Below are 489,758 nucleotides of genomic sequence, written 5' to 3' on the forward strand. Positions count from 1 at the left end.
TATTTCATGAAATCACATGCAGCATGAGCAGTCCATCTAGACTAAACAAATGCGTTTGTTGCATGTGATTTCATGAAATAAAGAAACTTTATTAAGAGAGTGCGGATATTGATATTCCCCCTTTTCCACTTATCAGTAAGCTTGGCAGTGCGGCGTATAGGTGTGAGGGACGCCGCGTAGCGGCCCGGACTCTAGACTTGAGGGCCAGGTGGGTATCATGGCGGAGGCTCAAACCTCTAGTAGTAGAGATATATCCCCAAAGGATAGATTGAGCAAACTACCATGGGTCAGCATGTTCCTCCAGACAAAACATATTGGCTAATTAAAAATCATACGGAAACATTTCTCTTCGTCCTTGCTTCACTTCCTTACCTCCAGCCAGGTAGGAGGCCATAGTGGGCTTGCTGTTGGGTAATCACCTGTGTGGTGGTGGCGTGCTGCTTGTTTAAGCTACACCCCCATGAGTAATAAATGGAGTCCTCCGCCCAGCGCTGACTTCACAGCCACATTAGCTCAGCTATTTGGAGGGAAACGGTGGAACATTACACCTGCGGGGGCCATGCAGCCTTGCATTTGTCTTACTAGCGCTTGAGGACAGTTCACTATGTAGGTCTCTGAAGTGGCGCGAGGATATAGATGTTGTCGGGGGCAGAAACCTCTCATCTCCGTATTCTAACTTTTTGTGTAAATTAGCGCCCTACTAACAGCGTCACACAAAAGTATCAAGGGTATAGCTCAAAACACGTCGCCCTGCTCCGCGTTTCGATCCACGCTTGGAGCTTGAGGATCTGCTACTTTTGCTGTTTTTCCTGCGACACTTTGTGTGATGAAGTACACTTCATCAAGTTCATTTACGAAACAGTTAAAATATGGAGATACAAGGTTTCCGCCAAACGGCAACAATATCACGGTGGAAGACTTACCCGCACGCACACACACGCACACACACGCACACACAAATGCACAAACACACAAAGAAACATAAACAGCCTGTAATAAAGTGTGTGTGTGTGTGTGTGTGTGTGTGTGTGTGTGTGTGTGTGTGTGTGTGTGTGTGTGTGTGTGTGTGTGTGTGTGTGTGTGGGGGGGGGTGGCGGGGGACTAATACACACTGGTGCAATATGCCCAGCCAAAGCCATTCACACTCATAAACAGACATTATACACTGGTCCAGTCTGCCCATCTGGAGTACTGCTGTGGATGCATGCCAGCTCACACCAAAATGGATGTTTATCATGTTCATACGTTTTTCAGGACAACAATGACCCCTCAGCTATAAGAGAGAGAGAGAGAGAGAGAGAGAGAGAGAGAGAGAGAGAGAGAGAGAGAGAGTGTGAGAGAGAGAAAAGGGACCCTCTTCCCATAGGCCTATTGTATTAAAGCTGTGTTGAAAAGATTAAACATTTTCATAGATTGCTTCGTAGACTTTTCAGCAATATCATCCGTGTTTTTGTTATGTTTGTTTACACATATTGTTTCTATTAATATGTTGGTTTCATGTCAATGTGTATCTGGAGTCATTTAACCACTTAAACCCTCGATAGTACGGTTCACCTCAAAACATGTAGATTGGCTATACTATGGCACATGTTCTCCCCGGAATAGGAACGCTATATGGGGTTCAACGTTAACGTTTTCATTGGTCTGCACCAACACTACTCTTTATTCCTGACAGGATTCCTTACAGGATTCCCCGGCCGGGTCGTCCCAAAGACTCTAGTGGGACCCAATGCCTTCCTCCTTGACACTCGGCATCAAGGGCTGGATTGGGGGGTAAGTCCCTGCGGCATACTAGCGTCATGTCCAGGGTGTATACTTGTACAATACATGTGACATACTTTCCCCCCCTCATGTCTTTGCACAGGTTCATCACTCCACCTTGAAATCATATTTCATTGCATGAAATGTGACAATGAAATGTGATTTCAAGGGGGGTTGTGGTTAACCAGGCTAGTGTACTTGTGCATTTATAAGCTGCCTCACGCTGCAGAAAACAGGAGATAGGCTCCTGCACTATAGGTCACATGGCTCGGCAAGGCTTACTCATGGGGTTCAACGTGGTTCATGTTTTTATTTATTTATGTGCAACACTTATCTTAATTTATTCCTATAAAGTTTCCACAATTCATCACAAACTCGAACATATAAACCGTGTTTGAACTTTGAACACTGCACTCAAGTTTAAATGGGAGTCAGCTTCCTCATTGTTGTTTTATTCAGTGAAGTAGCCTCCGTCACCACAGCGGGGGAGTGCAGCGGAAAATGACAGCGGAATGACTATTCGCTTTTAATCAAGAAAGAGCGTGTCGTCTGTCTCTCAGTTGGGGACACAGTTCTGTCTAAGACCATTACCGCAGCCATCAACCCCACCAATACCCCCTTGTCCAATTGTCTCCCCTGCCTTACCGATTGTCCAGACTAGATGTTGGCTAGCATCATGCCTCATCGAGGCCCCATCTGCCTCCCACACATACGCTCTGCAGTGTCCGTACGTGGCATAGCGGTCCGCTGGGACTTCAGCGATGCATAATGGTAACAGTTAGTGTATTATAGCCCATTAAAACCAGGAAAGCCTCCGTGTTTAGATTTGAGCTACAGTAAGCTATTGCCGCCGGGAGTTGTTTTAGGTTTTGGATACATTTTTGCATAAATCAATGCTATTGAACACACTTTACGTCTGTGTGTTGGTTAAAAAACTATCGAACCAATGGAATGTATTGAAAAGTGCTTCGGACAAAACTTACTAACTCCATTGGACCCTTAAGCTGTCTGCTAAAACAGCTAACTCCACCACCTCTCCCCTCTCATGCAAGTACTTGACAATATACAGTATAAAGTCACCAACTTTGAGGAGGCAGTATTGCTTTGTTTTGAGAATATAAGGTTTTCTTAATTTCCTGAAAAAAAAAAAGTTTCATTTTCTGAAAAATGGAGTCAAAAATAGCAGATGTACAAAGCTTGCAATGCTAGTGAAGCGCTGTGTGCTTCTACATCTATACAAATATATAGCTAATAATCCCTGTTACTGTGTGTGTGTGTGTGTGTGTGTGTGTGTGTGTGTGTGTGTGTGTGTGTGTGTGTGTGTGTGTGTGTGTGTGTGTGTGTGTGTGTGTGTGTGTGTGTGTGTGTGTGTGTGTGTGTGTGTGTGTGTGTGTGTGTGTGTGTGTACGTGTGTGTACGTGTGTGTGCGTGTGTGTGAGTTGGCATGCAGCTCCCAGCTTGGCACACCTGTTTCCAGTTCCCTTATCTCCCTCACCTGTCTACCATCAGCTCATTACCTCCAGTCTATAAATGTTTGGTCTTCTCTCATGTGATGTAAATCATGCCAGATCGTTTCACAACCTCAGACAGTGTGTGGTAATGCGTCTAGTCAACCTCTAGTTAGTATACTCTACTCTTAGTGTTAGTATTTCTTATATATATTTTTTTGGCTTTGGTTTTTGGCTTTTCTATGTTTATTGATAGATACACGTGAAGATTGACAAGAAAGAGGGAGAGAGAGATCGGGGGGACATGCAGCCTCAGCCTTTTAACCCCTCGACCATTCCAAACCAATGCCGAATATGGAAGATCTATAAGCTCTCCCAGTCTCTCCCTTTCTACCTTGGTTTCAATAAACACACTTGCTCTTTGACTTTTGTTGTGTGCTGCTTTTGGCTCCGCCATGCAGTCTTTGCAAATCGTGACACTTTGAGAAATACTGATAGAAGGCATTTGTACTTCGGCCTCAGGTCTTAATTGGTTAGACACAGCAAGGTGACAAGCCTCTCTCTCTTTCTAATTCTCTCTCCAAGCTCCTGGTTAATGGAGATAACTGGACTGAGGCCCTTTGCTCTCCTCTGTTGCGCTGCGGCGTCATCTGTCCTGCGCGACAGATAGAGACAAACTGACCCGCCAGCCGGGCAGGCGCTCTAAAATGGAGGCCAGCTTGGCACGGCAGGCCATGATTGTCTTTCATAATTTGTGAGTGTTTTATAATTAGCCCCACCAGCTAATGGGGGGGGGGGGGGTTTGATGGCCTTTTCTTTCTTTTTTTGTTATGGCAGCGGCATTCGCTTTTCCCGACGCAGCCGGTTCGCTGAGGCTGGAAGCCCCGCCCCCCCCTGTGGGGTTTGGACTAAACGGCAGGTTAGTTAGGTCACAAAGAAAAGCTTTTGCCCGCGATACAGAGCGTCCCCCGGTGCCCCCCCCCCCCCCCCCCCAAAAAAAAGGAAAAAAAAGAATGCCATTCTGACGCGGCCATTTGGCCGCTTTCCTAGAACATTTCTGTGACACACACACACAAGCCAATATGAGGTTAGAGTACAGCTGGTACTGGTGTTCGGCGGTGGGTGGGTTTATTTGTGTGTGTGTGTGCCTTCATCGGGGGAGTCTCTCTCCGTGACATCTGGACCAAATCCCAAAGTCTCCTGCCGTGGGTTTTTGGCTGCTACCGGTTGACCGACTCCAGCGCGCTCCGGCTGCTCTGCATATATGGGCGGCGAGCGCCAGTCATTACTCTCTGCTGCTCCCGCTGGGGAACAATGGCGGAGTGGGCGGTGGCTCACGTCTTGCTGAGCTAGTAGTACTGTACACGCACACGCACACACACACACACACACACACACACACACACACACACACAAACTCACAGAGGTTGTAAGAGTCCCAGGCGTCATCAATATGTCCGTACACGCTGCAGAATAATTATTTATTGCAACCGAAGGTCGCATTTACTATGAAAATGTGCAATTCCCATGAGTCAGTGTACCGGTATATCACTCAAAATCCCCATATATGGTGCCCGCCGCCCGGGTCTCGTGACATCCCTATATGACATCTGGTGTCATATAGTAAATGCGATCTGCTGTCAAAATGAAGGCCATATTGAAGCCCATATGGAATGTCAGAACAGGTTCTGACAATCCATTATGTTGATACTTTCCCATCCGTCCTTCCTCTTCGATGTCTCCCTTTTGACTGATACCTGTCCATTCAAACTCTATAGACGGGACCACCCCAAAGTTATTAGTGTAGCCGCGCCCGGAAGCCGGCGAAAACTAGAGTTCTCAACAGGCCCGGCCCTCAATCAAACCCTGCACACTCAAGAGAATGTCCCCGCTATACCACCCTTAGATATCCATATATGGAGCTGACCTGGTCTGACATTCCATATGTTGATCTGACCTCATCAAACCCTGTACACTCAAGACATGCTCCAGTCTGCCGTCAACAAGGCGGATGCGTGCAGCACACAACCTCGGGTCGCTTCTCGCCCTCAGGATAGTCTTACTGGTTATACTATTATTTGTACTGTTGTAGCTAAACTTTGTCTTAATATAACTTGATTCATCCCACCGCATGAGGGAAGTTTGGGAACACTGCTAACCAACACACTCAAAAGTTGTAGTAATGTCAGTAAACAACAAACTTGTCTTTTTGCCTTTGATTTTACTAATCACACCCATTCACGTAACACACATACTTCTATTATACTGTGTACAGTAAAAATGTCCTATGTGTTTCTTACACAAGGTAGCATTTGTTAGCAACAACTTGTGTGCTGTTAGCCGATTCATTTGAGACAGTTAGTAGGTAATTGACTGCAACACTGAAAACACAGAATTCACACTATTAGCGTCACAGATTTAGCGACTGCACTGCATTTACACTGATTACAGTCATTATGTTACAGTTTGTAACATAATGACTGTAATCAGAACACGTAAATAATAACACATTTATAAGCAATTATAGTAACAGTGCTCACACAATGGGCTTCAAACCATCTTTTCAGAATGAAGCTTAATTCCCCAAAGCGCACTGATTCATGCAATGTAAACATTAACGCCCCTTCTGGTCCAAGTAACATGATACTTCCGTCACTTTTCTTTCATGCTTCTAGTGCAAACATTCACTCCTCGTCCTCAACAGAAACACATTTACCCAAATTAACTTATACTATATCTAAATATCCCTGAGATAGATTGTAAAATGCAAAAGGTGAACATATGCGTTAAATACATGAAAATGATAAATTAATGTCCTGACCCCTGTCTCCACGAGGGGTCTACATAATACTCATGAATTGAAACAATTGTTTTTTATATATATAAGCTGGTAAAAATGGAATTATAGAGGCATCTTGAGGAGATGAACGCGACAATATTGTTATGCCCTGTTATAACCTTTATATTTTACCATCACTTATTGTGCTTATGTATACAGTAGGGCCACCCTAGTGTCGTGGTTAGAGCATACTGTATGCCTTTCATGTGGAAGGTTGTGGGTTCAAAACCTGCCTGGGTTCGACGTCGACAAGGGCATGTGGTCGCAACGGGTTCCTAACGCCAAATCAAATTCAGATATGAGCCAAGTCTCCTGAGGAGGCGCGTCTGAAGCCTGTCCTGGACGGGGTATCGAGACGTAAAAACAAATCCATCCTATTGTACTTATACCGTATATAATACGTTATGATGATAGTTGATAGCTTGTAAGAGCCTTAGAGGCCTTCAATGCCTGCCAGCTTTTGTTTTGGTACAGCCTATCTCGTGATGGTTCAGCAGCTACACTATAGCTATGGTCTGAGCCCTGTGCTCCTTGGCAGAACTATACCGTACCACTAGCCTCACGTCACCTCCACCTCGGAGGAAAGCCTGGTCTGTGTTATTAAATTGCCGTATGATCCGGACGGGAGCGGATGATATCGCTAAGTCATTGTTTTGTAGTCATCAGGCCGGAACCCTCGACCTGGTAGCCTCGCAGTGGCCAGACGCGAACCTGCCGGTGGCTAAATAAATTGCCTTCGGCCACTGATAGTGTGATATGAGTCTGGCTAAGAATCATGGCTATACCGACCTGGGTGTTATTGTACTTCTCCCCAATGAAATCATGTACATAAAAGCATAACCATTACCAGATTGTCTCGACTCCTGCCTTATTACTGCGTGTGCGCGTGTGTTATTGATTACAAAAATGGTACAGCAATGCATCGACACTAAAAGATTACATATAGAATAGAAATAAACAGAATAATATTTTTGTAACTTGTACTTTTGAACTAGTAAGTGTTTTTAAAAGCAGATACTACACTACTCGAGTACACATTTGCCTGAGAAACCTTCACCTATAGTGGAGTACTATTTGACCAGCATGCGTGTGTGTTCGTGTGATGTCCTTGAGACTGCATGGCTCTTCACGCATGTACTGATGACCTCACCTCCAAGCTGCTTAACAAGTCAATAAATAACACTCAAGTATGATGAAATAGGTGTGTGTGTGCGTGTGTGTGTGTGTGTGTGTGTGTGTGTGTGTGTGTGCGTGTATTACTATGCATGTGAGGACCAAATGTCCCCACAACTATTTGAGAAATAGTCCATTGTGAGGACGCATTTTCCTTGTCTTCAGTAGAGAAATTGTTTTTGTATGGTTAAATAAAACAGTTGGGGTTAGCCCTTTTAGGCATTTATAGGTTAGGTTTAGGGGGACGGGTTGGAGAGCATTCCCAATATTCTGCTTCGTTTTGTGGAGACGTCGCGCACCGAAAAATAGCAGATCTACAAGCTCACAACAACACGTCACAGTTGCAGATCGGCTATTCTTCGGCTATATATTCAGCCATTTTCAAATAGTGTCCTAAAATGTCCTCGCAAGTATAGTAATGCACAGTGTGTGTGTATGTGTGTTTGTGCGTGTGTGCGTGCGTGCATGTATGTTTGTGTGCGCGCGAGGGTGAAATGGAGCAGTCGGCACATGCGACGGTGAAAATGACCCTGCTTCATTGTCATGCTGGTCCAGATAGCGCCATAATGTATGGCTGATATTATAACGTCGCTGTCGGGCAGAAACCTCTTATCTCCATTTTCTAACTTTTTCATTTTTTCCATAAATTAAATCAAACATGAATCACACTGTACAGTGTCACTGTCACACAAAAGCATCAAAAGACAGCAGATCTACGAACTCAAATGCATGCACAAAGCAACGCATTTTGAGGTTGTAGATCTTCAACCTTTTGCTATTTTGGAATTTGAATCCTGAAAATTAACAGCCTTGGACATGTGAGGTTTTTACCCGACAGAGACGATAACTGTGAGCAAAAAGTCTACTTTAGGGTGAGTGAGAGAGAGAGAGAGAGAGAGAGAGGGAGAGAAACACCTCACCATCACGCCAGAGGCGGGAGGGGGGTGGGGGATAAAAAGCGTTTGTGCAGCTTTATTTTTCTCCCCAACTGTCATTTTTTATGTAATGAGGCCATTAAACCCGTGGCGTCTCATTTGTCAGTCGCCTCCCCCAAATATGTTTGTCAACAAAAATAGGCCACGTTGCCGCCATCTTGATCCCGTTGAAGGTCCTTTAGGAGGAGAGGCATTACGTTGCTCCGCGATCTTGAATTGATGATGATGATGACTGAACGACCGTCAAGGGCTCAAAGCCTCTCGTCCCATTTGGTTGATTTGTACTCTCCCCGGAGTTCACCATTTGATGTATGATACTCTTATCCAGAGTGACTTACAATAAGCTGTTATGAGTACTCAAACAGTTTGAGTTCATAACTGCTTATTGTCAAAGTATACAGCCCTGGAATATCATCGTTTTAGGGGCAAGCAGGCCACTTGGTCTTTCGTGAGACTATAGTCATGCACAAAGGACAAATGCCAGGACAGCAATAAGGCCATCAAATACAACCATATTTCGTTATGAATTTAATATCAGCTAAATACATAAACACAGATTTTCATTATTTCAGAATTGGGAATCTCAACAAGACACTGGTTTCTAAAAACCATATTGACATGCAGCAAATAAGTTAGAAACCGGCAGGCATGCATGCACACTGGGGAGTACCGTATGTACAGGTCATCAATGCCACTATAGGCCTCATAGGCCCGCCCAGGTATATATATTATTTTGAAGGGCATAAGGTCAAAGCAAGGGGCAACGGCGGCCATCTGGCTTTCATGGCTTCCATGAAATTCCTGCCCTGCTCCTGGCCAAATATTACAACTTTGAAAGTTTGCTCTGTCAGTCATGATGTTGGCCACTGTTGTAGGTTATGATTGCGAGATGTTTGAACCTTTCTGGCCAAATAAATGACACATAAGAGCCAACAGAGATGTCATTTGTACGATCGTCAAGCGTATCATGTGCTTATACACAGATCAGAGCGATCCAATTTATCTAAATGCACCATTTACCAATCGTTAAGCATGATAAAAGCCAGTCCTATAATCATAACACTAACCACGGCGAGTGGGCTATAGTATGTGAGTAATCACACTTGAGCTGCAACCACCCATTCTTCATTCTTTCTTTATACACCCACGTTAGTGCACTATTATGTGGGGCATATAACATGCTGTGGTGAAGGACGAAAATGAAGTCACCGTTCCTTTCCAAGAACCATCCGTTTCTGAGAACATGACAAATACAATGTGCTTGCCTGGAACAACAAAATGTTCAAAGTGGTGCAATTTCTGTATATATATCTATATATAGTATATGTGCCTTTATCCAAAGCACTTTACGATCATGTGCATTACATCCGCACACCGATAGCAGAGGAAACCATGCAAGCTACAGTATAGGCAACCTACTAATCAGGAGCAGTTCAGTGTCTTCCTCATGCAAGACACTTCGGCACAAACTCTGGGGAGCCCGGGGGTCCAACTGGGAACCTTACATTTCTTCCCAAGAGGTCGCTCTATCACTGCCACCCGCCCACCCCTATTCTCCACATCCCTTTGAACTCTTCAACTATAAACTCTTCAACTATGTGCTGTAAACGAGTGGTTCCCAAACTTTTTTGAGGGGTCGCTATAGCCCCTCGTATATACATGTTTGTGTTTAGTTCAATGTTTGTTTTAAAAACGCCATTGACAATGAAGAGAAAATGTACGTCATCTTGTCCCTAACACAAACATTAAATGCCATTAACAATAAAGATAATTTAATGTTTGTTTTGACACCCTCTTTGTTTTACATCATTATCACATCACCTAATCACAGCAACATGAGTTAGACTTTAATATATTAGAGTTAGAGTTAGTTATGTATTAAGTTTGAGTCGTTGTATTGTCAGGAAAAATAAATGATACCATAATGTGCCCTTATTGGGTATTGATGATATCTTGTGTGAGTAAAAGCTGGTAGGCTACTGTGGTCGGTGCAATGCGATCGAGTCGGTTGGGTATGTATGTCAGGATAAAAATAATTGTCACACTACAGCGACACGCAAAAACATCAAAAGTAGCAGATCTACAAGCTCTAAATGCGGTGTGAATCGACATGTTTTGAGCCTGTAGATCTGCTGATTTGTTGCTTTTGAATTTGAATCCGGAACATTTAACATTTTTATTGATTATTGATTCTACATAGCGCATTGCTAAACCAAGATCTCTCTCTCCCCTTCTCTCTCTCTCTGTCTCTGTGTGCCTGTCTGTCTGTCTCTCCTTCCCTGCTCCTACTTTACACACACACACACACACACACACACACACACACACACACACACACACACACACACACACACACACACACATATATATATATATATATATATATATATATATAATATCACAGAGAATTGAGAATTGGACACATTCAGTGTGACTTGCTAATTTTATCTCTGCTATCAATTTTTCATCAGTGCTAATTGGCTTGGTCCTTTCAGAAGGCCTTTCAGTAGAAATGGTTGCAGTAAGCTAGTAACACCAGGGTTCTTCCATGTGGTCACACTGCCACCCAGTGGTGAGAGGGTATGGTTACCCTTAGTGGGGTGACACAGTCACTACAACTCAACTTTGGATGGAGAAGGCCACATATTTCCACACTCACTCCAGAGGGCCACCCACTATATTTCCACACTCACTCCAGAGGGCCACTATAGTTCCACACCTACTCCAGAGGGCCACTATATTTCCACACTCACTCCAGAGGGCCACTATATTTCCACACTCACTCCAGAGGGCCACTATATTTCCACACTCACTCCAGAGGGTCACTATATTTCCACACCTACTCCAGAGGGCCACCCACTATATTTCCACACTCACTCCAGAGGGCCATTATATTTCCACACTCACTCCAGAGGGCCACTATATTTCCACACTCACTCCAGAGGGCCACTATATTTCCACACTCACTACAGGGGGCCACTACATTTCCACACTCACTCCAGAGGGCCACTATATTTCCACACTCACTCCAGAGGGCCACTATATTTCCACACTCACTCCAGAGGGCCACTATATTTCCACACTCACTCCAGAGGGCCACATTGCATATTATTACTGTCAGAGAGCAAAAATAGACGATCTACAAGCTCACTTGTAGATCTCTCTCATATGACATCATCAACTTGCGACGGGAGCAGTTCCTATTGAGTAAAAGATTATCTACTTAAAATTATTAAGGGGTTTTCAAAGCGGGTGCCTATGGGCGATAGTTCCAAACATTGCTCCTATGGCTGGAACTATTCCATTGAGATAGAATGAGCACTTCTGCATTCCATTGTTACAATGAGAGTCAACGGGAGTGTCATTACTCTCTTACTAGATTACTCTGCTTTGACCTAATAGACCCGGCCTTCTTGCCCAGGGGATAAATGTAATCTTGACCTTCAGGTCAGAATCTGTGTCTAGGTGAGACATTACCTTTGATACGATCTACAAGAGCAGGGAGACAATTAAATACAACCACCCCAATTCACCCTTGTCAGCCTGACTGACTGACCTCGTTCTACCTTGTTTATGTTGAATTAACTAAAACATAATTTTGGGAAAAACCTGGGCATGGGTCTGGGCACTGGGCATGGGCACCTGGGCATGCCATGATGCCCCGTCACTATGCTGCACCTAATCATTTGTACGGACAACTTTTGAATACACCTATTTACTTATCGTTTCACGAGAAAATAGCAAAAGTAGCAGATCATCAAGCTCAAAACTCGCTTCGTACCGTGTTTCGAGCTTGTGGATCTGCTGGGCTACTTCTGATGCTTTCGTGTGACGCTGCAGTAGGGTGTTAAAGGAGAATTCCATGCTAGAATGCTTTCTTATCTTTCTTACTGTACCTTTCTTTGTAGTTGTTACGTCCCCACCAAAGAGGTCCAGGTGTTTTTTTGTGCAAAAACTCCTCATTGGCTATTTTCCCTACCATAAGCCCCCAATGAATTGCATTGCATTGAATGGGAATTTAATGGGGCTATGGGGTGTTATGCTATAATTCGCTTATTTCCATCGAGTAGTAAAGTGTGCCGCTTGGGATATTATTTACATTATGAAGAGAGGATATACAAAGAAATTATAATTTTGAGCGATGGAAATACCGGTAAGCGAATTAGCACAACTACAAAGAAAGGTAAGAAAGCCTTTTAGTATGGAATTCTCCTTTAATTTACGAAAAAGCAGATATGGAGATAAGAGGTTTCTGTCCAATAGGATAGCAACAATGAGAGGGTATATGGTGGAGGCGACATAAGGAACAGTGTGGGAATTAGTCGAGAAATGCAGCGTAGTGGAAATGTTTAATGGAGTCCCCACGGAACAAACTGATTTATGGATAAACCTGCTTCACCGTCCAGATGGCCAACCAACACCAACGTGTACTGTACTGTATCCATCACAACAAACACCACATCGTCATGACAACTGTACTGGACGGCAGAGCCCTGGTAGAGCAACTGCACCAGCTTCAACAAAATAATGGTGATTGTTCGTTCCTATGTGCAAGAACTCATGTGGACAGTCTGTCTTCTATAGAACTCATGTGGACAGGCTGTCTTCTATAGAACTCATGTGGACAGGCTGTCTTCTATAGAACTCATGTGGACAGGCTGTCTTCTATAGAACTCATGTGGACAGTCTGTCTTCTATAGAACTCATGTGGACAGGCTGTCTTCTATAGAACTCATTTGAACAGGCTGTCTTTTATACTATAGAACTCATGTGGACAGTCTGTCCTCTATCTATGTATAGAACTCAAGTGGACCAGCTGACTTCATTGGACCCATGTGGACAGGCTGTCTTCCATAGAACTCAAGTGAACAGGCTGTCTTCCATAGAACTCAAGTGGACAGGCTGACTTCATTGGACCTATGTGGACAGGCTGTCTTCCATAGAACTCAAGTGAACAGGCTGTCTTCCATAGAACTCATGTGGACAGGCTGTCTTCCATAGAACTCATGTGGACAGGCTGTCTTCTATAGAACTCATGTGGACAGGCTGTCTTCCATAGAACTCATGTGGACAGGCTGTCTTCCATGGAACTCACGTGGACAGGCTGTCTTCCATGGAACTCATGTGGACAGGCTGTCTTCCATGGAACTCACGTGGACAGGCTGTCTTCCATAGAACTCATGCCTGTCTCCTCAGCGTTCCAACTTGCAAAAATGCTGTTTGTGGATCATCAGTCTATCTGTCCGCTTTATACCGCTGCACCTTGTCAGTGCGGAGAGCGCTCTCCGTGGTGCTGAAATCTTTTTTCCTGTTGTATTCCACTATTCCAGGAATTTCCGGAATTGTAACTATTGAAATAGTTTTAAATGTTTATTTGTATTTATTGACACTGAAGTTGCATTGGTATGTCTGTCACCTGTCTCCCCTCTGCAGTGCTGGCACTCCTCTCTAGATTGGAGGGTGCCAAGCACTGTAGAGGAGGAGGGGTGTTTGTTCCTGTCTGTATTATGTTTGGTCTTGTTTATGTTAGGTTCTCTAAATGAATTGGACCTGTGAAACTTTCCTGTGTGTGTGTGTGTGTGTGTGTGTGTGTGTGTGTGTGTGTGTGTGTGTGTGTGTGTGTGTGTGTGTGTGTGTGTGTGTGTGTGTGTGTGTGTGTGTGTGTGTGTGTGTGTGTGTGTGTGTGTGTCTGTTTTTTGAGCATATTCTTTCATTCTTCTTACAGTGAGATTGTAGATCTATTTTCACAATTAAATTAATTAATTAAATTAAATAGGCCTACTGTATTATTTTTGTAAGTTTGGGTCCCGGGAGACACCAACTGTATATTTTAAGTCTGGATCTGAAAGGTTTGGAAACTTTTGCTTTAGATCCAGATACTGATTCTGAAAAGGACCACAGTCCACAATTGTATGTAGGCCTATGTATTTTGAGACCTCAGCAGAGAAGATGTGTTAAAAATAAATAAAACTAAAACTAAACTAAAGTTTAAAAAAGAAACAAGGCCTGTACCTTCTTCTGTGTTACCCTCCTTGTCCACCAGATGTCCTCAGCAGCCTATACCCATTTGGGGCTGTAAGTGTATAAGGAAAGGAAAGGTACTATGTTTACCCAGGGTAACTGGACTAAGCTCAAGAACTTGTTGGGTATGGGTGTGGATATAGCTGCATGGGCAGGGAGAAGGTTGCCCGTTCACTCCCTTAACTGTTCCATACACGATACATACAATACACAAATAATACACAAGAAAGGGAGCAATTAGACCCCAGCAACTACCGCCCTATTTCTATTCTCATATATATAGCTCCATCTCAAAAGGAAGAAAGGAAAAAATAGTCTATGAACAGGTTGAAAAGTATCTTGCTACTAAAGAAATCACACCCATGTGAACTGAGTGGTGCAACTCCCCACCCCTCTCTCTCTCTCTCTCTCTCTCTCGGTACTAATAGTCATATACTGGTGCTCATTAACGTCACATAGATAGGTGAACACAGACACACGAACACATAGATAGGTGAACAGACACACGGACATTGCTGTTCCTTGGAGTGGTTGCACACTCAAAAAACTGGTGGACCCTGTTTAAGTGTAATGCTTAAAGGGATTGTGACAAAAAAAAGTTTTTGAATTTTTTCTTAATTATATACAGTATTATATACAGTATTCCTCTGGATTTGCTCAAGGCTTCAGCGCAATCACAGTTGATGTACATGTCTGAGGGCCTTATCTTGCGTGGGCCTTACCCCTTTACCTAAACTTATTTGCTATTTTTTTTATAATTTTGAAAAACATTTTAAAATTGTTCAAATAAAATAAATGTTGTGAGCTTGTAGATCTCTCTCTCTCTCATCCTTTAAGTCCTCTTGTTTTTGTTTTGTTATACAGTATATATATTTTCTTCACATGCTGGGGAGCAATCAATTACTTTTTATGTATTTAGTTATTTAGTAGTATAGCCTACATCAGTGGGGTGGGGTGTCAAAGTATACTCTGGGAAATGCCCAGGTTAAAAAACTTTCATGTAACAATGTCCCATACTGTTGGGCGGGCCGCTCACAATACAATTCAGGCCGTATACAAAATTTGCCCCAGGGCCGCATTTGGCCCGCAGACCGCACTTTGGACACAGCTGGCCTACATCGATAAACACTTGGTCACACAAACCACCTGTCAAGATGGTCCTTTCTGGTTTTACAACTTACAAGCATGTCTTTGACAGCAGTCTGCAAAAAAAAGACAACATCACACCCGTGTGAAGTGAGGGGCACTCTCACTGAATTCATGTGATTGGTTGGTCAAATTTAGGTCATATTTGGCAGGCATTTGACCTAATTTCTCCTTTCATTGTCAATGGCAAATATGAGACGTGTGGGGACAATATTTAGGTCATATTTGGCAGACATTTGATCTAATTTCTGAAGACGTGTTGGGACAAAAGCTATTATAGTCCCTCAAAAAGCAGGATTATTTTTTAAAGCATCTCAAATTTGAAATGGTTCACTTTTGGAGTTTTGGATGGTCTCATTCCTTGCCTTGCAAAATGATTAAGTCGCAGTGTTCTGCTCTTCTTGTAAGTAAGCTTCTTCTGCAGAGGAGCTTTACAGCCAAAGACTCCATTTTCTCCAAGCATTTCCTTTCTCTTCCTCGTGCCACAACCCACAGCTGTAATCTTGATCGCTTTTCACGAAAGGCAAATTGCGTTTCTCGTAAATTCAGAACAAACATCTCTGAACAAGCGTCTTCTTGACCAGCAGGTGTACTGGTGAAAAAAGAAAAGAACCTTCTCAACGTGCATATACCGCATCAATAAGGCTATAGTCCTTCTTCCTGGCCAGAGTTTGAATCTGACCGATTTTGCATATCGTGTCATTTCTCTCACACATTCTTTTTGTACGCAGCAACAAAGGACCTATCTTGCACAGCTCCGGGACAAGAGTGCAAACAACACTGGTCCGACTACATTTGTAAAACCTTTTCCCCCTCCTTTTTATATTTTTTAATGTTTTTTTTTTGTTTTTTTAACAGATTTTTATTTATTTTTATTTTTTATTTAAAACACCAATCACTAAAGGTATTCCCCTGGCAATTACAGGGAAACATCTGTTTGAAAAATGTGAGGTGAAAGGTGCCTAGGGTGTGGTGCTTAATCCACTTCCTCCATATTAGAGAAGTCGTCATCGTCACCCTCTAGCGGCGGGACGGCGGAAGAGGTGGCCGCCTCCTCTTCCTCTGCGGTGGCGTCGTCGTCGATGCCCAGGCCGATCTTGATCATCCTGTAGATGCGGTTGGAGTGCTTGTAGGTGTCGTCCAGGCTGAACCCAGACGACAACACGGCCGTCTCGTGCAGCAGGATGAGCAGGTCTTTGACGGACTTGTCGTCCTTGTCGGCCTCTGCCTTCCGCCTGAGGGTCTCCATGATGGGGTGGTCAGGGTTGATCTCCAGGTGCTTCTTGGACGCCATGTAGCCCATGGTGGAGTTGTCCCTGAGGGTCTGGGCCTTCATGATGCGCTCCATGTTGGCCGTCCAGCCGTGCTGGCTGGTCACGATGCAGCAGGGAGACGTCACCAGTCTGTTGGACACGGTCACCTTCTCTACCTTCTTGTCGAGAATCTCCTTCATGAGTTTGCAGAGGTTCTCAAACTTGCTCTTGTCCTCCTCCATTTTCTTCTTCTCTTCCTCATCCTCGGGGAGCTCAAGGCCCTCTTTGGTGACAGAGACAAGGGTCTTTCCGGAAAAGTCCTTGAGCTGCTGGAGGCAGTATTCGTCGATGGGCTCTGTCATGTACACCACTTCGAAGCCACGTTTGCGCACACGCTCCACAAATGCAGAGTTAGCCACCTGCTCCTTGCTCTCACCTGTGATGTAGTAGATGGACTTCTGGTTTTCCTTCATGCGTAAGACATACTCTGCGAGGGAGGTCATCTCCTCGCCAGACTGGGAGGTGTGATAGCGCAGCAGCTCAGACAGTTTCTTAAGATTCTGATTGTCGACGTGGATGCCCAGCTTCAGGTTCTTGGAGAAGGCTTCATAGAATGTCTTGAACTTTTCTTTGTCCTCAGCCAGCTCCTCAAAGAGGTCCAGGCATTTCTTGACAATGTTCTTGCGGATCACCTTGAGGATCTTGTTCTGTTGCAGCATCTCTCTGGAAATGTTGAGGGGCAGGTCTTCGGAATCGACCACACCACGCATAAAGTTCAGGTACTCTGGAATGAGCTCATCAGAGCTGTCCATGATGAAGACCCTCCTGACATACAGCTTGACATTCTTCTTTTTCTTGGTCTCGAATTGGTCAAAGGGTGCGCGGCGAGGGATGAACAGCAGAGCTTGGAACTCCAGCTGGCCCTCCACCGAGAAGTGCTTGACAGCCAGGTGGTCCTCCCAGTCATTGGTCAGACTCTTGTAGAACTCTCCGTACTCCTCGTTGGTGATGTCATCAGGCTTGCGGTTCCAGATGGGCTTGGTCTTGTTCAGCTCCTCCTCGCTGATATACTTTTCCTTGATCTTCTTTTTCTTCTTTTTGTCCATGTCGTCCTTTGTGTCCTCCTCGTCGTCTGCACCCACGTCTTCGATCTTGGGCTCGTCGTCAGCATCCTCCTTCTCTTTCTCATCCTTCTCATCAGCGGCCTCGTCATCACTGATCTCCTTTTCGCGCTCCTTCTCCACGAACAATGTGATGGGGTAACCGATGAACTGGGAATGCCTCTTGACTATCTCCTTGATCTTCTTCTCCTCCAGGTATTCCACCATGTCCTCCTTCAGGTGCATGATCACCTTGGTCCCACGGCCAAGGGGCTCACCGTTGTCTAGTTTGACTGTAAAGGAGCCTCCGGCCTTAGATTCCCAGGCATACTGTTCATCATCATTGTGCTTGGTGATGACGGTCACCCTTTCGGACACCAAGTAAGCTGAGTAGAAACCAACACCAAACTGACCAATCATGGAGATGTCAGCTCCACCTTGCAGCGCCTCCATGAAGGCCTTGGTGCCAGATTTTGCAATCGTCCCCAGGTTGTTGATCAAGTCAGCTTTGGTCATACCAATACCGGTGTCGCGGAGGGTCAGGGTGCGCTCAGCCGGGTTGGGGATTATGTCAATCTTTAGCTCCTTGCAGCTGTCCAGCTTGGTGGAGTCTAAGAGACCCTCATAGCGGATTTTATCCAAAGCATCAGAGGCATTGGAGATCAGCTCCCTGAGGAATATATCCTTGTTGGAATAGAAGGTATTAATGATCAGGGACAAAAGTTGAGCGATCTCTGCCTGGAAGGCAAAGGTCTCAGTCTCTTCCTCTTGGTGCATGGTTGAAGACATTTTTATTCTGTTGACTAAGCTTGAACAAGATAACAGCTAATTAACAACGAAGTCTCAAAGACTGAGAATGATTAAAGTGATTGTCAACAATATATAGTCTAACTGAGCTCTGATCTGACATCACATACAGTACACACCGTTGTCTAACAATGCTAATTTGTGCAGGCGAGTCCTTGCTAGTGCAGTAACTGTACTTGGAGGTCAGGAGCTGTCTGTAATTCCATATTTGGGCAAGACTAATGACATAGGGCCATTTTTGAGGGGTGCTAGCAGCTCGTACATATTTGGGTTTTGGACATATAGCTGCTTTGGGGACTCCTTATATGGTTATGGCTGAGTCATGGTGACGTAACAGCGGGACAGACACACAGACACACAGACAGACAGACATGATCTGCTAGGTCTCATAGTTAGTGCTCACTGCGTTCGCAATGAATGGAGAACTTACGTCATATGTGTCTGAGCAAATCGGCTATTTTGTGCTAACACAAACATTATGCCATCGACAGTGATTGGAGAATTTATGTCATATGTGGATGAGCAAATCGGCTATTGAATGCCAATGACAATGATTGGAGAATTTACGTCATGTGTCTGAGCAAATGATGATGATGAACGATGATGGGAGCGCCCCTCACTTCACACGGGCGTGATTATTTAATATATAATAATATAATAAGAGACTTCCGAAAAAAAATATATATATATTTGTAAACCGCAAAAAAGGTCCGACAGGCATTAGTCCGACAACTCCCAACATGTGTAGCCGGTAAGAAACTATAACCCGTGACCACGGTTAAAACTCACCCATGGACATGGCTCCCGGACATGCGTGGCAGGTTAAAACTAACCTGTGGCAGGTAAAAACTATAGTGGCTCCCAACATGCGTGACAGGTTCAAACTAACCTGTGACAGGTTAAAACTAACCCGTTGCAGGTTAAAAATAACCCATGGCAGGTTAAAACTAACCCGTGGCTTCCTGTGAGGTTAGGTTTAGTGTTGGGTTTTGGTTAGCTCTGGTCCATAGCCTTACTGCTCTTGCTGCCGTTGCGACGGCATTAGAGCTATGGACCAGAGCTAGGTTTTGGTATAGGGTATCGGACTAATGCCTGTCGGACAGTTAGTTCATTGGAACACATAGGAGCATATAGCACCATTTTACAACGAGGATCTAAGTGGTAATGAAATCCTCTTGCGAGATATGTGACATTTATTTCCGGAAAGGTTGGAGTGGTTGAACCCCATATTTGGGCACAGATCTTGGATCTGTGAACAACGGGAACAGGGGCCAGTTTACTGTTTCCTCCAGACACTTCCTACTATAACGAATGGGCCCAGTCAAGGTGCAGTGTTGCGTGGATCTCTACTTGGTATTTAACCTGTGACAGGTTAAAACTAACCCGTGGCAGGTTAAAACTAACCTGTGGCTTCCTGTGAGGTTAGGTTTAGTGTTGGGTTTTGGTTAGCATGCCATTGATCAGCGATGCCACTCATCTCGGGCAGGGTTCGGTCTGCTGTCTCCTTCTCTTAACATGACTGATTGCAGAAGCTTGCTTCACTCTCGTTTCACAAACTACTTGCATCTGGTGTCTCTCCAACCCAATCTCTGAAGAAGGCGGGTCCTATTATTTCAAGCTACCTGGCAGGTGATTGCAAGATCCTGCCGTAGCTGCCGCTGATTGGTCCGAACGGCGGCTGGTTTGGTTCATCGCTACTGCGGGAGAGAATCCAGACGTAGGCTTGTTGTGAACTTTTGAATCAATACTGCTCCCATCTGGCGGAGTCAGGTTATCATTCTCTCGTTCTCTCAGCTTCTCAACAGGGCCCCTTTCTCTGGTCTGATCACCACTCGCCTATATCAGACAACCTGTAGCTCCCTGACACTGTGCCTTCTGCTTCTCTGGTGTTCTCTGGGCAGCCCCCCCCCCCAGCACCATAGAGTAATAAAAGGATAGAACCGGAGCGACAGCCCCGCCCCCCGCTATTCATTTAGATGGAAGTTGCTCAGTGGCGTTTTGAAGCACCCAGAAGAACGGTTTACATCCGGGGGACCCTGGCCCCCATCCCACTTGTCCCACACTGTACACAAGCAATACTGGAGTACCTGGTTAGCAACTTACTACTTGAGTTGCTATTAATGCCTTGATGTCATATTCGACCATACAGTAGGCGTATTGGCTATCATTTATAAACTCCTCTGGTGCATGTCTCACATTTTGTTTTAAAACCATGCTTTATTTTTATGCTATTTTAACATGCTTAAAAACACATCTTGCAGGCAGAGACACTGAGAGAGCTTTACAACTATTAGGGGACTAACTATTAGGGCATTTGAACACTGGTGCAATTGCCTGCCAGTCACAATGTGGGACAGGGTCTCAATTTGTGGGACGCCTGAAAAGTCTTGGAAATGAGGGACTGTCCCTGCACGCAAAGAGGGTACCTCTTTGTGTTCATCATCCAGTGGTTGGATGATGAACCTCCAGTAATCACTCAGAAAACAATTCATGACTATCTCATGCAAGTGAGAAAGTGCCATGATGATGATGTCACATTTAATATTGAGTGTTCTGTTGCCGCCGATGACTGTGATGATGTCATATTTCATATTATTGAGGCTTCTGTTGTTGCTTATGAGTGTGACAATGGTGGTGAGGTGGTGCAGGGAACACACAGGAAATGCAGGCAGTATAGGCCTACAAGATGCTACGATCAGCAGCTTGGCTGAAGAATCAGCTGTTGATGAGAAGCCCAAGCTGAGCAGAGTGGTGGAAGAGCCACTCATACAAAAACATCCATCCTTCTCTCCAGCTCCGGCCATGAAGGCAGCGAAGGCAGCAGCTCCACGACCAAAGAAGACCAGCCCCGGCATTGCTGAGCAGGTCGCCGAGGCCATGTCCGCCTCCAAGAAACGGACTCGCATACACCCTCTCTAAGTAGGCCAGTTTATGTTTGCAATTTTGAACATTGCCTGAGTTATAAATGCTTAAAAGGTTTTATATTTGTTTTTTGTTTTTTTTAATGGCTCTTTGTATTTTTATTTTTTTGTATGCCAGTAGCAATTAGGGGTGGGTGACTGGTGTCGTGTGAGAGCCATTTAAGTATTCTAATTGTATCCAATGATATCCACTGAGGGGCGTGGTCAATGTCAAGGTTGGCAGGGTATATAATCAGGTCTCAATCAACCAGCAGGTGTTGCTGACAACAGTTTTCAGGCTGTGTTTAGGAGGCTGTTGTCTGCTGCTGCCCAAGAGCGGTTGCCAGCTCTGAGACATTTACCAACTGGCGGTGCCTGCCTGTACCAGTGTCAAGGACAAGGTAGATGTCAAGGTTGATGCGTGATGCAGGAGAATAAAAAATATGTCCATATCTGGGGTCCTCACCACTGCCGACTTGAAGCCGAGCTTGATGGCATGATATGCAGGTAGAGCACAACCCTGATCTGACCGGAGGGCATGAATGTCAGTGACCTCAACCTGAAATGGAAAAGAACCTAAAACAACTGAACCGGTGGAAAGGGGGTCTCTGTGTTGTTTACTTCACAAGTTGGTATTCTCTACTATCTCCATCTTATGGTTCGGGTTAAGGATACTTGTAAGAAAGGGTTAAAATGAACCCCTTGTGACATTATTTGACCTGGGCAACAAGAAGACATCTTAAATAGACACCATAAGGGTCCTAGTATAAAGCACGTGGTAAAAAAAAGAATACACCTCAAACATTGTGTACAAAGACAATAGATGTGATTTGAACGTTTTCTGGTCATTTTTGGCTGTTTTTGTCCTGAAATTGAGTGAAGATGTGCTTGAATCTTAATAATAACCACTTTAATGAATTCATTGGGTCCAAATCATACAGAAAAATGTGTTAATTTGTCTCTGTATATTGTTTAGTTCAAGAGTTATGGTATTTTGTGTTAGCTCCATTGTATGGTTACTTTTGGGGGTAGGTGTAAGAAAGGGTTAAAAATAACCCCCATTGGATTAGTTGACCCAGGCAACAAGAATAAATCTTAAATAGACATTATAAGGGTCCTAAAAAAATGTCATTCGGGTGCTGGTGGAGTAGTACGTGACTGCATGTTAGCTCTCTGCCCCATGCTCTGCCCTGCCCGACGAGGGCGTGTTACATGATTTATTACAGTTAAACTCATGCAGCCATCTGCCATATGAGGCTGAGCTGTGGTGAATAATACATGTCTGTTCCTTTAAGTGTCATGGGCTTGACGTTGACGACATTTCCTGGTTTCACTCAAGGAGGCTATACAACAAGGGGAGAGGTCATATACGTCATGTTCTAAAGCACAGGGAAAACTGGAGCTGAAAATGTGATAAAGAAAATGCCTAAGCCACATTATAGGCCTATCTGAAATACATTTTCAGTCGATCCTGTCACGATTATAAATTTAAGTTGACGATTAATTGTCACACAAATAATTGCAATTAACCATTTCATTGTGTTTTTGGCATTGGACATTGGAACATAATAGGCCTACATTTCTGTTTTGTAATAAAAAATCACACCTGTGTGAAGTGAGGGGCGCTAATATATTAAAGTCTAATTCATGTTGATTAGGTGATGTAATGGTGATGTAAAACAAACGGTGCCAACACAAACATTAAACGGCGCCATTAACAATAAAGAGACAATATGACGTAAACGACACATTATGACGTAAGTTTTCCCTTTATTACTTGCGCAAGCAGAGCGTGAAAGTAATGTTTTTCGTCAGGTGCTACGATGCGTATGTCCTGGGCCGTAGCAGCATATGACATTTATGGCCTACTTGGGTGCAACAAGCAAGTAGGCACTCGACAGAGTACAGTTCTAGTTGTCAATGCGTTTACTAAACAAACTTTGAACTAAAGACAAACATTAAACCTGTGTATATGTACAAAAATGTAAAGGGCAAATACTGTATCATATAATTAATGACAAATAACTTACATTACTGACTTACCGGTATTCAATAATTTTATACCTAAATAAATAGCCTAAACTAAGGAAAACTTCCTCAATTTTTGGAAAATGTTTGAATATGTATGACAATTTTTCAACATGGAAACGATTATGACGATTTTTACGAAAATACATTTATCTCAAATAATTGTGAAAAGCCTGGTCTAGTCTAGAATTAATTGATGTGAGAGTGAGAACCAGGTGGACAGAGGACAGTGTGCAAATAAACCAAATAAACTTACTGAAATATTGACACCTTTGTGATGATTTACCTTGAAGACATTATTTGACAAAGCAAAAGGTCACAAAAATATACCGTAGTACATACTTCATCGGGGTGCAAGTGTGCACATTGTTAACTAATCGATCATGTAACCGTTGTTAAAACAAATGTTACATTTTAATAGGCTATCATTTATCATTTCAAGAAAATAGTGAAAATAGCTATAAGAAGTCAACATTAAACACAGGGCACATGCACAAACGCGCACACGCACACACGCGCACACACACACACACACACACACACACACACACACACACACACACACACACACACACACACACACACACACACACACAATATAGTCTCTCTCACTGTTGACTCAATTTCAAGGAACAACAGGGGTCACTGTTTTCCCGAATATTTGACAACGTTATCGTGATGCGTATGTGTCCTCTCCTTGTTCATTGTACTCCCTGGTGGTTTCGGTTGTGTGCCGTGTGCCTCCAAAAAAGAAAAAAGAAAAAAAACAAGCAACATACGGATATAATATCTCAAACAGGTTATCTATCTGACGACTGCCGGTGGTTTTAACAATTTTTTTTAATGTTATCAACACGTATTTTCTATTTTTACCGGACGTTAAACTGGTGGCGATGCATCTTCTTCTTTTTTAAGTGAATTTAGTTGAATTTTATTTTGTTTTTTTTTTTTGTCATGGAATAATAGGGCCGGCCGGAGACGTTGACGTTTAGTTGTCGGGAGCTCGATGCGTGTGTTTGGGTGTGAGCAGAAGCAGCAGCCGCAGCACCACCAGGCACTAGGCAGGCGGGCAGGCGGCGGGGCGGACCGACTGGGGGGACGACAACACTGTGGCAGGTGGAGGAGAAGGAAGGAATATCGATTTGAAATAAACACCAAAGGCAACCGCTGCGTTGATGAAACTTTGTTACACCTTTCCATCCGGGTAAGGAACTTTATATTCCACCGTTATTGTTAACGTGAACACTGTTTTTTAATTGCCAATGATCAACAGGCATGCAGGAGGGAAGCACGCGAGCCCTTCATCGCGATGTTGTTGTGTTTTATACTGTAGCTATACTGACTGTAGACATTGTTGTGGTTCCTCTACCATAACGCCAATTAAGTTACCGACTTACCGTAACGTTAATAAGCAAAGCATGTGCTTTGTGGTGATGCACAGCTGCAGGGACCTGGGGTTTATTGTGCAGCGACACGTTTTATGTTCCAGAGGCCCACATTGGGCAATTGGCATACATAATAATAAATTAATAATTATGCAACGCCAGGGAACACTAGCATTGTTTTCCTTTAATACAGCCACGGGGCTGCGTTATAGTTCATCCATATTTCTAGCCTTGGATCATTCATCAAGACTAGTCAAGTCATAGATGTAGCCTTTTTAATCGAGTCTGACTTTTACTTTCGTAATTATCATGCAAATGTAAAAATCTATATAAATCATATCTACTGTATGGAATGCTTGGTCCATCTTATTTCAGTTTATCAGTGATTCTAAAATGCAATGACCCCAAATTTATGCATTATGGCACGGATCCCATTTGATGAAATTAATTTACTGTATCCTCATCAGTGTGTGTAGTGTAACTCTGAGACGGTAAGTCCATTTGGTAATTTGGTTCCATTTTGCACAGTCTCAGAGAGAAAGTTACATACCCTGCATGGGTGGCTGGCTTAAAGGGTCCATTAGATTTTGTTTCCTATACGAATCATTTAGCTTGGGGAACCCGATCAAGGGTCCCCTGACCCCACGCTGAGAACCTTACCTATAGTGGTCCAGATGATGCTGCCACAAGAAAAATGCATGCATCAAAAGAGGTCCAGTTTGAATTCGGGGACGATCGAGGTGTAATATAATATCATTATAATGAAATGCATTTCAATATGAATGTATTTCTTCTAATTCCGTGTATTCAAAATTTGGTCATAGCTTATGTTATTTTAGGAAAAACCCAGTAAGAACCGACCTCGCTTGATATTTTAGGTAAAACCAGTATGACGCCCTGAGGGCGAGAAGCGACCTCGCCCTTGCACGCATCCGCCTGGGTGACGGCAGATTGCTGGGCAAGCATTGGTGCTTTGGCATGGGGAGTCAGATCAACATATGTACTGGCCATATATGGAGCGTGTCTTGAGTGTACAGGGTTTGTCTGATGAGGTCAGATCAACATAATATGGAATGTCAGAACAGGTCAGCTCCATATATGGAGATCTAAGGGTGGCAGCGGGGGCAGTGTGTAGGTGAGTCTACAGGGTTTGATGAGGGCCGAGGTAGGGCATGGGCCTTAATTTTCGGGCCTCTAGTTTTCGCTGGTTGCACTAAATTGCACTAAACTTTGGGGTTTGAATTGGACAGGTATCAGTCAAAAGGGAGACATCGAAGAGGAAGGACGTGTGGGGAAGGAATCCAGGATCAACATATGTTCCATTATGTTGATCCTCGATTCCCTCCCCACCCGTCCTTCCTGTCAGAACAGGTCAGCTGACCTGACCTGTCAGCTGACAGCTGACCTGTCAGAATAGGGGGATGAAGGGAGATGCAGGTTTTCATAGTAAACTGCGACCTGTGGTCGCAATAATATACCCTCACTATAATGACATTTCTTGATGAAGCTTCAGTACAATTGCACAGTTTATGGGCAGCTACACAATGGCTAATGCATGGTTGGCTAATGAGTCTGCCTTGAGAAGACACTATTCGCTCAGGCTTATGGCAAATAGTTTTGGTTGTTTGTTGGTTGTTAATTTTTTATGTGAAGCGTCCTTGGGTTTATGAAATGGGCTATATAACACACATACTGCAAGAGTGAGGTCTAGCCAACACCAACTCGGTTTCCTGGATCGCTGCCCTCCAGTGCCTCCACAATTTCCTATCTACTGTAACATCAGGTTCTTGAGCTCTGTAGTGTTGTTAAACTGTTGCGCCATCTACATCTACGTGGTACGCTTCTTTCCCCTCCTGACTCTGCCCTGGGTTGGCTCCTATAGACTTAGGATAGTTCCGATAACGATACTGATACTGATCTTGTGAAATGTTGCACATTTTAATATTTCCAAAATGATTATGTCAAAACTGTTCTTGTGTGTGGGGAGGAAGGGGAGAATGTTTAGGCCTGTCACAAAGAGGCAAAAATGATGTTGTACTATATATCTGATTGACATTTATACCACTTAAATGGGGTAAAAGATCAGTTTCTCCAGATAGGGTAAATTACCGATCAGAGTGAATAATGGCCGATCACCGACCACTGACCTATTATTGAAGCATCTCTACCTTTTAAATATCATTGCTAAATTACAGTCAGCCTTTTATGTCATAACTAATCAGCCAAAATGCAACCCTTTGAGCTACAGTGCATGCAACACAACATACGTTGACAAATATGGATTGAGTGTACACGATTGGTTTTGAAAATAATGTCTTCCCTCACTTGAATATGTTTAGCTGACAACAGAGCACAGTTCAGAAGGTTGATTGGAGAGATAACAAGGTTTCCATTGATTTGCACTGGAGCCACTAATTGCTGCATAATGTGTAGTAGGGCACCTATCGAATGTTTTGCTATGGATTGTTCCGTTGATTTCATTTACGGTTAATTGAACAATCAAACAAGCACGTGTTTTTAAATAATTAAAATACAAATCTTATAATCACAAATTGAAAGAAAAAAGCTCTACCCCCCCAGAGTAAAAATCGATTATTGAGATTATTTTTTATAATCGATTAAATCTATTAGTTTAATTAACTGCCCTATGTGTGGCCAGTATCCACATTGGTAAGAAGTTTGAGGTTCAAGGTACTTTATTGTTACATCTTGTGTACAAGTACATGAGAGTAAAACTTATTTGTGTATGTCTTCCTTCAGACAATGCAGCAGCATAGATGATGATAATAAAAAAGGGAGAGTGCAAGTACACAGTTGACTCTGTCTGGAAATATAACTGAACATGCATTTCTATCAGGGTTGTTCCAATCACAAGAGGCTGAGCTCTAGTATAGTATTTCACTTTCCTGCCTTCTCAGACTATACTAGCCTGACGTTTCACATGGCATTGTATACAGGAAAGATATTCTACTGGATACTCGTGGACTTGTACCTGCTGCAATTGTGCTGTTGTTTATAAATTATACTGTATTGTTTGTGTGAATACTGCAAATGTCTATAAAATCTAGAATTGTCTTGCCACTTTAATAATCATGAAAATATATTAAGGACTGGGGGAAAAAGCTAATCCTTAGGTTCTGCTCCTTTTCAATATAATGGTCTTTCTTTGAATTGAACCACAGCTCGATATGGCTTTCTTTGAACCACAGCTCGATATGTAGGGCAGGCATTTTGCCCAGAATACTGTTATATCATTTAGAAGGAAGGGAGGCTGTCATCTCTCCCTCACACCTTTCCCTCTTACACAAACAGTTTCAGCCTCTTGCGATTCGCAATTTAGGCATTCAGTTGACGGTCTTAAACCAGAGAGTCTTATCGGGGATTCACACTGAGTCTGACTGAGTCGGTTTAATTCGAATCAAACCGTTTCCAAATACCGTTGCCTGGTCCCCGCTGGCCATGATTCACATTGGCCGAGATTCAACAGCACACCTACTGTATATACACTTCATTCAACTTATGTGCCTGAGTGCCTCAGAGGGGTGCTGCTGGCTGTGGGCAATGGGGCTTTGGGAGACCGAAAATGTCATGTTACAGAAGAAGAGTCACTTTCAGAGTTTAGAGCTGAGAAACCCTTTAGTCAACAAACAATCAGCACCGTGGCAGCATTCTTGTGTAATAGACAGTTCTTTAGTAAGCACTGTCTTAAGGGCAACACACACAGGCTGCAAAAGGCGCACGTCAAAACAGCGGCCTCCAGGCCCAGATGGTTAGCTCAACCGTCTGGTTAGCTCAACCTAGGCTGCCGAGCCAGCCGGATGGCATGCCGCGGCTTCGACTCTCGAACCCGACGGCCTTTGCTGTGTGTCACTCCCCATCTCTCTCTCTCCTGTCCATCTACTAGTGTTCACTATAAATAAAGGCATAAATAAAGACCCCTCCCCCCAAAAAAACAAACAGCCGCCTCCCTTATTTTCAATGGACTTATCCCACACTGGTTGGCGTCAGACGCAGGCGCGCGTTCACGCCTTGCCCGGTGCTCCGATGCGCTGCTGTTCTATTTACAGGCTTTGCCGCGCGGTGAAACAATATTTTGAATACCGCGTTCTGTTTGTGCTAATGAGTGGCACTTCACGCACGTCGATACTGTGCTGCTACTGTTCACAACCTGTGTATGTTGCCCATTACACTGGGCTGTGTACTCAGGAGACCTTTTCAGACCGTGGCCCCCCAAAATAATCACATTTTAACTGGCGGACCCCCCCCCCCGCCCTGACAAGCTTTTGAATTGTAGCAGTCCAGGCATTACATTTAGTTTGACTCTGTTCCACAGATGCTGTACATGCATATTTTGTGACAATGTTTGCCTCTTTCTATTATTATTTGACAATTTGGCCAATGTTTGATTTTTTTTAATTACTTTTTAATCGTCTTTATTTATTTTCTTTTTCTTCAGGTATTAAAAAGGTATTACAATTTTAAAGTCCTTTAATTGTCACTGTCATCTGGGGACCTTCAACCCACAGGCTGAGAACCGTGCTCTACTAGTCTCTAGACACATTCCCATTAGATCGTTACCAGACTTAAAAAGTAAAAGAGATAAGAACAGATAAGACCTGTTTGCAACCACGTTGCGACTGTACTGTACTTTGACCACTTTTCTTTAAATGCACGCCAAGGGCTCTATTTTCGTCCATGCTAAACTCCTTATCCCTAAATTACTTTGCCTTTTATTACTATTTTGAAAAACATTTTAAACAGTTAAAATCTACATGGACACGTTGTGAGCCTGTAGGTTCGCTATTTAAATTATTCAACAATGTTTTTTTTTTAAATAGTAAAAATAGAGCCCCAAATCTCTTCGCCACAAAAACAGATCACGTTGCTTGTATTTGTACATCTGTTACATGTGTGCGTCTGTATACTGACCTGACGAAGATCTACTAGGATCGAAACGTTGTCGTTTATTCAATAAAGTAATTATTTACCAAAATACCTCTACACACACACACACACACACACCAAACCCCTTTTTCAATTGTCATTCAAAGTACAAACCACATTTATTTGAAGACATGCTGCCGTTTCCCTGAACTAATCTTGTAATGCAGTCTCTTGGAAATGCCTAAAGAGCCATTGTAAAAGCAGTTAAAGCACTGAGTGTTCCTTTCACACACTTACATTTTTTATCACCTCATCACGATCCTTGATCCCAAGGCCCTGCCCTGGCCATCATGAATATTTATGGATTTATTGATTCCTGGCTGTTGGATTGCTTGTTTGTGTTTTGCATGATTAGGCCAGGCCTAAAATCCGCTCGCCTTGGCCCTCTGAATCTCAGCAACAAGTATGTCTGATTGAATCTTTGAAGGAGTCGCGTTCCAGTTGCTTCATTCTGTTTTGCTACGGTGTTTAGAGCAGTGGTTCTCAAACATTTTCATGTCAAGGACCCCAAATTATTTAAAGTATTAATGGCCGCGGCCTGCGCACACCCACCATGAAAATATTTTGTGTTAATGACTCCAAGAATGGAAGATTTCTGTTTACAGAATGCAAAATTAAAATAAAAAACATCCCCCAGGTATTTTCTGAAATAGATCATTGTTTTAGATAGCATTTTATGTAGACATGGCACTCTATACTGTATAAACTTTATATTCATAGCTTCACTGTACAGCTCTACTGTTAGTCAGATGCTAGGTTCTTACGTGTAGCTTGCTTATGATTCTTGATGACCATTTTGTATGAATGAACCATTGTAAAGCGCTTTGAGCACTTGGAAAAGCGCTATAAAATGCAATTCATTATTATTATTATTACCATGTGTTGTTCTTGCTTACTAAATCGCTCTGGATTAAGAGCATCTGCTAAATACCTTCATTGTAAAATTATAAATTGTACATGCTTGTATGTCTGCCCTTCTTGGAGGGTGTCGAATAGCAAACGGCAGTTTACTGGCAGCAGTGACTGGCAGTAGCAGCTCGTTTTGCCTTGTTTAGCAAGCATTAGCCTCTTACAGCTCTTACTGTTGTTTTCATCAGTGCTCAGAGTCAACACACTGGACCCTGCTTCAGAACGGGTTAAAAAATTGTTATTTTAGGGGGGTTGCGGCTTCAAAAGTTTGGGAAGCCTTGGCCTATTTGATGTTGTATTCGTTTGTTTCTTTGTCTGAGGAAGAACCGGAAGCTCAGAATGCCAGTATTTTACTAAATATCTACATTGTGGGGAGTAGCGCAGCATACTGCATTCTTCTGCTTTGGTACCATGTTCACTTCAGACAAAAGCTCGGTGCCTGCCTAGTTTCTGTCTCATTACAGTAGTTAAGCCCGTGGCATTTCTCCCCTGGGTGTCATGTGTATTGGAATGGAAGAAAAAGCTGCTTGGGAACTGAGACCAAACAAATTACGTGTGTGCTGCTGTTTGTGTATGTTAGTGGGTGTGTGGGATTGTGTGTGTGCGCGTGTTTGTTCGTTTGTGAGAGTATGTGTTTCTGTGTATTTGAAACTGTAAATGACAAGTATAATTCAATAGTAACTAGGGATGTTAATTGTTAATCGATTAATCACCGTTAAGAAATTAATCAACCCCGATCGCCCAGGACGAAGTTCACTGTCGTTCCAATTAGTAACACTCAGGCCAGCTCCCAGGACGAAGTTTTATCAAAAAGACGGAGGTTATTGATATCAAAACCGATCGCATCGCTCCACACAGCCTGGGAACGCCTGTTGCGCAACATTCGATGTTGCGTAACAGTGGGACGTCATCGAAAATGTTCCCCCCTGTTTTGCCAACGAGACCGAAAATCGTGAAAGGTTAACTCTTGATCTATTCTAAATCATCCCGTCCAATTCTAAGAAAAGTTAGATGTAATCATCCCGTTATCGATCGTCTCCAGAGTGTTTTGGCTACATTTAGCTGCTACAGCCACCTCCGGGATAACATCTGGTCCGTCTACGTGCTATGATTTAATGGATTGAATAACCACGGGCAATTGGAGTGTTAAACTTAACAGTTAATAACTAATCATAATTAATCAAATTTATGCGGTAAGCGGTTCTACCATTGGGTGGTTTTCTCTGAATGTACAGTAATGCTGTCTGCGCACGTGTGTGGCCACGCCATTCCCTGGCCCTGTATCGTCAATGGTCAAATAAATATTTGAATAAGGAATATAATATGCCTTTTAGGCTTTTGTATTATTTCTGTATATCAGCAAAATGTAGATTTTGATGTTGAACATTGAGGGAAATTAACATTCTCGAAAAGCCCGCTCAGTAACTGCAGAATAAGCAGTTTGGCACCGGCAGAGAACATTTTCATTTTCATAAAGTAGGTGCAACCTACTGTACACACTCGGCTGTGCCGCTCATCCCACAAATACATGTTCCCTAAATGCATTTTTGAGAACAGTGGTTCTCAAAGTGGGAAACGGGGTCCTTGAAGGGGTTCCAAAGTGTCCCCTGATAAATGATGGATAGTGAGGAACCAAATGGACCCTTATGTGGCTGTAACCTTAAGTTATGGTGGTTCGTGGTCTAATAAGGCATCGCTTCTCAAAGGATTCTCATGGCGGCATATCAGCAGATCAGCTATATATATAAAAAGAATCACACCCGTGTGAACTGAGTGGTGCAACTGCCCCCCCCCCCCCCCCCCCCCCCCCTCTCTCTCTCTCAACAGTGCACAACAGCGCTAACGGTACTAATAGTCATATACTGGTGCTCATTAACGTAGGTGACACATACATAGGTGAACACGGACATTGCTGTTCCATATTTGTTTTACATTTTTAACGCCACAAAACCTATGCGGTCCTCCTTGGCACAAAATATTTTCAGATGGGGGTCCGGGCCCTCCGGGGCCAAATACACATTGATTTTGGGGGTCCTTGACATGAAATATATTGAGAACCACTGCCCTGTCAATCGGGTACCATTTATCATGTTATGTATAACAGTTATTGGCAAGAAGCATTAGTACAAGTACAGAGTCAGAAATTGTCTAGCCTCGGAAACCCAGACATTTTTATTTCCAGGGAGAAAGAAAGTCCACTTCAATTCGGCATAGAGTAGCGCTCACTCTGCTGATTTCTGATTGTCTGCACCTTTGTTAAATTGACACACACACACACACACACACACACACACACACACACACACACACACACACACACACACACACACACTACTCTCTCTTTCTCTCTGTCGCTCTAATTAATTAGTCTCATGTCCAGCAGCTGCGCATAGTTTCTCCGGGCGGATCCTGCCGGGAGCTGCCTATGCCATAAAAAGCATAGGTGAGTTCCAGTCTAGACATTGTCTGACATTATGGTATTTTTGATGCAGTAGATATAATTATTGGTTCTCAGAATGGGGTCAAGGTCCTTGAGGGGTTCCAGGTGATGATAATAACTACTAGAAATGCCAACATGCGCCTTGCACACAAGCAATCCATCATCCATGTATGGCCTACTTGTGCGCATGCAGAGCACGCCATGAGGTGCGCTCACCACTGGCATCATCACCACTTTGTATTGTATCTCTACTTTGAGTGCTACTAACTAATGTCTAATACAACTGCTGTTCTAAATCCTTTAGACCTGTTATTGACCTTATTCCAACCTTGAAATGTACCTCAGTTACGTCACCAAGAATGGTGGTCCCTTTTTGGCTGTTGATGGTGACTTCAAATGTAAACAGGAGAGGACACCGACATGCATACTGTAATACATACATACATACATTTTGTACAGGACCTTTCAAAGTGCTTTACAGAGCAATGGAGATCGGCAAAGGTCGATTATCGCCTTCAATATTCATAATTTTTATTAGTATAGGTGCAAAAAAAGTAATACAAAAAACTGCCGATTATTATATTTTCTCATAAATGTGCAAACATGGTGCAATAACCACTCTCATTGAAAATCCGGTAGAGTACGGTTGTAAGGAGATGTATAGCTGCGTGCATAGAGGCTGCGTGTCTCACCGTAACACCCCCGGAGGAGTAGACACGGCTCTAGACCTAGACACACGCTCTGCACTCGATCCCCTCTCTCTCACACACGCACGCACGCACGCACGCACGCACACACACGCACAAGCACACGCACACATCATATGTAGGCTACTTAGGTATCAAAAGTAACGGTATTACAGACCTTTTCATGGTACAAAGAAACAAAACAGCCAGACATGTTCTCTACTTCTCCTTACTTTCAGAATAATGCAGCTTTCAAGTACCGGTAGTTCTGCTGTTTTTGTAGCTTTTGTAGAGTTCTGAGTGTCTGCTGTCCATTACACCAAAGAAAGAATTCTCCTTTTACATCCATTAGCTAGTTTTGTCTTCTCCATCTCATCCACTATGGTTTTACACAGTATGATTCATTTGTCCTGGGCTGAATGAAGGTCTAACTCTCCGTTATTGATTATAATGAAGCACAGCACATCATAAGAGCTTGTGCATTATGCCGGATGAGCTTGGGTGAACAAAAGGGAGAAAAGATATACTGTTCCTTTAGAGGTAGTGCCACATCTTTTGTATTTTTCCAGTTTTTCATGTGTCTATGAGGTGACAGTATACTTCATTAGACACTCTGGAGTCGTTTTTATGTGCAATGGTGTATTAGCTTTGTATTTAGGGTTTCTTCCTGGAGGCTGAAACCCTTGACAGTCAAACGGGCCAATGAATGAAACAGTAATGTAGTGACATCACACTATAATCCCCCTTTATCATACAACTACAGCTGTGGGGTCTTCAGTTCAGGTGGATCACCACCCATCAGGCAAACCAGGCATACTCAATGAACTGGTGGGCGTGCCCACATAAAAACCACATTTTAACAAATACTGTACACTTTTTTTGAAAAAAATATACCTCCTTATATAACAATAAGACCTGATGATCATGTCTTAGGGTGGAAAAAAATCACGGCACTCCATATTTTAATACGAACATGTATTAAGCACTTCACCATGCCAGTCTGCCTCCAATACTATTCTCACAAAGCCACTTCCATGCCAGGGACACCAGCTCAGAACACTGAAATATATACTGGCCCAGAAATGATCCTGTATCAAATATCAGAATTCAGAAGGCATGAATGCGGTATGAAGCAGGCTCTAATAAGTTACCATAATGCTATAATACTGTATATCCATTGTTGTGTTCTATATAGTATATAGCACCACAAATGGGCCGCTCCATTCTGCACATTTCAGTATAAAAGTGGTGGTATTAGGGCCTGTTTGTGTGAGCCTCGACAAAGCAAGGCTGTAGAGTATCTATCTGCATCTCTTCCCTTAAAATCTGCGGATTGTCGCACATGCACAGTAGCGACTGCAAAGCACAATATGACACATAACAACGATTATAGTATCAAGAACAAAACATGTGGCTTGAATATTTATTTTTAAATTACCTATTTGAGTTCAGAAGACTACTGTTCCTTTTAGACTGACACACGTGTAGCTATTCTTTAATCAAATGTATGCAGTCAGAATTTTCAGAATTCAATTCAATTTCCTCTCTGGGATTAATAAAGTATCTATCTATCTGGTCTAGAGAGATTGGTGGCTGGTGGCAACTGTCTGGACTCCACACAAGTTGGAACTGTTAATTATCAACTGAACCTAAAACTGTCCCCAGCTGAACGGTTTTGGGACAGTTCATGAACGCATGCAATTGTGGAAATTAGGGAAATCATTAACCGAAATAACCGACTTGAGCGAGATTAACACAGGACGTTCACACACGTCTTATCAACTTTAACCGTGGCGTGCCTCGGACGTGTGGTGACGTCTTAAGGTAATTGTAAAACGGGATAGCTAAAATATATATATTTTTTAACTGGCCGTTGCTAAGCAACGTTTTGCTCAGCCCTGCCCTGCCTGGGTGCGGTGCGCGCACCCATTACTTCCTTGTTTACGGTCAGACAAAATACCCTAATTTCTCTGAATCTACACTGCCTCCATGCAGATTGAACATAATGTGAATGTTCTGGTCAGGTTACAATATTAACTCTTCTAAGATAGTAAAAGAAACGGGAAAGGTTTTTGCCTCTGGGTCTGGGGGCACCACCTTCTCTTTTGTGTAGTAACAAGAACCTGATGTAAACAAGTCTTTTTATGGTTTTATCCCCTTAGCAGTTTTTGTATTTACGTGTACCTTCCTTGAACTGTACTCATTCTGCAATCTGTTAATAACAATCTGTTTGCTTATCTGGGCTTGCTTGCTTCCAGATGTTTAAAGACAGTGGTTCTCAAACATGTTCCTGTCATCTGAAAATATATTTTGCCACTGTGCCAGGGACCCTATTAGTCCGGGAATATTATCAATATAATGTCAAATCTGGGAATACATTTCTTATCAAGAATTCTCATCACCAATGTGTTTGTAAAGGTTTCTATTCAACCACCCTAGGGTGCTATGTTAAACACCTGTTAAACAGCTATGTTAAATAGCTGTTTAACATAGCAGTTTAACAGCTGCTGAAAGTTGGGATACCATACAACCATTATAAGGCAAACTGTTCTAAATTTAATTATGCTTTAAGTAGCATGTGACATTAAACTAGGGTGTTTTCATGATTCTGAATCCATTCCAAGCATTCGTTTTGCACGAAAAACACTCCTTGGGCCAAAAATGGCCATGGCCGTCATCACAATTGTGATGAGGTCACCACATTTGGGCATATTTGGGCAACTATGGGTCAAACTAGGGGGTTTTCATGATTCTGAACCCATTCCAAGCATTCGTTTTGCACAAAAAACACTCCTTAGGCTAAATTCAGCTCACGCAGTGTTTTTTGTGCAAAACTAATTCTTGGAATGGATTCAGAATCATGAAAACGCTCTAGTTTGACCCCTAGTTTGACCATAGACCCCCTAGTTTGGCCATAGCCACTTGCCCAAAATGTGCCCTAATGTGCTGACCTCATCACATTTGTGATGATGACTATGGCCATTTTTAGCCAAAGGATTGTTTTTCATGCATAACTAATGCTTGGAATGGATTCAGAATCATGAAAACACCCTAGTTCGACATGCCACATGCTACTTGAAGAATAATGACATTTAGAACATTTTGCCTTATAATGGTTGTATGGTAATGGTACCCCAACTTTCAGCAGCTGTCAAAAATTCCCCTAGGGTGGTTGAATAGAAACCAATGTGGTATATGTTAGTAGACCCCTTTACAAACACATTGGTGAAGAAAGTTCTTGGTAAGAAATTAATTCCCAGAATGTATTCATCCCCTGACTATATAAGATTTGTGTTTGTTATTCAACTGTGAATCGCTGTAAATTACGAGAGTCTGCCAAATGCCTAAAGGTTAGGCATTCAGCAGACCCTCGTAACTTACTTGGACAGTTTTGTAGGGGTGGAACAGTTCATGGAATTAATAAATTAAATCTGTTATAACAAATAGTTGTTTATACATATAAAATGTCTAAAGTGAACATGGTAGATATACAAGCTCATAGCACGTCACAATCCGATATAAAATAATATTTAAGTGGTAAATAATTTGGATGGGTTTACAAAACAACATTCATGATTACAGCGTGCTTGTATTCACACAATCCATTCCATTACAGCTCAGAATTATAGTGTTCTGTTCTGTCTTCTCTCCAAAGCTCAACATATTACAATTTGCCAACAAAGGCTCCTTGATTCTCCATTGTTTGCGTTGTGGCTTGGATCAATGGAACTAATACTTTAAGTTCCTATTTGTTGGTATTACAAGTACCATAATCTTTTTGTATTATTAATGCTATACAGTCCAGTAATATCAATAAAATCGTAGATTTTGGCCAATTTTTTGGGGGCGCACTTGCAGTCATCCGCACAGCCCCACAGGTTGAGAACCACTGTTTTAAACAATGTGAAGTGTCAAGTCAACGCCACACAATGCAAGTTTTGCAACAAGGCCATGCTTTTGCGATGACGAAAAACACATGTACTGTAGGCTGCTGATATTTTTTCATCTCGGTAAAGTGTGGCCTCCTACACACTTTGCACCAAGGTTGCAGTGCTACGCCCACAGGATGGCGAATAGGCAAACTAGGCTAACATTTTGGTGAATGGAAAGCGTAGGGCTCTTAGCATTTAATCCCTAGTTGCAAAAGGAGGGTTGCTCAGTGACCAGCATTACTGAGCTTTTAAGTATGACTAGGGATGAGACCACAATGTTGTGGCCCAAATAATTGCGATTAACAATATTATCTAAATAATGGTTAAATGTTACTTTAACTGTTAAAATTCCTATTTTGCTAACTTATTTGCATCACAGTTAAGGGCTTGAATCCGGCCGAAGTTGTCAGAAGTTGAACCGGCCAGCTCCGGTGTGGGCGGCTGTGGCTCAGGAGGTAGAGCAAGTCGTCCAATGATCCCTGGGTCGGTGGTTCGAATTCCGGCTCCTCCTCTCCATATGTCGAAGTGTCTTTGGGCAAGACACCCTTGACTTGACTTGACTTGAAGTGCTCTCGGGAATTTCCCTAGTCAGGTAGTGCCCCTCCAGCTGAATCAAGTTCCCTTGATTAGGGTGCTGGGTATAAAAAACAGTTTGAAATACACTCGCCCTCCTTGTGCAGAAACAGGAAACAGACACCATTCGTTGCCATGGTTACCATCATGCAATTGTGTTACCTGTTTTTTTGTTTGTACAGTTATATTGCATTGCATCGTGCATGTTTGTGTGACATGTGGATTTCATTAATATGGAAAAAGGAAATACAGCGTGACTGTCAAAAATGACATGTCATATACATCCATGGTGTTTATAAATCATTGTGTTAAAAGTTGTTTTGTTTGTGTGGTTTCATTTATAGTTTTTCACAGTGGAGTAAATAAAGAGCCCTTGTGAACATCAGTTGGAGTGTTGTCTATTCTGCATCAGATGAAGATTGCGGTTTCCATGCGGACAGAGAGCAGGGCTGCACAAGGCAATCGAGTCTAGATCGGCACAGACTCACTCTTGAGAGCTTTATAAGCCATTTCCACTCAAGGCTGCTTGGTTTCGGATGACACTTGATATGGCGCAGCATATCGAGGGCAAGTGTGTAGGGCGAGTGGCGAGGAGCTGGTTTCAGAAATGGGGCTACATTGCCTTCAATGATTTGGTCGGTTTGGTTTGGGGTGGTTCTGGACAACCGTGGGTCCGACCGACTCCACACCGGGCACTGCCGTCCCTGTGGTGGGGTGGAACGGGTGTGTCGAATTTGAAGTCGGTGGGTCGGTGGGGTGCCCAAAACCAGACAAATTCAGCCGGAGGGATGGGAAGATGGGGGGGGGGGGGGGGGGGGGGGCTGTGGGGGGTATGTAAGAGTTGCACCCTGATTCCTTTTGTAACAAAAAGCTTATCACAAACCTCCCGTTTTGTCTCTCTCTGTCTTGGTTCTCTACAGGGCTGCTGTTCACCATGTTAAGATAAAGACCCAGAGCACTGTGCTGTTGACCATGCTAAAGCGGCTGGACAAGATCCGCTTCCGGGGCCAGCGGCGGGACGAGTTCCTGGACCTGGCCGAGTCGCCCAACAACTCTGACTCCGAATGCAACGACGACATCATGATGAAGCCCCCCCGGACCTCCTCCGCCAAAGACCTAGAGGAGCTGGCTGACCTGCAACTGCAGGCGGAGGTATTTTACCTTTTGCCTTGTTACATGGAAAATTGGTCGTTGTCATGAACGTTGCATGCCGATCAAAGGCTGCTTATTAGTGGCTGGGCGATATTCAATTCAATATCACCATTATTTCAAAAGTTTGCCTCAATTACGAATTCATTATGAATTACATTTTTGATTTTGATATACAGTATGTTCCCCCCCCCCCCCAGGGACCACAGAGTAGCTTCTACTATTGTAATGGGGATCACTAAACACTAAACGACAGTAAACAAATGGAAACCGTTGCCTAATAGCACAGGAATCCGGGAATCCCTTGCAAAGGGACGCTTGGCAACTCAACCTGTGCCTCATCTGTGTGCTTTAATCATCGTGCTGTGTGCTCCTCCTGCGCCACAGGTCAGCTGAATGCTCTCAGTAATGACACCCCAGAGGGCAATCTGTACTGTGTGGTGAATGGTGTACCGTACCAAGTGATGGAAGTCACTTCAATAGTACTTCAATCCTAGCATCTCTATTCTGGGCCGAGACAATCTCAGATTGTCAATCTGCTATTTTTGCCAACAAGGTTTATGAAGTCTCTACACTGTAGACTGTAGAGGAAAAAATCACACCCCTGTGAACTGAGTAGTCTGAGTGGTGCAACTCCCCTCTCCCCCCTCCTCTCTCTCTCTCTCTCTCTCATTAGCAGGCAACAGTGCAGCACTCTCTCTCTCCATTTCTGGCACAACAGCGCCCCTACTGGTACTAATTGTCATACTGGTGCTCATAGTCACATAGGTAGGTGGGTTAACGTCACATAGGCGCATAGGTGAACACAGACATTGCTGTTCATTGGAGTGGTTGCACCACTCAAAAAAGTAGCGGACCTAGTATAGAGCCGTGGGGGAACCGGTTAACTAAGTATATACTGTGCGGTTATTTACCAGGCACCCGTGATTTATTTGTTTGAATTTTGTATTAGTCAGAAATATTAACAGCAGGAGGCACAGTCAGACATTTAGGCTGAAAAGGATAACACAAACAAGTTCTGGGGACTTGTTTCCATTGTGGTATTTACTATTCAAATTCATGAACATAGCATAACGAAATAAATAACACAATGCTTATATTTGAACTGGGGAGTGGGGACTACATCTAAATGAAACAAACTCTTTGGAAATCTCTCCTTCAGTATTACGCGGGACCTTCCCAGAATATCTTTGTTAATTAAGTCCACTCACTTCTCTTTGCTCAGATGCTGCCTTGATGCAGCTGCTGGCCACTTTGCCTGCAGGCGGTTTTGCCAGAAGCTCGCTCTCTCTCTCTCTCTCTCTCTCTCTCTCTCTCTCTCTCTCTCTCTCTCTCTCTCTCTCTCTCTCTCTCTCTCTCTCACTCCCCCCCCCCCCTCCCTTGATACATGGCGTTCCTGTTTATTCAGTCCCTTTCCTGTTGATCTTGTCCTCTCCTCTCGGGCAAGATGGAGAGAATGCCCTCCAACGGCTGCGTGCGTCACACAGGCACAAGCTGTGGCACCCATAGACGCAGCATGCCAAGGCTGACTGACTGACCCATAGGCCCTGCATGCCAAGGCAGACTGACTGACCCATAGGCCCTGCAGCATGCCAAGGCTGCTGACGGCTTTTGACATGAATCCAGTGATTCTCAAACTGTGGGCCCGGGACCATTGGTGGGCCCCCAAATAACTAGCAAAACATTACGTTTTTGTAGGACAATGGAACATTAATATAATCTCTGTCAAACCTTGAACCTTGTATTTTATAGTCTCTATTGTTTCTTGTTACCCAATCTGGGAACTATTCAGTAAAAGAAAGGAACATGTTTTTTTTTCTCCCCCTTTGTTTTTGCCTCTAGGGGCAATACTCCTATACTCCTATACTCCTTTCTGGTGTAGAAAACACTTCCTCCTTCTTTTCTTCTCTGTGAAATATGTCTTGTATTTTCCTGAACCGATTTATCTGACAAAGTTTGCAATCATCAAGACGTATTGCTTATGTTGTTCAGTTTAGTAGCACGATGTAATATGAAATAGAAACAATACATATCAACAGAAGACAAGTTATTGTGCAAGGAAGAAGCCAAAGTGTACTCCTTTTGGAGAAGAGGTCAATAACTGAATAATATTCATAAGCTTGTCTAATGACTTCAGGGCATTCCTTTGAACCTTCGGCTCCAGTTTACCTCCCAGTGCATCTGTGGTGCATGCCATGGTGTAGAACATGTCCTTTCCTTCTTTTCAAAGCCTCGCCTTTGAAACATTCTGCACAAGTGCATTTTTTGTTTGTGGCTCAAACATGAACCTCCCTTTAAAGCGTCATTCATCCTTGCTAGTGTTTTGGGTTATGTTGTTGCCAAGTCTGCTTATTAAGTGACTTTGGCCTTGTCTTTCACTTTCTGTATAGTTGCTTCTAAATATTGGTAGTTGTGGGTTGCATTTTTGTTTTGTGGAGTTGCTTACTTGGGCTAGTTTCCTACGTCTGTTTATTATATATTTCACATCTTTTGAATATAGATGATCTACAAGCTCACAAGCAAGCTTGTAGTTCTCGTCTATTTTCAAATATGTCTCAACTGATAAAACGGGTTGCTTCTTTTGGGCTTTGTTTTTGGTGTCCCGGCCGCTTGTTTCTCTTACTAAATCTGGCAACCTTGACAGTGACCCTCTGCAGTAGCCTACATTGTCTCCTTGCTGAGCAGAGACTCACTGTCTCTGTCTTTGTGCAGGAACCGAACTGAAATACAGGTCAAGCTCCTCTGTATTGAAGCTAGAAACAGGCAATTTTGGATTATTGGACATTTGCACATATTTGATGTTGTCAAGGTATCGCACACATAGAAGACTCCACGGTAATATGGGATTAAAGGTGCAGTGCTGTTTTTTTTGTTAAAATAAGTGTTATTAACTTTGTATTCTGATTCTGTAATCATTGCTATACTGCAGAATAGCAATGTATGTATAGTAATACTATGACACAAACACTCATGTCTGAGTCATAGTCATAGATATAAGGTTATATCTGAGTCATAGTGAAATCTATATACCGTATGCTTATTATGTTTGGTTCATAGTGAACTCCTATATGTCCCTTGGGGGGTTCATAGTGAACTCCTATATGTCCCAAGGGATGTGGTTGTCCACAATTTTAAGGTTGCCTGTTCGAACCCGGGCTCCCCCAGAGTTAGTGTCGAAGTGTCCTTGAGCAAGACACTGAACCCCTAATTGCTCCCGATGTGCTGGTTGGTGCCTTGCATGGTTTCTGCTGCCATCGGTGTATGAATGCGTGTGTGACTGGGTGAATGTAATGCACAATCTCTGTAAAGCGCCTTGGATAAAGGCGCTTTACCATTTACCATTTACCATTTTTAACATTTTGAAAGGAATGTTTTTTTTTCTCCTTTTGTTTTTCCCAGGCCAAGGACCCCTTCAGCAGGGACCCGGCCCCACCACTACCTAAGTGTGTTGCAGATTAAACATGTTCATATATTATCTTTTCTATCAATATGTTGGATTTATTATAATAACTCATAACCCGCCCCTAAAACCCCCGGGCGCTGTTGGCTATACTGCCACCATATATACTCCCGTTCTATTTTGCTTGGAGAACCGTTTTCAGCTCTCCAAAAATAGTAAGCCAAAATCCGCTGAAGCTAATGTGATCATAATCTATTTAATTATTTCTTTCCCATGCCCATATATACAGTTGTGATCAAAAGTTTACATACGTTTGTAAAGGACATACTGTCATGATAGTCCTGCCTTTCCAATTATTTGTTCAACTCTTATTCTTCTGTGATGGGTTGATTGGAGCAAATACTTCTTAGTCATACAAAAAAATCTTGAATTTATTTGTATTTTTATGAATGTTTAAGGGTTTTCTGAAAATGTGACCAAATCCGCTGGTTCATAAATATACATACAGCATACATATTATGTCCCATATGGTAATGTAGAAAGTTGTGTCAATCAAATTAGCTTTGTGGCATGGCCTCTTAACTTAAACTGAGTTATTATGATTGACTACTTCTGGTCTGTTCACTTCTCTGAGCCTTATTTAGCGCTCGTTTGGCCACAACCCACAAACAATAAAATGGGAAAGTCAAAGGAGCTCAGCATGGATCTGAAAAAGCGAATAATAGACTTAAACAAGTCAGGAAAGTTATTTCTAGTCAGCTACAGGTCCCAAGATCAACTGTGTAAAAAATGGTTTAATACTTTGTATGCTAGAGTTTAAAGTGAGCTCAGGCCTGGTGGTGCTAAGCGATTAACATTGGACTTTTGAACTTTTTAGGGGCCCACAGCGAGGGGCCTCTTATAGCGAGATAAATCAAAAGAAAGCCTAACTTGTCCACTTCAATTTTAAACAAAAATCATGATTTTACCATCTTCCATTCTGGAGATATTGACCTTTTTCTAACACCTGCTTTTGCCTGCACTCTGCTCGCTTGAAAAAACAGCAGAGATATGGAAGGTTGAAGTTGACAGACATTGACAGACAGATATAAAAATGAACACAAATAATATCATATACATACTACACACTGAATGAAAGCCCTGAATGTCTACTTTTAGGAGGGAAACAAATACACATTGATCCCATGTACAGTTTGTCAGTAATTGGCTATTGAATGCAGCTTGCGCTCACCAGAGAGAACTTTAGAGAAGGCATGGACCTGAAGAACTATTATTCACAAAATAAGGCCTATAGCGACATGTACATACTATATACCGTATGAAACAGAAGACTCTCTGCTTTCATAAGAAAAAAACGAATACTGTAATAATAATACAAATCACACCCCTGTGAAGTGAGCAGTGCAATTGCACTGCAATTGCACTGCTCACTTCACAGGGGTGTGATTTTTTATTATTACAGTATTAGTTTTTTGCCAGAAGCTTGTGGAACAATGTGGATGGCTACCAAAAGCGTCAAATTGGGGTGAAAATGGCCAAGGGACATGCAACTAAATATTAGCATTGCTGTATGTATTCTTTTGAACCAGCAGATTTGGTCACATTTTCAGAAAACCCTTAAACATTCATAAAAATACAAATAAATTCAAGATTTATTTGTATGACAAAGAAGTATTTTCTCCAATCAACCTATCACAGAAAAATAAGAGTTGAACAAATTATTGGAAAGGCAGGACTATCATGACAGTATGTCCTTTACAAACGTATGTAAACCTTTGATCACAACTGTATACAGTACGTACCCCGACGCTAGGGGGCGTCATATCCCAGGTCCGTATATACGTACCCCAACGTATACTCCGTCTATATAATTGTTGAGTCCCACAGCAGCGTTTTACATTGGTCCGGTTCCCTATGGCAACGCCCCACCGCTCCAGCTATGGGATTGAAAATAAAACCACGGCGTAAAGCAGTTAAAGCCAGCGAGTGTGTCTGGGGGGCGGGTGGGCAAACTCCGTCTTTTAAAGTGAACACGTATGGTGGCACCTGGAACTGGGGTTTATGCTAACAGTTAGCCGCAATAAATGCGGTAAGAGTCTTTAGAAGCATTCATATTTTAACCTCGCAGTAACCAGGATTTAGTATTGAGCCGCAACATAGTCGTGTTGTTAAATCCAGCTCAATCTGAGCCATAATTCCGAGCTAAAGGACTATAAAGACCGGCGCCCCCAGCATTGTGTGCGACAGTGCGGGCCACGAGATCTTTTTTTCCTAGGACTCTTTGAGCCAAGCATTGCTTAGCGACCGGGAGCCCTGCTTTACGGTAAATATGAGCGAGATGATTACTAATTAATGCAAAGCTCAAAAACACATGGGATTTTATGAAATACACATTACGTCTGTGGCGTTCAATGACTGAAACCCTCCATATTTAGTAAACTTGTCCTCTGGCTATGTATTTGGTCTTCTCTCTTTTCCCCTCTCTGCATCAAACCGCTTTGCCAAAAATAGCAAGGTCTAAAAGCACACCGATCTGCTATTTTTGGCGAATGTTCCCCCAGAAGAGAGATGATAGGTTTGAAGGTTAATACAAAAAAAATAGAAAATCCTATCACACATTTGGCTCCACTCTCTAGTAACTCAGAGAACCCCCCCATAGCGGTCCTGTAGCCCTTGGTGAAGACCCAATATTATTATAAATACAGTATAAAGAGGACCTGAGTTGATCTGACTGTGTTATTCTTATGGAGAACCAGGGGTCCCCTGGTTCTCCATATCAATAACGCAGTATCTTGCTCTTGTTCCCATAGAAACCAGAGAGGTTTAATTTACCCCATGTGACTACTATCTCTCTCTACTACTATCTCTCTCACAGAATTCACACACTCTTTGTGACAGTCTGGCCATGGAATAACACAAGCAAAGAGTCGTACCATTCAAAACCTCTTCACTCATCTCACAAAAAAAACGTGACTGTTGTAAATGTCACCGATAACCCACGCCTTCAATCACTTTATATCATTCGCAGCTGTCATTGTAGAGAAGCGAGAGACTGCAGGACTCTGGAGATAGTCACGGTCGTGATGGTGAATGATCAGCTTCAGTCAGTGTTTTAGTTCTTACCTGGAGCTGTACATTACCTCCGCTCTGCACAGCAGCACAGGGGAACTGGCTTTATATCCACGGCCGTTTTCAGTTGCTCTCCATGTGTGACACTAAAGTACCATGTGTTTGTTTTGGTAATAGCCTACTGCAGGCGCAGCCATGCTGATTCGCGTAATTGCGTTGGACAAAACAAAACCAGCCGTACCAACGTTAATGGCTCCGCTTAATGCATTGCGCGCACGACCCGCATTTGCAAACTGTCCACAAGACTCACAAAACATATTGTGAGTGATTTGTGCGTGTGTAAGCATGCGGAGGAGGGTGTGTGTGTGTGTGTGTGTGTGTGTGTGTGTGTGTGATGAATCATGATGGTGGTACCCCCAGCCGCTTTGCTAGGCAGACAAAGTAACGCAACAGAATCAAACCACTTGACAACTCAACTACAATAGTAGTGGTGTTGTTCAATCATGACTGTGCACTACACAGATTTATTATGCCCTGGACGTTCCTCTCTGCTCTCTCGCTCTGTCCGTCTGTCTGTCTCCACACTCTCACACCAGGTGAAATCAACAGGCTATTTAAAACGGGTGGATGACAGGGTTGAGTGACATGCGTCAGGAACAGACGGCTCAGGGACCATTTTGGTCCTTCACAATGCGTTCATTTCGTTATTTTTTTTAGCACAATGAATTAACGAAATTAATTAACGCTGTTAATTAATCAAACTCTTTTTTGACCAGATGAAGACTGAAGAGCCTTGGCTCGAAACAATACATTTATCTTTTGGAGCATATGAGTGTGCGGGTTCCCTTCTCTTTTCCCATGTCACTTTTTGAACCCAGCACCTCCACGAAGTATTTTATTTTACTATAGTTCCTCGGTTTCACTCCTCAGTTTCACTCACAAAACACACCACTATACTACAGTACATGTCGTAAGCTTTGACGGTCTTTGCATCTTAAAATAGCCTGTAATTTATATGATTTCAGTCCACAGTGCAGTGAAGCTAATTATCACCACACGTGGTGCATGTAATTAATGGACATAGTGTTATTTATAGGGCTAATTATTGCAGATGATGAATGGGGAAATGTTCAATTTTTATAGACCGCAGTAGCTACTGTCCATCATTAGTTGGATGAGTTGGAAGTCACTTTCCTCTGTGCTGTGGAGTTAACCTGGGCCCCCCGCTTTGATCTCCCATCTGTTCTGGAACGGACTCAAAGAGGCCGCTGCTGTCTGGCCACGTTCCAGCATTTTAGATTTGTTTGTTTGTTCATTTGTTACAGCTTATGTACGTGTACGCCAAGCACAATTCTTTTGGTTTCTTAACCCAGATTAAAACCCGGGGGGGTAATAATCATCATCAGAATATCCGTACATTGAAACACTATAGAATGCCAGATCAATATTGACGTGGCATTTGTCTACATAAACATGCTAAATGACACATTTCAGTCTTTGCATTAATTTTGTCGAGGCTAGGGCAACTGGGCAAGTGCTACGGGCTAAGGTCGAGTCTGAAGAGACATTAACACATGCAGATATTAATACACTTTCCCTCCCGACACATAGGCAGGGATCGTGCGGCCAGTGCCAGTCAAATGTGCGAAATACCACAGTAGAAGAAGAGATCCCAAGTGTCATGGTCACGTGACTGTGCTGCGCCATGACACTTTCATGGGAGCCAAATCTCGCACCGGAAGTTACATGAATACAAAGCAGTGAATGGAGCAAGCTTGACCAGCTCATAACAAACATTATTTATGAACCATTGAGACCTGTGTCATATAATCGTTTCAGGAATATAAAAGAAGACAATATCACAGTTTATTTTTGTAATCACTTGCTTTTTGATGTGCACAGAGACAGAGTGCACAGTACATCATTTTATTTGAGGATTTAAACAGCAGCAGCAGGTATCGTATTCTGTTTTCCGGGGGTATCGCAAGATTTGGCTGCCAGACAGGGAACGGTGGACAGTCTCGCGATACCTGGCACGTTCAAAGATTACTTTTGTCATCTGTCATTCAGAAATAGTGTTTGTTCATGAGCTGGTCACTGAGCTCTCATTGACTCCAGTGCGATGAATCTGCCGTCTCCATTTCACCTACATTTCATATACCTTGAGGGCAACCAGGAAGTGTAGCCCCCCTAATATTGTAGTCATAGAAGACCATTAGGCTGCGGTAGGCGGCGATGTGGTGTTTTCCTTCCGTGGGTGTAAGAAGAGGAAATGACAACCTCCAAAAAACTGGATTTTGGCTCATTTTGAGCAGAAAAAGGAGTAATTGCCTGGGCCGTGGCTGGTAATGCAGTCTGGCAGTGTGCCGCGGGTTCGACTCCCGTTCCCAACGGCCTTTACTGCATGTCACTCCCCCCCCCATCTCACTCCCCATTTCCTGTCAGCCTACTGTCTATCCCTTATCCTAATATAAAATAAAGCCACAAAAAATAATTTAAAAGATAATGGAGTAATAAGCGTGCACACGGCTGTGTTTGTGTCAGATCCGTCGTGTGGAGGCTGTCTAACATGTGAGTTAATACAAGCTCGAAAGACGGAGACGGATTTCAGGTAGTTGGCACTTGGCAACCCTAATTATGTTTTCAAATGACCTACTTTTGCATCTGATGGATAGGGTTCGTTGTCCAATAGTTTCTTGGAGATGCCCTGGCTGGGTTCTACTGTATATGTTCCCCACTTACACTCACTAACCCTAACCAACCCTAAAGTAAGCGCTAAGCAGGGAACATACGTAGAACCCTTCAAAACCTCAACATTTTAACTCCCAAGGCAAGGCAGTGTATAGCACATTGCAACAAAATTAAATGTGCACATTGAGTTGCACACAAGCACTACAACTTCGACGGTCTTGCTTCTTAAAATAGTCTCTGTAATTTCCACAATTCAGTCTACTGTACAAGCATAATGTTCTGAGTCCTGAGTTGTGGGTTTCCAGAAGTCAGACTTGTTTACATTTTGAATTTGTTTTAGTTATTTTTGTCATAGTCATCTCACATGTTTTCTACAGTCAAACTTTTTTTTTTGCTGGTGCCGTGATGGCATCACAAGACCTGATTTATACTTAGCTGTGTTCCAAAAATAGGCTACTTTCGGAGCACCAGACTCCCGAGCGCAACCAAGCATAAAATGACTTGACTTAGTTCTACTGGATACTGGTCAAATGTTTTGGTAGTCAATCATATCTGAACACGTTTGACTCCCCCACCCTGATAAGCACTTGGAATGTAGTAGTTGAGGAATTCAACATTGTTTGACTGTGCTCCACTGACTGTGATAAATATTGTGGGAAAATAGCAGATCTACAAGCTCACACTGCGAGGCATTGTGTGAGCTTATAGATTGGCTATTTTCACTGTTTCTTATATTATTTGACAATTTTGGCCAATGTTTGACCAGTTTTTATAGCATACCTCGTTAATTACTTTTGAAGCATGGTCTTTTGAGGTATTAAAAAGGTCTTAAAAGTCCTAAATTGTCATTTCTCTGTCACCTGGGACCCCCCATTCCACACACACACACACACACACACACACACACACACACACACACACACACCCTTATCATATCACCCCTCCTGGGTGTCCCGACCCACAGGTTGAGAACAACTGTTTTAGTCGACCAAGAATAACACCAAAACTGTAGCACCTCCCAATCAGGGCCCAAAATGAGGTTCAACGAAACGGCTTATCTGAAACCACGCCGTCATTTTCTCTCAGCAGGAACTTCATGGCTTCATCGATGGACTCAGAAGATTTTGCTGATTAGGAAGTAAAAAAAAGCTTGTGACTGAATGTGAACGTGTGATCTGCCTTCTTCCTCTTCCTGCCTCGCGTGAGGTTACTATGGGTCGAAACCAGTCGGTTCTTCAAAGTGGGCTCCGGGCGTGGACCCCCCCCTAGGGGACCCCTTTGAGGCGGGTGATTGATTACAACATTATATAATATTGCATCAAAATAAGTTTAACCACTTTAACCGCCTATATACGTCAGCTATTTGAAAATAGCTGATTTGCAAGCTCACAACGAGCTGCGATGTGACGCCTCGTGAACATGTTTTCAATTATTATTTTATTTTATTTTATTTTTTGACAAAAAAGAGAAAATCTTATATAGGGGGTCCCTGAGAAGAGAGTTAAACATTACTGGGGTTTTGGTTGGCCGGTTGTTGTAAAGTTCAGTATAGAATTGAACAGCGATGACATAAGTTTAGGTCATGTGAGCCACATGACACCGCAACACACAACACTGGGGGCTTATGTGGTGGCAAGTAAATAAAGCCTGACTTATACTGTACTTAGCATATATATGCACGACACCCAACACATAACTATTTCCGGTGCACAACACAACACAGAAATAGCAGATCTACAAACCTCACCAGAACGTGTCACAGAAGTATGACACGTGATGATAAGGATAAGGATTTGCTGGTTGAGCCAACCAGGAACTCCCAAGTTCAAGTTGAGCTGACATCACATTCACAACAACAAGTGATAAGAGTGGTTGGAATTATTTTCGGTACAAGCTTCCACAATTGGCAGTTACACAGTTGATTGATACAATAATCATAAGAAATGTAAAATGTCCAAGTACAAGACATCACAGTGTGCATAAAGTGATAGTTTCTGTGTAACAGCATGGAGCATATATATAGTTTTTATTTGGTAAATCAATGGCCTATAATACAGCGACATGACCGTAACATTGACAGTATAAGATTAGTGGAGTATATTCACATTAATATTGTGATGCGTTTGTATGAGCTTTTAAAACAGCTATGTTGTGCTAGTTTTGGATGGAAAAAGAAAAGAAAGTATATACAGTAATTCTCACTACATATCGGGTCCATTGGAACCCCGGTTGTTTCTCATTTCTGTATTGACCCCGGCAATATTACGGAAAGGTTTTGAGCATCCATGCACGGCCTCCTTGAAAATGCACCATCGCTGTCATAAGTGATGATGAAAGTCTAAATGAGCTCTCGGATATGTTCCTAGCACTTTCCGTGTACTTGACCCGCACATCTTGGCTGGTCATTGTGCCTCAGTGGCTCTCTCCATTCTGGCAGCAGCACTCTTGTCTCCTGCATCTTTTAGTCTCTTTAGTGATACTGGCATCAACTTAAAAGAGCTGAACCTTCAAAATAAGGTTTCCACTCCCATAAAGAGCACAAATGCTGGACTTGCTCCTCACAGGTTTTGATGCACATATTAATTAGGGGTGTAACAATATAGTAACTGTATCGAAATATCGATTTTAATTTAAAAAAAAACTGTTTTATATCGATATGTAAACAACAAATATCGGTATCGAATCGTTTTGCAATGTAAATCAATTGAATCAGTACTAGGTACAATTTTAAGAAGAAAAATAATAATAATGCTTTTGCCAGAGAATCACTGTTTACTTATTTTCATTCATGATAATATATATTTCCCTTAAAAAACCTGCGCTATCCACAAGTTTCACACATATTTAATGTATTTGCTAAATAGTAACTGTATCGATTTCATATCATTGAATCGTATCATATCGCCATAATGAACCAATACCGTCTGTATCGTATCGTCAACCATGTATCGTGATATGTATCGTATCGCTGGTAAAATGTATCGGTACACCCCTAATATTAATCCATTATAACGACATCACTTCAACTTTGTTTTTGCTTGGTTAGAGACAAGACTCTGGCATGCCTATTTGTATGGCGTAAATATTAGAAACTAGCAAGGTCTAGGTAAGTCCAGAAGGTTTAAGAGGTTAAAGCTGAACCTTTACATAATATATTTGTAATACTACAGTTGTACAGTATGAGGACTTTGTATTTCTCAGTGCTTATAAAACTCCATGCCTCGTTAGACCTTAGGAGCCTAAAGAGGATTAAGTGCACACACGCTGGTCACGGAGAATATGAAAATGCAATGTTGCAGTAATTGGTAAGAATTTGGATATCAATGGATGAGTGATCAGTGATTTTTTTAAGTGGTGCAATCACTTCATTAAGGAGCTTTGTGTGTCTCTGGCTGCCTAGCCTCGGAAACCCAAATGTTTTTATTTCCAGGGAGAGAAAAAGAAGTCTGGGGCCCGAGGCCACTTAAATTCTGCATAAAGTAGCGCAAACGTCGCTCACTCTCTGCTGATTTCTGATAGTCTGCACCTTTGTTAAATTGATGCACACGCATACACACGCACACTCCTCTCTCTCTCTCTCTGTCGCTCTAATGAATTAATCTCATGTCACGCAGCTGTGCCTAGTTTCTCCCGGCGGATCCTGCCGGGAGCTGCCTATGCCATAAAAAGCATAGGTGAGTTCCAGTCTACTGACTGCCTGGCTGGGTCTGTTTGCGTTTGGTTGGTTGGTTTTCACAACCAAGTGTCACTGTTGCACAGCCTAATGACACACACACACACACACACACACACACACACACACACACATTTACTGTATTTATGATGATTTCGGGTGTGATCCAGGACCCACTGGGGACCCCCACACGGTAACTCTGTCACTTCTCAACCGTTTCGGACGTGGGGCGGCTCACCGGAACCGGCCCCGCCCCCTAGGTGCGTTCCTGGGTGTCTGGATGTTTCCGGGGACCCCCTGGGGACACCAACACAGAGCTGCACCACTTACTTCACACGGCTGTGATTTTAAAGTACATGGCCACCTTCTGGTTTTCGACCTCATTACTTGTATATTTGTGCTCATGTGTAGGAGTGCAACAATTCATCGAACTAATCGATTTGTATAGTAACACCAATGTATTCCTCGCCACACACGTTTGTGTGTTGTCACTGTTGTATCCTACTGGCGCACCTGCCAGTGAGGAGTAAGAGCCTTTACCACTACACCACCCGAGCGCCCCGTGAAATCAGTGATTTGTATCAAGTAAATGGCAGCCTCCCGGCTCGGCCTCATTACTTATGTATGTGCTCGTGTCATGTGTGCTGGTGTATAAATGTGTACTGATGGATGTGTTTGATTCCTCCAGGCTGGTGCAGGGTCGCTGGAGATGGCTGCGGTCCTCCAGGACTTCCAGAGAACAGAGGCAGACCGTCTGAACGAAGTCAAAGGCCACCTAGAAATTGCCTTACTAGAAAAGCACTTCCTGCGTAAGTAGCCTCCCGTTCCTACGCTGTGGTGTACTGTAGTCTTTCTTTCTTTCTTTCTTTCCCCAGTGTAGGTATGCTGAGCACGAGTGCTCTTTTTCAGCTACACGTACGCCCTGCCTACGTGCGCACACGCACACACTCTCACTCTCTCACACACACACACACACACACACACACACACACACACACGCACGCACGCGCCAAAAATGTATGTTAGTGTTCTATCGAGCAGTCTTGGAAAGCCTGGTCAGGTTTGGCGTCACAGTTTGGTTCGGTAATCTCTCAGTGCAACTGAGGTCCAAAAGATGAACGATTGAAGATTGAACGAGGCTCTGAAACAGCAGTAACTGTGTGAGGCTAGACATTATCCACATCATGTGTGCAATGGTGTAATGTTGTGTCTCCCTCTGTAATGTATTTTTGTCTGTCATTGAAGTTTTATGTGTGGCTGTAGCTGGGGTGAAAGCCCAAGACAAATTTCCCTTGTGGTCAATAAAGTTGACCTTAAACTTGACACACACACACACACACACACACACACACACACACACACACACACTAAACACACCTGGGTCATGCTTTCTGTTAGCCACCATGAGCAGGTTGGGGGTTCAGTGCCTTGCTCAAGGGACACTTTAGCGGTGTTGGGTAATGTACATCCATTTCCCCACCCAGATGTTTCCTGTCTGTCCAGGGGATTCAGAGTTTGTGAGCGATTTTTAGACTGGATTGATCCGACTTGAGCGATTTTAAGCTTTGTGTCCAGAGACCCGACACATCTTTCTAAAGTACTATGTCATAACATTCACGTTTTTAGTGATTGCATTGATGTTTATCATGCACGACACATGTGTGCATTGATTTAAGGGTCCCAGTTTGAGGGGCTGAATGTATACGGTCACCCTAGCTTGGTACTATTTTTTTAAGTGGAAGGTTTTCTTCAAGTGGTGTTTCAGCTTTGATGGCCTCATAGATTTGTTTTCACTATCAGCAGTGTTGTATACACTGTTTGTTGTTTTAAAATTTATATTGTATGTTGGATTAATCTGAATGTGTATTTACAGACATTTATTTTTGGATAATAAAAGAAAGGCATTTTCTCACACAAAATATTTGACTGTATTAACTCAGAGAACCCCATAGGGGAGTTACAGACCCCTTGTTGAAGAGCCATGGATTAAAACAAAAGTAAACTTCATCCTCAAAATGACTTTCACTCATTTACAGCACTTGTCACTTGAAGCTGTTAAGAATCCCAAAACAAAGAGAAATACTTGATACATTGAAGAAAATAGTCAGAGATTAACATATTTTCATTAAATCTTAACATGGTTTTCAGAATATGTCTGTATCCAGTCTGTATCCTCACATCCATACGACCACATTTTATTTTTTTAAACACTTCCGTGATAAACAGCCTCGCGCAAGAGCAAGGAAAGCGTTTGGGAAAGCACATGATGCGTGCAAACTCAGCTTGTGGTGAACCACACGTTGATTATAGAGTTCTCACTCGTCACGACAGATTTCAGTCATTTGGATTCTATAGAAGCCAACATGACTTCTATGAAAGTAAAAGCATGTTTCCCAGCAAAACAAACTAACATGAGGTTCCCAGTTCGATCTCAGACTCCCCCAGAGTTCGTGTCAGAGTCCTTGAGCAAGACTCTGAACCCCTAATTGATCCCGATGTGCAGGTTAGTGTCTTGCATGCCTAAGTAAAGGGCTTTGGATAAAAGCGCTATATAAATGCACCATTTACCATTTATCTACAGTATATATTGGCTTGATGGTTTGTCTGATTGGTGTTTTGTAGTGATTAGGTACGCTCATTTTACAATTGATAAATTGATTGATTGAAGTATTTATTAACAGTTTGCAGAATTACAGTACATTTCAAAAACTTTTTTTGGCAAGGAGACTTGGTGAGAAAAAAAAGACTCTACTATCAAGTATGTTCTAGTGTTTGGACCCTGCCAATCATGCTGCCCAAGGGAGAGCGAGACGGTCTTACCGATAATGTTTTCAGATAAAAAAAATGTGTGTGGTGATTTAAGTTTAAAGTGAATAACATTGTCTGGATGTCATCTAGACTGAAAAGCTACAGTATTAATCAAACTGTGGTGAATGAAATCAAGATTTATTGATATTCAGAAGTGTATAATGTCATCACGCAGTACATTTCCGTTTGATTAGACGTGTCCTTATTATGACCACGGGTATTGGACAAATGTATAAATCATTTCACCACATTGTTAATTTTTAGCTTGGAGACAGACGAGTACTGAACGCGTCACACGACGAAAGTCACGTCGAAACGTTTGTCACACAGAGCTGTGCAAAGAGGAGACCGCCTCTTCTTCACTTCTGCATGCAACAACTGTGTCATGGACTTTCATGTTTCATTTTCATGTTGCCATATGTGGCGTCAGTTTTATTAAAGCCATCGCTCACTCCAGCCCATGGTATTATTGTAAAATCACACATAAGGGGTATTGAGCGTCAGGCCGTTTGGGTCCCTTAAGGCGTTATATGATGAAACTATATCATGGGCTGTGGTGAGTTATTGCTTAATTATACCCACGTCACATTGTGTTAGGCTGAGACGCATTCTAATGAGTGGCCGTATCTCCTGATAACGGCACTCTGAATTGACCGTAGAGTATAAAAACTAGGACGGATGCCCTGGCCCTCCTCACCTATTCATTTCAATGAAAGCTGCTCACCCAGCGCATGAAGCCCGACAAGAACACTCTACTTCCCTTATTGACACCAATGTTGGTGTCAATAAAGCATGCACACTGGGGGTTTTAGGTGTTGGAAGCATGCACACTGTCAATGACACACACACACACACACACACACACACACACACACACACACACACACACACACACACACACACACACACACACACACACACACACACACACACACACACACACACACTATTCTACTGCAGACCTTGCTGAAGGGATTCTGCCATTTTGGAAAACAATAAAATGCATGACACATTTTCTACAGAAAAATTTAGCCAATTCGGACAATTATGCAAATTAATTGTGATTATGTTAAATAATTGTGATCACATGATTATTTAATAATTGTGGCAGGGCTAAGGTAAAGTCCCATTACTGGTCACATATTTGAAGGAACGTTTTCAACATTAAAGCCTGTTTTTGTAGCTCAGCGTAAAATGACGCTGTTTACACATCTCTGCCATTCAACAAATTGCCATTGACAATAATTCCCTGGTTGCCTGTGTGTGAACTCTGTGCAATGTGTGTGTGAATTGAATTAGCAGATTAACGGGGTCTCTGCATGGGTTTAAGATTAGATTTAGACGGGCTCATATTCGTGCCTGGCAATGTTGGCTGTGGAGAGACTGCAGTATTAGATCAACTGGCTCATTACCGTCAGGCCTTAGAGCAGTGGTTCTTCAACGTTTTTTTTTCCATAGAGTGATAAAAGGATAGAGACCGAACCGGAGCGCTGAAGCGACAGCCCCGCTTAAACGTTGGAGAGCCACCTGGGGGCTTGGTTTTTTCAGGCCAAGGACCCCCTTGGCTGAGATAGAGATGAAGCACGGACCCCCATTCATGTTAAAACCCGAACACCCAGGGTTTAATCCATTAAATCATAGCGCCCAGCGATGTATAGCAGCGGAGCACATTTAGCGACGGTCCGGATGCTATCCCGGATGTGGCTGAAGTAGCTAGATGTAGCCAAAACACTCTAGAGGATGTGGCTGAAGTAGCTAGATGTAGCCAAAACACTCTAGAGTATGTGGCTGAAGTAGCTAGATGTAGCCAAAACACTCTAGAGGATGTGGCTGAAGTAGCTAGATGTAGCCAAAACACTCTAGAGGATGTGGCTGAAGTAGCTAGATGTAGCCAAAACACTCTAGAGGATGTGGCTGAAGTAGCTAGATGTAGCCAAAACACTCTAGAGGCGATCGACAAGACGACAACAACGGGAGGTATAATTAATTCTAACGTGACTAGCGACTAACGTTTTAAGATTTTCGATCTCGTCGGCTAAAAATACATAATCTCCGTCTTGAGCGATGGCCATTACTAATTGAAAAGGCGGAGAACTTCGTCCTGTGCGCTCAAAGGTGTTAATGTGTATTTTCAGACATTTAACCACTCAAACCCTTAATACTTTGTAAAATTGACCATGGCTCTGTACTCAGTCTGCTCTTTTATTCCCTCTACACCAAAACCTTTTTTGCCGAATATAAGCTGGTCTACAAACACAGATGTTGTGTGTGAGTGAGCTATAAGAGTATTGGGCACTGGAGAGGTGCTGAGCCTCAAAACATTAGCTCGAGGCCAAGTGGAAAAGCAGCTATCCACCACCAGCGTCCTCCCGGTGGGGGCTCCTCAAGGCCAAGTGGAAAAGCAGCTATCCACCACCATCAAGGGCTAGGGAGCTAGTAGGATACAACAGCAACACGCAGAAATGTGTGTAGTGAGTCAATTGGCAATAACGACAACATTTGGGAGAAGAGTTGTGTAAAACTACAAATAAAAACTAAATAAATACATTGACCTGCATAAAGGAGGCATCAGCTATAGATTTCATGCGGAATATCCGCCGACAATTTTCAAAATGTATTTAAAAACAAATTGGTGTTCAAGGCTCGGGCTAATGGACTGCCAGTGCTGCAGTCGGGGAGCCACACAGGCAGTCGTGTTTGTTTGTTTTCACCTCCAGGTAAATGATTGACTGAGTGACGGTCGTCTTTGTCTCTTTAAGTCTATACACTGATGAGTCACTAAGACGTGCAGAGCTGCTGGAGCTCCGCAGGGAGTGGAGAGGGCTCGGCATCGACCTCTCTTAATCTGCCTAAACGTCTCTCACGCTTCATCTCAGCCAGTGTGACAGCAGGTGTCAGAGATTAGCCAGCTGTGTGTGTGTGTGTGTGTGTGTGTGTGTGTGTGTGTGTGTGTGTGTGTGTGTGTGTGTGTGTGTGTGTGTGTGTGTGTGTGTGTGTGTGTGTGTGTGTGTGTGTGTGTGTGTGTGTGCGTGCGTGTGCGTGTGACATTTTCGTCACAGATTTGATTGATTGATTGAAGAATTTATTAACAGATTGGAGAATTTCAGTACATTTCAAGCACCATTAAGCATTACACTTGTTTACAATAGGGTTTAGAGACGTACAAAACGCTCAAATAATCTTTGGTAGGGTAATGAAGCAGGTCTTGACATAGAACAGACGTTTTATGAGAAATAGTTTGGAATTATTTACACTGGAAAGGACAGGCAGATGGACAGAACTATAGACGGATGTGTGAAAGAGCAGGAGAGAGTAGAGAGGGAAATCTAAATCGGTGGTCGTCAATCTCTTCTGGATCAGGCAGGGCCCACTTGGAAATCCCTCAAGTGTTCTGGCCTGGGCCACGCCCATTTTTAGAGCTTGCATATTTTAGCGTTCAATCAGTCCAATCGATTGTGTTCTGGCTTGAATCAATTGACCTAACATGGTATACTTTATTGGGATCACAATGCAAAGATTTAAAAAAATATATATACTGTATATATCATACTTTTCTCAAGTATTTGGGGGCCTATTTGCAATATCCCCACAGCCCACCAGTGGGCCCTGACCCACATGTTGAGAATCGCCGATTGAAATGAAGACAATGGCTATTAGCAAATAGCGTTGTGTTAATTTCCAATAGCCCCCATGTTTGAGTTTAATAAGCACTTACTGTACACTTGTGTCCCTATTTTGGGCATGATTATAATCAGCAATTTTTTGAGTGTGTCTATTTCACAGGGGAATTCAATCATCAATGGCAATTACAGTTTCCCATTCTTTTCTTTTCCATCTTACAACCTGTAGAATAGTGACACAGAAAGAAAAACTATTTTGGTTTCCGGTTCAGAAGCGACTTTTAAGGTTCTGAACCAAGTAACTTTCAGCTGAAACAATCTGAACTGGTTCAAAAGTAGACAGGGAAAAGATAACCGAACCGGTTCAACCTTGGTGGAAAAGGGGCCTGAGAGTTAATGGGGGTCTATGTGGTTTTTATTTATTATATTTATCAGATCTACAACCTTCTGAATCCGATATTTTTCTATATCTTTTTCTAGCTCTTTTCAGATGGTGGTATGTGGTCAAATTACATAATGAGGGTCCTTGACTTGAAGAAGTTGGAGAACCACTGCATTAGAACATTTGGATAATGAAAAGTAACAGTTTTGGACATACAAGGTTTGCACCCGACAGCGATGATGATGTGTATTGTGTAAACGACACATACTGGCTTTGAAATCAATACGTGGCCCCAATCCATCTGTACATCTTCTGAGTGGCCCACATGTTCTGCATTATCATCCTGTCAGCTCATACAAGCTCATAGCGCGGCATCTTTTCTTTTTTTATCTGTGTTGTACTTAGAAGGGCTGACCTTCGATCATTTTTTTTTACCAGCTGCTTTAGCGGCTGGTTAGTGAAAGCTCATGTAGACGACATCGTCATCAGCTAGTCATACCGAATCCCTACTCCTGATTGGCTGCCTCTAGTCTTCTGCCTCCTCTCTCTCTCACTGAGTGCAGTGATATTCCCTCTCCCCTCTCCCGTCACACATACAGGCAGCGCATCCAGGGGTTGCACGGCCGTCGGCCAACAAGTAGAGACGCTACAGTTTGTTTTTTTAGGAAAGATTGACATGTCAACGTGTTCGGATCTCAATCAAATCAAATGCATGAGTGAGTCGGACATTTCCTGCTGTTAAGAATTGTGCTCCAAGCTCTCAGCGATATTGTTGGCGAGGTGTCTCTGTAGTCTGTATCATTTACAATAGTCAGTCCTTCATATTTGATACAGTCTGCCGCGTGGTCGCACAAATGTGTGTTGTTCCATCTATTACATTATCATACATGGCTCAGTTAATGTGCTGTATGCGCTATGTGCATAGCATATACATCTTTGAAACTTCATTACAGAGCCACTTAGTGAGCTTGTTAAGTCTGCTATTTACAATAGAAGATCTAACCACGGCCGCAAGCTCGTGACAGAGAAGCGAGTGACTGATTATCGTGCCAGTTGCCAACTTCATCATTTAAACATTGATCTAACTGGGAAGTTTTCAGCTGTTACAACAATCATGATAGAATCACGACAGTTTGCACAACAGAGACAACTCACTTGATGTGAGCGATGTTTTTGTGCGAGTCTGTAGTAAGTCTGTAGCCAAGTAAGATCAAATAGGGCATTAATAATGTAAAAAAAAAAACACAAAAAGTTAAATTATGGAGATAAGTGGTTTCCGCCCAACTGGTTGTGTGCACTCTCTCAAACAAATCAATGCAAGGCAGGTTTTATCTGTAGAGCACACATACCCGAAGAAAACATGGCATTACTCGTTTAATACTGGTTGACGCCTGGTCTAAGTTCATCAATGTTATCTACGTACTGTCTTGAACATGACATGTCCATACATAACACGTCAACGCTGTCCATTAGCCGTGGGAAATTATAGGACGACTTCAACCTATCTTCATTCTTCATATAATTGCTCTATAATTCTGTGTCGTAGAGGAGGGCTGTGGACAGTTCAGCTGGCCCTTTCAAACAATACATAAAATCGTATTATTTGTTTTAATTCAATGATAATGGCTTCTATTATAGCGTGCTAACTTTCCAGGGGATTTCTGAACTGTCCACAGCCCTCTGAGACACAGTGCATAGACAAAAATGGTGCCATATTATCAGAGCATTAGTGAGGACCAATTATATGAAGATTCAAGATTCTGTAGGTCGAAATTGGGTCAAGTGATCCTTTAAACCCCTTCACTCCCATAGAAGTGAATTTGGGACTCTGGCAGTTCCGAGGGGCGGGGGGGGGGGGGGGGGGGTGTGTGTGTGTGTGTGTGTGTGTGCGCGTGCGTGCGTAAATAGGTCCAAGTACAGAGCCAACTCACGTCCAACGTATGATGGACAATTTCACGATAAATCAATATCTCCACGGTTATGATTATTGTGAGTATTTATTGCTATGAAACAATAATAACTAATAATTGTTTGTTCACCATCCCTACATACACACCGACCCTGTGGTGGTCTCCGTTGGTGTCGCGTTGTTTACCAAAAAAAGAAGAAAAGAAAAAAGTCCTGCAGAAAGAAGATTGCATGAAATCTAATTTAACATCTGTTGCTGTCTATTGCATCAACACATAACTGACTCCTTCGGAAGAGCGAGTCTCCCCCCTTAATGAGAGAGTTGGCACTATGGCTGCTACTGGCTGTCACTCCATTAATGTCAGGTTGCAAGATGTTGGTTGCGATTCTCAAAGGCAACGAGGTGGTCATCTGTCACTATGGCTTTATATCTGGCCTTGGCAGAGATTCAAATAGGGTGCATTTTGCATCCAAAAACTCAGTTTATAGCTAAGGGACGCAATAAAACAACGACCTCAGCATCCACTACTGTACTACTGTACTGTTTTTTTTTTATTCTAGTTTATTTTGCTAGCTTTAGTTATAATTATAATTTCTTCTTCGGTTTTCTACATGAATATAACCACATTATAATAACCATATAAAATGAAATGGGAGTTAAATGCTGCAATTTGTAAAATATGACTCCTAAAATGTCCCTGGGACTCGTCTAAAAGAGCATCCCTGCATCCCGGGACTCATTACATTGAAAACCTACAGTACATCACTGCCTTGGAAGTGGGGCTGGTCCATCATAATCGCCTTCTAATCAATATCTTTTGTCTCTTGGTGCCTCTCTCCAAACTAGTTTTCCAAGCTGTTGTTTCGTCTTGTCCTTAAAACAGGTAACAGGTTTACACATTGTTTCTGCTTGACTGGTCATTCTTAAAGAGGTGTGTGGGCCCTGCCCTTCCTATCAGATTATTTTTGTATGATGTGTGCGTGCCTGTCTGCGTACCAGAATAGGGGATGCTATAGTGTTCAAGTTGTTAATGTTTACAAAAAGAAAAGACAAAACGTTCCTTTCCCACATAAAGACTTGGCAGCCACCCTGTAATATCTTGAGGACCCCCTGTTGAAGACCCCTGCTCTAGTGTCCCAAGGACAAGCTGTACCAAAAGCAAGACAAGCTGTACCAAAAACACTATAGCTGTCGGTCCTATCTAGAGACATCTAGGCTCTTAGAACATGATGCAACGGTTGCAACCCATCATATTGGCACAAGGATGGTGATACAGGTATAAACAAATGCATAACAATCTCATATCATTCTTCCTCAGCGTGCGTGTGTTTGTTACACAGGTACAGCTAGGTCACATGAATTGTCACTCAAATAATTGAGTGTGTGTGTTTCTGACGTTGAACATTGGAATACAATTCACATTTCTGTTTGGCTTTTAGGCTTCACTAAAGTTGCACAGGGCAGATAATATGCCAAATAACTTACATATTTAATAACTATACTTGGGCTTAATAGTGGGAATAGCCAAAATAGATCTGCTATTTCCACTGTTTTTGACATTTTGTATTATTAGTTTACTGTTAATCACTCTGGATTAAGATGCTCTTAATTTAAGAGCATCTGCTAATTGCCTGAGTTGTAAATTGGCGCATGTGTGCCGCCGATGCAAATGAGTTGGTCTATATTTATCCATTGGGTGGTGGTACGTGTAACAGTGCGTATGTGCGTACATGCCTACGCCCCTCTTATCTTTGTCCCGTTGATGTGTATCCAATGGCTTCTTGTGTTTAGGCGTGCTGTGAATACCTTATGTCTGCATGTACTGTACTTTAAGCACACAAAGCTGCTCTATAATTAGACCTCGCCCCTTTTTTAGTCAACATCCCTGCTCCTGAATTGTGTGTGCATCATGCATTAATTAATGTACATGACTATGGATGAACGATTGCATGAATGTAGCTCTTGTTTGCCCGGGTGACAGTTAACTGAGTGGGCGGAATAGAGGCAGCCACAGAGAGCTAGCGCCCTTTTGAGTTGGCAGCGCCGGTCTGTGCTATTTTTGCAAGACACCCTTTGCACGGCATGCTGTACATGCCGTGGGTTAACCCGGGAAAGCATCGTTTTATACTTTGGTTATTAAAAAATAGCAGATCTATACAAGACAAGCTCATAGCGTGTCACTTCGTGCCGCAATATGAGCTCGTACGCCTTGCAGATCTGCTTTTTTATGGTGATTTTTTTTAAATAAATATTTGAATATATATTTTTTTAAAGCCAACATTAAAAAAATTGCCCAGAAGCCATGCTTCGTTTGAGAACCACAGGTATAGAAACATACGTATACGTTTTTTCAATCGGCCTCAGGTCGGTTTAATCAAACTCACAGACATCAAATTGTCAATCATTAAAAAAGAAAAAAACTATTTAATTGGTGCTTGATTTGATTATCTATATAAAAAATTACACCTGTGTGAAGTGAGCGGTGCAACTGTACCGTGTGGGGTTCCCCACAACATCCAGACCCCCAGGAACGCGCCCAGGGGGCCAGCCCGCTTCCGGCGAGCCTTCCCGTGTCCGAAACGGTTGAGAAATGACAGAGTTACTGTGTTGCAGCTTTCCGTGCTCAGACACAGAGACAGACTGTGTGTGTGTGTGTGTGTGTGTGTGTGTGTGTGTGTGTGTGTGTGTGTGTGTGTGTGTGTGTGTGTGTGTGTGTGTGTGTGTGTGTGTGTGTGTGTGTGTGTGGTTGGTTGATAACTCCATAATTCAACTTATTTTTGTTTTCCTTTTTGGAAATTAACGCGTCACATATTAGTGTAACACAAAAAAGTAGTTATAATAGCTCAGCTTTAAAGTAATAATAATAATAGCAGCAAAATAACTGTGCATTATGAGTGCATTGAAGTTCAGCTGTTCATCTACAGTAGTATAGCACAGGACAGGTCAGTGCTGCTCTATCCAGCGTGGCTGTAAATACCAACAGTGGGGTTATTAATAGACCAACTATTACATAAAGCCTGTGTGTGTGTGTGCCCTCCTGAAAGAAAGAAAAGCAATGTATTGATGACCTGCTGTCCGTGCTGCGTGGCCAGGGCCAGCCAGGGCCTGTTCTGGTTCACTGCCCTGGGAACAGCTTATCTTACAATGCATGATGGGAGAGATCTGGCCGCTGTCGGCTGGAAACCCTGTATGTCCAAAAACGGATACTTACTTACATTGGTTTCAATATATTATGAAGGAAACTGGCAGAGACACTTAACTTTGACTCTCAAAATGTAAAAATGCCGATCTACAAGCTCGTACATTGGGGTCGCGACCCACGGGTTGAGAACCCCTGAGCTAGAAGACTTGTCAGGGACCATTTGCAAATGGTAGACGGGTGCTCGTTTATGTTGGTTTTGATTTTGAAGGACGGTAGTGACTGGGGACGGGAGTCAAACATTTTAATGGCTGCTGGTAGGGCATTTGAAATGTTGGTGCCATAATAGTAGAACGAAGCCATCCTCATTCCACTAATGGACCTGTGTCAGAGGCAGTTTATACCACCCACTCTCTCCCCCTGTCAACAAACACTGTTGAGTCCATGTTGCAAAACCTTCCGTGCTTTTGATTCCATCGGGCTAATGTGTGCCTGCTGCTTTATACAACCTCGTATCTCCATGTTTCAACTTTGCAATGTGTCCTTTGGTAAATGAATGGCCTATGTCGTCATACAAGATTGCCGCACACAAGTAGTGCAAATAGCGAGATCTCCAAGCTCACAACACTCGCCATGTAATTTCACTATTTTAATGTTTTTCAATTATAATAAAAAATCACACCCGTGTGAACTGAGTGTTGCAACTCCCCTCTCCCCCAGCGCCCCTCTCTCTCTCTCTCTCTCTCTCTCTCTGTAATTAGCAGGCAACAGTGCAACACTATCTCCTCTCTCTGTTTCTGGCACAACAGTGCCACTTTTGCCCCTACTGGTACTCTAGTCACATACTGTTAGGACGGACATTGCTGTTCCTTGGAGTGGTTGCACCACTCAAAAAAGTAAGTAGTAGTAGTACTACTACTAGTAGGTCGGAGAGGCTTATTGTCGGCATCGGCCGTGACTGTGTGAGTCTTTCCCCCTTACAATGAGCTCTTAGACCCCTGGGAGATGGATTGCTGAGGTGGAGCACAAACACCTCCAGCTCTACAGTATACTTATCACATGACTTGGCGCACCCAAGCCGCACTACTCACGCGCTGAGTTGCCGTTGCCCGTGATTGAACCCATGACCCTCTGTCCTATGGTCCAAATGGGAGAGCTCTACTGAGCTATACCTAGACACAACAATGGGGGCGAAAATGAATGGTTTTGGACATACAAGGTTTTCACCCGAAAGTGATGATATATTTATTTTTGTATCGACCCGTTTGTGCCTGTGGCCTCCTTTTCAGACAGAGGGATGAGTAATGGCCCTTTCTGAAACGCTGTTTTTTTTCTGATACTATATACCACCCAGGCCCAAGGGTGTCACATATTTATGTTTTTTTTTCTTCTTTTTCTGACATACGTATACTGTAGGTTTGTCACAGATTTCTGCTCTGCAGGCGCTTGACTCGAGGTGTTGGAACATTTTATTCACAAAGGCAACTTGACAGATGTTTTTAATACTGTAGTGTGATGCATAAAAAATTGCATTTTCTAAAGAAATGCTAGAAGAAAAAAAATCAAAGTTCACTTCTGGGATTTGCCTGTTCTCACACTATCAGCAGTAAACTGGCAGTAACTCATATTGTAGTAATGAGATTTGAGCCTTTTCTTGAACAGGCCTTGCTGTTCTGTGTGGCTTGGGCACAAAGGAGTATGCAAGTGTCGATTAAATGAAAGGATGATGTTTTATGTCATTGCTGTCCGGCACAAACCTCTTATCTCCAATTCTCCATATTCTACGTTTTCCCGAAATTCCCGTTAATGAATCCCCGAACCTGATAGAGCACCACACAAAAGTAACAAATCTATCTGCAAGATCTGCAACCTCGAAACACTGCACAAATCTTTGCATTTTTAGCTTGTAGATCTGCTGGTTTTGAATTTAAATCCTGTAACAGTTTTAGACATTTTGGACAGAGACCTTTTGCCTTGCTAAAAGTAATGTGAGTCGGTTCATTTCACAGATCCAGTGTTAATTATGAGAACAAGTCTCTAAAGGAAAAGCCTTTGCTAATGGACTGCTAATGTCTTCACTATTCATCCAGGCATTTAACACTCATTGTCCAGTAACCTTTGTCTTCCCAAGGCCCAGTTGGGGGTTGTATTACAGTGATTACAGTGGATAGTCAGTGATTTCTCTATTTTTTCCCTCAAAGGAATGTGTGTCTTGTCTGTCTGCCTGTCTGTCAGCAGGGCTTGACACTAACGGTTGCCCGATTGCCCATGGCACGTAAAAAAAGAAGATCAGGCGGGTGAAGGTTGCTACCGGGTTGCCCGATCGGGCAAGTGTGCATTTTGAGTGGGGATACATTACAACCGTCTAGTTCGCTATAAGCACAACACGAGATACTACATCTGTCTTAAATGTGGTTCATTGCGCTCTGCCTCCGTGGTCTTCCCCTGCTTGTGCTTTCTATCTCTCTCCCTGGCTCCCCCCACCCCCCCCCCCCGGCCTCACCCCTGCCACCATCACTGTAGCACGCTGAAATAGCTGCTTTCGATCAGCGCGATGAGAGCTCCCAGCTAAATCTGCCATGAGTTTTATTAAGCCCCACAAAACAGGCCAATGGCCTGGGGAAAGGGTAAAAAAAAAAATACTACGGACAGTCACAGAGGGGAAACGTGACGATAGAAAACATATTTTCAGATGGGGCGTCCGCAGCCAAATACAGATAATCCTGGGTGTCCTTGACACGGAAAAGGTTGAACACCACTGACATAGAAACATATGGTTTTCAGAAAACTTGTCATGATTTAGAAGACATTTGTAGAATCATTCTCGGGTCTAAATGGCTTAATAAGTGACCAAAAAAACCTGCAATGGGGAGTGGGGATAATGAGTATTTCTTCGGTTGATCAGTTGGATCAGAGACTGCTAGCCTTTGTTGTCTCATGTTGTGTACTGCGACAACTTCTGGGAACCCAGATTAGCCTTTAGTAACCCAGCAGCAGCAGCAGCAGCGCTGCAGGGTGTGCTGGGAGGTCACTATACCACTGTGACCCATGGGCTAAATGGGGACGAGTCACATGGTGTTTGGCTTCCTGACACTGCGGTGGCAGGGAGGCTAATGTTTCACAGTGACTGCCCAGGAATCTCCTCCTCATCACGTCATCACACCACGCACACACACATTTATATTACTACTATACTTGTGAGGACAAAAAAGCCTATCTTATTTTTAGGTGCAAGACACTTGACATTTAAACCTAACCCATTATGTCTCCTGCTTATCTCCGACCTGAATCTTTTTTTAATTGTAAACATATCTCTAAAGAAAATCTTATTTTTCAAACATAAAAACTTTTTTTGTTCTTGTGACTATCAGGAAAATTAAACTCCTCCCCCTTAAACTACTATACTTGTGAGGACGGTTGGCGCACGCACACACACACACACACACACACACACACACGCTGTGCTGTGCTGTTGTTTACTTGCTTCACTGACTGGCAAAAACAGCATGTTAGCCACATCTACTTAACCCTCTACTCTTACAGAAACAGACTTCAGTGACTTACTCTACTTGGATAACCTCTTTCCCTGTCTACAACAACAACTCTTCGCCGCCACCTGTTGTGAGATTGTAGATAATGAAATAAATTATTGAAATAAAGGGAAATAAATAAATAGAATAATAATAAATAGAATAATGAAATACATTATTTTTAATACTGTGGTGTATAATTCAGGAGACTTAAAGAGGAGGTAAACTCACCGCCCCCATAGATGGTGATAGGTGATGGCTTTCACTGCAGACATTTGTTTTCTAGTTTGTACACATATAGTGTTTTGCATTTGTTGATGATACTGTATTTTGGTGTCATTTCTCATACAGTATGATCAATAAAATACATGGAAGGGACTACAATGGAAACAAAGCCCCAGACATTTTTCTATTATCCTTTTAGCTCAAATGTCTGACTGTACCTTGTGCTGTTTATATTTCTGTCCAATCAATCAATCAATCAATCAACAGAGATGCCTGTTATGTTATAATCATGAGCCCATGTCTGTGTACTTGATCTTGAGATACAGTGTACTTGATGCTACGAGAGACGGGCAGTATACACAATACATATCAAGTACACTGTATCTCAAGATCAAGTACACGGACATGGGCTCATGATTATAACATAACGATGCCCACGAGTCTCGGAGCTCGAGTCCGAGTCGAGTCTCAGTGAAAAAAAAAACAACTGTTTTAATTACCGGTAACCTAATTTAGTTATTTATTTATACGACGGCTCTAAAGGCTGAAATACAGTTTCAGCCTTGTACAGAATGAATGTTTATCAGAATAGTATCTAGTACATACTATACATTAATTTATGCTCCGCCGCTCTTTGCGTCTATATCTATCAATATCAATCAAATCAATGACAATTGTGCACTGCATCGACATTCCCCGCTCCATCCAGTCCATCCAGTCACCATGTGCACAGCCAGGTTTAGGAGGAGGTAAGGCACAATGTACTACTCGCGTTGGCTGAACAGAGTTCCAACCTTCTCATGGCTCCATTTCCAGGACAGGAGTCCTCTGAAGTATATCTCCATTTAGTTTCCACTGGAGTAACGCCAAGTCCAAGGTAGTGTCTCCGTTCGAAAAGTGAACCTTTATCATTCATCTTATTCGTGCAATGTTCCAAAACAGAGCTACAGCTATATCGTCGTGACAAGTGACAACTTTAAATAGGCTAACTAATACTGTAAGTTTTTATTTGTTTTTGTGGCTTTCACCTTTATTTTATATTTTTTTATAAGGGGATAGATAGTAGGCTGACAGGAAATGGGGAGAGAGATGGGGGGGTGACATGCAGTAAAGGCTGTCGGGATGGGGAGGTCGAACCAGCCACGGTGCCTGGACCGCTGAGCTACGGCCAAGGCCAATACTGTAAGTTTACGGTTTACATCAATCAGCCTCTCAAACCCACGGCTTGTTCCAATGCGTAACGTGCGTCGGGTCCGGCTATACCCTCCCAAAAAACAGACGTACAACCTGTCGACACGCCGTTTCATGGCGCGTTGACAGCTTGCAGATCTGTTATTTTGGATGCACGACGCTCAATGGAGTATAGGCTACAACTCAACATGTTTGTATCCAAATAATCCTGTAGCCAGGTAGTGTAACATTACGTGGGCATGGTGGGCAACATACTGTACTATATGGAACTTGACGATCATTACCTGACATCATTGTCATCGTGATCGCCACGTTGTCCGTTTTGTCACTGCTGTCTGCTGAGATCCTGGTCTGTGGTACTTCCAGGTTCACACAACGATGATGCAGTGATTCTTTTTGTAATTTTTTTAATAACGAGGCCAGCAGCGCACATGATCCATGATCATTTCAAAAACCTTCCCCTTACACAGACAATCCCATGCTCTTGTCAACATATTAAACAATTGCAAAGTTAAGATGGATAGGTGATGCCGAGCCAAACATATTTGTTTACTTTCGCCGGATTAATTTTTAAATTAAAATAAATAAATCAAAATGAAATGTTATGATGAAAGGCTCCACCTGCATCAGTTTGTGCTTGCCCCGCTCGCTACTGCGGAATTAAATCAGCGGAGCTCCGCGCAGCTGAGGCTCATTTGCGCAATTGCGCTGCGGGGAGGGGAAAGAATTGGATTGGATTTTTTTTTTCCCGGGCATTTCATTCAATCAATCAAAGTACCAAGTGCCTGTATCAACCTATAGTTTTGAGTAACCATGTCCTTTTCATCACTGAGGTTGTATACCTATAGAGTGAAGTGCCCTGTAGATTGTTACACCCAATTCATACATGCCGTGGCATGTTTGCTATAGCTTGTTGATCTGTTGTTTTTGGCAAGTGGCAACGCTGGGCGCGAGGGAGGAAATCAAGCTGCGTAGAACAATGTGTTCTGGCAGGGGTCGACGTGCTGACCTGGGTGGGAGGAATGACAAACGCTTTCCTGAGGTTAAGCAGAAGTCATCGTTCTCTAATTGCGACGTCGCGCACAGCTTTTATGTGGACATTCACCTGTGCTACTGACTCATATGAACACTCTTCACAATTTAAATGTATCCGTACATTTTAGCAGAGTGACTTAATCACTTAACCCATTCTGAACGGGCACCCCTTTTGGTGTTAGCATCATGTTATGCTTTAGCTATTGAAAAATAGCAGATCTACAAGCTCATAGCGCGCCACCGAGTGGCGCGCTACGACCTTGTAGGTCTGCTGTTTTTGAAAAATCGAAGAACGACTGACATTTTTAGAATCTGATCTCAGGTCAGAATGGGTTGATCAGACCAGTGTGTGTCCAGTGGAAAACCTCGTATGAATCTGATCTCAGGTCAGAATGGGTTAAATCAGTGGTTCTCAAACATGTTCATGTCAAGGAACAAGTGTCAAGTGTTACGTATTAGGCCATGGATGTACGCCTAATCTCTACACCAGTTCTCTGCACAGGGTAGCGTGTAGATCTGCTATTTCTTGGTGAATGTTTGCCTACTATACAACCGCTTGACATGGCTCAGAAATGGACGCTAGGGATTAAGTGCTTAATGTGTGTCGTCGGCACAGCGGGACATTTTTCATCACGACACTAAACCAATAAGCCTGTTTGCCTTTTCACTAAAGCATGTAGTAGTAAATACCTCCCCTGTTTAATCTGGCACTCCCCTCCTGGCATGCTGCTACTGTACTGGTGGTCATACCTGTACATAAAGCCAAAGCTTTATTCTAAGCTAAAGACAGGGTTTCTGTGTCAAAAATAATAATTGGAAATGCAACCAAAGGTCTGAGAAGACTCATTGCATGGCAAAGCTGCTATTGGTATTTGCTACAAATAACTTCTAAGTAACGGTACACACTATTTTAACGGCATGGCATGTCTTGAGTGCACAGGGTTTGATGAGGTCAGATCATCATATTGGAATGTCAGAACAGTATATGGAGATCTAAGGGTGGTAGCGGGGACATTCTCTTGAATGTACAGGGTTTGATGAGGGCTGGGCCCTCATCAAACGGCCAGGCCTTCATTTTCGGGCCTGTTGAGAACTGTAGTTTTCGCCGGCTGCGGCTGCGGCTGCACTAATAACTTTTGGACAGGTATCAGTAAAAAGGGAGACATCGAAGAGGAAGGATGGATGGGGAAGGATCAACGTATGGAATGTCAGAACAGGTTAATATATCCATATATGGAGAATAGATCTAAGGGTTTGAGGTCAGATGTAGAGTTGCTGGCCAATAGTGATGATATCAGGGATCTCTATATATGGGCTTAACTGCGACAGCAGGTCGCATTTACGATGACATCAGGGTCTCCACATCTCCATCCGTGATGATGTCACGACGAGACCTGGCCACCATAATGGTGCCCGACACTGACGGGAAATGCTCCATTCCGTAGTTAACTGCGACCTTCGGTCTCAATTAAAATTGATATGTTGATACAGTTACTATATCGTTACACCCCTAACAACACACACACACACACACACACACACACACACACACACACACACACACACACACACACACACACACACAATCTCCTAGCAGAGAATAATTAGGTCTACTGTGGTTGTAAATATACAGTGAGTGAACAGCCCATTTCTACCTGTCAGGTTAGGCACAGAGATGTTTACAGTAACAGATGGCAGAAGCCCAGAGTCTAGGAGGCCACACACATCATCTGCAGCTTAATTAGTCAACACTATTAGTCCTCACAACACCGAAAAAGGTTGCAAAAAAGTGCAAAAAAATAATATATATATATATATATAGTTTATATGATCCTTGATATGCAGTCCTGTATCTGTATCAATGCTACCTTGCTACTCTCCGGATATTCATACAAGATAACATTGATAGACTGATAAAACCTGCATTGATCCCCAGGGGAAATTGAATTGTCCTGGCAGCTCTGTAGATAAGGATAGAAGCATAGAACATTGATACTGGAAAGGAAAGAATCACTTACAATCCCATCTGCACCTGGGCTGGTCAGGTTTGCATAATGAATGAACCATTAGTAGATGCAAAATAATAAAACAAACAAAAGAGCGTACCAGAGTTTGTTCTGCACTCTTTTTGGCATGACATCTGACTACAAGTATCCGCTATTGTCTTGGCGATTATTCTGTTGATTATGTTTTTCGATTTCTCAAATAACCCATTTAGGCCTGACGTCAAATTTTTTAAAATGTATTCTAAATTCTGACAGTTTTCTGAAATACCTACCGGTATGTTTCTATATCAGTGGTGCTCAATATTTCATGTCAAAGAATGATATGTAATTGGCCCCCGGCCCGCATCTGAAAATATGTTGTTCCAGGAACCCCAGAAGCAAAGATTTTAAAGATTTTTAGCAGATCTACAAGCTCATAGTGCGGCACCGAGTGCCGCGCTATGAGCTTGTAGATCTGCTATTTTTCAATAGCTAAAGTGTAACATAATGCTTAAAACACAAAGGGGTTCCCGCCCAAAATGGGATAATGGGGATATTTAATATTCATTTAATGGCTGTTAAAAATATCTGAATTTACCCAGGGTTCAGTTCTGCCTTTAATCATGATGCCAAGTTTGTCAATGAACGCTAAATAAAATCCCATTTTAAAATCACAGGAGAGCAATCCATGCTCTCAGGGGATCTTGATTGTCCCTCATGGCTATGTTCTCTCAGAGATCTGACCAGAGATCAACATGTGAAACCAATCGAGTGTCGGCCTCTGGCGGGTCTTCCTTGAGCGAAACTAAATGATAAAATCGTTGCTCAGCAGCCCATTCACAATATATTCACACAGCGGCCATTTTGCTATTACGTATTCAGTCCAAACCCGCAAATATGTCTGATGTAAACACGGTAGATCAATGGGCATTTGAGGGAGTGATGACGGCACCCCTAACGAGAAGCACTTTGAGAAAGCCAGCTTTGTGGAAAAGGGGCTAATAAGCAGCATGCACCAGTTAACTTGTGGTCATTGTGCACAGCAAGCTCTGTTCTATATGTCACACTGTATATTCATTCACTCCAAGCTCTGTTCTATATGTCACACTGTATATTCATACTGTATATGTCACACTGTATATTCATACTGTACGTATATGTCACACTGTATATGTATATCCATTCACTCCAAGCGGGTGGACGAAAGCTGCTGGTTTTGTTCGGACACATTTTTAGAGCGCGTCATGATGAACGGACAAATCAATCGTTGTGATAAAATGTGTTTTATCACGCGGCCACGACTCTGTATAGAATGCCCTGCCTTGATGCCTTCAGCCCTAAATTGTCTTAGCGAGATTGAAAAAATGACCTGGAATGATACGGCTCCATCTTCACACTAACGTCAATGTGTCATATGGGCAGTGCGTCATCAATAACATTCAGCTGGCTATGTATGCAAGCTGTGCAGAAATGACAGCAGTTTAGTATTCCACCTCCGTAAGCAGGATGAAAAGGTACTGCTGTTTGCATCGTCATGGATGTCAGTGTTAACCCAGAATGCAGGCAAGCTGGCATGAGACTACAGCAAAAGAGGGAGCAAATGAAAACCTAATTTGACACTTGCATGTACTGTATGCAGCTGTTGTTTACACTGAGAATTAACATGAATTTGCATGAAAACCAAGGCTGAAATTGTTAAAAGGTGGGATCCTTTATATTAAGATTTTATATGCCCGTTCATTTACGACTCCCTCTTAACGGTCTGATTCCTTTAACGGTTCCCTTTAACAATTTCTATAGGTTCCAAATAGACTCTTACTGGTCTGTAATTCTGAGAGTGTACAAAAAAGTAACAAAATGGACCCTTACGATCCATTTGGTGACGTCGACATACAGTAGTACATACCAGCTTGGTATTTGGAAACGGTTACAATTAACCCATTCTGACCTGAGATCAGATAAGGGGTTCCCGCCCAAAATGGATTAATTAAATGTGATGGAACCGATTCCGGTTCCTCAACGTTGGATCCGGTTCTGCCAACCACTCCGGTGTTGAAGTTTGTTAGATAAACGCGGCAGGCTAGTGCAGTAAACAGCACAGCTGCAGCGAATCAAAATGAATAACGTTGCGTGATAGATGTAGCTGTGCCCAGAGCCATGGGTGTGCCAATGTGCCAAGCATAATACAATATTGACACAATCTAAATCTAACACCCATTATTCTTTTAATTATCTACTGTATATAACAGTAACACCCACTATTATTTTAATTATCTACTGTATATAACAGTAACACCCACTATTATTTTAATTATCTACTGTATATAACAGCATTACATCAGAGTGTACTGTCTCTAAGGCAGTGGCGCTGTCGGGACGTAAAAAAGAAGTGCTGGGACACTTGGGGTCATTGTTGTGTATTAGCCCATCTGACACCTTGATCGAGTTGAGACTATAAGAGCAACTGCAGTTGCTGCACGTACGTATGCAGCCAATTGGAACGACTATTGGAAAAATGGAAACAGTGCTATGCTAGACCATGGCATGCACCAGTGCCGGTGGCAAAACATAAATATAGACCAGGCAATAGCCCCCCCCCCGGCTCTAAGGTCAGTCTTATACAACCTGCCGAGTTTTACTCAGCTGTAGTTTTCAACCTTAACTCAGTGGTTCTCAAACCTTTTCATGTCGAGGACCCCCAGAATTACCCCCTCTAGTCTTCCTACAGCCTGTGAGGACGGAGCCCCCCACCAGGAGGAGTCAGACATAGACTAGACTATGAGGCCCTTTCTGAAACCAGTCCCTTGACTTGAAGTGCTCCCGGGAGGTTCCCTCGTCAGGAAGTGCCCCACCAGCTGAATCAAGTTCCCTTGATTAGGATGCTGGGTATAAAAAAACTGATTGGAAATACACTCGCCCTGCTTGTGCAGAAACAGGAAACGGAAACCATTCGTTGCCATGGTTACCATCATGCAATTGCGTTACCTGTTATTTTGTTTGTACAATGTACAGTTATATTGCATTGCATCGTGTATGTTTGTGAGACATGTGGATTTCATTAATATAAAAAATAATACGAGAAATGGCAGATCTAGCTCAAATCAGATCATCTATTTCCGCTATTTTTACAGTTTTGAAAGTATATTGTTATTAAATGATGCATTTGTATATTTAAATTATTTGGCATGTCTGTCCGGTGCAATTTGTCATAATGTAACAGAATTTTAAGTTGTATTCATATATTCCAATGTTTGATGCCAAAAACACAATTAAATTGCTAATTGTTTTTTTTTTTTTACATAATTTTACGATTAATCGCCAACCTAAATTTGTAATCGTGACAGCCCTATATCCGCAGTGCAGCATGTCAGCCTTTCAGCGAAAAGAAATCACAACCACTATCCCCCATGAATACCTCCGAGGGTTTCTCGCTATTTTGTGAGACTAGAGAGAGATTGCTTGACCCATCTGTAGATTCGGTACACGTAACCGCCAGAAATATACAGCATGTTTTTTTCATAAACCCAACCCTATATACGAGTATACGTGAAGCAGCATCGTCTGGTTGTAGAGTCTGCCACGGCAGCACTTGACAGCTCATACACGCAGTGGTTCTGTGACAGATGGAGGCTTGCGAAGTGAAATGGGCGGGTCACTAGTCGTTGTGATTGCATCTAACTGTCTTTGCGTTGCGGTCGTGGGTGTGTTTGTTTGCGTGCATGCTTGCAGGTGACTTTGTAACCCTAGGATGTTGTTTGTACAACTCTTCACAGCCTGTGAATCTACAGGAAACTATCGTTTTCAGGGGAAGTTCACCCCCCCAAAAGAAATTCCTATAATTATGCACCCCATGCTGAGGGCTGTGTTTATGGTATGTCTAAGTCAGAGTAACGTTTATTTTTTCTTTTAAGTATTGCAATACAATTCAAGTGAGATGTTTGTTTAGTTATTAGTATATTTCATTGTATTATTATGGTTAAAACATTGAGAGCTTCTCCTCTCTGTTGGGCAACGATGCATGTTGGTTAACGGACGATGCAAGTAGGGATACGCATGGCCCATCGCCACCTTGGTATGCAATACCCGTTGTCAGAGAGCCTGTTGTAACTGTCTTTCTGCCTGCCTGCAGTGCCTGTCTGTCTGTCTGAAGGGCTGTCTGTCCGTCTGTGACCACACTAGAATGGAAGCATGGCCCTGTCTGTGTCTGTGACCACTAGAATGGAAGCATGGCCCTGTCTGTGTCTGTGACCACTAGAATGGAAGCATGGCCCTGTCTGTGACCACTAGAATGGAAGCATGGCCCTGCCTGTGTCTGTGACCACTAGAATGGAAGCATGGCCCTGCCTGTGTCTGTGACCACTAGAATGGAAGCATGGCCCTGTCTGTGTCTGTGACCACTAGAATGGAAGCATGGCCCTGTCTGTGTCTGTGACCACTAGAATGGAAGCATGGCCCTGTCTGTGTCTGTGACCACTAGAATGGAAGCATGGCCCTGCCTGTGTCTGTGACCAGTAGCATAGAAGCATGGCCCTGGGCTGAGTGAATAGAGCTCCTCCTGTCACACTCTCCCCTTCAATGATGCATGTGGTGATGAGGGCAGTAAGGGCAGTGTACTGGCCAAGACCGGTGGCCTGGGCTTTCATGTGTTCCACACTTACATAAGAGTGTGAGCCATAGATTGTACTGCAGTTAATGCTCAGTCTGACCCACTTTTAGCTAATGGCTAACACGTTTGGTGTTAGCATTCTATATAAGTAAACAAATAACTGAAAATTTACTTTTGAACTTTTGAATTGAATCAAAAAGAACTTTTTGATTAACCCATTGACGCCTGGTGCAACATATACGTTGTTCTACCCTTGATGCCGGCACGCTCTCTGTGTCTCATCAGCTATTGCTATACATGTAGCAACATAACTATTTTTTTTTAAATCATCAGAATTTGAAGGTTTTCAGAAACCTTAGGTCAGGCCCTAGAAGGCGTTCCCAGATTCGGCCTCAGGCATCAATTGGTTAAATGAATTTTGTCTTAACCACTTATGCCCTATTAAGACAAATGTTCCAAAATAGACGATCTACAAGCTTACCATACATCACTTTTTTCTTTCTTTCTTTTTTCACAACTAGCTTGAGCTATTGTTGAACTTGAAAACGTTGAAAACCAAAATAGTGATTCCAGGTTGAAAGTTCTTTTTACTTTACAGGGCAGGTACATAGTACAGTGAAAGGTTCTGCTAAAAAGATAACACAAAAATATCCTGGAGACTCCTTTCCATTTTGTGGTCCATTGTACTCTATTCATCAGTTTAAAATGTGGACACATCGGCTGCATATATAGTAAAAGAAAAAAAAAAGAAAGGGCCAATATATCACAGTACAGCATGACAGCCATTCAACCGAAGCAATCAGAAGCTCAAATGCCACCTCCTGAGTGCTGCCTGTGACGCAGTCTGTGCGGCTTTCTGTCTGTCTGTGGAGGTGCAAAAGCTATTTGTTGAGGCTTCAGAACAAAGAGTTCAATTTGCTCCTGGGGGGATCAGGTCATAGAGATAATCTTCGGTCACAGAGATTGCTTGATGCATCGCCATGCAACTAAGCCACCGGACAGACACACACTGCATGTTGATTTTCTATTCTTCCACAATAGACACAAAATAAATAAATACACACACTCCCAGCTTGCACGGTATTTATGAAGAATTTGCAAGGCAACACACGGGGTCCCTGTTGGGTGGAAACCTTGTATGTCCAAAAAAAAACAGATCTTTTTTTGTTTTTAAAACCGCTTAAAGAACGACGTACAGTTACAGTATCGTCATAATATAATTGGACCTCACTAACGGTACAATGTTTTTCTACTAGGTCTGTAGCAAGCACTGGCGGTATGGGTACAAGCATGCGTGCGTGCACTGCTTGCATACAGGTATACTGCCTTAGAATGTAGTTTGCACAACTAGGGCCTCTCACAATTATTACATAATCATTGTTTTTGCATAATTGTCATAATCGTTTCCATGTTTTTTTTGTTATTGGCCTATAGGGCACCTATTTTTGCGCTGGTTTTAATAGACCCGGTTGTCTATTATTACTTGTCTCGTACTTGAGGGCAGGAAATCCAGGAGGTGGTCGATGGAGCGGAGGCGCCGTGACAGACAGTTAATTTCCTTCCTGGCATGAGTCACCTTCTTTTCCAGATGTCTAAATTAAGAGCCGTCGGATCACAGCATCACTTACCTGACCTGTGTGGTTCTGTGGAGCCCGAGGGCTCAGACCCCTGGCTGTCGGCGACAAGTCTGATAGAAAAGTGTGTTTTCCTCCAAAAGGACATCCGAAGGGTGTGCCCAAACTCTTAATACCTTGCTTTAGTTTATTTATTTTGTCCCAGCATCAGTTGGTTGGTGAAAACAAGCACTCTATTGTTGTTGAACGTGTGGCGGGGAGGTGGGAGGAAAAGCAAGCAGACGGCCGTTGCCTGGATTTGACAGCTTTCTCATTATGTACTGTATTTGCATCAGGAGGAGGAGGAAGGGTGGGGGGGTGATCTGGGACCCGCAGGGGTTCAATTTTGTATATTTATAACCCAATAACATTGATCCCACAGTCACAGTGACACCGGTTTCTGTGTGTTGTTGATACTCTTCCAAGGAGGTGGATGGTGGCTGCCGGTCCCCATGTGTGTAATTGCTGTCACTGTCTGTCCTGGTCTCTGTGTGATAAATATATACACAAAACAATCATCAACACGCTAGTATGTACAAAAGAGATGGTAAAATGACTTGTGATCTCCTGATAGATGTTTTTCAGGCCAATTTAGAAAGAAACCAGTGATACACATCCTGTTTATGGATGGTGTCAGTGCATTCCACATTTTGGGGGCAGAGTAGTAGTAGAAATTCGGGTGGTACCAGGTCATGATTGCTCCCTTTAGTGTTGTGGCTTTCTGCCCGTTCTCTGTGTGAACTGTCAAGGCACAGATGTTTGGTGGAAATCTTGTCCAAAGCACTATAGTCTACTTGTTCAGGAAATGGAAAGAATTCCAAAAGAATTCCAATGGAACCAATGTTGTTATTATAATGGTATAGTCACAAGCTCTTGATAATGGGTTGAAATATTTGTGCAAAAAAAAAGAGAGATCTATAAACTAAAAAAATAGTCGGTGCATGCCGAAAATATACAAGCTCACAATGCAAATTGAGTTTGTAGAACGGCTATTTTCGGAGCGTGACATTGTGCACACAACAAACATGAGATTACTTGTCTAAGTTATGCTGGTCGTTTCTCCCTCCCTAAACATTTTAGTCTAGTTTTCATGTGTTGATTAAATTGTCAATATATTATTATTATAAGTAGGAAACAAGGATGCAAATTATCAATGAATTTGTTAATTATTGATCATTGATAACCTCATCATTCATTAAAGGACCACTTCACCACTTCTCAACCTACCTTCATATAAGGTCCTCACTAATGATCATGATAAAATACCACAATTTCTTTCTACTCAGTCTATCTATGTCTCATAGGAGGGCTGTGGGCAGTTCAGAAACCCGTCCACCAGTGACATCATCGATGGGGAATCCAAGCTAATAGAAACGGAAAACTTTCTTTTCCTGAAAAGTTGCAATGCAAAAATGGAAGCCATCGTTCTCATGATAATAACAATCTAAATATATTTCAAAACAAATCTTGTTTAAAAATGCATCTGCCTAACGATGATGTCACTGGTGGGCGGGTGTCTGAACTGCCCACAGCCCTCCTATGAGACACAGACTGAGTAGAAAAAAATGGTGGTGTTTAATCATGAACATTAGTCATGAAGAGATGTTCAAAAGTGGTCCTTTAACCGGTTAGTTGATAAGATTAGTTTTTTTTAATAATCTGATAATCTCAATTTCCCCCAATAATGGTAAAATCCATTGACTCATTTATTTTTGGTGATTCATCAATTTCCGATTAATTGTTAACATCCCTAATATTAAGTCGTACTTTTAATCATTCGTTTTTGTCTAGTTATCGTCTGTGAAAAACACTGCTGCCTCTTTGGCTGACTGCCACAGACTCTCTGTAGAAGACTTGTTGACTCATTGTGAAGACAGCTGGAGGACAGGTTTAGCATGACATTTTGGTCCCGCTGTGTCTCTCTGTCCCGTAGGCCTTGGTGACATTGTCTTTAAACTTTCATGGCAGCCTCGGTTTTCTGCCGTTCTCTGCCCTTTTGTCACGTTTAATGATGCAACAGTGCTGTGTTTAAACATGCAACGGTTGCACCTTCACCATTGTCAATGTTTAAAGTTGCCAACGGTGCAGTGTCACCGTTGTCAAGTTAAACCACTCCCTCGTGGCTCTGTACCAGCAACCCTTCTGTTTTCTCTTTCTATCATGCATCTTCAATAAAGCTCACAATGTGACACGTCTGAGCAGATTAATTGTTATTTTGGCCTTTTTTCATTGGTAGAATACTTTATTAGTCATTACATAAATGTAAACAGCTTTGCTACAGTAAGACAATAAAGGTCCTGACTCCTTGCAGACTGCTTAATTTTTTCTATTATATTATTTTTTTGCAACATTCGTTTTTCTGAAAAATGACAGCAGTCTGCAAGGACCTTAAGGCTGAAAGGATAACACAAAAAGGTCCTGAGGACTTGTTTCCATTGTGGCCCTATATAACTCTCTGGGTCGTCCTCAGACGAGCCCTCCATCGTCGCTTCCAGCCAGCACTAATTTGCTGGCTGGCAGCTTTTGGTGTCTTTGGCAGTGTCCTGCTAGTCTCATTCTCCTGGCTACCATTTTCTGTCTCATCCTTTGCATTCCGTCATAAAGATTCATATTGGAAACATTGTGTGTACTCTTGATAAGTATGGCATGCACCATTCTGGTGTAGGATAGGTCTAGAGACTTCTGCAGGGTTGGCTTCAGGGTCCAGCATTCACTGCCATATAGGAAAACAGACTCTACCGTGCATGGAAGAAGTTGAGTTTGATTTGACGGGGGAGGTTGGAGTTCCATACACTGGCATGCTGTTCAGGGCCCACCATGCATGTCATCATAGATTAGTTTTTATTTAGTTTCTGTCAGTGAAAAAAGGCAGTCGACAAAATTAACATAGTGCTATTGAATTATTGACCAGCTTAGGGCCTTGCCACCGCTGGTAGGCTTCATGTTAAAGTGTAATACAAAGCATGTCCATACCTCCTCCCTGAGCCAAAGCAGCCCCCCGAGGTGAGGGTCAGGAATCAGTTAGCTGCTCTGTTCCTTTCCTTTCTGTCTACGGCCCAGCGTTTGAAGGCGGGTTCTCCAGGGAGGGGGCAGTGTACTGTAGGTCCTCATTTGAAGTGGAAGAAACCAGAAAAAGCTTTATTTCATGATGACGTTTTGGTCCCCAGACCAACCGCGTCAACTCCGCGGGTGCGCAGGAGCCGAAGCACCCGCTGGCAAAATAATAAGCCAATAATAATAAATTGCGGGGCGGGTGGGCACCTTAAATATATATAGGCTACTCTAAGGTGGGCACCCACTGTCGTTAGGGGAACCTTCCGCCACTGCCTCAGACCTTTCAACAGGAGAGGAAGACGTCAACGTACAAAGAAACCTACTTTCTGGCCTTGACATCCAAACAGAAAAGTCCTATCTGATTGTAACGGCGTTAAACTCACTTAACCCACTCAAAAAGTCTGAACTGCATTGGTCAATTTTTGAGTGGCTAGCAGCACCACTCAGAAATCGGTGATCGGTATCGGTCCCAAAAAAAGGGATTGAAGCATCTCTAATATATATATTAGGCATTGTAATCAAATCTCACAATTGTGACACGTTGTGAGTTTATAGTTTATCTCATTCTGCTATTTTTGGAAAAAATGGAAGTGACAATTGTGCAAAAATAATTGAGATTATCTCAAATAATTGTGATTAGGGCTACATGTATGTGGCAGATAAAATGTATCTACAAATTAAGAGGCTTATCGCTTTTTTTGCACTTTTTTGACACTTTTTCCGGTGATGTGAGGACTCAGTGTTGACTAATTAAGCTACAGATTATGTGTGTGGCCTCCTAGACTCTGGGCTTCTGCCATCTGTTACTGTAAACATCTCTGTGGCTAACCTGACAGGTAGAAATGGGCTGTTCACTCACTGTATATTTACAACCACACTAGACCTAATGTGTGTGTGTGTGTGTGTGTGTGTGTGTGTGTGTGTGTGTGTGTGTGTGTGTGTGTGTGTGTGTGTGTGTGTGTGTGTGTGTGTGTGTGTGTGTGTGTGTGTGTGTGTGTGTGTGTGTGTGTGTGTGTGTGTGTGTGTGTGTGTGTGTGTGAGATGGCAGGTTTGCATTGATCATGGGTCTTCAACATGGGGTCCGGGACCCCTAGAGGGTCCTCATAGTTACTACAGGGGCAGCACCAAGTCTTTGTGTGATAGGAAGGAATATTATTATTTAACCACAGAAAATACACTGAAACTAAAATCCCACCCCAGCTTTCCGTACAGCTGCAATGTTGGTAAGTTTGACGTTGAATACAATTAGATTCTGTTTGGATGAATGGGCTGCCATTGGAAGTTGCACCTACGTAGGTAGCACCTTGCCATGATCGTAAGATGGCCGCTATTCATACGACCAAAGGGCTGAACAGAAAGAACAAAACATCAAAATAATGTATATACTGTACACTGTGCCTAGTATGAGCCTTCGAAGGCACTAGACATACAGTACATAACACAATGGAGGAAACAAATAAATAAATCGACATTAGCCAACCTCAATGGACCGCACTGATCTAATTGAAAGGGGGAAACTATTCCAGAGACTGGGGGCAGCAGCAGCAAAAGTGCGGTCACCCCGCGGTCATGGATTCAACACATTAACTCATGTACTGCCAGAATAAATAATTTAATTATTCAGCCCTTTCTCGTTTTTCCTTACCTTTCAAGTAGTCAGAGAATATATATATATATATATATATCCAGTATGATATGGACTCTGTTCCACAGATACATTATGTGAAAATAGCCAAACTAAAAGCCTGTAGATCGGCTATTTTCACATACGTTTGCTCTTTCGTAAATATAATTTGACAATTTCACCAGTTAACCGTCGTCTCACGTAAATCTACGTGAATTTGATTGATCCGGCCCAGTGCCGATCCCGTGAATTGGTCTTTTATAGTGCTTTTGATCAATCGAGTGGAGATGCTATACTCACATTAGCGTTGGATTGCTAGCTGGTGAAAGACTGGAGAAATTATTAGGGGACCACTGGGGGTTTTTAGACTGGTGTGTTTGCAATATTGTGATGCAATGTTGGAGCATATCTTTTTAATTAATTTTCTTCTTTTCTCACACAGTACAGTTGACTAAATGAATCCACTGATATCTCTGTATCATTGAAACATTATACAGTATATCTGTGTATCATCTGTCACTGAGTCTCCCATCTGGTTTCTCATCTCAAGTTTCTCATCTTCGTCGCGCTGCCTTCCTCTCTCCGTTTCATCTTTCCCACACATTGTGTGTGTGTGTGTGTGTGTGTGTGTGTGTGTGTGTGTGTGTGTGTGTGTGTGTGTGTGTGTGTGTGTGTGTGTGTGTGTGTGTGTGTGTGTGTGTGTGTGTGTGTGTGTGTGTGTGCGCGCGCATGCTTTCGGGGGGGTCGTGTCCCCTAAGGCTGGATTCCTGTTTTATGCTTATTTGTGTTTCTGGTCACGTCCATGCCACCCCACCCTGTCCTTTTTGCTGTCACTGTCCTCTCTCTCAACCTGTACTGCCAGATTTTGAGAGAGAACCAAGCAACCAGGTCTATGAAAGCAAACCAAAAACACCCGACTAGGCCACATGAGTCCAAAGTCGCTTATAATAAGCAGACTTGGCAACATTGGCTACAACTCTTCTTTTATATTCCACATCACTCTCGTTCCTTTTTTTCAGATAATGTACTTTGGTCCCCCAGCTTCTCATCTATTCTCTCTCTCTCGCTCTCTCTCTCTGTGTGACTTGTGTCTGTGTGTGTCTCTCCCTCCTCTCTCCAGGGTCTACTTCACTGCTCTGACTTCTCTTGTCCTTTGCCAACTGTGTCAGGAGCCACCTCACTAGTCTGTGTTGCCAAAACTGCCTATTATGTGACTTTCTTTTTTTTAGGTGACTTTTTCTGTAAAAGGGGGGGAGCCCAGAAGTAGAGCCCCCCCTCCCCGGCTTGCTTGCTAATATTATTTAAACCAGAGGCTCTACTTCTCGCAAAGTGTGCTTTGTAACACTTGGTTTGTAACATTGCTAGTCTGTAATTATAGCTTCAGCGCAGTTTGTGACTGATGTGATTACACTGTTGAGACATGACACGTTTATGAGGTGAGAAGAGACACTTCCTTCTGCGCGCACTCTCTTCATTATCACTTGCCGTAGGCTTGTTCAGGTGTCAGTGACAGTTTGACTTTCATTTCCTGTTTTCACTTTGAGATATTCACCCGATATTCAAGTCCTATTTCATCACTGTCGGGTGAAAACCTTGTATGTCCAAAACGTTTACTTTCCAGGAAAAGGGAAACAAATAACCCATGTCCCAAATGATGCAATATAGTTATTATTTAGTCACATCTCGACAAGTTGTGAGCTTGTAAATCGGTGAAAACGGGTCCAAGTCCAGAGCCAACTCCGGTCCAGTTTACCACGTCTACACAGTTACATTTCCCACTGCTACCAAAACAACTTCCTTCGCATCTGTGTGTTTGTGTGCGAGTTGTGAACAGGAAGACTGTAAACAAGCGTGCACTGTGTACAGTACAGTACAGTGTCAGTACACGGTCATGTTTATGTTTTATGAGAGGCTAATGACCTTTGTTTAATCCACTTCTACACCAAGGAATGTATCTTTGTGCCTGGTTTAGAGCTGTGGGACTGTCGCTCGGCTCAGGAACCTGCTGTTGCTTGCTTCAGAGGGAAATACAATTCACTATTTAGGCGTTTAGCGGATGCTCTTTTCCAGAGCGTCTTGTATACTCTATCAACTCTTATCAACAAACAAAAAGGTAAATAGACACATCATTTTAGCGTTGGTTGAAGCTAAACATGCTAAAGAAAGACGCTTCTAGGGTTGCGACTATCGATAATTGTATTAGTGATTATTCTACTTTACTTTTTTGATTAATCGGATAATCAAGAATATATTAATGGATCTTTATTATTAGTATTATTGTTAAAATGTACAAGGTCACAAAGTGTCGCATTGCAACACATCGGGATTTCCGATTGACCATTTGCCTTTTTTTGCTTTTCACCTATAATGACAGGCCCAATATGAGAATTGATGATCATTTCAAATGTTCATTAACTTATCAAACTTTATTGTATTTTTTACAAGTGATTTCCGTAAATGGATTTGCTTGATTGACTGTTGCATTTACTTTCCCTCCTCTGCAAAAAGGGGTTTGTCTCCTCAGAGGGCAAATGTCACGTCCTCTCTCTCTCTCCTTCCTCCTCGCCTCTTTGGAGGGCAAATGTCACCCTCTCTCCTCCTCAGAGGACTAATGTCCTCTCCTCTCTCCCTCCCTCTGGTCTCCTCAGAGGACTAATGTCCTCTCCTCTCTCCCTCCCTCTGGTCTCCTCAGAAGACTAATGTCCCCTCCTCTCTCCCTCCCTCTGGTCTCCTCAGAAGACAAATGTCACCCCCAGTGCCCTCATTCCTCCTGTTGCAGCTCAATAACCGAGACCAACAGGGGTGGGAGAAGTACTCGCATTGTTTTACTACTAGGTAGAAGTACAGTATCAATACCACAATCTAGAAATACTCTGTTACAAATAAAACTCTGATATTCAGAATGTCCTTGAGTGGAAATTATAGAGCACCGAAGTCTGACGTCACTTTCAGTGACATGTTCATGTCTTTTTTTATTTGCAGTGAAATCTCCATAGTGGCTGTGCGTCGTTAATGATGTCCATTCATATTTGATACAGCCAGTTTCTGGAGAAAATGGAATTAATGTGGCCGCAAAAGCCTTGAAACTACATATGAAGGCAATGTCGCTGCTAATATACGTCACGCCCAACACATTGCGTTCCTGAGATTCCTCGTTGACGAAAGCTCAGCTGGTGGTGACTCGACTCGTACTAACCACGAAACATTAAATATCAATAAAATAAAAATACGAATAAACGTAATTAACATTCAGTTTCTGTTGTGCGACGGGCAGCTGCAGCCACCCCGCCTACCTGGAAATGTAGTCTCTCGGTTGTTTGACTCATTTCTAACGCTTATTTGGTTACTCTTTGGGTATATTTGTACATTTCCACCTTCAGTCGATGCTTCATATCCATATGAGTGAAAAGGCAGGGGTAATCAGTTTATTTTTCAAACACAGTTCTTATATGAGGCGATCTAATATAATCGCTAATATACTTAGCCTAAGCCTAATTCATGCATTGGCAACAAAACAAAAAAATCTTTAAAAAAAAAAGTGTCATGCAACATTTAGTGTCAAGGAATTATGTCACTGAGAAAGTTTCAGGATTAACCAATTTCAATCTGGGGTTCCTACTAAATATTGTCAAAAATAGCGAATTCTTTGCATTTTCACTTCCCTTCCCTGTAGCCACTATACAGGAAAGGCTGGGGAATGGGGGTCACCTAAATCAGAAGGGTTCATCCTGCAAACTGCCTATTAGCTTACAGTCTTACCAAAGTCTACAAAGTAACTATAGTAAGTAAAGTTTTCAAATAAGAGTAAAAAGCGCAGTATTTCCCTCTGAGATGAAATGTATACATTTAATTTGCCCAAATCAATAATCTGTTGGAATGAAAACCTAGTTGACATGGCATTGTTTTTGTGGCACGAAGGTACAATGAAGGCTTTCCTAAGCCTTAGGAATTGTATTGGACATTGGTGAAATACTCCAGTGAAAGATATAAAGATTTAAGTGCATTTACTTGAGTACATGATGTACTTAGTTACTTTCCACCACCACACTGGGGACCATATAGGTCAAGGTGTTCCATGCCAAGACCATTCATTTTTAATGAGCGCTAACAGGTGCTAAACGAGACAGGCTTTCATAGCAGCCAAATTTATCTTCCTTTTCTCCTGCTCTTTCCCCTTGAAGTAGAAAGGTCATTATAGGAGGACATGTTGGGTGGAAACCTTGTGTGTCCCACAGAAACTGTTCCTTCATTATTATTATTATTTAAAATATGTTTTTATGTAGTGAAAATAGCCAAACGACAAGCTCACAATGCATTGTGACTCGTGAGCTTGTAGATTGACTATTGTCACTACTTTTGCGTGGCACTCTTGTATGATGTAGTAGAAAAATAATAACCATAAATGGTTGAAATATGGACATACAAGGTTTCTGCCCGATGTTGACGATATACGAGTGTGACGTGATGGTGTTTGACAGTACTTTACTTTATCCGGCGGTAATTATGAATGCAGCACATTTAAATGTCACACATCCTTAATGGCTATACCACGACGACATGTGTGTGTGCGCACACACACACACGCAGAAACACACACACACATAACAATAGCACTCACACTAGGACTGGGCAAATAACCGAAAATATGCCGAAACCCACACTTGCAACCACTAACCCACTTAATCTAGCTCGTGTATGTTAATCAATTAATTGAGAATCGGGTGTTGTCTTCTTAATAACTAGATTTCCAGGCCACTACATGGCCTTCAAATCCAGTCCTCTGTTGCGCTGATCAGAGTAATGCTCACCGAGATATTCTCGGTGAGCATTCTATGTGATCTTTTTTGTTTTGTTGACTATTGTCGTGTGTGCCATGTCTGGTGAGGATTGGAGCAACGGTGCGCCTGTGGCCCCTGGTGTGGTCATTATTTGTGGGGGGCAAGGTGGCACAGTCAGTGACATGGAGGGGCACAGTCAATGACACGGGGGGGGGGGGGGGGGGGGGGGGGGGCACGGTGCCACGGTGGCACAGTTTGTAGTGCTGTCGCCTCACAGCTAGAAGGTCCTGGGTTCGATTCCCGCTCGGGACGCTGTGGGTGCTCGCGGCGTGTTTCCTCCTCCGCGTCATCAGTGCCCATACCCGAAGGCGGAGTTTGCATGTTCTCCCCGTGTCCCCTAGGGTAGGTACCCTCACAAAAAACATGCAGTAATCCTGGTCACTAAACTACCTCCCCCTGGCCAGCCGTGGCACCTGATGGAGGGGAAAGGAACTGGTTGGAATAACGTGTTCCTTCCACACGCTACGTCCAACCAGGGAAACTCCCCCCTGTCAGGTGTAAAGGAGCAACTTGGACACTCAGGCATGAAGGAAGCATGAGTTCAAGTCCGTTGCTCTCCCCTTGTCCCCCATATATGGGGACTAGGCTGGTGGAGGGTGTGTAGAGCCCAGGATCACATTAGATGATTGACACAGGTGAAAAATGGGTTACAAAATCGTGGGATAAAAACAAAATGAAAAAAAAAAGATATATAATGATATCAACTGATATATCTCAAACACATTACATCTATGTACATTGTTGGATTAGAAATAATTCTGAAAAAGGGGAGGGGGGGGGGGGGATAAAGAGGGGCGGGCAATCACATTCTCTCCCTTTGACCTGATGACAGTGACAGGTGAATTTTCAGAAGGAAACCAATGATTTGCTTGTGATTTGCATCAAACCCTGAGGATAGCCATGCATGGTTTGACGTACTAGATCTGCACATAATTGAGCCGGACAGCAACTCTACATCTGACCTCACTGACACCAACTCCTGCTTCTCAACTGTGCCGTATTAAGAAGCTCTGTTGTGTCAGCGCGTTCTTGCCCTCAGGCGTCTGGTAGTACTGGTAGTTAAGTCCCATGTGCTCAGTTAAAGTTATGCAACTGTGCTTTTAGGAGAAGAAGGGGTTGTGTACTTTCCTTTGGCATACTGTTGACTGTGTTGAGCCTCTCTTGATGAACTATTACAGACAGTGCAGCTTATTAGAAATCCTCTGGACAGATGTCCCGTTAGTTGGCAGCAGCTGTGTGAAAGTCTTGGTTTAATGACATTTCGGTCGTCCAGGAAGGACGAAATGGTGATGATGAGAAGAGATATAACTTTCCTGCTGAGCCGGAGCATTATGTTTTGCAGCCAAACAGTTTCCCATATACACCCCAATATATCATCTCTGTCGGTGTGGAAAACGCCAAAACAGTATGACGAGCTCAAAACGTGCCGCGCTGTGTTTTTGAGCTGGCAGATCTGCTGCTTTTGATGCTTCCATGTGACGCTGTAGCATGATCAACATAGGGGGTTAATTTACAAAATAAAAAAGTTAAAGCATGGAGATTACAGGTTTCTGCCCGACAGCAACGATATCCATTTCATATCCCCAAAAATGTAACATGAAACATACTCTGTATATTATTGCAAGGTTTGATTGCACTTCCCTGTTTATTGCACATGACCTGCACTCTGAATCAGCAGATGAATAGTGCCACTTGGTACCTCCGGAGTAAGTCTTAACAACACTGTATCCTTTTATTATTATTATATAAAAGAAAAACAATTGTGAAAATAGCCGATGTACGTACAAGCTCACAACTCGTTGCATTGCTTGTGAGAGTGCTATTATCACTACTCCAACTCTTGTATGATGAAGTAGGGCATTCATTTATAGGTGGGGGGGGGCATACAAAATGAAATATAGAGATACAAGCTTTCTGCCAGTTAGCAACGGATATCTTTCTTTAGATATCTTTCTTTAAAAAAAAAAAGTTCATGTAGAAAACAAAGAATTACAAAGTCAAGCACGCAGTCAAAAAACTCTCCACACATCAAATGACTGACGTCACATCTATACAGAAAGTACAATATATGCTTTTAGTGTCACTTTACGCCACGTTTTGAGCTTGCAGACCTGCTACTTTTGATACTTTGTGTGACTCTGTAGTATGATCGAGTAGTTAAAGTAGTTAAAAACGCAAAAAGAGGTTTCCACCCGACCGACGATATACATTTTATATCCCCCAAACATAACTTACAACGTGTATATTGTTGCATGGTTTGATTGCACTTCCCTATGTATTGCACATGACCCGCATGCTTGCTGAATCAGCGGCTTAATCGAATGTGGAAGTTTTTGAAATAGCTGTGTCTATTCCGTCGGGGAGCCTAAAGCACCGTCTGATGCACTCTGCTATCGGATCCTCACGGATCAGGATCCTTTATATGTTGACGGTCCAGCGGATCCTCACGTGTGTTTATTCCTCCTGTTCTGTGTTGCAGAAGAGGAGCTGAGGAAGCTCCGAGAGGAGACCAACATCGACACGCTGAAGCAGGACCTGGAGAGAGAGAGAACCCGGAGGCTGGATCTGGAGCAGAAGATGAACGAAGTGCTGAAAACCCCCAGGTACGTACAGTAAGACCCCCGACACCCCCCCGAGGGGTCCGCTGTCAGCTGCGCTCACTTAGGGCATCGCACTATCAATGGTTGTCCTTATTTCATAAGATTTCATAAGATGCAGACTGTGTGCGTGTGTGCGTGCGTGTGTGTGTGTGTGTGTGTGTGTGTGTGTGTGTGTGTGTGTGTAACTGTCTGTGTGTGTGCGCGTTCGTACTACAGTACTGCTTTGTGTCAGAGAGAATTATAAAAAGAAAAATAAATAAAACATGACTGCCTCATGGGTGTTCTGTTCTTTGTTGAGTCTTTTTCTTTTTTTAACGTTTCTGGCCTCCAATTCTGATATTATTGAGGGCCGTCTTTAATCACAGGACCTCTAACGTTGAGTGGTGAATCGTGATATCCGTCAAATTGTAATTATTCACTTTGTTGCTCGTTTTTTTCTACCTAGCCCCCAAGGAATAAAATACAGGGGAAACACTGTAACGCATAGTATGTGTATGTGATGTGGTCGTCTTCTGCTTTTTGCATGTTTCAGACCTGAAGATTCACCTCTTCTACCCCCCAAATCTGCATCCCCCACCACAGCCAACGGTACAGGTGAGCTGGAGAAACACACTTAGCAACATGGAACCAGGCGTAATTATTTTAAAAATCTTTCCAACATCTTGTCAAAGATTGGGTTGCGTGATGAAGCATCTTTGTTGTGATACCTTTGTTACCGACAATAATCTGTATTAATCCAGCAGCCGACAGGCTTCTTTTGTTTAAAGTGGGAAATTTGGTATGTAGTTTTTTTCCCTACAATGTTGTCTGTATACCCTATTGGCCTGAATGTTGACTGTTTTTTCCAATGGAAATATCCTAAAAAACGGGGCCGTATTATAATCTGACTTTTCATGATTTCTAATCCATTCCAAGCATTAGTTTTGCACAAAAAACACTCCTTGGGCTAAAAACGGCCATAGACACTTGCCCAAATGGGCCCAAAATGTGCTGACCTAGCCGTCATCACAAGAAAAAAATTGTGCAAAACTACTGCTTTGAATGGATTCAGAAATGTTTACATTTTTTTACAAACCCCTATAAAAAACAAATTGCTCAATAGGATTCATGAATGTATGTATTATAGACAATATTTTATGTAAATAAAAATAAAAAACGATATACCAAAGGTCCCACTCCACACCCCCGGCTGCCAGACTATAATGTGGAATGCCAAGGGTGAGCCAGAAAATAGCAGCCAGGAGAATGGGACTAAGTCACTGCCAAAGACACCAAGAGCTGCCAGCCAGCAAACTAGTGCTGGGCATCAGTCACAAGGACGTCCCACATTAACATATGTGGATGTACACAAGAGAAACACAGGGCGCAAAGCACCAACGAGCTGGCCAGATGTATGGAGAACCGGGATGACTGGAAGCGACGATGGAGGGCTGTGTGGACAACCTAGAGTACACACAAAATAATAGAAAATACTCAATAATTAGTGAGATCGATAAAAGCCTGGCTCGATAAGCCTGCTCAATAAGGTGCTCATTATATCAATAAAAATTAACAAGCTCCATTTCTAACGATGACTGTGTCTTTGCCAAACGTAGACACAGATATATATTACTGTTGGCAACAAGAAACACTAAAACTAAGTTCATTTTCTCTATAATTTTGGTTCTTTTCAGTTAGTTTTGTAAGCACACAATGTAGATTCAGTCAGTTATCTTTATTTTATTATAGTTTTTAATTGGTAAAGTTAACGGAAATGTTTTCTTTTTCAATTTTAGTTTGCGTTATTCCGTTAGTTTTAGTCAACTATAACATGTTTGATCGGGACATAATTTGGACGGTGCCTCTTGTGGCTCAAGTCACCTTCACCTTTGTGGTGATCAGTGGCCACTGACATCATTCGAGAAGAACACCCATACATCATTGATGTGAGAACACAGAGTTCCAATGACGCAAAGAAATACAGAAATACAAAAGGAAAGGACATACACAGGAAGACGACAATAACATGGAAAGATAGAGAGAAAATACAATGAAATGCACAAAGAAACAGGCAAAAAGTTCAAAAGATGGAGGAGGCAAGTTCAACGCTCCCAATAACAATCACAAGTTCAGTTAAGATAATTATAGCTTTATATTGAGCAACAACTCATCATTAAGACCTTTAGGGTGAAGAGTGTGTAATGAATACCGGATTGTATAAAACATGTGTTTAGGTCATAAACGCACTTGATGAATTATCGGCATATGTTTTATTTTTGTATTTAACGTATCTCTTGATTTAATTGCTCTGTAAGGAACCAGTGAATTAGATTAGTATACACCCCTCCCCCCCTGCTTTTTCTTTTGGTTTGGTTTTAACACTGCCATGGCAGCGGGTCTCGTTAAAACCGAAAGCATGTTGTCAAACTGCAGCTTGTGGGAAGCAGAGAGATTTCTTATGAATAATGAACAATCCCGGCAGCCTTTTGAAGCACGCTGCATGGCAGTTGTGACAGTTTCTAATTTGCAGAGATGTAGACGGACGTCACCACTTCATGCACCCCAGCCCCACTCTTCTACAGCTCTCTCCGTCTCCTCCTCTTCTCTCTTTCCTTCGCTCACGTCTGCTTTTATGTCTCTATTTCTCTGTTTTGACACTCGTCTCTTTCCTTCACTCACGTTTGTTTTTTTCTTTTCTTTTTTGTATTTCTGTTTACTCTGCAGATTAGTGATTCTCAAATTTTATACTTTTCTCTTGAGGGCCACAATATACATGATAAAACCCCTACGTAACTCTGAGAGTTATTGTTCCCCATTTGTACACTCTCTGACTTAAAGACCTGTAACTCCTCAAGCACCCCTGGGGGTCCATGGTGCACCCCACTTTGACAACCTCGTCCTACGGTATACAGTAGGTGCTAGACAAATCCAGATGCACCGCGGTGGATTCAAACTAGAGATGTCATATCGGGTCATCTCGGTATCGGTGAAAATGCCAGTCTAACCACCGATCCGTCACGGGGGTAAGGGGGTTGGCACTTGGCACTATGGCAGGTAAATAAAATGTTGGGGCATGTGGAGTTTGCTTTGGAGCTGCCCAAACCTGGAAGTGCACATTTGAGTGAGGAGTCTGCTATAAACACAACACGATATAGCTAGATAGCTATAAACACAACAGGACATGGTGTCGGTATTCGGTACCGGCTAACACAGAAATTGTGGTATCTGGATCGGAAACGAATCGGGACATCCCTAATTCCAACCCCTACCCACTTTTTTTTTTTTTTTTCAATAATATTTTTATTGATTTTTACATTTTATGACAATGACAATGCAGTTTGGTGCTTGAAAGTCTAGATGGGTTAACAACCCTATGGTCAAGGTGGTAGCTAACTGAGGGCCAACAAATCTCAAATATGGGTCCCATATTTTATAGAAGGTATCTGTGGTGGAGCGTAGCAGGCAGGTTATACCCACCTTTTCTTGACCTTCAGTTGTAATATGCTTGGCACCAGTTTAAGCACGGCGATAGTTTTGGCATTTTAAATGCTCTTTTATGTGCCTCCCTCATGGGACATAACCTTGTTGTCTGACGTCTTAACCCATTTAGGCCTGACGTCAATATAAATAAAAAAGTCTTCTGAATTATGACCGTTTTCTGAAAAAAACTCATGTTTCTGTATCGGTGGTGCTCAATATTTCATGTCAAGGACCCCAAATATGATATGTAATATGCCTCCGCCCCCAACTGAAAGAGATTTGAGTTAAAAAGCAAAGATTTGAGTTAAAAACGTTCACTCTGAAAGAATATACATTCAAAGATTCGAGCCACATTAAAAAATAGCAGCTCATAGCGCAGCACTCTGTGCCGGGCTATGAGCTTGTAGATCTGCTATTCTTTCAACAGCTAAAGTATAACCTAATGCTTGAAACACCAAAAGGGGTTTCCCGCCCAGTATGGGTTAATTGGACGCGGCGTCACACAGCACAACACTGCTATTTGTGCTGCGGAGGTGCTGCCGCTGTGTTTGCGATGCTCTCTGGGTAATTGGCTCTCTACTAGCAACGGCACACCGCTGAAATATCCTCGCTGTCGGGCGGTGCAATTGAAACCTCTTTTATAATGATAATGATCCTGTAAATTGATTTGTAGAGCGCTTTTCAAAACAAAGTTACAAAGTGCTGCACGAACAAACAAACAAAATAACTTGACCTAGAGGTTAGGTTTTCAAAAGTGACGAAAGCATCCAATCCAATCCAATCCAATCCACTTTATTTATATAGCACGTTTTAAAACTCAGAGTTTACAAAGTGCTGTACAGGAGAAAAATAAAAACAAGTGCACTAAAGCTACCACACAAAAAAAACAACAGCGAGAAAACAAAGTACAAACAGTGACAACAACTGAGACACATTACAGAAAAACAACAGCATCACTAGTTGCTGTGCACTTAGCTCACGTGGTTGTGGATCAGGGGACCCCCCCCCCCCCCAAAGGATTAGCTTCATGTTTTTCTCACTCAACAGAAAACATTCCAACATACAGTATATGTGTATGCAGGGTATCTGCACATTTCACATGACTTTTAAGCCCTTAAAAGAATAAGACCACTACTGTGTAAAAGGTAATCAACAAACTGTACTATATACACACAGAGAGGGGAGTTGCACCACTCAGTTCACACGGGTGTGATTTTTTTTGTCCTACATTAAGATGTTGGATTTGACCTCTTGTGTGCACACAGACAAACAGGAGACGCTGTACGCACGGTCGCACAGATGGTTCTACGAGCGCTTCGGGGCGTACATCGAGGACTTCCGCTTCCAGCCAGAAGAGAGCACTGTGGAGGCCGAGGAGCCACTCAGTGCTAAGAGGTGAGGTGTAATAAACCAGACATTCCCACCCTGTTTTGTATCTTCATGTCGCTGGCTTCCAAAGTAAAAGTACCTCAAAAGCATGCAATACTTGAGTCAGTGGTTCTCAAAGTTGGGTCCGCCACAACCGTGCCGGCACCCTGGGCGCGTTCCTGTGGGTCTGGAAGTTCCGGGGTCCCCCCCACACGGTGTTGCACCACTCAGTTCTCCATTTCTCCATTTCCTGAAAACAAATTCACTTACTTTGTGTGTTCCTGCCCTGTGTGAGTGAGTAGTGTTTGTTTGTTTGTTCGTTCGTTCATTCCAACATCAGCATCATGACATTATTAAATGTACATGACTAGTGGTTACCGGTATATCATCCATTTATTCCAGCATCATTGACGTGAGTAGTGGTTATTACTTAATTCATTCATTTTTACCTCATTCATTCATTCTTCCATCCATCCATCCATCCATCCACCCATCCATCCATCCATCCACCCACCCATCCATTCCAACATCAGCATCATAACATTCTATAGGCTGTATGTGAGTAGTGGTTATTACCTCATCCATTCATTCAGCATCATTATCATCATGACATTCTTGTGTGTGTTCATCTATTCAGATCACCTCAGCATTCCCCCAGTGGAATGCTGGGCCCGTCCTCTGTTCAGGGTGGGAAGAAGCTTGTATATACTTTTTCTTCATTGCTGAGTGGTGCTTACGACTCCTAGATAGATAGAAATAGTGTCATGCAGAATGCAGATGCGTTGTGAGCTTGTATACGTTGACAGTGGTGTGTGTGTGTGTGTGTGTGTGTGTGTGTGTGTGTGTGTGTCAATGCACCCAATGGAGGGTAATTGGAATTATTAGAACGTATGTTCTTTGTTCCCACCGTGGCCTCAAAACTCACCGTTTTGGACATACAAGGTTTCCACTTACGAGAGAGAGAGAGAGAGGAAGAGAGACAGACAGACAGACAGACAGAGAGAGGGGAAGAGAGACAGAGAGAGATAATAAAACCGATGGCTTTGTAATGGGGCGTGCGTGCGTGATTAATATTGTGTTTGACCTCTGGTGGTGTGTCCCATAAACTGCAGTCCTTGAGAGGGATTCCAGGGGCGTTCCCCCAGCAAATGTAGGAGCAGTTTAAATCTATTTTAACTCGAGAGCTTTAATTTGTTTCAATTTGGGGGTCCTTTATTTGAAAACGTTATAAACGTAATATGGAGTGGTTCTCAAACATTTTTATTTTCAAGAGCCCCCAGTTTGATATGCATTACCTCATGGAACCCGCACAGTTCCATTTGTACACACGATTGTTTAGTTTTTTTAATGTTTTTCTATTGGATTTCGCATTCCCCCAATTTCAATGAGCAATACATCATTATGAAAGGTTACATTATGCAGTTTCATAATAATATTATGAAACTGCATAATGTAACCTTTCGTTTTTTTACATATTATGTAAAAAACTGAAAAATTACCATGGCCCCCTTTTCGGCAATATGGTCGTGGGAATTGTGACGTCATCTCCAGTCTCCAACCAGCTGTTTAAAGAGGAGATGCTGTGAAGAGAGCGGCTTTTATGCCGTGACCCTGTCTTATATAGATAAGACAGGGTCACGGCACGCTGCTTGTAGCTATATTTATTGTTTACTAGTAGCGATGAAAGTTGTAGATCCATGCCCCACCCGGCTATGCAATACCCGTTGTACCCGTATGTCAGAGTACCCGTTCCACCCATCTGGCTGTGTACCTTTTTATGCGATGACATCAGGGAAGGACAGTTTTCTACCTCTGGTCTGCTTTGAGGCAGGATTCCAGAGAAGAAGGGAAGATATAACCTCCTCGTTGTCAACCTCTGTAGCAGCGGCCGGCAAACTGTGTTCTTCTGGATCAGGACTGGTGAAGAAACACAGGGAAGGTTGCCGTGTATTAGATTAGTCAGTGGGTGGCTTTTTCACACACCTGACAAAATCTCCTGGGTGGTTTGTTTATTTTTGGATCACGGTTCTCATATGACACGATCTGAGATTTGCCCATGGGGATTCCTGTACAAAAAGAACTCCCCGAGCCGAGACGCAGTGCTGGAGTGACGTCAGAACTGTGGTACTCTATAATGAGTGTTGATATCACAGGTTCAGAGTGGGGCTGTCGCGATAAGGAGTGGATTTGAATACAAATGGCTGAGGATTGTCTCTGTGTGTGTGTGTGTGTATAATCTATGCCGCTCAGTGGCTTCTAGGCCTGCTAGAAGTCTCTTTGCTCTACTTTTACGCTGTGACTGTTATAAGGCTTCTTTTTCTTCTTCTTTTTTTTTTACATTTTATACACCAAGGCAGTGGCTCTCAGTGGGGTTCCAGGGTTGCGGCGGGCCTCCAGCTAAATTTGGAACAGTATTAATCATGTCAAAAGGGTAAACAACAGAGTCATGAAGAGAGCAGGAGAGAGCTAATGTATACTCAATAGCAGACACTGACCTTGACGATTTAGACTGGAAAATAAAATGGAAGAGAGAGAGAGACCGAAAGATGTCCTGTACTTTGTTGCGTGCTATGTGTCGCACACCGAAAATAGCCATGTACAGCTCACAGCGCGTCGCGTCCGTAACGCTTTGTGTGCTTATACATCGGCTATTTTCGACTGAGGAGGCTGAATCTTCCACTCGCCTTCTCTCGTCTGTTATTCAGTCTTCACGGCAAGACACTGAAGACAGTGAGTCACAGTCGCTGCTAAATGAAAACAAGGTCACTGTAGTATGGCGATGGATGGATGGATGGATGGATGGATGGTAGGGCTGTGCTCAACACAATCAAGGCAATATATTGTCCTTGCCGATTACGCCAACAGTTCAGAGACAGTACTGTAGAGAGATACCCAAAGAGATAATTTTAAACCCTCGCTTCCCTTCCACCCAATAGCATTTGTTTTCCACTTCCATTTTAGGAACGGAAGTTCCAAGACGGTGGATTTGAATTCTCCGAAATAGAATCCCTCCGTCCATTTTGCTTTACAGTATATAATGGTTTGGTCATCTTAATATAGCCGAAAACGTGCTCTGAAAATCTAACTGTTCTCTCTTTCTCTCTCTTTTCAGGTTGACGGAAAACATGAGACGACTCAGTAAGTAGTGATCACTTACATCCATATCTGCTTTAACCCATTCAGTACGGGAACCCCTTTTGGTGTTTTAAGCATTGTTATGCTTTAGCTGTTGAAAAATAGCAGATCTACAAGCTCTGTAGGTCTGCTATTTTTTTTTAATCGTGAAAATGTGGCGCAAATCTGAATAATATATATTCTTTCAGAGCGAACGTTTTCAACTCAAATCTTTGCTTCTGGGGGAGTCCCTGGAACTACATATTTTCAGATGGGCGGCCAAATACATATACTTCTATGGGTCCTTGACATGAAATAGTTTGAGAACCACTGACATACATGGAAACAGGTTTTTCAGAAAACTGTCAGGATTTAGAAGGCATTTGTAGAATCGTCCTCGGGTCTAAATGGGTTAAGCACTTAACCCTAGTAGCCCTACATGCTGGGCATGTCATAGTAACGAGCTCAACAATGCATCGTTGGGAGCTTGCAGATCGGCTATATTCTGCAAGATATTCGGTGTAGACTGGAAGGGGAAAAAGGTATTATAGACGAGTGTTTCTGAAATGGGGGTACAGGACAGGCGCCCCTAAGGGTAATGGTAATAGAGGGGGGTAAATGAGAGAAATTGCAAACTGGTGGGGGGGGGGGGGGGGGGGGGGGGGGTATGCATGTTACTGTTGTATACTGTAGATGCAATAAAACATCAAGAAACTGTGTGACCCTGTTGTTTTTACCACATTAAATCCATAACTTCAATAACTGAAGTAGAGTAGAAAGTAATACTTATTTGCCTTTTATGCTGTTTTATTTTGAAGATATTGACATCAAAATTCGCTCAATTCACTGTGAGCTGGGGGGGGGGGGGGTCCCATTTCCAATGTGATTATTTTCGGGGGTCGGGCCTGAGAGGTTTGGGAACCCTTGACCCCATGCATACATACAGGAGTTGTTGACCTTGTCCTAATGTTGGCGACATCACCGTGACCCTCGGTCTCTTTTGTCCTGGTTGCAGAGCGCGGTGCCAAACCTGTCACCAACTTCATGAGGAACCTCTCTGCCTTATCCAGCTGGCACTCGGTGTACACGTCTGCCATCGCCTTCATCGTGAGTACACACACACACACACACACACACACACACACACACTAGAGATACAGTAGTAATCGTTCATCAGGATCGGCCAATATTTCCAGAGACACTTGAACCCGAGCATCCATATTCTGGTGGGAGGACTCGTCAAAATCTACAAGTTCGTACAGTAAATCATCTATTTTTGCCGAACAGACTTGGTGTAGACCGCAGGAAAAAACAGCAACAACATTCATTTTGATGTGAAGCTGAAAAAAGTGTTTTGTGATGATCAATGTTTTCTAGGGAAGCTTTTTCAAAAGGCTCTGCCTGAATGTAGTGGTGTTCCATAAGACTAATAAGTCAGGTATAAGAATGCACAGGTTTTTAATTTTATTTATTTATGCATCTGCACCCACAATCACAGTTATATAACTGTATTACATCAGTGCTTCTCAAATCTCTAAAATTTAAATACAGCGTATATTTGTCCGTGGACCCCCTATCTGAAAATTATTTGTGCCAGGCAGGGACAGATTGATGAAAGAAGATTCATGTAAAAGATGATAAAAATGTTTGTGACTGGATTGTAGAACCAACGTATTACACAGCGTTGTTGAATGATTTGTTCAATCACTGAATTCACCGGTCTGTATATTCTTTTCAAATAATGACCGCGGGAACTTAACCCTCTAGCACCCAGAGTTGCTTTTTAGCTACAATTTTATTTTAATTAATTACTAAATTATTATTTTTTTTTTCTGTTCTTTTTTCACCTAAATGTCATCAGTGATGTTCATTGCAATGCCATTTCAATGCCATTAGTCATGATATTTGCATATAAATACCCCCCACAGAGGCTGAAATTCACACAAATAAAAAAATGTTGGACTCTGTGCAATTTTGAACATTTTTTAACCTAAAACTTTTGACCTTTACCCTAATAAAAGTAGGTAAAATAATTGTAATATATGTTTTTTTGTGATCATTAGAATGTCTAGAACATGTTTTATTCATTATTGTGAAAGATATCCCCCAAATGTAAATTATTAATTTATTATATTATTATATAATTATTATATAATTATTATAAATTTTTCATCAAACTTTTTTTTTTTTTTTTTTTTAACATATTTTTTAGTGTCAGTGCTTGTAGTACAAAGTAGTAGTAAGGTTGAAATCTATTTTTTGCAAGTAGAAATTAATGCGGGTGTTAGAGGGTTAACAGGCCGCTGTCTAATCAAAGACCTGATATGAGGACCTGGCTCATATCGATCTGCGTTGTTTCTGCCGTATCCAACTTGTCAGCCATGTAAACTACACGTCAATTACAACTAAACGGTACACTCAAGAATGTTTTGAAAATATTTGAGGTGAGAAATGGACAGAATATTGATTCTGTAATAGTCGACACTTACCGTTGTTTTTTTTTCGGTAAGTGTCTGTAAGTTGTGTCAGTAAGTGTCTATCGGGAAGGCGGTCACGTTGCACTGCGTGGACGCACCTGGCATAAAATGAAAAATTTATTTATTTAGTAGCCATGTAATAAGCGGCATAATCGGTTGTGGGAGAAATAAAGCCCTTCGGGGGTATTTAAAGGGTTTATTTGGTTTCTCAACAATGACCTGCTCCCCATTGATTACCTTGCATAACAGGTTTAAGGTAATCCCCACTGGAAAATAGTATCCAGTCTTTCAATATTGTACATCACTAACAAACACACACACACACACACACACACACACCTGTGTTTTACTATACTTGTGAAGACTAGCTGAAAATTCTGGCTGAAAAGTAGCTGAAAAATACAAGCTCTGTTATTTCCCTTGTTATTTCCCTTCCCGTGTGACGCTGACACGCAAGTATAAAAAAGGCATAAATACAACCCTAACCTCTAAACCTCTGTCTAATCCAGGGGGGGCAGTGAAGCCAATAGTGTCTGAAGCCAGTAGGAAATCCTGACATCCTGAAAGTTCATATAATGGCCTGTTGTGGTGCTGTCATTGGGCCCAAAAAACCCCATAGCTCCATAGAGGCCCATGCATTTTGGCCGCCCAACTTCACCTAGACTGTATTACCTTAATAAACATGGTCATGAATACTTTCTGCTTCCAGTTACTAGTTTAAAGTCTCATTTCTCATGTCATAATATTCTTTTTGGAAAATTACCATAAAGTCGAGTATGTTCTGAGGGGCATGGCTACCTTTACAGTCTATGATCGGGATCCACCCCCGCTCGAAAATCTAAATAAAAACCAACGAAGAAGAAGGGGGGAAGTCCTGCCTCGTTGTCTGGGCCAGTCTATGGTCTAATCCTAACCATAACCTCAACCTGCATCTTTTCCCAATTTCTTTATTTCTAAAAAATATTTTTAAACCATAAAACCAGGATAATTGTAAACACATTTATTTCTCGAATTTTACTACAGTTGTTTGGACTGCACACACGCGCGCGCGCGCGCACACACACACACACAAAACTGACTCACCTATTCAGTCATTCAGTTGCACAACACCAGATACAGCATGTAAGTAAAACAAGCATGGAGATGATTTCATGGAATTTGGGGGGAGCTCACGTTGTGTAAACAGTGAAACGCGCAACGTTTCAACACAGTTCATGAGATAAACCACTGTTAAACATTGTAACGTCTACTCAGACTTTTTGTGAACACCCTGGACCCTGAAACTAAATAAAAACTACGCTATGATGACTAAAACTAAGACTAAATATATTGACAATTTCGTCAACAAATAAAAACTAGACTGAAATGTTAGGAAGGAACTAGTGGACAAGAGATCCAGTATAAGTCATTTTACACTTGGTTGCATGCTGAAAATAGCAGATCTACAAGCTCGCGCTGCGACGCGTTGTGAGCTTGTAGATCTGCTATTTTCAGCAAATGTAAAAAACGGTCATTAAGGCGGCATCAAGGCCCCCCAAAATACATTTTAGTCTACTAAATCACCTGTAGATTTATGATATTTATGATCTTATGATACTTAGACTTTAAACATTCCAGGTGACTACTAAATGAAAACTATTCAAGAGACTATGACTAAAACTAAAATCTAAATTTGCTGCCAAAAACAACACTGCTTGATTTAGTATTTAGATATTTGCTATTACACGTCCTTTGTTCAGCTGATGGATGTTGTCCTTCTAATGTGTCAGGGGGTCTGTGTTTTTTTATATTACTCTTTCATTCATGTTTTTATATTTTTGTGGGGGAAATGAAAAAATTAAAAACTAAATGCAAAAACAAAACCCCCTCATGCATTAGGACATCCAATGACGTGTATTTTCAATGAATCTGAAAAAATAAAATCATCAGTAATCCATCGGCATCGGAAACCCCAAACAAAATGTGTGGCATCCGGTCCGGGCTCTAATTACTAAGACGTTTCCGGAAATCTCCACGAGGCTTTGTGGAAAGACCTCATGGAAAACGTCTTTAAGAGCTATTTTCCACTGACGTGCGCACAGCTGGAGGCCCGCCAGGGACAAACTGACGTGTTTGAGTTGCAGCGGGAATAGGCTCATGACAACAAATAAACACAAACAAAACAGCACACACACACACACACACACACACTCACACACAACAAGCACTACACTCACTCACTCACTCACACTCTCTCTCTCACACACCCACTTAAAGTCTCTGTCGGGTGGAAACCTGTTATGTCCGAAACTGTTACTTTTCAGGATTTTCTTTTGTAACACACACACACAGGCTTCACACTCACTCACACCCACGTATGCACTCAGGCATGCGTGCAAGCACGCTCATATACACAGCCTATTATCCCTGTTACTCCCAAGAGGAGGATCTATTCTACATTGTCGGCTCTGTTGGTTGGAATCTTATTGTACTTAAGTGCAATTTGTAGGTACTTATTTTGTTCTTAGTGCTTTCATTTTATATAAAACAAATTTAAATGTTCAAAGATAGCAGATGTACGAGCTCGCAGTGCACGAAGTGACACGCTGTGAGCTTGTTGTATACCCTGTTATTTTTGAATAGCCAATGTATAACATATGGATAAAGTGTTAAAATATAGGGGGCAGGTGGCACAGTCGGTAGTGCTGTCGCCTCACAGCTAGAAGGTCCTGGTTTCGTTTCCACAGCTGGGCACACTGTGGGCGCTGGGGGCGTGTTCCTGTCATCAGTGCCCATACCCGAGGCGGGGTTGGCGAAAGGGCCTTTCTTTGTGGAGTTTGCATGTTCTCCCCGTGTCCCCTAGGGTAGGTACGCTCACAAAAACATGCCGTAATCCTGGAAAAAGGAACTGGTCGGAAATAACGTGTTCCTTCCACACGCTATGTCCGGCCGGGGAAACTCCCCCCTGTCGGGTGAAAAGAAGCAGCTTGGACTCCTCATGCATAGTAGGAAGCATGAGGTCAGTCCGCTGCCCTCCCCATGTTGGCAGAGGAAGTGTAGCCCCCAGGATTACATTAGATAGTTGACACTGGGTGAAATAACGGGTAGTATTTTTACTATTTAAAAAAGTGTTAAAATATACACACTATTTCCATTTTCAGATACTTTACAAATGTGATTACTTTTACTTTTTTGACCATTAATGCAAAGATTATTTTTCCCCCATCTGACTTGGGTGTCCAAAAATGGAATTAGGAGGTTTGACTGACAGTTTGAGGATCCAGTCGAGTTAGGAGTCAGAACAGAAGCCCTCTTTATTATTATTATTTATATTTTCAATAGTTCAATATTTGTAAAACACACACACACAGACCTAAAGGGTGTTTAATAGCACTGATTTATTAAGAAAAGTCAATATTGTTGGTACTTTTACTAAAAACAAACCCTACTGGTAAGAACTTATTGTTTTCACACCACAAACCCACATCACCAGCACTCAGTGTGCCCTCTTGTGGTCATACGGTGTAACTGTGTCGTTTAGATCACAGTAATCACACAGCACAGTGCCTCTCCTCCCATCTCCCCTTGCTCTCTCTCTATTTATAGAAGCATCCTCTCCTGCTCGCTGAAAGCATCTCGGCATCCATTATTCACTGTAGTGACTTCTGCTTGTTAGCTCAGACACAAACACTACGGGGAAATGTTCATACTTCATAGAAGGAGATGGTTGATATAAAGACTGCCCATTAGTGCCCGGCATTAACACAGGATTACTGACATACAGTACAGGCAGACGCATGCGAGCGCGCGCACACACACACACACACACACACACACACACACACACACACACACACACACACAGCATTATATATACAATGAACGGTGTATGTGCATTGTTGCTGCTGAGTGGAAACCTCAATATGTCCAAAAACAGTGAATCGAATAAAAATAAAAATAGCAGATCTGCCATCTCGAGTCACAGCATGTTTTAAGCTTGTAGATCTGCTAAAAAAATTTATACTTCTGTGTGACACTGTTAGTTTGATGACATAGGGCATTAAGTTAGAAAACTAACTGCCCGACAGCGACAACATCAGCATCACACCATCAGCATTTATCAGAAGCTGCTATTGTGGTATTGCTACGGTGCTTCTTCCAACACTGTGTAAAATGATTCATTCACTGGATAAATGTAAACGGGGTGTCTCTCTCTCTCTCTCTCTCTCTCTCTCTCTCTCTCTCTCTGTCTCTCTCTCTCTCTCTCTCTCTCTCTCTCTCTCTCTCTCTGTCTCTCTCTCTCTCTCTCTCTCTGTCTCTCTCTCTCTCTCTCTGTCTCTGTCTCTGTCTCTGTCTCTGTCTCTGTCTCTGTCTCTGTCTCTGTCTCTCTCTCTCTCTCTCTCTCTCTCTCTCTCTCTCTCTCTCTCTCTCTCTCTCTCTCTCTCTCTCTCTCTCTCTCTCTCTCTCTGTCTGTGTGTGTTTTCCACAGATCTACATGTATGCCGCCTGGCACGGCTGGGCCATCCCCATGTTCCTGTTCCTCGCCATCCTGAGGCTCTCCTTGAATTACCTCATAGCAAAGTAACACATTTATACACTGTATTACCTCATAGCAAAGTAACACATTTATACACTGTATTACCTCATAGCAAGGTCACACATACACTGTATTACCTCATAGCAAGGTGACATATATATACACTGTATTACCTCACATCAAGGTGACACATATATACACTGTATTACCTCATAGCAAAGTAACACATATATACACTGTATTTCCTCATAGCAAGGTGACACTAATATACACTGTATTTCCTCATAGCAAGGTGACACATATATACACTGTATTTCCTCATAGCAAGGTGACATATATACACTGTATTTCCTCATAGCAAGGTAACATATATACACTGTATTTCCTCATAGCAAGGTGACAGACACATACACTTCATTTCAGATCACACTCACCTTTATTTACCAGTGTGGATTTAGCCGACTATTCATTATATATATTTTTATATATAATTGTTTGTTTTAACATAATTTACAATAATTTGGAGAACATTTTTTTTATATATATATATTATCTTTTGAAATATATACAGTATATATTTTTAAATGTAGGTAAAATAAATGGGATTTGTTACTCGAGTCGTGACTCGTGACCCATAATAATTGGTCCCGAGTCCCGACCCACTGTTTGGTAAACAGCGATCTCTACAGTAAGCAGTGAGTGTGAACTGTGAAGCCCTAACTAGCATTATGACATTGTTTTCTTCCTTCTGGTGCTTTTCAGAGGCTGGAGGATTCAGTGGAGTATAGTGCCTGAAGTCTCAGAGCCTATGGTGAGAGCAGTACTTTAGCTGCAGTCTTTCAATGAATAAAATATTATTTTAACCAATCTGTATGATGGAATATATAAACTCAGCAAAACAAAAGTTTGGAAACTTTACTTTGGTCCATTATTTCTCCACTTTAATAATACCAAGTGGTATTGTATGTTATATCATTTTAATCGTTGATTAGTCATCTTTACAACGAGGCATAGATTGTAAGGATTCGATTGGGTGTGATTGAGCAAAACAGCTAAACGTGTGGGTAGCGCCTGGGGTCAATCTGTATGTGCTGTATGTGCCAGAGTGACCAACAGAACCACGTTGGATGACTTGCAACAAAACAGGGTTGAGGAATGGGATGCCATCCCACAGCAAAATGTGCAGGCTAGGTTTGGTGGCAAAGCTGTTGCAGGTGCTTTTGGATCTTCCATCCGCTATACTGAGTTCCCTAACACTGTAAAAAGTGTAAAAATGCCGTACCTGTGTTTTCTTTCCTCCTTATTACTGTGTGAGAGTAGAGTGCAATCATCCAATCCACTAAGCAACTCAAAGCAAGGGTGAATAGTACCAACCACATTATTTGGAGGCACTACTCACATGATTAGCTGTGTTGCTCAACACCCGATCCTTACAATCTATACATCGTTGTAAAGGTGAATAATCAACGATTAAAATAATATTGGTATTATTAAAGTGGAGAAATAATGAACCGAAGTTAAGTTCTCCAACCTCAATCTGCCCTGCATCACACACGCCTAACAATCATCTTAATTAAATGTATTTGCGTCAAAAACAACTCAGTGAAATGCATGTTGGGCCGGACACTGATTAATACTGGGACACAGTTTTCCGCGCAACATCCCCCATGCTTATCTGTCGGGGACTCGGGGTGGCCAAATGGACTAATGGAGACGTTTTCTTAACCGCCTACCGTTAGCACGCAACAACAACAGGGTTTAACTCCACCCGGACGGGGCATTGCCTTGGCAACAGTTACAATACTGTGCACTTTTATATCTGTTGGATCATAACATATGAATACTATAATCCGGGGAAGACAGATCCCGTGCCGTCGGAACAACACAATGACAAAAATACATAGACAGATGCAATCACCAACGCTGGCTCAGTAGCTCACGAACGACACATTCCGAAATCACACAAAACATCTCATTCTTAACCTGATTATATAAAGAACAAAAACAAACTACCGGTACAACTTGCTTTGCAGCCCAAAAAGCCAACCTCCGCGTTCACCGTTTAATAGCTTATATAATGTGTATGTATTACATCACATTACCCACACTGAACATCATTTGCTGTTCATATATTCAGAACGGGTAAGGACTAGTAGTTCAAAAATGACTTGTTTTCTATCGCATTCCTAAGCCAATAATTTGATGATCGGCAGGAGTCGGGTCTCAAAGACACTCGAGTCTCCATCAAATGATTGGCTCAGGAATGTGACAAAACCAAAAGAGAATCTCCATGAATTCAAGGCTTCATGGGGTTGATAGAAAATAAAGAATTGTGGATATTTCACTTTCAAACATGTTTGGGGTCATTTTAACATGATTTAACTCTGACTTTTGTGTTTCACCCCAGACCGTTCTTAAGTTTCTTGATTCATTTCATATTAATATCTATACAAACTTCAAACTCCATTTTAACCATGATGGATTTATTGAAAACACCTGTCCTTGGTTCTGGCACCTGATATTGTCCTTGTAATTGGGCTGGGACTGTGTTTTTTTCTTCTTTTTTTTCTAACATGGTTCAAATGGAGTTTGAAGTTACAATGGGTTCGTATAGGAAGGGAAACTAAATACTGAATCAAGCATCTTAAAAACTGGGGTGAAACACAAAAGCCAGAGTACATCATTAAAATGACCCCAAACATGTTTGGAAGTGAAATATCCTGATGCAATGTAACTAGTGCATCTGCAGTGGTTGGAGGTATGGTCCCCTTTACTACTGTAGGTCCAATAACTACATGTGTCTGTTTGACAGGAGCCACCCAAAGAAGACCTGACGGTTTCGGAGAAGTTTCAGTTGGTACTTGATGTAGCGCAGAAGGCCCAGGTGAGCTGTGAGCCTATGGATGGTGACGTGAACTGACGTTTAGTTTCGGCTGTGTTCACTAGCCTGGAATCTTCCTTTTTGAGGACTGACACTTAGTTAAGTGGTCAGATGGGTGGGCCGTGAACACTGGCAAGCTTAACTCTTCACTACTTTTCAAACATGTTTTTTTTTTACTCTTCCTTCGACCAGAACCTGTTTGGGAAGATGTCCAATGTCCTTGAGAAAATCAAGAAGTGAGTCAATGTCTCCTTTTACTCTAATGAATGTGGGAGTGTGTGCTAACGAACATTGCTTATCATCCGCTAATAAGTCATTATCAAATATTTCTCAGATGCTTTTGTCTTTGGTTTACCCGTCTTTTGCGCATGTGCATTTGAAATCTATTATAGACTACCGGTATTCAAATAGTTTAGAGAAAATTGCTGCTACTGCAAAAGATTGCTGCTATTTGTCTCAAAATATTTACGCTGAATATATATATATATAACGTGTATTAACAACGCATTGTGACATAGCTCTGTTTAACACAATGCTGTACCCCCTCCAACTGTATAGCACATACTTAGCCCCATGTCCTTAAACTCTTTTTATTATATTCTAACACTTGCTGTGTGTGTGTGTGTGTGTGTGTGTGTGTGTGTGTGTGTTCTCCAGTCTGTTCATGTGGGTGCAGCCAGAGATCACCCAGAAGCTGTACATCGGCCTGTGGATCGTCTTCATCACGTCCTGCGTGCTGCCGTACAAGCTAGTGGGCTTCATGATGGGTAGGCCACGTGCACGCCACTCACTGTACTTACCGTACCTTATGCGTGTGTGTGGATGTGATTCTCGACCTGTGTGTGTGTGGCTCAGAGCCCCTGCCTGATGGTCTGGAGGTCTAATATCTCCCCCGGTCCATAGGGATATCCCTTTGGTCTAGTGGTTAAGACACCCGTCACTCACCCCTGACAACCGCCTGTTTTAAATGCCCCGTTGATTGCGCCTGGTGTGCGAGTGTGGAGACAGACAGACAAGACAGAGCGATAGAGAGACGTTCAGCATTGGACCTGTGTGTGTGTGGACGAGGAAGCCAGTCCCTCAATTCTCACCGCGTTTGTTTGATACGTTTAGTCCGTAAAAGTGGCATAGACTCTGGCTTGTTGAAGTGGACATTCTCCAGAGCTGCAACCCATGCACAACGGACGATCCCCGCATCCTGATCTGTTTAAGTTGGCTAAGCTGTTACACACGGAGCGGTGATATTTCCCTCTTATTATTTCAAGCGCTTGTTTTTGTTTTTGTTTTGGAAACTATTAATATTCAGAAAAACCAGACCAGAAATATCCCACTCAAGCAATCTTTTCAACCACTACTATATTTAATGGCAAGTATTTTCTACAGCTTTAAGTCCAAACATCTGGACTAACCCTTTAAGGCGCAAGAGGAATATCAGTGTGTTGTACACGACATTACGGTGCCGTGTATCAGCGTGTGGCATGTTCAAACACCTAGTCTGCAAAAGGGACAATTCACTGGTAGGTCCAAGACCAGCCTGGTGACAGCCGAGAGCCGCTGCTCCTTAGTGTAGAGCTGTAGACAGGACGTGGTTCTGGTGTGTCTTGGCCGCTTCCCCAGGGAGGGTTTTTCCAGGCCTGTCCAGCTGGATGGACTCGAGCAGCGTGCCACATGGCAGACCCTGGACCAGCTGGAGGGATCTGGGAACACCTCGGCATCCCCCAGACAGAGCTGGCTCATGTGCGCAAAGGGATACAGGATGAGGCTTACTTATATTTAGCTGCACCGAAAATAGCTGATCTACGAGGCTGTGCCGTGTCGAACATTACGAACAGTAAATTAACCAGTGGTTCGTGCCAAAGACCCCCAGACGGATTAGAAGACCCCCACACTTCTAATTATTATTTTAGTAAAGCTAACCGCCATCTGTGGCCACAAGTTGGCAGCAAAAGAGTTCCAATTGTCAAAACAAATTTATAAATATCGTTAAAGTTTGTCTAAATGATTGTGATGCTATATTAACCTGGCCTGGCATGGCCAGACTACTGTAATATCACTGTGTAGATATTAGTCTGGAACTTTGGTGTGGAGGATTTATTTCCCAGGGGTGGTAACAAACTGATTCCAACGTCACAGCTAAAACAGTCTCTTTGAATAGTGGGCTCTGCTTGGTCACCCACAACTCTGGGGTGAGCGAAATGTAAATCAAACTGAGGAGTGCCAGACCAATCTCCCCAGGGAGTTTTTATTTTCCTGTTGCCGATTTGTCTAGTTTCCAGGGTAATATTTACTAATTATTAGCCTCGTTTATACTACCGAAAATAACCGAAAACAACACCAAAAACGAAAGTTGAATATAGCTTGTGAATTAGCATTCATATCTAATAAGATGATGGGCTGATAACTGAGCCGGTTGTCATGAGACAGCGTTTCCCGTGCCCGTCAGGCACAGACCTCCGCGAGACAAGATGTAAGTGGGGGGACAACGCAAGCTGGGAAATGCAATAATACATGCCATTATCTGGTTATACAATATCCGTTGTACTTGTGGGCAGAGAACTCATTGTACCCATTTATCAGATTAGCCAGTGTGTGACCCATTAGTATCATAGAGGCTAGTTTATTATGCCAGGATGGGTATGAAAAATAAATCATGTAACTGCAATTAGTACAGTGACACTAAACATGATCCAAAGCTTGGCTGATCTGTGAATGCGGTCGGTTGGGTTTGGCCAATTGGGGAAGCCGATTTCTGTGGACGCAGACAGACAGACAGACAGACAGACAGACAGACAGACAGACGGATACATACATAAGTGGATTTCTGATGCTGGACAACCGTTGAGCCGACCAAATTTTCACCGGCACAACAGATCCCTGGGTCATTGGCGACACTCATTAAGTTTTAACGATCAGTGGTATGGTGCTTGAATTATGAATTTAGAACTCTTGTCCTGAAACTAAACCCTTACCAAAGAGCACCTGTTTACCATACTCGAGTCACGGACCCTCCTAGTGCTTCTTCATCTTTTATCAGAGGCATTGATCTTTTTTTATAATCCAGCAAATTGATTCGACCTGCTTTCCTCCTCCTCCTCCTCCTCCCATGCAGGGCTGTATGCGGGCATCAAGTTCTTCGTCATCGACTTCATCTTCAAGAGCTGCCCCAAGCTGAGGGACAAGTATGACACCCCACACATCATCTGGACCAACCTGCCCACAGACCCCCAGCTGAAGGGCACCAACGCCATGCTGGCCAGACGGGTGAGCCTGCGTGTGCGTGCGTGCGTGCATGCATGCGTGAGTGCGCGAGTGAGCGCGCGCGCGCGCGTGTGTGTGTGTGCATGGCGTGCGTTCAGCTGTTTTACGGTAAAACATTTCAAAATCTATTAAAACGTCCATTGATTCAAGGCGCTCTGGTGGCGAGGTGGTAAAAGTATTTTTCGTATATAGACTGTCGAGCATCTGTACGAACACATTTGGCCCTTGTTCGGGGAGGATGTCTCTGCATGTATAGAGCATCGCAGAACAATCGTAGAACCTTTCAGAACAACGAGCGAGCTGCTCTTCGGGGGCTGCGATGCTCTATTCTTCTGGGGGCAGAGCCTGTCAGCAGGGACTGTTGGGTGGGAGGATTAGAACGAAGGCTCTTCTGCGTTCTCCCGGTGGGGGCTCCTCACTGGTAGGTGAGTCAGTAGGATACGACAGCAGTGACAGCACAGGAATGTATGTGGGGAGGAATGGGGCAAAACCAAGCCCCCAGTAAGGCTATCCAACGTTGAAGCTGCCACCACCTATTGGCGAAATGTGGAATGGCGTCAGCTAGGCTAAACTTCCGCTCACTCAAGGCATTGAGTTATAATTGTACTTCCGGCAGTCTTCCGGGTGCTTCAAAACGCCACTGAGCAACTTCTATTGAAATTAATAGCGGGGGGGGGGGGGTCTCTATCCTTTTGTTACTCTATGCGCATAACGACTAAATTGGGGAGAAACAGGGGTAAAGGCAAAGAATTCTGTCCTAAATGTTGATATCCTCACAAGTGTGTGTGTGTGTTTTGTGTGCTCTCGTTGTAAAGTATATTCACTGACAGTGACACCAGTGGGGCTTTTTTATTTCTGTTTCTTTTGGTTCCAATCACATGAGTTGTTGTGTTTCCCTCTCTCAGCTTTCTGGCTTTGAAAAGGTATGGTCCTCCCAGTGTGCCCTTTGCTTTGACACAGCCTATGTGTGCGTGTGTGTGTGTGTGTGTGTGTGTGTGTGTGTGTGTGTGAGAGAGAGAGAGACACTGCGTACACAAATGGTTATCGTGTACAAGTGTCTCTGTGAAGGATCAAAATATGTGCCTCTCTCCCTCTGCCAAAAATGTTTAATTCGAATTAAATGCAATGGCATTTGTATCCAAAATTTGGTTCAAAAGGAGAATCGGGAATATTTTGGTCCATTTTACAGATTTATTTCTTCATTTTGGTGTGTGCGTGACTGTGTGTGTATGTGTTTGAACTGGGCTTAATTCAAGGTAAGGTGATTTCAGAGCTAGCAGTGTGTATTGTAGTGTAGCTAGTGAAGTAGATGTAGTTTGTTTTAGTCTGAAACCATGGTCACACACAAAGCATTGCAACAGTCAAGCAGTAGTCCTGTCTTCCAATGTCTTCATTTGATAATCTACGTTTGTTTGAGCGCTGTCTAATTCATGGGTATTTCATTGGCTTTATATAAGGCATAAGATTGGCTTTTATAATGTCAAAAAACTGTAGCTTGGTTTTTACTCTCCATCTTTCCAAGAAATGCATATGGATTCAGAAAGCATAATTATATTATTTCCGTATGTACAGTACCCCAAATGAAGATTCTGCACATAAAATGAATTATAGTGGAATTATAGTATGTTTCCCACATAACTGTGGCCTCCAGAAGAATCCTAACCTTCCCGTGCCCCCCCTTCCTGTCCCCAGCAGGTGACTCCCTCCATGGCGCGGGGCAGCCTGGCGGCCGGCATTCCACTGGGCGTCGGTCGAGAGGACGACGCGGGCCGGGCGTACAGCACCAAGAAATCGGCTTTCCACGAAGTCTTCAACCTGTCTGAGAATGAGCGCCCTCTACCAGGTGGGGGGAGTTGGAACTGCATTGTTCTAACCATTATTTTGTAACCCCAGCATGCCAATACACAAGAGATCTTGTGTAGAGTGAAAAACAGAGCGTACCAAGTACAGTTGGAACTCATGGCCAGAATTGTATCTATCTTGCATGCAGCCTGCTCATGTTTTTGTTTATTATTTTTATTATTTTTATTAAAAGTGCAGTAAAAAGCTTTTTAGTAAGTTACAGTGAATATGTCTATATTCCAGTGGCGGGAGGTAGTGAAATTAACCGGGCCTTCTAGACCGTCCAGGACTGTCGCTCGCACGCACGCGCGCGTGCACGATCCAAACAGCACATGCAAGTCCAGGCGGGAACTGAACTTGAGACTCGGCCACACACACTGATGGCATCATACAACAACATACCAACAACAACCATAGGCTATTAAACGATCAATCAACAATAAGGCACAGCATGTGTTTAAAGATCCATTAAACTTACCATGGCTGATCATCCTTCCTTTAGAAAAAGTTCAATAACTCGTTTTTGCAGTCCTGTGCGCTTTCAATAAAAAGGTCCCTTTAAATTGCCATATAGGCCAGCACTGAGAGTCGAGCCCGTCCTGTGGAAAAATAAAACGGCCGCTCTACAGAGGCTGTGGATACTGGAAGTGTCACTGCCAAACATGTCGGTTTATAAAGCTGATGCAGACTTTTACATAGATCCTTCTCCTGAAGGAAAACGAGGAGGTCAGCAGGGGTTTTGCCTGCAAAATCAGTCACAGCATACATCACTGTGAGCTCTGTTTTAAGCCGTGTGAGGTCGAAGATTCCACCTTGCCGGTGCAACGTGAGGCAGGCGTCTCTGACAAATGTCATCTAGAAGCTGCGTGCCTTGCATTCCCTAAGCTTCGATGATCCCTGGTACAGAACTAAATGAAGTCTATCTATGGGCATAGCAATGGATAAAAAAAGCCTGGGGAGCCCTCTTGCACACCGTTTAACCCAGAGGCCATAACGGCCGTGCCATCCTACAGTAACAGTCGGGAGTCGAACCTGCGGCACACTACCAGACTTGGGCTGCCGGCCAAGGTGCCTGCACCACTGAGCCACGGCCCAGGCCACTGTGCCACGACCTTATCCATGTTCCTCCAGTAATGTGATGGGTACAATGAGCTTACCACTCGTGACATCATCAGACCTGACAAACCGTTCCTTGACACCAGGATCTGTCACATAACGAACCATTAGTGCAAGCTGTGCTGCATCACTTGCGTCTGTCGTTTCATCCACCATAACTGCGATAAAGGGTGCTGCTTTTATCTGCTTTTTTATATTTATCTCCCATCACTTCAGCTATGGCATTAATCAGATCGTTTTGGATCTTCCCTGAAGTTCCAGTAAACACTCGTTGTCATATTCCGCTAGAAACTGAAGCAGCTCGACCTAATTGCCCTTGTTCGTAGATTCCTTGCTTTCATCGTGTCTCCGAAACGGGAACTCTTGTTTCCCCAGGAAGATGACACTGTCGATCAGTCTCTTCGCTATTTCCCTGTTTTTCTTAACTTTTTCGTTGTTCCCCTTCTTTCTTGCTCATCTAGTCGTAGATCCACCCCGGTCTGCCCAAAAGTTTTCATCATCACTGTTGCTTGCAGGTGTCCTGCTGTATTCTGGTTTGTTTGCTGCCTTGGTAAGGCAAGGCGTGGTTCCAAACACCATGTCTGTCAGTTGAAAATAACATGCATTCCCAGCAAAATAATTTAGAATGTGTCAGCGATCCCGTAAGCCAAATGTCGGACAAATCCCTTTTCTTGCTTTGTCAGAGGTAGCTCTTTTTTTTTATAATGTCCAGCTTTTCATGAAAAGTCCTTCTTGAAAAAGGCTTTCCCTGTAACTTCACCACAAACCCTTCAGCCATTTTACGTTTATTTGTGCGTTTGTTTGTCTCAGGTTTGTCTGTCTACTAACTCGCCTACTAACTCGCAGAAGTTTTTGAAATAAGCCGGTTCTTTTTTGTCATTGGACAAATTCCCCCAACGATGGAATGCAAGCAAGATGTTAAGGTCAGGAGGAGGTAGGCCACTAGGCCAGCTAGAGTGCCCTGGCACGTGAAAGACAACGCCCAGCAGGGCAAACTCGAAATCTGATTGGTTAAAGAACCTGTCAATAGAGGGCATGCGTGACAACATCATCATACCCGGATGTTATGCGGGAACGCCTACTGAGTGGCCAGAAAAATACTTCCTGGCCTCGACAGCCCATACATCCAAACAGAAAAGTCCCCACTATAACAATTTACAGTTTAGGCATTTGGCAGACGCTCTCTAAAGTTATTCCAGATTTACAATAAGAAAGGAAAACACGAGGTAACACATCAAATGCATAGAAATAGTAAACTAAGAACTTATCATCAGTCTAAACAGTATAATATAAAAAATAAATAATATGTACATTGAAACTATACAAACTATAGGTTTAGCCAGGTCAACAAATGAACCTGTCAGGTTTAATGGTAGTCTTTGCAGGGCAAGTGCTACTTGGCAAATGTGGCCTCACTGGCCTGAGTTGGCTCTGAACTTCCGCTCTTTTCCCCCCCTCTACACCAAATCTCTTGACGAATATGCACGCCAGTCTTTATGCAGCCTAGTACATTTACAGCTCGTTGTATTAAACTTCTCCTCCTTCCCGCAGTGTGCGAGAACGGCTGGCGATGCTGTCTCATCAACCGGGACAGAAAGATGCCCACAGACTACATCCGCAACGGAGTGCTCTTTGTCACGGAGAAGTAAGCCTCTCATTAGCTTCTGCAAGCTGTTCCATCTCAAACCAACCACAACGAAGCACAACAAGTGATGACATGCACACACACACACACACACACACACACACACACAGAGACTGGATTAAGTGGCTACTGCCAGGCATTTAGAATTAAACTAAAAGGAATAATGCCAGCACAACATCAGTCAGGGTGTAGTACAAGTGGAGCTAAGTGGAGATCTGCGGGCACACTTGTGCCCCGCCAAAGAGCCTTTGATGTGCTTAAAACAATAATGCATTGATTAGAAACAACCATTTACATTTTACACTGTCAACAGTGCGGAAATGAAACATTGTTGGGGCCGCAGCCTGAAGAACGACTGCGCTGGTTTATTAATCATTGTGTTTACTGCTAAACCTTGCTGTCATGATTCTCCTCTGGTTTATTTACTGCTAAACCTTGCTGTTGCGTCTCTACTGTTGTATCTCTACCAGCTACCTGTGCTTTGAAAGCTCCAGTTCCTCCAGATCTGGCTCAACCAAGAAGAACAAAGTTATCAAATTGATCGACATCACAGATATTCAGAAGGTACGTTTTTTTGGCTGTTTTTTGGCTGTTTGTATCCTCTTGTGTAGGTTTACTTAGTTCAGACAGGCATGGAAGGCAAACTTGCTGGATCAACGACGCTAGTTGTTGGCCAAAACACATAATCAATGTTAAGTGCATCGGTGTGTGCCAATTAAGGCTGTCCCCGAGCCCTGTTTTTAGGATTCGAGCTTCGGCAGGGATTTTCAAGCAGACGTCCGAACTATTTACCTTCAAGCACCGAAACTTCATTCCTTTTACCAAGCTGCAACTCATTATAGATCCTATGGGGGGCTACATTGTAAAGTCTATTGGTGAGAATAGACTAAAAGGCACCAATAATAGCATGTAAAGTGTCTTTGAGTACTTAGAAAAGAGCTATATGAATCCCAGATATTATTATTATTTCTATTTCTAAATGCTTAAATGATAAATAACATGTTCTGTTCTCTCCTTTTTCTCCCATGATGCCACAGTATAAAGTCTTGTCCGTGTTGCCTGGTTCTGGAATGGGTATCTCTATAGCAACTCCATCCACACAGAAGGTAGGAGGTTGGCCCTCATGGGAGCATGTGTAGGACTTTATAAAAATATCACAATAATATTATTCATATAACATTGGCTAATACCGTACTCCTTCTGCAGTCACGCTGCAATTCTTCTGTGCAAGGAAAAGTTGACGACTTGATTATGATGACTTTAATTACATAATACCAGTAAGACACCCTAAGGGCGAGTAAGCGACGGAGGTCGCACTGAGACAACAGATCTTCTTAATACGGCACAGTTGAGATGCAGGAGTTAAACTATTAATCTGGTGGTGTCAGTGAGGTCAGATGTAGAGTTGCTGGCCGGCTCCATATATGCAGATCTATATTGCCCAGTATTACAAGTATTATATATAATTTTATGTATAGCAGTATCAGTCAATCCGATCCATACTGTGCAGGTATGCAGGTCTGCTGTTCACGGTCGTTCTCAGGTGTGTGATGGAGCCTAACTTAGGCTCCATGCAGCCTTGGTTTGATCCATGGGCTTTACTACTGCAGACAAGAAAAAGAAACCTTCGAAGTCTACTTCTTCGAGTCGTTCTGCTTTGCTCGTCAGATTTTGTGAGAAGTGTTGTGGAGCTGTTATCGTCTGATGGCACGTCAAATGTGACAGCTCTCTTGCTTTGTGGTTGACATTTCCACACTACTGTCTCCTGTTTGTCCTCTACCCGATGTTTCTCTCTCCCTTCTGTCTCTTTCTGATGCAAATATTGCCAACAAAAAAACCAAGACAGAAACAAGAAACGATACAGATGTTACAATAGAGGGTATGCGCGTGACATCATCATCAAACCAGGAAGTTATGCAGGAACGCCTACTGGCAAAAAACTACTTCCTGGCCTTGACGGCCCATACATCCAAACAGAAAAGTCCTGCCTGATTGCATTAAACAACATTAAACAATGTTAAACTCACTTTGCCTGTTGCTTTGCCACTCGATGTGCCATTCACTTTAAGCATGCACATACCCTCTATATACAGCGATACAGTGATATAACAACGATACAATACAGTACTCAATGTACATTATCAATCAATAATAGGCATATTAACTCCTTTGCTGCCCCTAGTGTTAGCATGGTTGTACTGCCCCAGGGGCCGCCCGTCCAGGCCCACTCTATGGCGCTTGTTGTCCTTCCGGGTTAAACAGGAAGGTGGGGGCTTCCTGGAAGTGGAGCGACACCACACAACACAGCCCACAGCCTTTAGCTAGCAGAACAACCAGCTACATTTTCTCTGCGATACGAAAATCACAAATGATTTACGATCGTCGGGTGCGCGCCGGCTCACCGTGGACAGCTCTCTAACCTTTGGAGATACGGCGCTTTGAAAATCGTGGTTATAATGGAGGCTCAACGGAGCTGGATTTTAGAAATCGCATCGCTGCTGGTGAAGGAGGAAAAAAACACAATGAAATCATTCATCGCGAATGTTTGTGTGACAAATATCTCTTGACTCTCTCTCTCTCTCTCTCTCCCTCTCAGCCTTTGGTGTTTGGCGCCATGATCCACCGGGACGAGGCCTTTGAAGCCATCTTCACGCAGTACATGAAGATCCTGACCATGACCACGGTGGCCAGCGCCAGCAGCAGCAGCACGGAGACCTAGGAGGAGACGAGCAACCCGCTGCCAACACCACACCACCCAATACGACTGGCGAAACGGCTGCTTTTCTCCATCAGTAGTAAAAAAAAAACTCGCTCCACTTCTAGCACCACCTAAGTCTATAGCGGCTGCTTTTTTTTTGTACGGAAAACAAAGGTGACCTCTTCTTCTTTCGGTGCGCACCAGAATGAACTGCCTTCACCAGTAGCGACTCTACCGTAGTAGTTTGGGGGCGCACGGTGACGAGGGACGGGGCCGCCCACGCCGCGTTCGTTTCGCCATCGAACTTTCTCGTTGTATAACAATCAAAACTAGCTGACCCGAGGCCAGCGGCCGGTAGATCCCGTAGTGTCAACCAGGAACACGTAGACCTTTCTCCCCCACGGACCTCCTCGAAGCGCTGAGGAGGTGGGAGGGAGGAAGGACGAGGAGGAGGAGGAGCAGCTCCTTCTCCAGGCTTGTAAGGATGGTTCCTAGAAAACGACACACGGATGATGATGTTGATGATAACCTGTTGGGTATTTTGTGTGTGTGCGTGCGTGTGTGTGTGAGTGAGTGTGTGCGTGCGTGCGTGTGCTCGCCTGCTTGCACACAATCAGTATGTGCGTGTATTTGCTTGTGTTTGTCTGGTTGACCGTGTGTGTGTGTGTGTGTGTGTGTGTGTGTGTGTGTGGGAGGGCGGTAGATAGGTAGCAGCATCTCTTTTAAACACTGCTGTGTAGACTGAACTATGGGATGGAGGCTGGCTCTCCATCCATCTCTCTGGCTTTAGCCACCTGTCATTCAAAGTAGTGTGTGTGTGCGCGTCCTTTGCAGCCCTCACTGCGTCTGCCTTTGGTATTACTATGTCTTTACAACGTTTTCCAAATTGTTTTAGTATTTCACTTGCTATATATACACGCACATTACGCCTTGTGTTCGTTTGTTTGTTTATGTTTGTTCACGTTCATGAAAGCCCTCCAGTCTTTCTGTGGCCTCGTTAGGAACAGATGGCGTACACCACTGCCTTTCATTTAGCCGTGCGTTATCTATATGTCTACAGGAGTAGAGATAAGGCGACTCCAGTCGGCGTTGTGGATTATCACTAAACGTGGTGGGAGTTTACATGTTGTTTTACGTGGCCGAGGCACGTCCAAGTTGAAGGAGTAGTTCACCCAAGAAATGACTTTATTTCAATGGTTTACCTATACCCAGTGGTAGAGAGTTTTAGTTTGTAAAACATTCCAGAACGTTATTTCTCGGGTGAACTCCTTTAAGTAGCTGCCAACGGGAAACTAGATATAAACCAATCTTTATCCTTGATGTGCCTCGTTTTACAACCTGTAGACTCACTATGAAGGGGTAGAGGCTAATGCTCTGTGTAGAACGACCGTCTGCATTCAAGTGAGAATTATTTCTAGAGCATAATACAGTAATGTATGAGGTCCCTCTCAATGCCTCTCTGTCGCAATTCTGTCGCAGTCATTTCTCAAGCAATTTTGCACGGAACGCCACATTGTGGCACTAGAGGGTGCAAAGTGAGGTTTTTTCTCACTCTTAGGAAGGTCACTGGAAGGCATACGTGGAAATAATCCTATAATAATAATCGGTGGTATTCGTTATTTTTTTAGTAACTTGACTAACTTCAAACATTCTAATGTACGTACGTGTGCAGTAGGAGAATATCCCCACTGTTGTGACGGGAAATGGCACATAATTCTAGATATGAACGCCACTATCACTGTTGGTTGTTGTTATTAACAGTTGTCCCACAGGTTCCGTTTTGTGTTTTTTGTAAATTTTTTGAATAAGGCTGGGACCCTGTCAGGTTTCAAAACAGCACAAGCGTCTTCTTAAATGTATCCTGTCAACTGGCACAGCAGGTGATCCCGTGCATCACCAGCTGCAAAACCTATACGGCTCTTCTCAACTTCAATAGCTAAGTGAACGGTGTCGTGCCATGTGAACATGTTTCACGCGCGTTGGATTTGTTTCCATTGCGCTACACGGCTAGGTTTCAAACACGGTTCTCGGAACCTTATTTGCGCCGTGCTGCTCAGGAGATAGCAGCGCTAAACTTCCTCTTGGAACCCCGGAACTTTGTACTTTCAAAAATGTTTTCCAAAAATATGAAGAAAAGCTCACATACAGGCCTTGTGAGACCAGCCCATTTTCACTTGTTTTTAATTATAATTATTTATTTATTTATTTTTACCTCCCTGGTTCTGGTTAGAATGGAGGGGAAAAAAATAAAGAAACGTGAAAGAAGGTTTCTTTGGGTTTACACTCAAAAAGAGTCCATAGAAATGTTTGAAGAAGCAAATGGAGTAGCGGGCTAACAGGTGCTCCAGAACAGCAGCGTTCAGTGTTCAGAAGAACAGCCACACACTGTACTATAGATTTATACTAGGTTCACAACTGGCACATTAGGAGTATTTTTCCCCATTAAGACCTGAGGCCGATTCTACAAATGCCTTCTAAATTGGTAGTTCTCACACTTTCAAGATTTTTCAAAAATGTTAAAAAGCTAGCAGAAGGTCACAGTGTGGCACGAAGTGACGATCTGTGAGCTTGTGAATCTGCTATTTTGGAATAGCCAACGCTAAAATCTAAAATTACACGGATGCTTTCCCGGGTTTATTATTATTATCTGCCCCAAAAACAGCTTGTAGTTGATGCATTCATTGCTACTCCTCAGCTCAAATATTTTCAGTTTGACGACACTGACTCTCAAGTATGACAATGGAACTTTCAGGGATGGAGTCGATTCATTCCAACACTAATGAAATATTAATTGTCTAAAATGTTAAAAGCTATACACCTACATTACAATACGACACGGAAGTCAAAACGTGTATCACTAAAGTTATTGAATGTCTTGACTTGAGCCTTTACTGACACAAAATATCTCAACTGACAAAAAAAAAAGAGAATAATCTCTTGGATAAATGAGCCGAAAATGAATATGTTCCCAAAAATGAATGAATGAATGTGCAGTGTTTCTTTCTGTCTGTCTACTTTAACCACTTTCAGTGTCACTAGAGGCAAGAATAGGCCGTCGGCGAGCTGTAAACTCGTAGTTTGGCTGTTTTTGACGTGACAAAATCGTATGACGAAGTATAAACATAGGGCTTACTTTAAGTAGTTAATAAATTGTGCAATCTGAGTTATAATGCAGAAGAGTCGTAATCTGACTGAAATGCATGGATCAGGCTGGAGAAAAAGCTGGTATTTTTCTTGTGAAACGGCTTGGTGGATGGATGGATGGTCAGCAACAGTTTCCTAAACTGACACCTGGAGTTATGTATGCGAAAAGTTAAAGGGAACGTGCACCACTGTTGACTTTTAAGGTGTTATTTAAAAACAAAAAAAGAGAAATGTAGTAGTTTTCATAAAATTCCTACGATTATTATTTTTTCCCCCCCTGTTGTTTCAGGAGTTTTAAGTCTTGAGCCCCAATATCAAGGAAAAATGGTGATTGAAACAAAGAAAATCTGCCTAGATTTGCTGAAGAGCGACATGAGTTGTCTTTTCAGCACAGCACACAAGATTAAGATGTTAGTGATTTTTATTATTTTCTGAGGCGGAATCCATGTTGGATCATTAGAGGCTCCAGGTCAGTACCTTTGCACCGATATTATAGGCCTTTGTCTACATACGATTTGTTTTGTAGTTTCCATTTGTACATGGAAATGTTTAAGAATTAGAATTAAGCATTGATATATGTTAACTGTGTCTTAAAGAGCTGTTATGCATTTCACATAGGACTTTTGTAAAAACTTGAAGTCAATCAAAATGAGTGTAATTTCTTCTTTTTTTTGTCATCAGCATTCTACATTGTAGTGTATGGTACCTTTCTTTGTCAGTAACGATGTATGAGAGCGATCTATGGCGGTGCTGGACATGCAGTACTGTATATGAATGTTCAACGATGCATTTCGGAGGAGATTTAATGTTAACCAGATGCTTAGTCCTTTTTGCTTTAACTTGTTTCTCACAGCGCCTCCTTGGGATGGTCATCTATTTGGTGGTCAGGTCAGAGCAGAATTATGCTTTGGTAGAGGTTTAGGTTATTGTTTTCTTGGCATGCGATGTATCTCCAAATACTGGCGAGATACATTTAATAGTTGCTCCGCTGATTGGAAATTGATGATCCAAAAATTCATCATTAAGTCATCATTGACTAACTGTACATTGTATGGTGAAACCGGTTTCAACTAAATGAACGCCCTACTTGATCATACTACAATGTCACACAGAAGTAGCAGATCTGCAAGCTCGAAAATTTGACCTTGAAGATCTACTTTTGCGTTTGTTTGTTGTGCTAAAAGTGATTTTGAGTCCTTTTTCACCAGACATTGTCAATGAGGAGTATTTTTTGTTTAATCATAATTGCATGGAGTAACTATTGGAGTTAAGTATGCCATGACAAGTTAACTGCACAACCCACACCTGTACCAAAGTGTCATGATGTGTTTAAGTCTATCCACATGAAAGCGTACCCCAGGGAAAAGACTGTAATTCAAAGGTATTAACAAACCCCCCTTTAGTGTCAAACCAAATGAGTACTTGTAAACTTCAGGTTACACCCTCTACTGCTGGTTTGAGGGGGAAAAAAAGTTAACTAGCTAATTAGCAAAGCTGTGCTTTATCCTGTGTTTATCTGCCCACGGTAATTAACACTGAACTGAGCCTTTTGAGGCCCATTTGATGCCGTTCCTTCGAAGGCACAGAATGTACTAATGGTGTGATAGTCTTATATTTGCCAAATATATTTTTTTGTTGCCGTTTTCTGTTAGAAAATGTAATGTTTACAGAAGGTCACTGTTTGAGGCCAGTTTGATTCCCTTTATAGGGAGAATGACAACTGTGCCATAAATTAACATTATTTCAGCACCCTGCTATAATAGATTTTAATTGTTTAATTTGTTTGTTTCTGACTGATTCTTGTCTGAAATGTATGTTTCATGATTTTTTTTGTTTTAGTTTTTGTTGAAGATGCCTACAGCTAAGATGGCCAACATGTACGTTTCTTTATCGCTCAGAATTGTTGAAACGCACAAGTTTTGGTTTTCTAATGATTCAATAGAAGCCATGTTTTTTTTGTACAGTACTGGTCTCCAACCATTATTGGCATTTCTTTTGTATAACCAGTAGGCTACAATATCTTCAGTAATAAATTGAAATGTACCGAGCTTGTATCATCAGAATTTTTTAATAGGCTGCCTGGAGTAATACAAATAAAATATGTTTATTTTAATTTCAAAGAATTAGAAAATATGACCTAGCAGGCAAAAAGTCGTAATTTATACCAGCTAAACCCAATACTGCAGTTTTAAATAGAATATAGTTTCTGTGTGGAGGAAACCACCAATTTTTGAGGGTTAAGATTTTTTCATAAATCAGTGCTATATATTGAACACCCATCTGTGTGTTGGTTTAAAAAAAAGTGCTTCGGACAAAACCTTAACTAGTAATTGACAATATATAAATTTGCAACACCAACTTTGCTGAGGCAGTATTGCTTTGTTTTCAAAATATAGGGTTTTAAATCTTCTGAAAAATGAATATTTTGTAGATACTTCCCGACAGCAGAGATATGCAACTCTGTTTCAGAGACATCATAAATGTCATTCTTATTAATCTATTAAGTTTTAAAACTAGTTCATTATAGGAACAAAACACAAAGCCCTAATAATAATGGAGATAAGAGGTTTCAATGCCTATTCTGGGGGCAAACTACATTTTTTCATGGTCATCTGACTCAAGGAAATCCGTACAGATAAGACATCTTATTAACAAATACTTCTCTCATGTCACCATATTTAGAACAGTAAAACAGAAAGTGGATCTCATTTTCAATTTCACCAAGATCACAGAACCACCAGTATCTCTCTTCCTCTAGAGTGGCATTAAACCTGCCAGTCTCCACTCTCCAGTGCTAATGGCAATGTTCCTGGCCGTTTTTGAGCACATAGAGATTTAAACTGCCAGCAATGAGTCTTGATTTCAATCCAACTGAAAATCATTGGAGAGCTGAAATCTGCCATTGAGTGTAAATAGTGGGGATAGTGCCCACTGAAATATCCTCCTGGACCACCAGTGGGCCCCAGCCCAGGTTGAGAACCAGTGTTTTGAGATGATTACAAGAACAGTTTGGAGGCTATAGGCTACCCAACCAATAACCTGCTGGGGTTCAAGTGGTTTGGAGTGCAGTCTATGGTTACACAGTGAAACCGTCGCTCCATATTGTTCCAGGACAGCTGCACAGTGTTTTTTTTCACCAGGAGCTATTACAGTAGACTACATGATATAGGCCTATGCTACTTAAAAAATAATGTCATATAGCCAATAATGGTGACCAGAACTGTACTATTATGATCTGATGTTGGTTTAATCTGGCATTTTCTGTTACTATCAGTGCTGATCTCTGATGATTGCGGGGATCGGAAGCCATGAATTAATGGATCATGTATATCAACCACTGCAGTCAGACTGACTATAAGGGTCGTCGAGCACTAAACCTATAATGATAACCGTAACTATAATCTGTCACCGTTGTCTTTGTTCTGTAGTTGTGATGGACTCTCTGCCTTCCACTTGACTTTTACAGTAAGTTACGTAAGCCTGTATGCTCGGTGGCCCTTTGGTCTTAGACTTGGTCGACCCATGAGTGCAACTGACATAACACTGTTGCATTTTCAGGTTGGAATAATACAACAGTTGGACCGGAGCGCTCACCCCAAACCACAACCGCCCCCCTATTTTTCGTTCTAAGGTCGCCGGATTTGACCCGGTGGCGTAAAAATGCTGCACTGATGCCTAAACGTAAAAAAAGAAAGTAGGCTACATGTTTCAGAATGAAAGGTAAACCTTCATTCAAGGTGAAGCTTTCTACTGTAGCCTAAACCCAGAATTCTGTCAAAAGATGGTCAAGTAAGAGAGGATGTATGTGTTATCGTACGTGTGACTGTCTAAAATAGCAGATCAACAAGCTCACAGCGTCGGAGAGCTTGTAGATCTGCTATTTTGTCTCTTCCTACAAACCAACCAGTGAATAGATAACATCACCATGAGCAAGACCTGCAATGTCTTACATGGCCTTTATTGTGATTTTTTTTTTATCCTGCCGCCAGCTGCTAATAGCTGATAACTGCTGCCTCTCACTCTAACACTCTCTTTATCTGTGAGGAACCTGCCATCTTTGGTTTTTTTGTTACACAATACTTCATAACCAGTATGTCCAATAAAAAGCCTTTGGAATAATGTATTGTCTCGAATCACATTCTAGTTGTGAGCTGATATACTAACAAAGAAGGATTTTATATAAATCTGTAATTCTATACATTTCTGTAAAGTTTTTAAAAAGAGAATGATGTCTATTGTAAAAATGTGATGTACTTTTTTTTCTTTTTCTTTTTTAAGTAAACCTGTTTAAAACGGATCAGTGGTTATTTCATTGTTTCCCCCATTTCCTGGTATAATGGGCCAGGTGAGATTTTGGTACCATTAACTTTAAGATGCAAAACGTGTGGTATGCAGTTTGTTCGTCTGACATCCAGGAGTGATAAAATGTGGCAGTGATAGCATGCCTGTTTCAGAAGAGTAGCTGAGTATCATTTTAAGGGTATCTGAATATGCAAAACCACATAATTCAACTCCAAAATGATTGTTTGATGATGTTTATATACCATGGATGGGCATGAATACCAACAAACTTGCCCTTTTACCAACTCTTGCCCAAAACCGTGGAGCTTGCTTCAACTAATCAATAGACCTATTATAATATATTAGGACCTATAACAAAATTCAACTTCAACAAAATTCAACTTAAAAGGCTATGTGTTTTCTATCCCCACAAATACGTAATTTTGAAATTGCTCTCAGGAACAGCTCAACTGATTTGGTCGTATGTGTGATCATCAGTATCACCCTACTTTGTAAAATTCCTCCCCCTCTTCAGTGTTCAGTTCCAAATGTGTTTACAATGTCTGCCATTGTTTTTCCAAGCTGGCATGGAATGGAAACAAGCCTGGTTTTATCTAGCATCAGTATTATGACCATAGATCAGTGATACTCAACCTCAGGCCCGCGGGCCACATCAGGCCCGCGGGACCATTATGACTGGCCCACCAATGAAAATGGGGGGGGGGGGGGGGGAGATGCAATGCAAATGAAAGACATATACTGTGTATCCCTATTCCCTGACATTGCGGAAATGGTAATTGCGGAAATGGTGGAAATGGAAATTGCGGAAATTGCGGAAATTGCGGAAATGGAAATTGAGGAAATGGAAATTGAGGAAATTGCGGAAATGGAAATTACGGAAATTGCGGAAATGGTAATTGCGGAAATTGCGGAAATTGCTCTTCACTTATAGCTATCTATTTTCAGGTAGATTGTTTTATTTTACTCAGTCAGCCATATCACTACTCATTTTTTTTCATGAAAAAGGTCATAGCTGGGTAATCTATTTTCAGGCAAATTGTGTTTATTGTATTTTATTTTACTCAGCCATAACAATTTATTTTCTGTTAACCAACTTGCTGGCTGGCAGGCAGGCAGACAGCTACTCATAGACAGGCAGACAGACAGACAGCTACTCATGGAGAATTGGACAGGCAGGCAGTCAGACAGCTACTCATAGACAGGCAGACAGACAGCTACTCATGGAGAATTGGACAGGCAGGCAGACAGCTACTCATGGACAATTGGACAGGCAGGAAGGCAGACAGCTACTCATAGACAGACAGACAGCTACTCATGGACAATTGGACAGGCAGGAAGGCAGACAGCTACTCATAGACAGACAGACAGCCACTCATAGACAATTGGGCAGGCAGGAAGGCAGACAGCTACTCATAGACAGGCTTTTTTTACTTTGAAGACAAGTGTCATCAGGAACTCAAACTCGAGGTTTTACCCCAGCAAACAACTAATCTCAGGAAAACATATAGATGAGGATTACTCAACTAGATTGAACAGATATTATACGTAGGGTCGTTTCGATGAAGCGATCTGATTGGTTGAAACTTGAAACAGCCTTCTAGCCATTAAACGAGTGTAATGGAAAACCTAATCAAAACATAGAAATCAGCCGACTGGGTGACTAGGCTAGAGAGTTTCTTGAGAAATTAAGTGGTCGTAGTGGGTGGCTACATCTGTCATTAAAAAAATATGTTGCGAATGTCTTAGTTTTAAGGGTAACTGTTGTATAATTGCAATATAATATTTGAGGGTGTTCTTTACCGTCATTAATGCACTTCTGTGCCGCCTTTCTGAACTTATTCCTGCAGCATCGCAGGCGTGCATTAATGATGGTAAAGAACACGCTCTCGTTTAATGTTGCTTAAACATAGGCCTACAAAATACATTTACTTAGACACAGTGTTGGGCAGTTTACTAGTAATATATTACTGTAAGATTGTTACTTTACCCAGTAACGAGTAAAGTAAGGTACAGTATTACTCTGCCAAAACAGTAGGCCTAATATTATATTATACCATATTACTTTGTAAAATAAAATATTGTAATATTGCCCAACACCGTACACAATATATGCTGTCTGTTTTGAGATGCTGCAGCCATGTGTGTGCATTTCACATTGTTTATGTTGAATTCCAAATGTGGAATATGCAGCAGAAAAAGACTGATGGGAGACTGTTGACTAATTTGTTTTATATCTGGCAATGATTCGTTTTGGCTGATTGTAGACTTCTTATTCCAATGAATTGGATTCAGTTGTAAAAGGAGCTGGCTAAACACAGATTGTGTTCTTTTGTGGGTGGAAGGGGCCCGGTTGAAAAATAATATAAAGTAATATGTAACTATATTACTCTTGATTCCAAGTAATAAGTAATGTAATATCACTTTTTTCTAAGGAGTAATAAGTAACGTATTATTGTCATTTATTTATTTTCATAAATTACAGTGCATTTACACAAAAGTAGCTGATCTACTGGCCTTCATGTAATGCAGTACCTTTTGTCAACCAGTAGGTGTCCTACCAGACCACAGATACCGGTATACATGAATAGAAGAGCAGGGGGACAGTTAACTTGTGTCAATTAGATTCTATCAACATACTCTACCATACAGATTTGGCAACATATCATTTTGATCACAAAATAATAAAGTTATGGATTGCAACTCTTAACGTGAACACAATTAAGTGCCATTGGTGTAAAAAAACAATTCAAGCAAGGTAGTGTGGCGGATAACCAAACCAATTGTGCATTTTATGACTAAAGCATGAAACTTTCAGCATATCATCTATCTACACACCCCAAGGTTTGATTTCAGACGTGGAACCACTTTCTGACTGACCTCTGGTGACCTTGAGGGGTCATTGACCTCAGAACAAAACACCATGGACATCCATTGAGATATGCATAAAATGGATTATTAGTTAATGAGCTTGCCCTAATGAGCTTGCCCTATGTTTGTGATATCCAGAAGCTAATGAGCTTGCCCTTGAATGACCATTAGGTGACAGGTCTATAGGTCTGTAACTCTGAGAGTGTACAAATGGAACCAAATGTACCCTTACGGGTCCATTTGTACACTCTCAGAGGTATGGGGGTCTTTGAAAATAATTAACTGCTAATTATGCCATAGTGTCGTAGTAAACAACTCCTAATATGCCATAGTGTCATAGTAAATCCAAATCTCTGCCACTCTCACTCTCACTCGCTCACTCCAGCATGGTGGTGTTACGGTGAAATTGGTGACCTGCTGAAATATGCGACAATAGTGTAGACAATAGACATTAGACAATAGACATCACATAATGTCAGTGTCCAGATGCAAATGGTTTGTTCATTAGCAGAGTTCAACCTAGCGGTATTCAGGCCACATATTTAAAGACCTCCATGTACGTGGCCGAGATTTTGGGTATTGGAATTTGGCTTTAGTCATGCTGAGGACCTAGTCATGATTGGCTGCCTGCAACTCATACTGCTGTCATGTATTGGTTACTCAGGTCACATGACCAGGAAACAGGAAGCAGGTGACAGAAATCTTTATAGACACCCAATGTTGTTGTTTTTTCTCCTTTATTTACCCAGGGTAGTAGCTGAGCACAAGTGCTCATTTTCAGCAACACCCTGCACGTAGAAACATAGACAGACACACACATTAAAACCTGGGAGCTGAGCAGTACAACCACATCTTATATATATATATATATATATATATATACACGTCTTATACTGTTGGCCACTAAGCAGTTCCACTGGAGCAGTTGGGGGTTCAGTGCCTTGCGCAAGGGCACTTCAGCGGTGTTGGGTGAGTAATGCGACCAATCCCGACACAGACTTTTCCTGCCCGTCCGGGGAATCGAACCGGCAACCATGTTATGAAAAGTAATGTTATGATTGAGACCAGCCATATAGTAATGTGTTAATTACTATATAAAGAAACCAGCACTTCTTTCACCTGACAAATATCACTATGTGATCATTTCTTGTTTAATACCAGAAGAGTGGGTGCCAAAGCATTGTGGGCACTACTAGGGTACTGGGCACTGACTGCATGGCCCTGTGGTGCGCATGCATGTGTGTCCACCAACTTGTATAGCCTGCAGAATAACATCATGGGCATGCATGACCATGCGTGTTCATTTAATCTATTTAGACCTGTCACTAGTCAAGTAACAAATCATTGTTTTGTAGTCATCACGCAGGAACCATCAATCTGGATTCTGGAATTTCCTTTTCCTCAAACCGATTTTTCTCAATAAAAGCCACAGGCTCCGAGAGCTTTTATTGTTATTCTTCCGGTTTGAGGGAAAGGTTGATGGTTCCTGCTAGCCTGACCTGACAATTTTCATTTCGTTTCACTTCATGAATCGCCAGAGTATATTTTCTTAATGGACGTGGCTAGCAATTCAGGGCTGGGGCCAGGCTGCCTGATGACTACAAAACTTGACTACAACATGACGTAACGATATCATCCGGTCCAGACCGGTTCACACTGCAACTTTGTAACACAGACCAGGCTTTCCTCCGAGGTGGAAAGCCTGGTGATGCGAGGTTAGGTCTAAGCTAGTCTCTAAATGTGTCTTGTGTTGTGTGTTTGGGTTCATGTCACTTATATTTGACACTATATATTCTACAAAGCTGAAGTTTGTATTTGGCCAGTGGCTCCGTGTGTCTGGACTAATTGACCATAATAGGGTTATGCCCACGTCAACTCAAATCACATTGTTGAACTTAAGTAGTTAGTAGTTAAGCTATAGTTTAACTACTCACAATGTAATACAGTATGTTGTGTGGTAGTTGAAGCAAACTAGCCTGTTGAGGTGCTGAGTTAACATAAACCTTTATTGATCCATTGGATGGAAATTCAGGTGTCATAGCAGCAACAGCATGAACAGTTGAGAGTCAACAACCAAACCAATATCAAATTAGATTATTTACATCAAGTCACTCAGTTTGTACGACAATTTTAGTTGTTTTTATCTTTGTTTCTATAGTTTCTTAAGAGTGAAAAATGTTCCATCTATGGAACAGTCAAACTCAATTAAGTATGGAGAAAATAAAAACATTGAAAATTATTGGGTAATATGCTGTGGTAGACAGGCACAGCTGAAGGCAATTAATCACATTAACCCTATAGCATCCCTATTGTGGGAATGTCATTATAGGCGAATGTATGCAGTCCATGCTGTGCAAAAGTGTAACATTTCACACATCTGTTACACTCCCAAAAAGCGAGGGAAGCATCTAGTACTAAGTACTGTACAGACTGATTGTACACACACACACACACACACACACACACACACACACACACACACACACACACGCACACGCACACACACACACTTTAATAGATTTATTTTTCCTTGGCTGACCTTTACAGTTACTGTAGTTTTCCAAAATGACACAAATAAATAATACAAGTTGGGTTGTTTCTTTCATAATTCTTCCCCACGACACAAAAATATCCCATCTATAATACAAATACCAGCATCTAGTACTATAGGATGTCAAATGAAATGAGAAATGTGATTCCCTTTTGTCAAGGACCAGTTGTGGAAAAACACTGCGTTCATAAAACAACCTGATAAAACAACCACCACCCTAATCACATGTACAACAATGTTCAATAATTAACACTCAGACTACAGGAGATGTTGTTGAAAGCATAAAATGTTACATTCAAAGTATTTTTAACAGTAAGCCAACATGCTGCCTTGATAAGGTTGTGCTGGCAGCTAGAGGGTCTTAGCCTGGCATGTCCAGACTAATATCACTGCGTAGAAACCTCTGTTGTGGAACAAGGTGGAGGATTAATAATAACGGAATCAGGGCCAGACCAAATCTGCAGAGGGTACTGGCAGATTAGTCTGGTTTCCAGGCTAAGACGGTCATGGCCGGTACAGGAAAGTTCTGGTGCCACAACCACTCCGATGAGGTCTTTGCCCTGCTTCACTCCTTCTCAGAGCTGCACCTCTGGCATCACGTCATGTGTCTGTTGCACATGGGGAGGGGTGTGCTTCCGCACTGTACCAACCCCCCTGACCCCAATCGACACTTAGCGCATCTTGTAGTCGTGAGCTACGGCCGCTTCACATAGCTGTCCTTTGAAATCGAACTCGAAGGTGAAGTCGAGGTCTCGCTGCAATGGCGGCGCAGGACGTCAAGAGGTGACGATAGAGAAGGCAGACGGGAAGAAAGAAAAAACTGTGAGTGGCAAGACCAATCAATCAGTGTTTCGGAGAGTCAAAAAGGTCGGCTGAAGATAGCGTTGACTGATCGCTAGAACACAGGCAAACTATCTGTCTATATGTCCGACTGGGATGAGAGAGTAGATGTGATCACAATGCTGCCGCCACCTTGACCTTGATCAGATACCTGCAAATAAATATCTTGTGTGGCAGACGGGGGAAGGAATGGGATGATCTAGGCTGTAAATCTAGTCATGTCAAGACTGCATCTGATCAAAACATTTGTTCTGCACTGCTATGACTGTCAAGTTGAACTCTGTTGCACGGTGCAGCTCATGGTACATTGACTTTGTCCAAACAAGTTGTGCACATCAGTGGTTTTTGAACTATATTTTGGCGTAAACAAAAGATTTTGAGATTGGGGTCACTTATGTTCCTTTTGTTGGCTAGGTTTAGGTAGAGGGTTCATTTGCATTCAGGTTAGGGATGGTTCATTTTGTTTGTTTCTCTGGGTTGCCCCATACAGCCATTTTTGGTCAATATATAATTTAAATAACATTATCTTTCTTTAAGTTGTAACTCGATACGGCTCGAGTGCTCAGCCCCAGATATTTGATTTGGTTGGAAACCCATTAAACTATCGCTATTAGTCCGTCATGGTTGTCTAGATAGAAGATAATAGATATATACTCCCATATATTTATACCTGTTGTAATTTATTGTCTGGTATATAACCTTATTGAAGCACTGTGAATAAACAACAGTTCACTTGCCAGCCTTGTTGCATCCTTTGATAACCCCTAGACATAAGGGAATCTTAATGTGTTAATTAATTAGTGTAACCCACCTTTTTAGAATATACAAATTACAAAAAAGAAATGGAGTGAGAATCGGCCTCATGCAGCCTGGTCTAATGGGTCAACAGCCTATGTGTATGTGACACACATTAACTCACAATGTTCTTGTCGTTGGGTTTCATGGCGATGCTGCCAGTGATCTCCTCTCCTCTCCGTACGGTCAGATAATCCTCCAGATAGAATACCGTCTGTTTCCAGTGGGTGTAGGGAGCGTCAGGTGCTGCGGCGGGACACACACATTGTACAGTTAATTTACAGGTATGTCCACATAAAACAAGGGTTCCCAATTCTTCTCAGGTCACTTGTGAGCTTGTACAGGAGATTGGCTACTTTCACAAAGGTGCAGTAAAGTTAAATCTTTTACAAAGTCATGGCACATGTCTTCATGATACAATAAGCACATCACTCTGTACTCTATGGTTATAAGTAACAGTGTCTCCGCCATTGCGGCTACTAATACTTTGGCCTACAGTGTACTGCTCTGTGGTGTGATGCAAGCAATGACGCACGCACACACGAGGCAGGCAGGCAGGCAGGCAGGCACACACACCGAGAGAGAGATTAGATAAGACCCTGATTGCTTCACACTTGAGGGTGAAACCACTCTGACATCAGTAATCCTTCAACAACTGTTTCTTTCGTCCTTTTGTATCGACTGTCTCAACTTTGACGTTGAACCTAAGATGTCATCAGTGATCTAAAAGACCAGAGTGAACCACCTGCCTCCTCCTCCGTAGGATCATGCATGGAATGGGAACGTGGTTGGTTATGCAATACCTGCTGTACCAAAGTATTCACTGTACCGTTGTTGTAGTATCCAGTGCGGTAGTACTGTACTGTAGGTACCCGTTACCACAGTACTATTAACATATACATTCAATAGGTTATTTATAAATGGGCAGATCAGCTTACTCTGGAATGACTCAAGCTGGGAATGCATGCCCTACCCGTTTATGAAACGCGTATATGTGCACACAGGACGTATCGATAACATTTAGAAGTAGCCTATAGGAACCATGCACACGTACTGCACCTTCATGCACCACAAAATGTCTTGTGACCAATCGGTTCACTTTATTTGTCATTTCACATGTTTAGTTGCGACTACATACTTTGCCGTCTTTTATCTTAATTTTCTAAATGCTTTCTGTTGTCATTGCTGCTGCGTTCATTGTTGAGTGAAAGCAACTCGTCATTGTGCTCGTCTGCTCTTGAATGTGAAGCTCCGTCTGCTCACTGCTGATAACGGACGCCCCAAACTGACCAAACCAACGTGCGCGTCCTCCGGGGGTCAATAAGACTTAACATGGAATGTGCGCCATCTGTCCTCAGTCAACGCACACATTCTGCCTTCTTGGACAGTCTTCTTTGAAGGTCCGGAGATAAATGCCAAGCTGCCAATCAGTGCGACGGCTACGGCTACCGACACCCTGCATGATGATGATCAGTATGGACAGACATCGACGTGGCCAAGGCTCTCTATAAGGCTGTCTGTTGGGAGATGCCATTTCCCCCTGACTGGCAACGAGTCCCGATCGTTGACCTCTCCCTCCTTCCCCTTTCTTCTCCTTGAGCTGTGAGCCTGCAATCCGCCCGATACAGCCTGTCCTGTGGCATTTCATGGGAAATCAATGCCCACGCACGCACGCTGGCTTTTCATACGTTTTTTAGATCTGCTATCCTAGAGTTAAGGCCAGCTAGCACGGCGTTTTTACCAATTCAGCATGGCAGACCAACAAATCGACACGAGAGAGTTTTGAGGTTCTTTCGTAACACTCGTCTACATCGTATGGCTATATGTTCTTGACTGATGGCACAGAAGAAGGTTATTAACAGTCGAAGCATGGCTTAATCTATACTTCCACTTATTATGATATATCAGTCTGCACGATATATCATGATCGTGGGTGATTTCTGACATAGCCTCTGATTTGGAAGGAAGCATGTCTTCTAACAAATCGCCACTAGGTGTCAGTCAGTCACAACTCCTGTTCTGAAAGTTTTAATTCATACCCTTCAATCTCTCTCTCTCTCTCTCTCTCTCTCTCTCTCTCTCTCTCTCTCTCTCTCTCTCTCTCTCTGGATCATGCAGAAGGAGCCGTAATTCACCGGGTTGCTCGTGTAGTTCGGGCCTTAGTTTAGGAGCCTTATCACAGACCTCATTTGCAGGAAGTCTTTTGTCCCTTCTCCTCTCCGCCTGAGATTGCGTGTTGCCCTCACGGGGGGATATAGAATGCAGCACGAGCGCAAGGCCTGGGACCTCCTCAACAGCTGCCAGGAAGAGCCTGCAAGGATTCCTTTGCTCCACAGTCTAGCCATGCCGTAGTAATCTCCTACCAGGGGGTAATTAGTCTCAAGGATAAGGCCCTAACCAGCCAGGTCTACCAGGAGCTTGGACTGAATGAGAAACAGAGCGAGGCTGGAGAGAGATAGAGAGGCCTTTGCTTTGCATAAGCAGAGCTGCTTCGCACTGATAGCAATTCGAAGCTATTGTGCATAATAAGGCCTGAGTGCAAAAGGAACTACAAAAGTAATGTAATCACTGAGAAGGTCTCTCTCTCACACACATGTGCGCGCACAGTGCACACACACACACACACACACACACACACACCGGCCAGTCACTCAACAGAACATCTACATTTTAGGACAGTAATTTTATGAATGCTTGTAGGTGGCAGAGGAAGTGCAGCGCCCAGAATTACATTAGATAACTGAATTGACACTGGGTGAAAAGAAATGGGTTGCAAAATTGTGGGATAAAAAAATAAATATAGAGCTTGTAAATCGGCTATTTTCAAATGGGTGAAATATACTGTATACGCGGCTGAAGTGGTTAAAAAAATCTATTTGTGCTTGACTCCAACGGCACCCACCGCTCACTTCACATTATGTGAAGGTGTGATTTTCATATTCCATCCTGATTAGAAAAGATTGGCTTCTAGTGGTCCAGGCGCAGGTTTGAGTCCCGAGTTCCTCAAGTGTCTCTCTCTCTCTCTCTCTCTCTCTCCCTCTCTCCCTGTTTCCACTGTGCATTACTACTATTATTATTATTATTATTATTATTATTAAAAAAATCACACCCGTGTGAAGTGAGGGGCGCTCTTGTCATCATACATCATCTCATTCTGCATGGCACATCTTAATTTGTGTCTTCACTTTTATCTTCAATGTTTGTGTTTAACCAGTGGTTCCCAAAGTGGGTTCTTGAGGGAGTTCCAGGGGGTCCCCAGCTAAATGATAGTTTGGAACCAAATGGACCCTTATGGGTCTGTAACTCAGAGTTAAATTAACAGTGATTTTACAATATAAAGTGGGGGTCCCAGAGATAGAAAGGCCATTAAATGGGGGTCCTTAGCCTAATACATGTCAAACTGGGGGTCCTTGAAATTAAACTGGTTGAGAATCACTGCTAGAGCCGTAAAAAAATCTATATATCTCATGAGCGTCCCTGCAGGCATATCTTTTCAAATGGGGGTCCGCGGGCTAATTAGTGTCAATTTGGGGGTCCTTCACATGCATGAAAACGTTTGGGGACCACTGATTTACACAAACCCGGAAAGTTGGGCGCCCCTCAAAAACACACTTTTTGCTACTGCACCTACAGATTTTGTGCAAAACTCATAGATCTTGATCACATTATCTCTGAAGGATAACAAGTGGTAATTGGTAAATGGTGCATTTAGCGCTTTTATCCAAAGCACTTAACATTAGAGTCTAATGTAAAGTGGGTTAACACAGCCACACTAATGCTAGCTACACCCTATGGATTTTACTTTGTGGGGAGGAATGTCACTACACACAGAGAGAAAGAGAGAGAGAGAGAGAGAGAGAGAGAGACTGAGCTGCTGCTGCTCTCCCGTCTCGAGTCACGCAGCTCTATACAAAACCGGTGTTTTACCCGATTGTGACGTTCGTGTTAAATAACACTATAAATCTAATGGCAATGTCGTCCACTTGCGGATCAAACTTGTTCGCCATGAGGTGGTATTGGTGAAACGACCACGGGAGATCGCCGACCACAGACACACACACACACACACACGCTCTTCTAACCACCGACGTGCATGTAGGGTACACGGTGCCTTTCGTTACATCACCGGCGTCGGAGCCCCAGCGATTTCGAGCGACTTTATCGTAGTCATAGCAAGGTAAGCAAGCAACATTATTTCTCCCGGTTTTTGTACGGAACGGAAGGGTGGCTTTCAGAGTAAAAGCTGCCATATCTGCGCGGCACTCCGAGCTGCTATTTTTGAAAATATGAGCTCTAGAGTGCCTGCAGAGATTTGACTCTGAAAGGTCTCCCCCTTCCGTTCCCCACCAAAACGGGTAGGCATAATATGTTCCATTCTTACCTTGCGCTGGTCACGCTAAAGTCTCTCTAGATTAGAAGCATTAATATTCCAAACGAGAGGCTCAATGTCAATGCAAAGACAAGAAGAGACGGGCTTTCAGTGGTTGTTGACCAGCGGTCGATCCTGTTTGTTCACAGTCTGATATCGGAAATTAGATGCTTTTCGTAAAACGCACACACACACACACACACACACACACACACACACACACACACACACACACACACAGTACTCACACAAACAAACACCAGCATTAATATACTTTACACACAGCATGCACACGCACCCCTTCTGCATGAAAAGGAACCAACAAAGCAGAGACAAAGTGGCAGACATTATTACCGGTAGAGAAACCTGTCTTCTTGTGACACTTGGTGAACTCGATGTTGAAGTAGGTGACCAGCGCGTGGACGTAGTCGTTCCTCTGGCACTGCAGGCAGAAGGCCGAGGTGAACGACAGCTCCTCGGTCTTCACCGTGTAAATGTCCACCTCCTGCAGGAGCAGAGAGAGACCCCATGTCAAACACCTGGACTCTGCACTCCGGCTGCTAGTAAAAAGGCTAGAGTTATTTATAAGCTTTCAGCAAGGCGTCGGATTAACATTTCACATTCCCTGACCCTGTTAAAGATTATTATGGTTTATCGTGATACAAAAAAACTCTCAAGCTCTCAATAATCGTGTCGCAGGGATTACAATTTATCGTAAATTGTACTCCGTCAGTGTCATACAATAGGATGAATTAGCTTTTTTTTTGCAAATTCAGTACAGTACCAGTTTGGTAAACCCTCTATACTTCCTGTCGAACATACGCTGCTCCCGTCCTTGTGGTTAGGTTTCTGGTTGAAGGACTTCAGTGTTTTGTACCATACTATTGTATGTATAAGTACAGAACAAAGAATGTTTGCTTTCGCCATCTTTGTTGAAGAAGAGTCTGGACAATTAAGATGTAGTCTTACTAGAAACACTAAGAGTTTCTAAATATGGTTAAGGTTTGAGGTAGGTTGTTGGTCTAATTACACACGGACCAATACAGTAAAGCCTGTACCCCTTCGGAATTGCTTGTTGTGGTACACATGTGGTAGAATTATACGACACACATCAGCCGTCTTGTTTCATGGTTATACGGTACGCAGTATGCACACAATCTTTACATATATCCAGGCTGTACCTGCACAAAAGAATGGCCTCACCACTACAAATGCAAACTGACTGCCTCTTTGAGCGGTACGGGCTCGGCTGGGAAGGCATATTATACGGGTAAACCTTTATCGGGGGGAGGTCACCTGGTATGAGGAGGGTCAAAGCCGTGCTCCAGTCATGCAGCGTTTCGTATGCAGCCGTGGTGTTGCAGGTTCTGTGACATGACATGTCCCCCTGGTTGCAGCCAGCCACACGTTTTATAGCATCTGGTGCCTCGCTCATCCTGCCCGCCCGCCCGCCGGAGCGGTCGGTCAGAGACGAACAGATGGGTACAGATCTCCATCTATCTACGCTTCACTTCTCATCTTTCACGTGTCAGAAGCAGCACGGTTGGCGGCCGGGCAAATCATTGGCCACAGCAGCGTAGGGGGGGGGGGTCCTGCTCGTCAGAAATGATTGCTGCATGCGCGGTAAACATGGCGCGGTGGTACATTATTTGACAGCGTTTTCATGTGCTGTGTATATTCCCTGCTACGCACTGAAAAATCTGCCAGTCATTTTTCCCGATTTACAAGAATATTGATAGAATCCAGCCATCCAGGATCCTGGTGAATCATGACCATAAAACGTTTGATTCTGTGGAGAAAACATTTTTTGAATAATTAATGATATGATATATTATATTTAATAAATACCCTTTGATTAGCGGTTTTCATCTTTCTTTCTTTCTTCACGGAATCAAAGGTGTTATGGTCATGATTCACCAGGATCCTGAACTGCTTGATTCTAGGATTAAAAAGAAGCAGGGGCTCGCAACTCACTTTAAGATGCTCCAAACTTGTATTCAGCAAGGCCGAAAAAGAAAATTGGGCTAATTGGGTTCGACTTACTGCTCTCAGTTTCGTCAAAATAATGTTTTTAAACTTTTTCTCCTTTTCTACTTTTTTCTCTATTTTTATACAATCGTTAAATCATGGCCAGTTCGAACCCGGGCTCCCCCAGAGTTAGTGTCAAAGTGTACTTGAGCAAGACTGAACCCCTAATTGCTCCCGATGTGCTGGTTGGTGCCTTGCATGGTTTCCACCGCCATCAGTGTATGAATGTGTGTGTGAATGGGTGAATGTAATGCACAATCTCTGTAAAGCGCCTTGGATAAAGGCGCTATATAAATGCACCTTTTACCATTTTATTTTATTCATGTTCAATCACATGTATTTATTGGTGCCACCCCAGGTCACCAGATGGGGCTAATAGCCCTTTGTCCACACAATGTATATAAGACATTATCTCATTTATACTTGACAAAGTCTGAGAGGTCGAAACGTCGTATTTTTTGCTGAATAAAAGTTTGGAGTGAGTTGCGAGCCCCTGCTTCTTTTTATGTTGACTGTTTTTACAGTTTTGGGCTCAGCACCAATGGAGGATGTGCGGTACATATCTTGCTTTGATTCTAGGCTTAAAATAATTGATATAAATATTTTTGTAAATCTCGATGGGAAAAAATGAATGGCTGATTTTTCAGTGGGTCCAGAAAACCAAGCCCACTGCAACAGTATGCTCTCCATGGGGGAAGACTGTGTAAAAAGAAATATGCCTCGTGTTTACGGCATGGCGATAAATAACTAATGATGCACTTCTGGCATCAGCCTTCCTATCAACAAACACTCCCTTCCTTTAAGAACTCCCTGAGCAGTCCGAGTGTCCGTGTCTCCAACACACAGTGTGACACAATAAATGATAGTTGAATCATTTCACTCCTTGTACCTTGTATGAGTGAGTGCCACATACAGTAAATCCTCTTGATTCGTGATTCTAAAACGGTGTATGCTGAAGTGAGCCGAGTGGAACAGTTATTCACTCATTGGGGTAAACTAGCTGGTGAAATAATTCACTTTTTTTAGGATCACCGAGATGTAAACTGGTGAATGCTCCAACTGGGGGCTCCGTAAACACACAAAAACAAACGACCTGTATTGTTATACACGGCCATCGCATCTCCTTCATCTCAGACATCTTCAATTAGAACAATGACATACCTTTATCAGGCAGGAGTTGGACACCACCTGTTTGGGGTCCACTATGTCCACCAGGGGCTCCTTCATGGCCACGTTACGGATACACGTCATGTCGAAGCCGTACACGTTCTCCCACCCTGCATGGCGAGTACAATGTGTTCAATTATGCAATATAATCCTCAGTGTTAGTCTAACTCTGAGCGCATTCGATTGTAACCAAATGGACCCTCGTTTAAGTACCCAAGACTTGTTTGTGTTATCCTTTTAGCCTTGCTGTACCGCGTGGTGTTTACATTTCTGACTAATAAAGTATTCAATCAATCAAAACCCTTGCGGGTCCATTTGGTTACAGACAGTACATTAGAAGACGCTCAGAGTTAAATGGATAAATGAACATGAGGATTTAGGATGTGACCGTTTCAAGTTCTTTGTGAACGTTTAATTTATTAACATTTAAAAAAATAGAAATGTGGGAATAGTTTGTAATTTGGTCATTTGGAAAATGCCCACAATTTGAAACATATATCTCTACAATGTCTAAAGGAAATGTCACAATGTGGGCTGATAAAGTAACGTTTAACCACTTTTTTAATTTTATACTTTGGATAATCAAAAATAGCAGACATACAAGCCCATGAAAAATCATGAAAATATGTGCAAATCATTGAATATATATACTTTTATAAGCAAACATTTTTAATCTCAAATCTTTGCTTCTGAGAGTCCATGGATCAAAATCTTTTGATTTGGGAGTCGGCGACCAAATACAATTCATACACTTTTTCAAAACTGATTTAGAACTTAAGACATTTATGAGAACCGGCCTCAGGTCCTAATGGGCTAATAAAGTCAACCCCTAATATGGATGTCTGTCTGCCCAGTGCCCCTGCATTATTCATGGTGCTCAGTGCTGCGTGCGTGCGTGCGTGCGTGCACATTGTGATCCATTAGGCCGTGGGGAGAAGAACCATTTGAACAGATCACACATTTCCGAGAATGTTGTAAATTTCACTTTTCCGTCTGTCCACAAAAACAAAGGCAGTATATTATGGCCTCCAGCCCAGCACTATTGACCATTAGGATGGTCTCTGCAAACCGGACTTGTTCCAGGATTGCCCAATAGCCTCTCTTAAAGGTCATATAGAGGCCACCAGATCTGGGTAGATCAAAGACTGCGGGTCGATATGTGTGCATGCCTCACCATTCACCCCAGTAAATAAATAAATGATTTGCCAACTACTGTATGGGGAATGGAATGAAATGAACCCCCATAAGAGAATCATGAAAACAGAGCCCGTGCCAATCGGATGGAGAGCAGCTGATCAGGAAATAATTTGCTCTCCTTTGAGTTGTCCTGAACTAGCTCCACAGGCCTTCGCATCGTTGTTCCTGTCTATAGTGATTGATTTGTCCACTAAAACTATGGCGAAAAATGTTCGTCGACTACATTTTTTCAACTAAATAAAGTCTAAATAACGATAACCAAGGCGAGTCGCAACTCAGGATATGAAGAAGATCGATGCCTTTCGCAAACCGAAGCCTCAGGAACACCTGCCGAATCTTCTGGCCTGAGAGGATATCTAACGTAGAGCTATACACCGGATGACCAGGTGCAACAGCTTAGTCGTGATGGAGATCAAACATGGCTGGGGCCATGTGTTCAGGATGGCACAGGATCGTATACCTATAAAGGTCGCTCTAGCATGGACTCCTGTAGGGAAAAGGAAGAAAGGTCGGCCCAAAATAACCTGGCGCCGAACTGTGGCAGCTGAGCTGAAAGAGATGAACCAACATGCAGCACAAGACAGGTCCCGATGGAGGAAGATCGTTAAGCTATGATGACTAAATTTAAGGGACTAGTTGAGAAGAAATCCAGGAAAACTAAAAGACAAGTCATTTGGTTGTGCTCACAACGCCTCGTGCTGTGACGGGTTGTGATGCTTGTAGATTGTCTATTTTCAGCATGCAACCAAGTGTAAAATCACCCATTATGCCAACCCGCCAAAATACATTTCAGTCAACAAAATCAACTGTAGATTTAGTTGACTAAAATATCATCATATTTAGTAGACTATAAAACTACACTAAAACAAAAACATTTCAGATGACAAAAATGTGACTAAAACTAAATCAAAATGTTCTGTCAACACTGTGATGATGACTGTGATACACGATGTATACAGTATGGTGATTGTGAGCAGGATGTCATTGGACTGATAACTCCAAGTCTGACTCTGATCTGGTCCAGTAAGAAATGCCATGCACCCGATCGGGCTGGTGAGAGTTTGGCTTTTGAGTTGTGAAATTGATCACTGCCTCCGGCGAAATGCTGTGTGTGTGTGTGTGTGATGTTGCTCTATGTTGATGGTTCGTTACATGGAAACATACAATTTAGTCCGGGTTAAAGCTACCCATGGGGAAGGTTACATGCACACAAAAAGTATTCCTGAGAAATATGAAACCCCTCTTAACTGTCTGATGGGGACGCACGCACGCACGCCTGCACACACACACACACACACACACACACACACACACACACACACACACAATGGACTTACAATGTATTTTGAAGTCTTTATACTGCCTGTCTTCAATGGCCACCACATACAGAGCCGCGCGGTCTGGAAACATTAGTCCACCTGGTTTCTGCTCGACAAACGAGAGAGGCAGCTCCGTGTGTAATTGTGATCATAAAACATCTACCGTGCATAACCACATAGGTACAGTACATGCACGTGTCATTTCTCGTCTGTGTGCCTTAGTTGTGAGACAAACCACATGCGAGTTCAAGTCACGGCCATCTTGTTACCACACAACAGAACCCAGAGTATTCATTTAGCTCTGAAATAAGTGTCAAATGGGAAATATTTTTTACACCTTCCGAATGAAATTGCTTTACTCCATTGAAATGTCATGCAATATAAGACACAAACGTGCGCACACACACACACACACAGACACACACACACACACACACACACACACACACACACACACACACACACACACACACCGAAAGCTTATATATACCAGCCATTTGTCCCTGGCAAAGATGACGGTGTTGAGCATAGATTCGTAGAACAGGCAGTAACCCATCCACTCCGATATGATGATGTCAACCTTCTCCACAGGAAGCTCCACCTCCTCCACCTTGCCTCTGAAGATAGTGATCACTGCAAAACACCAGAGCATTGTCATATCAAGGCCCGTTATTTATTGGGCATTTGAGCCGCACAGACCACCATTTGATGTTGATGAGATTTAGCCTCTCTAAGCTAAATAATATTGTGTCAATGTTGGATAAGATGTCCACAATTCCATGCTGTATTGACGTTGGTACCATTAGGAGAGATAACAGGCAAATGTTGATCAAAGTAACAATTGTTTTACATTCTCTAGTCGTGTAGACTTCTTTTAAAATGCAGATGTTTAACAATTTAACTATTGAGAGCGTTACGGGTCCATTTGATTTCATTTTACGCTCTCAAGAGTTGAAGATCTATTTTGTGGACCACCTGGAACCCCCTCAAGGCCCACTAGTGGAACAATGGCCTCAGCACGCTCATAGGTCTGACCTGTGTGCAGGTCAGGGGCATCATCACCTGGGGTCTTCATGGCAAGTGCCACCCCCTAGTGTTCATTTTAACCACAAGTTTTTTTTATGCATATTTTCCCAAACATTCTTTGCGGATTAGTCTCATTCCAGATCAATGCTCAATCCATGCCCGTCCATCTACTGTACATGTGACATGCATGGTGGGACACATCATCTTAAACACTTAACTGTCAACCTGACATCCCTGTTCTTGGCATGTCATTATTGCCAAACATGTTCTCTCCCCCCCCCCCCATTCCCTCCAACATTGTAGATATACAAGCTCTGTAGATCATAGATCCACTATTTTTTTTAATTTTGGAAATGGGGCTGAATGTGCGAATGTGTGTACAAGCTGTACATGATTGTACACACAAAACGTATGTCCTGCCTGCTGTGAATTGTGAATAAATACTTCTTTTCACCAGATAAAAAGCGCACACGGCACTAAAACTGTAGGGCTTGTCTATACTCACTCGAAGGATGTGCTAGGTTACTGTAAATCTGTTATTATTATGTAATAAAATATATTATGAGCTCCAGAATGAAATGAGCAGGTGGCGGTTATGTGAATGGACCCACCGGACCATTGGCCCATCACTTGAATGTACGCCAACTGCAGCTCTCCACATCCATCTGGGCTCATCTGCATGCACATGCACATGACCTCATAGGCTTGTGCTGTACTGTATGTGTGCATGCGTGTGTGAAGATGTAGCTACATACAGTATGCATGTTGTGGTTCTTATGTGAAATCAGAGCAGCTGGGATCTGTGCACGGTACAGGAGCAGCTCCTCCCCGCCGTCCCTATTTTTTGGTCAGGTCAATATAGGCAGATTTTCAAAAGATATTTTTGAGTGGTGCAACCACTCCAAGGAACGGCAATGTCCGTGTTCATGTGTGGTTAACCTATGTGTCCGCCTATGTATTGGTTAATGAGCATATAATGAGTACCAGCTGCTAATGAGAGAGAGAGAGAAGAGGAGGGGGGGGAGAGAGAGAGGGGAGTTGCACCACTCTGTTCACACATTCCTTTTTAAATTTAAGAAAAAGAAAAAGAAATAGTTGCTCTGGGCCCTGGAAAACAAGTAAGCGTTGATCAAATGCATTTTCGGATACTGCAGTTTGTTTTTCTCGGCTTCAAATGTTTTCAAAAACGTTCTTGAGCACAATGTTTTACTTTGAATGACATTGTGTGTTTGTTTACGGGGCTAGAGGAAGAAATAGAGTCTGCAACACTGGTAGAAAAAACTCAGCTCCACTGGTTTATTGATTCAACGTTTCGATCACTGGGATCTTCTTCAGGAATGAAGGATTCCTGAAGAAGGACCCAGTGACCCAGTGCATGATTCCCCTGGTTCACAGAAGTCATTTCTCTATGGAGAATAACATGGGGTGATCTTAAAATCGTTTCATATTAGCATTGTGGTCCAAAAATAAACAAGCTGTCTCTGCGTTATTGTCAGGGAGGTGTCTCTGTATCAGTCACTCATATACAGTATGATACAGTCGGTTTCTAGCGAAAATTGTACTAATTCAGCAGCAGTAACGATAGCTATTTTCTCTCAGTCAGTTGATTCTTCATATCCATATGAGTGAAACGGCCGGGATGACATGTTTATTTTTCAAACGCAGTTCTTATGAGGCGATCTAAAATCCCCCCTATGGGGATTACAATGCAAATAAAAAGTACATGATGATTTGCGCCCTCTACCGATATTGACGTCAGACCTCGGTGCTCTATTACCTCTAAATTGTACAGTACTTGACTTGAGTAAATGTATTTGGTTAGTTGCTCCTGGTTAGCATGACATTGACTTATGACCCCTGTTAAGACAGGCTGTGTTCTATGGATACCTGACACACCACAGAAAATATCCTAGTGACGCTCTATTCAATTTCAGCCGGCATACTTGATATGCATGGGCTTGCAGATACAGATATGAATTTAGCTGACATTGTGCTAGCCTACAGTATATTGTATTGTTATTATTTGGTAGATGCCATGGCAGTGGGGTGGCAGTCAGTCAATTTGTTTTCACATTTGCATGGATGTTATTGCAAAAATCAATGCTTGTGGACATGGTTCGCGTCAGTTCCAAAAAAACCCCACAAACAAACAAAACAGCTTATACACCGGGAGGTTTGCGACCCAAAGAGTCACAAAGAGGTTTACACTTTGTGTGAAACACCACTTTCTGCTCTTCCTACAGTTTCCCCTCTTCCCAACCTTCCTTCTTTATCCTCTATATAGCAATAGTTCTCAAAGTAAGGTCTGCGGGGACCCCCAGGGCAGGGTTCTTGAGGGGGTTCCAGGGGGTCCCACCCATCCCCAATGAATAGTTAAGCTTACACAATTATGACGTGGGTTTCAATGTTATTTGTTACTTTATAGTAAATTACATCAGAGTTACATATTACTGGTAAAGTATAGTACTCCCATGGGAACGAAGCTGAATCTAATAAAGAGACAGAAGAAGATGAGATACGTGAAATTCTCCACTGAGTCATTGTGGGACGTTTGTCGGGGGGAGAAAGAAACAAGAGATGATAACATAGTCATTATGTGCGTGCGTGGGTGCGTGCATTTTGCAGTTCTTACCGCTGTCCAGATAGTTGGACTTAATGATCCTCTCTGAGTACTCTGAGATACTGGAACACTCGATCTGTACAGAGCAAACACACCCACCACCACCATGCAAATGTCAGCTTGACATAAACCACCATCTGTACTTCGAGCCATAGGACGGTGTCGCGTACACATAGTTCTCAAAGTAAGGTCTGGGGATCCCCAGGGCAGGGTTCTAGAGGGGGTACATCCAAGGGGTCCCCCCATCCCCAATGAATAGTTAAAGGACCACTTCACTACTTTTCAACCTATCTTCATATAATAGGTCCTCACTAATAATCATGAAAAATGGTGCAATTCTTTTCTACTCGGTCTGTGTCTCATAGGAGGGTTGTGGGCAGTTCAGAAACCGTCTTCCAGTGACATCATCGATGGGGAATACAAGCTAATAGAAACTGCAGGCTTTCTAGTCCTGAAAAGTTACAATGCGAAAATGGAAGCCATCATTGGCACGATAATGAAAATGTTTAAAAAACAATCTGCCTAATGATGATGTCACTGGACGGTTTCTAAACTGCCCACAGCCCTCCTATGAGACCCAGACTGAGTAGAAAAAAATCGTGCCATTTTTTTCATGATTAGTGAGGACCAATTATATGAAGATAGGTTGAAAAGTGGTGAAGTGGTCCTTTAAGCTTACACCATTATGACGTGAGTTTCACTGTTATCTTTATATTCTGGAACAAATTACATCAGATGAAATCATGCTTAACGTTTAGGAATGTTCGTAGATTTCTGTCCCGCAGGGATTATGAAATTGATGTCTGTGCCTCTTTTTCTTTTTTTCCACCTATCTGAATGTGTCACGATGCAACTGTTGACAAATCTTCTCTTATGGGTCCGTGTGTGTGTGTGTGTGTGTGTGGGTGTGTGTGTGTGTGTGTGTGTGTGTGTGTGTGTGTGTGTGTGGGGCAAGAGATAATGTTGGCCTGTATCCTCTATTTCTGTTCTATTTTGTGATGATTCTAATTTGGTTGGTAGGCCTATACAGCTTATATTATAGTTTCAATAAATAAACCCAGCTTGTTTCTTTGGCTTGCACGAGAATTTGTCTGTTTATGTTATTGAGTTGATGTTAGCAAGCTGTTTTAGAGGTTGTCAATGAGGACAGCCTTATTAGTGCTGTCCATCTTGCTCTCACATTCTCTAATGGCACAGACAAGAATACCAACCATCCATCAGGAGTCACACTCCCCAAGCTGAATTTCTCCTTTGATCATTTTATTTTACTTTTAGGAGTTTAGTAGCATCCCTGTATACCTTTTTGTCCCCATATTTATGTTTTTATGTCGGGTGAAACCTGACATCAGTTAATGAAATGTAAGCTACCTATAGTCATCAATGGGAGTCTGACCCCATGCCGCCTAAGCCAATACTGAAACGCTGCCTAAGCCAATGGGAGTCTGCACCACTCGTGTAGCAAATCACGTAGTAGCGACTAGTGGCTGCCTAGGACCTAGTTGGCTGCCCAGCACCACAGAAGTCTGCCAACGTCGCACCGCAGCCACTCTAAGACCGCAGCTCGAAGCGACAACAGCTGCTAATGTCATGAGCTAATTAACTGAACTGGACAGCAGCAAAGCCACAACAAAACACAGTGATTGAACCACGAACAGAACGTCGGAAAACAAATGCAAACAACAGCCGCGAGGTTGTGACACACAGAAACATTTTAAATATTTTTGAACAACACAAATCTGGTATGGCATCCCAGGCACAAATTGTTTTCAGATGGGCATACGCCTACAATCACATATTGATTTGGTGGGTCCTTGGCATGTAAATGTTTGAGAACCACTGGTTTAAACAACATTTAGGAAGCAAGCCCAAATAAGCAACTATACACTTTAGAAACAAGCACCCCCCCCTCCAAAAAAAAAAACCGCAACCCGCAACTACCAATATTTACAAGCAACTCTGGACAGGGGTTGATGGCAAGGCACCACTGATTAGCCTCATGGCGGTGTTGAGCACCACATCAATAGAGGCTGCATGGCTGCTGTGACTCATACTCCTGGCCGTGGAGTATGCCAGGGCAAGGGTGGACACCCACATGATTGACACCTTTAACCTGCAGCTTTAGTTGGAAATAGCCTGATAGATCTACACTGGCCACGCGGCATCCTGGAATGCCTGCTGAGACCCTAGGGTGTCATGACATAAATGTTTAAGCAGATGGTCAACAACCGACTATGTAGAAAGAGCATGCAGCTTGCACTTAATTAAAACTGTCCCATAAATGCTCACAGCTCACACAACATTAAGCATATAGGCACCGTCCTCCACAGTCTGCGATGCTAAAGTCCCACTCTGCCTTTGCACACTAATCTCCCAATATGGCAGTTAAACAGTGCCTCAGTATCGAAATTGTCGAGTAAGGTTAAAGTTTCAAGGTCAGGGATTATCCTTAAGTTTTGACACTGCGGCCCAAAGGCCCTTTTGGATTCTATCGCCAGAGAAGTCTTCGCTTCTTTACGGGCATTTCAGTGGAGTATTATCGTGATCGCTTGTTATAGAACTATATGTCTGACACTGACAGAATGACGTTCTGCTGGAGAGACTTGGACCAAGGCCCGGAGCTCTTAACTCTCAGGCCAGGTATCTCATTTGGAAGTTTCAGCAACCAGAGTCTGTGACTCAAACTGTGTGACTTGAGAGAGAGAGAGAGAGAGAGAGAGAGAGAGAGAGAGAGAGAGAGAGAGAGAGAGAAACCCCCTCTGGCAATTCAATGTTAATCATTTCCTAAAGTGAAGAATGGCGACGTGCCGAAAAAAGCTCCACCTGGTTATCGCGATCCACTGGTCCATATCCAGCACACACACACACACACACACACACACACACACACACACACACACACACACACACACACACACACACACACACACACACACACACACACACACACACACACACACCGTGGCAGATATGCATGCCCCAGTGTGGATAATAGCTTCTTGCTCCACAACATGGCATCTGGGGGAGCTGAAATATACCTGTCCACATCACAGCTTGAGACAGTCCTTTACTTCCAATCTGTCAAACCAGGGGTGACTCGAGGTAACTATTACGACATGAGGCCTATTCACAAAATCTTTAGTAAATCCTACATTCCCCCAAAATGATATGTATTTGGATGTGGACCCACGTCTCAAAATATCTTTGTTTCAGAGACCCCCAGAATAGAAGATTTGAGTTACCTCTCTCTACAAATGGTCGCCTTAAAAATATATGTATATTCAAAGATTTGCACAAACTTTGCAAGACTTTTCAAAACAAGCTCATAGCACGACCGGCATTTCCAGGCTTTAATGGGTTATGTTCACAATGTTTGCCCCTTTCTTATATTATTTGACATTTGGCCAATCTTTGACCAGTTTTTAATCGTTTGTTGATTACTTAGACCTGGCGCAGCACAAACCGAGGCGAATATTTAAATTCGAGTTTGAACGCACCTTAACAGATGACTCGTACGTCGTGTCTGTCTTACCCCGTACACGTGCTTGGCGCCCGCCTTGGCGGCGAACATGGCCAGGATCCCGGTGCCGCTGCCCACGTCCAGCACTATCTTGTCCTTGAAGGCGTGCTTGTTGTGATACATGGAGTTCCTGTAGGTCAGCGTCCTCACCTCGTCCTTCAGCATCTCCTGGTCGGGGCACAGTGACAGATGGCTGCACCGCTTTCGCTTTTTGCTTTTGCACCTGCTTCGTTTAGTTTAGTTTTGTTTCGTTGTGTAGTGACATAATATCATCCATCTCAGTCTCTGTGTGGAGCTACATCAAGGCGTGAGTGAATGAGGCTCTTTTTTTTTACCACTAGTCAAAACCCTATTTATTCTGGGAATAACGTTTGCGAAAATGGCAGATCTACAAGCCAGCATTGCGCTGTGTTACGACGACATTGTGAGCCTTCAGATTAGCACTTTCCGGGAACAACGGTATTGATGAAAACAGGACGGTGCCTGGTATATAGAGCCCTGGGAGACCCCAGTCAACTTACAGTATAGTATATATAGCATTTACTGTAAGTGGTTAATCCCTACTTAGCTGACCGGGGTCCCCTAGGGATCTGTGCTAGATTCTCCTTTATTCCCCTCTACACCAAATATCTTTGCGGAACATATAGCCAATCTACAGTACAAACTCACAAGTCAACAGGTTGCAACTTGCAACAACCTATTTTCACAGAATGTTGACTCCAGAATTCTGGTTAAAATAGCCTCATTGACTCACTTCACACAGAGACTGGTATAGAATAGATGATTTATGTCACTATACACCTCACAGATACAACAGCAGCTTGAGCATTTATTTTAGCAAATGTTTGCCCCCCAGAATAGGGAATAGAATATATGGTTCTCACGTACAACGTAAACTTCTCCACTTTTCCGTGTCTCTCACCCCCAGAGTGGCAGCTTATGTGGCTAAGTCAAGCATTTTCAGAGAACTGAAATAATGGAAATGAATGGCGCTTAAGGCTTTCCCACAAACTGTTGCTTGTGTCATGAATACATCAACACAAAACTGTGGATAAAGGCATCGATCTGTATGACTGAGGCATCATCTACGTGCCGTGCTTCTCAACCTTTTCTGGAACAGGGGCCCCCTTGAAACTCTCAAAAAGTTGAGAAACACTGACCTCTCTTATGAATAGTTTACTTTGGACACAGGAAATTATGGCCGTGAGGAAACAAACCGGACAGACCTACGTACCTCGTGGATGCCGAAGTGGGCGTAAGAGTCAAAGTAGTAGTCTCTGGATGTCATCTCCTCCTCGGAGACAAACTTGGCCATCTTTCCTCGCCCAGGGCAGCTGCTGGGCAGGCTGGCAACATGGGGGGTGTGAGGCGGGTATGGTGGGCGTCGAGGGGCACAGTGGACGGAGGGCACAGGCTTAGGCAGCGGAGTGGGTTGTGCCAACTGGGAGGGGATGTTGCGTATTGGCTGTGGCTGCTGTTGCTGGACAGGGGTGAATGAGGTAGGGAGGGAGGGAAGGAGCAAAGGAAAGGGGCAGTAAGGATCAGGTATGAGCAGTGAGTGTTACAGAGGCAGGGGCTGAAATCCCGTAAGAGGCGGCGACGCGTTGAGCTTGTAGGTCTGCTATTTTCGGGGCGCAACCCAGCAGTCTTTAGCTAGTGGAGATGCGGTGTAACGACATGGATTTATAAACAAATTAGTTCAACGCAAAATACTGTGTTCAAGTTCAGGAGACTTCGGTAAAAAAAAGCAATTCTCCTGAATGGTGCTTCCGGCATGGCATGGCATGGAAAGGAGTTGCATTTGCATTTCTTTCACCGTGTAGTAAATGCTGCATTCGTGGTCTGGAGAGGGCAGTTGTTTTACAGACGGGTAAAAAGGCAGGGGCTGAAGCCCCCTTTGATGTCTATGTGTGCACGTCCCTGGTAAGGATGGAAGGAGGGAACAAAGAGGGGTATTTCATTAAAGGACCACTTCACCACTTTTCAACCTATCTTCATATAATTGGTCCTCACTAATAATCATGATAGACTTTCATTAGTCTATCATGGGCTTCCATTTTCGCATTGCAACTTTTCAGGAAAAGAAAGCCTGCAGTGTCCATTAGCTTGGATTCCCTATCGATGAATTCACAGGTGGAAAAGTGGTGAAGTGGTCCTTTAAGCAGTGGTTTACTTTCAGATGTCCTTTCCCAAAATGTCTGCTAGGAAATGTATGAGGTGGACAAAAATAAGTGTGGTATTAAAGTGATAGTGATGCATTAATATTACAACAGCGTTCTCAATTATCGGGAACAATGAAAATAGTGGTAAAGCTTTGACATCTTTATTGATAACAAAAAATACATGCTTTGTCACACCATTATCAAAAGGATAAAGGCATAAAAGCCATGGCTGCTTATTTCCATCGTGGTCCATTGTGGCTTATACGATTGACAGCATGCAGCCACTTAATTCCTTTTTCCTTTTGTAGTTTTTACTTCTATTGAGAAGTAGAAAAAAATATGTTCCAACTTGGAGCCATTGTTACCGCTGTGCAATCTGGTTTTATTTGGCACAAAGCCGTCTTTCATATAAAGACCTGCTGATCAAGCTGTGTTGGCTGGGAGAAGACCAATTATTGAGTATTGGGTGGGATGATAATGGCGCTTCGCTCCAAACAAAATGTGTACGGTATACAGGAATAGTTTTTATCATGCAGAACCTTTCGTGCAAACATTCTAAAAAACATCTCTATTTGGATGCATTCAATGATTAGCTCCATTGTGTCAACTGTCAAGATGTTATTATATCCTTTGTGTTTCAGAACGCGCAGAGAAAAACATTTTCGCTTTTTTTTAAAATGGCAGCAGACAAACACTATGAATGAATGAATAAGTTAGCAAAATCAAGGTTTAGATCAACATTTAGTCGCTGTTGGGTGGAAACTTGGAACTTAAAATAGTTAAAATAGCAGTGCTTGGGCCGTTGTAAGCTTTATCTGCAATTTTCACTACTTTATGTGCAACACTCTTGCATGGTGAAGTAGGGCATTCATTTACAAAAAAAAACATAACACATTGAAATATGGAGACTGAAGGGTTTTTGCAACATTTGTGTATGGAGTGAAGTTCAGACTTTTGATGTTGTCACGAAAACATGGTGACAAGGAAGTCGCTGTGAAGCAGATTACTGCTGAACTTTGGTGGTTTATCTCTAAGATTAAGCTTACTGTACGTCCCTGCATTAGATATTTTCAGAGTGTGTCTTCGAGGAGATATGATTATGTAAGCTGAAGGTGTGATTTTATTCATAGATCATCAACCTTGCCCATGCTGCAAAATCTGCTCTTTGCTGTGTATAAATTATTATAACCCTAAAAATGTTAACAAACTTGCAAAAATGCTTGTTTCCATCCCAGGCCCGACACTATACACAACTGTAGATGAATTTGCTTTGGTGTAAAACTCATACATTATTCACACTCTAATGCTGTACTGTATTTGATCTAGTTCTTAGTGTCTTGACAGTGAGTCATGTTGTGATGGTATTTCCAATCAAAAGGACATGATGAAAAACTGCTGACTGAAAAGGTGATACAAAGTACATGGCATTAGACAGACCCCCCCCCCCCAAATATTGCAATGCAGAGACAAAACTGCTACTGTATGTATAAAGTTATTAATGGTTTAGAGCAGGGACGTGCACACATAGATATCAAAGGGGGCTTCAGACCCTGCCCTTTTTACCCGTCTGTAAAACAACTGCCCTTTCCAGACCACGAATGCAGCATTTACTAATGGTGAAAGAGATGCAAATGCCCATCTCTCCTCTCCTTTCCATGCCATACCGGAAGGCATGCATTCAGGAGAATTGTTTTTTTTCCGAAGTCTCCTGAACTTGAACGCAGCATTTTGCATTGAACTAATTTGTTTCGAAATCCATGTCGTACACCGCATCTCCAGTAGATAAAGAGTGCAGGCCCGAAAATAGCAGATCTACAAGCTTGTAGATCTGCTATTTTCGCTATTTTGGGCCAAACGTGCCCTCTTTTCAGCCCCTGCCTCTCTAACACTCTCTGCACGTGCCTGCATGGTTTAGAGGAGTGCAGTTCTGTGCCAGGTGAGACCGGCTGCATCGAAACATAGATAATAGGTTTGGAGTTATATTTCTCTCACATCTACAGTATACACTCGGGTTCCAGACAGTGGTGGTATCGGAGAAGGACATTTTCTTGTGGGGTTCTATGAATGCGGTTGAGTGGTGCCAAAGAGTCACCTTACAGGCTTACACCCGTCTCAACGACTGCTGCAAGGGATGAGCAGAACATAAAAGGCACTGAAAATACCAGATCAATAAGCTCACAGCGTGTGGCAGCGCCACACAATGTGAGCTTGTAGATAGTGAAGTTTTTGATATCCTGTGTAAGAAGTGTAGTATAAGAGAAAACTGAGTTCATACACTGGATCCAGTTCCAACTGCCCAGGTCCCCATTCCCTACTCGGAACTATCGTATCTCCTTTTGTATACTTTCATGCACATTGCAATGCCATTGCTCACTCAGCTATGTGTTTTTACACAATGGCAAATAAAGGTAAATATGAATCTGAACTGCATGAAAACGTAATTGTATGACTTACTGTAAGCACTTATCAAGTTATACAGTGTGGGGATTATCACTGTAGTAATGTGCTACTGCACTCTAGCCCCCTATATTCAAAAGACTGTGAATTTGGTATGCTGCCATCATGGCACTCAGGTGCCTCATATACTGCCAATATTCCTACATTACAGAGACCAGCTGAGGGGAGTGGTCCATTAGGCCTCTAATAATGTATCAGATGTCGCTTATACAATATTATATTATATACATAACAGCCTATAGAATATCTTGCTTCCTCCGTGAAGAAAGTGATGGTAAGTGAACATTGATGAGTCAGAGTGAAGCTTCCAAAAGCCTTTAAAGGAGCATTAGTGATTTGGAAACCCCCCGGTCCGCCCCGGTAACAAGATGTGCACGCACTACAGTGGGGGGGGGACGGCACGGCACGCAACAGGCCAACAGCACACACACCAAGGCCCGCCCCCACTCGATCATGATTGGCGGAAGGTCTCTCTCTATCCTGATTGGATGAAGGCTGGGCCACCTAGGCAAAAACGAAACCTATGGGGGTTTTTTTTACCCCAGGGGGGACAGGGAGGAACTCCTTATTATGGTTAGCACGGAAGGATTATCACAACAAAACAAAAAAATAAGTGATATTTGAATTAAGTGAAATCACTATACCTTAATGTATCAAGATAATATCTCAACCTATAAGCATTGCAGAATGATAATAATTCATTCATTTTATTTGAGTTTCTAACTTACAAACTTACTGTATAATTGTGGCTGTTTCAGCACTTGAAAAGTGGGGGGCCCAGGGGACACACAGGGCTCCTTGATAGGATTCCACTGGCCTGTATACATTGGGGGTCCTTGTCAATAAAAAGTGGGCATCTTGCCAGCAAGGTGGTATAACTAGCTGCAATCAACATTGCAGCTGTATGAAAAGCTTGCATTTGTGTTTGTTTCATAAAAATCCACATGTTATGATCTTCTGTTTGGATGTATGGGCTGTCAATAGGAAATTGCAGCTAGTTTGTTATACCACCTGGCTGGCAAGATGGCCGCAGTGTGCATAATGGTCATCTACTCTATATAGTCACACTGAGAACCTGGGACCCCGTCACCCCTACACGGGGGACCCATAATAACACTGTCTGGACCTCGACAGTATAATTAACAGTGGAGCAGGTCTGCACAGTGCTGCATTAAAGGACCATGGACAGCGCCTGGAGTTTCACCGCAGCAGCCAGCTGGCCCGTGCGCTGCATGCACTGTTCAGCTATCCGTGTTGTCCTGTCCAGCTCATTGTGCCAGACTGCCAGTCATAGCCTAATTATGCTATATGCCAATTAATGTGAAGAATTGTTGCACAGGACAACGTGAGTAAATTGTAAAGCAAACAATATGAACTTCACTTCATAGCCCAAATGTGTGATTTTCTAGGAGGGGAGTTAATTTCGGTATAGGTAGCAGCTGAGCAGCACCACCACATGCGACTTCTCAAGGTGAGACGCTCTGGGTTACTTTAGCTCCCAATTAGCCTACCCCTAGCTGGAGAGTCGACATTTTAGTGAACAAAATCAGATTTCTTTACTTACCTCAGTACTGTCCGACTCCGCCATCTTTCTCCGGAGCAGCATGCAGCGGGACGAGTGTTTAATTCCCATAAGAGCAAAAAATAAAAAGGAGGAGAAAAAAAAGATCTGCTGGTCCGCTCAAGAAGAGCTAAAGGGTTGAGGAGAATGGACGTAGCAGGCGCCTAAATGTGTCCTATACTTTATGTAAAGCTTTAACATGCCAGAGACGCAGCAGCAGTGTTCTTTTGTAAGTGTGAGAATATCAAAACGACTGACTACATGAAGTCCCCAAATGTTAGCGACATCTGTTATTGTAGGAGAGTATGTTTTTTGGCATTCTTGGAGAAAAAGTTATCCTCTGTAGCGATCTCTTCTTCCACTGATGTGCTTTTTCCTGGAGAGGATAAGCGCAAAATCCATCAGAAAGGCATGGATGTCACCGGTTCCACATACAGCATGTGGCGAGAGCCCCTTAGAACTCCTGACTGGAGAGAGACAGGCTCTCATTATCACCCTTCTTTTTTTTCTTTTTTTTGCAGGAACAGCCAGGTTGGTACAATGGAACGCTACCAGGTTGGTTGATTGATCTCCTCCCAGGTCGCAGGCTCGCAGCACTATACGTGTCTAAAAATAGAATCCTGCACGTTTACCTCCCTATATGTTCACATCAGACATGATCAAAACAGCAAAGGATTGTATGCGTGCACACACACACACACACACACACACACACACACACACACACACACATACACACACACACACACACACACACACACACACACACACACACACACACACACACACACACACACACACAGTATCCAGCCAATGCTATTTAAGTAATTGAACTATAATTCTGTACCCTATATTTTATTGCACAAGTGCATGATGCTAACATGCTTTCCCGGTGTCTCTGCATGACGTTTGGCTGAAGCTTATGTGTGTGTCTATTTTCAGCAGGTGTACATTATTCATCACATCATCAAAGTGCAGAAAGCAGGCAAGTGGTCCTCGCTGGTCAAGACCACACTCTGCAGCCTACTGTGCTGTGCCACACAAACGCACGTATATACCGTTATACGCACGCACATCCACTTGTACCATTATAAGTTTGACATTTGTGCGCCCCCCCTCTCCCCACACACACACACACACACACACACACACACACACACACACACACACACACACACACACTAGCGTGAGGCAGCTAGCTTGATGTACACCCCCTCGACATGATGTATAAGTATTAAGTACATACACTATGTTGCAGGGATTTATAATCCAACCCTTGATGCTGAGTGCCAAGCAAGGAGGCTACAGGGTCCCTGTAGGCCTAAACCCATTTGAGCCTCCTAATTGTGTCCAATGATGTCCTCTGAGGGGTGTGGTCAATGTGAAGGTTGGCAGGGTATTTATTTAATCAGGTCTCAATCAACCAGCAGGTGTTGCTGACAAGAGGCAAACAGTCTTCAGACTGTGTTTAAATTAGGAGGCTGTTTGTATCATTTACTTTATTGCATTTATTTATATGTATGCTGTAGTGACTATAGGCCTGCAGAGACAGATAACACTGCCAGGAGGAGGCGTGGTGGAGCATGCCCTTGAACTGCAGGGACGTGCAGAGAGTGTTAGAGGGGCAGGGGCTCAAATCCCGTAAGAGGGCACTTTTGGACAAAGATATAGCTGATCTACAAGCTCTCATCGCACACGCTGCGACGCGTTGAGAGCTTGTAGATCAGCTATTTTCGGAGCGCAACCCAGAACTCTTTAGCTAGTGGAGATGCGGTGTACGACATGGATTTTGGAACAAATTTGTTCAGCGCATAATGCTGTGTTCCAAGTTCAGGAGAAGAAATTCTCCTGAATGCTGCCTTCCGGTATGTATAGCATGGAAAGGAGTGGCATTTTGCATTTCTTTCACCATAATAAATGCTGCATTCATGGTCTGGAGACAGTGGAGAGGGCAGTTGTTTTACAGATGGGTAAAAGGGCAGGGGCTGAAGCCCCCTTTGATGTCTATGTGTGCACGTCGCTGATGAACTGTAGTCGATAGTCCATACCAAAGAGAAAGAGAGAGTATGGTGGAAGAGCTGAGGGAGGTGGGAGTTGAAGAAGAGATTACTTTTAAAATGATAATTAGTGCAGCAGAGGATAATGCGGGGAGCTCGAGGCACAGTGTTTAGATTTATAAAAGAAACTGGTTAACAGATTAACAGGAGGGGGCGGTAATGCAACTATTTGGATGCCAACCGCCATAAAACCCCACAAAGAAGAAGAAGGTGAATCAGGAAGTTGTACAAGGGGGAAGGAGAACTCATTTTTACCTGACCTCCATATACTGCCATGTGGCTAGAGAACTCTTAGTCCGGCAGCCAACAGACTTATTTTGTTTAAAGTGCAAAATTTGGTATATGGTATTTTTTTATTGGCCTAAAATATTGTCTATACATTCAACTCATAGAAAAAGAATTGTCATTGTTGTGCCGCAGGAGTTCTGTGTCACTGCAAGCAAAGTAGGTTTATGTTGAATGTTCTTTTTACAAATGTTTTAATTCCACAATGTGCAAACGGATTGTGACATTGGAGCTGGCAACTATAATGTGCTCTGTCTGTTTCCAGTTTAAAGGGACCGGTCCAGCCACTGTTTATTGCTGTTTATAAATGAGTTGAGGTGTAGTTGGTAGGCATAGATTTTCAGGTTTTATTGATGCCAGTGATTTGTTTTAATGAGTTTGCTCTCCTCTCTTTGTGTTACAGTGGGACTCTGTACAAGGCCAGGTCTGCCCTGATACACATGGCCTCCTTTCTGTCCTAGGACTGAACTTTGTGGTGAGTATGTTAATCCCGGACACTGCACGGCTGTTTATTGAATATCTATGATTTTATAATTGCATGTTGTTTGGTGCCAGGCCTGTGTTTCCCTGTCTTTCTCCATTAGTCGTTTGGTATAGAGAGTATCTTGTATCTTGTCATTTCATCACAAAGAAAAGAAAGTTAGGTCCGCACACTGGACTGAGCTCCAAAAGCTTAAGGTTTTATTTTCTCACCACAGACGACATTTCGAGCCTCACGGCTCTTCATCAAACGGCCTGATGAAGAGTCTTGAAACGAAAATGTCTCCTGTGGTGAGAAAATAAAACCGTAAGCTTTAGGAGCTCAGTCCAGAGACCTTACTTTCTTTTGTGTTAGTTTCCTCAGCCCAGCACCTGGCGTTTAGTTAGTGGATGTGTGTGCTCTTTTGTTTCTATCAAAGTAATCTTTGCCTTTCTTTGCCTTACTGTCCTCATGCCTCTACAGTAATTAGTCGCATTTCAACATTTTAAAGGTTTATAGTCAGGCATATTGGTTCTACTGTTGTTACATACATATACTCAAAAAGTACTTAATTATTCAAGTGAATGTAGTTTGTTGCGTCCACCTCTGCTCACCATGCAGGAAGAAGAGTCGTGGTCTCGCTGCCTTCATGCCCAAGTGGTCCTTAATCACTCACTCACATGCTTGTGACCCAAGAGGAACAGGCTGTTCACTCTGTTCACTGGAGACATGTTGATGTGAGCAGCATCCTGCCTCCACCATCTGACGCTGCTGATGTTGGAGCTTATTATCTTGACACCACCAGGTCAGTGGTCTGTCTGTCTGTCTGTCTGTCCTCTTTTTTCCAAAAAACAAAAGCATCAAGAGTAGCAGACACACAATCTCGTCGATATGCTACTTCTGCTACTGTTACTGCTACTGAATTTGAATCGTGAAAAGTAACTGTTTTGAGGCTTCCACTCGACAGAGACGGTGTAATACTGGAGAAATAATCCAGCTGAGCATTGTGTCTGAACTTGATGGCACAGCGATAGCGCCACAGAGCACACTTCTTTCCTATCGTTTCTGATCAAATCTGCTACCAGTTCTTTTTGATGTTTACTATAGAGAGGACACTTTGCAGGCGCTGCCAGTATCACACAGTGTTAAGTGTGTATAGATCTAGTTCACAGTACAAGATGACGACGAGCACTATTGATACTGTACATCCGTGGCGGGGGGGGGACAAGGTCAGAGGAGCTCCCTATGGTGTTGTGGTGCGAAGGATTCAGTAGAACTAAATTCTAAAACTAACTAAATTAAACATGCTGGTGTTGGCAGTGATCTGCAGCTCACCGTAGGATCCTCATTGCTTTGCACACCGGATTAGATATATAATATTCCTCTGAACTCCACAGAGAATTGAAAATATATTTTTTTCAAACTTCTATTGAAGTTTTTCTACTGCACAGTATACTGGCTTGACTCGACTCGACCGCTCATCTTTTTTTTGTTTTTCACTGGGCAAAAGTCATACTGTACCTGGTACTTTTCTTTGGTTGAAGGCGATACCAAAATAAATAAATAAATCACACCCATGTGAACTCAGTGGTGCAGCTCCCACCCCCACCTCTCTCTCTCTCTCTCTCTCTCTCTCTCTCTCTCTCTATTAGCAGGCAACATTGCAGCACTATCACTCTCTGTTTCTGGCGCCCCCTACTGGTACCCTATAGTCATATACTGGTGCTCATGACCACATGGGTACATACATACAGTACCACATAGGTGTACACGGACATTGCTGGTTGTAGGAGTGGTTGCACCACTGGAAAAACTCAGCTTGACTGTATAGGTTACCTCAATAACTCTTACTCTAGTCTCACAGTAAAACAATACATCCAACAGACATGAACAATGAATGAATGAATGAATCAACCTCTGTTCCTCCTCTCTCCTTTCCCCCCCTGTCCACTCTCTAGCGTTCTCCGCAGCGCCCCCTAGTGAGAACTTTCATACACTGGTTATTTCAGAGCGTCATTCACTCCGGTTCAGTTCTTTGTGGTTCTTATTCCATGAGCCAGAGCTCCAAAATGTAACTCTGAGAACTATAAAGATAAGATAACTATAACTATATCGTTCACCATTTTATTTTACATAGTCGGGTGTGAATTCAACTCTGCCATCCACTTTTAAATCTATATTCTCATAGTTATATAGGCCTACATACTGTACATAGTTTTAGTGCTCAGTGTGACACTAGCATCATTGTATCATTGCGTCACACAACACACTCCAGAGGTTCTGATCATACAGTACAGTACAGTAAGGCATTATAAGTCGTGTCTTGCTTTTCGTTTTGTTTTTGTTGACAGCTGCTGGCAAGTTTGGCAGCAGAACATTTTTAAATACTGGATGATATCAGTAGTCACAAAACAACACTCATCAAACTGTCAGAAACTCTGTGGTTTGTGCTTTTCCGTGTTCATTTGGGAGGCCTCGCTGGTTTGAATCACACTCTGGTGGCATGCTGGGAATAAATCATCGACTTTGACGGAAAACCTGAGATTGTGGATTTGCAGAATCTATTGTGACATGTCAGCAGTGTCAAACCATTAAATTAATCCTAATTTATGTATTACAAGAGTTTTTCTTGCCAAAAAGAACTGGCAAGCTCCACAAGAGACATCTTCTCACACCATCGGTGATAAATTAAGCTGTTCCTAATGGAATGCTGTGTGAAAGAAGAAGCTGACAGTTTGAAGTCACATGCTGCCATCTGATCTAAATAATGTGTGACTGCTGACAATTATTATTTATTTCAATAATTTTTTGTGGAAGTCTATCGCTACACTTTAGGTTGGCCTCAATTTGTTTTATTTTTTGTCAAGAATCGAGTTAAGTGATGTGAGAATAACTAGCCAATAATAGCCATAAGTGACCTTTCTTCTTTAGTCTGGCTGTCCTTTACTATGACTTTATATGATCTTCCTCTATCTATATTAGTGATGGGTGATTAATCGGCAAACACATCGGTATCGGCCGATATTGGCCTTAAACCAATTAATCGGTAATCAGTAAAATAATATATCGGATTTAGCAGATATTTAATTTTATTACAATTATGTTAAAAAATAAATAAATAAAAAAAGCCTGAAAAAAGCCTTTTGTGATGATGAAGGCTGCAAATTGTATCATTGTTTAAAAAAATATACTACATTCAAGCTGTTTATGTTGGGTTATGAGCGAACATTTCAATAACGGTTGCATCCCTAGTTTTGGAATAGAGAGGCATTGCTTTTTTCAAATTCAGCCTTTTTTCAAAATAATTATATTTTTTTAAATACAGAATGATATCGGTTATCGGCCATAATGGCAATTAATTATATCGGATATCGACATCGGCCAAATTGTCTCACCGGCACATCCCTAATCTATATTGTCAAGAATAAGGTTGTATTCTGTTGGACCACGAATCACAGGCATGATATTCTGCCTATATATATGAACCTTTATTGAGAAAAGGATATCCCCTTGAGATGTACTGTATCATCTCGTTTTCGAGGGGGTCCAGCAACATACAGAAAACATATAATACAATACATCCATGTACATTAATGCGTACATAATCAAGAACAAAACAAACAACAAAGCTCTCCTAAAACTAGCCGCTCCCTCCCCACCAAATCACCCGCAACGTAGTATCAATAAATCAATATATTCATAATGATATAAAGATGTAAAGATGTATGAACATACACCGGAAGCCAAAGACGGGCCTAAAACCACAACAGACATGCAAATGCGATATCTTGCATTAACAACATCCTTGAATGAATACACGGAGTACAAGCACCTTTAGTAGTTCAATGACAGCATGTTGAAGGACCTAATTAACCTCTGAGCTCCTTTCAAAACAACCACATTTCCATTGTGATTTCTTGGATACGCCTCACTGCACCCCAGACTCAGAGGATTGATTGATTTTTGATTGATTGATTTATTAACCGTTTGCAGAATTACAGTACATTTAAAATACAACTCAATACAACTGTTAACTGTGAGTGGACGACACCATAAAGCATTACACTTGTTTACAATAGGGCCCACCATTTTCAATTCATCAAAACAATTAGAGACGTACGAATATACACAACTATATAGTAAAAACAGGAAATCATCATAGAGGAGGTAAAAAGGGAAAAGAAACATATAAGTGAGGGGAAAAGGGGGTGAGTGGGGAATGGAGGCCAGTTTCTAATTTCAGCCGTCCGTTGGTGCCCTTTGAGGGCGGTTTTGAAGGAGTCAAGGGATTCGCATGTCTTAATGACTGTTGGTAGGGCGTTCCACATTTTGGTGGCATAGGAGCGAAATTAATTTAGTCTTGTTTGTGCCGAATCTGGGTTGCACATGGTTAGTTGAACTCCCCCTGGTGTTGTGGGCGTGGACTTCGTTGACATTAAGGAAGTATTTAGACGGGTACATGGGTATCTTGGTGGTGTATCGAATCTTGTGGACCAGACCCATTGCAAGATGCTGTACTCGGGTGTCGTCAACCCTAAGCCTGTCAAAGTGGGCAGGGGTGAGGTGGGTTCGGGGAGTGAGGCCAAGTAGTAGCCTGACCAGTTTGTTTTGGGAAGTCTGGAGCCTAGTTTTAAGGGCCTTAGAGGTGCTGTGGTACCAGGAGGTGCATGCATATAGTCGAAGAAACCTTGTACGAGGGCTCCTGTTAGGGTCTTCAAGGTGTTTTTGTTGACCAGTAAGGCGATCTTGTTCTTGAGAAATATCTCCTGCTGCTGAATTACTTGCTACTGATAGTCCGTCCTATGGTGTCCTCAAGGGACTTATGCATGTCTGATTCATTAGATATATAGGCCTACAGGAGAACTTCTGTGATGTGGACACTGGGGGACTGGGTATTTTTACAACCTCTGTATTCTCTTTAGCATTACATTTACTTTCATTGCTTATCCCCTCTAATATTTACATTAACTACAGTGGATGTACTCATGACACACCCGTTTTGTAAGGACCTCAAGTGTGACCAAACGTCCTGGAAAATTCAGGAAAAGTTGTTCATGAGTGATTAATTTGTGAATCGGCCAGTTCTACCTAAAACAGGAGTGCAGGGTTCTCCCCACAAAAACCCAGGACCAGTCCTATATAAGTGCCCAGTTCTGCAGACAAATTATTTACATTTGATTGTGTACTGCTGTTGCACCCAAAAACAGCAGATCTACAGGCTCACAACGTGTCGCGTTGTGAGATCTGCACCAAGAAGGCACCCCATGCAAGCATAAATCAGGCTTAATGGAGACAGAAGTATTTCTGGAGCAGTTCTCTATAATGTGCTTGCTTGTAAAAGCTGAACGGTCTGTGCTGAGCCGTTACACCACCAGGCTCGTGCCACATGAGCTACTGCGTGGCAAAGACACTGCACACTTCCACAGAGGAGACTGGTCCTGCAGTCTGGTCTCAATGCAGTAGACTCCCATGGGTCAACAGGATGCATGTTGCCCTCTACAGTGTCCTGCAGACTAAGCCACAGACCAGTGAATCCATCCCCACCTCCTCCATTGGATCTGGTCTGAATCTGGCCAGAATTTATTGGGGATAATTATTATATATAATATCATTATATATTATAATTTATTATACCCCCTGGAGATGCAGCATCTCATTTTTGAGGGGCCTTATGTAGTTTTTGAAACGAGTGTGTGAAGCAACTTCTTCAATCTGGCCTATACAACAGCCAACCACTATATTAATGGAAAGTAATTTCCTCCAGCTATAAGTCGAAAAATCTGAACTAACCCTTTAATGTGTTAATGGTTATTTTAAAAACAATACTTTTTCTGACCTTTTATATTATTACATACAAAAACCGAAAGCTCACATTAAAATGGATTAAAACTAAACTGCAAACCCACTTTAAAAACGAATCTAAACTGAAATTGAAAACACAAGTCAAAAACGAAATAAAAACTAATGAATAACTATAATTGACTTGCTTTGCACATTAAGGCACATTAATGCACAATGTATACAACAACGTGCACGGAAACATTTCAAATGGAAGCTTGCGTCGTTGGGAGACGAGTCAGATGACCCATGAGGACATTAACCCATTCTGACCGGGCACCCATTTTGGTGTTGGCATCATGTTATGCTTTAGCTATTGAAAAATAGCAGATCTACAAGCTCATATCGCGCCACCGAGTGGCGCGATACGAGCTTGTAGGTCTGCTATTTTTGAAAAATTCGAAGAACGACTGACATTTTTAGAATCTGATCTCAGGTCAGAATGGGTTCATCAGACCAGTGTGTGTCCAGTGGAAACCTCGTATGAATCTGATCTCAGGTCAGAATGGGTTAATGTGATATTAATCAGCATCGCAATCGTGGCAGCGTCGTCTATACCAAGTCTCTCCGCATGCATCGTTCCTAATTGGGAAATGTGGTCCTTATTATGGGTTCCCAAACATATTACTGGCAGAGGGACAGGGCTTCCAATCACTAACTTGTGATGGGCCTGGAATAGGATGCAAGCACACTAAATGAGTGTTCATTTTATCCATTTTTAGCATTCAGCGTTTACACAAAATGTCTTTTATGTCATTATGTCCGAATGTCCTTATAATGTGTTTCTTTTGCATTATCTTAACCGTCTGTGTATTGTGTTTTATATAAAGCATTCGTATTGCCCAGTTGTTGAAATGTGCTATACAAATAAACTTGACCTGCCTTACAAACTCGTAAGAATGTACAACATTGGTACACTCGTTTGTACACCCTCAGGGTTAAACGGGAATTAAAACAAAAACATCACACTCGTGTGAAGTGAAGGCCGCTCTTATCATCACAGTCTGTGCTCAGCCAATCAAATCGTCACATTCCGTGGTACAATTTAGGCAATTACCCCTTATCCAGAGCGATTTACATTAAGCAAGAACAAAAAACATGGCAATATGTGTGTGTGCGCGTGTGTGCGTGCGTGCGGGGAGAGCCTACACTTCACATTTCAAGGATCTTTCCTGTGTTCACACCGTGTGTGTGTGTGTTTGTTTGTCAGTCTTTGGGGACTGAGCAGTGTGACTGGTACCCATGTGGTTCATTGACCTGCTCATCATCACTACAGCATGTTGTTCCCCACCATCAGGCCCCACAGCTGATGGCGTCCTCTAGTAGTAATACAACAATCAACCATTCCCTGACGCTTGCCCGTTTCTCTTCCCGGATTTTACCCCCGTGCGGGGTGGGAGGGACTGGGGGGGGGGCCTATATAATACAGCAAACAAGTTGACATGAATGACAACCAATACTAAGTAGCATTGATTGACTTCCGTTGAAAGTGTGTGCGTGCACTGCGCACGTGTGTGCGGATTAGCACAGCAATAACAACACCATCATGATTGTGATTTTAGAACAGTGGCTGGCTGGCTGGCTTAAGTTAAGTACACCTTTACATAATTATTCTAAAATAAAGACTTCATCTCATAGTTTCTTTGTGAACTGAAAACGAATTATCAGATTAGTTTCTAAACCATTATAAACTAAATTAAGTGTTTGGAATGCAGGGACAGTGTGCCCATGTATTTATTTTCATACTTCATAATGGTTATGATATTAAGCCCTATTTTGTACTTTGTCGTATGGAAATTGTGAAAATGAAAAATCTACAAGCATATTGCGATGTTGACATGTGATATTGCACAATATTTGAAACATTTAGGAAAATCTTGAAACACTCCCAACATAGGGAGATCAGGTCAAAGCGATTAATGATGAATGATTATTTGATCAAATTCCATTGTCTATACAGTACATTCCAGTGGTGTAAAGTAACTAAACACATTTACTCAAGTACAGTACAATTTTGAAGATACTTTTACTTCTACTCCACTATACATCTCAAAGGCAAATATTGTACTTTTACACTACAATTATTTGAAAGTTAATTACTAGTTACTTTGAAGCTTTAGATTAATATTACAAAACATCCATAAACCACTTCAGCCCTACTAATACATTTCGGCCATTTGAATGCGACATATTGTGAGCTTGTAGATTTTATACATTTTGAAACGTATGAAACGGGACATTCTGCGCAATGACTACTTTCTATTAAGTACATTTTTATACCAATACCTTTGTACTTTTACTAAAGTAAATGTTTAATTAGTAAAAAAAAAAGTAAAGTGAGTACAGGCCTACTTTCTCCATCACTGGTACATTCATTAATTACAAAAGACTGGAAGTGGAAGTGGAAATTAGCATACAGTAGTTAGCGCTCTTAATCAGCCCAGCTGTAGATCAGCTGCTATCATCATGAGTCACTCCGGGGTCAATGCGTGTGGTTAGCTGCCAGGCTGGTGCACATCAACTTCATTATTTAATTCAAAACAAGGCGGTTCCAAAAGTGAAACGATAATAATAACCACATCACAAAGTCCACCATGCAGGAATTCACTTGATCAGCGCTGCATGGCCGCATGATACAATCTACATGCCGTCTTTGTTGTCAGGTTTTTTTTCCGCATTTAAAAAGTGTTTGCTCGGTTGGAACTAACTCATTTTAATAGGCTGAAGAAGTTGCCAACCCTCCCCCGATGCCGCCGCAATATGTTTGTTCACGCGAGCAATTAAAGGCGTGTTGTGTTGAGAGAAATAGCGTTGTGTTTTCAGTTGATTACGGGCTGCTTTTGTGGGCACGGCGGGGGGGGCCCGTCTGCAGGGGATGGACGCGGACCCCCATGGAGCGGCCTCAAATGATTGATTATGTTCTGACTTTGAAGTGAAGAGGTGACTCTTGGACACTCATGTGCCAAGCATGTGCCACACACACACACACACACACACACACACACACACACACACACACACACACACAGAGAGAGAGAGATTTTTTGTTTGTTTGTTTGTTTGTTTGTTTCAGTGTCTGCTGAAAGACAAGGACACAGGCAGGCACTCTGGTGACACATGCATTTCAGTCTGTAACAAATAATGATGGAGTCGTGCAGCTTTTAAAACAAACCACAGCATCAGAATAACAGTTCATTCTTATCTTTTTTTGATCATTTGCAGCTTTTCGCATACACGCACACATACACGTTTTTTCTGTTGTTTTTTTTGCCCGTGATGTTAAATTCTCCACCACAACATGACAGCCCTCCAGGCCATAGCAGTGACACGTCGTAAGCGATTGCCATCACTTCAACATGGCTGAGAGACATGACTGAGCGAGGCACATTCCCATTCCTTAAACCTGATCGATTCCTCCGTCCTCCTCGGCTCTCATGACCATCTGAGCAGACATCAGCTGGGGTGTAGCTGAGCCCGAGACTGCATTTCACCCGTGGGAAGCTGATTCTTGCCATTCTTGCAGGAGGTTTTTTTATGACTATATAGGCACCTCAGACGTCAGAACGGTCTCCTGTGTCCTTCCATAGCAAAAATGTAATTTCCTGTTGTGAGTGAAAACGGCTTTGTTTCCAGTCCCACTAAGAGAAAAGACTGAGATGACTGAACTTGATACCATCGTGTAAATTTAAAACTGCAATCCGGAACTTATTTTAATGAAAAGAGAGAAAAAAAAAGTAGGCTACGGTAGAGTATGCTAATATATTGGATCTTGTCTGAAATGTGGTCTCTCACTATGTGAACTAAGGGAGAAGTACTGCCGTAGCAGACAACCCGCAGCACTCCGGGTTCAAACAAACATCCTTACACAGTAGGTGCAAGGCTCGAAGATATAAAATGCCAGCACTCATTATATGTCCTTTTACATGATTTTATTTACCTCCCGAGACTGAAAACGTACGCGTTTCGGCCTGTTTGGAACGCTGAGGAAGGCCACACAGGCTGAAACGAGGTACGTTTTCAGTCTCAGAGGTAAATAAAATCATGTAAGAGGACATATAATGAGTGTTGTCTCTCACCATGTGCCTGTAATCGGGGGTAGGACACAAAGACATTGTTTTACAAAAGAGAAAAGGTGATTCTCTGTCTCTCTTTCTCTCTCTCTCTCTCTCTCTCTCTGTGGTAGGGAGAGAGAGAGAGAGAGAGATACATACACACACACACAGAGAGAGAGACAGCGCTGCAGCAGCATTGCAGTGAGATACTTGATGCATCACTTGGCCTAAATCCCCAAAACCACAAGGTCAGTGAGTTTGAGGCGGGAGGGCGGGGGATCAATGGCAGGCTGTCATGGGGTGGTGGTGGAAGTTGATGGCGAACTAAATGGGAACTTAAGGCTCTCAACGTTCCTTCATATATCCAGTGGTATGTCACTTCCTATATATAGGATTATGTTTCACTGACTTACAGTATGTCTGACAAGCTCCATGTATTTTAACCACGGTTAGCTTATCGTATAACAGTGTAAGTGTTACACAAAGTAATGAACTGTATATACTGTAGCTCAGCTATTTGAGCTATTCCTGAAGTTTGAAATATTTCTGCCTACAGTCATATTCCAAACATCGGGATGCCAGATTGAAATTGTACAGTGAGAAGGACGACGCAACCCAAAACTATACGATTTATGATGAATACAAATCACTATGTTACGGATCAAATTAAAGCCATGCACGGGGGAACAGTAAATGCTACAGTATGTGCTTTGCTTGCACTTTACTTCCCAGCCCCATCCTCTGATAACTGTTCTCCCCTCGATCCTCCCACTGCAGTAACTTCTGACAGTCTTTGGGGAGAAGATCCATATTTAATGACTTAGCAGCAGATGCATTGAAATGGGCCAGTGTTGAACCGGGCACTAAACGCGCTATAGCTTCTTTTTTTTTTTGTGCTACAAACGCAGTAGGAAGACGACTAATCTGTTCCCACAGGAGATGTGCTATAGCTGAAGTTTTCAAAGGGGCTTAGTGACTAATGACTATGAATGCAAAACAGCCAAGGACGTCAGACTTAGGGGATTTCTTTCTGGCCGCGATGCAGTCTATAACAGTAGTTCCCAAACCTTTTTCATGTCAAGTTGTCAATTTGAAGAGATATGCCATGCAGGGATCGGGGATCCCCATAAGATTTTTATGGCTCTAGCAGAGATTCTCAACCCGTTTAATTTCACCGACCCCCAGTTTGACATGCATTTGACTACGGACCCCCCATTTAATGGCATTTCTATCTCTGGGATCCGCAATTTGTATTGTAAAATCATTGTTAATTTAACTCTCAAGAGTTACAGTCCCATAAGGGTCCATTTGGTTCCAAACTATCATTTAGTTGGGGACCCCCTAGATCTCACTTTGGGAACCACTGGTCTATAAGAAAGAAATGTCGCACTGATTGACAGAATGCCCATCTTCTATTTGGTGACGTCTGTGGCGTGGTGGGGTACACACCAACGACTAAAGGTCTATTCATACTCTGCCTTTGCATTTGTGAGTAGCTAAAACGTTCTTTATATTTTCGCTACAGACGAGAGGCTGGTCTGAATTCCATGCGAGCGCAGGAAGAGGCTTGGTGTACAGGACAAATAGACAGTACAGAGCCAAAGGTCAAGTTTACAAAGTTTTGAGGATTTAAAAGGTTAAATGTCTAGAAATACACATGTGAAATACACATGTGAATACACATGTGAATCCAACATAATAACACTTGTGAATGTGAGAGTTGACACATTCATTTTCTTTTTTAAACTCTGTTCCACAGATAAATATTGTGAAAATAGCAAATCTACAAGCTCACAATTCCTTGGTTGCGAGATTTTTGTCTATTTATTTGACAATTTGGCCAATGTTTGACCAGTTTGTGTAGTGTAGATTGTTCATTACCTTTGAGGCAGTAACTGTCTTTTATATTTTGAAAAGTCCTTAAATTCTCACTTTACTGTCAAAATGTGACCCCCCTGGATGTCCCGACCCACAGGTTGAGAACCACTGGCCTATGTCACTGTCTGACTGCGCGTCATTGGTTGCCAAATATGGCACACAAAAAGAACTTCCAAACTTCCAAATGAGTTTCTATATCCTATCTTGTTATTACCTTATGCAAATGGCTTGCATAAGTATGTGAAATATTGTATAAAAGGCTTGGCTTGTTGATACCTAATTTATTCCACTCACAGCTGTCAGTCTTTATCAATAATGTGAGCCTGCCGGCATAATGGCGCCGTTATCACTTTATTCCTTTCATTTAGAGCTGTGTGTGTGTGTGTGTGTGTGTGTGTGTGTGTGTGTGTGTGTGTGTGTGTGTGTGTGTGTGTGTGTGTGTGTGTGTGTGTGTGTGTGTGTGTGTGTGTGTGTGTGTGTGTGTGTGTGTGTGTGTGTGTGTGTGTGTGTGTGTGTGTGTGTGTGTGTGTGTGTGTGTGTGTGTGTGTGTGTGTGTGTGTGTGTGTGTGTGTGTGTGTGTGTGTGTGTTCCAAATCATTGTGTGAACATTTATGTGTGCAGATGGACACTTGCATGCATTCTCAGCATATCTAGTGGATGATGACCATGCACTTTGATTGTAGAAATTTAGCAGATCATCACTTCGTGATGTAATGCCTTAGCTTGCAGATCGGCTGTTTTCTTTAGTGAACAGAAAATGCATTTTTACATTGGGATAGCAATTTTATCCAATCAGAAGAGAGAACTCAAGATACAGGAATGGATAAAACAAGTGATGATGAAAGAAAACACAATTGGTCCTGGAACACGATAATATATAAGTTTATAAATGATCTTTGAGGTGTTCTTTCTCCTGATTGGATCGTATTCTGACCTGAACGAGAGTTTTGCATAATAACTAAGGTTCTATGAATTGAATACCGGATGACCGCCAGAGGTTCGGTGTTTTCAACGCCTGGAGGATGCTTATTTCCACATGCCAGTTGCCTATGCGCATGCACAGGTGTTGAAAACACCGCCCTCTGGCCTGTCAGTAGGGCGTATATTCTTTCTACGTCCGAGCATAGACATGGTAACGCCCCGCCTCCATGCCTCTGATTGGCCTAGCGACACAGCCGGTGTCCCCCGAGGTGGAAGATACATGCTGGATAGTCTGCTGCTTTTTTCTACGCAGCCACTACTCTGTGGAATGCACTCCCTCCAGCCCTGAAATCCCTAAATTCTATTGCAATATTTAGGAAAGACCTGAAATCATGGCTCCATCTACACACTCACTGGTCATAGTTAGCTTCCGACCCTGGATAGCCCATTTCCCATGCTCAGGACTATTCTCTCAGGGTACCTCTTGTCCTATGTATATAGCTCCCAGCCTTGCATATAAGGATTATTTATTATATGTTCCATGGTTGTTTTTGTCTGTACAGTATGTATGTGTATAGTTTCATGTTACAAAGTGGACCACAATGGAAATAAGCGAAGGCTTTTTTGTGTCCAAGTCCATTTGGCGTTTCTTTTTAAATGATGTCATTTTCTGTAATTTTCTTAAACTGCTAATAAAGTATTCTATCTATCTATCTATGCGCGAGGTTCCGTGGTGGGAAATAAATAAATAATACAAGTCAAGTACGATATATAATAGCTACAAGAGAATGACAGCTTGGCATGCGCGGCAGCAACTTCTATTTTTGTAGAAGAGGTAAACTAATATTGTTTATGCTGTTGGCCTGCTTATTTGTATACATGTGTAAACTTTAAACATTATTGTACTGTAAAAAAATCTATCTTTTCCCTTGATCTTTATTAGTATAATAGTACACTAACACTTTAATTTAGAAGAACACAGCCAAATCAAATCATAGTACATATAGGCCTACGTGTTCAATCAATTATTCAATCAAAGCAAACGGCACAAACAATATTATTTTGCCTCTTCTACAAACATTAAAGTTACAAATTACTGCTGCGTGTTGCCATTCTCTTGTACTTGTATTATTTCCCACCACGAAGTAGCCTTGCATCTCGGAGGACAGGCAAGACGGGCAGTGTCGGTAGGCCAATCAGAGGCAGGCGGGGCGTTACCTTGTCTATGCTCGGACGTAGAAAGAATATACGCGTCCGTGTTTTCAACACCTGGATATACATCACGCGCATGCGCACACTGGCACGTGGAAATAAGCATCCTTCAGTTGTTGAAAACAAAAACACCGCCCTCTAGCGGTCAGTATAGGTATGGAATAGAACATCTTTTTTCTGTTTACCAAAGAGCTGGAGTGATGGGGAGACCCCACCCATACTGAACAAACACTAGCTACCAATGATCTGCATATCATTTTTGCTTTAATTTTCAACTACTACAACAAAAGCAAAACGTTTTCATATATCTAATCATTCACACCCCCTTTGAATTAAATGTATAGAACGTGCATAGAAATGTGGATAATATATACAATAGCGATATCCGTTTACTCTCATTTAATTCCATTTCACCACGCAGCAAACCCCCTAATCAAACATTTGAGAATGACTGGCTCTTGATGTGGTTCTATTGATTACGTGTGCCACTCACTATACCCACTGTGTGTACAATATTGTCTTGGGAATCAGACGGCAGGCATTGAAATTCAATTGTCATCACAGCTTGACGCCGCCTCGGGCTCTCAGCATATTTGTAATGACTCATAGTGGAGTCATATTCAGCTGGAGTGATTTAAGGCACTGTAAAACTGTGTCCCCAGGCCCAGCATGTTCTGTTCAAGGTTAACGCAGTCAACATGCACACCAAATATTTAACCACATGAATGAACCTTGCATGTTCATGGCATAACAATACGTTCTGTGAAAATGGATGAACATTTTGGTAGCATTTTAGGTCCAAAAGGCTGTCATATGGAGCCATGAGGCCCATTGACGATATGCACACGGCTGCCATCTTGCCAGCAAGGTGCTAACTATAGGCGCAACAGCCCATTCATCCAAACAGAAAAGTCCTATCTGATGGTATTAAACAACATCAACATCACCAACATTGCAGCTGTACGAAAAGCTTGAATTATCCTCTTAATATCTACAAAATGTTTGTTTCATAAAAATCCACCGTAGACATGTTATGAGCTACTTTCTGTCAAGAAATTCCTTGCAATTGCAGATGGTAATTTAAAGTGTCAGAGTTTGGAAGCGCTCGTTATCAGTAATGGGCAGCATGGGCCGTCGAGTGATAGTCAATGAGCACTTCCAAACTTGAGCTCATAACATGTCTACAGTGGATTTTTATTAAACAAACACATTGCAGATAGAAAGAGGATGTCACGGTCTGTGCAGTTATTGTAGTTGTGGTTGTAGTTATTGTTTTACTTTTCTGTTGTGTTCCTGTGATTTTGAAATAGTGTTTTCCTTGTGTCTTAGTTCCAGTTTGAGTTTTGCTCTACACATGTACACTCTTATTTTGTAGTAGTGTTTCCTGTCTGCCTTGTTTGCTGTCACCTGCCTTATCTCACCTCCCTGTATTAGTGTAACCCTAGTCACCTGTGTTCTGTTTGCCTCTTAGCCTATCCTAGTGTTGGTTATTGTAAGTCTCGGTGTGTTCTGTTCTTGGAGATTTTGTTCGTTAAAACTTGTTGCATTGGAGCTCTTAATTCTGCCTTGGCCAATCTGTCTGCACTTGGGTCCTAAACATCCTGCCTTGCACATGTGACAGAGGATAATTCAAGCTTTCCGTACAGCTGCAATGTTGGTGAGTTTGACATTATTTAATACAATTATATAGGACTTTTCTATTTGGATGAATGGGCTGTCCATGGGAAGTTGCACCTAGTTAGCACCTTGCTGGCAAGATGACAGCGGTGTGCATATCGTCAATACGGCAGGAGTATCTCCTACTTATGTAGCGTGAGGCAGCTTGATGTATACCCACTGGACATGATGTTTACACCCCCTGGAGATAATGTACAAGTGCACCCCCTGGACATGATGTACAAGTACCCCCTGGCCCTTGATGCTGAGTGCCAAGCAAGGAGGCCTTGGGTGCCATTAGGTCCCATTTTTATAGTCTTTGGTATTCCTAAACTGGGAATTGAACCCAGCTGACCTCTAGCCGCAATTTGCAACTCTGGATTTTCTTATAATGGGATGAATCTAGAGTTGCAATACCCTCCATTGACTCCCCACTCATCCAATCTGGTTTGCAATCTGATTGTCTTAAACGATGTTAAACTCACCAACATTGCAGCTGTAGTCCAAGCTTGAATTATCCTCTTTCAATCTGCGAGCTTGTTTTTCATAAAAATCCACCGTAGAAATGTTATGAGCTACTTTCTGTCAAGACATCCTCTGCAGGTGATTTTTGTGCATTATGTGCAAATTCGAAACAGGTGGTACACAGGGCCGTTCAGACAGTGACATACGACGAGTGCTTCCAAACTCCAGCACTTAGAAAAAGAATCACTTGCACAGAATTTCTTGACAGATTTTTATGAAAAACAAGCTCGGCAGATTGAAAGAGGATAATTCAAGCTTGGACTACAACTCTAGATTCATCCCATTATAAAAAAATCTAGAGTTGCAAATTGCGGCTACCTGACCTCCCAATCTCAGGGCAGGCAGTCTAACCACAAGGCCTATAAAGCTGTGTATATATTTTTGGTTAAGTAGGCATTTTTTTCTTTCCCCCGGCCCCATTTTTTTCTCGCAGTGAATTCTATCTGTTCATGTCACATTGATCAGTCTTGATTAATTAACTTTTTACACATCTGACCTGCTTTTGATGGGTCTATGAATAGCTTTAATTGCTTCTATACGCTATCCCCATATTGATGTGTATGTAAAACATCTAATTAAGCCTTAACAGCCTGTCGGACCGGATTGGTATGCAGCAATGAGGAGGGGCAATAAAATGGCTCGTTTGCAGCTACAGTAGGTGACCGACTCGTGAAGTCACTTTGCCAATACAAAGGCTGAAATCTCATTCGTTCCGGAGCACCAATTCGTATCCATTACTCGCCCGAACGTGCAGACCCCCAAAAAAACATGCTGCACCATTTGCCAACTTTCCATCAACGCCATGTGCCAGTGTGACCTGCTTCATTATCAGCGGTGTCTCTATAGTATAGCAGCCGCGACAGGATGACAAAGGAGAGGAAGGCAAAAACCTAATGGCGCCGGCCTGTACTTCTCATGCTCCAGGCAGAGAACAATAACCAGTCGAGACAACACACGCAATAACATTTCGACACGCATATGCTTCTCCTCATGCCGAACAACGTTCGAGTTCTGACTTTTTTTTTTCAAAGATTTGTTTTTGGATTTTCTGCCATTATTGATAGTATCAAGTGAAGATAGATGCAGGAACGAGGGAGAGAGAGAGAGAGAAGGGGAGAGACACGCAGCAAAGGTCGTCATAAACGGGACTCGAACATGTGACGCGCTGTCAGGCCAAAGCCTATTGTGACATGCGCCTGGACCACTTTCGTGGACAGCAGGCGTGTTCTGACTTTTGACATCTGACCTTTAGATCTCCCACCATTTTGAATTGTATGAAAAACGGTTCAATTGAATCTACTATTTTGGGCAATTTAATTGAAACTTTCTACACACAAACTTTGGACCAATATCTAAAACCCAGTATAAGAGGTTTGTAAGTGGAAAGAAATGGCTTTTATCAGCCAATGAAAATAGCAGTTTTATGAAAATTATTCTTCTGCCCCTATAATACATACAGTAGCCTACATGCAGAGTCACATGTTTACAGTATGGTAGATAGAGGATCATGCCAAATAGGACTGACACCAGTTTTACTCCAATTGGTGGGGGTTATAGCAATCGTTTGAAAATGAAAACTTTGAACAGGCATAACTGGATGGAAAAGAGCAGGCAGGAGTCCAGGAGAAAGAGGGGAAAGTCAAGTGTGCACAAATTGAATCAAACATAAGCCACGTGCAAAACAAATGACTGTGGATTGTGTTCCTGTGTCATTGAAATCTGTAATTACTGTGTTTGGCCATCGGTAAGAATTGTTCACTTAACTTTGTCACAGCCTGCAGTGTTCCAACTGTGCATCTTAATTGGCTGTTATTAATGTTTCCTATCATCACATTCTGAGGTCTGCTTTCAGCTGAGAGAACAGCCACCAAAAGCTGTGAACAAAACAACACATTCCCAATGCTATTTGGTACGGTGTGTTCTTTGTCAATTCCCTACCGTTGGGGGGAGGGGGGGGGGGAATAGAGAGAGAGAGAGAGATTTTAAAGATACCTTTATTAAATCTGGGGGAGTGGCTAACGGAGAGAGAGAGAGAGAGAGAGAGATCCAACCTGGAATTAAACCATTATATGATGAACACTTTGAATTATATAACCCATATAATATGGGAATGTTCTGTGAAGCACATCAGTTAGCACCTAAAATAATTTGCCACTTGCACACAGGATGTATCAAAATCCAATAGGAGGATTGCAAGATGAACCCATCGTCTGGGTCATGAATTGATTTGTTATATTAACTTAACACAACTTCCGTGTGCTATTCAAAAATAGCAGATATACAAGCTCATATAGTTTTAAAGCGAACATTTAATAACTCTGTAGCCAAATAAATAAATGTTGGGGGACCTTCACATGAAAAAGCTTGAGAACCACTGGATAGAAACATCTTTTTCAGAAGTTGGGATTTAGAATAGATATAGAATAGCGGCCTGGAGGCTGGTCTTAATGGGTTAAGCTTGCCTATATGGTCCCTTTCTCCCTCATCTTATCTGACACTTCCACACTCTTCATTAACACCCCCCCCGTCCTCAATGCTACGTTCTTAATAAACCAACCATAAATAAGCTTTATAGAGGTGTGATCCTTGCTGGTGAACCCTGATAACATCAAACTATACGAAATAATCCTTGAATCTTCCGTTGAGAGAGAGAGAGAGAGAGAGAGAGGGAGAGAGACACAGACACGTATTGATGGGCTGGTGCAGGGAGGTGAGGTCGCCGGGGGTTCTGTCGCAGCGCGATAAGATCGTCCTGCTGCCTCCGCCGGCTCTCCTGAGCCTTAAAACTCCAGATGACAGAAGGTGATGGAGAGAAAACCTGATTACAGATTTTGAAATTCAGATCAGATCAGGGCCATCTGAAGTGTACTGAAGGAGAGCGGGCAGAGGAGATGCAGGGTGTCTGGCTGCCCTCCTGGCTGCTCTGCCTGTAGATAGATACGCACACACACACACACACACACACACACACACACACACACACACACACACACAGGTTAAAATAACATTGTCATTCTGACATTCGGCTAAGAAGATGACATTGACATTGCTCAAAAGTGGCAACAACCCGAAGAGATAGAGTCGTTAGATTCAGTGGTATATTCTCTTCTCACTGAAAAGAACACATTGCTTTGAAATGCATTCAGAGAGCTTCTTCTGGGGAACAAGCGCTCATTTAAATGCTGCTGATATAACCAACAGTTACTTTTCTATCGTGGTTTCTGGAGAATGTGTTTTTTTATAAAACATACCGGCATTTATTTTTTGTTAGTGCCACCTGTTTCTCAACTTCTTGTTCTCGCTCCCAGACAGAATGTGTGTCCCCAGCCGACACATAAAGGCTTTCCAATGAATGGCTGATTGTCCATCACAAGGTATCTGTCGATTCCTTTGTAATGGACGATCAGCCATTCATTGGAAACATTCCAGGCCGTCTCTAACCCTTAAATCCGATCTTGGCATTGTGAGCTCCAGTGATAAAAGCCCTGTTTCTCTCCCAGACAGGTGTTATAAAGGACAAAAATGCACCCGATGAATCAAGTCGTTTCAAGGACACCTGGCCTCAAATGGCTAAAAAAATAAGCTGGTATTTCCTGGGCTGGTGACAGTTTAAGGGCATCTTGGTGTATTTGGCTGGGCATCGGGAAGTTCAAATGATATGGATGTCACACATTATGGTCTCTGTACAGGCCAGGGAAGACTTATTGGAAAGGTTTTTTCTGTGTGGCTTGTCACTAACTCTTCTAGACGTTTGTATAGGGCATGTGCGTGTTTGTGTACTATAGGCCAAGTAGTATGTTTGTTTCATAAAAATCCACCGTAGACATGTTATGAGCTACTTTCTGTCAAGAAATTCCTTGCAATTGCAGATGGTAATTTAAAGTGTCAGAGTTTGGAAGCGCTCGTTATCAGTAATGGGCAGCATGGGCCGTCGAGTGATAGTCAATGAGCACTTCCAAACTTGAGCTCATAACATGTCTACAGTGGATTTTTATTAAACAAACACATTGCAGATAGAAAGAGGATGTCACGGTCTGTGCAGTTATTGTAGTTGTGGTTGTAGTTATTGTTTTACTTTTCTGTTGTGTTCCTGTGATTTTGAAATAGTGTTTTCCTTGTGTCTTAGTTCCAGTTTGAGTTTTGCTCTACACATGTACACTCTTATTTTGTAGTAGTGTTTCCTGTCTGCCTTGTTTGCTGTCACCTGCCTTATCTCACCTCCCTGTATTAGTGTAACCCTAGTCACCTGTGTTCTGTTTGCCTCTTAGCCTATCCTAGTGTTGGTTATTGTAAGTCTCGGTGTGTTCTGTTCTTGGAGATTTTGTTCGTTAAAACTTGTTGCATTGGAGCTCTTAATTCTGCCTTGGCCAATCTGTCTGCACTTGGGTCCTAAACATCCTGCCTTGCACATGTGACAGAGGATAATTCAAGCTTTCCGTACAGCTGCAATGTTGGTGAGTTTGACATTATTTAATACAATTATATAGGACTTTTCTATTTGGATGAATGGGCTGTCCATGGGAAGTTGCACCTAGTTAGCACCTTGCTGGCAAGATGACAGCGGTGTGCATATCGTCAATACGGCAGGAGTATCTCCTACTTATGTAGCGTGAGGCAGCTTGATGTATACCCACTGGACATGATGTTTACACCCCCTGGAGATAATGTACAAGTGCACCCCCTGGACATGATGTACAAGTACCCCCTGGCCCTTGATGCTGAGTGCCAAGCAAGGAGGCCTTGGGTGCCATTAGGTCCCATTTTTATAGTCTTTGGTATTCCTAAACTGGGAATTGAACCCAGCTGACCTCTAGCCGCAATTTGCAACTCTAGATTTTCTTATAATGGGATGAATCTAGAGTTGCAATACCCTCCATTGACTCCCCACTCATCCAATCTGGTTTGCAATCTGATTGTCTTAAACGATGTTAAACTCACCAACATTGCAGCTGTAGTCCAAGCTTGAATTATCCTCTTTCAATCTGCGAGCTTGTTTTTCATAAAAATCCACCGTAGAAATGTTATGAGCTACTTTCTGTCAAGACATCCTCTGCAGGTGATTTTTTTTCTAAGTGTTGCAGTTTGGAAGCACTCGTTTTTGTTAACGGATCGCGCTGCTGCCTCCTGAATTATGTGCAAATTCGAAACAGGTGGTACACAGGGCCGTTCAGACAGTGACATACGACGAGTGCTTCCAAACTCCAGCACTTAGAAAAAGAATCACTTGCACAGAATTTCTTGACAGATTTTTATGAAAAACAAGCTCGGCAGATTGAAAGAGGATAATTCAAGCTTGGACTACAACTCTAGATTCATCCCATTATAAAAAAATCTAGAGTTGCAAATTGCGGCTACCTGACCTCCCAATCTCAGGGCAGGCAGTCTAACCACAAGGCCTATAAAGCTGTGTATATATTTTTGGTTAAGTAGGCATTTTTTTCTTTCCCCCGGCCCCATTTTTTTCTCGCAGTGAATTCTATCTGTTCATGTCACATTGATCAGTCTTGATTAATTAACTTTTTACACATCTGACCTGCTTTTGATGGGTCTATGAATAGCTTTAATTGCTTCTATACGCTATCCCCATATTGATGTGTATGTAAAACATCTAATTAAGCCTTAACAGCCTGTCGGACCGGATTGGTATGCAGCAATGAGGAGGGGCAATAAAATGGCTCGTTTGCAGCTACAGTAGGTGACCGACTCGTGAAGTCACTTTGCCAATACAAAGGCTGAAATCTCATTCGTTCCGGAGCACCAATTCGTATCCATTACTCGCCCGAACGTGCAGACCCCCAAAAAAACATGCTGCACCATTTGCCAACTTTCCATCAACGCCATGTGCCAGTGTGACCTGCTTCATTATCAGCGGTGTCTCTATAGTATAGCAGCCGCGACAGACGGAGGACCAGGGTGAAGACAGGATGACAAAGGAGAGGAAGGCAAAAACCTAATGGCGCCGGCCTGTACTTCTCATGCTCCAGGCAGAGAACAATAACCAGTCGAGACAACACACGCAATAACATTTCGACACGCATATGCTTCTCCTCATGCCGAACAACGTTCGAGTTCTGACTTTTTTTTTCAAAGATTTGTTTTGGGATTTTCTGCCATTATTGATAGTATCAAGTGAAGATAGATACAGGAATGAGGGAGAGAGAGAAGGGGAGAGACACGCAGCAAAGGTCGTCATAAACGGGACTCGAACATGTGACGCGCTGTCAGGCCAAAGCCTATTGTGACATGCGCCTGGACCACTTTCGTGGACAGCAGGCGTGTTCTGACTTTTGACATCTGACCTTTAGATCTCCCACCATTTTGAATTGTATGAAAAACGGTTCAATTGAATCTACTATTTTGGGCAATTTAATTGAAACTTTCTACACACAAACTTTGGACCAATATCTAAAACCCAGTATAAGAGGTTTGTAAGTGGAAAGAAATGGCTTTTATCAGCCAATGAAAATAGCAGTTTTATGAAAATTATTCTTCTGCCCCTATAATACATACAGTAGCCTACATGCAGAGTCACATGTTTACAGTATGGTAGATAGAGGATCATGCCAAATAGGACTGACACCAGTTTTACTCCAATTGGTGGGGGTTATAGCAATCGTTTGAAAATGAAAACTTTGAACAGGCATAACTGGATGGAAAAGAGCAGGCAGGAGTCCAGGAGAAAGAGGGGAAAGTCAAGTGTGCACAAATTGAATCAAACATAAGCCACGTGCAAAACCGTGAGCAAAACAAATGACTGTGGATTGTGTTCCTGTGTCATTGAAATCTGTAATTACTGTGTTTGGCCATCGGTAAGAATTGTTCACTTAACTTTGTCACAGCCTGCAGTGTTCCAACTGTGCATCTTAATTGGCTGTTATTAATGTTTCCTATCATCACATTCTGAGGTCTGCTTTCAGCTGAGAGAACAGCCACCAAAAGCTGTGAACAAAACAACACATTCCCAATGCTATTTGGTACGGTGTGTTCTTTGTCAATTCCCTACCGTTGGGGGGAGGGGGGGGGGGAATAGAGAGAGAGAGAGAGATTTTAAAGATACCTTTATTAAATCTGGGGGAGTGGCTAACGGAGAGAGAGAGAGAGAGAGAGAGATCCAACCTGGAATTAAACCATTATATGATGAACACTTTGAATTATATAACCCATATAATATGGGAATGTTCTGTGAAGCACATCAGTTAGCACCTAAAATAATTTGCCACTTGCACACAGGATGTATCAAAATCCAATAGGAGGATTGCAAGATGAACCCATCGTCTGGGTCATGAATTGATTTGTTATATTAACTTAACACAACTTCCGTGTGCTATTCAAAAATAGCAGATATACAAGCTCATAGTTTTAAAGCGAACATTTAATAACTCTGTAGCCAAATAAATAAATGTTGGGGGACCTTCACATGAAAAAGCTTGAGAACCACTGGATAGAAACATCTTTTTCAGAAGTTGGGATTTAGAATAGATATAGAATAGCGGCCTGGAGGCTGGTCTTAATGGGTTAAGCTTGCCTATATGGTCCCTTTCTCCCTCATCTTATCTGACACTTCCACACTCTTCATTAACACCCCCCCCGTCCTCAATGCTACGTTCTTAATAAACCAACCATAAATAAGCTTTATAGAGGTGTGATCCTTGCTGGTGAACCCTGATAACATCAAACTATACGAAATAATCCTTGAATCTTCCGTTGAGAGAGAGAGAGAGAGAGAGAGAGGGAGAGAGACACAGACACGTATTGATGGGCTGGTGCAGGGAGGTGAGGTCGCCGGGGGTTCTGTCGCAGCGCGATAAGATCGTCCTGCTGCCTCCGCCGGCTCTCCTGAGCCTTAAAACTCCAGATGACAGAAGGTGATGGAGAGAAAACCTGATTACAGATTTTGAAATTCAGATCAGATCGGGGCCATCTGAAGTGTACTGAAGGAGAGCGGGCAGAGGAGATGCAGGGTGTCTGGCTGCCCTCCTGGCTGCTCTGCCTGTAGATAGATACGCACACACACACACACACACACACACACACACACACACACACACACACACACAGGTTAAAATAACATTGTCATTCTGACATTCGGCTAAGAAGATGACATTGACATTGCTCAAAAGTGGCAACAACCCGAAGAGATAGAGTCGTTAGATTCAGTGGTATATTCTCTTCTCACTGAAAAGAACACATTGCTTTGAAATGCATTCAGAGAGCTTCTTCTGGGGAACAAGCGCTCATTTAAATGCTGCTGATATAACCAACAGTTACTTTTCTATCGTGGTTTCTGGAGAATGTGTTTTTTTATAAAACATACCGGCATTTATTTTTTGTTAGTGCCACCTGTTTCTCAACTTCTTGTTCTCGCTCCCAGACAGAATGTGTGTCCCCAGCCGACACATAAAGGCTTTCCAATGAATGGCTGATTGTCCATCACAAGGTATCTGTCGATTCCTTTGTAATGGACGATCAGCCATTCATTGGAAACATTCCAGGCCGTCTCTAACCCTTAAATCCGATCTTGGCATTGTGAGCTCCAGTGATAAAAGCCCTGTTTCTCTCCCAGACAGGTGTTATAAAGGACAAAAATGCACCCGATGAATCAAGTCGTTTCAAGGACACCTGGCCTCAAATGGCTAAAAAAATAAGCTGGTATTTCCTGGGCTGGTGACAGTTTAAGGGCATCTTGGTGTATTTGGCTGGGCATCGGGAAGTTCAAATGATATGGATGTCACACATTATGGTCTCGGTACAGGCCAGGGAGACTTATTGGACTTATTTTTGTGTGGCTTGTCACTAACTCTTCTAGACGTTTGTATAGGGCATGTGCGTGTTTGTGTACTATAGGCCAAGTAGCGTTCCAAAACCTTTCCATGCCAATGATCCCCAAATAGCCATAGCCTCTGACTGCATCGGATTGCATAGAGAAATGACTTAATTGTCTGAGAGAAGAAATGCTGCAGGCTATTTGTTCCAAAGTGACTGGAAAAGATTGATGCTATTTGTTTCAAAAAGCTTCATAGCCCGTGTGTATATAAAACATCTATATAATGACGCAGTGTGACATAGCTCTGTTTACACAATGCTGTACCTCCTCCAACTGTGTTTACTTTCCCCATTTTCCACAGTTTTTATTATTTTGACACTTGCTTTGGCAAACGTATGTTTTCTCATGCTAAAATGTATGTTGATTAGTCAGGCCGTTTCTGGCCCATTGAGAACCAGTGTGTGTGTGTGTGTGTGTGTCATTAAAGTTCTGGGGCAAAAGATTCAAAGCTTTGTACCGGAATGTTGTATTTTTCTGCCTGGAAACCAGACTAATCTGCCATTGCAACACTCATCACTCCCTCCGAAGTAGTGAGGGACCAATCAGGGCCCAGTATGCAAATATGGGTCGGGCTTATCACCAGAGGCATTTTTTTGGAATTTGCCCTTTGGAAATGCAGGTTCCACAGAGAGAGACTCCAGACTAGTCTACACAGTGATATTACCAGGCTTAGCAGTTATAGGAGGTTGAATGGTTTGCTCAGAGACGCAGACCAGTGCCGGGGTGCGAACCTTGTTTCCTCTCTGACCATTCGGCTATGGCTGCCCCTGTTCTGAGCTTGTAGATTGGCTGTTTTTGGAGAATGTTTCGCCTCCCAGAAAAGCGACTGGGTTCATGTGGTTCAGGCAGTTCTGCATAGCTGCCTTGCTGCTGCTTCTTTGACATATACCCGCACAGTTTTAAGTACTCCGAGACAAGCTGTGTCATCATGGTAACAAGACAACTCACCCCGTTTCTGTTTTCCTCCCAGAATTTTCCCCAGTGAGGGGTGGGAGAGGCTGGACAGCAGACGGCTGAATTTCTCTAACTATAAACTTTCATGACAGCAGACAGCAGACACAGCAAATACAATTTATGAAAAGCTACTACAGTGAAGTCTGTTCACAGAAGTTGTTGTAGGATATGTGGATTATCTGACGAGGTACCATTTCAGTGGGCAAAACCCTACATATACTAAATAATACTAAATTGTTTATACAATATAAGTAAAAGAATATAGCCTTTCCACAGGAGTATCTTTTTATATTTTTCCAAAAAGAATACAAACAGCCAATAGCATAAATTACAAAGTTATCTCCCTCACTGGTGAGGGAAAAACAGGCAAGCACCGTGGTGAGTTGTCCAGTATTCGTCATCATTATACCCTTCCAGACAGACACTTTCCGTTCTCTTGCTGTGATGGCTTCTGTGCCACTTTGACTTTTGTCATTCGCCTCGCCCGGCACCCACCAGGCTGCTGTGTCTCGGGGAGGGAGGGAGGGAGGGAGGGCGATGGATCTAATGCACATTGAGACGTCTCAGTGTTGATGCATTATTTGACAGTCTGGCACTGAGGACACTGCTGAGAATGTCCCCTAGAGTCTATGAGGCCACCTGGTCTAGGGCCTAGACCAGTGGTTGCTAAACTATTTAGCTCAAGACCTGAAAGAGAAATTAGACGTTTGCCCGGGACCCAAACTAGTACAAATAGCAGATCTACAGTACAAGCTCATTTGTATTTAATTTCTTTAATATGCTAGCCCCCTCCTATATGCCCAGCTTTGTCTGTTTGTGTGAATTGTCTGGTATTGTATTGCTTCTGTCCAGGACGCCAAGAAGAAACTCATGATGCACGGGTCTTTAAGGAAATGACTATATTATGGAGAACTTTGGATGAAGCTTATTTTTGCCCAATGATATACTTCCGATCACCTGCCTGAATGAGTGAGTGCTTTTTAATGCTGAGAAGAGGATGGGTTCACAGTTCTTTACTCCCTTAATTATCAGTTTAAAAATAGGATAATTCACTGATCTTCTCTGCCTCTTTATGACATGTGCAGTGTGCAGACTGTGCAGTGTGCATGTGCGGATAGCTTTGTACTCACTGTCACGGTTAACTCACTAGGGCTCAATTCCACACATTTTAATCGTGTGTGTGTGTGTGTGTGTGTGTGTGTGTGTGTGTGTGTGTGTGTGTGTGTGTGTGTGTGTGTGTGTGTGTGTGTGTGTGTGTGTGTGTGTGTGTGTGTGTGTGTGTGTGTGTGTGTGTGTGTGTGTGTGTGTGTGTGTGTGTGTGTGTGTGTGTGTGTGTGTGTGTGTGTGTGTGTGTGTGTGTGTGTGTGAACCCATTTTGGTAAACAAAGAGGGAGAAAACGTTTTTCCTTTGATTCTGTCTTTGTTAGTCCAATTCCTCCCATGTGCTTCTGTGTTTATTCATACTAACAACAACACTACATGTTTAGGGCAGTGGTGCTGACTGAGAGATTAGTCCAGAGACAGCCTCGGGGACCGCAGGCGGTTTGTTTAAAAAAATCACACCTGTGTGAACCGAGTGGTGCAACTCCCCTCTCCCTCCCCCCTTCCTCTCTCTCTCATTAGCAGGCAGAAGGCACAGCATTACCCCTCTCTCTGTTTTTGGCGCCCCCTACTGGTATTAATAAGTGACATACTCGTGCTCATGACCACTGATGCATACATAGGTGTACACGGACATTGCTGCTTGTAGGAGTGGTTGCACCACTCAAAAACTCTTATCGCTCTTATCATCATCACATTCTGTGCTCAGCCAATCAAATCATCACATTCCGTGGTACAATTTAGGCATTTATTTAGCAGACGCTCTAAATCCAGAGCGATTTACATTAAGCAAGAACAAAAAACGTCTGAAGCCTGAAGAGGTGGGTTTTCAGACTCCGGCGGAAGATTGGGAGTGAGTCTGCAGACAGCAGTTCTGATTGTAATGGGAAGTGCATTTCATAGTTTTGGAGCTAGAAGGGAGAAGAGTGGTGCACACACTCACACAAAGCTGGGCATAGGAGGGCCAGCGGCCCTAAAGAAAACATATAATAATAAAATGTGGTGATGTCAGTGTTCTGATGAGGGGAGGGGGAGGTTGAGGCGGCCACATACTGTAGGTTGGTGAACCGGCGTCCGTTTCCAGCACTAGTTTGATCCGCCCTTCTATACCAAGAAAAGGGAGTGTTCTTTCAGGCTAGTCCAGAGATATTTTTCGGAGACCGCTTGGACCAATCACTATCGGTGCCACTGCCAAATTCCTTGAGCACTCACAGACTCTTGCCAGTAGGCGTCATAGTCGACTGTCATCACAGGCTGGCCCACATGAAGTGCAATATCCCCATTGGAGCCATGCAATTTCCTACCCTCACTTTTTATCCTCTTTACTTACTTACTCTTTACTTTGCTCAGCCAATCAAATCATCACTATGGGGTGATCAGCCAATCAACTCGTCGTTAAAATTCACACAAACTGACAAAGCTGGGCATATAGGATTGGCTATAGCGCGCCTAAAAGAAATACTAATTAAATACAAATGAGCCTTGCACTGTAGATCTGCTAAATGTCCCCATTGGAGCCATGCAGTCACTCCATTCTTTAACCTGCACTTCACACATGAATACGTTTAATTTCGCACGGAGGAAATGATGGATGGTCACCGAATCCACCCTAAACTCCGGGCTGCCTTACGGTCTTGTCTCTCCCAGCATGTCTCATCCATTGTGGTGGGACTTAACTGCCAGCTGTCCGCTGGCAAACTTTACTGGGAGATTTAAGGCTTCCAGGCTGGACCGGTGGGCAATGTCCGCGGTGCCCCTGAGCACGCCAAACGGCCCGCTCGTTAATTTGCAGCCTGTCGCCCGTCCAAGCGTGGCCCCCAGAGCCAGCAGCCCTTGACAGACGGGCAGCCAAAAGGGCCCCGACAGCCTCCACCCCCCCCCCCCCCCCCCCCCCACAGTCTTAGCTGCTCAGGGCAGATAGCGCTGTGCCCTGTGCAGAGGCTGCTGAGTGATGAATGAGCTGACAAGATTCTCCTCCCCAACCCACCCTTACCCATTTCCCTCCTGGAAGGGGAGGGGGGGGGGCATTAGAAAAAAGGACAGAAAATAATGGATTGACAGAAAAAAATGGATCGACTTTACGGCAGCGCTATTTTTAGTAAGTCTGCAAATGTGCGTTATTAGTACAAGACAGAGACAGAGGTGGGGTATGGGGATTTAACCTCGAAGACAGGTGGGTGAGAGCGCTTGAGCCCAAGATAAAGGGTAGAAAAGAGGGGAGAGGGAGAGGTGAAGCATGCAGGAAAAATAATATGATTCAGAAGGACGGACAGACGGACGGACCGAAAGGGTGACTGATGGCTGGAAATAGGAAAAGGCAGACAAACAAAACTTCACTGGAACAAACATTTCTGAGCAATATTTCAGCAGCTGATGGCCACTTTCCGTTTCTTGCACAATTATAGCCTACCAAGTCCAAGAGTGTTAATTTGTCATGCTTTGTGCTGTTTCCGTGTTAGAGCATCTGTCACCGCGTTGCATGCTGTTGAGATGAATGTCTGAAGCTTGGTAAACACAGGAAAGACAGTAAGATGTTATGTCTGATTTATACCACATAGCCTATAATACAATGGCGTTGTGTGCCACAAATAGCTGATCTACAAGCTCACCACGGGCTGTGGATCAGATAAATCGGCCTTAAGGACCATGTCAAATAAATTGCAATTGACTATCTGCAATAGACTGTGGATTCACTGCCCACTCTCATAATAATAATAATAATAATAATAGCTCAGATTTATATAGCGCTTTTCTGAATACCCAAAGCGCTTTACAGGGAACACTAAGAACAGACTTTATTAAGAGAAAAAAGACAAAATAAAACATAACAGATACAGGGTTAAAAAGATAAAAGGATAAACGAGACGTCAACTGGGGAAAGCTATTTTGAAGAGGTGGGTTTTGAGTGAGGTTTTGAAAGAGGGGAGAGAGGGGGCAGCTCTGAGGTGGTTGGGGAGTTCATTCCAGAGTTTGGGGGCCGAAACGTAAAAGGCCCTGTCACCCCAAGTGCGGTACTTGGCCTTGCGGACCTTCAGGAGGTTGGCTTCACTGGACCTGAGGGAACGGGGGGGGGCATATGGTTCAAGAAGATCGGAAAGATAGGGGGGAGCCAGGTTATTGAGAGCTTTGTAGGTGGTGAGCAGGATTTTGTAGTGAATTCTTTGTTTGATGGGAAGCCAGTGTAGGTCGTGGAGGACGGGTGTGATGTGGTCTCTGGAGCGAGTACTGGTGAGCAGGCGGGCAGCGGAGTTTTGCACGTGTTGGAGTTTATTGAGGACTTTGGAGGTGGTGCCATAGAGAATACTGTTGCAGTAGTCAATCCGGGATGTGATGAATGCGTGTATGAGGGTTTCAGCGGCAGTGAGAGACAGAGAAGGCCGGAGGCGGGCGATATTCCTGAGGTGGAAGAAGGCGGTACGGGTGATCTGGTTTATGTGGGGGAGGAATGAGAGGGTGGAGTCAAATGTGACACCAAGGTTACGGATGTGGGGGGAGGTTGTAACAGTGGAGCCATCGATGTTGAGGGTGAAGTTCTGGGTGGAGCTGGTGAGAGAGTTGGGGCCGATGAGGAGGATTTCAGATTTGTTGCAGTTTAGTTTTAAAAAGTTATTTTGCATCCATAGTTTGATATCAGTGAGGCAGGTGGTGAGGGTGGAGTGGGTGGCAGCGGTGATGGTCTTGGTGGAGAGGTAGAGTTGTGTGTCGTCGGCATAGCAGTGGAACTGGAGGTTATGGTGACGGAGGATTTGCCCAAGAGGTAGGATGTAAATGATGAAGAGGAGAGGACCAAGTACAGAGCCCTGGGGGACGCCGTGGGTGACTGGGGCAGTGGAGGAGTGACAGTTGTTGATGGAGATGAACTGGTGGCGGTCAGAGAGATATGATTTCAGCCAGGAGAGGGCAGTGTGAGTTATTCCAAGGGAGGATGATTGGGTTGAAGGGTTGTATATGGCAGGCTATCATCGACACCTTCCACAGAATGAGATCATTGTCAGATGGCTGATTGAAGTTGACTTCATGTCTTTGAACTTAACAGAGCAGGAAAGATCTCAATGCCTACTCTTGAACTAATGGTCTAAGACTCATTATGTATCTTGTATATCATGCCATACTTGAACCCTAGCGTCCCTATTGTGGGCATGTCACTATTATTTTCACAAACATTCTGTGAAAATAGCTGATCTACAAGCTCACAACTGTGAGTTTAGCTTGTGGTAGAGCTAGGCGAAATTACTTAAAATCTTTTGATTATTTAAAACTTTTGCCCTGATTACTCGATAGTGATTATAAAATCACACTTGTGTGAAGTGAGGGGTGCTCTCATCATCATCATCATCATCATCACATTCCGTGATCAGCCAATCAAATCATCATAATGTCATTCTGGCCAATCACTTATTCCGTCTTCACTTTTCTGCCCTCACTTTTATCCTCAATATGTACTTTGATCAGCCAATCAAATCATCGATATGGGGTAATCAGCCAATCATCAGCCAATGTTCACACAAACCCTCAAAGCTGGGCAAAGGATGGGGCTAGCAGCCCTCAAAAAGTGAAAATAGCAGATCCAGATATGCTCAAAAGCTTGTACAGTAGGCCTACAGTACATCAGATAATTTAGCTATTGTTGTATGCCACCATTGTACAATGAAGTATACTACAGGGTTAAAGTGTGGGTAAATTTTTTGGCACTACTTTCTCCCAATTGTATTGTGTAATAATAATAATTGTGAAAACATTTGCCAATTTTAACCATAGTCTCAATGTGTCTACTTTGATCCCAGTCCCAACTCCCGACGCACCGCCCATCCACCTCGGAAAATGACGAGTCATAATGGCTGTGTGAATCTCTAGTTCCCCCATAGAAACACATTGAGAAGTGACTGTGTGAATTACAATATTAAACACTCTACTAAGGAGTAAATACATAACTTTGTTAACGAACGTGACCAGCGATATTTAGGCTATCGCACATTATATTTTCTCTATAAATGACCTGACCGTTTTTGCAATATTCATAGTGAAACAGAGCTAACGTTGCGAGGGGCGTGTCTTAACTCTGCTCCAGGGTGCTGGGACAATGCTGCTGCTCTGCCATGATGTAAACAGGATGTGCACAAGCACAACAGACAGGACCAGGAAATGGGCGTATCAGGTTAAATAGCATTTCTGAGACAAGACTCTGGCCTCTCTGTCCATCCTCCCCAAATGTCGATCCTTTGCGTTGATAAAGCTCAAATGTGACTCCCCCCAAATAAATACCATGTTGCATACACTTTAAGTGGTTAATATTTCGTGTATATTCGTTGATGTATAAGAAATAAAAGTTGGTATTTGGTTCTGAATATAGTTTTTCGATGTTCAGAATGTACAGCTTGGTAGGCTGCAGATATCCAACACACCAACATAGCCAACGCAAATGTGTTAGAATGTAGCCTCCTGCCTTCTGTGCCTGTAATGAACTATCGCCACTCTGAATATGATTTTGGCGACAGTGACGTCATTGTACAGAATGTCAGCTCTTTCTACAATGGACTGCAGCCAATGTTTCCTGTAATTCCAGTCAGACCTTCTCCTCTAGCTGATGCCAATCACCTTTCGACTGCTCTAGGGTGTCCGTTACCGATACCAATGGCACCACCTCCACAGTTACTTTTGGAATATAATGTAAAGTGCCTCAGCGTTTGCATGAGGCAGAATGGAATGCGTTTGGACAGCACGGGTGGGTGGGTACTGTGGGACTCGTTTATTCACGTAAATGACATGCCGTCTGTTCATCTGCCGGGCCCACACGCTGTTCCTAAGGCTCTCATCTAGGGTCACTGTGTGCAGTCAGTGAGGCCGCCGGTCGGCCGCCCTGACTCTGTGTGGTCCAACTGGACTCAGTTAAAGGGATTCCACTCAAAGACACGGCCAAGCCATTAGAAGTGCAATCTGAGGCTCGGGTTAATAACGTGCACTATTCATCGTGGCATCTCAATGGGCATTTTAACGTTTCACAGTAACGTGGGCGGAATGGTCCTTTTGAGAGGACGTTTTTCTGGGAGGGGATCAATTCGCACCACTATCAAATGTGCTTTAAAGCGTACCCACATCCATCAGGCAGGGCTTTTACAACACAGCCCAGACAAAGGCTGCTTTCCTGTCACGGGTGAGAGGAGAGGGGTTCGGTCTGCTGGCTGACTTTTCTGTGCAGCCTCCTCATGGCCGGCCACTTATTGGCCTTCATCTACGGGATTTCATTGCAAAAATCAGTTTATTCGGTTGGTTTTGACCAAACATATTTTGTGTTGATCTGAGGGGAATATTTCTCCAGACTGACCACCGATCTTCGGCGTCGCTTTGATCATAACATCATAATTTGAATGAGGCTAAATGATCAAACTCACAGCCATGCCCATGTCTTATTGCTTGACCACAGCACACTGTGCCTACTGCAGCTGTTACCAGACAGACAGACAGACAGACAGACAGACAGAGCTGTGTCTGCTCACTGCAATTCAGTGAAATGTCAATGCTCTACAAACTAAATCCACAGAAAAGCCAGCCTTACACCCTGAGGGTGAAAAAAAACACCCAGATCGGCTTCATCTCTGCATATCGCATCAGGCAAGTGCGTTCTGTCGGGAAGGTTTTACAGCTCAGAGTAAACAAAATTATCCCCAAGCACTGGCTTTTATGTGAGTCCACTTGTTGACTATAAACAATTGCCTGTTTCTGCTTTCATATGTGCAGTGTAACAGTATATGATCCACAGCAGACCATGCGCATCCATGTGTGGATTTAAATACACTGAAATGGATGGTTTTCATTTTGGTGTGTTTGGCCAATCCACATCTCATAAATCAATCTATCATTACAAATAAACTTATACAAGTTTCTGTGAGGATGGTTGACAACTTATGGCAACACTTCAATTGCACTGTAAAATCCTCAGCGTACACTGAGTGTATAAAAATGGATCCAACTGGACCATTTCTACTCTGACAGCATGCAGCGTATTCATTAAACTAAAATGACATCTTGCTTTTCCTTCATTCTGTAGCCATGGGAATTCTCTTCTTTGTTTTACCAGTTATCAACCCACATCTTAACTGTATATCATGTCTATAAATTCCTCAGTGTGTTAATTTATCTATTTATAACTCTGAGAGTGTACCGTACAGTAAAGAATAGCCCTACAATGTAACTAACAAAACACTGAAAGCATCAGATGCTCGCATCAAACAATCACTTAAAGTTTGTCTGTTTCAAGACACACTGGATGCATCAAATGCACCAACTTTTATGACTCAATTCAAAGGTACTGTATATACCGGTATCACTGGAGGTCGCATTTACTATGAAACCCTGTGTCTCACGTCCGTCACACCAACATATATTTGCCAATCCATCATGCCTTGTGACATCACGTGACATCATGGAGACCCTTAGATCTCCATTCTCCATATATGGATCTGACCTTAACACCTCCATATATGGTCACGCCTCATGACATCACGCCTTGTGACACGTCACTCCACCATATATGGCCATCTCCATATATGAAGATCACAACACTGACCTCATATAACCCTGGATAACCATACATGCCGGCCAGCAACTCTTGTTGATCTGAACTCATCAAACCCTGTACACTCAAGACATACAGTATATGGCCAGTACAGAATTAATTCCATATGTTGATCTGACCCCCACATGCCAAAACGCCAGGGCTCGCCCAGCCGGCTGCCGTCACCCAGGCGGATGTGTGCACGCGGCCGTGTCGCTTCTCGCCCTCAGGGTATCTTACTGGTAAGTTATTGCTATAAGCTCAAGTACGAAAAGCATTGCTATTAGGCCTACTATTGCATCTCCCTTGTTGTTCTCTTTGCAGTGCAATCATTGCACATCGTCGATGTTGGTCGGGTGGAAGCCCCATATGTCCAAAAAAGTAGCAGATATACAAGCTCAAAACATGTCGCTTCGCGATACAACACTTTTGAATATGGAGATAGGAGGTTTCTGCCCGACAACAATATTATGTTTCTGTATCCCCCACCTTCTCATATTTCGAAAGAAAATTAGTTGACCCGGAAAAGAGTGACCTTACACGCACGCACACAGTGCACACGCGCACGGTCGCACACACGCACAGTCGCACATGCACACACAGTCGCACACACACACACACACACACACACACACTTTTGGGCCAGGAAAATCTAAGTAGGGGAAAGCCTGGAAGAGGAGGGAGGGGTGTGTACGTCGGAACACCGAAAGGTCTCATTTCATATCCTGCCAATTGAACAGCGGCGGGTTTCACCACAGTCTGAATCAACCCACAGAAAAAAAGCAACAAAGACAGAAATTGTGATATTTCAAAAAAATATATATAAATGGCTTTTGAAATAATGACCTTTCCACTTGTACAATTAGTTTTTCATTGGCGTTTAGGCGCTTGCGGCTGTGTGTTTCTTACACATGCTCTTCCTTTTTTGGTTACTGCAAATGTTATCCTCAAGTTAGCTCAACACACATATATATATATACCTGTGTAAGCCTGTGGGATTACTAAAATTGAGATTCTAAGCAATAACATCACCGGCCAGTCCTATATAGTTAATTCCCTTGTCCGTTTTCCCCCGTCAGCAGTGGTCCCATGCACTCCAAGTTGAACTCATCGTCGAGTCTAGCCCTGTTCCCCCCCACAGCAGCACCCGACACCCGAGTGGAAACACATTGCAATTAAATTTGTCCGAGAGAGGACAAATTTGTTTCCAGTCTCACTGCCACTCCTCCGCCTCGCTCGGTTCTCTGTTATCACTCCCATGCCTGCAGCATCTCTCTCTCTCTCTCTCTCTCTCTGTTTGTTCCACTGTTGTGTGACTGGCATGCTGGGTGGAATGATAGCCTGTGCGGTCCGCGTTCATGTTGTTATGATGTTGTTCAGTGGTGTAAAAGTACATTTAAATAGCCTACTCTTACTTAGTAAACATTTGTATGTACTTTTACTTTAGGCTAGTTTAACTGATCCGATGTCATCACCAGTACATTGAGGTTAGACAACATACTCCATATTTGGGGATAGATTTTTTTGGAACCTTATACGGTTATAGCTGATTCATAGTGACATGACATGATGCCGTGGTCCGGACGCCCTGTCGGTCCCATTAGCCAATTTTATTACATAGGCTAGGTCTGCTATAGGATAAAATAAAAACCCTTTTCACGGAGTTGGAGAGGGGAGCCCCATACACTCAGGTTGTGCCTCGGTTCCCTTAAGCCTAAACCACACCAATGGCTCAAGACGTTTTAGTGTTCGTCGCAGCGGTGTGATATGTCCTGTTGCACGTCGTCGGCGCATGGTGGCGCATGTCGACGCAAGTTGAAAGTGATTCAATTGGTTCAATTCAATGGTTGCTTGCAGCTACTGTACATGCGTCGACATGTGTCTACTTAAAACCGTTTGGTTGCAAGGAGTCGCACGGTGACCCATTGGTGTGGTTTGGGCTTTAGGCTGGGGCCGTAAAATGGATCAGAGCAGTGTTGTTATGGAGCACACACTCACACATTTTTACCACATTCAGTGGGTTGTTTTCATTCGTTACATACACACGCACACACACCACACACGCACGCGCGCAGTACAATCAATGTTTATGGCTTTCTTTAATTTCCTGTGTGCTGGTGATGAGTTGCCCCTTTGATATTCATTCCGAGGTTATCTGCGGTTTGTATATGGAATTATTTGCTCTACAGCAGCAAAACATGGTGATGGCAACGGAATAAAAAACAAACAGTTGAAAAGAGAAAACATCTGTGTCAATAATCCAGAAGGGGCTTGAATTAGGTCTTTGTGAGATTAAATGGGATTGAGAACACATTGCATACTTATTGTTGTTTTCACACAATTTGTAACCATGATCGCCTGCCCTCTACCATCCTTTTCCAAACGTTTGAAGGAGCGTGTGTGGAGCCTTTGGAACACTGTGACTGTCAATCAGGCACTATTTGGGTTTTAGATTCCACATAGTGAAAGCAGTGGGCAGGCTATGGGATGACCTCAGACCTCTTCCCTCGGTCAGGACTGCATCAGTGTTTCCCAAACATATTCATCACAAGGAGCGAGTGCATTCTCCGGCGGCGGCAATCAGACTGCCGGGGGGTCCTGACATGCACTGCCGGTTTAAAATCAGCCGTGGCTTCCGTGAGGTTAGGGTCAGGGTAGGGTTTGGGGTAGGGTGTCGGACTGATGCCACCGAGAAACACGGGGTGTAGTGTAGGGTGTCGGCAATTGGCGGCGACTCCGTGGCATCAGCCGCTGCCGGAAAATGCTTGCTCTCCCTATACATATTTGTTTATTTCTTGGATTGTTCGTTCATAAGCTTGATTGTAAAGGGAAGTAGCTATTCAGCTATTCGCCGTAGGTTCTGTGGCTACAAAGCCACATGGCAGCATCTGAAACAGTCTGTGGTTGGGATGGCTAGGATCTTTGATAAACCTGTGATTTTTGTCATTCATTCATCATATACGTTATGTATCCTGGATGACGAGAAGGGAAGCTCACATCTACTGATGCGCTCGGTTGTTCACAGGACCCGCCTTTGCCTTGTGATTGAGGTCAGTACAGTTCCCATGCCAGGCAGTGATGCATCTGGATGCTCTCGTGGTATCTCCGTTACTTTGTAGCAGCACTTGGATTGTTTTCTTGGCACGGAGGCAAGGATGGTCTCAGGGGGATGCTCAAGATGCTCGCTGATGTGCATCGAGTGTGCGTTCATGTGTAGGAGCAAGGACAGTATAAAGGAAAATGATGGCTTGGGTTAAAAAGAACAGGGATAATGACTATTTCCCCCATTACAAGCTTGTGGAGAGTAGAAATGGTAAAACGAAAACATATTTCATTGATGGTTTATGCATCATTGGATCACTGAAAATTCTTCAAGCCAGCACAGCAATTTTTGTATGTCTTGTGGCTCGTCAAGTAGCGACAAGTGTCTGGTGCCACTTTGTAGTTTTGTGACACTGGCTTCCATTGAAAATAATAAAAATAATGTAATGCTTGTTGCTTTGTCAGTGCTAGTGTGAATGCAGACTACTGTATATAGTCTAGTATGTAGCAGTGCATGAACTCCTCATTAAAAAAGCTGATTTTTGTCCTGTCTACAAACAAACAAAACAGGAGTGTTTGTTGTCAGGTATAGTACGCAACTACGTACACATGCATGCTTGCATACATACAGATAGACAGACAGACAGACCACATTGCAATTGTTTTGCACCCATACGGGTGACACAATCAAATATTTTGAGTATTTTTAAATCTCTCGTCACAACTCGCTGTATACTGTAGCCTATACACTCCGTTAATAGCATTAAGGCAGACTGTCCCCGGGCCGAATATGCAGAATAATTCAAATTGTTGATGATGAGATCTCTTCTCTCTCTGTGTTGTCAGTTCAGCCAGAGTTGAAAGAGCTTTGGAGCCGGTGGAATGCTGAGCCTCCATCATGGCTGGTGTGGAAAGATAGAGTGATTTATTGTCATCAGACATAGCTGCAGAATTATGGAGAGAGTTGTGCAATGTCGGGAGGGGCACATATCAGGTCCATATCTGTCAAGATCCATCCTGAATGATATCACATCTACAGAGTTTCAGTATGTTCACGTTTCTGAATACTGGATCATACTGAAGGAAAGGAAGCAAGCACTCATTTGAGTAGTTCAGCGTAAACAATATATCGGGTCACGGTTCAGGTACAGTCCATAGAAAATAATACCAGCACTCACTTTATATTCCATAGGATTCTCTTGTTTATTAACGTTTCCCACAGCAGCGGACTTTTCGGCCCGGAGGCCTTCCTCAGCGTGAAGAAAAAACAATATCATAAGAATCATACTGACTTTCCTCATGATGACTGCTCATATAAACAATGATGTCCATCGATGAAGCATTTCACAGTCCTTGCAATCACTTCGATCCATCACTGCAGTGTCCCTACTTTTTCTATTCATCAAGAAGTGCCCCTTTTGTCATGTGATCAGTGAATCGACGTGAAAATGTAGGATAGTTGGTGGTGGTGGGGAGACATGTTTTTGGTATGACACAAATGACCTGTTTTTATTCTATAGGGCATGTAGTGGAAAAGGAAAGCCTATTCATGTTTTTTAAGATTTCAAAAAATATTGATATAAATTATTTTTAGCCTGGAATCAAGCCATCCATGGATCCTGGTGAATCATGACAATATTGAACTATATCATTGTAAAAAATAATATTTTAAGCACAGATGACCAAAAAACAAACAAACAAATAAAATAAAATAATTAAAGTTGGGTTATTCGAGTTCAAAAGATAGCCACACGTTATAATAGAAAAGATTGCGTTGAATCGGAACGTTGTCATACATCACCCTAAACACCCCTTTTTGACACAGAATCAAATGTTTTATGGTCGGTCATGATTCACCAGGATCCTGGATGGCCTAGGGTTAGGCTTAGGGTACCAGGCTTCAAATAATTTATATCAATATTTCCGGAAAATGCCATATTGCCTTGACCCCACTGACCTCACTGCCTCTACAGTCGGGTCCAGCACTGTTTGATACATACCAGATTGTGTATATAGCAGCCTGGTCAGTGTCAGTGTCTGCTGATGATGAGAGGCTGCGATTCAAAGCATCTCTCCATTCAGCCTCTCCCTAAAACCCTGCCTTTCATTTGCTCTGTCTCCCCCTCACTCTGCCCTGTCTCTTCTCTCCCTGTGTCCTTGTCTCCTCTTCTCTATGTCCTTGTCTCCTCTTCTCTCCCTGTGTCCTTGTCTCCTCTTCTCTCCATTGTCCTTTTCCATTAATAAACATGGCAGCCGTTTGGCTGCCATGTAGATGCCATGTAGATGCCATGTAGATGCATCATGCAACGCTTTGTGAGCTTGTAGGTCGGTCGGCAATAGTCGTCATGTGATTCCCGCCCGGGGTATACATTTGCCATTAGGGCTCTGCTGCTGCTGGGGGTGCTAAAAGCAATGAGTTGTCAGTCTATACTATAATATCTGGGACTTGTATAGCGCTTTTCATAGCACTCAAAGACGCTTTACCTGTGTGGGGGCCAGGAGAGGGAACATAAAAAAGGACAACTTTATTAGGAGAAACAAGTAAAATAAGAATTAAAACCAATAAAACAGTACATGTAACAAGTTAAAAGCACGTCAGCTTGGGAAAGCCAATCTAACGGTGTAACCCTAAGCCCGGATTGGTCCTTTAACTGTGTTGGCGGGCTGAGTGCTCTGACCAGGAATATTATGGGATAGCTTGTGTTTTACTTTGGGTGCTGGTGTAGAGGGAAGCGGTCACGCTATTCAGAGGAAGAGAGTTATTATTTTTGATTGTTTGCTACGGACAGTTGATACAGAATTAGAACCCTGGCTGATCACGTTTGTTCTTTTGAATTCTTTTTCTTTATTAAATCACCAGGACTCCTTTTTTCTTTATAGCATAGAAAGAAAGCACCCGGAGAGGAGGAGAGACACGGTGGTTATAACGGGTGTGTTTTCAGTGCGGTTGTGAAGGTGGCGAGAGAGTTGGCATCTCTGATGTGTTTGGAGAGAGCCATTCCAAATGGTATGGGGGAGGCCACAGAGAAGGCCCTGTCGCCCCAGGTTTTGCACTTGATCTTTTTGGTGGCCTCAAGGAGGCCGGCGTCGCTGGACCTGAGGGAACGGGAAGGGACATGTGGGTCGAGGAGAGGTAGGGTGAGCCAGGTTGTGCAGTTCCTTGTATAGGTGAGGACTCAGAGTATTCTTTGAAGTCGATTCTCTATTTAACGGGGAGCCAGTGGAGGTCATGAAGGACTGGTGTCTAGTCCTGTGTAATGATGTCCTTTTTAGCACTCTTTTTACACTCTTGACTTGAATTAATACTGCAGATTTCACAGTGTAGTTGTGTTATATAAGTCTATATATATATAGCCTACATATTTTAGTGAAATTAAAGGAGGGTTGGGTGTGTGTGGTTAGATAGATTAGATTAGATTCTGTGATTGAGAAAATACAAGCTGATAACATTGCGTCCTGTACTTTGTCTAGTGTCGGCACAGAAATGCTCAAACCTCTGCCTCGTTGTTTTACTTCACATTTTAACTAAAATAGAATGCAATTATCTTGACAAGAACACCGTGTTTTAATGAAGTTCTCTTAGCGAGTTCTCAGTGTAAATGAATCTATTCTAAATCCACACTTTCCCTAATGAATTCCACTATCACGACTCTCTCCAAGTTCAGCGGCAACCGCCTGCAGGGTCATTAAGTAGCTACATGCGGTGGTGGAAAGTACATTTTCTCAAGTGCTGTGCTTAAGTGCAATGTTGAGGAAGTTTTACTTTACCTATGTCCATTGTTTTATATCGTTTATAGCCTACTTTTCCACTATACATCCCAGAGGCAAGATGCATTCTGTCTGTCTGTCTGTCTGTCAGATGCCCGGGCCATTCACACTAATGACCCACCCATTGACCACTGCACCACACACACACACACACACACACACACACACACACAAACACACACACACACACACACACACACACACACACACACACACACACACACACACACACACACACACAGAGAGACACAAACACTGACACACACACTGCACCGCTCAGTTCAGTTCAAACTGGTCTGATTTTTGTCCACCACTTGACAGCTTCACTAGTGAAAAACTATAGTAAGCTTTACTTACTACGTACTTTGCAGATTACGATTATTTATATAAAACATCCTTAATATTAGGAAAATAGCAACTCTACAAGCTCACAATGCGCACACACGCACTTATTGTATATACTGTATAGAATGTTTGTTCAGTTCATGTCACGCCAGCTCTTTATGAAACAGAAAATGCATTTTCAACTTGGGATACCAATTTTATCCAATCAGGATAGAGAACACTGTCGGGATACAGATTAAACAAGTGATATTAGAAGTGATGGCACAAAAAAGAGCTGACGAAATTAGAACAGTAACTCCCTGAAAATCTATTTCCTGTGTATTTAGGAGCTGGACCGACAGGAGACTCCTGTTACTGAACAAATACTCTATAGCTATGACTATCAGAATATTGTGATTCAACCTCTTAACAAAAATATCACGTACCCTAGCTTTTAAGTAAAATACATGACCTGAGTGCTTATTCCAACACTGACACGTGGCCCATCGTCAACTTACACTGTATGCTATGCATATACTGTATGGTTCTGGTAATTTGGAGACAGAAGGGCAGAAAAAGTGCAGGGGGAATTGTCTCTGGTGTGATAATCGCATCATTTGCTGTTTCTTCTCTGTTGTTTAGCATCGTTCACATCAAAGGCCTTTCAAAGTGTGTAATGAGATGTGGTGAGAGCGGGTTAATGCTTGTGTAATGTATATTTATACTATAGCCTCATCAAGCCTGCATGCATGGGAAGAAACTAAACAAAAAGAAAGACATCCCCAGAGGTCTCGAGTCGCATGTAAACAACCCTGCACGTGTAAGAGTATGCAGCACACACTGTACACATGGGTACAGGTATAGACCGATTCACAGAGGGTTTCCTGGGTGCGGCCATTACTGAGGTGTACCATTAAGTGCAGCAGCACTGATTAGCTACACCTGGTCTACAGAGCACCTGCTCCATGTATTACACCTCAGTAATGGCCGCGCCCAGGGCACCCCTCTGTGAATCGGTCTATAGGGTTGAGTGGTGTGACTTCTAATCTATATCACTATTATTTCAAACGTTTTCCACATTAATTAACAATTATTGAATTAAAAAAAGAATAGTGAAGAAGAAAATCTCCTATTGTTGCTATTTTTTGTACGCCATCCACTATAATACAGGGTTAAGTGGCTAATCAGTCTAATCAATTTAGTTGATTCTAAGACATATTTAGATTTGTTTCAAAAACAAAAAAATCTTGCTTCTAGATTAATTGGTTATAATTCACTTATTGGTTCTAAATATCGGTTTCGATATATTTAATCAATAAGCCTTGCTGTCTTTACAAGGCCGACCGGAGCCACTCAAATCCTAGTGCGGGCGGTGCTTATATAGACACCCGCACGGCCAGGCGTTGTAAGGAAATCAAGCGCTCCCCTTCCCTAGTTCAGCTACAGAGATGCTGGCTCACTGTATCGCACCTGGGATTGATATAAACTGATTTAAGGTGTAGAATGATTATTGTGACATTTACTACGTGGTCTAATCAGAAACCAGCCAATCAGTATCAAGTATTGGGACTAACCGTTTTAGAAATTTGGTTAATTGCCAGCCCTATAGTTCTTTCTTTCCAATTAATTGCACCTGTGCATTTTCTTGAAGGTTGACACCGGATAACAACCCATGGGCCATGGTACAATAGTCATATAGCACACTTGAAGGTGATTGAAGGCGCTGCATGTGTGCTACTTCAACATATTCAAAATATAATGTACTGTAAGCAACATGTTTATGTATGTGCATTCATGCATGCATGAAAAGTGTCAGGCATGCCTGTGTGTGAGGGAAGTGTATATGAATATTATTGTAGATGTGTGAGGGGTGCTACTGCTCCAGGTATAGCCTATTGTGTGTGGGTATACAGTACTGTGTGTGATTGTGTGTGCGTGCGAGCGAGCGTGTGTGTGTGCGTGTGCGAGAATATAGTGAAGAAGAATGGCAAAAATAGCAGATACATGCTGTACCATGTTGGGAGCTTCAGGCATGCTGGCACACACACGCGCACGCACCGCACTCACACACGCATGGCACACACACACAGACACACACACACACACACACACACACATGCACACGCTCGCACGCGCACACCGGTTGAACAACTTGAAAGCAGTGCAGTGGTCACTGGTCAGTGGCTCTGAGGTTAACCTCCATGCGACCTCTCATATCCCCGTAATTCCCCTTATGGGACACATGACAGGTTGAAACGGGCTGTTTTCCTTGGCCGTGGAAAGGGAACCAGGGCTTTGTACAGTACAGTAACGTAGAGGTCACAACACTGTGTCTCTGTCCCAGCAGCACCGAGCTCCATGCTCAGCCCCTTATTGGGCCCTGAAGGACCCCGCCGCTGCTGTTACAGGTTTTATGTTTGTCAGGTGATATGTCACCGGAGAAGGCCCACAATTATTCCTGCGTTGCCAAAGTTATATGCGTTTGCACTCAAGCCTGTAGCCTTGATCTCATTGTTCCTGCGCTGTTCCATTAAAATGACGTGAAGCAGTAGTCTTGCGGAACAGCCACTCTGAAACAGAGCAGACGTTTTTTTATATCTTCTGGACTGTTTCTTGGGAAAGGATTGGTGTGCCCCGTAATGTGGCAGATGCGTTTGACTTTTCTTGATTGTAATACGAACGGATGAATCGATCAAAATTCATTGCAACGTTATACAAGCCAGTTCCCCATATCGTCGAAAATGTCACTGTGAGATGGAAAGCCTAATTGTGAACGACTTTAACAATCAATACTCTGAGGAAAGAAATATATTGTTGCTGTCGGGGCGGAAACCTTGCATCTCTCATTTTTTTGTCCCATAAATTAACACCCTACTTCGTCATGCTAGAGTTATTGGCTAACATTGTCCTCTGGCAGGGATTTCAAAACTACTTTAGGATACTAAGCATCAAATGTGGCCTAAAGCCAGTATCATTTACAATGTAATATGAGGCAGGTGATGACCATGTATCACCAGTGGAGCTACAGTATTTAATATACAAGAGAAGGTAATGCCTTTAAAGTTTAAACACAAACCATGCCAAGGCTGGTCTCCTGTGTTGGGTCTCTGGGCTACACGCACACACGCGTGCACTACACACACACACACACACACACACACACACACACACACACACACACACACACACACACACACACACACACACACACCAATAATAATACACATTCATGTAATTTCCGGACTTGAATGTTAAATGTTAGTGTCTGTTTCACAACATTTCGAGTGAGAGACACCAGATTTCTGTCTTTATTTTATCCTGAGCTTGGGGGCAATAACATCGCTTGAGAAAGAAAGAGAGAGAGGGGGAGGGGAGTGAGGAGCTTGGGGTGAAATTGAAAACGGACGAAGAGCAGAGAGTAGGATAGTGTATTTGTCACTGAGAGAAGAATAGGGAAGTGGAGTTCTGAGATCTGTGAAAGCAGGGCCAAGTTCCGAGGAGATCCATAGACTTGCCTGGATGGCCTATATTGGCTCACCAGCAGTTATGGACTTCATATACTATATTGTGCACAGTGTTGCACACTGAACATGGCTTTGATATTCTTGTGAGTTTGTAGGTTGGCTTTGGTTTGTATTCACCAGGCGACACCGGCGTGAAAAACAAAGTATAAATCGGGCATGATGAGCCAAACTAGAGAGCAGGGAGCAGTCTTGAATGCACTACTCAGTTCACACGGGTGTGATTTTTTTGGAGAATTGTGCACTTGCGGATAAAAGCGCCAACTTTTGTATGAGGCTTCTTTAGGACATACTAAAGGATCTATAGGAGCCTATGATGGGCCAAGGAAGAAGGCTCATGGGTGCCAGTTTGGCTGACCATTCCAGAGGTTTACAGAGCTTGGAGAGAGCTGATCAGATGCACCTGTAAAGGTGACTGTAGTACCTGCAAATGCAGCAATGGAAGCAAATTTGGACTGCATCCCCACTCTGCAAATGCAATTGTGACAGCTAGGCAGAAAGCACAGCTCCATATAACATGTTTCACACTATATGATGCATGTCCTTCTACTATAATGGGAAGGGGGAGCAAACCAATATGCCCGTTTATCCGCCCGGCTTCCCCTATACGAAACCACTCCGTTAGCACACATCTCTCCATGCACAAAGAATTCTGCATGCCACAGGAATCCATCTGCACTACATTGCCTCCACGCACCTGTCATATTTACTGTATTGCTTTTGTGTTCTATACTGTTATTGCGCAACATTTTGCTGCGATGCAAATTACATTACAATTTCCACATTCACCGACCCCCTCCCCTTTCCACTGCACACACACACACACACACACACACACACACACACCGCAGTACAGCACAGTACAGTACAGTACAGTACAGTATCCTCTGCATTTAGGCCTACTATTAGGAGCAATGGGCACTATAAATACGGCACCCAGGGAGACGTTAGAGGTTTAAGTGTCTTGCGTTGGGACAGTTTGACACACACCGGGTGGGCCGGGAGGTGAACCCAGACGTCTTCTCTGTACCCACTCAGCTACAGCCGCCTTAACTCAATTATTCAGGTATATTTCCAGGAATATTTCTAAATCAATCCATGCACATGCAGGAAACCAGCTGAGCTCAGTGGCCTTGTGGTTATAGAGTGTCCGTCCTGAGACTGGGAGGTTGGAATTTGATCCCATGGCCAGGCCCGGGTATACCAAAGGCTATAAAATGGGACCCACTGCCCCCCCTGCTTGGCATTCAGCATAAGGGTTGGATTGGGGATAAGTTCCTGCGACAGACTATAACACCGTGGCCACGGTGTCACGCTGCCACACGCTACAGAAACAGGAGCTGCAGAATCCTGACCTATGTGGGCCGCTCGGCAAAGCTTACTTAAGCACACGAAAAATATCTATGTTTATGTAGTACTAGAGCGGTGCCCATTGGGCACTGGCCTACTTGGAACGATGCAAGTTGGAAACGTGCATCGTTATGTCTGTCCCTCTTATGCCCATATATGGAGTTCTTTGCCAGGCATGCCCAAATATGGAGTCTTATGTGTGATGTCAGAACAGGTCAGCTCCATATATGGAGATCTATGGGGGAACTGGGTGTATAGGGACTCCGGATGAAAATTTGCATTTATGTAATGTCCATTAATATGCATTGTCCCATCTAAATAAACAAATAAAGTAAAGTAAAGGATTTGGGCCCTGTTTGGAGCCTGCATGGGCAGAGGCTTCTGTGCTTGCTCTGGACAACCGTGGGTCCGACAAACTCGACACCGGGCACTGCACTCCCATGTGGTGGTGTGGAACATGTGTGTCGAATGTGAAGTCGGTGGGGCGAACGGCTCTCGAGTTACGTGGATTACAGATAATTAACAGACCTACAGAGACGTGACGCATATATAGATAGACGATATAGGCCTACTGTGTGAGCGGAGCTGTAAATAGAATAGCATGTATACTGCTACTGAGGCCGATATGGTCTGTAAAGGTCATGATCAGTACAACTCGTAACCATCTGGTCCTTGGCTCCCAAACAGTGGTCTAACCACAAACCTTTGGCCCGGACAGGTGCTGCAGTGTGACCACGCAAGCCCTCTCTGCTGGACACGAAGGGCAGGCCATGCTGCATAAAGCCGTTTCTAACAGCAGGGCGACAGCCAGACGAATTTTCCGGAAGTGCATTTTTTGTCAATGGGACCTTGCAACTACTGCCGATAGAGGGGTTATAGCAGGCAAACAGGCGATGGTCGAAAAGTGGGCGGAGGAACGTCACCCGAAAAGATGAAAATAATTCATCTTTTTGGGGCGACATCGTCCGGCGATAGCAGGCGATTAGGCTATAGCCAATTAAATGTGTGTGTCGCATGTGTTGCTCTCCTGCTGTTAAAACGCACTCAGTGAGGCATAATTAGTAGTATGTGCATTGGGTATGTCTTTCACTGAAAATGGACGATATACAAGCCGAAAGGCGTTATGAGCTTGTATATTTAGTGTGTGACACTTGTGCTAAGTAGCTATAAATCAATCTTTAAGACCGCAGGGAAAACGGCGAGAGAGCTCCGCAGTACACTGCCTTTCCTGCGCTCATCATGTCAGCACGGCTCCTGGATTGATGGATGCGTGTAAACGACAAAGTGATCTCGTCAGTCAAAGTGACAGAGAGACAGAGAGAGACGGAGGTGTGAACGCCCAGAAGGGACATGTCAGGGGTGATCGGAGCTGGATAATACATTATAGTGCTTTATTCACAGATGCTCCTTCATTCATGAACATAAAAACAGAATGTGGTCAGACATGTACACTCACGGGCCAAACATTCCACAACTTAGGCTTGTGTGATTCATCACTCGGCACACAGCGATGTAGACAGAAACGATTAAACGCTTTTATTGGGGGGAATTAGCATCCAGACACGGCAATAACGTATAAATCTTCCTACTGTACGGCATGTGAACGTCAGTGTTGTGCTACTGTTTGGGGCTCTGGCTTTGGCTGGGGTCACAGTGAGCGAGCAGTTTCCCAAAGGAGTTCACGAGGGACAAAATACCCTTCGCCACGCGAGTGACTCATTTATTGCGTCATTATGTAATTTATTTGTATTTACAGCGCTTTTGCAATTAAAGCTACACAGCTGTCGGATCATTGAAGTGCATTTCAGATGTTCAAATTGATGGCACCACAGCTGCACAAATAAAAAAGAATAATAAAAATAAGTTAGCTTGGTCCTTGGACACAAAGTGCCTTGTGTCCCCAGCCTAGCTTCCATGGAGGTCTTCATTTTCTGTTTTACGTGATCGTGGCTTTCTGCCAAACACTAAACTCTATGCATAGTGAAATCAGAGGTATAAAGGTAGACTGATATATTTTTGATTGCTCTTTTAATGGCTTGACCCGCTGACTCTAATCAGAATACAGGAAGGAAGTATCAGCCCTGGTTAACCCGTGGTCAAATTACCTCCAATTACCTAACAAACGAGATGGTGTTTGACTGTTTGACTCTGGTTGAAGGAGTAGGTTGCTTCTTTAAAATCCCTTGGTAGTTGTTACTGCATTCTTCAATATCCCTTCATTACAGTTGTGTTTGTAATACTATTGAATCTGCCTTCACTTCTTCCATCAATCTTCTATGGTCTTCTATCTAGAGAAAGGCCATGTAAAAGGGCAACTTGAGAACATTGTCACGGCTGTCACTGAGTGAGATCACAATTTGCGCCTGTCCCAGAATCAGTCAATCTATTGTACACGTAAGATGGCAGTCCGTACCCTCTTTATATAGACAACTAGCCTCTTGACATTCACACCATTACACAGCAGTGCAAGCAAAAGATGCATTCCAGATGCATCCATATTTTGAGACTGATGAAAGTGTCTGTCTGTTTGCCCCCAGGAACAAATGGATGGTTTGAAAGATGAATTGAAGCTGTTTATCCAAGGAGCTCAGGTGACTCTATCTGAGCTGACTGCAACAAAGAAAGATAAATTAGATGAAGACATTCATAAATGTAAGAAAACAGAAGCCAGGCAGTTTGAAGCCTTCTGAATACAAAATTAAACTAGAAATGCATTCTCTCGAGATGCCAACTTGTGCCTTGCCTCATACAAGTAGGCCATGTATGGCAGAGCTCTCTGATGTCTGGTGTACGACTGCTGCTCTGAGTCCTAGAGCTCTCTGCTGTCTGTCTGGGTATGGCTTCTGCTCTGAGTCCTAGAGCTCTCTGCTGTCTGGGTACGACTGCTGCTCTGAGTCCTAGAGCTCTCTGCTGTCTGTCTGGGTACGGTTTGAGGTCACTAAGCTCCAGTCGTCTGAATCTTGTCTTAACCCCACACATTGTCTGAACGCTTTCTTACGCTCCTGACAAATAGGATAGGAGAATACTGTAGGTATAGCCGGTTGAATTCTTAACTTGAAGGATTAACACATCTTCTGCAGTGTCCTCAGAGGGGACACTATACTCCCCATATGACACAGACTGCAGTGGATGAGGTTGATGTTGCAGATAGTGGCTGAGGGTGACGTCACCTTTATTTGGGAACAAACCTCCTTGGCTCACACATGGATCTATTTAAATTGTTCACTAGAGCTTAACGCTCCGCTTAAACTTTTAACAAGCAGCTCTGTGGATATGAAAGTTCTCGTCAATCAAAATCGTGTTCCTCGGAGATGGAGGAATATCGTGGGATGATATAGCAATGGGATGATTGTAAAAGTGAAACACGTTTATTGATGGTGAAGATGTGTGCGCCCCTAAACCCGCGCGACGCCGCAAAGTCGCAGCCGCGCTATAGTCTTTGTCAGTAACGATCCAAATCGGTCGCTCTGTTATTCAAGTGTGCGTGTTTGTATTTTCGGCTGATGGTCTCCACATGTCTGAGAGCATGCCGAGTTGCAGGGAGGCCTATTGAAACTCTCTGTTGTGTGATTCTGTCTCACTGATTGGATATCCTCTTCCCTCTGTCAAACACACTGCTAACCTTGTGCAGCACGCACGCACGCACACACACACACACACACACACACACACACACACACACACACACACACACACACACACACACACACACCGCACCACACCACACCACAACTCTTAAAAACCTTTTTAACCCTGACATATTTACACATTTTCTCTTGAGTACCAGGAAATTGGTCCTCACAATGTCAACATTTGTAAAAAATTAAGTATTACTCTACCCCAGTACTTCATAGTCATAGTGAAGTATAGGCCTACTCCTGGATTATGCTATCCAAAAGTACAAATTACAAAGTATGTGTTATTTGGTACTGTGTGTGTGGGCACTTTGGGCATATAGGCCTGTAAACAGGTGCATCCCATGCAGTCCTGCCACTTCCTCCAGCTGCCCCCAATGTGTGGCCTCTCTTCACATCTGCATCCTGGTCACGTCGCCAGGTGTTTCTTGGTCTGCCCCTCTTCCTTTAATCGTGTGATATTAGATGCAGGTTTGCGAAAGAGTGTGAGAAATGTAGTGCAGTGACAATCACGAGTGTCAATAAAAGACAAATACTTGCATACACTTCTCAAGTAGAATGTACTTAGTTACTGTCCACCATTGATTATATCTTGCTGTATACGTGAATTGATTCTCAGCTCACAGTTACATGATCTGACCGTAATGAACAAGAAAACCTTGCCCGGCTTCACAAATAATAGAATGGAGGGAGAAAAGTTAATAATAGCCAAATGGAAATGGACCAAACGCACATTAAACCCAGTTCCGCTGTGGACAGGTGTTAATATGAGAGGGCATTGTTGATCCTGATGTATTAGCATAAGACCTGGTGGCAGCACCTCATTTACATTTTGAATATATCAACCTCCCTGGGGGGGGGGGGATAAAAATACAAATTCACAATTACATTGTGAGCTGTAGGCCTCCCTAAACAATGGCGCAGAGCAAAGCGAAGTGTAATCAGAATAAACGGCATGAGATTGTATGCAATACTGAAATGCAAAATGAACAAATAATTATGACGCTCACTAGAACCAATATGTATAAAGTATTTATGAATGATGTCTAACACGTGTTTCATTTTCATTTCAATGGATACAGTATATGAAAAGTGACCACCAAAGCCAATATTCTGCTTGGTTAAACTTTAAATGATTGTTAATTAGGCCCCTATATACTTCGTTGTACAATGAGTAGAGAAAACTGTTTCCTAGTTTATGTGTCACAATCATTTTAACCACATTATCCAAATGTTATATAGTGGCTCTTCAAAAATAGCAGATACACAAGCTCATAGCGTGGCATGAGATCTGCTATTTTCGAAAAATCGAAAAACATTTTTGTGCAAATCTTATACATATTTTCAAAGCAAACACCTTTAGTTTATGCTTCTGGTGGTCCGTGGAACAACATATTTTGAGATGGGGGTCGACGGCCAAATAAATAGGTCTGTAATATTGGGCGTCTTTGACATGAAATCATTTGAGAACTATTCTTCAACATAAGATTGCGGCATCTGCCTCATTAATGGGCTAATAAGAATATGTCCAATATAGCCTACTGTAGGTACAACAGTTAGGTATACAGGTTGAAAGTGACAACTTTCATCTCACAAAGTAAAGAGACTGATAGCAGTACAGTCACTACAGTATTTAGTCCCACAGATATCAGTGTCTGTCTTCCATTAGTTGGACTGACATCTAACACTGTGATGAGATCAAACGTTTGCACAAGGGAACATCCAAGGAAGCTCCATAAAACAAATCATGTGAATGAATGGCCCACACGTTTGAGATATCTCTGCCTTGGTTTGCATTCCACAGACATCTGCTGCTATGTCCCAACTGAAGAAGCACAAGAAACATTCCCTTATAATTGAACTACACATACAAACTTATCTTCTCATTATTATGAAATGCCATATTCACACTCTGTATACGGTAGCTCTAATTAGCGGAGGGAATGTAATTGTAAAGTGTAGTTCTGGAACGCTATCAAGAGGCCACGTGAAGAGACTTAATTTGCAAGTGCGATTGTTTGTGCCGCTAGCTGTCGTGAGTATTAAAATAATATATTTTAGTGAAGACATATCTTTCAGGAAGAAGATGGGCATAGTTTTTCTACATCAAATTAACCACTTTTGGCTGTTGGCTGTTTCCCCCCAAGGTCATCACAAAGTCAGGATAGGCCTGATTATTGCCCCCCATCTTGATTCAAGCGGCTTTGATTGCAAACGCTCAACTCTGTCTGCTTTCGTGCCAAAACATACTCACAGTTAGTTTAGTGCAGCGGGAGCAGCAGAAATGTGGCGAAGCGCTTGGCAAATGGAAGTAATTGTTTAATGAGCCGTGTAATCAGTCTATCAGTGTGTTGATATTGCTGATCACTGTGGATAAAGCAGGCTAAATCGCAATTACTGCATGTTATACAAAGCGTAACTTGTGTGCACCATGCAGCTTGTACCCAGCCCTGTGGGGGTTCTTTATCATTTAGATATGGAGGCATACGGGTGGCATCGAGGCCTTCAGAGAGTTGTCTTTATTCTGGCAGCGGTGCCTCCGGGCTTGGCCGGGCAATCCAATCAGCACAATCTTGGGAATCTTGACAGCAGTTGTGTGAAGAAGCTAAATAAGTACATGTATTCCAAGTACTGTACTTAAGTATAATACATTGTTTCTTTATATAATGTGATGAAAAATCACTGTTTTAAACCCACATTAGACAGTGTTTGTAGTTGACACACCTGCAGGCCACCTGGTCATCCACTGATAATAATGACTTTGGCACCAGGCTACAACATCATCATGCCAGAGCTAATTATGAGAAAGGAGCTTCTCATTCATCTTCTGTAAGTGTTCCTCCAACAACCTGATGATGCCACATGGAAATAAGTGCTCTGCAACCATAAGGCCACATTGGTGGTAGTCTGCTAAAGAGTCCTGTCCCCGTCCCCCCCGGACAATCAGACACAAATTAAAGAAAAATAAGCTTGGGAAAGCCAAGCCTGAGTGATGAACAGCAGCAAGGTACAGGCAGTCAAGACACAGGCCACTTACAGCAGTGGTTCTCAACCTGTGTGTGTGTGTGTGTGTGTGTGTCTCCACATAATTTGGGGTGGGTGCAGGTCCACATCAAAAATAATTCAAAGACAAGACAAAACTATATATAATGTACTCTTCGTAACTCTTTTTCTAACAATTAGAACGCAGCATCATGAATTGTCGTGAACCTTTGCTCGCACACTCCCAGTAGGCAAAGGAAGAATGTCAAACCTCACCCCAAATATTTCAAATCAGCCTCAAGGTGTCATTATAACAGCCCTCACGTTCTGGCCGATAACTCTTGAACCATATAGGTCACACAATCACAAATATTTCCCCCCAGGATTCCTTGGTTTATACTGTAGCGCTCCTCCTCCATATCGGCCATTTTTACCGGCATTTCTTCAAAGTATACTTTGAAGAATACTCAATCTGATTTCTCATATTCCATTTAAATTGGCTATGCCAAGAGGGCACTTTTTTTTTGTTATTAATACTAGTATGCTGCTAATATATAATGTAACAAAGATCATCTTGAAGATGATAAACAGAAGAAAGAATAATGCATCCACTGGACGGCACTAGGTGCATGAGAACCAACAGTGGAAAAGGCAAGATACAAAATAGAAGTCTGCACTGTTTGCAAGCTCCCAGCCAAGTCTTTATTTTAGATTAACGTTTCGACACAGAGTTGACACACAACACACACACAACTCAGAGATTAATGTGTACAGGAAAGTCTGCAATGCAACCATGACTTATACTTGGCATTGGTCATTCATAACCAAATGAGCTGGAAATAAAATGAGCCCCTGTACCCTTTCCCATTGAGCTCACCACCAAATGTCGGAGGAATCACTCTTCTAACCTGTTCTTCTCTCCTCATTAAGCCTAATGAGAGTCGTAATTGCGCACCCGGCGCTCTTAATTTGTTACGCAGAATCTATAAATGTTTAGATCGAATTGTTGCATATGGCCAGACACCATTTGATGTATTTCTGCCATTATAAGGCTATTAGGAGCCCTTCAGAGCTCTCGTGTGAACGAAATTCCTAAATCTCTACCTGATGGAAGTTCTCAGGGATGGAGAGACAAGCCAGCTAAAAAGAGCTGCAGAAAGTGTCTGTCTGTCTGTCTGTCTGTCTGTCTGTCTGTCTGTCTGTCTGTCTGTCTGTCTGTCTGTCTGTCTGTCTGTCTGTCTGTGCGTACATGGTGTATGTATATATTATACACCATGTACGCATCGACGAACTGCGTCGACGAACTGCGATGAATTGCTATTTATCTATTCAACATGAATTGTTGCACGTTGTTGAACGTTTTGCATTCTTCTTATTTATTGATCCCCCTCATATGATGTTTGTACTTTTGTAACTTGTTCTACTGTCTTATTCAGACAGTGATGTGAATATGTGTCTTTTTGTATTATTTTGTATGCGTCTGTTTTTAGTGCACTGAAACAAATTCCAATCAACTCTGTTGACTTATATGATAGTAATCATATAATGAGCTATAGGTTATATACACACATACAGTTTGTACCCTATAACACATGTCCGTGCGCTCGCACACACACACACACACACACACACACACACACACACACACACACACACACACACACTATTCTATGTACTCAGATGGTTCAGATGGCTGTTTCATGTGCTTCTTTTAGACGCTCTTCACAGTGAGGGAGACAGTCAGCGCAGCACTTTGATGATGTCACTTCTGGGCATCATAACATTTCATGGGTTGAGACTGTGAGCAACTTGTGTTGATTCACACGTAGATGATGCACATTCTCATGCGGTTAGGGTTAGGCTCTATCAGTATATGGTTAGATTTAGGCATGGGTTTGGTCTGGTTGTATTTATTTATTTTACTCAAGGTTCAGCATGGATTTAGTTTGGTCAAGGTTCAGGAACACATCTGGGGAAGCCATTCTACATGAGAATGATGTCAGCTTTGAAGGAATTATCCAATCTAGTCTAATTCATTAGCCCCTTATCATCCCAGTAACAGTCAGGTATTAATGTCATGAGGAGAGAATATGTTTTGCACTCTGTGTGTGTGTGTGTGTGTGTGTGTGTGTGTGTGTGTGTGTGTGTGTGTGTGTGTGTGTGTGTGTGTGTGTGTGTGTGTGTGTGTGTGTGTGTGTGTGTGTTAACCCGGTCAATGCCAAATTTTGCACAGACACACTCCCTGGATGCCAACCATGAACCTCTTCCCCAAATTTTCCAGAACGGCCTGTTCTAGCGCCACCAGGAAGCCGACTTTTGAAAAACATATTTGTTGATATTACTCCTCCAGATTCTGTCCAAAAATCCCGCAAATCGTTATACACTATCTCTATAGTCATGTGTTCAAGCCGGATCTGTCCAATATTTCATATTCCATCCTAATTGGCTAATATTGGCTTTCAAAGTTTGCAGGATTGGCCCGTTTTTAACAAAAAGCCTCAAATCATGAACACAGCGTGCAATTTACGTGAAATCTTGTACAGACTTAGCTACTAGGCTGAGGAATATATATCCCACCCTTTTAATGTGCCTGTTATAGCGCCACCAACAGGTGGATTTTTGAAAAACAAATTTTTTGAACAAAAAGCCTCAAATAATTTTCCAATCATCATTCAATTGCCAAACAAGGCGTAAGACGAAAGGGCGCCATTTTCACATTGGCCTATTATAGCGCCACCAGGAGGCCACAACCTGACCTGCCCTGGTGGAGACCTGTGCCCCGAGGGGCACTTTATCTAGTTTGCCTTGATTCCCAAGCTCTCCTGGCATTATCTACACACTATCTACATTCTGCAATAACTCACTCACCTGTGGTAATATGAGTGTTTTCTCTGGCAAAGCAATTCAGAGATGTCAGATGAAACCACAGCAGTGCATTAAATGAACATTAAACTCATACATTCTGTCATTACTCCTAAGTCCTAATTATCCCCACAGTGGGGCAACGGGGAGGCCATGTCTATACCTGGCCTACTGCTGCCTCGCAGCCTAATTGTTCTAACACACATGTACTCTTGCGCACACATAAACACATGTATGCTATACGCAGCTTTGCTCCTGCTCCATCTCTCTTATCCAACAAGCTTTCTGTTTTCTTTACAACCTTATTATCGCTCCTGCAGAATAACCGCTGTGCCTCAGTTCCCATAGTAACTGTATGGCGAGCAAGCGTTCACAGAGAACTTCACACCATAAAAGTCCCCTTGGTCACCCGCCCACCTCATTTTATGTAGAACACCCTTATTTTTTGCTGTGCTTTGACACACATCATACTTGTTGGGGGTGGAATGTGAGCAACGCTAGAAGATGTAACAACCACTGGGACCTGACTGAGTGGGTGGGCTAAGAACAATAACATGCAGTCACTGACTCACTCATGTAGTGAATGTATCACTGTACAAGAACTCTCATTGTCTTTACGGGTGTCACCTGGCTCTCTTTTTTCCAATTTAGTCACATAATTATAACTAAATTGGTGCCATCCTTAACTACTTAAGCCCTAATATAGGCTATAAACATCTTGCGACAAATAGCAAAAATAGCAGTTCTGCAAGCTCTACAAGAATTGAGACCTTTTGACAACAAAATATTCTCTTATAATAAAATAGGGACACCAGGTTAAAAGTGGCACCCTTTTCACCACCAGGAGGCCACAACCTCACCTGCCCTGGTGGAGACCTGTGCCCCGAGGGGCACTTTATCTAGTTACTCCAGTCTATGGCATGGGGAGAGAGTATGTTTTGCACTCCGTCCGTCAGTGCGTCTGTCCGTCCGTCTGTCCGTCCGTCTGCTAATCTCCGGCACTGTTAACCCGGTCGATGCCAAACTTTGCACACACACTCCCTGGATGCCAACAATGAACCTCTGCCCCAAATTTTCCAGAACGGCCTGTTATAGCGCCACCAGGAAGCCGACTTTTGTAAAACATATTTTCTCGTCCAGATTTAGTCAAAAAATCCCGCAAATCATGTGCTCAAGACAGATCTGTCCGATATTTCATATTCCATCCTAATTAGCTAACATAGTTTCAAGCCAATCTAATCTCATGTGTAGAGTTTCAAACCAGTCTAACAGTGTCGGAGAGTACACACACACACACACACACACACACACACACACACACACAGACACACAGACACACACACACACACACACACACACACACACACACACACACACACACACACACACACACATACCGGACGGACGGATGGACAGACAGACAGACAGACAGACAGAAGGAATCCTTTGGGGCCAGTGGTAGCCTAGCTCCAGCCCTGAATTGCTACCATTAAAAAAAAAGATGTGCTGGCGATTGAATAATGAAGTGAAACGAAATTAAAATTCAGACTGAGTGTCAGGCTAGGCCAGTGGTGTTCTACCAGACAATCGTATACCATACATAACCATTTCATTCTGTGACCACGCACAAGTGTATACTGTAGACGAATCCACGGAGGGGTGCCCTGGGTGCAGCCATAGCTGACGTGTGCCATTAAGTGCAGCTTGACACCTCAGCATTGATTGCCTACACCTGCTGGCCTACAGGGCACCGCTCCATGGATTTGTCTATACGCGTGCATGCAGTTTGTGTGCAGGGAATAATTATGTGTATGGTATACCCTCCACAAACCTAGAACACACCACTGGGTGGGGCCTATAAAACAAAGATTTTGGGACCTACAGTATGGTTCAATAGTTACAGTATGTACGTTTATGAAGCCAATTAGAAAATGTTGGGCACTTGGGCCTACTATGACACTCATATAGTACAAAGTAAATTAACAAAAAAAGAGAAGATAAACAACAGCGCTTTCAGAGGAGGACAACCCTCCACACCCCACATTATGCTGCTCCTTTAGGTCCTTGTCAACGTCGAAAGGCTTTTAATCAGTTCTACTTTTCTTCTTCACATTGTATACGTTGTTATGACATACCCATATACTGTAGAACCCATTTCACCCCTTTTATATTCCCCCCAAGTCATTCTTCTTCCCTCTATTTTTGATTTGTCCACAAGGGTTTGCATACCGGCGCGGGGTCAAAGCAGGCCTCTGCTCTGCTCTGCTCCTGCTCTGCGAGGAGAGGAGAGGAGAGGGGCGATGATGAGAAACAAATGCTCAGGGAAGGAGGTGGACGCATGCAGAGGGAAGGGGCCGACGGCATCGGGCCAGCTGTAGCCAATTAGGTTTTTATCAGCCGTTTGTCAGACTGTGGATTCAGGCCCTTGACCTCTCACTATGGTCTCATGGAGGCAGAGCACTGCCTATTATTAGTATTGCTACAAAGCTCGTCCAGTTGGCAGTCGGAGGAGGACGTCTGCTAGAACTGGACTCAGAGGTTTTATTGGGTTGCCTTCAGGCGATTCTGTGTGCAGTCAGTGTGTGGTTTCCAGTGGTATGCGTGCGTTGTATTGATTTGTCACAACATGCTTCATGGTGCCTCAGAAGTTCTTCAGCAGTTCTTTTGAGTGGTTGAGGTGTAGTGTTTCCCAACCTGGGGCCCTGCTGGGTGAGGGGCTCTGCCTCTTCGCATCCAGACAGCAGTGGTGCAAACAAAGTAACTAAGTACATTTACTCAAGTACTGTAAGTATGTTTTCTGTGCTTCTACAAATATTGTACTTTTTATTCCACTACAATTATTTGAAAACTTTAGTTACTAGTTGGTTTGCAGACTTAGATTATTATCACAAAACATACATTAACCACTTCAGCCCTATAGGCTGTGCAACTGAATGGCTGGAAAATGGAAATTAACAGTTTACATAGTACGTGGTGCATGCATAAACTTTCCTTAATGATTATATCTGGTTTCAGTATTCATTTATGATATATTTTCTCTATTATGAAGGTTATTTTTGCAGTCAGTTTGTATTGGTGGTGGGGCGGGGGGTAAAGAACACAGGACACAATCATGTCAAATTATAATATATACAAATATACTGTACATGCGTGTGTTGTGGCAGCCTGTATAGCCTACTGTACTGTATGTACAGGATGTTTAGAACATTAGCATCATATGCAGGTGTCTTTTTAGCAGGTGAAAGTAGCAGACCAGTGTTCTTATAAGGTGCAGTTCAATAGACCAGTTTGTGCAGCAACGGAAGGTGCTAACCACATGTTCACACAATCCACCTATTAAAAAGAGAGGGGAAGGGGGCGCCCGCTGGCCTATAGTGGCCCCGGTGCATACAACATAATTTATAGGCTCTAATGCAGCCAGACAGTGCATCGACGTTTTGAAATCCCGATCCCAACGACCGTTGCTGCGTGTTAAATGTAACCAAATGGACCCATTATATAAGCTGTGTGACAGCTGAATGTCACCCTGGCAGTTTGTGCAGCCCAGAAGCCTGTTAAGGTCTTCAATTTTCACTCTAACCTCAGGGTTCGGTTCATATGTGACTAAATATGATGGACATTATCATAATGCATGGCCGTAAAATTGACTTCTGGGACACTGGGAGTGTCAAGCATAGGGCCTCATTGTTCATAACCACCACGTACAGTAAATTAGATGTTAAAACCAGGGAAATGGAGGTAGCTTAAGCATGTAATCTAATATGAGCGAAGCTACATATTTAGGATGCAATATATGAGCTGCCTTCAGAGAGGCCCCTGTTGAGATTTAAAGCTGTTAAAACCAAAGCCCTTTCCACCCCGCAATCAACAGTCAGTGCCAAAGCTCAACTCCGGAGTAAAACCCTTGGACCCCGGCGCTCTCCCAGAACGGGGAACATTTTGACATTGACAATCAGAAGGCAAACCCTTTTTCTTTCAGAAAGAAATAACTCAATACTGTTGTGAGATGTAACTAACTAAGTGTGAACATGAGTTTTGACATTTTTAGGGGTATAAGACTATCTGTATATTGTGTATTGAGCTAATCTCACAAACTGCTAGCCATCTATAAGAGTGTCTCCGGGGCTAAATCACATGACTGCTGGACGGTCCGATCAGTCAACTCAGACTGCCAAAATGGATGACTGACTGACGTTACAGGCTGGCCACAGGATGGTCTGACGCCCCCACTGGAGCCATGCCGTTCCCATTTGGATCCACCATTAGATCGAGGGATTTTGGTCATAGAACATGGCATCTGCGACTGCAAGCATGGGCGTCTGTTTATGCATTAGTTTGTTCTTCACTGATAGTGACACTCTCTGGCTGTTCAGTCACACTCACTGTGTTAAGGCCAAGTTGTAGACATAGACTCATCACATATATGCGCCGCCTGCGAGTGTATAGGCTACTCTACCGTCACATGATGTGAATTTTGTCACCAGCTCATGTCCGTGCAGACATCTTTTATGAAAAAAAAAAAGGTTCATGGTATGGCATGCGTATAAACATCATGGACACTGGTTCTGTGGAGATGTGTGAGATCCGTTGCTTCGCACATGGACCTGGAGCCTATAGCGGCTCATTGAAAAACTGAAAGCACAGTGAACGTCACTTATAGTTACACTTTTGTGGGGGGACTTGAAATTGCTGAAACGATGAACTATGTATAACTAACTACCGGTAGTTGTGATATTAATCTGTGTGAACTGAACTTGAGCTACCTCTCTGAACTGATCTACCTCTAGGCGACGTGTGAACTTGATGAACACTGATGATACAGCAATATTCTAACATGACTTGAGAAAGCTAATCTAATATTTATAGATCATTCCCTCTGCTGGAATGTGCTCAAAAAACATAAAATGAAGTCTTTGGTTTGAGTAAACAAACACTTTTAGTAGCAAAACTGGAACCTTTCCATTTCCATTTTGCTTCCTGCTGATTGATATCACACACTACAGTAAGCCATAACTTAATTAAATAGGACATTTGCTTGGCGGTGATCCATGACCGTTGAGGCCTGTACTGCTAAATGTTTGCCTTCTGACATCATGAGAAAATAATTACCAGAGACATCTTTTGTTGACAGCCTGTTTGTCAAAGTGTCAGTTCAGTGTGAACTTTGTCAAATATAGCTAAAATTGTTAAAATGAAAGAAAGCAGCAAATTAAAAATAAATAACTCATCTTTTACTTTCTCTAATAACAACCTAGTAAAACATGAACCTTGGTTGAAAATAGTTTTTGTCCTTTAAGTGCACTTTTTTTTAAGCTAGGCTACTTTGATTTTTACAAATCAAATTAATCAAATCAAAACAAAAATTCCAAGGTTTTAAAGAAAGAAAATGCTATGACATGTTTTACATACAATTATTTAAATATTAAAGAAGCACTATATATTTTTTTAATTAAGAAAATGTAATTCTATTCAATCTGTATGTTAATAACATAACTTATATATATACAATTGGGGTGGTTGTATTTTGGCTCACTGCTCTTCTATTGAGACATTTACAGTAGATTGTGTCAAAAGTCATGTTTGTCTCACCAGACACATGCCAGGATCTGACATGAATGTCGATCTGAAGGTCGAGATTCAGTATATTCAATAGATTCCTGATGAGGACCCAAAGGCAAAGGGGTCGAAACATTGAATCCTTCTAAATACTACTGGGAGCTTAAGAACGGTGTGCGGACATCCTACCTTCTTTCTGTACGAGATTCAATATATCGAGCAAGCAGGCAGGCAGGCAGGCTCTACAGTAGCTCAAAGGTAAATATTTCAGGGTAGAAGATTAAAGTTATACATACAGTGCAGCTAAGTCCCACATATTGGGGAATTGCTCTCATAAAGGATTATCCCAGGCAACAAGGTGAACAGAATAATAATTTTAAAAAGTTTGAAGCCACCACCTCGTCAACGTGCTGGACATACAGCTTTGCATGGGTTTGGATGAATTCATCCTATAAGCTGCAGTGATTGCGGCGGCTGTGCAGATAATTACTGCAGGTCTGGCCCGCCACCAGGTTTGCCCCACAGCAGCTATTAATTCATTTAGACCTGAGAACTGATTCTACAAATGTCTTCTAAATCATGAGTTTTCAGAAAAACCTCTGTTTCTATATCAGTGGTGCTCAACCTTTTTCATTTCAATGACCCCAATAATTATCTGTATTTGGCTGCCTACCCCATCTGAAAATATGTTGTTCCAGGGACCCCCCAGAAGCAAAGATTTGAGTTAAAAACGTTTTTTGCTCTGAAAGAATATATATCCAAAGATTTGTGCCACATTTTCACGATTTTTCAAAAATAGCAGACGGCAATAGCGCGGTGCCGCACTATGAGCTTGTAGATCTTCTATTTTTCAATAGCTAAAGTATAACATAATGTTCAAATGCCAAAAGGGGTTCCCGCACAGAATGGGTTAAGTCATTAACCCAGCATGCACTGCTCCCATGCTGAATAAATCACTGCTGCTCAGCCACATTACAGTGTTATTATGACTACTGCTGTGATGCTTATGGCTGCTAATTGTCACTTGTGTATCAGGATTCAGGATGGACAGATCAGAGATAAATGGCCACTTAAGCCTTATAGGCTACCATGTCTTACGAAGGATGCATGGCGATGTCTGAGCTACAAACTCACAACTCGTCACGATGCAGCACGTTGTGATCTTGTAGATCTGCTGTTTTTGCTACATTTGTGAAATAAAAGGTAAAGACACATTTAAAAATGTTTGCCTTTTTCTATAATTTGATTTGTTTTGCAATATTGTGCAATTTTTGTAGGCCTAGCTAGATTTTCAGGCCTATATTGCGTCAAACACAGAAATGGTCAGAGAGCTATTGCCATTTTTTTTTACCAGCTGTTGTGTAAGCGCAGCTGGTCTATGTTCTCTCTGCTTGGCTTTCACGCCACGCTGGGAAAGACCTACGCTGTAGACGGTATCATTTATTTTGGACGGAAGTTGCGGGATTTGGGCGGAAGTACCGCTCAAGGAAATGACGTTGTGATTTGTCGAAAAAATATCGTATCCGGGGGAAATACATTTGACGGATGTTCCGGTCCGGTCCAACACTACGCCGATACCGTCTCTGCTTTATATTATATTATGAAAACTTCCTTTGGGGAACAGTTGATGTTTGTGAAGCACAAACGTATGGGGCACACAATTGACCCGGTGGTAATTGACCACCTATTTTTATGTGGCACATATATTTTTGCTTCCTAAAGGAAGTTTTGATATGTTCAGTCCTGCACTCATTCCGGGCCCCTTGCCGGAGAGAATGTCGTCCGTATTTTACTAAACATACGTTTTCTGCCAGAACTTTCAAATGAATAATGAAACTATAGTCCTCAAAACGACTACAAGCTTCAGGAATTAATTATTGGGTGTGTGGACACGCAGTGCTACAAGTTTAAATGCAGACGAGGTCAGTCTGCTAACCGTGTGTGGATAGAAACGATCTATGGCTGTGTATTTGGAATACATGAAATGTATATTAGATCACAGACATTCTAGGGCTTATTAACTTGTAAACTGAGAATATTCAACTAATATTCAAACATGTATTCACCAAAACCACCTTACAGTTAGTTAATTTAAAATGTATTTGTGTGTGCTTGTGCTCCGGGCAAGTGACTTTTGTGCCCGGACAAGTGACTTTTGTGCCCGGACAAGTGACTTTTGTGCCCGGACAAGTGACTTTTGTGCCCGGACAAGTGAATGGGAAATGTACTTGTCAAGTGCCTCAAATCTCTTGTGGCACCCAGGGACCACTTGCAGAGCCTGTTGGGGGCCCTTGAGGCCACATGTGGCCCTGTTAGTTTTTTTTTTTTTTTTTTTTTTTTTTACATTTTCCTACAATATAACAACCCAGTTTCAACAATGCCATGTTGAAACTGGTAAAAACAAAAACAAAAAACTGGGAGACGAGCTATTGCACTGCTTTCGATTGATCTCGGCAAGAGAGAGATGGCGACACTGCACACTGTTCTCATACAGCATCCTCCCTCACTTGGAAATAACTCTTTGGTATGTGTCTAGAATAGACTGGGGGGGATTTTCATTCCTGAGTCCGAGGGAAGCCTGACCAGCCCTGTGTGGGAATCTTTGCAAGTCACACACATTCTTAGTTCCTGAAATGCAGGATGCAAAGATGCAAATAGAACAGTATTACTATGAATTTAAGAAATTATTCACTGAATGGCTGCATGCTCGAGACTGGAACAGAATCAAAGAGACATTTTTTATTTTTTTATTTTCAGTAGGCCTACGGAGCCAAGACTGTATGGCAGCGGATGTTTTATTAGCAGAGGAGAGGACACAGGACAAAATGTAATAGTTTCATAACAACACTCTGCCCAAGAAAGAAAGAAAGAAGGATGATGATTAAAAATAAGTCAGTGGGAGTTTCTATTTAATATGTGAATTAATTCCTGGATATGAAATGTTCATCTGTAATGTTTCTGTACTGGTCTATAGTATTTGTTGTTAAAGTGTGCTATATGGTTAACCACTTTATTGACCTGGACCTATGTACTATAGGGCTCTAGTCTCTTTATTCCCTCTACACCAAATCTACAAGCTCACAATGCTTTGCCTTTTGAAATGTGTTGTAAGCTAAGTACTATTTTCGCCAAATGTTCCCCCCAGAAAAGGGACCCTAGGGTTCATGGCCATGGGGTACTGTAAATGCTGAACTATTATAAATATAGTTGCAAAATACATACAGTACATACATAGGTACCAGGTATTCATTCATTGTAGCTATTGTAATTATCTGTTTCATGTGCTTCTATCTGCAGATGTGACATGTTTTATAATGTTGATGGGTGACATCAGTTAACAGATTTAGTGTGTCAGTCAGTCGGGCTGCAGTTATCGATTATTTTCTTTAGCGAATATTCTACCGACAATTACAACTGATCAGTAGTAGAATTAACTGTGGCACCCCTAAACATGGCCATCTGACGGGCTGGATCCCTTCAGGCTCCAGAAAACTGAAACATACGCTGCCGATGAAGAGGTTTTAAGTTTAGTGTCATTACACATAATGAAATGAGAGGTAAAAAACCAGTCGACTGAGTCCGTCTATCAGTGGACCAGCATGCTGTTTAATGATTATGTCTTTTTAATTTGCCTCAATTACACATTGTTTAATGGCTTCGTAATCATGACAGCAGGGGACTCTGCAGTCTGTCAAACTGACTGATGACTCAGCTCCTCTCATCATATCAGCAAGAAGTTGAGTCATCCTTTCTCAGGGTCGCCCTTAACCAGTGATGGGAAGTAACTAAGTACAATGTACTCAAGCATACTGTACAATTTTGAGGTACTCTTACTTTACTTGAGTATTTCCAGTTTTCAACACTTTTAACTTCTACCCACTACATCTCAAGGGACACATATTGCACTTATTGATTTTGTTCTTTTACTCAAGTACATTTTGAATACTGAACTTTTACTTGGATCAGAGTATGTATTGATACTTTTACTCAAGTAAAACATGTGAGTACTTCTTCCATCACTGCCCTTAAACAGGAGATGATTATATTGATTTACACCTCTGGTGGAGGAGGTGGCACTGATAGATACTCACAAGCTATAAACAAAATCAAACGACACCATTTATTTCTGTTCTTGCCACTTGTTCCTGATTATAATGACACTAGAGGTAACGGAAAAAGGCATTACCCTTTCAACAAACACCAAGAGAGTAATGAGGTTAAAGGGAAATGTAAGCATAATGATTACAAGATACAACGTGGGAACAAATTAGTATAGCTATAAGTATGTGTGAGTTAACAGTGATTTTATCTAATGGAAATGATGACTTTGCACATCACAGCAGTGGTGGATAGTAGCTATTTACGTTCTTTATTCTCAATTTTCAATACTTTCACATCTATACCACTACACCCAAGAGGCAAATATTGTACTTCTACTCCACTGCAATTATTTGAAAACTTTAGTTACTAGTTACTTTAGATTGTCATTATTATTACAAAACATACATTAACCACTTCAGGCCCCATACTCAGTTTGAAAATAGACAATCTCAAAGCTCAAACATGGGAGTACTTTTACTTTTGGTACTTTATGTATATTTTGATGCATACATTTTTGAATAAATTTGTGCTTTTACTCAAGTACATTTTGAATACAGGACGGCATGACCTTTATTTGTAACAGAGTATTTCTACATTGTGGTATTGGTACTTTTACTTAAGTATAACAATGTGAGTATACTTCTTCCACCACTGCTGACTGGGCACATCACAGAGCCTACAATACAATCATTTGTTGGGGAAGGGTTCCTCAACTTGCTTGGGGCAAATCATCAACATTTAGAGAATAAGCAAATAGCCATGAAACCGTATTAATTATATCATTACCATAATACTGTACCATGAGGCTCAGCATTGTGTTTGTGTCATCATGCCTCCGGCCAGTGGCAGTATTATATACACAGGAATTTGTATGAAAGTGCCTTTAATTTTTTTATTCCCTGCTCTCTGTCATTTGCTAATTACACACACAGAAAGGGGGGAAACCTAATGGCTTATATAATATCATGCATGTTTGCGATTTGAGAATGCAAACACCATATGGGCAGGCTGAGATAATAGTCCCTGGTCGCTGAGCTCGTTAAGCAATTAGCAAAGGGAAATCAGTCAGTGACAGGCAAAATGTGAAATACCACCACCTAAGCTCACACATTGTGCTGTACTGTAGCATCGATGCTCAACCTTTTTAATATCAAGGACACCCTGTTTGATATGCTCTTGCCTCTTGGCCACGGACCTCCACTTGATACAATGTGTTCTCTCTGGGATCCAGATCCACAATCCTCAGTGCAAATTTAACTCTGACTTACTGAGGGTCCATTTGGTTCCTCTTAACTATCACTCATTGATCTGGGGAACCCCTATAGAACCCTTCTCCAGGACCTCTCTGGATCCCCGGGCTCAACATTGGCAGTAGTTAACATTGTAGTTGTTCTCAACCTTTTCAATTCAAAGCATCCCACTTTTATATGCTTTCAGTATAGTTCCCAAACTGGGGGTCCTCAAATATAAATACCAACAGACAGTATAAGTATACATGGTATCTGCCTTTTAAGATCGTTTTAATGCCTCTAAATAAAAAAAGAAAATACAAATAAAAATACAACATTTCTATTAAATAAGATTGACCTATTAAAGAAATAAACATTTCTCTCATCAGTGAAAATTGTGAAATTACTGTAGCCGATCTACAAGCTTACAATGCCTCACATTGCAGATCGGCTATTTTCACAATTATGTGACGGCCTGAAAGGTTTTAGGCCATGAACCCCCACTTAACCCTGCACCTAATCGGTGAGCCCCTGGAACACCCCCACCTGGGTGTGCCAGGACCTGGGGTCCTGGGACACCCATCGAGAGCCATATACCACTAATGACTGACTGGTAAATCAATTAAGGCCCAAACTAGTTAAATTCTTTCTTTCTTTCTTTCTTTCTTTCTTTCTTTCTTTCTTTCTGCTGCAAATAAATGACTGCATCAAACTGTATTTAATTTTTAACGATATGTTAATTGATTGATTGATATGTTTATTGACAATGTTTACATGTACATAAAAATGCACATAGTTATACATCACCATCAAAAGGATAAATGCAAGAAAGCCAACGGCTTATTTCCATTGCAGTCCCTTAGTTAAAAATGAAATACCAACCCTGAACCCTAAAATATTCAAATGAAGCTGGGGTCCTGACACGCCTGTAGGAGTCACCAACTCCTTATTTTACCAACTTCATTCAGCACTTCCTCAGGCAGCTTATTGTCCTGCTACTGACTTCACTTCATCACGTTGACGCAGGATCGTAATATTTACCGCGTAGTGTTCTATGTTTCTTAATAGGCTACCCAATCTCTTCCGGAGGAAAAGCGAATGAATTGTAAACAACTTCGGAGACTATAGAGGCGGTTGGAAGCTTTAATTTGGCAGAGTCTGAGGTTTGCGGTGTAAAAGTTCCGTGGCAGTGATTAAAAGTCGACAGGTTACAGCCGCCGCCGATAAAGTCACTTTACCAGGTAAGAGCAACGTTTAATTCGTTTAAAAGCAACTTAATTCTGGTCTTCAGGGATGTAGCCCAGAATTAAACGTTGCTTTAATGATAGTAAATAATAAAGAGGGATTCCCTCTGGGCTTCGTTCGCCGAAAAGACCAAATGTTTATCAACAACAACAACAACGCGTCGCAATTCTCGCAATATTTTTGTCGAGCGACACCGCTCTGTCTTGACGAAATGACACGACTTGAAAAGAAATTACTGCCACCTGTGTGTGCTTTTACTGCTTTACCTTTTGACTGTATGCATGCAGCATCATGACAGCACTCACGTGCCACAGCCCACATACATGCACAGACATTGGACATGACAGTTTGTATTTGACAGTTTGCATTTTATTGACACTTGACCAGTGGTGGAAGAAGTAGCCTATTTGTTACTTGAGTAAAAGTATCAATGCCATAATGTAGAAATACTCGTCTGTTACATGTACAAGTCCAGAATTCAGAATGTATAGTAAAAGTACAAAAGTATTGTCATTAAAATATACTTTAAAAGTACCAAAAGTGTATTTCCAGGGCGTTGTGAGCTTGTACATCAGCTATTTTCAATACTGTAGCAAAAAGTACAATATATTTTCCTCAGAAATGGAGTGGAGCAGAAGTAAATATATTCTCCACAAAGGTACAAACTAAAAATACTTCAAAAATGCAAATAAGTACGTACAGTAGTAGTATTTTCTTACTTTATTTACACTGCACTTGACCAAACAACAAAAATAATGTTAAAGTTGAATGTGTTTCTAACTCCCCATGGTCACTTGTGCATAGCAAACGGATTCACTTTCAGTCTTTCACTATTATTGGCTTGTATTATTAGTAATCTGACTGTATAGGCATCCATCCTAACCTGGCTTGCTGTGCAGGTGAAAAAGAAAGCGACAAACAAACAAACAAACATAACAGCTATGGCCATGTGGGATGTTTGAGAGTTCAGCAGCTAGGAGGTTCTCATCACGGAGAGCCTCTCAGGAATGTCAGGAATCACCAACATCATCTGAACACTTGACTAACAACAGCTGAATGAGACGTTGTATGGAGGATGCATACTTTGAGCAACAGTTGTCTCCTAACCCTCGTGGGAGGATGGGTGCAGTGCTAAGTCACTGTGACTCAGTACCGTCTGAGACTCGACAGACATATACAGTATGATATCTTCCAACCCGCGATCTCTAAAAAAAGATTGTTGGTGTTTTTTTCCATTCATAAACCGAGACCCTGTGAACATCTTAATTTCTTGGTGCCCCTGGTGTGATTTCAGTTTCCATTGGAATGGTCTTGTTTTACGGCCTCTATAAAGCCAAGCAGTGACTTTGTGGTGCATCTCGTCTCATTGCTGTGATGTGTTTGCCACATGTGCTGCTGGTGCGTGTTGTTGGCTGTGTGTGCTGTGCAAGTGTGCCTGATTTGAAGCCTGTGGAAACCTCACTTGTCCTCTGCCGCTTTGCCGACCCCCTCTGGGTAGAGCTGGGGTGTCCGGTCTGTAGTAGCTACTGTTCAGGGTGAGTTAGTTGTCTTTTGTGAAAGTTATGCCACTCATCGTGATGTTGGTATTTTATTGCTCCAAGCCACAGAGTGAATTATTGAATAAATATTGTCCAGCTTTTTTTATTGTGCTGCATTGAATGGTTTCGTTCTGGCTTTGTTTAAAAAAAAAAAAAAAAGTTTCCCACCAGTCCCCTGAACAAACAATCTCCTTTCCTTGATATCACATGCTGTGGAAAGAAAAATGGATATTTCACACTCCCACGGGGGAGGTGGTGAATTCACAGGGGGGACGTTATGAAAGAAATGCAGCAATTGTTCACTCCCGATCCCCAAGACACAAGTCAAACGTAGTACTTAAAGAGATTTAAGTGATTTTTACATGACGTGGAGGCTCCTGTATTCATATTCTGGTGCATGTTGGGGGGGGGGGGCATTTCTATATGAGTGATGGTCTAACAGTGAGGGTCTGACCTCGCATTCCAACCTCTCTCAATTACCCTGTTTAGGGTCATTGCTCCTTTGAACCCGATTTGCCCCAAAATATGAACCTTTTCTGCTTGCATTTCTCTGTGGGCGGTAGATAGCAACTTTCACTGGCTGTATACAGTATATGTGTGTCTGTCTGTGTGTGTAAGAGAGAGAGAAATAGAGAGAAAGAGAGATTTTCTTCACCCAATCGTCTTTTACTCATTATCACAAATTGCAAAACATTATTGGCCTTTTATAACCAGCCCAAATCCTTGGTTTGCTGCCCTACTTGCCAGCCGGCATAAAGGAAAAGTATAACCAGCCCAAAATAGGGATGTCAGGGTTTAAGTGGTTAAAATCTACTAATCTGCAACACTACTTACATGACATGGAAAAAGTGACAAACATTACATCGAGAACCATTGCATTAATCCCCCCCATCAAAATCTACGGGACACACCCACCAGTGAACTTGACGCAGAGAAAGAGCTGTCATCTGCTTTCCATTGTTTGCAGCTGCCTCGTTTTGCACACTGAAGCCAACACAACACTGCAAACTCCAGAGTGTCCTTTAACTCAGAGAGTGTCCCGCGAGTTGAATTAGCACTCCTGATTTTGTGATCAAAGACCGACTTTCCCCACAATTAACTTTAACAGTGGCTGTGTTTGTAATGATTAGCAATCTTAAAACTGTGGCTGGACATTAGTCACTGTCTTTTAGGGCAAGCCACTAGACAATTGTGTCCAGTCATTAGCATGAATAACGGTAGTGTGAGAGCCCTGTCTGCGTTTGCCTGCCTCCCTCTGTGCTTTCTCTGTCCAGCTTGGTCATCATCACGACGGTCAGCTCGTTCATGAAGGTTCCCATTCTCTGAGACAAGGGGGCTGGACGGTACTGGCCAGATCTCGTTCCATCGGACCCCACACAATGGATGAGCTGTGCTGCTACATCAACATTTTCTCAATTTTCTCTCTCTCTCGTTCTGTGTGTGTGGTGTGTGTGTGTGTCTGTGTGTGCTCGTGCTCGCGTGCGTGTGTGCGTGCGTCTAGCCACAGCCCTCAGGGCCAATCAGCAACAGGAAGGGCTTGTGCTGGCTCTGTGTCTAACGTAGACTGACTGAGATTTGAGATATCTGCGTCTCGCAGCTTCTGTCCATGCGGGTGGCCTGCCCGCCTCTGAGTGGCTTCTCTTTGCATCTTGTCCCTAAACTCTTTTCCAGGCAGAGGGCAATTAACTAGAGCACTCATTTGCAGGCTTAAACTGACAGTTAAAGTCAAAGTCCACCCCTTTTTATGTGCCCTTTACTTTGGGCTGTTTGCAGCCATGAAACGCTTCAGATACATACTGTACGACGTGCAGTATTTCCCTTGCCTCTAGTCAGATATACATACACTGCCAGCAGCACATTCTGTGCCTATATTTTGACACCGCTATTTGACCACATGCAGTTGTTTACAGTGCTCCTTGCAGTCTATTTCAGAGCCAGGGATCCTGCAAGCTTGTGGGGACAATTTTAGGAAAGCCTCTTTTCCTATAAACACGTGTTCACGCTTAAATGTCATTGTGAACTGTGGGAATGAGGGGGAGCTATACTTGTATGTGGGAGTCAGTCTTGCAGTATGTATTGTACAGTATTTGTTTATCTGTGAGATACTGTACAGTGTACCGTATGTGTATGCTTTGACACCGTATTTGAAAAGTATTCACAGTGTATTCTGTATACTGTACTATTGACTCAAAGATAATCAAAAGGGCCATTGAGTTATGATACACTATTGGACTGCATGGGTCATGCATGTTTTGAAGGAATTTCTGATCTATGTTTTTAATGACAAAAAACATGCGCACATATCACTTACTGTAAATATACTGAACTGAAATATACTTTCTTGTACAACAAATGGCCAGTCTACAAGCTCACAGTCACAGTCACAGCGTGACATGACCTTTCCGCAGTTCCTCATCCACAGAGATGTGTCTGCTCCCACTTAGTCTGCTTTCACACAGGGATGGGTCATACAGATATGTGTCTGCTCCCACTTAGTCTGCTTTCACACAGGGATGGGTCATACAGTGGGTTCTTTTTTTGGGCCTCATGCAGCTCGTAGTGGGATTGTTGTGTCAGACTTGTTGACTTAAATGGGGGAGGGCTTCCTGCCCCCTGACAGCGGATATGACTATAGGCCCGTTCCAATTGCCTTTGTCTTTGTAGGTGGACTGAATGTCGGGAAGTGGGCCTTGATTTCATCTGAACTCTTGAGATAGTATAGTATTGTACAGTGTATTGTATGTCTTTATATGTCTTGATGAATTGAATAAAGGAACACGATGGAAACAAGCCCTCAGGGCTTTTTGTTTTATCCTTTTAGCATTATTGTATTGACTGTACTTTTTGTCAATCAATCAATTAGATTCGTTATTTTTTGTCCTTGTGCCCTTTTCAGACTTCCATATTGTCAGTCTGTATGGGGAATATTGCTGATAGCCTCAGGCCCAGTCTTTACTCATCTGCAAATAGAAAAGCCTGGTCATGACCTAAGTCAGAAAGTGTCTAGCCGAAAGCAGGGCTTCCAGTGTTCCCTGGAAGTTGTCATTTTTCTGCTTCCTCCAAATAAGCACTATTTATAGACAATCGACAGCGTAGGTATTGTGCATGCATGCATGCATGCGTGTGTGCGCAGGGGGTTGTTTAATCAGGAAAGCAGATTACTCAAATCTGAATGCATCGGCCATTCAAAGTCACGTCATTGTAAACGTTTTTTTTTTATTATTCCAGAGGGACAGTTTGTTGCACAGTAAATACAATCATCATCCTCAACAGTCAACACAAACAATACACAGGAGAAGCACAGATTTACACACAGTCTTATTTTTTTTTTAAAGGCCTGATAGCGGCAGGGACAAAATGAGTTTAACAAAATCTTGGTCCTGCATAAATATTGGCATATTATTATCTGTGATCCTGACCAGAAGGAATAGCGTCTTCATACTGTACAGTTGGGAGATTTTTAAATGTCAATATTTGCTCCTGCAATTTTAATGCACATTCTAAAAAAGTTCCACTTTTTCAAGTAATGGCTGATTTATAGTTGGCTGTGCGCAGGTGTCTCACACCGAAGATGGCAAATCTACAATCTCACAATGCGTCGCACTGTGATGCTTTGTGGGCTTGTAGATCTGCTATTCTTTGTGCTTTGCAAAAAAGTTTAAATCAGGCTGTAGTGACTCAAACCAGCATATACTGTAGCACAGATTGAATCAAACATTTTCCATATAGTGGTACATGTCAACGCTAAAACGCCTTGTATACATGCATCATACGCTGATGGACCTTTGCAGTTTGCACGAACAACATCAGTATTTGGTCCAAAGCTTATCAATCATTTTGTATTGTAATCACTTCAACAGCCTTGCAATCAATAACGGCAGGAAGAATAGAGGGAGGCTTCTTCCTAAACTCAATTATCATCTATCAGTCTATTATTATCCTGTGTCCTTTAGTCAGCTTTCTGCACTTCATAAAATGGTAGCAGTTTATTGAGCGTTAGTGAGGTCAGTCTTGGAAATAGATGCAGTAAATAGTGCAGTGTATGAATGGTAGACCCGTTTACAATGTGACACGTTTGGTTCATGTGGCCCTGCCGCTTTTTTCTTTAATCACATTAACCCCATTTTCAAAGTGTTTCCCAAATTTCCCAAATTATATACTTTGCATTTCCCCCTCCTACAGAAATATCATAAATGCCAGCTCTTAAAGCTCACATGTCACCATGTGACATGTTGAGGGCATTGTCCCTCATAGACTTAGCATTGCGCCTCAGTTTCCCAGAAGCCCTGAGAACCCTGTGTGACTGATTATTTTTCTGTTCACGTGATCCACTCTTCTTTCACCTGTAATAAATAACACTTCTCAAAATGGTAATGTCAGGTTGATGGTAGTTCAAACTTCACAATCTCTATCCTGCCATGTCATGCAAATAGTTTCAGAGACACAAAGAACATCTGCTAAATATGCCTAAATTGTAGAGGCTGCTAGTATCGGGGTATACAGTATGTTACTGTGTTACTGTAGGGATGCCACAAACACGAAGCCTTTTGCAGCGGTGCTCCTTTTAACATACAGTGTGTTGCTAATCACAGGTATACTCGTCCTATAAATTAATTACGCGGGGCTCGTCTTAAGGCGCTATAAGAAAGCCTTGCTGTGTTTCATTTCTGTAATCACTCTGGTTGCTATAGGGACGCTTGCTAGGGCCTCGCCTGCACTGCTTTTGCACGACCAACTCCATATAGCTTCTGTGTTAGCCACGACCTTTGCACCCTCTTTTCTCTGAAACTACGCCGTTGTCCGTGGTTTTGAACAGATCTCGACGTTCCTTTTTTGATTATCCGGCGATCACGATTGGAACATTGGCGTTTTCTAGAGCAAGGATTGGCCTCACTTTAGCTCGCTAGCGTTGATGCAATCGCTACCCATTTTGTCCACCAGGTGGCACTCAATGTTAAAGTAAACCTTGATGTTCTCTGTAAGATTTGACATTCCAATTACACTTTGAGCAGCTTTTAATGTCCCCACTTACAACGCAGACGAGTAGCGAGAACCGGTGAGTAGTATTATTGGCCACACACTGATTGGCCACACACTGCAGCAGCGTGGATACCACCCCTCCTGTCCTGTAATTGTGAGTTTGTAAAATAAAGTGGGGGGCCCTGACAGAGTAATTGGGCATCCGACTCTGAACCGGCTGGGATTAATCGTCCCCAAGGAGCCTTGGTGCCAAGGCACAGCCAGCCCTTCGTCATGCCAGTTGTATAATCAAACGCACCTTTTGTGAGGCACAACGGAGAGCCTGGGGACTGTTGGCGCGAGGTCCGGGAGAAGACTGTAAACACAATCCAGCCTGTATTCAATTTACGCATGTATTTAGTTTGTTTTTAATTTGTTTGAGTTTAACCACTATCAACCTGGCGTCCCACAAATTAAAACTTAGCAAAAATAGCCTGTCTACAAGCTCACACTGTTTTGCGATACGTCAGGTTGTGAGTTTGTAGATAGGCTAGCTATTTTTGGTGTGCAACATACTGCAACAAAGTCTAAAATAGGGTGATTAATAATCTAACTTTCTAAGAGAGTCTAACTTGCAAATACAATGATTGAATTGTGCAGAATTTACAGTTCTTACACAATACATACAGTATAGGCTACATACTGTACTGGTGCAGAATTATTAATGTTAATTCGTGACTAATGTGCCAGTGGAATTTAGACAAAGGCACCATCTCAAGTCCCATTGGCTCATTCACTGATTGATACATTACCTGATTGACATATTTGCGTATTGACATCCACTGATTGATTGACCTAGTATGAGGATTTCATAGATCGCATCCTGCAATCTGATGAGTGATGAGGTGTACCAGTTTCTTCTGGGACTAATAAATCATGTGATAGCATTACTGTGTGCAGAGATATTTACCTTTTTATAACCTTAGCATCCCTACTTTGGTAAAATTTAACAATTACAAAAAAAGAGAAGAAATCATTACAAAAGGGTTAAAATAGCAGATCTCATCGTGCCACTCACACAACACGTCGCAAGGTGGCGTAGAACGCACGAGCGAAACTTGGCATCTCACGCTGTCATCTGTGTCATTGCATCTCTGTGTTCACTCATAAAGCCACTGGGTGTTGAGAAACCACCCGCACAGTGTGTTCCGTGTCTGCCATGCTTTTAATGGTAGCAGATGGTCTCATTTTCTACCCCTGACAGCTATATTTGAGTTGTCATTAGAGCATCTAGTACAAGGAAAAGGCTGGCTGAGCAGCACTGCAGCAGTCTGCCCTGCCACGAGTCATCAGTGCAGTGGATTGTATGTGTGGTGAGGCTTGTATAGTGTGATGATGAATGTTGAGCATAAGTTTGAACCGACCTATACGCAATATGCATGCTAAATGGTAAATGGTGCATTTATATAGCGCCTTTATCCAAGGCGCTTTACATATAGATTGTGCATTACATTCACCCATTCACACGCACATTCATACACCGATTGCGGCGGAAGCCATGCAAGGTACCAACCAGCACATCGGGAGCAATTTGGGGTTCAGTGTCTGAGCCCAAGGACACTTTGACATGTAGACAGGAGGAGCCGGGAATCGAACCGTCGACCCATGGACCTCTTGAGCCACAGTCGCCCTCCTCCTTTGTTGGGCCGCTGACCTTGACCTCATACAGGCCTCTCAGTCTTTTTTTAAATCAACTTGACATTCAAACCTCCACGATAGTTACTTGCATTGTACAAATTTTATATAAAAAAGTATAGTAGGCCTACGTATGTAACTTTGACCTGTGTTACATAACAAACAATCCTCCAACACTCCCTGCTGACAGGTGCCACCCCCAGAGGACCTGCAATCGGCTTCCCTCCCCCGAACACGGGCCAACTTTTTCTCGCATAGACCCGACAAAGAACTGACAAAGGCACCCCGGTGGATTTGAACCCACGACCTCCGTGGTGGTATGGTGTGCAGGGACTTTACCACTGCGGTGAAGAATCTTTTCTCACAAGCTCACAATGGATGTGTATGCCAGTTTCTCAGTGTCTTCCCCGGGCCCATAAATGGATGCCCTTTTGATGACCCCTAAAAATAGATACCGTAGTTATATATATAGATGTATTCGGTGTCTTCCCAAGGGGTATAATGTACGCGGTATATAATACAATAAAAGCACTGGATGCAAACATCCGTTATGTGTAACCACTCTCACCCTTATGTGTGCATGCGTGCATGTGTTTGTGTGCGTGCGGCCGTGCGCGTGCGATTCAGTCATATTGTGAGTTTAGTAACATGTTCAGCTCTCCGGTTTCAGATGAGTGACCTTGTGTTTATTTAAGAAAAGCAGTTGAAGGCTGCTGGCAGCCCATGTCAGCAGATCCATTCAATGGGTCTATTCCTGAGCAAACACTTCCTCTCTCGCGTGTAGCCCATGTGACCTCGCTACACAGACGCTGGGCCAGCGGGAGACGGGTTTATGCATTTTGGCCATTAAGTGAATTGCTGTTGTGTGATTAGGCAGGACATTTTCAGTATACATCTCCTTGTTGACGGACAGATGGGCAAATTGATACAAGCTTGTGCATGCATGCATCAGCCATATTTCCGTCCGCTATGTCGTTTCAGGACAGAGAGTGTGTTTACCTAGTGATGCTGCATCATTCTCATCATATACATTGGCTACCCGGGCTACTGTAACTTCTGCTGTCGCAAGAAGCTTATGGTTCAAATAAAAAATAAGTTGAAACGGCAAAGGATTAATTCATACTAGAATAAAGAAAGGAGCCAGAATGGAAAAAGGAAAGAAACCATACAACTGTAACCAAGTGATCACTTACAAAAGCAAAACTAAGGGGCGCCCCTCACTTCACACAAGTGTGATTGTTTTCACCAAAGGAGGGCTGCTATAGACCCACGGGGACAGTCAACAATGTGTTTAACGGGTTTAAACTGGTTTTGGGTACTGTACATCGTCTATGTTTCTGGTTCATGTGAACGGATTTTTGGCACTGCAAAAATGTCTTATACAGTACTTGATTACCCCAGAAGGGACGTAATGGGTAGCAATAGGTACAGTAGCACTATATTGTACAGTTTAATATTATTTCTTTCAAGTTTGGCACAGAAGTGGCTTTTGTTTGCCACAAGTAGTATGCTCTTGCTGTTGTCACTGATCTGAAAACGGTTTTCATGGTATGTGGTCCGGTCTGGCTCAGGGGAGAGGACACCCCTGCCATGCATGTATAGCTGTCATGACATGGGCACTGTTGGAGGTGTGACAGCCCTGGCAGGAAGACCATAATAAATTATAAATGAATCGCATTTTTATAGTGCTTTTCCAAGTGCTCAAAGCGCTTTACCGTCTCTCTGTGTAGAATAATTCAAACCATTTTAAATTAATAAGGTACAAAGGGATTTCATTATAGGCCCAATCAAATACGTTTATTGCAGCACTGCAGGGTAATTCAAAGCTAGCTTTGCAACTCCAGGTCTCCAGCGTCGTCTGACTCTCAGCCTTGAGTCAGTATAATATATTAAGTTTACTTTTCAGTGAAGATGTCATTTTCCAACAAGGTTACTACAGAGGTGCCTCATTTAATGGAATAAAGAAAAAGAACATAGCCGAGATATGCCTTAAATAGAAAGAATCCCTGTTTCGCTCCATATCTAAGAAGACACTGTGAACAATGAAATAACCCCTTTTATTATCTGCACATGTCATGTTCTCTCTCACACAATTGCACCTGCACAGTATGATTATTCTATCATATGCAGTTATACCTCATGCATATTTTATTTGTTAACTTTTATAACAATACACTATAGTTATTGTGATAAAACAACATTCTCATACACCACTATTTGATTGGTGGAGCTTGTTGCGGGTGATCCAGTACACACTGGTCGACACCACATGCAGATATGTACAGTACACGTAGGCCTATGTCATAAACAGCAGTTTAAAAGATAATATATATTTGTATATTTATAAAAAAAACAAATGAATTAATCACAGAGAAAAACAGCCCTAGTATACATGGACCTTAAATACTGCCTGAGAGGCCAAAGAGAAAGAAGACTTTCTTTCTTGACCACCTAGAATGATGCACACCACCAGCCCAATTAAGGGTCAAGCACCGGTAAAATGATTCATGACAAACGTTTGAAAGATCTAACAACCATTCATGCTACTTTTGTAGATAAAAATGTGATTTAACAAACATCCTAAAGTCCTACGGCAGTGGCATTCAAATGGTGGGGCAAATGCGCCCCCCTTGTGGCCCCTGGAAGATTTTTATTTTAATTATGGTAACAATAAGAGGGCTAATGAAAGTTACAAATATGGTGTGCGCGATATGAAGTGTGAGATTTCCATAAGTCACTTTAGACTAGACTAGAACTAGACCTTTCGCGCCCACACTGTGCGGCCCCCGTCACACACAATCATTCTACAGCTGTGGTTGTGGCCCCCGGGCCATAATCTAATTGAATACCCCTGTCCTACGGTATGTCAATGAAATGTTGTCCTACAACGCTGCTATATTCAGTGCATGTTGTACATACTTGTGGATGGGTGCCCTAGCTGGCCTAGACTGCCCGATACAGTTGGTTAAGTAGACACGGCTAAAGCTCCCCCAGCGACTGCATGACATCTGAGAAAGTGTGGAATGACCTACATGTACACAGCAGGTTGTTATGAGGGTGAAAGATGCTTTGCTTTTGGTCCTGGGAGTGTTGTTTGTAAGCTCGCACTTAAAATGCCCTCTTACACTGAAGAGCCTTACATTTTAAGAAGAGGGCCTTGATCCTGGTTTTCTGTTGAAGGGTTTGTTATGATGGTGACAGCTACAGATGCTTTACTTTTGGTCCTGGTAGTGTTGTTGGTAAGCAGCTGAACACTTAAAACTGAAGAGCCATTTAAGAAGAGGGCCTTCACAATGGTTTTCTGTTGCTTGGGTTCAGAGTTTGTTTGTACCACAGGATCAAAAAACTGTTCCACCATCTCTGAGTATTGTTGCCATTTCGGCGTATAAGCAACATTGGCCTTTTTTTCTGTAGAGCTTGTAAATCCCCACACACACACACACACACACACACACACACCAGGGACCAACACACACATTTTGTGCCAGGGACCAACACACACATTTTGTGCCAGGGACCAACATCAACATGTACCAGATTTGTGTTAAATGTTAAAAAGGTTTCACTCTTTTCTTTTGTTTTTTTCTTCTTTTTTTTCAACATTTGTTTTAAAATAGCAGATCAACAAGCTGTAGTTTCTATTTTCAAATAGTCAATGCATATATACAGTAGGTTTAAAGCGCTCATGTGGTCAGTAGCCTCGGTCCCAGGCTTACTCATCTGCGAAGAGAAAAGCCTGGTCACAATATAAGGCAGAGAGTGCATAGGCGGAAATGTTGGGACGGAACATCCGCCAGACGTATTTCCCCCGGATACAATATGTTTTGGACCAACACAACATTTGTTTCATTCACGGAGAATGTAAACGGATTTGTAAAGCGTCACCGTCATTTCCTTGAGCGGTACTTCTGCCAACATCCCGCTACTTCCGCCAAATTTCAGCTATCCACTTTACACTAGTCTACAGCGTATATTCTGTTGTGCCCAGAGTGTGTGGCCAGTCACTCTACAGCGTATATTCTGTTGTGCCCAGAGTGTGTGGCCAGTCACTCTACAGCGTATATTCTGTTGTGCCCAGAGTGTGTGGCCAGTCACTCTACAGCGTATATTCTGTTGTGCCCAGAGTGTGTGGCCAGTCACTTCTTCTGGGCTTGTTTTCATAGACATTTGCTTATTGTTCTTGCAGAATCTGGCTGGCGCTGGTGAAGAATAACTATACTACAGTATATTGTTATCTTGGTCGTTTATATCTAACCTTTATATTTAACCATCACTTATAGTACTTATAAATATAATACATTATAACTTATGACATGATATTTTATAGCGTGTAGGAGCCAAGATGTCTCAGTTGACTGAGAGCTTTTGTTTTGGTACAAAATATATGGTACGATATGAAGTGTGAGATTACCATAATGACAATAATATACTTATATTCAAGGGGACTTCAGTCACTTTAGACTAGACTAGAACTAGACCTTTCGCGCCCACACTGTGCGGCCCCCGGCCGTCACACACAATCATTCTACAGCTGTGGTTGTGGCCCCCGGGCCATAATCGAATTGAATACCCCTGTCCTACGGTATGTCAATTAAATGTTGTCCTACAACACAGCTATATTCAGTGCATGTTGTACATACTTGTGGATGGGTGCCCTAGCTAGCCTAGACTGCCCGATACAGTTGGTTAAGTAGACACGGCTAAAGCTCCCCCAGCGACTGCATGACATCTGAGAAAGTGTGGAATGACATACATGTACACAGCAGGTTGTTATGAGGGTGAAAGATGCTTTGCTTTTGGTCCTGGGAGTGTTGTTGGTAAGCTGAACACTTAAAATGCCCTCTTACACTGAAGAGCCTTACATTTTAAGAAGAGGGACTTGATCCTGGTTTTCTGTTGCAGGTTGTTATTGTTATGCTGGTGAAAGATGCTTTGCTTTTGGTCCTGGTAGTGTTGTTGGTAAGTTGAACACTTAAATCGCCCTCTTACACTGAAGAGCCTTGCATTTAAGAAGAGGGCCCTCACCCTGGTTTTCTGTTTCTTGGGTTCAGAGTTTGTTTGTACCACACACGGGCTCAAAAAAACGGTCTCTTTGAGTAGTGTTGCCATTTCTGCGTATAAGCGACAGTGGCCTTGTTTTTCTGTAGAGCTTGTAAATCCCCCCCCACCCGGCACAGTGTATATTATGTTGTGCCCAGAGTGTGTGGCCAGTCACTCTACAGTGTTTATTATGTTGTGCCCAGAGTGTAATAGTGTATGGCCAGTCACTCTATACAGCGTATATTATGTTCTGCCCAGAGTGTATGGCCAGTCACTCTTCTGGGCTTGTTTTCATAGACATGGTTGCTTATTGTTCTTGGTCGTTTATTTCTAACCTTTATATTTAACCATCACTTATAGTACTTATAAATATAATACACTATAACATAACTTATGATATTTTGTAGCGTGTAGGAGCCACGATGTCTCAGCTATAGGACTGAGAGCTTTTGTTTTGGTACAGTCTGTCTAGTGAGCGTCTTCCATAAGCAGGACTATTACTAAAACATCATCATTTTACATATTGTGTTAATCATTTAGGAAACAGCGGTATAGTATAGGCGGGAGGCTCCTGTCACAACTGTTTCACAAATGGCACATTAGGACACCATTTTTAAGTCGTGAGATTTTTTCTTTTGCTTTAATCCATGGGTTCTATGGTCTGATGATCCCTGCACTCGTTGGCTGAACTACCTTACCACCGATCTGTGTCGGACTGTGTGTCTAACTTACTTCTCCCCATGATATCAATCGTGTACATTAAAGCATAACCATCACCACTAGAACATTGTCTCGACACCTATTGTCTCATCAATTGAACCAGAATTCCTGGTCAGTGGTCACTGGTGGTCCTGCATTGCTGCGCTGCTACAATAATCTGCAACCTCAAATATCATAACAAATACCGTAGTTCCCCAGCCTTCCAACCATTCCAATTACACCAGGTATTTCCAGGGTGCAATAGGTTTTATTTTGTGACTTGACTTGCGTTGTCAGGCTATACAAGAAATGCAATTTTTACTTTCTGATGATGCAAAAGTGTTGCACCTGTGTTATGTTATGTATGCAAAACAGTTTGTGTTTAAATATAAATACTATTTAGATTCCATTGCCTTGGCTGGAAAGCACAGCCGGGGCACATTGTGGGTTCATAATTGGTCTCTTCAACCAAACATTTACCTGCTTATTCACTCAAGCAGTTCTTTGTTATGGAGAATGAAAATGATTGGGTATTGAATAGCAATGCAGCAAGTCGGGGTGACTCAGTGGGGTGAATATTATTGCGGTGTTGAATTCAGCAGACCATATTAAACACTTTGTTCAATGCTTTCTAGGAGGATGCAACCTGTAATATTATGCCATTTCTTTATTTTTTTTATTTGATATATTCAAGATACAGTTAAAAAAAGAGCTGTACAGAATTGTCAGGATTGCACAAAAAGTCAAAGACTTCATTCCATTGTGGTCCAAATAAATACATATATATGGTACAGTATAGGAAGAACATGCGTTGACTAAAATCACAATAATAAGGACATTACAACGACACCATCATAGATCAATAAACAAAACAATAAATACATAATAAATAGATACATTTTTATAGACCATAATGAGTCTCAGTTGTTGTACTCAGCCTTCGACTGAAAGCCAATTTAATTCTCTAAAGTGGTTAGCACCAATGTGAGTTCTTGCCAGGGGAGATATATATTTTTTATTAATATTTAATATCTTGTCAGGCCATTAGATTAGAAGATGGATACAAGTAACTAACAAGCATATTGTGGCTCGTATCAACCCTACAATGACCACAATGACTTTACTGTATGAAGGCGTCAGTTTGTCTATTCAGGCCGTCTGACGCATGACACCATGAATAACACCTTTGACCACTTTCAACCTGGCATCCCTAAGTTGGGTTTTCAAAAATGTTCATAAACTTCCTAAACTTTTCTTTTCTTATCATAGCAAAAAATGTTGGTCTACATTAAGAGTTCACAATGCATTGCATGCATGGTTATGTGTTGTGAGCTCGTTGATCTGCAATTGATTAAAAAATAAAATAATAATATGTACAGTTTTTGTACCAACTATAATACAGTAGTATAATGCATGAGTTAGTCATGCTTGTGTAGTGAAGTTGTGAGTGTTGTGTGGGCACACACTTAACATTGTTGTGGATCTTGGGTGTTTGTTTATAATGCCACTCGGTAGTCGGTATAGGGTCTTGGCCCAGGGCCAAGGGCTGCTTGGCTGTCTTCCCCCCCCCTCTCCCTCCCCCGTGCCCAGCTGACGTGGAATGCTTGACCCTTTGACCCCTTCCCTCCTCCTCTCCACGGCACAGCGGGGCAGCAGGAGGATTGACGGGGAGGGGAGGTGCACTCCTCCACCCGCGCTTGGAGCTTTGTATGACACACCTGTTTGCCATGCCAATCAGGATGACCCTAACACATGCATACTGAGCAGCAAGCGTGCATTCATTCATTCAGCGCACGCTGACGGAAAAGAAAGTGGTGCTTCTCTTTTTTCTTTTTGTTGTTTCATCATCGGGCGCTAACTGGGACACCGGCTGAGCGTGTGAACGTACCCATTAGAACTTACTGTCAGGTGTAAAGGAGCAACTTGGACACTCGGGCATGAAGGGAGCATGAGTTAAGTCCGTTGCTCTCCCCAGGTTGGCGGAGGGTGTGTAGAGCCCAGGATCACAGTAGATGATTGGCACAGGGGTGAAAAATGGGTTACAAAATCGTGGGATAAAAAATATATATATATAAAAATAAAGAAAAAGAACTTACTATGTGTTTAAAGACAATTTGTGATCTTGTAGACTGGCTAGTATAGTGTTTAAGACGGTACCACCAATAGAAAATATTAGACGGGTGTAAAGTTAAGAGTTAAACATACTCCGATGCTCAGAAGGCAACTCTGAAGTGAAACCTAAGGCGTGCTTGTATACTTCAGTATAGATCCACTACTATCGATGCATGATACCATCGTATAAGGAGTATAACCCATTCTGACCTGGCACCCATTTTGTTGTTAGCATCATGTTATGCTTTAGCTATTGAAAAATAGCAGATCTACAAGCTCATATCGCGCCACCGAGTGGCGCGATACGAGCTTGTAGGTCTGCTATTTTTGAAAAATCGAAGAACGACTGACATTTTTAGAATCTGATCTCAGGTCAGAATGGGTTCATCAGACCAGTGTGTGTCCAGTGCGGAAACCTCGTATGAATCTGATCTCAGGTCAGAATGGGATAAGCATAACCTCACGGGCAATAGCATTGCATGGGAAAAGTTAAGTGTATAGCAGCACCAATTGGCCATAGCACTGTGCATCGATGACTGCATGGATGGACGGCCAACAGCCAATCACTGATGCACAATGCTACGGGCGGCCAATTGGCACAATGCTAGATCTAAATGGCAACCGCAGAAGGCCAGTGGTACTGTGAAAGTGACAAGTGTTTTCATAGAGGCGTCTCCATTCAAATAATGATTCTAACTTTAGACATTGTGGGCTGGGAATGGACACATGCATATATGACTGACCTCAGAGAAGGAGACTGCTGTACCAGCACAGCTGTGGGAGTGAGGTTCGGGGGCTGAAGATCCCTGTTCCAACTGATGAGTCATTATTTGTTGGCTCTCTCAGAGTCTGTATATGCAAGACTTGGGCCAAGACCTTTAAACTCTGATTTATTGCACACAATATATCACTAGTTCACGTATGATGCGTCGTGAGATTGTAGATTTTGATGAATTGTATACATATATGTTGGCTTGTGAAACAGGACATTTCTCACAATGAGTACTTTATACTTTTACTATATTTGCAGAGAAGGCGCACTTGACTCAAATACACCAGAGTAAGGCCAAGTGTGGACAAGGACGGATGCATGCGCACCACACAGACAAACAGTCTGGTGAGACGTACAGGAGGACACTAGGCAGGAGGCAAACCATAGTCCTAGAGAATACTAGAGATATAGAGACCTCGCAGTGCCTGCAAGTGATGGCTTTCCAATCTGTGCATTCGTCTATAGCTGGAAGCCTGGATGAGAGGGGCAGTGATTTGGCCAATCACTGAGGTTTGAAACATTCTAAGAAGGTGAGACCACCTGATGACCTCTCTTCCAGGCCAAGGCTTTATCCAGTAGAAATGGATTATAATCGCATCTTTGATGTATTTACAAACAAAAAAAGTATATTTTGATGCCAAGTCAATTTTGATTAGTGGACTTGTAATAGGGTTTTCTACATTGCAGTTTTGATACTTTTAAAGATAATTAGTAGCCTACTTTTTCCACCACTGGCGGAGGAGTCGAGAATGAGATTGCTCGAGAATGCTCAAGAGTTTGCTGTTAAGCAATGCCCACTCGCCAGGCATGTAATTGGCTCTCTGGCTGCCCTGCTGTCTAATTGCATATCAGCAGCAGCTTAATCTCCATCATGACTGTGTGAAGCTTGAGAGAAGATAACTGTTGAGCGTGAACCATCATTTTTCATTTCTCCAGACTCACACATAAATTACTATATTTAATATGCCCCTGCTGTGTGTGTCTCAGAGGAGCTGTGCCAATCATACATTATATTTAAATCTAAATGAACGTAATTCCATTAACTCCTTTGAGATATTAACCACTTAAAACGGTGGTCCGTGGATTAAAAGCTGAATAAATAATGTACCTTGATATGAAAAGGGTTGCAAACCATTTACATTAATTACCCTTTATTTTAGAGAAACGAACTTGAGTTACTGTACAAACTGTACATGGGTGGCTTCTTCCTGTCTACACTGCAACATTGAAAAACATTTTAAAATAGTTAAAATAGCCAATCAACATTGACACACTGTGAGCTTGTAGATCGCTATTTGAAATATTTTACAATGTTTTTCAAAATAGTAAAAAAAAAACTGCAAATACATTTAGGGATCAGGGGTCCCTACTATTTTTCACCCCAAAATAGTCATTGCGACACATTGTGAGCTTGTGGATCTGCTATTATGTTTTAGCTAATGTCCACCCCAGAATATGGATGGTGGTGTTGACGCAGCTAACGACGTCTTTGCCTGATTCATATCTAAGGTTGCTTTAGGGTAACATAAAATCAAAAGCTGAAAGAATCAAACTACGTCATGCGTGTGTGTGGACACACGGGACACAGTGCCGTGCAGTGTGGTGTCCAAACGTTTGCACAATAGTCCATTCTGTCAAAGCCACTTTCCACTGCTGACTGACTGGGGCTGTTCTGATGATCAGGCTAAAGGTCTGTGGTGAAGTCAGGCTTCACTTCAGCGTCATGGCACTGTCGTATACTGAAGCCTATAATTGAGGAGTGCGTGTTGACCCAAAGGTTGGTTAGTTTACCAACTTCCCTGCTCCTAAAAGACCACAATAACTCACCAAAACCCACTTTACTCGAGACCGGGGCCTTAACCCATTTTGACCTGAGATCAGATTCATACGAGGTTTCCACTGGGGGGACACACTGGTCTGATTAACCCATTCTGACCCGAGATCAGATTCTAAAAATGTCAGTCGTTCTTCGATTTTTTCAAAAATAGCAGACCTACAAGCTCGTAGCGCGCCACTCGGTGGCGCGCTATGAGCTTGTAGATCTGCTATTTTTCAATAGTTAAAGCACAACATGATGCTAACACCAAAATGGGTTCCCGGTCAGAATGGGTTAAATGACTTGGCAAAATGTGCCCATCGTGTCCCATCTCCTTAGTGCTGTCGTTCCTCAGCATTTCACCATCGGCCTGATTTAGTTCACTGTTTAGCATCCGTGTCGTCACGTGTGTTGTAAAGGGTACGTGGACGCATGGTTCCACGGGGGGGGACAGGGACAGGACAAGGTCACAGTCAGAAAATAACCTGGCAACCTCCCAAACATTATTTGGCAACCCCCGGGCCAACATAGCCTTTTCCCCATTAGTTATTCCTGTGCATTTCTCTTGTTAACATTTTTTGGTAACGTGATATATGACATCACATGCATATAAATAGCTCTGGTTAGGAACTTCCAGAATCGTCCAGATAACTTTTTTTTTGTTTTTATTACAAACGTATTTCTTCGATCCACATGAGAACATATGTGACGCATGTGTGGGGCGCAGACCACTTTTTATGGGTAGAGAGTTATTTTGTTTCCTATATTTAGTTTTTAATTACTATTCAAAATATTTTCAAAACATTCCCCCCAACATTCACAATCTTTCATAAGCTGCAAACAAATAATAATATATAAATAATATATATTTTTAAGCGCATCTACAAACTCACAACATTTTGTGAGCTTAAAGATCGGCTAATGGTACTTCCACTAGTTTGGGTCCTGGGGAGACATCACATTTCTCTTTTGGGTCTGTCAATGAATGCTGGCAGAGTACAATCTATAATTTATGTCATGACTGGGTCTGTGTGACAGTTGGGGATTTTCCCAGCAAAGATCTGAGATTATGGCAAATGTTTATATATTATTGTAAAATATTGCAGCTTCTGTTTATTGCCCTTGTTCCATGTAGGAATATTCAGTTGACAGATGGTTCATTTCTTAGCCAACATAGCCTTTTTCCCCATTAGTTATTCTTGTACATTTCTCTTTATCATTTTTGGTAACGTGATATGACATCACATGCATACAGTAAATAGCTCTGGTTAGGAACTTCAGAATCTTCCAGATAACTTTTATTTTATTTTATATTACAAATGTATTTCTTCGATCCACATGAGAACCCAAGCCTGTTTATGGCCATTTCTCCCCTTTCGGCGAGTTGGCGTAACGACAACAATGCAATGTCAGATGCATTAAAGTGCTTTTAATTGACCACAATAGTGCGCAATCCTGCACAGATACCCCCAGAGGGTCCGGGGCCGGACCACACAATAACTGCTTTAAAGCCGGTATGGGATTAGCGAGAGCACCGTAAACGTGGTCGTGAAGAATGCATCCCTCGGGGGACTTTAATGGAAAGGCTGGTGTGTCGGACGAGGCCAGTGGAATACTGAGTGAGCTATACCAGAATGACGGAAGGCTTCTACAGTGAATGGTCTGTTTTAGAGAGTCAAGACGCTTGTCTGTGAGAAGCTGTAGTGTAGTATGTGTGTAGCAGCAGGTCTGCTGTCCCTTATACCGAGGTACTGGAGTCTGTGTAGAGTGGCGTCAGTGCAACAGCTCCATTCCAACAGAGCCTTGGTGTGTGAACCTCTAACACAGCAGGGGTTTTCAACCTGTGGGTCGCGACCCCCTCGCCCCACCAACTTATTTTGGGAGGTTGCCTATAGATTATTTTCTGACTTTGACCTTGCTGTAACTCCACTATGTTTTTGCGATAACTACTAACTTTGTGTAACAAATTAGTACTTTTCCCAATTCAGTAACGCAGAACACAATTACTGCAATTTAAATGGGCTCATTTCATAGGATTATAGTCACCAAATATACCCGCACTGCACCTCAATTGCACAATGGCATTTTTGTAAAGCAGTAATTCAGTTACTTTTTTTTGTACTATTTACTGTAACTAACCAGTAAGACGCCTTACAGGCGAGAAAGCGACCGCAGGGCTGAGACACTCTAACGGAATAAGGTCACTTACTATGTTTTCAGTAACTCGCTCAACACTCCGTATGAACGCCGGGGAAGATAAGGTCTCTATCTTGCACTGATTGGTCAGATACGGCAAGTTCATCACCCCTGCGTGTCCATTTATAGTCCACTTAACTTGGAAAATAAAAAAGGCATGTGTGGCAAATTAGAATAGCACAAGGGTCACTCCCGGGTGAAAATAACTTCACAACCCCACTTGGCAGTTGGCACACACACACACAACACGGCCATAGAATCACTATTTCAGCTATGGACGTGTGTGGACGTGTGGACGTTTTTCAGCAGCTATTACGGCATACATAGTTCAGCGTGCTCTCATATCTGCCCCTAGGTCAGGATGCATGCTCGGGAGAGTAGAACAAATTGTATCACTTCTGATTCAATCTTCCTTTTTGGAATGTGGATGGCTGACCCTGCGGCACGGGGCCATCATCCAGTGTTCTCTGAGTATATTTACTCTCTCCCACATCTCTCTCTCTGTCTCTCTCACACTCACACACATACGCATGCACACACGCACACATGGACGTGCATGCTCATACGCACACATTCACAGAGGCAGGCAGATGGGGTAGCAAATAGAGAGAGAAAGTGATGGGTGTACAGGGATTACTGACCGAGATAACTACAGAATAAAACAACCAATCTGTTACTGTGCATTGTTATCTGTCAATATGTGGAGGCTGGAAACGGCTCTGTTTGAAATGGAAATTGTTTGTTTAGAACCCTCTGTGAGTCCGTTTTAACAGCTTCAACCACGTAACTTTGGCAGCACAAGATCAGTGAGCGAGATAAACACTGTTTGATTATACTGGAATTCCTGGAGCTTTCTTCTGTCTTTGTGCAGCTTAGCTGTTGGTTGTTAAGCAGAATTCGTGGCAACTTGTGATGCTCGGTGATGGAAGAAGTACTCAAGTAAAGTAAAAGAAAGTACCTCAACATTGTCCTTAAAATTAAGTACAATACTTGAGAATAAATATACTTAGTTACTTTTCGTCTCTGCTGATGCAGCACTGGGAATGAGCGAGATGAATGAGGAACCAGAGTGGGAGAAGAAGGCCAGTGAGATCTGGAAAAAAAGGAAAAGAGAAGGAAAGTGGGCAGACAGAAGGAGACCATACTTCTAAGAATATCCCAACTGTCTCTCACGCTCCATTCTGTCTCATAATAAGCCGACATCCTTGGGGAGAATAGAGGTTATATCAGGGGGATGCGGTATACTGTATGCCACCAACTTGACAACCACTTTATGCCGAGGAAAGGGCTTGTCTGCTTTTCATTCAAATGACTCTCATAGAGTACCATCTTAGGACATTAAATGCTATTTTTATGTTTAATAACAGTGGTATTGTGTGGTTTGAGGGTCTCCCCTGAGACTGGGGTGTCGGGCGGGGTTGGAGTCATACCAAATCCCGGGCAGAGTCATACCAAAGATGAGAAAACGGTACCCAACGCCTCCCTGCTTGGCAGCGAGCATCGAGGGTTGGAGTGTGTATAAGTCCCTGCTGCAAATTGGTGTCATTTCGTCCAGGGGGTGTACTCAAGTTGTACCGCTAAGGAAACCGGAGACGGCGTCCAATGGTCCACATGGCTTGGGCATCTACTTTACGTACTTAACCTAACCACTTGAGAGCTAAGTGGTCCACAGTATAGCATCCCTATTCTGGGGTGAGCGTTCAGCTTGTGATCTACAAGTTCACAATGAGATGCAGTCTTTTAGATCAGCTATTTTCAGCAGAGAGATTTGTTTGTAGAGGGAAATATTAACAGACCAAATATATTCTCGTTTCTCTAAAAAAAAACGTAACGAGGATTTGTCATTGGTTTCCTTCATGCCTGTAGTGAAGCTTTGGTTTTCAGATTAAAGTTAAGCAGATATAACAAGCTTTGGTCTGGTTCACATTCCCAACCTGTTGAATCAAACATAACTCTCCGTAGGAAGGCTGTCGGGGCTAGAATTAACATATTAAAACTGTACATACTGAATTCTGCATGCAAAGTACTTGCCGATCTTTGCCAAGTGATCAGAAGCTGAGCCCACGGGTCACAGTTTCTCCCCGCTCTCTTGCCAGCACCTGAAATGGGTTTTTGATTTATTTAGCATTTGAGCTTGACATCAAAGATATGGTGTTTTGGCTTAGCAAGAAGGGAGACTTTGTGTAATGAGGAAAAAGAAAATCCTTTCACAGAAAATGTGAATTTCTACTGAAAGTGAACATAAGAGAATGTCCCAGGGGAAAGTAAAGAGACAAACATTATTGTTTTGTTGTTATTTTCCCCTTTTCCATCAGAGTAGTGGTGAGATTTGATGAGGGAAATGCTAAATCTTGGCGTTTATTATGTTCCACAGGCTTATGGTTTGGAGCAACAACAACAACAAAATGACTTGTTTTGCATTCTGTTGGTTGTAATAATAAACCGATAAACAAACTGGCTTTTTGCTCAAATAATATTCTCTTACATTTTTTATGTCCTTTTATTATCCTCCCTCTTTCAATGAGTTTTTTGAGCGGTGAGCGGTGCCTCTGCTGCATTACGCAGCTATGTGTGTCCGTATCAAGGGGGGCAGTCAGACAGATATTTTGTGAAGCCACTAAGGAAATGAAAGTTCATATAATGGCCTGTTGTGGCGCTGTCATTGGACCCAGAAAAACCCATAGCCCCATAGAAGTCCATGTATTTGGGCCCAACTTCACCTAGACTGTATTACCTTAATAAACATGGTCATGAATACTTTCTTCTTCCAGTCACTAGTTTAAAGTCTCATTTCTAATGTCATAATATTCTTTTTGGAAAATTATGGTCCCATTAATTAAAAAAATGACCATAAAGTCGCATATGTTCTGAGGGGCGTGGCTACCGTTACAGTCTATGATAGGGATTCCCCACCCACTCGAGTCAAAATAAAAACCAACGGAGAAGAAGGGGGGAAGTCTCGCCTCGTTGTCTGGGCCAGCCAATGGCCAGCTGGGCCAAAACGGATCTAGAAAGATGGCGACTTCCATTGCAAGGACTGACAGGCTTCATTTTACGTTCATGTTAGACCCGGGGAACGCTTTGTCCATATTTTATTGTCCGTATGTATGTACAGTATGTGTGTACGTGTCCGAACTAGGCCGGCCCCCTGGGCGCGCTCCTGGGGGTGTGGATGTTCCGGGGACCCCCGGACACAGTACAGGTAGTTGCACACTGGACACGTTTTTCAGATTTTTAGCTGCGTTTTTCCGTCGTTTTGTGTCCAGTGTGCAATCACCTTAACAATGTTATTTCTCGAAGATTTTTCCCCAAAATAATCAAAGTACAGTACAGAGCTCAGTGCACACTACAATACAGTACAGAGCACAGTACAGTACAGTAACTATAACAATGCATGTATAGTTGCACCGCTCGGCTCACGCTTAGGTGTGATTTTGCTATTCAGTACTCTTTTTGCTCTATACCTCCTTTCATTTTTGTTCTTTGTCAACCCTTACATTTTACTATTAGAGCGTGCATGTCGGAGCTATATATATCGGGGTGGCTGTGGCTCAGGAGGTAGAGAAGGTCGTCCAATGATCCCTGGGTCGGCGGTTCGAATCCCAGGCTCCTCCTGGCCACATGTCGAAGTGTCCTTGGGCAAGACACTGAACCCTACATTGCCTCCAAGGAGTCGGTCGGTGTAAGCTTGCCACCATTGGTGTGTGAATGTGGGAAGTGAGGACGCCGGCGTCGACTGTTCGCCGCTTCACCTCCCAATGTATGAATGAATTAACCATTGTAAAGCGCTATGAAAATGCAATTCATTATCATAATTGGCAGAGAGAAGCCACCGGTCTAGCATATAAACACTGGATGGATAATGTAATGATAGGACGCCGAAACCCCCAAAACACAAGGAAACTAGACGCAGCATATATTGGGAGACCACATTTGACAACGTTAATACTTTAAAACCATGACACAAGTGACAGCAACATGTATCGCATTTCTTTAGCTATTATGGTCATCACCACCAAGCCATAGGTTTATTATAAACCTGTGGTGTTATTCATGAGCACATTGCCTGCTAAGGATTTTGTCTCAAGCCAGCTGGGTCTCTTCAATCTCAGTGGTGGAAAGTAACTTAAAGTAAATTTACTCTAGTAGTAAGTACTCTACTTAAGTACAATTTTACAAGAGTATTTTCTATTTCTATTTCTATATTCTAAGTATACAGTATAATTTTATACATTGATGCCTCGTGAAACGGAGAACTTTAACTTTTGGTACTCTTAAGTATATATTGTGAGGTCAATACTTAGTACATTGACTCAAGTAAATTTTGATTACCAGACCTTTTTTCCACCATTGTTCAATCTGCAGTCTCTTTCCCCACATGGACACTGACTCATGCTGGACGCTGCTGTGTCTGTCCGGCAGCATCTCTGTGACTGCGGTCTTGACAGGACCAGCTAATGTTTGAAGCACGCTGTTATTTACTTATCCCAGCATGCCTAAAATAGCCGCCTCCTCCGTGGCCCCCGTCAGACGGCCGGGTCATTTCATCGGAACGCCGACATGCGGGCTCGAGTCTCATGATGACACGCCGCCTGTAATTGTCTCGTCTCTCTGATCGTCAGGCTGCATGTCCTCCTCAAAGAGGGGAAGATTTGTCCATTTTATGGCCATTATTAGAAGCATTATTATCTGCCTGATGGTAGCATTCGTACTGCATGTACTGTTTTTATCTGTGCTATGTTTCACTAAAACGCTTTTACACACGCACGCACGCGCGCTAGGGCATTCACTTCTAGTCATTTTTACTCATTGCCTAGTTGTTTAACTACCTATTATATATTTTAAAAAAATGTACATTTACAAATGGTGTACATTGGTGACTATAACTATAATCTACCTGATCTTGAGGCCTACAAAATAAAATAAAAAAGAAGAAAAACTATATATTTTTTTCTTCTTATCAACTAGTCAACTACTACCAACAAGGTCGACTAGTGGATTTACTAGTCGACTAGTAAACTAGTCGACTAGTAAACTAGTCGACTGTTGCTTAATGCCCTAACACACACACAGTACGTATAGGTGGTGGAAAAAGTACTTTGTTGACAGAAAAGGAAATTACTGCTACAGTGCCAGTGTGCCACCTTACAAAACATCTGCCTTGCAGATGTCGTGTGCCGGTTTCTTAGCAGTACCATACTGTATGTGCTTATATCCTTTTTGTGTTGTACTGTATACTGTACAATACCAAAAAGTAAACTATAGTTTCAGACATGTTTCCTGGTCCTCACAAGAGAAATGATGATTTTATGGTTAAAAAATAAATATATATTTGGAGATGTAGCCTTACGGTATTCAGGATATGATTGGGCCTTTAGCGTAGAAGTTAGGTTTATGGGTAGGGGTTAGACATTACACATTATTTATTGTGGTGGGATGGGGTTGCACACCAAAAATAGCAGATTTGCAAGATCAGTTTGACAAAAAACGGGTACAAAAGTTCCTATTAATGTTGATGTCCTCACAAGTATATCAATGCTGCGTGCGTGCGTGTGTAGTATGTGTTTTCCATCAGTGTGGTGATTTAATCTATGCAGTCGGGGCTCGCCCTCTGTTTTTCCTCCTGTGTTTGACAGGCTGTCACCGGCGTCACCGGCGTAGCCTGGGATCCCGTTGCTTCTGTTTCCGACCACATCTGAGCCTGGTAAGGAATGACATCACCTTTCCTCCAACTCCACTTGATGTTCCTTGTTTCTTTTTTCCTTTTTTTTCCCTCTTTTGCGCTGCTCTGCTGGCAGGTCTGTCCCCAACCGACCGTTCTTTGAAATGAAACTATTGTGACACAAAGGATGTTGGGTTTTATCGCTGCAGACGTGATAGTCTGCCATGTACCTTATGACAGTGGTTCCAACCCCTTTTTTCTTCTCCATATGACAAACGCTGAGACAGACACGCACGCACGCACGGACACGATGTTGGATTTTTTTAGTTGGAGTTGGATTTTATCGCTGCAGACATGATACTGTCTGCCGTGTACCTTTATGACAGTGGTTCCAACCCCCTTTGGCGTTGTGAGTTTGTCGATTGGCTATTTTCAATGGCCAATGAGAGCCAATTAAGTAGGGTGTTTTGTGATAATTATTCATGTCTACAAAGTAACTTGTGACTAAAGCTTTCAAATAATTGTAGTGGAGTAAAAAGTACAATATTTGCCTCTGAGATGTAGCAGAGTAGAAGTACAAGTATTGAACATAGGAAATACTCAAGTAAAGTAAAAGTGCCTAAGAATTGTACTTGAGTACAGTAGTTGAGTACAGTAGTTGAGTACAGTAGTTGAGTACATGTAGTGAGTTACTTTCCAGCGCTGACACACAAGACTGGTTGGCTGGACTGCGTGGGATCACATTGGGGGAGAGACGGCAATAAAAGAAAACAAACAAATGACCTACAAACCTACATGTTCACATACTGTATACTGTGATACATGAGATAAGAGATGAAGGGGCGTGAGCATTGCAGCAGTATACTGTACACGATATACTATGGACTATGGATATACTGTACAGTACATGAACCATAGCATCCCTGTTATTCTGTGGTGAACACATTGGTGAAAACTAAACGGAATAGGACAAGGATAGAGACCTGGGAGACCCCAGTCAAGTTGTTAAAATTATGTCGTTTAAAACACGTTTTTACTTCCAAAGAATAAATAATATACTATATACATCAGAAACAATGTCATCGTCATTACATTGTGCATTGGCCTTACTTCCATCATATTAATGGGGTATTGCATACATAATAATTGTATTCATAGGCCTATAGCACTATTTAAAACATGAGTTACAAAGTGCTGAACAGCAGTTTGCCTTGGAGCATAACGCACATAATTAAGGTAAAATAAAACATGCACATTAAAAAAAAAACCTATGGGAATAACACAGTTAACAAGTAAGTTAGTTGCGACAAAGCACATCACATTTCTGCACGCTGAAAAGGAGACAGAAAGAACATGTGGCTGTTCGCAACACCGTTATGGCAAATGAGGTGATCTAGGGGGAAGGCTTTCCCGAACAGATGCATTTTTCCAGAAGTGATTTAAAAGATGACACATAATTGACATTTTTTGATTGCCACGGGTAAGGTGTTCCCCAGCCTTATAGCTTATAGGTGCTTGTACTGCAAAAAGCCTGAAACAGGACCCCATGGGTGAAGTGCCAATGCTCGGTTATGTGAATTGGGTAGTTAAGGGTATTTCCCCGGCTGGCTCAAGGGTGTTGTATAAGAGAGAGGTTGAAAATGGGCCTTCCAGGAAACGCACTCTTGGGGCTAAATTAGCAGTTGACCGGGGTGACTCGCTCGAGTATCGGCGCGCTTCCTGTCAAATTCTACTCTACTACATTATACATGTGCACGCACACACACGTACACACACACACACGTACACACACACGTACACACCCATTCTTTGAATCCACCCAAGACTTTAGAGAAACAACCTGTCTGACCTCCAGGAATTTTCTCTTCACCAAAATAATTCAATTACTGCCACTGGAACGCTGCAGGTTGTGGTGATTTCAGACCCAGCAGCAGCACATATGGAAAGAATACGCTCATGGTTTTCCCATGCGGTTTCCAGATTCAATAAATGTCAACAGCAAGTGTTAACTGAGAGTACGGACTTCATTTAATCAGCTGTTTCTCAGATTAATAGTTATTTTCTGAATTGCCATTCGCCCATGCCACTAAAACCCTATACTGTACTTGTATTACCGGGGTGCACCAGGGCTCTAGTCTTGGTCCCTTTTCCCCCTCTGTCTTTCCCGAAGATAGCCGACGTTACGTAGAAGCCTATACGTTCTGTGTAATTCTGAAAAGAAATGTCCAGACGTTGACGCAAACTGACGCACATCACAGAATACATTTATATTTTTGCCACACTAATGGGATTTAGGTGCGTGTGTGCGTGCATGTGAGTGTGTAGCATCTTATGTTACCATTTAGAACAGTGGTGAACAACAGCTATGCATACAAGTTCACAGTGCGTCACTTCGTGCCTCGTTGCTAGCTTGTACATCAGCTATTTTTGGAACGTTAGAAAAAGAATATCGAAAATACTTGGAACATTTTGCATTCCGCGTGGGGGGTGTTTGTGAACGACCAGGATCTGAAACGTGGCACACCCACGCCCACGCCCGTTGGAAGAGAGACACTGCATGCGTTGCTTCATCAACGTGAGAGTGTCTTCTCTCTCAGCAGCTCTGGGTGCACCAGGTGCCAGCAGGCATACAGACAGAGCCATACAAAGCAAGCTGTTCCCTCTCTCACACGTTACCTCTGGGTTAGGCTGACCCGTGTAAAACACTTTGTCAGCACGCAGCTGCAACTAGCAGTGAAGCCTCTAAGGAAAATAAATGCTGCACTAAACATTTCATTGAAGTTGGTGTGAGCTCAGACGAGCAGAGACTGTGGTGCTGCTTGGTATTCCGGTCAGTACTTTGGGCAGCAGGAGGTTATTATAGAGATGGTCCGGTTTGAGCCAGCGGAGCTGTCTGGTGGAACGGTCGGTGAGTCGGTGTGACCCACTGGCAAGGAGATGGCCATGGTGTTCTGGACCCTGGAGTCTTGTATATACGGAGTGCAGCGACCGACACCGTCTCATGTTGAAGCTAATTTGGATTGAAGTGATGTTTTTGTCTCTTTTTCCCCTCCCTTTTTATTTCTAGGCCTTCGTTTATCTATTTACAACTCTGAGAGAACCATATTGGACACTTACAGGTCCAGCATTTTAAATACTTTATAGCATTCCTGGCATTTTATACTTCCACTCATCAGACACGTTGCTACGGAACACATCTCATTATTGGTCTCCAAGGCCTGCCCTGCACTGGGCTAGGTAAATCAGCCTTTGGTTTTAGCGCTTCCTTTAGCTGGAATGAATTACGATGCACTTTAAAAATGATCTCACTGGGACAATTTAGAAACTTGCTGGCTAATCTTGTTGTCTTAAATTGTCATTAATTGAATTAAGGTGTGTGGGTGACACTTGCAAATGAACCAAGTTGGTACAGCAACTCTACATCTGACCTCACTGACACCAGATTAATAGTTCAACTGCTGCTTCTCAACTGTGCCATATTAAGAAGGTCTGTTGTTTCAGCACGACCTTTGCCCTTTTTAGGGCATGTTAATGGTATTATGCCTTCTGTAATCTCGGCATCAATGTATTTCCGAGAAATGTAATAAAGGTTGGATGAATTCTCTCTGGCACTTAGTAAACAGAAAATGTATACATTTTCACGGGAGACCAATTTTTATCCTATCAGAGAAGAGAGAACTCCACAAGGAGGCAGTTCTTACTGTGTGTTCATGTCACATTCATAGCAGTCTATTGAGACTCGCATTCATGAACCGCCTCACCTGGAGTCACTTAACACCCCCTTTAAATTGACACTGAGGGTTTGGCTGTGTACGGCGGCGTCTGCTCTCCTCATTGGAATTCTACGGCAGCCACATCTGGCTTCTCTGTTTCAAAACGGAGCAATAACAGAGGTCGTCCAGGGAGACCGCGGTGCTTGCTCTGGGCAGGGCAGGGGAGGAAAAAAATAAAAAAATGCTAATTGATAGCACTGGGGTGTCAACTGAGAGAGAGAGAGAGCCTGCTCTCGTTCTCATTCACGAATTCTCTTTAAATTCCACTCGCCACTCTGTGTGCTCTGGAGGCGTCTGCGACATAGAGTTAACTGACAGCAGGGCTGCTTAAAACACCCTGCTCTTAAAACAAACCTGCTCTTAAAAGCAATCGGGGGAAATCCTTTCCGTAACAATGTTCTTTCTATGCTTTGCTGTTAACTCTCTCTCTCCTGGCTGATGCCCTCTTGAGTCTGGACACTTAACTGTTTCAGTTTGAAAGGACACGTGACTGAGAGAACAAAGCGATAGAGTGCAAGGTCAATGTGCATTTTAGCATGCTTGTGTGTGTGCGATATGCCAAGTTATTGTGTGGTTTGAAGCTAATCTATTCAAATCTAAATTGAATCGAAAAAATATCTAATATACAAGCTCAACAATGTGTTGCAATGTAATGCACTGTGCCTGTGAGTTTGTAGATATTTTTTTATTTTACCATAATAAAAACCACTACCTTCAGTAGTTAAGAAAATGTCTTCCTTCCCCCCCTGACAAGGTAGCCGATAGTCAACAGAAAAGACTGAGTCTTCTGAAAGGGTCCGATAGCTTTGAGGTGAGCCCCAGTAGCAAAATCTTCCAAATGGATGCAGGCCAAATTCTATTCAAGTTTAATGGAAGCTTATGCGGTATTTGGATGGTAATAAATGCTGTAAGCGTCTTAGGAAATTCCTAGCAGAGGTGACCTGTTGGCCGAATTGCTTGTCGCGATACTTGATATTGATCATTTAATATTCTGTTTTGATGTGTGTCCCGACATCACCTCTTGAGCAGTATGTGCGTTCCAATCTGCGCTAATGGCTACAAATCCCTGGGTGAATAGTCGTCAACTTGTCACAGGCAAAGGTGAAGTGAAAAGGTCTGTAAACCAGCCGGTGTATAAGCCTGGGCTCTGGAGGGGTTTAAGAGAGAGATAGAGATAGTTGCTGCATTTCACAGCCTTGGTTATATGTGCTTTTGTGTAAAAACATCAAGGCGCTGTTTCACTGCACACCACAGCATGACTCCCAGCTTCTGCTTCTGATTGCTATGTTAGACCCGAACACACATCCCACTGCCAGCCAGGGTCAAATTGGTTCAAATAGTTATGTATTCGTGAAGAAGATGTAAGAGACCCTGTTAGTTTGGCTTCAATTAATGCTGCTTTTAGTTTTCTGTATAGTTTGAGCCATTTGGATAAAACGTGCGGTATGGCAAGGCAAAGCACACTTACATGTTGGTGGCATTACTGAACTTTCATAGGGTTTCATGGGTTTTGTTAACTTGAATTTGGTGCAGGTCATTAATGTGAATGTAGTTATGATATCTCTGCTGTTGGGCAGAAACCAGCCAACCATGTTCAAAATATTAACTTTTCAGGAAATGAAAAAGCGACCTCATCAACGTTGGTATGGTCAGGTGACTTATACATTGTTAGATACTTGCGTTTCTCCTTATATTATCATCACTTTAAGTGGAGTTAGTTTTTGACCATTAAAGGGATAGTTTTTTAACTTAAGTTGTATGAAATACTTGCCACTTCTATTCACGAGTTGCCCAAGTTAATTCATTGTATAACATTAAGTTGCCCGAGTTATGTTTTCATTGTTTAATCCACGTTTTTAATCAGTTTTAAATCATATGGGCAATCCACCGGACAGAATGGGATATGAGATTCAATTATAATATTTGTAAAAATACACACGCACACACGGTAAACGTGTTGAATAGCACTGATTTATATAAATCAAGATTGCTGGTTTCTCGTCGACAGCAACAATATGATATGTGGATATTTTGAAGTGTATTTATGTATCTATTTATTTCTGTTTTACATTCCAATTATTCCAATCAACCACTAAGTCTCTTGGGAGAGCAACCTATATTGAGTTACTGCCCTTGATGTGACACCCTCAGATAAATCTTACACTGAGTTAGTCCGCTCTATACGAGCATAATTACTTTAAGCAGATTAGCAAGATATCCTCATTTATTTTCTTTTGAGTGTTGCAACCTCCAGAACTTCACCGGGGGTCAACGTCCTCAGCATAGTGTTACTGTAAACAGCACCTCCTAGATTCTTAACCACATGAACCCTAGCATCCCTATTCTAGGGGCAAAGAGTTTTGGTGTCGTGAGGAATACTTGGCCAACTAAGTATAAAGGGTTCAACCCTTTGAAACTGAGCAGGCCTCTGTGTCATTTCTTTGGCTGTTCAAAAATATCTTGAAGATCATGAACATTTGTGCAAATCTTTAAAAATAATAACATGTTATAGCGAACATGTTTTTTAACTCAAAGCATTGCTTCTGGCTGTCCGCAGCCAAATACATTATACATTTTGGGGGTCTCAGTTGGGCACAGCCTTAGTTTTAGAGCATATTGCATACATTACCGGCTCCAGTGGAGCTGCTCACTGGTACCCTAGATAGATAGACCAACTTTATCTTTGCTATAAATCACTTACACTTACAGTTACACTTGTCTGCATAATGTCTAGCTCCGTTATATTCAGGCCAGCAGTCATGCCAGTGCAACAGAAACCTGCTCTTTCTCTCGTTCTTCCCGTCACTCTCCATCAGATCTTGGGGCCGATTCATACTCCTATTTTACCGCTGTTTCGGCGCTGTAGTGCCGAAATGATTTCGGCTCGTCAGTAGCACCGAAGAGTCGACTTTAGGACGGTACCCGCCCCCCCCCCCGAACCTCAAATGACGTCACATTGTAGGCTCGACTTTTATTCTGCTCTAAAATAGGAGTATGAATCGGCCCTTATGGTGGCATTGTTTTCTTCCGACCTTGATTTTTGGGTTGGATTTTCTCCTGTCGGGTTGATGCCCGGTCGAAGATCACCAATGTTGATCTCCATGCTTCAGACGCGCTGAAACGCCACCGCGTTGGAGCGCTCCACCCGTTCACCCCCATAGAATGAAAAATGGAAAAGGAGGAATGTCCGCACACTGAATTGTAGCTCCCAGAAAAGTTATTTATTTGTAACAACGTTTCGACCACTGTGGGTCTTCGTCAGGTATGACGAAGGGGGAAAAAAAATGGTATGACGAAGGGGAAAAAATGTTTCTCACACCCACGCGTGACCCTATGACCTTAGACCCAGACTTTAGACATGGACTTCTGGATTCTTGTGAAAGGCATTGATCAGACTTATTTCAATACTGTTTCAATACTGTGTCCGTGTGAGAGGGCCATTTATAATCTCAAGTCTGTTACCCAGAGTTCTGTATTAACTTATGTACTCTGGTTCTTTTTAGAAACACATGTTTTGTAAATGATTAGGCACAGTATAGGCTTACAGGTCAAAATCATACCGCTGCTCATACAGTAGGTGCCAATTGCCAATTGCAAATAATAAACATATTAGATGGTGTATGTTATTCCATCATTGATGACTGACTGTATAATCAGTATACCACAGATATACAGTATATCTCTGTGGTTCCTTCCAACCCGTACAGTTTCAACTACGGTATCAACTTGGACGCCAGGGGCTGTATCCCTTTCAGGCAACGTCAGTCCCTTTTGGCCCGCAGAGAATCCCCCCCCCCCAATCGAAACCAGATGTTGTTTTTTCACGCCACAAAGTGTCGGTTCAGTCCATAAATTACGCAGGTCAAGTTCACCACAGTGCACCCTCTCCCCACATCAAATCCTAATTATGACCCATAATTCAGTGCAATGGAAATGCCTCTTGTCTCATTACTTCAGATTCACACAGTTCGCACAGTGGCAAGATGGCAGGGTTGACAAATGTTTTAGCAAGCGGGTTTGAACTAAGCGGAGTTATCTAGTACCTCCTTTCCTTTTTGTTTTGACTAACACAAAGAGGTGTGTAACTACAACTATCGTACGTATGAGCTTGTAGATCTGCTATTTGTGAACATTTCTGTCATGTTTGACTATAATGCCATGCCCAAAATAGGAACACCAGGGTAAAAAAAATGATTAATATGCTCTGGGTAAACCGATTGGGTATCCACATCTTATCGGGGCTGGCTGGTTTCATAAAACGTGAGTATTTGGATGAAACGGCCTATATTTTCTAATGAGCCTTCAGGACGGACACAGACGAGCAGCCATTAATCTCCCACGATTCCTCGGGCTAATTTAGGCTCTTATCGGATCTTTCTGTTCCTCTGCAACAGCTGACACGGTTCGTCCTCTACGTCCTCTGCTGCTTCTGAAACAAAGCCATGTTGTCACTATCTGGGTCCAAACCTGCTCCAGGCGGGCTCTTGAAGATCAGAAGTGTACTATTAACCCATAAGACCTGAGGCCGGTTCTCAGTTTTCTGGTAAAAAAAAACGTATGTTGCTGTATCAGTCGTGCTCTAAACGTTTCCATGTCAACGACACCCCCATCTCCAAATATTTATTTCCAGGGACCCCCCCAGAAGCAATACAAAAATATTTCAGTTAAAAAATGTTAAATGCTAAAAAGAATACTGTAGCTAAATCTAAAATGACACATGCTTTCCTGGTTTCAATGGTTTCAATTATGCAACGTCTGCTGTCATACGGTCTTGTATAATCCTGTTTTGGAAGAAGAAAGAGGTATACCCACCACAGTTAAGCTTTGGCTCAATGAGATGAAATGCTACACTTTAGAGTTATACTCAAGAAGAACTCAGAATTAGATTTATATTCAAAGATAAACTGGATGATTTGGAAGCCCTTAAAGTCCTTTATGAAAGGTAGAAGGTGAAGTAGGCTAAATGCTGTGGTCCTCCTCGTCTCGTGTGCTGTTAGGCAGCACTCCTGGGGTGGGGTGGTGTGGGTGGCTACAAATATAAGGCAGCCTTTGGTTGTGAAGCATTTGCAGTAATTCACTGTAGTTGTACACGTTCAATAATGGTAATAATAATTAATGTTATCTATATTGCACTTTACAAGTGTTACAGTACAGATTAAAAAAACCTAAACAAATGGTTGAAATCAAATCAACTGCTCACAATCACAGAGTGAATATGTTTACTTTGTTTTATAGGTCAATGTAATCTTTATGGGTATTGTAAGTTTGTTGTAAAATATTATTAGTACAGTATATTATTAGATTACATGCATGTATTTTCTGTAAACAATTGTTTTTTGTATACAGTAGGTAGTTCAAATTTGTATAGAAAGGCCTAACCAGGGACTGGGGTTGCAAATTAGCCTTGGCTATAAACCCTATTGATAAGGGAAAGTTATGGCAAATCTGGAGAAAAAGTGCTTACCACTAGCTTTCTTCACAGATGTGTTCATGAAGGTGTCTACTACATATCACAGACAATGTTGTTCCAAGCCAACTCCCTTGGGAAACTTTGTGGGAGCCAATCAAAGTCCGGGTACCCGGAGGGTCTATAGCATAAATGCAGGACAATGTCAAATTGAGGTGTAAATAGTTTTTTTTTTTTTGGGGTGCTGAATCTGTACCAACCATTCATTTTCAGTAAAATGACTTCTGGCCATATAATTGGCCATGCCTGCTTTTGTATGTCCCAGACATACTAGTTTAATAACTAATAATCCATTTGATGCATATCTCAATGGATGTCTATGGTGTTTTCTTGTTTTCTTTTCCGTTTGTGTGTTGGTCCGGGTCGCATATTAAAATATAAAAAGCATTTTATTAATATATCACAAATTCATGCATCTTAATTGAAACTAACTGGTGAAACAGAAGTAGATGGACAATCTTTAATGGATTCAACTGATTTATTCTTTTCAGAATCAGAAAGACTTTATTGTCACACCTTTAAAAAGAAAATAACGTAAAATAAGGGGGAAATTAATGTCGAATTTCAGTTCATTAATACAAATAAATAAACAGAATATGGCTCTATGATATCACGATATAAAAGATCAACACATAAAACTAAGGTGCTAAAATGCAAGTATGCTTTTGTAAACAAAAACTGCAAATATGAATAAACATAAAACTATCTCTACTCTTCCAACTCCCTCGCATCTCCCTCACTGCTCTTGTCATCTAGCTTGTTGTTCTTGGCAGTTACCACAAGCAGAAATGCACTGTGCATTACAATGCATTGTTGCAACTGACTAACTTCAGAAGATAGTCTGGTGTGATGGGGTCTGTTCATTGACGGTACAGACTCATAGCCTTTGTCACCAAGCTTCCATCCATACTCCAGTACATTATGGATGGAGATTATGGATGGAAGCTTGGTGGTGGTACACTGGATGCACTGTACATCCAGTGATGGACTTTGCAGCAGCAGCAGCCAATCTCTGGTCTGGATATAAGCTCGGAGAGAGTGCTGTGCTGCGGCTCCTGTTGTTGGGGGCAGTTGTTCTGGTTTGAAGCCAACAAGGAGGACATCATCACAGCCAGCTGTGCACTATTCAAGTTCATGTTCCATGGGAAATCGAACGAAAGTTTTGGGGACTGGAGATTTGACATTTTCAGCAAGCATACTGGAAGTATCAAAATTGAAAAACTGCCCCCAACAACAGGAGCAGCAGCACAGCACTCTCTACGAGCTTACAGTATATCCAGACCAGAGATTGGCAGCTTCCATTCATACTCCAGTACATACTGGAGAATGGATGGAAGCTTGGTGACACAGGTGACATAATTAGTTATTACGCGTGTCTGGGACATACAAAAGCAGCCAATTTTATGGCCAGGAAATCATTTTTACTGAAAAGGTAATAGCTCGAACAGATTCAGCACCCCCCCCCAAAAAGCCTACAGTACTGTATTTACACACCTCAGAAGCTCATAATGTCCTGCATTTATCCTAGGCCCTCCGGGTATACCCAACTTTGATTGTCTCCCACAAAGTTTCCCAAGGGAGTTGGCTTGGAACAAACTTTTCTGTGATAGTAGACACCTTTATGAACACATAGCTAGTGGTAAGCTTTTTTTTCTCCAGATTTGCCACAACTTACTGTAAGCTGTGTGTGTTTCTGTTTGGGAGAAAATGAAGAATTGTGGTCCATAAATAAACAATAAACTGTCCCGGCGCTATTGTCAGGGAGGTGTCTCTGTATCGTTTAATATAGTCAATGAGTCAAAATTTTACACAGTCTGTATTTGGGGAAAATGTTAATATTTTGGCAGTTTCTCTCGCCGTCAGTTGATGCTTCATATACAATACAAGTCGAACCACTATGCTCATTTGTTTTATTTTTGGAACACATCTTACATATCTATGAGAAGTTGGGAACCCAGGTAGGATTTGTAAATTAGTTGTACAGACTTGGTGCTCTATCTACAGTATATCCCAAGAATGTCTTGAGGTAATTGTCTGTGACATTCGGCACATAGCCTATACGTCCCCTTGGACCCAAGGATTAACTGATTAGAAGTAGGGGGTCAGAGGTTGAGGTCCCTCTGACCTCACAAATCATGTTCCTTTTAAATCATGTTCCTTCAAAGTCTTCATTCACTGCTGGACAGACACGGACGTAAATTTCAGCCAGTAGAGGCATAAAACCACCAGTGATGTAAGAAGTACTCGCATGTATACATGCAGATATACTCTGTTACAAGTGGAAAAGGTCCTGTATTCAAAATGTACTTGAGTAAAAGTGCAAAAGTATATTTGGCATCAAAATATACCAAAAGTAAAAGTACTAACATTTTTGAAAAAAATCAGATTGACGATTTTCAAATAGCCTATTATACAATAGTCTATGTATAAATAGGAATAGGTCCAAAGTGGTTGGTGTATGTTTTATAATAACCATTTATCTGCAAAAGCAAAAAAAACTGAGTAGTGGAGTAAAAGTATTGAAAATCATGAATACTGATGAAAGTTTAAAGAAATACCTAAAAATGGTGTAAATGTACTTACTACTTACATACAAATATGCACGGTTAGGGGAAAAAAAGGAAAACGTGTACAGTATAGACATATACCACAATTTAGTGGCATAGGAGCGAAATGAATTCATCCCCTTGTTTGGTTAGTGGAATTCCTTCTGGTGTTCGTCGTGGACTTTGTAGGAAGGAAGTATTGTGACAGGTACATGCCATGGGCATCTTAGTGGTGTGGCCAATCAACCCTATAAGCCATTCCAACCTATCAAAATGAGCGGGGGGTGAGGTGGGTTCTGGGAGCAAGGCCAAGTAGTAGCCTGACCAGTTTGTTTTGGGATGTTAAAAGACTGTGTTTTTATTGAGACATGTCTATGATTTTCATGTTGCCATATTTGCATATAACCGTTGTTGTCGGGGGGGCCAACCAACGGCCCTTTGCTGTGACATAACGACAACATACTGTTGTGAGTTATCACTTAATTACAACAGCTCCGAGGGAAGAAGCATCTTTATCGGAGGGTTCATCATGGAGGGACCCTGCTGTTAAATTACTGTTTGCTCTGCTGAATTATTTCATATCGCTTAGCTTGGCCTCGCTGTGGCGCTAGCCCCCCCCCCCCGAACGGCTGAGTGGCTTTTATTCATTCTATCCCATTGATGCCAAATGGCTATTTCACTCCCTCCCCTCTCTCTCTCTCTTTTTATTTTCAACTTGATTTGGTTGGATGAGACTCCTGTGAGGAGTTAAATAGCATGTGAAGCCCCAGGAGTCGGCTCGCTGATGAGTGATGTTAGAGTGTTCAGCGGTGCACTCAGCTCGCCTTTTACCACAATGTCTCTCTCTCTCTCTCTCTCCCTCCTCTATCTAACTTGTTTTTATGCCTTATTCGCCGGCCGGCCACAGCCATTCCCCCCCCCCCCCCCCAGGAATGAATAAGAGTACTGAGATCCTGAAGTCACTCATATTTGACAGCAAAATGTTTTATTAATTCGGCAGCGGTATAACATTGCTGTCAGATTGATGCTTCATTATCCATATCGGTCAAACCGCTGTGCTCATTTGTTTATTTTTTTTAACACAGTTCTTATTTGACGCTGACACATTGCGTCAGACCTTCGGTGCTCTATGGAAAGGAATGTCTTAATATTTTTGCACGAACCTCCATTGGGACTCTAGGATGAACTGATTATAATTTGGTGGTGGAAATGTGAAGTGCTGTGACCTTCACTGCATAATAGTGTGGTGCCTGTTATTAGAGTATACTTATTACACAGATACAAGACACAGAATTTATGAAGATGAGGATCTTCATAAAATGGTACTGTATGCGTCAGGCAGGCATGGCCATTATTATGGGTTGTGCGTCAGGGCAACGGCCAACTTTGGGCATAATCTGGGCACGCAGACAAAAACCCATTTACCCCACGGACAAAACTTCCACTTCATATAGTAGATGAGTCTGGACGTAAACTGCACACTGGTTGGTGGATGTATAACCACAGTGGTGTATTTCTAAGTTTGTTACTCTCTTTGTCTCTTTTTCACTCTATCATGGAACCACAAAAATAGAGAGAAATATATATAAAATATATCCTCTGTGCTTTATTTAATTTCTGTCTCTCACTCACTCACTCACTCACTCACTCACTCACTCACTCACTCGCTCATTCTCTAATTGTCTCTCTCTCTCAGTTCCCGGTTCTCTAATTGTCTCTCTCTCTCTCTCAGTTCCCGTTTCTCTAATTGTCTCTCTCTCTCTCAGTTCCCGGTTCTCTAATTGTCTCTCTCTCTCTCAGTTCCCGGTTCTCTAATTGTCTCTCTCTCTCTCAGTTCCCGGTTCTCTAATTGTCTCTCTCTCTCTCTCAGTTCCCGGTTCTCTAATTCAGACTAATTGTCTCTCTCTCAGTTCCCGGTTCTCTAATTGTCTCTCTCTCTCTCTCTCTCAGTTCACGGTTCTCTAATTGTCTCTATCTCTGACTTCCATGGTTTCCCATGCATCTTCCTCTCCATGGCCTGGCTGGCGGTGTTGTAGCTGTGGCTGTAGTCGGCTCACCATTAGCTCTGCAGGGGGACAGATATTTGTTGCCAGGGAACACAGAGAGACTAATATTCCCTGCATGCCAAAGGCTATATTTCAATACATCACTGTGAGGATACGTCCCAGTTGCATCCAGGCCATGTATTTTCGTTGACAGCCGGAATGAAGACGGCACCCCGGGAGCAGTATGGGTTAGCGCCCCAGCCTGCATCCTCCGTGAGGAGGAAGCCCAAAAAGCCTTTAGGAGGGCCATTCGAGTACTACCGTTGCCCAGCGGTGGAGCCTGCAGAACCACTGCGGCTCAAGAATCCACCACTCCTGAGTGTCTGGTGCTGGGAGTCTGGTGCAACGCACAGGTTCTCGCTGTACTCCTGGTGAGAGCAGGAGTGGACCTGGTGAGACGTAGGAGGGGCCCGGACAGGAGGCAACCCACAGAGCCTAGTCCCTCCACATGCCAGAATTGTACCTCTCAGTCCCGGCACAGTAGTTCCGGAGTGGTTCCAACGGATTCTCCGGCCCTGGTCTTTCCCTAGTGGGTCTGATCGAGGGTAGCTACTGGGACGTAAGTCGGGACTTGATCACTCCCGGCTGGGTCACCCGAGTGAGGGGTATGATGTTCGAGAGACCCGAAACCCCGACAACCTTGGGATACATCACTGAGGATCAGTGAGCATCCAGGCAACGTATTTTCACAGATTTGCACACATTTTCACAAAAAATAGCCCACCTGAGAGCCCCACAGTCGGTAGACACTTTTAAGAGAGGACTAAAAACTTAACTTTTTACCAAAGCATTTTTAGAGCCTTGCCCTTATGTTTTAATGTTCCTGTTCTATTAGATGTTTTTAACGGTGTGTTGTTTCTTCTGCTTTTATTCATTTGCTGTAGCACTTTGAGATTCTGACGAATATAAAGTGCGTCATGAATAAAATCCATTATTTTTATTAGTAGTAGTAGTATAGTTGGCTATAGCTAAAATCTAAAATGACACGGCCGATGCTTTCCACAGTTTCCGGTGACCCGCTCTTTAATGGGTTAAAGTATGGAGGAATGTTGAATGTTGTACTGGTTGAATCTTGCACACAATACATTGAATATCATATCACATCTCTCTCTTGCTCTTCTCTTTCTATGTAATGAGATGGAAATGTGTGTGAAATGTATCAATATAACCAGGTATCTAAATTGAAAACAAGGGTGTAGTACAGTGGATTTCAAAGTGGGGCCCAGGGGCCCCTCAGCGTTCCTTGAGGGGGTAACTAACTGAGAGTTATGAGGGCCCTTCAAATGAAAGCCACTAAAGCGCATGCATTATTGAACAGTGGAGTTAATGGTATGCTTATGTTTTCTTGCCTTGAGTGCCATCTAGTGGCTGTTGTGCATCATAATATGAATGGATTGTCATAGCAATACATGACCAATAATGCTTTCTGTATTGCCTTCTCCTTCCCTGGTCATTAGAGCGCCTTGCATGGAGAAAAAAAACTGCTATGGTAATAGAGCACCGGAGTCTGACATCAATATCGGTAGAGGGCGCAAATCCACAGGTTAATGTACTTTTTATTTGCATTGTAATACCCATAGGGGGGTTTTAGATAGCCTCATTAGTCTGGTTAACCAGACTATTGTAATTTAAGAACTGTTTGAAAATGTGTTTTGTCATCCCGGCCGTTTCACTCATATGGATATGAAGAATCAACTTACTGAGAAAAAACTCTATTGTTACTTGCTGCTGAATTAGTTAATTTTTTGCTAGAAACAGACTGTATCATATAAGTGACTAACTGTCGCAAGTGATACAGAGACACCTCCCTGACAATAACACAGAGACAGCTTGTTTATTTTTGGACCACAATGCTTTATATGAAACGATTTTAAGATGACCCCATGTTATTCTCCATAGTCGAAATTACTTCCGTGCACCAGGGGATGAGCGAGTGACCTCAGGACTTCGGCGCTCTATTGAATAAAGGAACTCCATGGTCTTTGTACAGATAAATAAACCAGTTTAAATCTCCAGTGTGTTCACTGTGCACACGTGCCTGTGTTTGTGCGTGTCTGTGCACGTGCATATCCTTGTATCTCTGGTGACGTGCACTTGCTAAAATGCGCTGCACTACACTATACATTCAATGGCGAACACCAAAGGCAAGTCATAGACTCTGTCCATGGCTGTGACAGAGTGGATGTGAGTTATTTCGAAATCTTTCTGGTAGATCTCGTTACAAAATCAATAATGTTCAAAATGGAAAAATCTTTTTTACGGTATCAAAGGGGAGAGAGAGAGATGGGTCGTGCAAGGCTTTGTCGTGGATAATTGGAAAGCGTGGCGGAGACTGAGACTGTAGACATGAAACAGGATGTTCCCTGGAGCCATCTATTCATATCTGAGCACTATGCTACATACAGTACAACCCGTGCCATTGACTTTAAATCCATTTTCTGGTAAAAATTGCACTGAGGACAAATGATCTCTCACTTAATTGCTGCAAATGCCTGGTGCTTGGCCTGCCGTTCCCGCGGACGCCACTAGAGGTCATTGTGACGCCGAGGTGGGAGAAGTGAAAGAATGGAGCTGTCATGATGTGCACATGTGAGGGTTTGCAGTAAGCGGCTCCCTCCGCGTGCCTGCTGGAATCTGCAGGATGACAGCATTTTACTGTTGGGTCGGTCTTTCATGGGACCACCGCTCTCTCTCTACTCTGGTACTCTTTCTTGGGCTGGCACTCCACTTGAGACTCTACTAGTACTACTACACTACACTCTACTACTTGGTATGGTTTCATTAAATCCCAATTCGTCTGCTGCTTCATTGACACCACAAAAAACGTTACAACATTCACCAAAGCATCTCTATTGGCTCTTTCCCTTTCTCGTGTGCTCTCTCTCTCTCTCTCTCTCTCTCTCTCTCTCTCTCTCTCCCCCTTGCCTCCCTCCCTCCGTTTCTTAATCCGTCCCCGTCGATGCATTTCAACAGGGGGGTGGATCAGCCTGTTTACATGATTTGCATAAGCTGGATTCAGAAACCTGTGCCTCTCACCCTGCAGTGCCTCTCAGTCAGTCAGCAGTGGGGGGGTGGATGGTGGTGGTGGACGGGGGGTGGGGTCGGGGGGTTTCAAAAGGAATAGCTAATGACTGCACACTGCAGTGCCCTCATTGACGCGTGTCACTATTTCAGTCCCAACGTCGACTGGCAGTCTCACACCGAGGCCAAGTAAGAACCTGTGATCTGCGTTGATGGATCAGCATTATGTGGCATCAGACCTCGCCAGTCGGCTGGTTTCCTGCAGCCCCCCTCCCCCCCCCCCCCCCGCCGCCATCATACCGTCTACTTATTGATCCATGCTTGGCCTAAGGTTCATGTCGTTCCTCTTTGTGATGCCCACTGAGCCCGGATTTCAGGAAGGGGAGATCAGGGTGGGGTGGGGGGTGGGGTGGGGGGTTGTGTGTGTGTGTGTGTGTGTGTGTGTGTGTGTGGGGGGGAGATAGAGAATAAGGTTCAGGGTAAGGTGGGGAGGGCATTAACTGGACTGAATAGTGAGCGCAGGGGGCAAGCAGGGCACCGACGCGGCGGGCCTGCTTGTGTGGCTGCCTTGCGTAAACTCTAAAGTAACTAAGTACATTTACTCAAGTACTGTACGGATTTGAGGTACTTTTTCCAATTTGTAACACTTTTACTTCTGCTCCACTGCACACACCTTTGCAGTTGTAACATTGCAGTTTGCACCACTCATTTCAGAGGCAAATATTGTATTGTATTGTATTGAAAACTTTAGCTAGTAGTTACTTTAGATTAGATTACTAAACGTACATTAACCACTTCAGCCCTATTTTGTCCATTTGAAAATAGCCGCTCTACAAGCTCACAATGCGTCGCAATGCAACACATTGTGAGCTTGTAGATCTACTAGGCCTACTTTCAATTGTCTTTTTTTCATTTCATTTTTCAAAACTTCTGAGTACATTTGGTACTTTTTAAGTATATTTTAGTATATTTAGAATTCCGGTCTTTTACTTATAGTAACAGAGTACTTCTACATTGCGGTATTGATGCTTTTTACTTAAGTACTTTTTCCACCACTGCTTGGGGGCGCGAGGGAGTAATAGAATCCCAGCGTGATGTGCTGGGACGCTTTGGGGGGGTAAATATAGCTGCAGCTACAGGCGGTACGCTGGAGGACGGCTCGGGTCGGCTCGGGGAGGGAGGAGGATGTTCAGGGCTTTGATAGAGGCCCCCCCCCTCCTCCCCCTCTTGTGCCCCTGTTCCCCCCCCCCCCCCTCTGGTCCTCCCTATACCCTTCTAGAGAGAGTCACAGAGGGCACTGCTGCCATCACAATATGAATCACCTTCCAACCGTCCCATACCTTGGTGGGTTTACTGGCCAAATGGCGTAACGTATCACGTTGCACTGCTGCGGTCGAGGGAGGGGGGGGGGAGGGGGCCGGGGGGGGGGGGGGGGGGAGATAAGTCAGCCACACTTTATTTCCATGGCCTGGTAGGAGTAGCATCTGTTGGCTCGCAGAGTTATTGAGTTTCAGGAGCAACATAGCGTGTCTTGCACAAGATGTTCCGCATCGGAATGGTTGTTGTTCGGTGACGCATGGACAGATGTGTCTCTCGTTGTGTTGGTCTCGTATCCCTGATCCCCGTACGGATATAGAATAAAGCTGTGTGGGCTGTCATACGTGGCAGGAAAGAAGAAGAAGAAGCATGCATGCAGGCTTTTCCTCAATTACGGAGCTTTTGATGTCTGAATGATTGCAAGAAATCACCACTTTGTGTTTCGTTCCAATTTGTTTCTTCACCCTTCTTTCACCTTGCGAATTCCATCATTAAGCTATACCGCGGCAATCACAGATCAAACGGGGGTCACGGTGCTGTGGAATGATTGGGGCCGACCGAGTCCAATGCCACGCTAAAGTCTGATTGTTGCATGCCGTGGTATGATTACTGTTCCCCTTTTTATAGGGGCATTAGATGGGTTGAGTGGTGATCGCCATTCATCACCCTGTCAGCAAGCAGGCCTCGTGCATTCTCTGTAATGGCGCTGGTGGCACCGCAAGCCATTTGCTTCCGTGGCATATACTGTAGAAAACAAGAGGAAATATAGCCACAAGCAGCAATTTACTGCATGGGCCCTATAGCGCCCATGGGGCTGAATGTGTCCAACGGCAGAAGAAGGAGATGAATGTGAGAATATGACAAGGACAATGATGAAGATATAAGATGACTTTCAGAAAGAGAAGATGATGGAGAAGCGGAGAAAGCAATATGCTCATTGCTGTAGTCTCAGGTAGACTCGACCAAGATTTAAAGTTGTATATATACTAGTCCTTATACCCGTTCTGAATATATGAACAGCAAATGATGTTCAGTGTGGGTAATGTGATAGGGTGGGTGGGGGGGGGGATTGTTTACCCGTGTGGGTCTGTTGCGTGGAAAAGTGTGTCCCAGTATTAATCTGTGTCCGTCCCAACATGCTTCCCACTTTCAAGAAGGGACACCGCACACTCCACTCTTGGCTTCGTCATTGTTATAGGTGAAGCGGTCGAAATGAGTTTTATTCAACGCGTGGCTGGCATCTCCCTTAGAGATAGGGTGAGAAGGTCAGTCACACGACTCGGAGTAGAGTCGCTGCTTCTTTGGGCTGGCCCGACTGCACCGCCTGGCCTTATTAATTGGCACACATTTTACACCCTACCCGGCCCAAAAACGTCAATAAAAATAAATAGTTACAAATTAAATAGGTAAAAACGTGCATATAGGGGCATTAATTCCCAGACCTGTTGTTAGGGCGAGGTCGCTTCTCGCACTCAGGGTGTTTTACTGGTATCACACTCTGTATACGAGTGTCACGCACATACATTTTCCAGAGTCTCCTGGCCAGGCTGTGTGAGTTTTGGAATAGTGAGATTTCCAACCCATTATTGTATGCCAAATTGCCAAAGGTTTGGGACCAGTTAGCCGTTCCGTTATCTGAGAGACAGATACTGTTGGGACCGACGACTAATCCTAACACACATACAATAGTGTTCCAGCAGCCTCGCTGCTGCTTGGGCTCCTAATTAAAGTGAAGTCGTTTGATTGTTCATTTGGAGCCACTGCTTATGGCAGGCTGGACCAGGTGTGCAGCGCTAATATAAAAGCCTGCCACCGCGCTACCGTTCATTATCAAGAGCGCTCGAGCATAGTTATATGGTCTTTTTCAAAATTGGCTTTTGCTAAGCCGCAGATGTCCTCCTGTTGAGGAGACGTTTCACACGGTGTGCATCTATATAAGACTCCAGAGTAAATAAATAACACGTCCATAAAGTGCGGCTCTTTCAAGGTCTCAGCATTTCATGAAATTTACTTTGACGCAGTGATGCAATAAAAAGAAGACTCGTAATTTTCCCAGGAGTTCCTCGTGGTGCGTTATTTATTTTCTGCGATGGTCGGTGTGCCACTTTCACTATTAGCCCTATGCATTTTAGGGCATTAAGTCGACCTTGTTGGTACTACAGTAGTTGATACAAATACAAATTTATATTTTTTCCCGATTTTGTAGGCCTCAAGATCAGGTAGATTATAGTTATAGTCACCAATGTACACAGTTTTTAAATGTACAAATATATATATTCTTTTCATAATTGGTAGTTAAACAACTAGTCGACTAGTTGACTAGTAAACTAGGCAACTAGTCAACTAGTAAAAATGACTAGAAGTGAATCCCCTAATGCATTTACAATTTACAATTTTGCCATTTATTTAGCAGACACTCTTAATCCAGAGCGGCTTACATTTGTTTCAAATTATTAACTAAATGTAGTATCATACCAAGCATATTATTTGCGACTTCAGGTCGCATTTACTATGGAACCGTGCATTCCCCGTCAGTGTGTTGTTTGGTCACCCCAGGCATGACCCATCCTTCCTCTTCGATGTCTCTCTTTAGACTGATACCTGTCCATTCAAACTCTAGACGGGCCCGCCCCAAAGTTATTAGTGCAGCCGCCGCGCCCGGCAGCCGGAGGAAACTAGAGTTCTCAACAGGCCCAAAAATTAAGGCCCGGCCCTAACTGGGAGCCCTAGTCAAACCCTGCACATTCGAGAGAATGTCCCCGCTACCACCCTTAGATCTCCATATATGGAGCTGACCTGTTCTGACATTCCATAATGTTGATATGACCTCATCAAACCCTGTACACTGAAGACATGCTCCTTATATGGCCAGTACAGAATTCATTCCATGTTGATCTGACCCCCCCCCCCCCCATGCCAAAGCGCCAGCGCTCCACCAGCAGTCTGCCGTCAACGAGGCGGATGCGTGCACGCGACCTCAGGCGTCTTACTGGTTTATTTACAGATGTAGATTGGATACTATTTTTAAATAAATGATTTGACACGCACAGAGCCAAAGTAAAGAGATCCAAGAACTGGAGTGATACGTTTTACGTTCCACTTCCTTGGCAGTAGTAAGGAACCAAGCAGCAGTGTTCTGAATCAAAATACCTTCTTTTTTTTTTACTACTTTTTAACTACTTTTAATACTTAAACCTGACCTTTGGCTTTATATTTTGTCTGCTCCTTTTTGCCTCCACACCAAACCTCTTCATCGAAGAAGCCGATATGCTTTTTTTTTTTTTTGCAAAAGTTCTCCTCAGAATAGGGAGTCTACTCTAGGGTTAAGTGGTTAATGTAAAAAGAAAAGTTCCCTCACACAACAAAGATCTTGTGGCCCCCTGTACTAACTCTGTTGAAGACCCATGCTACGGTATATAGTGTTTAATAGCCTACAAAACAAAACTATAAGTACGAATCAGGCTTTACTCTCGATGTGGTATTGTTGTTATTCCAGGGGCTAACTAAGGCCAGCGGATAAATTGAGCTCTACAGCTTTTACCAACGGGCTGAAATGTCGTCTGAGGAACCAGGGGGGTTGATATGAATTACTTTCCTCGCATTCATGCGGTTCCCTATTGTGTAGCTTTGGAATGCAAGAAAATACAACTATTCATTTCAAGAAAGGGTTTGTCAGTGCACGGAATTTGTGATCCTCAGAAAAAAATGTTTGACAATGACTCCATCAAGCATTATGTGGTGCAGCTTTACATTCCTTACAGTTGGGTACAGTAGATTGCGATGATTGTTCCCTGGTAATTGTTGCGGTTATTGTTAAAGCTGTGTATATTATCACAGATGAGCACGGCAACGCTGAATAACAACTGACGCGATGCCATCTGTGCAGTGTGACGAGCGAGAGCCAGCAAATATGTTCTGTTGTGCGTGATGTGGGCTTTCTTTCTCTTCCCCAGAGTTCATTAGCGTGGCTTGTTTGTGCGCGGCTTATATACAAAATGAGTTGATTGTTTATTTGTTCACATGCTGAGGCAGAAATTTGGTGCCTTTTTTGTTTTGAGTTTCCGTCTCAGAGGGGGTTGAGTGTTGTAACTCTGACAATACTGTTTTCTGTGCAATGTCACGGTGCACTGCACAGTGCCATAGGGAGGGGAAGTTTCTTTCACAGAACCGATCTCCGCTTCTTAATAGATTGGTTTTCAACGAATGGGCAAATTGCTGATTGTTCTGCTGATATCTGTTGACAGGTCTTTAATCGGACCCCCAGTAATAGATATTTTTTTCCCATGAACAGAGTGCATTTTAATAGTGCTTTGAACTGCGGTTCCCACAGCACAGCTTTTATTTTTACATTATATTTATATGCCCCAGTGATAGGCATAGGCAGTGATGATCCAACGGAAAAAGAGAATCTCGGGAAGCAGTGAGCACTGTCATCCCCTTCGGAATATATGGGGCGGCGGTGGCTCAGGGGTAGAGTGGCCGGATGGTAACCGAAAGGTTACCAGGTCAAACCCGGGGCTCCCCCAGAGTTGGTGTCCTTGAGCAAGACACTGAACCCACTAATTGCTCCCGATGTGCTGGTTGGTGCCTTGCATGGTTTATTCCGCCATCGGTGTGTAAATGGGTGAATGTAATCTATGTAAAGCGCCTTCGATAAAGGCGCTATATATAAATGCACTATTTACCAATATAAATATCCCCTCCAATCGCTGCGTTGTTGTAGTTATGTTATTTAGATGCTACAGTAGATATGATATTTGTTTAGTTACTGCAGATGCTATATAGCAGTGGTGGACGGAGTACTCAACCTATATTGTGGACAGTGTAGTGTTTTTTGTATTTGTTGTTGTATTATTATTATTGTTGTTTATGTATTATTGTGTTATTTGTATGCTTTGCTGATGAATTTAACACATACAGTAGGACCACATAGGACTTGTGCTGTTTACCTTTTGGACTAATATTCAATCGATCATTCAAAAAACCAAGTACTTGAGTCAAAGTATAATGAACTAGAACTGCACTCTGTCGAGTGCATACTTGCTTGTTGCACACTAGTAGGCCATAAATGGCCTACTAGTGCGCAAGCAGAGCGCGCAAATACTTTCGACCGCTACAAACTGTCAAATCTCAGTTGATAAGTTGATTAGCGGTATACTGTGGTTACTTTGCGCCCTATGCACTGTCCCAGCCTTTTCGATGCGTATGCACCGTCCCAGCAATGACTAATGACTAGACATACGTATACATATACATATACTATATAGAGTATGTAGTTGTAATTTGATTAGCAGTATACTGTGGTTACTTGGTGCCAAAAAGTGACAGCCGTCAACCATTTTTTTGGGTATGCAAGAAAAGCAGCAAATCTGTACCTGGTTTGCTGGGACCAGATTACACAGATGACCATTTTTCTTACGTCATCATTGAGAGCTGGGACCAGAGTACGTGGTGTGTATATGTATGACTAGCTCTCAATGATGACGTAAGAAAAATGGTCATCTGTGTAATCTGGTCCCAGCAAACCAGGCACAGATTTGCTGTTTTTCTTGCATACCCAGAAAAGTGGTTGACGGCTGTCACGTTGAAGAGACCGGGCAAAATTATTACTTGTGCGCTCTGCTTGCGCAAGTAATATCTGTTAACCAGGTCGATAGATACAGTATGTACTGTATGCTTCAAATATGGTTTCCAGTACAGGACTTATTTAACCGACTGCACAGGGAAAACTGAAGTGCAGGGAAGACGGGATATATACACTTTATTTCTAGGAGGAAGTAACACATCTGTAGTATCAAGATAGATAGCGTGCGACACATGTCTCTTGAGAGACTACAAGCTATTATGTCATCCTAGATACTTTGTGGTACACTTGTTTTCTGTCTGCTTCCTAACACTTCGCCCTGTAGCCCTGTTAATAAATCATAGGGTTCATGCCGGTTCTAGTGACAACTTTGCACTTTTGTAAGTTGCTCCGGACGAGAGCATCTGCTAAATGTCTACGTTGTAAGAATGAATTGACTTTAATTGTGGCTCACCTGCTACAACACATTAAAGCTTGTGTTAACATGGCATTGCTTATTGAACGCCTGCGGCAACCTTTAAACGTGTTATTGAGGAAAAAGACAGTGCAAGTTAATGTTAAAGTAAAACGGCACGGTGTAACATTGTTGGCGTTTAAAACCCTGTAGTGTGGACCATGCCATTCCAATTAAAGCCAGACATTATTCTTGGTTATGGCTGGTTCAGGGGTCATTTGGTCTTTGGAAAGCATGACATTTGCTTTGATGATTTATGGGTAAAATGACATCAAGCATTAATGCACAGCTGTGAGTTCATCGTTTGAAACACTTTCAACATGGCACAGTATATCATGTCATTATGCCTATTGGCTCATGGACGATTCATGGAAAGTTTTCCTTTTTTTTTTAAACTACCGTAATACATTTTGAAAAATAAATAGCAGATCTATCACAATGCGTCTGAATGCTAAGCATTGTGAGCTTGTAGATTGACTATTTTCGCTATTCGTCATGCATTAAATTATGGCTTAAGGGGTTAAAAAATAATCAAGCTCACCGTAACCACTCAGCAATCAGCCGATTGCAATCAGCAATCAGCCGATTGCTGAGTCGGTGCATACCACATCCTCGGTTCAATTCCTATACCCGGTGGACCGTTGCTGCATGTCCCTCCACGAGACATTCTCTCTCTGTTTCCTGCATCTCTACACAGTGACAAAAGATGCATAAAAATAAAACGTATAGCAATAATAATTAATATATTATCAGTATGACAGTATCACCTAACATGAATTTGTCTGAACTTTGTATTCCGATGGACAAAAGTGTGATGTATTGGTGTCCTAAGAGGTTTTTGATGACCTGGAGTTTAACATGTATCACAGTATTATTTGAAGATATCTATTGATTCTCATGTATTATCCTAATGGCTCCCTGGAATATGATAATGGCCTGCTCCAGGACACTTTGAACAGGGAAAGAAGGAAATATTGTATCCGTTAATGGCCTTAAAGCTCATTTGTGTCATCGCTTCCCTTCCTGCACACACTGCTGTGTCTTCTCGAAAGAAAAAGTGCTAACAAGCAAATGGGCCGTTGTGGGGTAATCATAGCAATAACACTGACAACAAATACTCTGTCTGCATGCCCGATGCATCGAATAAATTATTTAACATTATATTAGCCTCTGGAGAGCAACACACGGAACGTCTTTCTTTTATATGATCATTTCAATAGCTAATTTACCCTTCCTCTAATGCGCATCCCAGACGTTTGTGTGCTTTTCGCAGGCCCGTGTTTTATGCCTGCCATTTCTGCATTCTAATCATGTTTTTTATGGATCTAAAGTCTGTCCTATACTGTATTTGCGGTTGTCATTTTGAAGACACAGCGGTGGTTCTCAACCTTTTTCAGGCAGCGACCCCCCCCCCCCCCCCTCCCCAAAGGTGTCTAGTAGAGTACAGCACTGAGTAAAGTGGCACAGAACAGAGTACACTACGAGCCCTGGCCTCGTTCCTGCCGGTCTGGATATTCCGGGGATTTTTTTTAGCAATTTTTATGCAAAACATGCGCCTCTCTCTACTACTCCTGTCTACTGTTAGTTCAAAACATATGCAAATTGATAGACAGTATGTCTGTAGTCACATGTTGTTTTTCTTTTTTTAATATAATAACAAAAATAGCCGATCTAAGATGAGAACACATCTCAGTTGTGACATGTTTGCTTGTACATCTGCTATGTTGCCGATATTGTGTGAAAGTGATTAACCCATTTTGGTTGGGAACCCCCTTTTGGTGTTTTAAACATTATGTTATAATTTAGCTATTGAAAAATAGCAGATCTGCTATTTTTGAAAAATCGTAAAAATGTTTGCGCAAATCTTTGAATATATATTCTTTTCAAAGTGAATATTTTTAAATCGGGTCTAAATGGGTTTAAATATGGGCTTAAGGGGTTCATCAGTCTAGTCAAATTAGTTGATAAAAAACATGCTTCTCGTATAGAATTATAGCTAATAAAATAACCGATAGTTAACGTGCAGCCCTATAGTAGATGCACCAAACTGGAGGTTTGGCGCAGTTCTATGGATGGTGACGGCACATCACTTTGTTCTATAAAGAAAGCTCTCAAAAAACGACTGGCTTGATTGCCATTCATTGGTTGAATACAATCGACTTTCCTCTATAGCTAAACCATATTGTCACCTTTTTTTTGCACAAAGCATTCTGCATAATCACATAGGCAGACATTGGGAGGAACCCTATTCTGATTACGTTGACCCTGTGACCTTTCCTCCAGCACCACATCTGTGGAGTGCCTGCTACTGATCTCTGTGAACGTGTGAAATCCTACAGACTGTTGAACACATCATCGACGGATGCCCAACCTTCAAATCACTCCATGGAGCCCAGCGGCTTCATTGAACTGGAAGACGATATGTACCACTTCTTGGCTGATATCCCTTTTGACTGTGTGTAGCCCTTACACGAACGAACAAACTCAAAGGCAAAAATGTCTCCTTGCATGAAAGAGATGTCGTGACTGTACAGCCCGTTCCCTTAACCCATTCTGACCTGAGATCAGATTCATAACGAGGTTTCCACTGGACACACACTGGTCTGATGAACCCATTCTGACCTGAGATCAGATTCTAAAAAATGTCAGTCGTTCTTCGATTTTTCAAAAATAGCAGACCTACAAGCTCGTAGCGCGCCACTCGGTGGCGCGCTATGAGCTTGTAGATCTGCTATTTTTCAATAGCTAAAGCATAACATGATGCCAACACCAAAACGGGTTCCCGGTCAGAATGGGTTAAGGGAATTCAGAACTCCAGAACTGGATAAAAAAAGAAACGGGCCAGCTTAGACAGTGGATATTCATTCACACGTTGAACCGTTCTATGGTGTCTTGTTCCCTCGTTAGATGAATGTTGTGGGTACAGTCCTGGATGTGTTGAGATTCTTTATTAGGAATAACCTTGAGATACAGTATCTCGGTCCTAAAGACAGCAGTATAAACCCCTTGAGATACAGTATCTCGGTCCTAAAGAGAGCAGTATAAACCCCTTGAGATACAAGAAGACAGTGCACTTTTGAACTTTTTAAAATGTATGTTTCCAACTTTTTGGTACGCGAGGATGGGTCCGTCTAGACAGTGAGTTAACAGCATTAATTAATTAGCCAGTCTTATCTACCCATTTAAACATAAAGGCTTTCTTACCTAATGCTTTGGGGACTGAAGGAAGGGAAGAAAAGAAGGGTAGAAGAGGTGTCTGTAGCTCGCAAGATGATGGGGATGATGTATAGTATGAATAGAAATCCCCCACTGCCCTTGATTTGGACTACTTTCAGATTCTGATCACTTCATTCTCCGCTTCGGTCTCGATGCGCAAGGTGTCTAAGCTCGGCGCATGTCGAGAATTGTCGCCCTCTGAACACTTTTAGTCCGTAAATTACACAGCCTGTGATCGGAGGGCTGATATATGCGATTACAAGACTTTAAATTTGGAAGAATGTATAATCGTTATCTGACAATTGCAGACAAAGTGACCGCCGCGCCTGCGGCAAGAAACTGGCTAGGAGCCCTCTAGTGCATAACGAACGGCCCTGCTCTCAAGTGTCCATTCAGCTGCCTTTTGTCGGTTTCATCAGTAGATAAGACTGGCTAATTATGCTGTTAACTCTCTGTCTAGACGGACCCACCCATCACTTTGTGATCCTCCCTACATGGTGGGGCCCTTTTTATAGACGCCCCTGGCATTGGCTTGACCTTCCAAATGGTCAGGGTGTGTGGGTGGTCAGTCACTGCTCGCCAGTCCACCCCAATACGATGGCCCACATCACCCTGACAAGGACATAGCTTGTCCAAACGTTGGTAATTAAAAGAATGTAAATGGCGCTGCAATGAGTGTGAGGTAATGGTATCCCCCTCTCTATTTCAGTCCTTCTGCGATGACCGAAAGGGCACGGGAGGACTTTGCGGGACAATTCCTCGCGCGCAATAAAATACAATTTAAGGCCTATTGTCTCATGGAAAATTCAGCTCGAAAGGCCAGCAATGAAAGTGTTGCTCCCGCCCGTGCGACAGCGGTCACCGCGCTCCACAGTCGCTATGCAGCCTGATTTATATTTGGTCGCGCCGTATACTGTAAATAGCAGATGTATACAAGCTTCACGGTGCATCACATTGCGACACGTTGTGAGCTTGTAGATCTTGCTTTTTTTCAGTACACAACACCGCTGCGCCGTCACCGTAAATAAAGCATTAGATCACCACTGTGGTCGGTTATACTCGAGCAATGCTGAGCTTGAATGTAATATATGGGTTTTAAAAAGCTGTACAATAATATAATGAGCCCTGTTGGTGCTACAGAGGAGCTTCATAAATATTCATTAGTGACAGATTGATGGGCAAGCAAACAAGGAGAGCAAGGCGAATGGATTTGACACAATCATTTTAACGGTGTCCTTCTACTGGCATGCTCATAAATATTCATTATCCATCAGGGGTGGGTACAGGTTGATGGGCAACGAAGCAAACATGTTGCCAACACTTCATGAATAGGGATTGATAACACGGTGGGGCTTTCACAAGCTATTCCGACAGACACCTTCGGGGGGGGGGCTTTTGTAATGGCTGTCAACAGCCTTGGGGGCACCATCTCATCACCTGGTCCCATTGTGTCACAGCTAGATCGCTCGGACCTCCACTCGGCACAAGAGATGGAATAATAGTCGTTTCGAAACTCGCTGTCGCATCGCCGTCATCATCGGCTTATACGTGAAAACCTTAATAATACTTTTTTCCGGTCGTCTCTCTGACCTAATGGCCAGACAGTGAATTAAATATGCATTAAACTCCCGAGCACTCAGGTGTGGGTGAGAAAATTGCTGGCCGTTTTTTCATGCCCGCGCAGAGTGGCGTGTGGGGGGGGGGGGGGCATGTGTAGGGGGGTGGTGAGTGGTTCGTTGAAGGATGAGGGGCGGTAGTGATCCTGACACTTTGAGACAGCCTTTATTCAGTGCTCGCCGACTTGTCATCATGTGCCCACGAGTCCTTTCATCTCTGTCAGTCCAAGAATGCCACGGCGCCGTGGGCGACACCCACAACACATACACCACGGGAGAGACACCCCACACACACACACACACACACACACACACACACACACACGCACACGCTGCACTGCGCTCTCACCGGCTCAAACTATATGATTACATCCCACCCAGACTGTTTTTCGAATTGAAATTGTAATGGGTGGATGCCTCTCTATAGTGCTGGTTGATTTATGTTCTCCGTTCTCTATAGCGGATGACTAGTTCAGGAGATCCTCTCTTTAAGGGGGTCGGTGGATATTTCTTATACAAATCCGGAATCTCTGGAAAAGTTTCACTTTCTGTATTTAGTCGTTTTCCAAGACGCACACTTTTTTTTCTTTATGCTCTTTTTATTGTCATTTCCTCCGCGACAGTTCCAGAAATAGTGGTTGAAGATGTTTCCCCCAGGCAGCGCTCGGGGGTGAATGATGGAGGTGATGCGTTGCGTGTGTGCGTGCGTGCGTGTGTGTGTGTGTGTGTGTGTGTGTGTGCGAGCGTGCATGCGTGCGGTGATGGAGGTGACACCTGGCTTAACAGTTAATCCACCTCAATGAGAAAAGCATGAATAGTATCTCCCTTGACACCCTTAGCTCCAGTACTAATGATGTATGTCATACGCGCACACGCACACGCACACGCACACACACGTCCCTTCAACACATCCCCGTTGTTCCGTTCAGCGCACATCTGGAGGAGGTATTGTCACCTCGGTGTGTGACAGACATGACGCTCAGGTTCCCGTATAGAGTGCGGTGGCGTCTCGTCCCCGGAGAGCTCAGCCATGGCGCTCAGACGGTCACGCCGGGCGGTCACCAGGACACATACAGGACAAACAAACAGTGGCCCGGTGCCAGGGAGACTTATGACTCATCACATGGCATCCCCCCACTGGGTGGCAACGTGGCATGGCCACTCCTATAGTCTCTCTGTCATTTGTATTGGCTTAAAGTGCTTATTTCTTCTTTCTTTCTACAGTATATCATCTGGCAATGATAATACAATATACATTTGGGGTGGTTGTGTTTGGTCTCCCTGCTCTTCTATATTGAGACGTTTAGGTCGTGTCAAAGGTCATGTCTCGCCTTGACAGTGTATAGACGCAAGATCTGACACGGGTTTTTACCTGAAAGGTCAAAGATTCAATTTATCCCCTGAACAAGCAAGCCGGCTGGCTCTTTTGGCTCAATGGTCAAAAAATGTCAGCACATGCAAGTGCAGCTTTAACCCATTTTTGGTAGGGGACCCCTTTTGGTGTTAGCATTATGTTATGCTTTAGCTATTGAAAAATAGCAGATCTACAAGCTCTACAAGCTACGAGCTTGTAGGTTTGCTATTTTTGAAACACCCCCACTTAACCCATTCTGGGTCTGGGTCTGCTATGTTTGAAAAATCGAAGAACGACTGACATAGAAACATAGCTTTTTCAGAAAACTGTCAGGATGTAGAAGACATTTTTAGATCTGATCTCAGGTCAAAATGGATTAAGTACAGTACAGTACAGATAATGTGCAGTACTAGTTTACTTTCCACCACTGCGCACAAGTCTAACTGCACATGGAGGGATGAGTGCATTACAGGGGGACTCTAAAATAGGAGTCATGATGCATGCCAATATAAAGTCCCCCAGACTCCCAGAGGCATGGAGGAAATCAAAACCTCTCGCCACCTGGGGGCCTGGATTTATCATTCCTCTCACGCTGATCCCCCCCCCTCACTATCTCTGTCTGTCTCTCACTCACACATACTGCTGTCTCTTCTCTCGCTCTGTCTCTCTTTAGGCAGATGAAGGCATGCGCTAGTATAGCCGGGGGGGGTTTGCCCCGGCCCCCATCAGTCACCCTGTCAATCCTCCGGGGTGCGATCAAAAGCTCTCTGGGGGGAGAGAGAGAGAGAGCATCTGTCCCACCGTGCTCTCAGGGCTGTCCGCTTCCGCTAGCCTAATAAAGCCGTCAAGCGAAGAGAAATCCGGAGAGATCCTCGAGCTCGTCAACGTGTCCCGAGAGAGACGCGCCTGTAAGTCGGATGTTCCCTTAGCGTTTCGCTTGTAACATGTCGGCCGTGAACCCCCCCCCCCCCCCCCCCCCCCCCATGGGGATTTCCGCATCCTGCCGTATGTTTATTACAACGGCGTTGTAAAAGACGGATAGGCTGTTGTAGCTACGGATAGGCTGTTGTAGCTACGCGATGAGTAAATGCACGCTGTGTGCAAAACAAGATTCCACCCCAGAGTCGGTGTCTTGATGCATAGCTGCCTGTCAGACGCACCTCGTTGACTTACTGGAACGCTACTAACCACATGAACCCTAGAATAACCCCCTGTTATTCTGGGCATATATACTGTAACCATGAGTAAACATTTGGCAAAAATATCTATAGGCAAGAACAGCCGATCTACAAGCTCACGGCAGCACGGTCCAACGCTGATGCAGTGTCAGCTTGTAGATCGACTATTTTCACTATTTCGTGAGCAAGAAAGTACACTGTAAGAATTACCATAAGTGGTTTACGAGACACTCGTCCAATTAAATTCCCCCTCGTTATATCCGCCAACTTTATAGTGCACTGTAAGAGTTTGGTTTATCCCTCTGTGTATCTTCCTCCAAGGAATTGTGGTGTTTGTTTTATTTCGTCTACTCTTTTTTTTTTCTCATGAAGCAGCAGGTTCGTGCTGTACCACCAGACACCCCCACTTAACCCATTCTGGGTCTGGGTCTGCTATGTTTGAAAAATCGAAGAAAACTGTCGGGATATAGACATTTTTAGAATCTGATCTCGGGTCAGAATGGGTTTTAAATGCACCCAGCGGTGCCGCTGAGACGGCTGCCCCATGCCAAGGCGCCCCCGTTCTACCACCCAGCCCTGCATATCTCATCCCACCACCTAATGCCTGTGGAGTTAGTTTGTCTGGGGGGAGAGAGAGAGAGATGCTAAACAAATGGTAACATCTCAGTGTTTTCATGCACATTGGCAACGTGCCAGACGGCAGTTTAACCCCTGGAGAACAAATACCAGCGCGTGGAGGTTTTTCTGCTCCCCGTGCGACTTCCTGAGGAGTCTGAAGTCGAGCGTTATCAAAGTTTGATGAGCGAGCGTGTCCACTGCTGCACTGGCACATATCATGACGACTATATATATGAGCATGTGGGACAGGCTATAGTCCCTGTAGGTATAGGTAGTAAGTATAGCCTTGTGATCGGTTCCCCAGCGATGTGGCCCTACTAGGGCCAATCTCCTGCTTCTGTAGCGTTATAGGCGGCTTGATGTACAAGTACACCCTCTGAATGTTTTGAGTATTTTAGAGTCTCCATATAATATATATATATATATATATAATTTCAATATGCCAATGAATCCCTCCCCCACACCACATATCTGTGGTGTACCCTATACTGGCTCACCTGCCAGGGAGGAGCCCCCACCGGGAGGACCTCCGTCCTATACTCCTCCCGTTAAACATTCCATGTGCTGAAAGGTGCCTTCACTCCCCCAAACGCAGCCAATTGTGTGTGCGTGTAGAAGGCCAAGCCGGATGCACCACGGTGAATTCAGCTATAGGCACATGCCTCACGGTGCAGGGGACATGTACTCCAATCTCCCCTCCTTGCTGTTCATTGTCTCCACCTGGCCGAAGGCATGCGGGTGAGAGTATGTTTTGCAGTCTGTGTGTGTGTGTGTGTGTGTGCGTGCATGCGTCCGTCTACAGCCAATCACCGGCACCGTTAACCCGGTCGATGCCAACTTTTGCACACCCACTCCCTGGATGCCAACGATCTCTGCCCCAAATTGTCCAGCCTGTTATAGCACCACCAGGAGGCCGACTTTTGAAATTACTCCTCCAGATTCTGTCCAAACATCCCGCAAATCGTCACACACTATCTCTATAGGCATGTGTTCAAGCCGGATCTGTCCGAAGTTTGCAAGATTGGCCCGCTTTGAACAAAAAGCCTCAAATCATGAACACAGGCACGCGAAGTCTTTCACATACTTTCCTACTATAGGCTGAGGAATATATCCCACCCTTTTCACATTGTCCTGTTATATTATTATATTTTCTCAAGCCTATATAATTCACGCTCTGTCGCGACAACAGACGAGGACACCAGACTCACAGGCGTCGCAATTCAAACGCTACTTATTTTCGTTCCGTTCCTTTCAACTCTTCCCCCCCCCGTTTGCTCCTGTGTGTCTCCTGACATGGTGCCCAGTGAGTGGGTGCCAGGCAGGCACCTGGGGTTGGCAGGAGAGAGAGAGAGATTATCCTCCCTGCCTCAGCTGGGAGGACGGATGGAGACTTGTGGAGATCCAGGCACCTGCGGACAGGGGGAGGACGAGAGATTAGGCTGTAGGCCCAACACAGCTGAAATGTCACACACACACACACACACGCACACGCACACTAACCACTTACATATGCTTTGTTGTATGTTAAATGGCAAAAATAGCAGATGTATACACACACAACCGGTGGGGCGCATTGTGATGTAGTTAGTAGATCTATTTTTTGCAGAATGTTCTTTTATTTTTGCCAAACATCCACCTAGTACAGAATGGAGACGCTATATGGCACGCGCACACACACACACACACACACACACACACACACACACACACACACACACACAGAGAGGAATAAGGACATCAACAGCATTCAAGTCTGGACAGTGAGATTTGAGACTTTTTGAAGGTCGTTCTTTGAAGAAAGTTGTGATATTAAAACGTCTTGTCGCCATTGGGGGAAAGGAATGCTTATATATTCTATACCCGTATTCTACCCACTTTCATCTCATCTCCTCAAAGCCGTAACTAGACTTTGGAGGAAAAGTGTGATGAATATGAGTCGTCACCTGCTCTCAGTCAGCACTATCTCTCTCTCTCTCTTTTCCCCTCCGTGTTGGGCCTTGAAGGGATATTATTTTCCGTAGCCATTTTGTGTATATGTAATGCATTATGAAGATATATAGTATATAGTGTGTACAGTATGCCGCTAAGGAGGACAGCCGTTTTATGCTAATTGTGTTTCCCAGGTGTGCAAGTCATCCTGTTCCTCACTGCTCTTCCCGTGTGTTCATTTTAACCAATCACCTCCTCCTCTTTACTTTTCATTCGGCCTCTCCCTTAATCCATTCTGGGCGGGAGCCCCTTTTGGTGTTTTTTAAAGCATTATGTTATAGACTTCAGCTGTTGAAAAATAGCAGATCTACAAGCTCGTATATAGCCCGGCACCGAGTGCCGCGCTACGAGCTTCGTGAAAATGTGGCCGCAAATCTTTGAATATATATTCTTTCAGAGTGAACGTTTTTTTAACTCAAATCTTTGCTTCTGGCGAGTCCCGACTGGAACAACATATTTTCAGATGGGGGGTCGGTGGCCAATTTCATATAATTCCGGGGCGTCCTTGACATGGAATTGTCCGAGAACCACTGACACAGAAAACCGTCTAGAAGGCAAACCGTTTTAGAAGGCATTCGTAGAATCTCGTGTCAGTCACAGGTGACGGTCTAAACGGGTTAATGATCCTCGATTGAACCACTGGCCCTGTCTATTACGTTAATTTAAAACCCTGGGTAGACGAATTAATAGAGGATTTATCTGCCATGAATCCTGGCCGGCATTACTCACGGCGGACAGACGCTGTAGGAATTAGCATGAGGGATGTGGAGCAAGTATTGCGCTCTAGTCAGAATGATGGCTTCGCTCTCTCTCTCCGTTTGGTCAGACTCCGAGGCCCCCCCCCCCCCTCCCTTCGGCACTCTGTCACCCCCCCCGTCAGGCCTGGTTGGCTGGGTCTGCCAACCAGCCCAAGGTTCTGCAGCACTGTCAGCATTCAGGGGGGCTGTGGGGGGGCCGGGCCGGGGGAGAACATGAATTTCCTCCAGCCTTTTCCGGCTTAAACCACTTGCAGCTCGACTCGATATGATGATGATGATGATGATAATTCGACTCCGGTGGGTTAACCCATTCTGACCTGAGATCAGATTCTAAAAATGTCTTCTAGATCCTGACAGTTTTCTGAAAAAGCCGTGTTTCTATGTCAGTCGTTTTTCGATTTTTGTACAAGCTCGTAGCGCGCCACCGCTTGTAGATCTGCTATTTTTCAATAGCTAAAGCATAGCATAATGCTAACACCAAAAGGGGTTCCCGCCCCAAAATGGCTTAAAATGTTGTTTTTGTTTCTCAATTAAATCAGTCTTCCGGCTATAAATGCCTCGTGTGTCTCAAGGAAAACCCGGGGAATGTGTTTTTTTGCGAGGCTTATATAGTGGAACAGAAGGTTCGGAACGGCTGCCAAGCAGTGTCTTTGCCATGATGAGGTGGATTCTCTGAGGTCATGGGGTGATGACGGTTCATCCCTATCGCGATGCGCGCAGCATCCCAAAGAACCCACAGTGGACTCTGGTGTGTGTGCGTGCGTGTGTGTGTGCATGCACGCGCCCGTTTTGGTTCATGAGGTTGCACAGCTGCCTTCCACTCCGGCCTGTGTGATCGTATCCCAACAGATGCCTCGGCGTGTCTGTGTTGTTGATTTTGGGGGGAGACGGGGGGCATTTGTGGCGTATAGTAGCAGGGGTCCCCAGTTGCCTCGTTTTTTTTGCATCGCGTGTTTGGCCAGGCGAGGAAATTCCGCCAGAAATGAGATGAAGGATCAACGACCAGGCTGTGGGGCTGCGCTCGGCCAACTTTGGCTTTGATACCGCGGGGCGAACAGAGGTATCCTGTATCCTCATTGTGAATACAAATGTCCGCCACCCCACCCCCCTCCCACACACACACACACACACACACGTAGTCTCACACATAATGTGCACATGTGCAAAAAACGCATCCACGCATCGCCGCGCATGCATGCCAGTCAGCCGTGACGACGATATGCCATGGCACGGTATCAGAGCAGAATGGTACTGTGATGACGCTATACATGACACTGCCGTTGTTTATCTATCAAGCGGAGGTGATAATCCCCCTTCATGGCTCCCCCGGGAGAGACTCTCGGAGTGTTTCTCCAGCATGTCTGTCTGTCAGTCATTGTCTCGCATGAGGCCGTGAGGGAAGGGGGGTCTGTTGGATGGATGGATGTTGACAACATGGGGAAGGCTGGTATAGTCGGTTTAGGTTGGGGGAGATCGGATGAGAATACCTGGTGTGTGTGTGTGTGTGTGTGTGTGTGTGTGTGTGTGTGTGTGTGTGTGTGTGTGTGTGTGTGTGTGTGTGTGTGTGTGTGTGTGTGTGTGTGTGTGTGTGTGTGTTGTAGCTCTGTCAGAGAGGTAGAGCAGATGCTTGGGAATTGGAAGCTTCTCCGGGTGCAGTACTTAGTTTAGACAGTTTTTGGTTTAGACTATAGTCATTGGTTAGACCAGTCATTATAGTCCTATACAACTACAACCTATCTCAAACCCTAAACCTATAACCTCCCACGGGGCAGCACACCTAAACCTAACCTTAACCCATGTCTAACCAATGACCAGTCTAAACTAAGTATGCACCCCGCTTATCCAGTGTCCTTCGAGCAAGAACACTGGACTCCTAACTGCTCCTATAGCAATGCAGGCTGTGCCGCTGGGTTGTTTGTGTTGCTGCCGGGAGGCTGGTTTGGCTATAGGGACACGCTGGAGGTCACAGACGTATACTACTAGGTGTTGGACAGACCGGAAAATTGGGATAATTCTACCGTACGGTTCAGTGGCTTCTGGTTGGCTGTAAATATAAGACAAACAGTACTTCGTGCCAGCTATATAGCAGCATCCAACTCCACGAGCTCGCTGGCATCTGAAAGTTGGCCCGACCAAAATGCCAGGAATTGGCACGTTGTCGTCTGCAGCCCCCAAGACCAGCAGAAACGGATGCATGTTCCACGTCCTTGTGGTGATCTGCATTCTGCATGTGTGCAAGTGCCTTATTCATATGCTTAATTGACCCGCGGTGTCGTGCATTAACAAATAGAAGATTTAAACAAGTTCACCACGTGGGTCAACACAGTGTGAGGCAGCAAATTGGCTTTTTTCGAATGCAGACCAGGTATATAAATCAGACAATGCTCTCTCTCCCCCCTGAGAGACTACACACAGCGCGGTAATTACAAATGCATTCCAAAACGTCATTGGATTTATTGGATAGGACACGTACGGAATGCTGCATTATTGATGCGTCACATATTGTGGATGATGGCGAGCAGCTGTCGTGTTACTGTTGACCTCGTATATATATGCAACAGGCAACAGGGTTGTGCTGTGCACAAACTGGAGCGGAGGAGAATTCCATTATGAATGTGAACGCCGTCTCGTTGCACACAGTGCACCTGCATGCATGTATTCATGCGTTTACTCTTTGGGTTTCTGTTTGTTTGTTGAAGCCCCGCACGTATTAAGCAAACGGAATAAAATAAAAAGAAACGACCACCGGAGCCCTGGAGTATTTTTTTTAACCCGTTTACACCGAGATCGATTCTACAAAATGGCCTTCTAAATCCTGACACGTTTTCTGAAAAACCTATGTTTCTGTATCGGTGGTTCTCAAACATTTTCATGTCAAGGACCCCCAAAAACATAATTATGTGATTGGCCGACACCCTCTGAAATGATGTTGTTCCAGGGACCCCCCCCACCCACCCAGAAGCAAAGATTTGAGTTTAAAACGTTCGCTCTGAAAGAATATATTCAAACATTTATTTGGGCCACATTTTCACGACTTTTTAAAAATAGCAGACCTACAAGCTTGTAGATCTGCTATTTTTCAATAGCTAAAATACAACATGCTTAAAACACCAAAAGGCGTTCCCTCCCAAAATGGCTTAAAAGAGACAAACTGCTGAAATGTATTTTGAAAATTCTCATTACCTCACAATTCACCTGCACAGCCCTAATGATCTCCTAATGCCGGAGGAATGGTTTCCATATTTTGTTTTTAATTTGCGAGACACCGAATTATCTGACAAAGGGAAAGAGGAAGGCTTTTTTAGCACAAGTTGCTCTTTTACCTCTTTTAGCCCCAGACTGCTGGATGCGTTGACAATAAGCAGCACCTCGCTGCAGGCTATAGACGAGCTAGAGTGATCCAGCTGCGTTGAAAAAAATAAAAAGAATACGTAACAAAAACAATTATGTCTCCCCGCAGTGAATATGGCTAATCATAAATAATCAAGTATAGCCTACATTATGCCTGTGAGTCTTCATACTGGCGTGTCTCCCTCCTATTCAAACCTGTTTTCTTGTGCCACAAACAAGTCGACTAATCAGCCATCTGTTCCTCACAGGTTGCGTTGTTGCATTGCGATACAGCACAGGTTTTCAATTGGAGCGAGGGGAGGTGGGGGCTATTGGAAAGGAGAGAAAAATGTAGCGGATTCGAATCCCAACAATGGGGACAAAATCATGTTTAATCAGTGCATTGAATGCTGCGTCTATTCTTACCTATACCGCAACCGTCTCCAGTGCCAAACGTTATATTGTGATGTTTTGGAGGAATTCAGTAGAGCTGCATTCTGTGCGTTGATCACGGCTACTGTTTTAACAGCGATGATGTACGTTGTCCTACATTACTAACCCATATAATACATCTAACCCTAACTCTAACCTCAGTCTTCAGTGAATCAGTGTTGATTTCGTCGACTAAAACTTAAGACGAAAAATGTTCGCCGACTACCTTTTTCCACTGACGGAAACTAAATGGAAACTGAGTGACAACTAAGCTATGATGAGTAAAACTAAGACTAGCTATACTGACAATTTCGTCAACAAATTAAACTAGACTAAAATGTTAGGAAGGGACTAGTAGTGGACAAGAGATCCAGTATAAGTCATTTTACACTTGGTTGCATGCTGAAAAGAGCAGATCTACAAGCTCACAAACTTGATGGCATTCGAGACGTTTTGGAAGCCCTTGAGCTATATGACACACGTGGCTCTCTCTTGCTAAAACTTTTGAAGGGTAATTGTCTCTTCGGCAAAAAAATAAAACAAATAACTACCGGTACATTATATAATGGCTTTTCTTACAAGGTGAAGTGCTACTGGAACCGAAACATATTAGGGGGAAAGTCATTATCCAATTTGTCAAGCCAGCCAAGCATGAAAACTGACGCCCGTTTTATCCCTCGTCCTTGTTTACGTTGCTGACTGATGCAGCTGTTTACAATCATGTTTTCAGATTGGCCAAAAGCCTTTAATTGGCTCTCTTCAATTTGAATCCTGGATGCATTCGTTTATGCATCCATAAATTCTACGACACGCGGAATTGCACGAACGCATACATGCCACACACACACACACACACACACACACACACACACACACACACACACACACACACACACAGCCTGCACACGGAGAAACGGCATAAATATTACATTGGACAAGTACTGCCTCATGGCAGATGCCATATTTCACATTGTGCCGCGTTATGCCCCATTCTGCGCTCATCTCTTTGAACCCTGACTGCCAAAGTAGCGTAGCGCCGGCACCGTAGCCGTTCGCCAACCCGCGGCGTTTAGTGTTCAGCTGCGATGCTTTCGGAGATGAATGTCGCCGCGTGGGATGACGGCCCGGGTTATGAGATGGAACCGCTCCGTCATAATTCATAATGGCTCCACGGCTACTTTGAACGTTGTCTCACACAGCCATGACTCATGGCCCAACAGGGAACCTGCACTGCCTATACGTACGCCGACTCTCCCTTGAATATACAGTATCGTCTAGGGCATTCACTTCTAGTCATTTTTACTAGTTGACTAGTTGCCTAGTTTACTAGTCGACTCGTTTTTTAACTACCTATATGTATAAAAATATATTTTTTTTTTAAAACTGTACATTGGTCACTATAACTATAATCTACCTGATCTTGAGGCCTACCAAAAAAAAAAAAAAAAAAAAAAGATTTACTAGTTGCTTAATGCCCTATAGTATCGTCCCTTTTTTGGAAAATAAGACGTGTCCCTTATCGAACCGATCAGGCACTGAACAGGTTCACGAGTATAAAGACCGCTTTATTTTTGGTTTCCTACATTTTTGCTTTTTTAATTATTATATTCTTTCAAAATATTTCCAAAATGTTTCACGAGTTAAAATCTAATTAAAATGTTACAGTATACAGTCTCTATGCACCACATTTCTGTCTTGGAAATAAGGGATGCCTAAAACAGTCTTTTTAGCACAGCGTTGTTGCTATAGAAAGTATATATCTTATACATATATATGTGTTTGTGTGTGTGTGATTATGGTTACACATCACAATAGCAATAGCTGATGGTGAATAACTCATTGAAGGAATAATAGGCGATACATTGTGACTCACGGCTGATTAATTCTTCTATGTGTGGTTGCAGTCGATGGATTTTTAAGGTCAATAGAAATAGGACTATTAGGGGAATCTCATTGCCAGTCAAATATTCGCTTCCCTCTGCTCCGATATCAATTTAGGCCTCGTGTTGTGTGTAGCTCTGCTATATAGCCCATTCTGACCTGAGATCAGATTCATACGAGGTTTCCACTGGACACACACTGGTCTGATGAACCCATTCTGACCTGAGATCAGATTCTAAAAATGTCAGTCGTTCTTCGAATTTTTCAAAAATAGCAGACCTACAAGCTCGTATCGCGCCACTCGGTGGCGCGATATGAGCTTGTAGATCTGCTATTTTTCAATAGGTAAAGCATAACATGATGCTAACACCAAAATGGGTGCCCGGTCAGAATGGGATAGCAGGCCTCGGAGAGTAAATTGCACGGTTAAAGCTGCTTATTGATTTCTGTTCCGCCTTTTATAATATCGCTGCTGCTGCTGCTGCTGCTGCTAGGGACCTCCGGGCGTGTATCTCAACGCTCGCTTGGCGCTCCGCCAGCGCTTCCAGTAACATTCCCCTGGACAGGACACCCATATATACTGTACAATACATACAGGACGTTTAATCAGAGCCGGGGGCCCGGCGAGCCACCCACCTCACTGTCTTGAATTACATGGCAATTCAACAGTGTCATCATGTATACCTGGTCCTTAAGACGCGCCGCGACTTGGGTTTCGGGGACTGAAGCGCCGTATACGTTTCGCTATGGAGCTGAAAGTACAGCAGGGGCGAAGAAAAGTTAAGCTGACGGCTTACATCCTAGATCCACCTGTAAGCCATATTTCATTGTCAGTGCTTCACGGTGTCTTGTACAGTACACATACAGCATGTGAACATTCTCTCTGCACACAGGCAGTGTTCATGCTCTGCAAAACCCCAGATATGAATTAGACTCTGAAAGTGTAAAGAAAATGTCCTGTTGGGGAATTATTAAGGAAGCGCTATTTTATACTTTGACATTTGAAAAGAAAATCCTCCTAAATAGGGGAGGGGGGGTTACTGTACTGTAATGTGCATGTACAGTACTGTACATGTGTTATATGTATATGCAGGCTCGTATATACACACGTGCACCTTTTGCTTCACTTCTGTGATTGACGAGATTGGCCATGCAGGCCCCTTCCTCCCAGCATTCCTGATTTCCTAGAGGTGTGGCGTCATGCTTCCTGCTGTGTGACCCCATAGCTGTGCTTGTGTGACCCCATAGCTGTGCTGTGTGACCCCATAGCTGTGCTGTGTGACCCCATAGCTGTGCTGTGTGACCCCATAGCTGTGCTGTGTGACCCCATAGCTGTGCTTGTGTGAACTCATAGCGCGGCACTCGCGAGCTTGTATAGATCTTGTAGATTTTGTTTAATCGTGAAGATGTGGCGCTAATCTTTGAATATTCTTTCAGAGCGAACGTTTTGAACTCAAATCTTTGCCTCTTGGGGGGATCCCTGGAACTACATTATGTTCAGATGGGGGTACCACAGCCAAATCCAGATAATTCTGGGAGTCCTTGACATGAAATAGTTTGAGAACCACTGACATAGAAACAGGTTTTTCAGAAAACTGTCCAGATTTTGAAGATTTTTTTTTCTGATTCGGCCTCAGGTCTAAATAGATTAAGCTTATCCACTAAATGTCATAGACAAATATTGTACTTTTGACCCCACTACATTTCTAGGAAAGGGCCCCCGGTACCTAGTATACTGTATACTCAAGCACTTTGGCTCAAGTAACACAGTTGACCTACTTGTACAGTACAATAACCTTCCGTCCCATATCACTGCATGGGAGGACTGGGGTTGAGTAGCCTCACTCCCATCACTGAGTAGGGAGAGATGGAGGGTTGCACATCTTGCAGCTGTTCAGGTTTGAGAGTAAAATACCACCCCCCCCCCCTCCCCCCTCCAATCCCCGGAGCCCCCTCTCAGTGACTGTAGCGCGGCTGCATGGATGGATTAACCCATTTTGGGCGGGGACCCCTTTTGGTGTTTTAAAGCATTATGTTATACTTTAGCTATTGCAAAATAGCAGATATATACGTGCCACGCTATATGAACTTGTATAGGTCTGCCATTCTTGAAAAATCGTGAAAATGTGCCTCAAATCTTTGAATATATATTATCACAGAGTGAAATCTTGGCTTCTGGGGAGGCCCCCGGAAAACAACATATTTTCAGATGGGGCCGGAGGCCAATTACATATAGTTTTTGGTGTCCTTGACATGAAATGTTGAGCACCACTGATACAGAAACATAAGATTGACCTTTAGCTATTGAAAAATAGCAGATCTACAAGCTCATAGCGAGCTTGTAGGACTGCTATTTTTGAAAAAAATCGAAGAACGACTGATACAGAAACATAAGGTTTTTCAGAAAACTGTCAGGATGTATAGAAGACATTTTTTATAGAATCTGATCTGAGGTCAGAATGGGTTAAAGCAAAAGGCAGCATTTACAGCAGAGAGGCCCTCAGGAGCCCTGCAGTGAGAACAGAAGAGGGAGGATGGAGGCTGGAGATGGATGTGAGCGGACAGATGAGGAGGGGCAGCTGTTCCTCTAGGGTTAGGATGGAGGAGAGGAGAGGAGGGATGTGGAGGGTTGAGGGGGTACGGCGGCGGTGCAGCCATGGGTCTTCATGGACCACTTTTACACTGGCGTCACCACAACATGTCAACATGTTTCATTTTATTTAAATTAATTTATTAAAGATCACACCCGTGCGAACTGAGTGGTGCAACTCCCCTCTCACCTCTCCCCCTGCCTCTCTCTCTCTCTCTCTCTCTCTCCCTCTCTCTCTCTCCCTCTCTCTGTCTCTCATTAGCAGGCAACAGTGCAACACTATCTCTCTCTCTGTTTCTGGCACAACAGCGCCACTTTTGCCCCTACTGGTACTCTAAACATTGGGACATAGTCAGTCACATAGTCACACTAAAAAAAAATGTAATAAATACCCAAATCTTTTAACTGATGTTAAAAAAAATCCTGTTTTTTTTCTCATATTCTTTAGTTGAGTAAAATCTCAGTACAGTATCAGATGTACGAGTTTAACATCGTGCCGTGAGCTACTCCCCCCCCGCCCCCCTCCAACAATAGTATAACCCATTAAAACCGGGAAAGCGTCGACTTTGTTGGCATTGTTGCCGCTGAATATTGAAAAATAGATACAAGCTGAGCGAGCTTGTACAGTATACAGTATACATCTGCTATTTTCGGACATTTTTGAGAGTTGGAGATTTTCCGAAGACATTTGTAGAATGGGCCTCAGGTCGTCTCAATGGGATAAAAATAGGACTTCATGGTTCCCACATAGCAGTAATAGATCAAGTATATAGTGGTGGGTTTCCTTCCTCTATGCTGAACCCATGAGAGGCTCTCACAGCACAGGCGATCGATATCCTGTCAGTCTGTTTAGAACGACTGATCCCTTCATCTCACGTCAGATGTGCTTCGTTCCACACCCAGTCCTTTTCAATTTCACCATCCCAGCCTCTCTCTGAGGCCAGAATGGAGATGAAGTACTGTACGTGTGTACTGTACGTGTGTGTACTTTGTGTGTGTGTACTTTGTGTGTGTGTGTGTGTGTGTGTGTGTGTGTGCGAGTTTATGCAGGCATACTGTACATATACAAGCCACACACGTGCCCTGACTGAGGAGGCTGTTCCTTCCTATAGGGTACTATAGGGAGTACTAGGACCTTAATGACCCCACAAGTACAATTTCAGGAATAGATGAACAGTTGACCGTAGTTTCCTGGTCAAAATATTTTGTTTAGAGATAAGGGAAAGTGCTAGGATGAGGCAAAAAGCCCAAGGGGCTTATACGAGGCCTCTATACCTATATATAAGACACAATGAAACATCCAGGACATGATTGTAAACAAGAAATACAGAATTTCCAACATGATTGCAGTATATATATTGTAAAAAAAAAAACTACAAAACTACAACATGACTATAGTATACTTGGTTATCGTAGCGCATGATTAGAGAAAAGAAGAGATAATACAAAAGAATATAATTAAGTGATCTGGTCAACTATAAATAGGTTCTAAGCTTATGTTTGAAATGATTTAATGAAGTAGAATTTGATGAGATTGCTGTATAGCTGTTCCACATAGAGTTATAATATAGGGCGGACAACCCCGCCCCCAAGCGATTCATTTCAATCGAAGTGGCGTTTGACGCGTTTGATGTCCTCACAAGTACTGTGTGTGCGTGCGCTATAGGAGACTGTTCCTTCCTGCATTTGTATATGATTCATATTCCTCATATTGAGCCCAGAAGGGCATCTTAACAGTCTGACCACGACGTGATGACCCGTCATTCCCGTTTTAAATTCTACAAGCTTCCTCACATTCCCCAGAAATGAGAATGTGGAAACGGTGGAAAGAAAATGTGAGAACAAAATACAATCATGTTGATCTGAGGATCCACGTTGTGTGGCCTAGAATGTGGATCTCTGACTGAGATGTAGTGGAGTTGAAGTAAAAGTAGGATATTGGAAATACTGACGTAAAGTACAAATGCCTCAAATGCAGTACTTTCCACCACTGCGGATTGAGTTAAACCACTGCTCCTCATAGTTAGGATGGGTTAAACCACTGCTCCTCATAGTTAGGATGGGTTAAACCACTGCTCCTCATAGTCAGGATGGGTTAAACCACTGCTCCTCATAGTTAGGATGGGTGAAACCACTGCTCCTCATAGTTAGGATGGGTTAAACCACTGCTCCTCATAGTTAGGATGGGTGAAACCACTGCTCCTCATAGTCAGGATGGGTTAAACCACTGCTCCTCATAGTTAGGATGGGTGAAACCACTGCTCCTCATAGTTAGGATGGGTTAAACCACTGCTCCTCATAGTTAGGATGGGTTAAACCACTGCTCCTCATAGTTAGGATGGGTTAAACCACTGCTCCTCATAGTTAGGATGGGTGAAACCACTGCTCCTCATAGTTAGGATGGGTTAAACCACTGCTCCTCATAGTTAGGACTTCTGCTAATATTTAAGACACATTTCACATTTGGTTCTGAAGAATACCCCAGAGGACCTGAGATGGGGACATGGCATCCTTAACCACATCTTTTAAAAGTTTAAACCCATGGCGTGAACTAGTTTGGGGATGCTTAATCAAATTTAAACACGCTATTTCTGAACATTCTTTTACTGTTAGGGATTGCGTGGTTAACGGAACATATACTGTAGCTGTTTGCATGACATATTTTATACTCAACATAAAATGTGTGTTTATGGGTAGATAAAATGAAAAGAAACCCGGAAGGAAATGTCAGTCTAAATCCCCCCACCATGCCCAGCTGGCCTGCCCATGAGCACCGTCACAGTGTGCCAACACATCCTGAGTGTGCGGTCCAGTGCCACGCTCACAGCTGTGAGTGCTCTGGGGTAGAGGCAACTGCAGAGCTCTGCTCACACACCCCCTCCGGAGACCAACGAGGGCATGGCTGCTGCAGCACCATTTGAACCACGGCTCTTAACCATTTTCACTGTCGGCGCCCCCGACATTTTTTATTCTTTTCATCCCCCCTCCCCCCACACACTTTTTTTTAAAACATCAAAATCTTCCATAAAATAAATTCAAACATTTTGAAATAGTTTCTAAACGAATCATCTGAATTGTTCTAATTTATTTTGTGAAAAATAGCATAACGGTATCTACAAGCTTGTATAGCTAGTTGTGTCTGTTCGAATAGCCAGCCGTTGTGTGCCCCAACAGTCAGTGTGCTCTCCACTGCCAGAGCTCACAGCTGGGAGTGCTCTGTGGCTGGAGACAGCTGCAGACCTGTGCCCCCGACCCCCCCCCTCCGAGACCAATGAGACCCCATTACCGACTCACAAGACAGGAATGGCTTTTCAGCGCCCCGTCACCCCCTGCTTTAGGTTAGATTCCTTATCTATGGCGTGTTGGTTGCACAGCCGTGCGCAGCCAACTATAAACCTGTTAGCATGTCACGTGGCGTTTCTCGTCTTGATTCTTGATTTGCCTCAGTGTCTGGAACAGAGGACGAAGACAATAGGTTCAGTGTGTGTGGAGGAACGCCTGAACTTTTATCCCACCCGATTACATCTTGAAGATCTGTGCTGGAATGGTTTACCACACACACACACACACACACACACACACACACACGGATGGCCCAAAAAGCAATTTGTTTTATATTGATATTACAATTAGTATGACGCGCTGAATGTCGAAATCAAATGTACGTTTGCAGAGGCCAAAAGCAGGAGGGTTCATTGATCATCTGCGATGAATCCATACAGTACAATGCCTGGCGGTATAACTTATGTGAATTGCAAATATTGTCTAGGGCAGGGATGATTAGTTTGGAGCTTTCTGTTTGGACATCCAAGAGTTGCATGAACACCACACACGCAGAACAACTCTACCGTCTAAACACATCTGTCTCGAAACCGAAAGTTTATAACGAAACGTGCACAGGCGGAAATAACTCAACCTATACAGAGATGGCCCCCTTTGCATGTTTAAAGTGGCCCTAACACACAATCAGTAGTTTTCATGGACTCCCGGCGTGCTCCCAGGGTTCACAGCGTGGAGGAGAGGAGAGAGTGTTGTACAGAGCATCTCTCAAGACAAATAGTCCATCACCGATGGATGGCTGCTGTGAGATCATCACACACATGGCTATACAATACACACCGCGTATCGTCAAAAGTAGTGAATCAAGAGATGATCGTCATGTTCACAACATGTCACGATGTGACGTGTGTTGAGTTTGTATATCTGTAGATCTCTTAGAAATGATATGCTGTTAAGTCCGCTGGCTTTATACATATTGAACCAATGAGTAACTATACATTGTAACATTGGGGTGCATACTTAGTTTAGACTATAGTCATTGGTTAGACATGGGTTAAGGTTATAGGTTTAGGTGTGCTGCCCCGTGGGAGGTTAGGTTTAGGGTGAGGCTTTGAGATAGGTTTGACTGGTCTAACCAATGACTATAGTCTAAACCAAAAGCTGTCTAAACTAAGTACTGCACCCGTAAAATTGGAACATGCTGTAGGTTATTATTTTCCTTCCATTTCCTGTACAGTAACGTTTTGGACAAACAAAGGTTTAAACAAAGAACACTGACGGTATTCACACATTAAACAGGCATGCAAACGGCTACAACAGATGGCTACAACAATAGAAGCGTAGTCAGTGAGTGATGGTGACCGAGGGGCCACACTGCAGGCTGTTGACATGCATAGTAGCCCCGCCCCCGTGCTGATTGAACATGTTTACACGGTGTATAGTGACATCTCTGATGTCTTCAGAACGATCCCTGATGAGAAGTGACCCGCCAGCCCTCTCTCTTGTTATCCGTCTCCCACGCGGTGCGAACGCTCCCTGTAGAGAGAGAGTGTGTGTGTGCTTTGACAGAAAGACACTGAATCCTGTCTTCGCAGTGTTTGTCTGTCCGGCCGGCAGGTGGCTGTCCACGGGGAATAAGTGTATAGCTATCAACCATGAGGACTAATTATGTAAACCTAATTATATTTGTTTCATGCTTATTACACACATTGCGTTTCAATGATGCATTTTGGCTGCTAATGGAGGGGCTAAATGGCCCTGCTTTTCCAGGCTGTCAAGACTCACTTTTCATCTGTCTTCCGGGTGATTTACCTTTCTCTCTCGATCTTCATCAATTGTTTAAACAACGTTCTCCTTACTAGTAGTTTGCTCTGTCTCCGCTTATTTGTTCTCCCCGTTCCTTTCTCTCAATAACTATCTTCCACGCTCTAGCTCCCTCTCACCCACGCATTAATTTCTCCCACTGGTTTCAGCTCCATCTTTCCTTCATATGATACTGTGGGCTCGGTCGTGACTCTGCCACAGTGTTCTCTATCACACCCCGCTGTTCCCTCGTGTCCTGACCCCATCATCTGCACTTAGTTGTGAACTCACTTAAGTATATAACTCAGTCTCTTGCCTTTCAGTATTTTTGACAGAGAAGAAGGGAAACGTTTTAACAGCTATAGAGGAAAAGCTGGGAAGCGGCGTTATGTTCTCGGCATAATTGCTTTTATAAAAAAGTGAGGGAGAAAATGATGAAAAATGTATGGAAATTTGAATAAAAGATTTCCAACAACTTTATTTCTTTCGTATTAACTTGCTCACCGATGAATAGGTTGCCATTCAGATGGAACCAAGCAAGTTGTCTCTTCTCAGTCCCAAGGCTTTATTTATGCGTGCCAGTGTCGCTAATTTATGTTTTCGATGCGCGCCACACACACACACACACACACACACACACACACACACACACACACACAGTATAGCTGACGGATTAAGATCTTGATATTTTTTAAGATCTTGTTTTTTTATATTAACCCATTTAGGCCTGACGTCGAAATTTTGTTCAGTTTTCTGAAATGCCAATGTTTCTGTATCAGTGGTGCTCAATATTTCAAGGAACCCAAAATTAATTGGCCACGACCCCCATCTGAAAATATGTTGTTCCAGGGACCCCCCAGAAGCAAAGATTTGAGTTAAAATGTTCACTCTGTAATAATATATATTCAAAGATTTGAGCTATGAGCTTGTAGATCTGCTATTTTTCAATAGCTAAAGTATAACATAATGCTTTAAAACACCAAAAGGGGTTCCCGTCCAAAATGGGTTAAAACTAAATATAAATATCAAATATTTTTGTAGACTATGCTATGCAAATTCTAAAAATGACGAACGATAAAAATGAACGCCGGTGGTCTTTCCCCTATGAGCTCGCTCCCCGCTGATACAAGGAAAAGCCGCGCGCCGCCATTCCTCATCATAAAATGGAAATGGAAAGGTGGCGTCTTCACCCTCGTAAGTCATCCTTGTAGGGAGCGAGTGGGGCGCCCGCTGCTGCAGGCCTCAGATTGAGCCTGTAAATCAGCCTCGCTATAGTGCTCCCTGCTCATCTGCCCGCGCTGCTCATGGAGCCGCATCATTCATGCCGGTGGGCCCCGTCGTTGCGCGAGAGCTGTTCTCTCTCCATGCAGAGCCACATTTTGCCTTAGTCACATAAAAACCCAGACTTAATGGCCTGTGTGAGTGAGGCACACACGTCTGTATGCGTTAGAAGAAGAAGCAGCCGCGCGTCTTCGCTCGCTCGATGTCGACTGCTGGGCTCAACAAAAAGGTGGCATATGGTTCTTAAAGTTCTCAAAAGACCCCTGGTGTGTGTGTGGGGGGGAGGGGGTGGGGCTGCATGGGGACCCCCAGTTGTGCTTGAGGGGGTTTCCCTGCTTTATCATGAGATAATAAAGCATAAAAATCTGTTTAACGACTTTAACCCTCTATACTTCTATGCAACCTCACAGTGTTCGAAAATCTGGGGCTCAGATGTTCTGTTGGGGGTCTCCTGGTACAACATCTTACCAGGGGGGGGGGGGGGGGTCTGTGGCCTAACGCTACACATCAATCTGGAGGCCCTTGGCATGGAAATGTTGGAGAACTGCTTGAACTTACTTTCAAGACTCTCTGCTACTCTCTCTCTCTCTCTCTCTCTCTCTCTCTGTGCTGTCTTGGAAAGCGGGTGAGGGTGGTGCTACGGGGGGGCTGTTGCCGCAGGGTACAAGGTTGCACTGACAGTGTTATGTTCATGTCTTGAGCCGGGCTCTGAGGAGTCAGTCAGAACCACTCAGTGAAGCCATAGGGGGGCCAACCATAGTGTACTGCGCTGTACTGTACTGTACTGTACTCGCTCTGTTCTCGGCTCCGGCTCTCTCGGCCGTGCTCTTAAAACTTTAATAATCTCTGCTGCCTGTTGGGATACAGGGACCTGCCTTTTATTTTCAGGCTTCTTATGGCCTTTAACAAGGTGGTTGGTTTCTCTCCATAAATACAGCATTATTATTCATGGCCTGAGGTGAAGCAGGGGGTAGAGAAGGAGCAGGAACTGCCTGAAAGGCCTGCCCGGTGGAATGAACGAATGAAACGAGAGAACGTTGAGTGAGTGAGAATGAATCACGCTGCGAAAGAGCAAAGGCTTTGGGCTAATTTAAGGATTTATGAGGACTTCCGTGAACATCATTGCATGGTTAATGCGTCATGAACATTAGAATTTTGGTCGTGAATCTATATTTTCTCCGTGGGCCACCAGTAAAAAATAAAATCCTATAAGATTCTGATGCTATTAAAAATACTATTAAAATCACACCTGTGTGAATACTATTATTAAAAATACTATTAAAATCACACCTTTGTGAACTGAGCTGTGCAACTATACATTTATTGTTCTAGTTACTGTGCTGTACTGTGCTCTGTGCTGTATTGTAGTGTACTGTGATCTGTACTGTACTTTTGATTATTTTTGGGAAAAATCGAACATCCAGACCCCCAGGAATGAAGTGCATATATACATATCTTAGCCGTGCCCCAAACGGTCGAGAAATGATAGAGTTACCGTGTTGCAGCTTTCCGTGCTCGGACACGTAGCCTACAGGGACACACATAGCTCCGTAATGGAGCGGAGGCACCGCTCAAAAATCAAAGAATCCAATCTATTGGATTCTTTCTTCTATAAGGTTATTGTCCTATAAGAAAATCCAATAGGATTTATGGTTATAATATTTTATAGGATTTTTTCCTTACCCCAGCCAAAAAATCCTATAGGATTCTGATACCTAATAAAAATGTATCAGAATTTGGATCCTATATGCTGAGTTTTGGCGGTGCCCACGTTTGAACCAATGAACTTCAACCTGCACTTTAAAATGCATTTAAACGTACCAATAATGTATCTTACAGAAAATAAGGCAAGAAAATATTTAGTGCATTGGATCTTTTGAGCGGTGCAGTGGCTCCGATGCAAAGCTTTGTGTGTGTGTGTGTGTGTGTGTGTGTGTGTGTGTGTGTGTATGTCTGTCTGTCCGTTTGAGCATGGAATTTTGTTGACATTTCCTTAATAATCAAACAAACTACAGTATGTAGTCAGAGGGCTAAACGAACTACATAGTCGGTGTGCTAAACATGGCATGATGGCAGGCTTCAACTCATTTAATAATAAAGAATATTATGAAATGAAATCATCACAAAATGAATCATGACAACGTACAAATTAGGTTTAAGCCATCACCGACAGATTGAGAAACAAAAACGCCTCCAAATCCCCTGTCTGTTGTTCTTTGTCTATAACGCTGTCTTGTCTGTTCTTGGCAGGCCGGCCGGCAGCTGACATTTCCAGCCTGCGTGTGAACGGCAGAGAACGTCTAGAACGTCTTCTCCCCCCCCTCCTCCCCGACAGAGGAAAGGTAAGGCCCCGACTTCCACCTCCACCTCCCACCCACCGCGCCATCTGCCACCACAATCTGTTTACATTGATAATCTCTGGTCACCCGTGTGGTTTTGATAGCACTCCGCTCCGCCAACATCTCCCACGAGATGCTGCCTGTTTATGCAGCCAACCGCCTCGGATGAAATGGCATTTTTACCTCACATTAGCTTTTTACTTGATAGCCAGTGTTGTTGTAAAAACTCAATAAAAACTAAGCCATGATGACTAAAACTATATGACTAAATATACTGTCGATTTTGTCAACAGATAAAAACTAGACTAAAATGAAAGGAAGGGACTAGAGATCCAGTATAAGTCATTTCACACTTGGTTGCATGCTGGAAATAGCGGCTCTACGAGCTCACAACGTGTCGCGCTGCGACGCGTTGTGAGCTTGTAGATCGGCTATTTTCAGCAAGTGTAAAAACAGTCATTACGACGGCATCAAGCCCCGCCAAAATACATTTTAGTGTAGATTTAGTCGACTAAAATCGTATGATATTTAGTCGACTAAAACTGGACTTACACTAAAACATTCCAGGTGACTAAACCTAAATGGAAACTATTCAAAATACTAATGAACTTAAAATCAAATTTTGCTGCCAAAAACAACACTGTTGCTAGCTTGACCAACGTGTTACTGGGCTGCGGAAGCAAGCAAGCAGTGTTAGTGAATCCCCTTGTCCAGGATTACCGTGGAGGTTTGTTGAGGTTTGAGGTTCCTTACACAAGAAACCACTTGGCAGTGGCACCCCCCTCCCCCTCCCCTCCCTGGAGAGCGCCGGTGGCTAAAAAGGGGCATCTAAAATTAGCCAGGCAGCGGACAACCTGGACCCTGACACATCAAAGAGGAGCTGCACACGGTTCTGCGCTTGCAGAGTTCGAGGAAGAAGGAGAGGAATGCACAACATGAAAGGGGGAGATAGACGATAGCGTGCGTGCGTGCGTGCGTGCGTGCGTGCGTGCGTGCGTGCGTGCGTGCGTGCGAGAGAGATAGAGGTTTGCTAGCAATCCCTGCAGTGTGATGCATAGTGGATGAGCAGGTCAAGGTGTTGCTTGTTCCACGTTTCCCCCTTCAGTCCCTCCTTCAGGCTCACACCGGCTCACAGAAAACCTGGATGTTCAACAGAGAGGCTTGTTTGAGAGAAAGGTGTGCATTTTTAAACTTTAAAAAACCAAAACATTAAAAGCATGAAATCAATTCTTGAAGCAGACAAGGGGCCTGTGTGTGTGGAGTGAGGCCAATAGTGGAATGATGAGTTAATGTTTTGCTGAGCCTAATGATCATTTGCTATTCTCAACTCTGAACACCGCCGAGTTGTCTGGAAGGAGCAGGCTTGATCTCCGCGAGGCGAACCTGAACGAGGACAACAGCTGGGGCAGTGTAGCCTGCCTAGTGCCTTACAGTTACAGTAAATGTCTGAAGGGTGGTTTCAAAGTTTTCGCGCTCGGGAGGTCATTCTAAAGTGTCTTGGATAACGGTTGCTATATAAATAAATGTACCAGTGCTAGCAGGTTGTGCAGATGCAGGCAGTATGGGAGGTGCAGTGCTAGGAGGTCAGTAGTCACTGTCAGACTACATAATGTACATTATGCAAACAACAATGACCAAAAAAGGATTCTTTCCTGTCCTTCGAAGTTCCCTCTCCTCTTCCAAGCTTTAGCCTGAAGATGCCCCCTGACGCTGGTCTCTCCAATGAATCATTTACATATTTATTTCCCAGGCCAGGCACCACACACACACACACACACACACACACACACACACACACACACAGTGCCACTGGAGACCTCTCGCACATTTGTTTAATTGGCTATTGATTGACTATGCAGCGACAGTGGGGGGGCAATGGATTAGAGAGTGGTTGGGAGTGGGAGGCGATGGGATAGTGGAGGAGGTGGTACCCATGAGACTGGGTCTCAAGGCGGCATTTGAATTATTTATTCATTGTGCATTTTTATTTATTATTTAGCCATAAGGAGATGGCTGTGGAGGCTTCCTCCCACCCTGTTCATTTGCATAGGTCACGCACAGCCACCGGGTTCAATTTGGGGAGTTGCATGGTTGGTGGCAGAGGGAGGGAGGAGGAGGCAGTGTGGGCTCCCAGGGGACAAGCAATTCAATTTGGATCTCAGAAGGAGACAACGATGGCGGTTCAGGAACCAATTTCATGTCAAACAAAAAAGTGTGTGTGTGTGTGTGTGTGTGTGTGTGTGTGTGTGTGTGTGCGTGCGCGTGTGCGCACGTGTGGGTGTGTGGCTATGTATGTACTGTCTGTACGTCTGTACCTCCATGTTTGTGTGTTTGGCCCTTTGTGTGTGCGCATTTACATCTGTGTGTGTATTTGTGTTTGTAAATTAGCTGTCTCGTAACAATACGACATGAGCAAGCACTCATCCATATGCTATAAGTAATCAATGAATATAAATGAAGTGGACGTGTTTTTGTGTGTTGGTCGTTGGCCAACACATTATTTCACGCCATTTGCATCTTGTATATACGTGCTCTGATAATGAAGGAAAAAGTCTGCACCCGGTGCAGTGGTGTTATAGGGAAGGAGAGAGAGGACCGTTCAATTACAAAAAGGAAAAGAAATATTAATCTATATAGCTTGAGGAACCGAATGTTCTTTTCTGCCGCCCTTATTGCTGTACATACTGTATGGAATGGTCGTCCAGTCCACGTGCCCTACAGTATATACTGTAGATATGAGAACATTTAACTTGTAGCATGAGCAAATAAATAGAAAATAACAAATACTGTACCTTTTTGATCCGATACAATCCACTTTATTTATATAGCACATTTCACAACTCTGGGTTTACAAAGTGCTGTACAGAAAGTGAAAAACTGTAAAGCGCGTGTGTGCTTTGATGCAGTGTGTGTGTGTGTGTGTGTGTGTGTGTGTGTGTGTGTGTCTCTCTCTCTCTCTCTCTCTCTCTCTCTCTCATGGTGGAGATTGCTCAGTCTGTTTTGTGGTTTCAGTTGAAATGGTGTCTGAATAGGATGTAATTTGATTCTATACCCTTGCAGTATTTGATGAGCCAATCCCATAAATGCTGTACATCCTATAAAATGCACAAGCATTGATGCATGAAAGTTTATTTAATTTTTTTTTTTTCTTTTTCAGTATTCCAATTTCATTTTCCAGCCCAGAGCACCAGCTTTAGGCTATTAAATTGTCACTGTTGGGTAAAAAGCATTGTCCAAAATATTTATGAAACCCACAGACAGAATTCTGTCTGTCTCTTATTTCGGGCATGACATTGCATGCAAAAATGTTCACATTTCTAAGACAAATGTTTGTTCTACTGTCAAAGAACAAAGTGTAATATACTTTAATTTATGAAGATTTATAAAGGCTCACAGCACGTCACTTCGTGAAGCGCTGCGGGGCTTGTACATCTGCTATTTTTTGCAAAAGTTTGAGAACTGCTGATGTAGAATTTACCTAAATTCTTAATTGCCACATGTGCTAATTATTCAAGTCATGACGGACTGATAATTAGGCCACTTCAAGCTATACCGTTGATGTGGCGTGAAGTCGCAAAAGACCACACACCCACGCACCCCCGCGCGCACACACACACACACACACACACACAGAGATCGTTATACTTCCCACGCTGGTCATCTATTGTTGCTTCAACCTGTAACGGGGTGCAGTCAGTCTGTCTGACCATGCAGAGCGGCGCGCTTTAACGACGCTAGACGAGATGCAGGAATCTCAGAGAGGCATGCCACAGCTGCGTCATCCTTCAGCCACGCTGCTCCTCTGCGCTGGGAACCACCCCAGGAATGTGCCCCCCCACCCCCCCTGCCGTGACACACACTTCCATGTCCTGTTCCTATACATGCCAGCCGCTCACACTGGCTTTGATGCTGCTGCGTGCGTGCGTGCGTGTGTGTGCTTGTGCGTGTGTGTGTGTGCGTGTGCGCACGTGTGTGCGTGTGTGGGCTGTGCACAACGATGTGCTTGTATTACTATAAATGTGAGAAGTATAGTAGAATTTGAGAAATAGATATTGTGAGGGCAATGGTCCTCCCAAGACATTTTAGTTTCATGCTTGACGAAGACTCGGGGAGCGAGGCTTACAATTTACAATTCAGACTAATTGAGGGAGTTATAGCCTGGTTTTTACATGCACGCACAATGGTGTTACGCGCGTGTGCGTGCGTGCCTGCGTGCGCGTGCATGTGGGTATACGGTTGACAGGCAAGCGGGCCTGGGTATTGATCTGTTTCAGTTACGATTGCAGACCAAAGGGCATGCTGGATCATCTGTCTGTCTGCTGAGAAGGGCACTGAGCACATCTTATATATACAGCTCAAATCCACTTCCACAGGAAAGCGGGACCCATGAGGGGATGAAATACAATCGGAGGAAAGAAATTGAGTTAAGACAAGGAAAAGTTCTTTATCAATGTGTGTGTGTGTGTGTGTGTGTGTGTGTGTGTGTGTGTGTGTGTGTGTGTGTGTGTGTGTGTGTGTGTGTGTGTGTGTGTGTGTGTGTGTGTGTGTGTGTGTGTGTGTGTGTGTGTGTGTGTGTGTGTGTGTCTGTGTCTGTGTCTGTGTCTGTGTGCGCTCGCTCGTGTGTGCGTGCTTGTGCGTGTCAGAGACCGCTTGTACCGCTGTGAGTGATGACGCTGTCTTCTACTTGCACCTCATTAGTCGTTAGTCGACAAACATGTCCTCTTCGACCTGACATTAAAAGATGACCCCTGACCCCTCTTAAGGCCACCCACAGGCGGAGGAATGTGCTCCTTAGTCCAGACTCTCTTGTCAGCTCAGCTCACCACCCCAGACTCTCTGATGACACAATCAGACACAGAAACACACACAGACACACACACACACACACACACACACACACACACACACACACACACACACACACACACACACAGAGACACACACTAGGGTAATGATTCCGATTCCTTTGCGATTCCATTGAGTCTAAACGGTCCTATTCCTGAACGGTTCCCTTTAACGATTCCTGTAGGTAGGGCCGGGTTCCAAATCTGATGGAATCGATTCCTTGAAGGGGATCCCCTGCAGAAAAATATGCTAATATTAAAAATAAAAATAAATTTTAACCCTGTTTTATATTGCATCTATTTAACTTTGAGCAATATTGTTTAACCCATTTTGGGGCGGGAACCCCTTTTGGTGTTAGTGTTATGTTATGCTTTAGCTATTGAAAAATAGCAGAGCTATAGAAGCTCATAGCGAGTGGCGCGCTACGAGCTTGTAGGTCTGCTATTTTTTTTAAATCGAAGAACGACTGACATGGAAACATGGCTTTTTCAGAAAACTGTCAGGATGTAGAAGACATTTGTATAGAATCTGATCTCGGGTCAGAATGGGTTTTAGCACAAATCCTCTCTTATTGGGCTCCCTGGCACAAAGTACACTTTTCAGTACGGTGGTTTGCATGTCCGCCAAACGCTAATCTAAATGTGGTCGTCCTTGGCATGACAACGCTGGTATAGAACCACTGCTCTCTGAGAGATGAGCTCTGGCAGACACACAGCGCTAACGCTAGTTTAATTCATTGACCGGCGCTACGCAAGGGGCCACACCAGGCCGCGTGGGGGGGGTCATCCACGTTCCCAAAGGGGCACCAGAATGGTCAGCCAATCACCATTATAATCATAAATGGGGCTATTTTTTTTTGGGGGCTATTTTTTTTTTTGAATATTTTGTTTTTATTTTCAATTTTTTACAAAATACACAGAACGCCCGTCCACAACCCTCCCCCCTCCCCACATACATAGAAGACAACACAGTTAGAACATAATCACAACAATAATATACAAAAAAACCCACATGGAAAACAAACAAAAGAACTAAACTAAACAAAACAAAACAAGAGACAAATCTACAATACAGAGAAAATTGTTTCCGGAAGCAATCGATCTAGACTGAGATAGCTATAACAATACTGATACAGGTAAGGACAAAGTCTCCATGTAATTCAAATAGGGCTGCCAAATCTTCAAAAATTTCTCAAAACCCCTTGAACTTCTCAAAGTATATGTAATCTTCTCAAGAGGGACACAACTGTTCAGTTCTGAGAACCATCTTGCGATAGGTGGGGGGGAGTCAGACTTCCACGTTATTGCAATACATTTTCTAGCAACCCCGAGTGCAACCTCTATAAATTTTATTTTGTGTCTACCTAAATTTGCACTTATTGCACTGAAGTTTCCTAAGAGGCAAAGTTCAGGATCCAACGGGAAGGGAGCATCTATAATTTTAGCCAGTGTAAATGGGGCTATTTAAATAAATTGAAGACGAATGACAACTTGCAACAGAATTATTGTACCGGTATATATTTGCTCGAGATAATGAAAGGATTATGTCGTGTCACATGCATCGTGTGTGCATGTCACGTAGGGCTCTCACATGTAATTATTTCACTGATTGATTGGTGTGTGTGTGTGTGTGTGTGTGTGTGTGTGTGTGTGTGTGTGTGTGGGTGGGGGGGTGGTAAGTAAAAAGCAATTAGGCTTAAGGCACCTAAATGGCCTGCAGCTGCCCTGATTTAATTGAAACATAGATTACAAACTTTTGTGTTTTTGATCGAATACTTTATTAGGGGGTAATGTAAACAGCGCGAGGTGCAGTCAGGCATTTAGGCTAAAAGTTTACATTGTGGGGCTATAATGCTGTATAACTATTGAAACATCTACATGTTTCTTTCTGAGGAGGGCTGCAGTCATACTTCGTATCGATGTGTCTTTGCTCGACTCGCATAAGATCATAAGATGTATTATATAGTTTTTATAAGCGTGATTTTTGCTTTCACCAAATAGTTCGCTATAAACTACAAAACTCAGCACACAGTAGCAGCATATATACATGCACCTTTACCCTCATTGAGAATGCAAGGATGAACTATGCAAATTGCCAGCAAGACAATCAAACAGGAATTCCAACTCAGCAGATTTCAAAACATGTCAATACCTACTGGGCTTTCTGTGCATGCTGAAGCTACGGGTGGCAGGTTACCACAATGACGATAGGCCTGACCTATCGGTGGCTTCCTCTTCCTGCCGACCGACGTCACACATGCGACTCAGATTTCGGGGAAGTACAGAGAAGCTATCTCCCCCCCCCCCCCCCCTCTCTCTCTCTCCAGGGTAGGAATGTGAAAAAGGTGCCTTTTGGTGACGAGTTCTGCACAAAAAAACAGATGGTCCAGGTCATGCCTTCAAGCTGAGTTGAAATGACAAAAACATGTTTCATGTGTGGAGGGAACATCATGCTTTCACTGTTGTATTTATCACAAATTCAACTACAGTATTCCATATGCATGTGTTTTATAAAAATAAAAACACTAGTCATTTAGTTTCAATGAATTGCCCCAACACATACTAAAAATGATGCAGACACTGGGAATTATCTCATAATATGTAATCTTACTTTCAGCTGCTCTGCTTTGCCTGAAGAAGGTCTTTGACCGAAACGTTGCCTAAATAAAGTGTTCGTAATTGCAAGTGCAGACGGTGTGCACTTTGTGTGCATTCTTTCTGAGCTGCTCTGCTTTGAAACACAGTGTGAAACCATGAAACCTGGCGACCTGTTTACCAGGCTAGGTGGGGGCCGATTGTGTATTGGCCTCAATTTGCTTCACTCCCTCATGCATTGCAATTACTCCATTAGCCCACTCTAAATCTTCCGTCTGTCCTTACACCCCTACAATAGTCATGCTGATTGGACTCTGTGTGGCCTCAATTTAGACTCTTCGTCACAGCCCCACAGCCACAGGAGCCGCCGAAAGTTGCAAAGCAGAAGTGTCAATGAATAACTAGACAGAACTCCATTCTGCTCTTGTTAGTCCATTATCTTTTTAGACTGAGGAATGGCCTATGGCCAGTTCACCGGTCGGTGCAGTGTTGATAGTCAGCCTTTGCCCATTTGGTGTTAATATTTAATGTTAAAAGTTGAGTACAGGCTATGCAGGAATAACACAGAGCAGGCAAACTTTTCTCTTTAGACCTGAGGCCGCATCTAATGTCTTAAATACTAACCGTTTTCTGAAAAAACTTATGTTGCTATTATGGTGCTCAAAGTTTTTCATGTCATGGACCCCCAAAATTCTAAGGACTAGTCCATGCCAGTTTAGTGGTATGAACACACAAAGTAACAGTTCCAGCACACGCACGTGCAATCTCGTTGGTGCATCGCAGAGCCACAAATAACACACGCCGCTCATAAACAGTAGGGATGGGCACATTATGAAATGAAATAAATATTGTTTTGAGGCAGGTGGTCTGCGGACCCCCAAGCGGTCCGCTATATAAGCAAGCCATTATGACAGAGATTGAGCACAGCTGTTGGTGAGACAGACAACAGTCTGGGGGAAGAGTTGTTAAGAGATCAACTTTGAAGGTTGAGATGGGCACATTATGACATTGAATATTAATGTGTTTTTGAGGCAGGTGGTCCGCACGCAGACCGACAAGTGGCCCGCAAAGCATTCCCTGGAGGGGTCTCTGTATTCCTCTGACTCACAGAATGTCCCTCTCTCACACACTCCCCCTTCATTCATTGTCATAGAGAGAGACATGTTTTTTTTGTCTCAGCCGGCTCTTGTCGTCTCTCAGGTCTCTCAGGTTGTGGTCTCTCAGCGTGAAAATATAGGCCGACTTGAAATGTACTCTCTCACCCGTGGTGAGATGGCGAATTATTAGGCGATGCTGCGTGCTCCTTTGCGCCAATGAGTAAACATTGCATAGACACTATTGGCATCAACACATAGCTAACACATTGTGGATTGAAGAGTGACCCTACGGTTTTAACAGCGGCAATAACAATGTCCTAGTGGGTGTTCCTGCTGTCACTACGATATCTAATCTAAACGTATCACCTTTTCCGCGTGGCGGGTAAACAAAGCTCCCCCGCCCACTTTTCAACTATGGCCTCTTCGCCTGGTATCGCCAGTAGTTACGGAAAATGCGCCAGGCTGTTGGCTGTTGGCCCGCTGTTAAAACGTACTGTGAGTGCACATGTCAACGTGCATGTGAGTGCTATGGAAGATGATATCCATAGAGGTCATATACTGTAAGGCTGTGTGTGTGTGTGTGCCTTGCTAAATAAAAGTCCTCGAGTCCTTTTGTGGCAACTTTGTAGCTGAGAGAGATATGCCTCTGCCTGCGCTATACCGTCATCGTCACAGTCTAATCCCATAGCCTGCGGGTACACTGTAACCATGACAACACTCTACAGGCCTATGAGCGCAGGAGCTGGGGTATGGTAACCGTGACAACGGCGCACATGCACAGTACCGTTGAAATCTGCGGTCATAGAGCTAACAGTTGCTCTAGTTAATTGATACTCTTTTCCCGCTAAAGTGATAACATATGAGACATAACAGGTTTTCCGTGGCTACTTTGTGAGACGTCGTTTTGGATCACGAAGTGATGCACTACGAGCTTGTATTAGTCTTTTGACAGGCAGGTATGCTTTTCACATCACAGTTTGACAGGCGTTTCATTTACGCCTTTGCGTTCCCTGATTTAAAGTATGGTTTGTTTATTCTTGTATACTTCCCAGATGGAATTCCTTTGCTTTAGTCGACACGTTTGCTGGGAATGACAGCTGACTGCACCGGCCAAGCGCATAAGAGAGAGACATGCTCTGTGAGATTCTACTGAGCACCTAAACATAGGTTTTAGTTTTCACGTTGTCAATTAAAAAACAACACTTGTCTGGTGTCTTGATGTGGCAACATGACAAGACTGAAAGATGTACATTCTTTGTTCAGAAACTTCAGATGGCAGGGTTTGCTATAATATAGCAAACTGCCTATATATATATTATCATATTATGAGGCAGAACAAACAAACACGACTGCTCTCTGTGGAGCACTGGTATTTGGACTGTATGTACTGCTGGCTACAGTACATCAACAGAATTCACATTAGGATTCATTTTCACAAATTCAAAGACTTTTGTCCTAGCCTCAACGACCTCGCATGCATATGCAAAGAAAGACTAAACTTTGTCATTTACATAGCATATTATGTAGATGTAGCATTCTAGAGTGTACAGTCACAGTGTATACTCATTTTGCATAACAAAAAAAAACATTGCATGGATGCACCTGGGACGTATCCTCAGTGATGTATCCTGAGGTCAACGGGGTTTCGGGTCTCTCAACATCATACCCCTCACTCAGGCGACCCAGCCGGGAGTGATCAAGTCCCGACTTACGTCCCAGTAGCTACCCTCAATCAGTCCCATTAGGGAAAAACCAGGGGCACACAATCCGTTGGAACTACTCCAGAACTACTCTGCCAGGGCTGGGAGGTACACTTCTGGCACATGGAGGGACTAGGCTCTGTGGGTTGTCTCCTGTCCGGGCCCCTCCTACGTCTCACCAGGTCCACTCCTGCTCTCACCAGAGCGAGGAACTGTGCGTTGCACCAGAGTCCCAGCACCAGACAGTTCATTCAGGAGTGGTGGGCAATGGTTCCGCAGGGTCATGGTACTGCGGTTCCGCTTGCTGGCCCTCCCAAAGGCCTCACGAGGGCTGTTGGGCTTCCTCCTCACGGAGGACACAGGCTGGGGCGCTAACCCATACTGCTCACCCGGGTGCCGTCTACATTCCGGCTGTCACCCGTCTCTCCGGTGGTCACCAGACTATACCTGGTTGTCACATAGTCTATTCCTATGAGTCACTATAAATAGAAGAACTATAACCAAAAAAAACATTGCATGGATGCACCTGGGACGTATCCTCAGTGATGTATCCTGAGGTCAACGGGACATATATTTTACTTTTTTAGACGGATGTTGGGTTCTTAGCTTATACTTCCTTCCTTCATGACTACGTACATGTATTTCTACAGTATGTATTTTATGTACAGTATTGCCGTGTGGTGTTCTTGCTTACTGTAAATCGCTCAAAATAGTGTAGGGAAACACTGCATTATGCCATACTGTAGTTCCTCGCTGCTACAGTACAGTAGCTGACTCTGCTGTACAAACTGTGTGTTCAAGCTGTCATTGATGGAGAGATAAATATATATTTCGATGTGAGTACCACAATGGCCAAAAAGCCATGCACCGTAAGCTTCAATAAGCACTAAAGATGATACAGATAAACGTGTTCATCACACAGAGGTATGGCTATTGATTGATGAGATTAACGCAACATTTATCACAATCACCTTTTAAACCTCACTCGATAAATGTTAACGATCAAAGTCGTTGAAAGGTGGGGGGAAAGATGCGCGCAACAAAACACTGCAGGCCCGATCCCTCACTGAACGCGCTCTGCCACAGCCAATAACGCTGTCAAGTCATGGACTAATTACAGCATAGAGGATTCTAATTAGGCGTGAGTGCTTAACATTTTGAGCTGGAAAGATGTGACTGGAACCAATAAAAAAATGAAAAGCCCTGAGCAAAAAGTGTTACTGAAATGCTAGTCATCACAAGAGACCACGTCTTGTGCGGCAACTGGCAACACTTCAGAATTGTATAGCACTATCAGTATGTGAAAATAGCTACATTTATTTGTATTATCATCACATCGGCTCGTGTGTGTGTGTGAGAGTGAGAGTGTGTGAGAGTGTGTGTGTGTGTGTGTGCGTGAATCCTGTCTCTGGAGGATTTATTCTGTGCGAATGATATTTGAACATATGTCTTTGCAGAATACAAATACCTCCATAGTGAACACTAATGCATCCACTCACTGCTCAGCCCTGTGGGGGAAAGTGCCTGCAGGCCAGGGTCTCTGTAAGTGATCCAGTGTTGAACACTGCAGTGTGTAATAGACAGTCACGCTATGCAGGCAGGCAGGAAGGAAGCAGGGAGGGAAGGACTCAGTTAAGTATTGAATTCTGTGCGGCGTCTAAACAGATATGCGTCTTCATCTCCTGTCGTGATGTCTGTGGCGGTCCAGATTGTGCCGCGTGCGTGACGTGCGTGCGCTCTCATGTGTGTGCGCAGTGGTGTAAAGTAACTATAGTACATGTGCTCAGGTACTGTACTTGAGCACAATTTTATCATTTTATTCAACTACAATTATTTTAAAACTTCAGATATAGGCCTAATAGTTATTTTGTAGATTCAGATTATTACTACAAAACATACATTTGCGCCATAACCACTTTTGCGCTATATATATATATATACATTGTCTATTTAAAATAGCCAATCTACAAGTACACAGTGCGTTGCATCGCAGCTTTGACCTGCTATTTTCAAAATACATATTCATCCTGAACGATGAATTGAGTTTGAATGACCCCAATGGAAACAAGGCTTTCTTGGGTTTGTATTTGTATTTTGTATTGTCCATTCTGTCTGCAGCCTGCTGGGTGTAGGTGTCTGTCTGTCCATTCTGTCTGCTGGATGCTATAGCATTGGACAAGAATGATAATGGATGGACTAGCTATTTTTATGATTTGCCTTTAACCACTTATAGTATGCCGTCAAGAATATTGTGATATTGTACTGAATTACAGTTAAATTAGTTACAGTGTAAAACCAGCAGACAAGTTGCAACACGTTGCTACCTTGCTCTGTTAGACGAGAGACGATATGCCGTGCGATATCTCGGCACCTGTACAGGCCTGTTCGCGACGAGCTCCATCTGTTGTCACCCATGTGTTGTATTGATCTATTGACTCTGATCACGTGCTCACCTCCATATACCACGCTAATCCTTCAACAACAGAGCCCATATCTTTGCCTTTATCTCCCCACTATACCACATTTTGCCCCGTATCCGAGACGTATACATCTCTAAATGTAATAGTCTGCGCGGTGAATGATGGCTGACATTATCTAGTATATGTCGGGTTTTATTTATTAAATGTCACCCCGTGTTATGATGTTTTTGACACGGGGTGTTGTGGCTTCTATATAGGCTTTCTCCAACAAAGGATTATGGTGATGTATACGTCCTCCTCCCGCGTGTTAATCTTAACACAGAGTCAGGGATGTTGTGTATGTGTGTGCGCGTGTCTGTGTGTTGAGAGATTGGTGGTGACAGGTTTGCTATGATCATGTTCTGAGTCCACCATACAGACAGATGGGGTGTTTTTTAGTGATTTTCAATACTGTCACACTAATGCCCCAGGGGGATCAGAGGAGATCAGAGGTGACCCCTTCACCTCTCAAGGCAAAGCTACTGACATGACAGCCAGGCTGGCTTGTTTTAGTAAAGGCATTATAAGTACAGTAACTAGACCTGTATACTCGCCCGTCGGCCTCAGGCCTACTTGAGAACGATGCAACTTGGGAACCTAATAATACCCGTTGTCAACTTGTCATAGAACCCGTTTTTAACTATCTGTCTGTGTCCCTTTTGTGCCCATACTGTATATGGAGATCTAGTATGCAATGCCTGTTGTCATAGCACCCATTTTAACTGTCTTGTCTGTGTCCCACATGGAGATCTCTGTATCTGTCTTGTCTGCCTGTGGCTGAAGAGTGCTGCAAACTGACTGTGAAAAGTGGACTGGTTAAGTAATCAATTGGTAGGTGTGGGGGTTGCCATGGCAATCAATTGGATGAGGCAGAGGCTGGACATTGCACAGGTGAGGGGATTTAGGCTGCTTAGGCCCACTGGCAGAGCCTGACCAGAGCCTTTTGTGGTGGTTCTGGAGAACCGTGGGTCCGACCGACTCGATACCGGCCCCTGCGTGTGTGTGTGTGGAACTCGTGTGTCGAATTTGAAGTCTGTGGGGCAAACGGTTCTCGAGTTACGTGCATTACAACCATACACACACGCAGACAGACACACACACACACACACACACACACACACACACACACACACACACACACACACACACACACACACACACAGACGTGGCGCATTTATAGTCGGATTGGTCTATACTTCAACTAAAAGTGCCATGCTGCCTGGCTGCATGTGTGTAAAAGAAATGTGCTTCATGATGTTTCAGGAGATGTTGTCAGTGGGCAGACTCACAGTACGTTTTAACAGCGGGCGACAGCCAGACAAATGATCTGGAAGTGCATTATTTGTCAACGGGACCCGGCAACTACTGCCGATAGAGACGATAGCAGGCGAAGCGATGGTCGAAACGTGGGTGGAGGAACGTCTGCCGAAAAGATAAAAATTATTCATCTTTTGGGCAACGTCGCCCCGGCGATAGTGGGCGATTCAAGCGACGTTCGCCGTTGGCCTCTAAGTTCTTCCGCTGTTGGTACCGTTAGTCCTGTTAGATATTCCACCTGACATGTCTCCGTCAGGTGGAGTATGTTCAAATGCAAAAGTATCAGATCTAGAAGCTTTAAACGTGACGCTTCGAGATGCGTTTTGAGCCGCATTTGGAGCTTGTGGATCTGCTACTGTTGATGATTTTGCGTGACACTGTAGTACGATCGAGTATCAAGGTGTTCATTAAAAAAAAGAAATCACAAAAAGTCAGAATATGTCCGAAAGCAATTATAATATAATTGGTATATTTTTCACAATACAGCCAAAGAAAAGAAAGGATTATCTGCATCATTGAATGCGCCTACATTTTCATGATAACCAATAATAATCATCATTTTTTGACAATTTCTCACAATTTTTTTATCGCAATTAATTTGTGCAGAGCTGGCCAGAACTGAGATGACTGGAAACGCAGATGGAGGGCTCGTCTGAGGACGACGTAGAGAGAAGCAATTATGTCAACATTTTAATGACTGTTTTTTATTTATTTTTTGTTATTCAGACAGCCAGCAATGAGTAAAACTCTCCCCCAAAAAATGTTTTCTCTGTGACACATCTAGATGCCACAATCTGCATTCAAAGATGTTCCTAGAAGCTTTGTCATTGGTCGAAAAAAAAAAAAACCCGGTCGAAATGACTAACCAATCAGGAAGTAGACAGGCAAATCGACCAATGACAAAGCTTGTAGAAAAGATCTTTGAATGCAGATTGTAGCCACTAGATGTGTCACAGAGACTATTTTTTTTTTTTTTGGGAGCGTTTTACCCATTGCTGGCTGTCTGAATTCCAATAAAAATAAAAAGGTAATTAAAATGTTGACATATTATTGCCTCTAGCAACTTTAACCCATTCTGAACGGGAACGCATTTTGGTGTTAGCATCATGTTATGCTTTAGCTATTGAAAAATAGCAGATCTACAAGCTCATAGCGCGCCACCGAGTGGCGCGCTACGAGCTTGTAGGTCTGCTATTTTAGAAAAATCGAAGAACGACTGACATTTTTAGAATCTGATCTCAGGTCAGAATGGGTTAATCAGACCAGTGTGTCTCCAGTGGAAACCTCGTATGAATCTGATCTCAGGTCAGAATGGGTTAAGTGTCTGCCCAACGACAGGCCCGGCCCGACACTGACAACCCAACTGACGCCGGCACCGGCAACGTAGCGGAACAGCATTTAGTCATTACGAACTGATTGTTTTTCTTCTGATGGGAGGATGAGGACGACATGACGTGACAGCACTTCTGTGTGGCTAGAGTTTGCTGTAAAAGGCCCTGGGAGCTCAACACGGCACATAGATTAGAATGCAATCAGGCACACTATGAGTGCTAAAGGTGGATGTTATTGCAAAGTTGCCAGTATGTATAGGCAGCTGGTTATTATAAGGATAAAATGCGTCTGACTAAGTGAAGTGGCCTATTTCTGTCCATCTATGGCTCTCTGGACACACACACACACACACACACACACACACACACACACACACCCTACTTGCTAAGTTATGCTAACCCTCTCAGCGGCTGAAAGCATTTCATCAGTCAGCTCTAAATATCATCACTGTTGGGGTGGAAACCATGTATGTCCAAAACCATGACTTTTCCAATCGATCACATATACTTTTATTATTCAGCCACCAGCTTTTGTTGAACCTTTTCGTTGGTTCAACGTCTATAAAACCCACAGACGCACTTATCCACTTTTCACCTGGCTTCACTCACTGTATGTTGGCCGTGTCGTTACAGTATATGGGTGAATATTTCCATTTTCTTCCTTCGACATGGTCCATTTACAAAACAGTGAAGATATCACCAGCTCACGATACATCACAACGCGATGTGCTGTGAGCTTGTAGATCGGCTTTAAAGCGGTATTATTGATTCATTCAATGAAAATAAATAAAATGGAGGTACATGGTTTCTGCCCGACAATGATAAGGAGATTATGGATGAAGGAATGGGGACACTAGTCCCCCGCCCCCCCCCCCCAATCACCCCCCCTCTCTCCCACACACACACACACACACACACACACATACACATACACACCCCGATATTCCTGTGTGTGTCGTGCGTGTCCGGGAGATTGTGTCTGTCCATGTGCACATAATGTGCAGCTTTCACCCATCTGGATGGTACTTTCCTTCGTTCTTGTGTGTGTGTGTGTGTGTGTGTGTGTGTGTGTGTGTGTGTGTGTGTGTGTGTGTGTGTGTGAGAGTGCCTGTGTGGCAAGAGCTTGCAAGAGTAAAAGGCACTGCATGGGAGATCAACATGTGTGTGCGTGCGTGGCAGTGCGTGCATGCGTGGCGTGGCGTGGCGTGTCCTTGAGAGGTGGCGGGCGCAGTGGGGATACGGAGGGGAGGGAGGGGGGGGGGCTCCATACATCGGTAATATGGCTAGCTCCCATTGTCTGCAGATCATCTACTCTAAGAGGATTAGGCTGTGTTATGACATTATGACTGTTGAGCACAGCTATCATCTCCTATAAGCAGCCCGGTCTGCGTGTATACAGCGCTCCGGCGGAGCGCGGGTCGACTTCGCCTTTACCTGTGTGATATTCCACTCTGAGGGCGCAGCGGAGCGGCGTTTCCTCTACCGCGCTTCCTTGAGCTTTCAATGTCAAACCGTCCGCCGCGCTTAGTATTCACCGCACGGGGCGCGCCGCTCTCTCACTCGCTCGCTCGCCACCCCAAATAAGACAGCTATTTTGATTCATGATGTGCACACAGCACTCTGTCTGCCCCGAGCATCTGAAGGCTGAGTCGTATATGCTTTGGTCTCGCTCCGCTGTCGCACGGCTGGAAATATAGCCTATAGGAATACAAGCTCACGACGCAAGTGAGCTACTGTACAGTATTCACCCGGGCATGACTCCTGTCCTGGTCTCAGCATCGTGCATATACATGCACATGTGTTGTTGTCATTTTACAGGTCCATTCGTTGAAATGGATGTTTAAGCGCATGTTTCATTCATATATAACTAGGCCTACTTGTTAATGTACAGTATACCAACACCTCTATCGCTGTTCATGTACTGTACCCCCCCCCAGAGGAGATGGAGAGAGGGAGGAGATGGGGGGGGGGGGGGGGAGGGGGCTGGTGAGTGAGTTGTGAGAGATGTAAGATGCAGGCGTGGTGAAAAAAAACTAAAAGATACAGGCGTAGTGACAGTGAGGAGGTGGGGGCGGGGTGCACAAGACGCACAGAGAGAGTGTGAGAGAGAGAGAGAAATCGATTGCCAAGTTGCAGACTGTTTTCCTTCTTGGAACATGGTGCATGCATGCGTGTGTGTGTGCGCGTGCACGTCTCCGTCTGGCTGGTGTGCAGTTGTGCGCACACTCTTACCATGAGGTATGCCTCATAAATTGGGATTGAAACCCCAGCTGGCCATAAGAAATCCATTGTGGTTTTACTTGTTAGACTCCAACCTATCAAATCATCCCCCCCCCCCCTCTCTCTCTCTCTCTCTCTCCCTTTCTCTCTCTCGCAGGTGCACCCATTAGTCACCCCCACCCCACTCCCCTTGTGTGTAGAACCAGTCCTCTTCCACCCGTTAAAAAGACATGTTTTTTGTTTTGTTTTGTTTTATGCATCGCAGAGGGACGGATACAGCATTCCGTATAAAATAACACTTTGGGTTCTTCGTTTCTGTTTCTTTCTTTCTTTCTTTTCTGTCTTTATTTTGTTTGCATCCTTTGAGGATGAACGGGGCAGATAGAGCCCTGCCTGCACCTTGGGGACGTACCAGGTTCCTTGGACGTAACACCGTTGGTGGTGATGTAAAGCACTGCTCCTCTATCCGTGCTACATCACAATCCCAGGCCATGCACAGGACCTCGCTAAATCACTGCTATACAATGCCCTTCACGTCTGCATTAGGTCCATAAACCACTGGATTCTCATCCCGGGGCCAGTTGACGGTGTGAGTACCTAGGTCTGGCGATGTGAATAGCATTATCATTGCTTGCGTGCGTGCGTGCGTGCGGGTGCACTTGTCCTCATGAGTATATTATCATTTCGATAAATATAGACATTGTGAGGGCAATTTTCCTGGTCCTGGACAAGAGAATGGGTTGTTCTGTGGTTAAAAAGATTCGATACAGGCTTACTATTAGAATCCCTGGCCAGGATTAATTTATCTATTTATCGCGCATTGCCACGGTTTTCTTTCCCTTCCAAACCTTATTTTGAAGAGCCAAATATCCGTAATCGGATGTTTCCGATGACGTAATAGTGTGTGTGGTGTCTTGACCGGTTGTTCTCTGGAATGCTGCGCTACGAGCTTGTATATGTCTGCTATTTTTGAATGTGGCGCAAATCTTTGATATATATATCCTTTCAGAGCAAACATTTTTAACTCTAATATTTGCTTCTGGGACGGGGTCCCTGGTACATAATATTTTCAGATGGGGGTCAGCGGCCAATTACATATATAATTCTAGGGGTTGTTTGAGAACCACTGACATAGAAACATGAGTTTTTCAGAAAACTGTCGTGGCCATAATCACACATTCCATCTGTTTCTTTCAATCACCCTTATCTGTTATTCCTTGTCCCAGATGGCATTTTTGGTCAAATAAACAAGGTTTATTCCAGGGCACAGAGCCGACAATGCGATCCTTCATGCATCATGTTAAAGCAGCACCCGCGGCAAAAGTTCACGACATCCGGTCTAGATTTTTGGCTCTAATATAATAATAATTTGTCAATAAAGGCTAGCGCTAAAAGTGTCAACGATTCTGGTTAGGTTTAGGGGTCAGTGGAAGGTTCATGATTATGCCAGATCATTACTCAAATGCCTAAAACTGGTAAACCATCCCGGTCGTGTGAATTCACTTTGTCGTCATGGATGGTTTACCAGGCAAAAGAAATACAAAAAATCCATTCACAAAATTAGCATCCTAGAACAATTATGTCCTCACTAATAATAGTAATTCAAAGCAAACGTGTGTGTGCGTGTGCTGTGCTCTCTCGCACGTGCACGCCTGCCGTGGCCACATCTGCATGCATCTGTATGCATGTATGCATGAGGTACTGTACATCCTGGCTACAGGGGAGTCTGGGCTGCCGAGGTGGATTCTCTGTCCATGGCTTAATCCATTCAGGGCGGGAAGGATTATGTTATAGTTTAGCTATTGGAAAATAGCAGATCTACGAGCTCATAGCGCGGCACCGAGTGCTGCAATTTTTTTAATGTGCCGCAAATCTTTCAATATATATCCTTTCAGAGCCTTTCACTATAATATTTGCTTCTGGAACATCATATTTTCAGATGGGAGTCGGCGGCCAACTACATATAACTCTAGGGGTCATTGAGAACCACTGACAAGACATATAAGAAAAATGAGTTTTTCAGAAAACTGTCGTGATTTTCCAAGACATTTCTCGGTCGAAATGGGTTAACTGAAGTGTGATTTATGGTTGATGCCTCATACCTGCTTAATGGCAGCGGCCCAGACCCGGGGTGGTCTCTGCACTGCAGAGCTAGACAGCTTGGTGAGAGCACTGTCTGTACAGTGTTCTAACAGGCGCTGCTAGAATGCACGCACGCACGCACGCACCCACGCGCGCACGCACGCACACGCACATACAGACACTTATTTATGCTGTAGGTGTATTGAGATTCGTACTATATATCACCAGTTTGTACGTGTTCATGAGCACACTCACACGTCACACACACACACACACACACACACACACACACTTTCTGCTGTAGGTGTAATGAGATCTGTGCTATATATCACCAGTTCATGAGCATGCACACACACACACGCACGCGCACACTCACATGCACGCTCGCCCGAGCACGCGCCCACACACACACACACACACACACACACACACACACACACAGGCACACACCATGGGCAATAAGTAATCGCATGCAGTCAGTCAGTGCACATGCGCGGCGGCATGCTTTCCCCGAGGTCATGGGAGAGTGTTCAGCAGGGAGGCCTGTGCTTCATTAGCATTAAATGGAGTGTGCTTGACTCTCAGGTGGACTTCACCACTAGCTCCACATCGGTGGTTCTGGAGGTTCAGAGGGCTGCAGCAGCAGCTGCTCTCCTCATAGACACGGACCTGCTGTTTGAAGCTATATACGCTCACTTTGTTCTCTCCCTCTCGCTTCCGCCACGGCCGCTGGAGCGTGGTGTCGGGACGGAAATGTCATTTGCACGACATCAGTGGTGGTGGAAGAAAGAGAGTGCTCTGTAACAAGTGATTGTATTCAAAAGGTATTGGCGTCAACACGTGCCAATGTGTGTAACCACTTAAAGTACTCGTTATTTTTCAAAATGCAAAACAGAAAAGATTTCTGCAAGCTCACACAACGCATCACATCACAACGTGTTGTGTGCGTTTTGAATAGCTCGCCGTAAAAACAGGCCATCATTGGTTAATGTATGTTTTGTAGTAACTGAAAAATTGTACTACACTACTGACTACTGTAAGAATGCATATCATTGTGTAGCAAGTTGACATGCAAATTCCTTTACTTTCCTACGGAGGCTCTAATGGCCGATTTGTACAAAAAGCTAAGCTTTGAATATGGTCAAAAACGTTCAAAATCTAAAAGAGTAACACGTCACATTGCTTGTGAGCTTTTGCTGTACGTTTGCTATATTTTATACGGTAGGTTTTCCTCTATATAGGCCTTTTCAGACGGGCAGCAACCGACGCGCCTAGTAATTCATTTTAAAATAATAAAGGTGTGCGTTCCGTGCATTTTCGATGCACGGAAAAGTCGAGGGCCGATCAACGCAAGCGAATTCACCGTGAAATTGTGGCACACGTGCATGAGCAGACCTGGAGCAGACCCGTTGTTGATCCGGGGCGACAACACCTGTGTCACTCTCTCCCTAGACTGGAACTCACCTGATCTCTTGAAAGGTGCAGCTGCTAGCCATGAGACTAATTAATTAGATCGACAGACGGAGTGTGTGTATACGTGTGTGTGCATCAATTTAACAAAGGTGCAGACGATCAGAAATCAGCAGAGCGTGAGCGACGTTTACGCTAACTGTATGCCAAATTGAAGTGGACACGCCCCCCCCCCATGCAGACTGCTTTTTTTCCTCCCTGGAAATAAAAACGACTGGGTTTCCGGGGCTACTCTCTCTCTCTCTCTCAGTCTGAAAGCACCTTTTAGTGACTTTTTAATGCTTGGATGGATGCAAACAGTGCCAAACATGGATGCGGACAACTTCCCCCTTGAGTTATTTGTGTATGCCTGCTGTCAGAGCTCAGTCACTCTGTGTGGAGTTCTGCTGAAGAACTTCCAGTATACCCTCTCCACTGTAATCTGTTCGTAACCCTGCAAATAGCCCATACAGTCCCAACTCTAAACCTGTGCCAAGGCACACAGGGTGGCAGTAGATTAAATACAGAGCCTCAGGCGTTTTGGAGTCAAATACCACAAATTGATTTGGCCCGTGTCATTTAAGCAGTGAATTTCACTAATAGCTTTTCATTAATGGAGGTCCTTTTTTTGGTCCCTGCTCTGTGACGCTTCGGGAGACCTCCATTACTCAGAATGCATGCATGTCACATTGCATTAAAATGCACGCAGGAGAGAGCGTTTGGGTTTCATTGAATGGTTTTATTTAAAGGTTGAGGGTTATTCTTATAATAATATGATCATCCCCCTCTCCCCTCTTCCATGATTCCTCTGTGGAAATTAATTATGTTCCGTTTCCACTGATATTTTTTATCCATGTTTAATAATGGCCGGAATCTAAGGATGGTGATGTGGGTTGGTCTGTCCATCCATATGTACTGTACAATTTTGGTCATAACAAACTTCTGTTCATGTTCCCTAGCGTTGCAGTCCCGCCCCCTTTCAGAAAGACAAGTGGCCCAGGAAATTATTCCCCATTAATTTTCCCCATATAGGCTTGAAAAAAAGTATTTATTTAAAGACGTTTACACCGCAGACAAAGCCAACTGGAGTTGTGTCAAAATGTCAACTTGCTACAGTACATAGGATATGTTGTCTAAAGGCAAATCCCTACGGATTATCGGTGACCTTGTGTGTTGTTTTCCTGTGTATTTTGAATTCCTTGCGTGTGTGCGTGTGTGTGTGCATTCTGCCTTCTCTTCAGTATGAGGGGGTGTGGTACTGACTAGTGTTTGTCACCAAAAACATCATAAATCCTGATGATAAATATACCGTACCTTGGATTCTGTCCTTCACCTCTCATTTACTGATCAGTGTCCAGACAGACAAATCAACCTGGTGTCCCTTTTTGGGGCATTTCAATATTATAAGTGATAAATAATAATGATTTATAAAACACAATATTTTATAACGGAATGTGGTTTTGGAGCGGTGCCTCCGCTCCATTATGGAGCTATGTGTGTCCGTGCGTCTGTCTCTGCGTCTGTCTTTGTGTCCGTATGTCCGAGCACGGAACACCTACAGTGGCCAGTTCAGTACAGCACAGAATACACTACAGTACGAGCCCTGGGCCGTTCCTGGGGCTCTGGATGTTCCGGGGACCCCCACATGTTAACTGTAATTCTTTTAACGTTTCGGACCCGCGGCAGCTCGCCGGAACCGGCCTGGCTCTGGATGTTCCGGGGACTCTACGCGGTAACTCCGTCATTTCTCGACCGTTTCGGAAATGACAGAGTTACCGGAACATCCCCGGCCCAATTCCGGTGAGCAGCCCCGCGTCTGAAGTGGTTGAGGAATGACAGTTACCGTGTGGGGGTTCCCAGGGGGTCCCTGTACTGTACTGTCACTGTACTGTCACTGTACTGTCACACCCGGAATCATCATAATATATACATATTATTGTTGTCGGACGGAAATCTTGCAGGGTTCACTTTTATACCCGTGGGTTATTTATTTTCATATCAAAGGTGCCCCTTATTAACCATTTAGTTTATATTCATTAAAATATCTTGTATCGGTGGCTTTCTCATGTTGAAGCAGCCAAGACGACAACGACGCAAACCTATTTTATCGCTGGAGCAGCTCGCAAATAACACCACACCTTAGCAACGACCTCAGACTCCTTGCTGCTTCCCACATGCCCCATCACCCGCGGTGTGTACACATTGAGGGACATTAATAATAGCATAACATAAATCCCCACAACGCAGTCCCAATACAAATAATTGCACATTAAATACGCCACAGCTGCGCCCCAGGGCATACTGGGAAATCTCCCCTGTACCCCAAGTATACGCGCCGCAAATAAACCGTCACACGTGTTGGTGTGCAGCTGCAGAGGAGGGGGAAAGAACACATTACAGAAGGGCTTTGAACGCGGAACAGGGTTCTTTTCTTCGTCCTCGCCTCGAAGTCCAGCGGTGGACAAAAGCACTCGCATTGTTTACTTAAAGTCAAAGTGTCATTACTGCAATGTAGAAATACTCTGCTGTTATACAGTATCGTTACTGCAATGTAGAAATACTCTGCTGTTATACAGTATCGTTACTGCAATGTAGAAATACTCTGCTGTTATACAGTATCGTTACTGCAATGTAGAAATACTCTGCTGTTACACAGTATCGTTACTGCAATGTAGAAATACTCTGCTGTTACAAGCAAAAGTCTGGAATTCAACATTTACTTGAATAAAAGTACAAAAGTATTGGCCTCAAAATGTACTTTTAAAGCACCAAAAGTAAAAGTACTCGTTTTGCACATTTCACAAGATGATGATTATTATTGTTATTATTATTGTTTAATCGTATATGAAAGTAAATGACACGTCAAAAAACATATTTTTGCCAAAATAATGATTTTACAGCCTGCAATAATACACCCCTGCTAAAAAGTATGTGTATACTGTACATGCAGTAGCTTAAGTAAATGTTCTTGGTTACTTTACATCACTTGCAGAGGTCTCGGTTACAGCGCTCTCTGTTCGGATTATGAAAAGGCAATGCCACACTTGAGATGTGAGAGATACAGTATCTCCCTCATTGAAGGCCACATGCAGGTATACAGTATGACTTCATTAGTTTACGTGAGAGTGCACTCCATGCACTGCTCAAGGGGATATAGTGAGATAGAGCTATAATAAGTGTAGCTAATGTAGCGGAGTGGCAAATAATACATGTGGAAATATGGATTTATATGGATTATAAGGTAAATTAGAAATGAAGAAAAGTCCCCTACCGAGGGCTCCCACACAAATTTAATCTAATGTAAATATAATTTAGCCTCAAGCTCCTTTAAGTTAAATATATAAATGGAGTACACAGGTTAAGCTCACAGTGTGTTGCATTGTGATGCGTTGTGAGCTTGAACATCGCCTATTTTAGTTTTTATTTATGACAAAAAGAAAGTATGAAGAAAGATAACATTTGGCGATTGTTTCTGCTCGACAGCGACGATATGCAATCACGAGATTGTCATGATTTGTGTCTATACACACACATCCACGCAAACAAACAAGGCGGGGAATTGGCTGTGGCTGTGATGTAAACAACATGAAAGTGTATAGTTTGTGAAAGGTTTCCCTTCTGCTCGTATCTCCGTCCAATTAGCATGCTGCTGCGCAACGTTTGCTCTGGGCTTTTTTTTTTTGCGTTCTTTTGTGTTCTTTCATTCCTTTCTCAGTGGTGCCAGACACGCCCAGGGATGAATCCACAATCGGTCCACTATATTTCTCGGTGGAATAACTCTGGGATGAAACTGGATCTTCTTAAAATGCTCGATCTAAAGGAGGCTTAGGTCTGGGATTAAAGCAGCCGGCTATCTTTGACCTTGAATTCGACATCAACAAATGGGGGAGGAGTGATTTACATGAAATCCATTACCTATACACTGAAACTCTCACAGCTTATTAGGATATTAGGACATTGAACTTTTCAGTACACTTGGGCGCTTTTCACGTCACAGTAAACTTCTACAAAGGGGTGTAGAACAAACGACAAACTGTGAATGGAGTTTTGGCTGTCCAGATAGAGAGTATAGAGATGAAACTCTGACCCGACCACCCGCAGAGACCCGCGTTCGATTCCCAGCGGCGTTGCATCTGGTGCTCGGGGCTTCGGCATGCGTTAAGCTCATCCTTGGCAGTGTTCACGGGAGAGAAGCCGGCAGCCAGGGGGATTATCGGGGCACCTGTTCAGCGGCTGAGGGGAACTGTGAGAGATGTAGTGCAGCCTGAACAGAGGTGTCATCTCAGACCTCACATCTGCATCAGACCGCCGGTCTGACCGATATACAGTACCTACACGTACAAGGGCATACTGTATATATGGAGGCCGATCGATTTCAAACGTGGCGTGCGTGTTGCAGAGGACCCAAGGGTGGTGTGCTGAGTGTGAAAGTCAGTCAGACTGACGGTTGTACAGAAATAAATCACACTACATAATATATATACTGTGTGAGCAAAAGACATTTTAGTTTATCGGTGACATTAAAAATATATAAAATGTGAGTCGATTGACATTGGGTCCCTCCCCTACAGAATCATTAACAGTAGGACTAGATATGTTTTAACCTTGATCCTATATTTCAAATTGGACTTGGCCTTGCAATCTGCATTCAGAAACACTCTGACTCTTTTTTCTTATTTTTTTTAGTTGGCCTCTCCTTTATGCCTGTCATACTTAATGAGGCTAATAAGTGATTTAGGCATCTGTCTATAAAATGTTAACTCAATGGACCCAATTAGTAACGGGCGGACAAGCATGGAGTGTGGAACCGATGCTTTGATATTGAAATCTCCTTTACCATTAGCGGGAGATGGTTAACGATGAACAGGGCCCACCGGGGCCACACGTGCAGATCTCTGTGTTGTTTTTCAACAGTTTCTGTTGTGCTGAAAGTGAACCCCACGGTCGTCAAGACGACAAGATGAAGATGACACTATTACGTCTTCCAGAGGCAGGGCCGGCCTTATAGTCATTGTCAAAGTCTTAGACATTCCAGGATGGAATGTGGTTAGTCACTAAGTTTTAATTTAAACGACCATAACACAATAGTAACAACTACTGTAGAGTGTGTTGTTGGCCTACTGTTGTTAGCACCCATAATGCTGTGTTGATAATCTACTGGTTCCCACGTGTCAACACACAGTAGCCTATTATATGTGCCTGCAGATAGCCTACAGTACTTTATTTTCTCACCTCCATTGACTGTTGCGTTGGGTTGGGATATGGGCTAAGATTAATGCTTTTGCAACACTTGCTATGCATTCCATGTGTATACATTCCACTGTTTCTCAGCCAATTGTCCACTGACAATACTAATGCAATAATAATGACTCAACCAGACAATCCGCTGCCCTTTCCCCTCTTGAGATTCTTACTCCCCCTTTCTGTTGAATTTCTTGACCTCCAATTTGTCAGTAAATGACTACATGGACGGTCATCATAGGTCACCGGGTCATTCAGTTAACTTTCTCAACTAGTGGAATGACATTTTAAAAAAAACGGAGACAGGCACGTGCACACATAGACATCAAAGGGGGCTTGAGCCCCTGACCCTTTTCCCAGTCTGTAAAACAACCAGACCACGAATGCAGCATTTACAATGCGGCGAAAGAAATGCAAATGCCTCACCTTTTCCATGCCTATACCGGAAGGCAGCATTCGGGAGAAATGCAGCGCGACGCGCTGTGAGCATTGGTTCTGCATAATGTCATTTTGACTTTTATTAGTAAATTAGTAAGTAGTTTTTTTTTGTTGACTTTTGTACTGACTACTTTTGCCACTGACTTTGTGTTTTTTATCCTTTGCTTTCCCCAGGTAAGCTTGTAAAGAGTTTTTCTGTTGACCCTGACGTCCGATAAATCAAATCAAAGTAACTTTTTACTGAGTATTTCGACATTATCGCATTTTTGCTACTTTTACTTAAGTGAAACATCGGAGTACTTCTCCCACCACTGCTGTTCCTCCATCCGCCCCATCATCCATCCTCTCCTCTCCCATCCTCTCCTCTCCTCTTCTATCTCCTCTCTGCCGAGGAGAGAGGCCCGGTAAAAGTGAAGAAAATTGATGAGCCGAACGGCCGATGAATAATTCTCTAAGGTTGCAGGCTCTTCATTTTCCTCTCTCTGGGAGTCACTTGTCTTTGTCATTGGGCTCATGAGCAAGTACAGTGTAGAGCACTGCGGAAGCTTGCATTCACACTGTCTGTGTGTGCGCACGTTTGCACGACTGCACGTGCACATATTTCTGTACCGTACATGTTTCCTAATTATTTAAATTGCTTATTAGCCTCATTGAAACCTAATTGTTGCACAGCTGTTAACCATGAGAGGTTTTGAAGCACGTTCACCTTGATGTGCGTGCGTGCGTGCGTTCAATTTATTAGCCTCATTGAAATCCATTTGTTGCCAAGCAATTCACCACGAGAGGTCCTAAACTTGTCTATTTTTATTTTAGGCTTTTTATTATACAGTATACAGTTACATAAATCCCCAAGTAAAAGACGTTAGGGAAGAAACATTGCATTCTATTTGCATAGTAATTTATTTCTGCCCCCGTTACATGTTCGTAAACACATCTGCAAAAGCGTGGGAGAGAAAAGTGTAAATAATAAGTGGCGCCTTGAGTCACTTTTTCCCTGTCGTTTGAGTGTCAGTACCTACAGTACAATACAACATGTTGTGCCTTACCTTGACGGTTCCAAGTTGATTTATGTCCTTGTCACACACAGCACTGTGTATCGAGAAATGGCGAAAATGTACTAAAATACAAGTCACAGGTTTTACAATGCATTGTCGTGAGAAGAACTCCTGAACTGACAAACTTGAATAAAAAGTAACCAACAAATAACACAGCTGCAAGTCCCAAGACAGTATGTCAATATAAGCCAATTTAAAGTTTTGAGAATCTTCTTGCACGCTATAAAGCTGTCAGTGCACTAGACATAAACACAGGAAGGCAATTCAAAGTGCTTCATATAAAACATTACGGATTAGACTTTAAGGCACAGTATAATATCATTAAAATCGTCAGTGTTCATTTAAACAATTGTAAGTCAGAGAGTTAACACTAGTGATGATTTTACTGTGTACAGTATGCATTGAATATTTTGTTGCCGTCAGGTGCCATTAACCTCATCTGTCCAAATCTGCAAGCTCAAAACGTGTCACAATGCGACGAGTTTTGAGCCTGCATATTCACTATGTTTGCTATTTTTGGGTGACACTGAGTAGGGCATTATGTTACAAAAACAAAAAAAGATAATGCAGAGATACAATGTTTCTGCCCGAGAGATGTATGATTTGTAGGACAACCATGCAGTTGTTGCAAACATTTCTAGTTAACATCATGTATTCATTTGTATTTGAACCATTTTCATGGACACACAACCTGTAATGATATATAAGAATTAAGAAGTTTAAATGTCGAGTGAACTCCAGGGCTCTCTCACATGGACGAAAGCTTTCATGTTCTGGATGAAAACCATCAAAAAGGCTTCTGAGGCTGCACTTCAAACTGTAATTCTGCACACTTGATACACTTACATCAATCAATCTCCCCTGAATGTCTGATGAGTCGCTCGCAATCCAACTGAACTGTCGAATGATTGTAATTGAGCTATTTCCGAAAAATCAACCTCATTCAGATACAGAGTGGTTATTAGGGCGTGAACGACATGGGCTTTAAGGCCTGACCAGTGATTACCCATTTTGATACCTGCCTGCTCAGACCATTTTCTCTCTCTCTCTCTCTCTCTCTCTCTCTCTCTCTCTCTCTCTCTCTCTCTCTCTCTCTCTCTCTCTCTCTCTCTCTCGCCAGAAAACAATTGATTGTTCATTAAAATACACATGCTCTGAAAATGCACACAGCACACCCATCTGACCGTGTAGGTGGCCCATGAATGCCTTTGAGGTCTTTTCAAGTATAGCCCCTGATCTAGAAAATGCTAGGAACCGCAGCTCTAGTCTGCACTGTAGCCTACCCCAAAGAAAAGGCAAAAAAACCCCAATCAAAAAATTCTATAATGATTAAAGAACCACTGAAGAACCTATATTTCTTTGTGTAGAATAACATACAGTCTCTCGTCACCGTAAAGCAGTGAGTCATCTGGAAATGTCCCTGCCCCCACACATAATGTATCTTTATAAGCTTTTCAATTCTTATATAGGAGCTCTGCTTTTATCAGGCAAGCTTTCTCTGCAAGAGAATATCTGCTCCACGACCACGACAGACCCTAAATCATCCATAATGCGCCGGAGCCTTCTCCGGCTGTCGGTGGTCCCGTCCCAGGGCGTACGGCACGGTGACGGCCATTTAATGGAATTAAAAGGGACGGGGGCACGTTTGACATTTTTGTGAGCGACACTTTGCCGTGATTACCGCAGGCAGTCACCGTCAAATTGCGCGCCAATCGATTTGGCTCTCGGTTTTGTCCCTTGATGTCCTCATAGATTTACTGACTGTCTGGTTTCGAGCTTTGTTTTAATTAATTTGTGTATGCAAGAAGGCGGTGGCTGGAGGCTCCAACCAGTCGCCTCATACTGGAGCATAGTATCTATCGTTGCTGTCACGCAGAAACCTCTTATGACCATATTTCTTGTTTTTGTTGTTACGGGTATTAGCCCGTTTTGGGGCGGGATCCCCTTTTGGTGTTTTAAGCATTATGTTGTACTTTAGCTATTGAAAAATAGCAGATCTACAAGCTCCTCGGTGCCGCGCTACGAGCTTGTAGCTCTGCTATTTTTTGAAAAACCGTGAAAATGTGGTGCAAGAATGAATATAATATATATATATATATTCTTTCAGAGCGAACATTTTTTACTCAAATGTTTGCTTCTGGGAGGTCCCTGGAACTACATATTTTCAGATGGGGGGTCCGCAGCCAAATACAGATATTTTTTTCACTGCAGCCCTTTTTGAGATTCTTTGAGATTAATGAGATGGTTAGTTGGACAGGAGAGCAGTGAGAGCACCCTTCCACCTGGCCCAGAGTCACCAGGCAGGATCATTAAACCAGGCCCAGACCATAAGCCCGCCAATACCCCCAAACGTAGAAGTATGACAGCCAATGTCAGAAGTTGAAATTAATTGTTCATGTCCAGATAGCTCGTTTCCTGCTTACTCTCTCTCTCTCTCTCTCTCTCTCTCTCTCTCTCTCACTCTCTCTCTCTCTCTCTGAGATTGTGCCATGATTGCAGTCTGGAATCATGAAGCCATCTTTCTCTCTGCACAACAGTTTTTATTTTACTCTTATACCATGGCAAATGTTTGGAATTTCTTTGCAATAACAATTTAGATGAAGATTGGTGTGAAGTGTGAACCCTATAGTATAGACAACCAGCATCAGGGAAGTTGATCGAGTGCCAAGAAAAACTGTGATGTGCTACATTGTAAATGTATAGACAACATACCATCTGTCAGTGGTTCTCAACCTTTTTTCACCAAGTACCACCTCAGAAAATATTTGGCTCTCCGAGTATCACCATTATGACTTAAGATACAGTAGCGTACACCTAACCTATCCCATCCTATTCACACAGGAGGAGGCAAATTCATTCTCATTAACAGATAAAAAATATAAGAATAATATATTTTTCCACTGTTGTGTCCGCCAAGAAACAAAAATGATAACCGGCACTTTAACTGGTTTACAGTTCGTTTTCACCCACTCCAGTTATATAGAACCCTAGTTTCTGTGTCATATTTTAATAATAATAATAATAATAATACTTTCATATTTTAATGGTGTGTTTTTCCGTTTGAAGTTGAACAACGACCACAACACCAGCCTGCTGTGTGTCATTCCACTGGAGCTCCAGCATGATCCCTTTCAATTATGGCTGAGGTGATTTTCAGTGTCATGAGCTGACACTCAAAAAACGACTAAGGCCATTAATTTAAGAGGATGGCGCAAACAGCATGCCTCTATCTGAATACCGCATAGCATCTGGTGGTGAAGTAAACAACACACTTATTTGAATACTGTACAAAGGAAGGCGTGCTAGACGAGGATAAGGTGGAACATGAAAACATCCTTTGAAAACTGTTGAGAATTTGGGTCGGAGTGTGGGTGTACAATATTGAAGGACGTTAAACTTGACGACTGACAATGCAAAAAGCGACGCATTCAAAATGCAGTAAGTCTTGCTTTATTCTGTATTCCCTGAGTGGCGGTGCAGACAACCATGGAAAGGTAAAAACTAAGGCTCTCTCCGTCTTCAGGTAAATAAGTTATTTGATGAGTTTATCCTCTACTGAGCATATACAACCAAAACAGACCAAACGTGTATTGACCCTTAAAGACTCCCCCCCCCCCCCCCCCCCCCCCCCCACCCCCCTGATGAAGACTTGAGAGTCGATGCGAGTCCGTTCACCTGAAGACAGACTGCTTCTGTTTTCTTCTCCATGGTTGTCTGCACTGCTTGGGGACTATGGATCAAGAGTGACATTTTCTGGATTTAGCTTTGTATTCAAACCTGTTCTACTAAAGAGCTCCTGTCTTATGACAGAACCACGCAGCGCTTCCTTTCCTCCGTTGTTAACGAGAAATAATGATTGCTTGAGTACGATAGATCAGGCGTGCTCTGCTGGTATGCGCGTGCATAAAGTGAGTGGCAAAATCGAAAAAGTGGCAAAGTGGGTTTAATGTTGTTTAACGCTGTTTAATGCAATCAGATAGAGACTTTTCTTTTTGTTTGGATGTATGGGCTGTCAAGGCCAGAGAGTAGTATTTTACCACTCGGTAGGCGTTCCCTGCATAACTTCCGGGTATCATGACGATGTCACGCACATACCTTCTATTTTGCAGAGGTCGTCGACGTTTTTCATGCCATGGACCCCTTTGCTGAGAGAGATGAAGCAGCACATTTGCTATTTGTGGGTTAAAGTTCTCCTCAGAATCGAGATGCTAGGGTTGAGGTGGTTCATGTGGCCTGCAAAGAAGCCGGGTATACTTTACAAACGAGGCTCGCTGCTTAAAGAATGTCTGCTGTTTTGGGTGGTTGTCTGTGTCACATGTTTTATGGTTAAAAATAAGTTTCCTGACATAAGTGGAGCTGTGCATCGCCTAGATATAGCCGTGAGCAAACCGGAGACATTTTAGTACTATAGCGCCACCAGTGACAGACAGTTCCACGGTGTCACAGACGACGTCTCTCACAATCACTTGTTATGTTACATGAACGCATACAGTCTTTTTTACGTCAGACAAAGCAGATATGAGAGAGAGAGAGAGAGAGAGAGAGAGAGCGAGAGGTGTGTGTACGAGAATGTATGTGCGCCTAAGTATTTGCAAGTGAGTGTGGGGTTGGGATCCTTCCAGGGGATGATTCCGGTTCCTTAACGATTCCTTCTTAACGGCCCGAACACACACACACACACACACACACACACACACACACACACACGTCACACACAGAGAGAGAAACATACATGTAGTATACATAATATTGTAGTGGTTCTCAAAGAGAGATCCATGGATCCCCTGGGTTGGTTATGGACCTTTACAGGTCTGTTGATTGATTGCTTGATTGATTTCTTTATTAACAGTTAATGAAGCACAAGAAAGTACAGTTCAATACAAGGTCTTCTAAGAGGATCTAAAACCCAAGAAAGCCTACGGCTTGTTTCCATTGTGGTCCTTCATATTCAATCCATAGTTACCGTTACTCTGAGAGTGTACCTGAGTGGACCTGTAAGTACTTGTATAGCAAACATGACGTCTGCATACCAGCGCTGACAGTGTGATACTCTGCTCCAAAATGTGATGATCCAATTTTTGGATCCGGTTCCAGATCCCAAGAGTGTGTGTTCGCTCAAGTGCATCATGTGCATTGTTATCCAAATCTTAGAAGATTAACTTCCCTTAGCCCTTGGATATCCCTCCCGGAGATGCCAGTGTGACACTGTCTTGTCCTTGTATGACACGGCGTTGTTTACGTGACGTGCTGAGAATTTTTACTCTCATTCTCATTGTCATCAGTAAATAACAACATGATTATCCCCCATGCGTTTTACTGGCAGATACCCACACTGACTCTTCACATTGTCTGGAACGTGCTTTAAAAACCCCATATCTTTTGCCTCCCACGCCGGCTGACTGTTTGACATAAATATGGTAAGTGTCTGCTGTTGGGTGAAGCAATATGGAGGCCCATTCAAGCCTTTCAGTGGATAGACGTTGTCAGTCACAGCTGTGCACTCGTACGGAGTATACACATGGGGCGGCGGTGAGGCTCAGGAGGCACAACAGCTGCTTGGGAATCAGAAATGCACCGGGTTTGATCCCCCAGCTTCCCCTGGGTTAGTGTCCAAGTGTCCTTGAGCAAGACACTTAAACCTACGGTATAGCTGATCTCAATGAGTAGGTTGTGCTATATAAATGCACACATACATTTACCATTCACCAGTAATCTACAGAGTGTTTATTTAAAGGAATTATGTCAATGGCAGGTTTCTGATCCATCCACAGCCTGCCTATACCAAATGGTGCCATCTTATAATGAGCATTAGTGTGTACAAATGTAACTGTTTCATAATTTCATAATTTCATCATAGTATTTGAGAGAGAGAGAGAGAGAGAGAGAGAGAGAGAGAGAGAGAGAGAAAATAGATGATGTATAGCAGACTTGAAGTGTAATTTAAAGGAAGGATGGGAGAGTATATTGGATGGGCCTGAGGGACTTTGTACATAAGTGTTTTCAGCTCTGCCGTAATGTATTTTCACTCAACGCACGTAAATAATGCAGTTATGTGTTTTAATGTGAACAATATAAATGCCATGCAGACTATTGCTGCGAAATAATTCATCCTTTGTTCCTTTCTCCATTCTCTATTCTACTCTCTGTTTTGAAACGGCAAAACATTAGAAGCTTGTACAAAATAGCACACACACATTTACACCTGTAAAATGTGTGAACTTCACATTAACATGTTGAAGTTGAAGAAGGCAAGAGAGACGACGTGTCTCTCTCTCCTCTCTCTGGAATTCAGTCCATGTGTGATCAACTGACGCTGAACAGCCACTCGAGTGCAGCGACCCCGATCGCTCTTCATTAGCGGTGCCGGGCACCAAGGGCATCCGAACCGTGCCGTATTCGGAACGGGTGCTGTTCTACACATTAACAGGTGAGACACAGGTCATGCTGTGGGGCTGTGGCGCGCACACTAATCTCAGGTGTTGCTTGGCTGCCTTTCCGCCTCACTTCACTCCTCACTCTCTGCCATCTGCCTTGAAGCCCCCCACACAGAGACACTCGTCTTCCCCAGTGGTTTGAGTCAGACCACAAAAACCCCTTTTTATCTGTGTGTTGCGACACGAACGAAACATTCTCTCGCTGTTGCATCTTCACTCCGTTTTGGAAAATCTCCAGCAAGCGTGACCAAAGTGAAGAAATTCAAGCGACTACAGATATATTTTATTTTGCGGTGTGGGAACGCATGCTGTCAAGAGTCACAGACCCGCCCGCCCGGACCCGACGTTGAAAAACGATGCAAGCTTCAGAATATTCCAGAACAATGTCTCGGGTGTTGCTCAAAAAGCACTTGGCAAAATGGTAAATGGTGCATTTATATAGCGCCTTTATCCAAGGCGCTTTACATAGATGGTGCATTAAATTCACCCATTCTCACACACATTCATACACCGATGGTGGCGGAAACCATGCAAGGCACCAACCAGCACATCAGGAGCAATTAGGGGTTCAGAGTCTTGCTCAAGGACACTTCGACACTAACTCTGGGGGAGCCCGGGTTCGAATTGCGGTTACCATCCAGCCACTCTACCCCTGAGCCACCGCCGCCTTAACTTGACTTATGGGGGAAGGCTAACGGTGAATGCATATATTATTGTGAATTTCTTTTTTCCACTCCACAACTTCATTAGATATGTAGTTATTATTACTATTAACGTTATTGGTAGCATTAAGCACACATAACATATGCCACGCGTCTGCTCTCACTCTATATGCTCCTTGTTTCATTTCTGGGTTATTCAGGGAGGTGGGGGCTGTTGTTGTGAGCACAGTCATCGTTAGCAGTAGCTCATTCCCCCGAGCTATCATTTCAAACAGTTACATGTGCTCAGCGATGTGATACAAACTCACAAATGATTTACGATCACCGGGATGCGCAACCCTGGACAGCACTCAAAGCTTTAGAGATACAGTACGGCGCTTTGAAAATCCTGTTATAATGGAGGCTCAATGGAGCTGGATTTAAAAATACCATAGCTGGTGGGGATGGATGCTCTCCATAGGAGCAATGCTAAAAGGTAAATTGACGGTCGCTGCTTTCATATATGTACGAACATGTACGTAGATAGCACCTTTAGTACCTTTAGCTTGCTACGATTATAAACGTAGATGGCAGAGAACAATTTTCACCTGTAGGAGGCCCATGACGTCTGGGGACGTCTTAAGGTCTTTATTAATGATATAAAAGCTATACTGTAAATATCTGATATGTTTTGTTCACTTCCTTGTTTACGCCCCGACAAAACTGTATTATCTCTGAATCTACGTCGCTCTCCATGGTTTTCATCAGAGTGGCAATGTTCTGTCTTAATTTCTGACCTAATCAAGCATCTCGTTTGGAATATTAACGCTTCTAAAGAGAGATGAAGACAAGGTAGTGAGCGGTAGTAATGGAACGTTATACCTCCCGGTTATGGTTTCAGAGTAAAGTCTGCCCATCCGCTGGGTACTCCTAGCGACTTTATTCTGAAAGATTCCTGGGCAAAAAAAAGTATTAAAACTAGCACGAGAATTATGACACTTTCATTTGACATGCCATCTCCCCCTGGAAAAAAAAAGTCAGGAAGAGAGCTATTGGAACCGCAAAAGATATTAAGTCTCTAGTCTCGCGTTGCCAGACTGTTGCCTCTGGCAATTTTCAAACGCTTCCGTCATACAGTCTGGAGCAACAGAAGCTCTATCATGAGTAAGCGATAAAGCGGCAGTGGAGGGAGGTATAGTTCCAGACTCTTTATGGCATATAGCAGGTTGTGGAATAGTTGTCTGGCTACGTGGGACTATAAAGTCTCTGGCAGCAGTGTAGGAAACATTGTGATGTGTGTTACAAATACAACTGATTATAAAATGATCATAATTGGCTCTGATCTATGCAGGCAGTTGCTGTTAAGAACACTTTGACTTTGATTCCTACAATATAACCTTTAGTGCCATCGTTAACACTTATGTGTGTTAACGCAAGATAACAAGAGAGGAAGAGAAGAGTAGTCTTATAAAAGTCTCATGAATAAAGGAATAGCCAGCACACAAGAAATGTCTTTTCCACATGATTTTCTTTTACCTCCGATGGACAACGGACGTGTTTCGCATTGCATAAGTCCTGCGCTGAGCAATGGTCCTCTTTTCTGTTCCTTTATTTACATGCTGAAGCTTTTTAAAATGTAATGCCAGTTAGACTGCCTGACATTATAGCTAGGATAGGATGATTCAATATCGTAAGGCAATTAGAGCAGCTGTGGAGCAGCTGTGGGACTGTGGGGTAGCATTCTTTTTTTCTCCATACTGACTTTCATAAAGTGAGCGAACGGCCCACACATTGGACATTTGAATTGAAACCTGAAACACACTCAGTGCTGAAATGCGTAAAACTGCATACACTTGGTAGACATGACGGATTGCTTTACAATAGGACATTTGCCAGGCCAGAAGGCTTAGGTCCTTAGCACAATAGATTTCTGTTACAAAATGTTGACGTAAAAAAGAAAAAGCCTGCTAATTATTCACAGCTGTCTGATATGCACCAATCATCGGTCACTGGTCATCAGCGGGCCGGATTGAGATATGCAGTAAGTGTTAACAATGACACTAAATGTTATACTGTAGGAAGTGTTCTTATATCATCAACTGCCTGCATAGTTGGTAACGCATCACAATGTTGTTTACTCTGCTGACAGAGAATTTACACCTTCTGCGGTTCAATTAGCGAACCTCTCTTCCTGACAATCAGGGGGTGCATGGCAGCATATCAAATGAAAGTGTCATAATTCTCGTACACAATAACACTTAGTTTGTGTGTGTGTGTGTGTGTGTGTGTGTGTGTGTGTGTGTGTGTGTGTGTGTGTGTGTGTGTGTGTGTGTGTGTGTGGCAGCATCCATAGTTACAGATGTGCTTGCACCTGTCTGTCTGAGTTTGAGAGAGGATGGAGGATGCTGCTTTGATAAAGTAAACATTTCTTTATTGGTTGCAATTAATGTCTTCACAATCAAATCAAAGCCTCTTTGTTGGTTGGTTGGTTTGTGTGTTGTCCAGTTGTATTGGTTTGTGTGTTGTCCAGTTGTGTTGGTTTGTGTGTTGTCCAGTTGTGTTGGTTTGTGTGTTGTCCAGTTGTGTTGTCCAGTTGTATTGGTTGGTGTGTTGTCCAGCTGTATTGGTTGGTTGGTTGTATTGTCCAGTAAATAGTTCATTTAAATGCAGTTCTGACACCAGACATTTTTAGGAAATTGAAGGCAAAAATGCATATTAATTAATTAAAATGTGCCCAGGCAGATATTCACAGGCCAAGGTAGTAATGTATTCCTGCATACGCCAACTGTTCACCACCGTTAACCCTCGAGAGAGAGAAGGATGAGGCTGGCAGGGCACTGTCTCCGGCATCCGGAACTGACGAGCACAACCGACACTCTGGGAGTCAACCCAATACAAGGCAAAGCTAGGAGGGGAAAGAGGTGCACCGCCTATACGTAGACCCACTGTGGCACTGCACGGCGGCAGAACTTCCTTCACAGGTGTTCCTGATGATACTAATTAAGGCTCTGTTCCATTTAGTGCACTTTTTAGTTTCAGGGACCCCCATAACCCCCCGTTACACACCAGTACGGGGCAATTTGGAACCCACTCAAGGACACGTTGAGAGTCCCACTGGTGTTATCCAGTGTGCCAACACGCACAGTAGCAGCACTCTGACACTGTTTGACCAGAATGGAACAGAGCCTATATTAGTATCAGTGGTAACACCTGTGAAGGAAGTATAGGGAAGGGGCCCAAGTTCTTTCCAAAATGGCGCGTGTGCGCAGAGCCCATTCAGGATCCCTGAGTTGGTGTCTCCTACAGTCTGCAACTCTGCACTCTTGCATCGCATATAAAGAAATGGGGGGTGAAAAAACACTTTTGCAAATCACAAGACACTCTATTCAGGTTAGTAAGCAGTTGAATGGAATCAAGTGGAAGCAATAAAAAAAAAAAAGGAGACAGGCACAAGACGGCACAAGCCTCTCAGGCAATACTCTGAATAAAATCGTATTATATCCTTAACTGACCATAAAGGAACAAATGCACATTTTATAGAATATAGCAATTCAAAATCACGACACTGATGGAAGTTGTTCCTCTCTAAGCGGAACCCAGTTTAGCTTAATAGTGAAGCAGCAGCGATGCCAGATAAAGACATTTTTACTGAAGAGATTACAGAGGCAATGGAAGTTTGATCTATTCAAGGTAACGGTATTCTCAGTTTGACTGTGATGTTCATTTTCTTGCAGAAGCGAGATCCGTGGTACGTGACTCTGAATGGCACACAGGTTGTGGGCAGCTTTGTTGCTATGTTGTGTGCCGTGCTCAAAGAAGGCACACACAACGTTTGGTCTCAGGTAACGTGGGCCGTCAGGTAAAATGAGCCCGCTAAGGTTTCAGCCTCCCACATGTCTGGCCACAGCTGTACTTCACATAAAACAATGATTTAATTGGTCTATTTTTTATGGTTGGAGGAGCAATGCCTCAAATACAGACTGCCATTGGACACTAAAATGGGCCACCCATTTAATGGGTGAGAAGCCAGTGAGGGTATAGGATGAAGTATACTGTACTGTAGTATGTTTGGGGGGGATGACACGCCATATGATCCACAGCAGGAGAGACAAGTGCAGATGATGAGAGAAGGGTGAGTGGGTTTAGTTTGTTATGCCAGCAGGCTCCTCCATCAGGAGCGCATGCATGGCCTCAGTGATGATACTAAGCAACTCCCCTTGGTACTCAGTGAATTGTGTCACAGTGTCCCCCTATCACAGAGTCCTTTAATCATTACCAACAAAAAAAAGTCACCATCCGACATCAACCCACTTAAATGCCAGTCAAAGGTGCTGTCGCGGAGCTCATCTTATACGGGGGCGCTCCGTCCCTGCATGTGTGTGTGTGTGTGTGCTGGCGTGCATGCATGTGTGTGTACGGGGCACTGGTGTGCATGCATGCATGCATACAGGATGAAGTGGACCAGAAAGCTCTGCTTACTTAACATGTTTAACATGTCCCCCCCCCCCTAGGACAGGAAGAGAATGGCGCATCTGCTCATTAACATGTGGAGCTGTGATTCGTACTCGGGGCGAGGACTCCACATCAGGCTTTGTTAAAGGGGCATTCCACTCATTTTTTCCTGAAAGAAATCATTAACATGGTGAATCACATCTTGATCAAGATGTGATTCACCAGCATATTAATGGTTTTTTTCAGACCTCCAGTTCTAGGAAACACAGAATGGGGGGACTTTTTATTATTATTTCCACACAAGGTACATTATATTAATGACATAGTAAAATATTGAAAATGAGTGGTATTCCCCTTTAAGTCTCAATTTTCACATATACGCAATAGCCATGTCACCTCCACTTTGGCTACCCGGATTCAAACCTGGTTCTAACTGGTTTAGGAAACCAAATGCTCTTTTGCTCTTTTGGCAGAGCAACTCTGCTATACATTCATCCTCACTTTGACCTGCCGTCCATCAGCAACCCAGACTCCACTGTGGAGGGAAAACATTCTTCCCTCAAACATCACGAGCTCTCTCAGAGGAGAATCCCCCCCCTGGTCAAAGGGAGATCTTAGGCGTCTGCGGGCTGCAGGCACGGTGCATTCCCCGCTACATCTCTATATATATATATGTTACGCCAGTCTACTGCGTAAACACTTAAGCCAGTCTCTGCCTTCTCTGTATTTTACGGGTCATCGGCTTTTTAGAATCTTGTCAATACCTGCCACACAGCTCTGCCAATTCCAGGAGCTGGCGGCACCGTCCTCCTGGCGTCTCCACGGCTCTTCCTCGGCTGTGAAATTACAGGCTCAGCTGAACAGATTGCCACTTTGTTCAGCAGCTCCGCTCCGATACATTTTAACTTGCTTCCCTTTGCACGTCGGCTGCCTGCTTGCTGTCCTCCTCTGTTGTCTTTAGAATCATCACATGGTCCGCTGTCGTGTCTGTTGTCTTTAGAATCATCACATGGGCCGCTGTCGTGTCTGTTGTCTTTAGAATCATCACATGGTCCGCTGTCGTGTCTGTTGTCTTTAGAATCATCACATGGTCCGCTGTCGTGTCTGTAGCTGTCGGCTGCCTGCTTGCTGTCATCCTCTGTTGTCTTTAGAATCATCACATGGTCCGCTGTCGTGTCTGTTGTCTTTAGAATCATCACATGGTCCGCTGTCGTGTCTGTAGCTGTCGGCTGCCTGCTTGCTGTCCTCCTCTGTTGTCTTTAGAATCATCACATGGTCCGCTGTCGTGTCTGTTGTCTTTAGAATCATCACATGGTCCGCTGTCGTGTCTGTAGCTGTCGGCTGCCTGCTTGCTGTCCTCCTCTGTTGTCTTTAGAATCATCACATGGTCCGCTGTCGTGTCTGTAGCTGTCGGCTGCCTGCTTGCTGTCCTCCTCTGTTGTCTTTAGAATCATCACATGGTCCGCTGTCGTGTCTGTAGTCTTTAGAATCATCACATGGTCCGCTGTCGTGTCTGTTGTCTTTAGAATCATCACATGGTCCGCTGTCGTGTCTGTTGTCTTTAGAATCATCACATGGGCCGCTGTCGTGTCTGTAGTCTTTAGAATCATCACATGGGCCGCTGTCGTGTCTGTAGCTTTTCCTTTCTGGTGGCAAGTGGCGTGATGTGAGGCTCTCTTCAGAGCCTCTCCAAAGTGATAACGGCATCACACGCAGTCATGACAAATTTATGAACAGACATGTCGAGTAAAAAAAAAAGGCCTGTGTCCTATCTGGTTGAGAATGACCCCCTCCCTCCCCCACCCTGCACTCTCCACACCGCTGAAGTGCCTCTATGTCAAGCTGTGTTAAACAGCTCAGGCGAGGTGAAGCGGGGCACACTTCAGATAACCCGCCACTATAACGCAGAGAGTCTTCTGAAAACCACTCTGTCATCAGAAGTCGCTTCATCTGAATATTGGATGGGTGGAGTGGGTTATACTGTCAATGGGTACGGTTGCTATATTGAGGAGGAGTAGATGTGGGTGAAAGATGAAGAACCTAAGTGACAGTGTGGACTGGCTTGCTGCAGGCCTCTCTAGAGCCACTCTCTAGAAAGCTGCACGTGGCTTACACACCGAACATAGTCTACACTGCTCGGTCAGAATGTAGTAATTTAGAACAAACTGCATCTCCTGAGTGGACAGTTGACCGACTAGTATAGAGATGAAAGTAGCCTTGTAGCAAAATCGTCACATGAATTATGTAGAAATTTGTCATGAATAGGTGCTTTCCATATTTTCTTTTCTAAGAAAATGGAATAAGAAAATGTCACGTCGTCATTCTACGAAATTCCCACCATGCTTGACCCGCACGCCCCGTCGACCATGTCTAGAATTACAGCGATAATGCATAATGTGGCCTTCCTGTCTTCCGTGTCATATGTTGGTCTATAGGCCTATAAGGCCCCAGTTGTCTCCATTATACCCCACCGTGTCGTATCATATCATAGCATAGCACATTGTGATTCTGTGACACATGTCAGGCATATAGATTAGCAGGGCGCAGGACTGGAAAGAATTCAACTGAGCTGCGCTGCGTTCCGAAGGCCGAGTTACTGTACTGCATATACGTTATAGCCGATCTATAAGCTCACGATGCCCCGCGGGCGAGACGCGTTGTGAGCCTATAGATCTGTGGGTGTGTGTGTGTGTCGTACGATGGAGCATGAACAAGACATTACAGGCATAACATTGGGGATATAATGTTCTGTCAACTTGCATTAGCGCCGCTGAAATGGTTGATACCTGCAGGGTCTGCGGGGCCCGGGACCTGCATGCCAGCCCTGTAATGAGTATCCCTTGGGCCTGGACTGTTGAGCCTGCGTCTCTGAACCATGTGAAGTGCATGTGGACCAACGGGCTAAATGCAGTTCCCTGGCACAGAGCTCCAGTCCATACCGTAAGCCCAACTCTATCCGGTTTTGCATGTGTAAGTGCACGGCACTCGGATTTCTCTTATCAGGCAATGGCATAGTGTATATAGGAGGGCAGCCAGCTCAAGTCCCATGCGTTAACCCATTTTGGACTGAAGTCGATTAAAAAAATGTCTTCTGAATCCTAACCTTTTTCTGGAAAAACCCATGTTTCTATGTCAGTGGGGCTCAACCTTTTTCATGTCAAGGACCCCCAGAATTATCTCTATTGGGCCACGGACCCCCCATCTCAAAATATGTAGTTCCAGGGACCCCCCCCCCCCCCAGAAGCCAATATTTTAGTTAAAAATGTTCGCTCTGAAATATATATTCAAAGATGTGTGCCACATTTTCACGATTTTTCAAAAATAGCAGACGAGTGGCGCGCTATGAGCTTGTAGATCTGCTGTTTTTCAATAGCTAAATTATAACAATGTTTAAAACACCAAAACGGGTCCCCGCCTAAAATGGGTTAATCCTCCCCGTCCGTGTGGCTCGAGGTTCAATCCCCAGCTGCAGGATTTATGCGCTGCGATGCGGCTTCTTTCGTTTCTTCATGTGATCCTTCTCTATTATTCGCCATCAGAACATTAACCTGTGACAGAAGAGCCACTTGGCGGCTCGCTCACGGCCCTCGTCTCTGTATTCAATTATATAAATTATCGCTGGAAATCATTTGCAGTCCGTGCGCCGCTCGGGGGCCGTGGGAGGCCATTGTCTATTGACGGACGGGTCCAAGCCGGCGGTGAGGGTGGCTGTAATTAAGACCCTGGACAACTTGTCATGCATCACGCATGTGAGAGACTGACGGGCCCCATCGATCACCACATCTCCCGGCTTATTATTACACGTAAAGAGTGAGATTTTCCAACCGTAATTCTAATTGATGAAGACTGCAGCAATGATTAATCAAAGCCATCTTCCAGTCGTGGCTTCCAGTTTCCTTTCAAGTTGATGCGCTGTGAGCGTAGAGAGAGGCACCGCTGTGTTCCTATGAAGTCCATATTAACCACGTACTTCAAGGAGAGGATGAAACATCACACACTGTTTTTTTTAAGCTCCAGAAAAAGTTTATTATTGACGTTTCAACCCTTTTAGATCTTCATCGGGGAAGTATTTGCCTAAATACATGCAGGCATAAGATGTGTACACAATCTTCTGCGAACTTAACCACTTCAACTCTATACCCTTCATTGTCCGGAGTCCCCCAGGGCTCTGTACTAGGCCCCCGCCTATATCTTTGGCCAATGCCGCGCTATGAACTTGTAGGTCTGCTATTTTTGAAAATGTGGCGCAAATCTTTTTTAACTCAAATCTGTGCATCCCTGGGGGTCCCTGGAACAACACATTTTCAGATGGGGGTCCGCAGCCGAATACAGATACAATTCTGGGGGTCCTTGACAAGAAAAAGGTTGAGTAACACTGACATAGAAACAGGTTTTTCAGAAAACTTTTTAGGATTTAGAATTAAGACTCGTCCTCAGGTCTAAATAGGTTAAAGTGTCCAATTATAATGTCTGCGAAAAACAAAATGCTCAAAGTATGTTGCTCTGTTTAGCATTCCATTTGTTGTATAGTCCACGCTCATTACAGGCCGAAAGCTTGTGCGCTTTCCCTCCCAATGTGGGCGGCAGGCTGGCCTATTGTCTAACACCACAGCTGCTGCTCAAGTCTAAACTCATAAATCATCCCCTAATAACTTGCCAATGCACTTCTTCATGCAGCTAACCAGCCCCAGGAGCCGAAAAATATCAGTAACAGATAGATTGATTTATCTCTACATTGTATATCCTTCATTTGTATTAAATGTGCCTGAGTGAAGAGGCACTTGTTGTGTGGACGTTACACGGCACAATGGAATCCGCATGGAATAAAGCAATTCACGTTTTACTGTGAATGTTGACCTTATCTATTATAATGAGATGCACGGCTGACTAACCAATTTCCTGCAAATATGAAGGCCATCAAATTAGCGTTAACAATGAGTATTTTCCGACTGTGCATTACTAACCAAAATATCAACGCGAGCACACATGCGCGCGAGCACACACACACACACACACACACACACACACACACACACACACACACACACACACACACACACTCTCTCTGTGTTGAGACTCGAGAGCTTAGTGAATTACAGAATTCAATGAGTGGGTGAAAAACAAACGGAAATTAATAAATATAAGCATGTGTGTTTTTCTGTTCCCGAGGATAATTAGTGCAATTATCCTAGCCCGTACTGTACATAACTCCTGGGATCTGGTGGTTGTGAGCGTTGTAATTTCACACCAGCCGTTGCTGAAAGCAAAACAACACCACCGGGGAACCTGATGAAACCATTTCATTATCGCGGATGCTGCCGACATCCAGGCCCATTCCATTATCGTAGATGGTGATGGCTGCCCATTTCTCCCTTGCATCGCCCCGGCCCCACTTTGGGTGTGTGTGTGTGTGTGTGTGTGTGTGTGTCTGTGTGTGTCTCTTGCTTCTCTTTATCTCCATATCTCATATTTTCAATATGGCGTGTGTCTCAGATTGCTTACAGATGACTATGCATGGGAATAAACCCCACCCCCTGCACGCCTCTCTTTTCTGTTCCCTCTGCCCCGTCAGCACGGTTTAGCGCTGATCCAATCTGGGCATGTTGTATCCACACACACACACACACACACACACACACACACACACACACACACACACACACTCCTATAGGTGGCCTGACAAACCTAGTCAACTCACAATGAAATATGGCTCTGTAGAAAATAAAATGTGCTCCAATAAGCAGAAATATGAGAATAAGAGAGAGAGAGAGAGGGCGGGGGGCGGGGGGGGGGGGAGAGAGAGGGGATGCATTTTGAAAGTCAAGTGTCATGTCAGAATGTGTAGCGGAGTAGTATTGGATGCAAAGCGGGGCGGGGCGGATCAGATGCAGATGAACTCTGACCTCCGATATCCAGGCTGTCATTGATGCTGACACTCTTTGCGGATTCAGCTTGTCAACATGATGCTAGCAGTCAGACCTTCAATGTCAAGCATGCACACACACACACACACACACACACACACACACACACCCTCGCATGTACCTTCAAGGTACTACCCTGTGCTCTACTGCAATACATAATTTGACGGCTTTTGTTGCAAGCTTGATGCTTGATTCTACGTTTTCAAAATGTTTAAATAAATCTTCAGAGTAACTACCGTAGTAACTAAAGCTGTCAAATAAATAATAATTCTAAAGGAGTATAAAGTACAGTATTTCCTTTAACCCATTCTGGGCGGGAACCCCTCTTGGGGTTCTGTACAGTATTCAAAATTTTAAAATATTTGATGCTGCTATATAAATATTTGAAGTTTTTCAGAAAACTTGGGTCAGGATTTATAAGGCATTTGTAGAATCGTCCTCGGGTCTAAATGGGTTAATTACAGTACTTTACTTGAGTAAATGTACTTTGTTACTTTCCACCACTGATATTCATACTGTATGTACAGTACTGAATATCTTGCAGTGAAGTTGAAGACGGACATGTGACCCGACCAGGGGTTAGATCATTGGCTCTATTCTTAGAATCATGCATGAATACATACAGACGTTGATGCTTGTACAGTATGTGGTTGCATCACATGCTCATTAGACCCATACAGTACATACAGTAAATCGCTTTTGACAATATATCGGCCATTTGTTTGACCACATCGTTTTATCGTCATTCCATACACTATCATAATACGATTAAGGATTACTGTCATTATGATAACCTCACACTTCATATCGCACACACCATACCTTACTTTCATTAGCTCTCTCTCTCAAGAAAAATAACTATTTCTTTTTTCATTAAAAATAAAAATGGGGCAATAGGGGCAAGAGTGTGACACAAACATACATTTTGTCTTTATTGTCTTTGCAAGCATCGTTGAAAGACACACATTAAAGCTGTATATAGGAGGGGCTGGCGCCCCTCAAAAATCAGGATCAGCATCGGACCCAACACTCTCACCAGTCACACTGTAGAAAAACCTTCAGTCTGATACTGGCTTCCTATCTATCATTCACTATGCAGTTTGGAATCACAAACCTCTGTGTCCTCAGGAAAGCCGTGACTAAACTACAAAAGAAACGCATTAATGAGGTGACGAATAATCATGATAATGCATCACAATAATGCACGCACTGTACCAATGACTAACTTATTGCTTTGGGAATAGTTTTGACAGTTTAAGGTCCGTTTAAAGTGTTGGCCCGGTTACACAAGAATAGATCAAATTCACCCTATGGTGTTTTACTGCAAGTTGTACTGAAATTATCTCGTCACATTTTCTTCCTCCTGCAGTCACCTTGACTTAATGGGCCGCACACTGAAATGTGAGCTGGTATTTGAATATCAATGTGGCTACAGAGCAAAAGCCAAAGAGACGACAGCAGAACTGTCGAACTGGAACGTCTGTTGTCCCCTGTATGCTGGACCCAGGGCATTATTTACATGAAGGGCAGAGAGACCTTTTCCTGCAGTCCTGTTGGTTCTGCTTCATCTAGATGAGGGGCTCTCGATTTTTGGGACCCCCAGAAACGCTTTGGCCATGTCTCGCGATGGCACGTGGACTGGTGATTGGTTAAATTTGGTTTAATTATTGTAACGCCCCAAACCACACCTATGCATAATATAACGGGTAACGGAGGTGTTTTGGGGATTTAGACAGGTAACCAAAATACCAACTTTAGTGGGGGAACACCCCCTACCCCACTGCTAAATCCCCAAACGAAATTGGAGCCCATAATGACCCTCACAAGTTTCAATTCACTTACTGATGATGAGCGCTCTAGCAGGAGAGGCTATTTTAACTGTTAATCAATAACTCCCGTGCCTGATAGATGGCAGCTGGGCGTGATGTTGATTGATGGAGGCGGATCGGGCCCCGGGCGGAGCTGTCTCTTCTGCTTCGTCGTATTGAACCCTTGTTCTTTGGCCTCTCTTCCCCACCTGTGACCTTATAGTGCAGGGAATGTCTACAAGCTTCACACAATGCTGTTTTTGAGTAGGCTTGCATATTGTATAGGCCTACATTTTGATAAATAATTAAATACGTCTATAAAACCAGGAAGACGCCCTGAGGGCAATAAACGACCTCGCCCTGAGTGACAGCAGACTGCTGGGTGAGCGCTGGCGCTTTGGCATGGGGGGGGTCAGATCAACATATGGAGTGAATTCTGTACTGGCCATATATGGAGCGTGTCTTGAGTGTACAGGGTTTGATGAGGTCAGATCAACATAATTATGGAATGTCAGAACAGGTCTGCTCTATATATCTAAGGGCGGCAGCGGGGGCAGTGTCTTGAGTGTACAGTGTTTGGTGAGGGCCCAGGTAGGGCCGGGTCTTAATGTTCTGGCCTGTTGAGAACTCTAGTTTTCACCGACAACCGGCTGCACTAATAAAGTTGGAGCGGGCCCGTCTAGAGTTTGTATTGACAGGTATCAGTAAAAAGGGAGACATCGAAGTGGAAGGACGGGGAAGGATCAACATATGGAATGTCAGAACAGGTCAGCTTCATATATGGAGATCTAATGGTTTGAGGTCAGATGTAGAGTTGCTGGCTATAGCTCCATGTATGGCTATCCAGGTTTTGATGAGGTCAGTGTCGTGATCTTCATTTATGGAGACGGCCGTATATGGAGTGTGTCACGAGGCATGACGGACTGACGGCCATATATGGTGGCGTGACTGACGAACCGACGGGTTTTGCAGGTTTTCATAACGTATGGTCGCAATAACACTATTATGCTTTCTCTTGCTGGCAATGAATGTCCGTACGTTTGTACAGTACCGAAACCCGAATAGAATCTGTGTGAACTGAAGCGGATCTCTTCTCCCAAACTCCACTGACTGAACAGCCATTATTATTTACAGCCGTAAAAATGTCCCATTGACGTCCCGGGGGCCTTTATATTACTTCACTGCACACACAGGTATGCAGAACCTAACCCGCATGTCTGTGGGGAGTGAAGACTTATGTTTTGTCCCTGGCAGAGTTACCGTATTTAATATTAATGTGTGAATCTCGAGAAGTTACAGTTATGGTGTTTTCTCACTCAGCTGAAGGTCACTGTCTGGATAAAGGAACAGGGGGAGGGGCTACAGCCACATAAAAACACTGTAGCGTGCACGAGGAGAAGAACGAAGGACTGCAGTACATTTTCTGCATTTTCTTTCACTTCCCAATACAAATACTTTTGTTTTGTTTTGTACTACTTACGTGTACGTATTACGTGTACAAACACGAATAGCAGATCTATATGAACCCAATGTGTAACATGCTATCTTGCCTTTTATTCCTGAATTTTAAACTATTTTGAAACACATTTTGAAATAGTTCAAATAGCCAGTCGACAAGCTCACAATGTGTCAATATAGATTGACTAGTTTAAATAGTAAAATATGTTTAGCCATAAGACGGAATATAGCATGCAAGATGGCGTACAGCTTGTAGAGCTGCTGAGGGGCTGATTGTGTGATGTCACTGTTACTGTTTTTTTTCATTTTTCATTGACACGTTTGACTGTCAAGGTTTCAGCCTCCAGGAAGAAGCTCTAAATACAAAGAAATACATCATTGCACATAACAACCACACCAATGGGGTCTAATGAAGTAAACACATGAAAATTTGGGGGAAAAAATCACGGCACTCCATCTTTAAAATATTAACAAGAGCTTGTGACTAAATAATAGCTACATTGGATCTACTATTATTGGAACACAGGTTTCTTATATTCCGTTTCCAGCAGAGTAACAGTTTCCGACATACATGGTTTTCGCCCGCCGCCACAGAATGCAAGCTGGCGTCTGTTTCTCGCCACTCGCATCTGATATGTCTTCCGCGGAGATGTTAATGTGTGTGTGTGAAACCGTAGAGAGGTGCTCGGGGAGTGATGGGCTCTTTACACGAGGCCTGCGTCACTGTCGTTCCACCGCAACAGCTGCGGAATATCATTTTTACCTGGCTGACGCTGCAAGTGTGTCGTATCGAATCCAGCTTGGCTCAGTCTCTGCTTAACAAGCGTGCAACTGTCGTGTAACTACATGACGAGGGCTCTAGAAAGTGACAGAGTTGCAAATGAAGTGTTTGCATGTACGTGCAGTGTACAGTATCTATGCACGCATGTAGGGGTGCAACAGTTAATAGAACTAATGAATACAGTAATCAATCAACAAAGTATGCAATATGTCGCTCTGGATTAAGAGCGTCTGCTAAATGCCTAAATTGTAAATTAGTGGTTAATCAGACTAATCAATTATATTATTCTAGTCTTATTATTCAAAATATATATTTAAATTGATACAATTAAATTAAACACGCTTCTCAATTATTTGACTATGGGACGCTGAGAAAATGTCCCAGATTTCTTATATGACTGACGTCATAGGCTGGCCACATGAAGTCCGAGAGACCTCACATTGGTGCTGCACTGTTCACACAAGGAGCTCCGGTTTGATTTTCGTCTTGTTTCCAGTGTTTTCAATGCTATCAAAAATGTTCATTGAGAACGTTGTGTTGTTCCCAATCTGTTCTGCGTGCCAGCCTACACTGAGCATTAATTGTTAATGTTGTAGTGCACAATGGAGTGGTTCTACACTGGAGAGCAACATAGTTGTTATAATCCACTGCTGGGGGCGGTAGGTCAGACCAAAGCTGTTTTCTTTGTGCTCCCAACACGCTAACAGTGATGTGAAACTGTCTGATGACAATACGGCAGAGATGCATATTCCTCTCGTCACATTTCATTAAGTCACATTTCCAATGGTAATCTTCTGTGCCGAGTTATTTACCTGTAGTATTTTACCATGTACAGGTAGCCTATATGTATGCATATTAATGATGTATGTTTGGCATTCAGCTCATGAATGCTGCGTTTAAATAGATTTCACACTTGCACTGCAGTGGTTTGGGATTTCTGTCAAGGCACAAAACGTGTTTCATTTAAATCATCTACAGGCAATTTTGTTTCAATCTCGTGCTGCCCAAACTGTGGCTACTGGCGTGAGAATATGAAATTAATTCATAATCAACAGTCCCCAGAGGGAATATATAGCATTTTTTTGAGCCATCAGCATAATACTGCATGTGTAAGTAGCTGAAATCAGGAAACTGTAGCTGGAGCCAATTTGAGCGCAGGCCTGTTGAGGGACTCCTTGTGTGCAGACTTTAATTAAGGAATATTTTACGGCTCAGCATAATCCATCTGTTACGGTATGTACGGTACAGCACGACATGCGGTGTGATAGGTGGGTTTACAAAATATTTAGGGTCTTTGATTACTCTTATTAGACGGGTTACCATATGGTTAACCTCAATATTGAATGCCTTTATCGTGTTACCCAGATGATATTGCTTTTGTTCATGAAAAGGACTGCACAATTAGGTTTCATTTTCTGTTTTGGGGAACCTATTAGCCTTATAACAATCCACGGGGACGTCTAATCAACACTGATTTGTTGTGTGTGTGTGTGTGTGTGTGTGTGTGTGTGTGTGTGTGCGTGCATCGTACGTGTGCGCTGCATGCTTTCCTTGCCAAGTCTTTTCGACTGAAGTTGGATGAGAGGAATATCCAAGTGAGGGGCTAATCACCGTAACCATGCATTTCCGACTTACCATACAGTATTCCGGAGTGGTTCTGTGAACCGTCAAAGGCTGCTGTTTTTGTGCTTTGTGTTTTGGTGCTCTGGAAGAACTCCTGTCTCAGTCGTGAATTCTACCACATAACATAACGGGGTTCGGCTGGCCCAGTTTTATCCACGTTTGACATCCTGGTGCGAACATTTGGTGGAAATGGCACATCTACAAGCTCACAGTAATATGTTCTATTGGATACTTTTGCTGAAGAGATTTGGTATAGAGCCCAATGTAAGTGGCAAATCGAGTGGAAAAGTGTTTAACCCATTCTGACCGGGCACCCATTTTGGTGTTGGCATCATGTTATGCTTTACCTATTGAAAAATAGCAGATCTACAAGCTCATAGCGCGCCACCGAGTGGCGCGATACGAGCTTGTAGGTCTGCTATTTTTGAAAAATTCGAAGAACGACTGACATTTTTAGAATCTGATCTCAGGTCAGAATGGGTTAATCAGACCAGTGTGTGTCCAGTGGAAACCTCGTATGAATCTGATCTCAGGTCAGAATGGGTTAATGGAATCAGATAGGACTTTTCTTTTTGGATGTATATGGGCTGTCGAGGCCAGAAAGTAGGCGTTCCCGCATAACTTCCGGGTATGATGATGATGACGATGATGTCAGGAGTCTTCCCCTCTATAGAGGGGAACAAGGAGACTTCAGTCCATAAAGTAGGGATTATATGGTGATGCACTGCACTGTCCCCCAAATGTACTCATAAAGATCCTGGTAGTTTCTTACACGTCGTAAACGTTAGTATATAGTTGTACAACATCTGGTCTCAGACTGCTAATGTGATTTCACACAACACAAGCGCTCCCTCGACGCCAGCGTTTTTCATGTCATGTTCATCATTTTAAATCCAGTATATTATTGTTCATGTTGTATTGTAAACCGCACCGACGTTTCGCTGCTTCTATACCTGTTTTAGTGAGTGGCAAATTACACCCTCTTGATTCACTGTGGCCTCGTCGACCAAGGAGCCTTGCCATCTGTTTGGTCGCGGTGCATTTGCTGTGCATACAGTCCTCTGGATTAGCCAAATTCGGGTGGATCAAACGATATGCATATTTCAAAGCGTATGGAATACTAAGTGAGGGCAGTGATGGGTCAGAGGGGGGAGAAATATAATTGACATGCACATTTATTGAACAATGATTGAAACCTGACCATGTGCACATGGGGACTTTAATCAAATCCTGCTCTATTCAACAGAGGCACCTCTTTCAAACTGCCATCCTATTTAGGCATGTCATTTTACTGTACTGTATGTGTGCTATTCTATTATTATGCTTAGGGGTTATACGGTGACTATTCAGTCCAAGCTTTCTGTCCATTTATCAATCTCCGTACCTACCTACTGTACCCGTGTCAAATAAATACTGGATGCGTGAGGATTATCATCACGTATTTAATTATTTATTGGGAATCACCCCTTAAAATTAATCATCTCGTTTTCAAGGGGGCCCACAAGATTACATTTAGACACAAAGTTTCACAGACAGTTGGCAAACAACAAAACAAAACACACAAGAATATTTACTTACAACAACAGAACAACACAGTTTGTCAACTGAATTGGTTACATTTGTTTGACAGTTTGTTTGGATGCATTTGTGTTTACCTTCCAGTTGGACAGTATGTGTCATGAATCATGATGCACACAGAGCATGCTGTCTACTTACCGTCATCATGTTTGTGGTCCAATTTGTGTATGAACCGTGTACGTAACGAGCTTGATGGAGGACTGGACGCGCAAGTCAGGATAGGATTGGTAATTGAATCAAAGATAATTGTTTCAAAAGCTTGACAGCTCATCACTCTAATTAGACGCTGCGGCATTGGCCCCTGGCTCTCCTCTTATGCAGCCAACAACAAAGTGAAACCTCCGCTTCCACAGCGGAGAATGTTTAGTGTTTTTTTTTTACCGAGGGGGGTTGTCTGTAAGGGTCCGTATACAGCGTAGACACCAGGAATGTTGATTTTGTGCAATTAATATGCATTCATGCATTCACTGCTGTTTATTACAGAACGGGAATATGCTATAATGCGATAACGATAACGAGGTAGATTTTTCGCCGCGTATAAAATCACCCACCACCAAACTACTGTAATAGATAGATTAGCCTCGCTAAATCGTGTCGCTCCTTGTGTGTGACTGACTGACTGACTGACTCCTCATTTAATTGTTGAAAGACACGCACAACATCCACTCCCTCATTTTGCCGCTGGCAGACATAGAAATGTGCCACTATACCATTTATTAATTTTGCTTTCTCGACAGAAATGTGCACTTCATGTTGTACTGGGAGAGTTCATTCTATTCAGTTTGAATTGCGACTTATTGATTGAATTATTCAATTTGCATATCAAACAGAGAAAAGGCTCTCAGAGACGCTCATTTGGTCCCATTTTGTTATTTGTTTTTCTCACTCAGTGTCAGTAAAATCCTTAATTGGTCCCCTTTCCTATACCCTGCTGTCTCCATACGTCTACAGGATATATTATATATACATTAGATCCTCTTAGTTTTATAATGAGCGTGAGTTCAGCTGTCTGAGTATAACTGCAAAGACACAAAAAAGTCAAGGCTGTTGGTAATTCATAGAGACGAGACGGCATTGGAAACATTTCCATTCAGAACGCATCTCCGCGTCGTCTTCAGATCGTTCAAATTGAGACGGAATATTTGATTTGACATTTACTTCATCAGTTCATACTGTATGATGTAGCTGGCAATGGAATGAACGGCATTCAGAACACATTCACATCCATCATTCACGTCCATGTCCAAACAGCACTGACTCATTTTTAAAAATAATGATTTATCAGAACGGAACAGAAGAGAGATATGATCACAGACTGAGGAGGAGGCAGGTGGGTGGTTGGCTGTGTCCAGGGTGCAGCTTAGCTGTTTGCCTAGTCTTGTCTTTCTGGTTTGTGTTACATTTTTTACCAGTCTAGCCAACATCGGTGTAGCCAACATCAACGTGGAATCTCTGCCCTTCACACTCTCCTATGTTATGTTTTTTCCATATCAGAGCAATATGAGACCATACCGTTGGTCTGGCAGGTTTAGTCCACAAACTGACTCACTGTATACTTATTACTTAACGATACTGCCCACCATTTTCCAAAGTTTAGCAAAGTTAGTTTTCTTCACAGCTTCACAGCACCGTAATTGTTGCCTTTTGATGCTCAGATTGAAGCTCAGATTGTCCCTGGACAAAAGATATATTTATGAACTGAGGAGTTCGGGGCGACCGCACCTTTTCTGCTGCTGCTCCTAGTCTGTGGAACAGCCTGCCCTTCTATATAAAAAAAAGTGCCAACTCGACTGAGTCTTAAATCCCTTCTTAAATCAACGGAGACAGCGCTTCTTTCACCTGACAAATATCACTACGTGATCATTTCTTGCTTCACTCTACACCAAATCTCTTGTGACGCCTTATGAGCTTGTAGATTGGCTATATATTCCACGAATGTTCGCACCCCAAAATAGAGAATTAGGAGATGGGGCTATATAGGCTCATGTGGTTAATAACCATATATACGGCTAGATGAGTGCATTATCTCACTCTCAGCCAGTGAGGTGAAGAGAGTCGAATGCCGCCATGAGCACTGATTTATAGCACATCCATCAGTGTGTGTTGCTGCATAATCTTCCTGTGTGTTTGGACAGGGGTTTCCACAGAACAGCACTTTAGCCGGTCACGCACCGAGGAGCTGCTCAGCTCAAGTTCTCCCTGGGATCCTCACTGTGCCAGATAAAAGATCGTCCACTGAGCCGTTAGTGCTACTTAGGGGTCTGGCGATTTCATGGGAAGCAGACATTATCTGTTGCTTTCTCAGCAACGGTTGATTCATATCTAACAGCGGCCACGCGTGCCCCTGCGCACACGCACTCACACACACACACACACACACACACACACACACACACACACACACACACACACACACACACACAAAGGTGTGGCGGCCGTTAATCCTCAACAGAATGGTTCTTTCTAGCCGCCATCAATAGATTCATGGCAATTTGCGATGGTCTACTGCCTCCTTATGTCCTCTCCTTTCCCCCTGCCTCCCCTTGTATCTCATCTCATCTTAATTTAGCTCCCACTCCCCCACCTTCTCTCTTATCGTCGCCTCTTCCCAAATCCCCTCTCCTCTCCTCTCCTCTCCTCTCCTCTCCTCTCCTCTCCTCTCCTCTCCTCTCCTCTCCTCTCCTCTCCTCTCCATCCCGGGTTCCGTATAGGGCTTGGGACAATTGGATGAGGTCCATGTGTGCCAGACTGATCTCTGCCAGGGTTTAAGGATCATGTGGCGTGTGTCTGTTTCCCTCTCGAGTCTGAGAGCACAGAATGTGTTGACCATGTCGGTCCATATTGACGGTATGCCTGCCTGGTCCAGAGACCAGGTCCCTGAGCCACAGTTTGAACACTAGTCTGGCCATATTGAGGGGAGGTGCCACCCAGCTGGAGCTGGTGGAGCCGAACTGTACTGGGGCTGCCTCCTATCACTCTGTGTGCCTCTACTATGCTGTCTGTCTGTCTGTCTGTCTGTCTGTCTGTCTGTCTGTCTGTCTGTTCTGTTCTGTTTGTCTTTTTCATTTTCTCACATCTTCATTTTGATTAGATTGCTTTGGAACTATAGCCACCTATAGACTATATAGACTCACCTCTAATGTACTGTATATCCATCTGCCTGCCCACATCTCTTAGCCTCATTCTCTCTCTCTCTCTCTCTCTCTCTCTCTCACCTTCCCCCGATGCTTGCCTCTCTGTGGGCCTGTACAGTATAGTGTTTTATGATGAGATTGTTATATGGGAACGATGGTATATATATATATGCAGTATATGTCCTAGACAGCTTATGATTATGCAGCCATCCGGTATACCTGAATGCCAAACAGCAGGGCTCCACCCGTGAGACGGAGAGATGAGATGGGTTTTTTTTTCCCCATGCAGGGCAGACACAGTTGTATAAAAGCTCCTCCTGGCATAAAAAGCTAGGCCTTTTATCCCTCCTGGCCCCTTGGAACCCGACGAGAATGAATGGGAGCAGTAAAAGATAGATGGACACTCTCTTTCTGTCCCTGCATGCCTCCTCTCTTGTTCTCGCCCTCGTCCTCTCTCTCAGGGCTCCATCACTGCCTCCTTCTCGTTCATCACTCTTGTTGAACAGAGGTGGTGCTATACCAGTAGTCGTCTATCCCTTTGTTTGCATTTCACAGCAACAACAACCTGGTGAAATATTGACGCACTCTCCCTGACCTCCCCGGTGCTGTGTCAGCAGCAGCGTTTCCGGCATCCCTTCAGAGACGTCCCCCCCCCCCAAAGTCTGCTTATCGACTAGTTTGTGGGTGTACTTTATTAGACTTTGTAGCAGTGTTTGGCAGTGACGGCTCTCTCTCTGTCCAGATAATAGTACTTGATGTCTTATTCATTCCCTGTAATTCTACTTGGCTTATAATTTAGCTATGGTCAGATATTGTCGCGTTGACACCCCAACAGTATAAACTACTGGCGAGCAGTTCACAATCTATCTATAAATGCACCAAGTCTCTGTCTGTGTGAAATCCACGTAACTCGAGAACCGTTCAAATTCGACACACGCGTTCCACACCGCCGCAGGGGGTGCAGTGGCCCGGGGTCAAGTCGGTCGGACCCACGGTTGTCCAGAACCGCCCCTAAAAGGCCTCTGCCCGGGCTCTGGACAGGGCCCCTGCCCAGGGTCCATATGGAGCTGGCCTGTTCTGACGTCATTCTGACGTCTGCATAGACTCTATATTTGGGCATGTTGCCTGACACCCAGATAATAATATCTGGGTGGGGCAGCATGCATTTCCAACTTGCATCGTTCCAAGTAGGCCAGTGCTTAACGGGCACCGCTCAAGTTTACAAAATTGTCCAACATTGCGAACATAGTCTGTCTACAAGCTCACAGTGTGGCTTGTAGCTTGATCATTTACGTATTATACGATGAGTGAAGTATAGAGCTTAAAGTCATAGGCCTATATCTTGCGCCACCCTTTACCCCTTATCCCCAAACCTATTTGCCATTTTTTTTACTATTTTGAAAAACCTTTAAAATAGTTCAAATAGCCTACAAGCTAACAACGTGTCGATGTAGATCGGCTAGTTGAACTATTTTAAAATGTTTTTCAAAATAGTAAAAAATGGCAAATATGTTTGGGGGGGATAAGGATTGAGGATGGCGCAAGATAGTGTGTGACATTGATTTTAATAGTCTTTTTGACAACCTCTGGTAGCTGTCATTACAGCATGTCTACAGTATGTATAGCCTATACTGTCTGTACAGGGCGGCTGTGGCTCAGGAGGTAGAGCAGGTCGTCCAATGATCCCTGGGTCGGCTTTGAGCACTTAAGCGCTATAAAAATGCAATTCATTATTATTATTATTATAATTATTATTCAGTTCAATCAAAAGCACAGCACTATCGAAAATAATACTGCAGCCCCCTCATCTAGACTGAGTGGCAAAATATTGAGCAGCATGGAAGTGACTCAAACGTCCTACATACCACCTGTTTCTAAATTGCACTAATGCAGGAGGCAGCATGACATTGCTTTACTGAAAATGATCACTTCCAAATAGCCAGACACTGACTGAAATAATGTACAGAATGTCTTGTCTATGGACTTCTATGAAACATAAACTTTTCAAATAGAGAATAATTCAAGCTTCCCGTACACCTGCAATGTTGGTGAGTTTAATGTTGTTTACCGGTAATTCATTCAGATAGAACTTTATAGTTTCTGTTTGGATGTATGTCCGGACTGTCAAGGCCAGAAAGTTGCTTTTTTCCACTCAATCATGGCACACACATAAGCATTAGTTCTCTTTAAGGACGCCCCCTCAAAAGCTACATCTCAAGGGGTTCATTCCCAATAAACAATATATTCAGTTATGCCTGTGACTACAATAAATAATTAACAATTCTCCAACTTATTCCCAAATGCCACAGAATGTAATTTAGAAAAGTGTTTCTACGTTTTGCGGATAATTTTTAATAGTGTGTGATTGTGGCAACCCGCTCGTCCTTTGTCACCACAAGCTTCGATTATGTTTTCTATGGAACACATTGATTCTGTTCATCATGTTCCTCTCAAGGGAGTTATTGTCTAATCCCTCAGTTTAGAACGCAAGACCATTTGTTCACCTGAAATTGCTGTGGAATTTCATAGTCCCTCTTAGTTCCGCTTTGTATTTTATTTCCCCATCTCCTGGCATGGGTGTTTTTGAGCGGTGCAACCACTCCTATATACAGCTATGTGTGTGGCTGTGTCCCTGGGCCCCCCATACTTGTGCACAGCACAAGTATGTGTAAGTGAGTGGTGCTATACTGCACCACTCACTTCAGACGGGTCTGATTTTCTTTTTTAATTACGTTTTTTTTTGTTGCTGCTCTGCTCATGAAGTTTTTGCAAATCCCACCACCTCCCCAGCATCCACCTGTATATACTGTAGGCTCTGTTTCTAGATCCCCCTGCATGGGGGTCTTATTCATTCCCTGTAATTCTACTTGGTTACAGGGAATGAATAGGCACAGAGCACCCTGACGCCAATCTATGCTTCATATATCTATGCTCAAGTATATGCTCAAATATATATTCTAAATTCACTCTTAAGAGTTGTCTGACTGTGAAGGCTTTGCGGTGAACTTTAATTAACTCCGCGCCAATAAATCGATATCCAGCGCGGGGCAGCGGCAGACTTCAATGGCGGGTTTCGACCCGTTACCCGCTGAACTGGATATAGGATTCATATTGCTGACGTCCCATTCTTTCGCACACAGTTATGGCCTTGTTAAATAGTGCATAAGGTTGGTCAAGGGGAAGAATAGCATATTTGCCCAAGCTTTATCTTAATACTCAGGGGTCAGCAACGCTTTTCACATGAAGTGCCATGCTTTTATTTTCTTGATAGTCAGTGTGCCATTACATTTTATTATGACACCACATCAATATACTGTACAAATATTTCTAACAGATGTTGATTCCCATATTCGCGACAACCTTATTTGTTCTTCTTCTTTTGAAATATTTTCTTAACATTAGGCCATTGATGAGTATATATAAACTTTATTACAGGCTCGTGGCCCACAAGGTAAGACAGTACATCACATATATGAGAATACAAATAAATAAAAATACAGTACATTTACCCAGCCCCACAGGTTACTACTCTAGGCGAGGCACTCATGTCAGTGTCCTCTGATGGTAGAAGTGTACCTTACAGAACTACGGCCTGTCCAATGAGTCCATTCAGTGAGCGATCCAGCCTGCTCATGAATTTGAATGTCAGGTTCCTCAACAGAGCCATGAATGTATAGTGAGACCCAATGAACAGAAAAGCCCACTGGCTCTAGTGCTCCTGGGTTGTTTTAACAGGATTCGAAGACAGTCATTATAGGCTACTTGCAGTTTGCGTAAGATCTCCTTCTTATACTTCACCCACACTGATGTGAGCAGACTTGATATTATAAAATAAATCTCCTGTCTCACACTTATGTCGGTGTGCCAGTGATCACCCTCCCCTGTGCCAATGGTGTCACCCATGCCTTAAGGTTTCCTACCCCTGGTGTGTGTGTGTGTGTGTGTGTGTGTGTGTGTGTGTGTGTGTGTGTGTGTGTGTGTGTGTGTGTGTGTGTGTGTGTGTGTGTGTGTGTGTGTGTGTGTGTGTGTGTGTGTGTGTGTGTGTGTGTGTGTGTGTGTGTGTGTGTGTGTGTGTGTGTGTGTGCGCGCGCATTATGTCTTTGTTGAGCTGGAATGGACCACCCTCAATGCTGTGATGTTCCATCTCGACGGTGAAAGAGTTGCTTTCTTTAGCTCTATAAATGCTAATGCTGTGTAGCCTGTAGTCGGAGTGAACTTTAACTCCATTTGAAAAGTCCCACCTGTCTCTCATGTCCTCGTCTGCCCTAATGGACATGACTTCCAGGACTCTAGGTGAGAAATTGCTTGCCTCTGTGTGTGTGTGTGTGTGTGTGTGTGTGTGTGTGTGTGTGGTCTATAAGGAACTAGTTCAAAATGGGGTCCGGGGATCCCCAGGGGACATGATTCAATACTATGTCCGTCTCTAGACTTGGTCCCGCCCCGCCTGCCTCTGATTGGCCTACTGACACTGCCCGTCTTATTACCAGACTTTCCCCCGAGGTGGATAGTCTGGTGACACTGACATGAGGGGGGGGGGTAATAATAATTTACTATTCTGTCCATATCTGGCGAACTTTGCAACGCTCGACACAGCAAGGGATAGGAGGGGGACCAATCAGAGGCCAATCATTACCAAGTCTAGACAAGGACGTGTCTAGACGTCCATACAGGAACAGTTGAACAGTTTAAACTTTAAACTTTAAAATGTTCGGAAATCGTAATCTACAAGTTCACAACATGTCACATCACGATGCATTGTCAGTTTGTAGATTACTATATTTTTCTTCTTTACAAATCTCTGGTACCCTAGCTGCCTATCATAGGCTACTGATGGATCAGACTGGGATCACTCACTCACATGTTCTCTCCAGAACGTGTGAGTCACAATCATGCTCGCACTGCCAGGCTACCAATGTGGGGGTCCTTGACGTTAAATGTTTTAGAACCACTGGTCTACAGTAAGGTTGTTTATATAATAATTATTATTTGTTTTCTTTGTCACTTAATGATGTGTATTCTGTTCTGGCCTATATAGTCACACAGCTTATTCCCTGTGTAACTGACAAAAATTTTATACAAAATCTATGTAAAGATTTCAGATACAGTGCACAATGACCAGCTGGCACATGGCCGATCAACACTAATTCGATCACCTTTTAATGTGAGCCGCTTGATGAGAAGTGTGACCCTGGTAACTTTGCATCTTTACTTTCATTTCCTGAAGCCCTCAGAAACAGCTGGCTCTTTGGGGGAACTTAAATGTTATGAATTCCTAATTATCCCCCCCCCCCCCCCCCACCCCCCACATCCAGACACCTTTATTGACTTTGTCTTGTTCCAAATCGCTAGGGAATGACTGGGCGAATGGCATGGCTGTCTGGACCCGGCCTCGTCTCCGCCGCGAGTAATGATCCGAACGTCATTAAAAAGCCAGACGGAATCATAAATATCAAACCGCAGATTGACATCAGACTTTTGGTTTGATTGAGAAGGCAGACAGTAAGAATAAATAGCTTACACCGTGCCTCGAGGGGCTATACTATACAGCGCACATATTTTACGGCCAAGTCTTGGGGATATACAACCTGTAGTCAAATGACAGGCAGAGGAGGTGTCAGACGGATAGGGGCCACTTTAGGGAGGTAGTATTGTTTGTGTATAGCATGTGGCCGTGTGCCATCTGACTTCCACAGGGCCACACGGGGACAAACTATATCTTCTTGTCCATCGAGGCCTCGCTGTTTTCTCACCTGCGGGGCGCACACTGTACACAGCACACTGTACACAGCAACAGGCTCAGCCAAAGTGTTTGCAGTATCCAGGGTGCTGCAAAGCAACGAGTCACTCTGGAGTGGGGGGGGGGGGGGGGGGAAAGCCTTTGTAGTTCTAATCCAGTCCTTATGCCGCGGCCTTGATCGTACCTTCACACCCGGAGATCAGACGCACTCATGTGTCACATGTGAGAGGCTCCCGCGCCTTTGAGTCAGGTTTTTTATTATTGACATGCCCATAAAGATATGTCGCCGCGTCGTAATCTCCCCCGTGTAACGTTAGCGCTGTGATTTAGCGCTCTGAACGATCCATTTCGTTATAATTGGTTGATGAGAAAATACCTCCACCCCCCACTTGAGGCAAGTCAATATACCAGCAGTTGTCTCTGCGTGTTTAATTCATGGCATTCTCTTCTACGTTTAATTGACACCCCAATCAAACCCAGCATTAGATATGCGCATGCATTAGTGAGCATATTGCAGTTGTATAATGAGGTGTACACTAGTGTACAAAAAGTTACACAAATTTGTTATGTTCATGGATATGACGCTAGTAGCCCCTACGACGTACTGTACTAGCATCATGTCCTAGGGGGAATACTACTGTACATCAAACCGCCTCTCGCTACAGAAACAGCAGCTGGGCTCCTGCCCCTATATGGGCCACATGGCTCGGTAAGGCTTGCTTACTTACTCTCCATGGTATATTCTCCTGAACAGTACGCCACTATACATGTATTTCTCAGTAATCGGCATTCATATCACTTGCCAGCTATGTGTTTACTGTATATTTGCCCTTTTTCTTTGTTTTGGATAATGACCTTCACAAGCATTCTAGGCTAATGGCCTTCGGAACATGAAGACATAATGACAAATAAATTGTTATGCTGAAGTGAAATGTTTTCTATCATGCCACTTATGTAATTTTCCGCCACGTTGGTTTACTGCAGTCGGATGTCACATCATGGCACATCTTCGAATGTATAGTTGCAGTGAGGTCAACACAGTATTCACTTCAAGGGAAAGGCTTGCTCAACTCGAGGACGGTCTGGAAAAGTTACAGAATAATAGTGGGTGCAGATTCAGATACAATTCACACTCTCTTTAGAGGTCTACCAAACAGACACATTTCGGCACACTAACACTGTGCCGAAGCGCGTTTGTTTCATAGACTGCTGCAGATGGTGTTTTAAAAATAGCTGATCTATAAGCTCACAGTGCATTGTAGTGATGCACATTGTGAGTATGTACTGTACTGTACAGTGGATCAGCCATTTTGTGGATGCAGCACAAAGCTTAGAGGTAGGGTAAGTTGAATCCTGCCAGTTATGTACACAAGTTGCAAGAAAGCCGTTATCTCCTCAATAATTACTTGCTGGAGTGGTCTGTAACCAGAAAGTAATTATTGAAAGTAAAGTGTGAGTTAGTATTATTTCTTGAAAGTAAAGTGTGAGTGAGTATTATGCTCTGCTTTCTTTTGGAATGTTGTCATGCGTAAGACTTTGTGACTATAGCTGTAGCTGAAATGAAATCAGCATATATCGGAGATGTTCATTGTTCAATACAAACAATATAAAATATATACTACTGTCTGTTCTAGCATGGATCACACTGACATCGACCCTGCCCACACCGCTGCACTCCAGTGCTCTTAGTCTGATGGATAATCAGTAAACAATATGTTCAGTAAACAAATAGGCAGTGGTTGCCTCTAGATTCCGTTGCCAAAAAATACCGGGTCTTAATTTGAGTTCCCGTCTAAGTCTCGGAGCCAGGCAGGCGTGAATGTCATTAGGCAAAAATTGATCGAATCCTTCTCGTACCAATTATGCAAACGTGAAGTTGTGACTGCAATGAATAAGGTAGCAAAGAATCAACCATGCAACTGAATTTCTCGGGTAGTATTCTGACTTTCAAAAAGTTTGTCAAAACCTACTAATGAGGCCTTATTGGCTCTTTGAGCTATGCTTGTACATCAAGCCAAATGAGCTCAAATGAGCTCTTTACCTTAAGGTGGCTTAAAGTACAGTTGACCACCACCTGGTGGTCTCAACCACATGGGATGAGACTGTCAATCCATGGAGAATTTCCCCCCACATTTCTGTGTTGCCACTGCTGTTGTTGTAACCATACCGGCTCACGGGCCAGTGTGGAGCGAGTAGGACAGGCCCTATACAGTATGCCCTCCTGCTGGGGACAACATAGCCCCTCCGTCCTACTGGTCCTGTAGGAGTCGCTATAGCACAGTGGCAAAGACCACCCTCCCAACCATGACAGTAGTGAACTTGGGATCATTTTCAGAGCGTTTTTCGATGAACCCTAGAAACACTGACTGACCAATGTCAGTCAGCGGCGCTCGTGCGCTGTTCATGCAGCCTGAAAAGGGACAAAGGGCGCCATTGGACTGGCCCCATGAAGTGAACGGAGTTGTCAGAACCCTGTCCTACTTTATATGGCTCTGATCACGACCACTGTAGGTGGAGAACTGTCGTCTACATTTTAATGGGTTGGCATTTAACACATCCTTGAGATCCGTCTTGTGTGAAGACTTTGACTTTTAAGACTAAACGTGGCTTTGAGCAAGCAGTGCAAATAGTGTTACACAGGATCAAATGTAGCTACCTTCTGGCATCATCTGTCAAATTGGTTGTACTGTGAAAGAAATGACTGCAGTATGTCTTATTTTAGGTAAGATATGGTTCAAACACTCTGGAGTTTATTTGAGAACCAGCTACATTTCCATGAGGTGCAGTACATTAATTTGCTTCTTCGCTATCTTTCCTGTCGGGCATGTAGAAACATAGTATATCTGGATTTCATCTCTTAGTTTTTTCATAGTCCATCTGAATTAACAGGGCATCAGGCTCAACACATGCTCACATCCTTATCCTTATACTGTAGTTAACCTTAAGCAATTATATTATTACAGTTATAATAAGGCAGTAAATGTATAATGCAATTCAATATATAGCCTCGGGTGTTAGTTAGTTGCATTTATATAAAAAAACAAGAATTAATCACATAGTGATATGTCAGGTGAAAGAAGCGCTGTCTCCGGAGTTGGAGTTTCTTTGAGAACCAGCTACATTTCCATGAGGTGCAGTACATTAATTTGCTTCTTCGCTATCTTTGCTGTCGGGCATGCAGAAACCTTGTATGTCTGGATTTCATCTCTTAGTTTTTTCATTAAAAGAAATAATAAAAAAAGCAAAACATAGCCAGTCTACAAGATTTTGAACATTTCGGAAAAGTTCATTTTTGTTTGTTTGTTTACAAGCCAAAAGGTCTAGGGTCTCCATGCAGACTGGAAATGTTTAAGTATCAACAAACTACAAAGTATTAACACAAGATTACTATTATTAAATAATAATAACTACATTGGATCCATTTGACAGTTGTTTTTTTCATTTTTTTCTTTCTTGGTGACATTATGAGAGCAACAAACTGCATCTTCATCCCTGCACTGTATCTGTATGCCAGAACCTTTGTCTGTCAATGCCACGAATCTTGCCATTTTCACAGTTTTGCAAATGAAATAAGCTTGTGAAAAGTATAGTCTTAAATTATTCCATTATTTTCCTCGGTAATGCGAGAACTCATGTCAGAACTAAGCCAAAGCTTTCAGTGCCAGTCCGCTTGTTGACTGACTCAAACAGTGCCTGGCTAATCGTGCATAATACATCATGCTCTGACACACCCTCAGTATTTACGTATTTGTTCCTGCGTTGGATTGATTCGCCGGTATCCTGTGAAGTGTTGTGTGAGCATGAGGATCGGCTGGTTGGTTCTCCGGTCTCTCCTCAGAACTCTAATCTCTCCGGTCTCCTCTGTCCTTGCAACAGATGTTGAAAGAATCCGCCAGATTTACTCGACATGAGAGAGAATGTTCAAAGGCCGTGTTCTGCTCTGTTTCGGTATTATTATATATATACTGTGTGTGTGTGTGTGTGTGTGTGTGTGTGTGTGTGTGTGTGTGTGTGTGTGTGTGTGTGTGTGTGTGTGTGTGTGTGTGTGTGTGTGTGTGTGTGTGTGTGTGTGTGTGTGTGTGCGCGTGCACGCGCGTGTGAAGTTTCTGTTATTTTCTGGAAGTTGCACCTCCTCGGTACAAAATGAGTCACTGTTGTGGGCCCTCTCCAATGTTCAGTCGATGAATGGATCCGTACACACACACACACACACACACACACACACAGCGGCTGAGGAGGAGGGTATAGGCTGGACTCGGATGTGTCCTTCAGCCAGCTCGAGGAATCACCGAACACATGCAGGCTATAAGGGCCCCGTCGTGCTCTCTCATAAAGGCATCTTTGGGAGTGGGTTGTGCTGCTGACGCACACGGTGGTATTGAATGAGGAGTTATACGGTCTAATCAGAAGAGCCCTGGCATCCGGGACTGTGTCGTTCAGCTCTCAGCGGAGATGTGGGTGAATCTCCTCACAGCCGTTTGAATCATGTGTTACTGCCACTGTCGGCAACGCATGTGGCATTAACCCATTTCGACCTGGGAACGATTCTACGAATGTCTTCTGAAATCCTGGCAGTTTTTCTATGTCTGTCGTTCTCAAACATTTTCATGTCAAGGACCCCCAAGATTATATGTATTTGGCCGCCGACCCCCATCTGAAGATATGTTGTTCCAGGGACACCCCAGAAGCAAAGATTTGAGTAAAGAACGTTGGCTCCGAAAGAATATACATGCAAAGATTTGCACTACATTTTCATGATTTTTCAAAAAAATAGCAGACCTACAAGCTCGTAGCATGGCACTCGGTGCCGCGCTATGAGCTTGTGGATCTGCTATTTTTCAATAGCTAAAGTATAACATTACACTTAAAACAACCAAAAGGGGTTCCTGCGCGAAACGGGTTAATGAGCCATTATGGTTGAATGTGCCCAAATTATGCGCGCCAGATATCTCAAGGGAGGGATAACTCTTAAGATGGTTGCCAGAGATTGCGGCTCCCCGGCACCCCCTGAACTGCAAACATTTGATTAAGGGCTCTCGGGGGCTTGCTTGGAAGCTGAATCTAATTGTCTACATTAAAACATGTTGTATGCCATTGGGAGAGCTAGATCTGTAAACCAGATTTTATTGTTTTTTAACAAGAAACAAAGAATAAATATTGGCATCGTACCAATAGCAGTGATTTCTAATAGATATACACCAAACATGTTGCTATACTATTACCGATCAGGTTTTCTCTGATGCTTCGTCTGTCTCTGTTCAATGCGAAATCAATACTTTTGGCAACAACTCAACTGAATGAAATCTTGCCGATGGCGCAAGAAGCCCATGTAGTCATTTGGTAAAGTCTCAAATAGAGATTGTATTCAATTAAAGGACTTCATCACCCTTATACATGTCATGGGGTCCCCATGCATTGGCTTCGACCGCACAGTGCACACAGTGCACACCACTTCCATTTTAATGGATTTATTTTTGAGTGGTGCAACCACTCCTATAGGGAGCTTTATGTGTCTCTGGCTGTGTCCCTGGGGGTCCCTGTGTCCCTGGCTATGTCTGAGCACGAAAATCGCGTTTTGGTGGTTAACTCAGTCATTTCTCGACCGTTTCGGACGTGGGGTGGCTCGCCGGAACCGGGCCGGCACTCTGGGCGCGTTCCTGTGAGTCTGGAAGTTCCGGGTGACCCCCGAGGACCCCCACACGGAGTTGCACCACTTACTTCATACAGGTGTGATTTTTAGATTTTTCATTAGTTTATATTTTCCCATTAAAACGTACCTGAATAAATGACTCGCTGTGCAGGGTCATGGACAATCTTGTCTCAAGGGACAATGATAAAGTAATTCCGTAATGATATTAAATCAGTTATGGTTCCTTTCGTCGCTCCTCAGTTACTTAATTGGATTTCTGTGGTAATTCTAGAGCTAATACATGCAAAAGGGCGCTGACCTCCGGGGGCATGCGTGCATTTATCACATCCAAAACCCTCGTCAAGCTTTGGTGACTCTGGATGAACTCGGGCCGATCGCCCGCCCTCCGCGGCGGCGACGTGTCATTCGAGTGTCTGCCCTATCAACTTTAGACAGTACGCTACGTGCTTACCATGGTGACCACGGGTAACGGGGAATCAGGGTTCGATTCCGGAGAGGGAGCCTGAGAAACGGCTACCACATCCAAGAAGCCGATGCTCTTAACTGAGTGTCCTGCTTGGGGTCCGGAGCGTTTACGTTGAAAAAAATAGAGTGTTCAAAGCAGGCCTATAGTCGCCTGAATACCGCAGCTAGGAATAATGGAATAGGACCCCGGTTCTATTTTGTGGGTTTTATTATCTGAACTGGGGCCATGATTAAGAGGGACGGCCGGGGGCATTCGTATTGCGCCGCTAGAGGTGAAATTCCTGGGCCGGCGCAAGACGGACAAAAGCGAAAGCATTTGCCAAGAATGTTTTCATTAATCAAGAACGAAAGTCTGAGGTTCGTAGACGATCAGATACCGTCGTAGTTCCGTCCATAAACGATACCGACTCGCGATCCGGCAGCGTTACACCCATGAGTCTTTGGGTTCCGGGGGGGGGGGGGAGTATGGTTGCAAAGCTGAAACTTAAAGGAATTGACGGAAGGGCATCACCACGAGTGGAGCGTGCAGCTTAATTACCATATAGTCAATGCCAATTTTGACTTCAGTCGAAAGTGATTCTCTACAGGCCATTTTCATGCATATTAATACATGCAATGTTGTCAGTCCATGTTCCATTCAGTAACGGTGTGATACAAGCGGATGTGTGTATCCACTGTAAGTGGCGTTAGTGGATTTACCTCCAGTTGAAATGCTCCAGCCTGTATAGTCAGCTTGCTGACAGAAGACCATTACCCCAGCACAACAGCACACCGTTTATAAACACTAAACCTGTTTTGGCCAGACAAGCCCTGAAACAAAGGTTGGCTTTGTGAGTGAGTGGACAGAACGATATTTATGTTGGCCATTGTTAGCTTACAGCTTGCTCTAGGTTGAATTAAGCTGTATACCGAGCACCTCGCACACCTAAACAAACACAGCAAGAATAGCTGCTCCCCGTATGAATTTGAAATCTTCTATCAGAGCTTTATGAATAAGCCAAGCGTGGCCATGCTCCTTAAAAACATTAATTGGCCATTCTTTCTCACTTATCGTCTGCTCTGTGCTCATTACAGAATACCGGTATGTTAGCGTGTTGTATTTCAGACCGGAAAGGTTTGTTAACCGCTTCTGCGCCATTGCCGTAGATCTAGGTCAATTGAAGCCTATTATTTAATACTACGCTTACCGCCATTGCCGTTGATCAATGGCAATTGTGCTTTTATAGCGCTTTCGATCAGTCAAGCCATAATGCTAATTGCGTTAGCATGTTGTCATGACAATGGGTCGCCCATCTTAGATCGTCCTCACCATAATAATCCATTCTATCTGTTTCTTTCAATCGCCTGTATCTCCTATTCCTTGTCTCAGATGGCATTTTTGGTCAAAACAACGTCTCTTCGATGGCACAAATGGCGCTGTAGAGGCCTCCAGTGACCCGGCATAGATCCATCTTGTAAACAACAGTTGAACGAGACCCGTTAAACTTACTAGGATATGTCTACTTCGGGAAGTCTGGAAAGTCTTTCAAAATAAGAGCTCAACCGGGGGGGGAAATGCTGGCGTGAATTAGATCCTAATTTTTCAATAAATGCCAGCGGGCCAAGTGTTAAGTGTGACAGCAAAACTGGTCTATAAAGTCGCCGTGTTAGGTTGTTAAACCTAGTGTGTGAAACACCTAAAGTATTGAGTGTTTGACCCTGGCTTTCCATATAGGAAAGCGTTGAGAATGTCGGAGCCGCTATCCCCGTCTCATGCTCAGAAGGGTGCCGTAATTCCAAAAGGCTGCAGCCCTGCCAGTGCCATGGAAGTGCTCCTTACATGGCCGAGGGCGGTGCAGTTGGAAGACGAATAGCGCTATAGAGCCGACCGCACGGCGACTTTGACAAAGCTGTACAGCTCAGAACCCCCCCGTCGCCAGACGCTGAACTCGTTCGGCCGTGAGATATCAATCCGATGTTAAAGCCATGCAGTCTTCACTAAATGGAAAAACAAATCGCCCCGGGTGCCAGAGTTAAATATGGTGCAACTATGACAGTGTGCAGAATTAAAATTATGAGACTTTAAATATGGACCGGGTGTGTGTGTGTGTGTGTGTGTGTGGGGGGGGGGTGGGGGGTCGATGTGAGCAGCTATCCTGGTGTACATGAAATCATAGTTGCTGATACCCCCTCACCCCCTTGAGGCTGACAGTGAAAGCCTTCGGTCACATGCTTAAATAGATGTTATTAATATGCTCTCTACCTCCCCCCACAGCCGCTACACCCCGCTCCTCCTTCAAACACAATATAACCCAAGCTGTCTTCATGCGTTTTGTTTTGAGTTTCTATATAGTCTTAGTGTATTCTCAGCATGACACTGGCCTCCCCTGAACGCTGGCCGTCAGAACTGCTGAACTTGTCAGAAGGAGCGAAAGGTACTGATGAGGCTTATTATAAAAGGCAACCGTGAGACCCGAGAGAGCGGGGAGGAGTGCCGGGCGGCTCGCAGCTGCCGCATTGGGCGACTGCTCAGTAATGGGGGAGTGGCTATAACAGAGAGAGAGAGAGAGAGAGAGAGAGAGAGAGAGAGGGGGCGTGAGAAGCTTAGTGCTCTTGCTGGGGGGGAGAGGGAATGCCCGGTATAGTTGCCGCTGCCGATAATAGCGCATCAGCCGCCTTGCTACTGAGAGAGAGTGCAGTGCACACACAGTGCATGCAGGACTGAGCTGCTGAGCGCAGGAATGGTACAGCAGAAAGGGAAGGCACACTGAGGAAGAGAAGAGAGTGGAGGACCAGAGAGCACGTTGGGAGTGGAGAGAGACACAGAGAGAGACAGAGAGAGAGAGAGAGAGAGGGAGCTGAGGCAGCACACGCACGCAGGAGGAGGAGAGGAGAAATAGAACAAGGAGGAGAACAAGTGGAGTGAAGCCTGGTTGGTGGTGCAGGGGAAGAGTTATACAGTACCAGGACCAGTGGAGGGGGGGGGGGGAGGGAGCGGCTGTCGCATCTGCCCCCGAGATTCTAGTGCTGAGGTCAGCAGAGGAATGTGGAAGTGAAGCAGCTGAGAGAGCTGGAGAGATTCACAAGGGGGTCTGACTCCCACTGGAATACCCACTACCACACCACCCTCCAGGCAGAGGGCTGTGCACATGAGAGAGCAGAGCGCTGTGTGACACCACAGGGGGGCACAGGTTGAGCCTATAGCACCAAACTTTCTCTCTCTCTCTCTCTCTCTCCTCCCTTAAGTAGGGGGATGCTCCCCGCGGGATCCCTTTCCGCCGCTAATCCGGGGCCACCGAGGAACGGGACGCGTTCAAGGGACAGACGTGCGTGTAAGCCAAGCGGGAGGTTCCAGTCCTTCTCTAAAGTCTCCACTTTAGGGGCTTAGAAGATTTTTTGCCTGAGTTGGGGTCAACTTCTGCGGGTCGTGTGTGTGTGTGTGTGCGCGGCGCGCGTTCGTTCGTGGAGGAACTAAGTGGTCGGCCACCTCTGAGACTATGGTAGACTGTGCGTCAGCACGCGCCCCTTCATCAGCCTCTGCAGCCGCAGCCGCTCTAGAGCATGGAGAAGTCCAGCAGTGAGGAGTCAGCCATTCACCGCAGCCCCTCCGTGGACAGCCGCGACTCCGACTTCGCCCGCGCCTCCACCTCCGGCCGACCGTTCGGCGGCCGCGGCTTCACGGCCGGCGCGTTCTACGGCTCCACGGGGCCGCGCAGCGCTAGCGGCGCACAGACGCAGCAGCAGGCGGCTGCCGGGGCGGCTGCAGCGCCAGCCGACGCCAGTGGCGCGGGAGACAATAAGAGCGCCGGCACTACTGGCAATAAGTACAGCTCCCCGAAAGGCAGCAAGTACGTGGTGTTTTACCTGGATCTATCGTTTGTGTTCCTCCTAGAATTCAAGAAGTGCAACATGGCTCGAGGCTGCCTCTGCTGTCTGAAGTATATGATGTTCTTCTTCAATCTCATCTTCTGGGTAAGTGTTCTCTCCTTATTCTATATCCTCTATTCTGACATCTCTCTCTCTCTCTCTCTTGCTCTCTGTCTCTCTCTCACTGGCGCTCTATCTCGCTCTCCTCTGCCTCTCTCCTTAATTCTCGCACTTTTTTCACCTGCTCTTCTTTGATGAGAATTACCACATAAGAGATGCTGTGTGTGCTTTTTGTCCTGGTTTGAGCAACTATTATATCATGAACGATGCTGAGCCCTATATATTATATATAATGTGTCGTATACAGCAGATCTACAAGCTCACGTCGTGTCCCGTCGCGAGGCGTGGTGAGCTTGTAGATCTGTGCTATATATACCGTTTCATCTGAAAGTGGATAAAAGGTGGGTTGTTGTGTACCGCATGCATGCAGGAGGTTTTTGTGATCTCCGCCGCGAGGCAGCATGACACGGCGGTGTGCGGCGGGCGGCCGCTCTCGTGTTTCAGGTTCATTACGTCAGGCTGCTCATGCATGCCCTTTCATTCTGGAGGAGCTGTGCTGTCCTCCGGGTTGCAGGAGCGCTGCTGCTGCTGCTGCTGCTGCACCACATCGTTATCCTATTTTTTCCCTGGAAGTGTGTGTGGGGGGGGCAGGGGGGGGGGGGTCAAGTGTCTGAAGCTTGGGGGGGGGGGGCTTTGGGTGGTGGTGATGGGGTCATCGGAGTTGTCCGCCGGGCTTTGGAGGGGTGCCGGCGGGTCACCGGGGTTGTCCATCTAGACGGTTTTACAGCGTGTGTCCTGATTTACAGCAAACACAGAGGGTTGAAATGCTGCGCGTGTTGAGTACCGGGGGAGGGTGGGGATGGGGAGGGGGGATGGGGGGGGCATGTCGGTGCGCGTGACACTGACGGGGCCACCGCAAACATGTAAAGGGACACCGCATGTAATGACCCGGCCATTAAGAGGGGAGCCACATGTCATGTGAAGGCGCCACTGACTGAGGGGGAGGGGGGGCGGGGACAAAGGTGTCATTTCAGGAAGACACCTTTTTTTTCTTCTCAGGGAGATAATGCTGTGAATGATCGACTCTATTAGACAAAATTGGATAATTGAGCTATTTAACTTGTTTGTTTACTGACACGCTTTCCCCCTGACAAAGAAACCCCCGTCGGATTGTGATTCCAATGTGTTAGACCAGGGGTCTGCAACCTTTTTCACATTAAGTGCCATGTTTTCATTTTCGTGATAGTCAGTGTGCGCCATATATAATTATGACACCACATCAAAATTAAATATTCCCAACTGATTTTGATTGTCCATGGGATACACCTTGGAAATATTTTCTTTCACATCAAGGATGTATACCATTAAACTCAGAGCAATAACCCACCTACGTATCTCCCATCCCCAGTCATGAGTTAGGATTCTAAATGTACAATTATGTGCAGGATGTAATTTGAAGATGTGAGTAGACTTAACTTTTTTGGAATGAAAAGAAGAAACTTCTCTGCCTCACACTTATACCAGTGTGCCAGTGATCACCCTCCCCTGTGCCAATGTTGGCACCCGTGCCTAAGGTTGCCTTGCCTACCCCTGAGTTAGACTCTGGCATACAGTCTAACATTCATCACACTTTCAGTCTAAATCCACTCCCAATCAAAATGTCAATCTGTCGCAAAATGTCGCTCATGGATTAAGAGCGTCTGCTAAATGCCTAAATTGTAAATTGTCACTCTTGTTGCCTCGTAGAACCCCCCCCCCCCCCCCCCCCATTTGTTTGTGAGAGTTGGTGGTCCCTCCAACATTGACACAGTGGATTATGGGGCTTAGAGTTTATGAGGCCAAGCCTTTGGTGTGAAGGCAGTGAAGCGTTAAGAGTGAGAAAAGCATCCTTAACACGCTGGGGGGGGGGGTGGCGGGGGGGACTGTACCTCCCCTGCCCACCATGGCACTGCCACTGCGATGGCTCCAGGGCCTGCTAACTGGGGCACATCGGCCGCACCATGCAGAGCCCGGCTATGGTGATGATATACACCAGCATTTGAATAATTCACCCATTATTACGTGTAGTCCATTTAGCTGCTGATGCACAGCACCGCCAGGAGGCATGGCCGCTGGCGCGCGCTGTATTGGTCTCGCTCAGTTATCCCTGCTCTGGGAGAAATAGACGTCCCGCTGTCAAGTACACGGAGACGTGTATGGGCTGATTTATGCTTAGTAATTGCAACGCTGTGGCGATTGTGGCCGCAAGCCGGACATGACAGAATCTACAAGCTCACAGCGTGTTGCAGCTGCGCTGCGTTGTGAGCTTGTAGATCTGCTGTTTAATTGCGGCGGTCATGCAGTCGCTAAGTATAACTCGGGCAGGCTTGAGTGGGACTGGCACGGCAGGGAGGAAAGGTTCACACTGAGGACATGCAAATGGCTTAAAGGCTATACAGCCTGACCCTATAACTTCACTGTTAAAGAAAGGGTGGGTGGAGCTACATACAAGCATATAGTCTCCTATACATCGATGAGCACTTGATACCTATACTTTGATATTTTGCTGTTGAACACTGTCACACACATTTGATATTTGATGCCCCAATCACCATGCCTTGTAGTTGTACACACATCACATAATACCAAGGCTTTCCGCATTATTCTCTCCAGGAAGCTTGCACAACATAATCGACTCTTTTATACCTGCTGGTGTAGACTTGGTGATGTGGCAATGAACTTGAAGCTGAAAGAACTTGATGTTTGCAAAGGCAGAGGTTGATTGGTTGAACTGGAGTATATGCCCTCTGTGGAGTGGACTGCATTGTGGGTACCGTTTGTTGGTTTACTACTTGGCCGTGACGGGCGTCTCCTCTGCGAGCAAACTGGCCCTCAACAGCTACTGTTTGAAATGGTTTACTAAATAAATAGTCCATTTTCTTTCCCCCCAGCTAAATGTGAGATCAGAGATACAGATCGTGGGTTTAAAGGTGACACCGTAACCTTTTCTATATGATATAACACATGTCCAGTATGCTTTAGGTTGAGGTTCCTGGAACAGAAGCTATCTGTATACTGAAAGGCCACCTCGGTCAATGTGACCCTGACATCGACTGCCATGCAGGGCCAGTCAGGAGGGCGGAGATTTGTGGCGAAGGCCGTTATCCTTTCCAGGGGGTCCTCTGTATAGAGCTCAAGTCACGCTTAAACCCTTTGGAGTGGAAGAACCACTCCGCTATAATAACCAGCTGCCACGTACCACTAATAGAGAGTTGGCGGAGGGGGCATCAGACTCGAGACTAAAACAGCCTTTTAGTCCGCCGTAAGAAATCAATTTAGAGGGTGCAATGAGGGGGGGGGGGGTGGGTCCCCGCAGAGTTAAGGGACGTCTCTTTATACGCTATGCATACATAATGAATTCACGGCTGCAACTCAAGATCAGACAGGTCTCATGAGGCTACTGTGGGATCGCACAGCGCGAGCTCATCTCATGCTGTGCATAAATTGAGCTCCTTGTAATATTTGATTAATTAATGCCACCCACCATACCCATACGGCCCACTTCTGCATGCATATTGAAGCTCATTGCCCTCCGCCCACCCTTGGCTTGCACGGTGAATAAACACTGTTCCCTTGACGGGGTCTGGACGACGGTGTCCTCGATCTGTCTGCGACCTGAGTGTCATTCTCCGCCCCGGCTGACTGGTTAAATGCTCTGCGTCCGACCCGAGGCCCGCAGCATTCCCTCCCCGGGTGGGTGGAGAGCTATGCCCTGCTGGGGGCCCACTGTGGACTCGCTGTGGGGTTAAGGGGGTGGGGGTCATAGCTTGTATCCCGACACCCCTGGGACCGCGTTGCTCCCTCGGTGACACTCCAGGAATCGCAATGTTACTGTGACTGGCGCGGAGGGTCTGACTCTGAAGATACTGTGGGGGGGTGGGGGGGGGGGGGGGGGGGGGGTGTAATTCGATGCCAGGCACAGTGGGTATCTGACTTCTCTGAATGTAGCCGCACGCACGCACGCACGCACGCACGCACGCACGCACGCACGCACGCACGCACGCACGCACAATACATAGGTGCAAACCTCTCAAATAATCACGCCTATGCGTGAGCGCAGACACATGTGTGGCATCCATCCTTGAACATGCACGCCGCCATCCGCTCCGCCGGTCTTTACAGAAGTAACTTGACGCAGGAGGTAAACAGTAGATAGAGAGAGGCACTCCTGGCATCTCCATGCATGCATGCGCTCATCCCCTCGCCTTCCAGCAGTTGTTCGCGGCCATCTGGCTCCTCTTTCTTATGGTGGGGGATTAAGATGAGGCTGAGCCCCCCCCCCCCCCCCAGGGGAGGGTTTCCAGGCCGATTACAGCGCCTAGGGGCCGCCCGTGGTGGTCATCAGCGCGTTCCCGTTCGGACAACTCATCAAAGTGACCATCCACATGGGATTATTGTCCAGTGATGGTATCTGATCTATAGGTTCCTTATCGAGGGGGATCTGCTATGGAACACAGACATGCAGACACACACACACACACACACACACACACACACACACACATGCATGCATGGGCTGCAGGTATGCCCGACATGAGGGGGGGGGTGATTAATGTCGGTCCTATTAATGGCTGCCCTGTGAGCAGAACGGCGTCGGTGCTCTTCCTCTCTGTTCTCTGCGGTGGTGTCCTCTCGGTGGAGTCACATTACTCTTCCGCGACCGGCGCGCTATACTGTACTTCATTCCTGTACTGTACTTTCCCAGGGTTTAACTCTTTGTCGGCACCGCCGGTGGAATTGTGACGCGATGAAGTAAAATAAATAAATAGACGACATGCATGATGTAAAAAAGAATGCTAGACCCCATGTCTCCCCATGTATGCATGTGCACGTCTCGTGCACATGCATACATGAAGATCTCTTCACTGGTGGTAAATAACAGACCTGTGCCGTAATTGACCTGTGAAATTCGTTCCGAGATATCATTGGCTCTGATTATTATTATTATTATTATTACGATCTCAACGTCGACCAAATGGATTTGTTCCGGTCAACCGTCCCACATCTCTCGGATACGTGCCCTAATTGGCCATGTGAAATTCATTCAGAGATTCCAGAAACCGACCTCAGCTGTCGGGTATTATATATGGACCTGTCCGACCTGACCAGCCTAATAAATACAATTGCTATTAAAAAATACTCTTCTACTAGTAGACGCCAGTGATAGGCTACCCCATAATTTAATCTTAACACACACACATACACACACGCACACACACACACACACACACACACACACACACACACAATACACACAGGCATAAATACACACAAATACACACAAGTACAGTATACTACAGGCAGTCATTCTCTCTTTTGTGCTCATACATACATACAGTAAGTATGCACAGGCATTCTCTCTTTTGTGTGCATATACTGTACAAGTATATACAGTATGCACAGGCATTCTCTCTTTCAGAGACATACACCACATGTACAGTATATGTGCCCATGCATATTACATGATCCAGACTCTCGCAGTAGGCTAATTCGTGTTTTCTCTGCCCATGTCCTCATCCACCCAAACGCTCGTCCGAAATGTGCGTCAACTGCATGTCTTTTGTCAGAGACTGGGACGTGTGTGTGGCTAAACAGGGCCGATGCCATTATCCACGCCGTATCAGCGGCCTCATTTCATATTCACATTTCAGAGGGTACTAAAAATGTCAGCTCAGCATCCTTATCTCACCAGTGCAAAGGGGGGGGTGGCGGTATCAAAGCGGATGCTTTTTGTTGGCGGAGAGAGAGAGAGAGGGAGAGAGAGAGAGAGAGAGAACCAGAGTGTGTTTAGCATTGATGAATTCCAGCACTTGCTCAGGGGGGAAACACTTGGAGGATTTATAAACCATTTGGTCAAAGGCAACAAAAGATTAGTTTCCGCATCGATTTAATCACTGGAGTTGACATTTCAGATTCAAATGTATACCCATGCAGGCTCTCATTGACCAAGGAGTGGTGACGCTGAGGATACTTTCACTGTGTGCGTGTGCGTGCGTGCGTGCGTGCGTGCGTGCATGTGCGTGTGCGCCTGCCAGCAAGCAAGGCTATATGAGGGCCAGATGTCCCCACACACACAAGTGCAGTAGGACTTGATAAATCAACCATGTGAGGACCAGCTTGGTGGAAAAAGCACTCACATTTTTAACTTAAGTAAAAGTATCAATACTGGAATATACAAAAACTACCGGTAGTTAAAGGTAAAAGCAAAATGGACTTATACTACCAAAAGTAGCAAGTATAGGCCTACTCATTATGCAGAATGTCCGGTTTCACAATGCTTCGAATGTATAAAATAACAATAATTAGAAAACAGCCGAAATGTATAGGCCTATAGGGCTGAAGTGGTTAATGTAATATTTTTTTTGTAATAATAATCAAAATATACAAAGTAACTAAACTAATGTTCTCAGATTATTGTGGTGGAGTAAATTATCATCTCTGAGATGTAGTGGAGTAGAAGTAAAAGTACAGAAAATATTCAAAAATTCGAAAATACTCAAGTAAAACAAATACCTCAAAGTACTTGAGTAAATGTTACTTAGTTAATCCACTGGTGAAGACCACTTCCCTGGATTCCACAAGATAAATGTTGTTTTTGAGCTAATGGTACAAGAAGAGATTCAGGGTGGTGTCAGGGTTTAGGCATTTAGAAGTATAGTAGGCTTAGGTTTAAATGGCACCAGAAAAATGGTAAAGTAGGAAAATGTAATCCTAAAATATTGCTGTCCTCACAAGTGTACTAATACCAACGTGCGCGTGCGTGCGTGTGTGTCTCTGCTCTCCGTCTGTCTGTCTGGCTGACTGGTGCGATGTTGTGACGCCTTTACATGGAACAAGCATTTCATTCAAACTGTCCCGCTCTGCAGTTTCTGTTTTCGATCGGAAGGTGCTGAAGCAATTTGTCTGCTTTTTTTTTTTCTTGTTTGTCAGACCAGACTTCCAGCAGCTGAAATGTTGAGTAATCTTCTATGTCTCTAGAGAATTCACATTGTAACAAACATTCCAACAACCTCGCTATACAACCCCCCTTTCCCCTCTCTTTTTTTTTGCACTATAAAGGGCACAGCTGAGCTCCATCAGTCACTGCCAGGTGAAGCTGATCGAGGCAGGAGGAAAAAAAATAACAGTTAACATTTTTTAGGCCAAAGACCCCTTTTAGCTGAGAGGGAGATGAAGCAGGAACCCCCACTGTACTGTATAAAATGATGTTGCAGTTATCATAGATTTCATAGATAGCACTTGTTTGAGCACCTTGTTTTTGTTTATTTGATTGCACATTATTTTTTCTGTTTGTGTTGGATTGCCATGTTGACTTTTCAACCACTTAATTCCTCAGTACTTAGTCAAATTGGCCATTGGCTGTGTACTTTTTCTGCTCTTTTTTTCCCACCCACTAGACCAAAATGTATAAAGATGAAGGAAATAGACGATCTACAAGCTCACAGCGCTTGTACTTGTACATCTGCTATCTTCGGGCCAATGTTTTCCTCGGAATAGGGACGGTAGTCAATCAAGTGGTTCGTGTAGAAAAAAAGCCCCACTGGAGAGGTCGTAGCTCTGCTTGTATATCCACTATTTGTCCTATAAGAGGAAGTATATAGGGCTTAAGTGGTTGACCCCCAACCTAGCTACCATACATGAGGGGTCATGTAATCAGTAGATTCCATCAATACGAGTCACGCAAGGATGCCTTTTTATGAGGCCATTACAGCCCCGGAATACTTTATGTGCGCGTGACGTGGGTCCATATTTCATCATATATATATACACTCATATTCACAGCTCAAGAGAAAGAATATAGCCTGGAGGGTCTGCTATAGCTCAGTTCACCTGAGGGCTGACTGTTTGGATCGTAATGACATTTACTGGATGTGAGGCGGGGAACAACAACACTGTAGTTCACTGAGGTCTGGTAATTAGCATTCCCCCGAGGAGAGTGAACCCTGATTTAAATCAGCGCTAACCTGCAGTTTGTAAATGATCTCCATACGCCTCCAAAACGGTTGTGGCTGGCTGTGTTGTCGGGGTGCGTGTGGTGGTGGGCCCGGGGGAGGGGCGTCTTGGCTGTATAGGGTTCGTCCGGGGGCTGCCTTCATTTGCACGTCAGTCTGTGGCTGCCTCAATTTGTGCCTGGTTTGTGTTTTTGGGCTCATTATAGCCCCTGTTTGCAGATATACTTGGATGTGGACCCAGTGAGTTTCAGGGAGTTGAGGTAATGTGCAGTGAAAGAACTCGAGGTGCGATGCTAACTGGAGGAATCCAGAACCAACAGGGTTTATTTGTCACTATAGTCACCACAGTAGCTTATGACTAGTGAAGTGACAAATACCATACCAGTACCATACCTCATACTGTGTGTGTGTGTGTGTGTGTGTGTGTGTGTGTGTGTGTGTGTGTGTGTGTGTGTGTGTGTGTGTGTGTGTGTGTGTGTGTGTGTGTGTGTGTGTGTGTGTGTGTGTGTGTGTGTGTGTGTGTGTGTGTGTGTGTGTGTGTGTGTGTGTGTGTGTGTGTGTGTGTGTGTGTGTGGTGCATTATACTGTAGTGACAGAGTGGAATGACAGAATGAAGGAAGAACGGTAAGAAAGTTAAGTAAGATGGGAAGGAAGGAAGACACACGAAGAAAGAAGAGAGGCAGGATGAGGAATGATCGAGGGAAGGAATTAAGGCAGCGTGTAAGGAATGAGGGAAGGAATTAAGGCAGGGTGTAAGGAATGAGGGAAGGAATTAAGGCAGGGTGTAAGGAATGAGGGAAGGAATTAAGGCGCACACATGTGTGTGCACGCCTTTTGATTGAATTGGTTACTGACACAAATGCCTATACTATACATACTTACTGTACTTACTAGGAACATATAGGCCATTGATGAAACTCCATCCTTTTCTGTCTTTTGCCATCCTCTCCAGCTGTTGCATTATGTATTTGTACATCTGTCAAAAGGACTATAAAAGCTTAGGGTTTTATTTACATCGTCTTTGATTGGGCTTATAGCTGGAGAGCAGACATCAATGGAAGTGTTTTTTTAAACGGAAAATAAATAAGTAAACGAATAAAGCAAGGCCATCGTCTAGCTTGTTTGCGCTGCTTGCAGGTGATGTAGATTTGCTATGAGATTGATCTCGTTATTTAGGTAAATCAGCTGTGATGGAAGCGGAGCTGCCCAGGTGGCGTCCTGTCAGCAGCATGACGCGCTGACTTGTAGCGACAGGCGAACAACTGGGGATCAGAAGGAACAGGAACAGGCAACACGAGCTGCGGCTACGAGGATCGTGACAGCTTATGTCGGGGGTACCTGCTACGTTGCTGACAGGTGCTTGGCACACCATTAGTAGCCCTCGTTTCTGTCTGTCGCACATTGCCCATGCTGTTATCCCCGTGGTTTTGACACATACTGAAAGGGGCAAGCAGGAGGCTTAGGAGGTAGAGTGGCCACATGGGAAGGTTCAGTCCCCGGCTCCCCCTTGGGTCAGTGTCACTGTCAACGTGTGCTTGAGCAAGCTAGACCAGTGGGTTTTTTTTTTACTTTTTCCATATCACGGTCCATTATTTATTTGGCATTTGAGCCACCACGGAACACCATTCAAAGTCAAGTCAAAGATTGTCACACACGTTATATACCGCAGTGAAATTTGTACTCTGCATTTGACCCGTCTCTTGGAGCGGTGAGCTGCAGCCGTGCCGCGCTCAGGAATCATTTGATTAGTAGATTTGACCCTCCCAATCCAACCCTTGATGCTGAGTGCCAGGGAGGTCCCATTTTTATAGCCTTTGGTGTGACCCGGCCGGGGATCGAACCCCGACCTCCCAGTTTCAGGGCAGACACTCTAACCACAAGGCCACTGTCTGGTTTGATGAGATTTAGACTCTCAGACCCAAGACTTTGAATATTTTGTTATCGTTCGTTGGCTAAGGTTTTGTCCATAATTCCATGCAGTATTGATGTTGGTACCATAGGACAGATAACAGGCAAACGTTGATCAAAATAACAATTATTCTACATGCTCTAATGGTGAAAACTCATTTTAAATTAAGTAATGCAGTTGTTTAACAATATTGTAACTCGAGAGAGCGTGACATGAAACCAAATGGTATCATGTTACGCTCTCTTTAAGGGTCAATTTACTTACCATACTCTCCATTATTTAGCTGGGGACCACTTGGAACCCCCTCAAGGACCACTGGTGGTCCCGGACCACTTATTGAGAACCACTGAGCTAGATCAATGAACCCCTAACTGCTCCTGAGGAGCAGGTTGGTGCCTTGCATTGGTTTCATCTGCCGTAGGTGAGGCAAATGTGTGTGTGTCGAAGGAGGGGTAAATGCACATTGTAAAGCACTTGGGACTATAACGGCGCTATATCAATGCACCATTTAGCACAGAGACTTTGTGTTTCTCTTTCTACTCCTCTATCTACTCCGCGGTGAGCTTGCAGATCTGCTAACTCGATCGGGTGCACATTTGAACAACACCTGCGCGCAACAATGTCGCAATGTGGCTTCAGTGCCGGATGAGAAGTCACAGTGACCACATCGTTATACCTCGTCATGGGTGACTGACCGTGCCCACCGGCCCTTGGGGACGAAGAGGCTCTTATTGTGCTTGAATCTCAATGGTTGAGGTCACTTTACTGCGGCACAAACGATATATAAATATAGCCCGGGGAGGTTAAATGAGAGGTCGAGGCCGCGAGAGCACGGAGAGATGCACGCCATTAGTGCCGCATGTATACGCAGGCTCGACCTCTTTTCATGACTTGTTATCTCCAAACGATTAGCCCACGGCCACAGTGGGGAAGGTGAACGCGTGGTCAATAAAGTTCACACACACGACTGGAAATGATAAGAGGGGAATAAATACCCTCCATTGTGTCTGTTATGATGACTTTATTTTCCCATTGGTTAACCATTATGCCCAGGTGGGGAGCTATCCAGAGACAAGCAGCGTTGTGAAGGTCATCTTCCTTGGCGCACGCTTGTAGCTGAGTATCTGAGGATGACGCTCCGCACAGCCAGGGAATTGGACACAAATCGGACACCGTTGCCATAAAAAGGGACAAAGTGATTTTCGTGTTGCTACATGTCTGTAGTTTATGAAATGATGTGATAGCAATGTCAAAATGGCAGCTGATTACTTGTTTTCGGCCCTTTTATCTGATATAAAATTGTATAGCGAATGGTATAACTAAGCAAATCATCCTCATCATTTTTCGACCGCGGTCGAGATCATGGATTTCACAATGCCATGCCAGACTTCCCGGTTCTTCATTGCCATCCCCAGTTCCTGCTTACTGATGCATGTGTCCCTATAGCGATGACATCAGGGAAGGACAGTTTTCTACCTCTGGTCTGCTTTGAGGCAGGACTCCAGAGAAGAAGGGAAGATATAACCTCATTGTCAGCTCTGTAGCAGTGGCCGGCAAACTGTGTTCTTCTGGATCGGACTAGTGAAGAAACACGGGGAAGGTTGCCGTATATTAGATTAGTCGATGGGTGGCTCTTCCAAGACAGATTTTGCACTGTCATTAGTTTCTCTAGTTTCTTTGAAAGTGTCCATGTTTCGGAGCCAATAGTCCTAAATGTTTTTACTTTTAACATTTTACTAAGCTGGGATGACCAGATCTTATGCATGTCATTGCAGGCTGACCAGGCCATACCCTTCCTAGTTTGAAAGTCCTTTTGGGAAGAACGCGTGCGTGTGTGCACGTGCGTGCGTGCGTGCACATATTACTCAGTTTAAGATGTACCCTGTTTCAGAAAGGCAGGTATTGTGGATTTTCCCGGTATGGCTTCGAGAAGTATAATTCAGCATGTCTGTTGTTCTATTATGATGTTTTGGTCATGTCCATCCATGGTACAAACATCAGAAATGTGCATAAAAGTGAAAATCTTTGGAGTTTAGATAACAATGAATTATAAATAATGGTTTTGCATAATCAGATTATACCCCTAAAACCATATTCAGCTGCCCTTCTGAAACTGCTATCACACATTTTATCACTCCTGAATGGCAGGCGAACAGAATGATACCACATACGGTATGTCATGTCCCTTTTAGTTGCGACGATATCTCATCCGGCCCAAGGACTATACTGTAGTAGTAGAGTGTCTAAATTGTAAAATGTAATCCAATTACAGAGTCTGCGACCAGCCCTGAAAGCTTCCAAATGCGTCAGGATGAATTACTGTATGGGATTGTATGGATGTATTCCAATAGATGAGGAATATATTAACGCTTCATGGCTGCCACACATTATTATGAGCAAATATGCTGCATGCTATGTGCAATGAAAAAGCTCACACGTGCGCACACACACACACACACACACACACACACACACACACACACACACGCACACACACACACACACACACACACACACACACACACACACACACACACACACACACACACACCCCAACCCTCCTGCAGAGCCACACCATAAACAAAAAACATCACTCCCAATTTACCAGTGATGCAAATCAACTTAAATGTGCTCACTGTTCACTATTCTTTTCACACAACCACCGAAATCAAATCAGCCACCGGTCTATGAAGAGCGACAATGTGGCCCTTCTGGATGTCTCACGGCGTATATGTACACCACCACAACACGTGTTAGTGCTTCTTGCAAATATAGTGTTGGAAATGAAAAGCGCTCGTGTGTTTCCTTGTACTGCAGGAGGCCGGGGGGCTGTAAACTAGTCCTCTATCTTCACCCACCCTCTTACCTTCGGGCAGACCAATCGATGCTAATCTCCACCTAAGCAGTGAATTAACCCATTTTGGACTGATGTCGATTAAAAAAAAAAGGCTTCTAAATCCTAATAGATTTCTGAAAAACCCATGTTTCTATGTCAGTTGTGCTCAACCTCTTTCATGTCAAGGACCCCTAGAATTATCTCTATTTGGCCACGGACCAACATCTCAAAATATGTTGTTCCAGGGACCCCCTCCCAGAAGCAAAGATTTGAGTTAAAAATGTTCGCACTAATTTGCGACACATTTTCAAGATTTTTCAGAAAATAGCAGACCTACAAGCTCGTGGCGCAGCGCTCGGTGCCACGCTATGAGCTTGTAGATCTGCTATTTTTCAATAGCTAAAGTATAGCATAATGCTTAAAACACCAAACAGGGGTCCCCGTTCAGAATGGATTAATGTAGAAAGTTAGAATAGCTCGCTATAGCTCCAGTGCTCCACACTACTCAGCAGTTTCTCTGTCACCAAAAGGCAAATTACAGTGAAATCAATGCCTCCCGGGCCAGCCCCCAGATCAAGCTTACAGCCGAGAGAGAGAGAGAGAGAGAGAGAGAGAGCTCGGGGAATATTATTTCCTCTTTGGTCTGATGTGATAAAATAGAGTTTGCGTCTATATTACCCCCGCTGCCATTTAATTAACCACTTAAGAGGGGCGCCGTATGAAGCCATAACTGCACGGGCATCCCGTGCTGCACGTCTGAATTGGAGCTACTTCAGTATATCGCCGAGGGTAGACCGTGGAATCTGGTGGAAGGAAACTGTTGCTCATGGAGATTATGAGAATCTCCCGCCAAGCACGGCATAGTTAATCACTAGGACTCCCTTTCATGTCTCGCCCCCCCCCCCCCCCCCCCCCCCCCCCCCCCTCCTGGCAGCCCCGAGGGTCATCTCCTAGACTAGTAGAATTTATGATCAACTCGATTAAAAAAAAAGAAGAAGAATTGCTTTCGCAAAAGGGCTGCCACCTTTAACCCATTCTGACCTGAGATCAGATTCATACGAGGTTTCCACTGCGGACACACACTGGTCATGATGAACCCATTCTGACCTGAGATCAGATTCTAAAAATGTCAGTCGTTCTTCGAATTTTTCAAAAATAGCAGACCTACAAGCTCGTAGCGCGCCACTCGGTGGCGCGATATGAGCTTGTAGATCTGCTATTTTTCAATAGGTAAAGCATAACCTGATGCTAACACCAAAATGGGTGCCCGGTCAGAATGGGTTAATTGATTGAATCGGGTTTGGATTGTATACTCCCACCCCCATATAGTGCTGCTCTGACTGTATAGCACCCCACAGATAGCATCCTCGTGTACTCACTTTCCATAATCCATTAAAAAAAAGGGAACTGGGCCAAAATATTTGTTGCCTTTGAATCTGCTCTTAAAGTGTCATCTCCTCTTCAGGCCGCGGAGGCGTCGGTCTGAATGATTAGGGGGTGGGGTGGAGGTCGCATGTCTTCTTCACATAGAAGGGGGGGAAAACCCATCCCACATTTTAAGCGTATATGACAAACGAGAGTCCAATTTCAGCCTCAAATGTTAGAGCATAATATTGATTTATTAGCCCTAACTGCCACATAGGACCCTGCTTTGAAAAGTGCGGCCTGATTTACAGCAGGTCTACAAGCAGGTCTATACAAGCAATTTGCACTGTGAGCTTGTAGATCGGCTATTTATCGGTCGCAAACCGACGCGGCAGGCAAACCAAGTATATAAATCAGGCATAACTCGGCCATGACATACTGTGACGTGATCGTAAACGAGAGATGCCCTGGTAACATAGTCAGTGATGAATCACTAGCATATCTTCTTTGTTGTCATTATATCGTCAAGCTAATTTTATTGGTACATGCATGACAGACAGTCAATGTGTGGTCTGTGGACCCCAACAGGTCCTATAGGCCCTGTAGAGAGTCGCAGTCCCGCCCCCTTTCATGAAGACGCCAGGCCCAGGAAATGAATCCCAATGCATTCTTCCCACAGACGCTTAAAGACCTTTTAAGCGTTGTATGAAGCCAACTCGAGTCGTGACAAATCATGACGACAAACACAATATTTTGGACCAAACAAATAATTACAAAGAAGAAAAACAACAAAAAAAGTGTTATAACCTGCCGTTTTTTTCTACTTTCTAATTCTTTGTTTGGCCCAAAACATTGTGTTTATTGTCATGATTTGTCGCGACAAGAGTTGGCTTTGTCCGCACCGTATAAACTTAAATACTTTCTGAAAAGTCTATGAGGAAAATGAGCGGGGATTTATTTTCCGGGTCTCTCGAGGGGGCGGGACTGCGACGCTCTATAGGACCTGTTGGGGTCCCGGGACCGCACACTGAATACCAGATTATACAAGCTCGAAGCGCTGCCTGAAGTGACTCGCTGTGAGTTTGATCTGCTAAAATGTCACAGATGACTGTTTAATACTTGTATTATGTCATTCTCAGGGAGAAACACAGACCCCCCCCCCCCACCAGGGCAGGTTGTAGCAGTGCTCTGGTTCTGTCTGAAACTATTTGGGCTCGCCTCTCATTTGATGTGAGCAAGGTTGTGCACATCACATGATCACAATCATCTCACTAATGCAGTATAATTCTCCCTGAAGAGGTACATAAGACCATCAGATAACAGACCTAACAGGCCGGCCGGACTGTCTGGCTGTGGTAAGCTAATAGGGAAAATATGAACGTGCTTCCAGAATTCACATTCATCCGCCTCCTTATCTGTACATATAGTCCAGCCTGTCCTCAAGACGTGACCTTGCCCAAGTTCGTGAAACTTTTTTTTAAATTTAATTGAATTTCTTTCAAACCCATTTGCAACTACCGGCAGTAGCCTTACAGTCAGACATCAAAGAGATGTAGCCTATTTCTTGACGTCTGTTCTTATATCCCAGACTGTTGCGTTTTATATTCTGTATGACCTAGCCTATATATTCTGTAGTTTTCTTTGCTTTTTGGCTGCAACACATTCGTTCTACCTCAGTAATCCAGGGAAGCTGCAGTTATCCATGTGTTTAGCTATAGCCTTGTATCGTATCTAGGCCACATACAAACACTGGTCGTTTTTTCTTTTTCCTTACCTGGCACATGACAGCTACTTTGACTGCAAAGTGGCAGTGTGAGGCATACTCCACTGATCAATAATGACAGATATTCACTGAACAGACCTATACGATCAATATATAGAGGTGAACCCATGCATATCTACAGTAGGATACAGTATACTGTTTCAAGGCCCACATGGATAATGTTTCTGTTGGGTGGAACCATTACTTTGGGGGAAATAGCCTACTTCAATGGATCTAATGTAGTTATAATAAGTCACTTGTTGATACTTTTCATTTTTGGTTAAATATGTATTAAAACCCACAGACTTAACCACTTTCAACCTAGCCTCCCTATATATTTTGGGCATGTAGCATATAGTAGCAATAGTAGAACAGCTTGCCTCAGTACCCGGAATTTTGTGTATATATATAAAAAAAATATATATATAATCGTGACACACACCCATATGGCTGAAATATAAAATACACAGATGCTTTCCCGGGTTTAATGGGTTAACCTACTGTATATACAATAGGGAATTCATTGACGTGATAAGATGACATATGGAGATACAAGGTTTCTGTCTGAAAGTGACAATATATCATTCAAATTGACTGGGTTGGAACGTCACAGTCCCTGTGTATAAGCATTATTCTACCAAGAAACACATCATTATCCACCTGTCTCCATAGGAAATCAATTTTAATTCTCACTTCACAGCAATTGAAAAAAAAAAAAAAAAACGCCAGAAAACAATCTATTAAAAGCAAATGCACTATAGACTAGACCACTAAGCCTATATAAATCGGTTCGTTAACCATCTCCTCTTAATAGAAAAGGAGATATCGATATCAAAGCATCCGTTCCACGCTCCATGCTTGCAAGCCCGTCACTAATTGGGTCCATATTGAGTTACGCAATATAGACATCATGTCTAAATTTCCCTTATTAGCCTTAATAAGTAAATAACGGGCACAAATAACGTTTGAGAGAGGATGACGTTGTATTGGGCATGTTTGGACATGCGTGTTACTGAATGCAGGCGGTATAGCACAAAACATAGCAATGAGTTCAATTTGAAATATACTGTATTACAAAGGCAGTGACTGAGCCTGGGGTGGTCATTAACGCACAGCCTCTGCCCACTCATGCACTCATCAGTCCATTGTGCTGAGACAAATTCCCCATTACTGATTTTCATCCTCTGATGATTTCAGTGATAGACAGAGATGGTGTCAGAGACCAGCCCCGTTGAAATGCCCCCGTCCGCCATTTCCCGAGCACATTTGCCATGGCAATGGCGTAATGGGCCTGGATCTTTTCTCTCCCCTTCTAATTTCCCATCACACAACAGCGCATGGCGAGTTCCATGGCAAAGGTTGCGTTGGGCTTCCTCGAGGGGAGCCTCTAAGGGAAATGGACATATGTGACACAGCGCAGTGGTTTGAGAGACAAATAGCCCTATAGCCCATGGTCATTTTCTAGTTTTTACAGAATATGAAAGTACAGAATGCAAGCTTGCAAGCTTTCCAATGAAATGTAATTCATTGAAATTGGAAAATATCTGAAGAAGATATGCCCATTTTAAACGTGCTTTGTCTCCTGGGCAGCCAGCCACCATCACACCGGGTTCATTTCATCCACAACATCGACGACAGACGTTATTTGAAAACAAATCATGAAAGAGTCATTTTCACGAGGGGAAAGACAAGGGTTTTTGAGCCGTGTGTGTCTTTGTTTGATGCTGTTGTTTTAAAGTACAATGTAGCTGTCTGTCTTGTGAATTGGGTTTTAAGTAAATAGACTTGCTTTAATCGGGCACAATCGCACTTGATTAGCAGAGTTCACATCGCCCCAAGTTACTGGTGTGATGCTCGGAGCCCTTTGCAGGTGCATTGATGATTATTCTGTTTAATTAGAATAATGAAGCATTAAATGAACAGCTGCGAACCCAGCGGGAGATAGTTGTATAGTACAATTGAGCTGACACAATAAGTATTTGCCTGTTTCCTTTTGCCTGTTATGTAATCGTTGTTCTAAGCACATTGATTTCATTTTGAGGTCCGCTATAGCCCCTTTTAGAATTACGTTTGTTTAGAGCACTTTAAATGTGACGTCGTGTCTATGGACTTTTAATGTTTGTGGATGTGCCAGGATGCAGGGTTCGCGGGGGCCGGCTGGTTTTATCTCGACCGCCCGTGCCCGCCCAAGCAGATATTTTAATACCGCCCGCTCCGCCAACATTCCCGTTGCAGCCCTCTGATACGGGCTTCCTCGCCTGACAGTGACAATTATGTACAAGAGCAACAACTTTGACGCAAATGGCATTTTCCCTCACATGCCGGCATGCACATATAGGTTCTATGCTAATCAGCAGAACATATTCAACAGAACATAATAGTCAACATTGTGGACCATCGGTATACTGTGAGAAAAAGCATTTAGAGGTATAACACATTTCCGCATCAGAGCGTTTTCATTAACTTCTGACTCAACATTGTCTCGGAATGCACTCGAGCAGACAACTCTGTCTGTCTTGGTGGGCAGTAGAAGCATTCGCTGAATTCCCCAGCTTTCCACTTTCAGACACGATGCGAGCATATAACTTCATCCTGCAGCTACGTTCGCTTGCAGAGGATGTGGGGGGACGGGGGAGGAAGAAACTATCGATGTGTTTTGAACTATCGATGTGTTTTGGAAACATGTGTGTCTCTCTCCCCTCAATACAAGTTAGAGTGTATTTGCAGGCGTCTCGCTCTCCTCTCTCTCTCTGGCAGCAGGAGTCCATTTCAAATGCAATAAGGCGCCGGGTCCGCGCCGCGGTGATGGAGATGGCAAACGTGCAAAGAAAAAGAAACAACAGGAAGGTATAAACACGTTGGTGCTTCTGTTCCGCCTTCAACCTGTCTGTGATTCTGCATAGTTGTCTCCCAGGGTGTTAGTCAAGGTCAGCCAAAGTGCCTTTCCATGTATATTCATGGCCACACGGCCTGGAAGCCATGTAACACGCCAAACGCTGCGTTTGCCATGTGTGTGTGCTTCTTGACATGAATAGAAGCTCACAGTTAATGGCTTCCCCTTTTGGACTGTCACTCAACTGACGGATCTTGAACCGCTCAGCCGGGTCGACTCGTGCGTCCCAGCCCGCATGATTCACTATTACCGTTATTCTCAGCCTTCTGATAATAAGTGTCAGCCGGATCGTTGGGCTCCCATTGTTCTTTCTTATGGATGATTGTGGATGGGAAGGCTCCCCGCGAGAGAGGGCTCGCACGTAGGAGGGAAGTAAATGGGGTGCTTTTCATGGAGGCGGTGTGAGCCTTTGTCTGAGTGTCGCTAATGCGGCCTATTCATTACAGACGCTGGGGATACGAAGTGTCCCTTTGTTGTTGTTCTCCCTGCAGTAAAGAGCACTGTCTGTACTCTCGGTACGGTACACTGAATAAGTGGACTCTTAAAGGAGGAGTGTGTCAGACACCATGGCCATGTCATTGAATTAATCTAAATGAATGCATTTAATCTATGATTACATTTAAATTATTTGTTTACGGGTGTGGCTAATTGTTGCGTATAGGTCGCATTTGCTATGAAAACCTGCATTTACGTGTCACATCACACCTCCCTATATGGCCATGCCTTGTGACATCACGCCTCGTGACATCACGCCTCCATATTATGGTCGCGCCTCGTGACATCACCACGCCTCCATCTCCGTATATGGAGCTGACCAGTTCTGGTGTGAGCAGGATTCGAACCCAGGAGGTATTGAAAGGATTGCCTATAACGAGCCATGCTATTGAATTTACCTCATTATATACGGTAAGGTTAAAAGAACTCGCATGGCATAAGGAATCATGCACGGCTTGGCTATTCTATATTTGAGTCGTATCCTGTCCATTGATTGTTATGTCCCCATGTTATCCTATATCTTTGGCCTGCTGGACACTACCTGTCCACTGGTTAACATGTGACATGCAATTGCAATAGAGTGAAGTTTGCTATTCACACAAAAAGACAAAAAGACACTCAAGATTAGACAGTCACATCGGGGTACGCCGAGCGTAACTCAAGCAGCTCCACGGGAGGAAAATGTCATCTGCAATTAGATTACACACCCATCGAGAGATACCACGTATAGTGTCTTCACTGAGCAACAGAACAATCACTGCGACACCCACGTGGTGGGGGGGGGGGGGGGAGATCTTATCCGCGGGGGCCCAGCCTGCACACACTGTATGGAGAGATAATTAATGATACAGATGAGCTGCGTCTATACATCTCACGCCTCGTTTGTCCCTGTCCAAACCAGATAGTTCCTGCTACCGGTGTGTCGCGCTCCTGCGGTGACAGAGACACAAGGGTGCCGGGTCACTTAGAAGCCTGCCGAACAGCGTGACAGGAGGAGTGTGCATTGGGGGGAGGTTGCAAAGGTGGAACCTGTCGCGTTCTGTCATTATCTGAGCCGGTGGAGCCTGTAGACCTGACGGGGATCCGAAGGCAATTAAAGGGCAAATCAGAGGGGAGACGGGATCACCAGGAGCATGTCGGAGCATCTCAGCGCTGGGCTTAATTCTATATGTTAGGGCGGTTAAGTCCCTACTAGAGCAGTGCTTCTCAAACATTCAAAGACACCCACGTTGATACATGTTAAGCCGTGAACCCCTCATTTGAAAGGATTAGGCTAGGTTTTAACTTCGGGCCCTATCTTGTCTTCTTCTCATGCACTTTTTATAATTTGTGCAAAACATTTTAAACTAGGCTATCTTCACTATTTAAAAAATGTTTTGCAAAAAGTCCCTTTAGTGTGAGGCCCGGAGGCCCCCATTAGCAACGAGTCTGTTGGTAATTACCGAGCGTTTGACCGACTGACACGCTTTTTTGCGTCCCTGTTGGATCCGTATCAGAGGTATTGCTGAAGGGAACAATGGACTGCTGCTGTTGCTCTTCCGCTGCTCACTGTATCCAAGATCTGTTCCATGTTGTGGCCCACTTATTTATTATGACTGAGGCACCCTTGCTCAGCGTCTTCGAACATTTGTGAGAAATCTTCCTGGGTTCCTATTCATGGGTAAACGAGCCCGACTCCGCCAGTTATTTGCATGCCAAAGAATAAGAACAAGGCTTTAATGTTGACACTTGCTGGATCACTTGGTTGGCAAAGGAAGTGTGTGGATCGCTTTGATTCGGGAAGGGACGCCGGTGGCTCAATCTATCCTCTGAGGGGTTTTGAGGGGGTTGGGGAGAGAGAGGGGGGGGGGTTCTCATCCGTTTTCAAATAACTTTCCTTTACGCTTTACTCAGTCAGTGGAACAAAGCACAGATAAGTCAAGGTATAATTTTAAAAAGCTCTTTAGTCTTTGCACAGGGAAAGTGATTCTATTCTCCTGTGTGTTTTCACGCCACGTCTTCCCTCTCCCTCTGATAATTCTCACAGCGTCTCAGACAGGATGTACGTCTTTATACCGGGGGCGAAGTCAAACATAATTCTGTTCTCTTTATTCTGTAAACCACTTCCCCACTTCTGAGTATCTAGTGCTGGACGGTGCATGTATGGAGTTATTTGGAAATCGAGCCTACGTACTGACCATTTATTTATATAATAACTTTACACCCAACCTTTGCCATAGATTTCGGGGAAGGCCACACTTGTGACCGCCTATTTGTGGCCTCGAGCTCCACGTAGCCCTGCTACTACGTACTCAATCCAGTTCTAATTGAGCGAGGGTTTGGAGCCCAGGGGTGATTGAGTATTAATAGAGCCAAAGGGGTAGCTGCTATATTCTGCTATATTAGCCTTGCATGCAGCAGCGGCAGCATCAGCTTCAGTGAGCGTCCAGACGTAGCAGGACTCAGGCCAGAAGCAGTAATATTATGTCTCAGACAGTAATGCACACAGTGCTTAAACCACAAGACTAGTTTTGATGGTTTTTGCCTTCCCTTCCTTCCTGTAATGGTTATTAACAGCTCCGTCAAGGCTTGTTAGTGTGTGTGGTTGCTCTGTTTTCTGACCTTTTAGTCCCGTACATGAGATGTTCTGAATAGAAGCGAGAAAGAGAGCAAGGTTCGATAGCACCAGGCAACTGTGCACCAACTGTTTACAGTCAAATACTGTACCAAATATTGTACCAAACCACCCACATACTGTACCATTATGTGGTCCACGTTGTGTACACACCCACCCACATACCAAACACGTGCGGAGCTCAGAAAAGGTTGTGTGAATGCTAATTTCTTGTGCCGCGCGATTAACCGAGATCCCCGTTATTTTGCGGTTGTTAAAAACCCAATTGGCCGACATCAGTGGATTTATTGGTTCAATAAAATAGAGGATCGCATGTAAATTAGGCTTGTTCGACCGTGGTGCGTTGTATGCAGCAAATGACGTATGATCATTATTTCTGCTCCATTATCCTCATGTTTTTCAATTGACTTATCAGTAAATCCTTTTTCTTTTTGTCTTAACCCATTAATAAGACCCTGAGGCTGATTCTATATGTTTCTATGCCAGTGGTTCTCAATGGTTCTAAAAAGTTTTTCATGTAAGGGACCCCCAAAATGATATGTAATTTAGACCCCCAGAAGCAAAGATTGAGTAAAAAAAAAAAAGAGAAAAAGTGCTTAAAAAATATACATATCCAAAGATTTGGCGCAAAAAAAGAAAATCCACATTTTTCGAAAATAGATTACAAACTCATAGCGTGGCACAAAGTGACGCGCCGTGAGCTTGTATATATCTGCTATTTTTGTACAGCCAAATAAATCTGAAATGTCACAGATGCTTTTTCCCGGTTTCATATGTGATATGATGCCAGCTTTTTACTCTGAACTGAGCTCTGGCTGGAGACGATACCTAGGGGGAGGAGAGAGAGACAGAGAGACAGAGAGAGAGAGAGAGGAGGCGGGGTGGGAGAGGGAGAAATGGAGAGATGGTGATGAGAAGAGAGCACAGTGCAGCGCCAGACTCAGACAGGCCTGTGTTTACAGCATATGGATGTGGAAGTGAAACAGCATACTGTTGCTGTGCTGCATGCATGCGGACCCCCGCTGGGAAATGTTGTTTGCGGCCCCTCCAGCATGTCTCCCCCAGTACATCTACTATACGCACAGACATCCTTCTCCTCTCCTTTCTGCCCTTCACACTGCTGCCTAACCCATTTAAGACCTAACCCGTTATTTATTTCGTTTTTCTTTTAGGTTTTATGGCCTCAATTACACCCAAAAAACCGCTGAACTATACATTCAGTGGATTTTCTGTGGCCTGGAGTTTTCTCTGGGGGTTGGAAGCCTTTTGAGCTGCAATGAAAACAGACAAAACAGTGAAAACTGTGACATCTGCTGGAAAGTCCCATTGACATATATGGGATTTGCAAAATCTACTGAATGTTTAAAGTTCAGGTTTGTTGGGTGCAATTGAGCTCAGAAAACCCTTTTCTGAAAGATGGATGTTTGTGGTGCTCAAACTTTTTCATGTCACCCCCAAGATTATATATATATTTGTCCGCCGTCCCCCTCATCTGAAAATGTTTATATATATATATATATATATATATATATATATATACACAGTATATTCATATTTATTTTCTACAATAAGAAAACAGATCTACAAGCTCACAGCGCGGCATCAAGTCATGTGTTGTGAGCTTTAATATCTGCTATTTTTGAATTGCTGACATCTAAGATTACACAGATGCTTTCCCGGTTTTAATGAGTTAAACAGTCGTGACCCAGTTGTCATACAATGTGCCAGCAGTGCCATCTCATGAGCACCTGCATGCACACTACGTAGCATCATTATTTTTCACCTAACAGCGTGACTTCTCCTATTTTCTACCTATCTCCAATATAATTGGTCCTGACTCCACACTAATTCTCATTATAAGCTGCCGCCTACAATTCTGTCTACTCACTCTGTGCGTCTCAAAGGAGGGCTGTGGACAGTTCATAAACCTGCCTACTATAGCAAGCTAGCATTTCTTGTCCCTAAATGGATGCTTGGAGGCAGGACTCGCAGGAGCCACGTAAGAATGGTGCAAACTTTAGGTCCCCTCCAGTTCCCTCAGGTCCTGCAGTGAAGCCAACCTCCTGGAGGTCCCAGAGGACAGCTATAGGCTTTCTCTGTTGCTGGAATGCACTACCCAAAGACGCTCTCTCTCACTTCCTAAAAAAACACAAAAGTCAAAACCCATCTCTTCAGGATAGCCTTTCCTAGTTGAAGTCTAGTTAGGATATCTCCCCATGCACCCCATGCTTAACTTTTTATCGTTTTTAGCACCTATGTTCTTTATTGTTTTTCTTATTAAAGTTGGTTCCTTCCTTTCCTCATGTAAAAGCGACTTTGGGGTATACTTATAAAAGCACTATATAAATATAAAATTATTATTAACTCCATGAGTGCTGCCTTATATAGACATGTGACTCAGGGAAATAAGGTGTTAGCATTACATTATGCTTTAGCTATTGAAAAATAGCAGATCTACAAGCTCATAGCGCGCCACCGAGTGGCGCCCTACGAGCTTGTAGGTCTGCTATTTTTGAAAAACCGAAGAACCACTGAAATAGAAACATAGCTTTTTCAGAAAACTGTCAGGATGTAGAAGACATTTTTAGAATCTGATCTCAGGTCAGAATGGAAAACTGTCAGGATGTAGAAGACATTTTTAGAATCTGATCTCAGGTCAGAATGGGTTAACGTTATATGTATAGTGTGGAGCGGCATCTAGTGGCTGAATAGTGACTGTATCACTTTCTTCTGGACCTTCACCTTGTTTCCCCGGCCAGGTTTTGGAGTGATCACACTGTACTGTAAATAGATGATGATCGTCACTGCTCGGGGGTATATCCAAACAAGGCCATGCCTTGTCACAAAGACAATGACAACGCAGCATTCCATCACCTCAACAAACCGTGGCGGCCATATTTGTCATCAGCCCTTGGTCTGACATCAGGTGTCAGTCACCCTTTCGGTCATTTTTATCACTCCCCGCATCCAGGGCAAAATACTGTAAAAACTGGGTGCACAGTATATGCGATGACACGGGGAAATGTGTTTGTTGTTATGGATAACATCGACCATACTTGCTTCCAAAAGGCCAAATATGGAATTGTATAATAAGGCGACTGCTTGAAACACGAGCTGTCGTTAAAGACTGTTGACTCACTCTCCCTGCACGGACACTGCACCAACTCGACAGCGGTCCTTGGTCAGCTCCGAAATGATCTGCCATTTGTTAAAGTATCATGCCCTCTGACACTTTGGAAAAGAGTCCTTCACTCTCCAATGTCTCGGCGAGGACCGACAGCAGGTCCTGGCCACTGACACTCAATCCGTTGTGTGGCGAAACCTCATTCTCTGAGTCAGGAGTGGATTTTTAGCTCTTATACCGCACGCCTCTTCTCCTCGACATTAGTACTTAACTCACAGCCCTCCATCTCGCTTTCTCTCTGTCTGTCTCTCTCTCTCTCTCTCTCTCTCTCTCTCTCTCTCTCACGCACACACACGCGCACACACACACACACACACACACACACACACACACACACACACACACACACACACACACACACACACACACACACACAGGCAGTATTTAAAGCATGAGTTTCCCAGTGAGGACCATATTAACCTTTCAGAGAAATTAGTAATGAGAAGTGCACTGCTCATCCTATCACGTTTCTCTTTCTTTAGACAAGAGATTTTGACCTTCAACAGGCGTCTTGAAAATCGTTTCAATGCCCCCCCCCCCTCCCCATGTGAATTCAAAGCCCAATCGATAGTATATCCTACAGTACGTGGTTTGGACTCAATTAACCCATTCTGAACGGGGAACCCATTTTGGTGTTAGCATCATGTTATGCTTTAGCTATTGAAAAATAGCAGATCTACAAGCTCATAGCGCGCCACCGAGTGGCGCGCTACGAGCTTGTAGGTCTGCTATTTTTGAAAAATCGAAGAACGACTGACATTTTTAGAATCTGATCTCAGGTCAGAATGGGTTGATCAGACCAGTGTGTGTCCAGTGGAAAGCTCGTATGAATCTGATCTCAGGTCAGAATGGGTTAAGTCTAATTGAGTTTGATTTAATTGTGCCGGCGTGAAAACGTCTTTGAGTGTTTGTTCTTCCGTTTCCTCCATTTGGTTCTTGTCTGCATGCATGGTCACATGGTCATGGTCATGGTCATGTGCGCCGGGCCGAGATGCCGGATTGGCTCTGGCAGAAAGGGTAATGGAATTGACCACAGTCACTGGCCACCCTGATCCATCTCTGCCCCATTTGCACCTTCTTCTCCTTCACGTTTGTGCAGAGGATAGAGATTCTCGGAGATATATCCAGAGAGAGAAAAATAGTAAGATGGGAGCTTATTGATCTTTCCAGCGGAGTGGAGCTTCACAGGCCGCTGAGTTACCCCATCGAGGCATCTTTCAGCGTGCTGCAGAGAGAGAGAGGAGGCATGGTCTTCTCATCCAGATTGTGGTTATCTCCTCACCACAAGGCTTTACGGCGTCCTTGTCCGGAATACAGATCAGCTGTCTATCTCTGTGCACAGTGATGAATCGCCCCCCAAAATAGGAAAATATGGGTGACCTCCCATCCTCTAATGCCAGGGCTTATCGCCCCAGATGGTCTCCTCTCGCCAGACAAACAGAAAAGGAATTGACTGCCAGGCTGCAGACTTTGTTAACCACATAAGCCCCTTGTTTAATTCCTCGGTATGACAGTTTATAAAAGCGAAAATCAAAGCTTTCCTCAAAGTCCTTGTGGATCTTGGGATCCACATGGAAGTATGAAGCATGTGTGGAATAATGTATTAGACAAGGTACCTACTGTCTACTGCCGAATTTGCATACAAATTTGATCTTTCCCGCAGTTTGCAAGATTAGGTCTTGCACACACACACACACACACACACACACACCCTGCCATACAAGCTCACAGATTGAGTATATCAGCTGCTTTAGCATTTTTTTGGAAAGTTCATACAAAAAGAAAGGGATAAATCTTTGAAACTTTTCTGAATATTTTGGTCTATAGGCCTGCCCACGACACCCTGTTGAAAGTGGTTAACCAAACAGAGGCTGTATAGTGCCAGGCAGGCCTGTGCCAGGCATGCGCTGTTTCTGGTCGACGCGCCGCCAGGCCTTAGCATGGGTTTTCCAGCGGCCCTGTAGTGCTGCAGTATAGAACACACTGCACGTAGACGGAATGGGCAGAGGCACGCTCGTTAACCCATTCAGACCGGGCACCCATTTTGGTGTTGGCATCATGTTATGCTTTAGCTATTGAAAAATAGCAGATCTACAAGCTCATATCGCGCCACCGAGTGGCGCGATACGAGCTTGTAGGTCTGCTATTTTTGAAAAATTCGAAGAACGACTGACATTTTTAGAATCTGATCTCAGGTCAGAATGGGTTAATCAGACCAGTGTGTAGTCCAGTGGAAACCTCGTGTGAATCTGATCTCAGGTCAGAATGGGTTAATTATTGATATCCATGCAGGCAGAGAGAAGCCGGAGAGGAGCAGCCCAGGTGCAGTCAAATCCCTCAGTGCTTAAATGTAACTCTCTCTCTCTGAGGCCCTGGGAGGATCCAGAACAAAGCGGTTCCACTGTGCCTCAAGCCAAAATGGGCTCTCTATATGCACTATTAGACATAAAAAAGGTTCTGGGGGCGTGTGCTGTGAGAGAATATATAGGCAAGCTTTCCTGAGATTCCTTTGCGAAGCATATATGGAAGCTTGCCAAGCTTCCAGAATGGGACGTTAGTATCATCACCTATGAAGGAAGTATAGGGAAGGGGCCCAAGTTCTTTCCAAAATGGCGTGTGCATGTGCAATTTGCCCATATAGCCCATTCAGGCTGGCCCGGTGCACTGGACTGGTAGAAGAAAGAAGGCACTCTTGACAATTAAAGCCTTTTTTTTTACTTTACAGGGTTTAGGCAAATAACGTCACAACAAAGCCTCGACAAGTCCCTCGACCAGTTCGTATTTAGTTTACACTCAGCGTTACATGTGTGACACTCGGCGAGTAAAAGGGGAGCTAGTCGTCACGCCCGCCTCTCCGGCGTTCCGATCCCATCACAGCGAGCCTCGCCCATTCCCATATGGCAGCAAAGTGTCGGCCATCAATCTTTGGGTTGTTGATATTTCAACGCGGGACCAACAAGGCGGACCGGACCTTTTTATTGGCGATAAAGAATGTTTACGCAATGAGACATTTGTGACTATACGCTGGAGTTGTTGCAGTCTGTCCGACCGCCGCGGGCCTTATTTCATCTTCACATCTGAAACCGATGCAGGACGTTAATGACATCATGCTTCCGGGCGATAAACATTTCTGGGGGTTTTCTGTTTTATTTACAGAAGCGGACTCCCCATCATTCCTCCTGTGGATGCAGTACATTAGTCACAGCCTCCTCGGAGCATCGGTTCAAGTTTGTGTCGGGGCGTGATGTAGGGCAGTTTTTGTGTATTTATGATAGAAACCTGGCATCAGCAAAGATTGTACATTTTTGCCCGGAGGAGAAGACAGCGGGAAAAAATCATAATAATCTGGGTCAGAAAAATTACAAAAAAATAAGACAAATGGGAACGCGCTGCCCTAGCTGCCTTTATTTCTGTCCCATTTCAGCACTTTCTAGCATTAGCGGCACACAATGGATTCTGCCCTTAATATTTCAGATGCGAGCAGCTTGGCATGAAGCCATCTGCCTCAGGGGTGGAATCCAGTAAGCGAATGCAACGATGTGTGTCTACCTCATGTACTGGGCTATAACAGAAGGTCCACTGTACGGATGAGGCTGCATATGCAAATATATATATATGTGGTGTATATACAGAATTATGGATATGATTGTATATCGTTACTTTGTTCCTTTTGTGTTGTTTTGAGTTATTTAGTTGATATTTAGTAGATTGATTGGTAGATAGGTAGGTAGATACACGCAGTTATATAGACGGGCATATCTACTCTAGGTAGGATAGGTAGAGTTGTATGGAGATACAGAGTTTGTGTGTCTATGACTATGTGTCTGTGTATGTGCGTGCATGTGCGCGCATAGAGACCGTCCTTATAAATAGGCTCTCGTGCTCCTGAGCGGCTCTTCATCTCCCACAGCCGTGCAGCCTCTCAGTCACATGACCCTCCCGTGCTCCGCCGTTCTGTGTTCTCCGCTAATTGCAAGCCAATTATCTACACAGTGAAGATGTGATGAGAGCACCACCCCCCCCCCACACACACACCCCCCCCCCCCCCCCCTGCAGAGAGAGGGTCAGAGCGTCGACACGCTGACAAGGATTGTATCCCTCAGTTCTTTCTGTTGGCATGCGCCATATGTTCAGCCCTGAGACGTGTAAGTGTACCGTGCGTGCGTGCAGGCATGCAAACGTGTGCTCCTTGACAGCTGTGCGTTTCGCGGGAATTGCAGGAGCCTCGCTAGGTCAAGATGTACGTTACACATTAGTAGCGTCGGACCCCGGGGTTATTTGTGTATTTAATTTTTAATTACATGCGGCGAACGTCGCACCCGAGGGGACCTGACCACCTGTTGACTTCTATTTCCATTCTCTGTGGTTACTACTCCATTGAAGTCCCACTGGCAGATGATTAATTATTCTAATGAAGGAGTGTGGTACTGCCACTGGTAATAATGACGATGATTCACCCTGCCTCATAACTCCATAAGCACCACCGCAAGCTTGTTCTTTGTATTTGAAGGCAGCGACTGGATTCTTTATGCGTTTCTTCCTTGCTTCCTTGTGTTCTTCCCTCCATTCAATCCGTTCTTTCATTCTTCCCTTCCTTCCTTTGTGCCTATTACTTTAGGTTAGGTTTAGGGCTTAGGTTTCTTCCATCTTTTCTGCCTTCCTTCCTTTCTTTTCCTTCCATTCTGCCTTAATTCCTTCCCTCATTCCTTACACCCTGCCTTAATTCCTTCCCTTGATCATTCCTCATCCTGCCTCTCTTCTTTCTTCGTTTGTGTCTTCCTTCCCATCTTACTTAACTTTCTTACCTTTCTTCCTTCATTCTGTCATTCCACTCTGTCATGTACACTTGTCACTACAGTATAATGCACCACACACACACACACACACACACACACACACACACACACACACACACACACACACACACACGCACACACACACCGCTGACAAAATAACAGCAGCCAAAGCGACGTGTCAATCACTTCCGTGACGCCCTTCATCCCAGCGCGATGAAATGGATAGTTAGATAGATGGGACATAGAACATTGCCATTGCATGGTGTGCCAGAAAACAGCTCAAAGATGTCAATTTAGATGTCGTTTCATCTTGTTTTTTGAAGTCCAGGATGTCTCGCATGCAGCAGCAGACAGAGATAGAAGGAAGGGCCTTATTGCCTCCAATGCCTTATCATTTTTTGGTACAGTACAACGTGGACTGGATATAAAGGGGATTGGAGTTGCTGGTAGCAGCAGATGAGTTTTTCATCAGAGCACACAGACAGTTGACTAGGCGATCCAGTGTGAATCCCCTGGCCCAGGCTCCTGCACCAGGTTTCCTTCTAATCATGCATTCGCCACATTCAAGCGAAGACAAAGGACTCGCTCTTCTGACCGGCCTCCTCGTATCCGCACTCATTCTCAGTCTTTTATGTAACCGCGATGATGATTCACGCCATGGTTAATTCATAAACCATAATGTTGTCTTCCCGTGCGAGCGACCAGGCGTGCACGGCCGAAATCATTTTAAACATTCCGTTAATTAACTGCGATCTTAAGCACGTACGCTCTGCCCCCGAAAGGCTCGGCTGCCTCCGGCATGAGACCTTATTATTTATTTTCCCTCAGCATTCCCCTGTCCCTGGTGTGTCGTGTGGAGGTTGGAACTAATAGGCTGGCTCAATCAGGAGGAAAATGAACTGTTCACAGCAATGCCAAATGGAGTGTTTCACTACTATAACGACTATATAAGTCAGGGAGAAGTGACGGGGCTTGCAGCTAATGGACGATGTGAGACGATGTGAGTGCTAGTCTTGCAAGTTGAGCTGACAACTATTTAAATTTCCAAGCTCAGATTGTTTGTCGACACAGTGTTATTATTATAATATATTTGCCTTTTGATTCCTATGTGCCAAACAAAATTGCAAGTTAAATAAATGTATATTTCAGAATTTATTATAAATCTACTTTAATCCGGCAGCCGAGGTGGACGGGTGGGAAATTTGGTATATAGTATTTTGCCTAAAATATTGTCTATATTCATGAATCCACTTGCTGACTGGCTGTCACTATTGGGCAATTTCTTCATAGGGGTTTCTTGTGACCCTACCATTGACATCCTATGGCAGGCAAATGTCAGGCAAATGTAAAAAATGTCAAACTTTCCATTTGCTTGAAGTAGCATGTGACATTCTGAATCCAGTCCAAGCATTCGTTTTGCACAAAATGCACTCCTTGGGCTAAAAACGTCGCAGTGGGAACATGTCGACCCCGGATGACTCTTAATACCGTCTTAATTTGCTAATACTCTTAATTAATGAGGGCTTAACACTTAATAAAGCAAAGCCGTGGCGTCTAATAATCAACATCATTTCCTAGCATCGTTATATTAACACAGAAACCTTGTGAAAGCCGCAACGACTTAAGCCTGAGTTTACACCTTAGGTGCGTGTGGATGTCACACACCGTAAATAGACAATCTATACTTGTAGTTAGATTGACAATTATGATGCCCGACACCCACACACAAGTATAACTCACGCTTTATGTTGTTATAGAGACACAAGTCAACTTCTGTACAGGAGTCATCTGAGAACTTTCATGTGCCCGAGCCAAGTCAATGGCGCTGACTCTGCCATCCGAGGACTTTCCTCGGGGGAGCAGTGAGGTTTTATTTATCCCCGGTAGCAAAAGAGTCCGTTTGTCATTTGTCTTGTCTCTAATAATTGCTCCACCTCGCTCTCGGCATTCAGAATGTGAGCCAAAGCCCATGACAACACCGCTTCGGGAAGAAGATGGCACCTCTAATTAGATTTGAATACACCCCCTAAACGAATATATGGCTCAGGTGGTGGCGGATACAGACAGGGGAGCCTGTAAAGTGGGAATAACAGCCAGAGACGGGTGTTTGACGGAGTTCACACGAGGATAGAAGTGTTGAAATGTCTCTCTCTCTCTCGCTCTGCTATTCCCTCCTCCCCGGCCGCCCCACCCGTCCGTCCGTCCGTCCGTCCGTCCGTCCGTCAGACTGACTGACTGCACATTTCCAATTAGGCGGGGCGAAGTTGTCCTCTTGCATTATGCTGCATTACGATGACGGCGAGGCTCTTTTAGGGTAAAACAGGATTATTCTGCAATACCATTACGCCCCGGGTCACTGTCTGTGGACGCCGTCTTTCGCTCCACTGAATATCCCGTCGTTGTTTGTGCTCGGAAAGGAGCCCGCACAAAAATTGAGGATAAGGGAGAAGGCATGAATTCTGGTTTATTATAGCTGTCTGTCTGGCTGCTTCTTCATCTCCATTCATAAAACATTGTCTACAGCACTTCGCCCTGCTGCTGCACTGCGTCTGCAGAGTCCGTCAGAGAACGCCATGCAGGCCGTCAACAGCTGAAACTTAAATGACAATTAGGCTCACCCACACCTCAATCATTAACTACTTGAGCGTTATACTTGGTTGGTATGGTCGTCCCATGCACAAATCTACAAGTATGGCTATTTGTTTATATGTTTGAAAATGTTCGCCCATAACGACTAGCCCAAAATAGTAGAGGCAGGGTTGCAAGTACTTAATTCAGTCCCTGCTGCAAGCAAGCAAGCAAACGCACTCAATTTTAATGTATTTTTTTTTTACCGAGAACCTCTCCCACCCAGAGTGATGCGAGGCTGTACATGGCGTTTTATGAACTACCTGTCAACAGAGCCGGCTCTGCTAGCACTTAATTGCACATACCTCATTCCTAATTCATCCTCCCACCGCATTGTACGTCGGCGTCGCTGCAGCTGGGCAAAAATAGTCGACCTACAAGCTCACACCCGTGAGCTTGCAGGACGGCTATTTTTCCACCACGGCACGGAACGGCGAGGTATACAAAAGGGGCTTTATGGAGAGTCAAGGTGAGTGCAACGTGCCACAGCTTCTCTCAGCCCTGACCTGAATGCAGACTCTCTCTGCAACGTGCATGTTTGTGTGTGTGTGTGTGTGGGAGGGGGGGGGGGGGGGGGGGGGGGTCGCTATCCCTCCTGTTATATTCATGACTCCCTGCTGCCAAGAAGCTGTTTCCCCTTCCTGAGACCCCCCAGCGCTCTCGCTCACGCTCTCTCTCTCACTCTCTCTCTCTCTCTCTCTCTCTCTCTCTCTCTCTCGCGCTCTCTCTCTCTCTCTCTCGCGCTCTCTCTCTCTCTCTCTCTGTGTCTCATCTCTGCTGCTTGCTTATGGGTTTTAATTAAAATTACAACGCGGATCAACAAGCATGCACCCTCTAATGAAGAAGGAGATGGGACAGGAGTATAAACACACCAGACAGCGCTCATCAGAGGAATAACGGCCCCCTATAAAAACCTCAATGTCATTATAATCCCTTATCTCTCTCTCTCTCTCTCTCTCTCTCTCATAGGCCTACATATCCCCCTCCCCCGGTTTTCCTGACTAACATGCAGGCACCATCATGACTAATGTACAAACAACATGTCCCATCACACTTCATCTGTCACCCTGACCTCCCGACTTTTTGAGAGGCGCCAGCCCCTCTAATCCAAGGCTTTTGAAGATTACGCCATATGGCAGCCAAGTCTATGGGATTTTTAATGTGCGTTTAATGCACTTAAGACGTTAATTGTTTCCCTTCCAAGTCTATCGACTTTAACGTTTTTTGAGGGCACTAAATGACGATGTAAGATGTCATTGTGTGGCCCATATAAATACAGTGGGAGCCCCTCACTTCACACAAGTGTGATTTTTTTCTCTCTCTCTGAGGGGAATATTAACGTCATGCTTTTGTCCTTACACTTTTTATTTTTTCCATTCTCCAAAGACATCAAAAGCCCTCAGGGTCTCCTTGAGTGTGTGTGACGCACTGTTTGTTACTCGCCATCACCAGACCAGATGTTCTGATTAGTGGAAGGGGAAAAAGCATCTGATAAGAAGCCTCCAAAAAACCAAGAGAGGAAAATGTTCTATTTTTGCAGTTGACTTTTGTAATAGTGTCTGCATCGTGTTCTGGAGCATGTTCCGTCTCACAGAAAACTGGAAACAGGAAATGTAGTTGCTGGGAAGTCCAATAAAGCTACAAATATTTGCAGAGGATCAAAGCAATGAATATTGTTATGTTCATACAGTATCATAATTCACCAGGCTCTTGTTAAATTAACTAACATTAACTAAACATTTAAAAAAACAATATAGTTTTGTGGACTTTTTGCCTATAAGAATTGGGACCCTATAACAGTATCAAAAAGGACAAATGACCTGCAGGGTTTAGTCAGTCAGTCGGTCAGTTGGTCACCATGACTAGGTCAAGTGCTACAGTCTTCAGGTGGAGTCTATAAAGTGGCGAGTCTTCAGATTATGGCGGGTTAAGTGGTTAACGGCATTAGAGACGCACAACAGCACAATACAGTAGAGTAGAGGTTAACGACACTGGTGACACTGGACGCCTGCAAACAGAGAAGGCTGTGTGACCAGAAACGGAATCGGAGTGGGAGGACGGTATAGGATGGCCCAAGAGTTGCAGTGTCATGGAAGAAAGGAGAGAGGAGAGGGGGGGGACGGGGACGGGGGAACGGAGTGGTCGGCTGAGAGGCAGTGAGAGATGGGCGAGGCATTAATGTCAGCTAGCAAATATAGCTCAGGGGTGGGGTGGGGTCGGGGGGGTTGCAGCGGCCATGACCACATGGGACTGATAGGGAGGTGTCAGACCCCTGTGTGGCGGAGCTGATGGATGACACAGAGTGACTGGTCGATCACAAGCTACTCCCGAACTCTGTCCCTTTATAGATGAGACGTCACCCCAGGAGCTGCTGCTGTGTCCCTCTGTCCATCACTGTGGTTGGGCGCAATGACATCCAGCAAATTGTTTAACCTGGGCCCTGGCTTTTTTAGATAGGTGGGGGTATAGCAAGACGGTGGATAATTCAAACAGTGGTACAACAAACGTAAATGGATATACAGTAGTATGTTGATACAATGTAACTGCGGTAGTACATCTGCAGTGGTTGGAGTCCCTCTTACAATGAGACACTGTCAATAAAGTGATTTGACGCAGACAGCACACCAGATTGGACACTATAGCCATTTAGACCTGAGGTTGATTGATTGTTTCTAATGAAATACAATGAATGAAATCCAAAAAGTATGTTGCTGCATATCAACGTCTAAAGTGACACAGATACTGTCCCGTATTGAAAGGTTTTAAGATGTATAGTTTAAAGAGGTCTAAATCGGCTACATGTGCTGCCATCTTTGTTGTAGTTCTGACCATCGTATATCGCATATCTACAAGCTCACAACGCCCACGACCACCAGCTATACGAATGCAGCCTGACGTGGGCCGCAGCTACCTTAAATAACAATCCAAAGAGGTCCTCCCATTGACCGAGCTGGCATTATCATAATTGTCCAGTCTTTATGAACAACTGTTTTTGCAGTGACATTCAACCCCCGGCCCGTACTGGAAAACACTGCAATCCACCGCGTTCCAAAGGTTAATGGGACTCTGTGTTCAGGAGGAGTCAAATAGCCATTAGCCCTACACTAAACGCTAAAGACAGTGATCTGACACTGTAACAAATGAGTCCTCTACCATATCAGGTTCAGGTTCAGGTTAAAATTGCGAGCATATATATATTTTTTTTTCACACCAGAAATAATTCGCTTTTATGCCTAACCTGATCCACGATCAAAGGCGCAATGCTTCAAAGCTATACTTACTTTGAAAAAGTTAGTGAACCCTAAAATTACGTCAAATTACGGCAACCGTCACTTGGGAACCTTAACTTCAGAGCTGTCGTTGTGATTCCTAATCAAACCTTGGAGGTTTTCGCCGTGTTGCTCACGGAAAAAATGAAATCTCCTCTAAGCAGACATTTTTCCTTTTTCATTATACGTCGTCCCATGACGGTGTTGCTCGCTGCAGGCAATGGCCGACCTGCAAGCTAAGCCTGTAGGTCGGCTATTTTCTGAGCGCGCCGCCCGCCGTACGACGGGGCATAATTGAGGCATGACACTGCCAGCGGCGGCGACAGATTTCCAGGCCCCGCCAGCTTGCAAGCAAACTGCATTACCACCTCGTCGCCCACCAGCTGCATGCCACTGTCCTACTCGGGTTTCCAGAGCAGCAACCACATGTGTGAAGTACTTCTTCTCTCTATGTCTAATCTCTGTCCCCATGCCCGCCGTGCTGTCACTATATAAATCCATCCTTGAAACTTTTTCGGGGAGGTTATATATTCTTGTGAGTGTGTGTATGCAAAAAAAAATGTCCCCTGGAGCTACGCCTCTCTAAAATCGGTTGTTGTCATAACACTTGCCTCAAAGGGTGTGTGTGTGTGTGTGTGTGTGTGTGTGTGTGTGTGTGTGTGTGTGTGTGTGTGTGTGTGTGTGTGTGTGCGCGTGTGCGTGTGCGTGCGAGCGACCCTGTGTGTGCGCCATGTTGACTATAGTCTCTGCCAGCTTGCCTCAGGAGCTTCGTTTTATCTACACAAAAAAGGGGTCCGGGGTTCTGTACGCACAAAAGAATGTAAATGTCTATTCAACATGGGACAGCTCATCTAACAGTGCGTGGTTGCATCGTTTATCAGTAGATCTGCGTGGATGGAATTCCTTAGAAAATCTTCAAAGATTAGATCAATGCGAAAAAATATTGCGTTTTTTTTAGCACCACCGTAAACGAGGAAAGCGCCACAATGCTCTCTGCTAACGGCAGTAAAATATAAAATATGCATCGTTGAAGGCGTGTGTCAAATTGCAGTGCACACACAGTTTATTAGGCTATAGCAATTAGCTGATCAAATGTTTATTGCTTTCAACTATACCTGCCAGTATATGTCATGCTGCTGATGTAAACTTGCAAATATTTGTTTAGTTTAACTCATCGGTTATAAGGCAATAAACAGCTTAAAAGCTTGTTTTTAAAAGTGTTAATGTGATGATCCATAACCTGCTCAATGAAGTAAATTTAATAGCTACAAAAACCACCCTACAAAACCACCCCAACACTATTAGTTTTACTGCCGTGATAGTTTCAGTGAACAAAATAAACACCAAGGCGCTCCATTATTGATGTGATTTAATGAGAATTCTCTGATATCAACAGTTCCTCAGGGCCATGGAGAGATACGGCTGGATGCATGATTAATAATCCTTGTTGTCTCTTTTTATCTTCTTCTCCACAACATCTCTAGGATGTTCTTTCTTGGTTGCATGCTTGGTCGCTCAATTCCTTCCTTCTTTCAGTGTTGATTTTGTCAACTAAAACTATGACAAAAAATGTTCTTCCTAAACAAAAACTATATAAAAACTAAGCTGTGATGACTAATTATATTGACAATTTTGTCAACAAATTAAAACTAGACTAAAGTGTTTGGGAGGAGAGATCCAGCAGAACTAAAAGACTAATTTTATGTTTGGTTGTTGTTACTTGCTAGCCTGGCTAATAACCCAGACTCAAATCACACTCTTGTGTAATATGCGGACAGGTTGATCCGGTCTGGCTTATTAGCCAGGCGAGGTTGTTGCACTCTGAAAATAGAAAATGTAAAAGCAGCCATCACGACGCCGTCAAGGCCCACCAAGATTTTAAAAAATTCCGATGACTAAATTCAAAAGACTCAAAGTCAAAATTTGCTGTCAAAATCAACACTGCTTGCTTCCTTCCTTCCATCCTTCCTTGTTGTCTTTCCCCATGGAGTCAGTGGGCAGTTCTGTCTTAAAGCCGCCTACAGTACATGTATTGTCTTCCCCTGTATTGAGATAAACAGGGCACTGTCTTAAAGCCTCCTACAGTACATGTTTTGTCTTCCCCTGTATTGAGATAAACAGGGCACATTACTGCATGTGGCTTATTTGGTCTCATAAAGGGAGATGGGAGACGATCAAATGATTTGAAAGACGGTTGTTCCCCTTGTAAAGTGACAGCAGAGGTGCAGCTAACCCATTTCCATGGGAATCATTATGCACATAAAAAAGCAACGAGAAGCCATTATTGCCTGTGAAATATAAGCCTTCATCGGAGGAGCAGAGCCAGCACCGAAAAAATATAAAAATAAATTGCCGGAGATTGTTGTGCAAAACTCTTCCTTTCAGTTCATTAAAGGACCACTTCACCACTAATGATCATGATAAAATAGCAAAAAAAAAATGTATTCAGTCTGTGTCTCATGGGAGGGCTGTGGGCAGTTCAGAAACCCGTCCACCAGTGACATCGTCGATGAGGAATCCAAGCTAATAGAAACGTCAGGCTTTCTATTCCTGAAAAGTTGCAATGTGAAAATGGAAGCCATCGTTCTCACGATAATAAAGATCTATATATATTTTCAAATCTTGTTTAAAAAAGAATGTGCCTAACGATGATGTCACTGGTGGGCGGGTGTCTGAACTGCCCACAGCCCTCCTATGAGACATGGACTGAGTAGAAAAAAATCGTGGTATTTGATAATGTAACCAAAGGTTGAAAAAGTTGTGTTTTAGTTTCCTCATATGGTTTGTGTCTTTATAGAAGGCGACTGAAGCAGCTTTCAGGAAAATAGTTTTTTTGATTTGTTTTCATTGGTTCTCCAGTATTTTTTGACAATACGGTTTGATTGCTTTTGCCAATGTCTCATGGGGCTGGTGTTGTGCAAACTCCCATTATTTTTTGTGTGTGTGTGTGTGTACGTGTGTTTGTGCGTGTGCGCACGTGTGTGTGTGTGTGTGTGTGTGTGTGTGTGTGTGTGTGTGTTTGAACTTTCAGAGATTAAATAACACTGGACTTGACTAGTTGACTTGGACTTTTTAGAGGAGAGAGATAAGGTGTTTTCATCATGCCAGCTGGGTGCCTCTGAACATGTTCTTATCTAAGACATGTTCTTGTGTTCTAGGAGAGATAGCGGCAGAAAGGGAAAAAAGCGTTTAACATTAGGTCAGCATGATTGTACCACCCACTTCCAAACTCTACACTCACTCAAATTGATTCTGACCCACAAGCCGTCCATACCAGTGAATTCACATCAACACACAAAGCATCAAAGTTTTCATAAACGCTCAATGGCAATTTTAACCGCTCTATTGTATGCTTTGTGGCATGAAATGATGGTGCCCCGCAGCAAAAAAGGTAGATCTATTAAGCTCACTATGCTCGTAGAACTGCTTTTTTCACAAAAAAGAAAAGCAATTTTACTGCGTCCCATCATGACAAGTGCCACTTGTCACAGAGGCTCGCTCACCCTGGCGCCCACTCATGAGATGCCGACCTTTTTTGCCCTCCGTGGTATCATGGTCACACTCAGCGATTTACCCACAGTGCATCTGGGCTCTGACGACAACGAGCCGAGCACATCAGTGGCTGTGAGCCCCCCTCCATTAAGGACATGTACCATGAACTCTGTGTCAGCGAAGCTTGCGGAATCATCAAAGATTGTAGTCTCTCCAACAACGGACGCTTAACAGCCACTGGCAGTAGACTTTCTATAGAGAGCTTTTTTAGAGAACCCAGCTCCAAATACCAGCTCAAACCAATGGAAGGAAGAGTGGTGGTGCGCTTATGCTTTTAAACTCAGTTGAAGCTGTCAAAAAGCACCTGATATGTATTGAACAGTGAGGTGCATGTGTACAGTAGCTTCTCGTTTAATACCATCCATCCATTCAAGCAGTCGGTCTTAAGTCCTGACGGTTTAATCTCCTGTCTCGCGTAAAAGTCCCTCATTTCCACCAAACCGCACCCCCCCCCACCCCCCCCCCAATCTGTAGCGGCAGCCTATTCCGCTGTTCGGGATTAGCAACAAATAAGCTGTATGCTAAGATTACTGTGAGCACTGCACGGTATGACAGAAAGCTACTGTACTGTAGGTTAATTAATGAACAAAGAAACTGGCCGACAATGAATGTACGCAGTGCACATCATCTGTTTCCCTCTGCTCCCTCCCGTCACAGAGAATTCAGGTCAGAAGCAAAGATGCTTCGCTCTGTGTGTGTGTGTGTGTGTGTGTGTGTGTGTGTGTGTGTGTGTGTGTGTGTGTGTGTGTGTGTGTGTGTGTGTGTGTGTGTGTGTGTGTGTGTGTGTGTGTGTGTGTGTGTGTGTGTGTGTGTGTGTGTGTGTGTGTGTGTGTGCGCACGCATGTGCGTGATGACCATAAGTCATAATTAATGTTGGGGATAGATGGTATCTGCCCACCCCCAGCTGTTCATTTGGACCACTTCTTTACGGTTCCCCTCCGCTGTCTCACTCGGTTCCATTTCCGTTTATTATATCCTCCCATGGGAGAAGATTTTAACGCTCAACCAAGTGATGAGCGCGTTTCCAGAATTTGAGGGCCCCAGACTTAATGAAAATCTTTTTTCCATTATCATTACAAGCGAGCCCCATCAATCAGAGAATTCCCCGGCGATGCAAAATCACAGAGAAAGAAAATGAGATGAGAGTTAAAAGTGCAGGGCAGGAACTTTCCTGAGCATAATATTCTCCTCTTTGAAACAAAGTGCGTTTTCATAGAGAATCAGCATATGAGAATATCACAAACTGAGGCCTTAGGCTTGACAAGATATTAAAGCAAAGAATGTATCTTTTACCGCAGTGTTGAAGGAGATGGCAAACTTGTGCTTACAGTATGTTTTTAGTTTCTCATTCATCTGAGGTTTGTTTAAGCAATATTACACAAGAGGGTGTGGTTTAACGTGATTATTGCCACGACAGCGATGCAGTCAGGAACGAGACGTAGTCGAGTTCCGCAAGCATCACTGAAGTGTGTGCGTGCGTGCGTGCGTGCGTGCGTGCGAGAGACACTTTAATAAGCCTACAGACTGTTACGTTTGAACTTTAAGAGATGAAATAACACTGGACTTGACTTGGACTTTTTGGAGGAGAGAGATAAGGTGTTGAGATAGATATTAAAGACATATTAAAGCAAATAATGTATCTTTTACCGCAGTGTTGAAGGAGATGGCAAACTTGTGCTTTATGTATTTAGTTTCTCATTCATCTGAGGTTTGTTTAACCTTTGTCCAATTAAGATAGCTCTCCCATCAGCACCCTAAAGCAGTGGTTTTCAAAGTGAGGTCCGGGCAGAGTGTCGCCGCAAAGCGGGTGCCTATGGGCTATAGTTCCAAACATTGCTCCTATGGCTGGAACTATCCCATTGAGATAGATTGAGCACTTCAGCATTCCATTGTTACAATGAGAGTCAACGCTATAGTGTCGGCACTCTCTTACTAGGTTACTCTGCGTCCGGGGACCCAGCAAAATGTGTTAATGCATGAAAATCTGTTTAACCATACATCAGATATTTGAAAACAGCCGATCTACAAGCTCACATACAAGTACATTTACTTAAGTAAAATGTTGAGGTATTTGTACTGTACTTGAGTATTTCCAATTTCCAATACTTGTACTTCTACTCCACTACATTTATTTGAAAACTTTAGTTACTTTGTAGGTTTTGATTATTATTATAACACATACATTAACCACTTCAGCCCTACAGTATATACATTTTGGCCATTTGAAAATAGCCAATCGACAAATATTTGTATACATAATTTTTGAAAGAATAAGACATTCTGCATGACGAATACTTCTACTTTACTTTAAGTACATTTTGAAACCAATACTTTTGTATACTTTTACTCAAGCATACATTTTGAATTCCAGACTTGTACTTGCAACAGAGTATCTCTGCATTGCAGCATTGTTACTTTTAGCGACTTAAATAAAACATGTGAGTATAGCCTCCTTTTTCCACCACTGCCCGCGGTCAACCGGATTATCTCCGTACAGAGAGACAGACTGACTGACCCTCTTCTATGCAGACGGCTAGACTCTTGCATAGACACTCACAATAAATAAGTGCAGCCATGACAGTTATATAAGTGTTCGTTTACCTCCGGTGTATAAATCTGTCGGGCAGAAACCTCTCATGTCCATATTCATATGTTTCATCATACAAAAGCATCAAAAGTAGCAGTTCTTGATGAGCTTGTGGATCCGTTACTCTTTCAAAATTTGAATTTGAATCCTGAAAAGTAACGATATTTTGGACGTACAAGGTTTCCACCCCGAACGGAGACGGGAATGGAACCGAGCAGAGCCGACTGGAATGCCTGTATGGGAACCCGGGGTTTCATTGTGCATGTCACGGACCGGTCTGCGTGCTATGTTTGATGTGCCCCGGCGACGCGTCACGAAGAGTCTAGAGTCACACTGTCTATCTCCACCTAAGACTCTGTTCCCACATTCACGGCATAGCTCCAGCAGCATTAACATCACACACCAAGCATTACTGCTCTATTCAGATCATGTTGCATGAGTCCCCCCAGGCACTTAATGTCCCTGTGATGCACTGAGCTAAATGCTTGAATACTCTGCATGCCGCTGTGGCTCCGTTTCAGAGATACTCCTCTTAACCCTGCCTCTCTGACATCCTGCAGTGCATCCACAATTAACCTATCAACATCCAACGTTTATGTTGAAGCATAATAACCTTTGTTCAAGGCCCTATTTTACTTCATCATACGGTGTCGTGTGGCGAAAACAGTCCATTTACAGGCTCACAATGTGACACCTTTTACTTCCTGTAGTGCATCCATAATTAACATTGTACTTTTTTATTGAAGGATATAACCTTTTTACTTAAGCCCATGGGGTCGGTGTTGCACAGCAAAAATTGACAATTTTTCAAGCTCACAGCTTGTAGATTGACTATTTGCAGAAAATGTGGACATTTTCGCCGATAATGACATGGCCAAGATACATGGCATCTGGATACGACAAGGTCAAATCAGTACACAATGACAGACAAAAACAACAATAACGTGTACTTAAAATAAAGTAGGCCTTCTTAAGACACTATAATTACAATATGACAATATAATTAAAATAAAACATCATTTTACAAGCACTTCACCACTTTTCAACCTATCTTCATATAATTGGTTCTCACTAATGCTCATGATAAACTACCACAATTTATTTTCTGCTCGGTCTGTGTCTCTTATAGAAGGGCTGTGGGCAGTTCAGAAACCCATCCACCAGTGACATCATCATTAGACTTTTTTTTTTTAAACAATATTTTTTTGAAATTTAGATTTGTATTATTGTGAGATCGATGGCTTCCATTATCGCATTGCAATTTTTCAGAGATAGAAAGCCTGCTGTTTCTATTAACTTGGATTCCACATCGATGATGTCACTGGTGGAGCCCTCCTATGAGACACAGACCGAGTAGAAAAGAATTGTGGCATTTTATTTTTTGGGGCATTTTTATTCATGAACATTAGTGAGGACCAATTATATGAAGGTAGGTTGAAAAGTGGTCCTTTAAAGTACAGGTATTAAAACAGCATGCCCATTATCTACCTTTTAAAACTGGGCATGTTTGAGTTTTGTATGCAAAATCATTCCACAAACCTTGATAGAACAAACTCATCTCGCCCGCCTCAGTAGGAACAGCTGCTGTCGTACAATGCAACCACTTGATGAGATGTCATAAAGTATGACCACACAAAAAGAAATACTCAGAATTTATGAACATGGGCCGTTTTCCAAGGACGGCTTTGTAAATAAAAACGTACCAGTGTTGAATCCTACGCATAACCAGCAACAGTCAGTCGACGTACAAGCTGTAACAGAATGAAGGAAGCAGAATGCAAAGGATAAATGTGGTTTAATTATGGAAGCGATTAAATCTGTCCACTCTTTCTCTACAAGGCAAACACTGTTCTTCTGCTTCTTCCATGCCATCAAACAAGGCTCAAGATCCATTGCGCTGTTTGTCCACATTGAAAGCAAACAATGGCACATCTACTAAATCGATGTTACTGTTTCAGGGCCAGAAGGCCCCTGTCATACATGTTGGATGAAAACAAATTGATCTGACAAGCACATTTTATCTTTCTTTGTGCTGATTGCTGTGTTGAAGAATCTGCCGCAATGACGGCAATATCTTGGAGGACTGGATGCTATCTTATTTATTATAGATGCTATCTTGTACTGTATTTTCATTGCTATTGTGGTATCTTCATTTTCATCTTCATTCTATTTATATGTTCTTCTTTTTCTTGCCATATTTACCCACTTTTAATTGACGAGGAAGCTCAAGGTAGAATAATATGTCAGTGAGTTCAGTGCGGCTGACAGTTGTGTTTTAAACGCATGTGACAATACACACTCTTATGTACACACGCGGGGACCTTGAAAACATGGCAGAGAATCGCTACTGCATATAAATTAATGAATGCATAATGTGCACCGAGGCAGTCATCTACATCTTTTATTCCGGGACCCCACACTTTTCACTGTCAAAGGAGTTGAAATAAAGCAGTGGTCAAGTATAGGGCATTACTTAAAAAAATATGGACATAAGAGACAGCAACGTTGTATAACCTAAATCTGTAGCCAGAACATTAATAAAATACAATAACAGAATGCATTCACGGGCCACGATAAAAACATGACTAATAGCCTGGGCCATGGCTCAGCGGTCCAGGCACCTTGGCTGGTAATCCAGTCTGGCAGTGTGGCGCGGGTTCGACTCCCGATCCCGACGGCCTTTACTGCATCTCTTCCCCTCATCTCTATCCCCATTTTCCTGTCAGCCTACTGTCTGTCCCTCCATAAAATATATAAAATAAAGGCGAAAGCCGCAAAAAGAAACATGAATAATAAAACATAATCAGACTCGATAGGGAGGGATGCACTTTTCGCTTCGCGACGCATGGCAAGTTTTTAGATTGGCTATTTTCAAAATATTTTTTTATATACATTCTGAAGACTTGTGTAATGGGACTTTCTGCATAATGAGTATACTTTTACCTTTGGTACTTTAAGTACATTTTGATGCCAGTACTTTTATTCAAGTACATTTTGAATACCGGACTTTTACTTGTAACAGAGTATTTCTGCAATACAGTATTGATACTGAGTACTTTTTTCCCCCACCGCTGGTAGAAAACACCTGTCTGGATCGTATCCTGCACTTAAACGCAGCAGACTGGAATAGACGCGGAGCGATACGAGGAATGTGGTTGCGTCCAGAGAACCAGTGCAGGTCCAAGGTTGATAACCCTATAGCTTGACATTTCCTGTGCGCTGGCCTGCGGAACATTCCTGCGGGAAATCTATATGCCCGTCCGGAGTGGGATCAAGTGTGTCAGCATCATTCAAAAGTGGCCTCGCAGCCAACGCTGCTTTTCTGGCTGCACGGCCAAATCCGGCGTGATAATTTAACCACTTTAACCCTGACCCTGCCCCCTATTTTGGGGCATGTCGAATATAATATAATAATGCATTGCTTATGATAATAGGCGAAGACTTGTAGCGGCTTTGGATGTCATCAGATGATTTAATCTCCGCCATCAGCCGTTATCAGCCATTCAATGCAGCCAGTATGGACATTAACACTGACGTTGTTGCCCGACTACTACTAACCATAACGCCTAACCCTGACCTCAGTCTAATGCCCTTAACCTCATTTCAGTCTTAACCTGGACATGTAAGACAGTTTCACGATGTTGTCGCTTTGGCGGCAGTAATTTCACTTCCGCATTTCCTATAGTTGCCTATACTCACGGTAGGCAGTATGTGGGAATGTCCATATATGGCTGTATTACATGTTCTTATTGCAAGTACATACACAGCTTTTTGTGTGCTTATGTACTTAAAGGTGCACTTCGCCCATTTTAACCTCATCCTACAATAAATGCTCCATGTTTTTGTGTGTGCGTGTGTGTATGTGTGTGTGTCTGTGTCTGTGTGTCTGTGTGTCTGTGTCTGTGTGTCTGTCTGCGTGTACGGTTGTAATCCACATAACTCGAGAACCGTTTGCCCCACCGACTTCAAATTCGCCACACGTGTTCCACACCCCCGCAAGGAGTGCAGTGCCCAGTATCGAGTCAGTCGGACCCACGGTTCTCCAGAACCACCACAAAACGCTCTGGTCAGGCTCTGCCAGTGGGCCTATAATGAGCCAATGAGACCTGTGCAATTTCCAGCCTCTGCGTCAGCCAATTATAAACCATCTTATATAGTGCAATCTTACAATGGGCATTACTTGTGAGGACCGATTATTATATGAAGAATAGTTTGAAAATGGGTTTAGTGAGCCTATGACTGTTGAGAGTGTAAGAATGGGCCCTCACATGTCCCAAAGATTTCCACTGTGTGACTCTGCTAAAAGCTTTTTCCACACTCTTATTTTTGTATGACTGTTCTCAGGGGACATCAGACAAGTGATGAACATGTTACCTGTCAATTCTCTCTCTCTCTCTCTCGCATGCACACACGGAAACACGCACACGCACACGCACACACACACGCACACACACACACACACACACACACACACACACACACACACACACACACACACACACACACACACACACAATAACTATGGCCTACAGCTACTATTTCCTGCTTCCCAAATTCACTTCGCATGACAGGTTTGTATAAGCAGAGGCATTCGTTGTGACAGGAAATAACACTTCTGACACTTTTCCTCCGGTGGTGACCCGACCCGACACGGCCTTGGCCCTGTAACACTGTCCTTCCTGGGTATGTGTCATGGCCGCCGTGGCCCCATGTCCTTCCTGGGTGACCCGACCCGACTCGGCCTTTGCCTAGTAACAGTAACACTGTCCTTCCCTGGGTGATGTCATGTGTTATGTCCCTAAAGCCGTGTGTGTTTGGCATGTCTGTAAATCCAGCCAGGAAGACTAGACTAAGATATGACTAAATATAGCACTAAAACTAAATGGTGTCTTAAAAAGACTAAATCAGAATTTGCCATCAAAATGAACACTAAGACTAAGTCTTTTTGATTGCGAACGAAGGTTGCATTTACTATGAAATCCTGCGTCTCGCGTCCGTCACACCACCATATATGGTCACGCCAATCCATCACGCATTGAATAATCAAATAATTTCCATATATATGGATCTGGACCTTTGACATCACGTGACATCATCGAGACCCTTAACGCCCTCCATATATGGTCACGCCTCATGACATCACGCCTCGTGACACATCACGCCACCATATATTATGTCCATCTCCATATATGGAGATCACGACACTGACCTCGTCTAACCCCCGGATAACCATTCATGGAGAGCACTGGATCATCACCTAGATCTGCCTTTTACTATGATGACATCCTGCGTCTCAATGGAGCCGGCCAGCAACTCTTGTTGATCTGACCTCATCAAACCCTATAGCTGTACACTCAAGACAAGCTCCATATATGGCCAATTGTCACTTTACTGTCATCTGGGGACCCCCCCCCCTCCATAAATAAATAAATAAATAAATAAATAAATAATACTGCCACACTAATAGCCAGCGCAACACCCCATCCTTTGTCCGCCTTCTCCTACCAAACCATTATAATAATAATAATGATGATAATAAATAAAAACCATGTGGTGACTCCCATTCGGTTTTCCGACTGCCTCGTACAGTCTACACTCTACAGCTTGCCGTGTTAAAGGTGTCCTTAAACTCAGACTGAACGCTGAATATAAAGCAATGCATCTATTTGATGATTCCTCTCCCTGCTGTTTCCTGTATAATCATGTTGTTGTTATTGTTGTTGTTGTGGTGGGATGGAGTATAGCTATGAATGTTTTGTGTTAAACCACATTGAACCCTAGCGTTGTTATTCTTGGTGCGAAATGTTGTGTATAGGACGGAACCTATAGTATAGAGCCCTGGGGGAATCTGGTCAGCTGAGATTTTACAGTAGGGTTTAAACCGCCTGGTGCTGCAACTCAAAGGGGCTTTATTGGCATGGGAAATTATTGCAGTGTGAAATTAAATTAAATCTAATAAACTAATAAATGTATGTTATAAGTGTCTAAATGTAGGCCCTACATCCCTCTCAAACCATGTATTAATGCCGGATTAAAACTTAGTTGTTGTTGGGCTGTCACACACAAAAAAATATATAAAAAAAGGGACAAAAAACACACACACACACACACACACACACACACACACACGCACACACACCACCAAGCGTGTACGGTACTGTAGGTCTGCTATTTTTGGTACACAAAACACCGGCATGTATGAATCAGAAGTATATGAATCAGGCTCAGCATGATATTTTGAAGCCAAGTAAAACAAAACAAACAAACAAACACAAATCCTCTTGAGAAGCCTTTATGGTATAGTATAGTGCTGCACATGCAAGCAAAGCAACCGCCCTCCATTCCAAACAAACACAAATCCTCTTGAGAAGCCTTTATGGTATAGTGCTGCACATGCAAGCAAAGCAACCACCCTCCATTCCGAATACACACAAATTCCCCCCACTTTGACGTTGCCATTATAAATACAGAAGTTAATCGGTCGACACAATTAGAAAAGTGGGTCTTCCGATTCTGCTAGACCCTCGGTACATATTTGATGACGTCGACGGCGAGGAAGCGTATCTGTGCGTCCCCCAGCTTTTTAAGCCTTTCGGCTCTAAGCCCTTCCCTGGCTTGATTATGTGGACGGCTGCATATAGGGTGTTATTATGACGACGCGCGTTATATCGAGAACGATGGCAGGTTCTGTTCCCTCTGCACACACAGCTCTATTGATTGGGGAATTAGAGAAAAGAGAAAAGGTTAAGGTCTTGCAGGATTACCATATCTCACACAGCTGAGGGCCCTGCGACAGGCAATGTCACTAGATCCCCTCCCACCGGTGTGACTTAAGCCTTGGCCGGCGACCAAGTTAACTGCCCGTCACTGCAAAGGGTGTAATGGTCACGTACGGGAGTCACACACAATATCGTGGTAACACAAATCCCTGCTGTTAGCTTTGTCTTTGAACCCGTGTCTGATGACCGAATGGGGTGGGGGGGTTGGGGCTGTAGGATTCCTCAAGTGATGACACGGGGGGTCACTGGTGGTGGCAGCTGGCTGAGCTGGGAAGGCGGACACCTTGTGTGTGTGTGTGTGTGTGTGTGTGTGTGTGTGTGTGCGTGTGTGTGTGCGTGTGTGTGTGTGTGTGTGTGTGTGTGTGTGTGTGTGTGTGCACATTCACACACACATACACAGTGGTGGTGACAGTAACTTAGTGGAGTACTGTGCTTAAGTGCTTTTTATGAGTATCTGTACTTTACATGTATGTAGGCCTATTTGTTTTAGAAGCTTGCGACTTTCACTCCACTCAACTTTTCAAAGAGAAGTCGTTTATTATTTTCAAGTATACTCCAGTACTTTAAAGCGGCACTATGTAACTTTTCTTTATTGAATAGAATACAAATGTGTAACATACTCTACCGTGTTATGTTACATTATTATACAATTGGGGTGGTTATTTTGTCTCCCTGCTCTTGAGACATTTAGTGTCAAAGGTCGCTAAATCTCACCTAGACACAGGATCTGACACGACCTTTGACCTCATGGTCAAGATGCAAAGATGCTAACTATTAGCTCAATGGTGAACATGTCAGTACTTTCAGGACATTTCAGGAAACCAGGTTCAAATCCCGGTTAGTTACATATAGTGCAGCTTTAACTCAAATACAAATTTGACTGAGCGACTTTCTCTTTTAGTTGAGTAAGATTTGATTCAGAAGTATACTTTGACTCAAGTAGGCCTACTGGGGTTGAGTACTTTGCAGTCCACCACTGCCTGTAACATCATGTTGTTGTGTTGTGGTGGGATGGAGTATAGCTGGGAATATTTTCTGTTTAACCAGATTGAACCCTAGCGTTGTTATTCTTGGTGTGGCGAAAATTGCTGATCCACAATCTCACAGTGCATTGCAGCGCGCCATGACGCACACACGTGTGCAACTGTGCAGTGTGCACTGCAGAGTAAATTGACCTATTTGACCAATCTGCTTTGAAGGGTGAGCCGCTATCGAAACTACAGTATGCTTCCCAGTGTTTCTTTTATCATTTATTAGCCCCAATGGTCTCCTCCCCATGCGGTATAGTATAGCCCCACTAGCCAACACAGCAGCCTTCAGTTCCCAGCTCTACAAACATGGTGGAGCGGGCCTCTACAAACCTTTGCCGGCGGTCACTGGGGAGTGGACGGACACAACGTTAGAAGAAGCGTGAGATTTCCGCAGGATTCTCGTGAACATAATTCATGAGCCGTTAGGACTTTACACACGGAATGCACAGTGGTATAGATATATTTGTTTTCTCACACCTCCAAACGCCGCCCCTAATGAGCATTGATTTATGCAGCTGCCGTTCTCACAGCAACAGATCGATCCACATCCCCCAAAAGCCCCCCCCCCCCCTCCCCAGTCGGAACTCTACTCTGCAATTTTAAGCGGCGTCAGAGAAAACGGACAGATAGATACCGCATTTTCTCCATATCACCGCGGGGGGGTGGGGGGGGTCCTATTTCATTATTGATCTCCTGGTTGGGTAAATTCAGGTGTCACTGCAGCAGCAATGGTCGTATAGGAGCGAAACACAGCAAAGGTAAAGCTGGATTCATGGTTATACTTCATGCGTTGAGCACCCTTGACGAGCACCGAAAAACAAGATCGCGGTTGAGAGCTTGTAGATCGACTATTTTCGGTGTACAAAAGCACATGCACAAGGAAGTACGCAATACGTAGGCATATATACGTACCAGGCCCTTTAGAGCTTTTATCTGCAGATCTGGAAGGTCAGTATAATTTGTTGGACGTGTACTGTTATAAATCGGGATATAGTGATGTCATGATGATGTGGCCCTCCTAGTTTTAAGCTCTCGTGTGGGAGTCGGTGCAGGTGGTGCTGAAGCTCAGGGGAGGACGTCTTGTGCATTCCTGTATGTGTACTACTATCTATACATCATGTGCATGTGCTACTTGCATTAAGTTGAATGTGCAGTGCTCTACTCGGCTGCCATTCATTTAGGGCAGGTCAGGGGGGGGGGAGAGGGGTGTTCAGGGAGTTGATGGGATGGCTGCTCTCTGGCCCTCAGCGTTTCTACACTGTTCAGTGGAGGTCATACATGGAGTCATATTGCAGAGTATCACTCAACGGAACATTGCTGTTGAACATGACCACCTCTCTCTCTCTCTCTCTCTCTCTCTCTCTCTCTCTCTCTCTCTCTCTCTCTCTCTCTCTCTCTCTCTCTCTCTCTCTCTCTCTCTCTCTCTCTCTTATTTCCCTCTATCCCCCTTCTCTCTCTCTCTATTTATCGCACCCACTTGCTCGCTTTTTCTCTCCTCCCTCCATCTTTCTCCCTCTCCCTCTCTTTTGCCTCTCTCCCCCTCTCTCTCGCTCCCCCCTCTCTCTCTCTCCATCTCCTTGTCTCATTGACTGTGCCTGGTTGCTTGCGTACGCACATTACGCCTCTCAAGTACTCTACATCATTACAGGCTGTATATATGGATTGATGTCTCACTGTTTGTAATGTGTCCCTGTGTGTCGCCCATTACATTAAGAAGATATGGGGGTGGTGGGGGGGCTTATATGGAAGGATGCCTCCATTGAGCCATTTAGGGACGGGTGGGTGGGAGGGGGAATGGGGCCGGGATGGAATGGAGGGGAGAGGCAGTAAGGCAGCCTGTCTGCACCATTCCACAGCTATTAAACCTGACCTTTATATCAGGCAACGGAGGCGGGACTGGACCTATTGGACTCGTGATTGTTTTCTCTCATGGACTTTTTTTTTTGGTAGTGCATCTTCGGGTGGTGCGCCCCTTGCTTGCGTTTGGGTGCGTGGAGGGGTATGTATGTGTGTGTGTGTGTGTGTGTGTGTGTGTGTGTTCACACACTTGCGCACGCACGCATGTGCACTTGTGTCGAGTGCAAGTGTCGAGTGAGAGACGTTTGAATTAGTCTTTCTTAGACTCTTAAGCACTGCCTGAAGGTCAGAGTTTTTGAGAGAAAGCTGTGAGAAGTCACGCATGCATGCACGTGCACATACGCGCGCACACACACACACACACACACACACACGGATACTGTTTAGCAGTCTGAGGCCTGATTTGACTTCACGACACATCGTTATTTTTGGTGCTCCAGGCCGTCGCACATGCAGCCCGAGTATAAAGCACACACATCGTCTCCAAGAACATCGCTTTGTTCTTACGGTCAGAGCACCTCCAAGAATAGCACCATATACTGTAGCAACAAACTTGTCCCTTCTTGGGGGCATTTCATTATTTTTTGTTCTTCTCTCTGTCTGTAGTCTACTTTTTGAACTCTTTCTAGGCCTTTTGAGTTTTCAGGAAATTGTATTGTTTCTTTTGTAGGGCACAGTGTTTTTTTTGGTTTTCTTATGGTACCTCTAGTATATATATATATATATATATATATATATATATATATATATATATATATATGTGAGACAAAAAAGGGACTCCTGCACATCCAAAAAGACCCGTAGGAGGTGCAAGTCTAGTTAGCAGGCATGGACATCAAAAGAGAGAAAAACCTTCCAAGGAAGGGGCTGCACACTCCAGGGAACAGAGACGGACAACTTACTGCATCAAACTTATTTATTAGCACGACGCATTTCGCCGTGAGCTTCGTCAGGTTCTATACAGAGGTGTGAATGTGTCAAGTATATATAGAGACAGTCATTTTTGTCTAATGACTGTCTCTATATATACTTGACACATTCACACCTCTGTATAGCATATATATATATATATATATATATGATACTTATATAGGATATGATATATGGCGAGATAATACAGTATATGAAAACAGTCTTGATGATGAAGACGGAGGAGGTGGTAACATTCACATTGCTGGGACACAGATAGCTTAAGAGGAGATGGTCAGTGCTGGGTCAGGGATAGAGCAAAGAGGAGATGGTCAGTCCTCACAATACGAGTGAAGTTTAACCACATACACGCCCTATAGTGTCTCTGTTCTGGGGGGTGAACATTTGGTGAAAATAGCCGATCTACAAGCTCATAATGTCTCTCTCTCTCTCTCTCTCCCTCACTCACTCACTCACTCGTTATGTTATTTGTAAATAGTAATTTGTAGATAGTAATTGTATTGTGCATTCATATTTATTCTACAATTTGCACACCCTTTACTTGCACATATCTGTTTCCTATAGCTGTGTAAGCCTCGAGCAGACGTCCTTCTATAAGCCCGTCGTTATTATATCCTTCAACTTAATGCGTGTAAACACATTTTTATAGCCATTGCATTTGCAGCCATTGCGCATCTTGACGTGGCTTCTATCACAGAGAGCAGTTTATATTTAACTGGGCATATTCATCTGTGCATTTGTCGTCTGGGATGACTCTGCGGTACAGCATCATCTTGGTCGCTGATTGCTAATTGTTTGAAATCTCAATACTTTGACCAACTGTCATCACAGCTGAGCCGGCCGGGCAGGGAATCCAAAGCCCATTTGGCAAACTTGGCGGGCAAGACGGAGCGCCCTTGGCCGACCGATAGTTGTTCCCTTTCCCCCCCGAGAAGGCAATTACAGCCGTTCGAAAGCCTTCATTGCTTTCTATATCTACCTAAAGCTTAGTTCAAATCAGAACAAAGACTTGTGATGAAACGAAACCGCATTAAGGCCTCATTCATACTGTGGAGTACAACGTGTCCCACATCGACACATATAAGCATACCTACAAGCTCACAATATGTCCCCATTGGCCGTGTGTTTTCCGACCCGCGACACCGCCGTATACAACACAGACTTAACCAATTACAGCCGTTAAAAAGCCTTCATTGCTTTCCATATCCACCTAAAGCTTAGTTCAGAACAAAGACTTGTGATGAAACGAAACCGCATTAAGGCCTCATTCATACTGTGGAGCACAACGTGTCCCACATCGAAACATAGCATAACTAGTACAAGCTCACAATATGTGCAGTCAACAATTCTGCAGACCACGTACATCATAGCGCACCTTGGATGGGTACAGCGGTGGTCCAACCAGGAGGTGATTGATCACTCCAACGTCCTCCTGCAGCCTGGGAGTCTTTCCAGGACCGCAGGGCATCCTGAGCTCAGGGATGAGCTAAAAGGATTGTTCCTATTCCTCCCCAGAGGGACAGGTGCTCGCAACAGGTTCCTCATGCATTCCAACCACTTCTGCTGCCTATTTCAGTGCAATCCTTCTACTGCACATTTCATAATTGATATGGTTTCATTCCATCTTCTTACGCTCTCACGTAATTGTATTCGTGTATTTTAATGTATGGAGAAAGTGGTTGTTAAATTGTTTAAGCACCGTTCCAAAAGAGTTGTTCGGTAACATCTGTTTAATGAACTGAAAATAAATGTTTTTCAGATGGGTTGCCAAGGGCGAGAGAGTATACCCGTCTATCAGATTCAATTGTGTAATGTTCCAGTTCCGATGTTGCATGTCTGCTCAATTTGTGTCATCACATCCAATTTCACTTGTTAGCATCACTCGTTTATCCTTTTAACATCACAAGGATTTCATTTTTGCTTCACAACAAGCCACCAATCAATCATAGGGCTGGCTCATCCTTGCTAAAGAAATAAAGAAATTGTGCTTTCTTCTGGGAGAGAGAGGGGTCTACATTGCCGCCTGCTATTTTCCGTGCAACGACACCCACGCGAGGAACAAAGCATAACTCTGGCTTATCGGCGGCAATGGCACGGAAGCTCATTTCATCATCATATAATCGAGCATTGTAATAGTCCTCCTGTCTCCCTCTGCGCTGATCAATGTATTCCCGCCTGGACAGTGGCCACTGCAGCAGGCCTTGAGAAGTGGCATGCACAGTTGGCAGATTATGCAAGAGAAATACTTTAAGCCACCAGTTCTAGCTATGGACAGAAGTTATAACAATAACTTCTATCTTTTCTATGCAGCAATAGTATATATTTATTTATTTATCGCAAGAGGAAGGTGAATTAGCGGAATGAAGCATGCAATTTGCGGTATATTAGTCCCATGAAAACGACATACTATGGCAAACCTAGCACAGGAAAGGTATCAATGTTGAATATTGGAGAAATGCTGGTTCATCTGGCGTCTCCAGTCCTACGCCAATTTTCCCCCTAATATCCACAAAGCGGTTTGGAAGGTTCTAGTGAAGTCCATGTGAATCAAGACGAGAGATGTCTGCTCCAACAGCCACAGGGAACCTCAATTATGACTCCACCATATGGCTGCTATAGAAGAGCCATTGAAGGGAAACTCCCCCCCCCCCCCCCCCCTGTCAGGTGTAAAGGAGCAACTTGGGCATGAAGGAAGCATGAGTTCAAGTCTGTTGCTCTCCCCAGTTTGGCGGAGGGTGTGTAGAGCCCAATTAGATAATTGACACAGGGGTGAAAAATGGGGGTGTTGAGCATCTTCACTCTTCCTCAGACTAATTGTGCTTTTTTGAGGGGCATCATTATTACCGGCAAACATTTTCAAACTATTTTCCAAGAAATGCATTCAACATTTTCAAAATCGATGTCGCCATACACCAAGATTATATAGACCTGAAATGGTTATGGTGTGTCTCCCGGAATCTTCTCTTCTCTCTGTAAGCATTGTGACTCTTTATCTACAGCTATTCTATAGAACATGATTGCTCCACCTCCATCTCACCGTGTTGTGGAATGGCTTTTCATAATGATGGATGGGCAACGTTATCCTGGCCTTTAGACACCACTCTGTGACTGTTGGTGCCAGAGAGGTGGATTAGAATCAGTTCCTCTCGCCTGGCGGAATCCGGTATAGTCAGTATACCGACAAGGCGTCATCAACATTCAAAACGGCACACACACACACACACACACACACACACACACACACACACACACACACCGCACTTTCATGAATACAGATTGCCTGTGTGTATTGGCTAATGTAAAGCCTTATTCTCTCAACGCACACCAAGTTTATTATCTACAGATTGAGGCCCGGCGGCGCCACACATCCAGAAAATAAGGTCAATTTTGCAGCTTTAGTGAAAATGAGCGTGCCATGCGTACAGTATATATGCGCGTGTGTGTGTTTCTGTGCGCGTGTGTCGTATATACGACACGTGTTTGTGTGGGCGTGCGCATGCATGTTCGGGTTTTTCCATCCCACGGTGCATTCACACATGTTCATATTATTCCCAGAGCTTGTTACTGCTCGGTTCTGTCGTGTCAGCAGGTTGCTTGCTCGATTGAGCCCGAGTGTGTGTAGGATGTATTAAGTCACAGCTGGGGGGCCGAGGAGCTGTGCTTCCCCGCAGCATAAGAAACAGGTGGAGGGAAGGTAGGGTACAGTAATTAAGGGACGATGCAGGGCGCTGATTGGCAGTGAGTTCAATACTGAGCTTCAAGGCCAACCGATAGAGTGTATCTCCCTCACGGCAGAGGGAGCATGTAGTGGCTTTAGAAAACCTCCTCCCCGTTTCTTCTTTTCTTCCCAGCCTCTGCTGCAAATGTGCAGTGAATTATTTATTCTGAGCAAACAAAAGTGTATATTATGAAACCCTCAAAGGAGGAAGAATAGACCTTTTATAGCCTCTGGCATGGAATGTAAAGTGACTATTGATTATTGTTGTTCTTAAAATGTGAGTATCCTCTTTCTTGGCAATAGAGTGTCTTCCTACTAGCGCTCTTGTTTTAAGTGGATGTGCATATATTTTGCATCTTCTTCCCCCCCCCGGGGACTGGATAATGCTGGGCGTTGCGTAACACGAGTGTTTCCAAGCACCAAGTAGCATTTGCGAACACGTACTGTACGTGTTTATTCTTGGAGCACCCACTACGCTACTCCAGGAATGAGCATATGCTTGATGTTCACTATTTCATTTACTTTCTGCTTCTTTTTCATCTTAGCTCCCCTTGCTCTTTGTCTGTGACCCGGGTCACAGAAGTGGCTTTTTTGTCGGCTCAATAACCGAATCATGACTGTTTTCAAGCGGATGTTCATGGATCAACGGCGCAAATACTTTGGCGTTATGCTCCAAAGGTAACAATCCTGGCCAGACACGGTATCTTGTCAATTATACAATAACGCGTGGAATGCGTTTGGCCTCCTCGTCTTGGCTCCTGAAGACGAGCAGTTTCCTATACATGCAGCAATTTTGTTTTCATCATTAATCAGTATACAGTTGTAATGTACACACACTGACAGGACTTTGGTAGATAGATGGGGAGTGGACACGCAGCAATGGTCATCACGATCAGGATTCGAAGCCTAGGTGTCCAGACCTCTACATTAGCCGTGCGGGCCCATTCATATTTTCTATAGCGATTATTCTATTGATTCAATTTTCTATTAACACATTTTGTACATAATACGTCCTGACTACTCTGGCGATTACTCTGGCGCAAGCAGCGCCTTTATTTTGATGCAGTTCCGGTACTAAATGTGTTAATGTGACATTCGAGAAGTGCGTATTTTGAAATCCCCCCCCCCCAATGTTTGTATCAACTAATCAATTAAGTTCCTTTTTATTTATATAGCACTTCTCGCAGAGAGATCTCACAAAGTGCTTTACATATAGTGAGATTAAAAACAAAACACAAGACATTAAGCAATTCATCTCAAACCAGACGCCAGACAAAAACAAACATGGAAATAAAAACGCACCTTCCGCAGGTGACCACTGTGTCATAGTGCGTACTATACTTAGACGCACACGTGTCGTGAAATAGCAAAAATAGCAGACGCAAGTCGCATTGCGACACGTTTTCGGCATTCAGTCACTATTCAACCCGGTTCCAATCACGTGTCGTTTTTGGATGCCAGCCAGCACTACCATGTACATTATTATTGTACATTACATTACCACTACACCCTCTGGTAAAATGGAGTCCCTTCCCTTCCCTGCTGCTCATGCGGCGATTTCACCGTCTAATAAAAAAACAGAAACTGCAGAGATCGGGAACTCTCCCTCTGGGCGGATCTGTGCGAATTCCATCCCCGCTCTCATGTACAAGTGCTTTTAAAACGTCGATCCCGTTATTTCCCTGCAGTTCAGCACTCCACCGACGGGTGGTCCTTTGGGACGATAAGGATTATAGTTATTATAAAGTTGTTCTTCTCTCCTCCCCTGTTAAACCCTGACCTCACGATCTTGACCCTTGGATGGTGTTGATTGTGAGAGGCATGGCTGTATACAGTATGGGGTTTTTACTCCTACACAATTGGCTGTTCTTTTCCAGTATTGGCAGTGTGTGACAGTGTTATGGAGTGCTGAGAGGCCTCTGGGCTGGCCCTCTGCTCCAGGCTCGCTGCCCTGTGAATAAGTGAGGTCTCTAAAGAGTTGTCTTACACCGTTCCCCTCGCTTTGCTCCACTCTACAGTATATGTGTCTGCTCTGCTGAGGCAGCACAGTCGCCACACGGCTCTTCGCCACGCGGAGAGAAAACTCCACGGGAGTATGTCCAACCGTCTGCCAGCCTGAGGTTTCTTTTAGGCATGGATAAAGCTTGGCAGAAGGACAGCGTCAGATATTATTTTTCTCTGGACCAAAATGTGTGGTGTGTGCATGCCTCGTTGGCTGCATGAGGAAGACGGGAAGCCGTTCATGAAAAAGCTTCACGTCACGTGAGCTTGTAGATCACAGAATCCCAGAATAGGGATGCTGGGCTTCGAGTGATTAAACATCAAGTATATTAAGTTCATTTCAATCCTGTCCTATAATGAAAACTGATATAATCTCAAGTCATGATAATACTGTACATACTGTATAGCTTAGGGGGAAGGATTTACATATTGATGTACTGTAATATGACATAGATGTAAACATGTGCTATAATTCAGTAGTGCCGTGGATGAAAAAAGTAGGTCTGCTATTTTTGAAAAATCGTGAAAATATTTATTTCAGAAAACTGGAGGATTTAATTTTGAGGTCAGGCCTAAATGGGTTTTAAGATACAGACAGTACAACCGCTCCGAGACAACCACGAGGTGTACTTGTGCTGGGTCTTGCGGTGGTCTTTGCTTTGGGCTGTCTGGGGTTCATTTTATAGGGACATGGAATGGAAGGGGGGATTGTTAGTCCTGTGGCAGCACGTGACTGTGTCTCGGCTCCATGGCTGACTCAGCCCCAGGGCTCTTCATCCTGTCCGCTGCATCATGTCTCTTCTCTCTGCTCTCTCCATCGCAGCTGTGATGGCGAGCAGAACTCGCTGGCTCCAGTCCTGGGGCGACGTGGTCCTCCTCCTCTCTCTCTCTCTCTCTCTCTCTCTCTCTCTCTCTCTCTCTCTCTCTCTCTCTCTCTCTCTCTCTCTCTCTCTCTCTCTCTCTCTCTCTCGCCGCCCGTTCTCCATGAATATTTGAAGCACTTGAGGGTTTTCCGTTCAGTCCGCTATAGACTGTTCAACAGAGTCAGTATAATATGCACATGATAACGCTGGGTTTTAATGAAATAAGAACAAGACAAATTAAAAAGGTTTGCCTACAGGCTAGAGCCACACACATAAGCTTCTGCAAAAGGAACTTTTTTCAGAAGTTCTTTTATGCCTTTAACAGAGAAGGCTTTTATGCCGTTAACAGAGAAGATTGTGTGCATATCTTTTGCCTGTATCTAGGCCAGCTGCTGGACGTCGAGACATCAAAGCAAACATCAAGGATAAGGAAGGACATTTGTTTCTAGACCTCCATGGACTTATTTTGTTTAATTGTCAAAAAGCTCTAATATTTCCATCCTTAGTTCCTGCTTTTTGTGCAAAGAAGAATGCACACATACAGTACATCATTCAGTGTTCTACACTGACCTAACTGAAATGAATCATAAAAAAAAAAACAGTGAATCTTTAAAAAAAATAAGCTTGATTGATTTTGAGAGACTCAGTGGTGAATGTGCCCTATCTGTGATGATCTTACGGTGATGCATGTGTGTGTGCATGCACACATTTTGTGTTTTTCTGTATGTGAGAGAAAGAGTGCGACAGAACTGAACTCTTGTGAAGGGCTCATCACAGAACCATCACAGTCTGGACGCATGACTGAGCCTGTGTAGCAAGCAGGGAGGGAACAGAATGGATGGCATCATGTATATATTATCTGCACCGCAGCCTCCATCCCCCTCTTTGAGAGGGCCGGCTTTGGACGGATGTACTTCAGATCTCCAGAGACCAAATGGAAGCCGGTTTACAAAGAAACTCTAGTTTTGACCGGATGAAAACAATGAATCCAGCACAAATAACAAGCCCAACACGTGTTCCCTGGACATTCACACATCCTCCGGCAATCATGTATATGTTCTTATTTTTCTCTTTTCAATTTTCAATCTAAAATGTTGTATGCTTGAATCCGCTGAGATTCCACGGTCGGCCGGATGAAACTTTAATAAGGAAGATACATGCTTTTTAATCTTAAACTCTGCGGCTGTTTGGGGCCTGAAGCCATGTCGGGATGTTTATTCTCTGCCTGAGAGCACTGTTTCCCGCAGTCCACCTCGCAGGGCCCTGTGAATAATTTACTCAACGTCGGCTGTACGATATTCAACGAGGAACGAGGATCCATGCAGCTTCCAGGAACATAACGAGATGGTGGGGGGGGTTGTTTATTAGAGAGAGCTGAGACTGTGCTAGGAGAACGATAGCCTGCAGTCTAAACATGACTAACCTAAGTCAATAGTGCCTAGATTTGTTTGTAACCTAACCTTGTACAGTCGGTTGATTAGAAATTTCAATTTTTACTGTTTGTTAGAAGGGAAGCTTTCTCTTTCTTGCGATACTCAAGCCCTGTTCGTTTATTCTTGTTATACCGCCGGAGGTGCAGTGCTGTAGATGTGAGCGCAGAGTGGAGAAGAATGAGCTCCAAGGACAAAATGTTAAAGGTTCTGAGAACCTTTCTGGGATTATTGTGCTATTGAAGTGGAAGTCAACGGAGGCACTTCATCTAGCAGGGTTTTTTTTGTTTACTTGACAAGCACAATGACTCACCTGATTTCCACCAACATAAATCGAGGCCATATCAATTTAAGTCACATCAACCAACATGAATCGAGGCCATATCAACTTAAGTCACATCATAACTAGCTTATTCTGGCCCAGAATAAGCTATATTATTTCAACTGGTGAAGTAGTTCTGGAGAGATCATCCCCATATGGGCTGTGATCTGGCCTATAGTCCTGAACGTCACTGGAGGACGTCATCATGGCATCATTATGACGTAATTTGGCTTGCAGGGATAGTATGTATGTACACTACATGAGCATGGAATTCATTTTCAGATTTTTTTTTTTACCACTGTCAAAAACACTTGAGCCCAGGGCACAATGGAGATGGGTGCTGTAACTGCTGTTGGCTTTAGCTAAATATAACAGCAGTAATTCTGTGAAAAAGAAATAGCAAAAAAAATAGCAGGATATTCTTGCTGTCAGGCAGAAACCTTATGTGCAAATCCGTTACTTACTTTACAGGACATGGAAAATAACCTGTGTTCCAATGGATCTAATTTAACTTTATTCTTTAGTCTTGTTAATATTTATTTAATGAGTTCAATATTTATAAAAACCCAACGACACTTTCAACTTGGCGTCCCTATTTTGGGCATTTAAAAAAAGACATTTAAAGCAGCCCGGTGGTTCCTAAACTGTGGTGCGTGCACCCCTTGTGGAGCGTGAGCGTGACATGAAAAGGCTAATGGTGGTGCTATGGTTTTATTTGAAGTATATGGAGAAAATAGCCTATGCATAGTGTATAATGCCATATTCACGTTCATGTGCATTATACATGTATATATAGGAAATATATGTCTCTATATAGCTTATGCAATTTTTATTTCCATGTGGGGGGGTGCGTCAGCTAGGTTGGGAGGTAACAGGGGGTGCATGGCCAAAAGGGTTTGGATACCGCTGTCAGATGCCTATGTGATGCAACAAGCTTGTATTTGTATTTTTGGAAATGTTGCATGACACTGTAGTACGAAATATAACATAGTATAAAATTACTAACTTAGGCATTCATTTTATGAAAAAACTAAAATATGTAAGGATGAAGGTTTTGGCCGACAGCTTAGAAACGCTGTAAAACATGACAGTGATGCTGCAAAGGTTACTGTTTTTTTACTGCAAACATCCACACTAATAAACTGTTTTCCTCCAAGCTATCAAATAACTCATTATACTTCTGGCTGTCAGAAGGCATAGTTATCATCATGGGCATTGCCGTTGCAGGCTTGTTAACCTGACCTTTTGTAACAATTAAAATTCATAATGGATTGTGAATACTAACACGGTGGAAGTTAATTTACCATCCCTGTCACTTAAGGCTATAAGCTTTTGCTTCGCTCAACAAAAAAGATATTCACGCTTGACCTTTTATCAAAAAAAGACTACACTTTATTTTATTTTTTTGACAATTCACAAGTCAATCAATAAACGTTCTCTGGAAGAAAGAAATGCTGGCTCCTTTGAAAAACAATTCAATCACTGGATACCGTATATGAAAGAAATTCCATTAATTTAAAATGACTTCAGTGAATGAGCAGGAGATACCAGTTGTCATTTCTTTTGATCCTTTGTATTTCTCGTACTTTAGTTTTTTCATATTTTGTGAACCATTTAGCACTCGTGTAAACTACAGACGTGCTGCGTGCACGTGTCACATGGCGACAAAGAATCAGGGGGAAGAAAAGGCATGATCTACTGATCTACTGTCCCTGGAGGGACAGTAGATCAGAGATGATGGAATCATTAATTGATTTTAAATATACTCAGGGATTCACTTCCTTGGCCTGCTGCCGCGGGTTTACGAGATTAGCCTCACGTTAACCCATACATTATCCACATACTACATGCATACATACAATACATACATTGTTATACTAGAGAACCAGGAAATGGGCTTCAATTCCAGCGCCAGTTACTGTACTTGGCCCTGTGCCTTAAATAGATACACGCATACTGTACGTACGTATGCACATACATACATACATACATAAATACAGTACATACTTACAGTATACACTCTTCTATCTACTATACCTCTGGCCATAAAGTGAACTCTCCTCCTTCCACATGAGGTGGAGCATCAGCTCTTGTCTGTATGACATCACTTCAGAACAAAATCAACGTGTGCTGACTGCACTCGTAGGCGCAGCAGAGCGTGTGCGTGTTGCAGGAATGGAAATCCAGCTCCATAGCTGTATAGTTGAGCAGGGCGCAGGGAGCCCCCCCGGAGCCGTGATGTGATAAAAGTACAGCTCCCTATATCTCCTGCTGCAGTCAGGACTTATGGATTATATTGCCCCATTAATGGACGAAATGCCTGCTGTTTTCTTAAGCACCTTAAGCCCTACAGTATGTATATATATATACTTGGTCATGTGACGAATAGTGGAGATAGACGCGGTATGTACACCGCGATGTGTGGTGACTTTGCAGATTAGCGATGTTCATGATTTCTTTTGACAAAGGAATAGTGAATTATTCATTCATTTTTTTAGGTTGTTTTTTTTGGGGGGGGGGGGGGGAAACTATAAAAATAGGGACACCAGTGTTGAAGCGTTTACACAAAATAATACAGTTTTCTTTGCTGGACGGCAGAGCTCTGCAGTAGACAGTAGTGTTTGGTGTTGGCGTTCGTGCGTGGGTGCGTGCGCGCGCACACACACACACACACACACACACACCACTACTGTGGTGGGTGTGTGTGAGGAAGCACGCACACGTGTGTGATGGCTTCCTCATCGCTGACAAGTCATTTGCTCATGACACCGGTCGGGGTCGTAAAGTGACGCCTAATAAACCGAGGTGATAGACAAGGGTCACGGGCTCGGCCTCCGCGCACACATGTTCCCCCTTCCCCCAAACAACACACTACATCTTGTTAACGCTTTTCCAAACTCGCTGACAGAGGTGGTCAACCTTGAGAACCACCCAATGATGGGATAGAGCAGTCATTTCAGAGAAGCCGCCTCTCTTGGTGGTTTCTCCCATTTAACAACCCCCCCCCCCCACCCAAACCCTCGCCACCTCCCCCCATGGGGTGTGAAGAGGTCAGTCCACCCCTCTTTCTCGTTCCGACTGCATCACTCCTCTCACTTCTTTCACCCTCTCTCTCTCACTCTCTACCACCGACGGCAATCGTGTGGTAATTGGATAGATAGACTGTCTGGGAGTGGGATGTCTGTAGCACTGCGGAATATATTTTTGAATAGCCGAAGAATAAAACAAGACTTACATTTTACTCAAGTTTACTGAGCCCTTGACCCCATCTAGGACCCCTGGCGGTCCCCAGCCCGGACCGAACCCATTAAAGCTTGTACATCTGCAATTTTTGAACATTTTATAAATATTGAGAGTGTGAATCATTTTGAATAAAATAAAAAAAGTTTGAAAACGACTCATTCGGAAGGCAGTTCAAGGCACACCTGTAAAATCAGCCTCCGTTTGGTTTTATTGTATTTTGAAGTTTATTATCTTTGCCCATGAAGCTTTCAGAAGGTTCCCCTTCCATGACCGTCATCATCCATCACCATTCTATTGTCTTCTTGTGTCCCTTTCTTCTTCAGTCATGCTAGTGTTAATGGGTTAAGAACGTCTCTGAAGCAAGGACGCCCGCACGACTCCAATCTGTCTTAATTTCTCTGAACATTCCTACCGGGTGCGCGGTCGAGGAAAGTTAACTTTACGAGAAATTCTCTAAGGAGAGAATAGCAGCGCCCACGGACATACTACTATAGTATAACGCTGACGAAGGCTATACGCCAAAACGCGTACGTTGTGCTGTCTGCTCTGCAGCATACCAAATGACTGGTATTCTCTCCTTTAGAGAATTTCTTGTAAAGTTAAAGAACGTCTCTGCCAGTCCATGCTACCGTGGCGTGCACTGGTGGCTACTGTGTCACTGAGCAAGGTTACTGATAAACCTCAGAGGCCAAAGGGTCAGGTCACATTCCCATCCTCCTCTCTTTTGTCCCCCTGCAACTGGCTTAATCATCTGTAGCACGCACGCACGTGTGCACACACACACACACACACACACACACACACACACACACACACACACACACACACACACACAGGCCTAGCTATCCATCATCGGGTGCCACCAAAGGTTGTTCTCAAACTGTCCGGTCGATGGGATCCTATTCATGTGGGTGTGACTGCATGCGGTGACAGCATCTGTCCTCCTGGTTCTGTCACATTTCAACTGCCCTAGATGGGTTATTTTTTTGTATTTCCCTGACGATTATTTTTGCTATATCTTATGTCTTTCATGGAGGGCATTCAGGGTTTGTAATAACCATTACCGGTACTTGAATTGAGTAGCTTTGAATACTATGAATAATATGATTGTGAACCTTTGACAGATATCTTCTTGTGGTTCCAGTTAATGAATGTTGTTGCCAGCGTGTAACATAAATTTGTGGTGTATGGTAATAAGTCGGGCATTAGTGTACTGTGTGCACTGTGCAAAAGGAATTTTGTGCTGATCGTTTTCTCGGTTTGTGAGATTAGCTCTATCTCTGTGCCTCTTTGTCAAGGGTATAGGGTTGTATATTTTATGTTCTCCAAACTCACCTCCACTCTCTCCGCAAGCTAATGTCACATCCAAGCGTATTGGCATCTTTATATTTCAAGTGCTGCATTGGAGCTGTTAACATTCAACTGTGTAAACACTGCACTCTCTCCAATATTAAGAGTATTTCGCTGCATTTTGCAAGAGTTTTCTACGGTCACGGCACAGGGCGACTTGTTCTGCATCGGTAGCCTTCTGCCACGGACTAACCTTGAGTCTAAATGAAATGATTTGCTATTCTGTTCCCAGCAAGTGGTTTGTTAGCAGCAGAAGTACATGTTTGTGCACTCCGAACGAAGAGGGAAATAGCAGAGCTTGTTAAAATGTCTGCAGTAATCCCCATGAGCCTCAAGTTATACTACCCAACGTTCCACCCCAAGTCGCTTAATGAGGGACTTGCACCCTGGGAAGTGAAGGGACAGTGACAGCAGAGGCTCTGGCACACAGCCTTGGTTCATAAGTGAGATTAGATGTATGCACTATGCACGGTAATGCAGATTCCTACCACACAGCCTTGGTTCATAAGTGAGACTAGATGTATGCACTATGCACGGTAATGCAGATTCCTACCACACAGCCTTGGTTCATAAGTGAGACTAGATGTATGCACTATGCACGGTAATGCAGATTCCTACCACACAGCCTTGGTTCATAAGTGAGACTAGATGTATGCACTATGCACGGTAATGCAGATTCCTACCACACAGCCTTGGTTCATAAGTGAGACTAGATGTATGCACTATGCACGGTAATGCAGATTCCTACCAGGTCAGAGCTTGAAGAGGCCCAGGCACACTGTCAGGCACACCTGACAGTAAGTGTTAATTTAAAACCGGGGAAAGCACCTGCGTAATGTTATACTTTGGCCATTCAAAAATAGCAGACATACAAGCTCATGGCGTGCCACTTAGACAATGTGTGTGCATATATTTTTCAAGTGAACATTTTTAACTCAGATATTTGCTTTCCGGGGGGTCCCTGGAACAAAATATTTTGAGATGCACGGTAGAGAGCTGATGCAGATCGACACCAGGTCAGAGCTTGAAGGGACCCCCCATGGAGGCACATTGTCAGGCACACCTGAGTGTTAAAACATCTGTGTCATTTTATACTTTGGCCATTCAAAAATAGCAGACATACAAGTTCACAGCCTGTCAACATTTTTAACTCAGATCTTTGCTTCCCTGGAACCAAATATTTTAAGGTGCAGGTCGACGGCCAAATTCATGATAGGAACATATGTTTTTCAGGAAGTTACAAATTGATAAATTTACTGCAAGGATGTTACTGTGCAGCTAGGGTGGCACTCATATGAATGTCTAACTCATATGAATATATAATATGCAGTTGTAAAATATACAGTAGCACATCTAATAATAGCCAAAACCCTGCCATAAAGCTTATAGGAGCCAATGTGATATTGGTCTAAAAGACAACTAGGGATGTCCCGATACACTTTTTTAGTTTCCGATCCGATCCCGCAATTTCTGTGTTAGCCGATACCGATACTGAATCCCAAGACCAGAGAATAATATATATAATAATAAAATAATACAAAATATGTTATTTTACTTATTTTGAAGTCCACAGACCGGGACCGCGTTTATAGTTGTCTATAGCTATATATCTCGTGTTGTGTTTATAGCAGACTCCTCACTCAAATGTGCACTTGCACAGTTTGGGGCAACTCCAAAGCAAACTCCACATGAACAAACATTTTATTTACCTGCCATATAGTGTCAACCACTTACCCCCCTGTGTCGGATTATCCTGGTGGTTATCCTGGCATATTCACCGATGTGACCCGATGTGACCAACTAAGGGCCGATCTGACACTGAAACAGTATCTCTAATAACAACACAGCATTGTTACGGTGTGATGCCTGCATGGTGAGTGTTGGGGCGAGCCCGCCGTCTGGAAGACGGTACGGTTGTTTCTGTTCATCTGCCCATCCTGCCTTCCCTTCCCCATTTGATCAATAATGACATCATCAACATGACCAGAGATCCACCTGGGGAAGCAACACTGTTTTTAGACAGTCAATTGTTTTATACGGTCCTTGACATTGAAATGTTACAATGACATGATTACACAATTAACAAAAACAAATAACATACGGTTAAAATGGTAAACAATTAAACATAAACATAATATTTCACTTAGTTAAAACCTTTATGGGGGAACATAGTTAATATTTTCCATTTTGTTTTTACTTTACTTTTACTTTGAGGAGGAAGTTTCGAGTGAGATCTTTCCAAGTTAGGAAACTATTTAAAAACCATTGCACACACACGCACGCGCATGCGCATGCGCACACACACACACACACACACACACACACACACACACACACACACACACACACACACACACACACACACACACACACACACACACGCACTTTTTGCAGAATGGATTTGCAGAATTATGTGTGACCCTGTTTGGTGTTTACTGTTTATCCCATTTTTCAAGGTCATGGTTTCAGTGATTTTAGTTTTAGTTAGGTTCACTGTCAGGGCCCATGTCTGGGAGAATGTGTGCAGATAAAGTTGCTGCTGTAGTCCTTCATTGGTTGGAGACAGCAGCAGCAGGTCATCTGCGAAAAGTAAGCATTTGATTTATGTGCTTGCCAAGGATATGCCTGGAGCTGTAGACTGCTTTGCCAATTCGTTGATGAAGAGCGTTGGACTCAGGCTGCATGCATCCTTATCTAACTCCTCGGCTTTGGGGGAAAAAGTTTGTGTGCTTTTCGCCTATTTTAGTGTACATTGATGATTGAGTCATAGGTCCCCCCCCCCCCCCCCTCCCCAATGCCACTTTCCAACAGTTAGTCAGCTGTACTTCAGACCCTTGTGCCAAATTGAATCGAATGCTTTTTTTTTAAATCGACAAAGCAGGATTATAATTAGCTTTTGTGTTTGTTTATTTGGTTGTCGATTGGGGTGTTGAGAGTGAAAATGTGGTCTGTTGTGCGATATTTTGGGAGAAAGCCAATTTGTGATTTGCTCAGGACATTGCTTTCTCAGAGGAAATTTAGAACACACACACACACACACACACAGAGACAGAGAGAGACAAGACATCACATTACATCACAGACAGCAGCCAAAATGAAAAGTAATTTGTGCCCTTTCAGTTGTTGTTGATCCTGTCGGGGAACTTGCCCAGGGGGAGAGAAAATTATTAAGCCGAAATGTTGTTCTTCTGAAGGTTATTCCATGACCGGGGTGCTAAATAACACGTTTGTTTTGTTACCAAGTTCTGAGCAAATCCCCAGTACCTGACAGAGAGCAGCCATCTGGTGGAACCATGGTAACAGCTGGTGGTAGAGTAAGTGACAGAAGGGGTGTTTACCTACTAGTACCTTGTACCGTAAATACAAATACACCATATACATATACAGACCAGGAAACCTCGTTAGAAAGTGTAGGAAAGTAAGTTCAGCTGTTTACTAAACTGAACAAAAGTAATGTATCAGTACATTGCTCTTAATCACTCACAGTCTCAAAGGGCTTTCCTCCAGAAACAAACTGCAGTCCCGTGCCCTTAGACTACCTCAATTAAAACTCTCCAAATAAACCACGGGAACAACAATAATAATATCTCTGTAATGGGTGTCAAGCGGGCAACATCCAAATGCAAAACAGACTATTAAATTACCATACTGGTAATGTGGCAGTAAAACTGTAGCAACAAAGTATACTCAGTGGTACAGTATGTGTATTATATTGAATGTGATATATTCTTATACTGTACATAGAATCTGGACAGTGATGTTTGGAAGTATTCATATGCATAATTTATCCCCATAGTGTTGACCCTATATGGACCCTAGTGTATAATGTATCATTATAGGCGAATAGGCCTACAGTATATGTTTTATAAATATAAATAATAATAATAATGCTGATGTTGTTGATAACGATTGTCATTGTATAAGTGCACTCTCGAATTGTTGAATTTCTGAAGATAAGATGACGAAACACACAATTAAAAGAAGATAAGAGTTGCTCGAGTGGGAAGGGCTTTAAGCTAAAGCAGAAAACCCTTACCTTGTCAAGGTCAGACAGCCACTTAAAGCAGAGCTCACCCATCCTTCCGCCGGGCGGCATTAACATTCACGGTGTGTGTAACAGCAGTAGCAGCAGCAGGGGTGGTATATACTGTGGTCCTGGGCTGGCAGCCTCCGAGGCTGATCACACAGATTGGACAGGGGAGCGCCGGATGGTTTCACAGGCACTTAAAGACACTGGCAAACACTTAGAAACATGGGGGCATTAAACACAATTAGGCAACGGCACGATCTCCCTCCCCCTACCTGGATTCGGTAATCCCTCTCTCTTCCCCACACTGCTTTCCTTAATGGCCTCAAATCAGTCTCAGCCAGCCGGCCCCCTCACACCAGCATCTAAGTACATCTGTAATTAAGTAGAAATGCAAGGTACTTTTTTTTACATTTCAGAGTTGAGTATTTAATTGTCCGTATACAGGTGAGTAGTAGGAACTATAAGATTGCTTCATGGCCTTCTGGCTCAGCTCTCTGCGATGCAGCTATAGCGCCCACTGCAATTATACCACTCCTGCTGCTTCGATTCTCTGGCTAATAATTTGTCATAATTATGAATCAGTAATGATCAAATTCATTTAAAAAAAATCACGCCCGTGTGAACTGAGTGGTGCAACTCCCCTCTCTCCCCCTCCTCTCTCTCTCTCTCTCTCTCTCATTAGCAGGCAACAGTGCAGCACTATCTCTCTCTCTCTGTTTCTGGCACAACAGCGCCCCTACTGGTACTCATAGTCCTACTGGTGCTCATAGTCACACACATTAATGTCACATAGGTGAACACGGACATTGCTGTTCCTTGGAGTGGTTGCACCACTAGCCAAAGTAAAAACAGCGCTCAAAAGTGGTGAATGATAATTATTATTGTCCAGGACATTCCGCATTACTTCAGCTATATTAGTATTAGTATTTAAACTATATATGTCTTCATCAGTGCGCACAGTGGATCCCACCCTCCCACCTGACTCAAGTCTCTTCTCTCGCCTCGTTTAGCATACTAGCCACTCAGCATAAAGATGTGACCTTTTCTACAAGGCGTTTTTTTTTTCAATTGACGTTTTCATTCGCCGTGTTTAATCAGGGAGCTCTAAAAACGCACTAAGAGCCACAGGCTGGCTGGGCCCCGCCCACCCCGACGAGGAGGCTCTGCATTATTAACGGGACAAGACGATAGATGCTTCGAAAACTCTCCCGCAACGCGTGAAACACACCGTCGTCTGCAACCCGGCTTCTCTATAGCAGTCTCTCTCTCTCTCTCTCTCTCTCTCTCTCTCTCTCTCTCTCTCTCTCTCTCTCTCTCTCGGCATGGGAAACATGTTGACTAAGCAAACGTGGGGGAAAAAAACACTAATCTAATATGTGCAAGTAAAATATAGGCATGCTAGAATAAATAAATGTGTGTCAGTTTGCAATTTTGCAATCAAATATACTATGTAGAAAACCATTCAAATGTCATGTAGCCTATTATGTAGTAAATGTACTGAGATCAGTACGGTGCAGATAGTCTTCATGGTAAATGGTGCATTTATATAGCGCCTTTATCCATGGTGCTTTACATAGAGTGTGCATTACGTTCACCCATTCACACACACATTCATACACCGATTGCAGCGGAAGCCATGCAAGGCACCAACCAGCACATCGGGAGCAATTTGGGGTTCAGTGTCTTGCCCAAGGACACTTCGACATGTAGACATGGAGGAGCCGGGATTCGAACCGCCGACCCACGGATCATTGGACGACCTGCTCTACCACTTGAGCCACAGTCGCCCCTATGGTGGTTGTATTCTACATTGTATTCTACATCCTTGTCCTTGCTCCATCTCTCTCTCTCTCTCTCTCTCTCTTTCTCTCTCTCTGTCTCCTTTCTTTTGTTTCTATCCTCTTCCCATTTCCCCCCCTTGTGTTTGTTTTGACTTGAAGGGTAACTCTCGTCTCGTAGCTTGTCCCAGCCATCTGTAGCGGATGACAAATCTATAGCAGGCCTGCAGCAGCGCTCAGCTGCAGCTAAACGAACGCCATTCCTCCTCCTCCGCTCGCCGTGCGAACGTGCTGTAGCCGAGGCTCTGTTACGCCGGCCTTCATCTCTCGACCTCGACAGGGAGCTCTCTCAGCCTTTTGTTTGTCGAGGCATAGATTCCGCTGTCAGACTCGCTGTAGGAGAACATTTCAAAACGCGGCTTCTGTTTTGTTTTTTTCACCCTGACTCATTCACTGTTTTGTCTCCGGGTCTCTTCGATGATAACAGCAAGACAACACAGAGGAGTGCATTATAGCACAGGTTCTCAGACAGCCTCGTTATAATGGTTTCACATTGATCTGCTGCTCACCTGACAACAAATCATGGTGTTATGTGGACACTGCATGTGCTACTTTAGTTGAACAGTACCTTTTACATGAATGCTGTATCTTGAACGATTGCCAACACATCACCAGTGTTGCTTATGTGTTAATGTGAGCATTGTGTTCATACGTTATATAACCCTTATTCACAGAGTGTTGGCCTTGTGGTTCGCTATGTATTCACATAGCAGCATGGCCTGTGCTGTGATTGGTCTGCTTACCAGAAAGATACCTACAGAGATAGAGAGAGAGAGAGAGAGAGAGAGAGAGAGAGAGACAAACCCGGTGCTGGATGACCTCTCACTTCACACAAGTGTGTGATTTCTTTCATAATGCCTTGCTTTATTTTGTTTTACGACACTGTCATGCAAACGTGAAAATAGCCCCCCCCATGCCCTGAAAAGTAACAGTTTTGCACAGTGCCGATATATAAAACGTAGTGTTCTCCGTGTCTGCCAGACCTGCGTATATATACACGTGACACTATCATCTGTGGAGGCAAGGCCCCACGAGGCCCTGCAAATCATCCTCCACACGTAGGAGATCACAGGTTAATGAGAGGGCGGGTCGCTTATCTGTAGTAAGAACAGACCCTTCAGGGCTTGTTGGTTGGTTGCACAGTTGGACCGCTCAACGTTTTTTATGTTTTATCCAAGTCCTGCAGGACTCATTAGACTTCAGATCACCTTGCACCACACCAATGGACTCCCCTCCCCTCTTTTCCCCATGCTCTGTTCTCTTCTCTCCACTGATGTAAGATGCACAAACACACCCAGCTCAAAATTACTCCCATATATCATCAGCTGTATACCTTATATACGGTAACCCATTCAGGCCTGAGGACCCCGTTCTCCAAAAGGCCTTCTAAATCAGTAGTTCTCACACTTTTGAGATATTTCAAAAACATTTACGAGCTCGCAGCACTGCACAAAGTGGCGCAGTGTGAACTTGTGTGTCTACTATTTTTTGTAAAGCCAACGGCTAGAATCAAAAAATGAAATGGATGCTTTGTCGGTATTAACGGGATAAGCCTGAGTCACTTTTACTGGAGCTTTGGTGCTTTCTGGTCTGTGTGTGTGTGTGTGTGTGTGTGTGTGTGTGTGTGTGTGTGTGTGTGTGTGTGTTGCTGCTCATAAGAATGTGGTAGTTTGTTGGAGTATAAATTGTGTTGTCGCTGAATCGGGTACGTGTCCATTTGTAAAAATCGGAAAGTAACACCTGATGGCTCCGTGGAAGTGTCTCTGCACGCTTCGAGGTGTGCTTTTCACTCATGGCACCATTTGTTAGTTCAATTAAACAAGTCATTTAGCAGCCGTGCATGGAGGATTAATTATTCACCAGCTCTGAATGTGGTAAAGAGCGAACACAAGCTCAAGATTGTCCACAATTCCCACTGATGATTGTATGGATGTCTGTGCGTGTTTGCATACACGCATGTGCATGCACGCACGTGCGTACACACGCACACACTGTTACTATAGCCTACTTGTGATGACATGTTAGGACAGCAATGCTGCATTGAAAATAGCTCAAAATAGCCTAGAAATAGTGAATGTGTGACATTGATGCACAACTCAATTCAAATTAAGGAAAACTCCAACCGCTAAACCTCTAAATGTCTAATCCTAACTTCTCAACTTGTGGAGACATTTGGTCCTCACAAGTATAGTAATACAGGTGCACGTGGCACACACACACACTCACGTACATGTTTGCTTATATATACATTACAGACTCCATATCACTGACAGGTGCTAATGCGTTCTGGGTCTCTGGTGCGAGGATGCTGCGAAAGGCAGAAAAAAGGAATGGAGTGTTATTGTGAAAGGCCAAGAGCTGGGATATGATTTACCAACGCTGTCTGCTCATATTTTACCTCATCAGGAATTGTTATTCATGACAGGGCAGCATTGGATATTTCATTCCATTAAGGGCACGGCCGGGAAACTGTCCCCACTTTACCTCCCTGGCTTTTTATTTCACTGAGCGGGCGGTGCCCACCATGGTGCTCTTATCTCTGATAGATGGGGCAAGGCTGCATCCACTCTTGCCAATCAAGGCCTTCCATAAACTGAGACGCAGCTTGCGGAGTTAGTTATTTGGCGCCCCCCCCCCTAGAGGAGCAGTAATAAACTTGATTCAAAGTGCAGTATGGATACTATTATTACTATATTCATTTATCATACTCCTGGTCAAATATTACTCGACTTTCATACTCCTATTTTACAGATGTTTCGGCGCTGTAGTGCCGAAATAATTTCGGCTCGTCAGAAGTTTTCAGTAGCACCGAAGAGCCGACTTTAGGACGGTACCCCCACCCCTCATGTTTTTTTTAAATACTTAAAACTATACCGGTATATAAGTATAAATATTTCCTAGAAATGTTCCAAAAAATATGAGTAATAGTGTATTATAGCACTGTTCTGCCCCATGGCCACCTAGCCCACTAGGGGGCGACCTTATACTGCTTTATGGACACTTAGTTCCTCTAGGGGGGACCCTTTACTTGTAACACTTCCTCTAGGGGGACCCTTTACTTGTAACACTTCCTTGTTTTGTCATTCTGGTTTGAGCTTCAGAGCTAGCAGCAGCAGAATTATTCTCTCCTCACACAGGACCTAGAGAGTCATGATGAGACTGTAAGTTTCTGTTTAGGTCTCTTAAAATGATTGTACTGTCACTGTGCAGCAAGATGTATATGTATGACATGTGACAAGAAGCAATGTATGACATAAGTTTGTTTCAAGACATTACAGATTACAATCAAAACATGGGTAACAGTAGGGCTTGTGAAACCGCTTGTGTTTTGTGTTTGTTGATTCTTTCCTAACTGGTAACTGGCCTGTTTGTTGCCAAGAAAGTACAATTTAAGTTTATGTAAATTGTTTGGCCATGCTGGCTTCAGTGCAATTGTTGTTAATTTACTGTGCATAATTAGACCTTGCCTGTTGGTGATGATACACCTGTTGTGGATCCTACTAATTAGTGCAGTGGTGTTTGACTGCCTTTGAGTTTGTGTTCATGTGAGAAGATTATGTGCAATGACTGTAATACAATTCTTTCTTTTGATTGCAGTTTTACAACTAAACATATTGGAGCTGTTGTTGTTAACTATCTGTCACGTCACATAAATGGGCGTGTGATAAGGACAGAATGAGCACATTTACAAGCTCACAGCGTGCCACAATGCCACTCGCTATTAGCTTGTAGATCTGCTATTTTCACAACATTTCTATCGTTTTAGTTGCATTTGACACTCATACTCATGACTATGATGATCTCTCTCCTCCCGGCTCTGCTGTATGACGGTTTGAATAACTGTGCTTATCAATAAACAGAATAAAAACAAAAAAAAGGAGTTACAGAGCTGTAGTAATAGTAGTCGACACACGGTTGTCCCCGGACCTGGCGTTGTGAACCAGCAGCAGCCTAAAGTGTGTGTGTGTGTGTGTGTGTGTGTGTGTGTGTGTGTGTGTGTGTGTGTGTGTGTGTGTGTGTGTGTGTGTGTGTGTGTGTGTGTGTGTGTGTGTGTGTGTGTGTGTGCGCGTGCCCGTCTGTCCGTCTGCGTAATAATAATTTCTGGGACTTATATAGCGCTTTTCTTACCCAAAGACGCTTTACATGTGTGGGGGACTTTATTAGATTAGCGTACAGATAATCTCCGGCACCGTTGGCCCGGTCGATGCCAAACTGTGCACACACACTCGCTGGGATGCCAACGGCAAACCTCTGCCCCAAATTTTCCACAATGTCCTGTCATAGTGCCACCACGAGGCCGATTTCAGCAAAACACATTTCTTTATATAATACTCGTACAGATTTTATCCATGCATCACGCAAATTGCTATACACTATGTGATCAATGCAGTGAATGCAGTGTTACTGTGTACACTGCCAGTAAACAAAGTCAATTTGTCTGCAGAGTCCCATCCGAAAATATTGTGTGCCAGGGAAGCTGATCTGCAAGGTCAGATCGCATCGGCTATTTGAATTTTGTATTTTTAAATAGCCAATGCATATTCTAGAAGAGTGTGTGTGTGTGTGTGTGTGTGTGTGTGTGTGTGTGTGTGTGTGTGTGTGTGTGTGTGTGTGTGTGTGTGTGTGTGTGTGTGTGTGTGTGTGTGTGTGTGTGTGTGTGTGTGTGTGTGTGTGTGTGTGTGTGTGTGTGTGTGTGTGTGTGTGTGTGTGTACAGCTGAGAGATTTGGAGTGGATGGAACAAAATGAGTGGGCCAAGTGCTTTAAGGCACGGTTCAATATATGGAGTGTTGTCGTTTTAAAGTCATCCCCTTCCAGCACACACAGCTAACATCCAGCTCATATAGCCTGTTGTTATTTTTCTATCTCTCTCAGAGGCTGTATTGACCGGCTTATTTATGTTGCTTATATGTGTGTGTGCGTGCGTGTGTGCGTGCATGTGGCAAGTATAAAAAGATAAATGGTCGTTTGATGGCTCAAAGGGATGTTTTAGTGAAAGGAACATAGGCTTTTCAAATTAAAAACGTTCATATAGTGCTGGTGGTAATGAGGTACCCTTCTGTTACTGTGAATACTTTTTTGAAGGTTGTCTTGTCTCTGAAGACAATAGACTGATTGTGATTCTTAAATGTCAGTATGTCCTCACAAAAGTATATAGCAATGTCGTATTACTATACAGACATAGTATAGTAATGTACGTGTGTGTGTGTGTGTGTACTCTCTGTGTACTCTCTGTACTCTCTCACTCATGTTTGCTCTCTCTCTCTCTCTCTCTCCTCAGCTATGTGGCTGTGGGCTGCTGGGCGTGGGCATCTGGCTGTCTGTCTCCCAGGGCAGCTTCGCCACCTTCTCGCCCTCCTTCCCCTCGCTCTCTGCCGCCAACATGGTCATCGCCATCGGCGCCATCGTCATGGTTACGGGCTTCCTCGGTTGTCTGGGCGCCATCAAGGAGAACAAGTGCCTGCTTCTCAGCGTGAGTCACACACACACACACACACGCACGCACGCACTCACACGCACACACACAAGCACAAGATACATTTACCTGAACGTGCACCACAGACAAAACCTCTACTCTGTATAGTTCCAAAACACTTGCGAAGACTTGCGAAGAGTCTCTCTCTCCTTCAACGGCTCTGGCGTATGTGTCTGCATGCACGCCACGCATTTCACCCAGTGTGCAGATGGACCTTTAGAGTTCCTTGAGGCGGTTCCAAATAGAGCAACTCACAGACGGACCCTTTACGGGTCCATTTGGGACGCTCCTATAGAGTTAAGGGGGGTTCTTGGGAATTAACCCATTTAGACCTGATGACGATTCTACAAATGTCTTCTAAATCCTGACATGTTTCTATGTGTCGGTGGAGCTCAACCTTTTTCATGTCAAGGAACACCCAGAATTATCTGTATTTGGCTGCGGACCCCCATCTGAAAATATGTTGTTTCAGGGACCCCCCCCCCCCCCCAGAAGCAAAGATTTAAAAAACGTTCACACTGAAAGAATATACAGTACATGCAAAGATTTGCACCACATTTTCACGATTTTTCAAAAAGTAGCAGATCTACAAGCTCGTAGCGCGGCACTCGGTGCCGCGCTATGAGCTTGTAGATAGCTTGTTCAATAGCTAAAGTATAACGTAAAGTATAATAATCCTTAAAACACCAAAAGGGGATTGAGAACCACTCCACGCCCTCCATACGCCATGCGGTTCTGATCTCCTGCCTCTCTCTCACGTCCCACCGTTGTCGCTCATCACACAGCCCTCGATGCCTGGCCACGCGGAAGGGAAAGCTCAGCGCTTTTTATGTTGCAGTGCACACGGTGTACGACGTCTCCCTCTGCAGAGTCCACCGTCTGACTGGCTCAACAGGGAACATTTACACGTCTGACTGCAGCAAACCTCGGGGCGGAGAGACGTGTGTGTGTGTGTGTGTGTGTGTGTGTGTGTGTGTGTGTGTGTGTGTGTGTGTGTGTGTGTGTGTGTGTGTGTGTGTGTGTGTGTGTGTGTGTGTGGGCCAAAAGAAAGGCTATGTACTGTAGGAACATACTGTTCCTACTACAGTATGTATTCAATGAATCAACAAAGCATAAAAAAATAGCATATCTATATCATAGCATACAATATGTGACCAAATTTGACTGAGGGACTGCCATTGGATTTTTTTTCTTTTTGAATTTCCGTTTCTTTCATGTCATATCAAAGCAGGGAATCATAGCTTCAAATTTGACATATTATATTGGTTGTTCAGTTTTGGAGATATGGCTTATACTGTAGAGTAATGTTGTAATGTATGTAGAAAACAGGCTTGAAAGGCTCACTTCTGTTGTCGATTTCAGCTCTGACACTTATTTCAGACATGCTCTAGTATGTGAAGAGTCTGCCTGTGCTATTACATTTTGAAAACAAAAAATAACGTTTTTCTCCTCTGGTGAAAAGCTGGAATTTCAACTGGAAAGTCAACAAATGAAAAACACAAAGTAGAAGTAGTAAAAGATAAGCATTAAAGAAATGTCAGCTGTGAATGCCGTCACCTTTCTATGGAAGAGTGAGTTTACCTCCCCTTTTGGACTCCTGAACAATGGATTCTCAGGCCTGTTTTTAAGGAAGCCAGTGCAGTCGTATCTCTTGTAGACGACTTTTGGTCCACAGCCTAATGAAAGAATTGTCAGAAGTTCTGCGTTACTTACATGGACAGGGGAGTGTGAATTATGTAGCAGGCCTAATGGCACTTAAAACTGCCAGGGAAGGATGAATTATTCAGCACAAAAGGCGGTCTACAGAGACTTTCCATTGTTCCCCCCCCCCGAAAAATTGGTGCGAGGACTTCAGGACACGTTTGTCTTATAATTAATAACGAGTGATGGAAAAAGTTCAAGTTGGTTTTTGGTGCCATGGGGATGTGGTTCAGCCACCTCTCTAAACTTTGTACATCAACTTTTAAACGAGCGCTGGTAGCCAGAAAAGACCCAATCCACAGGAACACTTGCGTCATGCGGAGAGAAAAAAAGTCACACCATTGTTGCCAGACAGTCACGGCTTCCTTTACCTGCGTGGTAGAGGCAGACAGGCCCCATGAGACACAGAGAGAGAGAGAGAGAGAGAGAGAGTATAATCATGTCTAGAACACTCACTCCAACTCCCACCTGTGTTTGTGTTGGCGTATTTATCCATGCCAGCAGGCCTGCTGGGAGCTAATCATCAGTGTTTCTTTTTGTTTTTTTCTCGTTGTCTCTCCGGAGCGAGCAGATCGACACTTTAGTAACTATGTGAAACACTTTCTGTAAGTTCGAAATATCTAAAGGTTACAGGACCTTTATAGTGACTTCTGCTTGAAATAAACAAGTAAAGGAATTCTGAATTCTGAAAGAGCCCAACACCTAGAGTGTAGGCTATGTAAGAGAAACTGACAAACATATGTAACGTAGCATACATGGTGTATATGCACACACACACACACACACACACACACACACACACACACACACACACACACACACACACACACACACACACACACACACACACACACATCCTGGGGAGACAGATAGACAGAGTGCAGTCAGTGCACATTTCATCACCAGGAGGGAAAAAAACAGATTTTGAGAAGTTTGTCATCAGCAGATACACTGAACTGGTAACCTAGAAATTCAAAAAACAACCGCGTGAGCCATTCCTTGTAATAACAATAACAATTTCATCTGAGCCTTGACCCACATAATAAACCCCCCAAATGAGGAGGAGATTAATGGGTTTTGTGAAACGGAGCCCCTTCCTCCCATGCTGTGCAGAGGAAGATATGCACCTGCAGTAGGAGGCTAGAGATGCACCTGCAGTAGGAGGCTAGAGATGCACCTGCAGTAGGAGGCTAGAGATGCACATGCAGTAGGAGGCTAGAGATGCACCTGCAGTAGGAGGCTAGAGATGCACCTGCAGTAGGAGGCTAGAGATGCACCTGCAGTAGGAGGCTAGAGATGCACCTGCAGTAGGAGGCTAGAGATGCACCTGCAGTAGGAGGCTAGAGATGCACCTGCAGTAGGAGGCTAGAGATGCACATGCAGTAGGAGGCTAGAGATGCACCTGCAGTAGGAGGCTAGAGATGCACCTGCAGTAGGAGGCTAGAGATGCACATGCTAGGTGGGAAATTAAGCAATGTTACACGATTCTAAAAATGTCTTCAATATCCTGACAGTTTTCTGAAAAAGCTATGTTTCTATGTCAGTCGTCAGTCATTTTTCAAAAATAGCAGACCTACAAGCTCGTAGCTTGAGCTTGTAGATCTGCTATTTTTCAATAGCTAAAGCATAACATAATGCTAACACCAAAATGGGTTAAACCACCCCTCGAGTGTAATATTGGAATTATACAACAGTCACCCTTAAAACTAAGAAAATCGCTGAAAAAACATATTTTTTAATGACAAATGTAGTCACTATGACCACAGATGTCCCAAGACACTAGCTAGCCTAGCCACCGAGTTTGCTGCGCTCTGGAAGAACAGAGCATGCTGAATTCTTTGTTTTGATTAGGTGTGGAGTGGTGCTCGTTTGAACCACGGCTAGAAGTCTCAGAATCAGATTGCTTCCTCGAAACGACCTGTTGTATAATGTATCTTAACTCTTGAATCCTATAACAACAACAACTCGTCCAAAGTCGTCCTTGGCCGTCTGTGAGAATGGTTATCCATAATTCTCCTTTAAATACAATGTATACTCCATCATACTAAGCCTAGGAGGGTGTTGCTTGCCTATACTGTGAGTGATCTTCAAGCTAGAACAACACGTCGCACCCTGACGACGGTTGGATATAAATCTCTTGTCTGTCACTTCCCAGCTATATACCTCCTCCATGCAGTTGAATTCAATATTCTTTTGGTTATGGATGAACACACTGTGAAACGTGTCGCTAATCCCAAGGGCTTGTGCACGTCTGTCATGTGCGCTCCGCGATCGCTTTCGTTTAAAGGAACTCCTTGTATGTTTGTTGTTGTTGAGAAGGCGATTACAGAAATATGAAATTCAAATTCCAGTTTTCCCTGCTGCTGACAATGTTTCTATAATAGGATGAATCTGTTTGAGTGGATGGGTAGGTGTGTGGGTTGGTGCTGTGAGTGGGTGCATGCGAGTGTGTGTGTGCATGTGTTAACTGTGTGTGTGTGTGTGGGTGGGTGGGTTTGTGTGTGCATGCATAGTATATATGGCTGAAACTTTCAAATAGGTAAACAAAATATCGGTACAGGTTGAAAATCTGTGTAAACCACATGTTATTGTCCCTTCTCTCATGGTGTTTCATTAGCTTATTCTATTTGAATAATTTGGATTTCTTTGGTGCGGGATCCCTGGCACAAATCATTTTCAGATGGGGGTCCGTGGGCGTGGCCATAATTTGATGACTACTGAATTAGAAGGCATCACAGAATCGGACTCAGGTCTTAACTAGTAACTGAAGTTTACAAATAATTTCAGTGGGGTAAAAGTACTACAACATTAGCTTAATGGGCATTAAGTCTTAATGAAACAGACTGTAGTTACAACTGCACAGAACGCGCCTCAGTGCTACATACAGTTTTGAGCTCGTAGATTTATTTATGGTGAATGTTCCCCTTCAGAATCAAGTGGTTACATAAAAAATAATCTTCTTCCACTGCCAAACAACCATTCATTTCTTTCTCTCTCTTCTCTCTCTCTGGCAGTTCTTCATCGTGCTGCTGATAATCCTCCTGGCAGAGCTGATACTGCTCATCCTCTTCTTCGTCTACTCCGATAAGGTGAGATTGTTTTAGCTTTAGCTTTTTTTGTTTTGGTTTGTTTTTCTCACGCTTATTTTTCTCACACACGCAATCACATTTGAGAGATTCTTGTCGAAAAAGAGTATACTATGACTCTGGAAGGGCACTGTTTCTCAACCAGTGCTCCAAGAAGGACCACTAGTAGTCGTCCATGGTATAATTACTTGGGAAGTTTCTTTATTTCATATGTTTCAAAGTTATATTGTACCTTTGCTAAATGTTGGGGTAAAAGCTTAAATTGAACGATTGGCTGTCAAGGGCTCGACATACTTTGTTGCATGTGGGGCCACACACCAACAGGCATTAAAATCCGGCTTTAAACAGATACGGGTACAGAATTGGAACCGATCTGTAAAATGTCAGAGTTATGCGGGTCTGCCATCATAGGAGAGGCACTAGTGTGGAACGTTAGATAGGGAATGACGATGATGATGGATGGACTGACCTTGCTAACCGCAAACCAATTGGAAACAACGGCAGCCATTTAAACATGAAATGATTCAAATTACAGCGCAAACAAAAACATCAAGTTGACGAAGAGTTAACTAGTCTGACCAGACCACAGGTCACTGCTACTCCACGATTATTGTTACTACAAATACACACCAATCAACACAGAGCCACTGTATTCCAATACCCATTTTCTGTGGAAGTTCCTGACGTCCGACTTCCCAGTAACTGATGACATTGATGTGTCATCAATCATCATACGTCACCCACGCCATCACTCCCCAGTCCCCAATGGGCTAGGGAACTAGTGTGTCCCTTCCAACTGACGTCAGGACTATGGCGTCATATTTGATCTATATATGGGTATAAATATTCAGGAGAACAGCAGGACTGCAGGTGGCATTTACTATGAAATCGTACATTTTTGTCCGTCAGTCAGTCAGTGTATCACTCAAAATCCAGGTCATGAGAACCCATCGTCAAAGAATAAAGGAAAAACAGCGGCCTCTTTTCCAGTGAATGCAACAGTCTGTCTCGAGAGATGGACTATATTCCTATCATAGCTAATGCACACCAAAGCTAATGCACACCAGTTCTCAGTGCCGGAGAACTGCTCAGGCACTCTGAGGGGTTAAATGTCTTCGGCCTGTTGTTGACCCAGCAGGTCAAAGGTGAGGCCATACAATGCGTCCCAATCTCCTAACAGGTGGCAGCTCTCTGTAATTGATACCGAGCTTTCTATTGTCAGTGAAGACACAGCCTGTAAAGCTCTGTGGAGATTTCTGTCAGCCACAAGGGGGGGGTTCTTTTTAACTTTCAATCAGAACACCTAACAAATGTTTCCCACACCCAGCAAAACCGACAGAAGACAAATGTTTTTTTTTTTTTGTGGGCCTCGACTGCCTTCGATGATAAGTTTTCCCACTTTTCAAGGACGTAGGGTTGATTAGATCCCCCCTATCCCCTATCACCCTTCTCTCTCACACAGATACACACACACAGGCACGTGCGCACGCACGCACGTTCCCCAGAGATGTCCGCTAATTCTCCCTTCTGAGGTTATTGCCTCAAACTCCAGTCTCTCAGGCAGATAAAGGAATTAATTTAGCAGCCAATCCATTCTGAAATTTTGATCTGGTTTCACGAGCACACACACACCCTATCAGGAGAAGATATGACTGTTGACTTACTGTATCTCCACAATATAACCGGCTTAGCTTCGCGAAAAGAAGAAGAGGGGGGGGGGAAATCCCTTCTAAAGGATTTGGAATCCTAATGGAGAAACTACTTGAAGAAGATAGACTCCTATAGAGGTCCTTGGGTTTTCCCTGGAAAAATGAGGAACAATAACTTCTTAAAGGGGAATACCACTCATTTTCAAGATGTTACTACCGGTATGTCATTAATATACCTTTTGTTGTTGTGTGGAAATAATAATGAAAAAGGTTCCCCCATTCCGTGTTGCCTAGAACTGGTGGTCTGAAAAAACATTATGATTATGAAGTACATCTTTTTGATGTCACTGAGATATACTTCATAATGTTACTGATTACCAATACTGAGTACCAATACTGTAATGTAGAAATATACAAGTCTGGAATTAAAAATATACTTGAGTAAAAGTACAAAAGTATCCGTATCAAAATGTACCAAAAGTAGAAGTACTCATTTTGCAGAATCTCCCATTTCACAGATTTGCAAATGTATGACATTTATAGATTTGTTTTTTTAAGAAAATAGCACAAGCTCACAATGCATCACATTGTGAGCTTGTAGATCGGCGATTTTCTAAATGGCCGAAATGTATAGGGCTGAAGTGGCTAATGTATGTTTTGTGATTATAATCAAAAAACACAAAGTAACTAGTAACAAATAATTGCAGGGGAGTAAAAGTACTGCAACATTTGCCTCTGAGATGTAGTGGAGTAGAAGTACAGTATTGACAATTGGAAGTAAAAAAACAAATATAAAATAAAAATGGTACTAAAGTAAAGTACATGTACTTAGTTACTTTGTCCACTGCATACTGTACTAGTGTGCATACTGTATGCACAAGTACAGTAAGTAGTTTATCATGGTAGAACTGTTAAGCCCTGTATCGGCAACCCGTTCCACACCACGCCACATTTTATGATCCGACCTATCTCTCTTTATCACCGTGTTTATCGCGCCGTATAAGACGCAGCGGCGAATGAAAACCCAATAATGCTGATCGCCCACAAACACATCTCCCTTTTATTGGACTTCAAATGTCATTACGCTACGAGTACGAGTCCTGCAAATTGTGCGTTATTGAATGAGGCACTTGCACCACCCACTCGCCATGTGAAAAGCGTGCGGCTATATCATTCCAGCAACATTGTGGGCCGCTCTGTTATTCTCATCTGTATTTTTAATGCTGCGGATGCTCAGGGGAGCGAAGCCAAGGATGATTGGTATAGTCAGGTTTTAGTTTAGTTATTTTTTTGTGTTTTTCCATGGCGTTCAATTCAAACCCCCAGTTGGAACACGGCTATACGCCATGCAGGCGTTTCAACGGGCCCCCGCTACGGGTGCCGCGATCAGAGGAATCGTTAATTCACTGCAGCTATTTGATCTCATAATCACAAGGCATTTATTCACAAGACATGGGGAAGACGTGCACAGCACTTTGGCAGCTTTTAAAAATGTCTCATGAACAGCGGGGTGCTAAAATGTGTTATTCTTTCACCCCCGTCTTTTTTCAAAGATCGCGGAGTCACAGGCCGTGTGACGCTTCCTCTGAAACGCGAGGCCCTCCAATGACTGAGAAGCTGTTGCCGAGCCCCACATTTCATGTGTTCTGGAATCTTATAACACAGTTAAACAACATAATGAGACAGACACAATTCAGAGTTTCAAAGTATTGGAATCTTGTATTCGAATACGGAGCCAGCAATGAAGCGTTGCAATGGAACACCATGTACTGACTCAACACAACTCAGTCAGGCTTCAGCTTAAATACATTCCTACTGCCTCAGGGAGTAGGTGGGTCTTTACAGTCTATGGTCTTAACTCATGAGACAATGGGAAGACCCCCCCAGACCACACAAGTCACAGGTCAAATGTCAGTAAAGATAATAATGGGACAGAAAACAACTTCAAATAGTTTAGTTTCCCATGAGAGATTTGAACTCCTTAAATGCATAACTTAGTGTATTCCACATTTCCCTCGACACATGCATGACCCTGATGTGGTTTTCTTTGATGGATGCGCACTGTTTTCTTTTTCCTGGTCTGCCTCGCTCTCTTTCACCCCCACTCCATCAGTCGATCTGTCTACAAAGCAAAGCCCCAGGTTTTAATTTAACTGTGGGAAGTTTAAAAATGAACCTGTCAAATGATCGGAATCGGATCGGGAGAAAGATAAACATTGATCGGGACATCCCTATAGGATCAATATTATCCCTAAATACATCCCTAATGCAGGTCCATTTTTAAACTTCCCACGGTTAAATCAACTCTCACGGTTGTTATCTATACTATAGTATCTCATCTATACTCTTCCACCCACTCTGTCTCTCTGCTCAGCCCATTGGTCCTAAGTGCTGTGATTTAGTGGGCATATATAGACGCGGGTGTGTAATGTATGCTGGCCCCTGCACTGACCCACCATCTGACGCCAGCAGATGGCTGCCCCACAGACCAGATTACAGTCATCCGTCTTTAACGCTGTGACCCCATTGTCGCTGCTATAGCCGAGCCACCGCAAGACACACCGGGTTAGAAACGGAACGAGCGTAACGGTTTATTAGGTCCGGATGACAAATCTGAACACGGGGAGCTGAGCAAAGTGCACCGGGAGGGAGGAAAGGTCTGGAGGAAGGGAGGGAGCGGGGGGGGGGGGGGGGGGGGGAGATGGAGAGAGGAAAGGTGAGGGGAAAAGGGGCGCAAGTGCACTAGGAGAGAAGCTAGGAGTGCATTTTGAGAGAGGAAATCTTTTGCAAGATTCTTTTGAAATTGGCAGATCTACAAGCTCACATTTTGTGAGGTTGTAGATCGGCTATTTTCAAATAGCCAATGCACACGTTTAATAATTATATTGTTGGCCTATTCGCTGATTTGGGCTTGTTTTCATGGACCTCGTTGCTTATTTCTCAGTGGAGAGGGAGTGGGTGAGGGAGGACGGGTGGGACAACGACATGAAGCAGATGGGTACTGAGGGAGTCACCTCAGTACGATATGCAAATCCACTTACAACTGAAGCTTTCCCCACACTGATGATGATCTTTATTGCCTTTTCATGCATTTTAAAGCGCAGATTGATTCCAAAAGTCTCGCCCCCAAATAAACAGCCCCCGGAGAAACAGATTGATTTACAAACAAAATTCAAACAGCCGTGACTTATTAACGGCACTCTGGTGTTTAGCCTACGTCCACTCAGTAATTCGAGTAACGTTTAAACGGCTATGGACGGAAATGTCAACAAACGCGAATTCTGAAGACAGTGACATTTACGGGGGAAGTGATCTACGTGTAATGCATGAAAGCTGTGAATATACAATGACGTGTATTGATGCCGGTATGGTGCTTAACCTCATAAGCCCTATAAACGTTATCGTACAACGAAAATAGCCAATTAGATCGGCTATTTTCTATTCATTCGTTTCAGTACGACACCAAAAGCAGCAGCAGCAGCAGCAATGTTCCACATGTCTTGGTCTCTGAGACAAGGAGAATTACCATTCAGTTATCGTCCATCATTTACAATCAATACCAATTACAGAGGTGTGTGTGTGTGTGTGTGTGTGTGTGTGTGTGTGTGTGTGTGTGTGTGTGTGTGTGTGTGTGTGTGTGTGTGTGTGTGTGTGTGTGTGTGTGTGTGTGTGTGTGTGTGTGTGTGTGTGTGTGTGTGTGTGTGTGTGTGTGTGTGTGTGTGTGTGTGTGTGTGTGTGTGTGTGTGTGGGTTGGGGGGGGGGGGGTCGCTGCCATTTCCCTGGCAACTGTTCAGACGTTGCGGTCGCTGATCCATGAGTAACTGAGGGACGAACGATGCCTTATTAATGATCTGTCTTTGGTTTGCTCCCTGTGGCTCTAAGTCTCTCTCTCTCTCTCTCTCTCTCTATATATATATATATATCCCGTGCTGTGCCTATCTGCTGTACAGCTCTCCAGCAACTCGACAGAGATTGACAAGCATTGCCGCTATTGTAGTGAGAGATCCAATGCATCTCACTCTCCACCTGCTTGAACAACCACAGTCGCACTATACCTGCAGAACACAGCACTTTTTTTTTTGCGTGTGTGTGCACACACAATGGATATGTAAATGTGGTATTGTTAAAGAACCCTCCAGGTGCTTTGGCTCGGCTTTCGAGATTGCACTGCAGAATATCCTCCTCTGTTTTTAATTGAACTCAGAGAGTGTGCAAAGAATGGACACTCACAGGTCCATTTCTATACTCTCTTGAGTTGAATTAACAGGGGGTGGAAGAGGGGAGAGGAGGGGAAAGAGGAGAGGAGAGGTTGAGGGAAGGAAGGAGGTGCATCCAGGGTGTGGCGGTGATGCATGCGGGCACTGGGCCATTTCTATACTTCTGGTGTTGCGTGGTGCGCAGTGGGATCCGTCTGTTTGTGGGGTCTTCGGTTCCAACGCTCAGCACGCTCCCTCGCCATCACTGTCTGGCTCCCAGCAGGCAGCTGATGGCATTAATGGGATTGTGCGCCGTAGGACAGACAGTCAGTGCAGAGGCCTATCGGGGAGAGAATAATGTATACCCATCGTTTTCAGTTGTTTTGAATGTCATTGTTGGGGCAAGACATTTAGAATTGAAGTGTGACATGTTTTTTTTATTCACCCATGAGAATGACTCCTTTAAGCTCGGTTGTCCTATCAGCCGATAGCAGACGGTAACATTTATCTTATTTCACAGATAGGATCATTGTTCTGGGTTTTTTATTTGTTGTTTCTTTTTCCTTTTTTTCTTTTTAATGCAGTAGCTGACTTTAGTTGGTATAATGTGCTCTCTGAACCAAAGTGCTTGGAAAGAAAAAGTGCACTGCCGACTCTTGAGTGCGGACTATAGTGATTTATCTCTAATTAAGAAATGTAATCGCGTTCAAGCAATCGCAAACTGAACGCTGTGATGAATTGCAGTCCCATGCAGGGTAAAGGGAATAAATTGTAGCCACCGTATAACGTACAGCCCTATTGTACATCTGTCACAGGAGCTAAACAGGCAATGTGACCCCGGGCTTTGAGAGAACGTCCACCCTCACCAGCATCTGAGAAGGCAGCCGTTAGCCGGCCGTCTTCAAAGGCTAAACTAAAGTGAATCTGGGCGGAATGAAGGCGATTCGGGCACCGAAGCCTCTCGCAGAGGTCCTTGTCTTAACCTTAATGCACGCTGCCAGCTCCTGGCCCTCTTTTACTCTATAAGGACACACAGGCTACAGGGCTGCGATGGTTTAATTATTGCTGATCAAGACAGAAGAGAGAACGCTGGCGTTGACTGTTCGCCGCTTCACCTCCCAATGTATGGATGAATGAACCATTGTAAAGCGCTTTGAGTAAGCACGTAGTGCATAGAAAAGCGCCATAAAAATGCAATTCATTATTATTATTATTATGGATCGCACATGCTTTTGCTGTAAGACGTGAATGAAAGGAGCACATCTGTTCATAGGGCTGCGACTATACATTATTCCCATAGCGATTACATTTTTGATTGATGTATAATCGAAAATAGACGATCTACAAGCGAACAGAGCGCATGGCGAGCTTGTAGATCTATGGGCTAATTTCACTTACGCCTGAGTTTATTTTATTTCATTAAATAAAGCGTTTGCCCTATGGCCAAAATAGTACTGTAGGTATATTTTTTATGCCAATACGTATGTGCTTTTACTCAAGTAATATTGTGACTGCTGTACTTTACTTGTAACAGTATAGCCCATACTTCTACATTGTGATATTGTTACTTTAAATGAGTACTGTTTATTTCTTCCACCACGGGCCCTCTGTGTAGAGTGCACTAGGGTTTCAAATTAGCATCCCCACACAGGTGTGTACTGTATATAGACAGTGGCAAATTAGCCACTTCACCCGCCCCCATTGCATAATGCATACTGTATGCCCCGAGGCGGATAGCCCAGCGCAGTGGTACAGTATATTTGTATCGCAACACTAGTTTCAAATGGTAGAAGCACGCGCTGCAATGTTTTAAAGATGTAGGGAAATGAAAACGTTTTTCCACACTTAGTAGAGCATATCCGTGGTCATATGGGAATTCCTAACAATCTGTGCCAAAACAATTGGGACATTTTCCAATTTTGTTTCCAATACGTATCTGAAAACATTATAGGTTAGACATAAACTTTGCCGCCTGTCTCTCTGTGACTTGCAAACAAAGTAACAAACACACTCCATGCGTCGCGCATACATAGCGGAGCTACGTCCCATAGCTTAAAGGGATGCAACGCTCTGATTGGTTCAGACACACACAGCTTTCCGTTTCACGGTGAAACTTCAAAATAAAATGCCCCGCAAAGCCATTGCTGCACCCCCGTCTTTAAATGCGGAAGTCTTGCAATCAGCTTTTACATTCCGGGGGCTTGGTCGTCTGACTTGCAGCTCCCAAAGTCCCACATCCCCACACAGGTGTGTACTGTATATAGACAACTCCACGTGGTGCCCATTACTGAGGTGCAGCTTTACACCTCAGCACTGATTAGCTACATCTGGCCTACAGGGCACTGCATCTATAGATAGAGAACATACATCTGACAACCATCACTATGGCGCCCCTTAGTCAGGAATTAGTAACTGGTTCCGTTCCTGGGAGAAGATTGTATGAAGGAAATTAATGAATGATGGCACTGGCTGTTTGGGGGCAAATTATATGAATATAGACAAGTTGGAAATGAGGCTAATCGTATGTTTATTATTCAAAGCAAAGAATTATGCAAAACAGAAATAACAACAAATGCGCTGATTTCCTGTAGGGTTCACAGTGAAGCAACCACATTCGGCAGCTTTTTTGTCATTTTGTGGTTTGCCTCGATCCGGCATCAGCTCATTCTAAAGTTCTAGACACCACCCACCATCTGCTTATGTTTATGGGAAGTGACAGCACATGAAACGCACCTCTAGGAGAAAACGATTCCCCGCCTGCCCTTTTTAATAATTGCATTTTTATAGCGCTTTTCTATGCACTATACCTGCTTATACCTTAGCACTTTACAATGGTCCATTCATTCATATACAACAGTCGGCGGCAGCGTCCTTACTTCCCACATTCACACACCAACGGTGGCAACCACTGGAGGAAAGGTGGGGTTCAGTGTCTTGCCCAAGGACACTTCGTTGGTGGCAACCACTGGAGGAAAGGTGGGGTTCAGTGTCTTGCCCAAGGACACTTCGACATGTAGACAGGAGGAGCCGGGATTCGAACCGCCGACCCACGGATCATTGGACGACCTGCTCTTCCGAGTCCTGAGCCACAGCCGCCCAAAGTACCTGGAGTTGTGTATCAATGACATTCTCTATCCCCCCCCCTCCCCCTTCTCTCTCTCTCTCTCTCTCACTCACTCTCTCTCTGTCTCTTTCTCTCTCTCCCCCACTCTGTCCCGTCTCTCCTCTCCTGGTGTTTTGGCACAAACAGCCTCCTTGCTTAATGCTGCATTCACATGGGATCAGGCAAGCGGTAGACAAACCGCTCTAGTTTGTCTACCGTTATTCTAGTGGACGGGAGCAGATAAATGTTAAAATATTTAATCTCTTTACCGTTCCGTCACGTCATGTGCTGTTTTGCCGCTTGCGCCGTCTATACCTTGCCTCACATTCCATGTGAACGCAGCATCGGTCTGTGTGATAAATGTGCCCTAATTATCCTCTATACCGCTGAGGGACGGTCTGGTCCACCCATGAGGAACAGACCGTGTAATGCGCGTCTCCGAGTGTCTGTCTGGTCCACCCATGAGGACCAGACCAGTGTAATGAGCATCTCTCCATTCATACCTCTGCACCGAGGAGACCCCGTGACGCTGATGCCTTGTGACAGCCTTTCTGTGAAAAGTTCTCCCGGAGTGTATAGTTGTCGAGTTGACGCACTCTGTATTGCTTGCTGCAGTCAGTGGTGAGTAACTAGTAACTAAGTATATATACTCAAGGACTATAGCTGAGTATACATTTGAGGCACCTATACGTTCCTTGAGTATGTGAATATTTCAATGAGTTCTATTTCTACGTCATCTCGGAGGCTATATTGTACTTTTTATTCCACTACAATTATTTGAAAACATTAGATTCTTTGTAGATTTAGTTTATTATTATTATTGCATACATGCATTAAAACATACATTAACCAATAACCACTAACCACTTTTCTGCATAATAACTTCTTTAAGGTACTGGCTGCAAAATAAGTATATTTTTTAGGTATATTATGCTAAATAGTTTGAATACCCCTTTTACTCGAGTAAATAGCCACCACCACTGCAGGAGTTGATTTGCTCGCTGCAGTTATTTATCTGCCTTCCTGCACCAGCGGTGCCTCTGGCCTCAATCAAGAACTTAGTTGTTTTTATTATTTATTAGCTCTGAGGAGAATAAGGCTATAGCACCAGAAAGTGCTGTTTGTGTTTGATTCCCTTCGTCGGCATTGTGCGCACGCGCGGCGATCAAACCGCTGCTTGTTTCTGCAGACATTTGCCTCGCCTCTCGTCGGCGTTAAATCCGGATCATTAGGTTTCATGAGACTTTAGCGAAGGCTGAAGATTGTGGGGTGGGGATTCCCTCAGGCTGTTTGTTTTGGGGCTTGATTTATAACAGTGGTGTCAAACCTTTTTAATTGAATTGATCCCCAGTTTAATGTGCATTTAGCCAGACCCCCATTTTATTTTATTTTAGGCATTTGCCTTGGCAAATGCCAGGATGAAACTCATTGTCTCCCCTATAGTAAGTCAGTGCAAGCCCCTAGCATGAGTCTATACATGTATGGAATATAACAAGACTATAACTGGCCAATATTGATGATCAGGCATCTCCATTATGTATGCCTGGGCATTGCCATATATGGGCTTAATATTGATGCCATCACGGATCTCCATCCCTGATGATGTCACGTGATGTCATGACCAATCAACTGACTGAGGGGAAATGCATGATTTCATAGTAAATGCGACTTTCGGTCGCAATATAAAAAGTATTTTGATTGAAATGAAATGTTCAAAAGCACTTGTTTTGTTGTGATGGGTTGTTGTGAGCTTGTAGATGGGCTATTTTAACTAGTTTTGTGCGACACTCTTGTATGAAGTTGACCATTGTTTGTTTTTTTGTTTGTTTGTTTTCACTTATATTTAAAAAATATATTTAAAAAATGATACACAAAGTAAATTAAAAAAATGTGAAGGAGAATGCCTAAAAAAAAGTCTCCAGGGGCTTGAGAAGTGGCATTCTCCAGGAATATTTGTACATTCAAATAGGGTACAAACTACATCAGCATTGTATATGCAGATCTGTTACAAATAAAACATTAGACATTATCACGCAGAGAAAAAAATATCAATAATATTACTAGAAAATAAAAAAGCAGAACATATCACAATATAGTTAAAGTCGCAAAACCGTAAACCTCTATTGAATGGAGAAAGAAGAGGAGATCCGCACACCGTTTTAAAAGCGCCCCAAATAATGTATCGACAACTGAGCGCTCTACTCTGCTCCGCTCTGTTGTCAATACATTATTTTGGGAGCTTTTAAAACGTCGTGCGGATCTCCTCTCTTCTTTCTCCGTTATTTTTTGGATCCTGCACCCGTTGTAATTTGTGGATGTGCGTGCCGTGCACCCTCTTGACCAAAATATTGAATGGACCCATTAATCTACAGAAAAACATATAAAGTTGAAATAAATGCGAGGTTTCTGCCTGACGGCGACAATATATCGTTTTTTAATGGTTGTACATGATTAATGATTCCTGAAGTACTCTATTCTTTGGGAAACAAAAACCCTAACTATTTTGTAGAAAAACAAATCAACTTGTAATGCATATTAATTCAGCAAATAGTTGTTTTGCCAAGCCTCAGGGCTTTGCTTGCCTCACAGCAAACGCAGGTATGCAAAAGCAGTTATGTCCCAACCTCGTGAAAGCGATATCTCAGCACATAGGGATTTCTTATACCAATTTGGGGCGGAAACCCTTTTTGGTGTTAGCATTATGTTATCCTTTTTAGCTATTGAAAAATAGCAGATCTACAAGCTCACCGAGTGGTGCGCTACGAGCTTGTATAGGTCTGCTATTTTTGAAAAAATCGAAGAACCACTGACATAGAAACACAGCTTTTTCAGAAAACTGTCAGGACGTAGAAGACATTTTTTTATCTGATCTCAGGTCAGAATGGGTTAAAACACCCAATACCTCACGTGACCCAATACCTCGGAACCCCTCCCCCCCCCCCCATGGCCACACTTTGTGCAGGGTACAAATTGGTGCAGTGGCACAAATGTGGCACAAACCTTGGCCAATCCGTGAGGCCGATGGGTTGGGTTGGCCAATCGGGGAAGCCCGGGACAGACACAGGTTTCTGGAATGTAGCCCATAGTTATAAAATGAGTCTGGACAGATATGGATTTCAACTGCAACTGGCATGATGCATGATGCAACTGTGGTAACGGGTTTTCTAATTCAGCAGTTTTTTCACCATCAATTAATTCCTGAGCCATTTTAATTAGGGTTCAATCAATTAAGTGTCGTGCGTTTCTTTCGTGTACAATACATGTTTCCATCATGTGCAGAACATAATGTATTCAGACACTTTGTCAAAGCAAGTCAAGCCAAACTATTCAATGATCAATGATATAGTCAATCTTGTGTATAGTACCTTGTGTAGTTTTCTCATCTCATCATCTTTTCCTTTGACTCTTAACTACAGTGTGTGGCTCACTGCGTAACACGCTATAAACAGCTCACTGCGTAACACGCTATAAACAATGTTTGGCTGATGAATGAATATGAGAAATGGGAGAATATAGCTGAATAGCTGCCGTTGTCAGACAGCTACTGTACTGACACACACACACACACACACGCACACACGCGCACGTTTGTGTTACTATAATTGTGAGGACATTCACGTTTTAACCCGAACCCTAAAGCCGAAAATATACAGATCACAATGCGGCACTCTGCGAGACTGCGACACGACGTGTGCTTGTAGATCGGCTATTTTCAGCATGCGTGTAGAAAGAAAGTGAGGCATAACTCCAACTGTAACCCCTAAACCTAGCCTTTAAAATGTGTATTCCTATATAGCCAGAACCCCAAACGGAATCTTCTCCTATAATTGTAACACACACACAGACACACACGCACGCACACGCACACGCGCACACACACACACACACACACACACACACACACACACACACACACACACGTGCGTCTCATTGTGCATAGAAAACGTTCTTTTCCCCCGACGGAACATTAATGCCTTAAGATTCAATACAAACGCACACATGCTCATTTTCTTTTTACTTCAGAGACATCTTGAGGCATATCACATCATACGAGTGCACACCATCGTTCTGACAGCCAATGTCATGTTTCCGCTCAGCCTTTTTATCCCATCTCATAAAACACTCTTCAATCTATCCTGGCAGCTCTCGGAAACACCCCCCCATGGCCACGAGGAACGTGGCAAAAGAGCCAAGTGTATATCTCATTAACACATGTGATGAAATATTAATCACCGTGATCAGACATGGCAACCCGGTCCTCAGGGGAGTGCTACGAGGTTCAATCAAAAGGAAAATGAGAGATGGCTTTGCTCAGGGGGGGGGGGGGGGGGGGATTTTAAACCTGCATGTCATGTGAAGTGAAGCTACACATGCTAACAGGCTGTCAATGCCTCAGCCGCCACAGTAAAGTCAGAGATACATACCGTGGAAGGTGAATCAGAGAGGGAATAATATCTAGTCGGATATGTTTTTGAGTGGTGCAACCACTCCTACAACCAGTAATGTCCGTGTAACCCACCCACCGCCTATGTGGCCATGAGCACGAGTATATGACTATAGAGTACCAGTAGGGGGCACCAGAAACAGAGAGAGGGCTAGTGCTGCAATGGTGCCTGCTAATGAGAGAGAGAGAGAGAGAGAGAGAGGTGGGGGGGGGGGGGGGGGGAGCTGCACCACTCAGTTCACACAGGTGTGATTTTTTCATTGGCCGGTGACGCGTTGATATTTTTACCCATAATGCATACTACCCTATTAGAATGCAATATGGAAGGCGCTGAGTAACGAGATATAGAAGCACTGTCAGATCTCACTTCTGACACCACATCTGCCTTGATTTTGTATCAACCCTTTTGGTATTAAGTGGCTCAGGGGTAGAGTGGCACGTAGAATGGCCGGATGGGGAATCACAGGGTTCCCAGTTCGATCCCGGGCTCCCCCAGATTTTGTGTCGAAGTGTCTTTGAGCAAGACTCTGAACCCCTAATGGCAGGTGTAGGTTGGTGCCTTGCATGGTTTCCGCCGTCATCAGTGTATGTATGTGTGTATGAATGGGTGAATGTACTGTATGCACAATTTATGTAAAGCAATCTGCGCTTTGGATGAAAGCGCTATATGAATGCACCATTTACAATATGGATGGCGCTGAGGTATTAGAATCGGTCTCGAGCACAGTGGGACCCAAGAGTCAACACCCTCTTCCGACCGACACTGCACCCGCCTTGTTTTCAAAGTGTGTAGCTTGTTTTTTTTTAACTTGTCTTCAATGTTTCTAATGCCAACATGTGTTTGTTTTGAATCCTCAGGTGAGTGAACACGCGAAGCAGGACCTCAAGGACGGACTGGCTCTCTATAACACAGACAACAATGTGGGCTTACGGAACGCTTGGAACATCATCCAGGCAGAGGTATGCTTTGTAAACACACGAAAAACTGTCTAAGTCCAAATGTCATTCTGATCCCTCCACGAAAAGGCCTCGTTGTCCTGACCCCTTATCTATCATTTATACATTATGACTTCGTCTGTGGCATTCAATTGTAAACCTACAATTAGGAATGTGGTCCTCACAATGTCTCAAATTCTACTATATAGTATACAGTACTTTTGTGGACATTTGCCTGCACGTGTACAGTATACTGAGTATAGTAGGTACACACACACACACACACACATACACACGCACACGGCACATGCACACACATGCACACACAAGCACAGATGAAAACACACGTTAGCACACATAATATTCAGCCCCCCCACCCCCACGGCACAGCCCGTCTCACGGACCACGCATGCATGCATTCATAAGTGAAAGAGAATCCTCTTTGCTCGTTCGCAGAATCCATTTTGTTTTAATATGTTCGTATTAATGTATTCCTTGGCTTCCAGCGGTAGCATTATTGGGACCTTGAAAGCCCTCGACTTCTGCTCAAATATAGAAGTATGCTTATATTTGTTAGATACGGTAATCACTGTAGGCCTCCGACCGGCCGTCATAATTACAATACTCGTCGAGACAATGTTTGTGGTTCTTTTCAAGTTTGCGGTGGTATGATTCACCCTGTGTGGGTTTGTCTGTTTGCTCTGCTGTGTTTACTCTGTGCACACTGCACACATGGCCTTGGTCTTCTTACAAAGGCTGTCTCCAATAATACCTCTTCTGTGTTGGCTTTGCTTTATATTGTTCTTACACATTGTTCTCACGTTGCTTTGTCTTTGTTTTCTTTATTTTGTATTTCTATCCGGCATGACTTTATTCATGAAGTGCCTTTCCTGTTTACAAGGTTTAATTAGTTACTTGATACATGTTGTGTTATTTATTTTACGATTGTTTATAATGTTGATGAATTGAATAGGTAGGACCACAATGGAAACAAGTCTCCATAGGACCTTTTTTTGTGTTGTCCTTTTAGCCTTAGTCTGACTGTACCTCGTGCTGTTTACATTTATGACTAATAAGGTATTCAATCGATCAATCAAAACCCTTTCTTCCTTCCTTCCTTCCTTGCTTCGGCAGTGGAAGTGCTGTGGGGTGATCGCCTACACGGACTGGCACGAGGCTCTGAAGGAGAAGGTGGTTCCTGACCGCTGCTGTCAGGAACATTACCAGGAGTGTGGGCGCAACACCACCACCATGTTCTGGAACAGGGTGAGCACAGCTGGCTTTCTCAAAGTGGGTGTCATCACTGCCGTGACACATAAGCCATGCAGGCAGTGGTGTGTCGAAAGTTATTTTTACTTAAAGGCAATATAGGCAGAATATAAAATTACAGATCTGTTTGTGTGTACACGTTACACACACTCAAGAAATGACAGACTTACCGTGTAGGGGTCCCGGGGGGTCCCTCTACTGTACTGTACTGTCTGTCACACCCGAAATCATCATATATACAGTTATATACAGGGACGGACCCATGGGATCCAGGGACACACATAGCTGTCTATAGGAGTGGACCTTGCACCACTCAAAAATAGCATCTCCTCTTTCTGAAAATTCTTTGAAAAGTTCATTTACAAAGTATGAACTCATTCGAGTATGAACTCATGCTGTGGTTGTGTGCTGGTAAAATACATTAGAAGTAGTGTGGGCAACCTTCTAACTTGTTCAATTATGAACTATAGCCTGACATCAAACCGAACGAAGAGGGCCTTGGATTATTTTTTTGCTTTTGTCTGGATGTTCTTCACACAACTTCTAATGTCATAGCGCCTTTTGCTCAACTTTTTCAAACAAAGAACTTTGCAGCTCGTCCAAATTAATCCACTGAGCCATGCCCTCTTGTTCCATACTGTAGGCAAAATGTATCTGTCAGTGGTATTTTGTTATTAACTTTCTTTTACACCTGCAGTGCCTCAAGGCATGGCTCTCTCTCTCTCTCTGGCAAACTGTTCCACATTATTAGCTCTGTTGTTGTCTATTCAGCACACCCGTACGGGCCCATTTGCACACTCTCACAGGTTAAAGACAGAAGAATCTATCCTCTGTGTGTCCGACACGCGTGAAAAGACCCAACACTCCAGACACGCAGGACACAGAGAGAATAGATGTGTATTCTCCTGTCTGATACACTGTCAGCCTTGAATAGGGCAAAATACATACAAATAATACATGACAAAAAGCCTCTCGACTGAGGGGAGGCAAAAACGTAAACAAGTAAGGCCTTACTTTGCCTACAGTAGATCCGCGCCTCACTTATTTGTAACACTTTTTTTTTAGAAACGTTGACGTACAGTTTCTCAAGCATTTTCCCGTCAAGGAATGCATTTGGCCACGGCCCCCAATTTGAAATGAGCTTGTTGCCCCATAAGCCAAGATTTGTCAAGACTTGTCACATTATTTTTCGAAAAAAAGCTGATCTCTTACAAGGGAAGACAGAAACTTGCGGTGTTGATGTAGTGAAGTGAAAAGTGCTGGGTTTTTTTTAAAGGCTGTTTTCCGTCTCCTGCAGGGCTGCTTTGAGAAGGTGGAGGAGTGGTTGGACGACAACAAACACCTGCTGGGGACCATCGGCATGGTCATCCTGGTGGTACAGGTGAGTCCAGTTCAGTTTTGTTATTTGTGTGTGTGTGTGTGTGTGTGTGTGTGTGTGTGTGTGTGTGTGTGTGTGTGTGTGTGTGTGTGTGTGTGTGTGTGTGTGTGTGTGTGTGTGTGTGTGTGTGTGTGTGTGTGTGTGTGTGTGTGTGTGTGTGTGTGTGTGTGTGTGTGTGTGTGTGTCACTTCATTGAAACTTCTGTCTGCTGCATTGAAACTTCTGTCTGCTGCACTCTGACCTGGTCTGGCCGAATCAATGATAACTGGCATCGTCCTCTGGTGGAGAGGAGAGGAGAGGATGCACTGGTGTCACGATGCACTGCAGAATGCTCTGCTTTAATTAAACTCAGAGAGAATGTAAAGCATTGACTGGTGCTCGGTTGGTGCAGTGGTAAAGTGCCCTAACCTGACGCTGCCAGATCCAAAAAGCTTGCTACACAAATTTGTTTCACAGCTTATTTGGATCTGGGATCGCGGAAGCAAATTCGATGACGGGGCTGTTCCTTTTTTTCAAGATACATGGTAGATGATTGGATGGGAGCGTCTGTCTATCACCGTGTGGGCGTGCAAACACAACCAATCATATCGACGTGTCTATATACCGTCACATCCGCATCCCGCCTTTAGCTCACGCTGATTGGTTCGGTACGAAGCAGATCTGACTCAGGGCTCAACTCCGTCAGAGATCCCAGATGAGTGTTGTGTTGGGGAATATGTTTCTGCAATACCGCCCTCATCTGGCAGCGTCAGGTTAAAAGTGCCCGTCCACCACCGTGGAATTTTGTGGGTTTGAATCCACCGCGGTGCATCCGGCTTTTTGTTGTGCGTTCATACAAACACAATTGTTCCGTGTAGAGGGGAGGGTGATATCCCATCTTATAGGTAATTTTTTATTTACGCTTAGCTATGTATTTATTTAAAGACCTTATAAGCGTCGTACAAAGCCAACTCTTGTCGTGACAAATCATGACAACAAACACAATATTTTGGACCAAACAAATAATTACAAAGAAGAAAAACAAAAACAAAAGTGTTGTAACCTGCCGTTTTCTTCTTCTTTCTAATTATTTGTTCAGCCCGAAAAATTGTGTTTGTTGTCATGATTTGTCACGACAAGAGTTGGCTTCGTCCGCGGCGTAAACGTCTTTAAATAAATACTTTCTGAAAAGTCTATGAGGAAAATGAACAGGGATTTATTTTCCGGGTCTCTCGAGGGGGCAGGACTGCGACACTCTATAGCTTTAAAGTTTCATTCTCGCACCTCCCGTTACCTGCTCTCTCTCTCTCTCTCTCTCTCTCTCTCTCTCTCTCTCTCTCTCAATTAAATTCAAAGGAGCCTTATTGGCATGAGAAGTGTCAAATAGGAACAATCAACACTTCCAAAGTACAATTAAAAGGAAATGAAGCACTGTGTGCACAGAGGTGTGTCACATCGCAACTTAGAAGAACTAGCTTACAAAATGAAATTAAAATGTTAATTCGGGAATCTAATAGGCATGGGTGCCTTGACACGCTTGTGAAGTAATAAAATTTGAAGATGAATAGCAGCAATTATTCAAATATATTTGAATTAGCATGTACACGCACATGCACACGTGCACGCGCGCGCGCGCACACACAAAATCAGTATTCCTAAAGTCTTTGAACATAGTTGCTCTGTTGGTGTGTACAGTATAGTTAGTTGTTTATGTGGAGGTCAACTCGGTACAGATATATTATATACACATAATGCTCAGTAGTGGTCCTTAATGTGGTTGTATCTCCTGTCACAACAGCTCACAAATCCTGCTGCTGTGTTTGCACATTGTTGCGCACCTCACCTAGCAGCAGATATGGGTTCTGCTCTGCTGGGTCTGCTGAATCTCAATCTCTCTCTCTCTCCCTCTCTCTCTCTCTCTCTCTCTCTCTCTCTCTCTCTCTCTCTCTCTCTCTCTCTCTCTCTCTCTCTCTCTCTCTCTCTCTCTCTGTCTCTCTCGCCTTCCTTTGGCATTCACTTACTGTTTCTACTCTGCATCATCGCTTTTTCCTTTTAACACATCCAGATTTTTGGGCAGCACATAATTCTCCTGGGGTGGGGGGTTGGGCGGGAGATAGTCATGCTCACTTGCGTATAATACAGCTGGAGCACGACTGCATTGACCAACTGTACTTAGGTTGTCATTCTAATAGCTACAGTCAGACGTGGCCATGCAAGACTACCCTTGAATCACCTAATGTTAGATGCTGGAAATATCCCAGGGGCGGTGTATCATCACCATGCATCATATCACATATTAGTTTCAGTAGACGCTGCACAATTCTGTTATGTATTCACAACCTGGGACAATTTGGCTTTTCTAATCAGAAGGGGCAGAACGTATCTCCTTATTTTAACCTTTACACTTTTTTCTTAAATTAATGTCCTATTTTATACAGCTTTATACAGAACGTTTCGTGCACAATTTACATGATGTTACACTGCCACAAAAGCTTTGCGAATTTACAAGTTCAGAATGCGAGCTTTCAGATTGTCTATTTTCGCCTTTTTTATGTTGGAAGGAAACCTATTAATATTGTAATGCCCAAAATAGCGACACCAGGTTGAATGTGTTTAAGTCTGTCTGTGGGTTTCATAAATATTTAACCTGTGAAAACTGAAAAGTGTTTAAAAAAAAAGAGCTTGAAGAGGTTGTGACTGAAAAAGTATACATTGAATGAATCCATTGGAACACAATACAGGTTTCTGCCCGACAGTGACGTTATGTTACGGTAATATATATATACGGTATATACACCATAGACATTTCCATAACACCAAGGGGACAGCTGCCATGCCATCCTCTTCTGTTCAGAAGACCACAGACCACAAGAATGTCATCAGAAATCGGGTCTGATTTTATCCAAAGCACTTTACATAGATTGTGCATTACATTCACCCATTCACACACACATTCATACATCGATGGCGGAAGAAACCGTGCAACTGCACATCGGGGGAAATTAGGGGATCAGCTTCTTACTCATGCATGCAGGGGCACTTTGACACTAACCCTGTGGGTGCCCATGGGATCGAACATGGTTCCCATCTGGCCATTATACCGGCCACTCTACTAGCCCTAAGCCAATGCCGACCCATTTCGGACCCATAGCAGTGTATCGGTTCATGTTTCGTTCAAGAGTAGCGAGGATATTCACTGTCCCCTGGAGGCAGACTTAATAGCTTTTGTCACCCGATTAGCTAGGCGTTTGATATCACTTAAGTGGAAATCTCCGACACCCGCTTCACATCCCGTGGGGATAGGAGATGTGCTTAACTTTGTCTAGCTATGGCCAGATGTATGGCCAGATGTATGGAGAACCGGGATGACTGGAAACGACGATGGAGGGCTCGTCTGAGGACGACCTAGAGAGAGCTAGAAAGAATCGGGTTCTAGTTCTAGCTGGGGAGACATTTGTAGTGAACCTTTTTCTAAATATGTAAATGAGCTGGACCATGCAGATATTACAGATTGATTTGTCAGATACTTGAGTGACAGTGAATTGTGGTGTATCAAGCAAGGGACCGACCAGACCACCAACTAATATAGTTTTCGATATTTCTTTATTTTTATTATCTGTCCAGTCCTCATCTTGTCTCTGTGTAATTCTGTGTCTGTCTTGACCAACGTCAGTGTACTGTCTATCTGTTTAACTTAAAACATACGAACAGCTTGGCAAAAGAATAAATAAATAAGATTAGCAAGGATATTTGTCAGTCCCGTCACTTATAATATAAGTTTTGACGTGACGGCAATCATAACTGCGTACATTATACGCAGTTATGATTGCCGTCACGTCACACTTTATTTCTCTGCACCTATTGTTGATTGACGGGCAGCTTAAGATATAATCATGTTTTCTTTAAAGCAGAGCTTTTCTCCGCGCATCCCACTGGAACAAGCGTCTGTTAGGAGGAGGTTCAGACTGATCGACGTTATGCGCCATACTTCCCTTCCTGTCACCAGATAATGGTTTTAGGATCAGTCTCACGTCTCTGTTTGATGTGTGGAAGTATCAGGGGGAAATGGAAACTTCAAAGCTCTCTATTCGGTGGCACCTCATTGACTTAATGCCTGTTCACGCTGCACGACTTCCTCCTAGCGAGATACCAACTGAGTTTGTTGCACTTCGAGAGAGAGAGAGAGGGAGGTAAAGAAAATAAAGTAAAGCTACAGCAGTCATTTTATTTCATTATGGAATCATAAGAATACATGATGCAAGTCTTTGCACACTGGTCTATAATGGCCATACCGAATACAGACATCACACATACGGCAACACATTCATTTAAACAACTTTTATCGGTGAATAAAACCTTATATTGACCCTGTATATGGTAAACAATTGTTTATAACTAACACAACTGTGGTGGTTGTAGGTGATCGCAGTGGTACATAGTTGGTTCCTTCCAACACACGTTGCTAGTTTGGGGATGGCTCAGGGTCGAAGACAGGTGAACCATCTTCTAGGGATAGTGCCCTCATTACCTGTCATAACTACTTCACCAAAGGGAGTGACACGCACAGCCACAAAACAAAACAAAACAAAACAAAATTCGCCACCATAATGGAATGACCCTGACAACTGATCCATCATTGCTTTCTTTCCAAACGGGCCTGAAAAAGCATCTATCAGAAAGCTTCAAGGGGAGTTGGATATTAACTCCCATTGAAATGAGGCGTCGGGTTTTCTACTCCGTAAATATAGCTATTCGTATTTGTTGTTGACGACATGTACTAATGTGTTAATATTATCTGCTCTGTTGATGAATTGAATACATAGGAGAACCACGAGGGAAACAAGTCCCCGGGACATTTTTGTGTGTTATCCTTTTAGCCTAAATGTTTTACCTCTATCTGTGCTGTTTACATTTCTTAACCCATTCTGACCTGAGATCAGATTCATACGAGGTTCCACTGGACACACACTGGTCTGATTAACCCATTCTGACCTGAGATCAGATTCTAAAAATGTCAGTCGTTCTTCGATTTTACAAAAATAGCAGACCTACAAGCTCATATGAGCTTCTAGATCTGCTATTTTTCAATATTCAGAATGGATTAAGTATTCAATCAGTCAATCTCTCGCTGCGAGCTTGACGATCTGCAATGTTTTGACTAGCCAACATAGAAATGGATGAAGTGGTTAAAAGTATTACAATTTACAATTTACAATTTAGGCATTTAGCAGACGCTCTTAATCCAGAGCGACTTACATTACTTTACATTACTTTTAACCTACTAGGTTTACTATACTATAGGTTAACTGCTTTTGATGCGGACTCCCTGGAAACTGCCCTAATAAGGGACCCCACTCTGAGGAGCAGTGATCTGCGGTATACACTCACAGTCTCCCTCGTGTCCCTCTTCCTCCACAGCTCCTGGGCATGGCGTTCTCCATGATACTGTTCCACCAAATCCACAGAACGGGGAAGAAGTACGACGCTTAGCTGGAGTGCGCGGGAGAAGGACCCGGGGAACGAAGAGGAGCCCCACTGCCTGATGGGATAGACTCTGAACTCTGAACAAAACCACCCCTCTCTTTATAACCCCTCACGGCATCCCCTGACCTCCCCCCACTCCCCATTTCCCATAATCCCATATGTACAGTGACCCCCCCCCAACCCCCCCACTCTGTTCTGCTCTCTGCACCCATACCCTTCATTTTGCCAAAGAGTAAACATGACTGGAAGATGAAGGACAAGGAAGGAACCCCTCGCTCTTCTTTATCACGGTTCTATTTAGTCGTTGTTGCTTGAACTAACCCCCCCGTCCCCCCCCCCTCCCCCTCAACGGATTCTGAAGGTTTAACGCTCACGTCACCTCTCTGAGGCAACGGGAAAACTACGGGGAGCACCTTTTGTCACCCCCCCCCCGTATACTGACTCATGTGACGTTGTGAAGGTTCGGAAGAAAGGTTCCCACCTAGCATGCTTGTTTTCTACTCCGCGGATCGAACGTTGTCAGATGTTTTCATATATATATATATTTTTTGTTGTTGTTGTTTTTTTGTTTCATTGATTTTGAGGAATGGAATGTAATGATATTGATCGGATCGGTGCAAGGGAGCTTCGAGATGTCTCATTTAGCGATCGGATTTAATGCGATCGCATCGGAAAGGAGCACCTTAGGTCGGCGAGGGCAATGGCCTGTGTTGCGTGTGACGTGATCTGCGATTGACCCTTCTCTCGGTCAGCTGCTGGAGAGCTTGAGAGCGTGGCGGACGTGTGCGTACAGGGAATGATCACGGGCAAGTATTAGACAGAAGTTTGGCGTGATTCTTGTGCAACGTGCTCAATATTTAACGGCTTTCGTTTTTTTGAGTGCACTAACGCATGCACATATTAACCCACACACACATGCACATATTGTACACGCGCTGCACACGCAGCGTATTGTCAGACTGTAACAGTATTCCCATTCAGTATGAAACCAGACGAACGGCTGCTGAGAAAGGCACATAGACAAGTCAAGTGATGAGATCTCGGCAATGCTTTCTGGCACTGCAGACCTTGCAAAAACATTTTGCGTGGTGGGTGGGTGTGTGTGTCCGTGGTGGGTGGGTGTGTGTGTCCGTGGTGGGTGGGTGTGTGTGTCCGTGCGCGGCGCACACGCGCGTGTTTTGTGTAACATGACTTTGTCAGAGCTGCGCGGCGGCACATTCGGAGAAGAATGGAAACGGCCCGAGGAGAGATGCCTCCCGGAGTCGGACGTCATCAACTGCCATCGATTTGGCACTCTCGTAGGCGAGAGGCATTCTCTCTCTCCTGCGCTCCCGAGCTCGCTTCTTTTGTTCCCGCACCCCCTCACAGGCTTTTCCATTCTTTTTCCTCAACTCTGTCCTCATCCGTCTCCATCTCTCCGTTTTACACGCAGAGCTTCACACACACGCACACACATTTTCTGCTGAAATCCCTGCCTGTCACGGTCATCATTAATCTGTAGGGTGGTGGTGGTGTGGGAAAAACTAAAAGACTCCAAAATTCTGTATGCCGACCGTTCACCCGCCATTTCTTGGATCGGGGGTCCAAATCAATTGGTCAGGTGGGTGGGCCGCATACATTTTTCAGAGCGAAAGCTTTCCCCCACAGTAATAGAAAACAGGACAGACCCTAGTATAAAGCCCTGAGGTATACTCCTCTCAATCATATGGGGTTTAAGTAGTTATCAAACAAACTAACATAGTACACTTTGAAGATCCTATGTATCGGCATCACAATAAAAACACATTTTTGAAAGTTTTTAAGACAAGAAATACAGTGACATTCACTTTTTTTATATTAATGTTATATTGTCAAAACACCCGGTTGGCCATATCGCCGACCTATACAGTTCCCTCTGGTGCAGTGGGACTAATACAGAATCCTTTTTATATTGGCGGATATGGAGGAGTGGGTGCAGGAGAGGAGGTGGTGGGGGTCTGGGTCTGTTGGCCTGCTGGTCCACAGCAGCGTGTCTGTCGGATCTAATTGGGAATGAGAATACTGTACGTCTGTGTTGCTATAACTCTGCTGTGGTTTGCGTTCACACGTTTCTACATTGCTGCTGTAGTTTGCCAGCTCCTTGTGTTACATGTACTGTAAGTACAGTACGTATACACGTGTTGTTTGCGTATAATACTCGTCGCGTCGTAGATTTAGAACGGATCTTTCGTTAACCACTTTCAACTTGGCATCCCCGTTTTGGAAATATAAATTGTCGAACATAAGGAGAAGAATGTTACAAGCTATAAGGCTGTATACTGTAGAGCGCCTATTTTTGCTATTCACTGTACAACGAATATGTCAAGTTTAAGTGGTTAAGGTTGGAAGGTCGTCGACTGGTCAAACCAACCAGCTCTTTGCTCTTACCGGTATGTTACAAAATCTGGTAAAGAAACCATTTGGGGACCAGAAGCGGACTCTGTTCTGAATATCACCCCGTTGCGTCACAGGAGTGTTCGTGGTACTCCGCATCGGATGACATATATTAGAACTCTGGCGCTTTGCATTGCTGCTACAACAACCGTCCGGGATAACACAAAAACCCACAAACCTCACACATTTCACATTCTCTCACCCGCCGTCATTCTTTGTATTTTTTCGGGACGCTTAATGCTTTGCGTTACAATAAATCCTCGGAGAGCTGAGTTGCCCGAGGCCCGTTTTTGGACGAGGAGGAGGTCCATGAAAGCCCGCAGGACGTGATTCAGCGCTGTGCCATCCGACGCCCCCCCCCCCCCCCCCCCCCCCCATGCGCTCCACCGTGACAAATTCACCAAGGAAAACATTGTGACGACGTACCGCTCAACAAACCCTCTTAGGAGCCTTCTATGTAGCGCCTGCATGGGTCAACAGACGTTCGGAAGACACACGGCAGACATACGGTATCAGGCAGCCCCCTCCCACGCCGTGCAAAGCGCAGTCACGCTCTTTGGTGACCTAATGTAGGTGTAGTTCGTTTTTCCACATCCCTTGGCACGTGCAACTGAGAGGAAAGATGGCAGTGCCTTTCTCTGCCCGCACAGACAGGTATTCTATTGTCCTGTATGTAGCGTTAATGGATTATTTACACAATAACCTTGGGATTTGAGAGGAAGCTCCGTGGTTTGTTGTGTAGGCCACGTCACTTGGGGGGGGCTGTAATGGCGCTATACAACATGGCACAGCGTGTGAGGATGTGTGTATTATGTTAAGAATACAAGACATTTTGAACACAGTGGGGGGAGGGGCTATGAGATTTATGTCATGCCACTTTAATCCGAATTTTGGGCACGTGAAAACTCTTTTGAAAATTGACAGTCTACAAGCTTTACAATGTGACTTGCAGATCTGCTATTTTTGAATAAAAAACAAAACAAAACAAATCTCTGGAAGCATGTCAACTGTCACTGAGTTAAGGAGACCGTCCTGCCGTCATTCTGACATTCTTTTCTTTGTATTCTTGACACCACGCCTTCAGGTCTGCTGCTGAGTTCAGTTTCCATTGTTTTTGGACTTTCTTTTTGTGTATTCATGTATTTTGTTGGGAATGCAGGAGTGAAACAACCTCTCACTTTAACACAAGGTGTTTAACGATTGTTATTCCTGTAGAATTATTTGTCTGTCATCGACTCATCGTGTCATGTCGTTTTATACGCCCAATGTTGTTTTAATGATGCCGTTTGTTCACGTCACGAGGCGGGTTTCTTTTTGTTTGTTTTCTTCGTGTTCCGAGACAGACAGAGGATCAGTGTCACTCCCTTTAGAGAACATGGTGCCGTTAAACGTTTGTTTGTAAAGAGGATTAGTCACACGCGTTGCGTTTTTAACGCAAACATCCCAACGTTCGCCTGCAGCGTGAAAACAAACGCCTGTCTTGGCGCCACCGCGGCATTTATCATAATTAATTCATACTTGAGAGAGATCATTTTAGGCACACGGACTTGGATGAAGCAAACGGGACACATGCTGTGCTGTTGTTTGTCATGTTTAATATTCGGAGGACGCTCCAGCGTCATGTGTGCAAGTGTGGCTTGTAAAACCATCTATGAGAAAGCCGTTATGTAAATGCAAGTTTTCCATTCTCTGAAGTGTGTTCTATTGAATGCGACTGTACCGTGGAGCTCATCTCACTGTATTACTCCTCTCTACCATAGTCCTGGGTGTAAATATATTAATTTCACAATTGATGTATTGTTAGACTGTACCGCTGCCCATAGTAATTACATTTGCATTAACGTTATGTTAATTGGCATCATCTAATACTGAAGTAACTAACCAAAAGAACCCATGCTTTTTGTCTGTTCATTTGTTTGGAGGATTTCTCATTTTCGGGAACGACCTTTTACCCAAATGTTCTTTTATGCATCTTTTCTTTTCTTTTGTTTGATAGTTCTTACTGTTTGGATCTGTATTATAATTTCTTTTTAATGCAGGAGCAGTGTAAATTATATGTAAATTGTGTTGTTTTTGTTAGTATTCCCTAAGGAGTCTAAAGTATTCCCTCTCATCCACGGAAGCACTGCCAGTAAAGCATGGTTTTTACTTCGTCGCGTGACAGTGTCGCTCGCCGAAAATAGCCGATGTATTAGCTCACAGCGTGGTGAGCTCGTAGATCTGGCACGTGACAGCGTAATGAAACCGGTCACAACTAAGCCACTGAGACGAAAAAAGGGAGAATGCACATGCATCATTTGTTTTTTTATTCCTTTGAGAAGAATTGTGAGTTTTTCTTTTTCGTCACCTTTGACATTTTTTATATAATCTTCCCCTCTATCCCCCCCCCCCCTCCCCATACTTTGCTGTAGCTGAGTATGTGAGCGGTGGAAATGTATGCTCATGCAACAGCCTGTTTGATGTTGTGTTCCGGTGGGCGGCAGTTAGTTCTATCTCTCTGATTACCTGGCAGCCTTTTATTTGCTACATGTAAAAGCACTCTTGAATCTCTATAGTAGGTGGTGCACTACATTCTTCATTCTCTAAAAAAAAACATACTATTTTTTAAATAAAGGAAAAAAAGAGTGTCACAAAATCTTACAATACTGTACTGCTTATTGCCTTTCATGTTTGGTGACTTGACGCTGTTGATGTATTCCTTTTTTTCCCTTTTTTTCCCTTTTGCCTCCCCCCCTTCCTTGGCGCTGTCAGCCATGGCAGACAGCATTTAAAATAGCGTTTGAAGCTGAATTGCTCGCGAAACGATTTCAGGTTGGAGGGGATTTGGCACGAACAGTAAAGTTCTCTACAGAAACTGGGCTGAGGTTATCATGGTCGACCAAAGTAAAGGGATGTTAGGGAAAGAAGATGAAAGTGCTAACATTGGCCAATTTGTGGAGTATTTCTATAGCCTGGTGTGAAGGGCAGAGTATTTTTCTACCGAGCTTTATCCTTTGGTTATCCCAATTGTTATCCAAGCCCTCGTGTGATAGTGAGTGGAGTTAATTGTGCCATTCCATCCTGGCTTCTCTTTTGCATCACTGTTCCTTCTATGCAAAACTATGACCTATTTTAGCCTTTGTACAGATTATTTTGTATTAGTAACATGTACTGAAATAAAGTGAATAGAATCAACGGTGAATACATATTTTTTTCCTGGTCTATATGGCATGTTTTTCTTTTTTTTTTACATTTGTTTCTTCATCCCAAACAGCTCATTAAATTATGAAACAATTAACCCAGATTGTGGAGGCTTACACTGTATAGTGTATAGATAGTGTCTGCCTGCAAAAGTACAATTTGCATCAAAGATGTTGTTTCAGCATAGTTCTCTGTATCTGTTCTCTGTTCATCCACTATATCACTTCCTTCAGGCTTCAGGTCAATTACAGTACATCACTTATTATTCTTTTATTTCACCGGTTGTGACGTCTATTTGGACGTCACAATCTTTTTCAAAAAACATTGGCTATAACCTATCGTTTTTTCCGCAATTTTCCGCAAAACTCCGCAATAGTCCGCAATTTTTCAAAAAACATGGCCTATAACCAATCGTTTTTTCAGCTGAAATGATGAAAAACGGAGTGCTATAGTATGCTGTACGATATAGCCCATGGTCCAAAATGATGAGAAACTATAACCCATCGTCGCATGGAGACAGAACTCTGCACCATGCATCTCACATGCCTTTGTGGCGTAAACATAAAGACAAGGATGTATAAACCGAATGTTGTAGGTTAAAAAATGAGTCAATATAAAAACTGAAACAACAAATCACACTCTTCATTAGGAGTGAAATATTGGGTAAGACTAAGATAACAGTTGTAAAAAGCCCCTTGCTGGGCTTGAACCTAGAATCTTCTGTTTGCAAACCCTGTGTCTTAACCGCTGCTACAACTTTGCTTATACATTAGAGACAGGTAGGCCTACAAAGGTACAACCTTGCAAAGATGCAAAATGAAAAAAGAATAACTAAAGGCCCTGCTCTTTGCGCACAGGGTCCGGCCCAATCCTCTCTGTTATGTCATATGACGAGCATTTAACTTTTAATATCACAATTATTGTAGCTAATCTTTAACTGAATCTGGAAGTATTCCTTTATTAAATGATTCTTCATAGTCTGGAATTGTAACTGATCAATTTTCTTTTGTGACTTTCGCCTTTATTTTATATGGAGGGACAGTCAGTGGTGTAAACTTTATTTATATAGCACATTTCATACATAAAATGCAACTCTGTCACATTCTGTCTCTCCCTCAGTCTCCACACTGGCCTCCCATATCCCATTCCAGCACACCCAGTTCCATTTACACACCTGTCAACTACCTAATCAGCCCAGCAGTGAACACTTCTCCAATCAACCTGCTCACTATAAAACTGGACTCAGTACAAACACTCATTGTCAGTTCATAACCTGTGTCACAGATGTCCTGCCTGTTCATGTGTTGACTTTGATGTCATTCTGATTCATGCCTGATTCCTACCTGCATTCCCCTGTGTAAGATATCTCGTAATTCTTTATTAAATACTTTATTATTATACTCTAGTTTGTTGTGACTTTGCTCCTGGGTTCAACTCTGTCTGCATCCTTGACAACTAAAGTACTTCACATATTAAACTTTATTTATATAGCACATGTCATACATAAAATGCAACTCAAAGTACTTCACATGAAAATAAAATAAAAAATAACAAGCAGCGGAATGCCAGAAACAAAAAGTAGGTCAATCTACAATTAGCAAATAAAAATAGCAATACAAAACTAAAACATTAAAAATGGTAAGGAAATTTGTATTGGATAATACATTTTAAATTGATATTATTAGATATTCAACTTTATTGACATTTATAATTAAATTGGTGTCTTTACACTGTAGAATCCATTGTTGTTTGTTTCTGTTGCTTAACTCTGTTGCTTTAACTACATATAAGTGTCTATTTGTTTGTCTCTAAATGTTTTGATGAATTGAACAATGCCCTTTGTTCAATTCATGCCATACTATAGCACGCCGTTTTTCATCATTTTTGAGGATTTGAAGAAAATTCAAAATTTCAAAAAACATGGGTTATAGCCCATCGTTTTTTTAATTTTTGAAAAAAATGTTATCCTCATTTTTCATCATTTATGAACATGGGCTATAGCCCCTACCGTACGGCATACTATAGCACGCCGTTTTTCATCAATTTTGAGGATTTGAAGAAAATTCAAAATTTCAAAAAACATGGGTTATAGCCCATCGTTTTTTGAATTTTTGAAAAAATGTTATCCTCATTTTTCATCATTTTTGAACATGGGCTATAGCCCCTACCGTACGGCATACTATAGCACGCCGTTTTTCATCATTTTTGAGGATTTGAAGAAATTTCAAAATTTCAAAAAACATGGGTTATAGCCCATCGTTTTTTGAATTTTTGAAAAAAATGTTATCCTCATTTTTCATCATTTTTGAACATGGGCTATAGCCCCTACCGTACGGCATACTATAGCACGCCGTTTTTCATCATTTTTGAGGATTTGAAGAAAATTCAAAATTTCAAAAAACATGGGTTATAGCCCATCGTTTTTTGAATTTTTGAAAAAAATGTTATCCTCATTTTTCATCATTTTTGAACATGGGCTATAGCCCCTACCGTACGGCATACTATAGCACGCCGTTTTTCATCATTTTTGAGGATTTGAAGAAAATTCAAAATTTCAAAAAACATGGGTTATAGCCCATTGTTTTTTGAATTTTTGAAAAAAATGTTATCCTCATTTTTCATCATTTTTGAACATGGGCTATAGCCCCTACCGTACGGCATACTATAGCACGCCGTTTTTCATCATTTTTGAGGATTTGAAGAAAATTCAAAATTTCAAAAAACATGGGTTATAGCCCATCGTTTTTTGAATTTTTGAAAAAAATGT

General features: G+C 43.5%; 4 protein-coding genes across 12 annotated transcripts; 2 read left to right on the plus strand and 2 right to left on the minus strand.

Moving 5' to 3' along the window:
- Positions 1–16,299: 16,299 nt before the first annotated feature.
- Positions 16,300–18,465, minus strand: LOC308313604 (heat shock protein HSP 90-beta-like; the record flags this gene model as incomplete). Its single annotated transcript, XM_080760817.1, has 1 exon — positions 16,300–18,465. The coding sequence occupies one exon, from the start codon at positions 18,463–18,465 to the stop codon at positions 16,300–16,302; it is 2,166 nt and encodes a 721-aa protein (XP_080616943.1).
- A 5,738-nt stretch (positions 18,466–24,203) lies between these two features.
- On the plus strand, positions 24,204–123,986 carry LOC308314150 (GRAM domain-containing protein 4-like). Of its 3 annotated transcripts, none has more exons than XM_080761592.1 (19): positions 24,204–24,615; positions 39,201–39,432; positions 52,951–53,071; positions 90,301–90,424; positions 90,954–91,015; positions 95,146–95,275; positions 98,361–98,386; positions 99,378–99,469; positions 105,308–105,399; positions 106,118–106,166; positions 108,168–108,239; positions 108,429–108,472; positions 108,894–109,003; positions 111,346–111,497; positions 113,187–113,337; positions 116,004–116,097; positions 116,568–116,661; positions 117,135–117,203; positions 118,694–123,986. In XM_080761592.1, the coding sequence occupies exons 1-19, from the start codon at positions 24,587–24,589 to the stop codon at positions 118,814–118,816; spliced, it is 1,866 nt and encodes a 621-aa protein (XP_080617718.1). In that variant the 5' UTR covers positions 24,204–24,586; the 3' UTR covers positions 118,817–123,986. The 3 variants fall into 3 exon arrangements, with proteins under 3 accessions (XP_080617718.1, XP_080617719.1, XP_080617720.1); XM_080761593.1 differs by having other exon boundaries at positions 113,190–113,337; XM_080761594.1 differs by lacking the exons at positions 24,204–24,615; positions 39,201–39,432 and adding an exon at positions 42,192–42,281.
- An 8,345-nt stretch (positions 123,987–132,331) lies between these two features.
- On the minus strand, positions 132,332–156,790 carry LOC308314006 (protein arginine N-methyltransferase 8-B; the record flags this gene model as incomplete). Of its 4 annotated transcripts, none has more annotated exons than XM_080761375.1 (10): positions 132,332–132,415; positions 133,420–133,541; positions 138,019–138,169; positions 140,854–140,969; positions 143,394–143,481; positions 143,866–144,008; positions 147,034–147,097; positions 150,551–150,706; positions 151,773–152,009; positions 156,722–156,790. In XM_080761375.1, the coding sequence occupies 10 exons, from the start codon at positions 156,788–156,790 to the stop codon at positions 132,332–132,334; spliced, it is 1,230 nt and encodes a 409-aa protein (XP_080617501.1). The 4 variants fall into 4 exon arrangements, with proteins under 4 accessions (XP_080617501.1, XP_080617500.1, XP_080617499.1 ...); XM_080761374.1 differs by having other exon boundaries at positions 151,773–152,012; XM_080761373.1 differs by having other exon boundaries at positions 151,773–152,015.
- A 70,707-nt stretch (positions 156,791–227,497) lies between these two features.
- On the plus strand, positions 227,498–482,523 carry tspan9a (tetraspanin 9a). Of its 4 annotated transcripts, XM_080761379.1 has the most exons (10): positions 227,498–227,644; positions 254,112–254,179; positions 305,920–306,011; positions 377,393–377,472; positions 453,980–454,171; positions 458,890–458,964; positions 473,212–473,313; positions 474,424–474,555; positions 475,856–475,939; positions 481,334–482,522. In XM_080761379.1, exons 4-10 carry the CDS (start codon positions 377,410–377,412, stop codon positions 481,403–481,405), a joined length of 720 nt encoding a protein of 239 aa, XP_080617505.1. In that variant the 5' UTR covers positions 227,498–227,644; positions 254,112–254,179; positions 305,920–306,011; positions 377,393–377,409; the 3' UTR covers positions 481,406–482,522. The 4 variants fall into 4 exon arrangements, with proteins under 4 accessions (XP_080617505.1, XP_080617504.1, XP_080617503.1 ...); XM_080761378.1 differs by lacking the exons at positions 227,498–227,644; positions 254,112–254,179; positions 305,920–306,011 and adding an exon at positions 375,862–375,935; XM_080761377.1 differs by lacking the exons at positions 227,498–227,644; positions 254,112–254,179; positions 305,920–306,011 and adding an exon at positions 376,166–376,937 and having other exon boundaries at positions 376,969–377,472; positions 481,334–482,523.
- Positions 482,524–489,758: the final 7,235 nt, after the last annotated feature.

Source organism: Protomyctophum bolini, assembly GCF_963924005.1.
Source record: "Protomyctophum bolini genome assembly, chromosome: 4".
Lineage (NCBI taxonomy): Eukaryota > Metazoa > Chordata > Actinopteri > Myctophiformes > Myctophidae > Protomyctophum > Protomyctophum bolini.

What these genes read in the sequence shown, in the direction of transcription:
- tspan9a (XM_080761376.1), top strand. Translation starts at nt 377,062, where the DNA reads ATGGAGAAGTCCAGCAGTGAGGAGTCAGCCATTCACCGCAGCCCCTCC. An exon ending in ACAAGTGCCTGCTTCTCAGC is followed by an intron (nt 454,172 to 458,889) that starts GTGAGTCACACA and finishes TCTCTCTGGCAG; the next exon opens with TTCTTCATCGTGCTGCTGAT. An exon ending in GGAACATCATCCAGGCAGAG is followed by an intron (nt 473,314 to 474,423) that starts GTATGCTTTGTA and finishes TTGCTTCGGCAG; the next exon opens with TGGAAGTGCTGTGGGGTGAT.
- LOC308314150 (XM_080761592.1), top strand. Translation starts at nt 24,587, where the DNA reads ATGAAACTTTGTTACACCTTTCCATCCGG. An exon ending in ACTAGAAAAGCACTTCCTGC is followed by an intron (nt 53,072 to 90,300) that starts GTAAGTAGCCTC and finishes TCTGTGTTGCAG; the next exon opens with AAGAGGAGCTGAGGAAGCTC. An exon ending in GTGCTCTTTGTCACGGAGAA is followed by an intron (nt 116,098 to 116,567) that starts GTAAGCCTCTCA and finishes TATCTCTACCAG; the next exon opens with CTACCTGTGCTTTGAAAGCT.